This window comes from Chelonia mydas, chromosome 4, assembly GCF_015237465.2.
Source record: "Chelonia mydas isolate rCheMyd1 chromosome 4, rCheMyd1.pri.v2, whole genome shotgun sequence".
NCBI lineage: Eukaryota > Metazoa > Chordata > Testudines > Cheloniidae > Chelonia > Chelonia mydas.
The window spans coordinates 91,863,056-92,350,642 of NC_057852.1; the positions used below are offsets into that span (position 1 = coordinate 91,863,056).

The 487,587-nt window shown below is 42.2% G+C and overlaps 6 protein-coding genes and 3 long non-coding RNA genes across 31 annotated transcripts in view; 5 read left to right on the plus strand and 4 right to left on the minus strand.

Moving 5' to 3' along the window:
- LOC119566126 overlaps positions 1-41,099 on the plus strand; it is a 67,038-nt gene extending 25,939 nt beyond the window's left edge. For 2 of the 6 annotated variants that reach the window (XR_005225183.2, XR_005225186.2), the window contains 5 exons: positions 29,358-31,725; positions 33,175-35,192; positions 39,736-39,846; positions 40,569-40,667; positions 41,038-41,099. This is a non-coding gene — a long non-coding RNA (uncharacterized LOC119566126). The remainder of the gene's footprint in view (positions 1-29,357; positions 31,726-33,174; positions 35,193-39,735; positions 39,847-40,568; positions 40,668-41,037) is intronic. The other 4 variants (XR_005225187.2, XR_005225184.2, XR_005225189.2 and 1 more) reach the window with 4 other exon arrangements.
- Positions 17,844-81,086, minus strand: SLAIN2 (SLAIN motif family member 2). 5 transcript variants are annotated; one of them, XM_037897826.2, is made up of 9 exons: positions 80,536-81,081; positions 61,639-61,787; positions 47,198-47,362; positions 45,837-45,998; positions 44,224-44,580; positions 40,957-41,094; positions 35,004-35,081; positions 22,515-22,836; positions 17,844-20,678 (listed from the first exon to the last, which is right to left on the minus strand). In XM_037897826.2, the coding sequence occupies exons 1-9, from the start codon at positions 80,898-80,900 to the stop codon at positions 20,612-20,614; spliced, it is 1,803 nt and encodes a 600-aa protein (XP_037753754.1). In that variant the 5' UTR covers positions 80,901-81,081; the 3' UTR covers positions 17,844-20,611. The 5 variants fall into 5 exon arrangements, with proteins under 5 accessions (XP_037753754.1, XP_037753756.1, XP_037753755.1 ...); XM_037897830.2 differs by lacking the exon at positions 17,844-20,678 and adding an exon at positions 40,250-40,263 and having other exon boundaries at positions 22,622-22,836; positions 80,536-81,086; XM_037897828.2 differs by lacking the exon at positions 47,198-47,362 and having other exon boundaries at positions 80,536-81,086.
- Positions 81,087-140,433: 59,347 nt separating this feature from the next.
- TEC (tec protein tyrosine kinase) lies at positions 140,434-228,179 on the plus strand. 4 transcript variants are annotated; one of them, XM_027833238.3, is made up of 18 exons: positions 140,434-140,605; positions 156,498-156,680; positions 191,759-191,863; positions 193,015-193,096; positions 200,536-200,664; positions 202,620-202,660; positions 204,185-204,366; positions 205,282-205,347; positions 207,278-207,332; positions 207,513-207,592; positions 208,834-208,967; positions 210,876-210,950; positions 214,272-214,443; positions 214,601-214,817; positions 217,850-217,914; positions 222,744-222,862; positions 223,243-223,400; positions 226,428-228,179. In XM_027833238.3, the coding sequence occupies exons 2-18, from the start codon at positions 156,543-156,545 to the stop codon at positions 226,503-226,505; spliced, it is 1,896 nt and encodes a 631-aa protein (XP_027689039.1). In that variant the 5' UTR covers positions 140,434-140,605; positions 156,498-156,542; the 3' UTR covers positions 226,506-228,179. The 4 variants fall into 4 exon arrangements, with proteins under 4 accessions (XP_027689039.1, XP_027689038.1, XP_027689042.1 ...); XM_027833237.3 differs by lacking the exon at positions 140,434-140,605 and adding an exon at positions 153,128-153,277; XM_027833241.3 differs by lacking the exons at positions 140,434-140,605; positions 191,759-191,863; positions 193,015-193,096 and having other exon boundaries at positions 156,571-156,680.
- A 3,599-nt stretch (positions 228,180-231,778) lies between these two features.
- Positions 231,779-298,411, plus strand: LOC102937840 (tyrosine-protein kinase TXK). Of its 10 annotated transcripts, none has more exons than XR_006290105.1 (19): positions 231,781-231,908; positions 243,726-243,777; positions 243,993-244,092; positions 245,576-245,787; positions 248,040-248,105; positions 249,422-249,476; positions 251,813-251,892; positions 257,859-257,986; positions 258,689-258,763; positions 259,699-259,870; positions 260,498-260,714; positions 262,123-262,187; positions 264,174-264,292; positions 265,474-265,631; positions 266,124-266,250; positions 281,862-282,481; positions 284,028-284,178; positions 291,152-291,244; positions 297,108-298,411. XR_006290105.1 is itself a non-coding variant. In XM_007071025.4 (15 exons), exons 1-15 carry the CDS (start codon positions 231,893-231,895, stop codon positions 266,190-266,192), a joined length of 1,584 nt encoding a protein of 527 aa, XP_007071087.3. In that variant the 5' UTR covers positions 231,781-231,892; the 3' UTR covers positions 266,193-269,288. The 10 variants fall into 10 exon arrangements, 3 of the variants coding, with proteins under 3 accessions (XP_043400335.1, XP_037753763.1, XP_007071087.3); XR_006290106.1 differs by having other exon boundaries at positions 297,276-298,408; XR_006290107.1 differs by lacking the exon at positions 265,474-265,631 and having other exon boundaries at positions 231,780-231,908; positions 297,108-298,408.
- Positions 273,063-280,516, minus strand: LOC122465345. The gene is made up of 4 exons (XR_006290109.1): positions 280,377-280,516; positions 277,426-277,497; positions 274,084-274,198; positions 273,063-273,195 (listed from the first exon to the last, which is right to left on the minus strand). It is a non-coding gene; the product is annotated as an uncharacterized LOC122465345 (long non-coding RNA).
- NIPAL1 (NIPA like domain containing 1) lies at positions 291,018-341,515 on the minus strand. The gene is made up of 6 exons (XM_027833265.3): positions 341,288-341,515; positions 314,430-314,696; positions 313,145-313,201; positions 311,673-311,763; positions 307,966-308,126; positions 291,018-295,629 (listed from the first exon to the last, which is right to left on the minus strand). Exons 1-6 carry the CDS (start codon positions 341,334-341,336, stop codon positions 294,998-295,000), a joined length of 1,257 nt encoding a protein of 418 aa, XP_027689066.1. The 5' UTR covers positions 341,337-341,515; the 3' UTR covers positions 291,018-294,997.
- Positions 341,516-370,457: 28,942 nt separating this feature from the next.
- Positions 370,458-388,951, plus strand: CNGA1 (cyclic nucleotide gated channel subunit alpha 1). Its single transcript, XM_007071092.4, has 9 exons — positions 370,458-370,574; positions 372,434-372,550; positions 376,474-376,638; positions 377,320-377,382; positions 377,752-377,778; positions 377,875-377,988; positions 384,429-384,536; positions 385,310-385,416; positions 387,229-388,951. Exons 1-9 carry the CDS (start codon positions 370,468-370,470, stop codon positions 388,611-388,613), a joined length of 2,193 nt encoding a protein of 730 aa, XP_007071154.2. The 5' UTR covers positions 370,458-370,467; the 3' UTR covers positions 388,614-388,951.
- Positions 372,374-394,790, minus strand: LOC122465346. Its single transcript, XR_006290110.1, has 4 exons — positions 394,604-394,790; positions 394,162-394,283; positions 392,644-392,914; positions 372,374-373,193 (listed from the first exon to the last, which is right to left on the minus strand). It is a non-coding gene; the product is annotated as an uncharacterized LOC122465346 (long non-coding RNA).
- Positions 394,791-394,867: 77 nt separating this feature from the next.
- On the plus strand, positions 394,868-483,052 carry NFXL1 (nuclear transcription factor, X-box binding like 1). Of its 2 annotated transcripts, none has more exons than XM_037897836.2 (22): positions 394,868-395,128; positions 397,884-398,051; positions 399,671-399,780; positions 402,842-402,975; positions 410,533-410,711; positions 410,952-411,113; positions 411,268-411,368; positions 412,045-412,159; positions 412,579-412,703; positions 414,463-414,585; positions 417,087-417,177; positions 430,518-430,638; positions 435,026-435,182; positions 436,122-436,213; positions 441,765-441,876; positions 452,653-452,793; positions 459,227-459,393; positions 461,568-461,637; positions 467,884-467,988; positions 469,768-469,854; positions 475,750-475,803; positions 481,363-483,052. In XM_037897836.2, the coding sequence occupies exons 1-22, from the start codon at positions 394,921-394,923 to the stop codon at positions 481,534-481,536; spliced, it is 2,796 nt and encodes a 931-aa protein (XP_037753764.1). In that variant the 5' UTR covers positions 394,868-394,920; the 3' UTR covers positions 481,537-483,052. The 2 variants fall into 2 exon arrangements, with proteins under 2 accessions (XP_037753764.1, XP_037753765.1); XM_037897837.2 differs by having other exon boundaries at positions 394,870-395,128; positions 441,855-441,876.
- Positions 483,053-487,587: the final 4,535 nt, after the last annotated feature.

The following is a 487,587-nucleotide window of genomic DNA, read 5'->3' on the forward strand; positions in this document are numbered from 1 at the left end:
AGATATGAGCCCTGTAGAAGAAAAGGGAAAGGTTATAAACACCATCAGGGCCAGCCTTCCTCTTCCACACCTCAGCAGGGCACAAGTCAGTTCCTGAGCAGAAACAGGCAGGCCTTTTGAAAGCACGCTTGGGGATGACCTACCAGTCTCGCTCCCAGATCCATTCCACCCTTTGGTTTCGAACCACCTTTTGCCCTACCTCCCTGCATGGTCATCAATCACATCAGACCGTTGGGTACTCAGTACCATAGCAGAGGGGTACATGCTTCAACTTTTGTCTATCCCTACACCTTACCCCCCCGTCCCCGTCCCTCTTCAGGGACCCTTCTCACGAGCAACTTCTCATCCAGGAGGTGCAAACCCTCCTGCAGGTGGGGGCTGTGGAGGTAGATCCCTCAGAATGGAGAGGGAAGCGATTCTACTCTTGTTATTTCCTGATCCCCAAGGCAAAAGAGGACCTACAGCCCTTCCTAGACTTGCAACACCTCAACAAGTATCTCAAAAATCTGAGGTTCCGCATGATCTCCCTGGCCTCCATAATCCCCTCCTTAGATCCAGGAGACCAGTATGCCACCCTCGATTTAAAGGACACATATTTCCATATAAGAAAAGGAGTACTTGTGGCACCTTAGAGACTAACCAATTTATTTGAGCATAAGCTTTCATGAGCTACAGCTCACTTCATCAGATGCATTCCATTCACCTGGAAGAATCACATTTCCTCGGGGATCAGAATGTGCTGGTGGATCAATTCAGCAGGTCCTTTTCCTCTTGCCATGAGTGGTCTCTCCACCCAGAGGTTGCCAGTTTCACCTTCCAGAGGTGGGAAATTCCCCAGGTGGTCCTGTTTGCCATTGCACAGAATGGGAAATGCCCTCAGTTTTGTTCTAGGCATGGTCAAGACAAAGGCTCCGTATCCGATGCCTTCTTGCTGTCGTGGACCAACGACCTGCTGTACGCTTTCCCTCCAGTTCACCAATTCAAAAGATCTTCCTGAAGATCAAGAGGGATAGGGCAGAGGTTATCATGATTGCTCCAACTTGGTCTTGTCAACACTGGTTTGGCATGCTTCTGGATCTTGCAGTTCCAGCCCTGTTGGCACTCCCGCTCAAGCCAAACCTGATCTTGCAGGATCATGGATGACTGCTTCATCCGAACCTCGCTTGCCTGCACCTGACAGCATGGCTGCTGCATGTCTAATCCTGAGGAGTGGGCCTGCTTGGAGCAGGTCCAACAGGTTTTGCTAAGTAGCAGAAAATCCTCTAGTAGGGCTACCTAACTGGCTAAGTGGAAGAATTTCACTTGCTGGGCAGCTGAACAGAACCTTGGCCTGGCTCAAGTTTCCCTGCAGTCCATCTTAGAATATTTACTTCATCTGACATTCCAAGGTCTGGTGCTGTCATCAGTCAAGGTCCACTTGGTTGCCATCTCAGCCTTCCATCCTCCGGTCCTGGGCAGACCACTCTTCACCTATGAAATGACAAGTAGGTTCATCAAAGGGTTGGAAAGACTTTACCTGCAGGTTCACAACCCAATCCGCCTTGGGACTTAAACCTCGTTTTATCCAGGCTCCTCTCATGGAAGGTTGCATTCAGGGTGGCAATTACTTCTGCCAGGAGAGTTTCAGAACTTCAAGCACTGACATCAGAGTCTCCATATACTGTGTTCTTTAAAGATAAGGTCCAGCTGTGCCCCTACCCAGCCTTCCTACCAAAGGTGGTGTCACAGTTTCATATTAACCAACACATCTTTCTGCCTGTCTTCTTTCCGAAGCCTCACAGCACATATGAGGAAAGGCATTCACATTCTTTAGATGTTAGAAGGGCCCTGGCCTTCTGTATTGAGAGTACTAGGCCCTTCCACAAGTCGACACAGCTTTTCATCACTGTAGGGGATAGAGTGAAAGAACACCCGGTGTCATCCCAGAGGATCTCGTCCTGGCTCACAGCCTGCATCCAGGCATGCTATGAACAGGCGAAGGTCCCGCCCCCGCTATCACAAAAGCCCATTCTACAGGAGTGCAAGTGTCCTCAGCAGCATTCCTGGTGCAGATACCAATCCAGGACATCTGCAGGGCAGCAATGTGGTCATCGATCCACACCTTCACTTCCCACTATGTCATCACCCAACAGGCTGAAGATGATGCCAGTTGTGGGAGAGTTGTGTTGCAATCAGCACATCTGTGAACTCCTAGCCCACCTCCAAGGGCCCTGCTTGGGAGTCAGCTAACATGGAATGGACATGAGCAAGCACTCGAAGAAGAAAAAAACATTACTAACCTTCCGTAACTGTTGTTCTTCGAGATGTGTTGCTCATGTCCATTCCATGACCTATCCTCCTACCCCGCCGTCAGAGTTAACAGCAAGAGGGAACTGGAAGGGGTCGGGGCTGGTGGTGCCCCTTATACTGGTGCCTGGGCACGGGGCTCCAGGGGGCACTAGAGCCGACTCTACAGCTACCACTGCAGGGAAGATCTCCAGCAACAGTGCCGTGGTGCGCACACACCTAACATGGAGTGGACATGAGCAACACACCTCAAAGAACAACAGTTATGAAGGTTAGTAACCATATTTTTCCCCATGCATGTGCACATTCATGATACAAAAGCTAAACTAAAGAGAACAATGGTGAAAAAGAACACATTAAAATATAGGAGATCAAAAAAGATAATGTTAAGGAGATGGGAGAAACTAGTATATAGGACTGTAATTGGAGGGCAAGGAAGTTCAATACATCTTATCTAAGGCCTAGCTTCACTAAAGGACTTAGGTGCCTAACTGCCACTTTAGGCACCTGGATCGCAGAATCAGCTGCCCTTGAATACTGTAGGCACCTAAACTCTGTCAGTGCCTAATTTTTTTCCATAAAACTTCCTTTGCCACAAATATTTCTGCCTCTGAACATGCACTCTGCAGCAGCACAGCTGGCACCCAGACAACTAAGCCCCAGAGCACTGCATGAACCAGGGAAATATAGGCATTGCTCCATCTAACTCAGCAGCAGGGCCTGATATTGTAAGCGGGCTCAGCCCTCGCTTACTGGATCAGGCCCCTATAGGTGAGTTTACACAGAATGCCAGAGGAGGAGGAGAACCAGGGGTCAGTGTACTCACTTGGGCTGTGTGAGACCCCGCATTGCAATTCAAATACCCCTCCACCTGAGGTGCGAGGGGGAGAAGGGAAGGGATTTGAACTATAATCCGCCACCTCTCTTTGTTGTGGGGCTCCCTCAGTCTCCTGTTACAGTTGTTCCACTTTGGGTAAATAATTTTTAAAAGTAATGGGGCAAAGGGGCACTGTCTCATGGTCTTCCCCCAACCAAGTCATTCTCATGCTCAGGTTTTTCTCGCTGTGGCATAATGTGACATTATTTAGTCACAGGGGAACAGTTTCAGCACCCTGGCTTCTTGTTATAAAACAGCATAAGTGCTTACTGCCAGGAGCGGGTTTGCAGCTGGGACTCCCAAGTGGTGGGAGGCACCTCCCAGCAGCTTGGACTTAGGCACCTGTCACTTCAGCTTGGCATCATGCACTGGCTAATTTAGGCAAGGTGTCACCTAGCGTGCTGGTTTTTGTGAAGCCCATTCTGAGGTACCTAGCTTCCTCCAGTCATTGTACAGCAAGCCTAACTCAGCCTCTGTGAACTCCGATGACTTTCCAGGAGCCTAAACGTTAGGCATGATGATACTGAGCATTGCCACTCCTATGCATTGTGTATCTAGCCCCAAGTGATTTTGTTTTGTTTTGTTTTTAATATCACACACCTCACCATGGTATCTGAGCATCTTAATAATAAACATTACTGATATAGTTATACTAATAATTTACAATTGGGCCTCCATAAAGGCTTGGCCACAAGGGCCCTTATTCCTGCGGACCTCAATGGGACGCTGTAAAGCTATGCATGTAAATCTCTTTGCAAGATGAGGCCAATATTGCCATCCACCTGCAAGACAAAATTATATAGCAGTTCCAGACAGGTGTTTGATTATCACACAGCATGTTAGCTCCCAAGAAGTATACAGCCAAATTGAGACTAGCAACTATAATCTCATGGAGCTTCATTGTATCTGTTTCTGTCTCCATTATACTCAGACATATGATGTAATACCTTGTCTCATGCAAGAGAGGCAGCTCAAAGTCTCTTCCTGCAGCTTCTGCACTTCTGCACTAATCAGTGGCAATTACCGCTAGCCATTCATAACATTTTGATACAGTAACAGTTTTTCCATTGGTGATAGTATTCTTATTTTATTTTCTAGATTTTTTTTTAATCTGCGCACCTCACAATCTTGAATGCATTTAGCTTCACAACACCCTTGTCAGGTAGGGAAGTGTGGTTTTACCCAGTTTACAGATGGAGAACTGAGGCAGAGAGACACTAAGTGATTTGCCCAAGCTCACACAGGACAACTGTGGCAGAGCAGTGAATTAAATCTAGGTCACCCAAGCTAGTGGTCCTAACCACTGGACCATATTTCCTTCCCATTGTTTCTGCAGTATTCCCTGTATACTGAGTCATTAGTGCAGCTTATGCATTAGTGATTTTTCTTGTACGTTATCAGCAATCCCAGATAGCTCTTAGTCCACATCCAAGTATTTGCTGCAGAGGAAGGACATGGTAGGTGTGGGCTTAAACTGTGGCTAGTTGCTGGTGCTGCTAGGTGTCAGGTTGCATCCTTGGCCTTCGTTTCTTCTGTAGAGGAACATGTCATATGTGTGCTGCCATAGTACGAACATTGATATCAAGGTGTCTGCCAAAAAAGCAAGAGAGACTCAAGGTCATCTTAATTTTTTTTAAAACTATTCAGTTCATAATGGTGGCAACAACAACAGTGTGTGATATTGGCCATGTTCGCTACATGTGACTGTAATGTACATGCATACCTCAAGGCGTAAACAAACCCAACAGAACGCATTGGCTATAAGCTGAGGTTTAGGGTGAATTACCTCAGAGGGAAATGGTCTACCAAAAGGTCTTGAGGCTGAGAGGTTAGGATTTGAGTGGGTAAAGAGCTGAGGTTTGATCTGATTCCTCCTTTTCTTTTACGAACAGGTTTACCCAGGCTTAATAAGACTTCATCTTTCAAAAGAGACAAGTGAAGAAAAGGGGTGGGAGTGGGGAAATGGGAAGTAGTAAAAGTGTTTAAGTAGTAAAAATAAACAAGGAATCCTTAGAGCTAACTTTCTCTCCCATCTGCATAAAGCCAAGTAGGACAAAACTACAGAGGAAAGTGTTTGTATTGTGTACACCTAAACTAGCTAAACATTCAAGCAGCCTCAGTCCACTAGAAGCCTCTTTCCCAGTGGCCCTCACCATACTATCACCATTCACTGGGGCAGAGAGAGAAAAAATGAGTCAATAGCCTAGTGTGGCTAGTGCATTTACTTGGGTTTAAGGCCCACTCCTCTCCTTAGCATTTGCTACTGGCTAGTTTAGGCAGCTCCCTGCTTAGCTTGCTGGCTTCTGTGAATCCCAGTCTTAGATGTGATCTATGCCTAAAAATTAGATTGATCTAGCACACTTGCTCAGAGCTGTGAAAAATGTCACAGCCTGAACTCTGTAATTAGGTTGACCTAATCCCTAGTACAGATGCACCTGGAAGAATTCTTCTGTCCACCTAGTTACGGCGTCTCAGAGAGGTAGCTTAACTACATCAGTGGGAAAACCCCTTCCATCCGTGCAGGCAGTCTTCACACCACAGTGGCATAGCTGCAGCTGTGCTGCTCTAGCACTTGTAGTGTAGAAATAGCCATAGGTACTTAGTCCTCCCCTTGCACCATAAAGGGAACCTGGAACCCTAATTCATGGGTGTGAATTCCACTGAGTGGCAGGATCCCTAAAAATTAGGTGCTGCAATTCTGAGCCTAAGCCTTCAAGTTGCTTGTAGGGAATGATTTGGAAACAACCAAAATAGTGCAGGGGGAGTGAAGGAAATCAGGAAGAGGTGCAGAGGCGACTCTTGTTCTAAGAAAAGGAAATATGGATATGAGCATAGAGATCACCACAATCAAGGGCCTTGTTGGAGCCCCTACAGTGGCCTGGACACTTTTCCTTGCCAGTACAAATATTTCAGTGTTGCATCAAGGACAAAGAATTTATCATTCCTGAACTATGGAAGCGAGGAGAGGAGAATGTAATCTGCCTTATTTAAATATACTTTCTGCCCTTGTTCACATTTTCAGAGATGCTGGAGTAGGTGCCAGTGAATGGAAACACATAACTCTGTGTATACAGAGCCAGAATCTCTGTTGCGGTGTATCTGATTTGGGCCACACCTCTGGCTCTAAAGCTGGTTTGAGCAGCTCAGTGAGGGTAAGGTCAGTATGAGGCTGATGCTCCCTTTGGATGAGGCTGAGATAGGGTTTGTTGCACCATGCTTAGGGCCCTACCAAATTCAGGGTCCGTTTTGGTCAATTTCACGGTCATAGGATTTTAAAAATCATAAATTTCAAGATTTCAGCTATTTAAATCTGAAATTTCACGATATTGTAACTGTAGGGATCTTGACTCAAAAAGGAGTTGTGGGGGCTCACAAGATTATTGTAGGTAGGGTTGTGATACTGCTACCCTTATTTCTACACTGCTGCTGGCGGCTGCGCTGCCTTCAGAGCTAGGCAGCTAGAGAGCGGTGGCTGCTGGCTGGGAACCCAGCTCTGAAGGCAGAGCCACCGCCAGCACAGCACAGAAGTAAGGATAGCGTGGTATGGTATTGCCACCCTTACTTCTGCACTGCTGCCTGCAGAGCTGGGCCCTCAGTCAGCAGCTGCCACTCTCCAGCCACCCAGGTCTGAAGGCAGCAGCGCAGAAGAGTGGCAATACCATAGTATGCCACCCTTACTTCTGCGCTGCCTTCAGAGCTGGGCGCCTAGCCAACAGCCACCACTCTCCGGTCACCCAGCTCTGAAGGCAGCGCAGAAGTAAGGGTGGCAATACTGCAACCGCCCTAAAATAACCATGCTACCCTTGCTGCAACTCCCTTTTGGGTCAGCCCCCCCCCCCCATTTGAGAAACATTGGTCTCCCCCAGGAAATCTGTATAGTATAGGGTAAAAGCACACAAAAGACCAGATTTCACAGTTCGTGACATGTTTTTCATGTCCGTGAATTTGGTAGGGCCCTAACCATGCTGTTTATCCCCCTCCCCCAAGTGGCATAGCAGGACCAAGTGAGCAGGGTTGGGACATCCCTGCATTAGGAGGATGAGGGCAACCACTTGGGAGCTGGGAGACCTTCTCCACATCAGCGGGGAGAAGTGAACCCCAGTCTCCCACATCCTGGGGAAGTGCTCTGGTGACTGGGATAAAGGCTAAAATGGTGGTATCAGCACCTCCTTGGTTTTGCTTGAAAGAGGATGGAATTGCTGAGGCACTTGGAGTGTTCATGCGTCTGGATCCTGAGTAGACACAGGTGGCTAGGTGCCTTAGAGGGGTCGGGCTTGGGCCACACCATGCTCCTTGGCACTTCTTATTAGGTAGATTAGGCGGCTGCTGGCTGGCTTGTAAGAGTTCCATTAGGCACCTAACTTTCCATATATGGAATTTAGGCACCTAACTTGGGGTTGTAAATTACACTAGGCCACAGACTGCCTAAGTCCCCTTTGTGAATTCCACACACTGAACCTGTGCAGATAGTTGATGGGCCTGAGCTAAATTTCAATGGTATAATTGTCTCCAGATAGGAGCGGTATGCAACCTACACTAGGCATTTCTCATTTGAACATATCAGGAAGAAAAAGATACTGGTATGTTTTTCTCTGCCTGTGAAGGAGCAATCAGCTCCCATGAGGCACATCCCTAGGTGGTGGATAGGGGAACATCCTGTAGATAATGCAGAACAGCTGCAAATGTTCAATAAGCAATGTCAGATCAACCCCCATGTCAACAGTGGATGGTGGAGTAGCTGGTGGCGCTGCTACCTCTATAAAATGCCACATAGGCCCCATGACAAAGGTGTCAAAGCGAATAAAAAACACCTTAAAATAAGTCTTGGTGGGGTTCATCAGGAAAAGGAAAACTGATTTCACACCAAAGGTGTCACTTGATGGCTTGGACATCCAACCTGTAAAGCTCATCCAATAGATATGCTTCACCAGCCTTGAATAGTGAAGTGGGAAGAAAGGGGAGTATGTTTTTCTCTGCTGCACCCTAAATTGTAGCATTGTCGTGTTGTGGTAGTTTCTTTTCACAAAGTTTTTGTGGGGAGAGGAGAAGAGAAAAGATGATGTTAGAATTTGATTATGAAATTTTAGTATTTGATAAATATATTGTAGTGGAGCAACTTGAACTAAGCCTTCAAATTCAGTACTGAAACTTTCATTGGGTTTGAAAATGCCATTAAATACAGGTTGAGGACAGACAGGGAAAATACTGAATTCAGCAAGATTGAGGGATGAATAGCTTTTTTGGGTCACAGTGATGTAGACCTTAAACCTATTCCATCTAGACCAGTGGTTCTCAAACTTTTGTACTGGTGACCCCTTTCACATAGCAAGACTCAGAGTATGACCCCCCCTTAGAAATTAAAAACACTTTAAAAAGTAGTTTTCAGAGTAGCACTATTATAAATGCTGGAGGTGAAGCAGGGTTTGGGGTGGAGGCTGACAGCTCATGACCCCCGCCCCCCATGTAATAACTTCATGACCCCCTGAGAGGGCCACAACCCCTAATCTAGACACAACTGAACTAAAAAGAAAAGGAAGACTTGTGGCACCTTAGAGACTAACCAATTTATTTGAGCATAAGCTTTCGTGAGCTACAACTCACTTCATCGGATGTATACTGTGGAAAGTATAGAAGATCTTATTATATACACACAAAAAGCATGAAAAAATACCTCCTCCCACCCCACTCTCCTGCTGGTAATAGCTTATCTAAAGTGATCACTCTCCTTACAATCTGTATGATAATCAAGTTGGGCCATTTCCAGCACAAATCCAGGTTTTCTCACCCCCCACCCCCACACACAAACTCACTCTCCTGCTGGTAATAGCTTATCTAAAGTGACCACTCTCCTTACAATGTGTATGATAATCAAAGTGGGCCATTTCCAGCACAAATCCAGGTTTTCTCACCGCCCCCCCTCCCCCCCCACACAAACTCACTCTCCTGCTGGTAATAGCCCATCCAAAGTGACCGCTCTCCCCACATTGTGCATGATAATCAAGGTGGGCCATTTCCAGCACAAATCCAGGGTTTAACAAGAACGTCGGGGGGGGGGGGGGTAGGAAAAAACAAGGGGAAATAGGCTACCTTGCAAGGAGAGTGGTCACTTTAGATAAGCTATTACCAGCAGGAGAGTGAGTTTGTATGTGGCGGGGGGGGGGGGGGGGAGGTGAGAAAACCTGGATTTGTGCTGGAAATGGCCCAACTAGATTATCATACACATTGTAAGGAGAGTGATCGCTTTAGATAAGCTATTGTCAGCAGGAGAGTGGGGTGGGGGGAGGTATTTTTTCATGCTTTTTGTGTGTATATAATAAGATCTTCTACACTTTCCACAGTATGCATCCGATGAAGTGAGCTGTAGCTCACGAAAGCTTATGCTCAAATAAATTGGTTAGTCTCTAAGGTGCCACAAGTACTCCTTTTCTTTTTGCGAATACAGACTGACACGGCTGTTACTCTGACAACTGAACTAGACACGTTTCAGAGTAACAGCCGTGTTAGTCTGTATTCGCAAAAAGAAAAGGAGTACTTGTGGCACTGCTATGGGTACCCGCATGGCTCCACAGAATGCCAACATTTTTATGGCTGATTTAGAACAACGCTTCCTCAGCTCTCGTCCCCTAACGCACCTACTCTACCTGCGCTATATTGATGACATCTTCATCATCTGGACCCATGGAAAAGAAGCCCTTGAGGAATTCCACCATGATTTCAACAATTTCCATCCCACCATCAACCTCAGCCTGGTCCAGTCCACACAAGAGATCCACTTCCTGGACACTGCAGTGCTAATAAACAATGGTCACATAAGCACCACCCTATACCGGAAACCTACTGACCACTATGCCTACCTACATGCCTCCAGCTTTCACCCAGACACACCACACGATCCATTGTCTACAGCCAAGCTCTGCGATACAACCGCATTTGCTCCAACCCCTCAGACAGAGACAAACACCTACAAGATCTCTATCAAGCATTCTTACAACTACAATACCCACCTGCGGAAGTGAAGAAACAGATTGATAGAGCCAGAAGAGTTCCCAGAAGTCACCTACTACAGGACAGGCCGAACAAAGAAAATAACAGAACGCCACTAGCCGTCACCTTCAGCCCCCAACTAAAACCCCTCCAACACATTATTAAGGATCTACAACCTATCCTGAAGGATGATCCAACACTCTCACAAATCTTGGGAGACGGGCCAGTCCTTGCCTACAGACAGCCCCCCAACCTGAAGCAAATACTCACCAACAACCACATACCACACAACAGAACCACTAACCCAGGAACCTATCCTTGCAACAAAGCCCGTTGCCAACTGTGCCCACATATCTATTCAGGGGACACCATCACAGGGCCTAATAACATCAGCCACACTATCAGAGGCTCATTCACCTGCACATCCACCAATGTGATATATGCCATCATCTGCCAGCAATGCCCCTCTGCCATGAACATTGGTCAAACTGGACAGTCTCTACATAAAAGAATAAATGGACACAAATCAGATGTCAAGAATTATAACATTCATAAACCAGTCGGAGAACACTTCAATCTCTCTGGTCACGCAATCACAGACATGAAGGTCGCTATCTTACAACAAAAAAACTTCAAATCCAGACTCCAGCGAGAAACTGCTGAATTGGAATTCATTTGCAAATTGGATACTATTAATTTAGGCTTAAATAGAGACTGGGAGTGGCTAAGTCATTATGCAAGGTAGCCTATTTCCCCTTGTTTTTTCCTACCCCCCCCCCCCCCCGACGTTCTGGTTAAACTTGGATTTATGCTGGAAATGGCCCACCTTGATTGTCATGCACATTGTGGGGAGAGTGGTCAGTTTGGATGAGCTATTGCCAGCAGGAGAGTGAGTTTGTGTGTGTGTTGGGGGGGGGGGGGTTTGAGAAAACCTGGATTTGTGCTGGAAATGGCCCACCTTGATTATCATGCACATTGTAGGGAGAGTGGTCACTTTGGATGAGCTATTACCAGCAGGAGAGTGAGTTTGTATGTGTATGGGGGTGGGGGGGGTGAGAAAACCTGGATTTGTGCTGGAAATGGCCCACCTTGATTATCATGCACATTGTAGGGAGAGTGGTCACTTTGGATAAGCTATTACCAGCAGGAGAGTGAGTTTGTGTTTGTGTGTTTTTTTGGGAAGGGGGGGGGGTGAGAAAACCTGTATTTGTGCTGGAAATGGCCCATCTTGATTTTCATGCACATTGTAAGGAGAGTGGTCACTTTGGATAGGCTATTACCAGCAGGAGAGTGAGTTTGTGTGTGTGGTTTTTGGAGGGAGGTGAGGGGGTGAGAGAACCTGGATTTGTGCAGGAAATGGCCCACCTTGATTATCATACACATTGTGAAGAGAGTGGTCACTTTGGATGGGCTATTACCAGCAGGAGAGTGAGTTTGTGGGGGGGGGGGGGGGGGGCGGAGGGTGAGAAAACCTGGATTTGTGCTGGAAATGGCCCAACTTGATAATCACTTTAGATAAGCTATTACCAGCAGGAGAATGGGGTGGGAGGAGGTATTGTTTCATGGTCTCTGTGTATATAATGTCTTCTGCAGCTTCCACAGTATGCCTCCGATGAAGTGAGCTGTAGCTCACGAAAGCTCATGCTCAAATAAATTGGTTAGTCTCTAAGGTGCCACAAGTACTCCTGAACTAGACACGTGTCCTCTTGAAAAGAGATTACAGCTAAACTACCAGTAGATGTCACTCTAGCATTGGATGAGCTTTTTGTATAGGAACATGTTAAATATTACACAGGTATAAAGCACTAAGTGTGCAGTAGGTGCTCAACTTAGAGTACCTGAAAATTCTTTGCCCTCTAACTTTAAATGAAAGCAACCTGATATAGTGGAAGAAGTGTCAACATCTTATTTTTAACATTTAAATTTTAATATATTCAAAAATAAATGTATAAATAGGTCCAATGTTTACATCTTTTGGAATTAACCCATACTTCAGTCACACCTGATTGTTGGCCATAAAGTTGAATTGTTGTCAGTGTTTCAATACCTAGCACAGAAACTTCCTTTAGAATCAAGGCTAACCATGAAGTAGTTTATATATCTAAATTATAAAACACAGGAAGGAACATTGTTTTAGGAAATATAAACTGATAGATTAGGAAAACTAATGTAGAATTAAAAAAAAAACCAAACCCATCACTTCCCTCCTCCACCTTGTCTCTGTATGACCATCCAGCTTGACCAACAGAAACTCCCACTGAAGGAAAAACAAAAATGAAGAATATAGACTCCTATTGCAACATACTTGCCAGAAAAGAGGTATCAAGTGTCTATTTCCTTAAGAAGTGATCACTCCACTTAAACACTTTGAATGTGGTCCAAGCACACATTGTAGTTTGCCGAAGGAAAAAAAAAAAATAATCAGCGTCAACTTGGAAGGTAATAAATCTTTACATTCCGAGGCATCAAGTCCCAACAGTTATGGTTAGAAGTGGAAAACAACAGCTTGATTATATTTTTAGTCTGTTGTACTAAATAAAATGCAAAAAATTTTCCTCAATGTTTCTGCCTCATGCTTGCAAAAAGCATAAGCTGCAATTTGCTAATATTTTTGTAACAAAGCCACTCATCATAAGATGAGAAGTTATAGAAACTTTTTACTTTGCATGTGTCCCCCACATCCTTGCATTTTTCACTGTTAGTGATATTTGAATTTTAAAAAGACTAGCTTCAAGAGAGGAACAGATAACTGGAGAACTCAGTCATCTTTTGTTTGGTATCACAATTAGTTGCTCTGTAAAGTCAATCCTGAAACTGTAAAGTCAATCTCAGTATTGACTTTAGCTTCATGGCCCTGGTCTACACTAGGACTTTAGGTCGAATTTAGCAGCGTTAAGTTGATGTAAACCTGCACCTGTCCACACGATGAAGCCCTTTATTTCAAATTAAAGGGCTCCTAAAATCGATTTCCTTACTCCACCCCTGACAAGTGGATTAGCGCTTAAATGGGCCGTGCCGGGTCGAATTTGGGGTACTGTGGACACAATTCGACAGTATTGGCCTCCGGGAGCTATCCCAGAGTGCTCCATTGTTACTGCTCTGGACAGCACTCTCAACTCAGATGCACGATTGTCTGCCGTTGCTCTGACGCAGGGAGGGGCAACTGACAACATGGCTTACAGGGAGTTAAAATCAACAAAGGGGGTGGCTTTACATCAAGGAGTATTTCAGGCAGGACTTCACGGAGGGTTCCAATAAGAAATGGTGCACCTAAGTTATTGTTCTTATTGGAACAAGCAGGTTGGTCTGGCCTCTGATTGATACATGGCTAGATTTACCTCGCTGCACCTTCTCTGTGAGTGACTGCAGTGTGACCTAGAGGAATGAGTCCCCTAGAGGGGGGGGTGGGGGGTTGCAAATGAGTACAAAACAAATCTGGTCTATTTCTTGTTTTGATACACTCCATCTATCTTTTACATCTTTGACTAGCAGCAGACGGTGCAGAAGGACTGCATGCCATCCTCATCTCTTGCCTGCCTGGCAGAAGATGGTACAAGAGGACTGCTAGCCATCCTCATCTCTTGCCTGCCCGGCAGAAGATGGTACAGTAGGACTGCTAGCAATCCGTATTGCCTGCCTGCTCACCGTAAGATGGTTCAATAGGACTGACTGCAGGACTAAAGAGAATGACCTGATCAAGTCACTCCAAATTTAGTCCCTGCGCCCATGTCTGCCCAGGTGCTCCTGATTGACCTCACAATGGCGACCAGGAGCACCTCGGACATGATGATGGTGATGATGGCTACCATTCCTACTGTACCATCTACTGCCACAAGGCAAGGGGTTGCTGCTGCTGTGTAGCAATGCAGTACCGCATCTGCCAGCACCCAGGAGACATACGGTGACGGTTACCTGAGCGGGCTCCATGCTTGCCGTGGTATGGCGTCTGCACAGGTAACTCAAGAAAAAAGGCACAAAACGATTGTCTGCCCTTTCTTTCACGGAGGGAGGGAGGGAACGGGGGCCTGACGATATGTACCCAGAACCACCCGCGACAATGTTTTAGTCCCATCAGGCATTGGGATCTCAACCCAGAATTCCAACGGGCAACGGAGACTGCGGGAACTGTGGGATAGCTACCCACAGTGCAACACTCCGGAAGTCGACTCTAGCGTTGGTACTGTGGAAGCACTCCGCCGAGTTAATGCACTTAGAGCATTTTCTGTGGGGACACACACTCGTATATATAAAACCGATTTCTAAAAAACCGACTTCTATAAATTCGACCTAATTTCGTAGCGTAGACATACCCATGGTAAGACGCAGGAACAGGTCAACTCTATGGAAAGCTAGACAGACACCAACTTTCATTGTAAAAAATGAGAAAGGGACAGTAAACATTTTAGAATGCCTTTGCTGACGAGGAGGCAGAGGCGCGATCACAGGGATGGGATACATCCTCCTCCTTGCTGTTCAACTAAATAGCAGTACTCCGTTTTGGAGATAAGTGTAAATAAATGGCCAGTGTTTTTACTGGAAGCATAGAATTACCATGATTCCTCTCAAATAAGAGATTAACTTGTTTCTGTAGTTTTCTCTGTGTTTTTGTATTTCATCATGCAGTATCTAAATACTAGGTTAAGGTAACCATGGCTAGTTTATATACATAAGTTACAGAACACAGACCAGATAAAAGTGGGAGATGTATTCAATTACCTATCCAGTTTTAACAAAGTCCTTGATTTTTATCTTTCAGTTTCTTAAATCTAGCATTGTACCCCACTAAGTATAAGGTGGGTGGTTGTTTTTTTGACAGCATGTTAAGATTTTTGGAAGCCAGTAGGTGTTAAGCCAGCCTGATTCTACAGATAAAAATCCCCACCCCCGAAACTACCCAGTTTGTAGGATGCTGAGTTAAAATTAGCAAGTGGGGAGTGCTGCATGAGTTATCATCACTTCTTTACAATCCTCATATAACACTAAGAAGGAAGATCCAACATCAAGCGATTAAATGAGTTGAGGGGACACAATTAGAGGGATAGGAAAATTATTCAGTGGAATGTGGCTAGAGTACTCCAAAGGGCTATGAAGAGTTTGTGCAGTTTAGTAACAAACTGTGGGCTATAAATCAGATATTAGGAGTGTAACATATAGAAGGTAGAGTCCAGCATCATAAACCCTTCCAATAGTTGGAAGACAGTACAACAGTTCTAAGTCACCATTTTAAACACAACTAGAAAAGTGTTGAGGGCAACCTAAATGAGCTGAGTTTTTGGTGTGATGCAGAAATTATGAATGATTTATCACACTTTTATACAGTGCTGGAGAAAAGATGGAATATATAGGATTTTTCATATACTGATGCCAGAAACAAGGTAAAAAGATGGCATTATAAGGGAACTTGCATATACCCTGGGGTTCCTGTATTGCATAACTGCAGAATTTGTAACAAAATACACCCACAATGCAGCAGAATTGTGATCCAGAACACCCACTTTCATTTTTTAAAATTAAGTTTCTAGTTTTATGGTTGCAAATCTCTGAAATGTTGACTGGATTTATTCCCTGCATCTGCAAAGAGCCTGAAACAGCTCTGAGATGTAAATTGCCCCAGTCATGATACTCAGGGCGCTCTGGCTATGGTGGCTGTGCTGCGATGGAATTTGGCATTTTTCACCAGATACCACCCAATTCAGTATTTTTGCTCCAGAATGAGTATTTTCAAATGAGCTATCATTGTGAGTATGTTTAATTGTGGGTGAGATGCAAATGAAGGATATTAACGGTATATCAGTAAATTAACTTTGCTGCAGAGTTTGGTCTTGTACTGTACATGGGGTTTTACGTATACTCACCTGCACCAGAATGTATAACATGGAGAAAATTCCCAAACTCAGAAAGAAGCCCTAACTGTATGTTGAAGAGGGAATCAGAAATAGGTGGAGCGGAACAGAATAAAGTGGTTAATACATTAGAAAGGATTGTTTGGAACAAGCAGCAAAGATACAAATCAATGTACTTCCTGGGTTTATAAATGTTAGCTCCTGGCCAGTCATCTCCTGGTGCATAAGGTTCCATATGTTTAGAATTCTAATGTAATTTGGACCTGGTTAACTAAAAAGATATTGGCTTCCACAGCGTGGAAATTGGATACATCTTTTGCCAACCTGGACTATTCAAGGAAGTTCACTAGCTACAGTTTCACTGCCAATTCAACAGTGAAAATTAAGGGCACACTATGTATTGAAGAACATAAGAATGGCCCTACTGGGTCAGACCAAAGGTCCATCTAGCCCAATATCCTGTCTTCTGACAGTGGCCAGTGCCAGGTGCCCACGAGGGAATGAACAGAACAGGTAATCACCAAGTGATCCATCCCATCGCTCATTCCCAGCTTCTGGCAAACAGAGGCTGGGGGGTCACCATCCCTGCCCATCCTGGCTAATAGCCATTGATGGACCTATCCTCCATTAATTTATCTAGTTCTTTTTTGAACCCTGTTATGGTCTTGGCCTTCACAACATTCTCTGGCAAGGAGTTCCACAGGTTGACTGTGCATTGTGTGAAGAAATATTTCCTGTTGTTTCTTTTAAACCTGCTGCCTATTAATTTCATTTGGTGACCCCTAGTTCTTGTGTTATGCATGTAGTAAACAACACTTCCTTATTTACTTTCTCTACACCAGTCATTGTTTTATAGACCTCAATCATATCTCCCCTTATCCATCTCTTTTCCAAGCTGAAAAGTCCCAGTCTTATTAATTTCTCCTCATACAGAAGCTGTTCCATACCCCTAATCATTTTTGTTGCCCTTTTTTGAACCTTTTCAAATTCCAGTATATCTTTTTTGAGATGGGGCGGCCACATCTGCACACAGTATTCAAGATGTGGGCGTACCATGGATTTAAATAGAGGCAACATGATATTTTCTGTCCTATTATCTAGCCCTTTCTTAATTATTCCCAGCATTCTGTTCGGTTTTTTGACTGCCACTGTACATTGAGTGGATCTTTTCAGAGAACTATGCACAATGACTCCAAGATCTTTTTCTTGAGTAGTAACAGCTAATTTTAGACCCCATCATTTTATATGTATAGTTGGGATTATGCTTTCCAATGTGCATTACTTTGCATTTATCAACATTTAATTTCATCTGCCATTTTGTTGCCCCGTCACCCAATTTTGAGAGATCCTTTTGTAGCTCTTTGCTGTCTGCTGGGGTCTTAACTATCCTTAGTAATTTTGTATCATCTACAAATTTTGCCACCTCACTGTTTACCCCTTTTTCCAGATCATTTATCTGGACCTGCACGTGCACAATTCAGGCTGGATAAATATCTGAATCCAGTTTCATGTGATCTGAAAGGACAATGCATAAGGTCAAAAACAGAGGCCTTCACATTTAATAGAAGTCTAATTTCAATCTTCTGTACTAAAATGACAGATGAACAGGACTGGGGCCAAATATGTAACTAATTAGACTCAATACATTAATTAAGAGAGCCAGTAAGCAATAGGACTAGTTACTGAGCCACTGAAATCTAAAGTTAATTTTTAAGAAAGTAAACTATTAATCTCCAATTTTACAACCTGATTTCCAGAGTTTGGCAACTTCATACACTTCTAGAATGCTCTCTAGAGAGTTGAAACTTTCAAACAAATAGGTTTTATAGAAAAATGATCCACAAGAAAAGTGCTTTGTGGTAAGAATTATTTATATTTTTCCCATTTTTACATTTTTATTAACACAAAAACATTCAAACACAGAAAAATTAAATAACTTTGGAAGCAGAATTCAAGTCTTTCTGCCTACATACATATGACAATTCCAAGCTGTTGGCACAAAAAAAAATCCACATTCATAAAACCCTCACTATATCAAACATAAATTAAGTAAATCATAGGCACTAGTTTATCAAATCCATATTTCCACACTTCCGCAATATATCTGAATCTCTAAACACAGAAAGATCTAGGATTTCCTGATATTGAGAAACTGGTACTGCACAAAGGCTTCCTAGTAAACAGACTGTCTCTCTTTTCAGGAAATTATTAGCTATATTTCTGTGGGAGTAGAACAGCAGATAAAAGGATGCTTATGTAACTTAAGCACAACATACTTTCAATAAGTGATGAAGGTAATTGCTGAAATTTAAAAAAATAAATAATGAACAATACTCTGATGCAGCCTTTATTTAAAAAATTAACCTGAATATCTTCATCTGAATTTTCTGATTTTCAAAACTAAAAAAAGTCAATTCAATATTTTCATAATAAAAATCACCAATTAAAATTCCTTCTCTTTTATTGAAGACTGCAGCATTGCTTTGTAACATTTTAAACAAATGTTTGGGCTTTGTTAGTGAGGCTGGTTAGTTTTGATCCAATCTTCTGTTCCTCATACTAGTTACATGAGATACCACTAACTGAAATATGTTTTCTATGCCAGCAAATGACTGAAGGCTAGATCAGTAGCATGTACTGGTCGAATAGTGCAAGGTAGCTCTTTTATAACCCCTGCTGCAGTTTTCCTACTGAATTACAGTATATTTGATGCCCTGACTTCAGAGGGTAGTCACACTTGAGAGATCTTAGTCACCATGGTATGAAGTCTTTTCATTATTGATACAAGTTGTGCTTGCAGCTGCTTGAGTAGTTACAGTTACAGTCTAGTCCCTAAAACTTTCTATTTGGCTTTTCCCATCTCAAGTAGTGTTGCATGGCTTTTCATCCAGTAATGTTAACACTGGCTCCAAAGTCCAGAGTTCTCTGGAATTCCAGGATCAATTATCCTCTTAGTGGTGGGAGTCAAAATGCACTTACACTTCAAAGTGCTGGTACTAATGGGGTTAAAAGCTACCTACCATCCAATCCAATGTAAAGCTTTTAGTGTTCTCCAGTCATCGTACAAAAGATACCATCATGTTAGCCATTGCTGCAAACTACACATCCAGAAATCTTGTACTGAAAAATTCTACACACAAAAAACAGTACTCCCTGTTTAACTGACCCTCCCAACACATTTTTAGTTTTAAACCTTTATATTACAAATCTTCGAAAATAGAACAGAAAAAGCAGTCTGTATGTTAATTGTAAGAAAGAATTTTTCCACTGAGTAAAATGTTAGCAAGATTGCTAATAGGTGAAAACAATGTAAATGTCAATAGGTAAGTCTGAGAGCCACTAGAGGAATTTAATAGTTTGTAAACATATGTAGCAGATTTCATACTCTGTCACCAAACAAGGTAAGATACAGATATGTAAGGCAAAGTACATAGTTAAAACACTAACATGGGCAATATCATCTGCAAAAATATTTACAATTTAAAATAAACCAATTTAAGAAATGGATAAAAGTAAAAAGTAGGATACAGAAAACTTCCTCATACCATGAAATATTACTTAAATGAATATCATTTGGCATCAACAATACAACTCATTTCCTTACAATTTGTATGTTACAAGTGCATAGTTGTCTTTCCTTCTCATTAACTATTAGCATATACAGTTGTGTTCCAGGCTATAAGCATCGTGGTGTGATGATATCAGAACAAATGGATCCTACTAGCTGCTCTTTCCTTTTTAAGGAAACCTGCTATAAAAAAGGTTTCCCTAAATAGTGAGCAGTGTGGTAAAAGTGTGGTACTATAGCAAAGGCCATCTTTCCTGAGCCAGGAACTATAAGGTTTAGAAAGATTGTACAACTGATACTAAGCCCTTTTGGCAATCAAAATATAAGAGCACATAAAACTGATATGTCAAACAAACAAAAAGGATGCAACCTACAGTATCTGAATGTGTGTGTGTCTGCTACATCCAAACCTTTAATGATAAAACAATGCCATTACTACTATTTACCAACTCTAGGATACCTCCAGAGAGAACTGCTGGATTCTTTCTGAAGGATATATGTACCACTTTTTCCAACCAGAACCTTCTACAATTGTTTTAAGCAGGTGTTTCATTAGCACTATAGTGATCCGCAATCAGAATGTTGGCTCTGATTAACATGCTAATGTTTAAATAGTACATATTCATCAATGAATCATTCTGCTGAATTAAATGCCTCAATATGAAGTTTTGAACAATTGGAGTTTTCTATTTTACTTGCTGTTTTTCAAGATGGGCATTTCTTTGGCATTTGTTAGGTTTTTTGTCCAAACATTGGCCATTGTCATAAATGCTCAAACTGACAATTTTTAGCAAGCAAGAAAAAAAACAAAAAACCCTAGAAATGACAGCGATTCCATGTAAAAGTGATTGTATGATCACCAAATATATGATGTTAAATGTCATTAAAGTGCTGCTTTAAAATCTCTGCCAGTTTGTGCTAATTAAAGACAGAGGTCTGGGATTTTACAAATCCTGAAAGTCACATCTGAACAGTCTGCATATCAAGCTGTCTTTTAGCTTGGTGAAGGAGTGTCCATTAACTATTGAACTTTGCATTTTTAAGCTTTGCAGCTCAGTAGCAGCCATCTTTCCAACTCTCGTCTTTCATGTTGCCATAGCTTTTAGGAGCCGGTAATGATCTAAAATAAAATGAGATTTATTTCAGTTTGGTTTGTACTTCATTTGTTCAAGCTTCAAATCATTAACATACATGAACATAAGAGTAGAATTCTTTTCTTGAAAACTAAACTACGTGCTTTAATCATTTTGTTTCAGAAGCATCATTGTATTACATTGCACTTAAAAAAATAAATACCAAGTTCAAGGTTTAACATTTTATATTTTGACAACTTACGTTTTTAATACAGGTTTCAGACTAGCAGCTGTGTTAGTCTGTATTCGCAAAAAGGAGTACCTGTGGCACCTTAGAGAGTAAGGTGCCACAAGTACTCCTCCTTTTGTTTTTAATACAGTGTTTAGTCATATGTAAATGGTTAAATGTAGAGAACCTCATAAAACTACACACTGTGGAACTTTGAATCTGATCTGATGACGTGCATCTGTTTTACAGTAAAGCAGGCAAAACCTTATTGATGAAAGGACAACTCCATCCATTTTGTTCAGCCCAGTAATACAAAATTTCAAAAAGAAAATCACCTTCTCACCATAAAAACACTAAAATAATTTTAAAGTGTAGATACAATAAACATTTGATTAGGTAAGGGGGATGGACATCTTGCTGTAAAGTGAGATCAGTTATGCAATAGTGACTGAGCCATTAAGAAGAGACTGTTAAGACTAGTATTAAGAGTTTGCAGTCAGAAATAAGGCAGCCTTTTATTACATTTTAAGATTGTTAAATAAATACTGAAGACAGACTAACACAGTCTGACACTTCACTTCCATTGTACCCAGTGGCAGAAATGTATTTTCAGCATGACAGGTAGTTAAATTATTTTCTAACACACATGTGAGGAGACCTGTGCACCCTGACCACAGATTTTAGAAATAAGCAAAAACAGCTGAGGTGTGTTCCTCTTCCTAAATATCTAAATCACTACAGTATTTCACTTAAGGCAGTGTGGCCTGTTGGGGAGGACAATGGACTTACAAGTCGAGATCTCAGTTCTTGTTCCAATTCTGCCACTGACCTTTGTGAAAACTTGGGCAATTACTTCTTCTTTGTACATGAGGTTTCCTCTGTTTGTATAGCACTTTGAGATGATTTAAGAAAGGCTCCATAAAAGAGCCAAGTATTAATAAAATCTGCATAGATTGCCCATTCCTTTTAAGGGCTCGATAGTTGATAACTTGGAACTGAATTCAAGTCTCTGAACACATTGTTTCTATTCAAACATTTAACTAAGATTGGCATCTAAACTTACATAATAGTAAACAGAACTGCACATTCACCGCAGAATAAAAAGTAGGTTTAAGGACTGAACTACTTTACAAGCATCATTATGGACATCTTAATGTATTTCACATGATTTACTTGAATTGTTTAGTAGATGAAAATTTTTTGTTTAGCAGAATGCACCAAAAGATCTATCTTCTAAACTTGAACACTGCTTTTGAATTTACCTTTTACTTCTTTACTCATTTCTTAAAGTAACTGTCTAGTGGAAGTACCTTTAATGTGTGGGTCTGTCTGTGTGGATAAATGCTCACTTTTAAAATTAAAGAACTTCAGTTCTAAACTACATTCCGTAATACAATCCAAGTATACTATCAGCTTTACATCTGATACAAGCTCTTTTTGCAGGGGTGGAAGGGAGTATCATTTATTATGACAGGAGAATGGACTATGCAGAATTTAGTACAGTAGGCCTGGGTTATCTTTATATGTTCCCATTCTTTTTTAAAGTTAATAGTTACTCTAGCCTTCTGTAGTAATGTACAAGATACAAAAATAGAGTTAAGGAAAGTGTTAGTTTCTGAATACAGAACTTAAAATCCCCCCTCAGATTACTCACCTGCGAACAGGCTGTGCAAGTTTGCTGCGAGGCACTGGTATGCCCCCAGCAGAAGGGGCACTCGGTCTAGGCAAGCCACTCCTCACCCCTGTTGTCCCTGCTGGTCTGGTAAGAGTAGTACTGTTGATACTGCTGGCAGGGCTTGGAGAGCCTGAATTCTGAGCTGCAAGAGGTCCTGGTGAAGAACTGCTGTGTGTCAGTTGTGTTGCTTCTGGAGGAGCAGCAGCAGAACCAGGTCCATGGTTACTAAATGCTTTCACTGGCTGTCGGAGAGCCAGAGGTGATGGTGCCGCAGGGGAGCGGAATTTACTTGGAGATGGTACTGGAAAATGACATACACAAATCAGTCGATCACTGTCACTAGAAGTAATCTTGAGTTATGGCTATGAGTGACAGTTTAATAAAAGGGAATGCAAATTTTCACGTGGAAAAGGTAGATACAACAAAATAGTACATGTATTGGAATATAGCCAGTAAAACAGCATGGAGAAGGGGGAGGTCAGATAACCTGCTAGTATCAAGTAATTACTGAAATTTTTAGAAATTGTAGAATTATAGCAATGTAGACTTGGACAGGGCCTCAAGAGGTCATCTAGTTCGGTGGTTCTTAACCAGGGGTCCAGTGCCCACGAGCAAGTTTCAGGGGGTCCACCAAGCAGGGCCGGCATTAGACTTGCTGGGGCCCAGGGCAGAAAGCTGAAGCCTGAGCTACTTAGCTTCACAGGGCCCCCTGTGGCATGGGACCCTGGGCAATTGCCTTGCTTGCTATCCCCTAACACTGGCCCTGGCTTTTATATGGAGAAATACAGTTGTCAAGGCACAGACAGGATGTGGAATTTTTATAGCATGTTGGGGGGGCCTCAGAAAGAAAAGGGTTGAGAATTCCTGGCTCTAGTTCATCTCCTCATGCTGAGGCAGCATTAAGTATATATAGACCATCCACGACAGATGCTTGTCTAACTTGTTCTGAAGCTGCTACACAGATAGGCATTCCAAGCCTTCCCCTAGGTAACTGTTCCAGTGCTTTACTATCCTTATACTTAGGTAATTTTTTCTAATATCCAACCTACATTTTCCTTCCTGCAACCTAAGCCAATTAATACTTCTACCTTAATACCTTCTATATTTGAAGACTTGTCCCCCCTCAGTCTTCTCTTCTCTAGACTAAACATGACCAATTCTTTTAAGCTGTCCTCATCGGTTAGGTTTTCCAAACCTCAATTTTTGTTGCTGTCCTCCAGAGTCTCCTCTAATTAGTTCATATCTTTCTTAAAGTGTGGTGCCCAAAAGTGGACAGAGATTGCCAAGTAAAGCAGAACAATCATCACCTATGTCTTACAAATGATACTTTTGTTAACACATTCCAGAATGATACTTCCTTCTTTTTTTTGGTAACATCATTCGGTTGACTTATTCAATTTGTGATCCACTATCCTTTTCTGCAGTACTGCTGCCTAGTCAGTTATTTCAATTCTAGTCAGTTATTTCAATTCTTTATTTGCATTTGATTTTTCCTTCCAAAGTGTAGTACTTAAAGATCTTGACATCTCAGGCCTGTAACTCCACTCACCTTGTGTGAACAATTTTTATGTTGGATTCATGAACAAGACTGTTCTCTTTATCAATCACGGTAAACGCCAAGAAAGATTTTGTACCTGAGTTATGTTAGTTTTGCAAGAGTATTCTGTTCAAAACAATAGCTGAAATAGAAGTATCTGTTAAGAATAAATTTATGACAACTCTCAGTTGCTTCAGCTTTGTTTAAATGGAAGTGTTGCACTCCTCAGTGAGAAAGTTTTAAAAAAGCACATTGCTAAATGGAAGTTCTGAAGATACTAGGTTGCTGTACTATTGCTGAAGGTTAGTTAGTCATGCATTTCTAATTCTGTATACTGATTTTGATGCAATGAGACTTTGCTAAGGAAAAATCTAAGGATTCTAAAGGTTACTCTTAAGCCTTGCCTCTTAACTTAGTCCATTAACCACAGGTAAAGACCAAGCATACTGATTTGATAATGTTGAAGTCTGAGCTACCATAAACATAAGAACATGAGCCTAAAAGCAAATAACCTAGAGCATTTAGTAAAGTACAGATAGAAAACTATGACTAACAGCCTTCCTCCCAACAAGGTATTTATCAGACTTTTCCTGGGAAAATCTGCAAGCCAAGGAAGCCCCATTTGCAGTTTGTTTCACTTAACCATTTAGACATGCAATACTTTTATGCCTTACTTCTCTTGGTGTTCAAGAAGCTACATAAAGTTTACACACAGTGGCTTGGTCTAAACAAACTCATGTTGGCATAGTTACGTTGGTGAGGGGTATGAAAACCCCCAGTGCAGGAACAGCTATGCCAGCAGAAGAGTGCTTCTGTCAACATAGCTAACAACGTTGGGAGATGGTGTCCCTTCTGTCAGTAGTCTATGCTAAGGGGCTATGCCAGCATAGTGTAGACAGTATTAACATCTGTTAACTTGCTTTTCTGATATGGGTTAAAAAGGGAGCATTCTCCCTGAAACTTCTAGTATAATGGCAGTTACCCTAACAAGAGTTCCCTTGTGCATCGTATGACACTAAATAGCATGTTGCTGACATTTAGCAATATATTTTTGTCATCTGCCTTATCTATAGAAAGATACTGACTAAAGAATATTTAAATTACCAATGTCACCAATGCATGTAAATCATTCTTAGTAGTGCGTTAGTATGCCACCTGTACAATACATCTTAAACTTTATTCTCCAAATAAAATATTAAAAGCCATTAATAATACAGTCTAGTTTTTATTAAGCCTTAATTCTGTTTAAAAAAGTAAAATAGAATATTTGAACCAAATCTATTTTCTTGTGATCTTGATAGAATTCCACTAGCCTTAAAACTAGCTTATCACCTTTTTAGGTGGATTCAGTGATAAAGTAGACACAGGAAATTAACAGATTAAATTTATTCAGAAAAATACAATAGTAAAATTAGTGTTCAAGAAGTGAATGTAGCTGTTGTGAATTTGGTGTTCCACAAGTGAATATACTATACCAATTTGTCATCATTTGTATCTGCTGGAGGTCACAATCAGGGTTGGATCCCCATTGTGACAGATGCAGTACAAACTTGAAGGAGATAGTTCCTACCCCACAGAGTTTATTAATCTCTCTTTAAGGCAACACTTGACAATTCAAACAAAGGAGGTAAAGCAGAGGGAGGGAACAACTAGAATAATAATAGGGGCATATGGTTGCAAATTAGTTAGATACACAATCAGTAGGTTGCAAGTTGCTGCTTATGAACTATATTTAATACAATATTATATGCACACAAAAATATGATCTCCATATTTCCACCAGCCTCCAGACTGGCCATTTTCCATAGACATCATAGCAGAAGTGGGTCTTGAGGAGGGATCTGAAGCAGTGGATAGTGGCTCTCTCAATAAGGAAGGGGTAGCAGGGAATAAAGCATGAAGCTGCTTATGCAAGAAACTGACAAACAAGTGGTGGAGCCTAGCATCATTAGACATGGACAATGCAATAAGCTACAAGAGCAGATAAATAGAGGAGGTGCTACATCATGTACAGCCTTAAAGGCAAGGAACAGATTATAACTGATCAGTGGAGAAGAAGAAACCAGAAGAGGGATTCAAAGGAAAAAGAAAAAAAAAAGAGTGCTGTGGACAGAATGACTTGACAGGAAGATTATTTTAGCAGCAACAGTCTGCATGGACCCAAGAAGGGGCACAAATCTGCAGGACTGGGTTTTAACTAATAAAGATTTCTATTTTTTAAAGATGCAATACTGCTAGTAACTTAAGCTTGAAGCTTAAGCTTGAAATTGCAAAAGGTCTAAGTCATGCAATAGTTTAAACATAAAACGTTCCTACAGTCTTTGATAGATCTCATCCAGTTGTAGAACACGTATATGACATCACATTCATCACCTTGAATACATGGTTTTAAACCAGCCAAGGATCATTGCTCTTACATCACACTAAATGGCCTTTAGTTTTGGTTTGTTATGATGTTTGAGGTACTCTCTTGCAGGCACAAAAGGAAGAGGGTTTCTAGGCAAAATATGGGACTTGTAAAGTAGTAACATTCTTAAGAATATGACATAATTAGAGATAGTTTGCAAGTTTCCAGTAGAGATATGTAGCCAATAAAATAATGTAAACCTCCTAATTCTCCAAAGTCAGTTTTCTTCTGAACTACAATATTATGAATAGGCTTCCAGTCTGAGCTATGAATTCATAAAATACTTCAGTCACCACAACACCACACTGTCCAGTTATTTTTAATAGTTGTATTTGTTTTGAGAGACAAAAGTTCTTAACAAGGCAAAGCACTTGGTTTAAATAATTCATTCTTCGATTAACTCCAAACCACAGCCAGCATGACATACCGGTAATTACTGGCAGATGGCCTAATAATTCTGTTCCATGTAGCAAAAGTACTTTGCCTAGAGAACACTTTTGAACAATGTTTAATAAAAGTCAGTTTGGCATCTTTAGAATAGAAAGGAAACTTACCTGTAAGCAGAGTTCCCTGAAGAACGAAGGAATAAACTCTTGGATTAATGAATAAGACTTGCTTGTTCTACAATGGTGGGGCATATACAATTCAAGTGCTATATATATACACACACACACACACCACTAACACAAGCAGTTAAACTGAACAAAAGAAGAAAGAGTGTTTGAGAACTCTACTTACAAATAAGTAACTTCATTCCTCTAAAAAGATATGATTAGAACTTCTAGCTACAGCACAAGGATGAAGCCACTCCAGTCTGGGAGTAAGGAGACATACTTTTAATTCCAGCTCTGCCAGAGGCTTTGTGTGTGACATTAGACAAGTCACTTAGTTTGGGATTCAGTTTCTCCTTCTGTAAAATGGGGATAATTACCTATCTCACCGGGATATTGTGAGGCTAAAATTGTTTAAGTCATGCTGAAGTCAGATGAAAGACACTCAGTGTTATATACACTCCAGAAAATTGAATCTAGTCCATAAAGGTAAAGATCAATATATCATAAGAATCTGATGGGAAGAGATTCTGATCAGCATGAAAGAACAGAGTGTGTCACCTAGTTAGAACAGGAACAGTCAGGAACCTGGGTTCTGACGGTCACTGGCTTGCTATGGGATCTTGAACAAGTTGTATAAACTACTTCATTTTAACTGTTAAATACAATTTCTTGGCTATTTCACAGGGGTGTTGATTTTATTCTATATAATGCACTGAGATCATCCTTGCACAAAGAGGTATTATAGTTATGTTATGCACTTTGAAATAACAGATTGTCCTTTTAAGACCTCTGAAGTACAGACAATCAGAAAAGTGATTAAAAAAAAGTTCCATTGTCAGTAAATGTTTCTCTAAACAAAAAATAAGCTCACGGTTGTAATGATTGTTCTGGTTCTGATATTTACATGACAATGATTTATACACCTGTTAAAACTTCCTAAATAGTTATTAAAATAAGTGACATTCTGTGAGGAGAAAGTTACTCACCTTGTGCAGTAATGATGGTTCTTCGAGATGTGTCTCCCTATTGGTGCTCCACTGTAGGTGCATCTGTGCCCCTGCCACCTCTAATCGGAGATTTTAGGTAGCAGTTCAGCCTGCACATGCACTGTCCCTCCCTTGTGGTCTGTCTCGAAGCTATCTAGTCTCACATGCAGGAAAACCCCCCTCAGTTCCTTCTCTACTGCAGAGCCCCATACTGAGAACTCCAAAGTAAAGAGGGCAAGTAGTGGAGCACCCACAGGGGGAGACATCTCGAAGGACCATAATTATTGTACAAGACGAGTAACTGCCTCCTCTTCTTCGAGTAGTATCCCTATGAGTGCTCCACTCTAGGTGACTTCACAGCAGTATCCCTCCTGGAGAGCTGGGATGTCAGAGTGAAGCCTGTTACTACAGAGAGAACCGATGAGCTGAAGATGGCATCAGAGGCCGAATCTCCAGCAATTGCATAATGTTCTGCGAAAGTGTGGGTAGAGGCCCAAGTTGCTGCTCTATAGATTCTGAGTTAGGGACATCTTTAAGGAATGCAACTGAGGTAGAAATTGACCTCATGGAGTGCATATGGACTCCAGACAGAGACAACAGGTTGTGCCCTTGATAACAGAGATGAATGCCACCAGAGACCCATTTGGATAGTCTTTGAGGCAATATTGCAGAACCTTTGGCTCTTACCACAAACAAAAGGAAGAGCTTAGGGGATTTCCTAAAGTCCTTAGTCCTGTCCAAGTAGAATGCTAGTGCTCTAACATCTAGTATATGAAGAATCGCCTCCCTGTTGTCACAATGTGATTTGAGAAAAACGAACAGGGAGATGGATCTGTTGATTCATATGGAAAGTGGAGGCAACTTTAGGTAGAAACTTGAGATGTGTCCTCAGTTACTTTATCTTTAAAAAAAGTTCTTGAATGGTGCATGTGTCATCAGGGCTGCTATTTCTCCTATGCACCTAGCTGAGGCAATAGTAATTAGAAATGCTGTCTTCATGGACAGGTGTAAGAATGAGTCCATGGCGACTTGCTCTAAGGGAGATCTAGTCAGAGGTCTGAGAACTAGGTTAAGATCCCAGGTTGGAGCAAGTGGTCTCACATGCAGGAAGATATTCCCAATGCCCTTAAGGAATCTATGTATCAGCAGGTATGAACACAGAGTATCTGTCTACTTGATGATGGAAGGCCATTATGGCTGCGAGGTGTACCTTAAGGGAGCTGAGCGAAAGTTTTGACTTTTTGAAGTCTAAAATGTAATATAAAATCAGAGGGAGGAAGAGGCCAGGTCTGTGTGCTTAGAATGACACCAAATTTTGAATCATTTCCATTTTTATAGGTAAGTATGTCAAGTGGTTGACTTTCGGCTGTGTAGCAACACAATCTTTCACCTCATCAGAGCATTCGACCTCTAAGTCTTGGAACCAAGAAGGAGAAAAGCATGGAGATGGCGGATCCGCCTGATGCTCTGAGAGAAAAGGTGAGGAATGAGCTGAAGAGGAACCATAGGACATACTGCCATCTGTGCCAGGTAAGAGAACCAGACTTGTCTTGGCCAAGAGGGGACAATCAGAATAATTCTCGCTTTATCTGGTTGCATTTTCAACAAGACTTTGGATACAAGAGGAAACAGGGGAAAGGCATACAAGAGGTCAATGTCTCATGGGAGGATGAGGGCTTCTTCCAGTGAATGTTTCCCCCTGATGGCTCCGGCATTAATGAGGACATTTCTTGTGCCAGCAAGTAGCAAAGAGATCTGTAGTTGGGGTTTCCTAAAGGGCGAATACGTTGCGAAGCACCTCTAAGTTCAGTTTCCATTCGGGGTCTTGAGAAAAGTTCTGCCTGAGATTGTCAGCTGTCACATTCTGCATCTTTAGTAGGTAGAAGGCCGATATGAGCACGTTGTGATGGATGCACCAGTTCCAAAGCACCAGTTGAGTGCTTCTATGCAGAGGGACGGAGATCTGGCACCCCCTGGCAATTTATGTAAAACAAAGATCGTACTGTCTGTTCCATTATTTCCAATCTCCCTTCACTTTTGAGAGTGAAGGGAGATTGGCAGGCTATTCTAGACCTAAGGGCACTAAACAAATATGTGAAGGCGCAGAAGTTCAATATGGTCACCCCTGCAGCCATTATTCCAGCTCTAGAGCAAGGAGGTTGGTTTTCGGCTCTTGACCTACAAGATATCTTCTTCCACATCTCAATACAACCCTCGCACAGGAGATTCCTATGGTTTAACCTTTGGGTAGGACTATATCAGTACAGAGTGCTCCCATTCGGCCTCTCGTCTGCACCCAGGATATTTTCCAGGGTTCTCTCTGTCATAGCAGCACACCTGCGAACACTGGATATTGTTATCTACCTGTATCTGGACGAGTGCTTCCTCAGGGCTCCTTCATTCGAGGACGCAGTACAAGCCATCCAGGTGACCATGTGCACATTTGGGCAGCTGGGCCTGCAACTCAACATACAGAAAATCGGTACTGACCCCAGACAGTGACTGGGTTCAGTGGCCCTAAAGGGTAACAGATCTATTTACTGATGAAGTAGATTCCTGTGAGATGGGTCCCTGAAGAGGGACGGGGAAGGGAGGCGGAAGTGAGGGAGGAATGTGAATTGAATGGCGTAACCCTTAAAAATAATCTCCGAGACCCATCTGTCAGAGGTGATATTCTTCCAACTGTTGTGAAAGAGGGCCAAGTGACTTCTGAAGGGACATGACAGGTGCACAGAAAGCAGCTGATATTGCAAGGAATAACTGTTCGGGCCCTCAACCAAACTGTCAAAAGTGCTCAGTGGAGGAGAGGTGAAGGGACGCAGATTGGAGTGCTGACTGCTTCCACTTTTGTACTCTGGACCTTTTGCAATACGATTCATAATAGCACTGAGGGTGGGTTCTGAAGAGGTTGTGACCTGTGATGTGGTTGAGAGCTATATCTTCTCTTTTGTCCCGCAGTGTAGATTCCCAGGAAGCATAATGTGGCCCAGGAATCCTTCAGGGTGTGGAGAGTGGAGTCTGTCTTATCCGCCAAGAGCTTGGGCCCTTCAAACAGGAGATCTTCCATCATTATCTGCAGTTCTTTGGACAACCCTGAAAGGTGTAACCAGGAAGCCCACCTCATTTTCACTACCTTAGAGACCAAGCAGGCTGCTGTATCGGCCACATCCAGTATCTGTAGGGTAGTTCTAGTTACTAAACGGCCCTCTCTGACAAAGGCCTGAAACTGATCCTTTTGTGCCTCAGGTAGATGTTCCACAAACTCATTGTGTTTTCCGTAATTAATAAAAGCATATTTGGCCTTGACAGCTTGGTAGTTCATGACTCTAAGCTGCAATGTCTCCAACGAATATGCCTTCCTCCCAAAGAGATCGAGCTTCTTCCAATCCCAATTGAATGGGGTCGACTTGGCATGATGTTGTTTGCTGTGTGCATTAACTGCATCCACTACAATCAAGTTGGGTTGCGAATGTTGAAACAAAGCCTGCCTTTTTGGGAGGGATGTAGTACTTCTTGTTGGCTCTCTTGCAGGTTGATGCGATGGAGGCTGGTGTCTGGCCAGATGACTTTGGCAGGATCTAGAGTCACCTCATTGATTGGGAAGGCACTTTTGGACAAGGAAGCAGCATGGAGAATATCCACCAGCTTGTGATGCATGTCTGTTATCTCCTGCAGGGGAATTTGCAGCTCATCTGCCACTCTCTTGGTGAGATCCTGGACGTTCTTATAATCATCACCTAGTGATGGAGGGGGAGGCATTACAGACTCATCTGGGAAAGATGAGAAGTTTGCTGTAGGGTAGCTTCCCCTTTGAGCCTTTTCTCCTGGTCTTCAAAAGTTTCCTCCACCTCTGGCTCAGGAGCTCTGGACAGTGAGGCTGTAGGGGACCATTTGGTGAACTCTCTCTGAGACACACTGTATGCACTCAACTTGTGGGTTGCGTACATCACCCAAAGATCCGAATAAGGCCACTAGGAAGGAAAGGACATGGGTAGTGTGGGTGCCCAAGGAAGCCCATACCATGATTGCAGTTCAGCTCAAAGGAAATGGGGAGGTCCCTTGTATTGTGACAGCGGGCCACAGTGAGAGGCCAGGAAAATGACATCCTCCTGGTCACTTTCCAACTCAGCACTGGATAAGGCTGGCACTGACTGGGGTATTGGCAGTACACAGCCCAGTGCTGAGGGCGATTCCAGGAGCCAGGATGCAATTGGAACCAAGGCCTCAGTACCAAGTAATGAAGATTGTGGTTCTTCCCTGACCTTCAGGTTTCTAGGGTACCAGAACTCTTGCAGTACTGTTGGCTCACTAGGTCTTCCTCCGCAGTGGACTGTCTGTGGCATATTGTTGGTACCGATTGCTGTAAATGCACGGAGCGCTCCACACACAGGAGCTTTGTCATACTCGGTACTGAAGGTTTACTCGGTGCTGCTCTTTTAGAGACGGTACGGTAATTGTCCTCCTCCTTAGGGGCAGTACTGCTGCCTCAGAACCTGAGCCCTTGGGGTCTCTACACAGTGCAGCTGAGCTCATAGCTGAGGCCCCCTTCTGGGTACTACACTTTGGAGCTGCTGGTGCCATAATGGCCAGTCGTTCTGGGGAACCCCTCTAGCTGGTCCATAGCTTGGTTTGAGACCTGGGAGCCCTTTTTGTTGAGCTCAAGGGGAGAGGAGGAGGAGTCTGTGGGTTTTTTCGCGACACTACCCCTTTTGAAGTAGAAGGCTCAGGGGATGATCCAGGGTTGGCACCAGAGTCTCCTCTTGGCTTATGTGCCTTTTTCATAAGGAGGAGTTTTAACTTCAGCTCCCGGTTTTTAGGAAACCTTGCCTTTAGCTGCTGGCAGAGGGAGCACTTCTGAGGGAAACGGGACTACCTCAGACACAGTGAGAGTCTGTCCGTCCATTACTAGAATCAACTCCTTGCAGGAAAGGCACCTCTTCAAGCTAGGAGAGCTGAGCATTTTCTTTAACAGTGAAAAATACAGAAGAAAGAAGTTCTTTCCTCTTCTTCCTCTTCCTTCCTTTTTTTTTTTTTTTTTTTAAGCTTAAAGAAGTTAGAATGTCTTCTAAATACCCTGAGAGAAGAAAGAGGCGGATCCTCCAAAAAAAGGGGGAAAATGTAAACTAAACCTCTCTTCTTTTTTTTTACCCAACAGGGTAATGAAACACTAACTATTAAGAACAAAAGAACCTAAAACAACTACTACTTATGCTAATGATGCAGATAAAGAAGGGACAACTGAAAAGGAGTACTTGTGGCACCTTAGAGACTAACCAATTTATTTGAGCATAAGCTTTCGTGAGCTACAGCTCACTTCATCGGATGCTGCTCGTCCAGTTTGAGGTCAAAGGAAGGAACTGAGGGGGGTTCCCTCGCACAGCGCTAGACAGCCTTGAGGCAGACCACAAGGGAGAGAGAGCGCGCATGGACACTGCTACCTCAAATCTCCGATCAGAGGCGTAGGGGTGAAGATACATCTACAGTGGAGTACCCATAGGGACACTACTTGAAAAAAAAAATCTATATTCCAAAACTGAAGATAGCATTTTAGGATCTTTATGCAAAGAGATCAAAACTAACAGACTGTGTAACAAACTTGACGTTTAAAACACTCTACGGCTTTAGAATTTTATTTTTGAGAGTCTAATGAAAAGAAACAACTTCAAACCCCAAGCAAGAGAAGCTATTAAATTCCTCTACAGGTTCCAACATTTCCAGATTGATAAGTATTCTGTCCACTTCTCCCTAGAAAATCTGGGAAGTATCCAGAGTTAGGACTAAAAGGAAATGGCTAGCCAGAAAGACTGCATTAAAATTTTTTGTTCAGGAGATGCTGGTAGTTTTATTCCAATCCAGGTGACTGACTAAATAGGTCTCGCAAAAAGAGTTCAATTCTTTAGTTATCCTCAAGATTGAGTGAAATTCCTGATATTGCTAGGAAGTGTTCTGAACAGATCAGTTACAGACATATTTATGATTAATCACAAGAATCTGAACCAAATTTTATCTTATTAGGTTGACGAAAGTGCTCTTAATAAGGGGAAGGCAGAAGACAGTAAAATTTCCTGTATACAATGAAATAACTTGATAGTGGCTTTAAGTTGTGCATTGACTATTAATTATCAGAGATATGTTTTAAGATCAGTCTGAGTATTTGGTATGAAAAAATTCCAGTCATTGATATAAAATAAGTGACTTTGCAAAAGAGACTTCTCTAATGTACTTAATTTTAAGGTGAAGACTCATACAATTGTATGTTTTGTTTATACCTTCACAGTGAGATGATAGTGTCTTGTACAAGCCCACCAGAATTTAAAATAATTAATTAGGGCTCAGATATTAAGTTTGGTCCAGTTGGATTAAAGTTTAAATTTTGATTCTCTTCTGGCAAGAATGTACATGAGCCATTAATAGCATAAAAAACCAGACACCCTATACTAATTTTCTAGACTATTTTCTTAACTAAAAATGTATAATTATTGTTATTTTTGCAACACATCTAGAATTGCTGCTATACTTGAACTTTTCAGGAGTAACTAACTTGCTAGCATCTATTTCTAACACTGACGTGTAAGGTAACAATTTTTCATGCATGATTGTTGACATTTTCCAGTGCAAAGGGAGAAGAGACGTTTAAAAAAAACCACAATGCAGTGATTAAAAATTAATCTCACAAATGCAGCCTTAATTAATATGGCTTTAGAAATCAGCTTTGCTAATCCAGAACTGATTTTTTATTTATTTATTTCTTATGCTTGAAGTCAAAAGTCCTTGGATCATATCTCAAAGTTAATATCCATCCCTCAAGAAACCTTTCTGCCCACAGCAGATAAGACATGATTGTGCTATATTGATATATTAAACTCAATTTACTGTTAATCTCTACATGCAATTGTTCATATTTGTTAAAGGTACAAGATTTAACACAGGTGAACAGTTTTCGGAGTTTTGCTGGCACTTGGTAAGAGGCTGGAAGTTAGTTACCTCCTTTTGTAGATGGAGTTTGAAGAAACTGTTTGGTTTTGAAGGCAGCACGAGGCAATTTTTTCTGCCTTTGCATAGCTGTTGAAAGATAAGAAGTGTTATATTTGTCTAGAAAGTCAACAACTCAATTCACTTGGGATATAGAACCACATCTGCTTGTGAAGCATCAGGGAACAAGCAGCTAGCAAAGTGAGTAACAGTTTTCAAAAGCTGTTATGGCTCTATAAGAAGTGAAGTGTTTTGTTTTAAAGTGGTGCTTGCTGCATTAAAAGGTTGCAAAGGGAAAGTGTCAAAAACCTTGTAGTGCAAAATGCATATATTCCTTAATAGTAAAGAAGTTTCTTGCAGGGCTAAAAACCCAGGAAGGCAAAACAAATACACCAAAGGGAGAACAAGCCACCAGCAAACATGCCACAGCAATCTCAGTGCAAGATTAGATATAAAGTAAAGATAGAAACTAAGACTGTCAGATTTAACTTGATAAAACAAGGTTGATTTTCCTTTTAAAGCAAAGAGAAACTTTCAGAAAAGGTGATTTTCCCTTGAAACTTACACAAACGTATGCAAGCTAATTATCAAAATCAAATTCAAGACTGCCAACCATCAAATTTAGATATGTTCCAGAATTATTGGGCTTTGCTGGCTCTGCAAGAATAGATCTCAGCAAAAAAACTAGTCCTGTTAGTGCCTTAAAGGGTCCCTGTAACCCACCATTTGCCAACAGCCAGCCAGCAAAGTTCTAGGAGCAGCAGATGCTTGGCAGGAAGGAACATGCCAGGAACTGACAGATTCAATATACTCTCACAGCAATCTTCACTAGCTGGGAGTAGCCTCTACTGGAGCCTAAGGCCTTGTCTACACACAAGAATTGCACCATTTTCACTGTACTGGTATGAAGTGGTACAATGCTCCCAGTGTGTCCGGCAGTTATACCAAAGTTCTTATACCAGTATAAGTTATATAGGAATGGGAATAAGCTGTACCAGTACATGGCAACTTTACATTGGTGTAACTGCATCCACACTAGGAATTGTATAAGTGTAACTATTGTGGGGGGAAGGGGAGAAAACACATACCGACCTGACAGTTATACCAGTACTAAAATGGTGTAGATCAGACCTCAGTTACCATCCTCAGCATAACCCCTGAGGGAGGACAGTTATGAACACAAGGTCTGTCCTGCACACCAAGCCCCACAGCATTCTACATCAAGTCGAATACTAGAACTGGAGGCACTTTGATTGGGGGGGGGGGGAAATTAGTACCTTAGTAACATTTTTAAAATACTTTTAACTTCGCCAACTTTACAATCATTCATATTCAATCATAATGTAAGATTATCTCCATGGGCCCTCTTCCACTTCAAAATGTACAATAGCGCTTTGAGGAGCAGGGAGGGAGTGAACAGAAAATTGCATAATTTTCCTCATCTCAATTTATGGCTGGCTGGCATGTCTGCTTGTCTTGGTCTTAAATGCTATAATAAAAAATGTTTACTCAGAATTGTTATTCTTTCATAAAATAATGAAGTGCTCATAAATATAACACAAGGCGCTAGCTCTGTAATTCATAAATACAAAGAACAGTGGTGACACTTTGTACCAGATAGAGCCTAACAAGTCTGAACACTATTCTGTGATAGAAGTGTGTAGCTTCACACACCCACACACACACCCCCTCTACACAGTTTCATCACCACTTCTGATGTACAAACTCACTGGGAATCCTTTGCTGAACTTAATTTCTAGGTTGTAAAGCATTTTTGTACAATGTACCCCCACTTACAGCCTATTAAACACAAACAAGAAAAGTGAAAAGATATCACAAAGCACATAATGGTTTTAATTGTAGAAATGAACAAAAGCTTCCAAATGATCATATCTAGGAATTAAACAGTAACTAGTCCAACATGCCTACCTGTGCCTCTGCCTACTGATTTCTTATTGATTCAGTAACGTTTACTTCTAGTCTCACTGTGCTGTAATAATACCACTCAAAGACAAGAGAGGCTTCTTGTATGCTCCAGAAGAAAGTTTCTCAAGAATGAATTTAAAAGGCAGATTTATTTCTCAAACCCATGTCCCAATATACTATTCAACCTATTTATATTTGGGTAAGGAAGCCACCCATTAATTTTGCTCCAGCATATTTAGCTGATTCTCTGATACTGCTTAACTGATTTGAATGAAGATCTGGTACTAGAATTGAAGTTTTTAAGTGATTTTTTCTATCATGATACTTACATTTCATTTGCAAGTGAGGTTAGTGGATCAATATGTAAGATTTTAAAACAGATGTCCCATTTACAGATCAAATTCTCTGCTATACTTCATGAAGATTCTCTAACTACATAATTATTTGCACTAATATCACTGAGAAGAATTTCGGGCATTAGAGGGGAGCAAAGCTGAGGAAACAGCTAGTTTCCCTCTGGTGGATATGCAGAATGTAATAGGATATAATATCCAATGCAAATGTTTTAAGATATTTTATCTACTTCTATCAGTTTTGGTTACATAAAGTTGAACTTTAACAATAACACCTACAATTATGCTACTTGTAAAATGCTACAAATACTATTAAACTTACTCTGCCATACAGGGCACACTCTTGAAGTGCAATGCAGATTTATAACAAATATTTTTAAAGCAATATTTCAAATCAACAAAAACTATAGCAATGTAGGCCATTATTTGCATCAGAATGTTTGATTTTTGTTTTTATCCTCTTTGCGTGCTACAGAGCTTCACCTTGGCCATTTATGATTTCAGCCACTTTATCAAAAGATAAGTAGGCAACTAGGCTGTAGATGCTGCCAACTGAATTAATAAGAGCCAAATGTGTTTAACTCCACTTTTAGGATTTCACCTAGTACATCTGAATTTTAATACACTGATATAAGTGAAAGGATATGTATTATGTACTTGATTTAATAGAAGCATCTGTCTTCCATCTGGAAGGTCCCCCTAAAAGTTTTCCCAATAGCTTTTCAGAGATTTGCATGGCTTGGGAGACAAACTCTAAAGGAATGTGTGACACTGTCCATACACTTATATAATATTTGAAAATCCAATGTAACAAAGGTATTTGTAAGAGCTTGTTCTTTGATATATGGAACTTAAGTATTACAATATGGATAGTTAAGATCTAGTAAGAAGAGACACTCATTCAATAGTTTATCTACATTCAAAGTGATTTTTTACATATCACTCGGGAGTTTCAAATCGCTACAAATAGGAGCGTGTAAGTTAGCCAGTTTTAAATAGAAACTGTAATCCACTACTTATAGATGGACTGATTGAGCAGTGACTTTACACTAGACTGCATCAGACTGAAAATAATTTTTCAGTTGGATTACAGTTAAGAACTTATCACAGTAACTGTCTTTATACCCTATACAACTACACACACTGAAGATCATGTCTGGAAGTACATTTCTTCCACTTACACTTAGACTAGACATCTCTAAAGTTGCCTGTTCAACAAGTCACACATCTGAGCAGTTGCCAACTTAGAAGTCTTACTGCATTCCAACTAATTTTCAATTGCCAGCATCCACAGCACATTAGTAATGCAGCCACAGCAAATAAGCATGTTCATTAGCTAGTGAACAGCAGCCTTTGACAAGGAAAAAGCAACAACCTTAGATAGAAATGTAGCTCATGCAAGACCAGCAGGTGAAAGATTTGGATCTCAAAACCCAAGAAGTCCTTGTCACAGGAAAATATGACAAACTTTGCAACAATTTAACAATGGCATTTGTCCAAAGTGAAACAGTTAAATACAAAGTCAATGGGAAAAAATGGAGGTTCAAATACAGGAATGATCAGAATTCCAGGAACTCAATGCTTAACACTGGCTGTTTGTATGTACACATACATAAGACCATCCGAAATAGATTTACTTCATGTTCTAATCTAAATCTTAAAAAAAAAACCAAAACATATTGGTTTGTATATTCAATAGCAAGGATCTGACATCAACAAGAGCAAGGAAACTGTAAGGGGTAAAAGTCTGGGCTTTATTCATGAAATCCTAGCTATCTACAGGGACTTCTGTGCTTTGAAAAAATATTCAAGTATTGGATATAATCAAATTCACCTAATGATTTCCATTATTCTTATCTGTCTGTTAATTACACTGTTTAAACAGGGGCATCCACCTACTTTGGATCCTGCAGTCTAATTACCATGCTAAACTTGAAGTCACAATATTATGACTTCATGGCAGGATTAAGCAGTACAAGCTAGGCTGTGAAAAGTTTAACTCTTGTATAGTAAACAGAAAGTGTTCTGGCCAAGTAAGTTTTGTTTAGTCTTTCCTTCAAGTTTGCGCAATATTAAAACATTTGCCCCCAAGTAACCCATACGGGTTTGCTAAAACCCTGCTTTTGTTTTAAATTATTACGAATATGCAACATTCTTAAGCAATTAAAACTACCACTGAAATATTCCATTAGGAGAGCTGCTACCAAATTGGTTTTTTAACTTACTGTAGACCAATATGATAATATATACTTTAATGGGATTTTATATATAGTTTGTCTGACAGTGGAAGTAGTTCTTAAAACTATTAAAGCAAGAAACTCAGTTAAACTATTAATATCCAGTAAGGATATACACCACATATTTTAGAAGCTTGTATCTAATAGTGTGCTTTTATTGCCTAACAACTTGAAATAACAATTCATGTTTTCTTCCTTAACCATTTGATCATGTTTTGCTTCCTTTAGAATTTTTAAAAATCTACACATTAAACCTTTAATGCTTAGACAAAGATGGTCATCACATTATCCTAGAAGCATCCAATTGTGAATGAACATTTGAAGATTAAAAAGATACAGGTACAGAACTCCTAGACATCCACCTTAAAATACACTTGCTTTTGTTTTGTTTTTTAACATGGTGAGTCCTTTAAGGAGAGGCCTGCAATATGAATACAAATCTAATCTTGCAGTTTAACTCAGAGCATTAGGTTGGTTTTGCTTGACAGTAATGTATGTGCACATAATAGGGATTTGAAAGTCATTCCATCCTTTACTTGGAAGGTATTGAAACTTGCAAGAATCCTGCATTTGAGCATGGATTTTTACGTTTTTGATATCCTGCATTTCATTACTTCACTGGCTTACAAAGAAGAGACCCATCTGATAGGGCAGAGGAAGAGAGATAAATGACTGAGCCAAAACAAGACAAATATATATAATTTCAGATCAGCTTTCAGCATCCTTTAAAAACCATATTTACCTCATTTTTGTGTACTGCAATATAATTAAAGGGTGAAGAAAACCAGAAAGTTAGTTTTCATAAACTCTTGAAAAGAAAATGCAACAGTACAAAGTAGCACTGTACAAGTTCTCTAATTATAGTAAATAAAAATGGTTTCCACAATACTCTAGTCTGAAGTGTATGTATACTAAACACTTGTACCAGAATATACCAAAATATTAAATATATCATTTTTAAAAAAAGGGTTGGTCATATTTTGTATACAAGTAACAACTGATGTTTTCTCATCAGTTCAAAGTTCATGTAATTCTTCGCCAGTATTCATTTTATTTTACAGAGGAAAATACAGCACTAATACTGCATTTCAACAATTACAAGCAATCTCACACACAATTAAGGGAAGAAGAGGGGAAAACTCTGTGGAAACTTCAAGAGGGTGAGGAAAAATATTAAGAAGTTATGAAAGATAACTTGGACAGTAGTAGGCACATACATAATTTTAATGGAAGAGAAGTGCTAAACTTGGAAACAATCTGTTGGTTTTTTCCCTGTCAGATTTGGCATTTATATATAACCTGATCTCAGACGTGACTAAACATCAAGGCTAATATGATGTGTAGTTCTTTATGAAATGGTTCTCTTTACCATGAAACTGTAAACACATGCTACTGCTTTCAATCTAATTCCAAAATATGTGTTTACAATATCACCGTAAAGACACTTACTGGCTGAGGCCTGAGGTTGAATGCGAGGTATTCCTCCATTTGGCACTTGAAAATTTGAATCACTTCTGCTGTTTTTCACAGACTCAGCATGGATGTTAGATGTCCTGGACAAGTTTGGAAGACTACGCCTTAGTTTTTCTGTATAAAAAACAATACAAAGACAACGTACAATCTGATGCAGAAGACTGACAACAAAACTGATGGTCTCACGGTCTTCAAAAACTGACATGAAAATTAATTTTGCTGTACAAAACTGCACTGCAATTTAAAAGCATGCGGTGGCAAAACTAAATACTATTTAGACCAATGGTTCCCAAACTTTAACAACCTGTGAACCCCTTTCACTAAAATGTCAAGTCTCGTGAACCCCTTCCTAAAAATGAGTATTTCCAGAGATTTTCTCCTTTACTCGAGTATAAATTATAAAAGTAGTGTTCTTGGAAATATAAAATTTGTTTTTATGACATGCTTATTACACATTACTTATTATTTATTATTCATCATTACAGTCTTTTTATTACATTATGAAAACGGCAACACACTTCCAAGATCTCACTTTCGTAGACTGTATCACTTTGAATAAGCCTGTTATAAGACAAGGCTCCTAGGTTTCATCAAGGAGTATCCGATGTGGAACAGCATGAAGGTATTTAAGAAGCCAACTCAAAGAGTTCCTCCTACACAAGCAATCAGGTCTTGAGCAGTCTAGGCAAACAATGCATGTTACAACAAAGCTTAAACTTGTTCTTCATAATAATTTTAAAAACAATACTAGCTGCCTATTTAATTTTAAAAACAGCAAAAATATCCACCTCCCTTTCCATTTCTTATAAGGAGTCTTGAAGTTTATATCTCCTCAGTGTGATAGATATGCTTGCTTTGATCTGCTTAACTCTTGGAAGTCCAGTGGCTCTGGGCTGCTGGCCCTGTGCTGCCCGGGGTCCCTAGGGACAGCTCTGTCTGCCATTAGGGAATTTTTTCCCACGAACCCCAGTTTGGGAACCACTGATTTAGATCATTCTACTGTTCTACAGATTACATAATTATTTTCTTATGCCTCGCATATGAAATATTCTGCATGTATTTTCTTCCCAAATAAATACTTTGCCATTTTGCTGTGTGCTATGGAAAGTCAGAAATATAGCCGATTTTGAAACTCTCAAAGATTATCTGCATTGTGAACTCATGATTTTTTTGTACTACATATTACATGATGTTTGACCATAATAATTTTTCCATCAATTTAGCCTAAGTAACAGTTTTTGAAAAAGTATTATATAATTACACAGTTTTCAATCTCTCGATATATAAATTAAAAAAAATTCATTCCACTACTACTGACATGCAATCATCTGAGGTGAAACAGTACAGTTTATTTTGACAAGACACTGTATCTAACTGAAAATAGTTTTAGGTAGGCACAATTATCCAGAATGGAATTTGTGCCCATATGCCATGGTGAACACTTGTGTTTTTGCAAAGAGCACCATGGAATTTTTAAAATTAAAAAAACGAAAGTCCAAACCATTAAACACATTACACAAAAGTGCATATTCTTACACAGGCTTCCAATCTGCATTTTAAACAATTAACAGCTTTCTAAGGTCACATCTACACTGGCACTTTCATTGTTAAAACTTCTGTCGCTCAGGGATATGAAAAAACCAACACATACACACACCCCTGAATGACAAAAATTTTGACGACGAAAAGCACCAGTGTGGACAGCGCTTCGTCAGCAGGAGCCACTCTCCTGTCGACAAAGCTACTGCCTGTTACTGGGGGTGGTTTTATTTTGTAGCTGGGAGAGCTCTTTCCTGGCAACAAAGAGCGGCTACACTGTGTACCTTCCAGCAGTGTGGCTGCAGCGGCACAGCTGCGCCATTGTAAGATGCACAGTGTAGACACAGCCTAAGTAAGTGTTTATTGTCTGTACATTAAACTCAATTTAACAGGGCCATAGTTTAAGACCGTCTTCTTCCAGGGAATGCCCATACTCACACCCCCGCCAACTTGTTGAATAGAAGGATTGCTGCTTATTTGGGAAAGACCTTTCCTTCCCAACACATGGCATTTCCCTGTTCTGGGGATTCTAGCTAGTTTTTAAATACCGCATCCATTACTTAAGTATCACAGCACCTTGGTTATTTGTCCTTGTGGAGCTTCTATACCAGAGGTGGGCAAACTATGGCCCGCGGGCCACATCCGACCCACAGGACCCTCCTGCCCAGCGCCTGAGCTCCTGGCCCCTCCCCTACTGTTCCCCCCTTCCCCGCAGCCTCAGCGCGTCTCACCACCAGCACAACGCTCTGGGTGGCTGGGCAGCGCAGTTGCAGAGCCGCGGCCTGACCCGGTGCTCTGGGTGGCGTGGCTGCAGCACCGCCAGCCACCGGTGCTCCAGGCAGCACGGTAAGGGGGCAGGGAGGGTTGGATAGAGGGCAGGGGAGTTGGAGGGGCGGTCAGGGGGCAGGGGTGTGGATAGGAGTCGGGGCAGTCAGAGGGCAGGCAACAGGGGGGCTGGATGGAGCAGGGGTCCCGGGGGGCAAGTCAGGAATGAGAGGGGGGGGTTGGATGGGGCAGCGGGGGGGAGGTCTGGGGGTGGTCAGGGGACAGGGAGCAGGTGGTGGTGGATGGGACAGGAGTCCCGGGTGGTCCGTCAGGGGACGGGGGGGTTGGATGGGGCAGGAGTCCAGGGGGATCTGTCGGGGGTGAGAAGTGTGGGGGGGTGTCAGATAGGGGGCAGGGGCCGGGCTGCCTGGCTGTTTGGGGAGACACAGCCTCCCCTAACCAGCCCTCCGTACAATTTTGGAAACCTGATGTGGCCCTCAGGCCAAAAAGTTTGCCCACCCCTGTTCTATACTCTGCAGGGATTAGGACGGAACTTAGTAGCTGCTCCCAAGTAATGCTGGAATTCATCCAAGTGAGAACAGCTTTAGATGGGAGTCGGGGGACAACTGTTTTATCAGGATGAGTGACTGTTCACTGAGCCATCCTGATTTAGAAGAAATACAGTTAGTCAGATGCAGGAAATAGGTATATAATCCCTCATGTCTACTGGATTGAAGTAAAAAAACATACAAGTGTGAGAGCTCTTAGGGTCTCACTGGTATCCATAAGAGCCTTTGTATTTTCTTTGGATAGCTTAGGTTTACCAGGTTTGCCACAAGTTATTGATCACTCACATTGCAAACTGACCACTACATTTATTTACAACACTATACTACTGCATTAGTGCTCAGTGCACACATTTGAGACAAAGCTCTTTACCTTCACTTTTGACATTGCTAGTCTGTAAATCTGTAGGATGGCCTTGAAGCGAAAGACGAGGTTGCTGTAAGCGGCTAATCATAGGCTGGGGTGACACTCTGCTATATTCCAGGCCTCGAGCAGGTGATCGAGAACGAGGAGAATTCCTGGGAGATTGCTTTGGTGAAGGCCATGGCGAGTTGCGTGGCGATGGTGAGAACTTAACAGCTGGATGCACTGCATGATGTGTACTCTCTTCTTCATCCTCTAAACTCTGTGCATCAAGTTCCTGATCACTAAACGTACCCCGTCTTGTAGAATTGCAAGAGGAACCAGAACTACGTCGAGAAGTAGTGGCTGCATACTCCTGTCGGAGACCTGACAACAGTAAAAACATTGTTTACAGATTATCTTAGACTAGAAATGGCTAATACTATATAGTGTATACAAATACCTACCCCAAGTTCAAAGTCATATTTAGCAAATCCTAGTCCCTCTTATTTGAGGATTCCATTTCATCCCAGATCTGTACCAACAAAGTTATCTGATGGTTAGTAGCCTATGTGAAATAAGGAGCTGATCTCAGGCCCTTTCCTGTGATGGGTTTCTCAATCTTGTTTTTTTCCATAGTGTGGACCACATCTTACATTTTTGGTTGCTCACCTCCCCCTCACATCTGCACCATAACACTGTGACAACTACAGCAATTACTTACCCAGAAAAATAATATTAGGAAGAATATTAAATGTCTCTCTTACTAGCAGCACCATTAAGCAACTGGAAGTAAGAAGAACTGTATGGTCAGCCTGCTCTACACATAGACCACCAGCAAGTGGTCCACAAGCCAGTTTGAGAACTGTTCTGGTAGATTAGTAACCATGATAATTAGCACCTTTGGCAATCTCCGCAGAAGCTAAAAACAAAATAGATAAACGGCTGAACAAAGGCTACATCAAAACTGAGAAAGTGTGCATGGCTGCTTTTCCCATCTGTACCTGTTCTGTGGACAAATGAAAAAGTTTATTCTCCAGGCTTTGAGCACTGAGCTCACCAAGACAGATGTATGCTAAAGAATTACTTGTTCCCTGAAGAAGGGACTTAGGATAATAGGTGAGTCCAACTAGCACTAAAAAAAAAAAAAAAAAAAATCCACTGTGGGCCATCAATTTGCCTCTCCTGTCCTCCAGTATTTCTTCTGCTCCTTACCTCTAAATCCAACTCCTTACAGTAACCTTATCCTCCTCTAACCAGAGGGCAAAAGGGTCAGTCAGTCAGTCATGTTACAGAAAGTGCCGAAGTTTGCAGAACTGCATATAACCTGTACCTATTTTCTGTCCCCATCCCCTCCAACAACTTAGAGTGCAATGCCTCACCCACCTTTTTAAGGACTTCTGCCCCAAAGCACAAGTTTGGGGGACCATTTCAAACCTGGTTTTCCCATGTAGTAGTTCATTGCTCTAAATGGTCTAACTTTACTACTAGGGCCATCTGTTTGATAAGTCAGCAACTCCTGCTCGCTCCTCTACCATTCTTTCCCCAGTTGCTGCATAAGAAAGTTAAAAATGTCTGCAGCTGAAGTTTAAAGGAATTATGTAATCAAAGAAGAGTTGCCTTTCAGTATGCAAAGTACTTACTTTCCTCCTGCATCCGAGCTAGAATTTGCACATCTGTGACATTAGTTAGCTTGTAATTTGATCCAATAGAGTCTTCATCCATTTCTGAAGCACTTAATTCACTGTCTATAGAGGACTGTGGGCTTAGTGAAGGATTTCTATCTGCTGAACTCTTAAAATGACCTGTACAAGAATAAAGAAATTAAAGTAAAACCCACAAAATACACTGCACTGTATTTTAATAGCTCAGTAGCTACGAGAGTATCATAGTAGTTCAGTGGCTACTAGTGGATGAAAGGCTGGGTGTCTAGCAAAACAGCTAATTCTCTAGACAAATTCAGACAGGGAATAAGGCTTTTAAAAAACAAACACACACACAGAGGGTAATTAACCATTTAAAGCATTTTCAAGCATTGTGGTGGATTCTCCACAAGACTGGATGTTTTTCTAAAAGATGTCTTCTAGTTTAAACCAGAATTATTTTGGGGAAGTCCTATGGCTTGTGTTATACAGGAGAGCACACTACATTATTACAGGGATCCTTGCTGGCCTTAGAATCTATGAATTTATAAAACTTCAAAACATTTTATTTTCAAGAGTAACTTCAAGAGACTTGTTGATCCATTGGATAACTGCATATACGTGTTAAGTTACAATCTTAAATATGTAACTGGAATTTAATACTTATGTAACTTAGGTAAAAAAAATCTTTTTTATATATCCAGTAACCCATACTATTTGTTTAAAGCGGTTTTATTAATCAACATTTGCAGAATTATACAAGCTGCTAGAAAGTCTTTCACATTTCTGATGCCTTCCCCATTCCCCAACAGGTCTGCTGATGCCAAAGGCAAAAAACACCGCCAAAGGTTATTGTATGTGTGTCAGACTGCGAAGTTTCAAGACATACCTTTCATACACACACTTTTCACACCAAGATTATATGGTTGTTGGTACCACAAGATTCTACACCACCTGCACTGATGCTGGCTATACCACTGCCTCATTGCATAAGAGAATTGTAGGCTTTGCAGCCATACTAGTGCAGATAACCATTATGAACGTATATTACAAAAAGCTGTACCAAACCTTTTAATAAATGCAATATGACTCATATCCATACAAGTAAGTTACATGCATCATTTGTCCATGTAACATTACTTGACTAGTACAGAAAAGACCCAGAGGGAAACAGCATAACTCATGCCAAAATAAGCTGGCCAAATGCTTTTCCTACAAAGTTAGTATCTTACATATGATGCAGGCTTCCTATTGAAACTCAAGTTGTTAGTATAATATCTTCTTATCCACATAAGCTTTAATTCCTTGCCAGTCCATCCTACAACTCAAGAGCACACCATGTTTTTAGAACAGACACTTACCTGAGCTACCAGGAAATACGAGCTGTTTCACTAAAGGAGGTTTCACTGGTGTTGAGGAAGGCGAGTTGAAACCACTGCTGTAGGGGCTACTAGCATTTGGACTATAAGGGCTTGTGTAACTGACCGCACTGAAAGGGTTACTGTACAAACTTGGTCTCTTGAGGACTGTATGAAAAGGGGAAAAAAGCTACATTGAAGGAATTGGTGAAGTTCAACATACATACAGTAGTATTTAAAGTCATTCAACATGATTAAGTTACTAGGCAATTCAAGTAAAACAATTCAGTCACCAGAAAAACATTTGTGTTTTTACATTTACAAGAAGTGCCTATCTTAGGTTCCAGACACATACAATCAAAAAGTACACACAAAAAATGAGAGAACACTAACAAGTTTTCCTCACCCAACTCAATAGGACTAAATTCACACCACTTAACTCACCCCCCACCCCACCCCCGCTTCAAAAGAGTAGTAGATAAGCCTTGTAGAGTGCCCTATAGCACAGACTGTGGGGGTGGAAAGGAAAAGCGAAGCAAACTCCTCCATAAAATACCAAACTCTAGGCTTCCCCCTTTTAAAGGACAGGCTCAAGCACCTTGGCTTTTGTTAACTGCCATAGTATCAAACATAAAAGCAGTCTCTAAGGCACTCAGGACAGAAAACATTAAGGTGAACCAACTTGAATTACACACAAGCACAATGGAAGCCACTGCAGATACCCACACAAAGAGGGCTGCTAAGCAAGAGGCCAACTGCATTTGGTACTCGCTGAGCAGGCTTCTGAAGCAACCATACACAATTTATGATGCACTTGGGAAGGAACAAAGTTATGACTGCCAAAACATGCTCCCATTGACAAGAAGATTGTGACCTTTTTCCTGTTTGTACTTTGGAAACAAAAGTCCTCTTCGTCATTACTCTACAGCTCTACAAAAAACCAGTTGCACGTATATAATAAGACCTTCAGATGCAAAGTGAGTAAAAGGATACCTCAGCTGAAGGAGTCAATGGCAGCCTACCAGAATAACCTTCTATTTTCATTCTAGTTGAGCCTCATCCACCTAACTCTTATACAAGTCCTTAGCTCAGGGGTGGGCAAACTTTTTGGTCTGAGGGTCACATCTGGGTGTGGAAATTGTATGGCAAGCCATGAATGCTCACAAAATTGGGGGTTTGGGGTGCAGGAGGGTACTCTGGGCTGGGACCGAGGGGTTCAAGGGCAGGAGGGGAATCAGGGCTGGGGCAGGGTGTTGGCATGCGGGAAGGGGGCAGGGGTGCAGGCTCCGGATGGCACTTACCTCAAGCAGCTCCCAGAAGCAGCAACATGTCCCTCCTCCAGCTCCTATGTGTTGGGGCAGCCAGGAGGCTCTACACACTGCCCCGCCCGCAGGCGCCACCCCTGTAGCTCCCATTGGCCGCGGTTCCCGGCCAATGGGAGCTGTGGGGGCGGCGCTTGGGGCAGGGGCAGTGTGCAGAGCCTCCTGGCTACCCCTAATGTATAGAGGCCGGAGTGGGGATATGTTGCTGCTTCCAGGAGCTGCACGGAGCAGGGCAAGCCCCTGACCCCACTCCTCTGCTGGAGCACTGGAGCAGGGCAAGCCCCACTCCCTGCTCCCTTGCAGTAGCTCAAGGGCCAGGTTAAAACATCTGGAGGACTGGATGTGGCCCCCTGGGCTGTAGTTTGCCCATGCCTGCCTTAGCTAGTCACTCGGATAGTATATTAATGAAACCATCTGGGTATGATAAAAGATGTACAGTTGCAAACTATATGCACATTGAGACAACACAGCTCTTTGTCTCCCCTAGTGATGACATATTACTTCTTAAACACAATATCATCGTCTTAAACACGATATCGTCATCTGATCTAAAGGGAAAATTCTTCAATCAAGTCTACTTTTGTCTAGGATTCAAAGTGACTTGACTACAATTCAAAACACTTCAGAAGTGTACAAAGAATATTTTAAAAAGTAGTATTTGCATGACCCACACTACAGAACTGCCATTAAATTGTCATCCATGAAGATCTCTACTCTACCTGAGGCTTAAAGTATCTTTGTGTTATAGAAGTGACAAAATAAGGCTGTGGTGACACAAGTGTCACTCAAATCTGGAGAGACCATAAAACTGCAAATAGTTTGGCTGAAAAGTAAGATGATTCACAATTATTCAAATGAGGTCTCCAGAGTTTTGTGGCACCGTGTATATCTAAAAAACTAACATGTTAACTCCCAGATGTTTTACTGTAAAAACAAACAAAAAAAAACTAAACAAAACACTGTTCTTAGTATTGCTCAAGTCTATCTGAATATTTATTGATTTATTTTGCACAAAAGACAAACGTTCGGATAAAGCTGAATGGTGAAGATATTCTACTATTATACCTCAGTATCAGAAACAATATAACCAGGGGTAAGAGACAGATTCTTTATGGAAATAACTGAAGTGCACTGCTACAGCAGCAAAATTTACATTGAAACATATTGTTTAATTAGAGTGAACAGTCCTCCTTGCTGCCAGCGTTACTTCCTTTGTATGTTGGTGGAGCTAAAATATTAAGAGGAATGAGCAAAAGTCTGTAATACTTTGGGGTGAAATGCTTCATTCAGAGAGGTCAAATGGTTGTTTACCTGCGATCAATATTAGTTTAAATAGCAAAATTGTATAAGCTATTATTCTTGTTTCAGAAAGTTTCTCTGCTCATGAGGGCAAGTAAATGTTTAACATATCAAAGTTATCACACTATAGTTAGCCTACATTAGCTGCTGAACATATTGTAGCTTATAGCGCTACAGCAATATTTTGGACGAGTATGACAGAATTTTTCTCCCAATAGTCCAGGATTGTTCACTACTGTGTATTTTCTATTGTTTTTAATATTCTGTCCAGTCAATAGGGCTCCACCTCTATTGTTGCAAGGTTATTCCACAACCTAGAAGTTCTTATTAGGACATTTCTTATGTCCCTGCTTTTTAGCCTAATTTTTTCAGTTTTGATCTTAAGTGGCTCCAAGGTTATATTAAGTTCACAGTATACTTAACTACTTCGATAGCACTACATCTCAGGTCACTGAAAACCAGGATGTAAACATCCCAGAGCTATGATTACTTCAGACTGATTATAACTGTTCAAGTGTGTCCGCTTCAAAAGAATAGTCTATTTGTAGTTTAATACATGCATTATACCTTGATTAGGAAATTAATCTTCTAACCTAACTCATCTTACTACACTATGAATGAAAACTCTAAGGGAAAAAAAGCAAATTTGACTTCCCTTATTAAAGCTAGCTCCTTGACTACTGAAGGTATTTTATGTCAAAGTACAACTGAATTATCAACTTTCTTAAAGAAAACTCTTCATTTTGCACAGTATAGCAGGTGAAGAGCATCTCATCAGCATAGTTTTAAATTAAGTTTAACTGCAACTCATCTGGCTACTAGGAGTTATGCACCCTTGCCAAAGAAAGGTTACAATCAATTAATTAAAAGAAAAAAAATCTATATACATACACTGCAAAACAGCCAAGCAGATGGCCCCAGCAAGCAATGTGCTGACTTGTGAGATCCTAGTACAGTTATACAGACATTAAAATCTTGAAAAATATGGGATTTTTTAAAAGGCATGGGTAAAAGTGCTCATGTCCCTCAAAGATCTAACCATACCATTCTGCTGCTGCTGAAACTGTGAAAGGCAGAAAGGCCGCTGTGATCAATATACTAATATGGCAGTGGTGATGAAGGACTTGGGCAAAGGGTTGACTCTCTGCTGTAATGCGCTGAACTGCTTGACTCAGACTTGTTTACTTCCTTTTACTCAATGTCTTGTTTAAGTTAGGAGGCGCTACAAGTGACTCAGTAAGGGTTTTCCACACCTGGTGTCACAGGATTAAAATAGCATTCAAGTCTTTAAAATGCATAAACTGTCAATTGTATTCAGAATAAGTGCGAGGACAGAAGGTTCGTATTCTTAAAAGTTCACATCACAATAGTGCCAAATATCACTTGGAGATTACAGAATTATGGTGGCCAATATATCTTTAAATATATTTTTATATCTATCTATCTTTAAAATATTTCCAGTCTATGCATACAAGTTCACAGAATATAATGTTTAGAACAGAACAAATGCAGTTGTATTACAAAAAGCATCTAATTTAGAACAGCATCTGGAATTCTAAGATTATCTTCTGATAACATTGGACCAGAGTTCTCTTGGTATTGAATATACTCTGGTCCAAGTGTAAAAACTGATCTCCCTTATGTTCCAACTAAACCTTGATCCTCATGCCAAAAGGACGTAGCACAGACCACATCACTATTTATTTTTTTTTATTTTTTTAAACAAGGGTTGTCAAGGTTCCTTCCCGACTCTGAACTCTAGGGTACAGATGTGGGGACCTGCATGAAAAACCCCCTAAGCTTATTTTTACCAGCTTAGGTTAAAACTTCCCCAAGGTACAAACTATTTTACCTTTTGCCCTTGGACTTTATCGCTGCCACCACCAAGCGTCTAACAAATATATAACAGGGAAAGAGCCCGCTTGGAAACGTCTTTCCCCCCAAAATCCTCCCAAACCCTACACCCCCTTTCCTGGGGAAGGCTTGATAAAAATCCTCACCAATTTGCATTGGTGAACACAGACCCAAACCCTTGGATCTTAAGAACATGAAAAACCAATCAGGTTCTTAAAGGAAGAATTTTAATTGAAGAAAAAGCAAAAGAATCACCTTTGTAAAATCAGGATGGTAAATACCTTACAGGGTAATCAGATTCAAAACATAGAGAATCCCTCTAGGCAAAAACTTAAGTTACAAAAAGACACAAGAACAGGAATATACATTCCATTCAGCACAGCTTATTTTATCAGCCATTTAAACAAAACAGAATCTAACGCATATCTAGCTAGATTACTTACTAAGTTCTAAGACTCCATTCCTTTTCTGTTCCCGGCAAAAGCATCACGCAGAGAGAGAGAACCTTTGTTTCTCCCCCCCTCCAGCTTTGAAAGTATCTTGTCCCCTCATTGGTCATTTTGGTCAGGTGCCAGCGAGGTTATCCTAGCTTCTTAACCCTTTACAGGTGAAAGGGTTTTTCCTCTGGCCAGAAGGGATTTTAAAGGTGTTTACCCTTCCCTTTATATTTATGACAAGGGTGAACCCAACCCTTGTAAAAGGCCAAAATGGTAAAAACAGGCGTGCCCTGTAGTATAACATATATATACTGTATACACACAAAGATATATTAAAAGAATGTTAAGATTGCAAAAATCAAGAGCTCAAAAATTAGGAATTGTCAAAATTAAGGGTGTCTACGCAACCTTAATTTGGCCTTCCTGCGCATATGCATTACGATACAGTCTTTAATTACACAGTCAAATACTATTCTTTCCACAGGATCTCTCATTCTGTATACAGCAGTGGTCATCAAACTTTTCAGGGTTGTGCCCCCGCTTATATCTGTCTGCACTCCCCCCTACCCCCAGGCCATGACTGAGAGCGGGACCACAGCTCGCGGGGAGGGAGGGTCGTGGACAGGGGTAAGGGGGCCCTGGGTGCACCACTGTCAGCTGCGGCCAGGAGTGGAGTTGTGTGGTGGACCCCCACAACCCCTGTGGGGGTCGGACTGGGCACCAGCTGTGTCTCCCCCCACCTGAATGGTCCTCCATGCCCCCTTAGGGAGAGCACGCCCCACACTTTGAGGAACTCTGGTGTACAGGCTGAACCTACTCTGGAGATGTCAGGGATGGATAGTGAAGGAAACCTGTCTGTAGGACCCCTGCTTCATTGGTTGTAGAAGCTGAAAGGTGTCAGTGAATAAAACAGGGAACTGCAGGAGGATAAAGGATGATCTCACGGTTAAAGTAGCTGAATGCCACCATGGGAATCTGGATTCTAATGTTACCTCTGCCAGAGTTCTAGGCAATACTGAGCAAGTCACTTAAAACTTTTCACAGTGTGTTCCTCAATGTTCTGGTGCGTGACTTGAAGACCTGAGGTCTCATATACAGAAGTGCTGAGCACTCAAAGCTGCAACTGACTTGAAGCCTTGGGAACTGTGGTTTGAACACAGAAAGTGCTATATAATGCTAAAATTCTGGTTACAATGAAAACAGTTTTTTATAATGGGAAGTGTCTGGTCACCTTAATAAGCAGTGCTACCAGACCCACCTATAATTCCTTTTTAATACATGTCACAATTTATCCAGGATGAATGATACTGCTCCACATGAACTTTCAGAATATTCCAGAGAACAATCTATAGTCTTTCCCCATCCCTGTCTCCCCAAGGAAAAGAAAAGTCTGCATTTGGAAACATTCATAATCTAATGTACAGTAACTATTTTTGATAGGTAACACTAACAAACTGATCTACTCCCTTCTTCTGGCAAAAATCATGAGGTTCCCAACAGGACTTTTCCAAGTACGTTAGCACTTCATGCCTAAGCTAATTTTTTTAATGGATCAGTTTTCAGAATCGTGGCCAACCTTTCTGAAATCCAGAACTTTATAATTTAATGAAAATCACAGATGGCAAACTTATTCCGGCAGCCTCAGTAGAAATTCAAACTGACTAGAAATAAAATCTGTCATTAAGTGTAAAGCTGGCCCCAAACAAGGTCATTGCTTTACTCAAAAATGGATTTTCCATTCCATCAGTGACATGGTAATAGTTCTTGTTATACATATATCCAGAGTGATTTGTGCCATAGAAGAAACTATATACTAGTCATGCTTTTTATGCCAAATATTTAAGCATTGACAACATACCCAGCACTGTACAAAGCTGACAGACTGCCCCGAAGATTTCACAATGAAAACACAATTTAAGTTGCATCCTTTGTCACCAAACTGCCATACCACGTCTCTTCCCTGCCCCTTTTTGTTTTGGGACATTTTTTCAAAAAAGAGGCAAAAGCGACAGGTTTTTATAAATGCAAATAGATGCCAACATTCTATTATCAGGCAATGACTCAAGTTTTTTTTAAAATAGAATCAGTTTTACTTCCTGGTTTTAGAGGCTCAGGAAATCACTTAGTAGTCTTAAATTAATCCCACCAGGATTGTTTTGGATTACATGAACATGACGCAAGGACACCTGGATAGCCTTTCCACTCTAGCCGCATGACCCGTTTTTATGAGCAAAGTAATGATAGAATACATTAAACAGAACCCTGTTTCAAGAGAAAAGGAGGACTTGTGGCACCTTAGAGACTAACAAATTTATTTGAGCATAAGCTTTCGTGAGCTGTAGCTCATGAAAGGTTATGCTCAAATAAATTTGTTAGTCTCTAAGGTGCCACAAGTCCTCCTTTTCTTTTTGCAGATACAGACTAACATGGCTGCTACTCTGAAACCTGTTTCAAGAGAGAAGACCAAGCAGGTGACATTCATGCACTGCAGTCATGTAGAAACCCAACAGTGAAACACCCTTGAAACATACACCACTAAAGACTCCCCAGCCATTTTTTAATTTAAAAAAATCACAATATGTTTAATACACAATGTAGGGATAGATGATTTCACATTATAGAGTATAGGTGAGGCTAGTAGAACTGCCTACTAAGGTTGCTTAACACTTGCCATTATAAAACCATTTTCAGTTGCTTATCACTTTATCAAATAAGCTGTTGGGGCAGAAGTTGTCCATGCCAGGTACATGTAATCACGTATTATGTTAGTCTTTAATTACATGTGCCCAAGGGAGCTGCATTAAAGTTCCATAAGCAACCTTAATTCGAGCATTTCCTAACTTTTGAGTTCTTGATTTTGAAACTCTATAATAATGTTCTTTAAACATACTGTGTGCAATTTCCTAGGCTTTTTAAAAAGCAAATTGAATTTTTAATAATTCCATCTTGTGGCACCATACTGACCCCTACCTGGATCATCAGCAGGATTAGAACCTTTAGGTCCACCACATATAACATTGCTACTAGACGAGAAGGAGATGAGACACACAGTGCCTGAGAGTTTCACAGGTATTTGCTGACAGCAGAGGCATGGTGAGATTCAGCAACCTTGGGTTCCATTCCAGGGTCTGGAGGGGGGTGTGCTCTACTGAACACAGACTCTTCTCCCCCATTACTGCAACCAGTCCCTGACCCAGTCCTGTCTCTTCCTCACAACGAGCTCACTGACATAATCCCCTGCCCAGTCACCAACTCCACTCCTCCAGATGTCTCATTCCAGTCTCCCTGCTCAGTCAAGCCAGATCTCCCACTCTGGGCTCTGAATCCCAAGCTTCCCTTTCTGTCCCAACGCTGTGTCCCCAGTCCTTGCTCAGCCAATCCCAGTTCCCGCTCCTGGTTTCTTGTCCAATCTTATCTCTCCTCTGCTTCTCAGTCCTAGTCTCCTTCCCCAAGCCACTGATCCAATCTCAGCTTCTCCAGTCCCTAGCTCCTTGTCCTAATCACTTTGCCCAGCCAATCCTAGTTCCCCCACCGCACCTCAGCTCGTTGTCAGATCGGTCTTCCCTCTCCCCCACTGGTTCCTAATCCCAGCTCCTTATAAAACCTGTCTCTCTTCCCTTCCACTGGCTCCCAAACCCAGTCCCATTGTCCAGTGAGTCCCAGTCACCATTCCCTCCCACACCAGTTCCCAGAATTCCTCTCCCCAGCCTCCTCTCCCAGTCTTTTTGTCCAGTCAGTCTCAGTTTCTCTCCCCACAATTCCGTCAAGTCCCAGTCTTAGACTCCTTGTCCCCATCTATTCCTTTCTGTCTCCCTAGTTCAGCTTTTGTCCCCCTCTGCATTCAATCCAACTTCCTCCTTCATGCTGCCAAGGTGCCAGCAAGGGAAGTGGGGTGGGGGAAGAGAAGGGGGTCACTGCGCACATAGGAATACAGGCTTCCTGCTCTCAGTACCAGTACCAGGCCCTACCCCAGCCCAGAATTGCTGTGAACAGGCACCACAGGAAAAGTCCAGCTGTGCCACTATAGCCCTGAGCTGGAGAAAGCGTACCCAGTTACTCTGTGGGGATGGAATATGCACAATTCAGTAAGCACTTGGAGCTGTGAGGGGCTCAAGTATGCTCAGTGAGGATAGAATCTGCCGAGATTGTAGTCTCTATTTAGCAAATGTGAACTGACATTTGTCAAAGGTGTGTAACTTGAACAAATATACTCAGATTTTCATGGGATGACAAAAAGCACATCCCTGATACAAAGGCCACCACCACGCCAATTGCAAAATTTTAGCTAGAGGCAGACACCCAGAATGGAAAATTTAAGATCAAATTGTTAGTGTGTGGCAAAGTTAAAGTTTTGGGAAGTGTTGGGCAATATTAGTAATAGGTGATACTAACAGCCCTGCCTATAATTTCACATACATATGAAATGAGAGTGCAATCAGGAAGATTAAATATTACTATTACATCCCTCTTTTGGGGAGGTTTACATTCTTTTTCCTTCCTGATTTAATTCACTTTTTTATAAGTATCTCCTATAGAGTCCTCAGCGTCTCTTCCTTCTCTCCTTCCATCTCTCTCTCTTTTTTAAGATACATATACAAAATTTATTTCCCCCACATTTCCTGTTTTTCCTTTCCTCTCCCCTCAAATTTACCACACTTCTCTAAATTACATTAATCTTTCTTCTGCCTATCCCAACAGCAGTTGACATCTATACATGAGACCTGAACATACCAATAGCCATAGACATAAGAAGAACACCCCAAGGCTAGGACAACACCAATAATGGTCCAGTGGTTAAGATGCTAACCTGGGAGATCCAGGATCCAATCCCAGCATTACAACAGACTTCCTGTGTGACCATGGGCAAGTCACTTAGTCTGTCCCTCAGTTCCCTTTGTAGAATTAGAACAACAGTAATTACCTACCTCACAGGGATGTTTGAGGATAAATACATTCAAGATCGTAAGGCATTTAGAGGCTGTGTAATTAGTCATACAGATGCCTAGAATAGGGAAGCCCACCCTAGCTATTAAGAAAAGAGGAGGTACTGGGATTCCTTGAATCCTACTTCAGGGGGTTCTCCATCTTTTATAGCCTTTTGAGCTAGGGGTTGCCTGAAATTTTATGACCCCTATTCTCCCCAAAACACATTTGACTGCTGAAGGGAGAAACATTGTGTGTTCCCCATCCACTCAAGAACCTCCAAGTGGGCTGGGACGAGAGGCCATACTACTCTTCTCCCAGATTCCTGCACACTGTGATGGAGTTTTCTGCTATCCTACTGCTCAGTCACTTTCTGGCTTAGCTGAAGGGTACGTGTCTTCATTACTGTAACTCCTCCAGTTTCCATTTTTAAGCAATGCTCTTCAGTAAATAGCTCTAGTGCAGTGGTTTTCAACCCAGGGGTCCGTGGACTATGTCTAAAATTTCCAAAGGGGTCTGCAAAAGGAAATTTCTTAGGGATCCACAAATGAAAAAAGGTTGAAAACCACTGCTCTAGTGCAAGTCCCTGCTGCTGCTCATGGTTGCCCCGAACACCAAAGTGAAACTGACATGATTCTTTTGAATTTCACTGCTACCCACAGGGTTCTGATTAGTTTTCACTCTCCTAAACTTAGCAAGACTTTAACGGCAGAACTGCCTGGCTGTGTCCTTAGCAAGACAACACTTCTAGGTTTAACGCTTGTTTCATATTGGGAAGGTTCATGCACGCAAGCAGGGCTAGAATTTTATTTATTTTAATGAAAGCTTACATTCTGTAGTAGTTGATGGTACTTTCACAGGAAAACTGCTTATCACTGGCAAGGGGGATTTTCAAGGCCTGGACAATGGAATTGTGATTGCTTATTCCAGGGCTGAATTTAGCCCTCTACATTCAGCTTAACCGAAATATGTAGTTTCCTGAAAACTTCAATTTGGATCCATGATATGCAATAGCACAAGTTCAGAGATCCCAGTGATATCTGAGCACAAGTCAGTGTTCAGAATTTCAGTCTAACCTTTTTATTTCAAAAAGAAAAGGAGTACTTGTGGCACCTTAGAGACTAACCAATTTATCTGAGCATAAGCTTTCGTGAGCTACAGCTCACATGCATCCGATGAAGCGAGCTGTAGCTCACGAAAGCTTATGCTCAAATAAATTGGTTAGTCTCTAAGGTGCCACAAGTACTCCTTTTCTTTTTGCGAATACAGACTAACACGGCTGTTACTCTGAAACCTTTTTATTTCAGTGTAGGAGGCCTTCCACAAGATATGCACTAAATTAACAAAAGAAATAGCCTTCCTAAATTGCTAAGATGAATATTTAGCTAAAAAGCAAGATAGCATCTGTAAAGGGCAGGAAAGAGGGAGAGGTGAAACAAGACTTTCATATTAAAGACAGTAATGGGGATAATGGTAGTATAGTCAAAAGTGACAGAAAGCGGAGAACTGAGGAAAGTTATATTGGGTCACAAAGTTTAAGTTAACAGCAACACCTTCAGAAGGAGAGGGACGGAGGGAGAGAGAGAGAAAGAAATGTGGGATGTAGTGAGAGAAGACTGTCCAGAAAGGAAAGGTGGATTTGTGAGTTAGTGTTAAGACGGTAGGTGAAAAACAGACAGATCAGACTGCCCCAGATAAAGCGTATAAAAGGATAACGGACAATAGCTGAGGAAAAAGCTCTGTAGGTCTCAAAGTAGGAAAGACAAGGGCAATGGCCCACCAAGAGACATCAGAACTATCAAAGGTAGGAAGCAAACAAGGAGTCATAAAAGCCCAAAGAGGACTTGATATCAGGAAGGAGGGTGTGCCTGATTGTAAAATGCAGCAGAGAGGACAAAATGAAATCCAGGCCCCTTAGATTTTAGCCAGAAAGTCAAAATGAAATCAAGAGAGCAGAAATCAGGTTAGAAGAGATCCAGGGTAGAGTTCAAAAAGAGGAACATGGCAACACTAGGGAATGGCACATTCAGTGTGCTTGGAGATGTAGAGGTAAAGGAGATGAGCTGCTAATTGGAGAGGCAGGTGTGATAAAGGATGAGGATTTTTTGAGGTTGGTAGAGAAAAGAACTTTAATTTGAAGAAGCCAGTGGAAAGAAAGGTTAAAGGTGGAGGGAGGAGAGTGAGTTTAAACTTTGTAAGGGGAGGGGATGAGGTTGAGGGGGCAGGAGAAAAGGTTTTGGTTGGTTTTTTTTTTTTTTTTTTTGGAAAATCCCGGGAAGTGGACCCAGGGACCAACTGATTACGGGGGACAACTAATGAAAAACAGGGACGGGAGTGAGGGTCAAAGGTTCAAAATAAGGATGCCGGATGGAGACACTGAGCAGAGAACCGGCCCGGACAGCGCCCACTGCTCCTCAAAGCTGTCGAGGGAGCCAGTGGACGCTGCCCAGTGGAACTCTGTCCGGATGCGTGAAACTAGGGAGGAACGGAAATAGGCCCCGCAGTCGCAGAGCACCCCCTCGTCCAACATCCTCCTCCTGGTATGGTAGATGGAGACTTTGGCCAGAGCCAGGAGGAGATTGACGAGGAGGTCTCGTGACTTCGTGGGGCCACGGATAGGGTGTGCAAAAAGGAACAAGTGTGGGGAAAAGTGCAGCCAGAACCGCAAAAAGAAGTTCTGGAGGAGCCGGAATAGGGGCTGCAACCTGGCGCATTCGAGATAGGCGTGCGCCAGGTTCTCCCTCACGCCGCAAAAGGGGCAGGCCTCAGATGTAGGGGTGAACCACGCCAGGTGCACGCCCGTGCTCATGGCTCCATGAAGGAGCTGCCAACTAATGTCCCCGGCAGGCCGTAGGACCAAGGTGGAATAAAGGCTGGCCCACCGGGGCTCCTCACCCTCTTTAGGTGGAAGATAGTCCCGCCATTTGGTGTCGGGGCGGGACACAAGGGTGAGGAAATGTAACGTATGGAGCACGAGCGTGCATAGATGGTTTCTGGGCGCGGTTCGAAACCAGACCGGCTGCAGGGTAAGCAGCCGGCTCAGAGTATGGGAACGGAGAGGCCGGGGGGGGCTCGCGGTACAGGGGCCCAAGAAAAATGTCCGGAGGGCCAGGGGTGAGGGGTGGGCGGGGAACGCCCTCTCGCAGGGCTCGCTGCAGGAAAGCGAGAGAATCGGGTGACAAGGCGGCCTTCACCTCCCGGAGTACGGGCCTAGGGGTCGAAAGGGTGGAAAGCCCCATGCGTTATCCGAGCGCGCAGGGCTCTACCCAATCCCCCCTGTCGTAGTCCAGGAGGTCTCCGACTCTGGTCGTTTCTGCCAGGACCAACCTCCGACATGCCGCGGGAGACTCCGCCACCTGCACACGGAGGTCGAGGTTGTATAGCAGGGGCTCCGCGAGGAGGTGCGCTCCCTCGGTGGCCACAAATGACCTGGCCGCTGAAAAAAGCTTCCAGGTCCGGAGGAGGTCCTGGTAGAAGACCGGCAGCTCAGAGAGGTCTCGCGGAAGGCCTCTCAGATGGAGAAAAAAGAGCTGCCGGTCATATCGGAGCCCTCGGAGGCGGCGGAGGAAGGCATGCGCCAACGTACTCCATGCCGGACTACCTGCACTATAAAGGAGCCTCTGCAGGGCCTGGAGGCGGAAGACGATTGTTGTGACCTACCTTTCTTTCTAACAATAGATCTTGTTGATATTTTATTTAAAATCAGCAAAATCCCACATGGAGATAGAAGAGAAAGGAGGAGTTTAGGAGAGAGTTAAAGGTTGCAAATAAGTGCCAAGGGTTATGGTATTCTAATGGAAAAGTAGTGCTATTTGGCAAAGAAGAGAGAACTAAAGACAGAATCAGGCAGCTGAGTACCTCCCTCTAGGTACTGAGTACCTAACTTCCACCAGGACATCAACAGGAGTCATGAGGGGGGACCTCCATCAGCATTTCATAGGACGAGGCACTCAGACATTAGCCACAGTTTTGAGTGTTAAGTGGCTCCTTTATCTCAGGGCCAATCATATCATTTAAGACATTAGTCTCTATCATCTTGGAAAGGAATAACCAAGATCTCAAATCCACTGAAAAATCCATTCAGTGTCCTAAAACTATTAACTAACTTCAGTCTCCATCTCCTTAGCCAAGAACAACCAACAACCAAACAAAAGAAATTCCCAGCTGATTTAGCACAGTCAAACTACATAGCTAAATGTATTAAGGGTAAATGCACAGAGTTTATCAGCCTGATAAGTTTGTTCTCCCCTCAAGAGTTTAAACGTCTAACTAAGGCAGCAGACAAATTCCAGATTAAGCTGCTGGACTTTTTAAAAAAGTTTTATGGCTTGAGAGGAAGCAGAAACTGGCCAAAATATCACTACTCAGGAGGCATAATCATGATTCACATGGTCTATTGCTTCCTCCTTTCTTCTATTTACCTGGCCCAAAACATAAGTAAAGAGTGAATTGCCATCTGAGAAACGTCAAAAAATCTTAAGACTGAAGAAACTCCTCCAACCCTCAAATCACTAGCAGAACAGAGATATTGTATTATTTATTCTAAAACAAGGTTTTATGTTAAAATGTAAAACACAGTGTCAACAGACATGCTGATGCATGAACTCACCTGACATTATCTGTTCAAGCCTGTGGATCAGTGATTTTTTAGCACATTCAATATCAGGACTTGGATAATCAAGTACCTGCCTGCACCAAACTAATGGACTAACAGATTTCTGCACTGGAGTCAGTTTCTTCTTTGGTGACGTATATAACCTAAGAGAGGAAAAATTATATGATGTTAGGTAAGTGGACAGATGATTGGGCATTTTAAGAAAATACTAGGTACTATGCAATTTTTGTTCTCAGCTACCAAAAGGGGAGCACAAGTCAACATTGGTAGACAAACTGCACATTTACTTTGGTCATTCGTAAAGCCAATGTGGTGTTCTTCTCATCAGCCCTCTTCCAAATACTCTAAAGAAAGAGAATCATCCAATACTCAAGAGCACAGCACTCAAGAGCACAACCAACATACAAATAAATCTGAGGAAAGTTATCCAGCTTACAAAAAAATAAGCAGGAACAATTTTTAAAAAGTATGGTAAGTACTTACTGTACCCCTTAAAGTGGTGTAAAAGGAGTATCTGACAAACCTTGGCCAGGTCTACAGTAGGAGTGCTTTGCTAACTACATTATCAAAGTGCTCCTGGTGTAGACATGGCTTATACCAGCAAAACTGTACTTCTATTGCTTTTTTCCAACCCCTAACCCCATTCCCACCCTCCAAGGAAGATGAGCTATACTGACAAAAGAAGTGCAGTTTTCCCAGTATAGCTACTCTAGGGGCATTTGCCAGCACAGCTGTGTTAAGATCACACCTCTTCACACCCATGATCAACAAAGCAATGCCAGAAAAGGTTTGTAGTATAGAAAGTGAAATTCATATTACATAATAGAAGCTCAGTTGATAACATACAGATATACTGGATTTGATTTTCAGATATGCTAAGCACCTGTAGCTCCCACCAATTTCTACCGTTATCTGAAAATCAGAGGCATTGTTACTTTTTATACCAACTTAGTGTACAAAGAATTGCATACAAATTATGCCATTTTATAACCAGGTCAAATTTCCAAATCTTTTAAAAACCACACACTCATTTTCCAGTTATTTTAAAGAAAAAAAAAATCTATCTTCATACCAGGTTTAGTAATGTGGGCATATTAATTGTGATATGGAAATCCTGATTTATGCATTTATGGTTTTGGCCTTAAAGTGGCATTAACTTTAAGAGAAAGGAAAGAAACCAACAAGGAGTTGTGGAGCTGCTTTTATACATCTCCATACATTAAGCTGCAGCAACTGGTAACCACAAGAATAACCAAATAGCGAGGCTATAAAGTTGGGCACCATGGTACCAAAGGTAAATAGCTAATGTATAAACTATTGTAATGCCCTTGTACGTAAAACAATGTTCAGTTATGTTTTCATATAAACAAACCTTAACGTTCTCTCTTTGAGCTGAAGCTACAACTATTCTTCACTGAGGACTAACCACAAGTTTGAATTTTTTAAGTTCAGCCATCTGAGTATTTCCCCCCCCAAAAAAATTCCTAAGGGAAAATGGTATTTCCCAGACATGTACCCCAAATAGTGAAGATTTAAATCAGACAACATCTCATCTCATCTTTAGGTTAAAACCAAAGTTTGAAAGTTTTAGCCCTAAAGAAAAGAGAAAGTTTGAAGTATAGGATATCAATAGAAGCCAATTTGCAACCTTAACTCTAGCTTTTGCTGCCGCAAGAGCTCTAAATACATGCACACAAAAATAAATAATGGAATCAGGGCTTGTATTACCATCAACTACTCATCTAATGATAGCCTTTAAATTCCAACTAAACAGGATTCCAACTTAAGTATTGTAGTTTAGGAACATATGACAAGCTAAGTTAGCCACTCCTCTACACAAAACAGATGGTCAAAAATTCCCATTTCCTTTGTGCCAAATACATCAGCAACACAGTAATTACTTTCCATAGCTCTAGCAGAAGAGTGAAATTAACTGATTTTTCCTCAGCCAAGGTTTCAAAACTTGGTTGAATAGAGCTGATGAACTTTACAAAGGTTTACTATCCTGAAATTGACATTCCCTATATGGACCTTCTGAAGGGACTTGATTTTCGGGAGGAAGAGAAGGGTACAAAAGACCCTCACTAATGAATGAGCAGACCAATTTTTTTTAAAGCATGCTTTAAGCCACTTCTCCCTCAGAAATGTTTTAATTTTTTTTTCATATACAATAGGGTAAACATCAGTGTTATCCACCAGTTTTTCATAAATTGGGGGGGAAGGGAAGGAGTACTAGGTCCCTTTCCTATGAAGTGATGTTATTTACTACATTTATATAAAACAGGTATACTGCAAAATAGAGAGAGAATACAAAAACTGATTTGACTGTTCTGCTAGTTTCCGAGATTCTAAATGCTCAGTTGGCACTACCAAAAGAGGGTTATTTTTGTAGCTATGTACTACTTAGGCCATTTTATATTCTATTTTAGAAGCTCTTTTGGTCTCCTGAATGATTTTGTTCATGACTATATTCAGTGTTTAATTTTAATTAATACCCTGAATACTGAAAGTCAAAATTTACATTTCATTTACTAAAAGTTCTGCATCCTGGTGGACTGGTTTAAACTTACAGATGAAGGAACTCAGACACATTATATTTCTCTATCAGATGAAAGATCAAAAAGGAAGGTCTCTCACATGGCCATGAATGTGTAGCACCATTCAGTTTAATATCTGATACATGCCTTCTCTGGGCATAATCACTGTCAGTAGATTAATCCTATAATTACAAAAGGGAAAGACCGAAATCAAAATTGCTCTCAATCTAATATCAATCTTGCGACATCACAACTTGATGCTGTGAAGACTGACAATTCAGGCGATAGTGACAAGCTATTACATAAACATTAATGTAAGTCTCAAATTAATTCCTAAGCAAAGATTCTATGTTTAGAGAGACAACATTTGAGACTTGAAAGCCGTGCCGATATGGGCTGAGAAAATAAGGACTTTTTAAAAAAAAGGCTAAACCCTTTTCCTTGTGAAAGAAAGAAATGAGAGTTAAAATATGCATTTCTAAACACTAGGTGGGGTTAAGAGTTTATCACTGATCTTCCTAAAGGTGACAGGTGATTAAGGTTAAGATTTTGTCATGGTTATTTTTAGAAAAAGTCATGAACAGGTCGTGGGCATTAAACAAAACTACACGGAAGCCTGCAACCTGTCCATAACTTTAATTAAAAATAACAGGGCGCAGGTGGGTTTGAGGGGGCTGACCACCGCAAGGGCTGACAGCCCCAGCTGCAGGAGCTGAAGCCGAAGAAGTCACAGAAGTTGGTTAAAGTCACAGAATCCATCACTTCCGTGACTATATGGTATACTTACAGAGGATTCATACTACCCACTAGAGCGGACTTCTGGTTCTATAAATGTAAAGGCATTGGCAAAAGTTGAGGGCCTCAGATCAGTGATCATTAGGGGTGTAGGAACCACTGGCAGCACTACAGCTGCTATAATTCTCTGCTAGACAGCTGAGTAGCTAGCACCCACTCTGCCCATAAGGACAGCTCAACATCATCTGAAGCAGCACAGCATAGGACAGAGAACAAAGGACTCTTGTGCTCTAATCACAGCTCTGATTGCCATGAACTGTGTACTACCACCATTCAGTTTAATATCTGATACATCCCTTCCCTGGGGATAATCACTGTAAATGTAAAGACATTGTGGCCTTAATTAATATCACAAGCTTTTTGCCACTTTGTCAACATGCTTCAGCCAGTTTCCATAAATTCCAAGGACAGAAGGGACCATTGTGATCATCTAGTCTGACCTTCTGCATAACACAGGTCATAGAACTTCCCCAAAATAATTCCTAGAGCACAGCTTTCACAAAAACATCCAATCCTGACTTAAAAATGGTCAGTGACAGAGAATGCACCATGACTCTTAGTAAATTATTCCAATGGTTAATTACACCCACTGTTAAACATTTATGCCTGACTGCAAATCTGAATTTGTCTAGCTACAACTTCCAGCCATCGGATTGTGTTATATCTTTCTCTGTTAGACTGAAGAGCCCATTATTAAATACATGTTCCCCTTGCAGGTACTTATAGACTATAATCAAGTCTCCCCTTAACCATCTCTTTGTTAAGCTAAATAGATTGAGATCCTTAAGTCTATCACTATAAAGCATGTTTTCTAATTATTTAATCATTCTCATGGCCCTTCTCTGAACCCTCTACAAATTATGAACATCCTTCTTGAATTGTAGACACCAAACTGGACATAATATTCCAGCAGCAGTCACACCAGTCCCAAAAAGAGAGGTAATACAACCTTTACTCCTATCCAAGAGTCCCCTGCTTATACATTCTGTGACAAAGCTCTGTCCTTGTCTCAGTGGGTCCAGCGCTTCCTGGAGGATTTTGCTAGCCTCAGAGGCTCACTGTGACCCTCCACGTAGCCCTTCTCTCTCTAGAGGCAAGGGTCACAGCCTACTAAGCCATTTTCATCGTAAGCCAGCAAGGGAGGTGAGGATAAACCATCCTCCCTCGCACAGTCTCTGTTGTTTCCCAGTCTCAGTGATTAATCGGGGAGAGGGGAGCCCAGGTCTGCCCTCTACTCCAGGCTCCAGCCCAGGGACTCTAATAGTAGCAGCTATGGTAGCTGACTTTTTGGAAATAGGAAGTATACAATTCCCTGAGCCACTTCCCCCACAGCAGCTCCCACTCAATATCTCCTTCACCATTACTTCAGGGCCTCCTTCCTTGCGCCTGATATGGTTTGTACTGCTTAGTTCCTCCAACAGCGCGACTTTCTCCTACAGCTCCTGACATGCACACCCAGCTGACTAACAGAGAGGCTTTTAACTAGTTTTAGCCAGCCCCTAATTGGCTTCAGGTGTCCCAATCAACCTAGCTATCTTCCCTGCCTTCTGGAAAGATCTTAATTGGCCCCAGGTGTCTTAATTGACCTGGAGCAGCTGCCATTTACTTATCCTGGTAACAGGGATTTGTTCAGCCTGGGGCTAATGTATCTGTCTCCCACTACTTTTCTATAGCCATCTGGCCTTGCCCTACCACAATCCATACACCTAAGAATTACATTAGCCCTTTTGGACACAGTGTCACACTGGAAGCAGCACATATTCAGCTGATAGTGATACTTAAAAAAAAGTGGGGATCATGGTAGCTGATTCCCAGGATAGAATCCCCCACATTCTGTAAGTCTGATCTACATTCTTTGTTTCTAGATGTATACATTTAATCATATTAAAACGTATACACTTTGCATGCGTCCAGCTTACCAAGCAATCCAGATCGCTCTGTAGCAGTGACTTATCCTCTTCATTATTTACCACTCCTCCAATTTGTGTCATCTGCAAACTACCAGTGACGATTTTGTATTTTCTTCCAGGTCATTAACAAAAATGATAAACAGCATAAGGCCAAGAACGGATTCCTGTGGGACCCCTCTAGAAACACACCTGTTCAATGAGGATTCCCCATTTACAATTACATTTTGAGAACTACCACTTGGCTAGCTTTTAATCCATTTAATATCTTTCAGATTTTTTATTCAAAATGTCAGGCAGTACCAAATCAAATGCCCTACAGAAATCTAAGTATATTACCTTTATCAACCAAACTTGTAAACTCATCAAAACATATCAAGTTAGTTTGACAACATCTATTTTCCAGAAACCCATGTTGATTGGCATTAATTATATTACCTTCCTTTCATTCTTCATTAATCAAGTCCTGTATCAGTTGCTCCTCCATTATCTTGCTCAGGATCAATGTCAGACTGACAGGCCTATAACTACCCAGGTCATCACGTTTACCTTTTTTAAATACTGGCACAACATTAGCTTTCTTCCAGTTATCTGGTGTTTTAAGACTTACTGAAAAATCAACATTAACAGTCCAGCAAGCTGCTTACCCACATATTTTACAACTCCTGGATGCTAGTTATCTGAACCTGCTGATTTAAAAATGTCTAACTTCAGTAGCTGCTGTTTATCCTCCTCCTGACGTATCATTGGAATGGAAAGAGTATTATCATATGATATAACTATATGATCTGTTTTTTCCCCCAAATACTTCTGGAGAACCTACTTCTAGGAATGGATGTGGCATTATCAATCAAGAGAAATACGGCAACTGCAAAAGTTCATGTTGTACAACCTACAGTAGATCTAACTCAAAGTTTACGATGAAAGACCCCATAATCGCATGTTCAAGTGCATGCACAAACACCTCAGCACTATGCCTTTGAAGACCTGTCAAATATCTACAGTAACGGGAAAACCCCTTCTGTTACTGTAGAAAGCATCTACACTATCCATTGCAGAGGACAGCTGTAGCTGTGCCACTGTAGCACTTGTAGTGTAGACATGGCCTAAATAAAAAAATAAAAGCTGGAATTAACATCTTATGGAAGCAAGCAGCATCATAAAATTTCTACTACTTGCCTGATGTCATCTCTCCCTAGCTTCATGTCAGGTTAAAACTTAGCATGGACTTTTGCAGGACAGGGAGCAGGTGTGTGAGACTGTGGTTCAGGACCTCAAAGTGGGTAGCCACCCCATTTTAATGGGGTTGCCAGGGCTGGTGTTAGAGTTACTGTGGCCCGGGGCCAAAGCCTGAGCCCCACCTCCCAGGGCCAAAGCTGCAGCCTGAGGGCTTCAGCCCTGGGCAGCAGGCCTCAGGCTTCAGCTTCAGCAGTGGGTGGCAGGGCTCAGGTTACAGGCCCCCTTCTCGGAGCTGAAGCCTTTGGACTTGGGCTCCCCAGCCCAGGGTGGTGGGGCTCGAGCTTTCCCTCCTCCCCTCGCCTGGAGTGGTGGGGCTTGGGCAGGTTCAGGCTTTGGTTAGGGTGACCAGGTGTCCGGTTTTCGACTGGAACACCTGGTCGAAAAGGGACCCTGGAAGCTCCGGTCAGCACCGCCAACCAGACCATTATAGGTCCGGTAGGTGGTGCTGCGGTGCTGAGGCAGGCTAGTCCCTACCTGTTCTGGGGCACGGCGCTGCACCCCGGAAGCGGCCAGCAGGTCTGGCTCTTAGGCTGGGGGGGAGGCCACGGAGCTCCGTGTGCTGCCCTCACCCCGAGCACAGGCTCCGCACTCCCATCAGCCAGTTCCCGGCCAATGGGAGCTGGGGGGCGCTGCCTGCGGGTGAGAGCAGCACACACCAAGCCTCCTGTCCCCTCCTGCCTACTAGCGCCGGACCTGGTGGTCGCTTCCAGTGCACACATGTGGCGTCAGGACAGGCAGGGAGCCTGCCTTAGCCCTGCTGCGCTGCTGATCGGGAGCCGTGCAAGGTAGGCTTGTGCCCCAGCCCTCAGCCCCCCACAAACTTGGAGCCCCGTCCTGCACCCAAACCCAGCTCCGGCCCCACCCCACAGCCAGCACCCCCAGCCAGAGCCCTCACTCCCTCCCGCACCCCAAGCTCCTGACCCAGCCCAGTGAAAGTGAGTGAGGGTTGGGGAGAGTGAGCCATCGAGGGAGGGGGAATGTAGTGGACAGGGCCTCAGGGAAGGGACGGAGGCCTTGGGGAAGGGGTGGGGCGAGGGTGTTCAGTTTTGTGCGATTAGAAAGTTGGCAACCCTAGCTTCGGTCCCCCCTCCTGGGGTCATGTAGTAATTTTTATTGTCATAAGAGTGTCATGGTGCAATGAAGTTTGAGAATCACTGCCCTATGCCATACTTGCATATTGTGACATATAGCAGTGTTTGTCACAACTGTATTTCTCTCCTACGTGGTGCTATTAGGTACAGAATATCTCAACTTTTGACACTCATGCCATTCTGGTTACCCTGCCTAAGCATTACAGCTTTAGGATTAAGACCTTAAAATGTTCAACTATCTATTTCTCTCAAAATTTGCCAAAGGCACTTAAACTACAATAGAATAATCACTTGCCATGACTGATTTTAAAATTAAACCTTTTTTGGTTCTTCTTTTCTCCCCAAAAACTGGCAGGGACATAGGACAAAAAGGAGACTAAGGAGTGAGCTTCATGGATGCATTTTTGCATTAGCATATCAAGAGTTCTGAATTGGAATTCATCAATTTTCTAGTCAATCAGCTGTTGGTTCAGAATACCCAGGATACACAACGCCCAGTTGATCTCTGCCCACTGGGAACAAAAGAAGAGTTTATTTCAAGATGGATTTATTCATGGCTACTCCTCACCTGTATATATGCCACCATGACCCAGATGGCTCTTCACAAATGTAGTGGCGGCAATATAGCAATTTTAGGATGAGGGTGGTTGAGGACAAGGGGACAAAGGAAGGGAGGTGGAGAAGAGAATGGTCCTGGAGTCAAGTTAGCTTGGTTTAGTCATGTTAACAAACTGAAGCAAAACATCCAAAAGATGTCAGAGAGGCTGAAACATTGGATTGGACTGAGACACAAATCAGGAGTGAAGGTAGATTTGCAAATCACTGGAATAAAATTGTAAAAAGAAAAGGAGTACTTGTGGCACCTTAGAGACTAACCAGTTTATTTGAGCATGAGCTTTCGTGAGCAGCTGACAGTCTGAACAGATAAAATAATCCACACAAAGGATGTAGAGCAGGGGTGGGCAAACTTTTTGGCCTGAGGGCCACATCGGCGTTCCAAAACTGTATGGAGGGCGGGGTAGGGAAGGCTGTGCCTCCCCAAACAGCCTGGCCCCCGCCCCCATCCATCCCCGACTACCCCCCTCAAAATCCCCGCCCAATCCACACCCCCCCCCCGGCTCCCTGTCCCCTGACTACCCACTCCCAGAACCCACTACCCCAACTAACCCCTTGGGACTCCACCCCCTGCTCCCTGTCCCATATCCACACCCCCGCCCCCGTCAGACCCTCCGGGACTCCCACATCTATCCAACCCACCTTGTTCCCCATCCCCTGATGGCCCCCCGGCCGTTCCCCCCCCCCCAATGCTGCTCAGAGCACCAGGACTGGCAGCAGCGCCACCCAGCCTGTCAAGGTTCCTTCCCCACTCTGAACTCCAGGGTACAGATGTGGGGACCTGCACGAAAACCTCCTGAGCTTACTTTTACCAGCTTAACTTAAAATTTCCCCAAGGTAAAAACTATTTTACCTTTTACCCTTGGACTTTATCGCTGCCACCACCAAACATCTAACAGATATATAACCGGGAAAGAACCCGCTTGGAAACGTCTTTCCCCCCAAAATCCTCCCAAATCCTACACCCCCTTTCCTGGGGAAGGCTTGATAAAAATCCTCACCAATTTGCATTGGTGAACACAGAGCCAAACCCTTGGATCTTAAGAACAATGAAAAACCAATCAGATTCTTAAAGGAAGAATTTTAATAGAAGAAAAAGTAAAAGAATCACCTCTGTAAAATCAGGATGGTAAATACCTTACAGGGTAATCAGATTCAAAACACAGAGAATCCCTCTAGGCAAAACCTTAAGTTACAAAAAGACACAAGAACAGGAATATACATTCCATTCAGCACAGCTTATTTTATCAGCCATTTAAACAAAACAGAATCTAACGCATATCTAGCTAGATTACTTACTAAGTTCTAAGACTCCATTCCTGTTCTGTTCCCGGCAAAAGCATCACCCACCCAGACAGAGAGAGAGAGAGAGAGAGACTTTGTTTCTCCTTCCCTCCAGCTTTTGAAAGTATCTTGTCTCCTCATTGGTCATTTTGGTCAGGTGCCAGCGAGGTTATCCTAGCTTCTTAACCCTTTACAGGTGAAAGGGTTTTTCCTCTGGCCAGGAGGGATTTTAAAGGTGTTTACCCTTCCCTTTATATTTATGACACAGCCGGAGGTAGCCACGCCCATAGGTGCTGACTTTTGGTTTTGCCGGTGGGTGCCCTCCCGAGGCCCCACCCCCACTCCGCCCCTTCCCCCAGCTGCCCACCGCTCTCTCCTCTCTGCCACCTTCTCCAAGCACCTCTGCCAGTTTTGGAGGGAGGCTTTTCACATTAGAGAAAAAAGGTGGGTGAGGTAATATCTTTTATTGGACCAGCTTCTGTTGGTGAGAGAGACAAGCTTTTGAGCTTTGATAGAACTCTTCTTCAGGAAGAGCTCTGAAAGCTCCAAAGCTTGTCTCTCTCTCTCACCAACAAAAGTTGCTCCAATAAAAGAAATTACCTCACTCACCTTATCTCTCTAATCTCCTGGGAACAGGGCTACAACAACACAGCATACAAAAATGCAGGATTCCCATAACAGCACAGAGTGACCATCACACCAGGGCACTATTTTCAGGATTCATCTTAGCATAATGTCGTCATTACACCAAGGAAGTAGCACTACCAGCCCAATGAGATAAATATAGCCATGTGTGCATGCCAAAAATTCACAGTACAAGCACACTGGGATCCACACAGCAAGATAGTAGCATCAGTTTACCTCTCAGTTTAGTGGGGATACACTCAGGGACTGAGTCCAAGGGTTCAGCTAAACACAGGAATACTGCAAATACTGTAAACACTGCAAATAGCTGTACTAACAGCAGGCTCTACACTGGCCCAGTAGGAGTTGCATGTCAGAGCACTAATTCCAAATCCCAGTGCAAGGCAATATGGGATCCAGGCACCAGGTCTTTAGTACCAGAATTTGTACTCCCAGGAGAGTGGGACAGAATTATATAAGTTACAGGGGAAAAAGCCCTCGGTGATCATCCTGGCTCAGTCCATCTCCCTGCCAATGCAGGGCTGATCCTTACTGCATGTTTTGTCCAGTCTCCTTTTAAAAGTCCCAAGCCTTGGAGTTTCTAGCTGTGATACTCTATACCAGGAGTTCTCAAACTGGGGGTTGGGACCCCTCAGGGGTCGCGAGGTTATTACATGGGGGGTCGAGAGCTGTCAACCTCCACCCCAAACCTCGCTTTGCCTCCAGCATTTAACAGCAATGGTGTTAAATATATAAAAAGTGTTTTTAATTTATATGGGGGGGGGGGTGTCACACCTAGAGGTCTGCTATGTAAAAGGGGTCACCATTAAAAAAGTTTGAGAGCCACTGCTCTATACCTCAGGGGAGTGGCGTGCTGTGCTCTGCCCCATATTAATCATTTGTATATATTCTCTATATTTCATACAAAGCATGCCATGTAAGGTATCATGGGAAATGTTATGATTTGCTGAAACCCACTATTCTGTCAAAATACATATATCATTAAAGTGTATAATGATAACCCCCGCACCCCCGTAAGAGGCAGTCACCCAGATGCCAGGGAGGGGGACCAAGTGCACTGCACAGACATGGCCACTGTCTCCAAGAGGCAGGCATCTCTGCCCGGGCAGGGAGGGCAAGCAGGGGGGCACCGAACCCCACAGCAGCCCCGGAGACATCCATCCCCCCCATGCCCATCCCGGTCCAGCTGCCTGGCGGGGGCTGGTACTCTCAGTCTCTCTGTGCTGCGGGGGTCTGGGGGATACTTTTGGAGACACCTCTGACTGAGCCCCCTGCCAGATGCAGAGAGCTGGGTGACAGCCGGTGCTCCCCCCCACTCCCACCACGTAGACAGCCACCTCTCAGCTGGCCACCAGCAGCCAGCTCTCAGTACAGCCACCTGGGAAGGGGTTTCAAGGCCCTGCCCCCCCAGCCACCTTCACCCCAAGACCTGCTTTGAAATACACTTACCAGCTGCTCCTGCTTCTGCCTTTAGTTGGCTGAGAGGTCGAAGCGAGGCTGGGAGCTGCTCAGCTGCAGTGCGACAGAAAGCAGCTTGCTGCCCACAAGAAGCAGGTAGGAGAAGGAGGCGGGGTGGCACCAGTGGTGGTGGGGTCACTCAGCCTCTGCCCCAGGAGCAGAGTCCCCACCACTGGTTGGCCAAAAAACAGCTAAACAGCCCTGTCGGAAAGAGCTGTTTTGGCCATGCTGATCAGCGCAGCAGCTCAGAGCTGGAAACAGCTGATCGGCGGTGGCTCCTGGCTCTGCATAAAACTGCTGATCGGCCCCCCGACAGCCCCACTGAACAGCTGATGGGGCCATGAACAGTTGACTGGTGCCAGTGGGTGCTAAGCACCCACTAATTTTTCCCCTGGGTGCTCCAGGCCCAGAGCACCCACAGAGTCGGCGCCTATGGCCACGCCGCCGTGCAGTCTAGAGCACCAGGGCAGGCCAGCGGCTCTCACAGCCTCACTGCCCAGCAGGAGCTCGCAGCCCCGCTGCCCAGAGCGCACAAGCAGCATGGTGAGCTGAGGCTCCAGGGAAGGGGGGACAGCAGGGGAAAGGCCAGGGGCTAGCCTCTGCGGCCAGGAGCTCAAAGTCCGGGCAGACAGGCCCGTGGGCCGAATGTGGCCCATGGGCCATAGTTTGCCCACCTCTGATGTAGAGTGAGAAAAGGGTCAAAAATGGAGCACTGAGGAACTTCCATGAAGAGTGGGAGAGAAGAGGAGGATCCACTAAATATTCAAGAAAAGGCCAGAAAGATAGAAGAATCAAGAGAGGACTGTATTGTTAAAGCCAACTGAGGACAAGATTTAGAAGAGGTGAGCACAATCAACAGTGTCAAAAGCTGCAGGGAGATCAAGTACCGGCAGTTCAAGTTCTATGTAGTAAAATAAAACTTATGGGAGGGAACATGCTTTAGGCAGAACTCTATTTTAGTTATGGAAATAAATCTAAGAGTGTCAGTTTACTCAAGTGTTCTGATAGAAAAAAAAGCTAGGAAACATCAGTGATGTTGCACCCTATATGATTTTATGAAAATATGCTGATGAGTGTGAATATAATATAACTTAAATATGCTTCATACAAAAGGTCTCTTGTAAGGTATCGTTACAAAGCTCATAACCTACTGAGTGTGGTCATTCTATTTGTATAAATGTATCACTCTTGTATCTGAAATTAGAAATATGAAATAACTGAGGGCCTACTGTAATTATGCAAAGTGTGGGCCATTAATGGTGGTTTGGAATCTTGATGGCTCCCATCAACCAGGACAATTGACTGTGGATGGCTCTGTTTGCAGGCAAGCCTTCCTGTGAGTCAAGCTGGGAGGAATGAAGGCTTGGATTTTCACAGGACATGTGACCATGTCACAGGGTACTGAAATCCATCTTAAACCTGGTGCTTTTCCACTGGGGGGGACGGCAGAGAGACAAAAGATTCCCGCCCTGTGCCAAAGCCATATAAGGGAGTGGAACAGAACAAAGGGGGCTGCAATCATGAGAAATCCCCTAGCTACTACCTGAGCTGGAACAAGGGCTGTACCAGGGGAAAGGATTGTGCCCAGACTGGGAAGGCATCCAGTCTGTGATGGAAGCTTATTGAAACATCTGAGGGTGAGGTTTTATCTGTATTTAGTTTTAGGCACAGACTTGCGAGTTTTATTTTATTTTTCTTGGTAATTCACTTTTTTCTGTCTGTTGTTACTTGGAACCACTTAAATCCTACTTTCTGTATTTAATAAAATCACTTTTTACTTATTATTTAACCCAGAGTATGCATTAATACCGGGGGGGGGAAGGGGGGAACAGCTGTGCATTTCTATCAGTGTTATAGAGGGCGAACAATTTATGAGTTTACCCCATATAGGCTTTATACAGGGTAAAACGGATTTATTTGGAGTTTGGACCCCATTGGGAGTTGGGCATCTAAGACAGGAACACTTCTTAAGCTGCTTTCAGTTAAGCTTGCAGTTTGTGGGACATGGTTCAGACCTGGGTCTCTGTTTGTGGCCGCCAAGCGTGTCTGGCACAACCAGGCAAGGCTCTGGAGTCCCAAGCTGGCAGGGAAAGCAGGGGCAGAAGTAGTCTTGGCTCATCGGTTGGCAGTCCCAAAGGGGTTTCTGTGAAGCAACCCGTCACGTCGTCTATTGAAGTTGTAGCAGAAGCTAAAGTTTACCAAAAATAGAGTTGCATATTTAAGAAGTCTTTTGTAGAGGTTAATAAATCAATAGTACTTTTGAATGTAAAGTTTGAAGAACCCCACAAAAGCTACCTGATTATTGCAGAAAAGCAGGTGAAATCAATATTTTTCCCATAATGAAAAGTATACAGCTTCTTGTAGGCTTAACCTCTTCGCTAAGGAGATATTATAACTACTTTCATGGAAATGAAAAGAAAAAGCTGTGAAAGGTTTCCATGAATTTATTTAAACACAGGTATGGGCTCCTCAAGGAGATCATCTGCTTAACTACTGGTCTAGAAAGGAAGCTCTAAATCTACTAAAAAAAAAAAATGAGCGCCAATGCAAGCTGACCTAACAGTGTGAAATGCATATTAAGAATTCTATAATTAAGGCAATAGGGAAAAATTCTATTTAAAAATTCCATTATGGACTGGACAGCACATTGATAATTTCATGATATATCAACATCGGATGCATTTAGATACTATGAGGGGTGCAATACAAGAACTTAAAGAGAAAAACAGGAACTTGCTTTTACTCAGGATTCTTGCTACAGTCTCCACACATTTATTTTACTCCTAACAAAGTTATAATATTTAGTTAAGAAGCTGCAAACTTGCATGTAATATAGTTACTTGGTGGTACTACTTCTTTAATCTGGAATATTGAAAGCAACTATTGTACCCCTCTAAGACCAGCTGTCACAAGTACTTCTTCATACCTTATTACAGCTATGGTTTGATTAGCCATTATCTGAATTTGAAAAAAAAATCCCTCTGAAATAGATACTTCTATGTTAAGGCAAGTTCACGTTCCGTTACTGTACCACATATTATCTGATTAAAAGACAAACTGCTGTTTATTAGGTTACAATGCAGAAACTGAGAGAATCAGTACAATTCGATTTTAGCAACTGAATGGGTAGCACTATCAGGTATTGTACTAGTTTACAGTATTATGTCTCAGATTCCATTTGATCACTAAGGAAACTGGGGCTCTACATCCCAGTGAAGTTGTCCAGCATGCTTCTCATGATTCATTCCGACAATTTCCAAATCATAAAGCTAGTGCCAAAGGGAGCTCAGGCCATACAAATTGGAATGTCATAATTATAGAGAGGACATCCGAATATTTGTCTTCTATATCAGATTCAAGTATAGCAGTAACTTAGTTCACTAATCAAAAGGGTAACTTCACTGACTGGACATGAATTACTAGAAATAGATCCTGCCTTAATCCAAATGACTACAGATTGGCAAAGTGCAATATACGACTTTTCTACATGGTGTGATAATGACTCTACAGGGGTGTGATTTCTAAGGCTATGTCTAATTCTTACAGTCCTTAAAGCGGCACTCTGAATTATACCGGAGTGGCACTTCCGCTAAGTTAAGGTTAAGATGGCTTTCTGTTTAAAGCTCAACTGTTCTAAGAGCTCTAAAATTAATATGGTTTCTCAGACTGCCTTGAAATTTTGGGCGCCTCATGAGGCATCAGGTTTGGTCAGTGATCCAAATTTCAGGCCATTTGACGAAAGGATTCCTGAAATACACCCCCCACTCCAAAAAAACAACCCCCCTAAAACAGTTTAAGTTAATAGTCACATTCTGGCAACAATTTTTTGATCACAAATAGAGATCAAAGCAGGGCTTAGATCCTCACACCTGGAACTCAAACACTTGAGAGTTACCAAGATGGAGTGCATGCAATCCAACAGACCACTGGGGGAAATCAAATGACTAATTATGAGCCAAAGATTTTATCTGTTTGGAGCAGTAGCTTTTGAAGTGCTGGGTGGTATGCCAACTGGATTGCACTGAGCATGTGCAGACAGAGGAGTTAAAAGGATTGTTAGCCTTCAATGTTCCACACCAGCTGGATGGGCTCAACAGGCTAAGCAGTACCTTTTAACCTTATACACCCAACCAGTGTCAGTTTGAGTTCTACTCTGGGCAAAAGTCTGGAAAAGGTCAGAAGGTAGATTGCTAAAATCTGGTGGGGTTTTTCATTTTGTTTTTTTAAATTTTGGCGGAATGCAATCGAAGTATTTTTGTAAAAAATATTAGACATGTAAATGTTTGCTGGCAGGGGCAGGACATTTTAGAGGGTGAAGGAAGGAAAACAGGCAGAGGGGTTCGAGGATGCAGAGGGGGACTGAAGGAAGGAACTAAATGGGGATGGATGATCGGGGAGGTAAGGCACATGTGGAAGAGGGACTGATGGAGAATAGGGCAGGTCACTTGTCTGCCCTACATTCTCCCCACGTGTGTATGTCCGAGGATCTAAAGTGTCCGAGCCTCTCCCCCTACCTGTATACACGTGCCAGAACCTCGGGGGGTGGGGGGGAGGGGTCATCTAACCACCTCTTCTCTAACCCCCTGGCCTTTCTGGGCAGGTCTAAGCCCCCCTCCCTCTCCCTCTCCCTCATGTGAGCTGGGATCCTGGATTTCTTGTATTGCTACGGGGGTCTGAACCCCTCTCTGCATCCCACCATGTGAGACAAGATGTGGGAAACCCCTGCCTCTCTGGGTGGGGAACTTAGAACAAACATGCTCAGAGCAAGAATCAAGAACACACTGTTGACACTGGGACGAGTTGAGAAAAGACATGCTTGATGCATATACACTAACAACACTGGGTTGTGGGGGAAACCCCATTAAAAGGAATGGAGCAGTGCACACATCACAAGCTATTGTTTCAGGCTGTATTCATCCCCTTTCATGGGCAGAGGGTGAAACCCCTGGCTTGGGGAGACTAGCCCTCCAACCCCGCCCCTTCCAGACAGCATGGTCCCGCCCTCCCCGGGGCCCAACCCCAGAGGGGAGAGACACCAATCTTTTCTCACAAGCTTGACATTACTGTAACCAACCACTATGTTATAACACTGTCAAGATTTTGGGACACAGACCATGGATTAGATTTCTCTCACTGACCCTGTTACCAACTACACATTGGAAAAATTTCAAAGCATGACTTTCGATAACAAAATATATAGGAGGGGTGAGGAGCACTTAGTAATCACGTAACAACTGTGCAGCCTAGCGGAAAGGCCACTGGACTGGGACTATTACTAGCTCTGCCACTAGCTTCCTGGGTGACCTCTGGTAAGTCACCACACCTCTGTGCCTTGGTTTCCCACCTGTAAAATGGGGATAATGATGTGAAGTTCTTTGAGATCTACTGATGAAAAGCACTACATAAAACTTAAGTATTTTGATTACCACCTAGCTACAGCAGCATATTAACTGCAAACTCTGGTGAGAACTATAATTGCCTAAATGGTCACTAACTCCTACTAACAAAGATTTATTTAATTTTCTAGTTTTTTAAACTGAAATGGCAAAAAAAGAGTCTGGTAACACAGAGTTAAGGTTGCCTGGTGAGCTTATACCCTTCCAGAATGTTGAGTTCAGCAAACCTCAAACTTCTGAAAACTAGAAAATACAGAGTTAACATAAATGCTCATGCAACTTTAACTAGGTTCCCTGTGAGTGATGCTCCAAAACACTTATTACACGTTCTCGCACTCTGCCTTTTCACTGCATTACCTGCACCTCCCCATCACTCAAACACTGTGCCTACTTCCTTAATAGAATACCACACTTACAAAATTTAACAGCCACTTCATATCCTTTTACAGCTCCCTCTCACTTCCACATAGGATACTGCGTAAACCTATACAGTTCCCTACCCATCATTAAATCCGCAGACTGCTTTCATGTCCCATTTCACTACTGACAGTACCCATGAGAAGATGACTGTAGTGCCCTGCTATGACACAGCCTACACAATTTGTAATGAAATGGTGCGAACTAGAACCCCAAGATATGAATGCACCTCTTTCCTTTGATCACACTCGTGCAGGGATTCAAACCCAGATCTCTTCATATCACAATCACAGCGCTTTGACACACTTCAAACTAATTCCCTAATGATCTCATATCAAAACAGATTTCTAACAACCTGCTGCACCTATTGCCTCCACCACTCAGTACAGCTACACCTAAAACAGAAAGCAACTGGAGAGCATGCAGGTAATTCCTGTTTCCTACTTCTAGCTCCAGGGGCAGAGTTAAGGCTATGTGAACATTTACCTTAACTCTGTATTTCCTGTTTTTCCCCTGAGTTTTGCTGAACTCAATGTTCTGGAAGGCCACAAGTTATCACCATGCAACCTTAACTCTTAATTTTTTTTGCCATTTAATAACAAGTCTGAAGATGTGCAAGGCAATACATCATGAGATAAAAGATGCATGATCAAAGTGATTGGCATACCAAAGATCAAGGAATTTAAATAACTGGCTTTCCTGAAATGTTGCCATAACTACTGATGGAACTTGTGTGCCCATTTTGGGTATGTCTACACAGCAACTAGACACTCACAGCTTGCCTGTTCCAGCTGACTAGGGCTTGAAGGGCTTCAGCTGTGCAGCTGTTTCACTGCTTGTGGACGTCTGGGCTCAGGCAGGAGCTGAACTCTAGTACCCTGTGAGGTTGGAGGATCCCACAGCTCAGGCTCCAGCCTGAGCCTGAAAGTCTACGGAGCAGTCAAACACCCCCACAGCCCCAGTCAGCGGGCACAAGCCAGATGCTGGTTTTTCTTTGCTGTGTAGACATACCCTTAGTGGATCACTGCAGTAAGTTTCTGGACAGGTACATTGATTTACCAACTCTGACCCAGAGACATTAATAGTCCTCATCTCCACTGAGAACCTGGATAACCCCTTAAACCACTTTTTTCATGGCTAAATAGAGGCGTACAACCCCACCTGAGATTCACCAGGCAGTTTTAAAGTCTGCCCCTGACAGCAGAGAGTTTCCTACGTGTCACTGACTCTGAGGAAGTAAGCCTCTCCCCTCCAGCCTCAGAGGACGAGACCGCTTTCAAACCGTTGGGGAAGAACGACGCCCACTTTAATCCCTGTTTAGTAAACAAATGGCCTCTCTCAGCTCCCCGCACTTTATCCCCTGAGCAGCGCTGGATCCAGGGAGGGCTGTTCCCGACAGCGCGCTCCAGGCCCTGGCCCGTGCCCGGGGGGTGGAGAGACCGGGCCCCCGGATGCCCAGCACCTGGCGGCATAGCCCAGCGACCAGGCCCGCCCCCTACCCGCTCACCAGCCTGTCTCGTCCTCCTCGCAGCTGGCCAAGCGCTCCAGCTCGTCCGGCCTCAGAGGCTCCACTTCGTCCAGGAAGCTGCCCCCTTCCCCGGCTGCTGCGGCCGCCGGCCCGCCTCGCGTCTCCTCGGCGGGCGGCTGGCGGGCCCCGGCCCTGGGGCTAAGGCAGCGGCTCTCCAGTCCCAGCGGCAGGTCCCCCCGCGGGGAAGGGGTGGCGGCGCCGCTGCCGCTGGGGAGGCGCTTGGGGCTGGCGGGGGGCCCGGAGCGGCTGCGGAGCTGCTCGTTCTGCTTCTCCAGCTTCTTCACCAGCTCCTGCAGCTTCCGCACCTCCGCGTCCGCGTTCACGTTGGAGTTAATGTCCTCCATGGCGGCGGGACCCTCCGCCCGGCCGCCGGCTCGCTCACGCGCGGGGCTGGCTACCTCACGGGCCGGTCACGTCTCCGGGATGGGGGGGAAGCAACCAGGGCCCGCCTCTACATGGCCGGTCCTGGAGGAGGCGGCGCCGCTGTGACTGCGCCGGGGCTGGGCCCGGCCTAGAGTGGAGCCGCCGCCTCGTCAGCTGCGCCGGCGGCCCAGGGTGGGAGGGAGATACACACATCCGGCCAGCGGCGCCATCTTGCCCTGCGCCCCGCCCCCAGCCGGGCGTCACGCACGCGGCCCGGTCCGGGACAGAGGCTCGTGCCCCCGGAAGCGCAGCGGCACAATGGCAGGGGCTGAGCGCACAGCAGGGGCCCGGCCCGTAGCCGCCGCTCCCGCTGCCCCCCCGAGCGGGGCTGACAGGTGCCTGCGGAGCCTTGGGCAGCGGAGGCGGGATCCCGAGGCAGCGGCGCCCGGATCAGCCTCGGTTCCTGCCGCTGTCCGAGCCCGCGTCCGCCCGCCGGCCGATGGGGGCGCTTACGTCACCCTGTTGCCTGGGCCACGGAGTGTCCGCTGCTGCTGCGGCGCCTCGTTAGTGCCCCATCCCGTCCCTGAGCAGCGGCTCTGCTACCTGCCGCTGTGACCCGTCTGCCAGGGGCTGGCGGCGGCGGCAGTAAGGGTCGAGTTCAGAGAGCAACTGGCCCGTTTTAAAACTAACAAACGCGACGGGCTTCAGCCCCCACCCAGAACTGTTGGGATCACACAAGGACTTGCCACCTTCCGCCAAGTACTGAGGTTGTGTAGAAAACAAATCGTTATTAAGAGAAAGAGGAAAAAGAAAAGTGGATGGGTGTATCTAAATGAGTAAGTAAAATACGTGCATCCGACAAAGTGAGCTGTAGCTCACGAAAGCTTATGCTCCAATAAATGTGTTAGTCTCTAAGGTGCCACAAGTCCTCCTTTTCTTTTTACTAGGTGGAGGTAACTTTGGCAGTAGTCTGTGTAACTCAGTTCCACACCCAAAGGCTGAATGTTCCCTTTACCACACATTGCTTCCCTGTCCCCCATCTGGTAAACCACACTCACCATTGGGTATCAGTGAGTAGCATCATCCCATCATCCAGACGTGTACTCTGGCACAATGGTTCCCTTCCAGTGCTTTGGGAAATGCTGCCTCGTCCCATCCCGAAGCTCTACTACCTAAACCATCTTTCCTCTTTATTTAGAACAAAACTCTCCTGTTTTGCTGACAATAAAACCACCTCAACAAGAGGCATAGAGCATTTTGTGGTAAACTTAGATTGACAAAGTATCAATGTAGACACTCAGCTTGGTGATGTTGCCGTAAATGGCCCACAGGAGGTGTCTCAATACCCATCCTGACTGCTCTGGTCAGCAGTTTGAACTCCGCTGCCCTGCGTCCAGGTACACAGGCATCTGCCCCTCCCTCTTTAAAGGACTGGCAATTTTTGAAATTCCGCTTTCTGTTTGCTTGGTGTAGACAGCTAACATTGCATCTTCCCAGCTGGCCATAGCGGCTCCACACAGCAAAAGCTCTCTGGCCCGGAGCACACCAGAGTTATTAGATCTGCTGGGTCTGTAGGGAGAGGAGACTGTGCAGTCCCTGCTTCACTCCAGCTGAAGGAACTTTGATACCTATGGTCAGATTTCTTGTGGCGCGATGGATAAGGGCTACAAACAGGATATGCATCAGTGCTGTGTCAAGATCAAGGAGCTAGGCAGGTCTACCAGAAGGCAGAGAAGTCAAACCACTGCTCTGGTACTGTGCCGAAGACCTGCCGTTTCTATAAGGACCTGGACACCATCGTTGGCGGCAACCCTATCACCAAGAGCCCCATGGCTACTTCAGCAGGGCTGGAGATAGCGGCCAGCGGACTCAACCCCAAGGACGAAGAAGTAGGTTGGAGGATGAGATGGGACAGACAACTGGTTCATCTGTTACTGTGATGAGCCAGGATCTCTTCTCAATAGTAGAGGGTTTGAGCCAGTCCTAGTGCTCTGTCTGTGATGCGCATGATGCAGGAAAGGGGACTTCTGGTAAGTGAACATTTTGAGTTGATGCTGCTCTACATGAGGCAGAGCTGTCCTTTGCTTTTTATATGCTAGAATTGGGTTAAGGGAAAGAAATGTACAAAGACTAGCTGAGTCTGCATCTGCTTCCCATACCCCTGTGCAATACACAGTGGGCCAGGACTCTGTGTTAATACAATGAGAATCCTCCAGAGAGATCTCTAGGAAACTTTCCTGGAGGTACTCGCTCATCAGTCTTTAAACCATGATTTGAGGACTTCAGTAGCTCAGACATAGGTGAGAGATTTATCGCAGGAGTGGGTGGGTGAGATTCTGTGGCCTGCATTGTGCAGGAGGTCAGACTAGATGATCATAGTGGTCCCTTCTGACCTTGATATCTATGAATGCTCTGCCGAAAGTTCCTTGGCAAAGCTGGTTTGTTCCTTCCCCCATTGTAGGAAACTTTCCCACACCAATCAGCAATCACTTGTGCAGGGACCAAAGTGGCATACAGGCGAGCAGCGTAAGAGCCTGCTTTGAAGCCGTACGCATGCAGGAGATGCACCCTTTCAACCTTACCCTCAGGAATGAGATATTGGCTTCAATGACCCCACCTGTGGAAAATGGTGGCAGAATTTACAATATTGTCCCTAGTTGCTTGCAGCAATCCCCTTAAAAAAATCCACTGTGACCCTTTGCGCCATCTTGAAACCCTCCCCCTGTGTCAAATTTACCATGTTTAGAGCATTTGCTGAGCTGTATGCATGCCAAAGGACAGTGTGAAAGAGGGGTATTTTACTCTTATGATTAGATGCGGTGAGTGCACTAACAATCATGCTTCTGTTTATTGTTTCTTGTGCTTCTGCAGATGTGGGAACTCCCTACACACCAGCAGAGCACCTCCACCAGCTAAGGAAGCTGCCGAGGAGAAGCAAGGAGGACATGTTTTGGGAGGTGCTCCAATCCTCTGTCGCCACAGAACAAGAACATGGGTCTTGGAGAGAGGTAGCTAATGAAATTTTTAAAAAAGCTAGGCAGGAAAGGAAAGAGAGCCAGGAGTGAATTTTAGTGGTCCAGGAGCAGATGACAAAAGTGATGGAGGAGCAAACAGAGATGCTGCAGACCCTGATCGCACCTTCCAAATGATAGCTGAAGTCAGGAGAGCGCCCTTCAGTATTATCTCCCTTTCAACCAAGCATTTTTTTTGTGTTTGTTGCTATTTAATGAAAAAATACCAGGTGAAAGATCATCAATCTTTATCTCCTACACGTGGTGGTTGCTGCTGGAATTAATACGCAGTGGCAATTGGCACATTTGCAGACTACAACTCACGGTCAGAAAGCAGTCATAAAAATTTTCATGCAAGGCGGCAAGTTAACAAAGCATGGCAGAATGCTTTATAAAAAGACACATAACTGGTACTCATTGTCAAAATGGTGCCTCAAACCTTCCTGATTCGATAGCCCCCCATTGTGCCCCTCTAATATCCCTTGTATCAGACTGCTCAAAATTAGCCACCAGGCAATCCACCTCCATGCTGCACCTGGGGAAGCTTTTCACCCTTAGCCTCACAAATATCATGCAGTGCACAGCAGGCTGCTATGACCCGGGGAATATTTTCCTCATTTAGGTCTAATCTGCCATAAAGACAGCGCCAGTGAGCTTTTAATCTGCCAAACGCACATTCAGTGGTCATTCCGCACCTGCTCAGCCTGTTGTTGAAGTGTTCCTTCCTGCTGTCTAGGTTTCCCATGTAAGACTTCATGAGCCATGGGAGTAAGGGGTACACTGGGTCTCTCAGGATCAGTATGGGCATTTCAACATCCCACATTAGAATCTTCTAGTCTGGAGAGAGAGTCCCTATTTGCAGCTTTCTGTACAGGCCAGTGTTCCTGAAGATGCATGTGTCTGTGATGGGTTTGGGCCCTTTGGGGTGTCACCTAATGTGCTGGCGTTTACCTGAGTCAGCCTATTCTGCCAGCCTGGGTCACCCCTTTACCTGGCCTTGCTGGATTAGGCTCAAAAGCCTCTTACAGCCAAGCACACAGGCAGAGCCACACCCAGCTGCACAGAGAGACAGAGATCCGCTCTGAAAAGATTCAGCCTTAGGGGCTTGACCCAACACTCTGGTGCCTACTCCCTTTAAGGGGTACAAACCCAAACGTTTTATGAAATTTGCCCTCTCCCTCAATGTGGAGGGAGATATGCACAATTTCTTGCCCCCTCAGTTAGAAATTGCATAAATTGGGTTTTATTATAAACAAGAAATACGTTAATTAACTACAAAAGGTGAATTTTAAGTGAATATAAGAGATAACAGACAGAACAAAGCAAATTACTGAGCAAATCAAACAAAGTACGCAAGCTAAGCTCAAAATACTTAAGAAAGGTTACAAAATGTAATTTCTTACCCTAAACGTTATTTTAGGCAGGTTGCAAAGTTTCTGTGGTTCAGAGTTCCAGTTATATTTCTTTTCAGACTGGACCCCTGTCTCAGTCTGGACTCCCCCCCCTTGCCTTCCCTTCAGGTGGCTTTAGCAGTCTTTCTTCTTGGGCAGACAGGCCATGGAGAGGAGGAGGAGTCCTGTTTGCCTTCCTCCCCACCCTTAAATAGGATTTCCATAAGGCAGGAATCCTTTGTTTCCCAAACTTGACCTCCGTTCCCATCCAGTTACAAGAAGTCCCAGGTAATGTTTAGTATCAGGTGACAAGACCACCTGACTCTGTAGCATCCATGAGTCACAGCATCCATGAGTCAGTGGCAGCATGGAGCATCCACACAACTTTTTCACAGTCCATTGTCCTCACTGATGGGCCATCAGCCCTGTCTGGCTTTTCCATTGTTGTACCTGAAGTGGTAGCAGTGGGCATCACCCAAAGTAGCATAGCTGAGATACAGATACATAGTCAATATTTCTAACTTCAGATACAGAAATGATACAGGCTGTCATAAATATAAAGGGAAGGGTAAACCCCTTTAAAATCCCTCCTGGCCAGAGGAAAAATCCTCTCACCTGTAAAGGGTTAAGAAGCTAAAGGTAACCTCGCTGGCACCTGACCAAAATGACCAATGAGGAGACAAGATACTTTCAAAAGCTGGGAGGAGGGAGAGAAACAAAGGGTCTGTGTCTGTCTGTATGCTGCTTTTGCCGGAGATAGAACAGGAATGGAGTCTTAGAACTTTTAGTAAGTAATCTAGCTAGGTATGTGTTAGATTATGATTTCTTTAAATGGCTGAGAAAAGAACTGTGCTGAATAGAATGACTATTCCTGTCTGTGTGTCTTTTTTGTAACTTAAGGTTTTGCTTAGAGGGATTCTCTATGTTTTGAATCTAATTACCCTGTAAGGTATCTACCATCCTGATTTTACAGAGATGATTCCTTTACTGCTATTAAAAGTCTTCTTGTAAGAAAACTGAATGCTTTTTCATTGTTCTCAGATCCAAGGGTTTGGGTCTGTGGTCACCTATGCAAATTGGTGAGGATTTTTACCAAACCTTCCCCAGGAAGTGGAGTGCAAGGGGTGGGAGGATTTTGGGGGGAAAGACGTGTCCAAACTACGTTTCCCAGTAAACCCAGTTAGAGTTTGGTGGTGGCAGTGGAGATCCAGGGTCAAAGGATAAAATTAATTTGTTTCTTGTGGAAGTTTTAACCTAAGCTGGTGAAAGTAAGCTTAGGAGGTTTTCATGCAGGTCCCCACATCTGTACCCTAGAGTTCAGAGTGGGGGAGGAACCTTGACACAGGCATACAAATTGGATAATCACATTCAGTAAATTATAACCTTTCCAATATCTTACAAGACCCATCTTGCATAAAGTACATCTCAGTTATGTCATATTCATATCATAAGCATATTTTTATAAAGAATATGGAATGAAATGTCACAGCATCATGTACCTTTCCTGATCACCCTGTGTTGATATCAGTGAAATGACCCTGGTGGTAAGGACATATTTCCTTGTATCATTTTCATAGCCCCTGCTATACTACTGGTGATCCACAAGCACCTGCAATACCATAGAGAAGTGCCCCCTTCCTATTGATGTACTCCATCATAAGATGGTCCACGGCCAAAATTGGGATATTCATTCCATCTATCGTCCCACCGCAGTTAGGGAATCTCAGTGCTGCAAAGCCACCTGCTATTTCACGCATATTACACAGAGAGGAGAGGCCCAAGAGCAAAATGTCTTCCCCCATCCCAGACTACATAGCAGCTCTGTAACTATTCTGCAGTCTACTTGTCCAATGGCTGATGTTGCCTATATGGTGCACTCAGGCAGCACCCAACTGAGAAGCATTGGCAAGAGGATCCACCATTGTGTGAATCCTCCAATCCCCACCGTTTGTCCCTGGCTGTAGTTCCCCCACATCCAGCACCCAGTTCCACAAATGGACCCACCACAGCCATGGAGAACAGATCTGGGTTTGTCCCTAACACTCTTTCCCACCCTTGAACGGAGCCTCTTAACAGTCACTTGGAATGATGTAATTTGATACAGCAAGAAAGGCTGTTTTCAATCAAATGTAAATTAAACTCTATGCACTGTTGTCTTGAAACACAGGGATCACATGCTCCCTTTTTATATTTGGTATACCTATGGTTATCTTTATGGCTGAGTAGGGATGGTATACTTGGGCAACCAGTTAAAGATTGGGCAGCTGATTATAGATCTCACACATGCCTTTATCACTACCTCTCCTACATATTTTAAAGAATTTGAAGTGCAATTCTACTCTAAAAAGTAACTCTCTAAAAAATGGCAAAGTAAGGTGTCATGTTTATTTTCTCTTCATGACTCCCAGATAAAAAGTTCTGTTTACAAGTAAAAAATATAGTTTTGCTAACTATCAGCTCTGCAAACTCAGCTTGGAATCTGGGAGCCAAAATGAGTTCTTCCATTCTTGCACATCATCATCAATAATAATGTTTGTGCAGGTCAAACTATACCTTTGGTGACACCAACTGAGCAGCCCCTCTCATTGGATACTTTAATACAGTTCTCAACCAGGGATACATGTACATAAAAAACATCTACATAAAAAAGATTAGCAAAGTCAGTACAAACTAAAATTTCATACAGACAAAATGAGAAAGTAAACAACTTTTCAGTAATAGTGTGCTGTGACACTTTTGTATTTTTATGTCTGATTTTGTATGCAATTAGTTTTTAAGTGAGATGAAACTTGGAGGTGCATAAGACAAATCTGACTCCTGAAAGGGGTACAGTAGTCTGGAAAAGTTGAAAATCACTGCTTTAATAGACTCAGTTTTTAAGTCCAGAAGGGACCATTAGATTATCTAGTCCAAGGGTTCTCAAACTGTGGGTCAGGACCCCAAAGTGGGTTGCAACCCTGTTATAATGGGGTAACAAGGTCTGGTGTTAGACTTGCTGGGGCCCAGGGCCAAAGCCGAAACTCAAGCCCTACTGCCCGGGGCCAAAGCCCAAACCCAAGCCCCACTACCCAGGGCCAAGCCAAAGCCCGAGCCCCACCGCCAGGGGCCAAAGTCTGGGGGCTTTAGCCCTGGGCAGTGGGGCTCAGGCTTCGACTTCAGCCCTGGGTGGCGGGGCTCAGGTTACAGCCCCCTTCTTGGGGCTGAAGCCTTTGGGCTTCAGCTTTGGCCCCCCTGGCCCAGGGTGATGGGGCTCAAGCTTTGGCTCCCCCCTCCTGCGGTCATGTAGTAATTTTTGTATAACACAGGGGATAGAATTATACCCAGTTACCCCTTAGTCCTTCAGCCACTCTGGTCAACATTGGTTTAGGGTCCATACAAGTGTGTTGGGTTTTTTTATGTGGAATCTATATCTCAAGACCATACCTTTTAAGAATCAGCCTGATGACATTATCACTGCTGAGCATTTTGAAATATCGACACTTCATCCCTCCCTCACCACCCCAAATCAGTAAGAGTTTGCATTATTTGGGGTATACAGAATGAAGGCAGAAGAATTCTAATACATGAAATACATGTATTTAAAATTTGAAACATCAATAATACATGTATGAATAATAAGGGTATATGAGGAGGGTAGGTGTACAGCACAGACCTTAATTTTCATTTGATACAGTGACCATTCTTTTTAATGTGAAAAACAGTCAACAAATTATAAATACAATAATAATTGTAACTAAATACTGCACTATGGAATCATTATAAATGGTTACTAGTGTTCTCTCGTCTTCAAAACTACAGCTGAGTGTCCTAATCTGAGTAATGCATGTCAGGGTATCACTGGGTGACTCACCGAGACCAGGGCAGAGCCAGCTCAGGGAGGTGCAGGTGGATGCTGGTGTAAGGCCAACTGGTGAGAGCAGGCTGGAAGCCTGGGTCAGGGACAGGGGGAGGCTAGAAGCCTGGGGCAGTCTGTAACACCACAAAGCAGAGGGAGCTGAATGGTGATGCTGCACAGATTGGCTCGCTGCTCTTCCTGTAGGAATAAGTAGCTGTGACTGGGTCATATGACCCAGTCCTTGTTCATGGATTGGCTGCTGCAGCACACCTGAAGGATGAGTTATCGCAGGCTCTGGCTAAGGGCTTACCTCACACTACTTTCCCCTCAAGAACACCTCCCAGGCATCTTCAGACCGGGCTTGTCAGGATGGGATCAGTGAAACTCATGTATCAGATTGGTAGTATGGATGTTACTAGCTGGTTCCCATAAGTGTTCTTCTGGGTCATACCCCTTCCATTCAACAAGGTATAGGAGGCTTTCCCCAAAGAATCTTGGAATCAAGAATTTGCCTTATGAGGTACTCCTCTTGTCCCTGCACCATGACTAGAGTGGGAAGAGGCTGTGTTCACCCAGGGAGCGAGTTGGGCATGTCCTTCTTCAAAAAGGAGACATGAAACATAAGGTGCACTTGCATCATGGGGAGCAGCTGAAGGAAGGTTAGTTTGTTGAACGACCAGAAAGGGGACAAGGTACCGATAGCTGAGTTTGTGGGAAGCACAAGAAGTGTCCAAATGTTGTGAGGAGAGCCATACCTTTCCCCCCAATAGTAACTGGAGGTTCAACTTCATGATGACAGTCAGCGAAGTGTTTAGTCTTCCTTGATAGTATCCAACTAGGATTTCAGTTTCTCCTGGAAGTGGTGGAGCTGTTTAACCAGGTCAGAGGCTGCAAGGATGTGGAAAATCAGTTGCAGGTTTGGGTGGAATCAGAAGTGAAAGCCATAGTTGGAAAAGAAAGGACTCTGGTGAGTAGATTTATGATCAGAGTTTTTATAAACGAATTCTGCAAAGGGTAGAAGTTGGACCCAGTCATCCTGATGCTAACTAATAAAACAACACAGATACTGCTCCAAAATTTGATTCACCCATTCTGAATGTCCATTTGTTTGGGGACAATATGCTGTGGAGAGGCACAAGTCAACATCCAAAAGGTGGAATAACTTGCCAGAAGTGAGAGATGAACTGAAGTTGGAGGAGCTTGAAGAAGTGATTGAAGAACAAATGGGCTGTCATTTCCATGATGGGCATCTTTCAACAGGGCATGAAGCAAGACTATTAGTATGGCTGTGTGATCCTGGGAATTAGGGAGGTCTACAATTAAGTCCATTGATAAGGACTCCCAGGGTTGGGAAGGACTAGGCAGTGGGACCAAGGTTCCAAGAGGTTTCATGCAGGGGACCTTTGTCCAGCAGCATACCTCGCAAAGTTGATGTAGGACCTAACAGAGGCGTGTAGTGTTGGCAACCAGAAACACAACAAAATCAATGTTATTGTCTTCCACATCCCAAAGTGGCTGACAAGGGGTAAGTCATGGCACAGCTGGAGAATTGTGATGCAAGACGGACCTTCTGGGACATAAACACAGTCTCTGAACAAGAATACCCCATTTTTAATAGAGAATATTAGATTGATGTTGGCACTGAGCCACTTTGCTGCGAATGTGTCACATAGCAAAGATCTCACAAGAGCTGGAGGTCAGTGTTCACTTGCACATTAGCAAAATGGCAGGGATTCAAGGTAGTGGAGGGTCTTTTCCTGATGTCAAGGTACTCCCCTTTGTGGGAGTGTGTGTTGGGCTTGCCATTGCAGCCCCCAGGCCAGTAGTATAGAGTAAACTCAAAAATAGGAACTAAATAGGGACCATTGGATCTGGTGTTGATTAAGGGCTTTTGTGGAATGCAGTTCATCCAAGTTCTTGTGATCAGCGAACACTTGAACAGATAAGCATATGCCTTACAGATGGTGTTGCCACTACTTAAAAGCAGCCTTGATGGCCAGCAGCTCCTTGTCATAGATTTCGTAGCTTTGTTCTCTGGGTGTCCACAATTTACTACAGGAAGCTAAAGGGTGGAGAATACTAGATGACCTGCTGGTGTGACAGCACAGCCCAGATTTACACAAGCAGATGCATCTGCCTCAACAACGAAAGACTTGGATGGGTCTGGGTGCATTAATATGGGTGCGGAGATGAAGGCCTTCTTCAGTTGTTCAAAAGCCAGTTGGGCCTCTGGCATCCGAAGACAGAGTTCTTTTGGAGCCTTGCATCATCGGGGATACCACTCAGGAAAACGCTTTGATGAACCATCAATAGAAGTTAGCGAACCCCAGGAAGCACTGGATATCACGGGTGGTTTTTCGTGTGGCCTAGTTTATGATGGCAGAGATCTTTTGGGGCTCCATACTAATCCCATCAGGTGAGATGACATAACCTAGGTGCATTTAAACTCAAACTTTTCAGGTTTTGCATATAAGCTACTTACCTGAGGTGTTCCAGTACCTGTAGGACATGATGGTTGTGCAGAGTTGGGTTTTCAGACAAGATGAGAATGTCGTCCAAGTAGATTATGACAAACTGGTCTAGAACATCCTTGAAGATGTTGTTCAAGAAGTGTTGGAATGTAGTCAGGGTGTAGTGAGGCCAAAGGACATAATGAGGTATTCACAGTGGCCATATCAGGTATGGAAAACTGTCTTGAGTCATTGTTCTCCTGCATGCAACTAGGTTGTATGCACCATGCAGGTCAAGCTTGGTGAAAATTTAGCTGCATCGACCCATTCCAGAAGTTCATTGACCAGTGGGAGAGGGTACTTGGTTTTTGATGTAATGTTATTCAAGGCCCAATAGTTGACACAGAGGCACAGTGTTCCATTAATCTTCTTGACAAACAGGATGCAGCTCCAGAAGGGAATGTGTAGGGCTGGATGAAGTCCTTGGTCATGTTCTTACCAATCTGGGGCAAGCTTCCTCTATATGGGCAGGCAGTTAGGTCAGGCAAAGTGCAAGTCCCTAAAGTTGCTAGATGCCCCGGAGTCAATCAAGGTGAGTGAGGCACATCTTACTTTGGGTAAGGCTGTGGCCTGGCACCACAGCTGGATTTGCAAATGGGTCTGGAAGGGAACCACTGGTGCAGGAGAACACACAGTAGAGAAGGTCCATTTGGGGAACCTGATCCCCTTGTTGCATTTCGCCATGACACCTATATTGGAGCTGGACAAGGTTATTTCCTGGCACCGTGGCTGGGTTGAACTTGTGGGGCCACCCTGAAACAAAAGGGCCACACCCTCAGCAATAAAACCAGAGGCCATTCTGGTACTGGCACTCTTTCAATCTGTGAGGTGTCTTTGAGTGGCGTTGATTTTAATGGGCTCTGCGCAGGACGGGGCAGAGTGCATGCTCAAGGGGTCACAGTACTAGTTTGGGGTCCAGTGTTAGACCTGCTCTTCTCCGGGTGTCACTTGAGCAGCTGGTTATCAGTTTAGACACAGAGCTCCAGGTAGGAGAACAACTCGGCAGGGGAGAAGGGTGAATTGGAGCCAGTTCCTCTTTTATTGCATCATTCAGCCTTCAGTGAAAGTGATAAATCTCTGCCGCCCCCGTTCTAGGTGGTGTCAGTGGCCAAATTCTGGAATTGGGTTGCATAGGCAGAAACGAACTATGAACCCTGCATGAGGAACTGCAAGGCAGCTTTGACACGGTGAACTTTGTTAGTGTAACCAAAAATGAGTGAGAAGGATTGGATGAATTCTTCAAAATGGCCAAGAATTGGGTCCGCCCATTCCAGAAGGGGTGACACCTAGTCCAAAGCTTTTCCTGTCAGTTATCTGAGCCCCACCTTTGCCTGGTAGTTTGGGTAAATGGGGGGCATATTATGAACAGCAGGTGGCATTGGTTAATGAACCCTCAAAACCTCTGTGGGTCACCAAACCAGTCTGGCAATGGAACTTTCAGACCATGCTCCAGGGTTCCGACCGCAGCCTATCCCACAGGGTGTGAAATGGTCTGGACTTGCATTTGGAGGGAGGCATTTTCCAGTTGCAGCTGGGCAACTTGATTATGAAGACTCTAGAGTAGAGTTGTCGCCTCCAGAGCTGAAGTGCCCAGGAGCTCCATCTAGGACCCAGAGCTAGGTGTAGCATTTTATGGAAATTGTCACTGGGCGACTCACCGAGGCTGGGGCAGAGCCAGCTCAGGCAGGTCTAGCTGATTATTAGTGTAGGGCAAAATGGTGAGAGCAGGCTGTAAGCCTGGGGCAGTTTGCAACACCAGAAGAGCTGAATTGTGACATTGCACAGACTGGTTTGCTGCTGCTCTTCCTGTGCGATTAAGTAATTGTTCCTGGGCGTCACCTGACCCAGTCCTTGCTCATGGTTTGATTGCTGCAGCATGCCTGAAAGATAAGTCATTGCAGGCTCTGGCCAAGGGATGAGTCATTGCAGACTCCAGCTGAGGGCTTACCTCACAATAGAAGTCGCTTCTTGTCATTGCCATTTTCATCTGCAAATGCTGAAGATGATTTTGTCAGGTCACACCTTCTTGCACACACAAAATATGGTAGATGGCAGTTTGGCACCGTTACACCCACAGCTCATAGATTTACAAGGTGCATCATTCTCATAAGAGCACTTGATTAATTTAAAATATCTAGAGGAGCAAGCGTGACATTATCTGGTCCAGTTTTTGGAAACAGAGTTTTGGAAGGAACTGTCATGCATATCTATCCATACTGCAGCAGATCAAGTGGTGGTGCATCTACAGCCAGCGCACTTTTCCCACACACATACCTGAAGATGTGCTCATTTTATATTTTCTATAAATGCTTCAGTTGTTGGTGGTAAGGAGCTGAGCTTCGGTGTTGATGTGGTAATCTTTACCCATTTTCATTGTCCATGATTTCTGCCATGCTTCCGTCCTGGTGGCACACTTTGATTGTCCGTAGCACGCAGCCATGAGTTTGATTTCCTGTTCAATAACATCAGGCACTGATGTCACCAAGCAGAGAAAGGAAGTATTCAGCTCACAGTATCTTCAACACAGTGCCTTTGCTGAGGCCAAAATAGAAAGCTAGTGTAACACAACCTGAAAGTGCATGGGCAGCTAACAGGCCTGGTACAATGTTTTGATGTTGCTCTGCAGTATCACAGATTTCTATTACAGTTCTCTCTCTTGGGCTGGGTTCCATAATCACTGAGGATGTTAAGTCCTGTTCAAGGTAATGGTGCAAGATTAAAGGCAAATATATCAGTGTCATTTCATAATACTGATATTCCCACCAGTTTCTCTTTCGCAATCATCACTAGTTTTTGTACAAGGATGTTGTTAGTTTGGGCCATATTTTCTCTGTTGATTACCACGCCTCTCTTGTGTATTTCAACTGGGGTGTTGTCTCCACCTGGGATGACTAGCCTATGCTTTTGTGTGTGTTGTTGGTGAAACTTCTTGTCTTGAATGAGTTCTCTACAAATTATGTCAATCAGCTGTCTCTTATTTTCAGTATATATGAACATAAGAATGGCCATACTGTGTCAGACAAATGATCCATCTAGCCCAGTTTCCTGTCTTCTGACAGTGGCCAGTACTAGATGCTGGTGGTCAGCAGGGCCAGCCTTACTGGTGGGTGATGTGTGCAATTGCCCAGGATGTCGTGGTGAAGAGGGCGAGGCTTGGTACATTTAACTTAATACACTAAGATGGGCCCCAGCCTTCAGCTCTCTTTCCCCCTGACTTCCTCCACCTTCTCGCCTCCCAGTAACTCAGGGTGCCAGTGGAGCCCTCATTGGTGTGTCTCTGTGCAGTGTGGTGGGAAAATGGGAGCCCAGCATGCAGCATCCTCTGGCACTATGAGATACAGTGGGGGCAGCAGCCCCAGGAGGAAGGCAGTGGCAGCTAGACCCCCTTGCCATGTGCAAGGATGAGTTTGCTGGCTCCTGAGCGTGGCCTCCTGTAGCAGTGCAGTAGTGGAGCATCATCCGCCACCGCACCAGGAAGCACCAAAAAAATGGTGGCATCAAGCCCAGCAGCTGCAGCACCTGGTGCTGGAGCAGCCACAGCTCCTGCACTCAGGTCGTCACAGCAGACAGCAGCAGCAGCAGCTGGGACTCCCCCCCAGTTAGCACCCCCCCCAGTACTGGCAGCTCCGGTAATGGTCAGCGTGCCGCAGCCACAGGAGCCCCCACCACTCCAGGTGGGGGGAGAAAGCCAGCGAGCCAAGGAACTGGCTTCAGCATGTGTGAGATGTGCTGTATATATAGGTGGACGCTCAGACACACATGTCGCTGGGTCAGCCCCTCTAACATACTTCACATTTCTCTCACACTCACAGATAGGGACACACACAAACACAGGCACATGTGTGTAGACACATGCACAGTCCCACTCACTCTTTCTGTCTTGGCATGACAAGCTACACCAACATAACCAAAGGGGAACAGAGACTGAGTCCTCGGGGCTCTGTCTGAACCTGCCACAATCCACCCAAGAAAGGGTTTCATACTATGGGGTTTGATCCCCTGTGTCCGTCTGTCAGAGGCACATGTACAGAGCCTCACTCAGGAGCTTCTGTTCCTGGCTAGAGATCCTGTGAGCAGGATGGACATTGTGTATTCTGGGTTACACCCTTATGCCAGGATGCTGGCTAGCAAATGATTTGCATTTTAATCCTATCTTCTCCCAAACATCACCTCTGTCAGTGGGATGTTTCAACAAGAAGTTGGGTTGTCAGCTACTCTCCATTCAGAAAAAACAAACACACACACACAGAGAAATGTGTTAGTTTGGTTTTTAAGTATTTGGCTTGAACATGGAAAGTGAGTGGGAAAGCACTGATGGTCCTATCGCTTTGTAAAAAAATATCATTTTGATACAATTTGTCATTTTATTTTGTGACTGTATTCATACAGGGTTGAATAGGGATCTGGGTATTGATGTTGCAGTTCTTATTCAAGCAAAGATTCCATTACCTTCACTAATACTACTACATATTTAAACTCAAACAAAGGGTGCCAAAATATAAGTTTACCCAGGGCACCATTTCCCCTAAAGTCGGCCCTGGTGGCCAGTCCTAGTACCTATCAAGACAACTTTCTTTGGTGGTAGCTGTGTACTTGTACTCAAGTGAGGCACTCTGCTTGCTCCTGTAGTTCTGTCTTGTGACACTCTTTGTGCTGAAGTTTTTGTACCTCTCAAAGACCAGGTATATATCACCTGCTGCTAGCATGTGTTCAATGTAGTTTCTGAAATTGGTCACAAATTCCTGGATGATACTACTTACCAGCCAATGTATTATCCAAAGAACTGCAGAACCATCTATGACTGTGCAGGTAACTTCTTGTGAAGTATGTATACTTGACACTCTGTCTGCAGCTGCTTTTTTAAGTTAGACTTGGCCTCAGCAATCCTCATGCTACCACAATCAGTGAATACTGACGGTGGTACAGGAACAAACACACAAAATATTCTCGATATCAACCTCTTGTGAACTTGCTTGTAGGCTTATCACTCTTCAACAGGTAAGGTTAGTGCCAAATACCCTTGTTGGAACAACCTAGTCATGCTCTTTTGTCCCAGTCAGTGCCTCTACTATCCTTGGTGTTATGATATGGCACCCCGTTGGCCAGCTACACTCACATTTTTGCATTTGGTGAATTCTAATTGTAAGTGACTGATGGTGGTGCCACTTTATCACTGATTATGTTTACTATTGCCCCAGTGCTTAGTGGAGGTCTAAGGGATCGATGCACAGCTCTAGCTTCTTACTAATGGCTTCTCTGCCCATGGGCTTTGCAGCCACCCTTGACTTGACAAAGTGCAGCTAGGTAGTGATAGCTAGCATAGAAAATGAACAATGAGAAGCTTATAAGAAAAACAAAGCTGACTGTGTGTTTGGTTTATAATCTGCTAATGTCAATATTGTCCACTATTTGAAAATTAATTCTCATGAATGAATACATAAGAATCCGTTAAGTGAAGATGCTCTGAGCATACAAGAAAAACATGCATTGTGTCCCAGCTCAGAGGGAGGAGAAGGTGTACTGGGAAGGTCTACTGCTAATACAGACACTGATATGGACATAATTAACGAGGAGGTACATATGTTACGTTCCATAAAAAAATACTGGTGTGAAGTTTTCATTAAAAAATAATTGAAGTTCAGTGGAATTGGTTTCACTGTTACCTGGCTTCTAAATCAAGAGAGAGGTGGTAATAAGTGCTCATATTTCAAAATGCTCAGGAGTAACAAAGTGCATTAGGCAGCTTCTTTGAATTTAGCATGTTGAAATTCATAATCCAAAATACAAAACACCACACTTTGTGTGGACACTATTTGTACACAATCCAAAGGAAATCTGAACAATAGAATAAAGGGTGTAAGAATTGAAGTTGGGATTCATCCTTAATCAAAAAGGGGAATTTAGTGGAGTTGATGTTGTATCAGTCTATATTGAAAACCTTATTCTAATTCAGAATATTTATGGTATGAATCTAGAGTGTACTAGAATGATGGTTCATTAATATTTGTAAAATGCTTTGTGATCCTTGGATGAAATGTAATATACAATTAAGATTATTGTAGTAATAGTTACAATACTGTTTGTGTGAGTGGAGAGGTGAGGGAGTTCAGAGATAGAAAGTTAAAAGCAACGACTGTCAACTTTTGGTAAACATAAAACAAAAAAAAAGTAAAAGACCACTACATCAGGAACAGACCCACAGAGTTGTAATTTAAGGACTGTTAACATTTACTGAGATCTAAATAGTTTACTATTTCTGATGTGAATAAAGGACGTTGAACTCAGACAAAATTCAAGTATTTCCCTTTAAGAATCAATCTATCCTGAATATGCACACACACACAAAAAACAACCAACAAATAACCAAAACACCCTTTCCACTTTGCCGCAAGAGCAGGAAGAGTGGATTTTCACATGAAGTGAAAACCTGCTGCTGCAGATATTTTTGAACAGTTGCATTTTGAGTACATGCTTTCTGGCACTATCTTGTAAGAAGGGAATAAAATGTGTCAGAAAAGCCTTCAAACATGCAGTGAGAAAGTAGTGCTTTCAAAGTTTAGGGCAAATTTAGCAGCGTTAGATCGATTTAACCCTGCACCCCTTCCACACGACGAAGCCATTTACTTCAACTTAAAGGGCACTTAAAATCAATTTCTGTACTCCTCTCCTGACGAGGGGATTAGTGCTGAAATCAACCTTGCCAGGTCGAATTTGGGGTAGTGTGGTTGCAATTCAACGGTATTGGCCTCCGGGAGCTATCCCAGAGTGCTCCATTGTGACTGCTCTTGACAGCGCTCTCAACTCAGATGCACTGGCCAGGTAGACAGGAAAAGGCCCGCGAACTTTTGAGTCTCATTTTCTGTTTGGCCAGCGTGGCAAGCTGCAGGTGAGGGCAGATCTCGTCAGCAGAGGTGACCATGATGGAGTCCCAGAATTGCAAAAGAGCTCCATCATGGACTGAACGGGAGGTATGGGATCTGATCACTGTATGGGGAGACGAATCTGTGCTATCAGAACTCTGTTCCAAAAGACGAAATGCCCAAACATTTGAAAAAATCTCCAAGGGCATGAAGGACAGAGGCTATAACAGGGACCCACAGCAGTGCCGCGTGAAACTTAAGGAGCTCAGGCAAGTTGACCAAAAAAACAGATGCAAACGGCTGCTCGGGGTCAGAGCCCCAGACATGCCGCTTCTATGATGAGCTGCATGCCATTCTAGGGGGTGCAGCCACCACTACTCCACCCCTGTGCTTTGACTTGGTCAATGAATTATCACGCAACAGGGATGCACATTTTGGGGATGAGGAAGATGATGATGAGGAGGAGATTGAAGATAGCGCACAGCAAGCAAATGGAGAAACCATTTTCCCCCTAGAGCCAGGAACTGTTTCTCACCCTGGACCTGGAGCCAATACCCCCCTGACCCACCCAAGGTGGGCTCCCGGACCCACCGGAGAAGGGACCTCTGGTGAGTGTACCTTTGTAAATATAATACATGGTTTAAAAGCAAGCGTGTTTAATGATTAATTTGCAGCCAGTACAGCTACTGGAAAAGTCTGTTAACGTGTCTGGGGATGGAGCGGAAATCCTCCAGGGACATCTCCATAAAGCTCTCCTGGATGTACTCCCAAAGCCTTTGCAAAAGGTGTCTGGGGAGGGCAGCCTTATTCCATCCTCCATGATAGGACACTTTACCACACCAGGCCAGTAGCACGTAGTCTGGAGTCATTGCATAACAAAGCATGGCAGCGTATGGTCGCGGTGTTTGCTGGCATTCAAGCAACATCCGTTCTTTATCTCTCTGTGTTATCCTCAGGAGAGTGATATCATTCATGGTCACCTGGTTGAAATAGGGTAATTTTATAGGGACATTCAGAGGTGGCCGTTGCTGCTGGGCTGTTTGCCTGTGGCTGAACAGAAATCTTCCCCGCTGTTAGCCACACGGTGCGGGGAGGGGTGAAGTGATCATCCCAGAGAATTGGGTGTGTGGGGGGGGTTTAGTGGGGTTTGTGCTGCACGTTAACCGGAAAATCGCAGCCCTCCTTTTAAATTGCCAACCCAATGGCTGTTTGGCATGGGAAATGAGGGCGTTGCTGTTTGAAACCATTCCCACATGTTATGAAGGTTAAAGAAACCAAAAGACTGTGGCTTACCATGGCTGCCTGCAAGCCGAATTCTGTTGCCCGCCGGCCCTGTGTGTGTGTGTGTGTGTGTGATCTCTCACACCAAACCGGCAGACCCTCAATATAAGAGGCAAAATGCGACCTTGTACCAAATGCACATGTGCTATGTAATGTTAACAGCAAGGTTCACTCTGAAAGAGTCTACCCATTGTTCTCTAAAATGTGTCTTTTTAACTATTACTTTCCCTTTTTTTCCCCTCCCGCAGCTGCAAATGTTTCAATGCTCCCCCTATCATCTCCGTCCCAGAGGCTAGCGAAGATTAGAAGGCAAAAAAAACGCACTCAAGATGAAATGTTCTCTGAGCTCTTGCAGTCCTCCCACACTGAAAGAGCCCAGCAGAATGCGTGGAAGCAGACAATTTTAGAGTCCAGGAAAGCACAATATGAACGCGAGGACAGGTGGCGGGTTGAACATAATAAGTGGTGGGTTGAAGATGATAGGTGGTGTCAGCTTGCTGACAGAAGGCAGGAGTCAATGCTGAGGCTATTGGAGGATCAAACTGATATGCTCCGGCGTATGGCTGAGGTGCAGGAAAGGCAGCATGAGCACAGACCCCTGCTACATCCCCTGTGTAACCAACCACCCTCCTCCCCAAGTTCCATAGCCTCCTCACCCAGACGCCCAAGAATGTGGTGGGGGGGCCTCCAGGCACCCAACCACTCCACCCTAGAAGACTGCCCAAGCAACAGAAAGCTGGCATTCAATAAGTTTTAAAGTGCAGTGTGGCCTTGTCCTTCCCTCTTACACTACCCCTCCTGGGCTACCTTGGTAGTTGTCCCCCTATTTTTGTGATGAATTAATAAAGAATGCATGAATTTGAAGCGACAATGACTTTATTGCCTCTGCAAGCGGTGATTGAAGGGGGGAGGGGAGGGTGGTTAGCTTACAGGAAAGTAGAATGAACCAAGGGGCGGGGGTTTTCATCAAGGAGAAACAAACAGAACTGTCACACCGTAGCCTGGCCAGTCATGAAACTGGTTTTCAAAGCTTCTCTGATGCGCACCGCTCCCTCTTGTATTATTCTAACCGCCCTAGTGTCTGGCTGCATTTAATCAGCGGCCAGGCGATTTGCCTTAACCTCCCACCCCACCATAAACGTCTCCCCCTTTCTCTCACAGATATTGTGGCGCGCACAGCAAGCAGTAATAACAATGGGAATATTGGTTTCGCAAGTTTACTGAGTCAGTAAACTGCACCAGCGTGCTTTTAAACGTCCAAATGCACATTCTACCACCATTCTGCACTTGCTAAGCCTGCACATTTCCCAGAGCCACAACTCTTCGTAGCAGCAGCTCAGTGATTGCGTTAGCTACTTGGATCACAACAGCCCCCACAGTAGATTTGCCCACACCAAATTGATTCCCGACTGACCGGTAGCTGTCTGGCGTTGCAAGCTTCCAGAGGGCTATTACCACTCACTTGTGAACTGTGAGGGCTGATCTCATCTTGGTATTCTTGCGCTTCAGGGCAGGGGAAAGCAAGTCACAAAGTTCCATGAAAGTGCCCTTATGCATGCGAAAGTTTTGCAGCCATTGGGAATCATCCCAGACCTGCAACACTATGCGGTCCCACCAGTCTGTGCTTGTTTCCTGGGCCCAGAATCAGCATTCCATGGCATGAACCTGCCCCATTACCACCATGATGTCCACATTGCTGGGGCCCGTACTTTGAGAGAAGTCTGTGTCCATGTCCTCATCACTCTCCTCACCGTGCTGCCATCACCTACTTGCCTGGTTTTGCAGCTTCTGGTTCTGGTTCTGCGTATACGGCTGGATAATACGCGTGGTGTTTAGAATGGTCATAACTGCTATGGTAATCTGAGTGGGCTCCATGCTTGCCATGGAATGGCGTCTGCAGGAGAGCAGAGTGGCAGTGGAAGCGGCGGGTGGATGACGATGCTGACAGCAATATGGTGTCTGCACTGAAAAAGGCACGAAATGATTGTTGGCCGTTGCAAGGGGTAGGCTGGCAGCAAACAGTGCAGTACGACTGCTAGCTGTCATTATCTCCTGGGTGCTTGTGGTGCTGCTGGCTGGGAGAGCAGCCTGAGTTAGAATGGCCCCCTCAGGGAGGGAACTCACAACCCTGGGTTTAGCAGACCAATGCTCAAACCACTGAGCTATCCCTCTGCCAATATTCCAGGCAGGACCGAATCTCCATTAGACAAAACTTAAAGAAGAGAATGACCTGAGTCACTCCCATTTATGTCCAGGCACCCCTGACAAACCTCACCGAGGTCTACCAGGAGCACCCATGTCTGCCCATGTGCCCCGACTGACCTCACCAAGGCCGGCCAAGAGCACCCAGGAGATGACGAGGATGGCTACCAGTCGTAATGCACCATCTGCTGCCACAAAGCAATGAGCTGCTGCTGTGTAGCAATGCAGTTCCACGTCTGCCAGCACCCAGGAGACGTACGGTGATGGTGAGCTGAGCGGGATCCATGCTTGCCGTGGTATGGCGTCTGCACAGGTAACTCAGGAAAAAAGGCGAGAAACGATTGTCTGCCGTTGCTTTCACAGAGGGAGGAAGGAGGGGGGCCTGACGACACGTACCCAGAACCACCTGCGACAATGTTTTTTGCCCCATCAGGTATTGGGATCTCAACCCAGAATTCCAGTGGGCAGCGGAGACTGCGGGAACTGTGGGACAGCTACCCACAGTGCAACACTCCAGAAGTTTACGCTAGCCTCAGTACTGTGGACGCACTCTGCCGACTTAATGGTCTTAAGTGGGGACACACACAATCGACTGTATAAAATCGATTTCTAAAAAACTGACTTCTATAAATTCAACCTAATTTTATAGTGTAGACACAGCCACAGAGATTGTGGAAGCACTTCTGTACAAGAACAGCATGGTTGCGGTTCTGTCAGGGGGGACACTGACTGGAAGAACAACAGCTCTCCAGGGTATGCACCCTGCTGAAGTGTGCACATTTCAGCAGTAGCTCGGTGCAGTTGTAATTTTGATGGAACTCGCAGTAACTGGATTCTGAGCTTCAACTCCATTCCTCCCCCAGAAGGGCAGAGTGAGTCACAGTGGCAGTATGTCTCCTAGGAAAGTCCTTGAACATGAAGGCTGGTAGAACAGATTTCTAACTAGCTTTCAGCTTCAAGCTGAGAAAGCTGGAGTTATTTAGAAGAAGCTTTGTTTTCTGATGAAGAAATTGTTGCCTCCCAACATTCCAGAAAGAGGTGTTCAACATGTCCATACATGCTCTTGCACATGCACAAGTGTATAGCAAAACCCTTGACAAAATGGAAAGTATGAGTCACCACAGTATACAGTACATACAAATGTTGCTCACACAGTGGAGTAACAGAGACCTCTCTCCTAAAATCCACTCTGAAGCTGTTAAATTAGTTCCAACAAAAAAAGTAAACAATGCAAGTCAGCTGACCATTCTTAAGAGATTCCTCAGCCCTCACCCAGACCTCTTCAATGAGGAAAAAACCCAAATTTCATTGGTGAGAGTCTGGGCCTAGGAGTTTTGATAACTCCGAAAAATTTCATTTTCAGTGATTGCCCTTTAATTAACATGAAATTCATCCTTTCAATGGCAGAGGGCCTTGTAGGAGTGTGAATTGGTTCAATGCATAATTCATGAATTAACACCTTTATAACTGTTAGGGGAACATTATGGCATTGTCTACACTACAAATATAGTCATATGAGGGAGACCTGGCTTCAACACTATGGTCCTCTTACCTGATTATAATATGGTAGCAATCAGTAGTGTAGATAGAACATAACTGAGCTAGAGCATGGAAGTGTCTTTTAACCAGGCCCAGATTAACCCATCACTGGGCCCTAGTCAAACATACACTTTGGGCCCCTACCTTCTGATATGAATAGCAACAAACAGCCAATAAATGGAAAGAAGGGAAAGATACACTTCAAACTGCACAGTCCCTATGTAAAAGGATAAATGGACACAAATCAGATATTAGGAATGGCAATATACAAAAACCTGTAGGAGAACACTTCAACGTCCCTGGACACACAATAGCAGATTTAAAAATAGCCATCCTGCAGCAAAAAAAACTTCAGGACTAGACTTCAAAGAGAAATAGCTGAGCTTCAGTTCATTTGCAAATTTGACACCATCAGCTCAGGATTAAACAAAAACTGTGAATGGCTAACCCACTACAAAAGCAGTTTCTCCTCCCTTGGTGTTCATACCTCAACTGCTAGAAGAGGGCCTCATCCTCCCTGATTGAACTAACCTCGTTATCCCTAGCCTGATTCTTGCTTGCATATTTATACCTGCCTCTGGAAATTTCCACTACATGCATTTGACGAAGTGGGTATTCACCCATGAAAGCTTATGCTCCAATATGTCTGTTAGTCTATAAGGTGCCACAGGACTCTTTGCTGCTTTTACAGATCCAGACTAACACGGCTACCCTTCTGATACTTCAGTGATGTTCCCTCCCACATGTGCCATTGCAGTAAATTCCCATCCCAGCCTACTCACTTACTGCTATTGAAAAACGAAGCATTTCTTTATCCAGTGCCCTCCCCTCTGCCATTCCCAGCAGAGACAAGGAAAGTAAGGCTCAGCTGTGTATGAGGTCTATCTTTGCCCACTCATGACTGGTGCGGATTTGTGTACAAACTGAAAGAACATCACTCACTTGAGTAATCATTATTGGAATGTGGCACATGGGGTCACAACTCGGAGGGGTGACTGGGCCAACTCTATGTGAGTGGCATCACAACACCAATCAAATTTGGCCCAACCACCCCTCCATCATGACAAGGGGTGTCCAGGCCAAATTTGAGTAGTAGTGTGACCCCATTTGCCAGGTAGCAATGCCACTCATTTAAGTGAAATTTACAGTTTGTGTGCAAATCCACATATGTAAATAACACAACAAAAAACATTTTGGGTCCCAAATTTGGGTCCTTGGCACGTGCATAATTTGCCTATGTGTTAATCTGGCCCAGGTTTTAACTCTGGTAGCTATCAAGTCTAATATATAATTCTGTAACTTCTTTTTAATGTGCTTTTTCTTTTCCAGCAAGAAAGACAAAACACAAACAAACAAAAAAACCCAAACCCTATGTTAATAGTTCAGCCACTACCATGTCTAATATGATTATGTAGAAGGCATCTAGACCTTTGGGCTAAAGCATGTTTTAGCACAGTGAGGTCCTGGTCCATGATTGGGGCTCCTAAGCACTACGATTTTAATTAAGTAAGCTAGCTGTTTAGAATAGAGCCATACTGTAAAGTATTGTAATTAAATATTATTGTTATTGAGCCCATGAAGGTTTTTATAGATATTAATCAATTAGTCTTGTTAGAGTTGGTATGGGAACCCCCATTTTTTCATGTTCTCTGTATATATCTTCCTACTGTATTTTCCACTGCATGCATCTGGTGAAGTGGGCTTTAGCCCATGAAAGCTTATGCTCAAATAAATTTGTTATTCTCTAAGGTGCCACAAGTACTCGTTCTTTTTTCTATAGCTACTAGCATTCATGGCACATCATACTGCCAGTATTCATATGCATATTAAAGTAATCCAATCTTTATCCATTGTAGAATTAAATTCACTGAGGTTTATGATTCTTTTTAAAGATTAGTATGAAGCTGACTAGTCTAACGATTTTTCGTTCCAACATGTATCCTAATTAATCGCTCTAGGTATTTGCACAGAACTTATCAGTGTGGTATCTAGCACCTTCCACATTTTTGCTTTAGAATCTTACTTCTTAGGAGAAGTAATTTTGTAAGTCTTCATTTACAGTCCATTAACAATCATTCTACTGCCCCTTAGTGACTAAGTAATTTACCAATGACAATTTAAAAATTGTTTCAGAGTAGCAGCCCTGTTAGTCTGTATCCGCAAAAAGAAAAGGAGTACTTGTGGCACCTTAGAGACTAACAAATTTATTTGAGCGTAAGCTTTCGTGAGCTGTAGCTCACAAAAGCTTATGCTCAAATAAATTTAAGAATTGTTCTTTGTAATTAACAATTTTTTTAAGATACAGATTCTCCTTTGATCCAGAGCCTTGTATGTTGGACACAAAGAAGACTAGTTAAAAGTTCTCAGATATATTCTTCAAAAAGTTCACTGTTCAGTAGCCTGTATAAGGACTCCCTTTTTATTTGATATGTATACGAGTATATTCACACAACAAATTAAAGTTTTGCAGTTTTATCTTGGAGTTATCATTATCATTTACTGACATTCTGAGTGCAGTGTAAGACAAATGTTATGGTTGGAGTCAAGTAAATAAGATCACTGGGAGAAAGCTGTTCAGCTGTCAAGAAGATAATGATTTATAGGCTTGTTTGTAGGGTACAAAAATGATATCAGGTGTTGTAATATACAGGGAAACCTGTATAAGACACCACCCTTATGAGGCAATCTCCTCTTATAACACCCCAAAGAGTCTTCAAATATATTAAGTACAGTTCTGTCCCATATTTTCTTAATGAAGTTGATTTTCTAGTAAGAGATTTCATTAGGGTTCTTAAGATAAGTTTCCTTTATTTTCTTTAATAGCAGGAAATGACATCAGATCTTGTATGGAATACACGATACTTGAAAATGAACTATTTTCAACATACTGGGAGTTTCAAATGTTGAATTTACATGTATGTTGACAAAGAAAATTCCCAGTTAATTACATTTAAAAACCCTCCAACTAATGAGAAATTTGTATATAAAAAGGGAAGACTAAAAGATATATATGTCAGCATATTTTTAGGTCACTGGCTAAATGAACTTCATACTTTTAATTAGTCCCGTGAACTGTACCCAATAAAAGCTATGCTACTGAATGAAGAGAAAATGTACAGTACATTGATTCTGACAAAATTCTTAGGATTTATAACCTAGGAGAGAAGGTGTCATAAAAAGTCTGTAGGTAAAAATTTAGTGGAGAATTATGACAATGAACATACTGCAAGCAGAAAATAACTAAAAATATATTCTAAAATGCTCCACAAGTATCTACATTTGTAGAAAAATGTATGATGTTGTATTTGAGAATAGTGTGTGATTATATTATTACAGACTTCATTATAAAGCAACCTTACTGATTTTTCAGCGTTAAATTCCATAGACTTGTATTATATAAGCTTCAGAGTAACAGCCGTGTTAGTCTGTATTCACAAAAAGAAAAGGAGTACTTGTGGCACCTTAGAGACTAACCAATTTATTTGAACATAAGCTTTCTTGAGCTACAGCTCACTTCATCGGATGCATATATAAGCTGTTTCCACAGGAAAAAAGTTAATAGAATGCAAAAGCAACCAAGCACCATCTAGTGGCTACATCTCATAATACCAGTAATACAATGCTCAGACTATACTGTGTGACTTTGTAGCCATGAAATTAATACAAGCATAAAACTTGCTTTCATTTTAAAAAAATTTATTTTGAGCATGAGATATTCTTGGCATCAGTGAGTTTAGGAAATTAGATTATATTGGTTTTGGTGATGGGCTGAATATATTTCTGAGGGAGGGTTTCTGTTATTAGGAGATTTCAAGTAAGGCACTCCCACCTAAATACTCCCATTAAAAAGTGTAAGAGAAGAGAATTACAGAAAATATTGTTGTAAATTCAACATTTAATCAACAGTAACATAAAAAATGCAATTAATATCAGCCTGTAAATTAATCATATTACCAACATTTACCAGTTACCAAAAAATAATTACTTAAAACCACTTAAATAATAAGGAACTATGGGCCAGATTTTTAAAGGTATTTAGCTTCCTAAAGATGCAGTTAGGTGCCTTAGCTTAAATGCAGCTTTAGACTGTACAGACTCCATGCTGACTTTGCAATCAAGGAGTTAACACAGCAACCACCAGTCAGCACTGACTGGCAGCCTCATTCCATCTGAGAGAATAAAAGAACTGGGAAGCACAGGGGAAGGATGGCTTCCAGAGAAGCAAGCAGGCTGGAGAAAGAAAGTCCTATGAGCAAGCTGGCAAAAAGCCACCCAGCATATGTGTATACTGCAATTAGACACCTGCAACTGGCCCATGCCAGCTGACTCTGGCTTGCAGGGCTAAGGGGCTATTTAACTACTGGCTTGGGCTTCAATCCAAGCTCTGGGACTCTCCCACCTTGCAGGGTTCTAGAGCTTGGACTCCATTCCGATCCTGAATGTCTACACTGCGTTTAAACAGCCCCACAGCCTAAGCCCTGTGAGCCAGCATCAGAGGGCACAGGCCAGCCATGGTTTTTAATTGCAATGTAGACATACCCCCAGAGAAGGGATGACCAGATCTACAGGCTGGAAAAGCCGACAGAAACAAGGGAGGTAGGAAGGAGCTCAGGGCACAGCAGGAGGAGTTGTTAAGGCTTGATTCTGCCTGCCTGGTTTAAGGGCCCTGAGCTGGAACCCAATGGAGTGGGTGAGCCACTGATCTCTCAGACTCAAGAACCAAAAAGGTTTCTAGACCCGTTGAGGACCAAGACCAATTAGTCCTGCCAAGTATAAGGCAAACCTGTACACTGCAGTGGGACTGAGACTAATACCTTTATTGCTCAGAATGGGACTACCACAGGGACTCAGGCAAGAGGAGATGATTGACTGCCATACTGAGTGGACTCCGTGCAATGCTCCATCTGACCAGAGGACATGCTTTCATATTAGCACACCAGCTCACAGGCACGTAACACCCACTTAAAAATCTGGCGCTATGTCATTTTTAGAATGCGAGGCAGTGAATCAGCATGGTAGAACTCTCTGCTGGCTAATCAAGTTGTTATTTGGCCTAGACGCGGAGGAGATAAACCCCAGTAGGATAGTTCCTCCCTGGACCTACTGTGACTTTGCACTCCATAATGTTTTGTGGAAATATGCTTATGAGTGTGAATATAATGTAATTGGAATATGCTTTATGCAAAAGGTCTCTTGTAAGGTATCATTACAAGATATAATCTACTGAGTGTGTTCCTCCTATTTGTATGAATGTATCCTTCTTGTACCTTAAACTAGGAATATGTAGAATATGACCCCTCACTCTCACAGACCTTGGGAGACAAGCCTGTCCTCACTTACAGACAGCCCCCCAACCTGAAGCAAATACTCACAAGCAACTACACACCACACAACAGAAACACTAACCCAGGAACCAACCCCTGCAACAAATCCCGTTGCCAACTCTGTCCACATATCTAGTCAAGGGACATTATCATAGGACCCAACCACATCAGCCACACCATCAAAGGCTCCTTAACCTGCACATCTACCAATGTGATATATGCCATCATATGCCAGCTATGCCCCCCTGCCATGTACATTGGCCAAACCGGACAGTCTCTACACAAAAGAATAAATGGACACAAATCAGACATCAAGAATTGTAACATTCAAAAACCAGTAGAAGAGCACTTCAATCTCCCTGGACACTCAATAACAGACTTAAAAGTCGCCATTCTTCAACAAAAAACCTTCAAAAACAGACTTCAATGAGCAACTGCAGAACTGGAATTAATTTGCAAACTTGACACCATCAAATTAGGCCTGAATAAAGACTGGGAGTGGCTGGGTCACTACAAAAAATAATTTTCCCTCTGTTGATACTCACACCTTCTTGTCAACTGTTGGGAATGGGGCACATCCACTTTGATTGAATTGGCCTCGTTAGCACTACAAAAAGTAATTTCCCCTCTGTTGATATTCACCGCTTCTTGTCAACTGTTGGGAATGGGCTACATCCACCCTAACTGAATTGGCCTTGTTAGCACTGACCTCTGCACTTGGTAAGGCAACTCCCATCTTTTCATGTGCTGTATATTTATACCTGCTTACTGTATTTTCCACTCCATGCATCTGATGAAGTGGATTATATCCCATGAAAGCTTATGCCAGATAAATTTGTTAGTCTCTAAGGTGCCACAAGGACTACTTGTTTTTACTGATACAGACTAACACGGCTACCCCTCTGAAATCTAAGGTCTTATTGTAATTATGCAAAGTGTGGGCCATTAATGGTGGCTTAGAATCTTGATGGCTCCCATTGACTAGGACAATTGGTTGTGAATAGGTTTATTTACCTGCAAGCCTTCTGGTGTATATGCTGGCCAGCACATGGGTAATGAAGAATGAGGTCTCACAGGACATGTGGCCATGTCACCTGATACTGGAATCCATCTTAAACCTGGTGCTTTTCCATTTAGAAGGAGGGGTTGGGACCCAGAGAGACAAAAGATTCCCGCCTTGTGCCAAAGCTATAAAAGGGGGTGGAACAGAACAAAGGGGGCTGCCAATCATGAAAAAAGTCCTAGTTACCATCTGAGCTGGAACTAACAAGGACTGTACCAGGAAAAAGGATTGGACCCAGACTAGGGAGGAGTCTAGTCTGTGAAAAGCTTATTGGAACATCTCTGAGGGTGAGATTTTACCTGTAATCAGTTTCTTAATGTATTCGGCTTATACTTGCATGTTTTTGCTTTATTTTGCTTGGTGACTTACTTTGTTTTGTCTGTTATTACTTAAAACCACTTAAATCCTACTTTTTATACTTAATAAAATCACTTTTGTTTATTAATTAACCCAGACTAAGTGATTAATACCTGGGGGAGCAATCAGCTGTGCATATCTCTCTATCAGTGTTATAGAGAGCTGTGACCTTATTGACATAATCTGGGACCGTATAGATCATTGTTGCAACCAAGGTCCTGTACTGGCACCAAATCTTGTATAAAGGGGGTCAAATAAGGTGTCTAAGACAAGGTTATGATTTGCTGGTTATGATTATGCTGTCTATATGTGTGTATCATTTTTGTAGTTAAAGTTTTGAATATTGGCTCTATACTGTCTGTATTTCAAACTTATGCTATGCTTCTGGGTGAAACCCCAGACAAGTTGGTGTCAGCTCTGCCTAGCTTGCTTGATGGCCCATTAAGGACCATCAGCTATACAACTGACCCATTGAGAGAAGGCAGATATGCCTTGTGACTCAGGAAAGTATGCAGGGACTTGCCCATGTGACTCCACAGTCCATTTTGCTGTAATTTTCCACAGTAAGAAAAAAGAGGTGTTCTTACACCTGGAAAAGACTATAAAAGGCTGATGCCTTATCTCCATCTTGTCTTCAGTCCTGCTTCATACCTCTAGACGGACTTTGCTACAAACAAAAGCTCTACACAAAGGACTGATGACCCATCCCAGCTGTGGATGTACTCCAGAGACTTGATTTGAACCTACATTTTATTCCACCGCTGCTACAAGCCTGAACCAAGAACTTTGCCATTACTGTATGTAATTGATTCCATTTAACCAATTCTAGCTCTCATCTATATCTTTTTTCCTTTTATGAATAAACCTTTAGATTTTAGATTCTAAAGGATTGGCAACAGCATGATTTGTGGGTAAGATCTGATTTGTATATTTACCTGGGTCTGGGGCTTGGTCCTTTGGGATCGAGAGAACCTTTTTTCTTTTACTGGGGTATTGGTTTTCATAACCATTTGTCCCCATAACGAGTGGCACTGGTGGTGATACGGGGAAACTGGAGTGTCTAAGGGAGTTGCTTGTGTGACTTGTGGTTAGCCAGTGGGGTAAAACCAAAGTCCTCTGGTTTGGTTTGCCTTAGAGGTGGAAAAACCCCAGCCTTGGACTGTAATTGTCCTGCTTTAAGCAATTTGTCCTGTATTGGCACTCTCAGTTGGGTCCTGCCAGAACCAGCATCGTTACAAGAGCAGACAATTTATGAGTTTAGCCTGTATAAGCTTTATACAGAGTAAAACAAATTTATTTGGGTTTTGGATCCCATTGGGAACTGGGTGTCTGGGTGCTGGAGATAAACCAAAAACTGCTCAGCAGGTCACCTAAGTCTGCAGCTTTGGGGCGTGAACCAGACCTGGGTCTGTGTTGCAGCAGGCTAGCATGTCTGGCTCAGCAAGGCAGGGTTCTGGAGTCCCAAGCTGGCAGGGAAAATGGGCTCAGAGGTAAATTCAGCATATCAGGTGACAGTCCCAAGGGGTCTCTGTGACCAAACCTGTCACACCTACTCATCAGGGATTCATGTGTGGGGCTGGGAAGGGAAAGTGGGGGGATGGACATTATCTGTATTGTCACTCCCACCAGCCCCACAGGGATTCCAGACTGTTGAACCTGCCTTGAGGGGAAGAGGACAGGGGAGCAGCCAGCAGAAGAGTTCCTGACAGCATGGCTCTAACAGAGCTGTACTGAATTGGAGCCATGGGTGGCCCAGATGGCTGTGGAGGTACAAGACCCCTGAGGAGATCTTGGGGGATATGGTGGTTTGAAAGGACAACCATAGAATCATAGAGCTGGAAGGGACCTCATCTAGTCCAGTCCCCTGAACTTGTGGCAGGGCTAATTATTAGACCATTCCTGACAGGTGTTTGCCTAACCTACTCTTAAAAATCTCCAATGATGAAGATTCCACAACCTCCCTAGACAATTTTTTCCAGTGCTTAACCACCCTGACAATTAGGAAGTTTTTTCTAATGTCCAACCTAAACCTCCCTTGCTGCAATTTAAGCCCATTGCTTCTTGTCCTATCCTCAGAAGTTAAGGAGAACAATTTTTCTCCCTTCTCCTTGTAACAACCTTTTACATACTTGAAAACTTTTATGTCCCCTCTCAGTCTTCTCTTTTCTAGACTAAACAAACCCAATTTTTTCAATCTTCCCTCACAGGTCATGTTTTCTAGGCCTTTAATCATTTTTGTTGCTCTTCTCTGGACTTTCTCCAATTTGTCCACATCCTTCCTGAAATGTGGCATCCAGAACTCCAGTTGAGGCCTAATCAGAGCGGAGTAGAGAGGAAGAATTACTTCTCATGTCTTGCTTACAATATTCCTGCTAATACATCCCAGAATGACGTTTGCTTTTTTTCCCCCAACAGCATTATACTGTTGACTCATATTTACCTTATGGTCCACTATGACCCCCAGATCCCTTTCCACAGTACTCCTTCCTAGACAGTCATTTCCCATTTTGTATGTGTGCAACTGATCGTCCTTCCTAAATGGAGTACTTTGCATTTGTCCTTATTGAATTTCATCCTATTTAGTTCAGACCATTTCTCCAGTTTGTCCAGAGCATTTTGAATTTTAATCCTATCCTCCAAAGTACTTGCAACACCTCCCAGCTTGGTATCATCCGCAAACTTTATAAGTGTACTCTCTATGCCATTATATAAATCATTGATGAAGATATTGAACAATGCCTGCTTGTTTCATAGATGGTGGGGGGGATCTCTGTCCCCTGAGGAAATTCCACAGAGGGAACTTCATAGAATGTGCTGTTCTGTTCCCTCATTATTTTTAACTCATTATTTCTATACAGGAGACAATCTGTTCCTTGGGAAAAGTTACTCCTTGTCTGACCTCCTAGCTGCAGGCCAGCTAAGGTTTTCCATCTGATATGTCATTCTGAAGGGGTATACAAATGCCACACTAGAGAAGGCAGCATTAAAGAGCTGCTCTTGGCACAGACGCCCCACCCCACTATATCTGCAAAGCCTGCACAAGCTGGAGATAGAGCTTAAAAAATGGAAGCAGAGTAGCTCAGACACAAGCAGACAGGGGACCTGATCTGACTTCTGAACTCTGGAAAGGAGCACCACAGGCGCTCTTGCTGTCTGAGGCTTGGAGATACTGACTTGGCCAAGCCTGCACAGGGGGAATGCTGACTTTTGAAAGTCAAACTTTAATTTTGTGTTCAGTTCTTTACTTTACCCTGTGGGAAGAGGGGCCACTGGTAGGAAGTGATCCAGGGAGGCAACTGAATAGCATGCCAAGCTACAGCTCTTAGGTGTCTGCCGTTGGGCCCTCCTGCTAACTTCTAAAGTGGAAACAATGACAGAAGTCTTTCACTCAGTGGGGAAACCTAGTTGGGGAAGATCCTGAAGGTGCCAGTGTCCTGGCCCCAAGACTGACCCAAGGGGAAAGCCCTGAAGCCCTTGCTGATGTCTGAGTCCAGTAATGTGGAGTCTTCACGTTGTGTATCCCAAAAGGGGAGAACTTGAACGTGCAACCCAGCTGCAGGTCTGAATCACTAAAAATGACAGACGGCAGAGCAGTGAGAAATACAGTGAGAAAGGGAAAGACCTGGGAGGAAGACAACCTGCCATACTCCACTCTGACCGCTAGATGGCAGTGCCAGTGACTGTTCCCTTTCACATTACAGTCAGACTGTTATTAGCAGTATTCTTTCCTTCCTTTCTTCTGTGCCCTAGCCTCTCACTTGTGTGCTTTTTGTACTGAACTCCTAACAGTCAATAATGTATAAGGACCTGATAGAACTCCCATTGTAGTCAATCGGTCTCCCCCTCAGTGGCGCCAAAGAGGAGAGACTGGGAGGGCAGGCAAATGTCCATCCCTGCCCACCCCAAGTTTTTTGCAATTGCTCAAAGTTCCCTTCCACATGCTGAAGAGCAGAGATAGTGGAAAGGGGGGACATGGCAGTAGACCCCCGTCAGTAGCAAGCTGAAACCTCTCTTAAAACTAAGTAACAACTTTGCCACAAAAATGCCTATTGGGAGGCTGCTCCCGAACCTCACCCCTCTGATGGTTAAAACCTAATTTCCAGCTTGAACTTTTTTCATGGCCAGTTTAAGGCCATTTGTTCTTGTGCCAGCATTGTCCTTTATCTTAAATAGCTCTTCTCTGTCCCTGGTATTTACCCCTCTAATGTCTTTACAGAGAGCAATCATACAATGTCTCAGCCTTCTTTTTCTAGGCTAAACAAGCCAAGGTCTTCCAGCCTTCTCTCAAAAGAAAGGCTTTTCATTCCACTTACTATCCTAGTAGCTCTTCTCTGCACGTGCTCCCGTTAAATTATCTTTTCCTTGAACATGGGTGACCAGACCTGTACACAGTATTCCAAACGAGATCTTATCAGTGCCTTTACAATGGCATTAATACTTCTTTCTCTCTACTGGAAATGTCTCACCTACACATGCTGGGATCACATTTGCCTTTTTTCGAAGCTGCCTCACACGGGTGGCTGAGTCATTGTTTGGTCAGCCCACACATCCAGGTCTCTCTCCTTCTCTATTGGTTGGAACTGATGAGGCCTCAGCTTGTAGCAGAAATTATTATTAGATCCGAAGTGTATGCCTTGCACTTTGTACTATGAATTTCATCTCATTTCTATCACTCCAGTCTTCAAGGTCATCCCGATCTTTGTATATAATAATCTGATCCTCCTCTGTATTGATACTGCCTCCCAACTTAGTATCATCAGCAAATTTCACTAGCATACTCCTACTCTTTGTGCCCAGGTCATCCATAAAAATGTTGAATGAGACTGGCCCCAAGACTGATTCTTGAGAAACCCCAGTAGTAAGCTCCCTCTAGTCTGGAGGACCAGGATTCTAACTGCAGGTTTGGATGGCTTATATAGTAATGGTTTGAACTATTTGATATAGTCAATATTCACTATGAATTTCTATCATTTTGTGGTTAGAGAACTCTTTGCTCTTTCTTCAAGTTTTATGAGTATCCATCAAATAACTTAGCCAAATAATCTTCAGACTATGGCTTGTTCAGTAACTATTCCCTATACCCTATTTATTATTTATAATGGGTGACTATGTTCACCAAAATCCTGTGGTACTGTTTCTACTTCATGATTGGATGATTGAACACCCCTGTATTTGTTCAATGACTGAAGGGACAATATCAGCTTCAAATCACATGCAAACAAGCATATTTCTTTACCTATGTTACCAGTAAAACCTCAGCTTATTAAGAGTGATTTAAAAAACAGCAACACCTGTTCATAAAGTTTAAAAGAAAAAATAAGTAACTTAACTAAGGAAAAACCGATTACCTACATTTCCATAACAGTTGTTCTTCAAGATATGTTGCTCACGTTCACAACATTCTAGATGTGTGCGAGCCCACATGCACAGTCATCAGAGATTTTGGCCTTAGCTGTATCCATAGGCTCAGCTGTGGCACCCCCTTGAGTGCTGCACTCATACGCTGGCATATTGGGCGCCACCGTCCCTATGGCCTCTCAGTTCCTTCTTGCTGGCAACTCCGACAGAGGGGCAGGAGAATGGGTAATGGAATGGACATGAGCAACACATCTCGAAGAACAGTTACGGAAAGGTAGGTAACCGTTTTTTCTTCAAGTGCTTGGTCATGTCGATTCCATTCTAGGTGACTCACAAGCAATATTCTCAGAGGTGGGCTAGGAGTTTATGATCTTGCGGCACTGCTGTGTAAGAGCATAATGAGACGTGAACGTGTGGACGGATGACCAGGTGGCCACCCTACAGATGTCCTGGATAGGAATTTGGGCTAAGAAAGCTGCCAGAGAGGCTTGCACCCTGGTTGAGTGGGAGTTACAATTGCAGGAGGGGGCACCTTGGCCTCATCCTAGTAGCAGCGAATGCAGGCAGTGATCCAAGAAGAAATTCTTTGAGCAACCTTTCATCCTGTCAGCCACCGCGACAAACAATTGCAGTGACTTGTGGAATGGCTTGGTTCTTTCAATGTAGAAAGCTAGCGCCCTCTTGACATATAGGGAATGCAACCTACACTCTTCCTCCCACTTATGAGGCTTTGAAAGAAAGACAGGTAAGTAAATGTCCTGACCCATATGAAACTGTGAGACCACCTTGGGCAGGAAAGCCGCAGCTGGACCTTGTCTTTGTAAAAGACCGTGTAGGATGGTTCTGAGGTAAGCTCCCTAATCTCAAAGACTCTACGGGCAGATGTTATTGCAACCAAGAATGTGACCTTCCAGGAAAGGAGAAGGAAAGAGCAGGAAGCCAGAGGCTTGAAGGGGGGTGCCATGAGCCGTGACAGCACAAGATTCAGGTCCCATGGAGGGACGGGGTCCTTGACGTGCAGGTAGAGGTGCTCGAGACCCTTGGAGAACTTGGCAGTCATGTCCTGGGGGAAAACCGACCTACCCTCGAGTGGCGGATGGAAGGCTGAGATAGCCAAGTGGACCTTAATAGATGAAAGGGATAGGCCTTGGAACTTGAGATGCAGAAGGTAATCCAGGATTAGCTGCAGTGAGGCCCGCTTGGGCCAAATGCCTCTATCTGAGGTCCAACAAGTGAACCGCTTCCATTTGGCCAGATAGGTCACTCTTGTGGAGGGCTTTCTGCTGCCCAACAGGACTTGGACACTCGCTGAACACTCCTGCTCCTCCGCATTAACCATGTAGCAGCCAAGTCGTCAGGTGCAGCGCTGGCAGGTTCGGATGCAGAAGACTGCCATGGTTTCGGGACAGCGGGTCTGGCCAGAGCGGTAGCTGTAACGGAGCAGCCACCGAGAGGTCCAGCAGCATGCTGAACCAGTGCTGGTATGGCCAGCCCGGCGCTATGACTATCACCTTCACCCTGTCCTATTTGATCTTCATGAGGACTCTGAATTAATGGCACTGGAGGGAAGGTGTACATCAGAGCCCTCAACCACAGGAGCAGAAAAGTGTCTGACAGGGAGCTTCTGTCAATCCCCTGAATCAAACAGAAAACATAGCAATTCCTGTTCTGCCTGGCTGTGAACAGGTCCACCCGGGGAGTCCCCCTCATCTGGAAGATGATACTAACCACTTCTGGATGGAGGGATCACTTGTGGTGAGACAAGAAGGACCCGTTGAGGCAATCTGCCAAAGCATTCCTGGCCCTAGGGAGGTCTGCAGCTACCAGGTGGATGTCATGTTGTATACAGAAGTCCCAGAGCTTGAAGGCTTCCTGGCAAAGGGAAGACGACCTGGCTCCGCCTTGCTTGTTGATATAGAACATAGCCATTGTATTATCCGTCAGAACCTTGACCACCCTGCTTTTTATATGAGGGTCAGAAGGCTTGGCAGGCCAGGCGAACTGTTGTGAGCTCCCTGACATTGAGGTGTAGGGAGCGATCAAGATTCAACCAACAACCTTGCATGCTGAGATTCCCCAGGTGGGCTCCCCACCTCTGGTCTGAGGCATCGGAGATGAGGGTCACCGATGGGGATGGAGCCATCAAGGAAACTCCTGCCAACACCGGTGCAGGATTCTGTCACTACATGAGTGATGACAGTATGTGGTCCGGGACCCTGACTACACAAGAACAGCCATACTGGATCAGAACAATGGTCTGTCTATCCCAGTATCCTATCTTCCAACAGGGTCAATGCCAGGTGACCCAGAGGGAATGAACAGAACAGGTAATCACCAAGTGATCCATCCCCTGTTGCCCATTCCCAGCTTCTGGCAAACAGAAGCTAAGGACAACATCCTTGCCCATCCTGGCTAATACCCATTGATAGACCTATTCTCCATGAATTTATCTAGTTCTTTTTTGAACCCTGTTACAGTCTTGGCCTTCACAACATCCTCTGGCAAGGAGTTCCACATGTTGACTGAGCACTGTGTGAAAAAATACTTCCTTTTGTTTGTTTTAAACCTGCTGCCTATTAATTTCATTTGGTGACCCCAAGTTCTTGTGTTATGAGAGGAGTAAACAATATTTCCTTATTTACTTTCTCCACACCAGTCATGATTTTATAGAACTCAATCATATCCTCCCCCTTAGTTGTCTCTTTTCCAAACTGAAAAGTCCCAGTCTTATTAATCTCTCCTCATATGGCAGCAGTTCCATACCCTTAATCATTTTTGTTGCTCTTTTCTGAACCTTTTCCAATATATCTTTTTTGAGATGGGGCGACCACATCTGCACGCAGTATTCAAGATGTGGGCGTACCATGGATTTATATAGAGGCAATATGATATTTGCTGTTCTATTATCTAGCCCTTTCTTAATTATTCCCAACATTCTGTTTGTTTTTTGACTGCCGCTGCACATTGAGTGGATGTTTTCAGAGAACTATCCACAGTGACTCCAAGATCTCTTTCTTGAGTGGTAACAGCTAATTTAGACCCCATCATTTTATATGTATAGTTGGGATTATGCTTTCCAATGTGCATTACTTTGCATTTATCAACACTGAATTTCATCTGTCATTTTGTTGCCCAGTCACCCAGTTTTGAGAGATCCTTATGTAGCTCTTTGCAATCTGCCTAGGACTTAACTATCTTGAGTAGTTTTGTACCATCTGCAAATTTTGTCACCTCACTGTTTACCCCTTTTTCCAGATCATTTATGAATATGTTGAATAGGACTGGTCCCAGTACAGACCCCTGGGGGACACCACTATTTACCTCTCTCCATTCTGAAAACTGACCATTTATTTCTGCGCTTTGTTTCCTATCTTTTAACCAGTTACCAATCCATGAGAGGACCTTCCCTCTTATCCCATGACATCTTACTTGGCTTAAGAGCTTTTGGTAAGGGACCTTGTCAAAGGCTTTCTGAAAATCTAAGTACACTATATATCCACGGGATCCCCCTTGTCCACATGCTTGTTGACCCTCTCAAAGAATTCTAGCAGATTGGTGAGGCATGATTTCCCTTTAAAAAAACATGTTGACTCTTCCTCAGCAAATTATGTTCATCTATATGTCTGACAATTTTGTTCTTTTTTGTAGTTTCAACCAGTTTGCCCCATACAACAATTACAGGCTGGTAAGCCTGACTTCAGGGATCACCTCTGGAGCCCTTTTTAAAAATTGGCATCACATTAGCTATCCTCCAGTTATTTGGCACAGAAGCAGATTTAAATGATAGGTTACAAACCACAGTTAGTAGTTCTGCAATTTCACTTTTGAATTCCTTCAGAACTCTTGGGTAAATACCATCTTGTCCAGGTGACTTATTACTGTTTAGTTTATCAATTTGTCCCAAAATCTCCTCTAATGACATCTCAATCTGGGACACTTCCTCAGATTTGTCACCTAAGAAGAATGGCTCAGGTTTGGGAATCTCCCTCAAATCCTCAACTATGAAAACTGATGCAAAGAATTCATTTAGTTTCTCTGCTATGGCCTGATCGTCTTTTAGTGCTCCTTTAGCATCTCTATCATCTAGTAGCCCCACTGGTTGTTTAGCAGGCTTCCTGCTTCTGATGTACTTAAAAAATGTTTTGCTATTACTTTTTGAGTCTTTGGCTAGCTGTTCTTCAAATTATTTTTTGGCCTTCCTAATTGTATTTTTACACTTAATTTGCCAGCGTATATGCTCTTTTCTATTTTCCTCCCTAGGGTTTAACTTCCACTTTTTAAAGGATGCCTTTTTGCCTCTCACTGCTTCTTTTACTTTGTTGTTTAGCCATGGTGGCACTTTTTTGGTTCTCTTACTATGTTTTTTTAATTTGGGGCATACATTTAAGTTGAGCCTCTATTATGGTGTCTTGAAAAAGTTTCCATGCAGCTTGCAGGGATTTCACTTTGGGCATTCTACCTTTTAATTTCTGTTTAACTAACTTCCTCATTTTTGTGTAGTCCCCTTTCCTGAAATTAAATGCTACAGTGTTGGGCTGCTGTGGTGTTTTCTCTGCCACAGGGATGTTAAATTTAATTATATTATGGTCACTATTACCAAGTGGTCTGGCTATAATCACCTCTTGGACCAGATCCTGTGCTCCAACTTAGGACTAATTCAAGAATTACCTCTCCTCTTGTGGGTTCCAGGACTAACTACTCCAAGGAGCAGTCATTTAAGGTGTCAAGAAACTTTATCTCTGCATCCCGTCCTGAGGTGACATGTACCCAGTCAATATGGCGATAATTAAATTCCCCATAATAAATTGAGTTTTTTATTTTTATAGCCTGTCTAATCTCACTGAATATTTCACAGTCACTATCACCATCCTTGTTAGGTAGTCGGTAATATAACCCTACTGCTGTATTGTTATTAGAGCATGGAATTACTATCCATAGAGATTCTATGGTGCACTTTGGTTCATTTAAGATTTTTACTTCATTTGGATTCTACACTTTTTTTCCACATATAGTGCCACTCCTCCACCAGTACAACCTGTTCTATCCTTCCGATATATTCTGTACCCTAGTATTACTGGGTCTCATTGTCTATCCTCATTCCACCAAATTTCCATGATGCCAATTATATCAATATCCTCATTTAATACGAGACACCCTAGTTCACCCATTTTATTATTTAGACTTTTAGCATTTGTATATATGCCTTGAAAAACTTGTCACTTTTTAGCTGTCTGCCATTACATGATGTAATTGAATGGGCCTCTCTTTCATTTGACAGTTTCTCATCAGAGCCTCTCCATATTTTATCATTTTCTATCCTCTCCTCCTTACTAGGACATAGAGAATCTCCATTAATAGATCCTTCCCTAAGATATGTCTCTGTCCGAGCCATGTGCTCCCCTGAACCTGACTACATGGTCCATGCTGTGTCTGTTGGGGACGTAGACGGACACTAGCCATGCCTGCAGGGGCCCGAGGTGGAGCTGCACATGCCGGACCATGTAAGTGCAGGCTACCGTGTGGCCCAATAACCACAGGCAAGCATGAGCTGTGGTGAGAGGATGAGCTTGCATGCAGGAGATCAGATCTGCCATGGCTTGGAACAAGGTAAGTGGCCACTGGCTCTATGCACTTTGTGAACGCTCTTGGAGCTAATGAGAGACCGAATGGCAATGCAGTGAATTGGAAATGGCGCTGGTCCAACACAAAAATGGAGGAAGCATCAGTGTTCTGGGAAAATGGAAATATGCATCCTTCAAGTTGAGGGCGGCGTACCAGTCTCCTGGGGATCCAGGAAAGGGATAATGGAGGCCAGGGAGACCATGTGAAACTTCAACTTCTAGAGAGACTTGCTGAGGCAATGCAGTCCAGAATGGGCCCGAGACCCTGTCAGGGCTGATTCCCCACCCTGGCACTTCGAGTGCAGAAGGTGGGGGCCCGCAAGGATTTTTAAATAATTAATACTGGCTGCTCCAGGCTTGTATTAAACTCCCAAGCTTACAGCTTTTTTCTGACCTTGGCTTGGTAAACGCTGCCACCACCCAAATGCAAAACCCCTTTTATTGGAACCCAGGAAGGTGCACTTGGGAATTCCTTCCTGTGGGGTACCCTCAAGCCCTTTCACCCCCACCCTCTTCCGGAGAAGAGCTGAGAAAGAAAACAAAGGAAATTAGCTGTTGCCACCAGCTAATTAAACAATATATGCAAACTTTTTAGGACACCAAAAATCCAATCCTGTTCTTTAAAAAGGTAAATTTTATTAAAAACGTAAATTTTATTAAAAACAAAAAAGAAAAAAATACATCTGGAATTTATGCTTTTGCTAGATTTTAAAAGAGCAATTTCAAAAATTAAGCATCCAAAATAGCTTTTCTGGGGGTTCAGCTTAAAGGTTACAAGCAAACAAAAGCATCTGGGGTCAGCACAGAGGAGTCCACTACCCATAAGAAATAAAACTAAACATGTCTTTCTCCTGATCTACTTACACATTTGGGGGTTCTAAATAAGTAGTTCTAGGTATGATCTATGATCATACCTGGCTTAAAGCTTCTCATAGCATAACTGCTCCCTGTTCCCCTCTTTCCCAGAGAACCACACACACAAAGGGGAAGTCCCCCCCCTTTTAAAAAGTTCTAGCCCTCCCATTGACTCTTTTGGTCAGGTGCCCACTCCTTTCCTTTTACCTGGGGGCTTGTTAACCCTTTACAGTGAAAATATGTAGAGAACAACCACCAAGAGGGATTCCATAGCCAACTGACTGGCTGAGTATCCACAAATGGGAGCTATCCCCTCCTCATTTATCACAGACACTCTTTTGCTTTTGGGATTAGGAAGTAGTGGGAGTAGAACCCCTTTCCTTTCATGTCCTGAGGGACTTCCTCCATCGCCCCCAGGTGCAGGAGTTCTCAACCTCTTGAACAAGGAGTTGCTTGTGAGACGGGTCCCTGAAGAGGGACGGGGAAGGGGGGTGGGAGGGAGGGAGAGTCAGCCACGAACTGCAGGGTGTAACCTGAAGATATTATATCTAGCACCCAAGGGTCTGAGGTCAGCCGTGACCAGGCCAACAGGAAGAGGTGCAGGGGTGGCCAAACTGGCTTCGGAGCCGCATGCGGCTCTTCAGATGTTAATATGCAGCTCCTTTTATAGGCACCAACTCCGGGGCTGGAGCTACAGGTGCCAACTTTCCAGTGTGCTGGCGGTTACTCACTGCTCAACCCCTGGCTCTGTTACAGGCCCTGACCCCACTCCACCCCTTCCCACCCTCTCTGCTGAGCCTGCTGTGCCCTTGCTCCTCCCCCTCCCCCCCAGAGCCTCCTACACACCACAAAACAGCTGATCAGGAGGTGCGGGGAGGGAGGAGGTGGCACTGATTGGTGGGGCAGCTGGTGGGCGGGAGAGGGGGCTGCTGATATATTACTGTGGCTCTTTGGCAATGTACATTGCCAAATTCTGGCTCCTTCTCAGGCTCAGGTTGGCCACTTCTGGGTTTGAGGAAAGAGTAGGAGGGTGGATCTTGGGATGTGACTGGGGTGCCATCCTCGAGTGCACCCTCAAAATGCCTGTTTCTGGCTTCCTTGGTTTCTGGAAGGGACAGGCTGAGCAGACTAACAGGAAGACGAAGGTTGCTGCCACTTAAATCCTTTGTCCTTTTTCCTATAGTTGCTCAGCTGGGGAGTCCCCCAGGATCTAGACTGGGGAGGCGGAGGAGAGAATGGCTTCCTAGCCTGCTGAGGGGTATGAAGGCCCAAGGAGGAGAGGGTGGCCCAGGAGTCTTTAAGGTCATGGAGCCTTGCATCCATGAACGGGAGGTCCTGTAGGATAGTCTCATCTCCTGGGATAACCTGGAGGACTGTAACCAAGAGCTGTGCCTCATTACCACCGCAGGGGCGACAACCCTGGCCGCCCAGTCTGTAGCATCCCAGACCATCTGGAGGGCACCTTTCACTACCGCTTTGCCTTCCTCCACTAAAGCAGTGAACTACTGGGCTCAGTCCTGTGGGAGGGCCTCCTTGAATTTGCTAAGGGAGTCCCACAGATTAAAATTTTACTTGCCGAACAGGGCATGGTGGTTAGACACCCAAAATTGCAGGCTGGCTGTTGAATAAATTTTTCTGCCAAACAAGTTCAGTCTCTTGGCGTCTTTTTAAAAAAAAAAAAAAAAAAAAAAAAAAAAAGCATGCCACTCACCTGTCCCTTTCATTAACAGTGAACATGACCAATGACCCCACTGTAGGATGCGTGTACAAATATTCAAATCCCTTTGCAGGGACATAGTACTTCTTTTCTGCCTTCTTAGAAGTAGGCAGAATGGAAGAGGGGGTCTGCCACAGCAACTTTGCAATCTTAAGGACCCTGGGTGACCCGGGCTCAGGTGGTGGTGGATATAACGTTAAAGAGGTCATCTGACTCCTCCGCCAACTCCTCAGTCTCAAATTCAGATTGGTAGCCACCGTTTTAAGGAGGGTCAGGTGCTCCTTGAAGTCATCATGGGGACTGCCCATTTGGGAGGGGCCTGCCACTACTTTGTCCAGAGACAACAATTGTACCGCAGGGGGAGGGCAAGTTTTCCTTCCCTATCTGGGGATGGCTCCTTATGCGTTGGAGCCTGCTGTGCTGCCCCCACATTGGATTCAGCACTGTTCTGACTCCGGTGCTGGAAGCAGCTTATCTGAAGCTGCCAGGGAAGACTGGTGGGAATATGGGACCGGCCTCACGAACAGGCCCCATGGATTCTAGTTAGGCCATCGAGTGGGCCACTCTCCTTGCTGCCACACCGTCTTTGCGGATGCCTTGCTGTTCTTGTGGGTTGGCGGTGATTCACACTTCCTCAGTGAGGGGCTAAGCTCCTGCACTGACTCGGATCATTGCCCTCCTAGCGACCAGAGCAGAGCCATGGAGGACTGAGTCTGCCGACTGACTCTTGTTGGTGACCAATGCGAAGAGGGCTAGGATCAGTGCCTGCTCGACGAGTGGTACCAGGGAGGTGGAGACTGGTGCTGCGACTGGGAGTGATCCCACTCCAGTGGGGATCGACGCCTGGGAGACCATGTAGGCAATGGTGACCTGTGCGGTGGTGATCTCTGGCAGGAAACTCGCTGGTATGGGGCCTGGTGCCTCAACTCCGGTGTCCCATGCCTTGTAGGGGGAGAGTGCGGCGTCGGGGACCTGGGTCTTTTGACTGGAGACTGATGTTGCGGTGCCGAAGTACTAGGCTGTGGCCATGGGGATCTACGCCTCTGGTCAGGGGACCAAGGATGCTCCATTGCCCTATGGGAGGTCCCATGACTGGTTTTCCCTTGGATGTTGGGGTCTTAGCCATGTCTGGCGCCTGGCACGGGGTCTGTGGTGCTGGCCGGCCTACTTGTTCTTTAGATGTTGGGGACACTTCAGGTAATGAGGGCCCTAGGAGAAGCTGAGGTCCCCTGCCGCTCCTGGAAGTTGGAGGCAGATGCCTGGCTGGGCTAGGAGTTCTGACTGCAGCAGTACTCCTGTGAAGCTCTGGGACAGGAACATGGCCTGACATAGGTCCTTTTCCCAAAGGCCCCCTTCCCCCCTGATGCCGAGGAGCCCTTCTTCTTTTGCCATTTCTTCAGCACCAGTGAGGGGGAACGATGCTGGGCAGGGCCCGGTGCTGGTGGTGCACTCCATGCTGATGCCAAGGTAGGAGTGGAGTCCAAGCAGGAGGGCTCTGACTCAGGACGAAGCGCAGCCTCCATGAGGAGGGCCCACAAGTGGATATCCTGCTCCTTCTGGGTTCTAGGGCACACGTTCTTACAGATCCTGCACTGGTCCTTTCTATGGGACTCCCCCAAGCACTTCACACAGCTGTTGTGAGGGTCACTAATAGGCATTGGCCTATTGCATGACGAGCATGGTTTGAAGCCGAGGGAAAGGGGCATGCCCCGCTCTGGGGTGAAGTCCCATCCGGGACTGTAATTACCAAACTAACCTCACACTTAAGTTAATGGCTAACTACATACCTAGAATGGAATCGAGACAAGAAGAAACATGCTGTGCTTCACTGCTCATTTGCCCCCTTTTTGTTGCATCTCATCCTTTGCTATACATTCTTCTTTAAATTGTAAGCTCTTTGGACAGGCACCTGTAAAGTGTCTAGTGCATTTCTAGCACTGTACGAATAATATTTAGCATGGAATCAAGGCATGCTGCTGAAAATTGAATGAATTATTGGTTAGAAACTAAGGGCTTTATTCTGATCATTTGAAGTATGAACATGTTTCTCTGACATGTCCAAGCTGTGGGTTCAGTCCTATAAGCTACTTGCCCTAATCCAGCAAAGCACTTAAGTATATGCTTAACTTTAAGCACAGAAGTAGTCAACGGATGCTAACTGTAGTCCCACTGATTTATTAGGGTACTCTGCATATATACAGCTGAACCAGGTCCGGCTTACAAATGCAGTTTGAAACACTGTTTTCAGCACATCAACAATTTAAAAAAAAAAAAAAAAAGGACACTGCTGCTTGGTGGAAGGTCAGAAACAATATTTGTAAGGGGGGGGGGGGGAGTATCATACAAAATGAAAAGGAGCCAAATAATCTCTGGTGTAATCTCTGCAGTCAGAGGTATACAAGGGATAAATTTGAACTAAGTTAAAGCTGCCCCTGGCAGTAAGTCCCCAAACTGGAACATGAGGAAGATGTGTACCTGCTGGTGGGAGACTGCACTTACCAGTACCAGTCTTTTTGGATCTGTCCCAGTGTTGTACAGCACTCTTAAAAATGAAAAGCATGGTATTAGAGCTAAGTATTGTTATATGTATCTTAATGATGTGCCAAATGACAAAAAGTCTGCTCTCTGGACAATTCAAAGCAGAGAGGGAGAGGGGGGAAACAATCTTATTTTAACCAAGAATGTTGCTGTTCATTTTTCTAGAAGAATTCCCAGCTCAAACAATGTGGCAGGCTGGCAAGAGTGAGATATTTCCTATGGGCTAGGTTCCTACTATTGTTTACAAGTCAAAGGCAAAGTTAGATAGTAATGGGCTGTCCCATTTCTAGTCACATTACCAATGACAGGTCTATATATTGGAACATGTACCATGAGGGATTTCTTGCAGTCTTTTTCCTTTCTCATAAGCATTTTGGCAAGAAAAGCTTTTGGAAAACTCTTGGTCTTTTCCAAAAGAGTTTTACTTTTTAGAAAACACCTTTTTACTCTCATCACAATTGTATTTCCTAAGAATTAAACATAGGAGCTACCCTTCAGCTTAATAGCATTTGCTACTATTGTATTACCAACTCTGTTCTCTGAAAATTTCAGGGTTATAATGGAAGCTATTTTGCAGCCTTAACTACCATGGTTGCTAGGAGTGAAGAGCACAACAGAAGCTGTATATTTTGTTAACACTGCTGCCATCTGAAGTGTTGAGGCAGATGCTGCTTGAACTCTTTCTTTGGAGAGACATAATACATGTGTATACATACATATATGGATGTATAAACATATTAGGCATACTTGTTGGAGGCCAAATACTTCTGAAAATATACCCCAACCGGGTTAGTCATTATTGGAATGGGTGAGGCTACATAGGCTACCATTTCTCTTATTGTTGTTATTACTCTAAATATTTGTATTATGGTAGTGCCCAATTGAGCATAGGTCCTATAGTGCTGGGCACTGCATAAACATAGAAAAGAGAGACAATCTCTGCCCTGGATGGTTTACAATCAAAGCCAATTGATGCTGGTTATTCCAGACTAGAACTGTACCAAGTGTTGGACCTGAAATACACAAGACTCCAAAAATAGCTTTGATTTGAGTTTAACCTACATTCGTGAACCCTGAACTAGGAGAGAGTAGCAGGGGGGATAGAACAGGTGGCACAAAACCAGTTACGTTGGTTTTATATCACCAGGGGAGTCCTCTAAAAATATAGTCCCCAGCTTCCCCTTACCTCATCTTTAAAATGACTGAGTACACAAGGAGGACTACACCTGATCTGAGGATCTGGCCTTTAATTTTTAAAATATCTACACCAAGAACACCTGCAGCCACAGACTGTATCCACTTTTTATAGGAGGTACAAAATTAATCCCTTTTAATTTCCCTGAAGACAGTGGAATTACACCAGGGATGAATTAGGCCTACAATGTGGGTTTGTTCCTCCTGCTGGCTCTACAGCCACATCTAATTATTTAAAACATTTAAAAGGCAGAGTGGACATTAGTGAACACTGCATGTGTCACAACCTCAGAGGTTCCCCTGGGAAAGGCAGATCAGCACTGCATGTTGCTAATGCTGTTGCAAGCATCGCAAAGCATTTTGGGGACGGTCAAAGGTGTGAGTGGGGAGTGGAAGATTCTTTTGTAGGCTGCAAGAAGCCAAAGGGGGGAAGGAGAAAGAGCAGAGAACGGGTTAACTCAACACTGCAGCTAGCAAGCTCAGTCCAACAATAAAATGCTGGCCCCCGTCCAAGGTCTCACAGCCAGCCATGAGAAAACCAGGGCTGCAGAGATAGAAAACACAGGCGAGATGATGGGGTGGGGGGGAGCAGAGCTTTGCGTCCCTGGAATCGTCGTGTTTTGGGAAAGCGAAGAAGACCACAGAAAGCTGGTTTGGACTGGCACAAAGAGCACCAGGAACAGAGGTCACGGAATGGAACACCCCCAAAGGAGCCCAGGACTTAAAACCCTCCTGGGAGCTGGAGCAATTAGGAGATTGGCAGCGAATCCTGGATGACCTGTGCACACAGGACAGAACTCCCGTCCACTCCTCCCCCCTTCTTACGTTACACCCAGGCCTGGCCAGCCCTGGGTAATGAGTGTGAGAGTATGAATGTGGGTTAGGGCTTGGGGCACTAATGCTTCCTTCTTTCCTCTGAGTGAGGTGGGGAGCACCCATCACTCTCTGCTGTTATTTTATTATTTTATCAATAAGCTTTAAAACTCAGTTATCTGATGTGTTCCTTCATCTCCTCCTTAAAGATCCAGCGGCCTCAGCCTGATTACCTGACGCCCCAGGCAGATTGGTAACAAATCTGTCACACATGTGCACAACGGCATTTGGGCATGAAGCATTTTTTAAAAACAAATGCCATTTATTTAAACTCCTTTGAAAATACAAACAAAATGACTGGCAAACAAAAAAGTAGAAACAGAATTATTAGGATGAGGGAAGAGAATCAAAATAAGGACACTGCACCAGATTCTGATCTCCATTAATTACAGGGCAGTTACTTTGGATTTTCATCATATGACTGAGATTAGAATCTGACATGTGCAGAAAAGAAGGTGGTCCCATCTGAAAGGGCTTTGGAAGGAAGTCTGATGTTATCAAGGGGATTTACAGAAGTTAGATGCAGATTTCATTCACAGCCTTAGAAGTATGCCAAAATGAACCAAAAATAATGAAGTTCCATAACAAGCTGCTGATTTTAAAAGCTAGATTCCGAACAGTTACACCAATGTAAATTCAGAGCAACGTCAATGAAATTATTTCAGATATACACTAGTGTAGCTTAGATCAGACTCTGTGCTTATATTAAGATCTGGGGTTTTGGTTTGGCACTCCTAATTACAATGAACCAAATTATTCTCCTATTTACATCCGGGTAACACCTTTATACACACCATGTAAATAAGAGAATTTGGCCTATTGAGAATAAAATGTTACATTCAGCGTGCCAGTCATTTCTTTTGTGTGCCAAATCTATATAGCGTTTCACTTGAGTTTGTATACAAGACAAAAATTGTTCTCTGACCACTTTGATTTCAGTTTTATTTTCTTTTTAAGCCAACCACATCCTGGTCCAAATTCTGCTCTCAATTGCACTGTTGTAAATTTAGTTAATTCCACTAAAGTCACTGGTGTAACTCCAGATTTACACTGGTTTAGTTAAGCTTGGAATCTATCCCCTATAATGTGCCTAGCTGTGCACTATTATTCCATGAAGGACATCTTTATCCAGCTGATAATGAATCAGCATGAAGACTGACTCACTAAACTGGCTTTTGAACTGTGAGAAGCCTTTACTCTTAAAATATGTACTACCATGTTTCCCAAGTGGGGGGAAGGGGAGGGGGAGGGGAAGCTTGTGGCTTCTAAGCCACAGCCCATGCTAGAGTGCTGAGAACTGCACTGCAATGTGACTCAGGCAGAATTCTTCCTAGGGACTCCTGGAACATGCATATTATAGAAGAAGCTCCATGACCCTTTCAGATGCTGTGGCATGAGCCCAGTCAGCTATGCTGGCTGGTGCAGAGCAACCCAATATCCTATTTCTCCTGTCCCCTTGTACTTCTCCTGTCCTGTCTTTTTAGGTAGCTAGTACCTACAGGAGCACTGGCAGCAAAGACTGCCTGCACTCCCCAATAGGCTTGTGCTAGTCCCTGCCCAGGAAGAATAATGGATGGGTGAATAAAGGTTCCTTTCACTCCCTATGCTCCATGCCCACATAGACATTAACAAAAACAACAAATAAAAATAGTTACAGTAGCAGGCAGAGGCCCCAGTCAGAGCATGGCCCTGCTATACTTGGGACAGAGTCCCTGTCCGAGAATGAACAATCTAAATTATGAGAAGATGCAACAAGATGGTATAGTAAAGAAACAGTGGGAGCAGGGGAGGGAAGAGGATGATAAGTGACAGGTAGGGATAGTCATGTAGTTATGCCACAGGCTGGGCACAATCAAGCCCACAGCCTTTTGTGAGAAACTTTATCTTTGAAAGTTTAAGGGGCAGATTCTGCACTCAAATATATGAGCCCATCCCACTGACTTTAGTGGGAATTCCACACGCATATCTGAGGACCAAATTTGGCCTGAAATAAATCATTTCCACTGGCCTTCCATCTTTAGGTCAGTAGGCCATGAGTGTCCCTTACAGAGCCTTGCTAGTTTATCCCCAACATATAGTTATCTAGGTGTATCATCATTCTCAGTTACTTTTCCTTGTACTGGAATAAGACTCTGGTTTATTATGCCTAGGTAGGCTCTGGATATACAAGACCAAATTTTCTGCTGATACAACTCTACATGCCAGCAGAGAATTTGGCCCATAGTTGTCTGAGGGTTAACAGTTATTGCTGAAAGGCTGAAAAGTCAGCCAGATGGAAAATGGAGAGGCCTGAAATCTGACAGGAGGAGAATACCTGATAGTTCAGAGAAGGAAGAGGAGAACTATCATCTTGCTTCTTAGTGGCAGCTCCTTTCCCCACCTTCAACAGCAAGGAGCAGGGTTCTGTTTTTCATAAATTTTTGGCAAATCAGAAAAATCTTTGGCACAATTCAAACCCTCCTGATGTGAAAAACATCTTCCAAGGTCCTGTGGTTCCATCTGATTGTTCTGTTTAGCCATCTCTGCTAAAGAGATGCCTCTCCTACTCTAGCAGCAGGTTCTCAGTGTTTTTTGTTGGATCATTGGATGGCTCCTATTCTTACCTTGACCTTAGTGTCTCTGCAGCTCTGGCCCACTGATGCTGCACTAAAGCTGGATCTCTAGTAGGTGCTGGATCTTTGAGCGGAGTGTGCACAACTCATTCCGCAGAGAGACATCCTTGGGATCAAGTCACTCAGGACCCACTTCCTTTTGGTAGTGGCTGAAATTTATCTTCGTGCTGGCTGAACAAAGTGCCTCCCCATTAGCGCTAGAGATCAGACACACACTGTAGATGGGGGTCCACAACAAATAGCTCTTAACAGATCTGCTCTGCTTCATCATCCGCAGGAAGTCCAATGTTCAGCCCCATGTGCCTCTTCCCATCAACAATCACAACAAATCAAGGTTGTACTGTAACTACCGGTACTTCTCCAATTGGTCTTTACCAACCCATTTCTTTCAAGGCTAACACACCCAGAAATACCTTGGGCACAATGCAAGGCATCCTTGTCTGCTACTCTGGCTAAGCCCAGCCCATCTTCAGATCCCTCATAAACTTCCTATTTGGCAAATGACAACTCTTTCGTGGAGGAGGGCTAGATGAGATTCCTTCTGGAACCAGTCACCACAACTTCTGAACAGGCTACATATGAAGTGTGATGCCAGACACTATTCTCCCCTTGCTGCTAACAATACTAACTCCAGAGCACACTTACACCCTGCTAGTCTAGAGCATGTAAAACCAACATTGGGAATAAAAACATTTTTGTGTTACGATGAACTAGCTAAACACTTGTTTGTAGCCTTTTTGTCAATCTCTGATCCTCTCTAAAATGAACTCAAGATGAATTATTAATATTTAATAGATTAATTTATATGCTTTAATGTACATAGGAATGTAGTACTGGAAGGGACCTCCTGGGTCATTGAGTCCAGTCCCCTGCCATTCTATATCAGTGCTTATAAACTTATCAAGGTCCACCTGAAAAACAGCTAAATTGTTTGCCCTTGCTGCTCCTAGTGGAAAGCTGCTTCAGAGAGTCACACTCCTCTGATGGTTAAAAACCTTCTAATTTCCTACCTAAATCTATTCATGGCCAGTCCATACCCATTTGTTCTTATCCTACCATTGTCCTTTAGCTTAAGTACCTCTTCTCCCTCGCTGGTGTTGATGCCCCGTCCCATGATGTATTTATACAGAGCAATTATATCCTCTCAGCCTTCATCTTAGCCCTGGTCTACACTAGGAGTTGAGGTCGAATTTAGCAGCGTTAAATCGATTTAACCCTGCACCCGTCCACACGATGAAGCCCTTTTTTTTGACTTAAAGGGCTCTTAAAATCGATTTCCTTACTCCACCCCCGACAAAGGGATTAGCACTTAAATTGGCCTTGCCGGGTCGAATTTGGGGTACTGTGGATGCAATTAGACAGTATTGGCCTCCGGGAGCTATCCCAGAGTGCTCTATTGTGATCGCTCTGGACAGCACTCTCAACTCAGATGCACTGGCCAGGTAGACAGGAAAAGGCCTGAAAACTTTTGAATTTCAATTTCCTGTTTGCATGGTCACCTGCAGCTTGCCACGCCGGCCAGAGCTCATCAGCAGAGGTGAACATGATGGAGTCCCAGAATCGCAAAAGAGCTCCAGCATGGACTGAACGGGAGGTACGGGATCTGATCACTGTATGGGGAGAGGAATCCGTGGTATCAGAACTCCGTTCCAGTTTTCAAAATGCCAAAACATTTGTCAAAATCTCCCAGGGCATGAAAGACAGAGGCCATAACAGAGACCCGAAGCAATTCCGCATGAAACTTAAGGAGCTGAGGCAAGCCTACCAGAAAACCAGAGAGGCAAACGGCCGCTCCGGGTCAGAGCCCCAGACATGCCGCTTCTATGATGAGCTGCATGCCATTTTAGGGGGTTCAGCCACCACTACTCCAGCTGTGTTGTTTGACTCCTTCAATGGAGATGGAGGCAACATAGAAGCAGGTTTTGGGGACGAGGAAGATGATGATTATGAAGTTGTAGATAGCTCACAGCAAGCAAGCGGAGAAACCGGTTTTCCCCCGACAGCCAGGAACTGTTTCTCACCCTGGACTTGGAGCCAGTAGCCCCTGAACCCACCCAAGGCTGCCTCCCGGACCCGCCAGGCGGAGAAGGGACCTCTGGTGAGTGTACCTTTTAAAATACTATACATGGTTTAAAAGCAAGCATGTTTAATGATTAATTTGCCCTGGCATTTGCGGCTCTCCTGGCTGTACTCCCAAAGCCTTTGCAAAAGGTTTCTGGGGAGGGCAGCCTTATTCCGTCCACCATGGTAGCACATTTTACCACACCAGGCCAGTAGCACGTACTCGGGAATCATTGTAGAACAAAGCATTGCAGTGTATGTTTGCTGGCATTCAAACAACATCCATTCTTTATCTCTCTGTGTTATCCTCAGGAGAGTGAGATATCATTCATGGTCACCTGGTTGAAATAGGGTGCTTTTCTTAAGGGGACATTCAGAGGTGCCTGTTCCTGCTGGGCTGTTTGCCTGTGGCTGAACAGAAATGTCCCCCACTGTTAGCCATGGGGAGGGGCTAGCCACATGGTGGCGGGAGGCAAAATGCAACCTTGGAACAAAAGCACATGTGCTGTGTATGTAATGTTAACAGCAAGGTTTACCGTGAAAGAGTGTACCCATTGTTCTAGAAAATGTGTCTTTTTAAATACCACTGTCTCTTTTTTTTTTTTTTTTTATCTCCACCAGCTGCATGTGTTTCAAGGATCACAGGATCTTCTCCTTCCCAGAGGCTAGTGAAGATTAGAAGGCAAAAAAAAAAAAAAAAAAGCACTCGTGATGAAATGTTCTCTGAGCTCATGCTGTCCTCCCACACTGACAGAGCACAGACAAATGCGTGGAGGCAGACAATGTCAGAGTGCAGGAAAGCACAATATGACCGGGAGGAGAGGTGACAGGCTGAAGAGAGGGTTGAAGCTAAAAGGTGGCGGCAGCATGATAAGAAGAGGCAGGATTCAATGCTGAGGCTGCTGGAGAATCAAACCAATATGCTCCAGTGTATGGTTGAGTTGCAGGAAAGGCAGCAGGAGCACAGACCGCCGCTACAGCTCCTGTGTAACCAACCGCCCTCCTCCCCAAGTTCCATAGCCTCCTCACCCAGACGCCCAAGAACGTGGTGGGGGGGCCTCCAATCACCCAGCCACTCCACCCCAGAGGATTGCCCAAGCAACAGAAGGCTGGCATTCATTAAGTTTTAAAGTGCTGTGTGGCCTTGTCCTTCCTTCCTCCACCACCCCTCCTGGTGCTTCTCTCCTACACCACCGCTCCTGGTGCTACCTTGGTAGTTGTCCCCCTATTTGTGTGATGAATGAATAAAGAATGCATGAATGTGAAGCAACAATGACTTTATTGCCTCTACAAGTGGTGATCGAAGGGAGGAGGGGAGGGTTGTTAGCTTACAGGGAAGTAGAGTGAACCAACGAGTGGGGGGTTTCATCAAGGAGAAATACAGAACTGTCACACCGTAGCCTGTCCAGTCGTGAAACTGGTTTTCAAAGCTTCTCTGATGCGCACCACGCCCTCCTGTGCTCTTCTAACTGCCCTGGTGTCTGGCTGTGCGTAACCAGCAGCCAGGCGATTTGCCTCAACCTCCCACCCCGCCATAAACGTCTCCCCCTTGCTGTCACAGATATTGTGGAGTGCACAGCAAGCAGTAATAACAGTGGGAATATTGGTTTCGCTGAGGTCTAACCTAGTTAGTAAACTGCACCAGCGCGCCTTTAAACGTCCAAATGCACATTCTACCACCATTCTGCACTTGCTCAGCCTCTGGTTGAACAGCTCCTGACTACTGTCCAGGCTGCCTGTGTATGGCTTCACGAGCCATGGCATTAAGGGGAAGGCTAGGTCCCCAAGGATAACTATAGGCATTTCAAAATCTCCAACGGTTATTTTCTGGTCTGAGAATAAAGTCCCTTCCTGCAGCTTTTGAAACAGACCAGAGTTCCTGAAGATGTGGGTGTCATGTACCTTTCCTGGCCATCCCACATTGATGTTGGTGCAATGTCCCTTGTGATCCACCAGTGCTTGCAGCACTATTGAAAAGTACCCCTTACGGTTTATGTACTCGCCGGCTTGGTGCTCTGGTGCCAAGATAGGAATATTGGTTCCGTCTATGGCCCCACCACAGTTAGGGAATCCCATTGCACCAAAGCCATCCGCTATGACCTGCACATTTCCCAGGGTCACTACCCTTGATATCAGCAGATCTTTGATTGCGTTGGCTACTTGCATCACAGCAGCCCCCACAGTAGATTTGCCCACTCCAAATTGATTCCCGACTGACCGGTAGCTCTCTGGCGTTGCAAGCTTCCACAGGGCTATTGCCACTCGCTTCTCAACTGTGAGGGCTGCTCTCATCTTGGTATTCTTGCGCCTCTTGCGTAAGGGCAGGGGAAAGCAAGTCAAAGTTCCATGAAAGTGCCCTTACGCATGCGAAAGTTTCGCAACCACTGGGAATCATCCCAGACCTGCAACACTATGCAGTCCCACCAGTCTGTGCTTGTTTCCCTGAGCCCAGAATCGGCGTTCCACCGCATGAACCTGCCCCATTAGCACCATGATGCCCACATTGCCAGGGCCCGTGCTTTAAGAGAAGTCTGTGTCCATGTCCTCATCACTCACGTCACCACGCTGACGTCGCCTACTCACCTGGTATCGCTTTGCCAGTTTCTGGTGCTGCATATACTGCTGGATAATGCGTGTGGTGTTTAATGTGCTCCTAATTGCCAAAGTGATCTGAGCGGACTCCACGCTTGCTGGGGTATGGCTTCTGCACAGAAAAAAGGCGCGAAACGATTGTCTGCCGTTGCCCTGACGGAGAGAGGGGCGACTGACGACATGGCTTACAGGGAATTAAAATCAACAAAGGGGGTGGCTTTGTGAGAAACTGAATGGCCCCCTCAAGGATAGAACTCAAAACTGGGTTTAGCAGGCCGTTGATTTCACAGAGGGAGGGAGGGAAGGAGGAGAAAAGGAATACAAAACAAATCTGGTCTATTTCTTGTTTTGAGCCACTTCATCTATCTTTATATATCTTGCTGGCAGCAGACTGTGCAGTACGACCGCTAGCCATCGTCAACACCTGGGTGCTCGGCAGAAGACGGTGCAGTGTGATGACTAGCCATCATCTTCTACTAGCTGCAGGTTAAAAGACAGTGCACTGCCGGTAGGACTCCATCGCCACGAGGCGAAACAAGGGAAATGACCTGGCTGAGTCACTCCCATGTTTGCCCAGGCGCCCGGTTAAAAGAGTGCCCAGGACTACGTCAATGACAGCTACCAGTCATACTGCACTGTCTGCTGCCAAAAGGCAATAAACTGCTGCTGTGTAGCAATGCAGTACCATATCTGCCAGCACCTAGGAGACATACGGTGACGGTTAGCTGAGTGGGCTCCATGCTTGCCGTAGTATGGCATCTGCACAGGTAACTCAAGAAAAAAGGCGCAAAACGATTGTCTGCCCTTGCTTTCACGGAGGGAGGGAGGAAACGGGGGCCTGACGATATGTACCCAGAACCACCCGCGACAATGTTTTAGCCCCATCAGGCACTGGGATGTCTACCCAGAATTCAAATGGGCGGCGGAGACTGTGGGAACTGTGGGATAGCCACCCACAGTGCAACTCTCCGGAAGTCGATGGTTGCCTCGGTAATATGGACACACTCCGCCGACTAAATGCACCTAGAGCATTTGTGTGGGGACACACACAATCAACTGTATAAAAACGCTTTCTATAAATTCGACCTAATTTCGTAGTGTAGACATACCCTTACTATTCTAAAGAAGCCAGGCTCTCTTACCGTGTTCTCCATTCCTCTTCCCTGCACCTGTTCCAGTTTCAAAGTAGTCTCTCTTGAACATAAGTGACCAGAATTGTTCACAGTATTTCAGAGGAGATCTTATCAGGGCCTTGTAAAATGTACCTTGCTTCAGACAAAATAGTTGATACCACAGGACGTGTATCCTGCATCTGATATCAAAAGCACATGCATTTAATGAAGAGAAGTGTAATGAAATAGTGACATTTTAACAATAAATGTGGAAAGTATTGTTCCTAGGGCTAATGTCCTAAGAGCCAGTCACAGACTTTCCACCAGACAGTTGCAGAACTGTGTGGGGGTTGGAACATCATGTGAATGAGCTCCCTGGTTCATAGTCTAAAGAGCAAAGCAATCCTCCATCTGCAGATCTACTGATGTTAGGCATCTCCCCAGTGCCCAGTCTGGAGTGAGTGTGCATGTTTTACAGAAGAGGCATTAATCTGACAGAGAACTCGATCTCTTCCTCACCCCAAATTGCCATTAAAAAAAGAGAGTTAATGCACTCCTCTTAATTTCCTTCACTGAACTCTATTTCATAAATGGTAGTGAGGAAGAGGAGTTGTGGCCATTCAAAATTCTTCTAATCTGCATCCTCCTCCTGACATTGGAACATCTGGGGGTGCATGGAGCCTGCTCCCCTGAGGCTGCGGGTGAGCCTCTCTCCCTGCTCCCATAGCTTCTACCCCCACAGCCACCCTCCTGTGGAGCAGCTCCCCTGCAGGGGGTGTGCCAGTGCTGAGCTGCCTGAGTGCCTGGCCCTGGGACCCCCTGTTGTTGGGGGGCCCTGTGCCAGGGCAGTGTGTGTTTCATGGTAAATCCACCCCTGCTATGGGGGCTATGGTAGAGGTCTATAACAGTGGTTTTCAAGTGGTGGTCTGCTGACCCGTGTAGGTCCACAGACTATGTCTAATGTTTCTAAAGGGGTCCTCACCCTCATTCAGAATTTTTAAGAGGTTCACAAACGAAAAAAGGTTGGGAACCACTGATCTATAAAATCATGAATGGTGTGGAGACGGTGACTAGGCTAGTGTTATTTACCCCTTCACATAACACAAGAACCCGGGCTCACTCAGTGAAGTTAACAAGCAGCAGGTTTAAAATATACACTAGGAAGCACTTCACACAATGCACAGGCAACCCGTGGCACTCATTGCCATGGGACATTCTGAAGGGCAGAAGTATAACTGGTATCAAAAAAGAATCACATGAGTTCATAGAGGATAAGTCCATCCATGGCTTTAGCTAAAATGGTCAGGGACAGAATCCCATGCTCTGGGTGTCTTTAAACCTCTGATTGCCAGAAGCTGGGACTGGATGACAAGGGGTGGATCACTTGATAATTGCCCTGTTCATTCCCTCTGAAGCATCTGGCACTAGCCACGGTCAGAAGACAGGATACTGGGCTAGATGGATTATTGGTTTGTCCCAGTATAGCACTCACATTTTTCCTCTTTCTCCATTTACTCTCCATCATTCTTTTCTGTCCCTTTCTTACTCCACTAACTTTGAGCTTTATGTTATGTCATTGCATGTGAGCACAAATTGTACTGAATTAGAAGCAGTTTTGGGTCCACAATTCAATTGCAGGGTCACTCTTCCTGCCTTTTTTGCCGTCATTTTAAAAAACAATTCCATATGACAGGGGTTTGGTGTGTGTTTAAAAAAAACAAAACAAAAAACCCAACACACATATACTCTAAGATTTTAAGAAACTCTTCCCTCTCTGTATCATCTAAAAAAAGGTATTTTTTCCTTGAACTGACTTTTAGGTGTTCCTTCTTCCCGTGGTTGGTCTGTGTGACCTGGGAGTGGTGAGTCACCATGGAAACCATCATTTACAAGCAGGTTTCAGAGTAACAGCCATGTTAGTCTGTATTCACAAAAAGAAAAGGAGTACTAGTGGCACCTTAGAGACTAAACAATTTATTTGAGCACAAGCTTTCGTGAGTTACAGCTTCACTGCATCCGATGAAGTGAGCTGTAGCTCATGAAAGCTTATGCTCAAATAAATTGGTTAGTCTCTAAGGTGCCACAAGTACTCCTTTGGATTTACAAGCAGTAACCCAGGAGGTGAAATTCAACAACAGCTGCAGAAGTGGCTTTAGAGTGTATAAATATACTTTTGGAGCAGACCAGTGACACAGACTCATCATTTGCATACAGGTCCTGTCTGGTACAACACCCTCACTCCTCCTTCCCTCGCCTCCCACCCAAATCTATAACATGATCTTGAAAAAAAAAAAACACAGTTGGGGGCATATGGTGAGTGGCTCCTCTGAATCCCCAAGATAGCACAATCTGAAGCTATTTACATAATCCTTCCCATTTGTGGCACACAAGGGGTTCTCCAAACAAAATAAAAATGAAAAGGTCCTTTCCCCCTCCTTCCCTTGATATAGAATCAGAGAAAAAGACAAAAGTGGCCAGTCTTTTCATCACCCTTTTGGGGTTTGGCTTATTTCTAGGTTTAAATCAAGGTTAAAGTCTGCCTCCAGCCTCTCCTTTTATTTATCCTAACTTCATACCTGATCCACGCAGTCTGAGGGACAGAAAGGTGTCCCTAGCTTCTGTTTGCCAGAAGCTGGGAATGGGCAATGGGGATAGATCACTTGATATTACCCGTTCTGTTCATTGCCTCTGGGGCACCTGGCACTGGCCACTGTCAAGACAGGATACAGAGCTAGATGGACCTTTGGTCTGACCCAGTATGCCTAATCTTATGTAAGGTGTGAGACTTTCTCCTTATTGCTCAATCTTTGTAATCAGCCATCTCCCTAGTAGGCACCACATCTTCCTGGGGAAGGGTCCCCCCCCCCCCCTTTAAACTTCCCCCTCCAGGCAGAACAAGCCTATAGGTATCTGGTTAGTGCTGTCTGCTCCCAGAGGAGCTTGCTAGCCTTCTCCTTAGGAGAAAAAAGGTGTGCCCGCTCACAGGGCAAAACAGCTCACATTTTAAACAGAGATGATCCTAAATTGTCTACCAGATCCAAAAACCAGCGACTGGGGGGCGGGGAAAGAGTATGGATCCAGCTCTGAATTTTGTGGCTCACACCCCTGTTTATAATGACTTGAAACCCAAAACCGAACTCAGATGTTGGGGAAGTTCAGATCTGGGTTTGCTTTTACTTCCACATTTCCCGATTTGGGCCAATGTGTCTTTTCAAAACACAGTCTCTGACATCCTCCACGTGCCAGCACTGGAGATCTCTAAGCAAGGACAGTTCTAAACTCCACGGTAATTGGAGAGTCTGGTTTTATGGGTGACAGACTGCGAGAGGGGAGGGAAATGATAAATGGTTTGGGAAGATGCAGGGTCACTAGGTGCCCTTCAAATCATTAAACCCTGTTTTCCCTCCTGTCACTGTGCAGTAAGATTTCGCTGCACAAGCCTCAAGAAGCTGGTGGTTCGTGAGTAAATCCAAAGGGCAGAGCAGAAAACTTGGCCGAGGAGGCTGCACCGCGCGCAGGATACAGGAAAAACTTGCAGCTTCCTTTCCCTCAGCGTAGCCGCCTTGTAAAATGAAAGTACATAAGCCCCACCAGGGGGCTGGGCTGCCGGGTTCCGCTCTCCGGCGGGGCAGTGGGAGGAGGAAGAGAAGGGGGCGGCCATCTAATTGGTGACCTTCCCCCGGGAGGGCTAGGCTTCAATGCAATCTCGCTCCGCAACGCCAGTTCCAGGGCTCAGCTTCTTTCAGCAGCAGCAGCGCTCGGCTCAAGCCGCGATCGCAGGTACGGGCAGCGCTGCTGGGTTGGGCGGCTCCTCTTTTCCCACCTGCTGGTACAGGGGGTGGCAGCGAGGTGGGGAGGTGAGGGGCTTAGGTGGAGGAAGCGGACAGTTTGCATCCCCTGGCGGGCGTGGGGGAGCTGCTCTAACAAGGAAGAAATAGTTCTGCCGAGGCAACTCGCAGGGTGTGTGCTTCTCCTACCTAGAGGTTTCTCTCTTTCCGGCTTGGGGCACCTGTGACACCAAGGCTGATTGATGGCTGAGCCATATCCAGGAGGGCTAAGGAAGGGGTAATTGGCCCTAATTCATACCGTGTAGAATGCGCCTAGATACTGCAGTGATAGATTCATCTGAAATAATAGTTCATTTTAGCTGTTAATGTGCCCCCCCCACCCCCGTTGTCTGCGAGGACAAGGGAGTAAACAAATAAGTGATATATCCCACCAGTCAGTGGAAAAAGGCAGACAGGTAAATTATCTGCCTGGCCTGATAGACTTTCATGATCATTTCATAAGCGAGCAATATCAAGAGAGCTTTCTATTTCTGATAAGGGTAACGCTAGTTTCACAAATTGGGATAATGTAGATGAAAGGTTTTATCTATGCATTTTTAAATTTGTCTCACTGCAACACCCTCAGCAATCACAGCGGTGTGTATTGTCTGTTATATTACCTAAAATATACCCAACAAATACAGTGTATTTTTAATGTTTTAAGAAATCAGACTTGGATGGTTGTTTACAATGGCTAAAAATGGAAATAAGATAGAACTGATTAACAGTCTTGCCCTGCAACAACATTGTAGTCAGTGGGTGGGATGTCATAATATTATTTTATCTTGTGATTTTTATCAAGTAACTAAGAAAGAACCAACATCATTGTAGAATCCTTTGGACACACGATTTTTTTTGAAATCTATATAAAAAGTGATTAAAATTACTAAAATGTGTAGTTTTAGGATTGGTCAATGTACATTGTTTATAAAATTAAACCATGTAAACACAATAAGCTGTAAAATGCTTTATTTTTTATGCAGATGTTTATATCTTCAAATCTAAAAAGAAAATGTCTTGTGTAAGACAATGCAACTTTGTACTTCATGCTGTCTAGTCAGTGATTGTGAAAAGATGCCTAACTTCTATTAGCCAGTGAGGTCTTACTTGTTTTGCTGTTTTCATTTGCCTTTATTTTCTCTGGTCCCCCTTCTTTCTCACTGCTGAAATTTAAGCCTTAGTTTAAAAATGCTATAGCATGCATTTGTTTGTACAAAAGTTAACATTAGCATGTAAACACACAAAAAAATTAGCTGTGCTGCAGAAATGAGATAACCGGATAACATGGAAGAAATATCAAGACAATAGTATATTAATGGCTGTTGTGATGAAAAAGGCCTGATTTTCCTGTCTGGACATTTTGAGGAATGCACATGACTTTACTAAGAGCTGCTGTATGGTTTGCATCTGTGGCATAAATATTTTCATTACTATGTAGAACGGCACAAACAATAACTGTTGATTCAAGTAGTCCCAAAATATGGGGTGTTTATATCCTAGAGTTTAGTTCTAGTATATATTTTTCTTAAAAACCTATGGACAAAGTGGTCCAATAGAGTCACGTTGTATAAGCAATCAACAACCATGGCATGCTGCTACATGTAGTATTTTATGTAATACAAGAGACCAGATCCTTATCCCACTGAAGTAAGTGACAGAGCTGCCACTGACAATAAAGGGACCAAAATTTGGCCCTCTTCTCTTCATCCCAATGGGCCCTGTATACATTTGGGGCCAAATTAATTGGTTGTGTAATTGGACAACCCTCTGGAAGTCAATAGAATTGCACCTGCTTTACCAATGTTGAATTTGGCCTCAAAACTTCATATAAAACCTATTGTTCAATAAATAGGCATTTCCACCTCAGGGTATCCTTCTCATAGCCTGTCGTCTCCCATCCCCCCCCCCCCCACTCGGTTTTTATACACATTTTAGACTAGAAATATAAAAAAGTGAAAAATTATATTTGGCAGAGTGGGAAAGCGGAGAGTCAGCTGGAATGTGTATGTCATTTCTGTCTTTTTTGATAAAACAGGAACCAAATAGCAGTGATTGGTATTTATTTGATTATCACCCTTTCATGCTGGGAATTATAAGTCACCCTCTGCCTCAGACTAAGCCCATCAGACAATTATTTACAGTAAGGATAATAAAAGCAGAAAAAACACCATGCCATATAAAGCTTTACCCAAAACTAAAACCATGACAAATAATAAGGGTTGGTTTTACAACAGGACTAGAGGAAAAGAGGAGGTTCTACACACAAGGGCTGACAGTAGTCAGAATAAAACATGCATTTGGAAAAGAAAAACAATTTCAGGGGTTTCTTGAAAGTAGGGTGGGATGGACTGAGATGGGTATCAAGGAAGATTATAGTTCCTCACTGTAGAGGCCAATACAGCGAAGAGCCTGCTAAAGCATGATGGCAGAATCCCTAAAAAGTGAGAGGTCTACTGAAATGAGGCCTAGAGAGGAATTCCTGAATGTAGACAGGGTCTACATCCTTACTGAGGTTGCTCATGGTAATCATATTGTACCACCCAACTACCTAGGTACTTGGGGAGAAAAGATTAATCTTTAGAGGGAAAAAGGGTACTCTGATTGGCATAGATGACCCCCATCAGAGATCCTTTTAGGGCCAAGGTCAATAAACTATCTAGCTCCTGAACACCAGATCGAGGCAATATCAGTTTTATCTAATAAAATATTTTCTGGTTAAGGGGGAGAGAAATATTTATCTTCATCAGAATTAATCCTCAAAAATGACAGAGAAATTTAATGTCCTTTTGCATTTCTTGCTTCTTATACATTTATACTAAGTTGTGTGTATAGAGAAAGTTCCTGGCATTATCTTGTTTTTCATCCATGCATCTGGATGATATTTCATTAGTAAATGGTTGAAACAACTAAAAATTGGATAGATTGTTTAGACTCTGAATAACTGTAGATTATAATTTTGCATGAGAGATCCAGCTATTTTAAATAATTTATTCATTATAAGGCTAGAAGGAACCATTGTGATTATCTGACATGACTTCCTGCATAACAGAGGCCATAGGACGGTCTTGAATTAATTCCTTTTTGAACTAGAGCATTATCTTCTGGAAGAAAATCCAATCTAGATTTAAAAAAAATTGCCAGTGATGGAAAAGAAAATCTACCACAACCTTTGGTAGTTTATTCCAATTGTTATTTATCCTTGTTAAAAATTTGCACCTTATTTTTTGTCTGAATTAATTTAGTTTCAACTTCCAGCTGTTGGATCTAATCAGTCCTTTGTCTGCTAGATTGAGGAACCCTTTATTATGGAATTTTTGTCCCCCATTCAGGTACTTATAAACTACAACGAAGTTACCCCATAATATTCTTTATTAAGTTAAATAGATTGAACTCCTAGGCTTAGATCCACAAAGGTACTTAGGTGCCTAAGTCCCAGTTTTAAGTACTATTGTGCAATCCACAAAACCCTTGGCTGCTGGCTACCCCTGTAGGCACCTAAAATTTATTTGCTGCCTGAGTTTTTGCTGTGAAAGTTCCCTAGGTACCTAAGTTTCTGCCTCTGGACATGTGCACTGCTGCCTCACTCTAGGCATCCAGATGCCTACCTCCCACCTAAGGCCCCATGTGATCCTCAAACCAGATAAGCAGAGGAACATCTATCTGACCCATAGAGCTTGATCTGGTAGGTAGCCTCTGAGTATGCCTACCAAATTGGGTCCCATTTAAAACTGTCTGGAGGAGGCACCACGGCACCACCCACCTTATTACTTTTAGCTCATGGTTTAGCACACTCACCTGGGATGTGAGAGACCCAGGTTCAATACAGCCCTGTGTCTGATGGATTTTAACAGGGATCTCCCACTTCCCAGGAGAATGATCTAACTACTGAACTATGGGATATTTTCATGTGGGTCTCTCTTCTGTTGAGGCTGTTCCACTTTGGATAAATAGAGAAGGGGGATTGGACCCTGGTCTCCCACCTACTAAGTGGGTCCCCTAGCCACCAGGCCGTAGAATCACTCTCTCTGGCCTAATCTCATAGTGAGTGCTCTAACCACCAGGCTAAATGTTATAAGGTGGGCACCACAACCTACTCCTCCTCTGGCCATTTTGTGTAGAATGAGGTTGGTACCTAACTCATTCTCACTAGAAACAGCTTAGGCAGTTGTCTGACTCTGGGAAGGGTTTCTGGTTGTGGATCACTAGCAGAGATGGGCACCTGCCTGCAGTCCTATCTTTGTGAGACAGGTAGGGTTTAGGACACACCCCTCTTGTAGGTATCTCCCCCGGGACTAGCTTAGGCAGATCCCCACCTTGGATACTGGCTTTTGTAGATTGCATTCTCAGGCACCTATTTCTCCTGTCCCCTTCATTGTGTAGGGAGCCTAGGGCCCAACTCAGGCTTTGTGAATCCCATTGTTCCAGTAGTTTTCTAGGCACCTACAAGTTAGGCAGTGCAATGATCAGCTTAAGGCCCTTTGTGGATCTGGACCCTGGAGTCTGTCATTATCGGGTATATTTTCCAATCCTTTAATCATTCTTGTGGCTCTTCTCTGAACCGCTCCAATTTATCATCATCCTTCTTGAATTGTAGATAGCAGAACTGGTTTTACACCAGTGCCAAATAGAGAGGTAAAATAATCTCTTGATTCCTACTTGAGATTCCCCTGTTTATACATCCAAGTATTGCATTAGCTCTTTTAGTCACAGATTTGCACTGGGAAAACAAGACTGTATCCAGGTAGCTGCTAAAGACACAATTTGGCTCTCTCAAACTATGTGAACAATTTAGAGGGGTGAACAGATGGTACAGAGGAAAAAGCCTATGTCATACCGAAAACTGTATAAAGAAACACTCTGGTAAAATGTGCGTATCACTGGCACTCTTTTGCTAGTTTGATATTGCATGTGGTATGAGTTTTTAAAAATATTTTGGGATGTGGTCTGATTTCTGTATAAGAGTAAAAAGATCAGTGATTATGCTGTTTAAGTGCTGGTCTACAGAAATAGTTAAATGAAGAGAAGGAAGTAGGGCTTGAGTAAACAGATGATTCAAACAATCTACCTTTGGTAGAAATAATTTTTAAAAAAAGTGTTTACAAATAGGGAGTGCCATCCCTATGTCGATTTGAGATAGTGGTTTTTCTGAAGATTTACATCTTGCCCCAAATGTTGCTTCTGGTATGACATTTGTTTGATGTTCCCCAAAGTGTCAGAAAGATTTAAATTAGCCCTTTGTTCTTTGTCAATATAAAATTAGTGAGAAAACCAGCTGTGGAGATGTTACAGGAAAAACTTACCTACCTTCCAAGCGTGCAACAAGAATTAATATTGAACAGTAGGCCAATTGCTACTGTGCAAACAGCCTTTAGAATTCCCAAAAGGAACAAGACTGCAGACTCTAGTTTATCAGAGTAGACATTTTTCTAGCTCTTGATCACCAGAGCAGCATACACGAAAAAGGAACTTGCTACAAAGATCACCAGGTTCTCCTCCCAAATTTCAACGTTACCTACTTTTTAAGCCTGTGGAGTGCTGCTCTCCCGATCAAGAGAAACTTGTAGTAGAAGAAACCCTGAGGTAGCAATTCTGTCTTTGATTAAACTGCATGGTCAGAATTGCAGAGCTGATAAATTCTGGCTGCTCTACGCTCAGTAGAATTAATGGACTCTGCTCCCTACCATCTTACGTTTCTCTAGCTCAATAAAGTGCCATTACAGGGTGAGCTCACGTACATATGCATGCTAGTGCTAGCACTCATTCTCCTCTTTTACCAATGAAAATAGGTCCTAGAACAAAATAAATATAGTCTCCCCTTGATTGTGAATGAACAAATAAAATTTACCCACAAATGCAACAAAATCTTCTTACTAGTTCAAATGTGTCTTTCATTTATTGGGCCCTGCTGACAGATATAAAAGGAATGAGCCTCAGCCCCATTTATTCTCACAGCAATTTAACTCTTCCTGCCCAGATTCCTTAACCCTGCAAGCCTGAAATGAAAAACCTGCTTTTGGTCTTGGTTCTACTTAGGTAGTCCCTGTCCAACTGTCCAGGGTTTTCTGGGTCCCAGATGAGCATTTTCCCATTACACAAAAAAGTTAATGTTTGTTAGTAGACAAAAAAGGTGTTGAGTTTGTACTATACTTTGTGTATTAATTAGAAATGGGTCTAAGCTGCAAAGTTCAGATTGAAGCTTTTCCATACTTTGGGAGGGTTTGGATCTGGCAAAATCCAATATGACAAAGTACACGCATAGCTACTCTAGGAATAAAGCCAACCCCAAAAGTTAAAAAAAAAAAAAATCATAAAAGTGTGCCTAAAAAATTTAGACAATTTTTTTTTTTTTTTTACTGCCTCCTGATTTTTGAGCTCCCCTGCCCACTTCAAATGTGTGAGACACAATTAGTATTGCCAACTCTCTCAAATTTATAGTGAGTAACATAATTCTGGCCACTGATGAAGGAGATTTCTCTAGAAGACATAAGTGGGATTGGGGCTGCATTGTGCTAGGCATTATATAAACAAAGAGTAAGAGACAGTCCTTCCATGAAAAGTTACAATCTAGTGCAAAATGTTATTTGTGAGAGTTAAAATTTTTTTTATTATATCTCTCTATATATCTATACTGCCCTGCTAATCCAATATTACTTAGACTATTTACTGCTGACACTAAGTTACTTTAACAGGATCTTAAAAATTAGTTTCTAGATAGAGACATGGACTGAAATAACTCTTGTGAATGAAGTAAGATTCTCTATTCGCAGAAGAGGTGTGGCAATGACATGAACAATAAATATAAAATATTACTTAAACTATTTTAAAGATTACGCACACCATGTATGGTATAAAGAAAAGGAGTACTTGTGGCACCTTAGAGACTAACAAATTTATTTGAGCATAAGCTTTCGTGAGCTACAGCTCACTTCATCAGATGTATGGTATGTGTCTAAGTGTGTATGATTAATATTTAAATTGATAGTCAACAACTGTTTTCTTTCTTCACTTTTGTGCTCACAGCCATACTAAGGTATTCATGACACCTTTTAAGCGGCAGAGCTTCAGTTCTCTAAGTTCTTTCCAGTTCTCGAAGGTGAATTGCTCACTCACTAGGAACTAGTCTAAAAGCAGGAACTTATTGAAAGTTATTGTAAACATACTTTAGAACAGGGGCTCTCAAACTATTTTCTGGGACCCCTGTTGAAAATATTTCAGGCTCTGATGACCCCCCCCCCCACAAAAAAAAGTGATGACCCCTTCCCCCATACCATTCTTACTTCTGCTGGCAACAGCGCAGCCTTCAGTGCTGGGCACCTGGCGAGCAGCCGCCACTCTGCAGCCACCCAGCTCAGAAGGCAGTGCAGAAGTAAAGGTGGCAATACCGTGACCCCCTCCCTCCTACAATCGGTTGGCAACCCCCTTTTGGGTCGGGGCCCCCAGTGTGAGAAATGCTACATTAGAGGAACAGTTCAGGTACAAAAAACAGAGCTATTGGGGTCAGGGGTTATATTGATTCCAAATCTCACATAATCTATTCCTAGTCTTCCCTTGTGCATGCCACATGACCACTACACAATATACTGTGAATAACGGTCTCTGCTTGAGAAAGACTGGAACAACAAGGGGATTTATGGTTAATCAGGACTAGAGTATGATGCAAGAGTTGTATACCAGCAGTATTTACTACTCCTGACACTACTGTTAAAGAGCCATGATTCCCTCTCTTTCATAAGCACTAGATTCATTCACAAACTCATCTTCTTGAAATAGATCAGCTGATTCTAGCAAACAAAGAACAATATGATGAGAAAAATGTTGCTAATTGTATAGCTCTCTGGGAATATTTTTCATGCTCCTACTTTTCTGTGTACCTGACTGTTTGGTTTTTAATTTTTTGCACCAAGTAGGTAAAGAACATCACAAATACAAAAGGGGATTTGATTTGAACGTAGCAGTTAAAGGCAATATAGTCTGAGTAACTTTATACATATTACAGGGCTTTTACCTGTGAGAAGAAAGCCAAAACTAGGATTGTTTAGCCCAAAGAGAATGAGTAAGAACTCTTTTTTTAAAAAAAGATTGAGATAATAAAATCTGATCAGTCCCTCCTTTTTCCATAATATGAAAACAGGGGTTGCTCCAAGTTAATAGCAGGCATATTTAAAAGAAAAACTTCATACATGATGATTATTTTCTTTCTTTTCAAGTGTGGCAATGAGAGTGGTGCTGCAGAAGGCACAAAATAAGTCACTCAGTTCTCAGCCCAAAGTATTTTCCATCCATGAGGCAAAATGAAGAAGGCACCCTAGGGAGCTGAGAGGAAAGAATAACTTGTAGTCAGCCTGGGGAAATCCTATGGCAAATCCTATGACCTATTGCAGGAGGTCATAGTCAAGAGTTGTGGCTTTAATAACAGAGAGTCTGGATACATTTATGACCATTTGTAATTAAACATGCTAAGATAAGAGGAATCACATTTCATGCTACCAAGTGTAAACTCTTAATTTCAGGGATCAAGAAGGAACCTCCATATTGCTTTTCCCACTTAATTGTGGATATATTTCACCTTTTATGGAGGCAAGTAATATAAACCACTGTTAGAGGCAGGATACTGGATATGATGAATCACTAGTCCAGTCTGATAAGGTGAAACACATCCATGCAGCCTGACTCTTTAAGAGAGACTACCTCTAATTTTCAGAATTGCATTGACCATTTATCCCCTCTGATAATTGAAAAAGCTCTTTGGCCTGGATCGGATCTTGAGCTATTTTTACTCAATTGTGACTATTGTCTTGAATGGAGTTACTCCTGATTTACACTGAATTAAATGAGAACAGAACCAGGCCCTCTGCATCCCGTGTACTTCAATGGTGTTCAAAGGCATGTCTTTATCTCCTCAAGTCTGTATATAGCGTACCACAAGCTTAAAAAACAAAAAAGTGTAGTTGTGAAAAACATAGTGCCTCACTCCCTGGGAATGTGTGTTTGCGTTTTGCCATCACAAAGAACAGAGTGTGGTTTTCACCCTGAAATCCCACTCATCTGAGAGAATCTGCTAGAGGCAAAGTTTTCACGAGATGCCCCTTAGCCTCTATGCTACTGTTTAATCTCCTAACTTTAAATTTTGCTTGTGCAATTATTTGCCCTTGCAAATAATGCATTTCATGTGTACTGTGGACAATTATATCTAGTAATCCAATTTACACACAGGCCCATTTTCACACAGATTGAGGTTTTGCACATCTTTGGGTACAGTTTTGAAGTCTGTCTTAAAATTTGACTGAGTCACATTTTTGCTGTTTAAAATAAAACTAGCACGTGTCAGAGAGGAGTGGGAGTTTGAGAGTCTCTGCTTTCATCAAAAGCAAACCAACGTGTTTTGACTTCTCCTTTCTGGTAGCATTAATACACTTAAAATCTCCCTTTGTGCATTTTTTTTTTTCTGTTTCCACTTTTGAAATCATATGACAGACTTCGGTAACAACCAGTTTGCTATATTTATATTTCTATGAAATTTACCTTTAATAGATTTTTTTAAAATTTGTTTATCGGTTTCATACAATATACTAGCAGACTGAGTACAGAGGTAGAAGGCTTACTGCTTTTCACCTCTTAACTAACATAGGACCCAGTTCTGCAATCCTTACTCATGATGAGTGGTAGTTACTCACAGGACTAATCCCACACTGGCTACTCATGAGTAACTACTACTCAATGTGAGTAAGGGTTGCAGATTTGGGATCAGAATTGAGATATCTGTACGTGCTACGAAACCGTACCCATCCAAACTTTCTACAAAATCAATTCTTTAAATTGAAGCAGGGAAATTAACATTATAAACATAATATTTAGCCTATTATGTAAACAGCAGTCCCAGACTGATGGTACTTTCAAGCAATTCATTTGTCTGATTCTGGCAAAACAAAGCTTGGAGAAGAACAGTTGTGCAGGGTAGGAGGAGGAGAGATTTAAAAACCAGTTTCTGGATGGGAGCCCATCAGTTAAGCATAGTGGCTTTGCTCCACAGAACATGAATTACCAGATAAATAATGAGCAGTACTTGTGGCGCCTTAGAGACTACCAAATTTAGTCTCTAAATCCCCACCATCAACCGCAGCCTGGACTAGTCCATACAAGAGATCCACTTCCTGGACACTACAGTGCAAATAAGTGATGGTCACATAAGCACCACCCTATACCGGAAACTTACTGACTGCTACACTTACCTACATGTCTCCAGCTTTCATCCAGACCACATCACACGATCCATTATCTAAAGCCAAGCTCTAAGATACAACCGCATTTGCTCCAACCCCTCAGACAGGGACAAACACCTACAGGATCTCTATCAAGCGTTCTTACAACTACAATACCCACCTGGTGAAGTGAAGAAATAGATTGGCAGAGCCAGAAGGGTACCCAGAAGTCACCTACTACAGGACAGGTCCAACAAAGAAAGTAACAGAACGCCACTAGCCATCACCTACAGCCCCCAGCTAAAACCTCTCCAGCACATCATTAAGGATCTACAGCCTATCCTAAAGGATGATCCCTCACTCTCACAGACCTTGGGAGACAGACCAGTCCACACTTACAGTCAGCCCCCCCAACCTGAAGCAAATGCTCACCTGAAACTACACACCACACAACAAAAAACACTAACCCAGGAACCTATCCCTACAACAAACCCCATTGCCAACTCTGTCTGCATATCTAGTCAAGGGACACCATCATAGGACTTAGCCACATGAGCCACACCATCAGGGGCTCGTTCACCTGCACATCTACCAATATGATATATGCCATCATGTGCCAGAATGCCCCTCTGCCATGTACATTGGCCAAACCGGACAGTCTCTATGCAAAAGTGTAAATGGACACAAATCAGACATCAAGAATTCAAACATTCAAAAACCAGTCGGAGAACACTTCAATCTCCCTGGAGACTCAGACTTAAAAGTGACAATTTCTCAACAAAAAAACCAAAAACCTTCCAAACCAGACTTCAGCAAGAAACTGCAGAACTGGAATTAATTTGAAAATTTGCAGTTTGATGGACACCATCAAATTAGGCCTGAATAAAGACTGGGAGTGGATGGGTCACTACAAAAACTAATTTCCCCATGTTAATTTCCCCCTACTGTTATTCATACCTTCTTGTCAACCGTTTGAAATGGGCCACCCTGATTACATTGGCGTCATTACCACTACAAAAGTGATTTTTCCTCCTGTTGAGAGTAGCCCACTTCCACTTTAATTGAATTGTCTCATTAGCACTGACCCCCCACTTGGTAAGGCAACTCCCATCTTTTCATGTACTGTGTATATATACCTGCCTTCTATATTTTCCACTCCATGCATCTGAGGAAGTGGGTTTTAGCCCATAAAAGCTTATGCCCAAATACATGTTAGTCTCTAAGGTGCCACAAGTACCCCTCATTGTTTTTGCTGATACAGACTAACATGAAACCTACCAGATAAATGTTATCATACCTAAGGTGGAGTCAAAACTTGGAAAGAATATAAAGAGTTTAGTTGGGTTTTATTTTTTGTTTTGCTATTCTGGCTAATGACATTCAGATTTGTATCAAACATATTTCCGGTAACATTTGAGATTGTTGGTGGAAGGTTTATTTCCACTGTTTTTCTGAACCATTCTGTCAGATTTCATCTTGCACAAATGTCTGTATGGTTCATCAAGAAGTGAAAATCCAATAGGACATTATTTAGATGTAAAAAGGTGCAGGCCAGATTTGGCTGCCTTATCCCCTTGCTATTTATTGGAACATCCACTCTGAAATGCTTATCATCCCTATGAAGCTTAACATTAAAGCTTGAAAACATTTCTTCAGCTGGTATAAATGCTTTAAATTTCATCACCAAGCTCACAGTGAATAATTGTTTCAATGAGAGACTACAATTCAGTGGTTGGGAATGGGAGTAGAAGATCTGGGTTCCAGGACCAGCTCTACTTCTGACTCGTAACATGACACTAGTCAGATTTCTCACTTTTCCCCATCTGGAAAAGGGGAATGCTGATATGCATCTTTGTAAAGAGCTTTAATCTCTACAGATGACAAGTGCTGTATAATAGTATTTAACATGTATATTGACAGATTTAGGAGTAAGGTTCTCACCTATTGGTATTTGTTATGAGGAACCAAATAAGCATGTTGTGATGCCATGCCAGTACACTTGCATGTCTGCCTCATGTAAAGTTGACTCATTGCATATTGACACAAAGTTTTGACACCTAAAATAAAGTTGGAAGGTATTAATGGCTTGATTTTTCAGAGGTGCTGAGCACTGCAACTCCCACTGACTTCTATGGTAGTTGTGGGTACTCACCAACTCTGCAAATTAGATTATAATTGCTACCACGTGAGATAGGCCTGCAAGAACTGGGGCAGATCCTTGACAACAGGTATTGTGAAAATCTGGAAGGGTGGCAACCTGAAACTCACAACTGGCTGGAACAAGATGAGTGATGTGTCAATGGAGGGCAGTTTCAGTTTCTAAATAATGATTTAATAAGTAGTAGAATGCTTGAACGAAGTTGCAGAAGGAAGAATCAAAACCTGCAGTGATGAAGCACAGGTATTGATATTTTGGTGCCTTACAGGTAAGTTAGATTGTGCTGGACTCTTCTAAGAGCTATTACTATTCTGAAAAGGAAAGTTTAAAAATAATGTGTGAGGGTTGAGTTATGCTGACTCATTTTTAGGAGTGGAAGTTGTGGATAAAAAGCCCCCGCTGCCTGAAAAATGTACAGTTATGTAATCAGCTACAGATTCTACAGTAGATCCTGCTAAGCTCCTCAAATAGTAATATGTTGTTAGAATTATGTGAAATGGGGAGTTGGTTCCTAATTATAGGGGTGTGCATTAAACAATGTTTCAGTGTAAATAATCACCAGTAGCAAACAGGTATTGTGTTTCCACAGTGTTGATAGTGACTGATCTTTTTTAGAAAAAATGCATTGTCTTTGTTTAAAGTATTTTTTGTGGTTTAGGACTGTTTTGATTTAGTGATGGCTGGCAATGCAGTTTTGAAATCCCAGTTAATTTTACTTTTGTCTTACATGCCTCTGTAGGTTTTAAATGCTTAAAACAGAATAGAATTATGGGATTACAAACTGAGGCAAATATTGATTGGTATCACTTTCACCTGCCATCTGGAACAGCAATTAGTTTAACAGAATACAATGGGGGTGAGAGAGAGAGACAGACAGACACTGAAATTGGGAAAGGGAGGAAGAAATTGTAGACAGGAATATTTTAAGATGGACTGCAGTCAGCACTGAATATTTTTTAAGTCATTGAAGAATTTGTATTTTCTTACCTATCCTTCTCCTATCAACTCTATGTCTGATCTTTTCTTTTTTAAAAAGGAGTGTCAAACTGATCCCCAAATTTGATGCCTGAGTAAGTGATGTGAGTAGATAAGACGAGTACTAGCTATAACAATCTTTCTTCACCACAGGAAAGCAGTTTTATCAAATGATCAGCAAAATGAAGTATGTGTGTGTATGTATATATATAATATATATATAATCACACACACACACACTTTTCATATATATGCCTGTGCATGCATGAGTGAGAGAGGGAGAAAGTTCTTGTTACTCTTTAGCCAGCTATATATTTATAAGAATATAAAAAGTACCACTTCAACTTTTATCACCTTTTAGATGTAAATTTCTAATCTGTTTTCATAGTTTTTAAATTTACATGTAAACCCTGGACTAATTTTGTAGTAGATGCACAAATATACAGTACTTTGAGAGGATGGAATAGCTGCTGTGAGTGAATCTATATCTGTGCAGGTGAGCAGGTAGATGTATGGGGAGGAGGGTAAGAGAGCTGGTAGCACAAACAACAAGGGGCACTCAGTGACAGGACCAGACTAGCAGAAGAGGTGAAGGTTATAATTTCACATGCTGTCACCATAAATGATGTAACATTAAACAATTTTTAAAATTTATTAACTATTTGGGTCTAGATGGAGACTAAAGCAAAAGGTGGACTGGGCAGCGACACAGAAGGCACCCAAATTTTGTTTAAAATTCATTATTATAATGTAATATTTGAGGAGGTTTGTAGCTTTTTGAATATTTTTAGCACAGTATTGAGAGATTGGTCATTTTATCCATTCTATATCTGTATAGTTCACCAAGAATTTATAAGGACAAACTTACATATATTTCCTGAATGAATTTTGAAACATTCAGTTGTGCAATGATGTGCTAATGGATTTGGACACTGAACTCCCTTTCTCATTAATGGGAAGGCCTTTGCCTCCAGGCACATGATAAATAACAGCCATAAATTAGAACCTTTAGAAAGCTGAAGATACCTGTTTATAGGTGGAAGGGAAAAATTCTCACTTGTTGATTTGGGGAACTTTCAGTATTTGCCTAGAGCTTGTTTTTTTTTCCAAAGTTTGACATTTCCAGTCACTAGTGCCTCACGTGAGAGCTCATTTTTAATCTTAGACTTCACAAGACATTTTGGCCCAAATTTTCAAACACGTCCACTAATATTGGGTGCTTTAGTTTTGGGGCGCTAAACTTGAGATATTGAAGACCCAACTTCCAGAGATATTGAACACCCACAACTCCATCTGACTGGTACCAATTACAGTGGGAAGACTATTAAACAGGTCTGATATCTACATAAAGACTGTGTGAGTTCACTGATCAGGATTTTTAAAGGTGACTAGCAATTCTGAGTGCCCCAATTGTTAGGTGCCCAATTTGAGACACTTTTTAAAGGGGCCTGATTATGAGAACCAGGTACTTGGCACTTTCTGAAATTGGACACCCAAAAAATGATGTACCCCAAATCACTAATCATTTCTGAAATCTTGTCCAATATAATTTGAGGTGAATTTTCAAAACATGATCTCTATTGCATATTCACTTTTTGTATATTACCATTTATGTATACAAATGATATGCAAAATTACATGTGCACAAATGGAGGCTATTTTGAAAATGTGGCCCAGTGTATCTAAAATAAATGTCAGAACAAATTGGTACTGATTGTGCCACTTTTCTTTTGCCTTGTATCCCCATCTTGAATTCCTGCCTCTGAACAATAGTTTCCTGTTGAATTCATGATGTCTATTAAAAAATATGAACCGTGAGAGAGTTATAAAAATAATGAGCATGAAAGATTTTTTTCCAACTGCTGAAACTGTCATGATCAGCATGATTACAGTAGGAAGGAACTGTTATTTATATAGACTTCTTATTGTGCAACAGTTTTAAATGGTTATTTATCTGAAGTATTTCTCAAGGTTTATGGGGAGTTATTTAGAGATAACATATCAGTAAGGCCTCTAGTACACACCAATCCTCTGCATATGATCTCTTACACCAGCCTTGGCTGATTAACAGTCTCTGATGTACAGTCCAAATTTTAAATAAAACTCATGCCTAGCCTTAGAGTGAATATAGAATTGTGGCTCATGGAGACTGTAGATCTAAGCATGTGATACTCCATTTTGATCCATATGGTATCCATACACAAGATATGGGGTACTGCAATGAACTTAATTTTTTGTCAGTCAGGTACAGCCCTCAGGCTCCTGGCAATGTGCCAATGTAGCCCTCAGTTGAACAGTGTTTGAACATTCCTGTCTAATAGTTAACTTTTGTTAATTTCCAGGATGTTGGATCAGAGTTATATTTTCCAAAGTTTTCAGGTAGCTTCACTTGCGAGCACCATCCCTTTTCAATGCAACAATACAAACAGTCTATATTAATCTATCGGCCTCTTTTTCACCCAAACGTCTAATATAGTATAGTAAAGCTCTCTTCTCTCCCCCGCCCTTTACAGGATTTGATATTCAATGGCTGGAAACCGAGATATCAAGTGGCCAAAATGAATGTGAACCCTATCTTAGAGGAGGTTCTGATTAAAAGATCACAACAGAAGAAAAGGACTTCTCCCTTAAATTACAAAGAAAGGCTTTTCGTGCTTACAGAATCAATGTTGACATACTATGAAGGTCGAGCAGAGGTAGGAGATAAGGTTTTATATTCCATTGCCTTTGTTCTTTCTTGAGAAAAAGACTTGCTTTTTTGTATTAATGGTTTTCTTCCTGTAATATATTGAATCTTTTCTGTTCTGGGAGGTGGGATAGCTGTGGGTGCTACTGAATGGGTATTATCCATCACTTCCCTGATGGATAGCACAGATTTATGGAGACTTAAATGATCAATCCATTCAAAAACAAGTGTAAACAAGGATCTAATCAAAGTCTCTGTCAACTATTAATCCATAAAATGATTTTAATACCACTTTCTGAGAAGTATTTAAGCCAGGATGATAATCTCAGCCTCCTGAGTACTGTGTTAGAAAGGCTTAAGCTACAGCAGGAAGTTTAAAGGTACCCCATTTCCTACAGGGCACTACAACCGCTGTTGAGTACTACAACCCCTGTTGAGCCTAAGACTCCCACGTGTCTTCTTTGCAGAGTCAGTATAGGCACTCATGCAATACTCCCTCCAACCCCCCATGCACACATAAAAAATCTCTCACCTGAGTTAGGTGGTGTTTTCAACCTGGGCTAGCAGACACGCCTCAGGATAAGGGTCAGAGCCTGGCTTCTGCCTTTGATCAGGCTGGTAACCTGCCCACTTTTCACTGAGGACGCTAGCTAAATCACTCAAGGGCTGATATTCCTCCAGTGCCTTCCCACAATTTCCACTTTGTGCCCAGAAGGATTGACAAGTTCTCAGAGTTCACTGTGAAAGAACTATAGAGTTCAGCACAAAGAACCATGGATTATGCCCCCAGAATCTTAGCGACACACACTGTCGAGCACAGCACTGGTGAGGACACAGTAACTTGGGTATGACTTTGCAGTATGACTGTTCACACCCAGGCTAACTCTGCAGCAAAGACACACCCAAAGAGACAGGAACCAGTAGCATACACTAAGACAGAGAATACCGTCAGGCTACATTACAGCAGCAATATTGTGTTTGCTTCATACATTATTATATACAAGAGACTACATTACAAGAACATTGAGATTGCAAAAATCTAGCATTTTGCAAAAGTTAGGAAAGGCCAGGATTAAAATTGCTTGTGGCCTTGTCTACTGTACAACCCCATGTAGACCTTTTCCCCTTATCTGCAGGCTCTACTTCCCTTTGAATTTAGCTCATGTAAATGTAAGAATGTGGCAAAATGGCCAGTATTGGGTCCCAAGCTTTTCTTGGTGTGGGGGTGTGTTGTGTGTATGGGGGGGGGGGGTTAGGACACTGCCCCTGCTGCTGCTCTTGGGGTACCAAGGACCCTGTTAGTGGCCCAGGAAGGTGGTAGAGGAGGGAAGGGGTCTGGTTTGCCCCTCACTCTGAGCCTCAGTCCCTCTCAATCCCTGCAGGTTTCTTACCTTCTTCAGTAGGGTTACCCTCAGTCCTTGACACTGGGGGAGGGAGTCTCTCTGCCCTGCTGGGGCAGAGTCATAGAATCATAGAATATCAGGGTTGGAAGGGACCTCAGGAGGTCATCTAGTCCTCAGGAGTCTCCCTTCCTCTGATTCTCTAGTCTCTCACCTCTAAGCAACACACCTCCAAACTCCAGTCCTCTCTCCTTCCTCACAACCCCTGACTGCTTTAATTGACTACAGGTGCTCCAATTAACCTGTAGTAACCTTTCCTAGTCTACAGGGAACCACGCCTTGATTATCCTAGGGTTTATATGTCTCCTCTCTGCCAGTGCTCCCTGACTCTGCTGTATCACAGGAGAGACAGTATTTGATGTGAATAACTCAAGATAAGCCAAATTTTTCTCTCCTTTACACTGCTCTACTCATTTAACTGTGGCTACTGAAATGAAGCAGAACACAAGCTTGTTCTTTGCTACACTGGCAGCTGAATCATTGTGAGCACCAATTCAGCTATGGTCAGCAATAAGTAATTTTTGTAGCATAGACAAATTCTCTCACCCTCAAGTGAGCTCTGGAATCATTTTTATCAGACAACCTACACCTGATATGGACAAAAATATCCTCAAAATCAAAGGCTGGATTCTCTGCTCCACTAAGACTGCTTTGTGCAGTTTAAGCAGCAGAAACTAGCCTTAAATGGCTGGAGATAGCCAGTGGAGAATTCCTTCTGTGCTTCCACCTGCAGAAAGTTGGTGGAGGTGGCCCTCTTGCCTCCTATGTCAGATGCCCCATCCAGGGCATAAGGGGAAGGAGGGGCACAACAGGGCATGGTGGAGCAGAGTGCCACTGTGCCTGATTCTCTACTGGATAATAGTGTATTACAAAGTTTATACCAGTTGCAGAATTTAGAGTAGGCCCCTTGCTGCTCTAACTTCTGCTGGGGCATGCAGCCAAAGATCAGAGAGGTGCAAGCGGATCCCAGCAGCCACCACTCTCCACTAGAGAGCAGAGCTTAGACATAGTGGAGGATCAAGGCCCAGATGTATACTTGTATTACTATATTGACTACAGAGTTCACAGGTGTACTTGTCTTGGGACGTGGATTAATCCCTCAATTTTCTGGGCACATGGCTTTGGTTTCAAAAGCTTCTTGGAACAGTTACCTAACCATGCATGTCTTGTCTCAGTTAACTTCTGGCTCAAAATAAAGGTGAAGTTAACTAACCCCTTTTCACTGCCACCCTGAGGAATCTCTCTTTTTTGACTGAAATTCTTTTGGATGCTAATTGGGCTTCCATTGATTTGACTCAGAGTATTATCTGAAGCAATTTTGCATTCTCTCTCTCTGGGTACTAAGTTTGGTGAGACAGGGTACATATTTTTCAATAACTTCATTTTAACAATATTTCTGCTGTATAGTAAATAGAAAGGATTGACACATGAAGGCCTCTCTGAAACACTGATGTTAGTGGTCCTTTGTGTCACTGAATAAGTGAAGTGGAAGAGAGTCTGTTTTTTAGATTTCTGGCAGAGGTTGTAGATTTTTATCTGCAGTAAGTTAGTTGATGGTATATCTATGAACTAGATCATGTAGACAAACCTGATGATTCAATACTAAAGTAGTCCCAGTGCCTCTGGTTCTTATATCTTTACTGTATTATAGTAGAACAGTTGAAGGGTTTCTGCTCAATCAGTTATCTGGCTGAAGTACAGTGGTTGAGTTTTTGGGCATTGTTAATAAAGGATAGATATGGATATGGCATAGAGCTAAACTGCAGGTTAGGGCTGATGTTTACAGTTAAGGTTGATGAGTAAGGCTGGGAAATTATCAAGAGGATACCAGGGTATCTCCTTATACGCTCAGTTGCAGTGGTACCAGTCTCCGTCAAATGTGACATATTTAAGAACTCTGGGCCATCTTCTGCTGTTGGATGCACATGCACAACTCCCCATGTAGCCAATGAAGCTGAGGCTTGAAATTCTGACGCAGTGTTTGCCTGAGGAATAACTGAGTAAAAAATGAATGAGGAACCCGGGACTTGACCTTAGTTCAATAACTGGGCCAATCCATTAAAATGGACTCAATTAGTTAATATGCACAAGAGAAATGGTGGGTGGTTCATGACTGTAAGTAAAGAAACAAAATTAGATACAGAGTATGTCTGGTAACAGAAGTGGAATATTATATATATTTATAACAACAAAAGGGAGCCAACCATAGAGAAATGTTATTCTTGTAATGCTAGTGTGTATTTAATGAACTGTATCGTATGCAATCATCAGTTGGAGCAGGACTGATCTTTTTAACCATAAGCTGTGCAGAACACAGATTCTGTTCTTGGTTTGACATGTCCTACCTATGATAATGTGTCACAATGCTATTTAAATAATAAAAGCTGTCTAATAGCTGTGATTGAACAATACATTAAAACACTTTTTTTATTTAATAATTTGTTCTTAACCTGCTAAATTGTCTCTTTATATCCATCCTTAAGCAACTTAGTCACAACAGACATATCAGGAAAGTGGTATTCATGGTGAATTTGGATTCTGCTGTCCTCTTAACAATGTAAAACTAGTAATGAAGAAGCTTACACTGTGAAATACTGTTGAAACAGAGATGATATGCAGTGCTTAAAGTGTGTGTGTGGGGGGGGGGTCCACAGACCTGCTATAAATAAATAAATAAAATATTGAGATGGTCGCTGAAGAGCATACTCAAAGCACTGTCTTACCAAAGCTGCTCCTGCTCCCAGAGAGCCCTCCCCCACTTAACTCATACACTAATCATAAAATGAGTGCTTTATCAGTAAAACAAATCTGTATCACCAGGAAAGAGGGAGTGTTTTGCAGTTTAGTTTCAGCAGCCAGGTTTTAAAAAGGGAAACCACATACAGTACACTGCATGAAACTTTGGGGAGGGAAAATTTGGGCCAAGTACATTGGGGCAAAGCCCTAGACTTAGGAATAGTACCCAGGGAATTTTAGTGTTCCTGGTAAACAGATAGGATCTTTAAAGGTTTAATTTCTTCAAAATATCCTGCTTTTACAGAAAACAAGGAGAACAAAGAGCTTTTTAAAAGATAACAAGGGAAAAAGAAGGACACAAAAAAATCTCAACAGTGGAGGTAGACACCAAGGATAACTAGCTCAATATGCTGTGGTGAGAAATTTAAGAACTAGTTACAGAGGAAGGAGGTTATGGTTAAAGATGACTTCCATTTTTGGCTGTATTGCTCAGATACTGTGAAATTGTTGTGTGGGTGCTGGAAAGATCGCGTGACTGCCTTACAGGATTGTACTAACAAGAAGATGCAGAAGTAAATCAGTGATGGATTAAAATCCCCAAAACCTCACTAAGTTGTTGTGGAAAGAATCCTTACAGTCAATTTTTACATTGCAAAAGTGGCCAGTCAGAGCTGAAGATGATTGATCTAATCTGTAAAGATAAAAAACTTTCCAGAGATCTGCTCATCAAACAGGTGCAGGAGATGGAGGTAGGGAAATGGCTGTTGCCCTCATTTTAAAAACCTGAGTATGTTCACAGCCAGGGATGCCAGATAGGTAGTGCAGAGGGGGCGGGCAGCTGCTCCCCTGAGGAGTAGTCCTGGGTTGCAAATGAACTGTCTTGTGGCTCACCTGAGCATGAAGGCAGCCTGCTGGTGCTCTGAGTGGACCCCAGGGTTGCTTCAGAGCCCTGTTCTCACAGAAGAGCTGTGATTGACCCACAGCGCTGTCAGGCACTGCCGCTCTGGGTGGGACAAGGCACAAGTAAATCAGTGCACGCTGTGCACTTGCAGCTGGTGAGTCGGACCGCTTGGAAGAGGGGGTGGAATGAGGATCCCCCTTCATCCCTTGCTCTCTCTATGGATGTGTGATTGAGGGAGCTATCTGATGGGGGCACTGCCTGGTGATTGAGGTAGAGTATAGCGGTGGGAGGCATTGCTAGGTGATCTGGGGGTGAGTACAGGGGCATTGCTTGGTGGGGGGCACTGCCAGGTGATCTGAGGTGAGTATGGGGTGAGGGCACTTTGGGGTGGGGGCACTTGCAGGTGATTTGTATGGAGGTGGGAGGCACAGCTGAGTGATACAGGAAATAATCACAAAAAATGCTCCTGAAACAGACAAATTTTTACATCTTAACCTTCAAAAAATCGTTTTTCAGCAGGAGCCCCTGCTGAAAGTTGCCCTCTCCTATTCAAATGTGAAATGGCAGGCCTTTTCATGGCTGGGAGGGAGAGCAACACAGCCCAGCTGGCACTCAGGGCCTGCTCTGCAGTATGCCAGCCAGGACCTGCATTGTGCCACATATTGGGCCTTCACCTGCCAGCTGAGGAAACCATGGTGGTGGTTCCTCTTGGCACTGGAGACCAGCCTGGTCTAGGAAGCAGACCTGTCACCCAACGGTGAGGGGCCCTCCAGCAGGGAAGGGAAGGGAAGGAATGGTTGTGGGAGCGGGGGAGAACCAGAGCTCTGTGAGGGGTTGGACTGATGGTGGGGACTTCCTTGAGGGCTGTGGAAAGGTCTGGGGTGTGTTGGGGGAGGAATTTTTGAGATATTTTGGTTGCTTCCTCCTCTTCCGTGCTTCCCCCCTCCCTGCACACACTTTTGCTGTCCTTCTGGAACCCAGGGCTGTTCATGACTTTGCAGATACAAGAATGAAGGAAAAAGTGCTGCCTTTGCCTTCACCACAGGCATTGCATAAAATCTGAAAAGCTGTTTGGCCAGGATTCAAAATGGGATTTAAATATTGCAGGGCTGACTTTTGCAATGCTTAACTTCCAGACACCTCAAAAATCATAGTAACTATGCTAGGATCCACAAATCTAGGATCCCAATACAAGGCCTGGGGAGAGTTATCAGAGTAGCAGCCGTGTTAGTCTGTATCCGCAAAAAGAAAAGGAGGACTTGTGGCACCTTAGAGACTAACAAATGTATTTGACCATAAGCTTTCGTGAGCTACAGCTCACTCTCACCAAAGCTTATGCTCAAATAAATTTGTTAGTCTCTAAGGTGCCACAAGTCCTCCTTTTCTTTTTGGGGAGAGTTAGACGCATAAAAATGCAATCCACAAAAACCAGCATGCAGGCAGGGAGCCACGAAAGCTAGCTAATGGGGAATGCACAGGAGAGGGGTGTGTCACAAGCTGTGCCCTTCTTACAGAAACAGCCACCTAGTTCTAGGTTTTGCCTATCTCTGCTTGTCATCCACAACTCCACACTCTGAGTCAGGTAGCTTAGGGGCCTAAATTGTTTGCTGTGAGAATAAGGGAGACACCCCTCTCTCCATGCAAAACTAGTAGGTGGTAGTAGTGGCAGAGACAGCACTGCCTACTTTATAACTTTTTAGCCCAGTTCAATTTCCAGTTTCAATTCCCCCCCTCTGCCTGGGAGGAGAGAGGATATTAACAGCACTCTGTTAACTACCCTTATAACAGAGAGGAAGAATAGATCTCCTAGGCATATCAGTGTGATACAGTGAAGAATTCAGTAAAACTTTCTGTAGGGAGAGGTCCTTTCTACTTAAATGTTTGCTGTTATTTTATTTAAATAAATAAATATGTTAGTAATAGCAAATCAGGAAATTCTCAGACCAGTTTTTATTTAAGTTCAAAATAATTTGGCTTGTGGTAGCTGGACACTCCCTTCCTTTGAATCAGGGCTCCTGAGTGTAATAGAACAACAGGGTAAAAGCAAATCTTGTTCTTGAGCATCTTATTAATGTGGAGGCTCAGCTGACATTGAATTAAATACTCTTGGGTAAATTCAGCCCTGGCATAAGTGAAGGAACTTTGCTTCAATGGAGCTGGACTTGGTGATGTCAAGGCCAAATTGGGCATTTTTCAGTTTTAATACCTCATTTCACCGGAAGGTACACTTTTCTGCATGAGCTGAATTTTTAATCTAGGTTAGGGGTTCTCACAGCAAAATTTTTGGTGGCCTCAGAGCGCGGCCACCAACTCTTGCTGCTCACCGCTTTGACAATTTTTCCTAAAATACTCAATTACCTTTAGGAAAAACAAATAAATATGCACCTGTACATGACCAGATCATTGTAATTTATTCATGTAGAGGTTTTTTTGAAGACTCAATAATAAAAATAATGTACAGTTGTCTATTCTTTACTGGACCTACACAGACTAGAAACACAAATAAGGTACTTTGCACATTCTTGGTCTTTTTGGTCTTGTTTCTTTTGCTTTTAGGTTGCTTTTTTTAAAAAGACTTGCTAACTAGTAAGTCTGCTGCTGCAAAAAGTAATACTTGTATGTTTGTTAATATCACTTTTCACAAGACTTACTAGCTAGCTGGGCAGCTGTGAAAAGTGCTATTAACAAACATACAAATACCAATTTTCACAGCAGACTTAGTCAACCATTGCATGCCAGGCGACAGACTAAGCCCTGAATGGGAAGGTGGGTAGGAAGAAAGTGGGGGCCAGGGGTGATGGGGAGCCACTGAGGCAGGGGTGGGGTGGGGAGGGTTAGCTGAGGGCTGCCACCCCCTGCGGCACAGCTGGGATCCAGAGCCGGAAGCCCCATGAGCAGAGCCTGCGACCCCTGGGCTAAAGGCTGAGCCTCACCACCTCTGGGAAGGTGGGGAACTCACTGGTGGCCTGCTCCTCCAGAGTTTGTGGCTCTAGAGGGGAGCAGGGTCCAACCCCTCTGGGGGAAGGTCCACTGCTTTGCCACCCCCCACTTCCCAGTAATTGCCCAGGAGGATGTGGCCACAAGAAAAGCTTCTGGTGACTGCATGTGGCCATGGTGGCTGCATTTGAGAAACACTGGTCTAGACAGTTACCATATTATGTTTTATAGACTGCAGCTGGAATCACTGACTGCTATATATCGTCTTCAGATGACCTGAAAATACAGTATAGCATTTGTACTATAACATGGTTCAAAAAAGAACTAGATAAGTTCATGGAGGATAGGTCCATCAATGGTTATTAGCCAGGATGGACAGGATGGTGTCCCTAGCCTCTATTTGCCAGAAGATGGGAATGGGCAACAGGGGATGGATCACTTGATGATTACCGGTTCTGTTCATTCCCTCTGGGGCACCTGGCATTGGCCACTGTCAGAAGACAGGATACTGAGATAGATGGATCTTTGGTCTGACCCAGTATGGCCGTTCTTATGTGTTTTGATGAGGAAACAAACAAGAGCAACTAAGATGCTTCTATGATGAAAATAGTTAAAGAGTCTCATATATATTCACAATCCACAGAGGACTGAAACTCAAAATACTTAATAAAATATTTCATGTATAGTCTTGTTTATTAAGATAAGCCAATTTTTTTAATCAATCAAAGATTAATATTATGAGTTAATTAGCTGAGTTAGGCTCTTCTGAAATAATCCTGCTACTCCCAGATAATCAAAGGTGGCAACAATTAAAATATTTAATAAAACACAAACATTACTAATGTTTTTTATTGCTGACAACTATTTAATTAAAGGTTGTTTTAATAAGTCCTTTTCCAAACAATATAGTTAATTTTGAGGAGAGTGGATGGTTGATGTCCCAAGACGAAGCTGTGTGTAGCCCCAGAATTTTTCAAAAGTGGCCATTGATTGTGGGAGTCTCCAATTTTGCATATACATCTTGAGATATTCTGGATGTGATTTTCAGAGGTGCTATGTCATTTGAAGTCAGTAATTCTACAAATCAGGCCCTAAGATGTCTCAGGTTCAACTCCCAGAAACAAACATCCCCAACTCAGAAGCCACTTTTGAAAATTTTGATCCAACAGTTTAATTTTAGAGGAATAATTACTGTAAAGGATCAAATTCACCAGTACACTGCAGCTGCTTTGCATCACTCTGGTGACGCAAAGCAGCTATTAACCCTTCTTTGTAGGATATGGCTGCACCTGCATTACTCTTCTCAAGATAGTTAAAGCAACCACACTGGAATAACACTCATGCTGCTGTGTCCACACTGGTTCTGCATTGCCCCATGTGTGACACGGAGTCCTGGGGGCTCATTCTTTGACTCTTTTGTGCTGCAGTAAGATCAGCAGCGCTATGAATTCTTTCCCAGTGAATTGTAGCCAATCCTGTAATAAACTAACTAAGGATTTAGGTCATGTCTACACTACAAAATTATGTTGACCTAACTTATGTTGGCATACGGCCGCCACAGAAATTATATGTCTCTTGCATGTCTATACTTTGTTCCTTCTGTCAGCGGTGCCCGTCCTCATCAGGAGCACTTGTATTGATTGTACTGTCAGTGTGGGGCACTGTGGGATGGCTCCCGAAAGCCAGTAACAGTCAACATATGCAGCGCAGTGTCTGCACTGACACGGTGTTGACCTAACTACATCAACCTTGACTCTACGCTGCTCATGGAGGTGTTGGCGTAGCAGGGCAGTTACATCGCTGGAAGCGAAATTTTAATTGTAGACACTTCCATAGTTAGGTTAACATAAGCTGCACCATTCAGCACTCTGTCAAACCTCTCTATTCACACAGCTCAGAGACCAGTCCAGGATACATACTGTAACACATTCAAAACTGCCTTTACCAAAGGAGGACACTCCACCAGAGAAGTAGATCGCATCATAGACTTTAAGGTCAGACGGGACCACCATGATCATCTAGTCCAGCAGTTTTCAAACTGTGGGTTGGGACCACAAAGTGGGTTGTGACCCCGTTTTAATGGGGTCACTGGGTCTGGCTTAGACTTGCTGGGGCCTGGGGCAGTGAGGCTTCAGCCCTGGGCAGTGGGGCTCAGGTTACAGGCCCCCTGCCTGGGGCTTCAGCCCTTGGGTTTCGGCTTTGCCCTCCCACCCCTGCCTCGAGTGGTGGGGCTTGAGCTTTGCCCACCCACTCACCCGGGTGAGCAGGGCTTGGGCGAGCTCAGTCCCCATCCTGAGGTCATGTAGTAATTTTTGTTGTCAGAAGGGAGTCGCGGTGCAATGAAGTTTGAGAAACCCTGATCGAGTTTGATGTCCTGCACATTGCAGGCCATAGAACCTTACCTGCCCACTCCTGTCACAGACCCCTAACCTCTGGGTAAGTTATTGAAGTTCTCAAATCATGATTTAAAGACTTCAAGTTACAGGGAATCAACCATTTACAGTAGTTTAAACCTGCAAGTGATGTGTGCCCTGTGCTGCGGAGGAAGGCAACCTCCCTGTCCCACCCCGCCAGGGTCTCTGCCAGTCTGACCCAGGGGAAAATTCCTTCCCAATCCCAAATGTGGTGATCAGTTAGACCCTGAGCAGGTGGGCAAGGCCCATCACCTAAATACCCCGAGAGAACTTGCTTCAGTACAGAAATAAACCCCCCTCTGACTGCACATCCCTCGTTGTCACCTACCATCATCCCATGCTAGAACCCATATGGCGTATCAAACAATTACAACCCATACGCAATGAGGACCCTATTCTGAAATAAATCTTTCCTGAACCACTCCCCAACCCCCACTTTCTGGCCTTCAAACAACCCCCCAGCCTCTCCAAGTTCATCATCAGAAGCGAGCTCCCCACACCGCAGGACACACCAACTCAAAGCAGCAGCAGCAGACCCTGGAGAACAATAGATGCAAAATCTGTAGACATATTTCCACTGCTACAATGATCAACACCCCTTTCGGTATCCCTGGGTCTTACACGTCCATGTCACAACATGTGGTGTACTGATCCAGTGCGCTAAATACCCCAATAACAACTGTGTGGGTGAAACCAGACAATCACTGTGCTCATGAATGAATTCACACAGGAAAATGGTAAAAGACAAAAACACCCTATCACTTGTGGGTAAACACTGTTTACAAAGTGATCATTCTATGTCTGACCTCTCAGTCCTCATCCTCAAAGAAAACCTGCTTAACACTCGCAAAAGATGAGCCTGGGAAATTTATAACTGGTAGACACTAAAAATCATGGACTGAAGAGAGACACTGGATTTATGGCTTATTATAACAATCTATAACCCACTAACAACCGCCCATTACATCTGCCTTTTTTCCCCTCACTGGAGGGGTATTAACAGGCCACTTCACCTTGAATAGTTCCTTGAAATATGAGTTAACTACCTTGATAAACAATCTGTTCCATTTTGTATTTAGTTGTGACACTCTGAGTACGTTTCCCAGATCTGAAAAAGGGCTCTGTGTAGCTTGAATGCTTGTTTCTCTCACCAACAGAAGTTTGTCCAATAAAAAAGATTACCTCACCCACCTTGTCTCTCTAATATGCCTTTTGTCTTGCAAGGGGCCTCCAGCCATTTGTACTATCACGCCATGTTCACAGGAGATCTCAGACAGCTTTGTTCTCTACTGTGCCCCTCTGGGAGAAATCATCTGCCCACCCCACCAGGGTTGCCCCTATCGGAGCTGGGCTTCTTCCTCTTAAAGCTCTTCCACCAAGTGTGGAATGCCTTATGGGTGGGGTCAGGATGTCTGAGCTCATAGCCCCTTCCTGTCAAGTTTTGGGGTTTGTATGTCCTATCTCAGTAACCATCAACTAAAAGAATGTGCTGAAGCTAATCCTTCTAAAAAGTTTTCTAAACTAAGGCCATGTGTACACTATCACTTTTGTTGATATAACGTATGTCGCTCTGGGGTGTGAAAAAAACATCCCCCAAGCAACATAAGTTACACCGTCAGAAGCGCCGGTGTGGACTGTGCTATGTTGGCGGGAGAGCTTCTCCCGCCAACATAGCTACCGCTGCTCATTGAGGTAGTTTTATTATGTCGATGGGAGAGCTCTCTGCCGTCAGCATAGAGCGGCTACAGAACAATCTTACAGGGGTGCAGCTGCATCAGTACAGCTGTGCTGCTGTAAGCTTGCTAGTGTAGACATCGCCTAAAAATCTTTATACACATTGTGACAAAGTTCCTCTGCCTTGGTGGGTCCTGCGCTTATTGGTGGATTTGCTCGCCTCAGAGATTCACGGAAGCCCTCAGTTTGGCCACCTTTGCTCGTGGCTCAAACCTGCTATTCACTCAGCTAACCTCATCACTGGCGAGCATGGGGAAAAGGAAGGAGAACAAGCCCCGCAGTCTCTGCTGGTCCACCTAGTGGGTCGGGGAACAGGCCAGAGACCTTCCCCTCTGGTGGGACCCACAGTCCAGGTCAACTCCTCCTGTATCCAATAGGGAGTTGGGGGGATGGGGGGAACCCAGGCCCGCCCTCTACTCCAGGTTCTAGCCCAGGGCCCTGTGGATCATAGCTGTCCACAGTGTTTCGTGTAACACCTGTGTGATAGCTACAACTCCCTGGGCTACTTCCCCATGGCCTCCTCCCAACACCTTCTGGACCCTCACTACAGGACCTTCCTCCTGATGCCAGATAGCGTTTGTACTCCTCAGTCCAGCAGCAGCATGCCCTCTCACTCTCAGCTCCTTGCACGCCCCTCACTGACTGAAGTGAGGTCCTTTTTAAACCAGGTGCCCTGATTAGCCTGCCTGTTTTAATTGAGTCTAGCAAGTTCCTGATTGTTCTGGAACCACCTCTGTTACCTTACCCAGGGAAAAGGGACCTGCTTAATATGGGGCTAATATATCTGCCTTTTATCACTCTCCTGTAGCCATCTGGCCCGACGCTATCACATATCCCTCCTCTCTGCTCAACACCACGGGGTTGGGCAACTTGGGACGTCAGGCAGTGTATCCGTGACAAGCTATCTGCATTGCCATGGTGGCTTCCAGCCCGGTGTTGTATGGTGAATTGAAAAGGTTGTAGGAACAGGAACCATCTGGTCACCCTTGCATTCTTCTCTTTATTTCTCTGCATCCACTGGAGGGGTGCATGGTCGGTCACAAGGGTAAACCGTCGTCCCAGCAGGTAATAACGTAGTGTTTCCATGGCCCATTTCACAGCAAGGCACTCTCTCTCAACCACTGCATACTTCTGCTCTCTCGGGAGGAGTTTCCTGCTGAGGTAGAGGATTGGGTGTTCTTTGTCTCCAACCATCTCTGATAGGACAGCTCCCAATCCTACTTCAGATGCATCCGTCTGTAAAATGTACTCTCTGTTGAAGTCTGGGGCTATAAGCCTGGGGTTACTGCAGAGGGCTGTCCACAGATCCGTAAATGCTTTCTCTGCGGCATCTGTCCACTTCACTATGTCTGGACCCCGGGCTTTTATCAGGTCTGTCATGGGATTTGCTCTGGTGGGGAAATGGGGAATAAATTGCCAGTAGTACCCCACCACACCCATGAATGCCCAGACTTGCTTTTTCCGATTTGGCCGGGGCCAATTTTGGATAGCCTCCAGTTTGTTTAGTTGGGGCTTGACCATGCCCCTTCCTACAATGTAGCCAAGGTATTTAGCCTCGGCTAGTCTATAGCACGCTTGGCTGGGTTGGCTGTGAGGCAGGTCCGTCTTAGCGTGTCCAGCACCGCTTCCACCTTTTCCAAGTGGGTCTCCCAGTTGGGGGTGTGAGTAATCACATCATCCAGGTACGCAGCTGCATAACTGGTATGGGGCCGCAGGAGCTTGTCCATAAGATGCTGGAAAGTGGCAGTCCAAAAGGGAGAACAGTATATTGAAAAAGTCCCTTGGGTATAGAGAATGCAGTTTTTTCTTTTGTGTCCTCCACCAAGGGGATCTGCCAATATCCCTTTGTTAAATCAAGGGTGCACAAAAATCGGGCGTTGCCCAGGCAGTCAACTAACTCACTGATGCGGGATGTGGGGTATGCATCGAATTTGGATATCTCATTCAGCCGGCGAAAGTCATTACAAAACCTAGTGCTGCCATCGGGTTTGGGCACCAACACAGTCGGGCTCGACCATTGACTATGGGACTCTTCAATGACTCCCAGTTCCAACATCCTTTTTACCTCAGCCTGGATCGCCTCTCTTTTCGCCGCTGGGACGCGGTAGGGCCTTTGTGTTACCTTTGCCCCAGGGTTTGTGATAATGGGATGATATGTTTCAGTGGTCTGGCCTGGTTTAGTTGAAAACACATCTTGGTACTGGCTGATCATCTCCAAAACCAACTTTTTCTGGTTCGGTGTCAGATCAGGGGATATCCTGATCTGCTCCTGCAGGTTATTTCCCTGATTCGGGGCCTCTTGCGCCACTATACACACCTGTCAGGGGTTCCAAGGTTTTAAGAGGTTAATGTGATAAAGCTGTTCTTGTTTCCAGTGTCCGGGCTGCCGCACCTTGTAGGTTGCTTCCCCCCCCGGGTTCAGCCACCTCATAGGGTCCCTGCCATTGGGCCAAAAGCTTGCTTTCTGCTGTGGGTACTAATACCATCACCCTATCCCCTGGTTGGAACTGTCGGACTTTTGCCTGGCGAGTGTAATGGATTTGCTGGGCCTCCTGCGCCTTTTCCAAATGTTCCTGTACAATAAGGGTGACCCGGGCTATCCGATCTCACATCTGCAACACATGTTCAGTTATATTTCTCCCCTCATTGGGTTCCTCTTCCCAGATCTCTATGGCGATATCTAGTATGCCACGGGGGTGGTGCCCGTATAATAACTCAAAGAGGGGAAACCCGGCTGAGGCCTGAGGTACCTCCCGGATGGCGAACATAAGGTAAGGTAGTAGGGTGTCCCAATCCTTCCCATCCCGACTTACCACCTTCCTTATCATAGCCTTGAGGGTTCAGTTGAACCTTTCTACCAGCCCGTCGATCTGCGGATGATCGACTGAAGTTCTCAAGGTATGTATATGGAGCAGGATACAGAAGTCCTTCGCTAGCTTCGACATAAATGGGGTTCCTTGGTCTGTTAATATCTCCTTTGGTAGCCCCACTCGGGCAAAGATTCCCACTAGCTCTTTGGCTATCGTTTTAGAGGCTGTGTTCCGCAGGGGGACGGCTTCTGGGTAGCGAGTAGCATAGTCCAAAACAACAAGTTGTTGGTGGCCCCAAGCCGTCTTCTCCAGGGGTCCCACTAGGTCCATGGCTATTCGCTTGAAGGGGAAGGGGTACTAAAGGTGCCCTCAAGTGGGGACGGGGACTGTGCAGCTGACCCTCTGGGCAGGACACACAGTACCTCCGCACTTCTTCATGTACTTCGGGCCAGAAGAACTGTCATAGGACCCGTGCCAGGGTCTTCTCTGCCCCCCAAAAAGATGACTATGGGCAAGACTTAATATAGCATTCTGGTGTTTTTGATGTACTAGGATCTGCTGTACTTTCTGCCCCTGTACTGGTGCAACCCGGTACAGGAGATCCTTCTTCGTTATGAAGTAGGGTCCTGGTCCCTGCATTTTCCCTTCCACGAGGACCCCATCTATTTCAGTCACCTCCTTCCTAATATTGTCGTACCTTGGGTCTTCAGCCTGGTCCCATCCAAAATTTTCTTTCCTAGGGCTAATCTGCCCAAGATCTAGGGGCCCAGTCTCTGTCGCCTTTGCTGGTTCAGAGGCATTCGGGTGGGGGTCAGACTCGGGTGTTTCTCCCTCCTGGGCGGCCTCCTTTTCAGCTGCTCGGGTTCGCCTACCTATGAGAGCTACCCTCTGGCTTTGGGTCAGTATTCGGGTTCCCAAGGCCTTAACTGCCCTTCTTTCCCTTTTCGTCTTTCTACCCTGCCTGGGAGTGGAGAACAAATCTGGGGATATTTCAGAGAAGATTGGGGATTGACAGTCTGCTGTGGATGTCTCACTAACTTCAGGGTTTCCTCGTTTCTCCAATCCCCCTCCCGGGAGTAAGTCTCCAAAACCTGGAAAGTCCCTCCCTATGAGCACTGGGTATGGGAGTTTAGGGACTACACCTGCTGCTACCTCAGTAGTGTTGCCCTGGATTTCAGTTTTTACCGGGATGGTGGGGTAATAACTAAACTGTCCCATGGACGCATGTCACCCCTGTGCACTTTGCCTGCGGCAGCTGACTACACTTCACAAGCTTCCCTGAAATAAGCGTGATAGCACTCCCCGAATCAACCAGTGCCGTGGTTTCTGCCCTATTTAGTTTTACTGGTCTGGTGTACATATGCGGGGTTAGTGCGACCCCCACCAGGTGAATCAGGGAACATGGGTCTGCCCAGTTCCCCAGGTTGCACTGCATAAGCTCCTCGGCATTGGGACTGTGTGTCTATATGTGCAGCTATGTGTCCCCACTCCCCGCAGGCGTAGCATCTGTATGGGGCACTAGGCATTCCCTGGTCTCTCGGTTTGGGCAGTCTAATGACACTATCCTCTTCCCCCTCAGTGCTCCAACTCTTTGTGGCCTCCGATGGGCCTTCAGCCTCTCTCTTTTTCCACCTGGGCCCTCCTAGGGGCCCAGTCGTCTGAGCTTTGGGGCTTGATGCTGCTAGTTTAACCCAGGGTGTCTCTTCCTTAAGTCGTCGGGTCAGCTCCCTCGCCATCCTTCACCTCTCTACCAGCACGACAACCTTGTCGTAGGTGGAGGGTTTGTTCTGGCTTACCCCGCACGAAGGTCTGGCGGTAGTCCCCTCATGTATCGGTCGATGACCAGAACCTCTGGTATCTCTTCCGGACTCCAGGACTCAGTTGGTAACCACTTTCGTATGAGATGGATGAGATCATATAATTGGGACTGCAGGGTTTCGTTTTCCTGGTACCTCCACTCATGATATCGCTGGGCCTGCACTGCAGTCATTACCCCAGATCTGGCCAGGATCTCTGCTTTCAGCTGGGGGTAGTCTGCCGCAGCCTCTTCAGACAGATCATAGTAGGCCTTCTGGGCTTCCCCACACAGGAATGGGGCGAGGATGCCAGACCACTGTTCTCAGGGCCAAGCTTCCCGCAGGGCTGTCCTCTCAAAGCCCAGGAGGTACGCCTCTACGTCATCCTCCCGTGTCATTTTCTGCAGCCAATTGCTGGCCCGTATGATATGCGTCCCATCATGACCGCGGTTCAGCTCTGTAAGGGCCTTTACCTGGTTTACCAGTTCCCACAATATAGCACGGTCTTGAGCAGCATGGTCCATCAAGAGGCGATTGGTCTCTTGCTGCAGCCGCACTGCCTCCTGTTGGGAAGTTGCCTGGACACAGGTAGCCTCCTGCTGGGCAGCCATGGCTTGTATCAGTGCCTGCACTACATCATCCATTGTGGTGAAAAAAAATAAACTCTCTTCCTTTTTTTAAAAAAATAATAACACCCTCCTTCTTCTGCCGCGCTGTGCACAACAAATCCCACCCCTGACACCAGTTGTGACAAAGTTCCTCTGCCTTGGTGCGTTCTGCGCTTATTGGCAGATTTGCGTGCCTCAGAGATTCATGGCAGCCCTCAGTTTGGCCACTTTTGTTAGTGGCTCAAACCTGTCATTCACTCAGCTAACCTCATCACTGGCGAGCATGGGGAAAAGGAAGGAGAACAAACCCCGCAGTCTCTGCTGGTCCACCCAGTGGGTCGGGGAACAGGCCAGGGACCTTCCCCTCTGGTGGGACCCACATTACAGGTCAACTCCTCCTGTATCCAATAGGGAGTTGGGAGGATGGGGGGAACCTGGGCCCGCCCTCTACTCCAGGTTCCAGCCCAGGGCCCTGTGGATCACAGCTGTCCACAGTGTTTCGTGTAACACCTGTGTGATAGCTACAACTCCCTGGGCTACTTCCCCATGGTCTCCTCCCAACACCTTCTGGATCCTCACCACAGGACTTTCCTCCTGATGCCAGATAGCGTTTGTACTCCTCAGTCCAGCAGCAGCATGCCCTCTCACTCTCAGCTCCTTGCGCGCCCCTCATTGACTGAAGTGAGGTCCTTTTTAAACCAGGTGCCCTGATTAGCCTGCCTGTCTTAATTGATTCTAGCAAGTTCCTGATTGTTCTGGAACCGCCCCTGTTACCTTACCCAGGGAAAAGGGACCTGCTTAATATGGGGCTAATATATCTGTCTTCTATCACTCTCCTGTAGCCATCTGGCCCAACCCTGTCACAACATTTATAACATCTTAGCATAGTTGCTTTAATAAAAAATAGTGAACCTAAAAAGCTAACTCAACTTGCAAGAGCCACTGCCCAAGATGGGGAGAAGAAATATAAAGAATAACTGAACTAGAATGTTAGCCAAAATGGAGTTTATATAATTATTCCTTCTTTTTTCTCTTTTCTTCTTTTATACAATAGTGCCTAGACACACCCATTGTGTTATGTGCAGAACAAACACATAGCAAGAGAGTCTATGCCTCAAAATGCTGTATTCTTAAAAAGTCAAAGGATGTGAGGGAGGAAGTAATTATTTTACAGATGGGGAATGAGGCACATTTCATCCCTGTGCAAATGGCCTGCACAAGGGACTACTTAAGAACTCAAAATGGCTTAAGTGGCTGTGCATGGTTTGGAAAAAGAGTCAAAAAGAAAACTATGGAAATCCTCCTAAAATTCATATTGTAATTTTATATATTTAAAACATCCTTGGGGTTTTCCTTGTTGCTGTTTATTTCATGGAGCTTCATCCATTTCAAATTGTTGCAGAATGTAGCACAAATTGCTGGAGAAATCAAGAGGTAAAGGTGCATCTAAAAGTTAGGTCATGTATGACACAGAATAAACAGAGCCCTACTTAAATGCCTTATATGATTGCAACAGTGTATGCAGAGTATGACTGTTTACATTTGACTGACTGCCTCGGAGTTACAGGAAGAATAAATTACAGATATCATGCTGCAGCAATGGTTAGGAAATTGCATCAGCCATTGCTGCTGAGAAAATAGGGTGGATATGCTTTTTTCCTTTTTTCCTTTCTCTTATCTTGGCAGTTGGCCTCCTTCATTCTCATTCAACTGTGCTCTGTCTGTGGTAATGAATGCTCACTTTTATGTTGGACAGGATGAAACCTAAACGCTTTCTTTCACTCAGTTTTTTTCTTGCTATTTACCCCATAGAGTTCTACTAGCAAATCCTGTCACTTTTTGTTAGTCATCTTTTATCTTAAACTCTCATTTTTGTCAGCCATTTCAGACGGAAGGGGAAAATTGAGATTAGTTGGCCTTTGCTCTATTTATAATAACACATAAAAAATTTTACTTGGAAGCATTTAGGGTTTCTAGACATTCAGCATAACTAACACAAACTGACAAGCAAGGAAATGAAAATGAGGCCACATCACAGGCTGGCTACACCTGGATGATTGTTATAGAAATTGCACAGTTTAAGCACTCATCTGGTTAGGGATTTAGGACCAAAACCTCAAAGATATTTAAAATGGGTAGTTAGGAGCCTAAATGCCTTTGAGAATCTGGGCTTCACAGCCTTTTCCAATGCCTCGTCTGAAATCCAATGAAAAGACTCTTGCTGATTTTAATGGGTTTGGATCACACCCTAATAATAATATCTCGGAATATCTCCATTCTGATATCTCCAGGAGATACTGGGGATAGCCAAACTTGTCTGAGGTTCCTGAATGTTGCAGACCAGCTGTATAAAAGAAAGGTTAGTTTGATCTAGGTTCATGCTTAGTTTTCGGAACACAAGCTCCATATGGAAACAGGCTGGTGACATGAGATTTCCCAGGTGTAAAGTACAGGGCATAGGCAGGAGAGAACAGACAATACTAAAAGCAAAGGGATAGAGACCAAGGATGAAGGAGAATGGAGCTACTTCCTGGCAACAGGGACTCACGGAGGTTTAGCTGAGGTTTTTGCAACTGGAATGGCTTGTGTGCAGTTTTTTTGATACTTTTGAAGATAAGCTGAACTTTTGTACATTTTGTAAGTTAATAAATAACACAAGAAAATTTGCTGAATCATGAGTTTCTGTTCCAACAGGGAAATGACCCAGTGAAAAGTTCCAAATCTGCTACTATTCACCCACGAGACAATTTCATGTTTATAAAACTGTATTTGTCTGATTGTATCCCTCTTCTTCAACTCTGTGTACATTTCTTGTCATCTTAGATTTCCAGGGTAGGAATTGTGTCTTTATATGAATTTGTATAGCCCCAATCCTGACTGTAGCCTCTAAATGTTACTCACATTCAGTGTATGGAAATTGAATTAGTCACCTAAATTGGATATCTTCTCTATTCCCCAGCAGTGCAGGGAGCAAGACAGTAAACCAAACTCATGGTGTATGGGGAAATATGAACTATGTCGGACATTTTGCATTCTGGGGAGCTTTTTATAGTAGTTCTACATGGCAAGTTCACTCCTGTGTTAACTGGACATAATCTGCTTTTAAAATTTAGTTCTGTCATTCTTGAGGAAGACCTCATCGTGATGTTCCTATTACGCCTCTGTCATTTAGGGCAGTGACAAAGTCCTCCACTCCTGTCTGTTTCTGGCAGGTTTTTCAGCTCGGCTTCCAGAGCTCTTCACCGTGTTGTTTTTGGGCGGCCTCATTTTTGCTTGCCTTCAGATGTCCATCTTATTGCTACTCTGGTGATGGAATCAGTTTCTATCCTAAGCACATGACTGATACATCTCCAACGCCTCCTGGCAATGATGGTGCTCAGATCCTCTTGGCTGCACTGTGTCAATAGATCTAGGTTTGAGATTGTTCTGGGCCAAAAGATACAGAGGATTTTTCTGAGGCAGGTTGTATGGAATGAAGACAGTTTGGACATGTCATACTGTTTCAGTCCCCAGCATTCCACACCATAAATAGTATTGAAAGTACGCAGCTCTGATAAATCTTGAGTTTGGTTTTGATGTTGTATTTTGATGACTTCCAAAATGTATTTAAGCTCCTGAAGGTGTTCCTGGCTTTATTGATTTTGTTCCGGATGTCCTGGCTTGTTCCACTGTCCTGGCTGATGGTGCTGCCCAAGTATGTGAATGTTTTTACATTGGTGAGACCATAATCCTCTATCCATACTGGTGATGGTGAGACAATATTAAATGTCATGATACCTGTCTTATTATGGTTGATTTTCAGTCAAATTTGCTGGCTGAATGCATTGAGTTGAGTTGTTTTTTCTTATAAATGGTGTAGGGTATGTGATAGGAGAGTGACATCATCTGCGAAGTCCAGGTCTTCGAGGGAAGAGAAGAGTGTCCATTTAATGCCTCTTGGCATGTCTTCTGTTGTACGCCGCATTACCCAGTCGATGGCAATGTTGAAGAGGACTGCAGACATGACACACCCTTGACGTACTCCTGTTTTGACTTCAAAACTGAGCTCACTGTGATCAACACTACATGTAAAGTTGAAATAGAAGCTTTTGATGACATTGATTATATGGAAAGGAATTCCATATGCCCGCAGAATGCGCCATAGGCTGGTCCTGTGAATGCTATCAAAAGCCTTCTCAAAGTGTATGAATCTTATATAGAGTTGCCGTTGCCATTCTAAGCACTGTTCTATTATGTTTCATAGAGTGACGATCTGGTCTGTGCATCCACACCCTTTCCGAAAACCAGATTGCTCTTTTCTGAGAATGCTATCAACTGCCTCTGATATATGCTGGACTATGATTTTACAGAATACTTTGCTTGGCACAGATAAAAAGTGTGACACCATGCCAGTTATTACAATCACTGAGAGGTCCTTTCTTTGGTATCTTCACTATAACCCCATTGGTCCACTCATCTGGCACTTTTTCCCTTTCCCAGACTGATGTAAATAGAGGGGCCAGGATAGATGCTGCTAATTTAAGATTTACCTTGAACAATTCTGCATTCAAGTTATTCTTGCCAGGAGCTTTTCCATTTTTTAAAGGATTTGATGGCTTGAATGATCTCTTCCTTTGCTGGGGTGGTCTGTGTTGATATCAAGATCTTCTTCTGCCTCCTGGATGTTTGCTTCCTCTTTAGGTAGCTCCTTGTTCAGCAATTCTTTGAAATGCTCTGTCCAGTGCATTTGTTGTTCTTTTTGGGTTGTTAGTAGGTGGTCCTTGTTTGTTCCTGATGAGAGTGTTTGCTGGTGTCTGCTGTTTACCCCTGATAAGCCGCATCATTTTGTAGATGGTTCCTTGTTCACCACAAGCAGCTGATTCATCTGCTTGTGTTGCCAGATTATCAATATAATGCCATTTGTCCGCTCTCACAAGCCGTTTGACCTCCTGGTGTGCCTTGCTATTCTGCTAATGGTATTTATCCTTTAGCTTCTGGGATTTTGTCTAAAACTTTTTTCTTCAGGGCTCATCTGGTTTCTATGGCATTCCATGTGCTGGGTGTAATCCACTCTTTCCTTCTCTTCTGCCTGTAGCCTAGACAGGCTTCACTGCTCTGTTTATAAATTGCTGTTACTTTGTCCCACTTCTTGTTGATCTCCTCATCTGCATTCCCCTCCTCTTCATCATGGTCTTCAAGTGCTTGAAACCTGTTCTTTAACTGCAGAACAAAGGCTTTCTGTATTTCAAGCGACTTTAGCTTGTCAATATCATAAAGTCTATGTCCCTTGTTTGGTGGACTCACGCTTCTCAGTTTTAGCTTGATGGAGACTGTCTTGCTGCCAACATCTGCACCCCTTCTCACTTTCACATCTGTCAGTGAGCGTTGCCATTTGCCATTGATCACGATATGGTCAATCTGGTTCTTATCTCTGCCATTTGGAGAACATCATGTCAGCTTGTGAATTTCACGATGTTCAAATAGGGTTCTGCTGATGACCAAGTCATTCATATTACAAAAATCAAGAAACCTTTCTCTGTTTTCATTCATAGTGCCACACCCATTTTTTCCCATTACTCTGTCGTTGTTTGTTTTGTCCTTACCGACCTTGGCATTCAGGTCTCCCATGACGATAGTTAGGTTGTGGCGTGGTACTCTCTCTAACTCCACCTGTAGTGCAAGGTAGAGTTTGTCCTTTACTTCTTCATCACTGTCATTTGTCAGAGCATAACACTGAATCAGGGTGATATTATGTTTCCCCTTCAGTCTGGCTCTCATAAGTCTGCCGCTGATGGATTTTCATTCAAGCAGGGAATGCTCCACTCCCTTCTTCAAAAGGATGGCGACACCCTCATGGTGTTGTCCATCATCCCGTCCAGAAAACAGCAAAGTTTCTCCCAAGGCTGAATTTGCCTGATCCTGTCCATCTGCTCTCACTGACACCCAGGATGTGTAAGCTGTAGCATCTCATCTCTGCTGTGACCTGAGCTAGCTTCCCTGCTTCATACATTGTCCATACGTTCCAAAAACCAAGTCTGGTTTTTGTCTTGGTGTTGAGCACTTCAGTCTTCATGCCAGTGGCTTCCTTTTGGCTTTCACCACTGGCAGTCATACAGGTCATAGACTCCTAAAGGCCATCACACACAGTAATGGTTCATTTCTCTGTCGCTGTTTCCATAACATATTTTGTTTTTTACGGGACAGGGTTGTTAGCCCTGTGCCTAACCCCCAACCTGGAGGACCAGAGTGTCTGTTTTGTCAGTACCCTCCCCGACAGACCAATCTGGCATGGTTGAACCAACAGAAGCAGAAAGCCCCCGCCGACACAGACTTTGGGGATTGTTAGAGTATGCACGCTGTCCTGCCACGACAAGGCACGGACACCAGAGGACAGAGGAAGACATCAGGGATATTGTAAAAAACGTTTACTCACTTTCTTGTAACTTGTTCTTTGAGATGTGTTGTTCACATCCATTCCAATCAGGTGTGCGCATGTCGTGTGCACGGTCGTCAGAAACTTTTTCCCTTAGCAGCTCACGTCGGGTCGACTAGGGAGCTCCCTGGGGTGACGCCTTCATGGCACTCAATATATGACCCTGCCGACCCAATCCCCGTTCAGTTCCTTCTTGCTGGCTACTCCGAAAAAGGGGAAGTAGGGTGGGTATTGGAATGGATATGAACAACACATCTCGAAGAACAGCAGTTACAAGAAGGTGAGTAACCCGAATGCTCGTTCACACTGATTTCAAACAGGTGACTCCCAAGCTCTCCCCTGGAGGTGGGGTCGGAGTTAAGGAATCATTGATTGAAACTGCTAAATCTTGACCTGTGGAACTATTCTGGATAGTTGACAGTCTAACAAACCCTGAGTGTTCTTAGCCAGCTGCAGACCTTTGGACCTCATACTAGGAGGAACTCTCATCCTACTTCATAAAGGAAGTTAGGTGAAACTGTAGTAGTCTCTTTGGCCCTAAAGGAACCAAGTCAAATAGCAATCATTCCACCATATGTGATGGAAGTTGGCCCAATGATGGAGGTAGAGGTCTTGAAAACTGAGAGATATTTGTTTCACTACTGTCACCTATGTTGGCAGATAATATTTTACTCCATAATTATCTTAGCTCATTATATCTTACTGGACAGAGATACTGTATATGTACAGTAGTACAACAGTCTTATAATGATGTAATATATAGAGCAAATGTTAGATCAGGAAGAGCATCATTAGACTGGCACCAAACTTGGTTAGATAACCATGGAATAATGTCCAGCCTAAAGCCTGGCAATAAAAAGCCCCCTCTCTCACATAATCAGTTCAGTGTGTCCTGATCACATGTCCCAGAAAGCATCTGTCCCTTATGCCTGTTTGACTTTTTAAGTCCAAGTTACAAAACACATTAGCTATTCAAAACTATTCTTTGAAAATCTATGTTTTTAACATGCATGAGTAATATTTATTTGTATTTTCTTTTTATTTAGAACCATAAAAAGTGCCCATACGCAATCTGAGTTGTCTGCTAATTATTACAAATCTAACATAAATTCCAGTCAGCTCATTACTTGTACCAAACTCTAAAATGAATATTAAGTGGTCCCTGCGATTATCCATTTACAAATGGGTTATCTAAAATACAAAGTTCACCACTATCACACTAATGGTAGTTACTCTGAGTCCACCTTATGTCTTGAATTAATATTCCTAATGATTCTCTCATACCTCTGAGACAAACTTTGTGACTAGCTTAATGCATGGTTTGTCCCAGCTGAGTTCCTCAGACTAACAGTAACCAGCAATGCTTACTTCCCTCACCCCAACATAACAATACAGATAAAATATAAAGTGGAAATTATTGTGTATAGAAGATGAGAGAATTAAAACTAGATGAATTGGACCTACTTGTGTCCATAATTAGGTTGCCAGTACTGAGAAAAATAAACTCATTATTCTTAGGTCTATGAACAAGCATTTGGCAGCAGTGACTTTTCACTCACTTCCATGATAGGCTGGATTTGACTTGACAATCTAAAAATATTACTTTGAATTTCTGATTTTATTAGAAAGTAGATGTTTTGGTTATTTTAAAATTAAGTTTTTAATTAAATTAATGTTTTTTTCAAGAATTGAAAGTAAGCAGGAAAACAACGAAATCATGAATACTTTGAGTTCTCTCTACTAGTGAGAGGCAGGTCAGAAGATCTGACTGAGTTCTGGTGGAGGATATTTTTGTGGTGAAGGTTGCTGAGTTTTGTGGTGAGAGAAAATTAGCAATGTGACCTAGAATTCTTGTTCTCTTGTTTTATGCCGTGGTCAAAGCAGTTAGTTTCTTTAGCCTCATAAATGCTTTCAAAGTTTAGTCAAGATTTAAAAATTTTGGCTGGAAGCATGATAGTATACTGCAGAAGAAAATGGGAGATCAAAGGTGCCGTGAGGTAATGCTCCCAGTTTAACTTATAGGGGGGCTAAATTCTGGCCCCACTGAAGTCAACAGGAGTTTTGCCATTGATTTCAGAGGGATCAAGATTTCACCCAATGTGGTTATAACCTGCGGCTACAGTGTGAGAGTCTCAGGAAATGCATAAGAACATGTCCTGAGGCCTTATCAAGGTATTAATTAATCAAAACTCCCACCTGAAGCTAATGGGAACTTCTGCATAAAAACTAATGGAACAATAGGTCTCTTTTTCAGAAAGTCCATTATCTTATCAGGAGGGAAGGAAAAGGTGTCTAATATTGTCTTTAACTCTGCAGCGTTTTAAGAGTAAGTTTCCCATTTAGATCTAGACGAACAATGATTTATAAGGGACTTATACTGTGAGGCTACTCACGCTGTCTCTGACTTCAGTGAGAGTTTTCCCATTGGCTATAACTGGAGACAGATTGCACTCTCTACATTTAGCAACCACCATATGCAGCTTTAATTTTTTTAAGTAAAGCTACTGTTTTAATATTAAAGTTCAATGGACACAGGATTAATTGTGCCAATCTCTAAAAGGATTTTATTCAAATAGTGCAAGTCTCTAATTAGAAAAGTAATTAAAAGAGCAATTTCATTTCTTTTGTAATAGAGGGTCACATATGAAAAAGAATGTTCATGAGTGGGTTCTCATGGCTAGGAGCCAAGGAGACTGTGTCTGAAGTATAGCATTATAAAGGAGAGCTTCATAAGTGGGGACAGGTATAAAATGTAATAGCCAATTACTGCATTTGTATTAAGTCACTCTCTTCTACTTCACCGCAAAGAGGTTTAGTGGTCTGCGAAGCTGAGGGGAAATAGAGTAGCAAACTTGCACTTTGGAAGTTGGTGGCCACTAATTAATAAGTCTTGTTGTTGAAGGAATATTTTGAGCCAGAGAGGAGGGAATTCAGATTTAATTCCCCACATTTAATTTTTTCCAGTGTTTTTATCATTTCCAAAACATTAAATTATGGTCAAGTGATAAAGCAGTGCAAATTACTTGGACTGGTTTGGCACACAGTGGATGTGAAAACTGAGTAACCTAGATGCTGAAATGGTAAAATGTGGTAAATCAGGAAATGCAACCATTTATTATAGGTGGCACAGGTAGTGACGTAAGACATTTATCTGCAGAGGCAGTTTTCTCTTACCCCGTGAGGTTAGATACTTATCCTGCTGCAGTTGCGTTGACATATCATTTACACTCCTTTTGCACATCCATTGAGTGCCAGATTGGTGTGAAGGAGTTCACAGAAGGGAGGGAGAGTTCTCCCGGAAAAGATAATACAGTCTCAGGCTATATCATCTTCTTCAAGGAATTTCCATGAGGCCAAAGAAGAAAAACAGTATATATCCTTCTAGCCCAGGGCTGGGCAAACTTTTTGGCCTGAGGGCCACATCGGGGTTGCAAAACTATATGGAGGGCCGGGTAGGGAAGGCTGTGCCTCCCCAAACAGCCTGGCCCCCGCCCCCATCTGTCCCCTCCCATTTCCCACCCCCTGACTGCCCCCTTCAGAATCCCTGACCCATCCAACCCCCCAGCTCCTTGTCCCCTGACCGCCCCCTCCTGGGACCCCCGCCCCTAACTGCCCCCCCGGGATCCCACCCCCTATCCAACCCCCGCTTCTTCCTGTCCCCGACTGCCCCAACCCCTATCCACACCCCCGACCCCTGACCACCCCCTCCTGGGACCCTCGCCCCTAACTGCCCCCCGGGACCCCACCCCCTATCCAACCCAACTGCTCCAACCCCTATCCACACCCCCGACCCCTGACAGGCCCCCTGGGACTCCCACGCCTATCCAACCCCCCCATTCCCCATCCCCTGACCACCACCCCCAAACCTCCCCCCATCAAACCGCCCCCTGCTCCCTGTCCCTTGACTGCCCCCCCCCAGAACCCCCAACTCATCCAACCCCCCCTGTTTCCTGTCCCCTGACTGCCCCCCCGGGACTCCCTGCTTTCTGCCCCTTTACCATGCCCGAGCCAGCCATGCCACCATGCTGCCCAGCAAGAGCGGCAGGCCAGAGCACTGGCAGCGTGGTGCACTTAGGCTGTGGGGGAGGAGGGACAGCGGGGGAGGGGCTGGGAGCTCAGGGGCCAGGCAGGACGGTCCTGCGGGCCGGATGTGGCCCGCGGGCCGTAGTTTGCCCACCTCTGTTCTAGCCTCTCACCCAGATCACCCAAACACCCCTAGCAAGAACCCAAACAGGGCAGAGAGGCCTCTGCAGGGTACAGAAGAATGAATAGGTGTATGGTACCGGGGCCATGGGTAAGCTTCTCTTTCAAAGCGAAGAGATGTGTATGCAAAGAGTCCTTGTTATGCACACACAGATCTAGAGGGGCAACCTAGCCCATTTGTTTCACCAGAATTACATAACATTTTGATCACTATGACTTATAGTGTTTGTAGATTCAGGCCCTAACATTCTAATTTGACTGGTCAGTTGTCAAGCTGAAATAGTGGTGGTACAGTTAAAACCTGTAAAAAGGACCATTACAAAGTATCTATCAGAGATTGTTGCTGTACCAGGTGTTACATGATTCAACAAATTATTTTTTGTCATTCACACTAATAAACGTGTTCATATGGACAGTACAGTTCAATGACAGAGAGGGCAGGTGGGATGCTGATATAAATAATAAAGAATTGTTAAAAACAACTTCCTGGTAAAAAAAAAAAATCCCAGGTTTTGCTAAGTGCAAAGTATTTCTCAATACTGTAAAGGACACTGGAGTCCGGCAGCTTTGTAGTAAAAAATGTAATAGTGTCACTATCTGTCTTTCTGTACTGAAAGTTGAGATTACTAATGTGCCTAATTCTGTTTTTTTAATGTTGAGAAAAAAACTTGTTTGTCTTTGTTGTAGAATATTTATAGATTTATCTGGACTTAAACATCCTGTCATTCTTCCTGATGCCTGGCCACTGAAGCATAAGCTTTTGAGACACAATTTCTCTTCCTGCTTTCTTTGTAACTGCTAGCAGACTAAAATTAACAGGGTATTAAAAGGGTGTCTTAGGCCTTCAGGTTTTCCATGAGTACATAACTGTTACAGTTATCATTTATTGTATGTGGTACAGGTAGTGACGCCTCTAGTTAAGGTTACCTTACACTTCCCATTAAGAGACTGTTTTCAATTGCTTATAATTTTGCCAAACTTTAACGATTCAGGATCAAATTTTCCATGCCAGGTGTCTGCCTCAGGCTGAATTTGTTGTGAAAGTTTTAGCAAAAGTGTTCCAGCCATGTCTGATAATGAAATTAGGGACAATATGTTGTTTTGCCCATGTTAACAAATGAACTGAATAATTTTTTTAGATGCTGTAGCCCCTCCATGCTATGGAACAGGGACTTGAAATTTAGCTGTAGGTGTGGACTCTCTGCTAGGGATGTGCCTTTTTCTGTTCCCATGAAAAACCATCCAAATTTGGCCAAGATATGGACCCCTGAAAAAATTCAGTTCGCACATACTCAGCAGAGACTTAGGGTTTTGCTGCTAAATTCTGAGAAGATTCTGTGTGCACTGAGCATGCTCCAGCCCCTCACAGCTCCTATTTTCACACCATCCCCACAAACCAACTTAGCATGCTTCAATGGCTAAGCAGGACTTTTCCTGCAATGGTTCTCTGGATCAATGTGGTGCTAGGCACCAGAACTGAGAGTAGGGAAATTGTCTCTCCTGTCCTTTCAGTGCCCTCATTGTTGTCACCCAAGCAGTGAGGAAGAATCAGCCTGATTTAGAATGCAGAGGGGTGAAGAATGGGCGGATGTGGACATGAGGAAAGGGGCCTCCAGAAGTTAGACAATGGGAAGAAGCAGAGGGGAGGGGTGGCAGAAACCGTAAGCAAGGACGAGCAGTAGGAGACAGGAGAAAGTTGGGGACAGGAGCTGGTGGGGTTGGACAGGAGCAAAAGGGGAGGGTGGGGAGGAGTCTGGGGTGTATACAGACAATGAGTGTGGGGAAGACGGCAGGAACAGAAGGGAAGGGGGCAAGAATCAGGGGGCATCAGTGGTGGATAGAAAGACAGAGGTGTCTGTAACTACCAGATCACATCCCTCTCCAGAACCTGGAATTGAACCCAGGAGTTCTGAGTCCCTATCTTCCTTTGCTGTTAACAAATAGCTGTGAAACCCTCTGGCAACAGTGTGTGTCTCATCCCTACTATTGCCTGATCCACATAGAGCAGTGGTCCCCAAACTGTGGACGGGGGGTGAAGAGGAACATTTGGGGGGGCATGGGCCAGCCCCAACAGGGGGCAGGGAGGGAGTGCCACCCAGCCCCAATCTGCCCCCAGCTCTGCTCTGGCTCTGGCCCCAGCCTTGACCCCAATCAAGGCCCCAGCTTTGGCTCCCGACTGTGGCTTGGACCCAGCCTCGGCCCTCAGCCATGGCCCCTGCTCCTGGCCCTGGCTCCATTCTCAGCCACGACTCCCCCCCAGCTCCTGGCTCCTGCTCCCGGCCACAAGCCCCACTCCCGGCCCCTGACTCCTCTCCTGGCCACAGTCTCAGCCCTGGCCATGGTTCCATGGCCCTGGCTGCAGCTCTGGCCGCGGCCCCAGCCATGGCTCCATGACCCTGGCTGCAGCTCTGGCCCCAGTCCCGGCCTTGACCCTGCTCCTGGCTGCGGCCTCAGCCCTGCTCCCGGGGTGTGTGTGCAGACAGATTACATTACAAGTCAGGGACGCACCACATAATAAGTTTGGGGACCACAGACACATAGGATAACTGCCTACTACTACTCCAGTTGCTCTGTTAGCTCAAGTGGTAGAGATCTGTGCAGTGAACTTAAAGATCCAAACCTTTGATACTAATTACAAAGATCTAAACCTGCTGATGACTCAAGAGGGGGATCAGAATTGTTCTATATGACAGAATTTCAGTTTTTCTTTTGTTTGTTTGTTTGTTTGAAATTAGGAAATTGCATGCAATAAACTACATTAAGGTTGGTAGTCAACCACACAAAAGTTAGGAAATTCATACCTAAGGTTGCCCATGCAACCTTAATTTGGTCCCCTTGTGCATACGCATAACATAATATTTAATTATATGATAAAAATATTATTTTTTTACTGGACACCTGCCTGTCAGGGCACAGGATGCATCATACTCTGGGAATGAATCAGGATTGTGCAACAAATGAGACTTGGTATGAGCCCTCCATCATTTTTTTGTAGAAGTTGGAAGGTGTGTAGTGAATGAGGCAGGGAACAGCAGGAAGAGACGGATAGTTTGATGGTTAAGGAAATTTAATTAGACCATGGAGAACTGGATTCTGTCCCTGCCTCTGCCACAAAGTTTCTATGCTGGACAAGCCACTTAGATCAGAACGTTTACAGCTGGCCACTAATTGTGTGTTCCTCATTTTCTGGGTGCCAAATGTGAGACATTTGGGGCCAGATTTGCAGAAATGCTGAGCACTCATAACTGCACCTGGAGTCTGTAGACACTGTCCTTTGAATATATGTGTTATAAAAATGTTAAGCACTATGGAAATTAATGTCTAGTTGTTTCATGTTGGGCAAGCAAAATTAGTGGACACTTGAGAATCCAGAAATGCCAGCCTTGCTCTGAGACTTTTAGAGATGTTTATGAAAAAAATTAGGGAAGTTTTTTGGACCAGTGCAAGTGCCAAAGGTGTGAAGCCAAATACGGATAGGAGTCTGGGGTAGGTGCTTGAAAGGTTGCAGTGCATTTCTGTGCATATTGCAGTAATAACAAAAGTGATACAAGCTGAAGTAACTTTTTACTTAGTAACATCAATAGCCATGACCAGTTTCAACCATGATATTGGCAACTCCTTTGCAAGCACCATACAGGTTGCTTGCTTGGCCTTTCACAGGATTATCTTGTCTGGATTTCTCAAGTGGCAGGGTTGACCGAGTATGTCCGCTTTGGTGATCATCAGTGATTCCAAACCTTTATCACCAAGATTTGGTCTGAACTCAGTTTGTTCTTGCAGACGAGGGAAAATACTCTTTCCGAGTCAGAGTTCCTGTTAGGTATTGGAAGGGTTACTTTCATTATCCAGGCCAGAACATCATAGTGTCCATTATCTGCAATATAATATGCTGCTGTTTATCACAACTGATGCATGTCAGAACAGATGATGGCATGTTATCAACCTGGTACCGAGCTCCTGCTTTGTGTCTTGCTGAAATTGATCCTTCAGCAGAGATGGAAGGTGCTGCACGAAGAATGCAGTATCATTGTATGTAGCCGTCATTCTGAATGCAATGTTAGCTACTTCTGCATGTTGTAGTATAGGATCAAGGAGAAGCAGTTTCTGCGCTATGTATGTGTCCACCTCTCGGTGGTACCAATGAACTGAATAGAAGAATGGCTCCAAGTCTATGTCTATCAGCCTCACAGTGTTCTCTGAAAGAGAAGTAGGACTTGATGACTGCTGAGTGTCTGAGTTGTCTCTGATAAAATCATGTGTCATAATATCCTTGCCAGCCTTCTGATTAGAAGTGAGGTTGTACTCTACTTCACTTTGCTTCTACAATCACTAATGACTTGGTAATCTGACAAGGAGTTCGTTCAGAAGACTGAACAGCTGTTGTCTTGGTATCTGAATCAGAGATTCCTCTTTTTGCATTTGATGTGTTTAATTTGTCAGAGATCAGGATCATGTAGTCAAAAAACAGGCAATAAAGTTTGTTTGTGAAAAAATCAGTAAGTGTCTTATATTACCACAAAAAATTTCAATGCCAAGTTCTGCAGTTTGTTTCAGCACAGTGATGGCGTCCGATGTCAGTTTCGTTAATTTGTCATGTTTGGCATCAGCAACCTGCTCTGTAGGCTTGCTGTCGTGATGATCTTTTTGGATGATCCCTGTTTTGCAGTGATGGTTTTAACATTGATGACTGGCGGTTGATGATGGCTACACCTGATTGGTTTTTGCTGGTGTTGCTGATCTCTGCTCTGTATGATTTTCAATAGGTTGTCACTTATAGTCTGGTTTTGTTGGCTTGTCACCTTAGCACACGACTTATTGGCACCTGTGTCAGTTTTATGTTGCTGCAAAGGAGGACGGTGCAGATTGACAAGCATAGACTTGCACTTGGTGCTGCATGAATGAACTCCTTTGGACTTAGCTGCCTCAGCCGGAGAATGTGGTCAGTAGTTCCCACTGCTGGATGAGCCGAGTCAGACATAGGCCAAGTGACAGGCAGTGTGTGCTTCAGTATCTTATGGACCTCTACGTAGGACAGCTTCTCAACAAAATGAGCTCCGAGTGATGCTTGGTGTTCTTGTCAATATAACAGTAGATATCAATCAGGAGTTCATCTGTGGTGGCAGGTGAGGACTTCACACTTCTCTCAGCCGTGGTGTGCACCATGTGACATGGGCAACCCACAAGAAAAGCAGATAATGTTGCTCTCAAATAAATGCTACAATACTCTTGTGCAAGACCATCATGACAGAAGCATTGTCACTTCCAAAAGTCAAACTGTTTAACAAAGGGATTTTCCTGGCCTCCATATTTTAATTCAAAAGCTTTAATTCCCAACCTGTACAGCAACAAGATGATCACTTTACCTTTGCTGTCATCAAAATGTTGAATAACGAGTGGGAGCAGTTTGCTGATGCCTGCTTCATTGCTGCCATCGGTGGCTAGAATAAACGAGGAATGATGCATGCTTTCTGCTAGGCAGTTCATACTGTCATTTGCCATCTCTTTGATAATTGCTGTCATCTTTGTGCACACCTAGGCATATTTCCTGGTGACTTCTGAGTCAGGAAAAGCAGTTTTCTGCAGCTTTTTATTAAAAATATTCCATTTGGTTCAGGGTTTGAATGGTGTGTGGTAAATAATGCCTAGAGCCACACACTGAATGAGGAGGATAAAAATATTTTGAATAACTACTTATTCATTGAATGAGGCAAGGATTCTGTACAGAAAATACTATGTGGGGTGAATTAAGACTGCACCCGCACCCTTAATTTTGGCATTTCATAACTTTTGAATGTTTGACTTTGCAACCTTAAAATTCTTTTAACAGTTACATCACAAAAACTTTGTATTATTTTGATGATTATAACACCCAGAGACTCCAAATAGATCAGGTACCCCCACTTTGGTGGGTACTGCACAGATACATATTAAAATAGTTCCTGGTTTAAAGCATTTTAATTAGTGAGCTGGATAAACCAAGCCTGCTCAGATACACGGTAATGAATGACACATGCACATCATGATGTAGTGGGAAGTGCTGAAAGCTCTTCAGCTGCTAGATCCTATAGGCTATAGTACTCTATGAGCTAAACACAGAACCAAGTCTCTGCCTCTCCCAGAATGACATGTGGCCCAATCCTTTCCCTTCAGTTCATACTGGGGTTGAGGATACAGCAGGTTTATATGTGTATACTCTAAGGTCTATAAGAGATATTTCTTAAACTACTTGTACTGAGGCTAAATGCTACTCTTACTTTTACATCAGTTTTACACTTGTGTAACTCTGTTAACTACTCACAATTTACTATAATAGCAGAATTAAGCCCGGAGACTCTTTTCTTCTAGCGTGACCCTGCTGGTATATAGTTCTTCTGTAAGGAGACAACTTCAAAAAAAAGCATAAATATATATTCTTGCTTTGGAGAGTTGAACTCTTGGAAAGTAGTGTCTTTGAGTTTATTGAACAAATGTCTTATAGAATGCTATAGAATAAAGTAAAACTTTCAAGTTTTTTTTCACTACGGGCTTGTCTACACCAACACTTAGTTCATGGCAAACTGGGATGTAAATCTATTCTGCTGCCACACACAAAGTGTCCCTGTGACCCCTGCTGCCACACACTAAAAGTTCCCTAGTGTACTTCAATCTGTTCACGTTTCAAAGCAGGGTAGATTTCAATTTGCTGTGAACAGTATGTTCATGTAGACAAGCCCTTAGATTACAGTATCATAAAACTACAGGTGTTTAACCTACAGAGTTTTGCATCTGTTCTGTTCACTGATTGTAAAAATATTCAGAAGGACACTGCCTGGACTGTAATTGCTCTGTGAATCTTTGCTTTCTTTATAGTAGTTTGAATCAAATTATTTAAAGCGAAGAACCTTAAATTTTATATTCTTCAACACAGCTGGCTATGGAAAAGGTCATGTGATCCAAAGAGTACATGATTACAGACTCATAGACTTTAAGACCACCATGGATCACCATGGTCATCTAGTCTGACCTCCTATGCATCACAAGCCACAGAACCTCAGTCACTCCTGCAACAGGTGCATAATCTCTGGTGGTGCAACCCTGCAGCACATTTCTTTTTTGCTTCACAATGGATCACATATGGCTTGGTTTTTTTTAAAACAGAAAAAATACAGAAAGGGATCTGTTGATATTGCTAAAATCAAGTGTGTTGAAATTGTGAAGAACGATGGTGCCATTATTCCCTGTCAAAATAAATATCCATTTCAGGTAAGTTAATTTGGTTTATTTAAAATGTAATACTCTGTTTTTCAACATAGCTCAGTTATTTTGTATTTGTTATTTATCTTGTAGTTTGCTTCTGATGATTTTAATGAACTGTCTTCAGATACCGGGCCTGATTTCTCTCTCACTTACACCTGTTTTAAATAATTTCAGTGTAGCTAACCCAATTGACACGAGTATCAGGGAGAATCAGGTCCATTTAGGTTTTTAAATTCAACATATGTTTTGGAATAATTCAGAAAATTTGTTTACTTCATTTAATTTCACAATGGAAGGAAAGGGCTCAGAAGGGAAAAGTTTAAACAAATTATTTTGGGTCAGATTCTCTCTCGTTTGCAACAGTGTAAATCCTAGTGAAGTATCAGAGGGGTAGCTGCGTTAGTCTGTATCCACAAAAACAACAAGGAGTACAGTGGCACTTTAAAACTAACAGATTTATTTGGGCATAAGCTTTCGTGGGTAAAAAACCCACTTCTTCACATCTGAAGAAGTGGGTTTTTTACCCACGAAAGCTTATGCCCAAATAAATCTGTTAGTCTTTAAGGTGCCACCGGACTTCTTGTTGTTTTAATTCTAGCCAGATTACTCTGGATTTTAACTAGTATAACTGAGAATCTGGCCTCTTCTGCCTAACAGTAATGCCTACTTTTTACCAATGAAAGCAAGAAAAATTAAAAATGCCAATGCAGATGAAGGAGATAGTGCAAGAAGTTATCTAGGGCAATATGGAATCATAAGAAGTTGTAAAGTGACATGTACAGAGGGACGTTTAATTACAAAATGACACTAGGTAATTTTTTTTTTAAAGAAAACCCCAGGGTGAAGAATAAACAAAAGAAATTGCCGAGCAAATGGTTAAAGGAACACTGTGACTATAACATATAATTTAAAATTCCTTATTTGTCCTATCAACAGCAATTTAGATTATTAAAAGTGAAAGAATTTTTAAGTCTAATTTTTCACCATTTATGCTTTTTGCATTTCACTCATTTTGGCTGATGAATACAGATTTGTTAGTTTTGCTGAGCCTGTTAGCCAAGAAATATATGTTTTATACTAGATGGTATTTACTAAGAATCAAGTTTAAAATTATTGCCATATAAACATTATTTATATTTCATTTTATTTATTTTCAGATTGTATATGATGCTAATACACTTTACATTTTTGCGCCCAATGCACACAGCAGGGATCAGTGGGTGAGGAATCTTAAGGAAGGTAAAGACAGCTTCTTAAGGTTAATATGTGAAGCCTTTAAGAGGCAAGGCAATTGCTTGAACTAGAAAATATGAAGCACAGACTTGTATGCTGTTTGTTTAATGGCTTACATATGTATGGGACAGATTCTGCTTTGGTTTATATCATACACTACAACATTCTGCTTCAATCATGCCTCTGCAAATATGAAGTAACCTCAATGATGTCACTGAAATTATTCTTCATTTGTACCGTCGTAACTGAACAATGTGTAAAAATATCTGATTTATTAAATATTTCTTAGCCACAACATGCAGTGTACATTAACATAATACTAGTACTAACATAATTTAATACCAAACAAGCACACCATGGTAACTCCTGTGACTCATATTCTGTGGGGCTGGCTGGGCTTGGCTCCCTGCTCTGGGTGTTGTGACCTCCAGGGTTGCGGCATAGCTCAGGTTTGGCCCAGCCCCAATGGGGGGCCATCCTGGTCAAATGTGAGTGGCACTGCAACCTGGTGCATGGGGTCACAACACCACTCACTGAAATTTGGCCCAGATGATCTCCCGTCATCATGACAAGGGGCGGCTAGGATAAACCTGAGAGGACCTGCAACCCTGTGCACCAGGTCCCAATGCCTGGAGTGGGGAGCTGAACCCAGCCAGCCCTGCAGGATTGGATCCACAGGAATGGTGACTGTAGTGTAGGTTCTGCAATCACCTCCCCTACATGCCTCCAGGACCTTCCATCCTCCTTGGCAGGATCCCTCCCACCCCGGGCTTCCCATATGACCCTTTGACACATTCTGGCAACCTAAATTTGGATCAAGAGAAACCCCGGTTCATTTGAGAAACCCTGGACTAAGATTTTCAGATGTACCCCCTTAGTAGTATTACAGTCTGTTAGGACCTTACCAAATTCACGGTCCGTTTTGGTCAATTCCATGGTCATAAGATTGTAAAAATAATCAGTTTCATGATTTCAGATGTTTACATCTGAAATTTCACAGTGTTAGAACTGTGTGGGTCCCAACCCAAAAGGGGATCGTGGGTATATGTGGTGCAAGGCTATTGTAGGGGGGGTCGTGGGATTGCCACCCTTACTTCTGTGCTGCCACTGCTGGCAGGGGCGCTGCCATCAGAGCTGGGCAGCTGGACAGCAGCAGCTGCTGGCCAGGTGCCAAGCTCTAATGCCAGTGCCACTGCCAGCAGCAGTGCAAAATTGAGGGTAACTCACCGGGTATTACCGGTTACCATATGCCCAGGTTTTCCCAGCAGCATCTCCACCTGGGTCAGGGGCTGACAGATAGAGTCACAGCCTCCCGCCCAGGTTGGGGCTGACAACCGCCCTCACTTCTGTGCTGCCTTCAAAGCTGGGCTCCCATCTAGCAGCTGTGGAGCTTCCTGCAGCTGGGGGAGGTTCCCAGAGATGGGTCTGGCCTGGCTCCAGGAGCGGCCCCTGCAGGGGAACAGGAAGTCTAGTCCCTCCCCAGCCTGGCTGGGACTAGCAGCTGTAGCTCGTCCCATGATAGAAGCCCCCAGTTGGGGCACATTCAGACTTGCTCCTCCCCTACAGTAGCCAGATTCATAGATTCATAGATATTAAGGTCAGAAGGAACCATTATGATCATCTAGTCTGACTTCCTGCACAACGCAGGCCACAGAATCTCACCCACCCACTCCTGCGAAAAATCTCCCACCTATGTCTGAGCCACTGAAGTCCTCAAATCATGGTTTAAAGACTTCAAGGAGCAGAGAATCCTCCAGCAAGTGACCTGTGCCCCATGCTACAGAGGAAGGTGAAAAACCTCCAGGGCCTTTTCCAATCTGCCCTGGAGGAAAATTCCTTCCCGACCCCAAATATGGCGATCAGCTAAACCCTGAGCATATGGGCAAGATTCATTAGATACTACAGAAAATTCTTTCCTGGGTAACTCAGATCCCACCCCATCGGGCCTATTTACCATGAATATTTAATTACCAAAACAATGTTATCCCATCATACTATCTCCTCCATAAACTTATCGAGTTTAATCTTAAAGCCAGATAGATATTTTGCCCCCACTGCTTCCCTTGGAAGGCTATTCCAAAACTTCACTCCTCTGATGGTTAGAAACCTTCATCTAATTTCTAGTCTAAATTTCCTGGTGGCCAGTTTATAACCATTTGTTCTTGTGTCCACATTGGTACTGAGCTTAAATAATTCCTCTCCCTCTCCGGTATTTATCCCTCTGATATATTTATAGAGAGCAATCATATCTCCCCTCAACCTTCTTTTAATTAGGCTAAACAAGCCAAGCTCTTTGAGTCTCCTTTCATAAGACAAGTTTTCCATTCCTCGGATCATCCTAGTAGCTCTTCTCTGTACCTGTTCCAGTTTGAATTCATCCTTCTTAAACATGGGAGACCAGAACTGCACACAGTATTCCAGGTGAGGTCTCACCAGTGCCTTGTATAACGGTACTAAAACCTCCTTATCCCTCCTGGAAATACCTCTCCTGATGCATCTCAAGACCGCATTAGCTTTTTTCACGGCCATATCACATTGGTGGCTCCCTATGATCAACCAATACTCCAAGATCCTTCTCCTCCTCCGTTACTTCTAATTGATGTGTCCCCAGCTTATAACTAAAATTCTTGTTATTAATCCCTAAATGCATAACCTTACACTTCTCACTATTAAATTTCATCCCATTACTATTACTCCAGTTTACAAGGTCATCCAGATCCTCCTGTAGGATATCCCTGTCCTTCTCTAAATTGGCAACACCTCCCAGCTTTGTATCATCCGCAAACTTTATTAGCACACTCCCACTTTTTGTGCCGAGGTCAGTAATAAAAAGATTAAATAAGATTGGTCCCAAAACCGATCCTTGAGGAACTCCACTGGTAACCTCCCTCCAGCCTGACAGTTCACCTTTCAGTAGGACCCGTTGTAGTCTCCCCTTTAACCAATTCCTTATCCACCTTTCAATTTTCCTATTGATCACCATCTTATCCAATTTAACTAACAATTCCCCATGTGGCACAGTATCAAACGCCTTACTGAAATCGAGGTAAATTAGATCCACTGCGTTTCCTTTGTCTAAAAAATCTGTTACTTTCTCAAAGAAGGAGATCAGGTTGGTTTGGCACTATCTACCTTTTGTAAAACCATGTTGTATTTTGTCCCATTTACCATTGACTTCAATGTCCTTAACTACCTTCTCCTTCAGAATTTTTTCCAAGATCTTGCATACTACAGATGTCAAACTAACAGGCCTATAGTTACCCGGATCACTTTTTTTCCCTTTGTTAAAAATAGGAACTATGTTAGCAATTCTCCAATCATACGGTACAACCCCTGAGTTTACAGATTCATTAAAAATTCTTGTTAATGGGCTTGCAATTTCATGTGCCAATTCCTTTAATATTCTTGGATGAAGATTATCGCAGCCCCCCGATTTAGTCCCATTAAGCTGTTTGAGTTTCTCTTCTACCTCAGATATGGTAATATCTACCTCCATATCCTCATTCCCATTTGTCATGCTACCATTATCCCTAAGATCCTCTTTAGTCTTATTAAAGACTGAGGCAAAGTATTTGTTTAGATATTGGGCCATGCCTAGATTATCCTTGACCTCCACTCCATCCTCAGTGTTTAGCGGTCCCACTTCTTCTTTCTTTGTTTTCTTCTTATTTATATGGCTATAGAACCTTTTACTATTGGTTTTAATTCCCTTTGCAAGGTCCAACTCTACTTGATTTTTAGCCTGCCTCACTTTATCCCTACATGTTCTGACCTCAATAAGGTAGCTTTCCTTGCTGATCCCTCCCTTCTTCCATTCCCCTTATGCTTTCTGCTTTTTCTTAATCACCTCTCTGAGATACTTGCTCATCCAGCTTGGTCTACAACTCCTGCCTATGAATTTTTTCCCCTTTCCTGGGATGCAGGCTTCTGATAGCTTCTGCAGCTTTGATTTAAAATAATCCCAGGCCTCCTCTACCTTTAGATCCATAAATTCTTCAGTCCAATCCACTTCCCTAACTAATTTCCTTAATTTTTGAAAGTCAACCCTTTTGAAATCAAAAACCCTAGTCGCAGATTTATTTTTGTTAATCCTTCCGTTCAGTTTGAACTGAATTAGCTCATGATCACTTGAGCCAAGATTATCCCCTACAACCATTTCTTCTATGGGGTCATCACTACTCACCAAAACCAAATCTAAAATGGCATCCCCTCTAGTCGGTTCAGCAACTACTTGATGAAGGAATCCATCAGCTATCGCATCTAGGAAAATCTGAGCCCTATTATTATTACTAGCACTCGTCCTCCAGTCTATATCTGGGAAGTTAAAGTCTCCCATGATCACACAGTTTCCATTAGTATTTACTTTATTAAAAACATTAAAAAGGACTCTATCCATATCCAAATTAGATCCCGGCAGTCTATAGCACACCCCAAGCACTATCCCAGGGGAGGCTCTAATAGTTTTCTTCCCCAATGTAATTTTTGCCCAGACGGACTCTATCTTATCCATTTCATCGCTTCTTATTTCTTTACATTCTACCTCATCATTGATATACAATGCTACTCCACCACCTTTACCTTATTTCGGTCTTTCCTAAACAGCACATACCCTTCAATACCTGTTGTCCAGTCATGACTACTATTCCACCATGTTTCTGTTATCCCTATAATATCTCATTTCACTTCCTGCACCACTTGCTCTAGTTCTAGCAGGAAGGAGATCAGGTTTCATGATCGTTACACATTTTTCATGGCCATGAATTTGGTAGGGCCATAATTATTTGTATTGAGGTAGCACCCGGGAGCCCAGGACAGATCAGGACCTTGTTGTGCTACATTCTGTACAAACACAGAACAAAAAGATAGCTTGTAAAGTTCCTGGGGGCAGAAATTAAGAATACCTTATGCTACAATCCTGTCATTTATCACAAGATAAGAAGGGTCAGAACATGGAAATCTTATAATAAACAGCTACTGTAGGAAGTGCTATTTGTTATTCAATGTATAGCATGCTTATCTCTAAAAAGAAAAGGAGTACTTGTGGCACCTTAGAGACTAACAAATTTATTTGAGCATAAGCTTTCGTGAGCTACAGCTCACTTCATCGGCCACAAGTACTCCTTTTCTTTTTGCGAATACAGACTAACGTGGCTGCTACTCTGAAACCTATGCTTATCTCTGAATCACACTGAACCAATTCTTCAATAAGATATCAGGAAGCACTGTGCTGCTGTAGGTGCTATCTTTTGGATGATGTGTAAAACTAAAGTTTTGACTACTTGTGATCATTAAAGACCTCAAAGCTACTTTTTGCAAGAAAAGGATTTGGTAACGTTGGTAGGTTGGCCCACATTCTATCTTTGGCAGTTACGTCTTGCCTATCTAAATTTCTCCTTGCAGTGTCATTGATATTATGTATAATTTCCTGTCCTAAATTTTGTTTAGCTTTTCTGTGTACTGTATAACAGTTGCTGCTTTCATCCAGCAGCAGACAATTTTGGTGATAGGTGATATGATCCATACGAGTAGTTTGGATATCAATTTAAACCGCTAAGGCGCTTTGAGACCTTTAACGAGCAAATCACTTTGTAAATTAATTACTGCAGTGCTACTGCTTTCTTGACTTTGCTACTTCAAGTTCAAACAGTTTTTCTCTACAAATCTACTGCTGGAAATATTTTAGTAGAGCAGTAAAGTACTAAAAAGCAGATATATCCCTGTAAGCTGGACACGCTGGGGCTGATTTGCTTTAGTGTGCAGCTTAAACTATGCACTGCAGCAGTATGTGCATGTGTTGGAGGAACAGTGGGGGCTGTAAACAAGATGATTCTTTTCTCCAGCTTCCAAGCATTTAAGCTATACCAGCTGTGTCTAATGCTTGTGCATTCTCTCACTCTCTGGACAAATGACATGAGAGAGAGAGAGAGGAAAAACCAACCAACCCATGAGCACAGGGATGAGAATGACTCCACAGTCTGGTGGTTAGCGCACTCAACCAGGAGGTATGAGACCTGGGATCCAGTCTTCCTGCTCCAGACATTCTAATTATTTATCCAGAGTGCAACAGCTTCAACTGGAGAGATTAATGAAGCCTCTCATCAGAATATCCTGTAGCCAAATGGTTAAAGCACTCCCCTGAAAGTTGGCAAATCCTTTTCTTCCCACCCACCCCCCTCAGGTGGAGCATGGACCTGAACCATGGGTCCTCCATATCCCAGGTGAGAACCCTAACCACTGGGCTAAAAGATATCAAGGAGGTCTTCTCCTCCCACAACTGTTTTGTGTGAACTCACCTGAGGGGCCCAATCCAGCAGGTGGCTTCTCAAACATATACCGGATTGGACCCCATATGTGACTTGGGTGGCCAAACGAAAAGCCTATCTTCCCCTTTTTTTAAAATCACTCTTGGGCACAGGCAGGGAGATAGGTGCCTGAATACCTAGTGGGAGGCAGCAGTGTGTATGCCCATAGACAGAAACATAGGTGCCTAGGGAACTTTTACTGCAAAAACTTAGGCAGCAAGTGAGTTCGGGTGCCTACAGGGTTTGGCAGGTAGTTTTGTGCATCGAACTGGTGCCAAAACCAGGTCTTAGGCACTTAAAATAGTGAATTAGGTACCTAACTCCTTTTGTGCTTTCAGGTCTATGTCATTCCATGCACTATAATCACAATTACTGCAGGTGCAGTAAAACATATGACTATCTAGGGGTTTGTGTAAAAGGCCTGATGAAAAAATCAGCTTCTGCAGAATGTTGTCAGAGGGGCCACCAATTGCCCTGTGTCCCTGTCAATGCAGATATGAGTTGGAATATTACATTTGTAATATTATGTCTTGCTATTTTTTTAAAGGTAAGCAGAGCTATTGATGGTACAGGTTAACTAGGTTCAGACTTAGGTCGATAAAGTAGGTTCCTGTGAGAGCCGCTCACATTACATCATGTTTGGCCTTTCTTCTGGGCTATTTGCTAACTGTACATTTCTGAAACTGAACCCCTCAGATTCAGAGCTTCAGAAAAACTGTGGGCAGCAATACTTTGCTGATTAGATAATGCACTCAGTGGCATTCACTGTGTCACATATCAGAAAATCTTGAGATAGGCAATGCTGTTACTTTGATGCTCTTCATAATAAAGCTATCCTAAAATGCTGGACTGTTTCACCTAGCTCCATTAAAGTGAATTCTTAAACAATAGTCTGGGCCCCCAAAAGCATTCTTGTGGAGAAGTCATCCTGTAGCTTGATGAAATTATCACCTACATAATGACTGTATGACATCCACATTAACTTGTAATGAATCTCTCAAGAGCAGTAACATTGCAATAAGTACCAGAAGTAGTATTGATTATGCCCTTATGTTAAGTGTTGTAGTATTTATGAATTAATAACATGAAATTATTATTAGAGCTTTTTCTTGCCTTAAACTATTTACTATTTACCTTTTATAGAAATAAAGAAAAATAGTAATATAATGGTAAAGTATCATCCTAAATTCTGGACAGAAGGAATTTATCAATGTTGCAGACAAACAGAAAAGTTAGCACCTGGCTGTGAAAAATACAATCTTTTTGAAAACAGTAAGTACATATGTTTTTCCTATATTATCATTTTAGCTTGATTTTCATCTATCTACTTATATGACCCTTATTATCATAGTATCTGAGCGCCTTTCTTATTAAACAAATCTAATAAATCATGAGTGAACAGTGTAACACTGTTGCAAAAAAAGCAATCATTCTGGGATATATTAGCAGAAGTGTTGTAAGAAAGACACAAGACTTCTGGCTGATTAGGCCTCAACTGGAGTATTGTGCCCAGTTCTGGTGGCCACATTTCAGGAAAGATGTGGACAAAGTCCACTTTAATTGGAGAAAGTCCAGAGAAGAGCAACAAAAATTATTAAAAGTCTAGAAAACGTGACCCGTGAGGGAAGATTGAAAAAATTGGGTTTGTTTAATCTGGAGAAGAGAAGACTGAAGGTAAACATGATAACAGTTTTCAAGTACATAAAAGGTTGTAACAAGGAGGAGGAAGAAAAATTGTTCTCCTTAACTTCTGAGGATAGGACAAGAAGCAATGGGCTTAAATTGCAGCAAGGGTGGTTTAGGTTGGACATTAGGAAAAACTTCCTAGGTGTCAGTGTGGTTAAGCACTGGAATCTCCATCAGAGATTTTTAAGAGCAGGTTAGACAAACACCTGCCAGGGATGGTCTAGATAATACTTAGTCCTGCCATGAGTGCAGGGAACTGGACTAGATGACCTCTTGAGGTCCCTTCGAGTCCTACGATTCTATGAGCCTGATATTTTTATCACTTAAACCAGTGGAAATTAAGAATAACTGTGTTGGAGTCAGTATAATTACACCAGTGTAAAAATGATAGAAGAAGAGAATCAGGACCAATAGATGTAGGGAAATAGGACAAAATTTCCATAAATGTGTACACCAGACTTTGTGTGCCCAAACCTAGCTGAACTCTGATTTCCATATACATGTTGCTGTTTGCACATGTAAATCATGGGTTGTGAATGCACAACAGTACAGATGCAATCTGGCGTGCAAACTGGCCCCAACTATAGTAAATACTACATCTGTATGTACAGAATTAATTTAAACCCTGATTCAGGAAAGCATCCATATTAAGGAAAGCACTTAAGCACGTGCTTAAGTCCAGCTGAAGTCAGTGGATTTATTAGGGCCTTAAATGGCAACAGTGTGGTCTAGCATATTTAGAAATGTGTAAGGCCCGATTAATAAATTATTATTATTTATACTGTAGCACCAAAAGGCCCCAGTCAGGATCATGGTCAGCCTGATTCTGCTAGGCACTATACAAACAGGAAGATAATAATCCCTGCCTTGACATATGTACAGTGGTGTCCTCCAGGCTAAATAGGACTGAGTTTTTAATGTAAAAAAAACAAAGAAAAAAATGCCTCTTTTTGGGTGAAGGAGCTGTGGCGGCGAACGGACATAAATCTTTTCAAGCCTTCTCTATATATCATAAAGACACAAAAAAAGGGCTCAAGTACCGAGTTTTTCCAATGCCTCTGAGTATCTCCTGAGGTCTTGAGGAGAGAGATCATCTCCTATTCACCACCTAAACTGTGCAGGCAGGAAGTTTCTTTTAAATTTAATTTTGAATATTCTTTTGGTGGGTTTTAGGCTTTTAAAAAGAAATTCCTTTTAGTTTTTATCTTCAAATTACTGCTGTATACTCACAATTTTAATGTCAACTTAATGATTTTTTTCCTGAGATGGACTTTACATTTTCTGTGGATAGATGTAGACTTCAGTCTTTAGGTCTGCCAGGCATGCACTTTTCCACTAAGTTCAATTTACATTTTGTCATACTAAGTATGGGTTTACAGAGCTTTTTATCAGAGCTGTTTTTGTTTTCTAGGAGTTAAAAGTTTGTACCAATTGGAGGGCTGGTTAAGATGTTAAAATCTTGTCTGAATTTTAAAATCTTTTATATTATTATCTGTATATTTATAAATTTAACATAGTTACTTCTACTGCATTGCTTTTAGGCATAAGGAAATCACCCTCTTCAATACCAGATACAAATAAGGTAGGTGGAATCTTCAGAAACTGGATAGTTCACTGCAATTGAGTGAGAAGCGTTTTGTATACAGTACTTAGGCTCACTATAATATGTTTCTTTCAAGGATTAGGGTCCAATCTTGTAAGCACTGCCAGGCATACAGCCTGATCCAGCTCAAACTGACATCAATGGACTTTCTATTAATTACAGTGGGATTTGGATTGGCCCATAGTGATTATTACTTTGAATAGCCCTATTGACTTGAATTAGAGTACTCACCATAGCAGCCATTATGGTTGGGGATAAATGTTTATAAGATTGGGCCTTTTATAGTTCATCTGTTATTTAAAAAAAATAATCCAGTATGTAAAATGCTAAACAAATTTGCCTAAACTGTTCAATACCATACATGTAAAGAGAACCCTCTTCTATAACAGGACACCTAAATATTCAGCTTTCTGTTAATAAATAGGGAGTTGTGCACTTTATTGTTTCTTTAGACCGAGTTTATTGTACATACCAGGAGCTCCTTGCATCACTCTATTCTCCCCATAAGCTCCCAGTGTGCCACCCACTCATCCCCCTCTATTTCAGGGGCTTGCTGCAAGCTCCACCCCTTCTCTCATGCCAGGGACTCTGCATTACACCCTGCATTCCTCCTTTCTCCCCATGCCACAGCTTCTATGTGCCATCCATTCCCTTTTCCCCCATGCCAGGAGTTCTGTGTGTACCCCATTCCCCCTATACCAGGGTCCTCCATTCTCCTCCCACCCCGTGCCAGGGGCTTGATGTGCATCCCTTTCTCTGCCTGCCAGAGTCCTTCAATCTTCCCCTGCCAAGGGCTCAGTATCCCCCCATTCCTCCTCTCCTTATACCAGGGTCCCCTATTTCCCCCTTCTACCCTTGCCGCCATCTTTCTTTCCTCTCATGCCAGGAGCTCTGTATGCTCCCTCTTTCCTCATGCTCCTGCATTCCCATCATGATAGTGGTTGGGTGCCCCCCATTTCCCCCTCACCCAATGCCAGGATCTCCCCTAATTCTTCTTTCCCCACCATTATTTTTTCTCTTCTTTCTGTGTGGAAGATAAGTCACTGGGGGACCTGGGATGGCAACAGGTTAAACTCTAATGGGAGGATAAGCAGAACTGAGATTAGGGTATTGTTATGCTTAGAGATGTTTAATGGGTGACATCAACCAGTTTTTTGCTCTCTAGAGAGTTGCAGAGGTGTTTGAAGCTTTGGCTGTGCTGAACAAATGGCAGGGGCTACGTTTCCCATTTTCCCCCTTCAAATTTTTCAATTTTCTCCCAAATCAGCAGGGCTCTGCTCATCGACGTCTACAACATTTCCCTCACATTTTAGAATTGATCACCTCTGGCATTCAGAAGTTATGATGTTACACCCAAATGCCTTCAAGTTGAGTGTAGGGCCTTGCAGCTCAGCTAACTAGTTATTGAACGAGCTCAGAACTGACCCGACCTTCATCTTCAGTGTCTTAATGAGTGTTTTGCTTTGCTTGAATGGAATACCAGTAATTTTATCTCATTTTCAGCGAAGGCCTCCACCACCTGTTCCCCCAGCTGAGGAAGATGAAGATGAAGATGAGGAAATAGTAGTAGCAATGTATGATTTTCAACCCACAGAGTCTCATGATTTGAGACTAGAGAGAGGTGAAGAATATACAATAATTGAAAAAAATGACATTCATTGGTGGAAAGCAAGAGATAAATATGGGTGAGACGCATTTCCATCCTTTTTGCACCCACTGCACTATTGAGTAAGACTATTCCCTTGTTGCAGTAATTTATGTTGATTATTCCTATTAAATAACAAGAATAATGTACCTAAAAACTAGATATGTTTAGCTGCCCATATCTGATTTTGAGCCACAATCCTACAGTCTGATCCATGTTCATCGACCTTTATGCCCACACGGAATCCCTTTAAACCCACTGGGGCTCTGCACAAACCAGTTTGCAGAGCGGGGGGCTTTTATGAGTAAATTTCCTGCGATATGTCAGAATTTTTAAACTAAAATGTACTCAATTTTAATGTTTATAGAAAAACAAAACACCCCCCCCCACCTTTTCCCATTTATTTTAAAGGTGTTTTAGACATCTCACATTGTCTTAATGATACTCTTCATGCTCCAACATTCACCGCTTCAATATTGAAAATTGTTCAGGGTAATTTTGAGTTAGTGAAAGACAACAGGGTTGTTGTGGTGATATATTTTGGGGAACAGCAGGCATCTCAATTCTCCTGACAATCTCAGTCAGAGTATATCCCCAGGGATGGAGCTAGGACCACCAAAGCACAAAGCTGGCATGGAAGCATAGGGCTTCTCATTTTGTCCCCTCCTACTGCTTTTTCTACAGGAAGAGTAGCTTGGCTCAGTATTTTAACTTTGACCCTTCTGCATTCAGTATACTCTCATTAGATGCAGGGAAGTTGAGTCAGAATAAAAAAACCCACAACCCTCTATATAATGAGAATCGGAACTGGTCAATGATAAGGTAAAAGAGTGCTGGTGACCTTTACTAATTAGCAGTGTGAAGAACTGTGTTTTAAGCATGCATTCTGTATTTTGTTACCCAGATTGTATCATGATTAAAGTTTATGGCGCAATGTTTCTCTTATTCTTTCTAGAAGTACAGGATATATTCCAAGCAACTATGTAACAGGAAAGAAGTCCAACAACCTTGATCAGTATGAGTAAGTGAATATTAGCATAAAAATGGGGAATAGGATAAAATAAACCTTAAGCTTTAGCAATTGCAAGAATATATTTTACAAATAAATCTGTGTAAATTTATAGATTATGTAACTAAGATCAGAGATTGAACTTTTTAAAAGATTCGAAATACATTTTTTTTCTGATTTCTTCTTTCTCTGTCACTGTTTCACAGTGGTGAACATCCTGATTTACAATGATAGAAATGAGAGGAAATTCAGGCATGTACTTTTGAGTCCAAATTTGAGCAACAGCAAAGAAGTATTGCTAGATCAAGGGAAACATTTAAGGAACTTCATCTGTTATAAGTCTGTGTTGAATTTTTAATGTGAAGTGGTATGGTCATCTGAAAGGAATCTGACTGTAAAAGAATAAAGTAGAGTCCTTTATTCTCCACTGTACCCAAGCAATGAACATAAGCAGCACAATGAATGTAGATGACCAGAGAATCTGGACCAATAAGTCCAAATTTGAACAAAAGAGATATCCGTGTGCAGTTTAAACATTAGTGCATTCAATCAGCTCATCAACTATAAACAACTGGAAATACAACAAGCATTTTACTAACAATATGGGTGATTATGAACTACTTATGAGAGACTTGAGAGGATGGAAGTTATGAAGCTCTTCTGTAAGCCTGTTTCTTCAAATTAAAGTTTTGTTTTAAAATATCAGGTTATGAACAAGAGCAGGCATAAACTACTGTGCTGATCTATTAAAAACTTACTAAAGTTTCATATGAACTCATACTAAATAAAATCAAACTGCAAGAAAAAATATGTAAAGCAGTTTATAAAACCACATTATTAATTCCAAAACTTTGGTAAAAATTATTTATAACTCACATTTCTATTTTTTGGCCAAAGACAGATATTCTTTAGGGATTCATTTTCTCATCTTTATTAGATGTTACTCATTCTTTTCCAATGTTACTCCCTGATCTTTGAGACTTTTTTTGAGAGTTTTGCCTTGCTCTGTGCTATGAAATTAATAAGGAGAGATAGGAAGAAATCGTGCTGAATTATCTGGTGTAACGACTTTGCACCTCGTCACCTGCATGCTGTAGTCTGGTTCTAACAAGTTCAGGGAGCATTACTCTGGTGCAAAAGAGAGAGCTGTTAGAGATTTGGCCTTGTAGTATTACTTTCTAGTTTTGCAGAGCTGATGTAGGGGCCAGGCTTGTTTGCTACTTCTTCCCCAACCTATTCCCAGTGTAGCAGGAGAAAGGGGGCATAGTCGGGACACTCCATACCATGCCAATCCCCAGCTGTGTTTTTGACTGCTGTGGACCATCAGTTACTGGCATAAATTTGAACAGCCCTTTGGCTGTTCTAACCTAGCACATAGGATTGGCTGTGCACCGAGCTAACACCAAGATCAGGGTATGCAAAGGTAAACTTTGATTCACTCCTGACTTGCACTCTGAATAGATCAGTCACCCTCCAAAATCTAACCAACAGACTCATACAGTGTTGTTGATTTAAAAAACAACTTACTAATAAGCCCAATTAGTAACTAGATGATTGGTGTGTAAACAGCCTGTTCAAGATTTAGTTAAGATTTTCAGTTGCTTATGGTCTGTTACTGAAATGACAGCTGTTAATACACATATTTGACAGGTATTCTGGTTGCAAAGTGAGTTATATTAACTGAACGTTATTGCGCTCCATGCTTTTGTGAGAGCCTGTTGGGTTTATTTCAGAACTGTTCTGTCTATAAACTACATAATGTAATGATGACTGAACCTTCTTGTAAATTCACTATCGTTCGATAGATTCAGTTCTTGTTCTCAAGTACTGCAAAATATGTTGACTCTGTTTGACTTCCTGTCTTAGTAACTTCATAACACTTTGTTTTTTGTAAGTTTTTTTAATTGCTAATATCTTTAAGAGTTTAGAATTTTTTTTTCAGATGGTATTGCAGAAATCTGAACAGAAGTAAGGCAGAGCAACTTCTCAGAGGTGAGGTAAGTATTTGTATTATTGTATCAATCCAGCACAAAGTTGTTAACAAGTGGAATTCTCTTAAGCTGGCTCCTCTTATTAAAAATGAAATGATCAGTTAATTCTGACTCATGCAAATATCAAGGAGCACAAGTAAAAAGAAAGGCTTGGAGCCTAAAATTGTCATTGTGCTTGGATTTCAGGATAAAGAAGGTGGTTTTGTGGTGAGAGATTCTAGTCAGCCGGGTTTGTATACAGTATCCCTTTATACAAAATATGGAGGGTAAGTTACTGTTGCCACTAATTACAGTTTCTGTTGTTTGAATTTGATTTGCATAGATACACGAGCTCATAGGTTACAAAAAGGAGATTTATTTGTTCAACAAAGAAATAAGACCAATATTTTAAAGGTAAAAAGAAAAGGAGTACTTGTGGCACCTTAGAGACTAACCAGTTTATTTGAGCATGAGCTTTCGTGAGCTACAGCTCACTTCATCGGATGCACAGCATATCGTGGAAACTGCAGAAGACATTATATACACACAGAGACCATGAAACAAAACTTCCTCCCACCTCACTCCCCCGCTGGCAACAGCTTATCTAAGCTGATAAGCTGTTGCCAGCGGGGGAGTGAGGTGGGAGGAAGTTTTGTTTCATGGTCTCTGTGTGTATATAATGTCTTCTGCAGTTTCCACGATATGCTGTGCATCCGATGAAGTGAGCTGTAGCTCACGAAAGCTCATGCTCAAATAAACTGGTTAGTCTCTAAGGTGCCACAAGTACTCCTTTTCTTTTTACGAATACAGACTAACACGGCTGTTACTCTGAAACCTATTTTAAAGGTGAATGCCTAAAATTAGCCCCCTGAATCCACAGTTAGGCAACTAAATGTGTAACCTGATTTTCAGAGGTGCTGAGCACCCACAACTGTTACTGGGATCAGTGCAAGTTGAAGGTGCTCAGCACCTCTTAAAATTGGACCATTTGTTGAAGTGGTTAACTTTAGGTATCCAACTTGGAAGTTTTGGCCTAAATTTTACAGCCTTGATAGTGCCGTTAAGACAAAGCCCCACTTTGGGAGTGGTGCAAATTCCTACTGCGCCAAAAGGGTCTCTGAGACACATTGTGCTTAAAAGAACTGCAGTGCCTCCAGAAGCTTCAGGGAGGGCAAGGAGAGCACAGCCAGTGATACCTTTGAAGTGGGTACATGTGCTTTAATCCCAAGGAACCAGTGATACTGAGCAATACATAGGGGTGAGCCCACTCATCACCACTTCTTCTGGACACAGTACTGCCACTGTGGGTGCTAACTTTACACAGTCTTTGAGCTCCATGATCACAGTGATTGTTTCCAGCTGCTCTATGGGGGGGACAAAGCAGGTGGCCATTTGTTCTTTCTTATCCATCTGGCAGGGGATAGATTCAGTTTTATATGTATAGGTGATTTTATTTCCTATTTACCAGGTACCTCTCTTCAGGATTCATTCCTAAAAATGCCATCATATTTTAATTCTTGTTTTTTAGAGAAGGTTCATCAGGAATAAGACACTACCATATAAAAGAAACAATGACATCACCAAAGCAGTACTATCTAGCAGAAAAACATCTTTTTAACACCATTCCAGAGATAATTGAGTATCATAAACATAATGCAGCAGGTAAATGCATCTGATTTTTCTGTCAAGTAAATAGAAGCAAATTGAATAGGAAGATGATGCCATCTTAACATAGTCTCTCTTCAGACCATAAATGCCCTTTAAAGGGACTATGAGACACTGCCTTTTACAAAATTTTCTGTTTATCGTGTCACTCTAAAATGTTTGTTAAAAAAAATTATTCTTTCCGGTTCATGAATAACCTCTAAATTTTACACGTTGAACAAACTCCACATAATTAGGGAGTGTTCAGAACTATATAGTTGTTTCTTTTTACTGTACTCTCTTTTCATTAAATTTTGAATCCATCCAGTATCTTTCATTAACTTACTACACAGTGGACTAGATCCCTGGCTAAGGTTTAGGAACAGACGGATAAGACAATGGAGGGGCTCCAAATGTGTTGTAAAGCTCACCTTTGCATTCCCCTGATCCTGATGCTGCTCTGTGCAATATTAGTACCCCAGAGTAACCTGAAGGCTTCAGCCAATACCAGGTACTAACAGATTCAAGGGTCTGAATAGGCAGCTGGGAATTGATATATACATATCCCAGCAACACTGTCTATGCCAGCACTCAGGAAGGGGTGGTTTAGGAACCTGTACACCAGCCATATGGCACCAGACGATCCTGCTGGCACTGTGGTGATCCTGTAGCTGGTTATGCTAGCAGACAGAATCCACTGGCCATTTAGCACACACTCCAGGATCTTGACCAGTGTACAGAAATTAAAACAATACAGTGATTTTCCCTCAAGTCCAGAGAGTGGTTGATCCCATCTCAAAGGATATATCTGCAAGATGCTTACATCAAATTTGAAGGGACCTGGGATCTCCTGAGAATTATCTGAGGAAGTTTGGTTATATTATTTTAATATAAATAATTCTAAAATAATAAATCTGGAAGCAAGATAAGTGCAATTCCTCTCCTCCAAAACATAAAAATGATTCTTATTTATCATCATAATTTTAGTTCATTTTAAAAAATTATTGACTTGGTTATTGTTCCCTCTATTTGATCCTTTATTCATTTAATGTCATTATCTTTTCCTAACCAGGTGTTAGGAGAATATTTAGTCAAAATGGAGTTTGAATAAAAGGGATTTTATGTGAGTGACTCCTGTTATTATAAATGGGAGCTGCATGCACTACTCACCAAACATACTGATGAGACTATACCTTTCCAACTTGAGCTAGAGTAGGTGCAGTCCCTCCTCAACAGCCAGTGGTGTTCAATTTATTAAGCTAATATTAAACATTCAAATTGATTTAAGAGTGTCCACATGCTAGATGCTAAATGTACATTATTTTAGCAATAAAAAATACAGAGAACTTGTAGGCCACATTTAAGAGTTCTTATTTTCAGAGGGGCTGAATGCTGACAGATTCAATTTTTAAGAACATAAGAACGGCCATAATAGGTCACACCAAAGGTCCTAGCCCAGTATCCTGTCTTCCGACAATGGCCAATGCCAGGTGCCTCGGAGGGAATGAACAGAACAGGTAATCATCAAGTGATCAAGACAAAGCGAAGATGTATACAATACATCAAGAATAAGTTGAATTCTTTTTTTTTCTAGAAGAAAGAACTGTCACTATATTCTCACTTTTATTTATTTATATATTCTGTCCCCCCACTTGCATTGACCTGTGACACAAAGTACCTTTCCTAGACTTGAAGAAGAGCTCTGTGTATGCTCAAAAGCTTGTCTCTTTCACCAACACAAGTTGGATTAATAAAAGATTATCTCACCCACCTTGTCTCACTAATCCTGGGACCAACATGACTACAACTACTATATTCTCATGGTCATCCAGTATTATAATGCACAATAAAAATATGAGTGACTTGCTGCCTAACACTATTTTGGGGTAGACTATGTTCCATTTATAAATTTTCTCCAAATTTTAGGTCTTGTTACACGGTTGCGATACCCAGTGACGCCAAAGAAGAAGCCTGCACCAACTACTGCTGGGTTCAGCTACGGTAATAACACACCTTCATAAATATACACTAATTTCCTAGAAAGTGACATTGTGTAAATCTAAATTGACAAAATATATACTAAAAATGATGGAAATCTCTAATTTTATATTGTGACTGCCTGCATTAATTCTTTAAAGCCTCACAGGAAGAGTAGATATGGAATCCAGGTGTGTCAGTAAATGCAAGGACTACAATGCTCCTGAAGAAAGTGGTAGGAGGGTCTGTTCCTCCACAAGAATTCATTGCCCCCCTCTATTGCTCCAGGGATGCCTGGAGATCTGCATGGTTAGAGGGTCATGCCCTTTCCTCCTTTGCAGGCCCTCAAACTCTTTCTACTACTTAAATTTGGCCATCCCATATTTTGTTTTGGCTTTCCATGGGGTGGGATGGAATGGAATGATCTGGCTCATACTTAGCACATCAGACATTGTGCATCTCTAGTTTATGATGCTTAGATGAATTGACAAAATTTTAGTTTAGGGTAGTTTGCTGATTCAAGTCTAATACAAATGATAATACAATGTCAATCTATATAACAGGAGTCCAGGATTGACACTCTGTATCACTCTGAAGTCTGTTATGTCTTAGAGTCAGTCTGAAACAATGGAAGCAGCTACAAGCATGGTTGAGGGTTCTTTTTGTTCAGAATACCATCAGGTTCAATCATCACTGGATTTTGCAGTCTGCTACCATCCAATTTTTAAGTTCTCAGTCACTTTAACTTTATGAATTACACCAGTACATCTATGCAGAGCCATCCCGTCCATAGGACGGACCGGGACAACTGGCTCGGATCTCACGCTTTGGGGGCCCCCCGCGCTTTGGGATGCAGGGTCCAGGGTGGCCTAGGGGGTTAGTGGGGGGCATGGCACCAGTAGTAGTGAGCAACCCAGCCCCAGCCTGCTCCACCCTGCCTGCTCTCGGCATTGCTTGTGGGAGGGGGTGGAAGCCGGAAAGAGGCGGGCCGGAGGCTTGGGGAAAGGGGTGGAGTGGGGGCGGGATTTGGGCCAGAGGATGGCGGGGTTGTCCCAGGCCCTGCACCTCCCTAGGTATGGCCCTGCATCTATCCCATGCCAACCGTCTTAGACCATTGTGATGTCAGAGGTAACTCAACAGACCACCATCCTTACTCTACAACTAATTTGCATGCCTCAGTTTCATTGGTTGTATGAGGGAGATTGCACAAATAGAATTTAAGGCCAGAAGGGATCACCAGATCACCTACTCTGACCTCCTGTATATCACAGGTCACTACACCGCCCAGCACCCACACAATAATCCCAACAACTGAAATTAGAACAAGATATTACGGCCCTCAAGAGACTAAACTATGTGGATTATTTGGTCCAACTGCCACAGCTGTGTACCCAACTGCCACCTGCACAAATCAACACATCGCCCAGCACCACCCAAGAAATCAAAACAAGCATCCACACGACACAACCAGCATACACGATAAACCCAAACATACACAGCCCCTCTCTTCAGCACATACCCCTCATTTGCCACAAATCCACACAGCTCTCTCAATGTAACACAACCCACACACAAATCAATGCAGCCACCCACACAGCAACACAACCACTACACACAATAACCTCAGACACCACTCTGAAGCCTAGAATGTCTATTTGAGTCAGTGTGAAGTGATGGAAACAGCTACAAGCATGGTTGAGAGCTCTTTTTGTTTAGAACGGATTTATGGAAAATAAACTCTGTCAAGCTAACGTGATCTTTTTTTGATGAGATTACAAGTTTGGTTGTACAAGGTAATAGTGTTGACATAATATACTTAGACTTCTGTAAGGTGTTTGACTTGGTACCACATGACATTTTGATTAATAAACTAGAACAGTATACAATTAACATGGCACACATTAAATGGATTAAAAACTGTCTGATAGGTCTGAAAATGTAACTCTAAATAGGGAATCATCATCAAGTTGCTTGGTTCCCAATGGGGTCCAACTTGGATCAATTCTTGGCTAATTAACATCTTTATCTATAACCTGGAAGAAAACACAAAATCATCACTGATAAAGTTTTCAGATGACACAAAAATTGAGCAAGTGGTAAATAATGAAGAGGACACTGATTCAGAATGAGCTACATTGCTTGCTAAACTGGATGCAAGCAAACAGTATGCATTTTAAAAGGGCTAAATGTAAATGTATACCTCTAGGAACAAAGAACATAGGTCAGGTTTACAGGATAGAGAACTCTATCCTGGGAAGCAGTGACTTTGAAAAAAATGCGTGAGTTGTGGTAGATAATCAGGTGAATATAAGCTCCCGGTATGATGCTATGGCCAGAAGAGCTAGTGCAATCCTGGGATGCATAAAAAGAGGAATCTCAAATAGGAGTAGAGAGGTTATTTTACCTCTGGGTTTGACACTAATGCTGGAACACTGTGTCCAGGTCTGATGCCCACAATTCAAGAAGGATGTTGATAAATTGTAGAGGGTTCAGAGAAGTGCCACAGGAATGGTTAGAGGATTAGAAAAATGTACCTTATAGTGACAGACTCAAGGAGTTCAATCTATTTAGTTTTACGAAGTTAAGATTAAGGAGTGACTTGATTATAGTCTATAAGTATCTCCCTGGGGATATGTATCTATATAGAAATATAAGTATCTACAATATTTAATAATGGGCTCTTTGATCTAGTAGAAAAAGACATAACATGATCCAATGGCTGGAAGTTGAAGCTAGACAAATTGAGACTGGAAATAAGGTGTATATTTTTAATGGTGAGAGTAATTAACCATTGGAACACTTTATCAAGGGTCACAGTGGATTCTCTATCACTGACCATTTTAAAGTCAAGATGGGATGTTTTTTCTAAAAGATACTCTCTAGGGATTATTTTGGGGATATTCTATGGCCTGTGCTATACAGGAGGTCAGGCTAAATGATCACCGTGATCCATTCTGGCCTTAAAATCTATGAATCTATGAAAGAATATGACCAGGTTTAATCATCACTGGGATTCACAGTCTGTTACCGTCCAATTTGTAAGTTCTCGGCTTTTTTAAGCACACAACTTTATGAATGACACCCATGCAAGAGCATGAACTTTCGGTGACTAGTATCTAATTAATGGTTTAAAAAACGGAGTCTGATTTTGACCTCTGTCTTGGTTAAAAGTTTGTTGTAGGCTGTGGCTGTTTCACAATTTATGAGATACAAAGATTTTTAAAGTGGTTCTAAAGTACACCTAACTCTCAAAATTTACTAGTAGTATTTTCACACACTCCGTCACTTTAGATTTAATATGTTCCCTATTATATTTTAACAGTCATTGTCTTTTCTTTCTTATAGAGAAATGGGAAATTAATCCATCAGAGTTGACCTTCATGAGAGAATTGGGGAGTGGTCTCTTTGGAGTGGTGCGTCTTGGCAAATGGAGGGCGCAATATAAAGTGGCCATCAAAGCAATCCGAGAAGGTGCAATGTATGAGGAGGACTTCATAGAAGAAGCTAAAGTAATGATGTGAGTTGCTATATAGTACTTAGCACTTATACCACAGGGCCCAGGTTTCTGGTACATATGCACTTCTTTATAAATAAAAAATTCTAGCCAGGTGAGATTTGTATAACTTCTTGGAGGGATGAAAGCTACAATAATGATATGTTTTAAATCTTTTCAGGAAGCTAACCCATCCTAAATTAGTTCAGCTCTATGGGGTGTGTACACAGCAGAAGCCTATTTACATAGTGACAGAGTTCATGGAACACGGGTGCCTACTGAACTACCTTCGACAAAAACGTGGACACTTTAATAAAGATACCCTGCTGACAATGTGCCAGGATGTATGTGAAGGGATGGAGTACTTGGAGAGAAACAGCTTTATCCACAGAGATCTGGTAATAACATATCAGCCTCTTTACTACATTTCTGATTTAGGCATTAATAGTTAAGGGTAAGAAATTGTTTCTATTCTAAACAGATCTCTTTTTCAGTTACTCATAACTTTCTCAAAAATATATGCTATTGTTTAGCTGGTTGTGTTAATATTAAGCAAAATCCACAAAATTGACCCATCTGGGACAGGGAGGAATGATTGAATCTGCATGGGCAGTGTATTAAAAACCTCCTAAGTGTTTTAATAAAATTATTATTGTCAATTCTGCACAGAAAATTATGCTTTGTAGTATATTAATTTCATTATTCAGAATTCTTACTAACCACAACGTAATTTCTCCTGCTCATTTTATAATATGTCTGTCTCAGTAAGCAAATATATTTGCACTTAAAGAATTTATTTACATCTTTTCTGTTTCATCATTGACCTCATGACTGATCTTAATGAAACATGTACCTTGGTGAGCAATGGGATGAGGTCTGGAAAGCTCTCTATATTAGTGTATCTTACACAGTGGTTCTAATAGGACACAGATTTAGATAACATGTAGGAGTCTAAGATAAGTAATATACTACTGTTCCTCTAAAACAGTGGCTCTCAGCCTTTCCAGACTACTGTACCCCTTTCAGGAGTCTGATTTGTCTTGCGTACCCCCAAGTTACACCTCACTTAAAACTACTTGCTTACAAAATGAGACATAAAAATACAGAAGTGTCACCACATTATTACTGAAAAATTGCTTACTTTCTAATTTTTACCATATCATTATAAAATTAATCAATTGGAATATAAATATTGTACTTGCATTTCAGTGCATAGTATATAGAACTGTATATACAAGTTGTCTGTACGAAACTTTAGTTTGTACTGACTTTGCTAGTGCTTTTTATGTAGCCTGTTGTAAAACTAGGCAAATATCTAGATGAATTGATGTGCCCCCTGGAAAACCTCTGCATATCCCAGGGTTACACGTGTAACCCTTCTGCCCGTCAGAGTTGGCAGCAACAAGGGCCGGGTTCAGTATCTAGGGGTTCCGTTCCAATAACGCAATGCAAAACCGGCTCAAGCCCCCACCCAGTGACCTGGGACAAATATATACCACCCAACCGGGGCGCCTCTAAGAGGCAATACTTCCCCTCTCACAAGCACAGAGTCCGAGTGTAGCAAAAGTCTTTTAATAACAGAGAGAAACAGTGTGGCATTATGTTGGGGAAACACCACCAACAGGACTCATCACACAAACCATGAGCAAAAACCCACCCCCAACAAATTGCGCCATGTCCTTTCCCTTTGGTTCTTGAGTCCAGCAACCCAAAAGTCACCCAAAGTCCCAAAAGTCCCTGGTAAGTGCAGCCCCAGAGTTCAAAAGTTTATCTGCAGAGTTTTACCTCCCAGCCTGGGTGAAAATGGGGTTGGGGGGGTTAAAGAGCACCTTATGTGATCCAAAGCCAACTGCCCTGCCTCTCCGTGGGGCTCCGCTCCGCCAGCCGTCCCACAAGTTGCTCTGCTCCGCTAGCCGCTCTGCTCCATCAGCCGTCCCGTGAGCCACTCCACCTATCCTGCAATATATCTTCAGACCCCCCCCCACTTAACACAGCACTGAGTAACTTCAGCTCTTAGTAATTTTAGCTCTTTAGTGATTTCAGCTTGTAGTAGGGGAGCTTCAGTGCTGGTGCACCATTAGCCCAAAGTGAATTCAGCTCAGCATCCTGTAACAAGACTCCTAATAGAATCAAAATTAGCTCTGATATTCCACCATGGAGAGAGGAGAAGGTGCAATTGATGTTTCAGGCCCTTATTAGGGGCTCATACCACCAGGTACTAATGCCTGTCCCCAGCCTCTCTCCATTCACTGGGAATTTGAACCCATGACTTTTGCCTAGCAAGTGCTGCTTAGTTGATGGCGAGTCCCTCCATCATAACAAAAGGCCAAGTACAGTTCCACTGTCCTTGATTCACATAATCAGGATAATAACAGTTTATTCTTTCTGCCTCTATAACAGAGAAACTGGGACTCCTACAGCAGCCAAAGTGACCATCTAGGCAGGGTGGGTGTGCCTATGCAAATGAGATCAGCCCCTGAAGTTCTTTTCCACAACTCGCCACCAGATGTCAGGGGTAGAGCTCATCCTGACTCTGCTTACACATGTACCCCTGGTTGAGAACCACTGCTCTAAAAAACTTGCATTTGAAACACTGCTTGCTTTAATAAAAGGGAGAATCAGATCACTAGAGTTGGTCTTCCTTTGTTGTATACTGTATGAATATGAATGACAGCTATACTAATGGTAATTTTCACTGGAGGCAACAAAATTATGTGTTTCTCAGAATGATGAACTTTGCTATATCATTAAGATATTAGGGTCTGATTCTCTTCTCACTTATACCCATAAATCAGATGCAACACCACTGAAATGAGTTAGAACATGTGGGAAAAGAGACTAGGGCCTGAGAAGATTCTGATGCACTAGAAATGAACAAAATGCTAAACAGCAGGGTCCTGATTGTGATCATCACATTGAGTTTATACCTATGTAATTCCATTGCTTCAGAGGAACTATTCCTGCTTTACACTGGTATAAGGGAGAATAGACTCAGCCCCCATAGTTTTAGTTAAATGAAGTCATAAAATAATAAAGAATATAAACAGATAAATAATGTCACCCAGTAGGTGTCTAATTTCTGAGCCAAATTCTGATTTTTTATACTGGTGTAACTCCACTGACTTCAAATGACTTTGATTTATGCTAGCATAAGTGAAAAGAGGATCAGGCACTACATATAGAAAATGAACATGCAAATAATGCAAGCATTGTGTTTATTTTCTCACTATAAATTATGATTGGGCTTCACAACAACAGACCCAATTGTACAGTTATTATTCATGCAGAATTCCTATCAAATTCAATGTGAGTTCTCTCTGAAGAGTGATTGCAGAATTTATCCCAATATACAATAAACAGAATTTCATCTAATCATGTTCTTATTTTGATCTTTCCTCATCACTAATATACATAATTATTCCCTTTGCAGGCTGCCAGAAACTGTTTAGTGAATGAGTCAGCAGTGGTGAAAGTGTCTGATTTTGGAATGACAAGGTATAGCCAAGTTGACATACTTATTTGCAATGGTTTTTGAATGGATTTGGCATAACATGTGTTCTTGCACTTGAGACATTACATCACTTTAAAATTACAGACAAAAGTGACATTTCTTTCTCCAGGTAACTAACTTCTCTTATTTCCAGTGGTTTGTAATTTGCTCCCTCTCAACTTACTTATTTTGTGGTCGCAGTGTGATATTTTCTTACTTTTTAAAAAAATAGGAACAGCACAGCACTATGATGCAGCTTGTTTTATGGTGCATTATTGTGACATGCAGTTTAGCACATCTTACATATAGATGGAGGAAGGAGTTGTAGCTTCCACCCTGCTCTGAACAGAATATCCAGACTAGGCTCAACCCTTTGTTGTGCATCACTTATGGAGACTGGGCCTCTTAACGATGGGTATAATGGGCCATAATTGGTTGTAAAGTGTTTTGAAATTCTTGAAGTATTGTTATTATGAGAACTCAGACACATTTGGACAATTGGGCTCTCTCTTCTTGCACTATCTGAAGGAATAAAGTTGGACAAAATTTGTTCATGAAAAAAAAAAACACAGAAAAAAAAAGAAAACCTTCACATTTCCGGCTTCTGCCATTTTCCAATCTTCTTATGATAGAAGATTCTCTAAACAGAATCTGAAAATTAAGTTGATGATGCACAAAGCACAATAGAATCTAGTCTTCAGTAAATGGAGTCAGACTGGAGGGTTAGCAGTTGTAACACCTTATTTTTGTAAATAAAGAAAACAGGACACACTGGCCCCAGATAGCCTGGATCTGAGTAAACAGTGATGCAGGAATGCTGGGAGGCACAGTGCCACAGGGTGGTACAATTTCTCTTGGAGTTTCTTAACACTTCTTGCCAGCACCACTGACGGGTCCCTATGGGGACACTATGAGGAAGCAATCTGAGAACAGGGACTTTGCAGTTTGACAACAACTGGCACTCTCAGTGTGCCTGGCTCCTTTCACCCTTCCCATCTACTCAACCTGTGCACCCACATGATATCTGAACACAAACTGTCCCATGAGCATCAGATCTCTGTTGAGTAAGAAATTGGCATTTTACAGCAGTGGTTCTCAAACTTTTGTAGTGGTGACCCCTTTCACACAGCAAGCCTCTGAGTGCAACCCCCCTTACAAATTAAAAAACACTTCAAAAATATTTAAACACTATTATAAATGCTGGAGGTGAAGTGGGGTTTGGGGTGGAGGCTGACAGCTTGCGACCCCCCAGGTCATAACCTCACGACCCCCTGAGGGGTCCCGACCCCCAGTTTGAGAACCCCTGACCTACAGTATGAAACTAATAACTACAAGGGAAGACTGTGCAACAATGAGAAAAGTTAACAGACGCATAAATAAAACCTTAGCACCATTACTGAAGTTATTTTCAAATACACTTTATGATAATAACAATCACTAACCACTAGGTGGCAACATGAGCTCCTTGAAATAAATGGTTTCAGAGTGGTAGCCATGTTAGTCTGTATCGGCAAAAAAAACGAGGAGTACTTGTGGCACCTTAGAGACTAACAATTTTATTTGGGCTTAAGCTTTCGTGGGCTAAAACCCACTTCATCAGATGCATGCAGTGGGAAATACAGTAGGAAGATATATATACACATGAAAAACTGGGTGTTGCCATACCAACTGTAATGAGACTAATTGTCAGGAGATAGATCCATAAAGGCCAAACTCTAAGAATTTAGGTGTATTCTTATTACTTGGCTAGTTAGAGGTATAAAAGAAAGAATCAAAATCACTGTCTGCCAGTGTAAGGTCCTTCTCTTACTGTGACAGTCTGAGGCCCTGTTCTTAGGCTAAGGCCTTTGGCTAAGCAACAGAGGCAGCGATAAGCTGGGAAGCGACTGGTCACCTCCTCACATTCCAAACTAGTCACATTGAAATAAGGTGCTATTGGGCTGTTAGGAATACAATCCTGTGAGCTGTAGCTCACGAAAGCTTATGCTCAAATAAATTGGTTAGTCTCTAAGATGCCACAAGTACTCCTTTTCTTTTTGCAAATCCTGTCCTGATAATGCCCATTGCCTCCAGAGAAAGGGACGTGCCTAGAAAATGTAAGAGGAAACTTAGTTTGATAGCATCCTGTCTGGCAAGAACTCACTTATCAATAGCTGGATGTGAAATCCTCACTTCTGTATTGTTTTGTCATTATAGTTCCCACTTTGCTATTGTTTGTCTGTATAATCTCTGTCTGGTTCTGTGATTGTTCCTGGCTGCTGTATAATTAGTTTACACCCAGCAAAATTAATTAAGGTGGTGGGATATAATTGGTTACATAATCATGTTACAATATGTTAGGATTGGTTAGTTAAATTTCAGTAAAATGATTGGTTAAGGTATAGCAAAGCAGAACTCAAGTTTTATTATATAGTCTGCAGTCAATCAGGAAGTGTGGGTGGGTGGGTGAAATGAGAACAGGGAATGGGGGTGGGGAAATTGGAATCATGTTTGGCTAAGGGCAGGAATGGGAACAGGGACACAGGTGTAAGGCTCTGTGGTGTCAGAACTGGGAAGGGGGACACTAAGGAAGGAACCTGGAATCATGCTTGCTGGAAGTTCACCCCAATAAACATTGAATTGTTTGCATCTTTGGATTTCGGGTATTGTTGCTCTCTGTTCATGCGAGAAGGACCAGTGAAGTAAGTGGGTGAAGGAATAAGCCCCTTAACACCAATTAAGGTGGGCTCTTATCAGCAGGAGAAAAAAAAACAAAGCTTTTGTAGTGATAATCAGGATGGCCTATTTCAAACAGTTGACAAGAAGGTGTGAGTAACAGTAGGGGGGGAAATTAGCATGGGGAAATAGTTTTTACTTTGTGTAATGACCCATCCACTCCCAGCCTTTATTCAAGCCTAATTTAATGGTGTTCAGTTTGCAAATTAATTCCAGTTCTTCAGTTTCTTATTGGAGTCTGTTTTTGAAGTTTTTTTGTTGGAGAATTGTGACTTTTAGGTCTGAAATTGAGTGACCAGGGAGGTTGAAGTGTTCTCCGACTGGTTTTTGAATGTTATAATTCTTGATGTCTGATTTACGTCCATTTATTCTTTTGCGTAGAGGTTGTCCGGTTTGGCCAATGTACATGGCAGAGGGGCAATGTTGGCACATGATGGCATATATCACATTGGTAGATGTGCAGGTGAACAAGCCTCTTATGGTGCACCTGATGTGATTAGGTCCTATGATGGTGTCCCTTGAATAGATATGTGGACAGAGTTGGCAACGGGCTTTGTTGCAAGGATAGGTTCCTGGGTTAGTGTTTTTGTTGTGTGGTATGTGGTTGCTGGTGAATATTTGCTTCAGGTTGGGGGGCTGTCTGTAAGTGTGGACTGGCCTTTCTCCCAAGATCTATGAGAGTGAGGGATTGTCCTTCAGGATAGGTTGTAGATCCTTGATGATGCGCTGGAGAGGTTTAAGTTGGGGGCTGAAGGTGACGGCTAGTTGCATTCTGTTACTTTCTTTGTTGGGCCTGTCCTGGAGTAGGTGACTTCTTGGTATTCTTCTGGCTCTGCCAAATCGGTTTCTTCACTTCAGTAGGTGGGTAGTGTAGTTTTAAGAATGCTTGATAGAGATCTTGTAGGTGTTTGTCTCTGTCTGAGGGGTTGGAGCAAATGCGGTTGTATCTTAGAGCTTGGCTGTAGACAATGGATCATGTGATGTGGTCTGGATGAAAGCTGAAGGCATGTAGGTAAATATAGTGGTCAGTAGGTTTCCAGCATAGGATGATGTTTATGTGGCCATCACTTATGAGCACTGTAGTGTCCAGGAGGTGGATCTCTTGCGTGGACTGGTCCACGCTGAGGTTGATGGTGGGATGGAAATTGTTGAAATCATGGTGGAATTCCTCAAGGGCTTCTTTTCCATGGGTCCAGATGATAATGTCATCAATGTAGTGTAAGTAGAGTAGGGGCGTTAGGAGATGAGAGCTGAGGAAGCATTGTTCTAAGTCAGCCAAAAAATGCTGGCATACTGTGGGGCCATGTGGGTACCCATAGCAGTGCTGCTATATATATCTTCAAGTCAGTGGCACTGCTATGGGTACATCAGCCACACCTCAGAGGCTCGTTCACCTGCACATCTACCAATGTGATATATGCCATCATGTGCCAGCAATGCCCCTCTGCCATGTACATTGGCCAAACCGGACAATCTCTACGCAAAAGAATAAATGGACATAAATCAGACATCAAGAATTATAACATTCAAAAACCAGTCGGAGAACACTTCAACCTCCCTGGTCACTCAATTTCAGACCTAAAAGTCACAATTCTCCAACAAAAAAACTTCAAAAACAGACTCCAATGAGAAACTGAAGAATTGGAATTAATTTGCAAACTGGACACCATTAAATTAGGCTTGAATAAAGGCTGGGAGTGGATGGGTCATTACACAAAGTAAAAACTATTTCCCCATGCTAATTTCCCCTCTCCCCCCGCCATTGTTACTCACACCTTCTTGTCAACTGTTTGAAACAGGCCATCCTGATTATCACTACAAAAGGTTTTTTCTCTGCTGCTGCTAACAGCCCACCTTAATTAATTGGTCTTGTTACAGTTGGTATGGCAACTCCCATTTTTTCATGTTCTCTGTGTATTTATATCTCTGTGTATATATTTTCCTACTGTATGTTCCACTGCATGCATCCAGTGAAGTGGGTTTTAGCCCACGAAAGCTTATGCCCAAATAATTTTGTTAATCTCCAAGGTACCACAAGTACTCCAGGTTTTTTTATTAAATAAATGGTGATTTCAGAAACTGAATCAGACTGGAAATATCACATGCTTTTGTTTCTTAGGTATGTCCTTGATGACCAGTACACAAGCTCTTCAGGTGCTAAATTTCCTGTAAAGTGGTGTCCCCCAGAGGTTTTTAATTATAGCCGATTCAGCAGCAAATCAGATGTCTGGTCATTTGGTAAGACACTCTTTAGCAATTAAATAAGAAAATTATTTTTTTCCAATTCACCAATAAGCAATTAGTGTCCAGTTGTTCAAGGAGAATCTAAACCTCCTAGGAGATGCTCAGTGAAGTCATTGGTCCTGATCCTTCTCTCATTTGCCCCAGTTTCCCACTGATGTAATTGCATTGAAGTCTGTGGAGTTACTTCTTATTTACACAGATGTTAGGTGAATTAGGCCCGTTGGGTAGTTAGGGGACTGAGCTTTTTCAGGATAGGGCCCTTACTGACCACACTTACCATTCAAAAAACAAATCCACAGTTAGTGGCATACATGTATTTCAAAGAAGTATTTGTTAATTTACTTGACAATCTATTCATGCCTTTCATTTTCCAGGTGTTCTAATGTGGGAAGTATTTACTGAAGGTAAAATGCCCTTTGAGCAAAACACAAATTATGAAGTGGTAACTATGGTTAGCCAAGGACAGCGTCTTTATCGGCCAAAATTAGCTACCAGGAATGTGTATGAAGTGATGGTGATGTGCTGGCATGAGGTACATTTCTTTTTCTGTCCTTTCTTTACCACCCAAAAGCTGAGTTTTGTTACCACACCTAATTACCAGTGTAAAATTCTGATTGCATTTTATTCAAAAGCACCCTGCTTAACCATGAATTAGCCTTGAGGATCTCTCCTTGTATTCTTTCCTCCAGAGGAACTCAAAGTGGAGAGAGTAGTGTCTTGGTGAATCAGAATAGGCAGGGCATTCCGTGCATACAGGCACTATGGAAAGAAACATGGAGAAAGGTGGGGGGGAGGGTGGGAATGAACAAGGCAGTGAAGCTGCTATTGTTGATGGATCAGCAGGGGCAGAACGTAATAAGAAATGAGATGAGAAATCTAGGCCAGGTTGGAACTTTGTTTATTCTTGAAGGTGAGTCTTAAAATTTGAAGAGTGTCAAAGGAGGAGCCAATGGAAGAAGACAAAGACAGGAAGAGATCAAACAGGGAATAAGAATAAGATAGTTTTAGTGGCCATGATTTACATGGAGGATGGAGAGATGGGTATTGGAGTGACCACATAGGAGCACTTTGAAATAAACAAGGTGGTTAGATGCCCAGAGGTTGTTACACAGGTAGGGAAATAAAAAGAAAAAAGTGATGAGAAAAAACATTAACATACAGTTATTAACAGAGAGCAGAATAACTAAAAGGTGAAAACAGGTCAATAATAGAGAGAAAAGTAGGAAGAAATGACAAACAGCAGCAAAATTAAATGTTGTAGTTCAAAAGATACGTTGTTCCACAAAGAGCGGTTGAAGGCACTAAAGCCATATGTTGGGATTTTCTGCATCAACTGATCACACACATTCCTGAAATCGCCCCACCCATGCAAACTGAAAACTTTCTCTTTCATTGACTATGGGCCCCATCCTACTCCCACTGAAATCCATATGAATTTTGCCATTGATTTCACTGAAACCAGGACTGGGCCCTGTGACTTGGTAACTTTTAGTATTATTCCAATGACTTTCTGACACTGTTTGTCTCACTCAACTTTTCATGTTTATTTCTTAGGGGAAAAGATCTCTTTTGCTTTATAATTGATCGAGAGCAGGGACAGGAAAAGACCAAAGGGGAAACATCTGTGAAATCAGCAGAGCGTCAGTGTCAGGAATTAAATAAAGACAGGCAGCTGGTAAAAATTACAAAATCCATACACAAATGCAAAAAGCATAAAAGCAAAAATAGTTGAAATAGAATGCCTCACAGAAGAGGAGGACCTTGATGTGTCAGGCATTACAGAAACATGGTCAAATGACAAAAATCAATGGGATACTGTAATACCTGGCTATAAATAAGGCTGCAAGTCTGTCAAGGAGGTCACAGAAGTCATGGATTCTGTGACTTTTCGTGACCGCCATGACTTCTGCAGCAGCTGGTGCTGGCTCAGGGCTGCTCAAGCCAGGCAGCCCCTGTGCCAGCAGCAGCAGTTTGGGTGTGTGGGATGGGGTTCAGGGCTAGGGGAGGGGGTTGGGGAGTGCACGGGGGGCGCTTAACTGGGGTGGGGGACTCCCCGGCTCCCACTGGCTTGGCCCCCCTGCAGCTCCTAGGCAGCAGAGGGGTGGGGGGGGTCTCCACACCGTGCACTGCCCACACCCGCAGGCCCCGCCCCTGCTGCTCCTATTGGCTGCAGTTCCTGGCCAATGGGATCTGCGGCAGCTGGCGCTTGTGGTGGGAGCAGTGGATCCCCTGTCCTGGCCCCTGCCTCCACCAGCTAGGAGCTGCAGGGATGGGGAACCAGGTAGGAAGCCCCAGCCAGCCCCCCACAATCTCCCACAGCACCAGGAGGGGTCCTGGGCTGCGTGCCACGGCCTGGCTTCCCCCTCCCCCAGTACTAGCAGGCGTCCCGGACCGTCCCTGCCAGAGCACCTGCTGCCCCCTGCCCAAGTTTTAGTCAGGGCGGGCATTTTTAGTAAAAGTCACGGACAGGTCACAGGCCCGTGAATTTTTGTTTATGGCCCATGACCTGTCCATGACTTTTACTAAAAATACCCATGACTAAAACATAGCCTTAGCTATAAACTATACAGAAAGACAAACAAGGTTGAAGTGGTGAGGGTGTAGTGCTGAATCCAAAATATTCCATAGAATCCAATGAGAGGACCGTGCAGTTGAATCTATGGATACAAATCCCAAACTGTAAGAATATAAATATATTAGTATGCCTATACTAACAATCTCCAAATCAAGAAAAGGATATTGAGTGCATAACATTGAAAGAGATCAGAGGCAGCAACATCGAACAAAATGCTTTTGAACAACAACTAGCCAAAAGGTATTTTAAAAAAAATGACAAGACATTCTTCAAGCATATCAGAGTCAGGAAGCCTGATAGAGAATCAGTCGATTTGCTGGGTATAAAATAATTCATGGTATTAAAAAGGTAGGTCAGGATCTTCTGTTTTTGCTGTCTAATAATACTAGAACAAGGGGACCCTCAATGAAAATAAAAGGTGGTAAATTCAAAACTGATAAGGAAATACTTTTTCCACACAATATATAATTAAACGTGGAACTCATTGACACATGACGTTGTTGAGACCAAGAATTTTTCCATTCAAAAAGGGATTGGATATTTATAGTGATAACAAGAGTTACAATAGCTAAGGCTAACAAATTTTAGAAGGGATGTTAAATTTCACGCTGCAGAGTTTAGGCCAATCTCTAAAGGATTTACAAGGAGGGGCAAATTCTCACTTCTGCCTAATGAGAGGCTTCTGGCACCTTCCTCTGAAGCATCTAGTGCTCTTAGATTAATAAGAAATAGAATAGTATACAACATCATTTTATGGCTTCACCGGGTCTGAGATGTCCTAGCAATACTTTAGGTTAATAGAAATTTACCTGTCACGTTTCTTTCTGCTGCCTCTCATCTGCTTAAATTTAACGGCATTTTTATCTTTTTGCGCATAAATTTTTCCTGCTATTTTATTTTGTAAACATTATAGCTTCAGCAAAATAAAATCTTTCTGATGTGACTTTAGTAACTGACAGTACAACAAAGCATTTTAATTCCTAGAAACCTGAGGGACGCCCTACATTTGAAGATTTGCTGCATATAATTGATGAGATAGTGGAGAGTGAAGATGCTTTCTGAAGAAGAGGAGCAGAGGCACAAGAATGCTATAGTACAGCAAAGAATCAACATTCAAGAGACATAGCATTATTCTTTAAGAGCATGATCCTGCAAACTTCTGAGTGTTGCTGAATGAAGTGTGGAGAGCCTAAGCATTAACACTTACCATTTTCTCAGCAGTCATGCGGAGTAAGTTCCACGTAATATAAAGAAACATGCACAATATATTCACCAACATGAGCTGTGCGTGCAGCCCCATTCAGAGAAGCTAGCCCCCTCCCACCCCCCCGCCTGCGCTTTCTGCTCAAGGCCCTGCCCCCACCCAATGCCTTGTTCTCACTGACCGGCTGGTCGACCTGGCTGGTGCCCAGAACAGCCCCATGCCTGGGCTGGCCTGCTGGCACCCAGAGCAGTCTGGAGGAGCCCTGAACACTGGCTGGCTGGTCGGGGCCGAGCCCTGAGCCCAGGCCTCCCAGAGGAGCTCTGAGCCCCACCACAGCCCAGTCCCAGGGCTGCAGCAGGGAGCATTAGCAGAGGATTGGGGCAGCTTAGCCTCCATGACACACTGCCCATGCCTGTGCCCTCTCTGAAGAGTTACCCTGGGGTTAGTAAAAAATTGGGATTAATGCATGGAGCAAATTATAGGACACAGCAAAAGTGCAGACACTTAAGTGCAATCCAGTAAATGCAAATGATGTATGTAGTTTCCATGTTTATGAGTTTCATTTATTCTTGCTGCCAGACAGTAGTAGGAGCTGCTTGTGTACGTAAGAGTTTTGCTTAAAAACTAAAAGCAAAGTCATTTGGTGAGGGCCACCTACTCCCATAGGAATGCTTCCAAAGGTTCTCCTGAAATATTATTTGTCACAGCCTGTTGATTGATGCTTTATGCCAGTGATGAGCAACCTGCAGGCACGTGCTGGCCGCCGCTTCCCACAGCTCCCATTGGACAGGAATGGCGAACTGCAGCCACTGGGAGCTGCGGGCAGCTGTGCAACTGTAAACAAAGAGTCTGGCGGTCCGCCAGCAGATTATCCTGATGGGCCGCATGCAGCCCATAGGCTGCAAGTTGCCCACCACGGTTTTAGGCCATATACTGGGGCCAATATTCTTGCTATGTCATTAATCTGTTTTACTCACTCCCCTCAGCTTACTTCTCTCATCTGTGTGTAAAAAAGCACCATGGTCAACAGCCTAGACTAGTGGCTCAAGTGCAGCACTCAAAGCCCTCACTGTAGGATTGAGCCCTAATTTATTTTATGCCAGGAAGTGTTTCTTGGGAATTTTTCACCCAGAGAGCATCTGAGGCCAGTCCTGAGGCCAATCATAGCGATAAACAGCATGCACAATACATCACAGCTGACTTTCAGTGAACTATAGCACATTGAATTTGATTAACTGTTAAGTAATTTATATACTAAATGTACTATAATTGTATACTGTACACATTTATTTATATGAAATGTAAGTGTTTTGTTCCTGAAAATGTTAAAGAACAACAAGTTGCTCTATATTATATGTTACACATACAATGTGACATATGGCATCTGTGGATGAAAGAAAACATACTATGAATTAGATTTTCTATCATTCTGTCCTTGGTCATTTGTGAAATAAGCTTTATAGTCTTAATAGCAAATGTCATACTACAGTATGTGTATAATAAACCAAATGTTAATTGTTTGGAAACTTGAACAACAGTTTGTCATTGATTTGTTGTCAGATAATGATTTCTGGCCAAACATATTGCTGGTATAACTGTTGACATCCATGAAGTTACATCAGGGATGTACAGGACTGAACATATTTAGATATGTATGTTAATTTACTTACAGCAAGATTCAGTATCAGAGGATATATACAGATGGTACATACAGCCCAGAGCCACATTATGAAATATTACATATTTAGACATTTTATTTGAATAAAAGTAAGGATTACAGCAGATGTACAGCTGATATGGTTTGTGGGATATGGTTTACAAAAGCATGATGCGTCTGATCATGCAAAATGCTGAGGGTGCTATATAGGGTTGAGCTCCTTTAACCCTCACCAAAGGTCCCCATATGCAAATTAGGTGTAATATGCATACAAGGTGATAAATTGGTGGGGATTATTAATTAAGGCCTAATGCAGCAGTCCTTTCTATTGAAGTCACTGAGAGTTTTCCATGTAGAACAACAGTATGGTCAATTACATTTCAAACCAAGTCGTTACAGGGGAAGTTGGTAGTGAACCCTGTACTTAGGTTGCCTCACACTTACCTTATAAAAAGATTCTTGCAATGGGTTTCTTGTGTTTTGTTTTTTTGTTTTTTTTTTTTTTAAAGTCTAGCCCTCCTATTGTTCGCTGAGGGCCTTTAAATTTGTTAGGGAGAAAGTCTTTGGACTAGAGAGGAGGCTTTTCTTTATCCCATGAAATTCCATTCAGGTTTAACAGAATTGTGAACTGTTGAAAAACACCACTTCGCTTCTCTTGCTAGCATTGCTCAGAAAAATTATGGTCGCATGAAAAAATAATAAGCAAACACAAATATTCTAAAGACCCAGCCCCAAACAGCCACCAAAATAGGAGCAACAGCACATGCTATACTGTGAAAGTCTGGGAGCTGCCAGAGAATCTGTAGCAGCTGGGCTTAACCTGCCCTGCAACCACCCCCAGCACATGGCCCCCATATCCCAAATCCCACCCCTTCCATCCTATGTGATGGAGGCATCACATGGGACAGGAGCGCCCCCAACTCTCAGGGCAGAAGAGAGAGACAGTGCATTCAGTAGGCCCTTGTAAATGTCCCAGACCCAGTACATAGTGTCAGTTGCCATCTCCTCCCTGGGATAACATCCTTTGGGTGCTGCTTGCTAACATAGTCAAGTGACAGTAGTCTGTGTTGAAGGTTTGGAGCTTGTAACTCGGCTAACTGTATCTCATGCGCTCCCTTGTGGCCAACAGTCATGCTACAGGCAACCTGTCTCAGTTTCCCCTCTTGGGCTGTTCAAGAAAAAGCTTGTATTTAAGTTTATTTGGTCAAAAATAGCCCTCCTTGGGGACTGGGTTTATTAATATAAAAGAAACTGTAAATAAAACTCAAAACTCCCATAACAAAGTCAGTTTATAAATCCACACAATCCAACGTTTTTCTTCCTTCTCCCAAGCCGAGCATTCCTGCCTGGGGCCTTTGTAGTTCCCTCCTGCTTGATCTGGGGTTCTCCCAGGCCTCCCTGCCTGGGAGCTCTGCAGTCCCCTTCACTACACAGAGAGCTTTCAGACTCTGCCACAGCTTCCTAAACTGCCCACCCCCCATTCTTCACTGCAGTGTCCTACTCCTTTCAAACTGCAATCACCTGATTCCTCTCAGGCAGCCCATCCTGTAAACCTCCAGCCCATGGAGGCAAATCACTTTGTAACAGGGCTCAGACCCTTCAGATGATGCATGATAGGGGAGTTTTCCTTTTTTAAAAATAAAAAAACCCAGGAAATTACATACAAAATACCAAGTTAAAAGAAAGTTATTTGGGTGCAAAGTCAAGCATATGAAAGTTGGGAAATGCTATATTTAGTTAGTGCAGAATTAGAGTTGTTGGGGAATTTCCAGCAAAATAGGGATTTGTCAGACAATGTCAAATCGTTGAACGTGAAATGTTTTGTGAAAACATATTGGGTTCAATTCACTTTCGATGAACCGCAGGGCCTCTAGGAGCCACAGCTCTGAGGTAGCCCTGCCATATGGACAGTCTCAAGGCGAGGGAGCCCCAGGACTTCCAGGGTCTGCAACTTCTGGGCTACCCCAACAGAATCATGACAATTTCATTTAGCACCTGCCATGATCCTGGGAGAATATTTCATATCATTCTGGGGTATATTAACAGGAGTGTCCTATGTAAGAAATGAGAGGTAGTTGTCCTGCTCTACTTGGCACTGGTGAGGCCTCAACTGGAGTAATGTGTCCGGTTCTGGATGCCACAATTAAAGAAACAATTGGACAAATTGAAGAGAATCCAGAGGAGAGCCAAATTGTGGACAAACTGACGAGAGACCACAGGAGAGCAACAAAAATGATAAAAGTTTTAGAAAACCTGACCAATAAGAAAAGGTTACAAAAACTGGGCATGTTTAGTTTTGAGAAAAGAAGGATGAGGGGGAAATCTGATAGTCTTCAAATATGTTAAAAGAACAGTGATCAATTGCTCTCCACTGAAGATAGGTCAAGAAGTATTTGGCTTAATTTGCAGCAAGGCAGATTTAGGTTGGCTATTAGGAAAAACTTTAACTATAAAGGATAGTTAAGGACTGGACTAGGCTACCAAGGGAGGTTGTGGAATCTCCATCTTTGGGGATGTTTAAGAAAAGGGTGGATAAACACCTGCCAGGGATGCTCTATGTATATTTGGTCCCGCCTCATTGCAAGGGGCTGGACTAGATGACCTCTCAAGGTCCCTTCCAGCCCTATATTTCTGTGATTCAATTCAGAAACACCATGTGTCAGTTTTCTAAATGAAAATTGTATGGAATTTCCATTTGTCAGGAAATTTTTAAATGTTGAAATTTCCTGCAAATCAGAAATTCTGTATTTTGATTAGCTTTTGTTTTGATAGTCTTTAATTACATGATCCCATACTATTTTCCCCACAGGGTCCCTGCCAAATTCACGGCAAAGGATGGACACAAAGGACTGGACTTAAGGTTTCATAGGAAACTGTAAATCTGGCATTTCCCAACTTTCGATTTGTGACTTTGCAATCAAAGTTATGTTATTTTAACGTACTTTAAAATATGTATTTTTACTGAAGTTTATCTAAAAAGTAAAGATTGAATTCCCAGTGCTGTCCTCCGTCAAAACACTTGATTTAAATATAGTCTACGCTCCAAATTGTTAATTTTGGATTGGGTCAGCTTGTCATTATAGTCCGTTGCTTTGTTCAACTTTTTAGTACTCTGAAGGGAAATCTGTAAATGCTGTCTTGTAATTTTCCCTGGACAAGTTCAATCACCCTCAGAAACTCCTTTCTTTCTTATTCTTTTTATTGTTAAAACTTAGTTTCATATAACAATAGGCACAGAAAATCTGCCTGAATTGCACTGAATCCTCTGGTATATGTCTGCTCTTCTTTCTAGTTTTAGACTTTTTTTAAAGTAGACTAGATATCTAGATTTCAGTTGAGTTATTCTGCTGTAGAGCAAAATGTGATACAAGAACAAGGCTTCAGTGGAAATACTTCTGGTGTGAGGTTAGTATGAAGCCTCTGAATTTTTTTTTTTAAAAACAGGAAAGTAGGTGGGGTTAAATTTTGCCTGTGCTAAACCATACCTCTTCTCTGAGCTAGGATTTCAGTTAGAGAGATTTTACTGTTACCGACACAACTGAAGAAGAAGGATCAAATTTTTATTTGAATACAAGCAGACAATCAACTATGATTCTTTCTACCTGTAAGTAATGTGGGCCATGTATTTTATGCTTTATGTTCTGTTTTGTACACTAGTTAGCAATGAGCTGCATAAATATCACCATATTTTCCAATTATCCTGCTCTTAAATTGTCATACTAATACGCATGTTAAAATTGTTAGTGTTAACTTTCCAAATTACTTCACAAAATTGCTATGATGGCTTCAGCAAAGCTACTATAGTTACCAACATACGGACTACTGAACACAACAAATGGGGAACCCAAGAGGATCAGGAACCAAAGGACTGTCCTTAAGAGTGTGTCGTGCATAGACATGACAGGGAAATTTAACAGCATTATAGGCAAACTTTCTGATTATGAAGAGTTCAGCTCAATGAAGAGCTAAGTGATAAAACTTCAGGAATTTCAATATTTTTCTATTAGTGGAAAAACTCAACATTTGGTTTGGAAAAAAGTATGTAGTTTTAGGAGCAAACTATACTGTTGATTTCCAACAGGACATGATTTTATAATTTTTTTCAGTCTGGATGAAAGGCAAGCAATATCTAATCAATTGTCGGGCATTCTATATGTCACAAATGAGATGTTTTTGATGAGCAAAGATAGGTTAGGTGGGCGGACTACCCCTCAATGTGCCAATGTACACAAGTAACTCAATCTGCTTGAAAAACAAAGTATTGTTCAGAATTTGGTACAAGAACACAATTGCTTAGAATCAGACTAATTATCAACATTTAGCATCAATCTATCAGAAATGGCAAAACAAAATAAAAAAATCTGAGTATTAGATTATAAAAGACAAGTGACAAGAAAAACAAATTTCTGACTTGGCTGTTGGTTTTGTCTAGCTAACAGATTCCATTCTAATTAGAGCAATTTTTATTAGGAGATAGGAAGGAAGTGGTACACATTCTTATGCGTATATCGGTCACATATGTGAGCAGCTATATCAATTTAAAGAGCACCCATGGGTCCTAAAATTTTGTGCAGCACCTATAATCTTAATCTTGTGGTTCCAGTGTAGAATTTAGCAGCAATGGGAACATATCAAAGATCAAAGGGTTCCTGCACTTTCATTATGCCGCCTTTAATTTTCACAGAACTGTCTCTCTAGCATCTCCTCAAGCAACCTGCCTCTCCTCCTCCCCACAGACATCTTTTTCTTCCCCCTCCCTTCCTCTGGCACCCAGCACACCACTCTTCTGCTGTGCATAGCTAGAACCAGTTGCAGGTCCTTTCCTAGATTGTTTACTCTGATGGCAGCTGCTCAGCATGACAACTAACTATGCCTCAGGGTACGCTTGGTTACTCATTTCCCATTATTATGTCTCCTGCACCTATATCTCTTCAGGTATTTTCATATAATATATAGAACATACATATATAGAACATATAACTAGTCACTGTTTTAAGGACAGGTGTTTTCCTTCCAGCCACTTTTGGGGAGGAGAGGGCAAGCTATAAGACTGGTTGACTTTCCCCTTGTGATTATTTTTATCTGGGAGCAACACGGAGCTTTGTTTCAGACGACCAAACTACATCATGGCTGGAGAAATGAGATTCTTAACATTACCACCAAAGACAAAATGCATGACAAGCGTTAAGGCCAAAGGGCTGGATCCTCAGCTGGCATAAATTTTAAATCATTGACTATGTTTTGGTAGCTTAAGTGAAAGCCCAGCATTCAGAGAAGTAAGGATTGAAAAGTGTGCTGTTACCATAGCTGCTTTATGCAGACATATTCCCAAACAACTACTTACTGAAAACAAGTCACACACAAAATACATCTTCGTATTAACAGCAAAAGGAGTAAAGGGCATTTTCTTTCCAGTGCCCTGTCCCATTTTGTGTGTGAGTTACAATATTTCAAATCTCAACAGCTACTACACGTTCCCTTTGGAAAATGCATTTAGGACCAACTCTTGGATTCCTTACTGAGGCAAGACTCCCACTGAAATCAACAAAAATTAGTGATCGAAATCTTGGAACCACATAACTAGGGTAGAGGCAGGCAGGCAGCATGTATGTGTGTGTCGTGAGTATCGCTCATTACTGTTCAGCAACCTCCTCTGGTGTATGCAAAGGGTTTTTCCAAAGGGCAAGCTACTCCAAAATCTTTGCATTGACTTCAGTGGGTTTGGCTCATGCCCTAGCACAACATGAATTCAGGAAGAAAATGTGTAAAAACAATGTTTAAACTATAAGAGTCAATGGGCAAAATTCAATTTCAGAGATCCACAGATTCCAAGGCCAGAAGGAACTGTTCTGATCATCTAGTCTGACCTCTTATATAACACAGGCCATAGAACTCCCCAAAATAATTCCTAAAGCATCTCTTTTAGAAAAACATCCAATCCTGATTTTAAAAGTGTCACTGATGGAGAAGAAATCTGCCATGATACTTGGTAAGTTGTTCCAGTGGTTAATTACTCTGTTAAAAATGTACTCCTTATTTCCAATTTTGTCTAGCTTCAACTTCCAGCCTTTGGATCACGTTATACCTTTCTCTGCTAGACTGAAGAGAGCATTATTAAATATTTGTTCCCCCTGTAGGTACTTATTGACTGTAATCAAGTCACCACTTAACCTTCTCTTTGTTAAGCTAAATAGAGTGAGCTCCTTCAATCTATCATGATAAGGGATGTTTTCTAATCCTTTAATCATTCTTATGGATCTTCTCGGAACCCTACAATTTTATCAACATCCTTGACTTGTTGACACCAGAATTGGACACAGTATTCCAGCAGTGGTCACACCAGGGCCAAATACAGAGGTAAAATAACCTCTTTACTTCTACTTGAGATTGTATCCAAAGATTGCATTAGCCCTTTTGGCCACAATGTCATACTGGGAGCTCATGTTTAGTTGATTATCCACCATGGCCCTCAAATCTTTTTTAGAGTTACTGCTTCCCAGGATAGAGTCCCCCATCATGTAATTATGGCTACGGCTATGATTATGTCACGGAAGTCACATTGACCTCCATGACTTTTTCTGCCCCGGAGCTGCAGCTCCAAGCCAGCCCCGCCCCTGCATCTCCCATCCCCTGGGTTGGTGGGAGGGACTTCGCAGCTGCTCAGCTGCCGCAGGCAGACAGACAGCGGACCCTCACAGCAGCCCAGCCCTGCAGGTAGGGGGGCCCCAGAGTTCCCAGGCACCACAGCAGTGGGGGACCTGGGAGCCCCTGCAGCAGTGAGTGCTGAACCAGCCTACCCCTTTTGTCAGGGATATTTTTAGTGAAAGCTGGAGACAGGTCACAGGCTTCCGTGAATTTTTGTTTTTGCCTGTGACCTGTCCATGACTTTTACTAAAAATATCCGTGACAAAAACTTAGCCTTAATTATGGCCTACAATCTTTGCTACCAGATACATACATTTACCTTTAACCATACTAAAATGCATGTTTGTTTGTGCACAGTATACCAAGCGATCCAGATTGCTCTGTATCAGTGACGAATCCTTGTCATTATTTATCACGGCCCGAATTTGTGTGTCAGATGCAAACTTTATCAGTAATGAATTTGTTTTCTTCCAGATCATTAATAAAAATGTTAAATAGTGTAGGGCCAAGAACCGATCCCTGCAGGACCCCACTAGAAATACACCCGTTCGATGAGGATTCCTCCTTTAGCATTGCATTCTAAGACCTGTCAGTTAGCCAGTTTTTAATCCATTTAATGTGTGCCATGTTAATTTTATTTCATTCTAGTTTTTTAATGAAAATGTCATGGTACCAAGTCAAATGCCTTACAGAAGTCTAAGTATATTACATCAGCACTATTACCTTGTACAACCAAACCTGTAATCTCATCAAAAAATATATGAGGTTAGTTTGACAGGATCTATTTTCCATAAAACTATGTTGAGATTGACATTAATTATATTACCCTCCTTTCATTCTTTATTAATCAAGTCCTGTATTAGCTGCTCCATTATCTTGCCTGGGATCCATGGCAGAAGGACAGGCCTATAATTACCTGGGTCACCCTGTTTACCCTTTTAAAATATTGGCACAACATTAGCTTTCTCCAAGTCTTTTGGATCTTCTCCAGTGTTCCAAAACTTATTGAAAATCAACTTTAATATTCCAATGATTTCCTCATTAGCTCGTTTAAAACTCTTGGATGCAAGTTATCTGGACCCACTAATTTTAAAATGTCTAACTTCGGTAGCTGCTGTGTAACATCCTCCTGAGATATTAGTGGAATGGAAAGAGTGTTGTCATATTATATGACTACATCATCTGTTTTTTTCAAATATAGAACAGAAATATTTATCGAACACTTCCTTTTCTGCATTATTATTAATAATTCTACCATATCTATCTAGTAATGGACAAAGACCATTGTTAGGATTCTTTTTATTCCACATATACTTGAAAAACTCCTTCATATTATCCTTAACTCTGTTGACCATAGATTTCTCCCTGTGTCTCCTTGCTTCCCTTATCAATTTTCTACAATTCTTACTTTCTGATTTATATTCATTACTATGAACTTCCCCTTTCTTCCATTTGTAATATATTGCCTTTACTTCCCTTCTAAACCATGTCTGTTTTTAATCAATAGGGGCTTCTTCCTCGATTGTGGGATTATGGCTTTTTGGGCATCTAGGAAAATGTTCCTAAACAATTCCCAATTATCATTCATATTTTTATGATTAAATTCTTCCTCCCAGATGATTTGGCTCATAATTGTTTTCAGCCTTGTGAAAGTGGCCCTCATAAAGCATCAAGGATATATATATATATATATCGCAGGTGTGGACTTGATTCTGTTTGCACATTATAAATGTGATCAAGTCATGATCACCTGTACCTAAGTTACTATCAAGATGTCTGTAGTGGCTCAGGAGTGTGAGTACCAACCCCAGTGCACACTATTGAGAAACAGGGCACACACCGCAAATTGGTTGTGAGTTCTATACTTAAATTTCACCAACCAAGTTTCAAGTGTGAACTCCTCAGGCACTATAGCTGCCTTAACATGGTGTCACAGACAGTCCTCTTGGGTATTCTAACCTATCTTGCCACCCAGGTAAAGCTTGCCTTTCTGATAGATGGTCCCTTACATCAAAAATCACAACAATATTCAGGTTATTCCCAGTTCCAAAGGACCAGTCACTTATCCCAGATCACTTGCACTTTAGATCCCACACCAAAAACAACGCTTCTAGCCAATTCTGTAATAAAATTAACTAATTATTTATTATCTGAGAAATACGAGTTATTTACAAGGTTAAAGCAGATAAACACACACACAAATGAGTTACAGTCTTAGGTCCCAAAAGGGAATAGAAGCTGCTATAATATGCAAGCTCCATAAGTACTCCTAAGGTTCACCCAGGCCAGGCGCTGGGGATCCCCTTGTTTATGCTTAGAAATCTTGCTCTCTCCAAGCACAAGCTACATAGACATACAGTTGTCCCCCAGAGTTCAAACTGATGGGATGAGTCCACCTGCATATCTCCTCTTCATGGGTGTGTGCGGCGGGGAGAGCAATCAACAAAGTCTTTGTTCTTTGATGTTTCACAATGGTTCATTTGGTTCCAATGACCCTTCTTAGTGGGGAAGACGTAACACCCTCTGTGGAAAACTAGTATTTCACACTTGGACATGCTTCTCTCCTGACTGGTGGTTTCAGAACAAACACACACTTTTGCAGTCACAGAGCAAACACTTAAATATTACCTTATAAATGGGATACAGATATTATAAGTAAGCCTATGATTTAGTCATGGGTATTTTTAGAAAAAGTCATGGACAAGTCATGGGCAATAAACAAAAATTCACAGCCCCTGACCTGTCCATGGCTTCTACTATAAATCACTTTTATCACCTTTGTCTGGCTTGTCCTTGTCCATCCCTCCACAAACGCAAGTCGATGCCACACCATTCTGTTTTGTTGCGAGCATGTTCTTTCCATTTCTGGCCAAAGAGTTTTGTCATGGGATCGGCCCAGCGCATTTTTGGTCTGCCCAGCGGTCGCTTGTGGTCTCTGGAGATCCAGTCACTGGTGTGGTTGCCCACCTATTGTCTTGCCTGTGCACTAAATGACCTGCCCATCTTTGCTTTGCGTCGTACATTGCCTGCACTACATCGGTAACCTCTGTACGCCTTCTGATCTCCTCATTCGGTATGTGATCATGGAGCGATATCTTGCACGTTCGCTTTTCCATTGCTCTCTGGGTGACAGCAAATTTTTCTTCCTCTGTGTTCGTTGTTGACCAGCTTTCTGCTCCATATATGATTGCTAGCAGAACAGTGGAGTTAAACAGTTCTTTCCTTTCCTTCACGGGCAGTTCATCATCCATTTGAGACGTCTTTATCTTGTTGAAATTTGCCCACCCCACCTTTCGCCTTTCTGCAGCTGAGCAGAGACAACCCTACTATAAATACCCCTGATTAAATCTTCGCTGTTCTGGCAGCCCTGGGGTCAGCCACACTGGCCACTGCAGAAGTCATGGAGGTCATGGGAAAGTAATGGAATCTGTGACTTCCACAACCTCCGTGACAGACTCACAGCCTTAATTATAAGTGAGATTAATGTATGTAGCAACCTACTAGCATTTCATAAATTCGAAACACATTTTTATGAATCTAATATATATTTTAACACTACTAACACTCATGAGAGCCAGACTGAATTCTAGCTATGCATTTGTCAATTGAGGCCAAGAGGCATGGGCAGTAGGTATAATAGGCGAGGGAAGGCTCTGCCTTCCCTGATGATGCCACTGACCTGCCACCAGACACCTGGCCCCAGCCCTTCCCCGGGATCCTTACTGCCTCCTCCACTCCACACGCTCCCCCACCCCGGTCCCCGCTGCTTGCCATGTCCCCCCTCCTCCTCAGAACAGGAGAGTGAGGAGGGATAGAGAGAGCCAGCAGCCGGCAGACTGGTGAGGCTCCGCTGAGCACTGGGGCCAGCAGCTCGACGGGGGGCAGGGTCTTCAGGGGCAGGAGGAACTGGCTCTAGGGGGATGGTGGCTCAGCCTGGCCTGACTCTGGCAAGGGGATGGCGGCTTGGCTTGCCAGGCACTTGGGGGCTGGGGGGGGCCGGTAGCTCTGCCCAGCGCCACGGCTGGCCTGGCACTCAGGGAGACTGGTGGCTCAGCCCGCACCTGGGGCCAGCAGTGGGGGCGGGGGGAAGGGGAGGGGGGAAGATGGCTCGGCCTAGCGCTTTCGGGGGGTGGGTCAGGAGGGCCGGCGGCAGCGGCTCAGCCCAATTTATGGCTTGGGCAGGCGGGCCAGGGCTCCTCTGGTAGCGGGAGGCCCTCAGAGTCAGGGGTTCTCCTTTTACGCAGTAGAAGGGGGATTTCAGGGGTCTGGCGTGAGGGGGCGGGGCCTTGGGTGGAAGGGGTGGGGCTGGCAGGCTAGCCTCCCCAAAGCGGTTTGCATTTGTGGTTATAGTCAGGTTCACCTGCCGCCCATGCCAAGAGGCCTTGACATAGGCTGGCATCTGGTCTGCGAGCATCACAGTTACCATTAAATGTTTAGTTCTGTGATCAATTCTTCTTTATCTCGCAAGTATCTCATGTACATTAAAGAAAACCGAATTTGGCTTTTTGTATCCAAATGAAGTTAATTTTCTTTCTGTTGCACTTTGAGTTCTGGCTTCTTTCTTTTGAATGGAGGGATTTTAAAAAAAATAAGTAATAAAGAGTGTGGAGATGTTTATGTGAGGCAATATGCTGCATGTGCTTCTGTCAGGAAGTGCAGGCTTCCTGTACCACTTTATTAATCATTGCTACAATACTTGGAGTCAGCTCTGTGTGTATATAACTTCCTGTCTTGCTAGTACAAGATTATGATGTGAGCAAGTCTAATTGAGTTATTCACACGGAGAGCCAAGCAATTTGACATTTGTGGTGGGTACTTTAGATGTACAGGTATGGGTCATCTTCTCTTCCTGATAGAGGCTGCAGAGTCACTATGAGTTATTCTGTCACTTTAGTGGTCTGTGATTCTCTAATCAAGGACGTCAGAATGAGAAAGTAGTGTCACATGTATTGTGTAAATAGCAGGCTCACCAGTAACTTCGCAAGATGTGACAGCCTACAGACCACCTGAATAGGCCTTCACCTGGGATATCCCAATAGCATTCCAGTGTTTTAAATCAAAGTTTCCAAATTTAACTAGCCCCATGGAATCAAATCCTAAAACCTGCAACTCTCAGTAGTCTCTGAAGAGCTGAAGGGCTCTCACAGTACTTATTTCATGATGCTGTCCCCAGCTGATTTGTCAGATTTCCACATAGAAATATGGTGTTTCAATAATACATTTCAGAGCTTTAACTCCCATTGAGTCTCTCTACAGCTGCTACTGAGCAGCCAAAGTGGGAATCAATGCAAGGACAAAATAACTCCTTCAGAAGCTGTGCTGCAAGGGAGAGAGAGAGAGACAGCCAAATCAGGAACTATGCATGCAAACAGATCTGCCTCTACAAAGCTGGGGATGTCCCTTTCCTAGGGCCTCACGCCCTGTGAACTCCACAGAACCAGAGGAGAACATGGTAGGGTAGGAAGAAGAAAGAAGGGCAGCAAACCTCACAGAAACACCCTGCGTCTCAGAGTCTTTCACACTCATTTCTAGGCAAGAGATGGTAATCTTCTAGGTCACAGTTACTGGATTATGGTCATATTCTGCACTCTTTTTCAGTCAAAACACTGAACTCAGTGAAAGTTTTGCTCAAGTAAGGAGTGCAGAACAGGGACCTACACTGCATACCATGAAACACCCTAATTACTGATTCAGCCCAAAGTTTGTTATGATTCCTTAGGCACTATAAGAAACTAGCTGGTAAATATATGATTAGGATATATGTAAAATGCATTACAGATATTTCATTTACTGCTGGTTTCTTTTAACCTAGCAAAGTAGATTCAAGTGTGGAAAGTGCCTATACTTTACAGAAAGAGTTTGAAATTCAGTGAAGGCAGAAAATTCCTGGGTTGACATTCCACCTTTATTCAGACCAGCCTGAACTCTGAATTCATTTGCATTTGTGGTTATAGTCAGATTTTCAGTGTACTTAAGAATGTTGTTTTAATAATACTTGAAGTTCTACAGCACCTGATCTAAATATCTCTGGTAAGTACTTAACAAATGTTCATTGAGCCTCACAGCACTAAGGCAAGATATACAGGGATTACGTGACCCATCACTCAAACGTAGACACCTTTGTGGTGGAATGCAGAAGCTCCAGAAACAGTGCATGGTTGCAACACACTATCTAAGTCAGGGGCAAACACTGCCCCCAGCTGAAACACCTCAGGTAGTTTTGGTAAGTAGTATGTAATTACCCGAGTTGGAATTTAAACATCCTTCCTCTAATGAAAAAGACCATGAGATCGCTAATGGCCAAATGTCAGTTCACCTTATTCAAAAGTCAGCACCTGCAATTTCACACTGCCATCTAATGCCATTCCAGCAATCAATTCAGTACTATTTCAGACTTTCCCTCTGAATTTCTTCTTTTGCAGGTAAACATAGACCAGTGATATTAAGATACTGAAAGTTGCAAACACTTTTCTTTTTTCTTGTTTATAGCTCCTTGTCTGGAAAATACAGTAAATGGACTAGAAATTACAGCAAGCACCAGTAGGAGAAAGCACGTTCTGGCAGAGCTAAACAGTAACAATTTTATATGGCAAGGTGATAGCTTCATGTACAATGGAAAGTAATGCAGCAAACCAATCACACTGCACATACCTTTTTTAGTCTGGCTTCTTTAAAAAAATTGTTAATGTCAGCTGGCTTGGGCATTTCCAATCCTCATATTTTCCATAGCCGTCACTGGAAACTTTTATCAAGCAGTTTATGATATCTTGTGATTAAAATGGGCTTGTCAAAGTCCCACACTGTAGGCTCTTCACAGGATGTCATGGTCGATGGCAAATTGCCCCCACAAGCTTCACTGGTAACTCTTCAAAGCAAAACAAGCATAAGCCACAGGTTTCTTCCTCTTCTGACTAAGAACTAATTTTGATCTTATCTCCCTGAAGTTTGCCCTTCTCTTTCCCTTTTTATAGTGTGAGATTTGTTAAATACTGTATCTTTCTTTATTGGTCAAATAATTCAAGTTTCACCAGGTGTAATAAGGCCACTTAACCTTTTGAATGCTATGCTACACAGATTCTTAGTAAACTTCGTTGCGGTGCTATGCTAACATATACTCATCTTTAAAATGACTCCAACTCAAGCAGCTCCTCCAGTTCCAAAACAGCTGCCTAACCCACCCACAACCTTGTGGTTATGGGAACATCCCAGCCATATGTCAACTGCCTAACTTTTCCTTCTCTTTCAGCTGCCTAAGGTCATGCAACCTCCAATCAAGAAACCCAGCTAAAGCCCCTTTCCCACCCCAGGTGTCATCCATCCAGAAATTAGGTCAGAGTAAAGGTCAATTGTCTTGCTGCAGCTGACCCCATTAGGTGTCTTCTCTCCACTTGTTCATTTGCAAGCAGCATATGAGGAATTGCATAAACACAGCAGCTGTGATACAAGATAAATAGGAATGCATGACTAACTCTTGAGATCAGATTTGAGCTCTTGTTTTGTAAGGCTTCTATACCTGAAAGACTTATAATAATGATTTGCACTGAGATTATACAGCAAAAGATGCCAAAGCTCTTTTACAAACATTACTTAATTCTTACAATGTCCTATTTCCATTTTACAGATGGAAAAAATGAAGCAGAGAGAGGTTAACTTATAAGTAACTTGCCCATGCTCACACAGTGAAAACATGGTAGAGCTAGGACTAACACTCAAGAGCTCTAACTCAGAGGCCTATGTGCTAACCATTATACTATACTTCCTCTCTTACCTAGACTTAGACTACATAGAGAATGGATGTTCTTATTACTTACACTGAAATATTTCATCCAAATCCCTCACATGTAAATTAAATGAAACTGGGTCATCATCCCAGATAGGGGGTATAAACAAACCAAAAATGGTGAAGAGGGAATAAAAAAACTGAACACATTAGTGTGACTTTGAAAAGAACACGCATGAAAGATAAACTTGGAAAAATACTCAGCCCCAAGGGAAGGACACTACCTAATATGTGTCTTTAGAGCATCTTCTAATGACAAGAATGTAGTGTCCACTGTGGAAAAGAAGAGACAGGACTCACTTGTGAAGGATATAAAGGTTGCTGCTGCATACAGAAGGAACCTGTAGCACTCCTTGGATATCTAACTTCCACACTGATTAAAACAATCGAGTATCACCACACAGGGTTTCTCTTAAATCTTAGCCAAGAACGGTGACTACACTACAAGCAAAACATGGCAAAACACGAATAGGGAGCTCAACATAAAAAATGTGTAGGGTTGGTTGGTTGGTTCTTCAGATTTTTCACACCTCACAAGAGGACATTTGTAACATCAGAGGCTCTTCTGGTGCTATGTATTCATTAAGAAAAAATATCCTAATCAGTATTTTATTATTGTACTGCTCACTGTGGTTAATAATTTATCTATCTGTAAATAGGAATAATACTTAGCACCTGTATAGTGTTTTTCATCTGTGGATCTCAAAGTGCTTTACAGAAGTGGGAAAGCACTGATAACTTCAATTTTAACAGATGAGGAAACTGAGGCACAGAGAGGTTAGGGGTTCGATTGTGGAGTCCTTCCTTACGTTGGCGAGCACTCAAGTAGTTCCACTGGTTTCAACTGGACTATTCCCATGAGTAAATGTTCCACAATCTGGTCCAAAGTGACTAGCCCAGAGTCTCACAGCAAGTCCATGGCAGAGAACCTATTACACACTTCAGTGCAGTAAACCAAAAACAGTACTAAAAATACAGAAATGTTCTTCTTTTCAGATCACACCATCCAGTCTGCTTTTTGCTGCTGCTGCTGTTCGGTGCAGAAAAGGTAACTCAAAGTTTAGCTTCAACTTGCCAGTAATTAAGCTAATCAGAATAAGTCATTTGCTTTCAAACTAGTCACATATAAAAGCTTCTAAAACCCCTCAGTTTTCAGTAAATCTGCTGAAATTTTAAACATTTACAGACCTTTTCCCTCTCCCACAGCTAATCTGTTTGGTGATATATATTCTCACAAGCACTGTTTTTATTCTCCAAAATTAGAGCAGTGAGGACAAAGTTGAGCCTGGACAATGATGAAGACTTGATGGCTGGATACTCAATGTCACAACAGCTCTCCTATGTGTCTATCCAAAAGCACAGAGTAAGTAAAATCATACAGATTCAGGAAACTGAAGGACAAAGAGGTTAAGTGACGTATCCAAGCCCAGACACTGAATATATGCCAGAGCAGGCACTAGTGCAGAGGTTCTCAAACTGTGGTCCGTGGATAGTGGTCCATGAACTCCATTTAGGTGGTCCGTGGATTGTTCCTTCTAAAGTGCATCCCTGGGTGGCTGCACACAAGAAAATGAAGGGCTACCCACCAAATTAGTAGGTGCCTGGACCCTGGAGAAACACACATGTAAGGTGAGGTGGTGGCCTTGGAGGAAATGGGGGTAGGTGGGAGGGGGCAGTGGGGTGAATAGAAGGGGTGGGGGAAATTTGGGACGTGCAGGGCTGCGGCGGCCAGAGAAAGAGGCAACTTTCCTCAGCTCCAGGGTTCCGGCTGCCGGAAAGAGACGGCCCTCCTTCCCAGCCTCAGCTGTGTGGCTGCTGTGGTGGGAGAGAGACCCCCCTTCTTCCCAGCCCCAGCTCAGGGGCTTCCATGGCTGGGGAGAGAGGGCACATCCATTGCAATAGAAAGGTAAGACTACTGATATTAAAATATGAGTTGTGTGCTTTTATTTGTAGAACAAAAAAAGTTAATTATTATTAAGGGTTTTTTTATATAGCCCTTTTATCCAAAGTGCTTTATAATAGTTAGCTAACGGTACAAATAACGTTTGGAAAGATCATTAAGTGGTCCACTGAGACCCTCCACTGAGATCACTTTCAAGTAGTCCGTGAAAAAAAAGTTTGAGAACCACTGCACTAGTGTAACTAACTCCCGGCCAATTCTTTAAAGTTGCAGTAATACATACTTCATATAAATATTGTAAAGAGTATTTTAATAAGAGTGCAAAGATTTAGAAGATTTACATTGTTATGTATTTTTTCCAGACACGAAAGACCTGAGTATGGTCTTACTTTCATTTGGCCTAACTCTACGGACTTCAGTGAGTTCCTCCCAACTTTACAACAGTGTAACTGAGCGCAAAACCAGGCCCTATGTTCATACAAAACAAAATGTTTGTATTCCTGCTGCTATGTTAAGCATGTATGCAGTGTTCTCCAAACCCAGCTGGTGTAACTCAATTGACTTCAATGGAGCTATTCTGATTTACGTCAGCTGAGGAGCTGTCCCAGAATTCATACCGCATTAATGTAACTGCAAGCACTTTGGCGGGGGAAATGCTCTACTTTGGCAACAGTCACACTACATGCATATTATTTATTTATTTGTCAGTGTAACTTTGGCTTGAGTAACAGTTATCCAAGCGCAATCAACAGTACTCTGTTGCCTTCCTGCAAGTGCAACTGACCGGATGATAAGGCGTAGGGAGGAAGGAATCGTGATCAGTTTCTTTCAGGAACAGAGACAACATAAAAATAAAAATAAAATAAAATACTACTACTACTAATAATACTAATAATAAGCAGGGAAAGAAATGCAGACCAATTATGATACTTTTTTCTCTCAACAGCATGACAGGCAATTTGTTCAGCAATCAAAAAGGAAGCCACCACCAGCGTTACCCCCACACATCCCTGGAGAGTATGAAGAGAAAATCAGAGTCATTGCACTCTATGATTTTTTTGCCAAAGGACCCTGTGACTTAACACTCAGGAAATCAGAAGAATACATTATCCTTGAGAAGTATGACCCCCACTGGTGGAAGGCAAGAGACCAGTACGGGTAAGAGAGGAGGCATGTTTGGACCCATTTGTTTCTATTTATCTTCCTAAAAAAAAAACCCCAAAAAACAAAAATACAAAAATTAGAGGCATAAATATATTTTAGGGCCAGATTTTAAAGTGTTCAGCTCCCAGTTAGGCATCTATATGAAGCAGCCAGATTTTGAAAAACATTCAGCACGCAGCATCTCTCATTGAGAAAAATGGGAATCTAGAATCTAGACAGACACACACCAGGCTAAACAAGAGCAGTATTTGGGAATTTGAGAAGAATTGCTGTTGAGAAGAGTTGCTGGCTGCTGAACAATTCTGGAAACCTGGCAACTTCATTTAGGACCTGTTGGGTGCTGAGCTCTTTTGAAAATCTGGTGCTTCATACTTAATTTGTAAAGTATTTTACAATACAGTGAATCAGAAGAAAGTTTATGTGAGTGTGATGAAATGGCATTCAGATAAAATAGCAACTACAGTCATATAAGTAGCTAGATCAGGGGTGGGCAAACTTTTTGGCCTGAGGGCCGCATCGGGTTTCTGAAATTATATGGAGGGTTGGTTAGGGGAGGCTGTGCCTCCTCAAACAGCCAGATATGGCCGGCCCCTGCCCCCTATCCGACTCCCCTGCTTCTTGCCACCTGACAGCCCCCCCAGGACTCCTGCCTCATCCAACCCCCCCTGTTCCCTGACGGCCCCCTGGGGACCCCTGCCCCACCCCCCCCCGCTCTCGGTCTCCTGACAGCCCCAGGACCCTCTGCCCCAACTGCCACCCGCCACCCCATCCAACCCCCCTCTCCTTCCTGACTGCCAGCCCCGTGGAACACCTGCCCCATCCACCCCCCCTGCTCCCTGTCCCGACTGCCCCCCGCCACCACATCCAACCCCTCCTCTCCTTCCTGACTGCCCCCCCCGGGACCCCTGCCCCCATCCAACCCCCATTCCCCACCCTCTGACCACACTGACCCCTATCCATGCCCCTGACACCCCCTGAACTCTCCTGCCCTCTATCCAACCCCACCCCTACTCCCTGCCCCCTTACCGCACTGCCTGGAGAATCGGTGGCTGGCAGCGCGGCTGCACCAGGAGGGGCAGCTGCGCCACGCAGCACAGAGCATTGCACCGCACAGTGGCGTGGCTGCAGGGGAGGGGGGACAGCCTCCTGGGCCAGGAGTTCAGGGGCCAGGCAGGACAGTCCTGTGGGCCGTAGTTTGCCCACCTCTGAGCTAGATAGATGATCGACAATTAAGCAAATTTCTGCTCTCAGTCACACTTGTGCCTATCTTCCCATCTAGTTTCATACAGTGATATCTTATAGTGAAGTTACTAGGGTTGCACCATTGTGGCTGAGAGCAGAATTGCAGAAAGGGTATGTAATTCAGTAAAATATTGTTTTTGGAGTTAGGTCTGCCTGAACCAAAATCCTAGATCCAAATACCCCTGAACTTTAAAAAAAGTCTGGATCTGAACTTCACTTATGGTCCTCTTCCCACAGTAATGCTTTCATTGTGTCCCCCTTCTCTCAGCTTAATGTCTTCATCCACACCTCCTCCCCTTATGTTTGGAATAGCTGCTTTTTTTTTATGTGCCAAATAACCATCCCCTCCTAATTCAAATCCCACCTCTAAACACACTTCTTCCACCTAGAGGCTCAGTGATACTCCACCAGATACATATAAAAGAATTTGCCTTGTTCAGAGATTAGACAGTTATCTGGTGTACTGTGCATCTGAACCGCAGTGTATGTCCAAATTAGGAACTGTACAGTGACAAGCTTGCTGAAATACATAATAACCTTGAACGCACTGGTTCTTTTTGAAGGTGGGATTTAAAATAATTGGCAATTATGTAAAATGTAGGTTATATATATATATAATGCAACTCGATCTACTTTCTAATGTGTGCACTGGCCATGCGTATGTGTTCAAAGGTAGAATCTAGGCTTCAGTCCCACCTGGTAGGTCTTATGCAGAGCTGGCAACACAAATTCACCCATTTTCTGGTTTTCCAGAGAACAGTCCCATACTGAACAATTCATACAGTCAGTATTTGCCCATCATCTGCCCTTTGAAAAATCACCAGGTTGATAAGAAGAATCTTGGGGTCTTCCTTCAATGACTGTCTGAATTCACAGAAACATAACTCATACTTAATATGTGGCCAAAGTGTTAGTTGCCCTCTTCTTAAGTGAAAGGAATATTCACATTTTAATCCCAGTAATACTTTACATTGTGTTATATCTTTCATTTGTATTTATTTTAGTAATGAAGGCCTAATTCCCAGCAATTATGTAACTGAGAACGAGCGAAATAATTTAGAAGCATATGAGTAAGTACACTTGAAAATGATTATTGTGTCTCCTCCCTGAGAATTGGTTAGGATTGTACATTTTTAGGTCCTGATCTTTCAGTCCTTACTGGAAGTCAATAGGAGTTTGCCTGAGTAACGACTGCAGGACTAAGACCCTTATTTTTTCTTATAAATCATCATCCTAAAAATGAATTCACCATTTGTCTTCCAGTTTTCATGATTCTTCTCCATTCAAATCAATGGCTGTTGTGAGACTAGAAAGTCATAAATAATGGTAGCTCATAAACAATAAATAGTATAACTGCATCTGTTTGCATAAGTCAAGATGTCACAATCTGGATGTTTCCTATTTGCTAGCACTCACAGCCAGATACTATTATACTCTGATCTTTTCCTGTTTTGTACATTTCAATGAATAGCCAGTACTCACTTCAACATATTTAAGATTCATTGACTGGTGAGGAAGAGTAAAATTCTCAAATATTCTAGCCAGAGATGGGCCTGAGACACCAAGCGTAAATGCAAAATTTCCCAAACTTGTGCGTGTTTATATCCAGGATTTTACTTAGTCTCAACTTTAAATACAACAAATGGGAAAAAATATTGAAAATCATCAGGCTAGACTTGACACCAGTAAAGTTGCCCTCTTTTCCCAGCCACAATCCCATCACATATTCAATTATGAGACACTATGTGAGCAAAAATTCTACACATTGGACTGTAAACCCACCAATTTATCAAAGGCAGAAGACTAGACCCTCTAACAACTCTTATGGCATGTGCAAGAAACCACCACACTTCACATTGTTACTGTGTAGAAATTTTTAAAATAAATTAGCGAGTGAGACCCAGAATGCTGGATGGTCACATTTTAAAAATATAACTATGAAACAGGAAACACTTATTTTATAAGGAAGCTAATGGGGTTCTTTCACTAGTTAGGGTGAGCTGAGTGATAGTAAGGGGCAGAGTTAAAACTGGTAATGGAACTTTAAATATTTCCAGACTTTCTGACATTTTGATTTTTTAAACTATGACTTTAACATTTTCACTTTTCAACATTGTTTTTTTAACCTTAGCTCTGAATTTTCTCATTCACAAATATCTTGTTTTTGTTTGTGTTATTATTATAGCTGAAATGATCTTATAAAGTGGTTTAAAATTAATAACTGTTTGTTTACAACCATAGCTTTATATTAACCACATTTTTGGTTTGGGAATAGTATAATGGTTAAGAAGTGTTGCTCTTTACAATAAAGTCAATAAGTATTTTTATTAAAACAGCTTGAAATCAGAACATAATTTAGCTGTCTTTTCTTGGTCATTTATTGTAGGTGGTACTGTAAAAACATAACCAGAAATCAGGCAGAACTTCTACTAAGGCAGGAGGTAATTCAGTTGGTTTATAAACTTCCATTGTTTGTAAAGTTACCCACAATCTAAATTATTCTGTCAGTATTACAAGACGCATCATGAAGAGTTCAGCAATCAAATCCAGAGCTAACTGTACAATAAGATAGAGTACTTTAAAATGAAGGGATGTCTTGGTGGTCTAAACATCAGGTATGGAATACTTAGACTCCGTAAAACTTGTTCTGTTTAGGTCTCTAACTTCCATATTAGATAAACTGAGTTCTGTGCAGTTTACTGTGCGTGTCTTTTGAGTGAGACTTTAAAAACTGAAATCTGTCTGCTCTGTATGAACATTAAAAATCTCACAGTCTCTTAGTTAACGTAGAGGTTTGCCCCAGTGTCCTTAACTAAAATTTCTACTCCTCTTATTGTCATGCAGCATGTTGTGTCCCACTTAGTCCTGCCCATAGGCAATTGTGTTTTATTGGTGCTATTTTATATATTTTGTGTGAAGCAATGTGGAACCCTTGGGAAGAAAAGTGCATGTCAATATAAAATACAACTGTATCTATGACTTCAAATAGTTACTATTTTAGAGAGAATAACAGAGTTTTGCTCAGGGGCCAACACAGGGATTGGATAAAATACAGCTCAGCCAGAGGGAGTGCACAGAAATATACAGAATTATAGGTGTTAAAGAGGAAAAAGAACAGCTCTTATATAATCCAGTCTACCACCCTGCTTTACAGTATATTTTCTAGTGATTTGTGTGGTCTAGTTTTCAGTGCTCCAAACACGGAGCTTCCAGCACTTCCCATGGGAGAGTATTCAAATATATTTAACTCTGAGAACTTTTCTGATATTCAGTCTAATTTTTCCATTTCCATTTCTCAATTTCATTCCATTACTATTAGTTATAATCCCATGAATCACTCTAAATGATTCCTAGTCACCATGGCATTATTACCCTTCAAATATTTATAGATTTGTATGTCCTATCTTTAGTTTTGTGTTAACCAAGTCAGATATTTAACTCTGCTCCTCCAGCCAATGGCATGGCTATGACTACAGCACTTAAACTACACTGTACAGCTAAAGCTTACTGCAACCTGCTACACAGGGTTGTGACTACAGGATTTACACAGGTCACAATCCAGCTAGCCAGAGGTCTATCATGCAGATGTCCCACTCACAATTCCCCTTCCACATTAATACGAAGATGAACTGCCAGGGTTTATGGCCTTTCTCCTCCTGGTCCCCTGAACAGAAGCACGAAGCACCATAGTGGTTCCACTATATTTTGAGCCTTCCACAGATGCCAAATAGCCATGAAGTTTTAGCTCTTTCTTCTTTAATTGTTTCAAGGGTCTGTATCGCATTAGAGCATAGTGAAGTATAAACATTCACAGAAACAGTGGACTGGGTTAAATGTAAATGTTCAATATATTTAAGATGTTAAATATGAGTTATCTTCAACTTACCACTGATAGGTTTCAGAGTAACAGCCGTGTTAGTCTGTATTCGCAAAAAGAAAAGGAGTACTTGTGGCACCTTAGTCTCTAAGGTGCCACAAGTACTCCTTTTCTTTTTACCACTGATAGTCACCTGTATTTTAATGAATAACAGTGAATTATATCCATGGCGTTGTGCCATTCATCTGGTGTACTGAGTGTATAAGAAAATGTACAGTACAGCACAAGTAGTCTCCAAACACAGTGTTACAAACATAACATATAATATCACCAGGCTTGTGTACTTAGTTCAATAATATAAAGCAATGAAATAGCTCCATATAGGAAGAAGACCCCAACAACTAGAAATAGTAAATAGCTCTATGGCTGTAGAAATTAGGAGGTTAGGTAGAGATCATTAGAGTATTATGTTACTATATAAGTCTTGTGTTCTAATATCATAAACCATGCTAGTAAAGTTTGAACAGTTTGAACATCAGTATCCAACAGTCAAAAGGCACCAATGCTTCTCTTGCATTAAGTAATATCCTTGGAATCACCCAACAGTGATCCACACACAGGTGAATGACTCAGCATTTATATATTCGTATTCACTCTTAAGGTGTTCTCAGAAAAGTACTTAGCTTCCTGCTGTAAAAAAGAGATATCACCTGCATTGTACAATACACTACAACTGTTAAGTACATTACCTCATTTTAGAAGTTACTGTTCTTTTAGTCATACAGTTAAAGGCCACAAGGAACCACCACATCATCTGCTCTGACCTCCTGACCTTTAGCTTTCTTTGGTTCCTTTATAAAACATTGAACAGTATTTTGTAATCAGCTGAATGTCTTATCACATGTGAATTTTCTGTCAAACACAAAAGAGAGGATAAACTAAATCTGAATTGCTTTTCAGTCCAAAGAAGGGGCATTTATGGTCAGAGATTCAAGTCAAAAGGGAGCCCTCACAATGTCTGTGTATTCACGATCCAGTGGGTAAGTGATTGCTGCTCTGAATGGTTAAGAATTTAAATAAACAGATGAAAACATATCTTAATTACAATTCTTTGTGAAAAGTGGCTTGTTTGCTGCACAATATACATGTACAGTACAATATTGTACAGCATTGTCCATACTGTGTATAAGGAATACTGAAAACCTTGTTGCAAATTACAATCCTTCCAGTTAATTAAAAGGTACATACCAATACTAATGCTCAATGGAGTAATTTTGCCCCAAAAGTTGTGGGGTGGGGACGGCAGATGCAAACGTTCCCATGCAGCACGACAAGATCACCTGCATTTTCCTGAAACCCAAAAGGTTCCAGCGTAAGTCCCTTTCATCCATCCAATTAAAATAATAAGCAAACAAGACTTACTGTAGCATCCTCTTGTCCTACGGTGCAGTCCTTGACTGGCTGGCTCCCATGCAATGCTGTAGCCAGCACACTGACCTCCTGCTACATCTCCAACCACTCCTCCTTCCCCTTCACGGGAACTCCCCACCCAGCCTCTCCTGCTGCCCACAAACACCTCCATAGCCTCCTCCCTCTCTCACAAGCCTCTCCTCTCCAAGAACCTCCCAATCTCTCCTTTCCCCAAACTTGCTTCATTCCCTCCCTCACCCCAAATCTCTCCTTCACCCCCTCGCCACGCTGCCTCTCTTACCCATCCCCTCAACCATGCCATCTTGTCTCTTTAGATAGATTCCCCTCATAGCTGCTCCCTAGAGCCTGTTTCCTCCATAACCCTGCCCTCCCCTTTGTGTCTGCCCCATCTATAGCTGTGACTCCAATTTGTGCCTGTTCCCCACAGAGGTGTCCCCTCGCTTGTCCCTGCCACCCTGTGGGGAGGAAGGGGGGACAGACGCTGCTGCTCCAGTCCTGCTGCTCCCTCAAGCCCCCGCCAGCTGGGCAAACCCTCAGAGCCAGCAAGCGCAGGGCCCAGGCAAGGAAGGAGAGAAAGTGGCTGTGCACAGTAGCCATAGCAATAGCGGCAGGGAGGACATAGGGCTCCCCTGCTGCCAGGAGGATGTAATTGCAGTTCTCTGAGGTTCAAAACAATGGCACATTCACCTGCCCCCCATACCTCATCACATATAATCCTGGGCACTGTCTTCCCATCCCACCATGGGAGAGGGCACCAGCCCCTGTGGAGCTCCTGTTCCTCGGGGCACCAATCTCGTGAAAGAGGCTGGATCTACCCTGCTCTTGCCCTATGGCAAACCCCACAACAGTTACTTGTATGGTGGTGACTGGGCACTGCCAGCCCCAAACTCCCCCTGTCCCACTTGATGATTCCGAGCCACTGATTCCTGGAGCTCCCAGACACTCTGGAGTGATAGCTCCTTCTACATAGGCATCACTGTACCCCAGCTCCCCCCACTAGAGCCACTAGGGACTGGGGAATCGGAGGGTGTGTGACTAATGAAAACCAGGACTTTTAATGTCCTGGGAAGGCTTACAGATTTCCTGGGACAGCTACCTAAAAAAGGGATGATTCCAGGAAAACTGAGACAGGTGGCAACCCTATAGACCAGGGGTTCTCAAACTGTGGGTAGGGACCTCAAAGTGGGTCGCAACCTCATTTTAATGGGGTCACCACCCTTTTTAATGGGGTTGCCAGGGCTGGTGCTAGGCTTGCTGGGACCTGGGGCCCACTGCCCAGGGCCCCACCACCCAGGGCCAAAGCCAAAGCCTGGGCAGTGGGGCCCTGGGCAGTGGGGCTCAGACTTCGGCTTCAGCCCTGGGTGGCGGGGCTCAGGTAACAGGCCCCCTTCTTGGGGCTGAAGCCTTTGGGCTTCAGCTTCGGACCCCCCCATCCCAGGTGGTGGGGCTCGAGCTTAGGCTCCACCCCATGTCCCGGAATAGCAGGGCTCAGGCTTCGGTGCCCCCTCCTGGGGTCATGTAGTAATTTTTGTTGTCAGAAGGGGGTCGCGATGGAATGAAGTTTGAGAACCGCTGCTTTAGACAGCCCTGGAGGAGTGAGGATGGCTGCTAACAAAGCAGCCTCAAACTTTCTTCTCTACTTCCTCAGCTGCGACCCCTCTTTCCTCTTCACAGCCAACCAGAATTTGTTGTTGTTATTGGTAGTGTTGCCAACTTTCTATTTGCACAAAACGGAACACCCTTGCCCTATCCCTCCCCACTTCTTCTCCGAGGCCCCACCTCCTGCTCACTCCATTCCCCCCTCCCCCGCCCCGTTGCTTGCTCTCCCCATCCTCACTCTCTCACTCATTTTCACTGGGCTAGCTCAGGGGGTTGGGATGCAGGAGGGGGTGAGGGCTCCAGCTGGGGTTGCAGGCTCTGGTATGGGGCTGGGGATGAGGGATTTGGGGTGCAGGAGGGAGCTCAGGGCTTGGGCTGAGGGGTTTGGAATGCAGGAGGGGGCTCTGGGCTGGGACAGGGGGTTGGGGCACGGGGGGGGGGTGAGAGCTCTGGCTGGGAGTGCGAGCTCTGGGGTGGGGCTAAGGATGAGGGTTTTGGGGTGCTGGAGGGTGCTCCGGGCTGGGACCAAGGGACTTGGGGGCCAGAAGAGGCATCAGGACTGGGGCAGGGTTTGGGGCCCAGGCGGGGGGAGGTGAGGGGTCCATGCAGGCTCTGGGGTGGGGCTGGGGATGAGAGGTTTGGGGGGCAGGAGGATCCTCCGGGCTCAGACCGAGGGGTTCAGAGGGTAGAAGGGGGATCAGGGCTGGGGTGCGAGGGGGTGAGGGCTCTGGCTGGGGGTGTGGGCTCTGGGATGGGGCTGGGGAAGAGAGGTCTGGGGTACCGGAGAGTACTCAGGACTGAGGGGTTCAGAGGGTGGGAGGGGAATCAGGGCTGGGACAGGGGGTTGGGGCATGGGAGGGGATCAGGGGTGCAGGTTCTGGGCAGCGCTTACCTCAAGCAGCTCCCGGAAGCAGTGGCATGTCCCCGCTCTGGCTCCTATGTGGAGGTGCAGCCAGGGATCTCTGTGCTCTGCCCCATTCATAGGCACCACCCCCACAGATCCCATTGGCTGTGATTCCCAGCCACTGCTTCTGGCAGGCTCACAGAGTCATGGCAGGCAGGGAGCCTGCCTAGCTATGCTGCGCAGTCGACCGGACTTTTAATGGCCCGGTCAGCGGTGCTGACCGGAGTCACCAGGGTCCCTTTTCAACCAGGCGTTGCAGTTGAAAACCGGACACCTGGCAACCCTAGTTATTAGCCACCCCATTCTATCTGAAAGTTGGGGTTGGGGAGATGCCTCCTCTCCCTCCCTATAACTAGACCTATACTAACACTTGGAGTGTATTGCCAAAGTTCAGAATCCTCATTAGTTTCACCATTTCTAAAACAAAGTGTAACCTCATTTGTCCAACTTGGCTCTCTCACAACCACAACTAAAATCAGTAGAGACCAGTCCTACTGGAGCAATACTACCCTTAAAATTGGTGGCAAATCAGTGTGGACGGATTGGATGGACAGCGGAATTATGACTGTATGAATCTAATTGATGATAAATTTAAACACTTTGTAGCTCTTCAGCAACAATTTGGCTCGCCCTGGTACATAGCATGGAAATATCTCCAGCTAAAGCATTGACTTATAAATTTATTTGGACTGGATGCACTGGGAGTTACAGAACCTCCAGAACTTTTATTATTTTGGAGGAAACATTCTGGATATACTTGGCCAGCAGTATCCTGTTACAATTTTCTGGCCCCAAAAACTGTGCTAAAGAATGATAATTTGAGAGCTGCTTGGAATAGATATATGATGATATACAATGATCTCTGACCCAATGGAATACAATTGTATCTAATATTTAAAAAGCAACTATAGACATGACACTACAGCTTATTCACCAAAAGACACTTTTTCAAATATACTGGTCCCCATATAAGCTAATGGTAATAGACCTCATAAATGTTGACTGCTGTTGGCAGTCCTTTGGTGCTACATTAGCTCGTAGGTTTTAGGAGTGCCCCTGTATTAAGAATTTCTGGTATGAGGTGGGTCAAAGGATCAATTTGATATTGGATGCTAAAATGGATTTCATTAGCAGATATATTCCTGATACCTGGAGATTACCTGGTAACAAGGCAGCATGGTTCCAATGTGCAGCTTTGGTCCCTAAAAAATTAATCCTTGAAAAATGCAAAAGTTGATCCCCACCAAATATTGATGTCTGTCTCTGTAATATGGATGATACAGCTAATAAATGACTGGCATTCCACAGAAATGGAATGCCCAAAAAATTCAAAGCAATTTGGACTGCCTTTTTAGGGGTCTATGATTAAAGTAAACCCTGAAGATAGATATGACACTTCCCATCCCCCACTTTTGTCCTAAACCCCTTTAATTCCTTTGTGTATTATGATGAATCTGAAATTTTTGTATAGTGGTTGTATTTGGAAAAATTAATAATTTAAAAAACAAAAACAGTACAGATGAGAGGAGGTGGAACAGGAGCAAAAAGCAGTGAAGAAAAAAGAGGGATGGGTAGAAGAAATAAAAGAAAGAATAAAAACTCAAATGAAAAAAGTCTCTTGACTGCCTTTGGGGAAATAGAGAGGAAATTTGGGACTTGGACCATTTTTTATGGATTAGTTTTTTAACTCTTTGGGAGGTGCTCATATACCTGGTGATAGGTATCATTAGAAAAGCCTAGATAGATGCAAGGAAACTAGAGCATTACATAGTTTACCTAGTGTATCATTCAGGTAATTTCTATAGATACAGTGATAAGAAGTGGTATACTAGATACAGGTTTTATGGGAAGTGCTTAGGCCACAGAGAAACTGGAAGGATCATGCAAGGACACCAGTGACAGTGAATGGGGCTGATGCCATCACATGTTCTCCTGAAGTGACAGAATAGTATGGGTGGCCACGGCATTTGGACCCCCTGAAATTTGGGGTTTAGGAAAAACACAGAAGAAGAAATTATAGGAGTTGAGGTACGGGGGAGGGGGGGCGACAGGAGTTGTTCAGAAAGGAATTTATTACAGAATGAATAAAGATTTCAGCAAACATAGGGCATTTGTATCTATTTGCACTCTTGCCTAGGTATGGGCAGTGGCACCTGAATTTATGGACGTGTTCCCTATATCTATTACTCCTATAATGCAAGAAGAGGTACAATCTCAGAGGATATATATTGATTGAGAGACTAAAATAAGATAGAATAGTAGCTGATTTTTCATATAGGTTCCAAATTCTAATCCTGTTGGAGTCAGTAGTAAAAATCACTCTGGTCTACAAGTTACCACGATTTGGCCATCGGAGACATCTAGGATGTCAAAATGTTTTAGTTAGTGGTGGGCAACCTGTGGCCCATCGGGGTAATCCGCTGGCCAGCTGCCAGACAGCTTGTTTACATTTGCATGGCCGCTCGCAACTCCCAATGGCGACAGTTCGCCGTTCCCGGCCAATGGGAGCTGTGGGACATGGCGGCCAGCAGGTCCCTGCAGCCCGAGCTGCTTCTCGCAGCTCCCATTGGCCAGGAACAGCGAACCGCAGCCACTGGGAGCTACAAGCAGCTGTGCAAATGTAAACAAACTGTCTGGTGGCCCACCAGTGGATTACCTTGATGGGCCACGTGTGGCCCATGGGCCACAGGTTGCCCATCACTGGTTTTAGTAAATGACTGCAAAATGGTTACAAAAGGGATGTCTGCTGTAGGGAGGAAAGGGAGCAGAGGAGTTTTTGGCTCGCATCCCTGGCTATTTCTATTTCTTTATTTTATAGATTTCTTTAATTCTGAACCCATAGATCTCATCCCCAGAGGTCAGAGAAGTATTCAGATAAGCTCTGTTTTTTCCCCCTGAAACATTATCCCAATCATAATTCTACCAAGCAATTTTAAACAGGAAAATTGTATTTCCTCCCCATAGATCTTATTGTGTAACAGTAATTCTTGTCCAAAATATTATTTAAATCAGGCAGCTTTATATTATCAAAATATGGTTATTTTCAAGTAACTGATGTTTTGTTGATTTCAGAAGCCACAGTGGAAATATCCGACATTATCAAATTAAGCAAAACCATTCAGAACAGTATTATGTAGCAGAAAAGCACCTCTTTCCATCCATTCCTGAACTCATCCAGTATCACCAGCATAATGCAGCAGGTAACAGCAGCTAAACAAATACGGATTTGATCCTGATGATGATTGGAAGCTCATTGCAGATACGACTTTGAGAGCTCAGGAATAACCCTTCCTGGAATCAAGTTCTGTCTTTTTAAAAAGAGCCAGGTTTGCAAAATGTTGAAGAGAAAAGTTCAATTTCTTAGCCATCCCTTGTGCCAGATCAGTAGTTTTGTACGGTGCAAAAACTGGGGTTGAGTCTATATCCATCCGTTGCCTTTTGTCTTTTATTTAGAGTGTAAGTTCCTGGGAGCAGGGATGATCTTTTTGTTCTGCGTTTGAAGAACTCTTAGCACAATGCGGTCCTGATTCATCACTAGAGCTCTAAAGTGCTACAGTAATACAAATAATAAATAATTACTACTACTAATAATAAACAAGCTGAATCCTGTGGGCCTTTGGAAACTGTGTAATGTATTTGTCCTCCTACCTATTAACTTATCTGGCAGGCTGCAAAATGCCAGTGTTCTCACCCTATCCATCCAAGGACTGAGTATGCTTTTCCCTCAATTACTCCTTTTCACCAGGGCTACATCTGAACAAGTCGTAAATAATATAGAAAAAAGTAACTTCAGTGAGTAAGAATGAGGAAAACAAAATAGGTTTTGTTTTAGGAAGCTAAGATGGATGCATAGGATAACAGGATAATTGTTCTAAAGAATATTATCACTTTGTCACCCATAGGTCTCATCACTCGCCTCCGACATCCAATTGGATCAATGGGAAGTTGTTTACCAGCAACGGCAGGATTTAGTTATGGTAAAGTGTGAGGTATTGTTTTGGTAGAGTTTTAGACATCTTCCTAGGTTTTTTACCATGCTTATCATCTTGGTATCTGAGGTATGTTAAGAAATTATCCCTGTAATAATTAGTATATGAAAACACATGTCCACCAATAGGAATTATCCATTTCTTATTCAGGATCCAAAACTCAGTGAAATACCTGACTGGGCATGTATCATTTTAGAAGAATGGTCTCATTCACATTACTAACATTGCTTCTAAATTTTCTCACATTTTGTGAACAAAGACCTAAGACTCCATAGCCTTTTAAGGACCATTGAAGCCTATTTGAATGTATAGACAATTGATGTTAACATTAATTGAGATCAAGATTGTTCTTGCCAACCATGCAACTATTAGAAATAAGAGTGGCATTTAACAGTGCATAAAAGAGCAATACAAATAATTTTGGTTTATATATGATAGTAAATGAAGTTCACCTGGCTGGTGAATACACATCTAGAAAGAGTCCCTCCAAAAGTGTATGCTGGGAATTAATATATTTAATATATTTCCTAGAACTACTACTTGTGAAAGGTAGAAATCATTGTGGATGTCACAATAGAGCCAGCTAATCAATAATATCACATCACTGTCTGGAGGTGGATGAGAGTGATGGACAACGCATATTGAAGTGCTCCCATGATGTTCTCAGATGTAGTGGATAATTAAATATCTGTCCTACCTTCAAGCCCCAAACATTCCTGTGTTAGATGATTATCCCATATCTCAAATAATAGGGGTGATGAAAATTTTCATCGCAAATAACAGGCGATGGATGAAATTAACAAACGATTATCTGTTCTGTGTATATACTACAGAGAATGGGGCATTTTTCCTGCACCATAAATAGGGGTTAGGGCAGCTGGCATGTACCATGCTATTATAACATGTTGAGCTCACTTTCACAGAGAAGTGGAAGATAAACCCATCTGAGCTGACTTTCATGAAAGAAGTTGGGCGTGGCCAGTTTGGAATAGTTCATCTGGGTAAATGGAGAGCACTTGTCAAAGTTGCCATTAAGGCGATCAATGAAGGTGCAATGTCTGAAGATGATTTCATTGAGGAAGCCAAAGTCATGATGTAAGTACAACGGCTGTTTCATGCCTGGTGGAAAGGGTTAAACTGAGATGTAATAAGAAACAAATATAGTCAAAGATGTTTTCATAAGGTTTATTTGATGGGTATTATGATTGTGCTTGACACTGTACAATGCACAGAAGACAACACAGACCATGCTCCATGAGTTTACAATTAAAATTGTACTAACTTCATAGTACATACACATTGTACACTGGGTGCAACACTGTATTGTTAGGTCACTTCCATTTTTAATTGAAGCTGAGTAGGGAAAGTACACTGATAGCTGCTCCTTTCTATCTATTCAAAGCCAGGCATACTCTAGTTTGGGAAGACAAGGAATTGAAAGGTCCAATCTTGATACAGTGCCTATTATATTTAATTTCTCAGTGGACTATCACTAAAAGAATTCATACAGACAGGTGATTTAAGGAAGGATTTGAATTAAGAAATGGTAGTAGATGACATAACAGGTCCTATGTCCATTGCAGTTGAATACAGCGTATCATACACTTAAATATCATATTAACATTTCACAAAATACTTTCTAAAATCATCCTAATAATCAAAACTTCTTTAACTGTTTGTCAGTGGCAAATGTCTAGTTACTGACATGCACCTTCTTAACAGGAAATTATCCCACCCAAAGCTGGTACAGCTTTATGGAGTGTGCATACAGAACAAGCCTCTCTACATAGTGACCGAGTTCATGGAAAATGGCTGCCTGCTCAATTACCTTCGGCAAAGACAGGGGAGGCTTAACAAAGAAATGCTACTAAGCATGTGCCAGGATGTCTGTGAAGGGATGGAGTATCTAGAACGAAATAGATTTATTCATCGTGATTTAGTAAGTACAGCAGGTCCTCTGTAATTTGTAGTGACAGTAACAAAATACATGTCATTATACCTTATGGGCACTAATGTATTTTGTAAGTGTGGTTTAACTACTGCAGGATCCAATGGACCAATGGTGTGTTATTTTGATGAAGGTTGTATTCTGACAGGGAAACATTTCTGATGCTCACTCATTTTTATTGTGGTTTGTGGATTTTGTAACATTCTGTTTAAGGTATTAACCCTTAGAATGTGCATATGTGTGTGATGTGCTGCATAAATTAATGTATTTAAACTGTTTACTATAAATGTTCTTAAGTTCTGTAGGCAATTGCTGCTGTTGAAAATTTACACACTATTTACTGTATTACAACTCCCTTTAAACAAAAGATATTCACGCATGAAGAGTTAGAGAACACTTAATGACTGAATGGAGTCAGAGAAAGTAACCATGTTATCTGAAAGTGATGTCCAAATATTGTGTTGTCTTAACACCTCCTTATCATCAACTGATCTTGTGCTATAACAGAAGACATCTTAGTGCAACATCAGAACATCCTGCCAAAACTATTTTGGCTCAGTTTTAGCTTTGCTTTAGTTTGGCTATGTTTGATGTGAGACATCTAGAGGAACATTTAAGCAGATAAACACTGTATGAATAAGAAGGATAAGGAGGCGATGTAATATTTTTAATTGGACCAACTTCTGTTGGTGAAAAGAGACAAGATTTTGAGTATACAGAGCTCTTCTTCAGGTCTTGGAAAGGTACTCTAAGTATCACAGCTAAATACAAGATAGAACAGATTATTTAGCAAAAATGGTTAACATGTATTGTAAGAGACCATTCATAGTGAAGTGGTCCCTTAACACCTTTACAATCATAGGACAAAAATGTGGGATTAGTGAGTTACAGGTTGTTGTAATAAGCCATAAATCCAGTGTCTGTATTAAGACCATGATTTTTAATATCTAGCAAAGTTATGAATTTATGCTCCCGGGCTCATCTTTTGAAGGTGTTGTGCAGGTTTCCTTTAAGGACGTGGACTAAAGAGGTCAGATACGGAGTGATCATTTTGTGAAAAGTGTTCACCCACAGGTGATATGAAGTTTTTGTCTTTGATCATTTTTCTCTGTTGTTTGAGTGCGTAGTGATTGTCTGGTTTCACCCACATAGTTGTTATTGGGGCATTTAGTGCACTGGATGAGAGATACCACATGTGATAGGCATGTGTGGGACCCATGGATATTGAAAGGCGTGTTGTGGGGGGAATTCAACACAAAATTTAGTCTCTCTGATATCCTGGGACCAACATGGCTAAAATAACAAGGCAAACTGTATGAGTAAAGTACTAGCGAGCTGTTGCATTTTTATCAGGATGCTTTAGTTAGATTTCAGATATGTTTTTCTCATTTTCCTGCAGGCTGCAAGGAACTGTTTAGTCAATGCCAAGAATATAGTTAAAATATCTGACTTTGGAATGACAAGGTATGCAGCAATTGTGTATAACAACAGTGTTGAATCTTAACTACATTGGAAATATTTTCAACTAGCAATAATGAGGCCTTGAATTAACCTCCTAGTTTACAAAACTGCCAGTACCAGTTATTTTGCATGTAGATGCTGCCAATGGAATTACCTCTCATCTCTTTGATTCCCTTGTACTTTGGTGCACACACTAAGGAGCACATTTTCTAAAAGTTACCTCTATTTGTGCATACATAGATCCGTCATGTGCATTCTTCAAGCGTTAATATTTTGCTCACAGGTATTATAATCTTTCAGCTGCTCATGCAGTTTAGTGTTGGAAAAGTTAATGCAATGGTGTTTGCACACAAATTTGTGCACACAGAAAAGCTGGGTTGAGGGCCCTTTTAAAATTTAGTTTTATCATAAGTGTCAGATACTAAAAGCTTCTAGCTAAGACAATCTTAGCACAGCTCCTATGGGCTTGTCTACAGGGAATCACCCTTCCAGCACACCTGGCAGGGCTGTTGCATGCACACCATAAAGGTTCCCATTCAAGCCTCATTTGCAGGGCTGTCTGTGGGGTGGGGGAAGGGCAGGTAATGAGGAGCAAAAGGGGCAATTTGCTCTGGGCCCCATATTTGAGGGCGTCCCAAAACTAGTGGCATTGCAACCTGGCCACACCTTTGTTATGATGGAGGGGTGGCCAGTCCAAAGCTAAGCGGAGCTGTGATGCCCTGTGCCAGGTTGCAATGACCAGAGTGGGGAGCTGGGCCCAGCCCCATGGGACAGAAGCCACTGCTGCAGGGTGAATGTGGGGCAGGCTTGCTTTCCAACCCCACCACCCTGGGGCCTCCTCTCAGTGTTTTTGCATACTTGGTTTAATGATTTGTGGGTAGTCTTCTTAAACTCTTTCATCTCCAAGGTCATTTTCTGGAAGAGTGGCAGGCCTGAGTTTCAGATTTTGCTCTGGGCCCCCCCCCGCCAAACCGCATCTGCAATAATACACAGGACTCACATACCTTACAGCTAGCCATGAAACTAGGTAGAGGATTTCACTAACAAGTTGTTTATGTCATGGTCTCCTGCCACCCATTGTTAGGTACAACAAAGTCTATTTAAAAAGAGACAGAATAATTAATTTATTATTGACTTGCTTGCCAAGAGTACAGGGACTACTTCTAGTATTGCATAATCAGGGGGATTGAATTACACCTTTCCTGGTGAATCTCATAGGCTATATTGGCACTTATTTGGACATGTGTCCATGTGCAATTCAATTCACACATTTAATATAAAGCTTTTTACTCACATGATTTATGAGTATATCGTGTATGATATGATTTGGTATACATTATTTTCTAAGGGATTTTCACCATTTTATTTCTAGTCAATGACCCAAAAAGTGCTACTGTAGTTCTAACTAATCTATCTGGGAATTTACATCGTACTTATCTCTGTGGTATCTGTAAGCTTAGTTAGCTGTGGCGGTAAACATGCACAATTCTGCTCACAGAAAAATTAAGCACAGATGGCTAACAGTGAATCTTGTTTGAATTAATCCAGAGTTCTGACACCAGGAAATCACAGATTACGAACCTGATTCTTCATTCATTTATACAAGTATAAATCATATGTAACTCCATTAAAGACAATGGAGTTATTATAATAAAACAATTATAATATTTTTATATATTGTAATAACAATTACAATATATAAAGTGTAAGGAGAATCAGACTGTGTGTCTCACTGGTATGGCAGCTGGTATCAATGAGATCCGGGAAGTGCAATATCTAAAAAAAATTTCCAGAACATCTTTGTGATTATTGGTCGTGCATAATCTGTGTCTTTCATCCACTCTGGAATTCTTGGAAGTAACAGGTATTTCCATATGGACACAATATTTCTGAAAGTGTTTTTTACATAATCATAAATCTAAGGATATGTCACCTAAAACATTTACCCAATACTTTAGATTAAATATATTTGTTACCTGATTTCTTTAGATATGTTCTAGATGATGAATATATCAGCTCTTCAGGTACCAAATTTCCAGTCAAATGGTCATCTCCTGAAGTTTTTCATTTCAACAAGTACAGCAGCAAGTCTGATGTCTGGTCATTTGGTGAGTGGGTCAGTTTAAACTAATTTGCCACACATCACTTTGCTCATAAAAACTGCAACACATAACTTTTATAGTAAATTATTTGTTGCACAGTTACAACTATCATGAGTTTTAATGAGTCCGTTTCATACTATCAATCTTGTTTAAATTGCAAGAGTCTGTCCATTTTGAATAAAGCAGTGCTTCTTGGTTGGGATAGGGAGACAGGAGGCCATGATCCAAAAATTGAGAGGATGCAATAACCAGCCTTTTCCACGAGTTGGAAACTGAGGACTCCCAATGGAAGGATTCCCAAGAAATTCCATGAGCTGAAATTTGATGTTTCCACTCCTTTATACAGGATCCATGGTTCTACAGTTCCGTTGTTATTGTCTACCAGACCACAATGGTTTATCTTAACCTCTTGTTACTTGAATTTAGATTATGACTGCAATGTGCATTTTTTACAGTCAGAAGTCTCCACTTATCAAAATCCACATTCATCTCATAAATCCATAGATTCCCAGGCCAGAAGGGGCCATTATGATCATCTAGTCTGAACTCCTGTGTAACACAGGCCATAGATCTTTCCCAAAATAATTTGTAGAGCATATTTTTTAGAAAAACATCCAATCTTGATTTAAAAATTGTCAGTGATGAATAATCCACCAAAACCCTTGGTAAATTGTTCTAATTATTAATTACTTTCACTTTTTAAAATGTATGCTTTATTTCCCGTTTTTGTCTAGTTTCAATGTCCAGCCATTAGATCATGTTATACCTTTCTCTGCTAGACTGAAGAGCCCATTATTAAATATTTGTTACCCAGGTAGATCTTATAGACTGTAATCAAGTCTCCTCTTAACCTTCTCTTTGTTAAACTAAATAGATTGAGCTTTTTGAGTCTATCACTATAAGTCATGCTTTCTAATCCTTTAGTCATTCTTATGCTGAACCCTCTCCAATTTATCAACATGTCACTGGGACAGTGCCACAGCTGCTATAAATTGGTGCAGCTACATTTAAGTCAATGTAGCTTTTCTTATTTACATCATCTGAGGATCGACCTGGTCCTCTCTCTCAATACAGTTCAGATATACAGTTGTCTCCTGTATTATCCAGGACACAAAATCTCTAGTGTTCATGATTCTTAATATTATGGAATAGTTTTGTGAACATTACATTTTCTGGATTATTCCTAGGAGTTTTAATGTGGGAAGTTTTTACAGAGGGCAAAATGCCTTTTGAAAATAAGTCAAATTCTGAAGTTGTCCATGAGATTTCCGAAGGTTACAGACTTTATCAACCATATCTGGCATCACTCACTGTGTACAAAATCATGTACAGCTGCTGGCATGAGGTGTGTTTCTCTTATTTTCCTGTTCTGTATATTGATATTCCATCGCCCTAAACAGGCATTAGGGCTGGTCTACTCTAGTGCTTAAGTCAAGTCGCTCAGGGGTGTGAAAAATACACCCCCCCCGGAGTGACATAAGTTACACTGATCTAAGCACTGTCCACACTGATGCTATGTTGGTGGGAGACATTCTCCCGCCAACATAGCTTCCACCTCTCACGGTGTAGTAGCGCTGATGTAGGACTTGAGCGTAGACTTGCCCTTAGATTTACATTTAAAGGTGTTTATGCTCATGATGCTGTTGTTCAGAAAGCACCCCCATCAGCTAACATACTTACATGATGAAGCCAGGATTTTTCTTAAAATGACAAACATGCAACTTTTCTTTCTGCAAATGTACATGTGTAACAGTGTTCTGGGTAGTCTGCTTCTAAAAGTCTATTCTTATGTCAGATCAGCCTGTACTACAGAGGTGCCCTCTGCTTTGTTTTTCAGAAACCTGCAGGTCGCCCTGCTTTTGCTGAGTTACTCCAGACCCTCACAGATATAGCCGAGACTGGATAATCAGACTTTCCATACATATGTATTCTCATTGCAGAGATAGCACGAAGTCCCTCATGTGGTAATTCTCAGTCTTTTACAGTCTTAGCTAGTTACATCAATCAGCAGCACTGTAAATATTGAGGAATCTGTGCGGTTTAGTCTGTTTTCATTTTCAGGGTTCATCACATTTTTAGTGTTTTTGGGGAAATGGATAGTTCAGGGGATTGGTGATAGGCTCTTAACCTTTTTGCCTCAAGGCTGCTAGTTCAAATCAAGACCAGGTTCATGATGATCAAGTCTATGCTGGAGAGGAATAAGCGAGGTTCCTTCTAGTACATAGCACATAGGTCTAAACTGCACAACAGACGCTTCTGCTTTAGTTGGGGATTGGTCCTGCTTTGAGCAGGGGGTTGGACTAGATGACCTCCTGAGGTCCCTTCCAACCCTGATATTCTGTGATTCTATGTGGCAGATTTAAATTCTGCAACAATGCCATTGATTAAGAAATCATTTGATAATTGGTCTGGCTCATAGATTGGGGAATGGGGACAGGTGGCAGCAAAAGAGACTTAAGCACCCATAATGGACTTCTATATGGGTATTAGAAAGACAAGGTGAGTGAGGTAATATCTTTTATTGGACCAACTTCTGCTGGTGAAAGAGACAAGGTTTTGAGTTACAGAGAGCTCTTCCTCAGGTCACTGTATAGGTCGTCAGACACATTTGAACACAGGACCTTAGGCACTGCAACACAGACTTCTGTCATTTGAGCTAAAAGAGCAACTTAAGACTGTAGAAATAGTAAGCTTTTGTCATCTAGCAGACCAGCCATTAAAGGGAGACACAACCTACTTTGCCTGTGTGCTATACATTCTCTTAGAGGAGGGGTGGGAAGGCATGCAGGAAGAGGCAGGTATCCTAGAGGCTCTTAAATCCCATCTGAATGGAATGCCACTCTATAACAATTTAGGAACTGCATAGCTGGTGAAGGTGCCTGCCTGTGTTCCTTAGGAGCACGAGAAATCAACCACCATCTCCTGCAAGCCTGTGCCTGCTTTCTCCAAGCAGTGTTTCCCATGCTGCCCTTCTGCCTCTTGCTGCCGCATACTTAACTAACGCCCTCCTTCAGTCAGCTATACTGAGCCCCCTCGTGTGGTGTGCCAATAGACAAGCTGAAGAGATGGAAAATGGCACCTTTTTGTATATGTGTGGCATAAGTAGTTTTTTGCAAAATCATGGCAAAAATAAGTTATCTATCCAATTTGTGTAACTAATACCTGTTATAATTGGAACCCTGCTGTGAACAACAATTGCATAGGTCACTTAACTTTTCCTTGTTCATTGTATATTTGTGGTGACCAATGTTAGTGTGAGAAAAGGTTATTGTTTGTAGCTGTACCATCTGTTAAATTTATAATATGGAAGAGAAATAGAGCACTAAAGAAAAGGAAAACTAAATAACTCACATACTGCATACATAATCATATGTATTTATACATAGATGCATGTATATATTTGTATTTTACAGCAACTTGTAGGGAGACAAAATATTTAAAACCTATTGATTGAAGAAGATTCTGCATGACTCCTAGAGTTTTACCTTTTTATTCTAAATATAAACAAACTGTCACAATTTTTGGAATTATGCCCAATGATAGAATCCTGGACTAAATTCAGTCCTGACATAAGCCTGGGTAACTCCCACTGATGATAATAGTGTGTGATATTTTTAAGCAACGTAATTACCTGCAGTTATTTGAAGAATGTAAACATCAATGAGGAAGAGGAAATGTTTAATTACTTCGTGTACGCCTGTGGAAAGTTGCCAGCTCTTTTGGCTGCATTGTGAAAGCATCTCAGTTTCAAGAGAAACTAGATTTCCTTGTTCCTTTATATAACCTTTTAAAAGAATTTTAACCAAGTTATACCACTGTTTGCTCTTAGAATTGACTCATAGTACATATTTCATTCCATATCAAATGTGTGTCTGAATACAGATTGGTACAATACACTACAGTCAGGAGAAAAGAGTAGTGTGCCTGTAAGAGCACACTGGGTGCAAGTTTTCCATTTAATTATTGCAACCCTTCTGCCCACTCCAGTGATGTGCTACTCTTTTCAGCAGGTGTTGCTGTATAAACACAACAAATAAATGATATCCATAGCGCAAAGTATACGAGTATGTTGCAAATTGCATGAGAAGTTCTCTAAGAGATCGTATTGAAGTGGTTTTGCTACGTGTTTGTTTGTTACTGCATGCCAATATGTAGCTAGGAGACATCACTCAACTATGAAAGCAAAGAAGATAAGCAGTGGGAGGGCTGTGAGCTGAAAGCTGAGCCTGGGACTGCTCCACAGTGAATACATACAAATTGCTCAAATGTTTCCAAGCATGTTTCTCTGTTATGCTGAACTATAGTTTGCTTAGTGGTCCTTAGACCCTTTCAGTATTGGAAAGTAATGTAAAAGGTGACTATTGTTGCAGAAAGAGAGAATCTGAGCCATGGGACCTGGTATAAAAGGCCTAGTGTAAGGCCTAAAGCCCAAACAGAGCCAAGCCCTGCTAATACAAAGCACAGTTAGCAAGAGTCAGGCCAACTCAGGCCCTGCCCAGTTACAAAGCAGATGCTTGCTTGCAGGTTCACTATCCAATACATGAACTTGGGAAGAACAGAGCTGGCGTTGCAAAAAACACAAGAACTCCTACGCACTAAGTATTCCTGTAAATACATTCCAGAAGGGTAGTGCCAGAACACCCTGATACAGGTTTATGGTGTAAACACACTCACCAAACGCACTCTACAAGGACACACTGACCCCTCTTAAAGAAAAGGTCAGGATGACAGGGTGATGGATAGAGATGTTTTGATTGAACCAACTGGTACAAGGTAAAGGGTGGTAATTAACCATGGCGGAGGGGCAATATGTAACATGTTTGTATCAGTGTATAAAAGAGGAGTCTTTGTCCGGCCGAGGGGGAAAATGGAAAGTCCTGTCATTCTCTGAGCTGAGTCCATTGTCATGGGCATACATGTGCTAGTGTAATGTTAGACATTGATCCAAGGAGCTAGTACTGTGCTTCGTCGGCAATAAACTTGGCTGAGTGCTTTCACTACAGAACTGAGACTGTGGTCTTTTGGGGCAGTTCAACTGAGGTCAGCTAGGTTTGCTATCTGGACAGAGGCAGCACAGCAAACAGGAAGAACACACATATGCAGCTAACAACTGACTACAACTATCTGTCCCTTTATTCTGTTTTACTTTAATTTTGCATTTATGTTTAGCTCATGAAAATGGGTAAAGTGAGTTTTGAAAATGCTAGCAATATAACTTTAAGGATGTATTGGAAAGCCGTGTGAAGTTTGGAAATCCCCTTTGGAAATCTTAGACATGGTCTGCGGACCCCCAGGTGTCCGTGGACCACAGGTTGAAAGCTACTGATCTACATCTTCTAAATGACCACAAAGGGAAGAGTCAACAAAGGCCCCACTTATTGTCATTTGCAGCACAACTGGTCACTACATCTGAAGCAATTGAGCTTTGCCCACAGATGGTGTGGAAGGTCAAAACCAGGTGACTGGACTGCAAGGGACTAGAAGCAGTTAAATTGGAGAACAAATCCAAACTAACTTTAATATGAGAGGCTCCCATATTCACAACTCAATGAACTTGCAATCATTTTCTGTGTGAGAGCTGATCAAGGCACACCCATCCTGAAACTTTGGAGGGGAGAAAGTAGTTGTTTAGATAAATATAACCAAATTACAGTGTGTGATTTTAGCAACTACTCATCTTCACTTGTCAGCCCCTTCCCCCATCATCTATCATATGCTATTAATATGTCAGTTCCTGCCTCCCTTTGGCAAATACCAACTGACACCAGCTTTCATTGTCCTCTTGTTAAAATTTTCAGATAGGCACCTTCCTGGTTTCTCCCATGTTTCTCCTCTTGCATGGGAAGAGTTCCCTGTAAACATCCACAGAACTTATTGTTTTACTTAAAACTCCCCTTTGCTGTGATGCCTACCAACCTCCCACCCCCCAAAAAACCCAATGGGTAGACAGCTGATATAGCAAGACCATTGCCGATCATGCTGACCAGTATTGTCTTGTGCTCCCCACTTTGCCTGTACTGATCTGTTGTCTCATATCCTCTTAGATTTTAAGATCCTTGGGACAGGGACAGTCTGTGTTCTGAGTTTGTACAGCGCCTACCACAATGGGGTCCTGGTCCTTGACAGGGTCTCCTAAAAGCTACTGAAATACACAAATCTCTCTTACCCTAGTTTATCAGTTAAGTGACAATACAAGTACTAGAGTTTTTGCTGTCAGTATCTTCCTCTGACCATTAACTTGTCTCAGAAACCATCTCAATATACAAAAAACTTTAATTTGGAAGCAGCTAAGGTTGCCACACTCATTCTACTTGACAGAAACCCACAAAAACAAGTAAATGCGAAGTAAAACCACCTAACTGTACACACTTTCATCTCATTTCCTCCACACTATCAATTCTGCAACTGCTGCTCACCATGCTCCAAGTACCACACCCTCCAGGCTCCCCCCTCAGCCTGCTCTTCTGTACACACTCCTTTACCAGATTATTTCCTGCCCCCACAAAAAAACTAGTAGTTGGAGATGTTTGGTGTAGCAGCTGGTTGTGGTAGGAGAGGGTTGTTTTGTAAAGGGATGTGTGCAGAAGGGCAGTTAAAGGGGGTGATGGAAGAATGGCATTCCTTTGGGGGGCCAGAGTTAAGGATGCAATGTGTGCCTGTGGTGCATAGTAGTCGTAGTAAATGTGTGCTTGTAATTGAAGGGGTAGAAATTATTACTGTCAAGGTAGCATAACTTTTCATGTCCTTGCTTTTGTGTCAGATACATTTTGTGTATAGGAACTCTAACTGCTTCACAACCAACCAATTTTTGTGTGTGTATTATTTGTTTGTTTAAAAAAAATTGAGGGCGGGAGAGAAGCTGAGCAAGAGGTAGATCATCAGGGCCAGGGCATGGGTGGCCTGACCTACGGGTTAGCATCAGGCGCGGGCTGAAGGGTAAGGGGCCAAGAGCTAATTACCAGGAATCAGGCCGGGCTGGAATGCTAGAAGGTGAGAATCAAACCTGAAGGGCAGAGATCAAGGGTCAGTTACCATGAATCAGGCCAATTGAGGATATTAGGAGGTCAGGTTAGGATGACAGAACCAGAGGGCAGGCACCTGGAGACAGTTACTAAGAGTCAGGATACCAGGAGGTCAGGATCTGAGGGCAGGAACCAGTAAACACCAGCCCAGTGGTCCAAAGCAGGATGAAGTCCAGTTGTATGCACAACTTAGTGTTTTGGCATAAATAGGACTGTGACCCAATCAGGAGCCTTGGAGCTCCCCCAGTCAGAGACTAGAGGTGAGGCTTGTACCTCAGTTGGGCTTCATGGACCTGGCTACCAGCTGCTGTCTCTGAGCTGCTGGGCAGAAGATTGGAGTATGGTGGCTCTCAGGAACCCCACAAACCTGGGGTTTGAGATCAGCAGGGCCTGATATGGATGGATCTATGAGGAGGGAGAAATACAGCTACTGACAGGGAAGATTTTATCCATCAGCAGTTCCACATGAATGCTTAGGTAATTCTGCTGTAGGGAAAACTCTAGCTCCTGACGGAGGAGGAGCTATGTGCACATGGCCCAAAACAATCAGGTTTAGGTGCACAGCATATATATATTCATCTATAACTAATAATTGCTGAAGGTCACTTGAAATCCCAGTTAAAGAAAGAAACTTCACCAGTTGCCCCAGTTCTGCTCAGGATTCACTTCTCTACCAGGTTTTGTGTAGATAACGTTTTTTTTAAAACAAGTCAGTCAACAATGAGAAGTAGAAATGCCACAGACAAATTTCATCCAGAGCCCAATTTTCAAGAGTTCTTATTAAATACTATAAAGAAAAACCAAACAAAAGCTTCTCAGAAAATTCAAAGGGCATAAAAACTGACCCTGGGCGAAATTCCACAGGTAGGTTATCTACTTTTAGAGAAAAACAATTTATATCCCATTTTAGAATGAAATGCTAACTATGGAGTCATATCCATCACCTCCATAACATTCTTGGGTAGAAGTTATGTATAAGTGCCAATCTGCATGTCTATTTATGGGATTTTGAGGGGGGAATGGGTGCATCCATATTTTTGCAGCTATACCCATTGTGTCCTCCTTTGAAAAATATGCCTTTATAGGCTGGTCTATTGTTGAGGGGTATTTTCAGGTCCCTGAAAATACTAAAAGGATATTGGCTATAGTAAAGTTTCAAAATCATGGAGTATAAATGTTTATAGTTATCCAGAACCATTTAGGGGCAGGACTTCTAATTTATGAGAGTCCAGTCTGTGGGAGAGCAGAGCCATTGTTCCAAACAGTGGTGTATGAATAATTTTCTCTGGTTTAATCTCTGGAAACATATCAGTTACAATTAATGTAGGAAATTCATTGATTTGGGTTGTTTCAATGTCAACTCCATTCCAGGAATGGGCATTTTCTGCATGACCACTAATATGTTCTGAAGTCCCAGGACCATTTAAGGTGTTCTTACACTTCTTGCACCACATTCTAATGCATCCATAGAGCAGTACCATGGCTAGTATGATAAAAAGGACACTGCTGATGAGCCAAATAACCATAGCCAGGTCAATCATCTTGCTGGCTGGAAACACAGCATCTCTGGCCATTGTATGAAAATTGGTACACTGACCTCTAGAAGGCTCTATCCCCTGGCAACGGAACACACAGGATATAGTTTGTAGATGGTGTTTGCCTCTGCAAGGTCAAGAAGTCATGGCTCAAAAGGTATAAGTTCCTCCTGGTGAAAATTCTGTTGCAAAACACCAGACAAGATGCTGTTTCAACTGGGCCAATATATTACCCTGTAAAACTCGTTGGGACAGGTATAATGGTCATGTGACCATATTACCGAAGCTGAAGTACGGGTGACATTCTTAATGTTAATTTTATCATCATAATTCTTTTACATATATATTAGACCTGAAAAAAAGAAACACACATTTGGTATTTTAAAATGTTATACAATACACATTTATTTCTATGCAGATGCAGCTAAAGTAATTTATCTAATATACATTTTAAATACAGACCTAAATGTATTTCAACACTGGGAACAGAAATACCATAGACTATTTGTAACACTTCGCTGGCTAATGAAAAGTTCTGCCCAGTTATACAAAAGACACAATTTAATGCCCACGTTGGGTTAAGATTTAGTATTACTTTGATACCAATGTCATCTTATGGCTACCTATTATATAAGAAAACATATGTTTTGTGGAAGAAGCAGCTAGCTAATCCAACTATGGCTGTCTCCTTTGTGTAAGCAGTTCTATGTCATAGCATCTTTTCACATTAAAATATACATTTAACACCTTTAAAGGTGACCTATTTTTGCCAGTTACTTTTATACATTAGTGGTTTCACTTATGAAACAGAAAAAACACAGTTGTGGCATTAATGCAGGAAAGTCCCCAACAGTCACATTCACACTTTAAAGCAAGCGCTACTACAATGTTTTGTTGTGAGCCACAGTAAGACTGTTTAAGGTTTGTTTTTATTAGGAACTAACAGGTGCTATTGTTATTGCTTTCCTGTTGTCTTAGAAACTCCCCTCTGTCCTAACATAGTCCGTATCAGTAAAAAGCTAAACTCTGGAATGGATTGTGCCAGAAGCTGGGAATGGGCAACAGGGGATGGATCACTTGATGATTACCTGTTCTGTTCATTCCCTCTGGGGCACCTGGCATTGGCCACTGTTGGAAGACAGGATACTGGGCAAGATGGACCTTTGGTCTGACCCAGTACGGTCATTCTTATGTTCTAATGTGCAGTGAGCTGGCCTGGAGGCATTTGCATCACACTTACCTTGGCACACATGCACCACGTAAAGAGGTTATTTATCTCCATACAGCAGAGGTAGTGAGTGTCACAGAATAATTCAGAAGAGCAGGTTCCTTTTTCGTGGGTAGAATTCATGTCCCTGAGAGGAAAAAACAAAAAACAAACTAGGTTATTGAACATTTGTGGCTCAGTTCTGCCTTCCAAAAAGATGACATCCCTCACTCTACAGATTGTAAAACCAGCTGCCATATGCAGATATTGGCACTGTAGCTGACTTCACAAGCTGCAGGGCAATGGACACTTACATGCTAGAGAAAACTGCTGTGTTAGGACCCCCTGTTTAAGTACTCTCTTTTTTCTTTTTAAGTCTTGGTCTAAGTCCATATATAGAGACCTAAATAAGTGACTTAATTTTCAAAAATACTGAGCATCCAGCAGCACTCTCTCAGAAGTCATATGTGACCACTGTGATACAGCATGGCCAGAAGGCAGCAGGAGAGTGATATAGGAGAGATATGTAAGTCCCAGGATGAGGAGAAGCCTTATTCCCTGTAGAGGGAAGAAAGGTTTCTATAGATTAATTAAAAGCACCTGAAGCCTGTCACCTGACAAAAAACCCCTGCTTCAATCAGCCAGGGGAAGGAGTTGGAGCACAGAGCAGTTTGAAGGAGTTGAAGTAGAGGAGAGTTTGGAGAAGTGCCGTGGCTGGCTAGAAGACCAAGACCCTAGGTAAAGAGACACCCAGGTTGTGCAGAGAGAGAGAGAGAGAGAGGGGGGGGGGGGCAGGAAGCCCCACAAGCTGAAGAGCAGGAGAGGGAAGTAGCCCAGGGGAAGGAAGCACTAGTTCAAGTGGTTTACCACTATCCCTAGGGACCCTGGGCAGGGACCCAGAGTAGAGGGCAGGCCTGGGTCCCTTCCTCTCCACTACCCTTCTCTGGGTTATAGTGGGACAGTAGATACCCTAGTTCAGGGGCAGGAAACTGCACCCTGAACCCCCTGCCCTCAAAGAAGAGGAAGCGTGGGACCCATCATAATCATACCGGCAATTTGCCACACCACTGAACTCAATGAGAGTTGGATCAGGGACCAAAGAACAACAGAGAGTGAGAACCCAACCACATGACTGAAACTTACTTCCAGGGCAAAGTTAAACCTATGCATGAATGACAGAATGCGAAAGGTTACAAAAGGCAATATCACACCAAAAGATATGATCTTGAATACATATGCCTTACATAGATTAGAGTCATTATTTTCAATGGGAGCTGGTGACATATGAAAGTGGATAGGCAAAATAGAAATAGGTACACTCAACGCCAGATCACAGCATTTGATAAAGGTCTATTTGTCTCAGAGTCCAAACTATGTAAGGAATGGCTATTGATTGCTATAACTTTTATTATTTTTATTTATATTCAGACTAATGGTTCCTGGATAGGTCATCACTTCTTTTGACTCTACTATTGTATCTGTTTCTGCAGTATCTGTTTTATGAAGCTTTAAGTGTAGTATATTTAATTTGTCTGTTCAATGCCCCTTTGTCAGGGAGAGGGATTCATTATAAAAGAAATGTTTTGGAAAAACATCTTGTTGCAGGAGGGTTGCAATTGCCAAATAATGTAAGTCCAGAGTACATAATATAAAGCTACAAATGCAATTGGTTAATGGCAGTGAAATGGATATGGATGAGTGGACAATCAGGGTCCAGACACCCCAGGAGAAAAAACGGGCAGTTGAATCAACTGATCACAATACAATAATATTGTACTACAAATGTGTATTGAGTAAGGTCTTTTATGAAAGCTGATGAAATGCTGGTCATGAATATCATTGCCTGGGGTATGTACAGGTAGTGTATAAATGGTTATGTATGTTTGCTGCAAATATGTTTCTAAAATATGTTGTGGAGTTGATAAACAAGCCTGCCTTAGGCAAAGGAATGTGGATGTACTTGTTGGGGTCAAGCTTTGTAAGCCAGAGGACAATGAAAATACATTCACATATAAGGTAACAAAGCAATCAAGCTAACTAGTGGCAGCTTGGTGATCACACCAGGGGACAAACTGAAGTCTGAATCTCCCGGAGGTCTTCCTGGCTCTTGAGGCAAAGGCAATGGACTTTGGGAAATATAAGGGGAACAAAAAGACATTCTGATTATCCATTGCTTAGGGAACAAAGGGGACAGCACCCTCTGAGTTTGTGATACTTGGATCTTCTGGCCTGGAGGGCTAGAGATGCTGGTATCCTGATGTAAGTGAAAAAACTGCATAGGCAAAGATTGTAACTTGCTAAGATTAAGTTTTACTCACTAGAAAGCATATTATGTTTTGTTTGTAAACATACCCCTCTTTTTCTCTTGGTTAGTATCTTAAATCTCTTTTCTTTATTAATAAACTTATTCTTAGTTTTACTATGTACCATCTCAATGCTGCTATATTGAAGAATAGAGTGAGTTCTCAGCTAAACTGGCAGACTGGTACGTGCTCTCTTACTCTGGAGGCAGTAAACAATTTCTGTGAGTGTCTAGTGAGAGGAACTGGATGCTGCAGTCAGACATCTCTGGGGAACTCTCTGACTAGAACTTGGGTTCACTGACTGTTACCTGCAAGGCAAGGTTTAGACTGGGAGAGTCTCGAGCAGTTTGTTGGCAATGAAGACAGACTGGTATGTCAGGGAGATGACACAGTCAAGCCCCAGCAAAGCTCTCCCTTGCTGAGGCAGAGGGGTAACACAGTGGCTTACAGTTCTTGGTGTCCTGAGAAGAGTTGTCACAATGAGTTAAAGATTACAAGCAGGAATACCACTTTAATACAAAGAAGGGCCATCAGAGATTTCTCACAGGCTGTTCGCAACAGTGGAAGTCAGTGATTCACTTTTGCATTTTATGGCTTTTATTGCCCTAAGAAAATTATTCATATTTCACCACTTAAGGTAAAATCAGACAAGCATATATGGTAGAAACTAACATGGGAAAATATACTCTGACAGGTTTCAGAGTAGCAGCCGTGTTGGTCTGTATTTGCAAAAAGAAAAAGGAGTACTTGTGGCACCTTAGAGACTAAAAAATTTATTTGAGCATAAGCATATATTTGATGCATCCAATGAAGTGAGCTGTAGCTCACGAAAGCTTATGCTCAAATAAATTTGTTAGTCTCTAAGCTGCCACAAGTACTCCTTTTCTTTATACTCTGACAGAATATCTTTTCTGTATGCTTCATTAAGGTAAATTATTTAGCAATTTAATTTCTCTTATGGTTCATGGTTTCAGAGCAACCTGGGAAGCAAAATCACTGATCAGCCATTAGGGTTCAAGAAAAAGCAGGATGGAAAAAAGTTAAAATGAAAAACATATATATTCTCTCATACCTTTGAAATTTCCTTGTTGTAAATGTCTGCCTTTTCCTCCTGGGCTGACGATTTCCAGTTATACTGAGATGTCTTAAAGGAAAGAAAATTCAGTCGGCTCTATATTTATCAGAAACGTTTTTTCCCCTTTTTCTTTGAAAATAAGATCTCCTACCATGTCTGAAAGGCTGGAATGGAACTCTAGTTACTGTGAGAGATGCAGATGTTTAAACATCCAAGACCTGCCTTTGGTGATATCACACAACAGCAAATTAATTTGATAGTAAAAGCTCTACTGGGGGAGGTGGAAAATGACTTATTCATCCAGGTTGTCATTTACACAGAACATGCAGTAAATATAGACTTGAAATAAATACATGGATGATTATTGCTTCATACGGGAATGAATCATTTTGATTTGCATAGAAATGGCACAATTTCTTCAACATTCTTTTAGATTCCAATATGAAACCAAGTTTTCAGTGAATTCTTCTGAATTCTGATTCTAAATAAAACAATATACAGAAAAAACATAGTATGTCTATGCATCCTCCCCACTCTCTACTCACTGTAGATTTGGAAGAGCGGTTGATTTTTAAATTGGGATTAGCCAACCCTGACCTAACCACAACCTGATCAACACATACCCTTAAAATACGTAGTGTGTCCTTACTTCTGTTGTCAATGCCTTCACTTAATAATGATTTCAGATTTTAATAGGGCAGCAGTTGAAGAAAAGATAAGACATGGGGGGTGAGGGAGAATAGAAATGTCCAGACAGGAGCAGCAGAAGCTCTCTAAAAGTGGGGGGGCCATGGGTGCCCAAACCATGGCCTCATCCCCTGCACCACCCCTTTCCCCCAAGGCCCCGCCCTCACACCACCCCTTTCCCCTGAGGCCCTGCCCTCATGCTGCCCCTTCCCCCTAGGCCCCTGCTCCCGCACTGACTCTTCCCCCAAAGCCCTGTTTCCACGCCAGCTCTTCTCCCCAAGACCCCGTCCCCTGCTCACTCCTCTCCACCCTTCCCCCCCGTCGCTCACCCTTACGGCAAATAAAAAGGGGGGGGGCATGGCCCCCTAGCCCCCCTTGTTCTGATGCCCTGGGTCCGGACACAAAAATTACTCATGGAATGGAGACATACAGGATGACTCATGGGACAAGCTGATCACCCATGGCTTATTCATAGGTGCACTGCAAGCTAAGAAATCATAATTCTACAATGTTTGCCCTTATGCTGAACTTTACCAATTTATTAGTTACAGCTAATCTCTCCCAATGATATACTACTGTTATCTTGGGTTTCTTGTGGTAAGGTCCTCTTGGCCATAAGGAGTATGTACATTAAGGTGAGGTGGTAATAAAGAAGATTATAATGGAACTCAAGGAAGTTTTGCCTCCCCTATCTACAAAACAACAATTTTCTTAAACTCAGTTACAGTTCAACATAGTTATACAAAAAATGAGCTTTGGACCAAGTATTATAATTATTTATTATTATTTTTATTACCATACCGCCTAGGAGCCTTAGTCATTGATCAGGAACCAACTGTGCTAGGCGCTGTACAAACAGAACAAAACAACCTTCCCTGTCCCAAGGGATTTACAATCTAAGAATAAGACAAGAGACAAAAGTTGGATATAGACAGATGGGGGAGTACAAGGAAACAATGAGACAATACTAGTCAGAATGATGAGCTGTGATCTTAGCATACCAGCAACCTAACTGTTGTCAAGTTTGTATTTGTATGTGTCACACCAAAGGAGAGTTTTGAGGAGGGATTTGAAGTATGAGGTAGTTTTTTGGATGTTTACAAGAGTGTGAGGCAGCCTGGGATAAAGCACTGAGGTGCTTGTTTGAAAATTTAACAAGGGGGCAGTAGAGACTGGCATTATGGCCCCATCAGAGGCAAGCATTGGCAGCTTGATAGCAAATGAGAGAGGATAGGTAGCATGGGAATTGACTGTGAAGGAACTTGAAACTAAATACAAGCAGCTTATGTATGATGCACTAGAGAAGGGGGAGCCAGTGGAGGGATTCAAAGAGAGGAGTGATAGGGTCATAGCAACAGGCTAGGAAAAAACCTGTAAGTAACCTGTTCCATAACTGTTGTTCTTAAAGAAGTGTTGCGCATAGACTCGTAGACTTTAAGGCCACAAGGGACTACCATGATCATTTAGTCTGATATCCTACACATTGCAGGCCACAGAATCTACTCAACCACTCCTGCAGTAGGCCCATAACCTCTAGCTAAGTTACTCAAGCCCTCAAATCTTAATTTAAAGACTTCAAGTTACAGAGAATCCACCATTTGCTCCAGTGCAAACAGCAAGAGACATGGGTTCCATGTTACAGAAGAAGGTGGAAAAGTTCCGGTGTCTCTGCCAATCTGCAATCCTTCCTGCCTCTAAACATGGTGATCAGTTGGACTCTGAGCATGTGGGCGAGACCCCCCAGCCAGATACCTAGAAAATAATTCTCTGTAGTAACTTGGAGCCTTATCCATCTAGTGTCCCATCTCTGGCCATTGGAGATATTTGCTAATAGCCATCATGGATGGGCCATATGCCATTGTAGGCAGTCTCATCACACCATCCCCTCCAATAAAATTATCAAGCTCAGTCTTAAAACATATTAGGGTTTTTGCCCCCACAACTCCCCTTCAAAGGCTGTTCTAGAGCTTCATTCCTCTGATGGTTAGAAACCACCATTTAATTTCAAACCTAAATTTACTGGTATCCATTTGTTCTTGTCTATTCCACTCTTGGTATCTGTGTTCTGTGACAAGATAGCCAGTGTTAGTATGGTCGGTCCTGTGCTTTTCTTGGCAGGGGCTAAGATGCCACCCCTTTCCCCCTGCTCTTTGGGGCACCAAGGGCCCCGCTAGTGGCCCGGGAAGGTGGTAGAGGAGGGAAGTAGGGGAGGGTTCTGGGTTTGCGCCTCACTCTGAGCCCCAGCCTCTGTGGGTTCTTACCCTCTTCCTCCTTGGGTGGGGTACCTTCAGTCCTTAGACATTGGGGAAGGGAGTCTCCCTTCCCTACTAAGGCAGGGTCTCCCTGGTTTTTCTGGTTCTCTGATTTTTTTCAGAACACACCTCCAAGTTCTAGTCTTCATCTTCTTCTTCCCTGAAGCAGTGGGTTTTATTAGGTTCCTGACAGGTCCTTAATTGACTACAGGTGCTTCAATTAACCCGTAGTCACCCTCCCTAGTTTACAGGGAACCACACCTTAATTAGCCTAGGGCTTATATATTTCCCCTCTACCACTGCTCCCTGGCCCTCCTGTATCACAGTTCCTAGCACACAGTTGTTGGAAATCTTTTCCCCTCAGTGGTACCCATTGGGTGCCTCGAGTGCCCTCTGCGGCCACACGCCACTGTGTGCCGGTAAAAAGGATAAAGCTAACCCCAGCCCCCTTCAGTTCCTTCTTGCCAGAACTCCAGTGCAGAGGACAGCAGGGTGAGTCATGAAATAGACATGCACAACACATCTCAAAAAATAACAATTATGGAACAGTTCAGTAACTGTTTATCTTCTTTGAGTGGTTGCACATGTGCAGTCCACTCCTGGTGACTCACAAGCCATGAATCAGGAGGTGGGATCAGAGTCTATCTAAATAAAGGCAGGAGCTCAATACATTCAACTCCAGCATTGTCTCTTGAGTCCTGAGTGACAGCTTAATGAGAAGCAAATATGTGGATAGAGGACCAAGCTACCATTCTACAAACGGCCAGAATTGGAACATTTGCCAGAAAAGGCACAGAGGCTGACTGTGAGCTCATCAAATGAATTGCGACTCTGCTCGGCGGCATGACATTAGCCAGGTCATAGGACATGCATATACATGAAACTATCCAAGAAGAAATTATCTGAGTAGAGACTGATTGTCCTTTCATTCTATCTGCAACTGCCACAAAGAGTTGAGAGGACTTATGGAATTGCTTCTGTCAAGGTAGAACACCAGCGCTCTTATGACGTCCAGAGTGTGCAAATGTTCCTCTTCCCAGGTCAAGTGTGGTTTTGGGAAGAATACAGGTGAGTAAATTGGCTGGTTGATATTGAAAGAGGACACTGCCTTTGGGATAAGCCTCAGCTGAGGGTGCAGGTAAACTTTTTCCTTAAAGAAGATAGTATAGTGAGGCCTAGACATTAACATGTGCAGCTTTGCCATTACCTATATCAGAAAGCTGGGAACCAAAAATGCCACCTTCATTGATAGATGTAGCAGACAGCAAGTAGCCAAAGGCTCAAACAGGGGGACCCATAAGCTTGACAACACTAAGTTTAGGTCTCATGGGAGAACAGGGTCAAGCACCTAATGATACAATTTGACTAAGCCTTTCAAAAAACCGTACTGGCATGTTGTTAGAAAAAAACAGAGTGATTATCCTTCTGAAGGATAGCTGAAATAGCTGATAGCTGTATCTTGATAGAATTAACAGTCAATCCTTGATGTTTCAGATACTATAAGTAATTTAGTATGGGCTGAATTGAAGAACAGGACAGTGAGATTCCAAAATGGCATGACCAGATGGAAAAACATCTCCACTTAAAGAGATAAGTAACCCTACTAGCTTTCTACTATTTAGCAGAACTTCTTGAATCTCTTTTGAGCAAGACTGTTCCCTAATGTCTAGCCATGGAGCATCCATACATTAAATGAAGAGTGTGCAGGCTTGGGTGGAATAGACAACCATGATTTTGGGACATTAGGTCCGAGCCCAGTAAAAGTGAAATTGGAGGTTTCACAGACCATGCCAGGAGAGTGGCAAACCAGTGTTGACAGGCCCATGCTGGGGCTATGAGTATGACTCTGGCCTGGTCTCCTCTTATCTTCAGTAATACCTTGTGAATGAGTGGAATTGGTGGGAAAGCATAGAGGAGCCTGTCTGACCATGGTAATAAGAATGCATCTGTCAAGGAACCCAGGCTGTGACCACATAGAGAACAGAACTGCTGACACTTTCTGTTGATCCTTGTTGCAGGTAGTCTATCTGGGGAGACTCCCACCATTCGAAGGTGAATCTAGCCGCATCCAAGCAAAAAGACCACTTGTGGTGACTCATAAATGATCTGCTCAGGTAGTCTGCAAGATTGTTTTGGAACAGCAATATGTAAGAAGCTTCTAGATCTATTGAGCTGGCAATGCAGAATACCCAAAGCAGAGATGCCTCTTGACAGAGCAAAGCAGGGTGGGCTCCTCCCTGCTTGTTGAAGTACAACATTGCCACTCTGTTGTCTGTGAGGACTAACAGGCTGCTTCCCTTGATCTGCAGCAGAAATACCTGGCATGCCAACCTCACAGCGTTCAGCTCCCTGATGTACATTTGTTAAACTAAGTCCTCTACAGACCGTAGTCCCTGAGTCTGTAGAGAACTTAGATGGGCCCCCAGCCCAGGGCAGAAGTGTCAGTCACTAAAGTGAGCATTGGTTGTGGGCGGGCAAAGGGAATACCATTGCATACATTGATGGCCACTTGCCCAGCAATCTAGGGAGGCAGGACATGAGAGAGCACCCTTACCACTGAACTAGATGGTGATGGTTTGGTGAGTAAACTGAGGCTAGCCAATCCTGTAGCATTCTGAGGTGCAGACTGGCATATTGAAGCGTATGTGTGCACAAGACCATATGCCTCAGGACCCTCAAACAGTTTCATGTTGTCATGACTGGATAAGCTTTGAGAGCTATAACAATTGATTGAATTGCCTGAAACCTTGAGTCTGGAAGAAAAATTCTGACTTTAATCGAGTTTGTTACAGCCCCCTATAAACTCTATTCTTTGCTCACGGGGGAGGAGAGGTTTCTCTGCATTGATTAGCAGTCCCAGAACAATGAATGTTGATTGGATCAGAGATACAATGAACAACACCTGCACCCTGAATTGGTCCCTCACAAGTCATCCAAGTAGAGCTAAACTTGCTCTCCTGATCTTCTGAGGAAGGCAGCTACCACTAACTTTCATAAAACTTCTGAGAGCTGCTGACAGGCCAAATAATAGCATGGTGAACTGATAATGATTTTAATTTACCAGAAATCTGAGGTACTTCCTGTGAGCATCTTTGAAGTCAATGGCAGCTACTAGTCTCCAGAAAGGGGATAATAGAAGCTAGGGTGACCATGCAAGCCTCTCTCTTTTAAGAATTTGTTGAGTTGACTCAGGTCTAAAATTGGTCTCAGACCCCCTTTTGCTTTCAAGATTAGGAAATAGCAGGAATAAAACCCTGTCCCTCTATGACACTGTGGAACCTCCTCTATGGCACCTGCCTGAAGGAAAGATTGTACCTCCTGGAGAAGGAGCTCCTCCTGAGAGTGGTCTCTGGAGGGGCAGGGAGGAAGGGTAGGAGTGAGGAGTAGAAACAAATTGGAGGATATAGCCCACCTCCACAGTGCTCAAGACCCATGGGTCTGAAGTAATTTGGGAACATACACTGTGGAAGTGGGCAAAACTGTTTTGAAAATATGGGGGAGATAGGGTTTGGAAGCATGGAGACTGGCATGGTGTCTTGACCGACCCATCAAAATGATTGCTTAGCACTTCCTGTGTGTCTAGAAAGCCTAGGAGCTGGAGCAGATACAGAAGGATGGGTGAGCCTGCACCTAAAACCCCTGCTCTTCTTTTTTTGACAGGTCCTGATGAGCAGGGCAAAGTGGGATCACAATGTATCTGCTGAGGCTGACAGTGCTTTCTGACTCCAGGATTTCAAGGTCACTCATGAGTCCTTAAGGCCAAGGAAAATGCTATCTATCTGCTCTGAGAACAGAGAAGGACCCTCAAAAGGCAAGTCCTGCATAGTAATCTGGTCTGCATAGAGTAGACCAGAAGACTGCAGCTATGAGGATCTGTGCATGGAGACCGCAGAAGCCAGGGTCCTGGCAGCTGAGTTGGCAGCACCCAGCCCAGCCTTCAATGAAGTCCCCACCACTAATCTGCCTTCGTTCACCCATGAACAGAATTGCTGCCTCACATTCGCAGGGAGCAGATCTTTTAATTTCTCCAGTGGTCCCCACAAATTAAAATCATAATGCCCCAGTAGAGCCTGGTGGTTGGCAATTCTAAGCTGCAATCCCCCCGTCAAATAAACTTTTCTACCAAATAAATCCAGTTCTTTTGCCTCTTTTGATTTGGGGGTCACAGCACGGTGCCTCCGGCGTGCCCTCTCATTAGCTACTGTGACCACTAGTGACCCTGGAGGACCTCAGGTGATGAGAGGAGTCCCTGACCTCCTTGACCCAAATGCAAAAGTCCATAAAGTCACTCTTTAACAATTCCTGATAAATCTTTTAGTTGTCAGGAGGGGGTGATGTTGTCTCTGAGGAAACCACCTCATCCAGAGAGGACAAAGGTGAAGATAAAACTGGTTGTGGTTGAACCTCTTCTGCAGAAGGCTTCTTCCTGATGCTCGGCTCTGGGACCAGTACCGGACATTGGGGTCAGGGCAGCTTGATGCAAGGACTCACCCCATCTGGACTAGGGCACTTTGTAGGAATGACAAGGGGAGGATCTAGAAGCTGGGGGAAACTCTTTGTGGTTCCAAAAGAGCCACTGAAAGGGGCCAGACCACAGTGACCTCCTGGCCACATTCCCCTCGAAGCTCCGATTGTGCAGTTGCGAGGGTACCTGGAGAGGAAGGATCTAGGTGTGGAGTGGCAGGTCCTATTCAGAGGTTGAGACACATATGATCCCATCTCAGAATCCGATGAAGACAACTCCCTTTCTGTCAACCACGGGGACTAGTTCTGAAAGCCTGGTGATGGCTGGAGACACATTGCTGTTTTTCTCTTAGATGGTACCAGTGGACAGACTGTCCAGGAAGTAGGCAGCTGGTGTGGTATCAAGTGCTGCACTGCAGTTGTTGGTGTTGGATGGTCTAATAATACCAAGGGAGCCGATTCCTGTACAATTAGCAATACTGGCACTGACGAGTAAATTCCTTGCCACTGTAAATGACTCTGGCATAGCTGGCAGCAAAATTGAATCTGATCGATGCAGAGCCACTGATGCTGACAGTTCCGTTTCTGGAACCAGACTCAATGATGCCTGTTTCGGCACTGGATTCAATGGTGCCGTCTTAGGCACTAATTTGGAGGAGTGCCTCGATCTCGGTTGCACTCTACTTGACTCCCTTTTGCCGCCCTTTCCTGACTTGTGGGGTGGAGATCTTCCTCTTGATGGTGCCTTTGTGGAAGGCTTATGCTACTTTCTCAGCACAGGCGAGGGTAACCAGTGCCAGGACTCCCAACAGTCTTGAAGGCACACTTCTGACTGAAACTGCAGCACTCGGCCCCATCTCAGACCAGCACAACTCCCAGTGTGCTCTCAGCGCTGCCTCAATTAGCAGGAGCTTCAGCCTAGCCTCCCTATCTTTTTTCATCCTGGCCTTGAAGTCCCAACAAATCCGGCACTAGTCCTTCATGTGTGCTGTGCCTAGGCACTTAAAATAACTGCCATGTGGGTGGCTCACAGGCATAGGGTTTGAGTAGGAAGCACATGGTTTGAAGTCCAGTGATCGAGGCAGGCCCCAGAATGGGCAACAGAACCCCAAAATAGGAAAAAAACAAACATTTTGCTTTTACCTACTAAAACTAACCTACAACTAGACTGTGTACACAAAGGCTGAGAGAAAACTGCTCTAGCAATTGACAGAGGTTCCAGTGACTGTCCTAGGCAGTAAGAAGGAACAGAGGGGGAGGGGCCAGCTCTGCGCTTTATACCTTCACGCAGTGGTGCAGGGGGCACTTAAGCCACCCAACAGGTACTGCTGAGGGAAAAACTTTCTGTCAGTTATGTGCTGGACGCACAGACACCAAGAATGGAATGCACATGTGCAGTCACTCAAAGATAAGAATGATCTTTGCAGCATCATTCTGAGTGAGCACAACTGCATTTATGAAGGTCACAGAGAAGGATGTTGCAGTAATTCAGACTATTATTATTTTTACTCTCCTACCCCAAATGACTATCACATTCTTGCAGAGTCCAATTCTTTCAGCACTTCTTGTTGCTCTGGCCTTTAATCCTTCACCTTTACTGTCCCATCCAGAAAAATCTCTTGAAATATTTAGTACCTCATGCGGAAACTAGTATGTAAAGTCTGATTGTGCAACCCATATTAATGGTTAGTAGTACCTTAGTGACTCATCCCATTTTCTTCAATGAGACGTCTCACAGCATAAGATATTACTCAACATGCATAAATTTTGAAGAATCTGACCCTTCAGAGGGATTTTTTTCAGTTTTCATATAGAGCCCAAACTAATACAATTATTCTTTTTGTTGTTATTAGAGAGATTAATTTCACAACCATTAGCAAATCACAGAGTTGAAATTCTGATCTGGATATAATGAATGATGCACAGACTCAATCTGCATAGATAATGCATCTTTGACTGCCTCACCTGGACTCTACCTACTAATCAGGTTCTCACATCACATGTTCTAAGATTTCAAACTATTAAACGTCTTCAAATACCCACCAACAATCACTCAGAGAAAGTAGCGTTATTTTTGTCATGAAAGAGAGCAGATACACAGACAAAGCATTTTCCCAGATGGAATCTTTTTGTCATTGCCTGCCTATGTTTCTAAACTTTTCTCAGGATATTAGGTATTATTCTGGTCTTCATTGGATGTCTGTTTCTCTCTCTCTCTCTCTCTCTCTCTCTCTGTTCAGACCATGTCATTCCTTTCTAGGAGTCCCTTTCCTGACTTCTTCCATATTAAATTCAAGCTCCTTATTGTCAAGGCTTCACACAGCTTCACTTCAGCCTACACATCAGATCTTGGATCCTTCTATCCTCATTCTTGTGTTGTATGCTTCATCTGCCCCTCTCACGAGTCTGCTCCATTAATATCCTGCCTGTGCTCATGACTTCGTGCCTTTTTCATATTGCACTCTATGCTTGGAATAGACTAAACCCCTCCTTTTCATCAAGTGCCATCCTCTCTCTCCCTTCCAACTAATTTCTTTCAGCTTCTGATCATTACTTATGTTACAACATTCCACTTCTTCTCTTACCCATGAGTATATCAAAGAGGGAGGGAAATTGCAAAGCAACCATGATGTCCCTAGCCTCTCTTTGCTAGAAGCTGGGAGTGGGTGACAGGGGATGGATCACTTGATTATCTGTTCTGTTCATTCCCTCTGGGGCACCTGGCATTGGCCACTGTCAGAAGACAGGATACTGGGTTAGATGGACTTCTGGTCTGACCCAGTATGGCCATTCTTATGTTATGTTCATCCACAATTTATCTGTAAGAAGAAAAGCTTGAAAACCCAGCTCTACATTAAACAATGTTACCAACAAAAGCAGGTTTTCCTTCTCTCTTGGTTTTCTATTGTCTCTCTCCTCCTCATTGTCTGTCAATTATTCATTTGATTTAGATTGTAAGATCTTTGGGTCAGGGACCTCGCCTTGTTACTTGTCTGTAATCATCCCACATATGTTGCTTACCACATAGTTTTCAGGACAAATTCGGGGGTGGGGGGGGAACTGACGTGGTCTGTGTATATAATGTTTGCAGTAACTTCCATTCAGTATAATCTGCAAGTTTGATTAGCATGTGCCTCTCCTCTCCCTCTAACTGAATAGTGATCACTGCAGCCCCCCACTTGATGCATCCCACAAACATGCTACAATGCCATTTACCTTTTGTTTGTGGTTATTTAACCAGTGTTCATTGTGTGTGTCAGTGGAACCATACTTATCCTGTCCTTACATGGTCCACATCACCATGCCATCTGTGTGTCCTTGTGCTGGTGAATGTTATTGTAACAATATAAAAGGCAGTAGCCAGCCTGGCATGATGGAATGATAACTTAGTGAAGCAAGTTTTACAGTATGTACTAATAAAAAGTAAGTTGTTGACTCATTCTGAATCATAATACTTCATTGCATATTTAGTGAAGCAGGCTGATGAATCTGATTCATCATTCTCAATATTCTGTATTGAGTAAACTTAAGCAGAAGAAATGCCCTTTCCTCGTCGTTGTACTACAAAGTGTAATTAAAGTGCCGTGGATAATATACAAAAGCAATATCCAACTGTTTTATCAGCAAGTTTTATGGTAAGATTTATAAAAAACTGTAGAACATATACTTAGTGAACTTTAAATTTAAAAATAATATGCAGGTGAAGGAGAGATCAAGTTTTTTATCCTCTCTTTTTAGAGTGAATATATATTGCCCTGATCCTGGAAGGTGCTGAGTGACCTCAACTCCTATTGACCATCTTTGAAGGTGTTGCGTGTCTGAGTTAATGACTCGAGGTTGTCAAAATAACAGGCTCAAATGAAATTATTTAATCTAAGATTATTAATCAGAGATTAGTACAGCACTATACAGAACACAGACATAGATACATTACCACCCTTTGTTGTCAGACTAAGAACTGGATGTGTGTCTGACCTGCATCTGAAAGGAACGTGCAGTTTTCATTTCCCCAAACCTAAGTTTTCATATCACTATCTTTATATAGGGTTTCAGACAAAGGAAACCTAGTTGCCAAGAATAGTCTTCCAGAAACTGTGTTGTGATGTCATTTCTATACAGTCTCAGTTTACCTGACTCATGTGAGAAGGCATGATTATTTACAGCTCAGAGGACTAACAATTCTTCAGGTTAATATCTCTGAGTCTACCCCACAATCATTCTTCCATGTTGACTTCCCCAACAGAAAACATCTGCTATAACAATAATCTCTTATTAGTTTCCCTAGTCTATATATGCTAATGTTAGCATTTTATATATACGTTAAGGAGATGGTTTCCAAGAATATCTAGAGTTTTACAGACATGAAGGTGCCCTAGAGTTATTAAATACAGCATAATGAAAAATTCCTGAAAAGGATTACGCATTGGTCAAGACCCGTGTTTTGGGCCTTAGACTTCAGACATAGTCTTTGTTGAAGATAAAGATTCTAAAGAATAATTAATACGTATAAATCAAATATACAGAAAGAAAGAATTAAAGATATTACTATTTACTAACAGGTACTAACAGAAAGATCAGCTCTACGGTGCTCTTGGAAAACAGAAGACTAAATTCTGTATTGCTAGCCCTGTTGTGTGGGTGAATAAAGATCTCATTTTTTCTATGTACAGAATGCCTAATTACAAAATAAGAACACTCAACCATTTAGCATTACTCACAGTATGAGTAAAGGGCTGGTAGGAGGACATAGAAGGCATACTAATATTTTGGATGTAAGTTTTATATTGGCTTTGCTGGGAAAAAAGCACATTTAAAGTTACTATTGAAAAATATATCTCAGCTGTAAATATCTAATATTTATATGTACAGGATTTTCATAGTTGCCTGGTAACAAGTGAAAAGTATTTTAGAGAGTAAATTGAATCTATGTGACAAAAATCAGAATCATTAGACATTATTTTCTGATAAGGCAGATACAGCTTACTATTAGACTGCATGCCTCAGATGATTAAATTACTTATTGTTAACTTTAGCATATGGGACATAGGGAGGGCCTAATATTACCAAGAATTTATGTTAAAATTTGATTTTCCCTCTTTTTTGTTATATTTTATCATTTTGATTTACATGGATCTAATCAATTTCTACTCACTCACTGCTGTCTGACATATCTGAGCTCCCTCAAAAAGTCTATAATCAACTAGACGGATATATTTTCCTTGTAGCTTTAGATCCTTTAAACATCAGTTACTGCGAATCCCAACACAATGCACTAAACCATAATGTATAAAATTTTCAAAAGTGCCTAACTGACCTAGGAGCCAAACTTAGGACCCTATGCCAGTTAGGTGTTTTGGAAAATTTTACTGGATATGTTTATCATGAAATATGTTGTGCTTAGCTAACAAGTTTTATGTCAATAATAACAAAGTCTGCACTATCATTCACTAGCTGGATATATAATTTACTAGTTAATTGGCATTTGGCACCCTGACATTGTATTACCCTATGAATACCTTGTATATAGATTAGCTTACAGCCAGGTGATATCTGGCTTCTTTCAAATTCTGACACAAACCAAGATATCACCTTTTGAACTCTTTAACTATCCCCACTCCTCAAAAACACTTCATGTTCCTTTATAAATAGCATTCTTGTGTTTATTGTATTAGGTATTTGAGGAAAAACAACTTAAAACTCAGGAAAGAAGAATCACAGAAGCCAGAGGTGGGAACGACTTGTTAGATCGTCTCACTAGTCCATATCTTGCTAATGTTGGGTTGTTCCCATGGTGCATTTCCAGTGTTTTGCTCAGCTAAGTTTTCAGATGTTTTCCATGCAAATGATAAAATAACTTCAACAAAATTACCCTGACCTAACAGGGATCTTTTGAGATTTGCTGCTTAGTTAAAGGCATTGTACCTCCTCAGGTCATTAGCCAACATACTTTTTAGACGTGGTTTGTTTTTCTCTTTCCCACTCATGCCACCCCCCCCCCCATTATCTCTATAGCATTATAGAATTTTATAACATTATCTTGCTAAATATAAGTATCAGTTAGTCTAACAGCTGGCTTGCTTTCCTTGCAGAGCATATTTGACCTTCTTCACCATCACAACAATATAGTCAAGTTACTAAAAAGAAAATTTGAGGCCATCTTCTGTGAATACAGTCCTTTTTGTAGTATTATTTGCCTATCTTGTAGTACCAAGAGCAGAGATTCCATTCTCTTGCTGCCATTGCAGCACGAAAGTTGCAGAGTTAGGGAATGGATGGTAATTGCTACCACCTCATGAATTTCCATTTTATTTTTACTGCAGACCAAGAGAGGACTCCACAGAATGGCGTGTACGTACAGACTGAATACAGTGCCAAGGAAGCAACTGAGACCCCACCTCCACACACAGGAGGAGGTAACCCTCTGTGTGTGGATGTCTGGGGGTGTGATCTGGCCCTGTTTCTATCCTGTTTTGGTCCATCTTCTGTATCATTCAATCTCTTTCAACTGTTGGTCTTCTGCTGTGCAAAGTCCACAGTAAACCCCTACCTTATCCACAGCATTTCTCAGACCTGGTCTCATTTTCTAACTCTCTCAGTCTGCTCTGGTGCTGAAAGCAACTTCACTACCTTCTTTGGTGTTTTCTCTCCACCCCTTATACCATGCTGCTCCCTTAAAACTTGGAACTGTTCTCATCCCTACACCTATATACCAACCTCCCTTACCACATACAAATGGTTACCCCCCAAAAATCTTACTTTTGCCATCTTGTCTATGAGAAACAAGAAGAAAGAAAGTTCCCTTTAAAAAAAAAAAAAACACAAACCTACTAAGCTATACACGTGCCTTGCTGCAAAACTATATGAACTTGTTACTGTCACACTCTTTTTCCTCTCCTTGTGCCATTTTTGTCTGGAGGGGCCTGTATTTAATCTGTCTTGGAAGGTGCCTTGCACATCTTTGGGTATTCAAAAATAGAATTATAATAATAAATGAGTTATAATAGGGTAATTGTACTGATTAAAGCTTATAGGCTAGATTCTGATTTCAGCTGTACTGGTGTAAATGCAGACTGACTCCCCTCAAGTCAATGCAGTTAACACTGCTGCAAAATTGATACAGGTGAGTTCATGATCAGGCCATTATCTACACTGAACTCAGCCTAACAATCTCCTTCATTTAGATGGGCATGTATATAAATGATACACATGATGGGATACCACAGAGATAATACAGTTCTGTTCAGATTAAACAGATATGTTTGTGATTTTACTATAGCATTTAACATATTTACTGCATTTTCTCTTAAAGAAAACATGATCTAGCACATAATTAATATATACTTTTTATTACAAGACAAAACAGTGGAATATCTTTATACTCAAATTAAAACTTTAAAACGCTTCAAGGGAAGCAATCACTAAATATAAACCTTTCCAACAAAATATAAAATCTCTTTTAGTTAAGTAATTCATTCAAAAATATTTTAAGAATCAAATCTCATAATAAAAACAATTATTTCCTTTATTGACATTCTAGAGTGTTCTTGGACATAATGAAAATAAGCATTAACTATGGGGTTTTGATACTTTAGGAAAAACAAGTTTTACATCCATTTTTCTTTATGGAAGTTAACTTTGATTACAAACTAACCAGGTTCATCAGGAAAGACTTACTTCATACTTATTACAACCAAGCAGATTTTGTCAGAGCCAGGTTTAAAAATAGGTAGCCCATGTGCATATGCAAAAATGTACAAGTATGAGTTCATTTAAAAATAGTAATACATATACAAACATGTCTAACTGGGCATTTGTTCATGCAAATAACCATTTGTGCATACAACTATGATAGTTATACATGAAAACATAGGCAAGCCATATGCCAATAGACTTCCTTTTAAAAAAAATACAAACTTTGTTCTAAATGTTACACTGTAACCAGCATAATTAATTTCCACTGAGAAGCAATGCAAGTTTTTATTAAAAGGCCAAACTCTCTAAAGTTAATGGTGTAAATTTACAGTAACGTATTACCCACTTTTTGTGCTGAACAGTTTGATCTTACACACCTGACTAATAAAACCCCAAATAGTCTCTGTACATCCCCTGTATTGCTCATTTGGAACGTCTGAAGAACATCTAAAGCTATATGAACGCTCGTATTTAAAAAGTGAGAAGAATTTTTGTAAGTGTCTTCCCGTTGCATGCAACAGTGCTGCAACTATTCCAGCCTTATTCCACATGCTTCTCAAAAGAAGTTGTAATAGGCTACGCTCCTGAACTCTGAGTGAAGAAAGGATCTGATGATAGCAACATTTCCTGTAATACCGTATTTACCTTACTGAGGTAGACAAACCACTTCAGTCAAACTAGTATTTCACAGGAGGATGGTTTAAAGGCAATCTGCAAATGATTGCTATAACTGATAGGTCTGTGTCAATGTGTTCCAACTACCCTCATAACCAAGCTAAAAAAAGGTATATTTAGTTTAAAACTTGGGATTAAAATGGTTTTACATTAGTGTTCTGAACACTATTATCAGTCTGGTTTTTGGTGGTTTCCAAATAATAAGGGGAAACAATCATCATTAGCAAATAAGACACATTAAGAATACCTCCCAAAAATAAATAAAATACACAACCTTATAACTTATGCAGATATACAAATACTTGTGAAGCACTGCAGTCCATTTTCCTCTTGTCAGGAACTCTTCAAAGTTAAAGAAACTTTCTTATGCATCTAAACTAAAGTGAACTTCACAGCACAGGCTTACTTTATAAAAGTAGAATGAGCAACATTTCATTCTCTAAATTGCAAAAGATTTGTTTGTGTTTCTTTGTTACACACTGAAAATCCCCCATCTCACGTTTTACACATCACTTTTGAGCAAGGAAAGTGAATTGATTAAATCCTAAAATCACCTCTTGCTGAAGAGGCTTGGAATTCAGTAAGGGAGCCACGCTGTGTGGTGATGCTCTGCTGAGGAGACGCTATAGAACTTGACCATCCTAGTCTATTGGACCTACACATTTGATAGCTGAAGTCACTTTCTGGCTCACAATATGGCAGGGAAAGAGGTGTCAAATTAAATAGAAATTATGCAATAAAATATCATCTGTGCATAGATCAGCTGTCTTTTATAGGTTTCATGGCCAACACTGTGACCTAGAGGTTCTTGCAACACAGGTGATAGGCCATCAAGACATAGTTTTAAAAGAAGTTGACACATTTGTGAGGCAAATACTAAGTAGTTGTAGAAAATAAGGGCTAGACAAATCACTTAATGCAATTATTTGATGCTCCTTGATCACTCAGTACAGTAAAGGTAAATTATGGTATTCTCTTTGCTTAATATACAGTCAACACTATAGTGCATTAGAAATAGTTAAAAGCTCCATGTATAGCTTTTATATAGAAAAAAATCCAGACTCAGTTAGAAGAACTGGACTTTAACATCAAGAAACAGGAACTAACAAAGGAAAAAAGAAAAAGCTCGAAGAGACTAGATACCAGAAAACTGCTACAAAAGTATGCTGTTTATGTTTCAAAGTATCTGAACTGGGCTCAATGCTCACAAATGAAGTTTTCATTTAAACAAATTAAGTTTTAGTATTGAACTGTTAATGGGGGAAGGCTGTGTTTTCTTCAGGACATCTGCTAATTGACAGGCTTCAGAGTTGAATGTTATATATGCATTAACTGTGACAATATATTAGCATTTCAGTCTTTGAAATGGTCATCATATTCTTCTAGTAATGCCTTTATTAAGATACCTATAAAGTGCCTGTTACCTTAATAAAGTGTTTACTACCCCATATCATGAAGAAAAATTGCACTTTATCAATATATATTGTACATATTGCAATTCTTCAGCTGAAAAAGAAAGTCTTCCGATTGACAAAACCACAATAAGGAGACTGAGGAAATCATATACTGTCAGAGATATGTGCAATGAAAAAGTCTCAATGGCAGGTTTCTATTTGTGTCATTGAATGGAAAACTGTTGTATGTAATCAATAACTAACATCATAGTGACTTATCTATTTCTCCAAGCACACACTGTTGTTGCCAACATTTATCTCACTTCATAAAAGTTTTTTTTTTCCAGGAAAAAAGCAGAGACAGTTCTGATTGATGTAGGTGGATCTGGTTTGCATGTCAAAATTTTAATGGCAAACAGCTCCCTGTGCATTTCCTCGACTGAACAAAGGATTGTCCTCCTCATATGCCAGTGTGGGGCTCTCCATGTTCTCCAATAAAGTATGATGAGCATCATATCCATGCAGAGGCAATGAGGGTTCTTTTATAGCTGTAGATGTCAATTGCTTCAGGGTGATATTAGTATTTTTAAAAACATGCAAAAGGAAAATGCCTATGATTATGGTGAAGAATCCACTGAGGCTGCCAATGATATCACCCAAGTCCATGCTATTCCATTCTTTAAACAGGATGATGGAACATGTCACAACTGTAGTAGTGAAACACACATAATAAATAGGCGTCACTAGAGACGTATTAAACATGTCCAATGCTTTGTTAAGATAGTTGATCTGAGTGCTGACCGAGAGCACTAAAGTCCCCACCAAAATATAAACCAGCGGATGTTGGTAAACTGGCTTCTGCTCCAGTATTTCTTTAATGGCAATGCCGAGGCCCTTGACAGATGAGACAGAGAAGGCACCAATCACTGAACAAATTGATATGTAGACCAGTATATTCGTCTGACCTTTCCTTGGAGCCACAACAAAAATCAGCACCAGGGAGACCACAGTTATAACCACAGCAAATGCAATGAACACTGTTTGGGAAGGAGAAAAAGAAGTTACACACAATTAATGAGGTACAGTTTCAAATCAGATTCAGTCAGGTACAAAAAGTTATACAGCTTTTCTAACTGCAATATAAATACTGGCACAAATTCACAAGGCACAATTCCACTGCAATCAATAGAGTTACACCCACTTACTCAAACAGTGAAATTAGCCCAGTATTTAGGTATAAGAATCTAACCTGCTTTATGCTTACAGTATTCTGATACATTAAGACATTAAGTATTATATTTGTAAATGAAGTTATGCATTTTACTTGGCCATTTAAAAGATAACTAATGAACTATATCAGACATTGTGTGTATATATTCACACACACACACACACACACACACACCCCTATAAAAATAATACTGGTGCTCTTTCTCAGCCCCCATGAGTGGTTCCATTGCATTAGCCTAACCAAGGGATGTTCACTTCACCGAAGCAAATTCATAGTTTTTGGTTGGCCTTGAGTCTCAGTTTTTCAAACTCTCACTCTGGGCAATCCTCCTTTCCACCACTATAGTCTGTCAAGCCCTCCTACCCTCTTTTTCACAGCAGTGCTTGAATATAACAGGGTTCTGATAGCTACTTCTGTGCTTATTATATAGTATTTATTATTCCAAAACACCTCCACTCAGTCTAGATGTTAGTCCTAAAACTAGTCCTGAACCCAAAAATCCTTTGTGGCTTCAGACTGTACCACAAATTTTGGAGAGTTCACAACACACATGCTGATTAATTATTATTAACATAAAGAATGAACATATTATTCATTAAAATGTTCCAGATTGACAACCAAGAAGAGCGAAGAGCTCTAATTTGACCCAAGAACAGGTACAATGCTGGTAGCAGCCGTGCAAGTTTCCCCCACACATACATCAATTTTTGGGTTGTCTGCTAAGTCAGACAGCGATGGACCAGTTTGTGACGTGGCCATGTTTGCTTTAAATTAGAATGAAACCAATAATTCATTTCACATAGGCCAAGAATCAGTCACATGAGGGCAACAATTTCTGGTCATTGCCATCCAGATGGCTTGGAAGTGAAAGCTTTATTAGTCAGATTTCTTCCTCCCACGGAAAAACCTACATGAGTTGGCTGAAAGGGCAGAAGAAAAAAAAATAGACTTACATAGTGTCTTAAAGATCAGTCTGGGCCTCTGCCCAAGACAGGGCAGGGGATTCTATCCTCAAAATTGGCATCTCCTGGAGAATATGCCAGAGGCACAATGCCGTGTATGTGAAAGCTTTGGGTTCCTACATTAACTGCAGGGGATTCCTGGACCATGCAGCCAAGGCTTCCCCAATGACTCGGATCTCAAAAGGTAACCCTGAGGGATAATGAAGTCCTATATGCTGTGTATATAGTAGGCATTTCTAAAAGACTTCTTGTGTTAAGTTTCAGCTTGTACCCGACAAACAGGTGAGTTTGTTTGGGGGATTTTTGTCCTCTCTTCTTTAAGGCTAGGGACTACGAACAGAAGACTATGAGGGCTACTGAGGCAGCACTAGAAGTGATCCAAGTAAGAGGGGAGACAAAGATGACTGGATGTAGAACCGTGTGTTGATGTATTTCATCCGTGAGTGGGTACCCAAGAGAAGCCACTTATGTATGAAATGTTGCCTGGTAGAGCTCATGGAAAAGAAGATCTGAGGATGCAGCTGGAGAGGATGATGGAGTCTGAATGAGGGTTTGAAGACATGGAGGAGAGGAAATAGGAAGTTGCAAAGACTCATGATTTGCAGACATCTTTTGCACAAGAGGACCCAGAGGGCAGACTGCTAAATGAGGAGGTTGGCCATTGGAAGAATGCGATCATGAGGAAAAAGCAGAGGAGAAGGAGGCAAAAGATGTAGTGGTGAGGATGAAGAGAAAGGAAGCCAATCCCAGCAGGAGAGACTATTGTGACGTTGCACTCCATATTTTTATTAAAATATGTTTATAAGTGTGGATATTACATAACTGGAATATGCTGAATTCTAGATATGCCATGTAACATATCTTTGCAAAGGTTATGATCTACTGAATATATTCATCCTATTTGTATGCATGTATCTTTTTATATCTGAAGTTATGAGCTTTGGCTCTATGCTCGTATTTGAAGTGTTTGCTGTAGGAAACACATAACGGAGGTTTGGCCAATATATTATGAAGGGGCTATTCAAGTAATTGGCAGTACTTAACTAACAATCGACTTTGGGAAATGCCAATCCACATCTAAGCTTTCCTGGGAACGTTCAAACTAACATGTAAACAATGGCGTCAGCCTGCAAAAAGCTGGATCATTCATGGACATGTGACTTGCCCAGGTGGCTACAAACTCCATCTTATTGCTGTGATTTTGCACCAAAGAACAAAGGGGTTTCTGCCCATAAGAGAGAGAATATAAAAGGCCCTGGAAGCCCCTCCATTTTGTCTTCAACTGGCTCAAGAGATGCCCCTCCACCCCAAAGAGATGCCTGAAAGAAACTGGAACAAAGGACTAACTACGGGGGTGTGAGTGATTGCTGGATCCAGGGCATAAGCTATAACGTTGGCCTGAAAACGATTGGGCCCAGACTAGGAAGGAGTCTAGTCTGGGAAAGAAGCTTATTGGAACATCTCTGAGGGTGATATTTACCTGTATTCAGTTTCCTGCTATATTAGGCTTAGACTTGTGTGTGTTGTTTTATTTTGCTTGGTAACTTACTTTGTTCTGTCTGTTATTACTTAGAACCACTTGAATCCTACTTTTTATACTTAATAAAATCACTTTTGCTTATTAATTAACCCAGAGTAAGTGATTAATACCTGGGGGAGCAAACAGCTGTGCATCTCTCTCTATCAGTGTTATAGAGGGTGGGCAATTTATGAGTTTACCCTGCATAAGCTTTATACATAGGAAAACAGATTTATTCAGGGTTTAGGCTCCCAGAAAGACTGAATACTGGGTGCTGGGAAAGTCCGTGGGCTAAGTGAATCTTTGTTTCTGTGTATTGTGGGGCAGGGGGGCGGGGGTGCGGCCCAACCTCTTGGTCTGTGCTGGAGCTGACTGGTGTGTCTAGCTCAGCAAGACAGGAGTGGAGGGAAGTCTTTTCTGTCAGGGAGGTTTGTTCTCAGGGGTATCTCAGCACATCTACTGACAGTCTTGATGGAGTTTCTGTGACCCAACCATCACTACTATAAAGATAGGGCTTGGGTTCCTGTCTAGAAAGGATGAGAATTATATATAGGAGGCTGTGAGAAAGAACAGAAGACAGAATGATCTGCAGACAGAAGGAAGGAAGAACAAAAGGGAGGGAACCTGAAATTCACACCAACATCAGGAAGAGGCAAGTCGATGAGACTGGGGACTCCTTACAAAGAAGGATCAATATATTTGTCACCAGAGCTGTCTGCCAGGATATGTGGACCTGAGGCTGAAAAGTATCCTGATAGCAGTTGGAGGGGTGAGGGGGAAAGATTCCTAATGGACTATGCCAGGCTGGGGAAGATGTTCAAAGAAGTGAAGATTCAGTTGATCTTCAGTGTAATTCTTCCAGTACCTAGAGAAGAAAGGTGAGGGAATAACAAGACAAAGAAGATCAACAGAAGGCTCAAGTATTGGCATTATGAGGAAGGTTTGGGGATGTTTATTCACTGGAGTCATTCATGGACAGAAGATTCTTCTCAATGGATGGACTCTATCAGATTACTTGAGGTATAACTTTCTGGAATCAAGGCTGGCACAACTGATGAGAAGAGCTTAAAATTAGGAAATGGGAGGAGAAGGTTGGGAGAGACTTGTGTAATTGACATGCCTGGTTTTAATACATAGGAAAAGGAAAATCAGGCAAATGAGGATATAGTAAAGGATAAAGGAACATCAGAAGTAGGGGCAGCTAAAGGACTATACCTAATCCAGCTAGGAAATTGTGTGAGGTCAGACAGAAACAACTGAGATATTTGTACACTAATGTGAGGAGCATGGGCAACAAAATGGAGGAACTAGAACTACTGATACAGGATGTGAAACTAGGTATTATAGGGATAACAGAAACATGGAGGAACAGTAATCATGACTGGAATACAGGTATTGAAGGGTATGCACTATTCAGGAGTGATCAAAATAAAAGGCAAAGATGGTGGGGTAGCATCATATATCAATCCAGCCTTTTCCTTTCTGATTTTGTTCACTATTCAGAGAATTAGAGGCATCAGGGGAAACACAAACAGCTTTTTCATATGAGTGAGGAGGAAGGGATCCCACAAGGAATGGCAACCTGACTCTCCCCCACCTCAGACAGATGCGATGGCATTTTGTGTGTGTAGCTGTGGCAAAGAGGTCCACTTCTGGAAATCGCCAAGTCTGAAATATGTCAGCAAGAATCTGGGAGTCCAACTTCCATCTGTAATCTGGGAAAAAATACAGCTGACACTCTCAGTGTCATTTTACCTGCCCAGAAGACACATTGCCAAAATTCTTATGCAATGTTTTATACACCAGTTCCATAACCTTATTGCATTGGTACAGAGGAAGGGGATTTTGCTCCTCCCTGACAATATATATAAAACTGGCAGGCCACACTGTCTGATAGACCAGTGTCTGATGAGAGGCAAAAAATGAAGGCAGGCACTTCTGACTGCTCTGAGCTCCAACAGGTTGATGTGAAGTGTGGTTTCTTGGGATAACCATCTGCCCTTTACCATTAGAGTGTCAAGATGTGGTCCCCATCCGAACAGAGATGTATCTGTAGTTAGTTATAGTTATCGTGGGCATCAGTTGGAGGAAGAGAACTCCCAACCCTACATTGCGATGAACCTTCCACCAGTCTAGAGAGTGTTTCACTTGTTGAGACACTGACACTCTTTGTCGAGGTTGTGACTGTTTGGCAAGTAAACTGATCTGAGCCATCCCTGGAAACAGCAAAGATGTCATCTAGCATGTTCTAGGTCATATGGCGGCTTGCACATTTGTAACAGAAGTTGAACACAGTTTCTGATTCAACTCTGGGGGCTACCTTGAATAGTTCTGACAAGGTTGATAGTGTCATGAATCTGTCCACGGGAAGAAAGGCTCTGGATGCCAAGAAATCCAGGGATTCCCCTATAAATTGTACATTCTGTATAGGAATAAGTGTGGATTTTCCCAGTCAACTGAAGACCCAAGTCTAAGAACGGAGAAAGTGCTTTCTGTCTGGTGGTCAACACCTCCTGCTATGACCAACCCTTAACCAACCAATCATTGAGGTACAGGAATATTACAATTGCCTGATGACTATTTGCTGCAAATTTGGTAGGGCCCTACTGATGACACAGGTAGGCAGCCACTACTGATAGAACCTTTGAAAACTCTTGGAGGTGAGGAGAGACCAAATAGGAGTATCCGGTACCAAAAATGATCCTGGGCTATGGTAAAATGCAGGAACCTTCTGTGGGATGTGTGTATCACTATGTGGAAGTATGTGTCTTGAAGGTAAAGAGCCGAAAACTAATCCCCTGAATTTAGAGAAGGAATTATAGCTGTTAGAGTCACCATCCTGAACTTTTGAGACCTCACAAATTTGTTCAGGAGTCTTATATCTAAGATTAGTCTCCACCACCCATTTTTATTTATTTATTTATTTTTTGGCAAAAGGAAGTACCTCAAGTAGAAGCCCCTTCCCTGGTGCTGAGTGGGGACCAGCTCTATTGCTCCTATATGAAAAAAGAAGTGTATTTCCTATCTTAGTAAGAACTCATGAGAGGGGTCCCTGAAGACTGATCGAGAGAGAGAGAGAGATTAGAAGGAGGGAGGGAGGTAAAATGGATGGTGTAGCACAATATTATTATTATTTTCAGCATCCATCTGTCTGAGGTGGTATGTTCCTATGCTTGTCAGAAATGGGAAACTTGGTCTCCAGATGTGGAGAAGCGTGCAAATCATTGCAGCTGACAGGCTAAAGAGAGCAGAGGGTCTGAATCCTCAACTATCCGGTCAAAACTGGTGCTTCGAAGATGAAGTCTGCTGCGAACTTGTGTCGGGTTGTTTGGAGAATCTCTTTCTCTGGAACTTGTCTCTTTCTCGAAGGTTCAATTGGTCTCTGAAAACCAGAGAATTACATTGACTCAAAGATCCCACCCATTTGCAATCTACTGAATTTTCTTTTGTTTCCAGGAGTGTAGAGGGCTAACGAATGAAATGTGGACCTGGAGTCTAAGGTTATGCAATGACTCGTCAATATTCTCTGTGAACAACATTAGTCCATCAAAACGGGAGATCCTCTACCATATTCTGGACTTCTCTGGAGAAACTAAGCAACTGGAGGCTGGATGCCCTTTGCATTACCAACTGCTATAGTGATAGAACAGGCGGTGGTGCCTGAACCTCCTAAAGTGATGTTCTGGCCTGTAACTGCCCCTCAGCAATATAAGCCTGATATTGCTCCCTTGAGGAAGGTGTTGAATAAGAGAACCACATCTTGCATAATTTGTTAAGTTATATTTGGCCATCAGCACCTGATAATTCACAATGTGAAATTGTAGGTTTGCTGATGAGTAAGATTCCAGGTGTTTCTGGTCACTGTTGTACGGGGTGGATTTATATCAATGTTGTTTGCCCCATTCATTCACTACATCCACTACCAGACACATTTGGGTGGAGGATGAGAAAATAGGAACTCTGAGTCCTCGGTGGGAACATAATACTTTATTAACTATTACATATAGGTGTTATTGTGCCTGAGGTTTGCCAAATGGTTTTTCCAGGTTCCATAAGAGCCTCGTTGTCAGGAAGGGCTACTCTAGATGATATCTCAGGAGTGAAGAATATCCAAGTTTGTGTTGAGATTCTTTGACTTTGTCAAGAGGTATCTGTAAGAAGTTGGCTACCTGTCTAATGAAGACTTGAACCTGCTGAAAATCGTCAGCTATAGATAGAGAAGGCATTACTGCCTCATTTGGTGATGAGGAGACAGAGAAGCTACTCCTCAGACTGTCTGTCCTAGCCTCCTGATCAAATGTTTCCTCCTGTAGCTGGAAAGGAGAAGCTTGAGTCTCCTTATCATCCTGATGGGAGAGGGTTGGGGGCCTGGAGAACTGTTGGCGATAAGCTGCCCAGGGATCCCAGTATGGCCATTGAGGGCCATAGGGGGAGAAGGTGGCATCCCACCAAGAGTTACAAGTTCCCTGGACATCCTCCCTGGCTTTGAGAAGTGGGGTTCCTATATGTGTATGTGGGAGAACCCTGGACAGAGACTGAAGATACTGAAGGTAGGTCTCCATCATCATCATCATCATCTTCTTTCTCTAAGAGGGGAGCTCCAACCAAAAAGGGAGGTGAATTAGATGATACCAGGGATGCATAAGAGTTTGCAGACTGAGTGGTTCTCATTATTGAGACACATTTGGTATTTGCAAGCAATGGTCCATCTGGTTCAGCAGTCACCAATAAGTTTTTCAGGTACCTAAGGTCTTGTGGTACCAAGCAGAGTTGCGGCACCGAGTGAGGTTGAGATATTGACAGACCAGTATGCGTGTCCCTGCAGGATGGTTTTGAGTGCTTCACAGATGCTGCTGATATAGCTGGAGGTTTAGCCTTACATGACCAAACAGCCCAACAGGGATACCAGAAGAGGGGTTAAGCCTGACAGTACCAGTCTTCTGTGTTTGCTCTGACCATCTGAACGTACTGGAGCCTTCTCAGAGCCATGATTTCTCCTAGAAGATCTGTGGGATTTTCCCACCTTGCCAGTACTGGAGGAGCCCTTCACCTTTATGGTACCAAGCCTTGAGGTCGAAGTCTCTGAGGCTGTTGACAAACTTGGAGAGCGAGGTCTTTTTGAAGTGGATTCCTTAAGAGGCAAATTAGAGCTCCTCTTCTTGGGATCTTGAGAAAAGGTCTGAGGCTTTTCTCTTTTAAGGAGAGTACTATGCTGAAGTTGAAGGGGCACTAGATACGCCCAGAGATTGGTGTACAGTTGGGTTCTCCTGACCTGGTTCCAAACCAGGGTGAAGGGCGTGCTCCATCATTAACTGCCGCAGCTTGATTTTCCAGGTTCTTTTGTGCCCTGGATTTGAGGGCTAAACGGAAGTTGCACTTCTGTGCGACATGTGACTCCCCCAGGCAGCGAATGCACAGAATGTCCCATCACTGACCAGGATGAATTCTCTGCAGGTGAGGCAGAGTTTAAAACCCTGCCGAACTGGGCATGCCCCTCAAAGGGAGGATTTCCCCACAGGAAATAAAACAAGCTATCTAAACTAAAATAAGTTAGGCCAAAGTCAGCAAGCAGCCAGGGCATGCACAATGCGGACACATGAAGATCCGTTTCAGGCCAAGGCAGTTGAGAAGAAATGGAGGGCAGTTCACCTTTTCAGCCTGATATCGCCTTGGTGTGGGCACAAAGATATCAGCAGCATATGCACAGGCCAAACAGACACTGCTAATGAAAATCTCCAATTAAAGATGAGCGGGGTGCACGTGCACCTGAAGTGGAACACACATAGGGACGCTACTTGAACAGAAGTTTCTGCTATAAGCTACCATGACCCGAAGAACTCCTCAATGCCAACTAGTAAAGGTTTACTGTTGTGTAACTGAAACCCCTAACATGCCTGACAAACTCACAACACCTAGCACACAGCTTTAACGGTATTTATCCATGAATAAGGTCATGGGAGGTCTCTAAAAAAACCCAAACAACTTATATCATGCTGAGTCTCATGATTGTCATGCGACGTATGTATGGGCGATATTTAGGGAACCGTGCATACGTACTGCAAATGTGTTTTAAAGTTTGCCACCAATCAAAGAGAAAAACAGGTTTCTTGCAGATGGGGTAAGATATGTATCTCTGTTGAAATGTAAATTAAGTATTGTAAGCCAACACAACACAACTTATTTACATACAAAGTCAACAGGGAGACAAGACACCAGAGCTTGAACCAAAGGGGGTTGCCCTGTCTGTGGGGACAGACAATTAACTCTGGGGAATATAAGGGGAAGGCAAAAAGATACCCTTTTAGCCTGCACCTAAGGAATTAAACAGATGTTGTGTACATTCATGAAAGTGGGATCTCAACCAAGCTTGGCTGAAGAGACATGCAAGAGACATTTGGGGTGAAAAACTTCCTGAAATAGAATTTAAGTTTAATCTCTAGAAAGTGAGTCATGATTTTGTTTTACATGTAGCCTTTCACTTTTCATTATCTATACTCTCTTAAATCTCCGTCTTTGATGATAAACTTATGATTGTTTTCACTATAAATATAACTCAGTGCTGTGGTGTTATATGAGAAAGCTGATCCTAAACTGAATCATCCAAGCTGTTGTGAATACTCTCCTTTTGGGGACAGCTGACCTGGAAATTCTGTGAGTGTTCAGTGGATGAGGGGCTAAATACTACAAGTGAATGCTTCAAAGGGGCTTGGGTACTGGGCTTCTGCAAAGAGAAGACTGAGAAGACTGTTCGGGTGGCTAATAAGCTGGCAGGGTCAGGGAGATGACACCCAGTTAAGCACCAGTAAGTCTCACTGGAGGGAAGAGGGGGAGGGCGCTAACAAGGTGACTTAGTCCTGGGCATCCCCAGAACTGTCACAATTAGGGGCTAATCAACTGGAAATGACAGAAGAGGACAGAGACATGGGTGTACTACTCAATCAATGTGATATGGCTGTGAAAAAGGCAAATGGGATCTAAGATGTGTCAGTCAAGGTATTTCCAACAGAGACAGGGAATTGTAATGACATTGTACAAAGCACTGATAAGACTTCGTCTCAAATACTGTGTACAATTCTGATCATCCATGTTTGGAAAGATGAATTCAAAACTAGAACAGGTGCCAAGAAGGGCTACTACAATGATCAAGAGAATGGAAAGTCAATCTTATGGGAGGAGGAAGACTAAGTGAACTTGGCTTCCAGCAAAATTAAGGCTGAAGGATTCATAGATATTTAGGTCAGAAGGGACCATTATGATCATCTAGTCTGACCTCCTGCACAACGCAGGCCACAGAATTTCACCCACCACTCCTGCAAAAAACCTCTCACCTATGTCTGTGCTATTGAAGTCCTCAAATTGTGGTTTAAAGACTTCAAGGAGCAGAGAATCCTCCAGCAAGTGACCTGTGCCCCATGCTACAGAGGAAGGCGAAAAACCTCCAGGGCCTCTTCCAATCTGCCCTGGAGGAAAATTCCTTCCTGAACCCAAATATGGCGATCAGCTAAACCCTGAGCATATGGGCAAGATTCATGATATAACTGATGTATTTATAGAGATCATAGGGGTAAATACTAGGGAGGAAATTAGAAGACGGTTTCTAACCATCAGAGGAGAGACACTCTGGAGCAGCCTTTCATTAGCACTAGTGGTGGCAAAACAACCTAACCAGTTTTAAAAATGGGCCTTATGCTAACAGGAGGTGGGATACCTGATGCAGGAGGTGGTGGAGACACCTCTGCCAGCTTTCCCTGGCAGACAGTTCCCTTGCACTGGGAGTACCAGCTACCTCTGGATGCTCTGTGCATAAAGAATCTGGCTTATGAGAACTTTAAGTTTTTTTTTAAAAAAAGAAATACCCTAGATAAATTGAAAAGTTGCTCCTGAAATCTTACTAATATGGAGTTACAAACGGACAGAGAGAAACACAGACCACTTAATGTGCATGTCTGTTCTGAACAGTGACTCTGGAAATATGGAGTTGTGGGGTTCCAGGATTATTGCCTCTCAATAGGTTTCCATACCATTTTATTTTCAATTTACTAGAAAAAAAATCAAAAGTTTTCCTTATCTCAGCTTCATTTTCAGATGTGCTTAGCCCCCAACTACGCCACTGAAATCAATGGAAACTGCTGGGCACTTCGTTCTTTTGAAAATCAACCCAGGTGCCTAGCTTTTGGCATCCATTTTTTAAAATCTGGGGCTAAATATTTATTTCTGTTACTCAAGTGAGCAGATATGAGTGAATTTTACTTAATTCATTTTCAGAGTAGATCTGCACTCTGTATAGGTCAATCATGGCCAAAGTTGTGTTTGTGCAAAAAAAAAAAAAAAAAAATAATTTGAGGAGGTATAGGATGGGTGGGATCTGGGGCTACCAGGAGCATCCAACCCTCTGCACAGGAATAAGACCCACCCCTGCTCTGACATCTGGGAGGCAGTCCCCTAGGGACTTCTCAGTGGAACAACATTAGGGAATGCAAAGGAGGCAACTTAGCTGTTAAATAAAGAAGCTGCTCAGCAGTTATGGGGCATGCTGAAGCAGTACAAGGACCACCCACTGCTAATGGTAGGAGCGGGGACGCAGGAACAAACAGCACCACTCTCAAATCCTGCATTACTGGTTGACAGGACAGATGCCAATACAACACTCCCTTCCTTAGATTCTCTCTCTCATGGTCTCTCACCAGAGAGGGATAGACAGGAAAAGGAAAGACAAGTATTCCTCCCCATCTCCACCTCCCCAAAATGACTCAGCTGCCTGGGCCTGGGCGCAAGGAGGCTAGTGAAGGGGACAGAGAGAGTGAAGAGCCTCTGGAGACTGACCACTATACCCTTAAAGTCTTTCCCACTCTCCCAATCTTTAAGAAAGCATATATAAATATTAGCTATTCTGTTTAAATAGGTAATGCAAGGATAGTCATTATAGTAATAACTCCCCTGCTGCCAGCATAGCACTAACAGAATAGAACTCTGGCTGCTGTCATAACTGGCTCACACAAAGTCTCATCACAAATGGCCCTGTGCCTCCAGCATATTCTCCAAGATCTGCAGATTGGAAACCAGGAGCACCAGGCAAGAATAAGAAATTAAACTACAGCATACAAACGACAGGCAGTCCTCGGACTTAAAACACAATCGGTTCCTGAAAATTACATCATAAGTTGAAACGTCATAGCTTGGAACCGCAATCCACTCCATTCCGCGACCGAGCATCATAAAGTTAAATTAGGGTGTCAATTCAGAAATGTCGTAAGTGCCGTTCATAAGTTGAACCTCGTAAAGTCGAGGACTGCCTGTATTATTGTGGTCTTCATGTGATAACAGACACAGCATTTAGAGTTAGCCATGCTTTCTTGTAAATGCTGATTTTTCTTTGTTTATTTTTTAACTACTAGTGTAAAGATGCTTCAAGTCAGTCTTGCTTGCTTACATTCACAGCCTGATTTTTGCTTTCAAGGTATGCTATAGTAAAGTAAAGCACCAAAGTGAAATTCCATTTCATCTTCAGGTGAAAGTGAATGGGGTGATGGTAACATATAACACAGGAAAACCCTCCAATTATTCACTTATTGACAGGTCTAGTGCTAGCTGACATATCTATAAAAATAAGAGACATTGAGAGGCATTTTTTCATTAAATACAGATGATTTAAGTTACAGACCTGGATCTTTCAGTTTTATTTCCATTTCATCTAAAGAAGTGACCTCCTCTTCTTCAGGGGCATGAATAACCATCACCGTTGACCCCAAAATGCTCAATATGCAGCCTAATTTCCCATGAACATTGAGCTTTTCATTTAAAAAATAGGAAGACAATATTGCACTGTGGATTTAAAAAAAGGTAATTGATTTGTGCAGCTGAACCTCTTTATAATATAATCATAATGCTTTTATGTATAGTGATACTAATTAAAAAAAAAGTTTGGATTTGGGGATAAGGAAACCAGCTGAGAGTAAATAAAAACCAGCCAAATCAACCTTTTTCCAAAGCTTTTAAAAATTCTATAAAGGTCAGATAAATCTTGCCCCATTTTCTATGGGGCTTTCCAACAGGCTTTGACTCTTCCCCCCACATCCTTCCCCATAACTTTACAAGGTCAGACAGAGCTCCAGTTTTTCCAGTCATTTTTCCTTTTGGATACCTATGAATGAATACAGAGGCAAGCCCTACTGACACACAAGCAACAGAACAAATACTTAAAGAATCAATGGCCCCCAGGTTTAGAAAGCTGGAGACTGGCTTTTCTGGAGCTAGTGTGGCAAGGGATAGGATTGTAGAGTAGAAGTCAGGATGTAGTCCTGTTGGACTGCAACCATTTGGGATTAGAACTAGGTCATTTTCACATGGGATCTGAGCAAGACTGGTGCCCGAGCCAGTCATTTGCCAGCTTTTTTAAATTTACCTTTGTTTCAGCACAGTATCATTATACTACTTTAGCATCTAACACATCACACATACAAAATACCAGTGCTTACAAACTGATAAGCATCTCAACTCTCTCATGAGATTGAGTGGATATAAATCCCTAGATAACACTGTGATGGAGTGCAATATTCAAACATAGATACATCTAGAAATCATTTTATCTACTTCTGAAACTGTGCATGCACAGTAACATTTACAATAAATTTGGACAGAAAGTGATACAATCCAGTTGAAATGGCAAAGAGACATTTTAGGTAAATGGAATGTAATTAACTGAATTGGAATCTGGCCAGGTCAGAGAGGCAAGCATCTCTACTCTTACATAAAGTGCCATGAGATCATTTAACATTTGTGTGATTACAAGTGACCAGGATCCATACCACAGCATCTTCCCACACAATGCTGAGGAACTAGTACAGTACTGATTTGGAAGGAAACTCATCACCTACTTAATCACTTCTTGTATCACTTAAATATTCCCTGGAGTCTCCCATCCAAGTACTGACAGCCTGATGCTTCTAAGCTTGTCAGATCCAACAGGATCATGGACCAAAATGGTATGGTTGCAGACTACAATGTATTAATTAGTTATACTGTACAATTTTGAAACATCATGACTAGATGAAGTGATATAATATTAGACAATTGCAAAACATATATTAGGTGAACACAACAGCTTATTTTAAGTACACACTAATGCAAACAAGCAAATTGAGAAGCGTACGGCTATATAGAAACTGGAAGCTAAGAAAATGGATATAATAATTGCTAGATTTTAAGGCCACAGAACAATTTGATATATCACAGGCCATTAAATTTCACCCATTTATTCTTACCCTGTTTAAAGTAACTTGGCTTTGAATAAAGCATACCTTTCAGAAAAGCATCCAGTCAGGATATGAAAACATCAAGACATGCTCCACTAAAAGACATCATCTCCACTACTTCCCTTGGTAGCTACCTTCTTCCAATGATTAATCACCCTCATTGATCATTTTTGACTTATATTTAATCTGAATTTGTTTGGCTTTAACTTTGAGCCACTGGTTTTTGTTATGCCTTTCTTTGCTTGATTAAAGAGCCTTTAGTACCCAATATTTTCTCCCTGTAATCAAATCTCAGACTTTGAGACCAAAAGGGACCATCATAATAATCTAGTCTGACGTCTTGCATATTGCAGGCCACAGAACTTCACCTACCCACTCCTGTAATAAGCCTATAACCACTGGCTGAGTTATTGAAGTCCTCAAATCTTGATTTAGGACTTAAATTACAGAGAATCCACCATTTATTCTAGTTCAAACCAGCAAATGACCTGTGCCCCACGCTGCAGAGGAAGGCAAAAAAGCCCTATGATCTCTGTCAATCTGACTTGTGGGAAAAATTCCTTCCCAACCCCAGATATGGTGATCGTGAGCATGTGGTGAGACCCATTAGCCAGACACACAGGAAAGAATTCTCTGTAGTAACTCAGAGCCCTCCCCATCTAGTATCCCATCTCTGGCCATTGGAGATAGTCCTCACAGATGGGCCATATGACATTGTAGGCAACCTCCTCATACCACCCCCTCCATAAATTTATCAAGCTCAGTCTGGAAACATGTTATGTTTTTTTGCCCCCACTACTGCCCTTGGAAGGCTGTTTCAGAATTTCATTCCTCTCATGGTAACCTTCGTCTAATTTCAAGCCTAAACTTGTTGACGGCCAGCTTATATCCATTTCTTCTTGTGCCAGCATTGGCCCTTAACTGAAATAGCTCCTCTCCCTCCCTGGTTTTTATGCTCCTGATATATTTATAAAGAGCAACCATATCTCCACTCAGCTTTTGTTTTGTTAGGCTAAACAAGCCAAGCTCATTAAGTCTCCTTTTGTAAGGGAGATGCTCATAAGAATGGCCATACTGGATTAGACCAAAAGGTCCATCTAGCCCAGGATCCTGTCTTCCAACCGTGGCCAATGCCAATCCAGAGGGAATGAACAGAACAGGTAATCATCAAGTGATCCATCCCCTCTCGCCCATTCTCAGCTTCTTTTTCTAAAATGTATACTCTAGGAATTATATGGGAGAAGTTCTATGGCCTGTGTTATTGAGGAAGTCGGACTAGATCAGAGGTTCTCAAACTGTGGTCCGTGAGCTCCATTCAGGTGGTCTGCAGATAGTTCCCTCTAAGGTGTGCACCTGGGCAGCCGCACACAAGAGAATGAAGGGTCACCCACCTAATTAGTGGAGCCACGCCTGTGCAGCCCCACTAATTAGGTGCCTGGACCCTGGAAAAGACGCACATATAAGGTGAGATGGTGGCCTTGGTGGGAAGAGAGGGTAGGTGGGAAGGGGCAGTGAGGTGAGAAGAGGGGGTGGGGGGAATTTCGGATATGTAGGACTGTGGCGGCCAGAAAGAAAGAGGCAAACTTTTCCCAGCTCCAGGGCTGCAACTGCTGGGGAGAGACAGCCTTCCTTCCCAGCCTCAGCTCTGTGGCAGGGAAGAGAGGGAGAGATCCCCCTCCTTCCCAGCTCCAGCTCTGGAGCTGCCATAGCAGGGGAGAGAGAGCACAACCATCACATTAGAAAGGTAAGACTACTGATATCAAAATAGGAGTTGTGTGCTTTTATTTGTAGAATAAAAAACGATTAAGTTTTTTTAACATACCACTTTTATCCAAAGCACTTTACAATAGTTAGCTAATGGTACAAACAACATTTGGAAAGATTAAGTGGTCCGCCAAGACCTTCAGCAATTTTCAAGTGGTCTGCAAAAAAAAGTTTGAGAACCACTGGACTAGATGATCCCAATGGTCCCTTCCGGCCTTGTAATTTATGAGCCAATTATTTGATTTGCCATACAGAGTTTTCTTTTAAAATCCTCCCTGTGCAATAAAAACACAGTATTTTCTTATATAGTAAAAGGCTCACTTCTCAGTGGCTGCTTTTGACTCATACTAACCTTATAAGAACACTCAGTGCACCCAATGGGGTAACCAAGGTTGCAGGTGCAAAGGCATAGGCAGCAAAGTTGGCAGCCTCCCCTACTCCCACTAGAAGAGAAACAATATTAGTACAGAAAAAAACTGCTAGAAGTATTAAGATGATGGGCACTAGACAGAAGATAAGATGTTTGACAAGAAAGGTAGGTAGTAAAATAATATTTCTTATTATCCACACTAATGTCCAAACATATTCAAAATTATACATATCTACCAATTACTGCTGGATGTAACCAAAATAAAGATATTACAGAGTTAATGCACACACAGGAACAGTTTTCAAATTACTGTATTGGTATATTAAAATGTAACAGTAATGGTAGCGGTGAGGACAGCTTTCCATGTACTACTATTTTCCTCTTTCCACGCAACTCCAGTTTGTATTCCTAGGTTTGTTTAACAGGATTGGGGGCAGGAGGGAAGAGAACAAAAAATCAAACAAGTCTTTTTTCCCTTGAAGTCTTTTTATTAAAATTTTTAACATCCTGTAACGGGGTCAGCACCTGCCTCTCATGGGGGCCCCTTTTCTCTGGCCAATATACTTGCAATCACTGCCCTTTTTATGGAGGGCATCCACCTCTTGTGGATGGCCCCCTTTCTCTCCGTTATATATGAGCCTGCTTTTTCTTTTGGTCTTACATAAGGGTGGGGCCTGCCTCTCTCAAGCACTCCAGCAGCTGCTGGTTTTCTCGGCTGGTCTTCAACAGCTCAGCCCTCCGGCCAAGCTGCACACACTGTCCCCCCCTTTTGGGGTACACAGTCCCAAGTTCTTATCACAGCCCTGGTATGGGACTGCAGCTCTTAAGCTTCTTCACAGAGGCACTGCCTTCTTCAACCACCCAGCTGGGGCCCATCTCAGTACCCACAGCTGGTGGTGTTTCAGCTGGCCTCCCTAGGTTCAGTCTTCAGCCAAACCAGCAGAGCCCATCTTGGTACCCTTGCTGGCCTAGCTGGGTTCTGTGCTCAGTTCCCCTGCATTTCACTGCCTGCACTGACCTTCCACTGGTCCTGCTGCTCTTCCCGCAAGCCAGGCACACAGTCTTCAGAAACCTTCCCTGGGCTTCAGTCCTGTCTGCTGTGAGCTCTCCACAGTACTGCTGTTCTTTCAGTCACCCAGTCTTCACTCCTCAAGCTCAACCCAGCAACTGAACTTCTCTGCTCTGCTGCTTGTTTTATATAGGGCCCTTCTGGCCCCTTATTGGTTGCTCAAGCAGCCCCTCTGATTGGCCACTCTTCTGCAGCCACTCTAGGCTGCCTGGAGAACTTCTCACTGCTCTATTCTGGACCAGAGTGATGTAGGGCCATGAAGCCTTCAGCAGGTGCCTCCAAACCTAGTTCTCCCTGCCACACACCCCTTTTAAAGTTACACACATTGCTCTGTTTTAGCTGTACTTTAACAGAGAAAGGTAGAAACATTTTTACTGTGACTCACTTGAAAGTAATCCTGCCCACCAGAGCCATTCCTTCAAGTAAGAATATCCACCCTGTCCTGAAAAGATAATTTTTAATATTAGAAAAAAAAGTTAAAATGATGCGTCAAAATTCTGATTTGTCATTAATATTTCAAATTCTACAGATTAACTACTTCAATTTGAATAAGTTTTATAAACTTGAATGTGCAATGCTTAGTCTCTATGGGACATGGAGAGAGTCAGCTACACCTAATTTTGAGTTATTCTTAAAAATGTAATTGTTTAATATTAAATTCTATTATTTCAAGTCCTGTATCTTGAACTTTCAGTAGACACAAGAAGGGATAATAAGACTTCATTAATTAGGATTACTCATGTGCTTAAAGTAAAGCATATGTTTAAGTTATTTGCTACATCAGAGCCTACATAGCTATCTATACCAAGACACATCTGGAACATGCTTACAGGTCCATAAGGCTTGTTTTTCTACATAAAAAATAAAGCTGCTAGTTATCCAAAGCTTTCTCATCCAAAATACAAACAAGTTATATGTTGAGAAATCCATTTTTCCTCAAATACTGAGAGCATCCAGAATGGTAGGGTATTATATTTTGCAAGAAACATTGCAAACAAAAGAAAACTAGCAAACCAAAACAAACTCAAAACCTTCAAAAAAGGATTTAAGTGATAATTCTAATACCAACATCCTACTGGGATTTTCAAAAGCACTCCAAACTAGTCTAATTCTATTCCTATTGACTTTGATGGGCCAACTCACTCTTACTGCAGAGATAATTCCTATACTACACAGTTGTTAAAAATACTGCCAGCAAGTTAGCTAGTAAGTTTTTATTAATATTCTGTTTTGCAGTGACTTGTCCTGATAGCTTTTAATTTACAAAAACAAAGCTTAGTTCTCTTCAGACTGTCCTAATTCCACATCCTGCAAATCCACAAGCTGGGCATGTATTCAAATACCTACTTTTATAACTGTATTATCATAACTCAAGTGTTTCCCTCACTCATACTCAAATGGAAGAAACAGCAAAAATCTTCGGGGAGTGGGGCAGAGGAAGAACTTTTTATCTGGCTCCTAGGTATTATTGTGGTGGGTGCATTAGAAAGACCTTGGATACATATAAAACCCACTCCCATCTGCATCCCCCTAAAGGTTCTTAAATCCAATATTACCTGTAGTCAACTACAGAAAACATCAGTTGGCTTGAACCTTGAACTTGCTGATTTATGATAAAAAAATAGACAGACATTCTTTCTGTCAAAGATAAGCAAGTAAATATTTCTTACCAGCTCTGGTGACTCCCTTGTCAGCCAGTTGCAGAAGGCCCTTCTTTTTCAGTATAAAACTGGAGCCGACAAAAATACTGGAACCTATGGCCAGGGCCACACCCACATAGAGCCTATATTTGCTTCCCGCAGATGTGGAAACGCTCAGGTTTGTTTCATTGGAATGATTGTCTGGATAGGTAAAGAAAGGGGCCTGTGTTTCTGACACATTGATGATCCGGCACCATGCTTCGTAAGAGTCACGACAAACCAAAGAAAGAACAGCACCTGGAGAGCAGGGGGGAGGGGGGGAGAGAAAGATACTTTTCCTGTGTAAGATGCACGACGAAAACAAATGTAGAAAGCATAATACACAGCATTTAGAAAACCATCTAGTCCTCATACTGGTATTTGTATATAAAAGTAATTTTAATAAATTGTGACCTGGTGAATGTGCACTAACAGGCCACTAACAAACAAAAGTTTAATTGTAGCTTGACTTACCCCACCCTTAGAAAAAGAATTAGTGGGGGCTGGAGGCTGCTGGCCAATCACATTCTCCAGCAGGTGGAGTAAGGAGGACTCCACAGGTAGCTACTACAGGTATGTCTATACTGCAATTAAAAACATGCACCTGGCCTGTGCCAGCTGATTCGGGCTAAAGGGCTGTGAAACTGTGCTGTAGACATTCAGGCTTGGGATGCAGCCAGGTGGGAGGATACCAGAGCGAGGGCTGCAGTCCGAGCCTGACGGTCTACACTTCAATTAAACAGCCTCTTAGTCCTAGTGCTGTGAGCAGGAGTCAGCTGGGCAGGGGCCAGCCGCGGGTGTCTAACAGCCATGTAAACATACCCTACAGGACACGAGGTAGCCCTGTTTTTCTATTTTGTTTCCTGGTAATTTAACTCCAGTTTATTTTGGGATGGGTTTTTTTTATTATTGTTTTTTTTTCCCCAAGTAAATGTACTGAACAAGAACCATAAGAAAAACTACACACGGGCAGGATTTTGGGCATGGTGGGGGTGGGGAGGAGGAGACAGAGTGATGGAAGGAGAGGTACTAATCACATATGGTTCATCACCTTGTCTTTTTACAATGATGCTAAATCCATTTTATTTGTTAAAGATTTAAAGATTTTTGGAATGCCAAATACGGTACCTGTACAGCAAGCTGTATTTGTTAGAAGCAATATTGACATCCACTAGGTACTTTGGATAATGTGAAATAATGAGACAAAACTCTGAGCATGTTAAGGATGCACAGTGTCTGTGATCCATTAAAGAAAAGTCCCTATTTTAACCGCCACTGAGTGGATGTTCAGATGATCTCTCCTGACATCTAATCAAGTTTAATTGCTAATTTTAATAAGCATTGGCCTTACTGAAGGGTGTCTCAGGTTACTCCCCATTCTGAAGCAATATCTATACCCCTGTTTAGGTACAAAGGCACATAGTATAAGCACCTATAAATAGACAGTAAACTCTCTTTTTAGCAGAGGCTCAAAAGAAATATACCATTGTCAAAAGAATCCTACCCAAACAGAATGACATCTGTCTCTATCAGTTTTCAGTTGATTTTTTAGTTTCCCACCCATGAACAGCTTTCATACCATCTAACAATGAACTTTTCATCACTCCAAATATATTAAGTCACTTAGGTCAGTGTAGGAGGATCCCATGTGAACAAAACTATTTCTTCTCAATGACTACCATAAAAATGTCTTTCATTTATTAAATCAAACCTTTGTTGAGTTTGTAAGATCATAAAGTATATGAAGGGAAGTTGGAATCACAGTATCTGCCAGAGACCAACTATGAAGATAGATATTAATATCAAGGCAGTTATGATTTCTGATCTAAGTTTAAAAATGTGTGCAAAAAGAAGTGCCACTATATAAATCAAAAGGTCCTTTGAGGGCTGGGGAAAGAAATATCATATAGTCATGATTTCTTAGTGGACTCATTATGCATTACTATTCTTTTACCCACCGCTAGTGATTTAATGCTGGCAGTGGGAAGGAGGAAGATTAGACTGAGGGGGGGAAGTCAGACAAATGGAGTATTCTTACCAGATCCAACTGATAGGCTTCTTTTAATGAGTATTTTACATTCATGAAAATGTGTCTCTGAGTAGCATCTAGTTCCTTTATCAGCTGTTTCATTTCCCCACTTCTGGGCATTCAAAAAGTAGCCATATGCATTTGCCAGCAATATGCCTCCTCACTCATAAATACAGGCATTAAGCTTTGACTTAAAGCTCATGACAACAGTAAAGAATTTCTGAGTTAAGGCTGCCACTTCATCCTTAAGTCATCTTATTGCTCTCAGATTTCAGCTAATCGTGTTATATTAATGAATGTTTAAGCACTTACTACCTGATCTAGTAGCCTCAAGTTAGTTCAAACTGTTAATCCTACTTTTCAAACTGGCATCAACCACAGTTGCTGCAGGTTTAAGAATCAGCAGTACTACACAAGCTCAAGAGTATCACATGCTCTATTTCAGTGCCCTTGGTCACCCTACAAGCTGCTTGCTTTATATATTGTTTTAGAAAGCTGCTTTTTTCAGATCGTCTTTGTCAAGGTCATAAATTAGTGTGCACCTAACATAAGCGCTATATTAGAATTCAAATTTGATCTGTTATTCATCATTCAGAAATCAAATACAAGACGGAAATATTACTTTTGCTTTGCTGGTGTCAAACAGTGAGTCATTTCTAGGACCAAGAACAAAAACATCCACTACAGTTCAATACAGGCAAGGAACTAATCATTTTCCAGTCTGCTGAAAACTTCCAGCAGATGTTAAACTAGGAGAGTTTATTGTTAGCAGATCCCTTTTTGAAAGAACAGAGACATTTTTATGCTGATGTATCCTTATTTTTCATACAAAATTATGGAAAATTACTTTTGTTCATCCTATTATAAAATTCTAATGTGTAGTAGCTCTCATCTAGCTAATTCATTTCTCTTTAAATTAATGCTAGACCAGGGGTGGCCAACCTGTGGCTCCGGAGCCACATGCGGCTCTTCAGAAGTTAATATGCAGCTCCTTGAATAGACACCGACTCCGGGGCTGGAGCTACAGGCACCAACTTTCCAGTGTGCCGGGGGCAGGGGGGGCTCACTGCTCAACCTCTGGCTCTGACAGAGGCCATGCCCCTTCTCCTCCCCTGAGCCTGCTGTGCCCTCACTCCTCCCCCTTCCCTGAGCCTCCTGCATGCCACAAAACAGCTGATCGGGAGGTGGGGAGGGAGCGGGAGGCGCTGATTGGCAGGTTTGCCGGTTGGTGGGAGGCGCTGGGAGTGGCGGCGTGGAGCTGATGAGGGGCTGCTGACATATTACTGTGGCTCTTCGGCAACGTACATTGGTAAATTCTGGCTCCTTCTCAGGCTCAGGTTGGCCACTCATGTGCTAGACTGTTTATAATGAAATACTTTTTGCTTAATTTGTAAGAGACCTAGAATTTACTATGATTTGATGAAATTAAGCAATTTATGCCCCACTTCTCAACTTTTAAATTAGATAAAGAAAGCCCAGTTGTTATTGTATTCATTTATGTCATTTTATCAGTTGGATACTTTCCCAAAGCTGAAGAACAGTATGAGCAAAACTAACTGTGAGAAAAAAATTAGACAGAAAAATGTGAATAAAAACTGGGGGTTCTTTAAGAAGAGTTTATTAGATGGCCAAAAAGCCACGATTCCATAATGAAGAGAGAGAACAACTTTGGCTAAAAGCCCATCCAGATTCAGTGGCAAAGTGAAGGCAGCAATTAGAAATAAAGAAGCAAGATATAACAAGCGGCGAAAAAAAGAAATAGTTAGCAATTAATATAAATTAGAATTTATGAAGTGCAGAAAATTGATAAGGAAAGCTAAAAACATAAAGGAAAAAAATCCATGGCCAGCAGGCCTATGAACAATAATGAGCTTTTTATGTATATTAAAAACAAAAGAAATCCTAAACACTGTATAGGCCCATTAGTAGATGGAAATGGTAAAATTGTTAATAATTCTGTAGAAAAGGCAGAAATGTTCAATAAATATTTCTATTCTTTATTTGGAAAGAAGTATCACATAAGAATGAGGAAGTACTTTTTAGTCCACTAGTAACTAGGGAGCATGTTAATCATCGTCCATTAGGGATAAATATTTTAAAGTAAGCAGGCTTGGATAACTTGCACCTAAGACTCCTAAAACAATTGGCTGAAAAGATCTCTGACACACTGTTGTCAAATTTTGAACAAATCTTGGAATACCAAGAAAATTCCAAAATACTGGTAAAATGCTAATGTGCCAATATTCAAAAAGGACAAGCAGGATGACACGGGTCACTAATGACTGGTTAGCATGACATCAATCCCAGGCAAAATAATGGAAAAGTTGATACAGGATTCAGTTGATAAAGAACGATGAATATAATTAATGCCAATCTACATGCTTTTGTGGAAAACAGATCTTCTCAAACAAACCTGATTTCATTCTTTGATGAAATTACAAGTTTGGCTGATAAAAGTAAGTGTGTAGATGTAATATACTTAGACTTGTGTACAGTGTTTGATTTAGGACTGCATGACATTCTGATTAAAAAAGTAGTACTATAGAATATCAATAAGGCACACATTAAATAGATTAAAAACTAACAAATCTGAAACCATAAATTGTCACTGGGAATCATCACAGAAGAGGTTTCTAGTGGGGTTCCAGAGATATTGATACTAGGTCCAACACTATTCAGCATTTTCATCTGTGATCTGGAAGTAAATATAAAATCAGAGCTGACAAAAATTTGCAGATAACACAGACTGGTGCAGTGGTAAATAATGATGAGAGGGCAGTCATAGAGAGCTTCATAGATCATTTGGTAGACAAGGCCTATTCAAACAAAATGTGTTTAAATACATCCAAATGCAAAGTTATACATCTTGGAATAAGGAATGCAGGCCATACCCACAGAAGGGGGGACTGCATGCAGGAAAGCAGTGACTCGGATAAGGATTTAGGGGTCAGAGCTCCCAGAGAGTAAAGCTATTGCAAAAAAGGCTAATGGGATCCTTGGATATATAAACAGTGGAATAGTGAGCAGGAGCAGGAAGGTTTTATCTGAGAGTCATGTACTGGAATACTGTATACAGTTCGAAGGTATGATCCATGAAGGTACTTAGGTGCCTACATCCCATTTTTAAGCCCCACTTAAGATCCACAAAGCTCCCTCCCGCTCAGCTGCCGCCTAAACCTGTAGGTGCCTAAATTCACTCGGCGCCTAAGATTTTGCATCTAGGCATGCACACTGCAACCTCATTCTAGGCACCAATTTCCCACCTAAGCATTCCCACTGCTGCCTCTCTCTAGGTGCTCAGGCACTCATCTCCTGCCTAAGAAGACCCAGAGTGATCCACAAACTGGAGAAGAGAGGCGTTTGGCCACCTAAGTTGCATGTGGAACCCAATCTAGCATGTACTTTGAGAGGCCACCTAGCTCCACAAAACAACCAGGGAGTTGGGGGGGAGTTGGAGGCTTCCCCTTATAACCTTTAGCTTAGAGTACCCACCCAGGATGTGGAAAGCTCCTGATTCAAGATCCTCTTCTCCCTGAGGGGGAAAAAGAATCTAAACAGGGATTTGCTACCTTTCAGGCTATTGCCCTAAACAGTAGGCTGTAGTGTCATTCTAACTTTTTCACTGGCCCAATTAATATTTAATGATTCAGTTATTTAATAGTAGAACAACTTCAATAGGAGAGACAGAGGGAGACCCACATCAGAATATTCCATCGTCTAATGGTTAGGGTGCTCACCTGAAAGATGGCAGAGCCCTGTTCAAATCCCTTCTAGGGAGAAGAGTAGGCTTCAGATCCTGAACTGCAATATTTACACAGCTATTTTCAGTGTGGTAGCCCAAGCCTGACTTGACTCAGACTCTGAGATTTCCTGCCATTCATTGAGTAGACGCAGTGTAACGTGCCTTCCTCTCCCCGTTCACTGTATAGGGTGACTAGCTTTGTGAATCACAGTGTAGTTCCTGTGATTTTCTAAGTGTCTAAAAGTTAAGTGCTGCAACACTCAGTGTAGTAATGCTTAAGTCCTTCTATGGATCTGGGCCCTGGTGTCCACAGTTTAAAAAGGAGGTTGAAAAATTAGAGATGGTGTAAAAAAGAACCACACAAATGATTCAAGGGCTAGAGAAAATGCCTTACTGGGAGAGGCTTAAAGAGCTCATTCTGTTCCATTTACCATAAAGAAGATTGAGAAATTAGTTGATTACGGTGTATAAGTACCTACGTAGGGAGAAAATACTGGGTACTAAAGGTCACTTTAATCTAGAAGAGAAAGACACAACAAAAATCAATGGCTGTAGGATGAAGCCAGACAAATTCAGATAAGAAATTTGGCACAAATTTTTAGCAGTGAGGATAATTAACTATTGGAAAAAACTACCAAGGGAAGTGGTGGATTATGCATCTCTTGATGTCTTCTAATCAAGACTAAATGCCTTTCTGGAAGATATGCTTTAGCTTAATATATGCTATACTTTAGCCAAACAAGCCTTCAGCCTCAATTCTAGGTGACTGAGTGAAATTTAATAACCTGTGATGTATAGTCCAGACTAGATGGTCTAATGGTCTATGCTGACCTTAAACTATGAATCATTAACAGCATGTCCCTCCTTTTGAACCATAAGATCAAATTGGACTAGATCAGGACTTTTTTTCTTTTAAGCCAACCCACCTGAAAGTCTATGGATTTAACTATTTAAATTTTAAAATCAATGTTTGTATATCAGATTTGCTTGTTGTTTAGAAGTTGGTAGAGTTTAAATATATCAAAATAGCCTTATTAATGTTATTTAACAATCCTATGTTCAAAAAACAGAATTTAGATTTACATGACCAGTTTGATGCCTAACTTGCCTAAATGGGAAAAGGAAATCAAATTAGAATAACATCACAAGTAAGAGAGGAAATTTGGAAAGTAACAAAAAATATTCCATCATCTTACAGGGAACAAATCAAAATTCAGCCATTGGAAAAGAATGTTACTTGTAACAAGCTTGTAAGATTGCTTGTTAGAGCTAATTGTAACATGACTTACTTGTGCTGATATTAACATGATTATTTTTTTAAAACAAGTTTAAAAAACAACAAATGTAGAAACAGACTAAGTGAAAATAGCAGGATAGGTACAGGGATTTAAAAAGTTTTATTTAAAAAAGTAAGGTGAGAAAGAGGTAGATAATTCAGGAAGGGGGTCTCATTTGTCCACATACAAAAGTTTCTTTTCCTGTTCCTCTGTCCTTTAATCCGTTCTTTGACCCTTTTCCTAAACATACAGGAAATGGATTGCTAACTGCCACGTACAATTGTTTATTGTACTTTGTACAGGTCAGGTATACTGCCAGTATCTGTTTATACAAACACAGGCAATGTTTATATTAGTTTAGTTGAAAGTGATGACTGAATCATAAAACAATGCAAGACTAAAGGTTTAGTGCCATTGTGAGAAGTGAATAAAAATTTAGATCCCAATCCTATAAACGCTTACACATGTGGGCACTCTCATGTAAAGTTGAGCATTACCGTTTACAGCAGTGTTTTTCAACCTGTGCTTCACAGACCCCTGGGAATCCACAGACTATGTCTAAGGTTTCCAAATGGGTCCACATTTCCATTCAAAAATTTTTAGGGGTCCACAAATGAAAAAAGGTGGAAAACCACTGTTTTTCAGGATTGGGTCCTTAATATTCAGTTTCACAACTACTTACAGTATCTAACCAACAAATGCTGCTGGGAAGGTCCTTCTGCTATCTGGATTTTGATCTACAGCTTTGAACATGCTGTATGGAAAAAAGTAAAAGCCATTGAAGAAGAATAATCTTTATTCTGAATTAAGAAAAAAAAAGACATTGATCAGCTGGGAGGTAAAGAAAATCGGAACATTTTAAGTAGAGCCTGTGGACTGATATCAAACACCAGAAGTGGCATTCTTTATCAGTAAGGGGAAGCACAGCCTCAGTAAGCACTGCACATCCAAGCTGGTCGAGTCAAAGTAGGAAACTTTTAAAACTACCAAGAGCAGCAATGAGGGCTGGAAAAAAAAGTGGGAGAGAGTGGAACAAAGTTGAAGAAATGGTTTGTCACCTCTCTTAACTGTTGTTCCTAGCGATGTGTTGCATTTGTCTATTACACTACATGTGTGCATGTCTTGTACACTGGTGCCAGAGAGTTTTCCCTAGCGGTACCCATAGGGGCTGCTACACCTGTGCGTTGGTGTCCCTTGTTCTCTGAGCTGAAGGTAGAAAGGGGCAGAACCAGTGGTGAGCTGGAGCCGGTTGTTAAATTTAGAAGGCCTTTTAGAACCGGTTGTCCCTTGCGGGACAACCGGTTCTAAAAGGCCTTCTAAATTTAACAACCGGCGAAAAGTGGCGCCTTAGGTGCTGACTCCGTGGGTGCTCCGGGGCTGGAGCACCCACGGGGAAAATTTGGTGGGTGCAGAGCACCCACCGGCAGCTCCCCGCCCTGCCCCAGCTCACCTCACCTCCACTCCGCCTCCTCCCCTGAACACACTGCCCCGCTCTGCTTCTCTGGCCCCACCCCCCCAGGTTTCCCGCGAATCAGCTGTTTGCGCGGGAAGCCTGGGAGGGCTGAGAAGCAGGCGGTGGCTTCCTGCTCAGGCCCAGGGAGGCGGAGCGGAGGTGAGCTGGGGCGGGGCGGGGCGAGGAGGGCCGCCGGCACCACAGCAGGTTACTCGGGGGGCGCGCAGGGGAACCGCTCCCCGCCCCAGCTCGCCTCCGCCTCCCTGGGCCTGACTGTGAAGCTGCTGCTTGCTTCTCAGCCCTCCCCAGCTTCCCACGCGAACAGCTGATTCGCGGGAAACCTGGGGGGTGGGGCGGAGAAGCAGAGTGGGGCTGCACATTTAGGAGCGGAGGCAGAGCAGAGGTGAGCTGGGGCCAGGCGCGGGGTGGGGAGCTGCCGGTGGGTGCTCTCCACCCACCAAATTTTCCCCGTAGGTGCTCCAGCCCCGGAGCACCCACGGAGTTCGTGCCTAAGGTGCCACTTTTGATGTGATCAGTAGGGGAAGCGGCCACTCCCCCGCTCCCCCCCAGCTACGCTACACCGCCTCTTGGAGCCAGAGGGACTTGCCGGATGCTTCCTGGGAGCCGCCCCAGGTAAGCACCGCTGGGACTCCCCACCTCGCCCCCCCCCAGCAGGTCCCTCTGGCTCATAGGGGCGGGGCACAGTGGGCACCCACTATGGTAGCCCATGAGACCCTCCTGCCCGGTTCTGGGGGCAGTCAGGGGACAGGGGAGTGGGGTGGATGGGGCAGGGTTCCCGGGGGGCAGGGGCGGGCCACGACCCTTTTGTGGGGTGAGGAGGGAACCGGTTGTTAACATTTTGGCAGCTCATCACTGGGCAGAGCCACTTTGCCCATCCTTCAGTACCTTCTGACCAGAGTCTTAGATGAAAGACTCTGATGCACTGGGGAAGGAGGGTGGTTCATGCAATAAACATTTGCAACGCATCTCAAAGAACAACAATTATGGAGAGCTGAGTAACCATTTTTAATTCTTCAAGTGATTGCATATGTCCATCACAGTAGATAACTCCCAAGCAGTTTCCAATAGAAGTGGGGCTAAGAGTCTCATCAGAAGAGGGACTACAGGACTGCTTTCCCTACAGTTGCTTCTTCTCTTGATGCGGTGGTAATCGCATAATGTTTAGCACAAGTATACACTCAGGGCTGGATTACCCAATAGGCAGACTAACCACGTGCTTAGGGCACCAGCAAAGCAGGGGGCACCAAAAAAAATTTTTAAAAAGTTTTTTTTTAATTGATATTTGATATTTCAAAAAAAGCATCGAAGTAGTCATCATGAGAAAAATCAGAACTTCGTTAAACTTCCTTACACTCCACTACACACTCTTCCCCCATTTTTCTCTTCTCTTTTTATTACTTATCCCCACCTAAACCAGGGGGGGTGTCCTACTAACGTAGATCGAAATAATGCGAGGAAATCAGATCCTGTCATGTATCGTGACTCAGTTTGACCCATTTTTAGCAGGCCAGATCTCAAAATATGGGAATGCTGGCAAAGGTAACCCATCACACTTATCTAAGACAATATGTGATGAACTCATTGGTCTAATGAGTGACAAAGTTCGTTCAGCTATTGTGGATGAAATAAGTACTGCTGGGTACTTCAGTTTATCTGTCGACTCTACCCCTGATCTTTCACATATTGATCAATTGAGTATTGTACTAAGATATGTGTCTCCCACAGATGGAAAACCAGTTGAACGATTTATAACATTCCTCAATTTGAAAAGCCACACTGGTGAAGAAATGGCACATCAAGTACTGCATTGTCTGTGCCAAGTTTGCAAAACAGATTTCTCAAAGTGCAGAGGTCAATCTTATGACAACGCTGCCAACATGTCAGGGCGTTATCAAGGAATGCAGAAGAAGCTTTTAGAACAGAACAAATATGCCATATTCATGCCATGTGCTGCACACTCTCTCAATCTTGTTGGCCGCAGTGCTGTTGATTGTTGTCCGGTGGCAGTAAGTTTTTTCTCAACAGTCCAGTTACTTTATTCATTTTTCTCTGCCTCAACACACCGATAGGCAGTTCTTAAAACATATTTGGGCAATGATGATGTGTTGAAATGTCCTTCTAATACTCGCTGGGAGGCACATGCAGTGGCAACAAGTGCAATTCTGGAGTCCTACTCAAAGATTGTGGATGCATTAGAAAGTATAGCTGAAGACCAATCACAAAAGGGAGAAACTATACGAGAGGCAGAAAACATTGCAAACAAGATGCAAGAACTAGAGTTTGTATTCATGTGGACCATGTGGAATGAAATTTTACAACACTTTTACCACACAAGTCAAGCTCTCCAAGAAAAAGAATTGGATTTGAAAACATGTGCAGACCTCTGTCAATCATTAGCAGACCACTTACACACTTTGAGGAATGATTTTGAAAGATTTGAAGATATATCAAAAGATATCTTGCCTGATACTAACTACAAAGAAGCCCAGTCCCGCAAGCGAATCAGGAAAAAACAAGCAAATGATAGCAGTGCAACAGAAACAGCATTGAATCCTAGAGACAAATTTTGCGTATCTACTTACTACACTATAATTGATACACTTGAAGCTCATATGAAGAGGAGACGAGAAGCGTACGAAGAAGCATCAAGTAGATTTTCTTTTCTACTTAGGAGACAAGCAGCTGTGAAATGACCCAAAAGGGCTAATCTATCTAGATAAGAAACCAGTGGCTCAGCGAACATCCAAAGTGTGGAGCTTTTGTTCATCTTTATAACCATGTGGCTTTGGAAAGAAGACGGGTAATATACTGACTAGTTGAGGTGGAAATCTGATGCTACTTTGGAGAGAAATTTAGGGTGTGGCCTAATGCTCTACCTTGTCCTTGTTTAAAACAAAAACAAAAATTGTGTATGGAGAATCTGTTAGCAGGTGTGATGGGGTTTCCACCCCCCACACTTGCCTTGAAGTGGTTAATGTAGACTAAGAAGGAGCGGGCCAATTAAGCAGACAGGCCACAGCTGAGGGGGATCAGGTGGCTTAAGTAATCCCCTGACTGAATGAGGGAGCACAGCTGAGGAGGAAGGAGCTGGGCTGGGTTTATAAATGCAGGAAGCTGATGACACAGAGGGCTGTGGGAGAACCCAGAGAGGGTGGGAGAACCAGAAGTTAAAGAAAGGGCTTAGGAAAAAGGCAGTAAGGTCTAGGAGGTAACAGAACTTGACTGCTGACTAGAGGGTCCTTGAGCTGGAACCTGAAGTAGAGGGTGGGCCTAGATTCCCCTGCCAATCACGGGAGAAGGACTTTGAAAAGCCACACTGGTGAAGAAATGGCAAATCAAGTACTGCATTATCTGTGCCAAGTTTGCAAAACAGATTTCTCAAAGTGCAGAGGTCAATCTTATGACAATCAGGGGCAGTGACAGGGAAGACAACCAGAGACTGCTAGTGAGGAAAGACTTTGATACCCTGGAAGGAGGAAACACATATAGTGACTTGGCTGGTGGGCCAAGTTGTGACAAAGAGGGAATACCCAGAGTTGCAGAGAGAGAGAGAGAGAGACTGGCAGCAGTATGTGCAGTGAGCAGCAGAAGGGGGGCCTCAGACCTGGAAGGAGCTAACAGCCATAGAGGCCAGGAGGAAGCACCCCTAGCAGTGGGCAGATCCTGTGACATAGGGCACAGAGGTCTCCTATTGTCCTGGAAGAGGTGATGGCTGTTAAAAAAGCCACCTTTGCTCTGAGAGGTCTAACAATGAACAGGAGGCTAGTGGCTTGAAAGGGAGACCCATAAGGGCTGAGAACACTAGCTTCAAATCTCACTGTGGAGTAGGGTCTCTGATTGGCTTAGAAAGACTGTTTCCACCTTTTAGGAACTTGGTAGTCATAGGAATAGAGAATACAGTCCTACCATAATATAGGAGAGAAATGCTGAAATTGTAGCCAAAAGGACTTTGATGGAGCTGACTGTCAAACTTGACTCTTTGAAGTGAAACAAATAGTCCAAGATATTTTGAATCATAGAATGAGTAAAAGAGATATCCCATGGCTAGCCTCTCAGATGGAGAAATACTTCCACTTATTAAAGGTAAGTAGCTCTTGTTTCCCACTATTAAGCAAGACACTCTGGACGGCTTCTGAACAGTGAGCCTCTTCTGGTTTTACCCATTGAGGAACCAGGCTGAGAGGTGCAGTCACTGAACATTCAGGTGCAACACCAGCCAGCGATTCTGCAATATGAGGCCCTTGACTAAAGGCAGGAGTAAAAGTTTCCTGATTGACTTTTTGTGCAAGTCTGAGAGCTATGGCTGCCTTGCCCATGCTGGTGCAATGAATATCATTTTGCCTTCCTCTTGCCTCAGCTTAACAATGCTCTTGGGAATCAGGAGCACTGAATGGTAGGCACAGAGCAGGCTCCTATCTCGGAGGAAAAGAAACGTTTTCAAGATGGACCTGGGGTTATGGCTGCCCTGGAATAGAAAAGAGCGTATTTCCTATTCTGAAGGGTTTGCAAATAAGTCCACTCTTGGGACTCCCCCTACTTGAAGTACTGATCTTTGAATAGCCATGTTGAGACACAGTTCCTGATCCAAGATGAGCAATTGCACAACAGGTCTGCTAATCAATTTTGAACTATCAGTAGGTCTGATGAGAGTCAGGGAATTCCATATACAAAAGTGCCAAAGCCTGACTGCCTCCTGGCACCCCTGCTCTCTCCCCAACTTGTTGGCACAGAACATTGCTGTACTGTTGTCAGTAAGTACATGGATAGTTCTGCCCTGCACATGAGGCAGAAAACAATGGTGCACTGTGGCGACTGCCTGTAACTCTAAAATGTTTATATACAGCCCAGCCTCCTGAGTGGACAAGACTTGAGCTTGCAGATCTCTCAGATACACTTCCCACCCCATGACTGAAGCCTCCGCTACCAAAGTCATAGGGGGGAAGGGTGGGGAGAAGGGGACCCCCCCTGCAAACATTGTCTTGGTTCATCCACCAATTCAAGGATAATAGGACATTGTCTTGGATACATACTAGTCTGTCCAGGTGATGTATCTGAGGGGCTACACCCACTTGAGCCACATCCATAACTCTCTGAGATGCAGCCTGGCATACAGGCAAGGAGTCCCATAAGTGCACACTGCCATATGCCCCAGGCTCTTGAAGCAGTTCTTCACTGACGTTTGGGGATGTCCCTTGAAGGATGCACGGAGGCCTTGTATAGATAGAAACCTTGGTAGCACTAGAAAACCGCTGGTCAGGGTTGAATTCAGGACTACCCCAATAAATTCTTTTCTCTACAGGGGTGCGAAGATCAGTTTCTCTTTGTTCGCCTCCAGTCCTAAGCATGTAAATAGACAGTGTTTGATGGATATTTTCCTCCATCAGCTGATGGGAGTGACCCCACATCAGCAAGGGTATATCAGTAAATACCAGTGGCAGAAGTGGGCTGCCACTACTGCCATACAATTGGCAAAAACCCTCTGTGGATGATAGGCCAGAGGGTTATGTCAGCTGGAAAGGGTCTCTTCCCCCAATGAACTTTAGAAATGTTCTGTGGCTTAGGTGGATCATGACATGGAAATACACATCCCTCAAGTCAAGGGCAGCATTCCAATCTCCCTGGATCTAATGAAGGTATAACAGTTGTGAAGAAAACCATATAGAACCGTAGCTTCTTCATGTACTTGTTCAAGATTCAAAGGTCCAAAATGGGACTGAGACCCCCTCATCCTGTTATGTCCTTTAGGGCTAACTCAGGCTAAGCAGCTGGGGATCACTTACTTATGCTTTAAAATCTTGCCCACTCCAAGTCCAAGCAGCATAGACACAAAGTTTCTTCTTGACAGGGATTTTTATTCCCTCCCCGCAGAGTTCAAGATGATGGGACGAGTCCTCATGCATATCTCTTCTACATGGGTGTGAGGGGAGCAATCTACAAAGTGTTCTTTATTTCACAATGGCTCATTTCACTTCAATGGACTTTTTTGTGTGAGGGCCAAACACCTTCTCTAGAAAGCCAGTCTTTACATTAATTAATGCTGCTTTCCTGTTTGGAAAGTTATACAGTTTGCATTGTAAACTTCTAACACTTAATATAATCTTAATATCTGTACCCCAGGTCACAAGTAAGATGAATACATGCAGCCTCCTACAAGCATTTCATAAATACCAATATAAATCTAATGCCTATTTTAATAATACTAACACACAGGTGAATCAGACTGGTTTCCAGCTATGTATTGGCCAGTGCTCAGATGAGGCCTAGGGTCCTTGGCATGAACTGGCACCTGGTCTGCCTGCATCACACCCACATCAAACTCTGAGAAGGAATAGGAGTATTCCAAAGGCCCAAGTAGAACGGTACAAAGTGTCATCATCAGAGATTAGGACTGTGACTTACTGCAGTACTGGCAGCAACATCAGGGAGTTCTTGGCTATCAGTACCATGCACTGAGTTGGAATAGTTACTCTTGGTCTCTGAGTTGGCAGCAGGCACAATGGAAATGCTACCAGACCTGAAGTTGCTGGCAGTGCAGCAGGCCCCAGTGTGGAAGTCAACATGTACACCACATGTGATGGCCTCAGCAAGGCACTGTCAGTCTGAATGTTCAATGAGGACTCTACCAAGAGGCTCACCACTTTCTTCACAGGTGTGTAGGCTTATGGAGGAAAAGGAATATCCTCTGACTGAGGTGGTTCTGATGCTAGACCTCCTTGAAGATGTACCTGAGGTTCTTCATTTTGCTCCCTAGTTCTTGTCTTGAAGCCCCTTCAAATCGAACACTTATGCCTGACGTGACCCTCACCCAACCACTTCAGGCAGTGGGAGTGAGGGTCACTCACAGGCATCAGCTTGTGACTCCTGGAGCAGGGTTTGAAACCAAGGGACCTTGGGCAGAGCCTGGAGTCCATTGATTACTGACAGTCAGAACAATAGGTAGGTAGGAAGACAGTGTTATTCATTTTGGGTCCTTGGACCCCCCTTTTCTTTCTAAGTACTACTAGCAACAACTAACTAATGGTATAGTCACAGAAGGAGTGACCTGACAGCATGCTCTGACCACTGACGGTAAGAAGGGACTGGAGGATGGGCAGAACAGCTCTGCCCTTTTATTGCCTTGACTCAGAGCACCAGGGACATTAGGGTGCAGGCACAGAGACCCTATAGGTAGGGTGACCAGGTGTCCCGATTTCATAGGGACAGTCCTGATTTTTGGGCCTTTTTCTTATATGGGCTCCTATTAACCCCCACCCCAGTCCCGATTTTTCACATTTGCTGTCTGGTAACCCTACCTATAGGTATTACTAGGGAAGACTCTCCAGCACTGACTCTCACAGCATGAGACATGCACACTTAATGGACATATGCAATCGTTTAAAGAACTGAGGCATTTAAAAAAAAATCTTTCTGTACTATTTCTCACTTTTTTTTCCACATATTAAAAATGTCTGTGTGGATCTCCAACTATGCTTGACACAGCAAAAGATTTTTATTCAAAATGTACTGGATGCCACAGAGGTTGCACAAGAAAGACTTTATCCTCTGATCTTTGCGGGCACTGTAACAAAGAAAGAGGAACCCTGACCCATATGCTATACAACTTTTCAACTGTCAGGAAGCTGTGGAAAGAGGCAGCCACAAAAAATAAAATGGTGCTTGGCTTCAGCAGCCAAACCTCAACTGAAAATCATATCTCAGATTATTTACCTGCTAACCTGTGTTTAACTCCACCAGAAAGACTCTGGTTCTTGACGGCTGCAATGATCACCAAGCATAAAATGGAAGAGTGGGCTTATGCCCAAGAATAGAACAGTGGTATTTGGACCTGTTTGAGTTAGCAGCCAAACAAAGAATATCTTATCACTGTAGACCCCATACTTTTTCAACATTTTTTTTTAATCCAAATGTATCTAATAGTTCAAAAATGCCAGACCTCCATTCCACTAACCTTGTCCTCTTTTCCCTTCCCTCCCCAGTGTTCTACTCCCATTCACAGACATCTCCTACTTTATTACTGACCCTAATATGTTCTTTCTATGTAGTAGTGTCTGGTTTTATATTGTCTGGTCTTACAGATTTGACAAGTTGTAAAATTGTGTAATTGCATAGAATCATAGAAATGTAGGACTGGAAGGGACCTCCATAGCTCATCTAATCCAGGCTCCTGCACTGAGGCAGGACTAAGTATTATCTAGACCATTCCCGTTAGATTTTTGGCTAACCTATTCTTAAAAACCTTCAAAGACAGATATTCCACAACCTCTTTAGGTATTTTGTTCCAGTGCTTAATTATCCATACATTTAGGAAGCTTTTCCTAATGTCCAACCTGAAACTGCCCTTGCTGCAATTTAAGCCCATTGCTTTATGACTTTCTCCAATTTGTCCCCATCTTTCCTGAAATGTAGCACCCAGAACTGGACACAATACTCCAGCTGAGACCATATCTGTGCAGAGTAGAGGGAAGAATTTCTACATGTCTTGCTTACAACACTCCTGCTAAATCATCCCAGAATGATGTTTGTGTGTGGTTTTTTTCTTTTTTTTTCTCCCCCCCCCAACAGTTACACTGATTCATATTGAGCTTGTGATCCACTATGACCCCCAGATCCCTTTCTGCAGTACTCCTTCCTAGGCATCATTTCCCATTTTGTATGTGTGCAACAGATTATTCCTTCCTACATGGATTACTTTGCATTTGTCCTTATTGAATTTCATCCTATTTATGTCAGACCATTTCTCCAGTTTGTGCAGATCATTTTGAATTTTAATTTTATCCTCCAAAGCACTTGCAAGCCCTCCCAGCTTGGTACTGTCCACAAACTTTATAAGTGTACTCTCTATGCCATTTTCCAAATAACTGATGAAGATATTGAACAGAACTGGACCCAGAACTGATCCTTGCGAGACCCCACTTGACATGCCCTTCCAGCTTGACTGTGAACCACTGATAAACTACTCTCTGGGAACAGTTTTCCAACCAGTTATACGCCCACCTTATAGTAGCTCCATCCGTTATATTTCCTTAGTTTGTTTATGAGAAGGTCATGCGAGACAGTATCAAAAGCCTTACTACAGTCAAGATATACCACATCTACTGGTTCCCTACTATCCACAAGGCTTGTTACCCTGCCAAAGAAAGCTAATAGGTTGGTTTGACACAATTTGTTCTTGACAAATCCATTTTGACTGTTACTTATCACCGTATTTTCTTCCAGCTGTTCACAAATTGATTGCTTAATTATTTGCTCCATTATCTTTCCTGTACTGAAGTTAAGCTGACTGATCTGCAATACCCTGGGGTTCTCCTTATTTCCCTTTTTATAGATGGGCACTATATTTGCCCTTTTCCAGTCCTGTGGAATCTCTCCCATCTTCCTTACTTTTTGAAGTTAATCATGAATACCTCATATCTCCTAAGTCAGCTTCTTGAGTATTTTTGGATGTATTTTATCGGTCACTGGTGACTTATCCTCCTCTTTATAACAACTTTTTACATACTTGAATACTGTTACAAATCCCCTCTCTTAGTCTTTTCTTCTCCAGACAAAACAAAGCCAATATTTTCAATCTTTCTTCATAGGTCATATTTTCTAGACCTTTGACTATTTTCACTGGAGAAAGTCCAGAGGAGAGCAATCCGTCTGCCTCTTTCCTGAAGTGTGGTGCCCAGAACTGGATACAGTACTCCAGTTGAGGTCTTTTCAGTGCTGAGCAGAGTAAAAATTACTTCTTTTGTCTTGCTTACAACACTCCTGCATAATTCTATTGGAGATCCCATGAAGTGTGTAGTATTTGGTAACACCCAAGCTGTAAGTGATTTACCACTTTGTACTTTCATTGTCTTTCTTTATGAAAATTTAAAAAATCATTCAGATCCAATAAAATGTCTCTGGAATAATGACCACCTTGATAGAAAACGAACTCAAAACACCCTACTTTATACTGTATTATGGTGGGTGCATTTAAAAAGTTGTTCAGTAGTAGGTCACTTTAAACACACCTCATCCTGCCATGTGTTCTTACCATTCCAATGTGACCTCCTATACTGTTTAAATATTTACTCTTTACAGCCACCTCATCACTCACAAAACCAATCTCATACAGTTCAAACCTGATGCCCTACTCTATTCTAACTATAATCTTACCCAAAACAACAGAGTAGGACACTGTAGTAAGTGAAAGCTGATTAATTACAGTGGTTCTTTTTATTCAGAGCATATATAATTCTGCTTTTGTTAACTAACTTTAACAGCTGGAAAAAATATTGCTTTATTAAAGTTTCAATTACAAGCTAATATACATCTTTGATGGTAGGTCTACACTTCAAGCCTAAGGTGTAAATTCCATCTTGAGGAGACATAGCTGCACTAGCTGGGATCAAGCTAGTGTGCTAAAAGCAGAGTGCATCTGTGGTAGCATGAGTGGTGGGAGAGGCTAGCCACCCCAAGTAAATGCCTAGCATCTCAGATAGGTACAAACAAAGGGCAGCGAGCTCCTCCTGCTGCAGATACTACCGCAGCTATCCTCTGTTTTTGGCATGCTAGCTTGTTCACAGTGAGCCTAGGTATATATCTCCCTGAGATCACATTCACGCCTTCCAGCTCTAGTGTAGTCATACCCCTGGGTCATCCAATATGTTCTCTTACAAGAAGAGAAGTATGGATTAGCATTTCTGATACTTTTAAGGGTTTTTTTTATTTTTAAATCACTGCCACACATTGTGCAAGCCTCTTTCACACATCATGGAAAAAGTAGGGTATAAACCCAATTTCCCCCTTCTCCTGCAACTTTACAGGTCACCTTCAAATATGCAAAGAAATTAATTTACGCTTTTCACAGCACAAGTCCTCACTCATTTCAATGTGCGAATATCACAGGACCCTCAAATTAGTGAGTATTCTTACACAGTTCAACTTTTGGTGAGATGGATCCTCTATGAAGTCATCTTTCCCTTCTGCTCTCCACCCATTTTATTTCTCCCTTTGTGACAAGGGCCCTGAATTCTGGCAATTTTCACTTTGGTTGACACAATTCAGTTGGAACCACTCAACATTACTTGAGCTTTGATCAAGAAAAGTGATGCAGATGATACTAAACTGCTCAAGATAGTCAAGGCCAAAGCAGACTGTGAAGAACTTCAAAAAGATCTCAAAAAACTAAGTGATTGGACAACAAAATGGCAAATGAAATTTAATGTTGATAAATGTAAAGTAATGCACATGGGAAAAAATAACCCCAACTATACATACAATATGATGGGGGCTAATTTAGCTACAACTAATCAGGAGAAAGATCTTGGAGTCGTCATGGATAGTTCTCTGAAGACGTCCACGTGGTGTGCAGTGGCAGTCAAAAAAGCAAACAGGATGTTAGGAATCATTAAAAGCGGGATAGAGAATAAGATGGAGAATATCTTATTGCCCTTATATAAATCCATGTACGCACACATCTTGAATACTGCATATAGATGTGGTCCCCTCATCTCAAAAAAAAGATATGCTAGCATTAGAAAAGGTTCAGAAAAGGGCAACTAAAATGATTAGGGGTTTGGAACGGGTCCCATATGAGGGGAGATTAAAGAGGCTAGGACTTTTCATCTTGGAAAAGAGGAGACTAAGGGGGGATATGATAGAGGTATTTAAAATCATGAGTGGTGTGGAGAAAGTGAATAAGGAAAAGTTATTTACTTGTTCCTATAATATAAGAACTAGGGGCCACCGAATGAAATTAATGGGTAGCAGGTTTAAAACAAATAAAAGGAAGTTCTTCACTCAGCGCACAGTCAACCTGTGGAACTCCTTGCTTGAGGAGACTGTGAAGGCTAGGACTATAACAGGATTTAAAAGAGAATTGGATAAATTCATGGAGGTTAAGTCCATTAATGGCTATTAGCCAGGATGGGCAAGGAATGGTGTCCCTAGCCTCTGATTGTCAGAGAGTGGAGATGGATGGCAGGAGAGAGATCACTTGATCATAATCTGTTAGGTTCACTCCCTCTGGGGCACCTGGCATTGGCCACCGTAGGTAGACAGGATACTTGGGTGGATGGACCTTTAGTCTGAGCCAGTATGGCCATTCTTATGTTCTAACCCCTTCCTTTACCATCTTGTTTTATGTTAAAAAAATGAGTTATAATATTTGGACATTGCAGGGCAAATAGGACTACTCTTTTTTTAACAGGAAGAGAAGTTGAAGCTAAAAAAGCCAGTTTAAAGAAACATTTGTTCAGGGAATAAGGCTGAAATACTGTAGCATTTATGAAGAGTACAAAGCCAAACCTGGAAATTTTAAAGAGCTTCCAAAAATAGTTCCAACTTTCCTTCAGAGTTGGTGTGGCCCGATATTCGATGTCAGTATCAGTACAGGATCCTTCTCTCCATACTAGTTACTAAACACATAACTGCAGCTCTGATATAATGAAACACGGATGTTGCCATCTTGTAACAGGGGCTAACTTTTATACACTTTTTTTTTAAATGGCAACCCCAAGGGTGAGATAAGAAAGGAGCAGAATACCCTTGACTTGGTCTGCTTTATCCAGATACTAAGTTACTGCCCAACACAGCAGAGCCTATTAAGTATATTTTAGTTCAGTAAATAATTCTCTTCTCCAGAAGTTTTGGGAGTTTTGTCCAAGGATAGTAAGATCAGGCCCTAAGATATTAATGTTCATTAATACATGTCCAGTTTTTGTAGAAATTGTACTGTAGCTACTTTCGCCCAATCTCATGTCAATGGAACCAAGAGACATCATCACCCTCTTGCTGCTTTTTGGTGCTTTAATACACAAAGAGCAGACTTGTGAAAGTGACATTCTTAGTCATCTTTCAGGGCAGAACTTCACTTTAATATATTTATGATTGTATTGCAGCAGCAGCAACCAAAAGTCCCACTCAGGATCAGAGACCCAGGATGCTAACTTCTGCTCTGTGTGTACCTGTGCTGAAGGGAGTCTGTTTAAATTATGGGACAACTGCAAAAACAACGGAGAGAGAGGTAAGCATCAAATTAGCTACTCTTGATTTCTCCACACACAGTTTTTGCACCAGTGTAACGCCTGTGGGCACAGGCTGTATCACTGAGCCCTGGTCTACACTAGGACTTTAGGTCGAATTTAGCAGCGTTAAATCGATGTAAACCTGCACCCGTCCACACGATGAAGCCCTTTATTTCGACTTAAAGGGCTCTTAAAATCGATTTCCTTACTCCACCCCTGATAAGTGGATTAGCGCTTAAATCGGCCTTGCCGGGTCGAATTTGGGGTACTGTGGACACAATTCGACGGTATTGGCGTCCGGGAGCTATCCCAGAGTGCTCCATTGTGACCGCTCTGGACAGCACTCTCAACTCAGATGCACTGGCGAGGTAGATAGGAAAAGAACCGCGAACTTTTGGATGTCATTTCCTGTTTGGCCAGCGTGGCAAGCTGCAGGTGACCATGCAGAGCTCATCAGCAGACGTGACCATGATGGAGTCCCAGAATCGCAAAAGAGCTCCAGCATGAACTGAACGGGAGGTACGGGATCTGATCGCTGTATGGGGAGAGGAATCCGTGGTATCAGAACTCCGTTCCAGTTTTCAAAATGCCAAAACATTTGTCAAAATCTCCCAGGGCATGAAGGACAGAGGCCATAACAGAGACCCGAAACAGTGCCGCGTGAAACTTAAGGAGCTGAGGCAAGCCTACCAGAAAACCAGAGAGGCGAACAGCCGCTCTGGGTCAGAGCCCCAAACATGCCGCTTCTATGATGAGCTGCATGCCATTTTAGGGGGTTCAGCCACCACTACCCCAGCCGTGTTGTTTGACTCCTTCAATGGAGATGGAGGCAACATGGAAGCAGGTTTTGGGGACGAAGAAGAAGAAGAAGATGAGGTTGTAGATAGCTCACAGCAAGCAAGTGGAGAAACTGGTTTTCCCGACAGCCAGGAACTGTTTCTCACCCTGGACCAGGAGCCAGTACCCCCCGAACCCACCCAAGGCTGCCTCCTGGACCCGGCAGGTGGAGAAGGGACCTCCGGTGAGTGTACCTTTCAAATACTATACATGGTTTAAAAGCAAGCATGTGAAAAGATTAATTTGCCCTGGCATTCACGGCTCTCCTGGATGTACTCCCAAAGCCTTTGCAAAAGGTTTCTGGGAAGGGCAGCCTTATTGCGTCCTCCATGGTAGGACACTTTACCACTCCAGGCCAGTAACACGTACTCGGGAATCATTGTACAACAAAGCATTGCAGTGTATGTTTGCTGGCATTCAAACAACATCCGTTCTTTATCTCTCTGTGTTATCCTCAGGAGAGTGAGATATCATTCATGGTCACCTGGTTGAAATAGGGTGCTTTTCTTCAGGGGACACTCAGAGGTGCCCGTTCCTGCTGGGCTGTTTGCCTGTGGCTGAACAGAAAAATTCCCCGCTGTTAGCCACGGGGAGGGGGGAGGGTTGAGGGGGTAGCCAAAATGCGACCTTGTAACGAAAGCACATGTGCTATGTATGTAATGTTAACAGCAAGGTTTACCCTGAAAGACTGTAGCCACTGTTTTATAAAATGTGTCTTTTTAAATACCGCTGTCCCTTTTTTTTCTCCACCAGCTGCATGTGTTTCAATGATCACAGGATCTTCTCCTTCCCAGAGGCTAGTGAAGATTAGAAAGAAAAAAAAAAGGCACTCGTGATGAAATGTTCTCTGAGCTCATGCTGTCCTCCCACACTGACAGAGCACAGACGAATGCGTGGAGGCAAATAATGTCAGAGTGCAGGAAAGCACAAAATGACCGGGAGGAGAGGTGGTGGGCTGAAGAGAGTAAGTGGCGGGCTGAAGAGAGGGCTGAAGCTCAAATGTGGCGGCAGCGTGATGAGAGGAGGCAGGATTCAATGCTGAGGCTGCTGGAGGATCAAACCAGTATGCTCCAGTGTATGGTTGAGCTGCAGCAAAGGCAGCTGGAGCACAGACTGCCACTACAGCCCCTGTGTAACCAACCGCCCTCCTCCCCAAGTTCCATAGCCTCCACACCCAGACGCCCAAGAACACGGTGGGGGGGCCTCCGGCCAACCAGCCACTCCGCCACAGAGGATTGCCCAAAAAAAAGAAGGCTGGCATTCAATAAATTTTAAAGTTGTAAACTTTTAAAGTGCTGTGTGGCATTTTCCTTCCCTCCTCCACCACCCCTCCTGGGCTACCTTGGTAGTCATCCCCCTATTTGTGTGATGAATGAATAAAGAATGCATGAATGTGAAGCAACAATGACTTTATTGCCTCTGCAAGCGGTGATCGAAGGGAGGATGGGAGGGTGATTAGCTTACAGGGAAGTAGAGTGAACCAAGGGGCGGGGGGTTTCATCAAGAAGAAACAAACAAAACTTTCACACCGTAGCCTGCAGTCATGAAACTGTTTTTCAAAGCTTCTCTGATGCGTACCGCACCCTCCTGTGCTCTTCTAACCGCCCTGGTGTCCGGCTGCGCGTAACCAGCAGCCAGGTGATTTGCCTCAACCTCCCACCCCGCCATAAACGTCTCCCCCTTACTCTCACAGATATTGTGGAGCACACAGCAAGCAGTAATAACAGTGGCAATATTGGTTTCGCTGAGGTCTAAGCGAGTCAGTAAACTGCACCAGCGCGCCTTTAAACGTCCAAATGCACATTCTACCACCATTCTGCACTTGCTCAGCCTGTAGTTGAACAGCTCCTGACTACTGTCCAGGCTGCCTGTGTACGGCTTCATGAGCCATGGCATTAAGGGGTAGGCTGGGTCCCCAAGGATAACTATAGGCATTTCAACATCCCCAACAGTTATTTTCTGGTCTGGGAATAAAGTCCCTTCCTGCAGCTTTTGAAACAGACCAGAGTTCCTGAAAATGCGAGCGTCATGTACCTTTCCCGGCCATCCCACGTTGATGTTGGTGAAACGTCCCTTGTGATCCACCAGAGCTTGCAGCACTATTGAAAAGTACCCCTTGCGGTTTATGTACTCGCCGGCTTGGTGCTCCGGTGCCAAGATAGGGATATGGGTTCCATCTATGGCCCCACCACAGTTAGGGAATCCCATTGCAGCAAAGCCATCCACTATGACCTGCACATTTCCCAGGTTCACTATCCTTGATATCAGCAGATCTTTGATTGCGTGGGCTACTTGCATCACAGCAGCCCCCACAGTAGATTTGCCCACTCCAAATTGATTCCCAGCTGACCGGTAGCTGTCTGGCTTTGCAAGCTTCCACAGGGCTATCGCCACTCGCTTCTCAACTGTGAGGGCTGCTCTCATCTTGGTATTCATGCGCTTCAGGGCAGGGGAAAGGAAGTCACAAAGTTCCATGAAAGTGCCCTTACGCATGCGAAAGTTTTGCAGCCACTGGGAATCGTCCCAGACCTGCAACACTATGCGGTCCCACCAGTCTGTGCTTGTTTCCCGAGCCCAGAATCGGCATTCCACAGCATGAACCTGCCCCATTAGCACCATGATGCATGCATTGGCAGGGCCCATGCTTTCAGAGAAATCTGTGTCCATGTCCTGATCACTCACGTGACCGCGCTGACGTCGCCTCCTCGCCTGGTATCGCTTTGCCAGGTTCTGGTGCTGCATATACTGCTGGATAATGCGTGTGGTGTTTAATGTGCTCCTAATTGCCAAAGTGAGCTGAGCGGCCTCCATGCTTGCCTTGGTATGGCGTCCGCACAGAAAAAAGGTGCGGAACGATTGTCTGCCGTTGCTCTGACGGAGGGAGGGGCGACTGACGACACGGCTTATAGGGTTGGCTTACAGGGAATTAAAATCAACAAAGGGGGTGGCTTTACATCAATGAGTATTTCAGGCAGGACTTCACGGAGGGTTCCAATAAGAAATGGTGCACCTAAGTAATTGTTCTTATTGGAACAAGGAGGTTAGTCTGGCCTCTGATTGATACATGGCTAGATTTACCTCGCTGCACCTTCTCTGTGAGTGACTGCAGTGTGACCTAGAGGAATGAGTCCCCTAGACAGGGGAGGGGGGGAAGCAAATGAGTACAAAACAAATCTGGTCTATTTCTTGTTTTGATCCACTCCATCTATCTTTTACATCTTTGGCTGGCAGCAGACGGTGCAGAAGGACCGCAAGCCATCCACATCTCATGGCTGCTCGGCAGAAGATGGTGCAGTAGGACTGCTAGCCATCCTTATCTCTTGCCTGCCTGGCAGAAGACGGTACAGTAGGACTGCTAGCAATCCATATCGCCTGCCTGCTCACCATAAGATGGTTCAATAGGACTGACTGCAGGACTAAAGAGAATGACCTGGTCAAGTGACTCCAAATTTAGTCCCTGCGCACGTCTGCCCAGGCGCTCCTGGCTGACGTGGCCAGGAGCACCTCGGACATGACGATGACGGCTACCAGTCATACTGTACCATCTGATGCCACAAGGCAATGGGTTGATGCTGCTGTGTAGCAATGCAGTACCACGTCTGCCAGCACCCAGGACACATACGGTGACGGTTACCTGAGCGGGCTCCATGCTTGCCGTGGTATGGCATCTGCACAGGTAACTCAGGAAAAAAAGCGCGAAAAGATTGTCTGCTGCTGCTTTCACGGAAGGAAACGGGGGCCTGACGATATGTACCCAGAACCACCCGCGACAATGTTTTAGCCCCATCAAGCATTGGGATCTCAACCCAGAATTCCAATGGGCAGCGGAGACTGCGGGAACTGTGGGATAGCTACCCACAGTGCAAGGCTCTGGAAGTCGACGTTTGCCTCGGTACTGTGGAAGCACTCCGCCGAGTTAATGCACTTAATGCACTTAGAGCATTTTCTGTGGGGACACACACACTCGAATATATAAAACCGATTTCTAAAAAACCAACTTCTATAAATTCGACCTAATTTCGTAGTGTAGACATACCCTGAGAGTGTTTATAGTGGTATTAGGCCTTGCTTGTTGGATGTAACAGCTATAGTGAAATCAGTGCTACAACAACCGTTGTAGAACAGAATTCAGTCTGGGTATCTCAGATCGCTAGGTGCTGCCCTAGAGACAGGATCTTTCTCAACCCGCCCCACTACATTTGCAGGCTGCTCTGCTCCCAGGAAGGTCGCAGCAGCGTCAGGCCGCTACGGCTGTGGCGACACAGCCCACCCCAGCCCCACTCCGCCCAGCAGCGCCTCCTGCCGGCTGTCCGCGCTCTTCTCCCCATCGCCTCCCCACAGGCTGCTCTCTCCCGAGTCAGCCCGTCCGCCGCCGCCTCCCCAGCCATCTGCCCGCTCCTCGGCCCTCCCTCAGGCCAGTGCCACCAGCCAGAGACACCCCAGCCCCTCTCGGCCCTTCACTGCTCCCCGCTCCCGGGCGGGTGTGACTGACCTGCGCGGCAGGGCTCCCGGGCTGGTACCATCACGGGCTGCTCCCCCATGCCTCTGGGCTCTCACGGAGTGCGGGGCGCAGCGTCTCCTCACAGCCACACCCCGGCCTCCAGCCCCGCCCGGCGCTGCACCGGCCCCCACCTCCCTCCGCCACTCCCCGCCCAGGTGCGGAGGCTGCGGCCGGAGCCCTGCCCCTGCTCGCCTCATTGTGTTGTCACGGTGACGGGGCCGTGGGGAATCCAGGGCAAAGGGGAGCTCAGAGGGGATAAAGCACTGTCTGTACCGGCGCTTTTCAGCGCTAAAACTTTTGTCGCTCGGGGGGTGTTTTTTCACACCCCTGAATGACTAAAGTTTTAGCGCTGAAAGTGGCAGTGTAGACACAGCCTTTGGCGGCTTCCTGCCCGCCTGCGCCGCGCCACTCCGGGAGGCAGCCAGCATGTCCCTGCGGCCCTGGGAGTGGGGGGGTGGAGGGAAAGTCGCCACACGCTGCCCCGGCCCCGAGCTGCTGCAAGAGGGGTCTGCGGGTCGCTTTCAGGAGCCGGCACCGCACAAGGTAAGCGTGGACCCCCTGCCCCCCTCCTGCACCTCTGCCCCAGCCCAGAGCCTTCACCCAGCACCCAAACTCTCTCCCAGAGCCTTGAGGGGGAGACTTTGGATCTGTTCTGGGCACCACCAAAAATTATCCAAACCTGCCTCCTCTGCCAGCATCCCTGGAATATAAGGGAAGTTCACAGTCTGTTCATCACATGTCCCAGGCCTCCTTCTCAGGCCCTGGCTGTGCTGCAGGGATGTTGCAGGTCAGACACTTGCTCTGGTGGTGGCCACATGCATACAGGCTCTACGTGGCAGGACCCTTCTTCTCAGCGTCAGCCCCCACTGTCGGGGTTACGATCCGCTTCCAAGTCTGGCCTGCCAGGCCTCTTGGCTGGGGGCATCTCCCTGCGCTGGGCCTGTTGCCCAGGGTCCCCTGTCACTCTCCCCAGCTGCTCACTGCACCTGGCTCCGGACTGCTCCAGCCCCAGCTCCACTCTGCCTCAGCACTGATGCTGCTCTGGCTCCTGCCCCCTGGGTTGCTTTTTCTGGCCCCTCTGGCTCTGGTTGCTGCAGTTCTCCTCCCAGCACAGGGCTGCTCTCTGGGCTGCTTCTGTGGCTCTGCTCCCGTGACTCTGCTCCCAGCACGGATCTACTTCTTTGGCTGCTTCTCTGGCTGGTGTAGCCCTGCTCTCCAGCTCAGTTTGGGCTCCTGCTCTCTCCTTAGGACTGGCCCCACTCTGTCCCAGGCAGTTCCAGCTCACACGGAAGATGGGACACCCTCCCCCCCCCCCCCGGCCCCGACTCCCTTATTAGCCTGTCCACCCTGTCAATGAGGCTAACCTGGAGCATTGGCCTCTCCCTGTAGTTCCTGCGGACTGTCAGTCTCAGGGTCCTGATTTTCCATCGACCCTTCCCCTTTCTTTTGGTACTGGGAGGTAGCCAACCAAAAAAAACACACTGAGTTTTAGTAAGGGGCCAACAGCCCCTTACATAAGTCATTATGAACCCTAAGCTTCACATGGGATAGACCACATGAGGGTACAGCAAGCATGTAGAAAGAGGGCCTGTGGGCCTCTGGAATGCCAAATAAAGAGTCTGTGTCCTGGCTCTGCATAGACTGACACCACAGGCCTTGGTAGGAGTAACTTTAGGGACCGGGGAGGGCCTTTAGTTTCCACAAAACATTCACCACAACTGGCATGGAGAGGCTGTGGCTGCATTGGCTGTAACAGTAGTAACATGGGAGGTGTGCTGCAGCCTTGGGTCTTGCCTCTTTGTTGTGGTGTGTGACTTGATCACTCAGGCTCTATGCAGGTGAAATTTTCACCCCACAGGAATTTTCTGCACATGCCAATGAGCAAAATGGGTGCAGCATGTACACACCCATAGTATGATTCACTGTGTTTGTTCTTGCTATATGTAATCATAAAAAGATACTAACTTCGTTACCTAGTGGTTTCAGAGCAGATCTTGTTTTTCTTGTTTTGAACTGATGAAAGTGAAGTCAAATGTATTTGTCAATGACATAAAAATCCAATGCTTTAACTTTTTTTAAGACATTGATGCAAAGTGCAATTTGCTAGATAAGCTATATCAATTACAGATATCCCATATTATTCAGACTGATAATATATTTGGAGTGTTGTGTTTGCTTTCTGCCTCAAAGCTGAGAATTATATTCCAAATTTTAAACATGTCCATTTTAAACAGAGATTCTTACTACAAGAGATACACAGTTCATTGTTGTTGTTAACTTTAAAGCTTCAAAACAAACTTTAAATATTTGGGAACAAACTCTTTTTTTCTTATAGTGTAAGCATGGTTATATGACTAATTCAATTTAAAGGAGCTTCTTGTTCAGAAAATACTAAGGCAGCTAACTGGATAATCATTGGAGTGTATTGTGAAAAGAATCATCATTTTGATAACTTCTCAGGCAAACCCCAAGAAGGGGTAAGTTTGGACCATATTCAATGTCCAAGAACTGTGTAAGGACACGGTGCCCCTTCTTATGAAAAGAAAAAAATTGTCCCTTGAAAGAGAGACTGATGATCCAAAGCACTACGGGTGCTATGGGGATAGTAACAGAAAAAGAAATAGATATAAAGAAATCTGAGCTAATAATTAAAAAAAGTAAAAGCAATCAAAACAATAGCAATTATTTAACTACAAAGTCTTGAATAACGTAACCACATAATTTAGAGCAATGCTGCCAGCAGTATTTATTAACAAACCTAAACAATTTGTCTAGCATCCAAATAGATATTGGCCATCATATAATATGTTTTCTGTTCTTACCTTTTGCTTCTAAAATCTGGATGTTTGGGTAGATGATTGGCTCATTTGGCTGGTAAACATCAGCATTCTTCATGACTGGCTGAGAACTCGCTTTGATTGCAAATTTGTACCAAACCCTTTCATTTATATTAGGGCTGTCAATTAATCGCAGTTAACTCACAAAGTAACTCAAAAAAATTAATCATGATTAAAAAAATCAATTGCAATTAATTGCACTGTTAAACAATAGAATACCAATTGAAATATATTAAATATTTGTGGATGTTTTCTACATTTTTAAATATAGTGGTTTCAATTGCAACACAATATACAAAGTGTACAGTGCTCACTTTATATTATTTTATTACAAATATTTGTACTGTAAAAATGGCAAACAAAAAAAATAGTATTTTTCAATTCACTTCATACAAGTACTGTAGTGCAGTCTCTTTATCATGAAAGCTGAACTTAAGTTTAGAATTATGTACAAAAAACCTACATTCAAAAATAAAACAATGTAAAACTTTAGAGCCTACAAGTCCAGTCAGTCCTACTTCTTGTTTAGCCAATCACTAAGACAAACAAGTTTGTTTGCATTTACGGGAGATAATGCTGCCTGCTTCTTATTTACAGTGTCACCTGAAAGTGAAAACAGGCATTCACATGGTACTTTTGTAGCCAGCATTGCAAAGTATTTACATGCCAGTTATGCTAAACATTCGTATGCCCCTTCATGCTTTCGCCACCATTCTAGAGGATATGCTTCTGTGCTGATGATGCTCATTTAAAAAAATGCATTAATTAAATTTGTGACTGAACTCCTGGGAGGAGAATTGTATGTCTCCTACTCTGTTTTACTTGCATTCTGCCACTATTTCATGTTATAGCAGTCTCAGATGATGACCCAGCACATATTGTTTGTTTTAAGAACACTTTCACTGCAGATTTGACAAAACACAAAGAAGGTACCACTGTGAGATGTCTAAAGATAGCTACAGCACTCTAAAACTCAAGGTTTTAGAATCTGAAGTGCCTTCCAAAATCTGAGAGGGACAAGGTGTAGAGCACGCTTTCGGAAGTCATAAAAGAATTTCTACACCAAAGCGTTACTACAGAACTCGAACCACCAGAAAAGAAAATCAACCTTTCTGCTGGTGACATCTGACTCAGATGATGAAAATGAAGATGCATCAGTCTGCACTGCTTTGGATGGTTATCAAGCAGAACCTGTTATCAGCATGGACGCATGTCCTCTGGAACTGTGGTTGAAGTATGAAGGGACATATGACTCTCTAGTGCATCTGGCACATAAATATCTTGCAATGACAGCTACAACAGTGCCATGTGAATGCCTGTTCTCACTTTCAGGTGATATTGTAAACAAGAAGCAGCATTATCTCCTGCAAATGTAAACAAACTTGTTTTAGTGATTTGGCTGAACAAGAAGTGGGACTGAATGGACTTGTAGGCCCTAAAGTTTTACATTTTTTTATTATAATGCAGGGTTTTTTGTACATAATTCTACACTTAAGTTCAGCTTTCACAATAAAGATATTGGACTACAGTACTTGTATGAGATGAATTGAAAAATACTATTTCTTTTGTTTGCCATTTTTACTGTACCAATATTTGTAATCAAAAATATTTTTTTTAAATTGCTTGACAGCCCTAATTTATATATAAATTTTCCTCCATTCTTTCTGTTTCAATTCCAGCCATGACAGGAAAAAATTTTGCTACTATGGAATGTATTTTTTTAAACAGCAATACTAAGAAGCAATAAAACCTGAACACACAGCTAGCAAACTTACTTATGTTTCAACTGTGCCGTTTATCCACTGGTTCCTGTGTTCTGGAGACGAAAGATTGAAGAGCAAAAATGCTAAGCACAGTAGAAATGAAGACAGAGTATAACAGAGCAGTAGCACTGGCAGTATGCCGGCTAGCAGCAGAATAGACTGCACAATTTAAACATTTGGGATCCAATATTGCATTCACTTTTTATAAGGTTCAATTTACTTTGTAGCAAACTTGATGTAGCTATTGCATCAAGATCACTGTGGCTAAGGGGCTCTCGCAAAAGGGAGAATTAGACTCAAGAAAAGTGAGGTAACAAAAAGTTTGAGGTAACATGATAATTGCAGTGAGTCATGCTCACTTTTAGTAAAACTGACTATTGTAAAAGCTTCAGTATTATCAAGAGACCATTACAAAAGTCTGCCCCCTTACCCTGTGGAAGTCATGTGGGTATTAGGTTTGGGTGAGTTATCCCAGTTACTTAATCTGGCCCTGAGCCTGCAATGATTTATACATCTGCTTAACTTTTTGCGTATAAATAGTCAATGGGACAACTCATGCCAAATAGGCAATTGGATTGGGACCCTTAGTCTCAAAGTAATAGTTAAAATTGAGGTAATTGGATATGTTTATACAATTTTAAACTTTCCAAGGTTTGAAAATGCCTTTTATCTGAAAACACAACATTCCTTCTAATATTATATGAATGTAGAGCTTTTTCTTCAGTGTAACTGCTTTTGTAATCATAGGGGCAAATTCTCCACTAAAGTCAGTGGAGTTATATCAGTAAAGAATTTGGCCCTTCTTGTGCAATCAGTTGCTCATCTTGATGGTTTTAGTTCTATAACTTCAAAGTAAGTCCTCCTAAAAGATATAATTAATAATCCACTTTGGAGTGAAAGAACAAAAATAAATTCACTTCCCCAAAACAGTAAAGAAAGCTGTTGTAGCTAAGTCAGAAAACATATCTCTCTAACTTTGAAACCAGAAACAAACATTCTTGACAGTGTATTAACATGTACATCAAATTTTTTTTAGGCCCTGATCCATCAGTAAGTTCTGCATAGGGAGACCTCCTCACTGCAAGAGCAGGATCAGAGTTCAGACACCCTCTTTAGACTCTTACCAAAAAAAACCCCACCTAATGTGCTGCTCCTTCAGCAGCCCAGGGAGAATAGGTTATTTTAGTTACAGAATGGAATGTTTTAATCTGTGTTATATAATATCTTTAACTTTGGATCAGTTGTTCCTTGTGTTTATTAAGCCACACAGAAGCAGCTGTAACAATAATTTCAAACTTTTCTGTCTCTAAGAAAAAAAATCCAATGAATAAAAATCCAAAACTAAAAATCCAGAACTACAGAAAGACATAATTAATGTTAACAAATTATTTTAGAACATATAGTATATGGGATTATCATGTAAAGGTGTATGTGAGTAAGTGTATTTGTGATTCTGTGTGTACTGTACTTGTGACGGACTTTGGAACTATTTAAGAAGAAAGGTGCCATATAATAGTGATTTATTAACAGTGTTATATTTTTATATATTTTGGGCGAGAGCAACTGGTATAAGTTGTTGTAGCTGTGTTTACTTCAGTAGAACTATGCTAATTTATACCAATAGAAGATTGGGCCCTGTGTGTAATGTGACATTTATTATATGGACTAGGGCATACCTGAATGATCAATTAATGTGTGGCATGCTGGGGTGTAAATTTACAATGCTCCAGTGTGCTGTACGCTAACTTTCTGGGTGGACCCTCCTGCTGTGCACTAAAAGTTCCTTAATGCACACTGATACACTGCTGTTTCGAACTGTTTTCACTTCTTTATAAGGGTATTAATGTTTGTGATGTACTCAGTTGTTATAGCAATGAACACTGTGTAAGTACCAAGAGATTAGATGCATCATGGGCAGCATGGGAAAAGGTATTGAGATAAGAGAAGAACGAAATAATGAGTTAGATTCTGATTTACACCATCTGAATCAGGATTAGCTGAAGTCAGTAAAATCAGTATCAGTGAAATGAGAGAATCTGGCTCAGGCCTGGTCTACACTACAAAGTTAGGTCGACATATGCCACGTTAGGTCGAGTTAATAATGTATGTGTCTACACTACAGCGTCCCTTCCGCTGACCTAAAGGGCTTGTAAAGTTGACTTCTGTACTCCACCTCCACAAGAGGCACAGTGCTTCAGTCGCCATCCACGCGTCGACATGGGGACAATGTAGACACTGCACAGCAATTCGAATGAATTGGCCTCCAGGAGCTGTCCCACAGTGCTCCACTGTGACCGCTCTGGAGATCACTTTCAACTCCACTGCACTTCAGCCAGGTACACAGGAAGCAGCTGCCCTCCTGTTAAAGCCCCAGGAACTTTTGAATTTTCAGTTCCTGTTTGATCGGCCTGGAGAGTTCATCAACACAGCTGACGATGGATACTCAAGGCCGCAAACGCACTCTGGCATGGAGCACACAGGAGGTAGTGGATCTTGTTGCTGTGTTGGGGGAAAAGTCTGTGCAGGCAGAGCTCTGAACCAGCAGAAGAAACACTAACATTTATGCCAAAATCGCACAGGGCATGGGGGAGAAGGGCTACACCAGGACACACAGCAGTGCCGTGTGAAAATAAAGGAGCTCCGGCAAGCGTATCAGAAGACAAGGGAGGTGAACAGTCACTCTGGTTCTGCCCCAGTGACATGCCTCTTCTTTGAGGAGCTGCATGCGATTCTCGGCATCGACCCCACAACTACCCCAAAACACTCCGTGGATACCTCCCAGGAGCCCTGGGTGACCTTGGGCAACAATGAGGAGGACATTGTTGACAAGGAGGAGAATGCATGGCAGGCAAGTGGAGGATCCATTCTCCCCAACAGCCAAGAACTTTTTTTAACTCTGGAGGCCATCCCCTCACAGGACCAGTTGTCGACGGAGCATGATGCCGGGGAAGACACCTGTGGTGAATACACATTTTCAGTCAACCTCTAGGGGTTACATGCTACTATTTTTAATGTTGAATCGGAATTTAAAAATTAAGATAGAAGTTATTGGTGGCCACTCCAGCTACACAGAGAATGCTCTCCGAAAAAAACTGTTTATAAGCCCGGGGATGGCCCAGGAATCCTCCCTCGAGATCTCTAAGAAGCTTTTATGGAGATACTCTGCAATCCTTTGCAGAAGGTTCTGGGAAGGGCTGCCTTATTTCGTCCACCACGGTAGGACACTTTCTTGCGCCACTCCAGTATTAACTCTTCTGGCATCATTGCAGCACACAGCATTGCAGCATAAGGACCAGGTCTGTACCCAGACTCTTGCAGCATCTGCTCCCTTTCTGCCCCTCAGGATCACCTCAGGAGAGTGATATTGCATATGGTCACCTAGGGAAAACGGGGGAAGTTTTATATGCTAGCCCTTAAACTGCAAGCAATTCGATAAGTAATCTGTCCCTGTTTGGTGAATTCTGGGTCATACAGCCGCACTTTCCTGAGCGTGCCATGGTTGTGGTTAGAAGGAATCACTGTGTATTGCAGCCAACATTTAAAAAAAAAAGTGGGGGGGACAATTCCTATTCGTCTCCCTTCCACCTCAACCCGGTGCCGCTTTTGTAACAATCAAACTATTTGCGGGGCTTTACGCTAGTGCCTGTCTCAAGTACCATCCAGGTTGCTATGGGAAAGGGAATTGTGCTGAGGTTGCAACCATTGATTCCAAGGATGTCTTAACAAAAGCTGCAGCATAAGGCCACGTGGCCTGACTCACCATGGTTGGAGCAGCAAACTGACTCCTGCAGTAGCCTGCAGTCTGCTTACATTGTGGCTTGCAGGGAAGTGCATTGAGGGTTGTTTCTTTTATAAAAAGATTTAATCTTGCACCAGAAACAATGTATGCACTGTCAATGCTACCCTTGTATTTTGTATTCTTTGCAGCTGAAACCTTGTACATAGGCGTACCCTCCACAATGGGACAGAGAGTTTCCCAGATTAGAAGGTGGAAAAAGAAGACTTGGGAGGACATGTTCAATGAGTTAATGCGTGCCTCCATGAGTGACAAGACGGAGCTCAGTGCATGGACGATTGCATTGTCTGAGAACCTGCACAATGACCACAAGGACAGAAGAGCGTGCGGGGAACACAAGTGTTATGTGCAGGACGAGATGGTGTGGATTATGAGGGAGCAAACAGACATGTTAAGGCATCTGGCTGAAGTTCAAGAAAGGCAGCTGGACGCTGGTGTCCTTCGGCAGCCTATGCTGAACCTGCTGCCATCGTTGCCAAGTTCCACATCCTCTTCTCCCAGACATCCTAGGATGCACCGGTGGAGGGGAAGGGGGAGGAAGTCCAGTATCCCTTGCACTCAACTTCAGGGGAGGGTACAAGGACCAGAAGACACCCATTCCCACACCTTTGATTGTTATTGCAGTGCAACTGTAAGCAAACTGTCCTTGTTTCTCCCACACACACAAGTGTTATCAGCCCTTTTGCTCAGGTTATCTTTCTTTTCTGTCTCTCAGTGTTTGTGAGCATAATCAAAATTAATGGATTGAAGAGAAAAGGCTCTTTATTCATTCAGCACACAATGGTTAGCAGGGGTATAGTTTACAAGGGGATACATGCAATGAAGGGGACAGGTAGGTAAGGAACAACACACATAAGTGTCACATTACTGTGGGTCATTGATGAAACTAGTTTTCAAAGCCTCACAAAGATGCAGCACGCTTGGTGTGCTCTTCTTTTTGCCATGGTGTCTGGCTGCTCCAAATTGGCTGCCAGGAGATCTGCCTCCACCTCAACCCTACCAGAAACTTTTCTTTCTTTGTTTCACAGATATTATGGAGCATACATCAAGCAGCAACAACAATGGAGATATTGCTTTCACTGAGGTCTAACCTAGTAAGCAAACTATGCCAGCGGGCTTTTTAACTCCAAAGGCACATTCCACCACCATTCTGAACTTGCTCCGCCTATGGCTGAACCGCTCCTTACTGGCGTCCAGGCTTCCTGTGCATAGCTTCATGAGCCATGGGAGCAAGGGGTAGGCTGGGTCTCCCAGGACCACGACTGGCATTTCAATATCGCCAACAGTTATTTTGCAGTCGGAAAAGAAAGTTCCTGCTTGCAGCTTTCTGAACAGACCGGAGTTCCTAAAGATGTGCATGTCATGCACCTTTCCCAACCATCCCCAAGTTACTGTTGGTGAAATGGCTCCTGTGATCTACCAGCACATGCAACACACTTGAGAAGTACCCCTTTTGATTTATGTACTCTTTGGCAAGGTGGTCTGGTGCCAAGATAGAGATATGGGTTCTGTCTATCGTCCCACTGCAGTTAGGGAACCCCACCATGGCAAAACCATCCACTATGTTCTGCACATTTCCCAGAGTCACTATTCTTCTTAACAGAAGTCTATTGATTGCCCTGGCAACGTGGATCACAGCAGATCCTATGGTAGATTTACCCACTCCAAATTGATTCCCCACTGACCGGTAGCAGTCTGGCGTTGCAAGCTTCCATAGAGCTATCGCCACTCACTTCCCAACTGTCAGAACAGCTCTCATTTTAGTATCGCTGTGCTTCAGGGCTAGGGAAAGCTCTTCACACAGTTCCATGAAAGTGCCTTGTGCACTGCTTGTCATCCCATAACTGAATAACTATGTGGTCCCACCAATCAGTGCTTGTTTCCTGGGCGCAGAAGTGCTGCTCCACCATGTCAAAGTGATGCGCAACTGTCGCCAGCATCTGCAAGTTGCTCTGCGCCATGGCTTCCAGCAGGGCTGCTTGCATGGCATCACACTGTTTTGTGTGGTGGCTCCTGCTTCAGCTGAGCAAATACTGCAGGATAAAGAGTGAGATGTTTGTAAAATTCACAACAACAGTATATAGCTGAGCGGGGTTCATGCTTGCTGTGCTATGGCATCTGCAGGGGTAACCCAGGCTGAGGAAAAAAGGCACAAAAAAGGCTTGGTTTGTTTGCCGTTGATTTCAGGGAACGAGGGAGGGAGGTAAGTGCATCATGGGAGGCTAATGCCATGTTCCCATAACCACCTGTGCAAATGTTTTGGTCCCATGAGGCATTGTAAGCCCAACCCAACATTCCACTCGACTGCAGGCACTGTGGGCTAGCTACCCACAGTGCAGCGCTCCATGAGTTGATGCAAGCCCTGCTAGTGAGGATGTGCGCTGTCAACACAATGTGCATAGTGGGGACATGCAGAATTGACTTGCTTAAATCAGAGGCTCGATGTCAACTTAAATAAAATCGACCTTATTTTGTAGTGTAGAGATACCCTCAGTGTCTTCATTTGTATTACTTTTATTTCACTAACTGTTGTGTATCTAAAAATCATCTGTCTTTCCTTTGAAATCTGATGATTTCCTTTGCACAATGGCTTTTGTTGCCTTTTAAATCTTAACTTTTCCTTTTATTTATAAATATATCACCACAAACCTAATGTATTTTTGTATACGAAAAACAGCTTGCCATTGAACAAAATCTGGGTTTTGGTTTCAATCAGTTGTGAACACTTTAACGAAACAAGCCTTCCAGGACTTCTTTGCTTCATCATATAAAAGGCAATTAACATTTTTATTCCATTAACTGAGAATTTCTCTCTCTCCCTCTCATACATAGAACGTCTTTTGGGTATATATTATTATGCAGTCTTTCAGATTATCACACACTATTTCTCAAATAATGCAATATAATATCATACAATTTTTCTACAATCTTCTACTACTATTTTAACACAGAGAATTAAGGATGGGTTCCTGGCAAGTCAAAGACAGATTCCCAAGACTGTTTTAGCTAGAGTATATATTCCTTTGCATGTTGTCACTGATATCAACATCATATATGGTGATTATTGTGACGAAGTGGGACTGTTCTTAATGTTTCCTCTGAATAGTGTGCGGGTGCCTCAGTTTCCCCTATGCAGTTCTTAAGTATCTAGGAGGTGGGGTAAGTGTGTATGATCACTTCAGTGCCCTAGAGGGCAGGTGTGTGAAGGAGTCTGGACACAGAGAATGGCCGACACCCTGTTTCCTGGCGACTGATGGCCTGGGCCCTTCCCCCCTGCTAGGTGAGAGCTAAAGGGTTGGAGAACAAAGGAATCAGGTGACTTCCTGGCCCGGGAAAGAGACAAAGCCCAGAGGAGGAGGGGCTGGAGGGAGTTTCAGTTTGGGGCTTGCTGGGACATGGAATGAAGGGCAGACGTGGTTGTCTGGCTCACTGCCCCCGAAAATGGACCCAGCTGAGGGGTCCTGTTCTCCGCACCTACAAGCTCTGGTTTAGACCATGTTCCTGTCGTCTAATAAGCCTCTGTTTTACTGGCTGGCTGAGAGTCTTGTCTGACTGCGGAGTTGGGGTGCAGGACCCTCTGGCTTCCCCAGGACCCCGCCTGAGCGGACTCGCTGTGGGAAGCGCACGGAGGGGCAGAGGATGCTGAATGCTCCGAGTTCAGACCCAGGAAGGTGGAAGCCGTGTGAGCTGTGTGTCTTGAAGACAGGCTGCTCACAGAAAGGAGTTTTTCCCAGAGTCCTGCCTGGCTTCAGGGGGACAGTTCCAGAGCATCGCCCAGGGACTCCGTGACAATTATCTTTCAAATAAAGATGATTAATCTTACTGGAATCTATCCCGATTGTCTAAAGCAGGGGTGGCCAACCTGAGCCTGAGAAGGAGCCAGAATTTACCAATGTACATTGCCGAAGAGCCACAGTAATACGTCAGCAGCCCTCATCAGCTCCCTCCTTCCCCGCTCCCAGCGCCTCCCACCCACCGGCAGACCCGCCGATCAGCACCTCCCTCCGCACGCCTCCTGATCAGCTGTTTTGTGGCATGCAGGAGGCTTTGTGGGGTAGGGGGAGGAGCGAGGGCAAAGCAGGCTCAGGGAAGGGGGCAGAAAGGGGTGGAGTGGGGGCAGGGCCTATGGCGGAGCCAGGGATTGAGCAGTGAGCACCCCCCCGGCACATTGGAAAGTTGGCACTTGTAGCTCCAGCCCTCGAGTTGGTGCCTGTACAAAGAGCTGCGTATTAACTTCTGAAGAGCTGCATGTGGCTCCGGAGCCACAGGTTGGCCACCCCTGGTCTAAAGGCTTTGGCATGATTATTCGATGCAATCAACCTAGAAAGTTAAGTAAAGTAGTAAATGAGATTAAGTTCCATGATCCTTTATTAAATTAAAGCTTCTTTAAGGTAAAGTCATATAAATTAAAAATATTCTGAAATATTTTTGTCAGATGTTACTGTAGACCCAAGTTTTAATTACAGTAACAGTGTTGAAAGACAGAAATTTAGAATTATGGTACTGTTGCCCCTTTTGACCTAAGTGGCTACTCAAAGTTCAGGACCCTGGGGATATTCCACTTGGAAGTAGAAATTGATAGAGTCTGGTATTTTCTTTGATGCAGTTTTGTTTATTTACAAAGAATATTCAGAGTCCTGTGTCTCTGAACACAGAAGGAATCAAATAGCAGGAAACAATTTTTTGTGCGCACAAGACTGTGGGCACTCTCTTCAGCCTGCACTCCTAATGCAAAAACAACCATCCAGGTTTCTTCCAGGGTCAGCCACTGTGCTTTCAACTACTCCATTTCGCTATTTCTTTCACAGCTATGTCTACACTTAAAACACTGCTGTGGCACAGTTACAGCTGCATCACTATAGTGCTTCACTGTAGACAGTGCAGTGATAGGAGGGGTTCTCCCATCACTGTATTTAATCCAGCTCTTCAAGGGTTGGTAGCTAGGTTGGCAGAAGAATTCTTCCGTTGATCTATACTGGGGGTTAGGTCGGCTTAATTATGTTGCTCAGGGATGTGAATTTTTCACATCACAGAGCAATATAGCTGAGTCAACCTAACTTATCAGTGTAGACCACCCCTCACTCTTTCTTGTCTGTTCTCAGTTTCTTTATGTTCTGCCTTCACATCTACCCAAAACAAATGTTCTAAGTTGCAGGAAATAAGGGGGAGGTCAGACAATTATCTAATGACAGGAGACACTAAGATTCAAAATGTTAAAGCTTCATAAACCGTTAATAGAAATTATCAACATCACATGTCAAAATATACAAGGTAAATATCCTTAAATCATACCTGTTTTCACCATTCATTTGTCCATTTGTAACGAGCCTTATTCAAAAGTCTAAATCACTGGATTTGTACTCTAATAGGTAAAATAAGAAAAATGCTGCTTGAAAACCTATCTGTAGATTTAGAAGATTATCAATGGACATATTTTTTGTCTGTGTGTATACAGTGAAATCAAGGTTTACAGACACTGATAAAAATTTAATCCTTCCAAGCCTATTTATCATTGTGTCTGAAGGAATTAATCTTCTTAAAACCACCATCTTTTGTATGTATTGTCAGTTCATTGTTATATGAATAAACTAATAAACAAATATGCTTAATAGGTAGAGTAATTTTAAAAGAAAAAAACACTGTTTCAGTAACATTTATGGACTAACATAACCCAGCAATATCCAGGAAATTCAAAGCTGAAGTTACAGTTAAAAACAGGGATGTTTACATGTACAAAATTTCAGATGTTTATGTGTATTTTGGAAATCTTTTGTGTTCAGTTCCTCTTGTGAGATTTCCAGAATTTCATAATTTCAGGAGATTGGAATTATGAGAACAGCCTCTCATTACATTTTATTCAATCTATTTCCTGCAAACATTACAAAATAGAAGAAATTTTTGAGACTCAAGCCTGTCTACACTAGGAAATTAGGTTGGTATAACTATGTCACTCAGGAGTATAATAAATCCACATCCTTGAATGATGCAGTTAAACCAAACTAACCCTGGTGTAGACAGCACTAAGTTGATGGGAGAATTTTCCTGTTAACCTTGCTACCACCTCTCAGGAAGGTGGAGTACCTACACTGATGATAGAAACTCTCCTGTTGGCTTAGATAGCCTCTTCACTGAAACACAACAGCGGTACCCCTGCATTGCTGCAGCGTTTTAAGTGTAGACAAGCCCTTAGTCTCCCCACCAAATCCTATGTGTAGCCTCAGAATAGTGAGTAGGTGACAAGGGGTTTTGTGAATGATGAACAGTAAACCCTGGAGACTGCTATGGACTAAAAATGGCATGAAAGATGCTGGTTCTTGTTGAAATCAAGTGGCCTGCATGAAAACTGAAGATGATGGATTGTTACCTGATCCTGATAAAATACTGAAGCAGTTTTATCACAATCTGTGTAGAAGGAGACAACCACCTTGACAATGTCGAACACCACTGATAAAAACCTTGTCAAAATGCCAGATGTTCAACTAGAAAAAGTCAGTGCTGTGCTCAACTCCATAAAAAAAGGGCAAATCCCCATGGCCACTTTGAGTCATGGTTGAAACACTGACTGCTGGAAGATATTACTAGAACTGGTCCAATTGTTCATTAAATGTCAAAAGAGCAATGATGTCCTTGCAGTGTGGAGAGTGGCAACCAGTGCATTGCTTTATCATGTTATGTGCATATAAAATGTCAAGAAGGTCATCACTGACTGACAGATTGCACAACTGGGTGCAAACCAGTCAAGAGAACGAGGTGAGCTATTCTGTCAGAGAACATGTGCTCATAGTGGGTGGAGTGACACAGAAGAATTGAAAATACAATCACCCCTCTTATACCTCACCTTCATGGACTACAAGAAAGCTTTCAACAGTGCTCCAAGCATGGCAGAGACAAGGTGTGCCTACCACTTACATCAAGTTGCTTAACAACATTTATATTGATTTGTTAGTCCAGCTGAAAGTCATTCCAGATTGGAAGAAGAGAACAGAAGTGTCACATTATATTGGTTTATGGCTGTATTAGAAGTCTTCAAAGAGTTTGTCTGGTAGGACAAGAGTCTAAACATTAACAGGAAATGATTAAACAATCTGCAATTTGCAGATAATATTGTTCTATTAGCAAAGACTGCAATTGGCTTCGAGATATACTCCCTGAGCTCAATGAGACAAGCAGGAAGATAGATCTGCACATGAATCACAAGAGGACAAAGACCCATATCAAATATACCTGGTGCACAGATACTTAACATCTAAATATAAGGCTGTCATAAAAATAAAGGGAAGGGTAACCACCTTTCTGTATACAGTGCTATAAAACCCCTCCTGGCCAGAGGCAGAACCCTTTCACCTGTAAAGGGTTAAGAAGCAAAGATAACCTCACTGGCGCCTGACCAAAATGACCAATGAGGAGACAAGATACTTTCAAAGCTGGAGTGGGGCGGGGAACAAAGGGTCGGTCTGTCTGTGTGATGCTTTTGCCGGGAACAGATCAGGAATGCAGTCTCAGAACTTCTGCTAGTTAGTAAGTAATCTAGCTAGAAATGCGTTAGATTTCCTTTTGTTTAATGGCTGGTAAAATATGCTGTGCTGAATGGAATGTATATTCCTGTTTTTGTGTCTTTTTGTAACTTAAGGTTTTGCCTAGAGGGATTCTCTGTGTTTTGAATCTGATTACCCTGTAAGGTATTTACCATCCTGATTTTACAGAGGTGATTCTTTTATCTTTTCTTTAATTAAAATTCTTCTTTTAAGAACCTGATTGATTTTTCATTGTTCTTAAGATCCAAGGGTTTGAGTCTGTATTCACCTGTACAAATTGGTGAGGATTTTTATGAAGCTTTCCCCAGGAAAGGGGGTGTAGGGCTTGGGGGGATATTTTGGGGGAAGACGTCTCCAAGTGGTCTCTTCCCCTGTTCTTTGTGTAACACGCTTGGTGGTGGCAGCATAGGGTTCAAGCATAGGGTTGGAGGATTGGGCCAAAAGAAACCTGATGTGGTTCAATAAGGATAAGTGCAGGGTCCTGCACTTAGGACGGAAAAACCCAATGCACAGCTACAGACTAGGGACCGAATGGCTAGGCAGCAGTTCTGCGGAAAAGGACCTAGGGGTTACAGTGGACGAGAAGCTGGATATGAGTCAGCAGTGTGCCCTTGTTGCCAAGAAGGCCAATGGCATTTTGGGATGTATAAGTAGGGGCATAGCGAGCAGATCGAGGGACGTGATCATTCCCCTCTATTCGACATTGGTGAGGCCTCATCTGGAGTACTGTGTCCAGTTTTGGGCCCCACACTACAAGAAGGACGTGGATAAATTGGAGAGAGTCCAGCGAAGGGCAACAAAAATGATTAGGGGTCTGGAACACATGACTTATGAGGAGAGGCTGAGGGAACTGGGATTGTTTAGTCTGCGGAAGAGAAGAATGAGGGGGGATTTGATAGCTGCTTTCAACTACCTGAGAGGTGGTTCCAGAGAGGATGGTTCTAGACTATTCTCAGTGGTAGAAGAGGACAGGACAAGGAGTAATGGTCTCAAGTTGCAGTGGGTGAGGTTTAGGTTGGATATTAGGAAAAACTTTTTCACTAAGAGGGTGGTGAAACACTGGAATGTGTTACCTAGGGAGGTGGTAGAATCTCCTTCCTTGGAAGTTTTTAAGGTCAGGCTTGACAAAGCCTTGGCTGGGATGATTTGATTGGGGATTGGTCCTGCTTTGAGCAGGGGGTTGGACTAGATGACCTCCTGAGGTCCCTTCCAACCCTGATATTCTATGATTCTATGATAAGGCAAAGTTTGTACCTTGGGGAAGTTTTTAACCTAAGCTGGTAAGAATAAGCTTAGGGGGTCTTTCATGGAGGTCCCCACATCTGTACCCTAGAGTTCAGAGCGGGGAAGGAACCTTGACAAAGGCCAATGCAACAGAAGATATGGAAGAGTATGTCTACCTGGGAGAGATGGTTTGCAGAGATAGTGACCAAGAAGGAGAAGTAGTAAGAGGAATGAACACAGGCTACAGGGCATTCAGCAGACTAAAATAGTTTCTTAAGGATGCCACTTAGCTTGAAGCAGAAATTATAAAACATCTGCATTTGTCTGTTGTCACCTATGGTGCAGAAACTCGTATGGAGACTACGAAAATGGAAAATCTCTTAGAGATGAGCCAAAGAAGAATGGAGCAAGTGCTGCTGGATATCACGTTGAAGGTCAGGAGAATCAGCATGTGGATTTGGCAACAGAAAAAGATTGTCATCAGTGTGAAGAAAAGGAAATGGTAGTTTGCTAGCCATCTTGGGCATGCAAAAGATGGTCCAAGAAACTTTTAGGAATGGATTAGCTGAGGGGCTGGAGTAGAATATATTTTATGACCATTAATTACAGTGCAGTTCAGATAAAATGAGAATCATCCTGAAGCCTTTTTAAAGTGAACATTATATCTTGTTTACTGTCAGGGTCCCAGCAAGGGCACTCAGGATGAAGGGTCAGAGCAGGGGCAAACCTGAGACTGGGAGGACTGGAAGCATTCTTAGTCTGGTTCCAGGCTGGAGTCAATACCAAGGCTCAGAGTGCGAGTCATGAGGTGTAGTCCAAATCAATCCAAGGTCATAGCAGCTACAGGAAATCCATCTTTTACCTGGACACTTCCTGGAACACTCATGTTTATCTATGGCCGGGAACGAATCAAGAGCCATGAGGCTGGGCCTGTCAAACCCCTTGAGGCAGGATTTCCTGTGGTCTGTCTCCACAGCGGGTCGTGAGCAGTGAAGCACAAGTTGGTTACAGTTACTGCTGGGTGGCAGTTTGGAGATGTTAGCTACCTGGCAGCTCTGTTCTAGACTCATGAGGCCTTAAATTTAACTACATACTAGTTCCAATCCTGCTCTCATTTAGTCAAAGACAAAAATGCCAATAAACTCAATGGAACCCTTTATTGTATGTGCCCTGAAAGTGTTTTTATGTGAATTACAAATACACTTTAGTTGTCTTAAAATGGACTTAACCCTGCAGACGTTGTTCAGTCAAAATTGCCATTTGACTTCAAATGGAAATTTTTCCTGACTAAGGAATGAAGGAATTGGCTAGTATTATTGAGTTCTGTTCTGTTCTACATCTCATGTACAAACACAATGCTACAAAATACAAAATCATCTTTACTAATCCTTTATTTTCAGTAAAAGACAGTTTGTTCATGGCACAGGTTCAAGTTTTCTGTGGTCATTTATTCACTTCCCTGAATAAATAGATGAAATCTCAGAGCTGAAAAATATGACTGCCTGTAGTATATTAATATTCCTGTTCTTGCTACAGATATTACCCTGGCCACCTTAACAAATTAATTGTGATTCTATAAACAGTGCTTCTGACGCTGCCTATGTTTTAAGTTTATGTTTCTAATCTTGCTCAGAGAAGGCCTAAATGATATAAGATTAAAAATGCTAGGAGCTGCGGGAGGCTTTTCTATACTGGTGCTCCTACCATTGTTGGAACAGCACCAGCGCCAGGAAAAGGCGGGGAATATTTGCAAAAAACAAACAAACATACCTACAGTGTAGACAAGGCCTAAGCATTTATCCACCTAGATAACTACAACAAAATAGTAAATTTCCGATTTCCTTTGTGACTACAAAGCAGAGCCCTTCCTTTCAGAAACTAATTATTTATAAATAAATATGTATACGTGTCATGTAAATGAGAGCTTGCAAGTAGAGACAGCCTTAATAGGATTGAGAAGAATTATAAAGGAGCTGACAAAGCCACATATGGAAATAGATTAAAGCAAGCCTAATAAAACCATAATCCAGGGCTTCTATCTTCCTCCCATCAGTCAAGGTTACTTGATTCAAATACAAAACAATGTAAGAAATCCCTATGGGAAAATATTGACTCTTGTATAAACACTGGAACTAATTGAGCTCTCCCTGACATTAATGGGATTTCTGATTTTGACTTAAAAGGGAGCAGAGTTGTGCCTATTTGTCAAGTCATTCAGCAAATATAGGGCTTGATCCTGCAAACCCCTACTCATAAGAGTTGGAATTATCCCATTGACTCCAATGGAAATACTCATGAATAAAAATTACTCACTGGAGTAAGGGTTTGCAAGAACAGAACCACATATTTAAAGCAAATCTGACCCTTCCCTATCTCAGTTAAGATATAACCCCATTGGATTTTAGATGGAATTCAAAATTCCTCTACATAAAACATAACCAAATTATTGAGAAAGAAACAAATAGATTTTGTCCACAGTACTTGTGGACCAACATGAAAACAACATGAAATTTGATATTTTTAGTAATAAAAGACCACGTTCTATAATATAGGCACAGGAGCAGTTAAATAAAAGATTCAAGAAAAATCATTTAACTTGATAGAAGTTGAATTTTCAGCCTTGCTGAAACAACAATAAATTATGTCCTGAAAATTTGCCTGAATTTGACATATGATTTGCATCTGATTTCATTTAATATTCTGGATGCCTTTTGCATATCTGCATATTTGGGTATAACATTAACTATGAATTTACTGGGTTTCTAATATGTGGTGTTTTGTTTGTTTCTAATAGCTACAATGTTCTTGTAAATGCAGTATTGTTGTAGCCACGTCAGTCCCAGGATAGGATATTACAGAGACAAGGTGGGTGAGAGAATATCTTTTATTGAACCAACTTCTGTTGGTGAGAGAGACAGGCTTTTGAGCTACACAGAGCTCTTCCTCAGGTATGGGGAAATTATTCAAAGTATCACAGCTACGTACAAAATCAAACAGATAGTTTAGCATAATACTCCTGGGAACATTCTGCACCAAAAAATTAAAAATCCTGTGCCCAATATTTTAAAATTCTGCATATTTTATTTGTCAAAATAACACAATATAATCACGCCAGTTTGAATTATTTTGGTAATTTATTTCAAAATACCTTTCAACAGGTATGTCAGTAATAATACACACAACAAAATAGATTTCCCCAGAAGTAGAGAGTTAAAGAAATCCCTGTGACAACCCAGTTTCTGTTTCTCTGTTCTGTTTTTGTTGGGTGCCTCAGTCTGGGTGTGTCACACATGCCAGCTGGGCACATCTTGGGGGAAACCTCTTCCTTCTGGTCTCAGATACCCCCCCCCCAGAGCCCAGCTTTGGGGTACCCCCCACCACACCCAGACACCTGCACCCCCATCCCTCAGAACCCAGCTGCAGGATGTCCCCTGGCCAAGACACCTGCATCCCCTCCCACCCAGAGCCCATCTGTGGGGCGCCCTCCAGCCCAGACACTCACACCCCCTTTCCCAGAGTCCAGCTGTGGGGTGCCCGCAAGCGCACACACCCACACTCCCTACCCCCAGAGCTCAGGGATCCAGAGAGAGAAACAGCTTGATGCTGGGTCCGGGGCTTGTATGGAGTTTCCTGCACACTGCCTCTTTCCTTCAAGATGTGCTGAGAGCTGCAGCTGCCTGGAACCCTCCAGCTCTCCCTCCCCCTTCTACCAGCAGTGTCCTGTATTTGCGAGCTGGAGAGCCGGGCTCTGCTTGGTTCAGCAGCCCCAAGTGGTGGCCAGCAGTTCTGTTGCACCAATTCTGTGGGGAAAAAATGAAATTCTATGCAGAACATTAATTCTGTCCAAATTCTGCATTGCGTAGTGCACAGAATTCCCCCAGCAGTAGTATAAGTAGTTAGCATATATTATAAGGGACCATTGAAGGTGATGTGGCATGTTAACACCCTGTAGGAACCTGCTTCAATACAGAAATAAAACCCCCTGTGACCACAGACCCCTAGTTGTCACCTACCACCCCACACTGGAACCCATACTGCGTATCATCAAACAACTACAACCCATACTCACTGGGGACCCCATCCTGAAAGAAATATTTCCTGAATCCCCTCATCTGGCCTTCAAACAACCCCCCCAAGCTCATCATCAGAAGCAAGTTCCCCACAGACTAGGTTTATGTACTTGTGCTCCTAAGAGAGCAAACTGTGGGCACATGAGTCCCATCAGTGGTGCTGGTGCAGTTTGGAAACCCCGTTCTTTCAAAGCCAGCAGTTACGTCAGAAATATCTTTTATGCCCACCACTTTGAGGTAAACCTGATTGCCTCAGAAACCTCTGCCACCACTTTACCTGCAGTCAACTTTCCAACACCAAACTGGTTGGCAATGATGTGTAGCAGTCTGGGATAGCCAGCTTTGAGAGGATTATAGTAACCCATTTCTGGATCAGGATGGTTGCCCTCATGCATGTGTCTTTAACTGGAGGCTTGGGGCAAGCTGCTTACAAAGCTCCAGAAATGTAGCTTTCTCTATGCAAAAGTTCTGGAGCCACTGTTGGTCATCTCCCGCTGCAACTTGTGACCATTTCTTCTTGTTCTGTCATGTGCCACCACTGAGAACAGTCTAGCTCCTTCCTCTTTGGAACCCCCTTTCAGGTAGTTGAATGCTGCTATCAAATCCCCCCTCACTCTTCTCTTCTCTTCTGTAGACTGGAATGGGTTACCTAGGGAGGTGATGGAATCTCTATCCTTAGAGGTTTTTAATGCCCGGCTTGACAAAGCCCTGGCTGGGATGATTTAGTGGGTGTTTGTCCTGCTTTGAGCAGGGGGTTGGACTAGATGACCTCCTGAGGTCTCTTCCAGTTCTATGATGCCAGAGCCCCAGGTTCAAGCCTGGATTAGAAAATTCTTAATGTAGGGTTAAAAATCAATGTAGATGCTCAAGACCTGGGTTCTTTAACCGAGGCCCAGATGACTCAAGTCCCACTTATACTGCAGTGTAGACTTACCCAAAGTGCCCTCAGGGAAATTGTGAATTGAACCCTAAGGGAAGGACAGAAGGGAAACCTGTGGCAAAGCTAGGATCTGAACCAAATCTCCAGGCATCTATCTCAGTGCCTTAACTACAAATCATACTTTCTTGTCAGCTTATGATTAATTCTTTGCCGTTTTATGTTCTGATGCAGTTTTATGTTCTGACACATTAAACTTTTCTGACACAGTTTGTCCTTTTTCAAAACCTAAGATAGAGCAAGGAGATTACTACTAATAGCTTTTCTCTCTCTGATAGCTAAAATAATACTTTTTCTTGGAATTGGCAAGAAAGATGTTATAAACAATAATATTCTGAAGTAAACATATATGAAACATTTTACAGGTATTTTAAGCATCACAATGGGAACATTATAGTCCCTTACAAAGCTGTATTAGTTTGGCTGAGAAGTTTCCAAATTGACTAAAACTGTAATTATTATTATTCTAGGCTGTATGATAAAATATGAAAGAACAAACAGTAATCCATACCTATTCCAGTGAAAAACTCTAGTACAATAATAAGGTATGAATCTGCAATAAAGTAATACAAAAATACCACCAATCAATATTGCTATGTAACATTTTTCCAATATCTTTCTTAGTTTCAGAACAGGAATTGTTCAATAGTCTTTGTCAAATCCCATGCATATTCATAAGCTTCTGCTCAGGTGAGGGATAAAGGTGACTGTCACTGTCACTTTCATCTGTCTCTAAATCTCAAAATCCAGCACTAGGTCAAGGAAATCCTTGTCTAATGACCACGCCCTGGTCTTGGAATAATACAGAGAAGTACCATTAGACTGCCCATTTAAGAAATTCAGCAATAAGGAAATTAATACCCTGACATGTTGATTATGTTTGGATTTTCATTGTGGCTGTTTACATTCAGCGTGGAAATGCTGACAACTTAAAGGACTGCAATCATTACTAGGAGTAGATTACATTACCAAGGTAAGCACCCATAATAGCAAAGCACCCTTGTGACAACAATAATATCGGTGTCTTTTTTTTCCCCACTTAGGTATTTTTTTTTAATTTGCTTTATTCTAGATGTATCCTAGAGGGCAAAATCTAGAGATTTTGTAACAACAATCTAGAGATTTTGTAACATTTTTTAAAATGTAATGTAACTGAATATTTTGTATGTTGTTCTTCAATAATTAAAAGTAAGCAAATAGACGTACTGGGCCAAATTAATCCCTGGTGTTTCTCTGTTGAAATCATTACATCCCTGAAGTCAGTGTAGATACAGCAGGGGTGAATTTGGACCATTGTGCCAATAGGAAAGTGAGAACTGGCTAATGTAAAAAAGCACAGCAGATGGATCTGCTAATCCTCCATTCATTACAATTCTGTACACGAATAATGCTCTCTTTTGTTTTCTTGCATCCTAAAGCTCTTGGCTTATCACTGGTAAAATAGTTTTTTTTAAAAAAAACAGTAAGAGTTTGAACATTTAGTTGTTCTTCATAGCTCTCTTATCTTTTTAAAAAGAGAATACATAGAGCCAGATTATTTGTGAAATCCATGACCTGATAATAATTGTGTAATATTTCTAAAGCAAAAGTTCATTTGCATTACCTTGAAGTCTAACTTCCTAAATATTGTAATCTGCTGTTGTGGAGTGGGCTAGAAGATAATAATCAGTATGATAGTTTGTGCTAATATGATATTTTAACAAAACTGGTGTAGCTAGAGAATAAGGAAAAGCTATATTAACATAATTAATATAGTTCAAAAATATTTTGCTTAACATAACTTCAGTGGGGCAGGGATTTTGACCCACAAGTGCTCAATAAAAATACCACGCTCACAGGTCAGGCACATATAGGCAGACAGTTGTGTTATCATTTCTACAGGAAAATTTGGGCTTCTGAGTTTAAAAATGTGGCCCTTCACATCTGAAATGATCAAAAATATTCTTTAATGCTAATAGAATTTGAAGACAGGAAAAACAACCTGATCCTGTACTCTTTACTGAGATCCAAATTGTGATCCACTAATTTGGAACTATGGGGGGGTCAAGTCCTTTCCACATCTGTGCATAGGAGTTCCACACCAGTCTAATCAGAACTATCAGGCTGGGGAAGAAGAGGCCTCAGAGTGGTTGCTCCACAGTCTGAACCAGTGAAACTAGGGTTGCCAACTTTCTAATTACACAAAACCGAACACCCTTGCCCCAGCCCTGCCCCTTCTCTGAGGCCCCACCCCCTACTCACTCCAGTCCCCCTCCCTCTGTTGCTGGTTCTTCGCCACCCTCACTCACTTTCACTGGGCTGGGGCAAGGGGGTGGGGTGTGAAAGGAGGTGAGAGTTCCAACTGGGGGTGCAGGCTGCAGGGTAGGGCCAGTAATGAGTGTTTCAGAGTGCAGGAGGGGGCTCTGAGCTGGGGCAGGGGATTGGTGTGTGGGAGGGAGTGATTGCTCCGGCTGGGGGTGTGGTCTTTGGGGTGGGGACAGAGGTGAGGGGTTTGGGGTGCAGGAGAGGGCTCCAGGCTGGGCCAAGGAATTTGGAGTGTGGAAGGGGGCTCAGGGCTGGGGCAAAGGGTTGGGTGTGAGGGGGTGTCAGGGCACAGGCTCTGGGAGAGAGTTTGGGTGTGGGAGGGAGCTCAGGGCTGGGGCAGAGGTGTGGGAGGAGGTGTGGGGTGTGGGCTCTGGGAGGGAGTGTGGGTGCAGGAGGGGGTTACGACTAGGGGTAGAGGGTTGGGGTGCAGGTGAGGGTGCAGGGTCTGGGAGGGTCTTAAAGTGCGGGATAGGGTTCTGACCTGGGGCAGGGGGTTCAGGGTGCAGGCCAGGCGGCGCTTACCTCAGGTGGGTCTAGGTCGGCGGTGCAGTGCGGCTCAGGTAGGCTCCCTGCCTGCTCTGGCTCCACGCTGCTCCTGGAAGTGGCTGGCATGTCCGACCCCTAGGTGGAGGCGCAGCCAGGCAACTGCGTGGTTCCTGGCCAACGGGAGCTGCAGAGCCGGCTTTTGGGGTGGGGTCAGCATGTGAAGCTTCCCTGTCTACCCTTGTGCCTAGGGGCCCGCAGGGACATGCCGGCTGCTTCTGGGAGCTGCACGGAGCCACAGCAGGCAGGGAGCCTGCCTTAACCCTGCTGTGCTGCTGACTGGACTTTTGATGGCTCATTCAGCAGTGCTGACCGGAGCTGCCAGGGTCCCTTTTCGACTGGCCATTCAGGTCAAAAACAGGGCACCTGCCAACCCTACTCACAGGGCCTCTATAGATTCTGGCCCATTTGTATCTTTTGTGGAGTGATGTGTGGGTATGAGACCAAAGATCTTAGGGGAACATGCGGCTCAGTCAAAGACTCCAAATTCCAGTGCTTGAGGGTGAGGGAGGGTTTGAAGAGTCTCTACTGTCCCCCTTTGCATCCCCAATCCTCCCCTCCCCCCATTCCCTTTTTCTGCCCCCAGTCAATTTTGTTAGAAAAGAGATTGCCCCTGTGAAGGGTAAACAGTGTTTCTGCCTTTGTCCAGTATTGAGTTTTGACCAGGAAGATGCACAGCTTTAATTTACACTAATGTTCCAAATTGGATCTTTTTAATAGCTTCTTCAGGGAGTGGTTGAATCAGGGTGGATCTGAGCTGCCTTTGGGTGCCAGCATTACCCACTTTTGATATTGCTCCCCATTCGTGTGTAGAGATACAACTGCTTAATAAAAGCTGGTGTAGTGTCAATCCCTAAGGCCCTTGCTGAAGCAATCCAGTGAAAATCCTCCTTCCAGCACCTATGCCATGGTTGACTCATTGGTTAGGTCTTAGAAATATGTTTCTTATGTGCCTGCCTCCTTATAGTCAAGCCATACAATTAGCCATTTTAAAGGCAATATATATTAGAATGATACTTGTTAGTATTCAATCTTAATCTTTTTATTTTATGGACTGTGGTAGATGTCTGCATAGCCTGCATGCACTGCCTGTTTGCCTGTTGGAAACGGAGTTTCCTCTCCGCTCTCCCATATGAAATGAGTTAGGCAAGTGGGAATGGTGCCTTCAGTTTCACTGGATAACACAAAGACATAATCCACCAACAAATACATCATATTCCTGTTTAGTTTAGCAGACACATGCTGTAGCAGTATCACAATGCTTCTTCCATCATCTTCCCAGCCACAGGCTGGATTGAACGGCAAAGGTATTTTCATCAAAAGTGATCCTGTCAGTGGCATTTTATGGCACTTCTCAGCAGCACAGCAAATCATGAATGGGCCTTTTTTGAAGTAATTCCTGTCAGTTACTGGCAACTTCAAAACTGTCATCTTCATGCATCTTCAAACTGACAGGCTGATTGAAATTGTGCATGTCGGCAAATTTGAAAATACTCAGGACAGGCAACCGAATAACATGCTGGGTATAGTGACTCACTTTTACCAGCATTTCTGAAAGGATTTTATGAAACACCTACCTTTATTTTGTAACTGAACACTGAGATTGCATATTAACCAGAATGCATTGTGCAAGGTCTAGTGTACCAAATTTAGTTCATGAGTTGCTATGAAATTCTCTTTCCAACAGTAAAACTTCATGTCAGGCACAGGTCCCTTATTTATGTGACTGCATGGTACTGTATCTAAGGTACTTATATGGCCTCCATCAACATTATATCTGAGTGCTTCACAATCTTTAATAATTTTATCCTTACAACCCTGTGAGGTAGGGAAGTGCATTTAACAGATGGGGAACTGAGGCAGAGAGACTAAGGGTTGTGCCCAAGGTCGCACAGGAAGTCTGTGACAGAGCAATGAATTGAACCTGGGTCTCTCAAATACCAGGCTAGTACCCTAACTACCCTAAACCATCCTTCCTGTCTTACTTAGCTACATAATGGGCCATGTTTGAAAAACCTAAATGATTCCACATGGAGGGCCCCTACCATGGTCCCTGTCAAGGTTCCTTCCCCACTCTGAACTCTAGGGTACAGATGTGGGGACCTGCATGAAAACCCCCTAAGCTTACTTTTAGCAGCTTAGGTTAAAACTTCCCCAAGGTACAAATTAATTTTACCCTTTGCCCTTGGATTTCCACTGCCACCACCAAACTTTATCTGGGTTTACTGGGAAACGTAGTTTGGACACGTCTTTCCCCCCCAAATCCTCCCAACCCTTGCACCCCACTTCCTGGAGAAGGTTTGGTAAAAATCCTCACCAATTTGCCTAGGTGACCACAGACCCAAACCCTTGGATTTGAGAACAACGAAAAAGCATTCAGTTTTCTTACAAGAAGACTTTTAATAGAAGTAAAGGAATCACCTCTGTAAAATCAGGATGGTAGATACCTTACAGGGTAATTAGATTAAAACATAGATAATCCCTCTAGGCAAAACCTTAAGTTACAAAAAAGACACACAGACAGGAATAGTCATTCTATTCAGCACAGCTCTTTTCTCAGCCATTTAAAGAAATCATAATCTAACACATACCTAGCTAGATTACTCACTAAAAGTTCTAAGACTCCATTCCTGTTCTGTCCCCGGCAAAAGCAGCACACAGACAGACACAGACCCTTTGTTTTTCTCCCTCCTCCCAGCTTTTGAAAGTATCTTGTCTCCTCATTGGTCATTTTGGTCAGGTGCCAGCGAGGTTACCTTTAGCTTCTTAACCCTTTACAGGTGAGAGGATTTTTCCTCTGGCCAGGAGGGATTTTAAAGGGGTTTACCCTTCCCTTTATATTTATGACAGTCCCATTATATTGGGAGTTTTGCTGTTGACTTCATGGGGACCACCAGAGGGCCCAATGGAGCAAACTCTCTCAGCTGCTACTGTCTTTGTGAATTCCTGGAAAAGCATTAAGAGTGAAATAAATCAATGGCAAAGCTTTCTTTGAAAGGACCAGGATTCCACCCTACATATTTAGTAGGCAAAGTTATTGGGCCTGATTCTCCTGCCACTGACACCAGTTTAAAACTAGTGTAATTCCACTGACTTCAGTAGAAGTATTCCTGACTGACATCAGGGTGAGAGGAGAATTAGCTCCATTACATTTATTCGAAAGTTATAGTACATAGGTGAGCTGAACTCCATTCAGTTTTGCAATTTGCAGCTTGCACTCAGACCTAGAGTCTAATCTCATATCTCCTTAATCTTACAGTGTCATATTTTATAATTTTTATTACTTCTTAGTTGTATTGCAGCAGCAGCTAAAGGCACCAATCAGGAGCAGGACCCATTTGTGCCAGGCACCGTACAAACACGTAGAAAGACACAGCCTTTGCCCTGACATGCTTGCAATCTAACCAAGGGCAAGATGCGACAAGTGGCTGTGAAATATAACTGGAAGAAGAAGGGAGGAAGGATGAGGGCAGTACGCTTCAGCTAGAGTGCCTTTGCAATATGTTGTTGTAATAGGGGGAGTAGTTGACATATTTTATACTTAATAATACTTAATATTTTTTCTACTTTTATTGGGGTAAGTCACATATTAAGTCTGAAGCCAAATTACTGACATATACACAACTTCCACTGACTTCTGAGAGAGCTACACATGTGTAAAGAACTATAGAATCAGGTACATTACATAGAGCTAGATTTTAATGCTGTAATACAAGTATTGTGAATAGAGACAACGTGTTCTATGTGTTTTTATTGAATTGTACATAATAAATTTAAATCACATCCATGTATCTAGAATTACATTGAAAAGCAGCCTTGCTTAACATTCTTAAAACACACAATTGTGTCTTATTACATTTATATTTTTGTTTGGTTGAATGGTCCCATTTTCTGTTATTGTGGAAGACATTCTGGGTTGTTGTTTTTTCCTGATTCTACCTCCTATTTTCCAGATGTGTAATGATTGAATCAGGAGCAAAGAGATCTATGTTTAAATTGCATCTCTCTAATTTCTATGATCAATTTTCTACTCTTTGCCCTAGAGCATGTAACATGCAGATGTTAGCCATTACGGGGTTTCTTTTTGTATAGAACCATAAAAGTACTTTTTTTCATTTTGAAATGATTCCTCCCCTCTCAACCAAGGAGTACCAATCTGACCATGAAGGTTGGTGTGATTAACACCCATCGCTCCTATATAAATGTTCCCAGACTGGCAGTACAGAATGCTGATGCGGGCGTAGGAAGGATAGAGAATAGAAACAGGAGGTAAGTCAAGTATACTAAGTAGGTCAAATTCTGCTCTCGGGATTTTTTAATTTTTATTAGTTTGCATGAGAGTGACAGGAGACAGATGTCTATCCCTGTCTTAGTGTCTTTTCTCTTCCATTCATAAGAAGTTTAGCTTTTAACCTACCTGTGATACATTGCCCATTGTAATTAATTAGGATAAGGTAAGATGTGACTATATTTGTTAGTCAAATTATTTGGCTTCCTTAAAAATGAGTTCAGCTAGTCAAAAAATAACTTGGTAATGACTATTTGAGTGTTTCACCATCCTGCAAAGTGGCTCATGCCTTGCATTGGGACAATTCTGTAAAAAATATAGTTGTGAGTAAATCCCACTTCGCTGGCATTCACAACCCTTTTTACTGGATTATTTGTAGACGTTCAACTGAGCCACTTTTTATTACCAAGAAAGTCCACTAAAAGCTAAGCAAGATGAATACTATTCTGAATAAATATTTGTGAGCATTAAACATTGGGAAAACCATTCTGAAAAACTTTTTTGCAGAAAACCACTATACAGTTACAAATGTTTGTAGACAAATTTTACACACAGAAAAGGGGATTCTTTCAAGTTTCTAAAGCTTAGTTCATCAAAGCAGGGAACTGAAATAATATCGTGTGACTCAGATGATTGATCATATAGCAAAAAAAAGTGAATAACAAGTTCTGACTGCTCAGGGGCTAATACTTTCATATTTGTCTGTCCAAATTTAGACGTCTCAATCCATGTTTTGGTTTCTAAATAAAAAGTATTCTGATATTCCGAGGTGCTGAACACCCAGAGCTCCCACTGAAGTCAAATTGTAGCCTAATGGTTTGTTTACAGACTGGTCACTGTGGCCACATTTTTCAAACCTGGGTGCCTAAAGTCCAGGCATCTAAGTTTAGACAAATAAAAGTGGCCTGATGAGCACCTGCAGAAAGTCCTATTGATTTCAATGGGAGTTACAGGTGTTCAGCACAAAATTGTACTTGCAAGTTTTGCTTGAGGAATATCTAACTAGACAATTTGCATGTACAATGCACGTCTGGTGTATCTGCAATTTTGGAGGCTGGTTTAAAAAATTGGCTCACAAAACAGGTGAATTTTAAAGTTAAATGAAAAGTGTGCTAAAGCCAGAAATGTGTGCTCAGAGCTGCCATTTACAGGCTGTAGCATTCAACAGACATTCAACAGGGCATTCAACAGACATGTTAACTTAATTTGGTAAAACTGCTATTCCCTCTGTTATGAAATCCACTTTCTAGTTCACTAAAGAATGCATCATGGATTGCATGGGAACATCCTGTAACCAAGTAATGTACACTGATACAGGGGTACATTTTCCTTAATCCTTAACCCTGCAAAGATTTTGCGTGCGCTTAACTTTACACATGTGGGTAGTCCCACTGACTTTCCAAGGTTGGGGCCTTAGGTTTGTACATTTCTGCAGGATCAGGGACTATGTGGGGACAGGTACGGAAAGTTCTTCTGTGTTTTGTAGAGTTCCCAGCACACTCTCAATGCTTAACAAATAACAAAAGTCCATACCAAAAAATAATGTTAATGCAACTTTAAGGTTTAGAGATAAAACACATACGTAAATCATGCCTGGGAACCACTATGTATGAATTGTTTCAGAGTAACAGCTGTGTTAGTCTGTATTCGCAAAAAGAAAAGGAGTACTTGTGGCACCTTAGAGACTAACCAATTTATTTGAGCAGCTGTAGCTCACGAAAGCTTATGCTCAAATAAATTGGTTAGTCTCTAAGGTGCCACAAGTACTCCTTTTCTATTTATGAATTGTTGCTGTAGTACAGTAGATAATTTCTTCATTGTACATACTGTTTAATTATAGGTCTCTGGCTGAAGTGTATGATAGTTCATCCATATTACAAACACAGGAGCATGGGGACAGCTGCCCCGGTTATTCTTCCACAAACAACTCACAGGCAGTGAAAGGAGTGCTACAGAGGTGAGGTACATCCCAGGAATCCATGTTTAGCACAGGGTACCTACATATTTATGTGTTTACCTCTCCATGGATCCATTTATTTACACAAGTTTAGTGGTGATATTTTGGTAATCTTTCTCATGTTTAAAACATCGATTTTAAGGGGACATTCTTGAGTTTACGATTAAAACTTGACATATATACATTATTTTTGGAAGGAAATGCCCTGAAATCAAAGCAACCGAGAAACTCTCAGCAATAATCACTAGTTATATGAAGTCTATGGCATGGTGCCAAATTTGTTTCAGATAATTAATTATACCAGTAATTATTGTACTAGCACCTAGAAGCCCCAACCCAGGTCAGGGCCCCATCGCGTTAGGCACCGTACATACACATCATTAGTAAGAAACAGTCCCTGCCCAAAGAGTCTCTTCACCTTTGTCTTTTCCCATCATTTGGGGTTGGCAGCTCTTGTTCTGTGTTTCCAAATATTTTTGTCAAGTGTGTCTTCCAAGCTGACACCAACCTTCTTCATATCTTCCTTCAGCATCTCAAACCACCTTTTTCGGGGTCTTCCTTGTGGTCTTTGTCCCATCTCTAATAGCTCTTCTACTCTCTGGTCAACATATCCCACATCTCTGCCCCCAAAAGAGTATACAATCTAAAGACAAGACAGACAAAGTTTGGGAGAAAGTTGGGAAACTGAGACACAGAGAGATTAAGTGACTCACTCAAGGTCACAAAGTCAGTTCATGATCGCACTGGAAATTGAACTCTGATTTCTTTTGTCCCAAGATTTGGGGCAGGGACTGTACAGCACTTAGCACACTGTGGTCCTGCACTATGATTGGGGCACCTAGGTGCTGCTGCAATACGAACAGTAACATAAATAATAATAGTGCAGTATCTTAATCACAAGACCATCCTTCTTCTCTCTAATAAGGACAGTTGCTTCAGGGAGGATTTTGGCTTGTGATTTTTAAATATTTTGTTTACTGCAGAATCAGCCAATCAACAAAGGGAGCACTAGTTAACCAAAGGCAATTAAAAAAACAAGCAATCTATCTGATTGCTGTGTTGAGCTGACATCACTGTTATTATCATCAGTGATGCTGATACACAAATAAGGAACAAAACCCACAATTTTTTCCCACTGAAAATACTCAAGAAAAATACGTATTCCAACTGTAAAAGGGCAAAATTCATAGGACAGGTAATCTTATTTTCAGGCTTTTAAGTGAGAATTACAAACAATGCAATATAATAAAACAGTGTGGAGTGACTTAAATCAAAGTGAGTTAAATCACAGATTTTAATCAGCAAGAAGAAAACCTTGATTTAAATCAGTTGTCAAGTTGTTTTGAATTTAAACTTTTTAGTTATTTTCTTAAAGAAAGGTTGGTAACTATTAAAACATGTTGATTTGCAACTAAATATAGGTTTTACACTAAATTTGATACTTCTTTTTGCTAACCAGGAGGATACATTATATCTAAACAAATTAATGTAAGCAATTATATAGCATAACATACATATATACATATAGCTTCTTAATTTTTACATTTTTTACTATGTTAGAAATAATGAATAACATTTCTTATTTACTAGATGATTAACTTTTTTTTACTTGTGATTTGTATCAAGCTGAATTTGGATGGAAATGATAATTCAATTAAAAATTTACAAACCAGCATTTTAAAATGGTTTGATAGCTAACTGAAACTACCTTAAATATGGGTTTCATGATGAAAGCTTATGCTCTAATAAATGTGTTAGTCTCTAAGGTGCCACAAGTACTCCTTTTCTTTTTACCTTAAATATGTTGGATACATAATAAAAGTTTATCAAAACATATTTTGCGTTTAAAACTAACTGATTTATTAAACAAAGGAAGTATTATCTGCTGTTCGTGAACTGAATTAATTGTTTCTGGTCATCACATCCTCCACAATTTTAGAACTAGTATATCTCATCCTCTCACACATCATAGATTGGAAGAGAAAAAGAAGCTTTCCTGCTCTTTCAACTCCTAATCTATTTCTCAATTTTGATTCAACTAGTCATTAAACTGAACTAGTGGAATAAACTGAAATGAAGAAAATATTCTCCTTGCACTTGCAGAAGAGGCTATTGCAGTCAAAAGCTGGTTTAGCACTTCAACAAACTTTGGTTTCAGGTGCTTAACCAATGACTTTCATCAGTTCAGTGGTTTGACTTTCTTTAAAATTTTGGCAGCAAACATGTACTGTTTGATTTTTTAAAATATAATTTTAACAACTTTAACAGATTTTAGTAAATTTAGGCCATAATAGAGGATGAGATAATTTCAAATTTAATTTTAAGTAGGTTTAATTTGAAAAATTAAAATGTATTAAAATACATTTTTTAGAAATCAGGTTTTTTTAATTGATTTGTATTCAGCCTGTAAGAAAAGTATTTAAAAACTGAAATAATGAAACTATACTCAGATCTCTCTATTTAGTTTTCTCTAAGCCTATCCTGTCACTGTGATATCTAAACTAGACAGTATCAATTTAAAATATTTGTTCATATAAGGAGAAAATTAAACTTAAGTTGATATACTACTGACAGATTTATTTTCAACTTTTCTGTTTTAGTTGCCATAACATTTAACACAACATGGAAAAATTACTGGAGAGAAACGTTGCTCTGATAGTCTTCAAGCTAGTAATATTGAGTGCAAGGGTCCTATGATATTCAACACTTGATCTATATTATGTGCCAGGGTCCTTGGTATCTTTGGTGCATGGAAGAATAAAATTATACTATTATGGCACGGGAAATTCTGACTACTATGGCATGTCAAAGTGTTCACTGAATTAAAAATTAAAATAACAGCATCAACACCATTATACTTAGTTCAATAACAATTAGAATGTTTAACCATGTATTTCATACAGTCACAAAATTTACACCTTGCCTCAGAATTCAGGGCTAACACATTGGAGATACAGTAGAATCTCAGCGTTATGAACACCAGAGTTACGAACTGACCAGTCAACCATACCTCATTTGGAACTGGAAGTACACAAGCATGCAGTAGCAGAGACACCTCCCACCCCAGCCCGAAAAAAGGCAAATACAGTATAATACTGTCTTAAACATAACCTACTTAAAAAAATAAAGGAAAAACAGTATTTTTCTTCTGCATAGTAAAGTTTCAAAGCTGTATTAAGTCAATGTTCAGTTGTAAACTTTTGAAAGAACAACTGTGACATTTTGTTCAGAGTTACAAACAACCTCCATTCCCGACGTGTTCGTTCTTTGAAGTTCTCCAATGGGGGCCTTGTTTTAGGATGTAAGTCCAGTGTGCCACCCACAGAATACACTGATCTACACTCTGCTCCCCTAGGTGCTGGTAAGGCAAAAGGCTCTACAATCTCTCCTGCTGATGGAATGAGGTGTTGTGGCTCTCTTTCCCCTCCTACTGGTAAATGAGGCAGGTGGGAGAGGATTCCACCTACTGGGAGCTGTGTCATCCATCAACCTGGCTTCTGGGAGGAAGTTATGAAATTCTCTTTTACTTAAAAGCTAAGTGAAGGAGTTTGTGTGGGTTCTTCAGTTCCCACCCCTGCAGCTGGTGACTTTCTCTTCTGTGTATGTGTGTGGGCAATCTTATTAGCTCATCTCTTGCTATCCCCCTGAATTCAGTGATTTTTTCCCTGTCCCATAGGCGCAAGGAAGGATGGAGGTATTGTGACTCCCCACTTCCACAGTCTGGCAGCTCTTCCTCTTCTGGATCTGTCTGATTTGTACAAAGCCATCCATCCTCACTCTGCATGGTGAATGAAATCTACAGTGAAAGTTACATATGTGCAAACGCATTGTGACATTTGGGTTTCCTACAAAGGTTTTTTTTTTCCTCCACAAAGAAATTAAGCTTTTTAAAAATATTAACTAATATTTCTATCTATTTTTAGAATATCCAACTTTTTGGTTACTTTAAAAGACTGGAAGAAGAGGGTTTCCGATGAAGGCTGCCAAACCTCAGACTCTTTCTTGGAAAAAATTGAAGGTCCACAGCTAAGATGGAGCAATAATTTTAATAATCAGAATCTCTGTGGTGAGATAGCAGAAGAAATCATGTGAGTTTTGTGCTCCTTGTATGGGGTATATGTCAAATCTTTGACTGTGTCCATATGGTCCTGTTTATGTGGATTTTTATCTGCTTGTTTTTGTATCTCACTTTATGCCACAAAACAATTTTATTTTATCTAATTTCAGTAAAATCTATTTTGATTAGGGGCAACATTAATGTTCACAGCCTAGATTTAAAACGCAGGCACCTTGATAACACAACCAGATTCCCTACCTGAGCATTCAGTTTGCTCAGTCATAAAAATATGGTTCAGTTTGAATGTCTAAACATGAAATACCCTATGAGGCTATGAAGACACCTGCAGTTTAAAACCAAAATCCATGTGATCAGGCATTTAACAGGGCAAACATCAATGGTAAAATCCTGATTCCACTGAAGTCAATGGCAAAATTCCTCATGGCTTCAATGGCACCAAGATTTCACCCCTTTTCTTTTCAGAAGTGTTGAAACTCCAAGAAAGGAAAACAGAGACATAATCAACATTTCAGTGGTTTTCTTCATCTCTGTACTTACTGGTGAATATTTTCATTCTAAACTTATCAAACCAGTTAGGCAATCTTAACTAACTTATGCAGCTGTAAATCTTACATTAAAGGACTGGTTTACAAGTACTAGCCTATTTAGTGTCATGCAGCAGATATAACTATTTTATTTTGCTGTTTCTTAGGGAACATTACCTACCTAGTCCCATTGCACAGTACAATATCAACAACAACAGTAATAAAGATGAGTAAGTACTCTACAGTTTCACTATAAAGTTATATATATTGTAGAGAATAGTAAGAAAAAAAGCAATATACCTAGTTCTTTCCTTGCAAATTATTGCAGCATCATACAAGTAATCCAATAAGAAATTACATGTACATCTGAACTATATGCACAGCAAATGTTTTTCAAACACAAAAGTTCTTAGTGTCCTATTTAATCATGTAAAAATGGAAATAGTTGAAAACTATAAACAAAGGTTTTATTCAAAGGCCAAAATCTTAAGCATAATGTTAGACTTATAGAACTCAGCTGATTTTAACAGGAAAAATAGTGGAAATAATAGTTATATGCATCCCAAGAGCCAATCACAGAGATATTGTTTCTTTTTTAGAGAGAAACAGAAAAAAGAAAAGAAGGGGTAAGACAATAATATTACATTTTAGAAGATAGTTTCTTTACAAGCTATCATTCTAGTTTTTCTGTAAAACCATAACATTTTAATCCATTTTTTCAGCAAGTCTGATGGTAAAAAGGAAAAGAAAAAGGACACAGAAATGCAAAAGAACAAGGAAAAAAAGGAAAAACACAGAAATAAAGATAAGCATAAGAAGAAAGACAAGAAAGAGGAGTAAGTGTTCTTCATTTGGTTTCAGAATAGTGTTATGTTCTTCTAGTAAAATTGCCTTGCCTGCACAACTGAATCCAATCATGGGTATTGTCATAATATAAAGGGAAGGGTAAACACCTTTAAAATCCCTCCTGGCCCAAGGAAAAACCCTTTCACCTGTGAAGGGTTAAGAAGCTAGGATAACCTCACTGGCACCTGACCAAAATGACCAATGAGGAGACAAGATACTTTCAAAAACTGGGGGGAGGGAAAAACAAAGCCTCTCTCTCTCTGTCTGTGTGATGCTTTTGCCGAGGACAGAACAGGAATGGAGTCTTACAACTTAGTAAGTAATCTAGCTAGATATGCGTTAGATTCTGTTTTGTTGAAATGGCTGAGAAAATAAGCTGTGCTGAATGGAATGGATATTCCTATTTTTGTGTCTTTTTGTAACTTAAGGTTTTGCCTAGAGGGATTCTCTATGTTTTGAATCTAATTACCCTGTAAGGTATTTCCCATCCTAATTTTACAGAAGTGATTCTTTTTATTTTTTCTTCTATTAAAATTCTTCTTTTAAGAAACTGAATGCTTTTTCATTGTTCTTAAGATCCAAGGGTTTGGGTCTGTGGTCACCTATGCAAATTGGTGAGGATTTTTATCAAACCTTCCCCAGGAAAGGGGGGGTAACGTTTGGGAGGATTTTGGGGGGAAAGACGTTTCCAAACGGATTCTTTCCTAATAAAATAATACCGGTTAGACGTTTGGTGGTGGCAGCAAAAGTCCAAGGGCAAAAGGTAAAATAGTTTGTACCTTGGGGAAGTTTTAACCTAAGCTGGTAAAAGTAAGCTTAGGAGGTTTTCATGCAGGTCCCCACATCTGTACCTAGAGTTCAGAGAGGGGAAGGAACCTTGACAGGTATACTGCAAGCATGTTGTGTATGTTAGCCCTAGATAAGTGAATATGCTGACCACTGTTAGGTCTTGTCTGTTCATGAAGTTGTTCCTGATTAATTCCATGTGTGGATACTCTTATTCCAGAATAAGAGTGCCTTGTCTCTGTTAAGCTTAAATCCTAAACAGGAACAAGGCGCAGGCTATGTCTACACTGCGCACCTTATAGCGGCACAGTTGTGCTGGTACAGCCGCACCGTTATAGTCGCTCCTTGTCGACGGGAGAGAGCTCTCCTGCCAACAAAATAGAATACCCCCAATGGAGGGCAGTAGCTTTGTCATTGGGAGAGAATCTTCTGCCAACATAGCGCTGTCCACACTGGCACTTTTCCTTAGTAAAACTTTTGTTGGTCAGGGCTGTGTTTTTTCCACTCTAAGGTCTCCCGTGTAGCCTGCTCTATGTCGAGGGGAGAGAGCTCTCCTATCAGCATAATTAAACTACCCCCAACAAGTGGCGGTAGCTATGTTGGTGGGAGAGTGTCTCCCACCGACATAGCGCTGTCCACATTGGTGCTTCTGTTGGTGAAATTTATGTCACTTAGGGGGTGTTTTTTTCACACACCTGACCATGGGCAGCACATAATGGAGGCTGGGGTAGGCAATATCTCCCCAAACCTTGCGCCGCCGGGGTGGGAAGTGGGGAGCAGTGACAGATTACTGCATGGGCCTATAGAACCCATGCCCAGGGGCCCCAGCCAATTTGAGGCCCCCAGAAAAATCTCCTCCCACCACAGCCCCAGGACTGGAGGAGATCTGACTCCCTGCTAGGGCCACAGAGCTTTTCCAGTCTTGGGGCTGCAGCGGGGTGTGTCTGGAAAGGAGTGAGCTGGGGGCAGGGCCTCAGGGGGAAGAGACAGAGTGGGAGTGGAATGCGGGAGGGACTGAGAGTGGAACAGGGACAGGGTGGCAGGGAAAAGGAATGAGATGTGGGAGGGGCTTGGAGCTCTGCCGTTGCGGTCCCTGGCCATGAGGGAGGAGCTCCACCCTGAGAAGTGAGAGGGGGTGTGGCCTTGGCCAAAAGATATAGGACAGGGTGCTAGCCTCCACAAGGGGAAGCTTCACCTGCTGCCCATGTCCCTGACTGACAGAAGTGCCAGCGTAGACATAACCTTATTCTAGAACTGGAGTGTCTAAGTGTGTCTTGTTTCTTTTTAGGGGTTGAGCTAAACAGAGACAAGGCACTCTTATTCCAGAATAAGAATGTCCATACATGAAATTAATCAGCAAAACTCCATGTGTAGAATCCCTTATGTATTGACCAAGCCCTTTATGTATTTAAATTCTTCCATCCACTTAAGTCAGGCCATTTTCATAGCTATTACCACTCCTTCTGCAAGACAGAGTGTTACTGTTCCACTTAACAGCAAGGTGTAATTTCAAATCAAATGAAATTTGAATATATAGTATATAGATTTTGGTAACCTGTTTTAGTTTAAAAGTCTAAATATCCCAGTACTGTATTTTCAGAATCTTGATAACTTCACTGTTACTAAACTCAACAGTGAATAGATATTCGTACACGGAGACACATGAAGTAGATCTAATATACCAGGATTTCAGTTAAGCATTTGATACAGTTCCACAGGAGAAATTAGTTAAATTGGAGAAGATGGGGATTAATATAAGAATCAGAAGGGTTGTAAGGAACTAGTTAAAGGGAAGATTGCAACAGGTTATGCTAAAAGATGAAATGTCACGCGGGAAGGAGGTTTCCAGTGGAATTCCTCAAGGATCAGTCTTGGGTCCAATCTTATTTAACATTTTCATTAATAGCCCTGGCACAAAAAGTGGGAATGTGCTAATAAAAATTGCAGATGAGACAAAGTAGGAGGGTACTGCCAATATAGGAGGAGGACTGGAACATCATACAAGAAGATTTGGATGACCTTGAAAACTGGAATATTAGAAATGGGATGAAGTTTAAAAGTGCAAAGTGTAAGGTCATGCACTTAGGGAAGAACAAGAAGAATTTTTGCTATCAGTTGGAAGACCTGGGAGTACTAGTTGATCAGAGGATGACTATTAGCAACGAATTTGATGTGGCTGTGAAAAATGCTAATGCTATCTGAGGATGCATCAGTCAAGATATTTCCAGGAAAGATAGGAAAGTGTTATTACCATTATACATGGGACTGATGAGACATCAACTGGAATACTGTGTACAGTTTTGGTCTCCCATGTTTAAGAAAGATTAATTCAAATTGGAACAGGTGCAGAGAAGGGCTACTTGGAAGATCAGAGGGATGGAGAACCTCCCTTATGAGAGAAGACTTAAGGGGCTTGGTTTGTTTAGCCTAACAAAACAAAGGCTGAGGGGAGATATGGTTGCTTTTTATAAATACATCAGATGGATAAAGGCCAGGAAGGGAGAGGAGCTATTTCAGTTAAGGGCTAGTGCTGGCAAAAGAACAAATGATATAAACTGGCCAACAATGAGTTTAGACTTGAAATTGGACAAACCATCAGAAGTTTTGAAACAGCGTTCAAAGGCTAATATTGACCAAGAGGAAAATCAAAAAAGAGAGACTACAGGGATGGAGAAAGGAACACCAGTGGGTAGGATATTAAGAGGAAAGACAGTGCCAATACCAATGATGCTAATTGTCAGGCAGGCGATACCGGTAGTAGAATGACTGTACCTACTCAGTTGAGGAATCTGGGTGAAGCTAAGCAGAAACAACTAAGATGTCTGTGAACCAATGCAAGGAGCCTGGGTAACAAAATGGAAAAACTAGAACAACTGGTGCAGGAAGTGAAACCAGATATTATAGGGATAACAGAAATATGGTGGAATAATGGTCATGACTGGAGTACAGGTATTAAAGGGTATGTGCTGTTCACGAAAGGCAGAAATAAAGGTCAAGGTGGTAGGCCGAGTATTACAGAAAATACAAACCTATCCACCATTCTTATAGGTTTGCAAAACTGTCTTTGTTTGTGTTTGTGTATGTTTTACCACTTAGTGTTATCATTTACCTTTGCATGTGTTTTTACTATTGTATTGTATATAATGAATGTACTGAAATTTCTCTGCATGTCGTGTAAAGAATAATTGGGCCAATTTCTGGCTGCTGTTGTGTGAGTGTGTAAAGGGGGAAGAGAGCACCTCCACTTGCTCATCTGTGCAGGGGGCAGCCAAAATTGTGATGCTTGTGCTCCTGAGGGAAAGTAAGAGAGCTATCAGACATTCCAAAGGAGGCATGATGGAGTATGGCTATACCCTTGCTCCTTTTCCACCAGTTGCTGGACAACCAGGGTGAGTGGTGGGAGAAGTACAAACTGCACCATTAAAGGGTGCACTAAATGCTGCTCTATGGTGCACTGTGGCGGTGCCCTCAAACAGTATTTTTATCTGTTTGTGTTTTCCACAGGCAAAATGCCTCCAGGAACTGCAACTGGTGCAGTGTCCAGTTACACTTATTATGGAAGTGGCTACTAATGCCACTCTGACTCTTTATTGTTCTACATTTATCTATTAATTAGATTTATATAAATGCTGAAAAGGGCACCTACCTATACACCTAAAAGGCATCAAACTATCTCAAGAGAACTGAAGTGAAGCAGTACAATTCAGTATGACCGAGCACCAGCAAACTACGCAACTTAAGAACTCAAACCCCCTTCCCCTCCGGTCCAGCAATTACTCTCTTTTCAAATACCTGGGAAGTAGAGAGGAGCTTTACAGTATGCTCTGAAGCTCATCAGATTCAGGCTTTCCTGAAGCAACGTGGGGAGTGAATTCCTAAGCTGTGGGTCCCTCAAAGAGAATGACCCATCAGCAGCCCAATATATAACACCAGGCTTCAGCTCTGGCACTTCTGCTGTTCTCTGCTATGGTATTTTAGCATAAGGAGAGAAGTGGTCTCTCATGTAGGTAGCTCCTGAGACATAAATGTTCACTGGTCAAAACCAATTCCTTAAACTTCACCTGAAGCTCTACAGGCAGCCAGTGCAGAGATTGGAGCACTTGTCGAATGATTACGATCCCAGTGAGATCCTCCACTGATCAAACAGGCTGCTGTATTCTCCACAAGCTTCAGCTGATATTGAGTGCAGTGCAGTAATTCAGTCTTGAGATGATAAAGACAGGAATGACAGTCACAATGACTGCTTCCAAAAGGAACATGCACATTCTCCTGACTATACAGAAATGATAAAAATGTGATTTGACTCTTGCTGCTACCTGATTTTCTAGTAGCAGTTGGAAATCCTGCCAGACGATTGGAAACCTAACCAACAGGTAGAAGAGGTGCCCTCCATTAAAAGGAGAGGTATTCTTGCCACATATTCTTGTTGCTTCTCCCCAAAAGTATCACCACCTCAGTCTTGACTGGGATGAATGTCAACTATCTAGCTGTCATCCATGCCCCAATTTCACACACATATTAAACTCATTGAGCATTTTAATTGGTCACATGAAATGGTGACAAAGCTGCATGTCATCACCATACTAGAAATGATGCAGTCCTTGTCTCCTTGTTAACCCTCTCAGTAATGCCACACAAATATTGAATAAGAGGGGTGATAAGATGGAACTATGCAGAACTTCATATAAAACTTCATCATCATCCTTGTGAAAACTCACTGCAAGGATGTACTTGGGCCACAATAAAGCAGCCTCATCCACTCATATTGATCCAAAGGCGAGTTAATAGCACCTACAACGTAAAGAGTCTTTTTTTTCTCTTAGTATGTTTAGGCATTTTACTTTGTAAATAAATAGAATTTGGGGGGCCAGGAGGAATGTAAAGCAATGAAGTGCCCTAAGGTCTACACTAGGGAGTGGGATCGACCTAAGATATGCAACTTCAGCTACGAGAATAGCGTAGCTGAAGTCGACGTACCTTAGGTCGACTTACCTCATGTCCTCATGGCGCAGGGGTCGACTGTCGCCGCTCCCCCGTCATCTCCACCTCCCCCCTCCATCTGCCTCTTGCCGCAGTGGAGTACAGGAGTCGACGGCAGAGCAATCGGGGATCGATCACTACCCGCCAATCCGGTAGGTAGTGTGGACAGTTTCTTTTGTAATGCTTTGCAGTGTTTCATCTTTCACAACCAGTCACTCCCCTAATACTGAAGGCATGATCTGTTCAACACATTCAAATACTAATGGCCACATAACCATTTTCCTTCTGAAAAAATGAGGCATAGATGCTTTGAGTCATTTATCCTACAAAGAAGAAAATTAACTTAGTGGGAAACAGGTTATTTTGAAAAAGGGTGAAACTACATGTGTCAGTATTACTTTGTGTTGAGGCCTGCCAATTTAATTTCCCTTGTGTCCTAGGTTCTAGAATCCAAATCATCTTCACCAACTAGTTCCTTATCCAGGCATTCAAGAAAGGAGGCTAATTTTCATGTAAGGGTGTTCTTGCACAAATGAACTGCCTACTAAACTAAATGACCAGCATATGTTAGTAACCATAGAACATCTTTTGTGGTTCCTAAAACCCATTTCCATTTTTATAAGTTTCTCACTAATATTCCCTTTCCTTTCTGCTTACTGCTCAGGGAGAAGAAAGATCTTTTTGTTATTGATCCATCAGGAAACTTGTATTACTACTGGCTGTTTTGCATTGCATTACCCGTCATGTACAACTGGACCATGATCATTGCAAGGTGATGTATAACAGTGTGCATTTTCCCTATCCTCTCTCTTTCCCCATTAAAGTAATGAAATCCTCACATCTGGTTGCCACAAGGAAAGCCTTGTTTTTATCAGATCAAATGGATACAAATAATCTATTGACCTAGTACTTTTACTGCTTTTATCCTTTCAGTCTGGTATTGAATACAGTCTACAGTCTTTTAGTTTCAATAGCAGAGATCACACACATTTATTTACAATCTCTAAAGTTCTTTCCATCATGTCTTTTGTCCAGTTCAATAAAGGACTTTCATTAACTTAATTTCATTATATTTTTCTGTCTGAAGCTTCAATATTTTATCAGTCTTATGCTCCCTGATAGTGAAATGCGTATACGTTAATGGAGGTTTGGAAAAGTTAAAAGCAACCTAAAACAGGATCTTATAAAGGAAAGTGTTAGGCAATCTTAACCATTGGCATAGCTATCAGCTCCATCTACAGTTACTCAAATTAATTTTTCTCAGTTAAATACTTTAAAAGATCCTTATAATCTGAGTTGTAAACATTTTCTGAAAGCAGATCTGAAAACAGGTTTTTCCACAAAGCTTTAAAATACTTGTTTTTATGTTATAAAAATTTTGATAAAAATATTACATTTTCCAAAGTTTGATCAAGCATAACAGAGATTCTTTAAAGACACATTAAAAAAATGGTAGGGCCTCTGAATATATGGCAAATTTACTGTATTAATTACTGGTCTCATAGGACTATTTAAATTGTGTGCTTTTTTTCTTTTCCTATCCAGAGCCTGTTTTGACGAACTTCAGAATGACCATTTAGGAATGTGGTTCATTTTTGATTATATATCAGATATAATCTATATTGCTGATATGTTTGTACGGACAAGAACAGGTAGATGTACTCACTGTTTAGTTATCTACATTTATCTGTGTTATGCACTTTAAGGTGCCCATCAGTATACGATTTAGGGGCCAAATACAACAATTAAAGAAGAATTGGCTCTCTCCTAGAATGGACCAGTTAAATTGACTCTCCAGTTACACTTTATGTCTATGAAATGATGAAGTAAAGAAGTATCTTGCTGGCAATGTTCCCTCAATAAAGGAGGCCAGAAGGACTTCACACTGAAATATATCTTGACATACAAGGTCATCCTGATTTCTAGCAGAAAGGAACTGAAGTCCTTCCATTGCAAACATAATTTCTGCAGTTTTAGAGTTACACTTCAAATATTTCACCAGCACACACACTTGTTTATATCCTGTGATGTACTTCATCATGTTTTATAAATCAGACATAAATTTATCTGTAATCTACTTTAGTGTCCTAATTTAAATATTCCATAAAGCAGGGACCAATCCAGCAATCCCTTTTTAGGCACAACCACCATTGAAATTCAATTGGAATTTACCTGAAAAAGGAGGGCAGTGTCCAGCTGCTTATGCTCAAAACAGGGCTTTGGCAGGAAATGTGACGTGGTAGGTGAAATTGCTAAATAGAGAACAACATTATACATATGGCAGGGATGTGCTGATTTGTATTCTCCACTGACAAAACTCCTAGAAAGCCCCAATCACTGAAACTATACTCAAACTATATATACTTCCTAATCAAACTAAAGCTAGAAGTTTTATCTTTTTTTCCCTTTGTTAAAGATTTTAAAATATCTTTATAATCCAAGTTGTAAACATTTTCTAAAAGAATAGAAGAAAACCCCAAGGGAAGAGGAACCATTTGCCCTCTTTTGTGATGAATCCCTGGTGTGCAAGGGGTCATATTGGTGGAGGAAAAATAAAATTATACCTCCTTACCCCAGGTGTAATGAACCTACCTTATGAACTGCAAACCAGGATATATCATGTGGATAAAACCCTGCACCACCTTTATGCAGTAGTAAGGAATATATAAATCTCTTGCCACCATTTAAGCCACCTGCAATCTTTGCTGGCTGAACTTGAGACCCATCTAGTACAGGACAAGGCAGAGAATCCACTTGCTGTCTGCATGAGTTAGGATCAAGATTTTCAAAAATGTGTTAATAAAATTAGGTTCCTAATTCTATATTTAAGCACCTAAATCAGTAGCCTGATTTTCGAGAGTGATGACCACACAGCAGCTCCAGTTAGCTTCATTTTATTTATGTATCCATTTTTACAAATCTTACCCAAGAAGGAGAGTTGTTTGTGGGTGGGGTGGGTGAACAAGGAATGGAATGAGCGCATGAGCGCTGCCCTCACTCTAACTCTCTCTCTCCCACACAAGGGCCATGGAGGTTACTAGGTGCTAGGGCAGCACAAACTGTAGCAGGAAGAGAGTGAACTTGGGAGGCTGTAAGTGTGACACTTCCACCATGGGGGATGGTTCCTCCCTTCAGGATTTCCATAAGACTCCACAGAGCCCAGCCAGGCCAGGCAGTACAGATGGCTCTGCTTAATCAAGTCAGCTAGGTCCAAGATTTGGCCCCAATTGCTTAGCTACAAAAATTCAACATAGGGCCTTAAAGTTCAAATCCAGTTAAAATATATAGCTGTTAAAACTATGCACCTTAATAAAAAGTTGGAAAATTATGTACAGCCAGAAACTCTATAGCCAAAATCATTTTAAAGATTAATTTGAAATTCACATACAACAGAATGCAATAGATGATAAAGCAACAAAAAAGTCAAAGTCAAAGAATTTTAAAGATTTTATATTTTATTTTAGGTTATTTGGAGCAAGGTTTGTTGGTGAAAGACGAACTTAAACTTAAACAGAGATATACAGGAACTTTACAATTTAAACTAGATCTACTGTCAGTCATACCAACTGATCTACTGTACTTTAAATTAGGTCTGACCTATCCAGAATTAAGAATAAACAGAATACTTAAAGTATCTCGTATGTTTGAGTTCTTCCAGCGAACAGAAACAAGGACAAACTATCCAAATATCTTCAGGATCTCTACTCTTGTCATGTACATAGTGATTATTATTCACTGGAATGCATGTGTGTACTATTCTATCTCCAAAGCCATTGGATTTGGGGCAGACACATGGGTCTATCCAAACACCTCTGATCCTGAATTTGCCCGTCTGGCGAGAAAATATGTATATAGCCTCTACTGGTCGACGCTGACCTTGACCACTATTGGGGAAACACCTCCTCCTGTACAGGATTCTGAGTACTTCTTTGTGGTTGTTGACTTCTTGGTTGGGGTGTTGATTTTTGCTACTATTGTTGGTAACATTGGTTCTATGATCTCCAATATGAATGCAGCCAGAGCAGAGTTTCAAGGAAGGATTGATGCTATCAAGCAGTATATGCACTTTCGAAATGTGAATAAAGAAATAGAAAAAAGAGTTATTAAGTGGTTCGACTACTTGTGGACAAATAAAAAGGCAGTGGATGAAAGGGAAGTTTTAAAATATCTACCAGATAAATTAAGAGCAGAGATTGCAATCAGTGTTCATCTGGACACATTAAAGAAAGTTCGAATTTTTGCAGACTGTGAAGCTGGCTTGTTAGTTGAATTAGTCTTGAAACTGCAGCCTCAAGTCTACAGTCCAGGAGATTACATCTGCCGAAAGGGGGACATTGGACGAGAGATGTACATTATCAAAGAAGGTAAACTTGCTGTAGTAGCTGATGATGGAATTACACAATTTGTGGTCTTAAGTGATGGCAGCTACTTTGGGGAGATTAGCATACTTAATATTAAAGGCAGCAAAGCTGGCAATCGAAGAACAGCCAACATTAGAAGCATTGGATACTCAGACTTATTTTGTCTATCTAAAGATGACCTCGTGGAGGCTTTAATAGAATACCCAGATGCAAAGGCCCTGCTGGAAGAGAAAGGTAAGGAAATCTTGCTGAAGGACGGGTTACTGGATATAGATGTTGCAAATACAGGAAGCGACCCTAAAAACATTGAAGAAAAGGTCATTCAAATGGAAGGAGCAGTGGACAACTTACAAACCAAGCTTGCCAGGCTTTTGGCTGAGTATGATGCCACACAGCAGAAACTGAAAAAACGACTGACAGAGGTTGAGAAAATACTGAAATCAACTATGCAGTTTGAATTCTCAGATTTAGAAGAATTAGATAAATAAATCTGAAGTGTCAACACTAGAATAAAACACTGGGGACTGCCACTAGCAGTTAAGGATAAATCTTGCAAGCTACCGAGTGCCCTCAACTCTGATCCTTGAGGATGTGGCCCTTTATTATAAGCTACTACTTAGTCATGAAACATCACTTATTTCATATTAGGCAATATACATACACAGTAAACGTCAAGAAAAAAATAAGATGAAGAATCAGGAATAAGAAAGGAGCATAAATATCATTGTTTTCATCCTACAAAATGCTACTCGGTCCTGGGCTTGCAGTTATATTTATGAAGTGCGTACATAAATTTAGTGTTTTGATATTTAATCTCAGTGAAAATGTGACAATAAAAACCTATCAATCATTTTGTCTTTAACAATTGTAGGCCCTTCAGGACAAGGACTGTGTATTTGTATTTCCTCTGTATTTTGAAAATAGCTGGTATATTTGTTAGGCCCTAAAGCAAAATAAATAATAAATATCAGTAATATAAAATGTTTGCTAATGGGTTATTTATATTATCCTTTATGTAACATTGTTGTAAAAACAAGTGCATTTAATCTACATACTATAATATGTTGATAGCCATGCAAAGTTGTACTCCATATTATAATTTTTTATAATTTCCTTCTCATTCACTATGTAAATAAGGAAACATTTGGTAAAATTTTTATTGGTTATCTGAAGTCTGCATAGGTATACAGTAGAACCTCAGAGTTACGAACACCTTGGGAATGGAGGTGGTTCATAATTCTGAAATGTTCCCAACTCTGAACAAAACATTATGGTTGTTCATTCCAAAGTTTACAACTGAACATTGACTCAATACAGCTTTGAAACTTTATTATGCAGAAGAAAAATTCTGCTTTCCCTTTATTTTTTAGTAGTTTATGTTTAACACAGTACTGTACTTGCTTTTTTATGGGGGGGGGGGGTCTCTGCTGCTGCCTGATTATGTATTTCTGGTTCCAAAGGAGGTGTGTGGTTGACTGGTCAGTTTGTAACTCTAGTGTTCATAACTGAGGTTATACTATAAATGTAATATGGCCTTTAAACAAGCCCCTAACCTCACCAACCTCATTGCCAGAAGCAAGCTCCCCACAGACCAGGACACACCAACTCAAAGTGGCACCACACCCTGCCAGTAGATGTACAATAGATGTAAAACCTGAAGACATATTTCCACAGCTACGATGATCAATACCTCCCACAACACACCTTTCAAGATCCCTGGGTCCTATACATGCCTATCACAACCTGTGGTGGACCTCATCCAGTGTATCAAAAGCCCCAAAAACAAGTTTGTGGGTGAAATCTGACAATTACTACACTCTCAAATAAACTCATAGAAAAATGATAAAAGACAAAGACAACATATCACCCATGGGCAAACACTTTTCACAAAGCGATCACTTCATCTCTGATCTATTACTCCTTGTCCTCAAAGGAAACCTGCACAACTCCTTCAAAAGACAAGTTGGGGAACTTAAATTCATAACTTTGCTGGACACTAAAAATCATAGTCTCAACAAAGACACCATGATTTCCTAGCTCATTACAATAATTGTAACCCACTAACCCTTGTTTGGTCCTATGAATGCAGAGGTGTTACTTGCCCACTTCATTTTAAGTGGTTTCTTGCAATGTATTTAACCCTTTATGTTTAACATGCTGTCCCACCATGTACTTAGCTGAGACACTCTGGTTACTTTTTGCAGACCTAAAAAGCAGTTCTATGAAGCCTGAAAGCTTGTCCCTTCCACCAACAGAAGTTGGTCCAATAAAAGATATTACCTCACCAACCTTAATTTTGGCATTTCCTAACTTAGAATCATAGAATATCAGGGTTGGAAGGGACCTCAGGAGGTCATCTAGTCCAACCCCCTGCTCAAAGCAGGACCAATCCCCAATCAAATCATCCCAGCCAAGGCTTTGTCAAGCCTGACCTTAAAAACTTCCAAGGAAGGAGATTCTACCACCTCCCTAGGTAACGCATTCCAGTGTTTCACCACCCTCTTAGTGAAAAAGTTTTTCCTAATATCCAGCCTAAACCTCCCCCACTGCAACTTGAGACCATTACTCCTTGTCCTGTCCTCTTCTACCACTGAGAATAGTCTAGAACCATCCTCTCTGGAACCACCTCTCAGGTAGTTGAAAGCAGCTATCAAATCCCCCCTCATTCTTCTCTTCTGCAGACTAAACAATCCCAGTACCCTCAGCCTCTCCTCATAAGTCATGTGTTCCAGACCCCTAATCATTTTTGTTGCCCTTCGCTGGACTCTCTCCAATTTATCCACGTCCTTCTTGTAGTGTGGGGCCCAAAACTGGACACAGTACTCCAGATGAGGCCTCACCAATGTCGAATAGAGGGGAACGATCACGTCCCTCGATCTGCTCGCTATGCCCCTACTTATACATCCCAAAATGCCATTGGCCTTCTTGGCAACAAGGGCACACTGCTGACTCATATCCAGCTTCTCGTCCACTGTAACCCCTAGGTCCTTTTCCGCAGAACTGCTGCCTAGCCATTCGGTCCCTAGTCTGTAGCTGTGCATTGGGTTCTTCCGTCCTAAGTGCAGGACCCTGCACTTATCCTTATTGAACCGCATCAGGTTTCTTTTGGCCCAATCCTCCAATTTGTCTAGGTCCCTTTGTATCCTATCCCTGCCCTCCAGCGTATCTACCACTCCTCCCAGTTTAGTATCATCCGCAAATTTGCTGAGAGTGCAATCCACACCATCCTCCAGATCATTTATGAAGATATTGAACAAAACCGGCCCCAGGACCGACCCCTGGGGCACTCCACTTGACACCGGCTGCCAACTAGACATGGAGCCATTGATCACTACCCGCTGAGCCCGACAATCTAGCCAACTTTCTACCCACCTTATAGTGCATTCATCCAGCCCATACTTCTTTAACTTGCTGAACTTAACTTTAACTTCTTAGTGCTTGGCTTGGCAACCTTAAAAAAACCTTATAGTAAAAGAATATTATGTAGTTTATTATTTATATTGCTGCAGCACTTACAGGACCAAGTCCTGTTTTGCTAGGCACTGTACAAATATTTCAGAAACAGATTATCCCTGCCTTGAATGGCTTACTCTAAGAGTCTAAGTAATAAAACTCATGATTTGAAGAAGGGTATGAGACAGGTATCGGCAACCTTTGGCCCACGGCCCGTCAGGGTAAGCCCCCCTAGCGGGCCAGGCTGGTTTGTTTACCTGCTGCGTCCTCAGGTTCGGCCAATCACAGTTTACTGCTCTATGCCAATGGGGGCTGCAGCAAGCGGTGCGGGCCGAGGGATGTGCTGGCTGCTGTTTCCCGCAGCCCCCATTGGCCTGGAGTGGCAAACCGCGGCTAGTGGGAGTTGCGATCAGCCGAACCTGTGGACATGGCAAATAAACAAAACGTTCCGGCCTGCCAGGGGGGCATACCCTGGCGGGCTGCGTGCCAAAGGTTGCCAATCACTGGTATGAGATGTTATCTACAGTAGTGAAACTTGTGGTTCAGTGATAGTAACATGAAGTAGCTGCCAGATATCACTGTTATGGTGTTGATGTGTTTTAGTGAAGAAAAGTGGATATCTATTGTCATAACCACAATTTTTGGCTTGTTTTAATTGGCCCATCAGGCTGTAACATCAGTAATAGCCACTAGATGCCACTGTTGTTACATGAACAAATTTTCTTGACAATAGAAATCTTGAACCAAAAATCATTGAATGCAAAACAAAATGCTGTATTTCTAATAGAAACACCAAATCATACACTGGTGTATTTCAGACAGATAGAAGTTTTATAATGTAAAATATTGATATTTTTAACTTTAACAAGCATGTATTTGCTAAAATAAAACTATGTTTAAAGTTTTCTTCTGACAAAGGAAGTACTTTGAAATAAAAATGTCGGGGTTATGTGTACACTCCAGTCACATTAAAATTCTTCCACATTGTTTATCTGTCAACATTTTAAAAAATGTTTCAAGTTTCATGTTAAAGACACTGTACCTCTTGTAAAACATCCTAAATACCTTAATTCTGCAAAATTTTAAGTGCATGCATAACACTACTTCCGTGAGTAGTTCTGCTGAAGTCAATTGGACTTCGTAGATGAGTCAAGTTGTGAACAAGCTTCAGTATTTGCAGGATCAGGACGTAGCAATTGGGGTTCTAGTTTGGTCCATTACAGACACAGATCCTACTATATTCAAATGTGGGTTTGGATTTCAAAGAACCCCACAAAACTGGAGTGTTTTATTTCAGAATTCTCAACTCCAGAGTTTACCATTAAGAGTGAAGCAACTGTCAGTCACAAATGTATACAAATATGGTTAGGAAATCTTGTGTATTTAATAGATTAAATCTATGGTGTATGAAATAAATATCTACAGTATTGCAACAACTTTTAAGAACTTGTCATTGAAGTAAATCCCATCGATTACAAACATATTCTTCAATTCCTGTTTTGTGAAGTAAAAATCTTCTGAGACATTCTTATAGTGAAGTTGCTGAGTATGGATAGTGGGTGATTTTTTAATCTCACAACAGACTAATTATTTATTAAATAACATGTTCTTTCTAGATTGTAATCTACTCCGTTTAAGCGTAACAGTTCAGTACGGCCCTTCTTTTCTATCCATAACTCAGAATACCCTGACTTACTGGCCTGACACTTAAGATTTTTTTTTCTGTCCTCTTCACATATGTCCTGAATTACTCCAGTAAGCAGTTTTCATTCTTTTACTTAGGGCTTATCTACATGGAGACTTGGGGCATGTCTACACAGCCCCGCAGTTCAAGCTCTGAGGGTGTGAAGAGCAGTAAGCACCAGAGTGCTGTGCTGTAACTTCCCTGTGTAGAGGCTGTGGGCACAAACTTAAAGGTTCCTCATTCCCATTAATATAATCCTATCTGAAGAGGATTAAAAAATCATAACTGATTTTCATATTTAAATTTGGCTCATTCCTATTTTAACAATCCTTTCAAACAGACATAAAAAAACCCTCCAAATAGCAACACTCTTCCCCCAACTTACTTACTTTATAGATAAGGGTGCATTTATTCCCTCAACAAGAATTAACAACACATATATGTGTAGCAGAACCTGAGAGTTACGAACACCTCGGGAACGGAGGTTGTTCGTAACTCTGAACAAAACTTTATGGTTGTTCATTCCAATGTTTACACAGCTTTGAAACTGTACTATGCAGAAGAAAAATGCCGCTTTTAACCATCTTAATGTAAATGAAAGAAGCACAGCAACAGTTTCTTTACCTTGTCAAATCCTTTTTTTAAACTTTCCCTGTTTTTTTTAGTAGTTTACATTTAACACAGTAATGTATTATCTTTGCTTTATTATTTTTGTCTTTGCTGCTACCTGATTGTGTACTTCTGGTTCCAGATGAAGTGTGTGGTTGACCAGTCAGTTTATAACTCTGGTGTTCATAACTCTGAGGTTCTACTGTAATATCTTTATGAGGGAATTTCAAGAAAAAGTCAGCATTAGAAAAGTAAATACACATTAGTACTGAAGATACAAGCATGCTTACCAACCAAAGACATCTACTATTTACTTGCCAAGAGGTTATACATCTATTTTGCTAGTTATAGAAAACTAAAAACAAGAATCCAGTCAGGCCTCTTTACAAGATGATCCTTTGTTAGTCATAACCTAAAGTAGGTTAAGAACAACAAAAACAAATGAATATTATATACTATGCACACTGAGTTCTAGCATTTGATCCTAATTATGAGAGGTCTTATGAAGTTTAGTTTATAAAGTGTAATTAAAAAGATGTAATAGTGCCTGCTAATTTGCACTAACTAAGAGACCTATTATGACTGATTGAATTTTGCAGACTAGCAGGTAAATGAGCAATAAAAAAGGAAGGACAATAAATATCAATATAATTGGAACAGCCTAGTTTGGACTCAATTATTTATTAAATAACACAAACAAAAACACCACAACACTGTTAAATTACAGTTGACCTCGCTACGTGCAGCACCATAAAAGATGAGTAATGTAACCATGCCCCAGAGCTGCGATCATGTCTCCTGCCTTCCTCCCTAGCTGAACCGCCTCCCGCTTAACCTCGATGAGGGCAGCCTTAAAGAAGCGGTCGGACCACGCTCGGGCCAGCCGGCTGCCCGGCCAGGGCGGGGCCTCCAGCCGGCGGAAGGGGCGGAGCTTCGGCCGGAAGGGGCGGGGGCTAATCTCCCGCTGCTGGCGCTGCCCGGGTAGAGGAGCGGGGGGAGGGCGGAGGAGCCGGGCGGACGAGGGGTCTGCTCGGCGCCTGGCCAGAGGGATGGAGGCGGCGTGGCGCCAGGCCGGCCGGGGCAGGGGGCGAGCCCGGGCCAGCGGCCAGGCCGGGATCGGGCTCTGTGCCGGCGGGGGAGCTAGCTGCGGCGCCGCCCGGCCCGGGTCCGGCCGGGGGAGAGGAGGAGGAAGAGGAGCTGGCGGCGGCACTACCTGTATCCCGCTCACCGGCAGCAGCAGCTCCCTGGGAGCCAGAGGTGAGTATCCTCCGGGGGCGGCGCAGCCGGGGCAGGCAGACGCCGGGCTGGACTCTCCGGCAGGCTCCACGGGGCGCCCTGAGCCGCTGGCGGCCCCCGCTTATAGGGCAGCAGCAGCATTGGCCGGCTGGGGCCGACGCAGAGGGGCTTCGTTAACAGTGGGGGGCGCAGCCTGAAGCCCCAGCCACGCAAGCCAGAGGTACCCGACAGCCCAGGGCTGCGGGTCGGGAGGCCTGAGTTAATTCCCGGCGCTGCCGGGGTGTCTCTGCCTTGCCCGCGCTGGTGAGCCTCCGCTCCCCTGAGTGGCGCTGTTGATTTCCCACCCTTCTGTGCGAGGGTCACAGCCTGCACCCTTGTAGGGATTGTTCCCAGACACGTAAGACATTGCAGCCAGCGAAGTCTAGTCCTGCTTCTGGTGGGGCTGCTCACGTGAATACGTGCTCCCCAGTGTGGGCAAGGGCCCCATAATCTGGCCCCTAGTTTCTGCCGCCGTTTCCTATTTGTAAAATGGAGATTATCAGTATCTCACAGGAGTATTGTGAATATACATTCTCTGTTTGTGAAATACCGAGCTGCCATGTTGATGAGGGCCATGGAAAAGTTTGTAAATAAATATTTAACCCCTTAAGCTTAACAGTCTGTTTTACCTTGTAATTTAGCTGTGACACTCTGGTTACTTTCTCCAGACATGAATAAAAGCTCTGTGAATCTCAAAAAGTTGTTTCTTCTATCAATAGAAATTAGTCCAATAAAACACATTACCTCACCCACCTTCTCTTTATTAGTAAACTCCTCTTTATTTACAGCAAGCTGAGTTAGGTCATGGTATAGTCTCCCAAGGAAAGCAAGGAAGACTTTTGTTAAGTCTAGTTTTAAAGCACTTAAAAATACATTGTAGGGAACAAACTTGCACCTGGCATGGGGATGAAATGACTGGCCTAAGAAATCTTTTGCGTCTCTAATTCTATAGTATCTGATCTTATGGTTACTATACTTTTATGTTGGACTCTTAACAAGTTGTGATTTTATTCGTATTCATTTATATTATTGTAGTGCTTGGGAGCCCTAGTCATGGGCCAGGATTCCATTGTACTAGGTGCTATACAAACACAGAGCAGAAAGATGGTGCCTGCCCCAAAGAGATTACAATTTAAATATAAGTTAAGAGATAATAGATGGATACAGACAGTGGGGGGAATACATATGAACAGTATTGGTTGACAGGATGGGCAGTGGGCTCAGTATATCAGCAGCCTAACCATTACCAAGCTTTTTGTATGCATCATGGCAGATGAGAGTTATGCAGGTGGATATGAGGTAGCTTTGCAGACAGTTATGGGGACCTAAGTTCCCTCTAAACTGCACGGCCATGCAGCTGCCTATTAAGCCCTGCGCATGGGGTTCAGGGCTGCCACGGGGAGAGGCGCTTCTCCCCCAGCATAGACATGCTGCGGCTGTGAGAGAGAGCTGGGGGGGGGGTGTCCTCTCTCCCCACTGTAGCCCCTGGGCAGCCTACACCCCAAACCCCTCATCCGTGGCCCCACCCCAGAGCCCTCATCGCTAGCTGGAGCCCTCATCCTCTTGCACCCTGAGCCCCTCTCCCACACTCCGAACCCCTCAGCCCCACCCCCACCACATGAATTTTATGTGCACCAATATGGAAGTGATGTGTGTCACATCACTTCCATATTGGTGCATATAACAAAATTCATTCCACACATGCATGGGAAAAATTAGAGGGAACACTGATGTGGACATCCTCCCAAGCGGGAAAGTATGGGAAAAGTATGGAAGTTCTTGTTTGAAAATTTAACAAGTGCCTGATGGAGGCTGGTATCATGGGTTGATCAAAGTTAAGAATCGACCTTTTGATACCAAATAAGGGATTAGTAGGGTAGGGATAGGTTGTGATGGGCTTTGAAAATGAAAGCAGGTAGTTTCTTTGCAATAAAAAAGGGTGACCCAGTAGAGAGATGCAAAGACAAAGCGATGACATGGTCAAAGCAATGGGCTAGGAAAATTATCTTTGCAGTAGCATTCTGAATGAATATAAGTGGCGCAAGATTGCATTTATTAAGACTATTAGTCTCTCTCCAAAGGAAGGAAGTGAGACTTTGCAGTAGAGTCCCAGCTGCAGATCCAGTCTCCCGCTACATCATACTTGGTAGTCTAACAAATTATCTGTTAAAATGACCATGTGGAGGCTACTTAATGTTGTCAAATGAAGTGGTGGCATGGATCCATTACTGCAGTAGCGATGCAGTGGACTGGTGAGAGAGCCCCAAAAGTCACAATTGTAAAAGTAATAGAAACAATTAAATGTACCTCCAAAGTTTCCGCAAAATAGCACAGATGCACTATTACCAAACAGTTGTGAAATTTTATGTGCCTGACCCAACAAAAAGGAATAGTGTTTTTAATAGCCTTTAGGTAAAGCAGCAGTATGTACTGTCTAGCCAGCATACTTTGATAGGATGTGTGTATTTGGTTAGATTAATATTTCTTTTGAAATAGTGGTACTGGTGCATCAAATGCAATTAACTACTCCCAAAACTGAACATTCATGCTGATGCACCGTATTTGGAGCGGGGGAGGGGAGCCATATTTACTTGTCCTGCATTAGAAACACTAAAATGCTGAACTGGCTGTAAGGAGAGAATACTTATTGAGAACATTAAGTTTAAAAAAAACTAAAAAGGACAGTGGAGTCTTCAGAATTTAATATGGCATTAAAATTAATGTATTTTTTATACAGAATTATCTTCTCAGAAGAAATTTGATGAAATTAAGAAGGCTAATCAAGCGGCAGCTAAAAAGTTTGTTGAAGACCAGTTTAGTTCCTCTTCTGAAGAAGATGAAGATAGCGAAGGAAAACATGGAAAGATATTGGCCAAAACATTCACAACTTATACTAATCAAACTGGTAAAATATTTTAATATATTGACATCTCTGTTTGTAGCATAAAAAAATTGGCAGCATTGCACGATCATCTTATATTTAAAAGCTTTGATAATTAGAGATAGATAATTCTGATATTGTAATGTTCTTAACGTATGACTTTAAGTACTTAATTTTCTGTGGTGGTCAAGATTGGTAGAAGATTTGTCACAGGGTATCTGTCACTACCTGGTGTGCTGTGCTGTCTAGAATGTTTCTGTCACCTCACAGTTACAAACACTCCCAGGCTGTTTTCCTTTCACTACATGTATCTTTTATTCCTCTGCTTTTTTTTAAATGCACAGAACATCACACAGGTATTGTGTAGCAGAAGCTTTCAGTATAGCCTCCCTCCTTAGTACAGCTCACTCTCTGAGCTTCCCTTCTGAGCTCACCCTTGTTTCCTGTTCCTTCTATTTATATCCTCCCAATGATGTTGTCAGCCCAGTATTACCACCCAGGTGCTCATAATCCCACAACAGAAAGTGTTTAATTGTTCATAGCTGAGCTTGCAGCAGACTTCATACTGCAGCAATTGATAAGGATGCTGCTGCTAGCACCTTATCACAATTGCATATGCCACTTATACATCAGGCCAACTAGTTGAGGAGAAAAGCTGGCTGATTAGGCAACGGGGAAGAAAAGTCTCAGGTTTGCAAAACAAGGCTTCAGAACTGTGTGGTTTTTCATTGGTTTGTATTGTTTTGTTTTTGGAGAGAGAATAAATGCCTACATGTATCCTAACTCCTTATGCTGAATTGTTATAGCCCTGCAACTTGGGTAAGCTAGTCCCATGCATGGGAGATGTAGCATCTGGACCTTTTCGGTTCTTTAGTTCTTTCATGTCTACATTTTTGTTTTATTTGGTGGGGCAAAGGAAGTGGAATGGTAGTGGTGGAAGAGCTCCTGAAAATTGAAGGAGAGGAGATGACAGGAGTAACAGAGCAGAACTGGTCAGGCAGGGCTGTGTTTGTACTGGTAGGGTATGGATAGGTAGCAGCTGAGGAGTGGGAGGTGTGCCATCTGAGGCAGAAGTTGGTGAGGGGAGATGGGAGTAGCAACTTTGGAATACTTGCCACCACTTGATGGGGGGAAGAAGTGATCTGGTGAGATGCAGGTGAGGAAGAGGGCTGCAGGATTTAGCCATTTGGTCCCAAGAGTTAAAATGAAACTAACTAAATCCCTGTGCACCTGCTGACTATTTATACTCAATTATATGCTGGGTGGACAGACTTATCATAGAATATCAGGGTTGGAAGGGACCTCAGGAGGTCATCTAGTCCAACCCCCTGCTCAAAGCAGGACCAATCCCCAATCAAATCATCCGAGCCAGGGCTTTGTCAAGCCTGACCTTAAAAACTTCTAGGGAAGGAGATTCCACTTGCAATCTTGATTAGTGTGATTTTTTTTTTCCTTTCCTCTTCTAAGCTCAATAAAACTTTAACATGACATTTTCTTTGATTTGTGCTTGGAAATAATGCTACACAAATGAACATTTGATTATCTTTAAACATGAGTGCTTATCTTTGGGTGCTCAGATATAAATAGAGGATCAAACACTGTTAATGGTCTTACAAGAAGGCTTTGTTTTTTGTGTATTAAAGATGGAGATGCAAGTGAACTAGAACGTACAAGACAATATGTGAATGAAGCATTTCAGTCTGGGGCTTTGACATGCTTGATTTGCATTGCTTCAGTTAAGAGAAACCAAGCTGTAAGTATTTTACAATAGTCTTCAAGGTATTAATCAGCTAAATTGCTTTTTATTAATATGTATCAAGCAAATGTTAAATATTTAAATATGAACACTTGCCTGACTTATTGGAGTGTTGAGGATTAATATGAAAGTTTCTAGGAGTGCTAAATACTACATAAAAATTATAGTTCACTTTCAGCTAACTGTCATGTTTGTGCAGTATCAAAGCTTGTGCATACATAACTTGAAATCATAGTGGTGAATTTTGGTTTTTGTTCTGTGAGGTTCCTGTCAAACCTGTGGTCATGGTACAGTATAAGTAAGCTTGACATAATTTGATTTTTATTTTAATATAAATTTGATGGATAATATCAATATTTATTTTTAACTATTTACATTTTCACAGTTGTAGGAAATTAGGGGAGGGGAGTCAGACATTTAGCTAATAACATTGAGATTCAAAAAGGTAAAGCTTTATTACTGTTAAAATACAAATTGTCAATATGTCAAAACATACAAAATAAATAGCTTTAAAAGTTTTCAGGAGGTACGTTTCTTAAATTTGTAAATTTTGATTACTATCTAGGGAAATATTTTTTCATTGGTTTGTTTGTATAAAGAGAAATTTATTTGATATTTATCAATAAAAACTTAGGCCTTTCAAGCCTAATTAGAAGGATCACATTTTTAAATTTTAGAAAGTCACAGATACAAAAAGCAGCAGGAATAAGGCCGGTTGTTGAATCTTGGTTAAGATATTGTTACAGTCCGCAATAGGGGAGTATTACAGTTGGATCATATAGTAAGGGGAACCAAAATTAAGCTACAGTATTGCAGAATGGGTCAGTAAGGTACAATGAGAGAAGAATGTGGGATTTTGCTTGTCTGGGTTTTGAGATCTGCATGATTGAATAAATATAGCCAAAATGACTTCACGTCCCCCGACCCACGTTTTTTTCATTTCATGCAGCCACATTTTTCCATAACCCAACATATCTCAAGCCAAATTTTACTCCCACTGAAGTCAGTGGAAAACTCCATTTAATTCAATAGGTACATGATTGGGCGCATCATACTTCACTGTAGTAAATGTTGTAAGGGGAAACAGACTGGCTATGCCCTTGGTTTGCAATAACAAATCTTGCTGCAAAAGAGGTAGTGTGCAGAAAAACTTTCCTTTTTTTTTTAATGGTGGATAGTTGTTATACATACCTAATAAAACTGAAGACGTTAACTTGTTCACAGAAGTCTCGTATAACACATGGTATGTGATTTTTATATTAGACCTTTTGGTTCTTACAAATGAAATGCATTTTTAATGTGTCAAGGCCAGGTTTTTTGTTTTTTTTTAATTATTTTTTTAATTTGATTTGTCCTGTTACAGTTGACTTGACTTATGAGTAGACCTAAAATCATTTGGAAACTTAAATGAAAGTTGTTTGTGTTTTGTTGTTTTCGTTTTTTTTTAAATCAACACATTGTTACTCATCTTGGATCCTTAACAGGTTTTTTCATTGAGTATTTTAATTCAAATTTAGTTAAACCTATCAACTGTTTATAAATGTTAGTTTTGGAAATGAGCAATTGAGCTGTTAGTAACTTTTAGTGGGTCTGGGGTAACACACTTTTGACGTTGTCAGAAGATTGGAAATGTTTTCTCTCTTGCCTTTCACAAGCTAAACATAAAATAACCTGCTTCCATTTTAAAATGTCCAAGGGTAAATCCAGAGAAAAAGGAAATTCAGACTTAAATCTTCAGCTGTTTCACTTACCCCATTATGTCTGGTTCCTGCAACACACTGAATCTTTTAAGGTGTCTACGGCGATCATGGCAGTGAGCCTCCCATTCTGCGATGACGGACTCAGGGCTCATGCTACCATGCTAAAAAATACCATTGCAGCTTAGGCTCTGAGCCCTGGGGAGGGGGTAGACTTCAGACCTAGAGCTCCAGCCCAAGCCATGACATCAAAGTGCTGCGTACACAGTTGGTTTGGTTTTGTTTTTTTAAGCACAGTAGAGTGAGCCCGAGTCTGTTGACCTGGACTGGGAGACTTTCTGCCATGGGCTGTGTAGACATACCCTAAAGGGCGTCACATCATAAGTTAGACTATAAACGTGCAAACAAGGACATTTTAACTTAAAGGGCTGTGACATAGGTGTGTACAGACTTGCCTTCCTTGGGCATTGCACAAGATTTGCATACATACTTACGTATGTTCACAGACCCTGATTCATGTTTATGCACTGAAGGCTGTGTGCCTAAATTGGATGTGTATTTGTATATTTTTGCTTATAATATTGCTTTGAGATAATTTTCATAGTAATCTTTCAAATATCAGACTGACAGTACAAATTTATTCACCATTGAGGTGTTTTCATAACTGTGTTTATCCTGTTTGCAGGTTTCCAGTTATCTCTTTTAGACAGAGTATATTCCTTCACCACTCACCTTCTATTTCATCTTGTAGTGAAATCATAAAGCTGCATTTATTCTATTTCACTTGATTCTCAACTGATGTACTGAGCATACAATAATGATTTTGCTTCAGGATCAGCAAAGAAATACAGCCAGGAGCAAGAACATACAACTTCAGTTATGGCAAGGAGAGCACAGAAGGAGACTGGCCACAATAAATTACTAGTGTTTTTTTTTTTTTAAGTTTGACAGTTATGAAAGTACCTGCTTTAAAAGGGACACTACATTTAAACTGACACTTCTGCATGAGTCTTTGGTTTATTATTGTTGCACATAACACCTAAGATTAGAGAGGTAAAAAATGTTTTACTATTTCTTTTGTGTAATTAGGCCCACATAAGCAACAGGAAAAACTTACACAGCAATAGAAGAGAGAACAACATTTTACAACAGTATGAAGCTCTAGTAGTAAAATCATCAAAATTGGCAGGTGAATACAGGAATACATGTAGTATATGAAACTAGTTTTACTACTTTTTTTTTTAATTGAATAGATTTAAAGTTGGTATCCCTTTTAGACACTGTTTTGTTTTTTTTTTCATTCATTTAATCGGAAGCAAGCCTAATAGGTGCTAGTCATTTCTTTTATGTTTATCTTTTAGGTCTGGAGCTGTTCTGGATGTTTCTGTATATTTCACATGCCATGTATCCAAAAGTGGGCTAAGGACAGCCTTTTTCTTATATCTTCTCCCTTGACAGATGATGATTTTGGGAAGAAAGATTATCCATGGCCTTGGTAAGCTTTGCATGTTACATTTAAAAAGATGCCTTGATTGAGGACTAAGTGAGAACTGGACTCACTTTAAAAAGTAACAGTACTTGTAACTGGAAAATGTGTACTCCATACTTGCTTTCACATTGTTCTGTGAATTTGTTTGAAGTTCACACTGACACAGTTTGTGTTTAGGAAGCATTAAAAAAAAAAAATCACTGCATTGAAATTTCAACATGTGAAGACAGTAACTTGACTGTTGTACAGTTATCATGTTTTGCCCTCAGTTAAAATGTGTTTTTGATGGGTTTCCCCCCGGGGTGCCACCTGGAACTGGAGTACCACTAAGCCTTCCTGACCCACCAGTCTGGGCTCCTTTTTGCACTGTATTGCTGTGACAAGCTGCAAAGCCCTCTCCAGCCTGCACTTTCACCTGCATACATACAAATAGGGACACACCCAGCTCCTGTTACGCGACGGCTCTTTGACCGGCCCTTGCATGGGAAGGCTACAGCTAGGGAAACTACCAGCTTCTCAAGCATGCACCCACTCTGGAGTATAAACCCAAAATTATACCATCTTGCACTGCACAGGGAACTGTACAGCAAAACTCATAAAATTCACTCTCTCCCTCTGTGTGGAGAGGAATATGCAACAGCTTTTTGCCCTTGAGTTATGATTTCCACACATTGTTTTAGATAAAGCAAAAATAAGTTTAACTACAAGAGAGATTTTAAGCGACTTAAAAAAACACCCCGTGATTAAACAATAATAGAATACCATTTATTTAAATATTTTTGGATGTTTCCTACATTTTCACATAGATTTCAATTAAAACACAAAATACAAAGTATACAGTACTCACTTTATATTTTGATAAAATATATTGACCCATCACTCTCACAGATCTTGAGAGACAGGCCAGTCCTTGCTTACAGACAGCCCCCCATCCTGAAGCAAATACTCACCAGCAACCACACAACAAAACCACTAAACCAGTAACCTACCCTTGCAACAAAGCCCGTTGCCAGCTGTGTCCACGTATCTATTCAGGGGACACCATCATCAGGGGCCCAATCACATCAGCCACACTATCAGAGGCTCGTTCATTTGAACATCTACCAATGTGATATATGCCATCATGGGCTAGCAATGCCCCTCTGCCATGTACATTGGCCAAACTGGACAGTCTCTATGTAAAAGAATAAATGGACACAAATCAGACGTCAAGAATTATAACATTCAAAAACCAGTGGGAGAACACTTCAATCTCTTTGGTCATTCGGCAGTTCTTCAACAAAAAAACTTCAAAAACAGACTCTGAGAGATGGCTGCATTGGAATTAATTTGCAAACTGGATACTATTAACTTAGGCTTGAATAAACACTGGGAGTGGATGGGTCATTACACAAAGTAAAACTCTTTTTTCCCTTTGTTTATTCTCTCCTCTTTCCTCCTCCTCCTCCACTGTTCCTCACACGTTCTTGTCAACTGCTGGAAATGGCCCACCTTGATTATCACTACAAAAGGTTCCCCCTGCCGCTCTCCTACTGGTAATAGCTCACCTTACCTGATCACTCTTGTTACAGTGTGTATGGTAACACCCATTGTTTCATGTTCTCTGTGTATATAAAATCTCCCCACTGTATTTTCCACTGCATGCATCTGATGAAGTGATCTGTAGCTCACAAAAGCTTATGCTTAAATAAATTTGTTGGTCTCTCAGGTGCCACAAGTACTCCTTTTCTTTTTGCGGATACAGACTAACACGGCTGCTACTCTGAAACAAAGTATTTGCACTGTAAAAAACAAAAGAAATAGTATTTTTCAATTCACCTAATACAAGTAGTGTAGTGCAGTCTCTTTATCATGAAAGTTGAACTTAAAAATGTAGAATTATGTACAAAAAAATCTGCATTCAAAACCAAAACAAATAGAGCCTACAAGTCCACTCATTCCTGCTTCTTGTTTAGCCAATCACTCAGACAAACAAGTTTGTTTACATTTGTAGGAGATAATGCTGCCTGCTTCTGATTTACAGTGCCATGTGAAAGTGAGAACAGGTGTTTGCATGGCACCGTTGTAGCCGGCATTGCAAGATATTTGTGTGCCAGATGCGCTAAAGATTCATATGCCCCTTCATGCTTCAACCACCATTCCTAGAGGCATGCATCCATGCTGATGACAGGTTCTGCTCATTAACCATCCAAAGCAGTGCGGACTAACGCACCTTCATTTTCACTATCTGAGTCAGATGCCACCAGCAGAAGGTCTATTTTTTTTTTTTTTTTTTTTTTTGTGGTTCGTGTTCTGTAGTTTCCATATCGGACTGTTGCTCTTTTGAGACTTCTGAAAGCATGTTCCACATCTTGTCCCTCTGATTTGGAAGTCACTTCAGATTCTTAAACCTGGGGTTGAGTGCTGTAGCTATTTCTGGAAATCTCACATTGGTACCTTCTTTGCATTTTGTCAAATCTGTAGTGAAAGTGTTCTTAAAACGAACATGTGCTGGGTCATCATCCAAGACTGCTATAACATGAAATATATGGCAGAATGTGGGTAAAACAGAGCAGGGGACAGACAATTCTCCCGCACGTAGTTCAGTCACAAATTTCATTAATGCATTTTTTTTTTTAATGAGTGTCAACAGCTACACATTTTTAGCATAAATACCTTGCAATGCCAGCTACAACAGTGCCATGAGAATGCCTGTTCTCACTTTCTGGTGACATTGTAAATAAGAAGAGGGCTGCATTATCTCCTGTAAATGTAAACAAACATGTTTGTCTTAGCGATTGGCTGAACAAGAAGGAGGACTGAGTGGACTTGCAGGCTCTGAAGTTTTACATTGTTTTGCTTTTGAGTGCAGTTATGTAACAAAAAAAATTTATAAATTTGTAAGCTGCACTTTCATAACAGAGATTGCACTGTAGTACTGGTATGAGGTGAATTGAAAAATACTATCTTTATCGTTTCTACAGTGCAAATATTTCTAATAAAAACAATATACACTTTGATTTCAATTACAACACAGTACAATATATGTGAAAATGTAGAAAAACATCCAAAGTATTTAATAAATTTCAGTTGGTATTCTGTTTAACAGTGCAATTAAAACTGATTAATCGCGATTAATTTTTTTGCATTAATCACATGAGTTAGCTGCGATTAATCGACAGCCCTAATTTTAAGTGATTATAAGGGATAGCAAACTGATCTAAGTTGATTTTCTAGTCAATAAACAACACAAACTAAGCTTAATATACTAAATAGATTACATATGAATAGCAGATTCTCACCATAAGAGATGATAGAAGCAGGCTGCAGATTCTTAGGGGGCAAGTTGCGCTTGCTTACAGCTTGGAATCCCCAGGTGTTCCATTCACAGGCCAAAAATCCCTTTAGCCTGGCTCCAGCACTTCCATCAGTTCAGTCTTTGTTCCTCAGGTATTTCCAGGAATCTTCTTGTGTGGGGAGTGAAGAACCCCAGTTGATGTCACTTCCTGCCTTATGTAGCTTTTGGATAGGGCAGGAATCCTTTGTTTCAAAGCTTGGTTCCCAGACTGGTCTGTAGGAAAACACTGATATCCCAAGATGGAGTCTAGAGACTAGACTCCAGAGTAATGGTCTCATTACATGTCCTTGCAGAGTCCTAGCAGCCATTCTCGGAGGCTGTCTCTAGTGGTCTCAGGAAGACACCCCAAGTGAGAGATAAGGCCTATTGTTTTCCTAATGGCCTATTCCCCACCCACTGGCTAGACTGAAAGCATCTTGTCTAGTGGGAGTTTCCCAGGTGTAACTACATTTTGAAATATAGAGACATAGTCAATATTCATAACTTCAGATACAAAAATGATACATGTATACAAATAGGATGATGATATGATAGAATCATAGAAATATAAAACTGGAAGGGACCTCAAGAGGTCATATAGTCCAGTCCCCTGCACTCAAAGCAGGACTAAGTATTGTCTAGACCATTCTTGACAAGTGTTTGTGCAACCTGCTCTTAAAAATCCCCAAGGGTGGAGATTCCACAACCTCCCTAGGCAATTTATTCCAGTGCTTAACCACTCTGCCAGAAGTTTTTCCTAACATAAAACCTTAACCACCCTTGCTGCAATTTAAGCCCATTGCTTCTTGTCCTATCCTCAGAGGTTAAGAAGAACAATTCTTCTCCCTCCTCCTTGTAACAACCTTTTATGTACTTGAAAACTGTTATTGTGTCCCCTCTGTCTTCTCTTGGCCAGACTAAACAAACCCAATTTTTTCAATCTTCCCTCATAGGTCATGTTTTCTAGACCCTTAATCATTTTTGTTGCTCTTCTCTGGACTTTCTCCAATTTGTCCACATCTTTCCTGAAATGCGGCGCCCAGAACTGGACATAATACTCCAATTGAGGCCTAATCAGTGCGGAGTAGAGCAGAAGAATTATTTCTTGTCTTGCTTACAATATTCCTGCTAATATATCCCAGAATGATGTTTGCTCTTTTTGGAACTGTGTTACACTGTTGACTCATATTTAGCTTGCGGTCCACTATGACCCCCAGATCCCTTTCCGCACTACTCCTTCCTAGGCAGTCATTTCCCATTTTGTATGTGTGCAACTGATCGTCCTTCCTAAATGGAGTACTTTGCATTTGTCTTTATTGAATTTCATCCTATTTACTTCAGACCATATCTCCAGTTTGTCCGGATCATTTTGAATTTTAATCCCATCCTCCAAGCATTTTTAGTCCCTCCCATCTTGGTATCGCCTGCAAACTTTATAAGTGTACTCTCTATGCCATTATCTAAATCATTGATGAAGATATTGAACAGACCCAGAACCGATCCCTGCGGCACCACACTCGTTATGCCCTTCTACCATGACTGTGAACCACTGATAACTACTTTCTGGAAACGATTTTCCAACCAGTTATGCACCCACCTTATAGTAGCTCCATCTAGGTTGCATTTCTGTTGTTTATGAGAGGGTCATGTGAGAGAGTATCAGAAGCCTTACTAAAATCAAGATATGCCACATCTACTGCTTCCATATTATCCACAAGGCTTGTTACCTTGTCAAAGAAAGCTAGTAGGTTGGTTTGACACTATTTGTTCTTGACAAATCCATGGTGACTGTTACTTATCACCTCATTATCTTCTAAGTCTTTGCAAATTGATTTCTTAATTATTTGCTCCATTATCTTTCTGGGTACAGAAGTTAAGGTGACTGGTCTGTAGTTCCCCAGGTTGTCCTTATTTCCCTTTTTATAGATGGGCACTATATTTGCCCTTTTCCAGTCTTCTGGAATGTCTCCCATCTTCCATGACTTTTCAAAGATAATTGCTAATGGCTCAGATATCTCCTCAGTCAGCTACTTGAGTATTCTAGGATGCATTTTATCAGGCCCTGGTGATTTGTAGACATTTAACTTGTCTAAGTAATTTTTGACTTGTTCTTTCCCTATTTTAGACTCTGATCCTACCTCATTTTCACTGGCATTCAGTATGTTAGACGTCCAATCGCCACCAAGCTTCTTGGTGAAAACTGAAACAAAGAAGTCATTAAGCATCTCTGCCATTTCCACATTTTCTGTTATTGTCTTTCTCCCGTCGTTGAGTGCCCAGCCTACTCTGTTCTTGGTTTTCCTCTTGCTTCTAATGTATTTGTAGAATGTTTTCTTGTTACTCTTTATGTCCCTAGCTAGTTTGATCTCATTTTGTGCCTTGGCCTTTCTAATTTTGTCCCTACATACTTGTGTTGTGTTTATATTCATCCTTTGTAATTTGACCGAGTTTCCACTTTTTGTAGGACTCTTTTCAGTTTTAGATCATTGAAGATCTCCTGATTAAGCCGGGGTGATCTCTTGCCATACTTCCTACCTTTCCTATGCAGTGGGATAGTTTGCTCTTGTGCCCTTAATAATGTCTCTCTGAAAACTGCCAACTGTCTTCAATTGTTTTTCCCCTTAGACTTGCTTCTCATGGACTCTCCACAGTGGGAGGGGCTCTCCCCTCAGTGGGCTCTCCCCAGGCGAACTCCCAGACAAACTCCCTCTGTTAATTATAGCCCTTGTGGTTGTGAATTGTCATTGGTCCCTGAGTCTACCGATACATTTCAAGGACTGATTATAACAAGTCCCAGCTGTAACCTGAAATCTCTTGTAGACCTATATTTTTAATGTATTAGCATCACTAAGTTTTTATTTGAATATCTTAGGAGTCTAGTCCAGTAAGAGTTCCCAGTTTTTAATGTCACTATTTGTGGTCCTATGCAGAGGAAGTAATAATTTTGTTACAGGTACTGTTTTGGAATAAAATTGTAGTATTTGGATATTACTTGAGGTGTAAAATATTATTCTCAAGGTTTGGTATACTAAATGCTCTCAAGTTTTACACTTGTTCATGGAAAAGGTATTTTGGAGCTGGGAGCCTGAAGAATTTGTCATAGTGAAATTGTGCATTTAAAAATTAGTATGTAGCAGCCACCCTGGTGTATTATAAATTTAACTATATCATTAACTAAAAGAGTTGTAGAAAAGCAGTGTGGGTTGATTTTAAATCAGCAAGTAGAAAGCCTCAATTTGAATAATTGATTTTAATCAACTTTTCCATTTGTACTTCAATTATCTTCTAAAGAAAGGTGTGTTCTCATTGGGTAACATAACCATTAAAACATAGAATCATAGAAGTGTAGGACTGGAAGGGACCTCAATAGGTCAACACATTGATTTACAATTAAATAGAGCCTTTACACTATATTTCACACATCTTTTTGCTACCTAGGAGGGTACACTATAACTATATACATCTATTTAAGCAGTTACATAGTTTAATACTTTCAGATTCTTCATTGTACATTTTGGTATGTTAGAAAATAGTGAATGACTTATTGCTTTATTAACTTTTGGCTCATGATTTGTATCAAGCAGCATTAGGGTGGTAACTGGAATTTAAACACACAACAGCATATAACATTTTATTTTTATTAAACAAAAGCTTAAATATTTTTTGGATACATATGCTTATGAAAATATATTTCACATTTACAACTGTATGAATTTATTGACTATAGTTAAGCACTCAGTTCCGTTAATAAAACTGATTATTTCTGTTTAGCCTGGGAAGATTTTTTCAAATATGCCTAAATGGAAGTGACTGGACTGTAAATTCCTGAAATGAGACAGGCTCCTAAGTTACTTAGGCTGACCTGTTGTGCCATATTTGTAAAGCTTAACCTCAAATGTTAGATGTGTTTTCTCTGATACTTTGAGTCAAAGGCTGCTTTTCTATATAAAGTTTCTGATAGAAGCTAATTTCATCATATTTTTTTTTATTTAAATGTTTTAAGAGATTATAAATTTAGGCCTTAACGTATTTTATATTACACTTATATTTTAAACAGCTTTATTTTTTAAACAAAATTTAAATATCAAAATAAAAAAAATTTAAATAAAATGATTGTATGACTTTTAAAAAAAAATCATACAGCTTTTTTTCAGGGTGGACAAAAATCTGTGTAGTTGATAACGTCTGTGTTGCTTTGCCGAACAGAATTAGTAAAAGTGTCCTTTTTCTTTTCTTGCCCATATCAGTCCAAAATGTAGGTTTGAGTACAAACGTTCTGAAACTCCCACTAGATACTACTGCTACTGTGGGAAGGTAGAAGATCCAGAGTTGGACCCATGGCTGGTACCTCACTCATGTGGCCAAGTATGTGAGAGGGAATTTAGACCTCCATGTGGACATAAGTGTCTACTGCTCTGTCACCCGGGTAAGTCCCTTCTATGCTATTGATTAACTGTTCACAATTAGTCATGAAAACTATCATGCTTAAAATCAATTATGACACTGGACTTAAAACTTTAATAAATAGGAGAGAGTGAATATTTGTGGGAAATTGCATTATTAAAAGTTATAAGTAAAAGTTATTGAACACTAATGAAAGGAGAATAAAATGAGTTATGGAGCTAGTGATGAAATGTTAATTTTGTTTCCTTTTAACCATTCTCAGGTCCTTGTCCTCCTTGCCCAAAGATGGTCACAATAGCCTGTTACTGTAAGAAGGCTAAACCAGTGCCGAGAAGGTGCAGTACTAAAGAATGGTCATGTCAGCTGCCATGTGGTCGAAAACTGCCATGTGGACAGCACAATTGTGAGAACCCTTGTCACCCAGGTAGACCTGATCTTCTTAATTGTTCAGAGTAGTTTTGCATTAGTTACTAAGAGTTGAAGCTTGCCTGTATGAACTAATTAAAAGGAAAAAATTATTGTAATTCTTCTCCCTCTGTCACCTCACAATTAAATCTATATTAATCACTTATTTTTAGGAGATTGTCAGTCTTGCCCACGAGTCAGTAAACAAAGGTGTGTCTGTGGTAGACAAATAGCAGAAAGACTTTGTGCATGTCCATTTTGGCAGTGTGAGCAGGTATGTTTCAGAAGTCTTTTTGTATTGTCTTTATCTTAAAGAAAACGGGCTACTTCCTATACTGGAAAATTGAAAAGTATTACCTGTTAAGAGTTTATTATTTAATTTTTAAGGTACGTGTTTTTAAACATACACACGCAAATCTAGGCAGCGGTCATGAAGACGGATACATTACATGGGTCCAATTCACTTTTGACATTAGTATTCACAGCTTTTTTGACTATGTTGGAATTCTGCTTGCTTATGACGGTAGTAAACTTTACTTTCAGTCCCCATCATTTTGAGTAACTTTTAGATTCTTTTGAGAGAAACTTCTGTTGCCATCTTAAACAAGTATGAAACACAGCTTAGTATGTGCTTTAGTGCTTTGTTTATTTACTAATAGCAACTATGAAAAACTTAATCAATTTTCTAAGAATGATTCAATATTTGTGGCTCAGAGCTACAACTGACACTGTAGATCGTAAAAACCTTAAATTGAAGGAAAGCAAAAGATGAGCGCTCTCATAAGACAATGCAGAAGCTCTGATTTTAATTTGTAGCTTAAGTCTACTTTCAAAGCTCAGGGGAAAAACTCCCTTCTCCTTCACAATCCCATTGGGTTTTGTGTCCTTTTATCTTGTTAAATTGCTCACTGTCAGCTGTTGAGGTATTATAGTTTTATTTTTTCTTTAAGGTATGTGGGAGAACTTTGCCTTGTGGTAATCACACATGTGAACAAGTTTGTCACTCTGGTCCCTGTGGCGAATGTCCTCGATCTGGGAAGAGGCCCTGTCCATGTGAGAAATCAAGTAAGGTTTTTTTTCTCTCATTGAGGCACATCTGTTTGCTGTAATAGGATTCAAACATTCCCCAACTAGTATGAATTTACAGGAGAATGTTGTAGCTCAGGTTTATAAATGTTTTTTACGGTAGTGATTGTCAACGACTTACTTCTGCAGTGCAGTTACTTAGCAGGTTCCAATAAGCAATGAAAGCTGCAAGTTTTATGTAACTTTCTTGCTTGATTCTTTACAAGTTTGATATTACTTAAACTATGATTTTATGATAGAGGTACTAACTTAATTCAATATATTTGTATATATTTTCTGTAGAGTTTCTTTAAAAATGAGAGGGTGAAGCTAGAAAATACAAGTCAAATTGTCAACTGCGTATCTAGATGTATCTTTGTGTGTGTTCTTTAGTACATGTGCTATCTTTTTTCTTTTAGTGTTTTTTTTGCCTTGTACGGAAGATGTACCTACTTGTGGAGATAGTTGTGACAAAGTTCTTGAATGTGGAATCCATAGGTGTTCGCAGCGTTGTCATCGAGGTCCCTGTGAAATTTGTAGACAGGTTAGTTTTTAATCTCTTCCAGCATGTGGCTTTTAAATACTTTGTAACTCTAATAAAGGTTTTTTGCCTCCTAAGAATCTGGCATATCTGTCACTAAAAGCATCCATCTAAGACAAGATTCTTGGGGTAAATGTGTTCAGAAAAATGCATTACACCCTGTCTGACCTAACCAGTTTCTAAAGACCATGTTAAAGGCAAGTTTGAACTGGTAGTTGAGCAAACTTAACTGGAAGTCCTGTGTGGGTAATGCCCATCTTCCACCATAAGAAAAGGAATATAGGCTACTAACATTGCTAAAGTGATGCTGAGAACTTTTTTAGGCCAAAATTTTAAAATATGTGGGTGGCAAAAAGGCTTTATTTTTTGTAAGTTTCCACTATTGAATTCTTTTTTTAGGCATTCCCTGGGAGGGTGTTAACCCAAATAAAATTTTTCCCAAGGCATGAGAATGTAGAAGTCAAACTGACTTCTTATTTATTTAGTCCAAGCTGAGTTAAATGTGAAAAACAAGCTGCATAAAAGACAAGTTAATAAAATGAATTTTTTTTAAAACTAGCTATTCATAATAGGTAAAGTTTTTAATTAACATGACCGAGAGGAAGGACTGTCTAGTGGTTAGGGCATTGGCTTGAGTACTAGGGACCCAGGTTCAGTTCCCTTCTCCACCACAGACTTTATGCAAGACACTTAGTCTGTCTGCCTCAATTTCCTATCTGTAAATTGTGAATAATAGTATTACCCTGGAGGCTTGTGAGAATGAATACATGAAAAGATTGTGAGGTGCTCAGATACTATAGTAATGGAGGCTATATAAGTACCTAAGATGTATGTTCGTTGCCCCTTTTATTTTTGGCACAACCTGGAGATCTGTGGTTCCGTTTAGAATTCTAGTGATAAGCTGGCTTGAAAACACTTTATGGCAATTTGGAAGGAGGTTTCCCTCCAACTTGCCATTGAAGGCATGCCTTCCCAACAACTGTACTGTCTATGATAAGGCTAATTGGACATGGCTCACTCAGAGCCACTTGATGTTGCTTCTGGTCTAGCAGAAGCACATGAGTTGAGGGCATTCCAAGGGACTAATTTACCCTCCCTTGATGTGTGTGTGCAGCACTGCAGTTCAGAGAGCATGGAAGTGATTTGTGTATTGAGCTCAGTGCCATAGTTCTATGCATGGCATTTTGCTACAACTAGAGACCATAAGGCCCACATTGTGGTTTTTAAAGAATATTCAGTTCTCCCTCTTAGTCATAGATGATTATGTTGAATTGCATTCCTTGAATTAAGCTTAAAAGTCGTGGCATCAGGAAAGAATCTGTTGGGATTATATCCTCTGTTTGGGTGCTGGGGTCTTTCACTCTGTCCTTTTATGTATGAAATGCTCTCTCAATTGATCTTTAAGGTTACTCCCCATCCTCTTTCCATTATCGCCTTCAGATAATCTCAGCTACAGTGCCTGTGGGATACTAGCTAATGTATGGTAGTTGGAAAGAGGGTCAGATAAGCTTGCTTATTTAATTTATTCATAAACTGTATATATTTGTATCCCCTTTCCCCACACCTTTGAGTCATTTCTTTTTGGGTTGTAAGCTGAGCAGAGACAGTGTCCTTATATGTTTCTATGGTGCCTAACACAATGCAGTCTCTGGGTGATACTGTAATAAAATTAGTCAGTTTGCCTTATGGTTCTTAGTAGAAAACTCTTTTTAACTTCCAACTATAATGTGTCGTCATTTTCTCCCCTCCCCCCCCACCCCAGGAAGTTGAAAAGCAGTGTCGTTGTGGAAAGCATACTAAACGCATGCCGTGTCATAAACCGTATCTGTGTGAGACAAAGTGTACAAAAATTCGTGATTGCCAGAAGCACCAATGTAAGAGAAAGGTGAGTGTTAAAATGTGTATTAACAGTACACTTACACAGCAATCATTAAAGTTCTAAATGTGGCTCTTTTTCAGTTTTTGGTCCAATTTTATATTCTTGTTGTACAAATGTAGCATTGCATCAACATACCTTTGTTTTACATTTGGAAGGCTTTCTTTCAACTGTAAGGGCTAGCTAATTAATAAATAAAAGCTCAATCTGCAGCATAGGGTAGTTTCTGTGGCAAATTCCAAAACCGAAGAACACAGGTTGCTTTAGCTATGCTGCTGGGAATATATTTTGATATTTTTCAGAGTAACAGCCGTGTTAGTCTGTATTCGCAAAAAGAAAAGGAGTACTTGTGGCACCTTAGAGACTAACCAATTTATTTGAGCATGAGCTTTCGTGAGCTACAGCTCACTTCATCGGATGCATCCGATGAAGTGAGCTGTAGCTCACGAAAGCTCATGCTCAAATAAATTGGTTAGTCTCTAAGGTGCCACAAGTACTCCTTTTCTTTTGATATTAACTATCTCCATTTTTCTGAAATAACTTTCCCCTTCTATTTCAGCATATGTTTTTTAAGGTTTAAATTGACAGTAAAGTTGTTCAAAAGTCTCAGAACATCTATAGCCTTTGCAAAAAGTGTCTCTTGTTGACCTGAGGGGCTAATTTGTTGGCAAGTTGTCTTTAGAGGGTACCTAGTAGATTTTGCAGCTTACTCAGCTTTAAGGGAGCTAGTCGCCAAGTAGATCAGCTTTTGCTTTCATTGGGACTTCAGTGCCTTAACTACCTTTTGTGACTTAGAAAATCTGCTTCTAAATGTTAATAGAAATAATATCCTCCCCACCTCCCTTTTTTGGTAGCTTGCCTATCAGATGTCCTCAGAAATCTCAGTGACCCAACCAGTCATTTTTAACGAAAATGACCAGATTGACTATGTGTTTTGAGTTGTGTGGGTGAATTTCTGGCTTGATTTTGGTTTATGGGTTTCTTTTCAGCAGTCTTAGTAGTAGTATTGTAGTATCCAGAATCTGTGAGGTGTTAGACAAACATAGGAAGGTGGAGTTTCTGACTCGAAGAGTCTACAAACTGGTGTTTGTTTTTTTTATTTCAAGCACACTTATTTTAAAGATGGTCTGCTGAGCAAAATTACTGTCTGCACTGCTACTGTATACTATACAAAGGCTGCCTCAGACACTTCAAAACTTTTTTCTAACACTTGAAATATCAGGGGTTAATTCCTCTTTTTTTGAAGGACCAGAATAATGTCACAAAAAGTTGTCATCTGAGTTGCAGCCTTCCCCTTCCTTCGTTCTCCCAACGAAGAGGAGATGAGATGCTGAGTCTTTACTTCTAATGTAAAAGACAAACAACCTTCATTCCTCAAAGTAAAAGAAAAATTTTAAGATTATCTATATGCATCATAAATGACGAAGGTACGGACATTTTTCAGCTCTGCAGTTCAGTTTTAAAAACTAGACTAGACAAAGCACAAGTAAATGTATTGTAAGGAGCAATCTTGAATTTTCAGTGGGGTAGACTAGGTGACCTAGTAATTCTCTTCTTTCTCTAAAGACGAACAAGAAATGTTGTAGTTAGCAGGGAGTTCCAGTTCCTTTGGGCCCTTTTCCTACCTTTGACTACTTATCCTCTAAATGTTAAAAGTAAATATTTCAGAAATAGAAGAGGTATTTTAGTATTGACATCTTTTAAGATGATGTGGGTGGGAGAACATGGAACAGCTAATGTATACCAATTACACATTTGGGTATTTGATCCCAATTAAAAAGAGATCCGTCAGGCAAAATTTGAAAATCTTTTTCATTTGAGTTACTTTTTAAAAATTTGGATTTGTCACACTGAGGTAAAGATAACTGATTTTTAGTTTTGACTGTCACACTCTTGAAGCATTTTAAAAATTTCAGTACAGTGAAGAGAACAAAGAGTTGCCATCTTTCAGTTGACCAAAAAAAAAGCCCAAGTTCCTTCTTTCTTCAGTTCTTTCACAGGGGGAGGGATTTCTGTCTCCTACCCTGGAGTCCATTCACTTGTTCTGCTTGATACATGTGTACTGGGCAGAACGGATAGTATTACACACTTGAGAATAAGCACAGTGAATGGACCACAAATCCCACAGGAGTGTAAGCAGTATTCCCATGCTGCAGGCACAGAGATGGTGGAAAAACAGATCTTGGAGAGTGCTGCGGGAGACCCAGCCTAATGACAATCAGTCACACAAACTGTGCAGTAATTAAGTCTAAAATGACTTCACAAGTCAGCCATGTGCAAAAGTATTCTAGATATTCATCTTAATAGGTGTGTGGGCTTTTTTTATTAGAAGATCTATATCTTGCTAATGTATTGAAATGACACTAGAAAGTCATTTGAAAGTGTCATCTTTTATTACAAGCGCTCAGTTTCTGTACTTCTACTGTCTCATATGAATGGGATTGTAAGAAGATGACATGTTGGAAATTATAAAATAGCCAGTTCCGTGGAATGTTTTTTTTATTTTATAGTGTTGTTCTGGAAACTGTCCACCTTGTGATCAACTCTGCGGACGGACTTTAGGGTGTAGAAATCACAAATGTCCTTCAGTTTGCCACAGAGGTAAGACTATGCTGAAAAATTCCTGTTGTGTTGATGCCTTTTTGTTGGAATATTGTTTCTGTTGGCACTAGAATGGGTTTTTTCCAACCATGCTGCCTGGAAGAATTGTCTTCCTTTCCTGGATGTCTGTCTGCCTCTTTGGGTAGGGATAAGTAAGGAACTGGTATTTGGATCTTCCCATTTTGCACAATGACAGCCAAGTCTCAGGGTTTCTTACCTGGTAACTTTTGTTTGACAGAGTTCCACTGAGAGGGAATACCTATCATAATAACTGTTTTGCTTTGAAAGAAAAACTAACCTACAAAAGTAACTGTGTTTATTGAATATGCAATGTGTGAGGCCTAGTTATGTCTACATATTGTTCATGTGGTCATGTTTGGTGGTTTCTAAAACACAATATGCAGTGGTTTTCAACCTTTTGGGGCTCATGAGCCATTTGTAAATGTTTATGGCCTGTTGAGAACCAGTAAATAGTCTGGGGGTGGTTTTGGTCGGATCCTGCCCTCCAGTGGGGGTTGGGTCCTGCCTGGCACTCACTCTACAGTGGCAGATCCTACGGCTCCTGTGCTGTGGGGCTGGCTGGGTGTGGCTCTCTGCTCCAGGCATTGCAAACTCCAGGATTGCAGTGCTTCTCAGGTTTGGCCCTGTCCTCCTGACTGGACTTGTGAGAGTGGAATTGTGATCTGGCTCATAGGGTTGCAGTGCTACTCATTAAAATTTGGCCTACCTGGACTCCTGTCGTCATGACAAGTGGGCTAAATGTGAGTGGCGCTTGGATTCCTATAGATTGCAATGCCGGGAGCAGGGAGGCAAGTCCAGCTAGCCCCATGGTAAAGGAGCTGCCACATGATCCTTTGAAACATTCTGGTGACCCCATTTTGGTTCTTGACCCATGGGCTGAGAAACCCTATGCTAGAGGGCTCCAATTTTTTATTTTTATTTTTTTTTATTGATAGAAGATGAGTGTGTTTGGTATTTTGCCGGTTAGAAAAAATAAAAACTAGTTACTAAACACATGACAAAGGAACCTAAGAAAAGTTCCCTCCAGCAACCCCAGATCCCAGTTACAAAGGAACATGAGATTGGCCATACTGGGTCAGACCAATGGTCCATCCAGCCCAGCATCCTGCCTTCCGGCAGTGGCTGGTGCCAGATGCTTCAAAGGGAATGAACAGAACAGGGCTATTTATTGAGTGATCCATCCCCTGTTATCCACTCTCAGCTTCTGGCAGTCAAAGGTGTAGGCTTGGTCTACACTACATACTTCAGTGTAACTACATCGCTCAGGGGTGGGAAAAATCCACAACCCTTAGTGATACTGACCTTAACCCTGCATGTAGACAGCCCTATGTTGACAGGAGAATTTCTCTTTCCAATATAGCTACTGCCTCTTGTGGAGGTTGACTTATTAAGCCGATGGGAGATCTGTCTCCTGTCAGCATAGGGCGTCTTCACCAGACACACCACCACTACAGCAGTGCCAATGTAAAGTTGTAGTGTAGACCTGCCCTTCGAGACACCCAGAGCATGGAATTGTCCCTGACGATCCTGGCTAATGCCATTGATGCCATTGATGGACCTATCCTCCATGAACTTATCCAGTTCTTTTTTGAATGCAGTTACCCTTTTGACCTTCACAACATCCCCTGGCAACAAGATCCACAGGTTGACTGTACGTTGTGTAAAGAAGTACAGTAACTCCTCGTTTAACGTTGTAGTTATGGTCCTGAAAAATGCGACTTTAAGCAAAATGATGTTAAGCGAATCCAATTTCCCCATAAGAATTAATGTAAATAGGGGAGGTTAGGTTCCAGGGAATTTTTTTTCATGAGACAAGACCGCGCGCGCACACACACAGAGTATAAGTTTTAAACAAACAATTTAATACTGGTACACCGCGATGATTGTGAACCTTGGTTGAGGTGGTGAAGTCAGAGGGTCGGATATTTCCCAGGGGATGCCTTACTGCTAAGTGATGAACTAGCAATTGGCTGAGCCCTCAAGGGTTAACTCATTGTTGTTAATGTAGCCTTACACTCTACAAGGCAGCACGAGCTCAGTGGTTTGAGCATTGGCCTGCTAAACCCAGGGTTGTGAGTTCAATCCTTGAGGGGGCCATTTGGGATCTGGGGCAAAAATTGGGGATTGGTCCTGCTTTAAGCAGGGGGTTGGACTAGATGACCTTCTGAGGTCCCTTCCAACCCTGGTATTCTATAATTCTGTGAATGGAGAGAGGGGAGACAGCAGACAAACACACACCATGTGTGTGTCTGTGTGAGAGAGAGATGCGCATTGCTCCTTTGAGGGTATGTCTACACTATGAAATTAGGTCAATCTTATAGAAGTAGATTTTTAGAAATCTATTTTATACAGTTGATTGCGTATGTCCACACTAAGCGCATTAAGTCGGCGAAGTGCGTCCTCACTACCGTGGCTAGCATCAACTTTCGGAGTGTTGCACTGTGGGTAGCTGTGCCACAGTTCCCTCAGTCTCCGCTGCCCATTGGAATTCTGGGTTGAGCTCCCAATGCCTGATGAGGCAAAAAGATTGTCGCAGGTGGTTTTGGGTACATGTCATCAGGCGCCCCTCCCTCCGTGAAAGCAACAGCAGACAATCGTTTCGCGCCTTTTTTCCGCACAGATGCCGTACTGCTGTCAGCAGACAGTGCAGTAGGACTGCTAACCATCGTCATCCACAGCTTCCACTGCAACTCTGCTCTTCTGGTGCCATGAATCCACCTCCCAGGTCCTCTTGTCGTTCTGTATAAATATCTATTCTCGTGGCATCCGTCGTCATCACCGCTTCCGCTGCAGCTCTGCTCTCCTGCAGACGCAATACCACAGCAAGCATGGAGCCCACTCAGCTCACCGCTGCTGTTGTGAGCATTGCAAACACCTCGCACGTTATCCTGCAGTATGTGCAGAACCTGCAAAAGCAGGTGAGGAGGCAACGACCGCACGATCACGATAGTGATGAGGACATGGACACAGACTTCTCTCAAAGCACGGGCCTTGGCAGTTTGGACATCATGGTGGTAATGAGGCAGGTTCATGCTGTGGAACGCTGATTCTGGGCCCGGGAAACAAGCACAGACTGGTGGGACCGCATAGTGTTGCAGGTCTGGGATGATTCCCAGTGGCTGCGAAACTTTCGCATGCGTAAGGGCACTTCCATGGAACTTTGTGACTTGCTTTCCCCTGCCCTGAAGCGCAAGAATACCAAGATGAGAGCAGCCCTCACAGTTGACAAGCAAGTGGCGATAGCCCTGTGGAAGCTTGCAACTCCAGACAGCTACCAGTCAGTCGGGAATCAATTTGGAGTGGGCAAATCTACTGTGGGGGCTGCTGTGATCCAAGTAGCCAATGCAATCACTGAGCTGCTGCTATCAAGGGTAGTGACTCTGGGAAATGTGCAGGTCATAGTGGATGGCTTTGCTGCAATGGGGTTCCCAAATTCTGGTGGGGCAATAGACGGAACGCATATCCCTATCTTGGGACCGGACCACCTTGACAGCCAGTACATAAACGGCAAGGGGTACTTTTCAATGGTGCTGCAAGCACTGGTGGATCACAAGGGACGTTTCACCGACATCAACGTGGGATGGCCGGGAAAGGAGCATGACGCTTGCATCTTCAGGAGCTCTGGTCTGTTTGAACAGCTGCAGGAAGGAACTTACTTCCCAGACCAGAAAATTATTGATGGGGATGATGAAATGCCTATAGTTATTCTTGGGGACCCAGCCTACCCGTTAATGCCTTGGCTCATGAAGCCATACACAGGCACCCTGGACTGAAGTAAGGAGCAGTTCAACTATAGGCTGAGCAAGTGCAGAATGGTGGTAGAATGTGCATTTGGATGTTTAAAAGCTCGCTGGTGCAGTTTACTGACTAGGTTAAACCTCAGCGAAATCAATATTCCCATTGTTGTTGCTGTGTGTTCCACAATATCTGTGAGAGTAAGGGGGAGAGATTTATAGCAGGGTGGGAGGTTGAGGAAAATCTCCTGGTGGCCGATTACACACAGCCAGACACCAGGGTGATTAGAAGAGCATAGCTGGGCGCCCTGCGCATCAGAGAAGCTTTGAAAACTTTTCATGACTGGCCAGGCTACGGTGTGACAGTTCTGTTTGTTTCTCCTTGATGAAAACCCGCCCTCTTGGTTCACTCTACTTCCCTGTAAGCCAACCGACCTCCCCCCTTTGATCACCGCTTTCAGAGGCAATAAAGTCATTATTGTTTCAAAATCATGCATTCGTTATTAATTCATCACACAAATAGGGGGAAAACTCGCAAGGTAGCCTGGGGGGGGGGTGTGAGGAGGGAAGCACTGGGTGGGGTGGTGGATGAGGGGAGGCGGGAAGGACAAGGCCACACTACAGTTCAAAACTTATTGAATGCCAGCCTTCTGTTGCTTGGGCAATCCTCTGGGGTGGAGTGGCTGGGTGCCCGTAGCCCCTTCTCCTCCCCCCCCCCCCCCCCCCCCCCGCAACCTTCTTGGGCGTTTGGCTGAGGAGGATATGGAACTTGGGGAGGAGGGCAGACAGTTATACAGGGGCTGCAGCGGCGGTCTGTGCTCCTGCTGCCTTTCCTGCAGCTCCACCAGATGCCTGAGCATGTCACTTTGCTCCCCCATTAGCCTCAGCATTGCATCCTGTCTCCTCTCATGGCGCTCCTCCCTCCTCTCATCGCGTTCATTTAACGCTTTCCTGGACTCTGCCTCCACTCATTCTGCTGAGCTCTTTCAGTGTGGGAGAACTGCATGAGCTCTGAGTACATTTCATTGCAAGTGCGTTTTTTTCACATTTTAATCTGCGCTAGCCTCTGGGACGGAGATTACAGGGGGAGCGTAGAAACATTTGCAGCTGTGGGAGGAAAAAGGGGAGAGTAATATTTAAAAAGATACATTTTAGAGAACAAAGGAAAGACTATTTCACACTGAATCAAGCGATTCACATTACATAGCACATGTGCTTTTGGTACAAGGTCGCATTTTGCCTCTTACATTGAGTGCCTGTCGGTTTGGTGTGAGACATCACACACAGTTGGCTGGGCAACAGAATTAGGCTTGCAGACAGCCATGGTAAGGCAAAGGGTTCAGCCTCTTCAACCTTCATAACATGGAACGGTTTCAAACAGCAGTGCCCTCCTTTCCCATACCAAGCAAAGCCCGTTGGGTTAGCCATTTAAAAGGAGGGGCTGCTGTTTTAGGGTGAATGTGCAGCACAACTGAACCCCCCCCCAATTCTCTGGGATAATCTCTTCACACCCACACTCCCCCCCCTCCCCCCCCAAACCGTGTGGCTAGTATCAGGGAAGATCTCTGTCGGCCGAACACGAACAGCTCACCATGAACGGGCCTTCTCCCACTGCGTGGCTAACAGCGGGGATGATTTCTTTTCAGCCAAAGGCAAACAGCCCAGCAGGAACAGGCACCCTCTGAATGTCCCCTTAAACAAATTTCCTGTATTCCAACCAGGTGACCATGAATGATATCACTCTCCTGAGGCTAACACAGAGTGTACCTCCAGGAGAGCTTCATGGAGATGTCCCTGGAGGATTTCCACTCCATCCCCAGACACGTAACAGACTTCTCCAGTAGCTATACTTGCTGTGAATGCATCCCAAGTCTTCAGAGCAAATTAATCATTAAACATAATTGCTTTTAAACCCTGAATTATATTTACAAAGGTACACTCACCAGAGGTGCCTTCTCTGGCTTCATGGTCCGGGAGCACGCCTTGGGAGGGTATTGGCTCCAGGGTGATGAACAGTTCCTAGCTGCTGGGGAAAAGGGATTCTCGGCTTGCCTGCTGTGCACTATCCTCAACCACCACCACCACCTCCTCCTCATCTTCCTCATCCACACAATCCTCATCCCTATTGCGTGAGACTCCCCCCTTGCAGGTGTCCACGGGTAGTGGTAGGGGCTCCCCTAGAATTGCATGCAGCTCATCATAGATGCGGCATGTATGGGGCTCTGACCCGGAGTGACGGTTTGCATCCTTTGGTTTTTGGTAGGCTTACCTCCGCTCCTTAACTTTCACGCGGCACTGCTGTGTGTCCCTGTTGTAGCCTCTGTCCATCATGCCCTTGGAGATTTTGGCAAATATATTGGCATTTTGTCTTTTGGAACGGAGTTCTGCCTGCACGGATTCTTCTCCCTATATGGCGATCAGATCCAGTACCTCCCGTTCGGTCCATGCTGGAGCTCTTTTGCAATTCTGGGACTCCATGGTCACCTGTGCTGATCAGCTCGCCATGCTGGCCAAACAGGAAATGAAATTCAAAAGTTCCTGGCCCTTTTCCTGTCTATCTGGCCAGTGCATCTGAGTTGATAGCACTGTCCAGAGCGGTCACAATGGAGCACTCTGGGATAGCTCCCGGAGGCCAATACTGTCGAATTGTGTCCACACTACCCCAAATTCGACCCAGAGAGGTTGATTTTAGCGCTACTCCCCTCGCCAGGGAGGAGTACAGAAATCGATTTTAAGAGCCCTTTAAGTCGACAAAACAGGTTTGGTTGTGTGGACAGGTGCAGGGTTAAATCGAACTAACGCTGCTAAATTCAACCTAAACTCGTAGTGTAGACCAGGGCTGAGTACGCTGACCCCACTCTTAAGTAAACTGCCCTTTTAAGATAATCAGCAAGCTGAGACAGCAGCTGCTGCTAGGAAGCGCCCTCCGTCCTGAGCCCTGTCGTGTGTGTGTGTCCCCTTGCTCTATGGAAGGAAGGGTAAGCAGGGTGCAGGAACAGGGCAGAGGGGGACACCCTGACTTTAGTCCCTCTATTCTCTCTCCCGCATGCCCCCCCCCCCCCACACACACACACAAACATGCTCTTCCTCCCCCACACAGCAAGCAGGAGGCTCTGGAGAGCAGCTCCAAGGCAGAGGGCAGGAGCAGCGCATGGCAGTGCAGAGAGGGACAGCTGAACTGTCTGCAGTTGATAGCCTGCTGGGCCCACCCACGGAACTCAGGGGAATGGGGAGCTGATGGGAGGACTGCCGGTCCACCCTGGTTCCAAGCCCCCACCAGCTAGCTGCAATGGGCTGCTCTTCCTGCAAGCAGTGGACAAAGCAGGCTGCTGCCGAACGACATTATAAGGGAGCATTGCACAACTTTAAACGAGCATGTTCCCTAATTGATCTGCAGCGTAACAAGGATATTGGATATTAGGAAAAACTTTTTTCACTAGGAGGGTGGTGAAGCACTGGAATGGGTTACCTAGAGAGGTGGTGGAATCTCCTTTCTTAGAGGTTTTTAAGGTCAGGCTTGACAAAGCCCTGGCTGGGACAATTTAATTGGGGATTGGTCCTGCTTTGAGCAGGGGGTTGGACTAGATGACCTCCTGAGGTCCCTTCAAACCCTGATATTCTATGAAACAATGTTAACCGGGACGACTGTAAGTGAGGAGTTACTGTATTTTTGTTTTTGTTTTTGTTTTTTTTAAATCTGCTGCCTATTAATTTCATTGGTTCTTGTATTATGTGAAGGGGTAAATAATACTTCCTTATTGACTTTCTCCATACCAGTCCTGATTTTATTGGTCTCCGCTCTTAGTCCTCTCTTTTTCAAGATGAGAAGTGCAAGTCTTTTTAATCTCTCCAAATATGGAAGCTGTTCCATACCCCTAACCATTTTTGTTGCCCTTCTCTGTACTTTTTCCAATTCTAATGTGTCTTTTTGGAGATGGGGAGATCAGAGATGCACACCGTATTCAAGGTGTGGACATATCATGCATTTATATAGTGCCGTTATAATTTCTGTCCTCTTATCTGTCGCTTTCCTAATGGTTCCTAACATTTTTAGCTTTTTTAACTGCTGCTACACATTGAGGCAGATATTTTCAGAGAACTGTCCACGATTACTCCAAGATCTTTTTTTTGAGTGGTAACACCTAATTTAGAGCCTATCATTTTGTTTGTGTAATTGGGTTTAGTTTTCCAACGTGCATTACTTAGCATTTTCAACACTAAATTTCATCTGCCATTTTGTTGCCCAATCACTCAGTGTAGCGTGATCCCTTTGTAACTCTTCACATTTAGCTTTAAACTTAATTATTTTGAATAATTTTGTATTGTGAGAAAACTTTGCCACCTCACTGTTTATCCCTTTTTTCCATTTATGACTGTGTTGAACAGCTCTGGTCCCAGTACAGATCCTTCAGGGACTCCACTATTAACCTCTCTCCACTGTAAAAGCTGATGATTTATTCCTGCCCTTTGTTCCCTGTCTTTTAACCATTTACTGATCCATGAGAGAACCTTCCCTTTTATCCCATGATTGCTTACTTTGCTTAGAATCCATTGGAGCTGGACTTGTCAAAGGCTTTTTGAAAATCTAAGTATACTATATGCACTGGATCACCCTTGTCCACATGCTTGTTGACACACACCCCCCCCCTTAAAGAATTCTAAAAGATTTCCCTTTGCAAAAGCCATGTTGACTGTTTTTCCACATATTGTGTTCATCTATGTATCTGGTAATTCTGTACTTAAGTATAGGTTTCCATCAGTTTGCCTGGTACTGCAGTTAGGATTAATAGCCTGTAGTTGCCAGGATCCTCTCTGGAGGCTTTTATAAAAATTGGTATTACATTAGCTATCTTCCAATCATTTCATACAGAGGCTAATTTAAGTGATGGGTTCTGCAATTCCATATCAGAGCTCCTTCAGAACTCTTGGGTGAAAGAAAAAGACAAGAACAATAACAAATTACCTGGCAGCTTTTGTCATTATTAAGCTGTCTCTCTTATATTGACTAGAGTCTGCAGTCTGTCAGAGCTATCTCTGTGTGTGATGTGCCCCTCAGAAGGAATATAGCATTAGCCTGAACTCCAGCTCAGTTATAGTTCAGCTTGCAGTTTCATTGTTATGGTGTGCTAGTAGGTTCCAAAACTGTGGAAACCCTAATTTTGTTCTGTGGGGAAAAACAGGGTGTTACTGCTACCTCAGTAGTTTGTACTAGTGCAGCCAAATTGCAGAAAATAAGTTGTGCGAACCATTTTATATTTTTTTAAAACAGTAAGCGAATAATAGTTAAGGCTATGTTTTAGTCATGGGTATTTTTGGTAGTCATGGACAGGTCACAGGCCGTAAACAAAAATTCATGGGCCTGTGACCTGTCCATGACTTTTACTAAAAATACCCACCCTGACTAAAACTTGGGCGGGTGGAGGCGATCCGGGGGTGCTGCGGGTGCTGGGCGGGGTGGCCTGGGACTCCTGCTGGTGCTGGGGGGAGGGGTTGGCAGGGCTGGCAGGGGGCTTCCTACTCGGTTCATGTCCCTGCAGCTCATAGGCGACGGAGGCAGGGGCCATACAGGGGCTCCGCTGCTTCCGCCACAAGTTCTGGGTGTGGGCTCAGGCAGCGCATGGTGCGGAGACCCCTCTGCTGCCTAGGAGCTGCAAGGGGACCATGCCAGTGAGAACTGGGGAGTCCCCCACCCTAAAGTAAGCGCCCCCTGCAGTCCTCCGCCCCTAGCCCTGAGCACTCTCCCACACACACCCAAACTGCTGCTGCTGGCCCTGCGGCTGCCCAGCTCAGGCAGCCCTTGAGCCAGCACCAGCCACTGTAGAAGTCATGGAGGTCACGGAAAGTAATGGAATCCATGACAGACTCTTAGCCTTAATAATAGTGCATACACTAATTAGTCTGTTATATGTTAGACTCTTTAACTTTTGGCTTAAATTGAATAATAAAAATCCAATGTGACTGATGCATCTTGCAGCCTGGTTAAAATTATTTTATACTAATATCATATTCCACTTTCTACTGCCTGTCATCACATAGTATGTGGATGTCCAGGGAAAAACACATGAGGTAGAAGCAAAACTTTGAGATCTGATCATTTATAGGTGCTGTGAAATACGAATAAAATTCATATGCCAGTTCTGATTTATCATAATAGTATCGTAGTCACATGAACACATTAGTGTCACATGTTAATGTCTTCTACTATAACTTAGTAATTGTTAAAACAGCATATCTAGATTTACTAATATATGCACATACACTAAATTTTATACACCAAAACCTCTAAAATATGTTAGTAAAAAAGTGTGTGTGTGTGTATATATATGTGTATACATGCACACGCACACACCCCATATATATTTCCATAATGGCCACTTCATTTCAGAAAGCCTTTGAACTCCTTACGTTTTTACAGGAATGTCATAAAATGAGGTTTGGCCTTAAAGTTTTATTGTTCTATGGATGGCTAAAACACGGGTTGTTTACTTTAATTTATGAATTAAGGGATGTTGTGAGATTACTTCTTAAATTAATTAATTCCTTTGCACATTAAGAGATGCATTAGTGGCTGTGTTGGGATCAATAGTGTTTGCTGAAAGATGATAAATTCTCCAAAACAATTTTGGAGACGTTTATTTTGCAGACACTCGGGTTTATGGTCTCACTTTGCTGTCCAAACTTTAATTGTATAGCTTCTTAGTGTGGGAAAAGTTTGTTCCTTTTAGTATTATTTATGTAGGTTTCTCTGTCAATGTATAGCTTATTCTGTGTCACAAATTGAGAGCTCTGTTTTGATACTAAGTATATTTTAAGACATTTTTGGAGTGTTAAATCTTGTTTCCAACTTTATTAGTGTAGTGTTTTAACACAGGCTTATTCAAAGTGTTAAATAGAAATATAAACAAAGAGAACTGGGAATAAAGAACAGGAGGTCATTCATTTATGGTTTGGAATGTGTGGAGACTTTAAGTGGCCTTTTCTTTATTTCTTGCCTGACAACCATGCATTTTTGTTTGAAGGGAACAAGATAACATTCATGTAGTTAGAAAACTGCTAGTTCAGGATGCAGGGAAGGATATTAAAATGGTTTAGAACATTTTCAGTTGAAAATAACTTGGTCTAAAATCAGGTCTTCAAGTTTAAATGCAAAAATACATTATTCTAGTGCAAGCTATTTCATAGTATCATTACCTTATAACTGCAGAGTAAAAGACTATCAGGATGTCTATTTTGCTTCAGTTTTCACTAAAAAAAAGTTAATTGTGAGTATGACCAGATAATTAACACAATATGCATTAACAAGGGGAAAGGAAAGCAAGTCAAAATAGGGAGGGAATAATAGGTTAAAGAATATTTAGGTAAGGTAGACGTATTCAAATTGGCAGAGTCTGATAAAATTGATCCTACAGTACTTAAGGAACTAGCTGAAGCAGTCTTGGAACCATTAACGATTGTCGTTGAGAACTCAGGGAGAACAGATGAGTTCCTAGAGAACTAGAGAAGGGCCAATATACTACCAAGCTTTAAAAAGGGGAACAAAGAGGACCTGGAGAATTATAGACCTGTGAGACCTGGAAAAATCTGGAACAAATTATTAAACAGGTCCGTTTTCTAGCACTGACGAGAAGTAGTGTTAAACAAGTGTTAACCATTTGTGCTGGAAATGGCCCAACTTGATTATCATACACATTGTAAGGAGAGTGATCACTTTAGATAAGCTATTACCAACAGGAGGGTGGGGTGGGGGGAGGTATTTTTTCATGCTTTGTGTGTATAAAAAGATCTTCTACACTTTCCACAGTATGCATCCGATGAAGTGAGCTGTAGCTCACGAAAGCTTATGCTCAAATAAATTGGTTAGTCTCTAAGGTGCCACTCCTTTTTCTTTTTGCGAATACAGACTAACACGGCTGTTACTCTGAAACCTGTTAAACAAGGAGTGATTCCTCGAGTATTTTTTGTTCTTTCTTTCTTTTTTACACTGTTCCCTAATGTATGTATGTTCTTCCTACCTAAACCATGTAAACTTTATTTTCACTTTTAAATTATAAAAACATCATGGTGCTGAATGCAAGAGTAACTGCAGAGTTAACACTCTTGATGCTCTGTGTACTGAGGGAGGGAAGAGCACTGACCTCGGGAATACCACTGTTTTAATGAGTGCAAGACAGATGAGAAAATGCTTCAAACCCTGGCAAAGTACTTTTTATGCATTAGCATGGTACTGTTTGCTGCCCTCTTTTGTTGACAGCAAAAATGTCCTTCCCAAAGAAAATGGCACTAGTCCCTTTCATCACTAACTTGGGTGTGTCCGTTTCTGCTGCTGCATAGCTGATAGGGCAGTTCCAGAATCTTTTGCATGCACGATGGCTATCACCTGTTCTTCACGGAAAGGTGCATTTGTCAGCTGAAAAGTGACAGAAGTAGGCAGAAATATGAATGACCCTCTGAAGTATGTATTAAACATAGGAATGCAAAATGTGGAAAGCCGCAAATGTGTCAAATCTTGTATCTGCCCCTTCCATTTTTCTAGAAATGCTAGTATTTGTCCCCATTGATGCAAATATTTAAATAAGTTGTACACGCATTATCCAGAGTCTGAGGTGTAGTCTTGCCATAGAGCTTTTAATTTTTTATAAAAACTGGACACTTGCATATCCTTTTTGGGCAGTTTGTTTGTGTTGTCAGTGAGAGGACTCCTGATTCTAGAAATATTGCATCTCCGATACCATTGAGACAGCCAGGATTATCCGCAAAGTTATATCCTCATTAATGGTTTTAAACTATACATATTTTTTCATAAACTTAACAAGAAAATAGAGTTACAGATATTGGGTGGAAACCTGAATCTTTCCATCTCTGCAGCTGCTTTCTTATGCAATGGATGTCAGGAGTGGCACACACAATAAAACTTTACATTCGGTATTTGATAAATAAAATGAGTGGAAGAGTCTTAAAAAAAGATGTTTTAACCTTCTCTGATCTTTACCTTTTTAATTTTGAAATATGTATTAGTATTTCCTAATATGAATCATTTAAAAAGGAGGAAGACTTATTAGATTGGTGCATTTTATCAGCCTCTGTGCAGTTAAGCAACAAATTTGCATTTTTGTCAAGCATGATAAAAGTTGCAAAATGGCATCTTATAAATGTCAGAAATCTGATTTTCTTTGTTGACCTTTCAGAAATTGATGAAAGGCTATAATCTGTCTTCACATTCATAAGAGTCTGTGAAATATAAATAGCATTATGTAAATGCCATTTGGTCAGGATGACTTGTCTTGCATTGATGATACTGCCTTGCATTTTAAGTCTACAAATTGAACTTTTCTTTCTTGGATAGTAGTTATATCACTATAGAACAGTCAAACTTAATGTTTGTTTCAAACGTCTGAAATTGTCTCTTCAAATTGGTTCTTGAAACTTTGAATCGAGATGCAAGTGTAACATCAGGCTTTTTTTCTTCAGACCATGCAGCGTAGACAGATTAGTACAAAAAGGTTCCCAAATTCAGAATTGTGGTGATTACCATTTTAGAAGCAATGGGATATTTTGACTATCACTCTGTTCATGTATTTGTTTTAGGTAGTTGCTACCCATGCCCAGAGACAGTAGATGTGTTGTGCAATTGCGGTAAAACTGTTCTCAAAGTTCCCTGTGGCAGAGAACGTAGCACCAAGCCTCCAAAATGCAAAGAGCTATGCAGGTTGGTACAGAAGACTTATGCGCACACATTAATTTCCAGTTCTTTGGATGACTTAAAGGATTTGAATGCATCTAAATACTTACTTGCTGCTATTTCTGTGCGTTAGGATGCATTATGTCAGATTTGTGGTATGTAAGACCATTGTCTTCCAAGGATTGTTTTTATACTCCTCTGTACCAGATGATTGCATCAATGTCCTTTGCACTCCGATTCCCCCTTTAGTTGGCTGGCTCTTATTCTTCTGTCCTCAGAAGACTGCATCTCTTTGGAGCTCAACAATTCTCCTTCTTAATTGGTCAGAGTTGTTGATGTTGAGGAGTAAAGGCCATGTTCTCATTTTTACAATTGAAGTATGGTTTTAGTGGTTTATACCTTGCATTACTGAAATCTTTTCATTTGCCAATAGAGCTGGCATTTTAAAAAAAAATCTGTATATGATATGAAAGTACACTGAAATCAGTGGCCTTTGGGTATGGGAAGAGGAAAACACACTGAAATCCATAGAAAATTTATTTTATTGATTTGAATGTGCTCGTTTTAAAGCTTAATAGCTTGATAGGCTTTTGTGTGGCATAGGCCTAAAAACAATTTGGTCAACTATCTTTGTTCAAGGAAAACAGTTTTAATAATTAAGTACATATATATTTAAATGGTTTAATGGTTCTATTGAATTGTTAGAAAGATCCAGCTTGACTGTCTCACTATGAAGTTAAAATAAATAATGTTAAAGGAAAACTATTTGCTTGCAGTTATTTTTTTCAGTCCTCTTCTACCATTATGGAACAGCGCAGGACATACAGTGTCATGGCTCTACCTCAAAGAGGCAAAGAATCTGTCAAACTATAAATAAGGTCACAGTCCTGCCTTCTTAGGAAGTGACTTTCTGCAGGAGAGTTAGAGAACTGAAGGAAAGAGATTTAAGTATATAAGGGAGCATCTCATCTTATGGAAAAAGAGTGAGATGTAATATGGGAGAGACAGTAACACAAGAAATTGCCAATGAGTAACTTCTTTTGTATATCGCTCTTCTTTCACCCCAGCAGTAGGGACAGTCACTGACGCACAGCAAACTTTATAGCACTACCATATGAAAGAGATCTTAACTTATTACCCTGTGAAGAACTGCGTCTGAAGGAACAGTTCTCAGATATGGACAGATCTGGATTGACAGCACTTTACCACTTGTAGAGAAGACTGCACTGCTTCTTAAACACCTTTGAAATGGGGTCTTCAACTCTCAGTCTGGGGAGTGGCTGTGACTAGCAGACTGATCTTTGACCAGTTTGTGACCCTGGTGTTTTACTTGCTCATGGGCAAGGAAGATACTGTCTGGTGGTGATGGATTTATGACAGTTCTCAAAATAATTGCTACACCTCTCTGAATGCTTGTGAATGAGACACAAAGAATGTCAGCCTGTTTATCTGGGAAGTGAAGTCTGTCTGGGAAAAGCAGAATTTGGCAGAGTGGGAAAATGATAGTTTGATGTGATTCGAAGGTTGACCCAATCTGCCAGCAGGCTCATCAGCTCCTGAAACCAGGGGTGTCTGTCTCACCAAGAGACTAACAGTATTATCTCTTCTTTGTCCTGTTTCACCACCTTAAGCACTGAGGGGAGTGGGAGGAGTAAGGTTGTGGGGAGCAGAATCTTGGCTCTTTGCCTAGTACTTTGGGCTAAAGATTAACATATTTGCATGAGGCCCTGAGTGTACAGAGAGCAAGGAAGATAGATCAGTTTATTCTGTAACAGTCAATCACTGAAATTCCAGGATGCAGCATATTTGCTTGAAGCTGAGGGTAATGAAATGTCATTCACTGATTGTCAGTTGGTGTTAGCTGAACTGCCCTTCCAATTTTCCCCTGCAAATAGACTGCCTGAAGTGACAAGAAGTGCCACTCTTTCCCAGATCCAGGAGAGGGATTCTGAAAGTAAGCGTGCACTTGGTCCCTGCTTGCTCAGCCTAGTTGCCAGGCTGAATCAGAAGGTACTTTTGAAAGTACAATACTTCTTGTGTCTGAAGGGCTAAGATGGTCTGAGACTCAAGTCAGCTGATGACCAGTCTCTGTGAAGGAACCAAGTCCGCTGGAGTATGCGGGAATGCTGGTGCAAGTCATATCCTGGGACTGGTATCCATAGTCAGAAACTAGAAAAGGGTAGCAAAAGAAAGGTCCACCATGTTATCGGGTAAATTGGAACATCTAGAAAGGAAGGAAGAGACAGCTGGTGGAAAAGAGGAGTTTCTTGGAGGAAGAGGCAGAATGCCATCTGGCCAGAGGGAAGTATTGTAGATCCTGAAAATAAACCCAGGATGTAGCTCACCACAGGCTACAACGTGGTTCAGAAGAAAAAGAGAGGTTTTGACCAGATTATTTCACGTCTTGGTCTTTTCAGTAGAGCCCTAAAGCCTATCTGGAGAAGTGTGTCCATTTTGCCACTCTACTGTCCAGGATCAGAAGAGCCTGAAAGAAGCAAATGTGAACTGTCCTGATTGATTAGGAAGCCCTGGGTTGCATGGTACTACAGAACCTTGTCCCATAACCACTTCAACAGGGTTCTGATCAGGATGCCTTTGAGAGGGGGAAACAAGTATATCCTATACTGATCAAAATTGGCCACTAGAATTGCAAGGTTCTTGTGAAGCTCCAGGGGGATAGATGGAAAAACTGAGGATTGAGAACAAACCACATGTGACAGATGTTAATCTTGTCATATAGTGCACTACTGGAAAGTGCTTAGATGCTACAGGGAAGAGGATGGTGTAAAAAACCTATATAGAACAGACTGAAGGAGTGAGGGACAAACTGGTAGTGTTTGTCAGTCGCGAGGTAGAGAACATTCCAGTGGCCCAGGTGGATGGGGACATGGAGATAAGTATCCTGAAGGTCAGCTGAGCAATGGAAACTTTCCTGTGTGTGAGAGAGAGAGAGAGAGAGGCAAGGAGACCGAAGGCTTCCATCCAAACCTTTCATTTGCACAAGTTCAGGAAGCAACTGCAAAACCTCATATTCCTGTGCTTGAAAGAGTAATGAAAGTAAAATACTGAGTTGACCTACCCCGATTGCCTATGGCAACTGATTGAATGGCTCTCTTATCCAGAAAATCTTAAATTTTTGATGGTTCATGAGGGTTTACAGGGATGGAGAGAAAGCACTAGTGAAAGTGCCCAAGAAGAGCGTAACACTTTCAAGTTAATAGCTCATTCGGCTGTCCTGAGAAGAAGTGGCTGAAGTCCCTGAAGTGCTACGTTTGACTTTTCACTTAAAGCAAAGGTGGAAGCTGAGCCAGCCTGATCTCAGTAGAGCTGCTTACGTTAGTAGGCAGCAGAGGAGGTGATGGGGCTGCTGAAGTCTCTTGGGTGCAGCTTGTCTTGAGAAGAAGATGGTGGGGAAACCATGAAAGCAAAAGGCTGGTTTGCAAAAATGTGAGAAGTAGGCACTGTCTAAATTGGAGTGGAAGGCAGAGGAAGATTGGTGATTAGAGTACTTGAGTGACCATTGAAATCTGCATTCAGTTCCTGTATCTCATTTTCTGTAGACCTTCCATGTCTGTTGCCCATTTATAAATTGGAGATCATTCTTCCCAATCATTGTGAGGATGAACTTGTGAATCATCAGTGTTTTTTTGTGAGGTGCTTGGCTTCCACAGAGTTTGAGGCCATATAAGAACATAGTGGACAAACTGGGGTCTTGTTAGATTCTTTACCTCCTTGCTTCCTAATAGGTGGAACTGGAAAACACTGTATGTGCTGGACTGTCTGTATTGGTATGGATGTTCCACAATGGTTAGTGCATCTTGGAACAGATGTGGGAAGAAGCATTTCCCTGCAGTGTTTTGTTGGCCTTTGGAATTCACTGCCACAGGGGGCCCAGAGTCAAATATTATTGCTGGATAATTTTATGATTACTAAGCTCAGTGTAAATTTTTAATCCTGCTCAAGGTATAAAGTGAAGGAAGGCATTTCCCTAATACATAGTTTTTTATAACTGGCTAGGTACATACATACATACACGTACGTGTGTGTGTGTATGTATGTATGTATGTATGTATGTGTATATATGTGTGTGTGTGTGTAATAAAAAAAAATTTTTTTTTAACCTTCCCCTGAAGTGGCTAATGGACTTGATGGACCAGTGGTTTTCTCTAGTATGGCAAATCAGACATTATGTGTTAAGGTCATTTTGAGTTAGTGAAATACATTGTGTGTGTGTGTGTGTGTGGCTTTATATAGGCATATCAAAGCACTGCTAAATATAACTGATCGGTTTTATTTAAAATTATTAAGTACAGTAAACTATACTCCCTAATTTTTTGTGATTGTATTAATGCATATACCCAGGGACTGCAGTTACATGTTTCATATTGTATTTGTTCTTGGTTTTCTACTTTAGTCGGCCACCAACCTGCCATCACCCCAGCCAAGAGAAACACAGTTGTCACTTTGGCCCTTGCCCTGCATGTCGTCAGTCCTGCCAGAAAGTGTTAAAGTGCGGTCACTTGTGTCCTGCTTCTTGCCACGATGAAGCTCTTGTGAAGCAAACTGGCTTGGTAAGACAATAGCCAGAAATGTATTAAGTACTAGCACTCTGTTTAACAAGAAGAATGAGGAACACTTCTGTCCCTGATTTTATGTTGGAAAGTATAGCTACTAGGAGTAAATATTTAGGGATCGATATGCTGCATGATACTTAATTGAAAAATTAAGGTTCTGCTTCTAGTTGCCTTGTTTAAAATCTAATTGCTTTTTATCCTGGCCATAACTGATACTCGATTCTTCATGTATTTCCACAGGTAAATCTAGTCTTCCTTTTCTTTCCTCTTCCTCTTCCCCCCCGCCCATGTTTAATTTTTTGTCAACAATTTTATTTAATATCTTGTTTGCTTTTAATATCAGCTGTCAACTTAATTTTTATTTGCCTCTGTATTAAAACTGATGGTTAGCTGGCAGGTATTTGCTAAACTATCATATTAGGAAGCAAAATAGGAAACTGTACATTTCAAAATAGGAAACTCTATGTTGAAGCTTTCAGACCTTAAACTTCATGTGCAAAGTATAGTGAGAACTTCAAAGTAATCATACTCCTGGAGTAGAGTATTTTGAACAGGTGAGAATGTACTGTTAATTTTACTTACCTTTCCTCTGTTGTTCAACATTTAGAATGATTTTATTAATTTTTGACTTGTCCTTGTCCTCAGGTTAAACAGTAAGGGAATGAAATCGTGACTTGTGGTATAATAAAGCCACTTGGCCTTCAGTCTCCTATTCTTAGCCATGACAGAAAATGAAATGATTATCCAGGCATGTACTGCATTCATGTCTTAGTTCTAGTAATAGAATTTCTTCAGTTGGGGGAAAATAGACCTGTTAGAACTAAGATCTTACCAGGCATTATGGATATTTATAGCTAAACAGATGACTCAGAGTTGTCGCCACAATTTATATAATGCAATAATATAAACACAGCAATGTATTTGTTTTGCTCTCAGCACCAACCTGCCGGGCCCTGGGAACAGCCATCTGAGCCAGCTTTTATTCAAACTGCATTACCTTGCCCCCCATGTCAGATTCCTTTACTAACGTAAGTATAAAAGGAGTTTTGCTTTGAAGTTGTATCAAATTTTACATTGCTATATAATGTGTTTTTGAAGGCATCACTTTTTGTGCTTCAGAATTTTACAAGGTTTTGTACTGATGCAGCATGTCTGACTTACATTTTTGTGGAAACATAGTATCTCTAAAGGCAGGGAATTTCTTTTGGTGGCCAATAGGTAGCATCCTAGAATGGTCTGCTCAATGCACTAAGGGATGGATAGGAAGAGTAAAATAAGTGCCTGATTTTAAAATCTGTATAAACAAATGCACAAAGCTAAAAGTTAAAAGAACATTTTACAGATAGGAGACTGAGGCACAGAGAGCAAAAAATCCACTAATTTTGGGTGTCCCGTTTGAGACACGTAGGACTTTATTTTTCAGAGTATGTAACATTATATAGCACTTCATGCTCAAAGGACTGCTCCCATTGACTTCACTTGCAGCTTTGAATGCCCAGCACTTCTGCAAATTAGAATCCAGTATCTTGTGTCAGTTACCCACAAAATGAGGAATTAGTGACCACCTTTGAAAAGTCTGGTTTAAATGACTTGACTAGCATCACATAGGAACTCCGTTGCAGAGGCTCTGATGACGTAAAAGATAGTACAGATACATTCTAATTCTCTGTGAAATTATGAACCTTCTGTATGTATCTTTTGACTCAATTTTGAATGTACATCCTCTTTGTCCTTCTCTATTATCAGTGTACCTCCATGTTGGACTGAAATTCCAACAGCATAGTGGGATAGGATTGCCAATAGAAGGTCATTAAATCTGAAGTGCCCTTCCATTGAAAAGGAATATCCCTAAACAGTACACTGTATCCCCATCAGGAATTGGTTTATTGTGGGAAATGTAGTCTGGAAGTTACGTGGCAGGGTTCTGTGATCACCTGAGGAGTCTGATCCTGGGAGTCACCTGACAGGGACAGGAAGGTTATAAAAATACAGGAACTGCTCTCTTCAGGGTTCTCTTCAGCCATTTTTACTACCTCAAGATGATGGAAGCTACTGCAGGCCCTGGCAGAGGCAAGGGGACTGGAGAACCACCAATGCAGGTGGTCCCCAAAGGACTCCCAAGGAAAGGGTGAGCTACAGTGAAGGGAAATGCACGTAGAGTTTATTTTTTAAAGATCCATATATTTTTCATCTGAGTAATTAAAGAGCAAATAATGTCTTTGTGCAAAACGTGAAGCATATAACACATACACGACTACAACATGCCTCTATCGAAAGTTAAACTATAACCCAGAAGGCTTGTGCATTTGATGGGATTCTGGGAGAGTATATTTTCCAGCTGTTGGGGTATCTTGGGGGGCCAGCATGGTCCTGGGGCCTAAGGCAGTAAGGTGTAGCAGACTGAGAATTAGTGCGCAGGAAATGTGCCACAGGGATGAAGGAAGGAAACAGTGCTGTAACTTTCTGAGACCCAGGGAAGCTTAACACACAGGGATCCAGAGGTTGGGATTTCCTTCGTAGGAGTTTGGTGGGGGGTTGCCAGCGGGGAGAGCCCAATCAGATACGTGATAGAGGCCAGGATAGAATCCATTTCTCCAGGGCAGCATTTAACTGCCTTTACCATGAAACCCTCCTTTGTCTTCCTGTAGTCTCCTGCCTCTTTCAATACTCACTTTCGAGCTTCTGGAACAAATGAAGCAGGGTCCTACAGACAACAGCCTCCTTCGCTAAACAAGTATGATTTTTTTTTTTTTTTACCTAGAGCAGCTCCATTTTGTGTGCTGAATGAGGCAGGGTTACAGTGGGAAAAAAATAGTATGTGATTACATAGTGCATACACCCAAGGGGGGACAAATTCAGGTGGCACCAGCAACCTTAATTCTGGCATTTCTTAGTTTTTAAGCACTTGACTTTGCAAACTTAATGTTCTTTTAGACATTTTGTGTGTGTAATTTCCTAGCAAACTGGAAAACAAATCTGATCACGTGGCAGCATACTGACACCAGCATGGTTGATCAGGTGGGTTGGAGCTTTTATATCCACCACACAGACATGGCACTTGAACTATCGGAGTAATTAATAGCCATAAGGTAGTTATCATCTAAATGGACCAGCACTAGAGGGCGAATAAACACTTTTGTTACGCCTTTGCTGATAGCAGAGAAATGACAAAACTCAGGAAAGCTGGGTTCCTTTCCAGGCTGGGGTAGTGGGCACACTACCCATTTCCCCCCAGTGTGACCTCTTCTGCCCTATCCCAGTCTTGTCTGTTCCCCACTCCAGTTCCATTCTCTTCACCTAGCCAGTCCCACTGTCCACTCTTCAGGGTTCTCATCAAATCTGTCTCCTCTCACCACCTTCCACCACCGCTCTTCATCCCCAGTCTCCTTGCCTAGCTAGGCCCAGATTCTGTCCTGGCCCCCACTCCAGGCTTCTAGTTCCAATTTCATTTCCTTCCCACATTTTCAGAGGTTTATGACTTGGCCAAATTTGGATGGATTTTCATGGGGACAGCAAAATGCACATCCATGAAACACAGGTCACACCGCTGCAAAATTTCACATTCCTTCTCTAAAGCATGGGTCTGCAAGTGCTTTTCAAATAAAATATCAGAATTTTTTTTAGCATGGACAAAACATATTTTCCCTTTTTTCCATAGCCCTGTCCTTGAATTTCCCAGATTTCACGTGAGGCAGACACCCCGCATGGAAAAATTCAGCCTGATTAGTTAAAGTTAGGTAAAGTTATAAGCCCCCTAAATACACACACAAGAATATAACAGTGCTGTATTTAAGGTTGATATAGATGTCGTTTCTGTGTTAAACTGCTGTTTAAGACAGTTTTCTCTAGAGTACAGTTTTGTGCTGAGAACAAGAATAAAATTAGCTACATTTTCTCCTTAAAAACTCACCTGTCCAGTCATTTTGAATAACCATGCATGGAAAGTAAATACCTATCCTCCTATTTAATATTTTACTTTTTTGTCAATTCTATTGCTGTTGTGTAACTTGAACACTTGTTTCATTTCAGATTTGACGTATATTGTAGCCCGATCTGTGAATTGTATATTGATTAGTTAAGAATTCACAATTATCACTCTGAGATTTGACAGGTTCTTGTCCCAAGATCAGGACCAGTACTATTAAAATTACTGTTTAGTTGAGAACCCCGATGTGCAGTTACAACATGCTCACTTTAGGAACTCTTCTGTATTTGCAATAGTTTATTCATACGTTTAGCAAAGTCACAAACATTCTAACCTAGCAAGGTAGATAGAGATAATACAGAATGTATATCTGAACATTCATATACTTGCACCAGATCTTGCAGAACAACCTGAAATGTTAGTCAGTATTTTCCTCATCACCACCAGTGGCCATCATCCTGGCACCTCCCAAGGATATCTCTCTCCTCCTGCCCACAGTGTGGGATACGCTTTTATAATATGTTACGCCGAAGCCTCTGTGTCTGATGCATATTCAGTAGGAGTTTCTCCCCTCTTCCTTATTTGTATTTCCTCACCCTATTAATTTTGGGGTGCCCTTCTCCTATAGGTTAGTATATTAATGATCTCAATTTATTATCCTATACGTCAGACATCTGCAGAGGTTCCCATCCTACAGTATCCAAAAGCTGGTGTTAGCTCATGTTCCTATTGTTGGCTGGTGGTGTTATGGACAAACTTCCCCCGTAAGCACTCTAGTCCAAGTTCCCCAAAACTGAGGGGTGACCATTAGGCTATTTATCTGTGCCAGAGTTAATAGGCTTCAAGCCTGATGTTAAATGCTAAAGCCAATGTCTTACAGGAAACAGGCCTGTAGTTTCCTTGCATTACTGCTGAATAAAATAAATGCTAAAGACAGCTCTGTGAGCTACAGTATATAGCTCTGAATGAAGAACGCATGCTTTGCCTTGCTTGAAGACATTTACAGATATCTAAAGGTTGGATATTGAGCATTCAGAGTTCACTAAAATACTGCAAATATGTAAGCATGTGCTTCACTTTAATCATGTGAGCGTTCTTACTGATTTCATTGTTACTACTCATGTGAATAAACATTTGCAGGTTTGAGGCCTAAATAAGGAAATGACCATTCTCAAAATAGAATGTTAAATTGGGTCTGAGCTCTTGTTTATGACTTAATATGAATAGTAATATTATAAATATTAATATTTCTGCCCTGCTTAGTCAATGTTCCAGTCAAGTGCCTTACCACAAAATATACATCTCCTTAAATCAGATATGGTACATTCCTAATGGTATCCTGGAATGAATAGTTTGAGGTTGGGAGAAACTTGCAATTGAAAAGACAATGGCTAAATGCAAAATATTTTGAAGAACAGCTGATATTAGTCAGATGAACATACATGATCTGATCTGGTTTTAAAAGTTAATTAGGGTTGGGCCTGTTCAATACTGGAGGTGAAAGGGGCTTGGAGATGTAGAAAGCACACTTCAGGATAAAGCAAAACAACCATGTTCATAAACAGTTGTCAGTAGTTCTGTTAATCGTTATTTGACAACTTTAGATAGGTGAGAGGCCAAAGGGCTGGATAAAAACAAATTTAATATCAGCCTTTATGAAGAGTTTAAAAGGAATGTCTGGAAAGTTAAGTATTGTGAACGTACTAGGCCAGCTTTTTCCTCCTGCACTAGGACAGATTTTGTGCTGATGTGAAGGACAAAGATGCTGTAAACCAGATTAACTGGCTACAGGTGAATCGTAGAAAGTAAGCACCATCAACACACAAACTGAGCAGAAGATTGATTTAGGCTCTCCTGGGTTCCGCCATTGTTTTGTATCTTTGACCATCTGAAGGAAGAAATAAATTTCTACAGGAGTAGACCGCTTACGAAAAAGCCTCTAAAGAAATTGTGAAATAGGGAAAATAATGCCTATTAAAAGACTCAAAGGAGTATGCTTAGAAAACAATAATTCAGAAGTTTCTGCAATAAAGATAATACATTTCTTTATACAGCCTTGCTGAGTCTGCAGTTGGAATACTTTATTCTGTCTATAAAACTGATAAATTAGAATCCAAGTAAGAATGGAAAATTAGAGGTTAACACATTGATCTAACAGTGTAGTTGCACTCCAAAAGCAGCATGAATGTTGGACCCACTCTTTGACCTTGATGTGGTGCCAGGTAGAGCTGTCCTCCATGAGACTGTTGCTGAAAGGGGGTGGTGTTAGGGGAGAATTAGAACAAGTGGATTAGGGAGCATCTTTGCTAAAAGGTACTGGTCACTCCTACTAACTGAGGCCATATCTAGGAATGCCCTTAAATTCATGTGAACTCTCAGACTTAAGCTATGTCTACACTAGCACTTTTGTTGGTATAACTTACATCACTCAAGGATGTGAAAAAAACACCCCTGAGAGCGACATAAGTTGCACTGACAGAAGTACCAGTGTTGACAGCTGCCGCTGCTTGTTGAGGTGTTTTAATTATGTTGACTGAAGAGTTCTCTCCCATCAGCGTAGGGTGGCTATGGAGGAGACCTTGTAGCAGCACAGCTGCATCAGAAGTTCTATGCGTTTGTGGAACTGATGTTTTATAACGGATTATTTCCCACAGCAAAACATTGACACTGCTTCAGATGCCTTATTGCTTTAAGGAGTACACCTGTTTGCAATTCTCTCAATTTTTTTATTCCCTTCTTTGCAGGGAATGTCTTGGGCAGCATGAGGTGAGTCACAGAGAAATGACCATTTGAGTGAATATGAAGTGTGCATCATTTTGTTTTGATTAATTAGTTCTTACAAAAAGTATTTTTTGTATTAAAATCTATGAAGTGTTTTTATTTGAGTGCTGTCGTGTTCATTAGGACAGTATTATAGCACTGTATTAGAAAATGTATAACAGTTGAATTTTAGGTTGTTTGATCAAAGTTTAAATTCTTGGCTTTTGAAACAACATTTTATACAAGTATTGGGGTAGCCGTGTTAAAATGTATCCACAAAATTATTATTGTTTTTGTACATTTTATACAGGTTATAATGGTGAAATGCTCTTGGACTAGTGAGTGTATTTAATTGCATGTTGTCTGTTTCATTAAATATTTTGCTCCTTTTTTTCGTTTGGCTTATATGTAAGCAATGTTCCTCCTCTCCCCCATCAAATTTTCTTGTCCAAGTAGCTGCCATCACTACACTATCCCTCAGAAGGGATGGAGGCTTTGCATTGCATATGCGACAGTAAATGGTAATGCCACTGTGTGATTTAGATGCAGAGTGGGAAGATTGGACGTGGGGTGGAGACTGTCCTATGAGAGATCCAGCTAATTAACTTTTCATTTGGTGCAGCCTTCTGTAATCTAGTAGTAGAGATTTTCTGTGCCCATTTACTCTAGAGCAGTGGTTCCCAAACTTTAACAACCCGTGAACCCCTTTCACTAAAATGCCAAGTCTCGCGAACCCCCTCCTAAAAATGAACATTTCCAGGGATTTTCTCCTTTACCTGAGTATAAATTAGAAAAGCAGTGATCTTGGCAATATAAAATTGGTTTTTATGACGTCCTGATCACACACTATGTATTAATTATTATTTATCATTATAGTATCTTTATTACATTATGAAAATGGCAACACTCTTCTGAGATCTCACTTCTGTCGCTTGTATCATTTTGAATAAGCCTGTTAAACAACAAGGCTCCTAGCTTTCATCAAGGAGTATCAGATGTGAAACAGCACGTAGGGATTTAAAAAAGCCAAGTCAAATCAAGAATTCCTCCTATACAAGCATTCAGGTCTTGAGCAGTCCAGGCAAACCACTCAGGTTACAACGAAGCTTAAACTTGTTCATCATCATTTTAAAAACAATACTAGCTGCTTGTTTCATTTTAAGAACAGCAGAAAATATCTACCTCCCTTTGTATTTCTTATAAGGAGTCTTGAAGTTTAAATCTCCTCTGTGTATTAGATATGCTGGCTTTGATCTGCTTAGCTCTTGGAAGTCCAGGGGTTCTGGGCTGCTGGCCCCGGGGTCCCGAGGGACAGCTCTGTCCGCCGTTAGGGAATTTTTTCCTGAGAACCCCTGTAACATTTCACGAAGCCCAGTTTGGGAACCACTGCTCTAGAGGAAAATGTAATTAATTTTCACAATCATTTAACAGTTAGAAAAGTAATCCAAAAATCATTTACCACTTTTTATAATTAAATTTTCACTAATTTTAAAATTACAGCTACATTTTAATGATAGTATTAGCAGGTGTTTTGTTAGGCTTATTGCAGACTTTTCACTAATGTCAAGTTTTTGTAATATCAGTTTTCAGAGTAGCAGCCGTGTTAGTCTGTATTCACGAAAAGGAGTATTTGTGGCACCTTAGAGACTAACAAATTTATTTGAATGCATTTGGAATGCATCCGATGAAGGGAGCTGTAGTTCACGAAAGCTTATGCTCAAATAAATTTGTTAGTCTCTAAGGTGCCACAAGTACTCCTTTTTGTAATATCAGTGACATTCTAATTTAGAGCCCTTTTAAATTAGACAATCGAGATGTAAAGTTTATTTGTTAGCGGTCATTATGATTCATAATTCACATAATTGTTGTAATCATAACCATGAGATTTTTAAATCAGATGTTCGTTGTTCCCATATAACTTTCCTCAATATATTTCCAATTTATGCTGGAATGTTTTTATATAAAATGAGTGTCTGAGTTTTGGTACACCATGTACTGTTGGCTTGATGATGTAGATATCATGTAAGTGCATCTACAAATTAGTTTTGAAAGTTGAAGTAGAAATGACACCGTCTTGTATAGTAATATGGAAGGTCAAATGTTACAAAGATGTATGTAGTCTTTAAAAGACTAAGTAAATATTTAATACTGGCAAACAACTGTTCTAATCTTGTGCACACATTGTTCTGTAGTGTGAATGAAGAAAATATGTACGGTATGTCTCCTTTGATTTAAATGAAATTGGTGTTTTTTTCCTTGGTCATTTAGTGCTTATCTGTGGAAACTTGTGAAGTATGTGAGAGTCAAGATTTAGGTTTATGGTTTTGTGTGTGCATAATTTCAGTGGGAGGAAAAGTTTCAGAGGTTAGATAAAAGATATACATTTCACATGTGCTTTCTTCAAAGTATTAGAATTTTTTTATAGAAATAGCCTTCTGTACAGATAGACTTAATGTGTGCAACCAAAATCAGTATTTTTACTGACCTCGGTAATTTTATAGCTGATCTAAATTTCTTCTTTGTGGTAAGTAGTCTCCTTTTCAACATCATATATGCACACCTTCTTTCTACCTGTTTTACGTCAACCATTTCTCAAACTTTCTCTCTGTTTTACTTCAACCACTTCAAGCTATTTCTGAAAGACTGCAGTGAGTCTGTACTCACTGCAGTCTCAGTATAGTGGGGTTTTGTCCACTCAGCAAGATGAAAAGGGGTTGTGGCTCCTTTAAGTTTCCCCTACTGCCTTTAAGTTTTCCCTATGCAGGGAGAGCAAAGTGGACAGTTTCCAAAGCCAAGGGCAACTGGAAGAGGCTGGCTCAGGTGGGACATTGGCCATTGTGTGTACTGGGGTAGGTAATGAGGTTAGGTCAAGTTGTCTCAACCTAGCAGGTAGCAAGAGTCCAGTGCAGGTAAGGAGTCCAGTTCCCTCATAAAACTGACATTGGAAATGGACTTTGGGAAAGGCATCCCTTAATGAAGCTGGGAAAAGGGTTTGGTTCTCTTAGTGTCTGGTACAGTAGGGAGACAACCCCCCTTTTCCAATTGCTTCTCCTACCCTCGTATGTGAGGGGGTGGTATGGTCACAACAATGGGCAAGGACCAGGCTAGGAGGGGTGAGGGCTGACAACAGTACTCCCAAATAGGTGGGAATGATTAAGGAAATAATGGTGGCCTGTGCTGTACAACCTATTGTAGAGTATTTTCCAGGTGAGGTATGTTAATAAAATTGCCACCTAATTAAATCACATCTGCTGCATTTTACCTTCCTTCCTGCGTGGCTGGGACAATCCCACTCATTGGATTTTGGAATTCGTGTGTCCTTTTATATGTCATTGCTGTATAGGATTGTGTTCTACGTATGTCACTACTTATAGCACAGACCCCTTCAAGCCAATGTCATCCTTCCTCCCCCTGCCCCACCCACATTAGAGAGATTTGTGGGCTTTGGGACAAATTTATAGTACTAAATCATGTAAGTTGTACTCTGTCATGAACTCCAAAGGTGTGCCATAAATAAATCCTCATGATCGTATTTGAAATCTGCATGTTATTGCACCCCTTTGATTACGTGACTTCTAAAGGCTGGTGCATAGACTTCTAAAATAGCCACTACAGAAAAATACATAAGCTAAAACTTCCCCAAACATATATACGGCAACTAAACACAATCTAATAAATTATGTAGATAAACCTGACATGATAGAGTAGAAATTTGTTGGCTTTTTTATTCACTCTCTACTACAAATAATAGTTCACTTGTGCAGACAATGTAAGAACAAATGCACTGTTATTGCAGTACATACAGTAATCTAAGTAACCAGTTGAATACCTATGTGAAATTAGGTTGGGTTTTTCAGCAGATTACTGTTCAGGCAGCATGCCTATCATGTAAGATAAATGCATGCTGTGAAGAATGGATGGGAGGAGATGATGAGCACATATCTTTGTCAAAATATAGACTTCCATCTTCATATATGGAATACTCTCAATGCTAAAACTTGTAGGTTTATTATAAGTAAAGTTTATTTCAATCCAAAACAATCTCTCATCGTGGTTAGGATTTGACGCATCACTAAAATTTCATAGATTGATACGCAAACAAAATTTGAGCCTGTATAAAGACCCGATGTCAGTTATGTCATTTAATCATGTTTCTCTTTATACCTATATGGAAGGAAAACAGAATTTATGGCTAGACTCAAATCTATATTGAGAGAAAGTGCATGAATTTACATCTTCACAATGGGAAGAGTCCATCTTTGAGTTTATTTTTCATTAAACAAAAAGTAATTCCATAGAATTATTCATTAAAGATAGCTGCAAGTAGCTTCTTAAAGCACTTAAATACTACACTGATTGGGTACTACAGAGAAAATGGAGTGAAAATGTGTCTAGGTTAACATGGTGCACCCCCCCGAATCATTTGACTACCATAAGAGTGGCATTCAGCACAAAAGGGAACTTTCTATCTTCCCTTCCCCAATCCTTATATAAGCTGTTGTGAATATATGGTAGTGAAAGTCTTTTATTAAATCCTAGTGGCTTGTATGCATTTGTTCTGTGTACTTTAGTGGATAAACTTGTGTATTTTGTCAGCCAGCAGAGTGCAGATTTCTTCCTGCTTCAGTTTTACAGTATCGTGAATCCAAATGAACAATAGCCTAAACTTTTAGATGCTTGGTAGTAAAAGAAGAAAGGAGGCCCTTATCTGGGAAATCTGTGTTTATTTATGATGCATATTACATACATTAAACATTTTTCATGGATTCCTCTAAGATCTTAAATACATTGTTAATGTATATCTGCAATATTCTGCTGCTACGCTGGCAGCCACCCAGCAAAAGGAGTTCTGGTTAATTTAGCAGTGCCTGTCAGAGAAACCATTTACAAATTCATTACAACACTTGCTATAATATATTATCATTTATACTGTGCTACTGATATTTTCAAGTAGTGTGATCATTTAAAAAGAAAAAGACCCTAAGAATGAAACATTTTGGATCCTATTTGGGTGTTCTTAACACTGAATGCCTGAAGAAAAGTAGGTAAGAGATGATAGAGAAGAATAGTTCAAGAAGTAGATATTCATGCTATCAAACATAGACTTCATTTTGTTTACATATATAAAATTTGAATTGAGCACTTATTTTAATTTATTTAGGTGTTGTGCTGATAAACATGGTAGTGTAGATCCTTTCCCTTGCGTTGCTTGTTTTGTATTAGTATTTCTTCCTTTCAGAAAGTTGGGGAGGGGGGGTTGTTTTTGTTTTTTTGGAGAAGTAGGGTGTAGAGAATTTGGGTACCTTTGATATATTTCTAGTAACTGATCCACCACTTGGGACACAGACTTACAAGTTTTATTTCCAGACAACATGCGTGCAGCAAAATATAAGCATAAGAAGTATGATTCAATAAGACTTACATTAAAATGAGATTCCTTGTGGTCTACAATGTAGTATTACTGAATAAAAACAACGAGGAGTCCTTGTGGCACCTTCAAGACTAACGAAAGCTTATGCCCAAATAAATTTGTTAGTCTCTAACGTGCCACAAGGACTCCTTGTTTTTGATGATACAGGCTAACACAGCTAACACTCTGAAACCTATTACTGAATACAATTTCTATAAATGCTTGCTGTAACTTTTTTCTTAGTGTTGCTCTTTAAATTATGTCACTTCCTAGGGTTTTTAAAAGTCTTCATATATATTTAGAACAATTAATAGCTTTTCACTTTCAGGTTTATAGAAACCAAAAGGCTGCATTCCAATCTTAACTATCAAGTTATAGTCTCGTAATAAAACTACCTAACAAATCATAGTTGCAATCTAAACTGAAAGTTTTTTGTCTCACTGATTACTTTCAACTTTGGATTGGTGTGAAAACTCATTTCTCGTAGCTGTAACAACAGATGTATCAACTTATGGTCATTTGATGGTTGAAATTGGGAAAAAGAATACGTTTGAACAAAGTCTATCCTTCTGGGATGCATTAATTAAAACCTTCGCACTGCAGATGGAAACAGAGCCAAGTATGCCTTAACCAGATAGAGTATCAAATAGCATTTACTTTTTGTATATTTAGAATGCATTATACTTCCTAGCACTAAATGGTTTAGGCTTTAATTTTCATTCCAGACTTGGTTTAGAAATATCACAGAATGTTTTAAAATAGGCTTATTTTGAATAGTCCCTATATCAGTCACGCAGAAATAAATATCTAGTACATTGACACAGTATTTAAAGACCGTAGATAAGTATCTTTGTCCTTAAAAACATTTGTTTGGCTGTCTGGAAAGTGAGAGGATTAAATTTGTCACCTTTTCTAAATTGTCATATGATTAGGTATTCATTTAGGTTACTACACATACTAAATTACTAGGGCAAAAGTTGCTTTCACCTACAACACTAGATACTCATAGACCACTAGTTTGCTTAAGTTCATTAAATATTCAGAGGTAATTTTAAAAGAATTCCACTTTGCTTTGATTTAGTGATTTCTATTATGGGTATTCTAGACAGTTTTTTCCCTGTATAATGGGGTGTTCATACTGTGATTCATAGATGGATAGATTCTCATAGATATTAAGGTCAGAAGGGACCATTATGATCATCTAGTCTGACCTCCTGCACAATGCAGGCCACAGAATCTCAGCCGCCCACTCCTGCAATAAACCTCTTACCTATGTCTGAGTTATTGAAGTGCTCAAATCCATGGTTTAAAGACTTCAAGGTGCAGAGAATCCTCCAGCAAGTGACCTGTGCCCCATGCTACAGAGGAAGGCGAAAAACCCCCAGGGCCTCTTCCAATCTGCCCTGGAGGAAAATTCCTTCCTGACCCCAAATATGGCGATCAGCTGAACCCTGAGCATGTGGGCAAGATTCACCGGCCAGATACCCAGGAAAGAATTCTCTGTAGTAACTCAGATCCCACCCTATCTAACATCCCATCACAGGCCATTGGGCCTATTTACCATGAATAGTTAAAGATCAATTAATTGCCAAAATCATGTTATCCCATCATACCATCTCCTCCATAAACTTATCAAGTTTAATCTTGAAGCCAGATAGGTCTTTTGCCCCCATTGCTTCCCTTGGAAGGCTATTCCAGAACTTCACTCCTCTGATGGTTAGAAACCTTTGTCTAATTTCAAGTCTAAACTTCCCGATGGCCAGTTTATATCGATTTGTTCTTGTGTCCACACTGGTACTGAACTTAAATAATTCCTCTCCCTCTCTGGTATTTATCCCTCTGATATATTTATAGAGAGCAATCATATCTCCCCTCAACCTTCTTTTAGTTAGGCTAAACAAGCCAAGCTCCTTGAGTCTCCTTTCATAAGACAGGTTTTCCATTCCTCGGATCATCATAATAGCCCTTCTCTGAACCTGTTGCCGTTTGAATTCATCCTTCTTAAACATGGGAGACCAGAAATGCACACAGTATTCCAGATGAGGTCTCACCAGTGCCTTGTATAACGGTACTAACACCATCTTATCTCTACTGGAAATACCTCGCCTGATGCATCCCAAGACCGCATTAGCTTTTTTCACAGCCATATCACACTGGCAGCTCATAGTCATCCTGTGATCAACCAATACTGCAAGGTCAGTCTCCTCCTCCGTTACTTCTAATTGATGCGTCCCCAGCTTATAACTAAAATTCTTATTAATCTCTAAATGCATGACCTTACACTTCTCACTATTAAATTTCATCCTATTACTATTACTCCAGTTTACAAGGTCATCCAGATCCTCCTGTATGATATCCTGGTCCTTCTCTAAATTGGCAGTACCTCCCAGCTTTGTATCATCCGCAGACTTTATTGGCACGCACCCACTTTTTGTGCTGAGGTCAGTAATAAAAAGATTGGTCCCAAAACCGATCACTGAGGAACTCCACTGGTAACCTCCATCCAGCCTGACGGTTCACCTTTCAGTATGACCCGCTGTAGTCTCCCCTTTAACCAATTCCAACTTTCAATTTTCATATTGATCTTCATCTTTTCCAATTGAACTAATAATTCCCCATGTGGCACGGTATCAAACGCCTTACTGAAATCTAGGTTAAAATTAGATCCACTGCGTTTCCTTTGTCTAAAAAATCTGTTACGTTCTCAAAGAAGATCAGGTTGATTTGGCACGAGCTACCTTTTTTAAAACCATGTTGTATTTTGTCCCATTTACCATTGACCTCAGTGTCCTTAACTACTTCCTCCTTCAGAAAATTTTCCAAGATCTTACATACTATAGATGTCAAGCTAACAGGCCTGTAGTTACCCGGATCACATTTTTTTTCCTTTCTTAAAAATATGAACTATGTTAGCAATTCTCCAGTCATATGGTACAACCCCTGAGTTTACAGATTCATTAAAAATTCTTGCTAATGGGCTTGCAATTTCATGTGCCAGTCCCTTTAATATTCTTGGTTGAAGATTATCTGGGCCCCCTGATTTAGTCCCATTAAGCTGTTCGAGTTTCACTTCTACCTCAGATATGGTAATATCTACCTCCCATATCCTACCGTTATCCCTAAGCTCCTCATTAGCCTCATTAAAGACTGAGGCAAAGTATTTGTTTAGATATTGGGCCATGCCTAGATTATCCTTAACCTCTACTCCATCCTCAGTGTTTAGTGGTACCACTTCTCTCTTTCTCTCTCTTTTTTATTTATATGGCTGTAGAACCTTTTACTATTGGTTTTAATTCCCTTTGCAAGGTCCAACTCTACTTGACTTTTAGCCTTTCTCACTTTATCCCTACATGTTCTGACCTCTGTATGCAAAGAACAGCCAGGCTTTTGTTTTTTGTTCAACCATTTTGGTGGCGTCTTCCATTGTGGTTTTATGTTCTGATTTTGTTCTAATGATTTGTTTTTCTCATAATTTTAATTTCATTTTTGAATTCTGTGGCAATCGATTATATTAATCTGACTCTGCATGTGTACATTCTTTTATGCTAGCTCCTTTTTAGATGTGGTTCAGTCTTAGCCTAAAGTACAGTTATTGTGGTTTTAGTTCCCTAACTACCTATTTAAAATTTAAAATGTAATCAAATACTAACTTTAAAACCAAAAACAAACAGTCCATCCACTCCTAAATCCTCCATGTCAAGTATTTAAACTTCCTCTATATTTTTGTCTTTGGTTTTAATTCCGCTTTCCAGTTGCAGGCAGGTCTCTAGGTTGTTCTGTTGCTGATATCAAAACCACTTTTCATGCAGAAAAGACTGGGATGAACTGCTCAAATTTAGAAGGTTTTGTACTTCCTCTTTTAGCTCTGTCCCTCTGCAGTCTCCTTCTGGTAGATCTGTACCGGGAAATGGTGAGGCCATATTTACTTGTTCCTAATCAGTTTCTAAAAGTGACCTTCCACTCTCATCAACTTTTTTCCTATTATCTCCACCCCATCAGCCTCCTTGAAGCTATGGATTTCTTGTGCTGATAATGGTAGTGAGATTAATTATATTAGTCATTATAGTGTTCCAGCAGCAGGAGACTAAACTAGAATGCTTTCTTTAAGATGCTCTTTTGATCTGTCACTGACATTCACAGCAGAATGACTGATACCTGCCTGAAGTCAGGAAGTGGAAGTGAAACCTGAGAAGAAAAGGAAGCAACTTAAAATATTAAAGTGTAATTTTTTTTACCCCAAAGAGCCACCTACTTCTAGGTATTTGGGAAGATGGCTCACGTTTCAGCCAGCATAGATACCTTCAATTTCCACATGATACTGTGGAGAAGTGGAGTAATTTGGCAATGACAGCCTTCCACATGTCCCATGCCACAATCATATAACCAACCCGCCATCCAGAACACTTCTTCTCAGGTTCCCTGTTGAGGATATCCTACTTCAGTTCCATCTTCTGTCTTCCCAGCCCCTGAAAGGGCTGTCACCAAGTCCACACAGCCACAAAAATGAATTATTATAGAAATTAGGTGTATGTGAGAGTTGGGGGGAGAGCCCAGTTATATGGGGTGGGGACAGAACTTTGCATAAGGCCCACAAAATATTTGGAAGTGTCAGTGTATAGGTAACAATATGGAGCCTTTAGTCTCCTAACTTCTCAGTTGGAGTCTAGCCAAAATGTAAGTAGTTACTGAAAGTTATCCTAGTCTGACAAAATCTGTATTCGGTGCTCTGTGAAATTATCAGTTTTCAATTCCTAATGGATGGGTGACAGCATCACAAACAATTTTGCATGTGAACATGGTGCATTAGTTAAAGGATGGGAACTGGGAGTGAATAAGTTCAAATTCTAGTTCTGACACTGACATGCTGTTTGAAGTTGGACACCTTTCTGCCTTCTGTTTCTCTGTGGCGTTACAGTGGATATGCTTAAAGTTCTGGTTTTAGAGATGATGTATCCAATGATATATCCTATGTGTAGGAAGATTCTGGAGCTTAATTCTAGAACTAGAATGGACTTTGAGTGAGGTCACTATACATATTGTCTCCACGGGGTTATTGTGAGGCTTAATTCTTTAACAGTTGTAAAGCACTTAGAAAGTCTCTAGCAAAAGGCACAATAGATGTGCAAAGTATTACTAAAACACACTGAGAGTCTGCAACTGATAGTCTATTTTCCAGATATTCAGCAGCTGTTTTCAGAAAGCAAGCTTGTTAGTTTTTTTATTTACTTAGGTATAATATAAAATCAAGTACATAAACTTAATTGAACTTTTCATTTTACTGTGTTAATTAAGGTTTTGTCAGACATTCAGAAGCACCAGAAGTTCTCTGTCGTGGTACTAATGCCATACGTTGGGTTTTTTTAACCTTTTAGGTGAGTCCTTTGCCATGTCACTCTGCGGGCCCCTACTCATGTAAAAGATTTTGTGGACGGCTGCTTGATTGTCAGAATCATACCTGCATGAAGGAATGTCATAAATTTACCACTGTAAATGGTAATGCTGACGGGCAAAAGGTAAGTTTTAGAGGTTGTATTTTTCTTTCGTCTGTTCTTGGCTCAAGAGCACAAGATTTGCAGTCAGGAAACAAAGGTTCTGTTTCCAGCTCTATCAGTGACTTACGTGGCGACCTTTAGCGAGTCACTTAACCTTTCTGTGTTTTCATTTCATCTTTAAAATTGGGATAATTGTTAATTAGCTATTTTGTAAATATTAAGCACTGTTATTATTTCTGTTGTAACATTTAAAGCTAAGTAGTCATGTAGATTTTTTTTTTTTTTTTTTTTTTTCCCCCCCCATCCAGTATCACTTTTTTGTATTTTTATAAACTTCCTCCAAAGTCAAATATGACAACCCTTTCTGGGTATTGTGTGGCCTACTGATGTAGTGTTGGGAGAAATCCAGGTTTATCTTGAGGGGTGAGGTAAGGGGGATTCAGAAACCGCATTATAGTCTGTTGGGGAGAAATTGCTCACCAGTCAAACTTGCAGTACAGAAGGCCAGCAAACGCTTTAACAGTAGAGAAATTCTACCTCGTCACTAGAAGTATGTCAGAACCACAAGGCTGAGATTTCCACACACAAAAAAGTAGTGAGGCTGCATGTTAAGAGCCATCAAGAGACCATTAGAGACTATTTAAAAAAAATTCCTACACTATAAGATTATTTGCTTGTTGAGTACATGAAGCCAGGAGCTAGAAGATTGTAGTTGCTGGAGGTACGATGAAACAAAAATGAGAGATTGGGGAGGGATGAAGAACTGCCCTAGTTTTGAGTTGACAAGGTGGGTGAGGTAATATCTTTTATTGGACCAAATTCTGTTGGTAAGAGAGACCAACTTTGAAGCTTACACATAGCAGTTCTTCAGGTCTGGGAAAAGTATTCAAAGTGTCATAGCTAAATACTAGGTGGAACAGATTGTTAAACATAAGTAGGTAACACACATTACCAGGGCCCTTTCAAGGTGAAGGTGGTCCACTAACACCACCCTAGTAACAGGACAAAAAGGGGGGTTAGTCATCAGAAGTGGCATACTCAAAGCCTGATCAGATCCAGCAGGACTGGAAACAAAACTTACTGTAGCCAGTAAAGGCAGCTAAGGTCACGGTGTCTGCCCTAATCTCACTTAAGGGTTGGTGGTCCTTCCTGGGTCTGCCTAGGTTTATGAGGCACCCTGCTACCGCCAGCTCTTAGCGTGAGGAAGCCTTGTTTGTGTCTGTTGTGGGTCAGCTCTTGACTCCATTGACCACAGGCAACACAAACACTTCCCTCTCAGCCTATGCAGGCTCTAATGTTTCTCTGCAGGCTAGTGATGGGCACACTTCAACCCCTGAGCCCTCCGAGTGTCCCGTTGGAGTGTCCAGTCCCTGTTCCACTGAACACTTACAGTAGTTACAGATTCACTGCTCCCAAAGAAGCAGTACTCCCCAGCTTGCCAGTTACCACTGAGCTCATCGCTCTGCTTATCTTGTAGCACTTAAATAAGTTTAAAGCATAAGTTAAAAAGTTCATTTAACAAAGGAAAGAGATCCAAATGGTGGCAGGTAGAAATATTGGAAATAAATGGTTGCATATAAAATAAAATCATAACATGCATTCTAAAACCTAGACTTACGTAACTAATGCTTACCCCCAAAGTCCTTCCAGCATTTTACAGCCAGGTTGGCTGTAATCTTTCATTCATATGGCAAGTCATGCTGTCTGCTTCCCTCAGTGGAAAAGCTCTAGGGTGTCTCCCATACCCCCAGCAATACTCCCCTAAAACATTGCTGTTACTCGTAAACAGGAAGTCCCGCTGCTAATTGCTTTTTCCTGTTTGCCTCTTTCTTGTCGACTTCACAATCTCTTGATTGGCATTTGGCTCAGACTGCAGATAGGCCTCTGTTGTGAAGTGTACAATACATGTGTGACCAGACAGAGGAGAGATGAGAATCTCCTCCCTCCTACCTGAAAGGAGCATGTTTATCACCTTCTGGTGACCTGCCTTAACTCATATACCTTAGGAACATAATTTTCAGTACAGATACATAATTCCTTAGACATTATCTGTTCATACATTTTGCAATGATTATGATGCCAGTGGGCTCTTAGTAGATGCCACCCATAGTGAAGTATTATGCATATATCCAATGCAGGGGATCCCTTTAAAACTAAGCACTCCCTGTGCCCTCTGCCATTTGGCACTAGAGGTCCCTAGGTCACAGGGTCGGTGCGCCCGCAAAAATTGGAGGAAGAAAAAGTGTTTGAACCCTCATACTGCATGGAGAAGAGTGTAAATCTTTTGCTGAGGTGTAGCAAAGGTTCATCTTGATTGTCTCAGTTCACAAAGGATCACATTTCCTTCTTGATTTGGGAACCACTCATGAAATTTTCTCATTGAACATTTCGGTCTGTTAGATGATCTGTTCCTTCCTCGCAAAGTATGTTACAACCAAGATGATTTTGGACACTAACAAGTTCCAATTATTAGGGCCTTCCAAATAGAGAATTACTGACTTGGGCAGAGTAAAATTCTAGTTAGAACAAAGGCACAAGTTTTGGAGCTGACTGTTTCAGCAGTTCCTTTGAGCCATTCATGGGTATGAAAAGACAACTTTACAAGCTCTTCAGATACAGGTTCTGTTAATTCCAGTATGCTTAACCTCAGTTGAGCAGCTCACCAAGAAGGGTTTCACGTCCAATGATTAGTCCAGAGATCTTGGACTTACATGGGCATGCTAGAAATTTGGACAGTTGAGCAGCATTCAGTTGGGGTACAAAATATAACTTTAATTCTGAAAGTTGATCTTATACTCCCAACAGGATAAGGAGGTAGGAGGACTCACTGTAAAACTTGATCCTAACAACCATTGAACCCACCTACCAGTGTAGGTTTCTTCAGGCTCTGTAAATTGGACATAAAAATGCACCCTGGGTTTTCTCTGAGGCAGACTTATAAAAACCCATCATCTTCATTGGCTAAATTGATGCTAGCCAGTAGTACATTATTTGTTTGTCAGTTGATTCTTGAAGCAGTGCCACCACAGAACAAGAGGTAGTTAGAACCTGTCAGTGATGCTAACCAACTTGTCACCTCGTTCCATGAGAGCTATAAGGCCAACTGCGTGGAACCTTTTTCATCTAAATTTTTATCACCACCAAGTCAGCGATTTGAGGTTTTAGTGTAGATTTTCCCGATTCTCTGACAAGTTTCTTTCATGCTGCCTCCTATAGATGGACTGTCCTGTTTTAATTCCATGTTACACAATTCTGGCTTTTATTTGTTATGGTAGCATCCAAAAGTCTCATTCTGGATTGGGAGCACTGATGTGCTAGGCAGTGTACTAACACATTACTAGCTCTTTAGGATAGGTGTTGGTTCTTACTACTTAATTTAAGACAAGATGCAACAAGCTGATGTAACAATCATTATGTCTTCATTCCATTCCCTAAAATACATGGTTGCCTTGGCTAGCTGTGCACAATTAGATGATGATGAATTGCTTGTTTTTTTTTAAATCATAAAGTACAAACAAAATCAGTATCAGTGATCCCTGCTGGCCGTCTGCTTAGCCATTATGAATTTGCATTTTCCTGTCAGCAGCATGGTAGAAGTGTGTTTTGAGGAGGAGTTTATGGGCTAACTCAAGAAGATCATTCCACATTTAAGAAGCAGCATGGAAGAAGTGTGAATATGCTTTTTGGGGACATAGACAAACTGGTGATCTTGCATAGCATTGTTGGAGTGGAAGGGGCAGAACTCATTTAAAATGGAAAAAAGGGAGGGGCGGAGTTTCAAAAGGCAATAATGATGAGGATATGCAGAATTTGTTGTAAGTATAAAACGGAGCCAATAGAGGTAATGGAATCTTAGTGTTGTGGGATACCTGTAAGTTTTAAATAAATTGTCTTTTTTCGTTTTATGTCTCATCAAAGAAATTATTATAAAGGTTATTACTCTATTCCTTCAATTACTCTCTGTTCTGAGTCTAGCTTAACTATATGCATTTCGTGGCTCACTGTAAAATTTTAATCTTCACAAGTGGAACACTCCAGCAGTACTTGCCTCTTGGAATGAGGACAAATTACTTACCTGAAATTGTATGTTTCTGTTTGGAAAGAAATAATCTGTATAGGGCCTTGTCTGTGCTCATAAGTTACACTGATTTAACTAAAAACTGTTTTTTAAAAAAAAAAACTAGGTTAAAACTGTGTAAACCCCTATTTGGACACTCCCCAATCTGTATAAAACTGGTTATGTAGATGTTTAGCTTGCAACTGCAAATTCACCAACACAAGGTAAACCCCAACGTATGCCAGGTTTAAACTGATTGTAAGAGTAGTGGTTTGCACTAGTGTGACTAAATTGGTCTATAATAACACCCTTTAGTTGATATTGTGTGTATAGATCAGGTTTGTCTCACTAGCTGAGCTCAAAATTGAGCTGATGGTGAGAAAAAGCACCTTATTACTCACCATTACTCAATTTTAAGCTCTGCTGGTGAGACATAGGCCCCTCCCTGAGATCTACTTCCCACTGGATAGGGAAGGCAGCTAGGAAATTATATGGTTTGAAGTGCTCTCTGGATGGCATGTTGATGGCCATCTGAATAAGCCTAACTGGAAGATATTGGCTTCAGAGAACAACAGAAGTAAATGTTACCCTTTTTATCAGTCAAATGCTATTATAAAATTCTGAAAGTTAAATATTAATTAACTGTTTGTTATATTCCACAAATGTTTTAAAGTAAATGTTTTAAAGTTTAAAAAAAAAAAAAATGGCACATTTAGTGTATGAATGAAAGTAAAACTGTCTGTTGCTTTATGTGCCCATCTCTATCTGTTCAGTAATAAGATTTATATTAACCACTGAAGGAAATAGTGCTTGTTTCCTTGACTCTGTGCTAACGTAGATTAGAATTTGCTAAGTAAATAACCCTATTGGAATAAATTTAAACCTCACTACAATACAGACAAAAAAAATTTAACCTTTTAAAGATTATTCTCCATGTTGTGTGGAATTGAGTCTTTGTCCTTTTTCTGAAATGCATACTTTAATCATACAATAATCCTGATGTACTAATTTTTCAGCCTGCTATATAGTAGGTTTCCCTCCCAATGCTGTTTAAACTGCTGTTTGAGGGGGGAGAAATGCAAAAAGTGCAGAATATCAGTAAATGGTAAAGTTTGCTTTGAATACTTTTTTAAATAAAGTTTTTAACCCCTTACTTTTAGGACTTTTCCTCTGCTGTTTGGCAGATACAAAACTACAGGCTTATTATAAAAGCCTGGTTAGTTTTATTTTTCTGATCTCTGAGCAACGACTCCTTCCTGCATCAAGTTAAAGTTTGTTCAGTACTTTGCAGGTGAAAAGCACTGTACTAGTATCTGTTCTATTCGTTAACTTGCTATTATTAAAGAAGGCTGTTATGCAACCTTACAACCTGCTTTCAGAAAGTTAAGAGTAACTGGAAGGTGTACTTCTTGGGGTGACGCTTTCCATGCTTAGTCACTACCCAGAGGTGCCTACTTCTTTTAAATGTTAGTGAAAACAGCTCAGCCATGTGTGAGCAGAATGAGAGGGATTGGAGGGAAATGGCATTTTCCTTATTGAATGAATGAAAAAATCTTATGACCTTATTTTGAACAGCCCTGCAGTGAAAACATCATGGAGTTGAAATGTGGCTTGGAGATAGTCCTCCTGGAGGAGCAATGCACAGCCTAATTCTTTAGGAAATTCTTTAATTTGGCTAACTTATGAACTGGAGTGTGATCATGTGTAGAAATATTTTGCTGTGCTCATTAAGGCCCCATCTGTACAGTCAGATCTGCTCATCCGTGTGGATCTGATAGCACAATCAAGGGCTAAATGAGCATCTAAGGAACGCGAACTCTATGTGATCTGCCCTGTTGACTAGCGCTCTTGTAGACTTTGTAACTTGTACATAGTTGAGGCAGTATTCAGCAGCCCTCAAAACGTGGTACTAAATCAGTAGTTTTTGGACGATAATGAAACTTACATTAGTACAAGTGTATTTTAAAGCTGTTATAGAAAAAATAATGTATTTCAGAAGTAGTATGTTACAAGATTACCGCATCATGATGAATATACACTGGGGGTGCAGAGTTAAAGTTTTGTATATGCTGTCTTAACTTCAGCATTTCCTGACTAACTACTTTTAACGATGCAAACTTAATACAGTAGTGCTGAGTGGCAGTTTTTCAAAGTATTAACCTTAAGTGGCCCTCTTTATGTCCGGGAGGGAAAGTAGGAGCCTCTCTCTTTGACTACCGATTGCAGACATTCCTTCCATTCTATTAAAAACATATTTTAGTATTTAGTTTGATAGACATCTCATTGAAGAACAAAGCTCCCTCTTTACATAAATTTTTCCCTAGATGTAATAGTTCACTAAAATGATGTTTAGCAAAACAACTGTTTGGTTCAATAATTTTTCTTGTATTTTATTAGGCTAGTCCAGAATGTTCTCACTGTGAGGAGGCGTGTACCAAGCCACGACCACCAGGCTGCCCTCACTCGTGCATTTTGCCCTGTCATCCTGACCAATGTCCACCATGTGTCCAAATGCTTAAAATAAAGTGTCACTGCAAACTCACAAACCTGTATATTGAATGCATGTAAGTAGATAAAGGGGAAGTTTGAATTCAGAAATATGACTACTTGGAAGGAAGCATTTAAAATGTCTCTTGGTCAGGTCTTTTAATTTTTTATTTGAAGATTACACAATTGGTGGTGGCTCAGAAAAAGCAGCACTAAAAAAAACTCCATCTGTTTTTCTGTCCATTCAGATCTGTTTCACTATTGCCAGTTAAAATATTAAGACTCTACAACAGTGTTAAGAGCATAACTGGTTTGTGGATGTAGTTGAATTTTTGGTAACATATGTCAGAAATGGACTTTATTCTCCTGGGTAGTTTTAGAATGTAGTACACAGACTTACTAGGTTCTGTAAAGATCTTTTCAATTAAAACTCTGTAATTCATAGATTATAGTCATAATACAGGTTATAAAACTTTCTCGAATTACCTTCTAAACTAGAGCTTATATTTTAGAAAAACGTCCAGCATTGATTTTTAAAATTGCCAGTTGTGGAGAAGCCAGGATGTCTGTGGTGGATTGTTCAAATTGTTAATTATCCTCATTGTTAAAAATGTGTGCCTTTATTCCTAGTCCGAATATGTGTCTCCAACTTCCAGTTACGGGATCTTGTTATGTGTTTCACTCCTAGATTGAAGATCTCTTTATCAAATTTTTGTTCCCCATGATAGGTACTTATAGGCTGTGATCAAGTCACGCCATAACCTTCTCTTTGCTAAACTAAATAGAATGAGCTTCTGGAGACTATCACTATAAAGCATGTTTTTCAATCCTTTAATCATTCTTGCGGCTTTTCCATGAACCATCTCCTATTTACCAACACTCTTGTGGCTTACTGTCTAGTTTTTGTGTCTACAATTTGAGTAGCACTCAAATATGTCCTCTCTACTCTTACTCGATATTCCCCTGTTATACATCCAAGGATTGCATAAGCCTTTAGGTGACAGCATTGCCCTGGAATTACACTTGGGTTCAGCTCATTATCTACCATAGTCTCCCAGGTTTTGTTCAGTTACTGTTTCCCAGGATGTCCTGTTAGTATGGCCTTGTATTCTTTGTTCCTAGATAAGGAGTACTTGTGGCACCTTAGAGACTAACCAATTTATTTGAGCATAAGCTTTCGTGAGCTACAGCTCACTTCATCGGATGCATACTGTGGAAAGTGTAGAAGATCTTTTTATATACACACAAAGCATGAAAAAATACCTCCTCCCACCTCACTCTCCTGCTGACAATAGCTTATCTAAAGTGATCACTCTCCTTACAATGTGTCTGATAATCAAGTTGGGCCATTTCCAGCACAAATCCAGGTTTTCTCACCACCCGCCCCCCCCCCCCCCCCCACACACACACACACACAAACCCACTCTCCTGCTGGTAATAGTAAGGAGAGTGGTCACTTTAGATAAGCTATTACCAGCAGGAGAGTTGTCCTGTCAGAGAGCTTCTCCATTAGTTCCTTTAAAACTCTTGGATGTAAGTTATCTGGGCCTGTTGATTTGAAAATGTTTAATTTTAACAAATGCTCCCTCACATTATTCTTTGTTACAGATGGTAAACTTTCTGTTCCATCCACAACATCCTGCTTCATTCCAAGTATAGAGCAAAAATATCGATAAACATTTCTGTCTTTTCTACATCAACATTTATTATTCCACTGTCTATATCTAGTGATAGACATAGACCGGACCAGGGCTTTTCTGGTTCTTAATGTTTTTTAAAATGCCTTTAACTTTCTTGGCCATTGATGTTTCATTGATTCCTTTAGCTTCATGTGTATGTCGTTGTTTCCACATATCCTTTTAACCAGTCCGGCTTTTTTTCCACCTCTGGTGAATTGGGTGTTTTGGGTATCCAGCAGGATATCTTTGAACAATTCCCTGTTTTTGTTAACACTTCGCACTTTAAATTTAAATGTTCTCAGTCAGCTGCGTCAACAATTGCTTTAAGCTTTGACAGTGAAGAAGCTGATTGCGTTATTAAATTGCCAGCATAATGGTGGTGATCTGAGTTGTCCAGAAAGTCAATTGATCTTAAAGAATTTTTATTTGAGACAGTTTCTCTTTGTACAACATGCAGGCAGCTGAAATTATCTCTTTGCCGCGCAAAAATATATAGTTAAATGTGTTCATAACTATACTTGATTGAATTAGTTTTAATTTGGCCTTGTTAAACATTTTCTCTTTTTTAATAGAAAAATAACTTGTGCTGACTTAAAAGAAAAGGATCTTCTCAGTTCCTGCAAAAATCAGTGTCCAAAAGAGGTAAGCTGTATTGGTAAATTAATGCTTACTTTGATTCTTCTTTGGCATTCCCAGGAAGCAATTTATTCTTTTCTTTTTCTGTCCACCACCTTTCTCTGGGTTATCATATCCTTGTTCTTTGGCTAGTGCCAAATTAACTGGAGGGGCTACAAATAGCAATTTCTTCCTTCCCTTCCCAAATGCAGGTAGGATTTTCAAGAAGGGAAATCGGGATACTGCAGTCAGGGAGATTACAGAAAAGCCGTCCTCTTGGGAGATAGGAGGAGGAGGTTGGGTATGAAGAAGGGGCAATCTTTTCCCCACTTGAGAGTGAAAAACTGGGACGCATTTTTACATTAAAGGGTAGTGGGGTGGGACAGGAGGACAATATTTATCCTTCTACCAACCCTTCACTGTTTTCTCCTAGCCTCAGGCTGTCCCTCTCCAATCTACCTCTGCCCCACAAATTCCCTTTATCTCCTACATACACCCACCAGTTCACTTAAACCTTCATTCATCAGTTAACTCCATTTCCTTTCACACAACCCTGCCAGCTCAGACTCCAAATTCCCCCAGCTCCCTTCAAGCGAGCCTACTCAGAAACGCGATACATCTATATATAAACCCCAGACTGAGAATCCCTCTCTTCCTGCCTAACCTCTTCACAGCTCTGATCCTCCCATCCAATATTTCCAGGCTCACAAGAAACACATAACCAGCCTTCCAGGCTCAGAATTATTTTTCCTCTTACTTCCTTCCCTCTGCTGCTTTCAGCCCATGTTTGTGCCTTTTAATGACTCTTCCCTGTTCAGTCTCTCCTTATCTTGAGCAAGTAAATAAGTAGATTTATCACAATTTCCTTCAGCTAGGTATCTGAAAGTGCTTTCTTGGGGGCAAGAGGAGCATTCTCAAACACAATTTTATCCCCTCCATCTACCTCCTTAACACAGTTCTTTCATTTGACTCTCTGTAATCTTGGAGTCCTTTGCTCTGAAATTTCCTCCTCCTGTCTACTAATGTATCTGTCTCTCTGCAACATTTACTGAATAATCCAGTGCTTCAACTCCACCTCTTCTGAAACCTCCTCTATATCTCATCTTGACTATTGTAACTCACTTCTCTGATTTCAGTGACCCAGCTTCACACACACACACACAGAAGCAAAACCCACAAAAAAAGCAAGACCACATAACTTACAACCTTAAAAATTCTAGTGGGTGCCCCACATATTTTAGGATCCAGTTTAAAATTGTTCTTTTTGTTTTAAGAACTTTCTTGGATTATTCCAATCTACTTCACTGGAATTGGAGAAGGCCACAAATCTGCAAAGTTAATTAAAAGACTGCCATTGACTTAAATGGGAGTTGAATAAAACTTAGTCTGTTTTTATTCCTGTCACTCTGTCATATTTTACCATTTTCTAGAAAATCTTTCTGCAGCTCTTGCTACCTTAAAGGAAATATGAATATGTAAGACAGGTGCAAAATATGAAGGAACAGGCTCAGAACATATTTACCTTTTGCAGTCTGAAAAGACCAAGCTAATTGTGGCCCCCTTCTGGCAAGGGTTAAGTGACTTGTTCAAAGATTAGGGGATATAGATAGGACTGCACACTGTGGGAGGCTTTGAAAGTAGGTCTGTCAAGTTTGTGGGGTTTTTTTGTTTTTTTTTAAAAGAATCAAGTTGAAAATATTCTAATATATGGAAGTAGGACCTGGACAGGCACAAAAACCATTAGAGGAATTTTAGGTAAATTTGAAAATCAGAGACTGACAATATAATGCAAATCAATCAGCTACTGAATATGGCAGAGAAATCTTTCAGAAACCAGAAATTTTAATAGACAAGCCACAGGTCAGAATGGTGATATGGATAGTGGGAGCTGAATGGTTTAGGCTTACAAAAAAGGCCAATGGTAAATGGAAAGATTCTTTGAAGGATAGTGTGAGTTTCAGGTATGAAACTCACTTCAGCCTTAACAATGGTGCTGCAAACAATGCCTCCATAATATGTAATTAATACCATTGCACCATGAGTTCACATACTGTTGTGACAAAGTCAAAAAAAAAGCTAATCAATGCCATGTTAAATTGATTGTTTTCTTTTATCCAAATGTAATTTTCCTTTTTATTGTGAGAGCAAATCCTCATATAAGTGCCAGTGATTGGCCCCGTGTTAGTATGGAAAAGCCTAGTGACCTTGTTGCTTGTTGTTGCACATTGCACATTGCTTTGTAACGAAACGTCCACTGAAGTCCAGAGTAATAAAAATTTACTTCTCTAAAATGTAATAACTGTTTTATTTCTTAAGTCATAGCCTTTAGGCACTACTGTTTTTTAACTTGAGAATTGATGCAATTTGTAATAGACAGAATCATGCAATATTTGAATTGTAAGTCTGATATTACTGTTGGGAATTGTGAAAGACCCTTAATTACGTAGACTGGTGGCTTAAAAGATATAGCAGTAACTGTAAAAGTTTTGCCAAGTTTCGTAGTTGTGTTTTGGCTATGGTTATACAAACTACTCAGAGGACTTCCATAGTCTGATACAAATGGTATTCTCTTATTTCAGATGCCCTTTCTGCTTTAGGGAATAGCAAAGGCTTTGATTTGCCAGAGATGCTAGTAAAGTTAAAACATTTTTAAAGTGCTTTTTTTATTTGGCAGTAAAACCAAATATCCTGAGGAAGGAAATTATAGATCAGTAATGACTACTCAAATTCTTATGCAGAACACATTTTGTAAATGTTTAGGACAATTCTAAAAGGGAAGTGTTCACAATTTAGAAACTTTTCCAAGTTTGTATGTCCATATCAATCTTTGCTTAAACATATTACTCATTGTACTCTTTTGTGTTCTCTGTAATCAGAATTTACTATTACAAAGGAGAGTGGTTTTCAATTTAACAGTAATACGTGACCTGTGATTTGGCATAGTTTATTTTAACGTTCCAGCACTGTAAAGGTAAAAGTCATACTTGAAAACCTGTAGTAGCTCTAACTTTTACCTGCTGATGTACAGCTATAAAATTTCTCCTTCTATAGTTTAATTACTGGAGCTGTAACATAAAATATTGACAATTTAGGCAGCTTGCTGTAAATTTTTTTAAAAGTAAATGCAGTACTCGTGAAACTTCCCGTGGATAAAGGCCACACAGAACAAGGTATGGCAGGAGGAATATAAGCTTTCCCACATAGCCCCACATAATAGGTCTTTTAACGTTTAAACTTGAGGGCCCACAACTCGGGTTGAAAGGAAGAATATTTTTGTTTCCATTTGTACTTTGCCTCTGAGGCTGCCAAAAAGAGTGCCATTCAGGAGTGGTGGTTTTGTTTAAGAGACAGACATCTGTTCACTAGAACTATGGAAACCAGTGAACACCCAAAAATGGTGACTGTTTCAGTCAGATTACTACTGATTTTCACACACACAGGACCCTGACAGGGATATGCACATGATGGACTAGTTCTTTTCTATCTCTAGTTTCTTTCTTATTTATTTTTTAGTATAATATAAGATAAATAAATTCTATCCCTTTTTTTTGTTTTTTTTTTAAAAATCCCTTCATCCAGCTCTGACAGTTCAGGTGCTCTGACCCTGTGGGAAACAACCAGCTGCTTCCTCCCACTGTCCACCTTGACCTATGCATAGTATAGTTAGATCATGCACTTGAGGAAAAATTTTAGAATCAGCCAACCAAAATGATCACCTCAATTCCCAGTATCTAGATCTGTATGCTAATCCATGGGCGGGCGCCCTGGTGGTGTGGCCTCACTCTCTGCTGAGGTAGCAAACTGCAGTAACCCTTCTTCCACTCCTTATGAAGCAGAGAACAGGATTTGAACTGGGCGCCCAGATGAAAGAAGTTTTGGAATTTTGTGTTTTCATACTTGTAGCTTTTGGTTTATTTGGTTTTGTTGTTTTTCATAAAGGATTTTCTTTTTAAAATGTTTGGCATCTATCAACTACCTAGTCAGATAGGTGCAGCATTTGGTCTAGTTGCTATGGACTACTGAGAGTGTGATTTGCATAGTGTAAAAGGGAGCTAATGGAATGTAGACATTGCATTCTTGATTGATCTGAGTATATACACTAAGCTTTTTTTAAAAAAAAAATTCTCCCACAGTTGGACTAGTGGTGATCTAATTTGGCGGCAGCAACAGTGGGATCTAATTTAAATTGAAGGCACAGGGTTTTTTACCACTGTTATCTAACCCGGCCCATGTTAATTAAAATGCCAGCAGGTGGTCTACACTAGCAGTGCAACAGTGGGAGACTTTAAGAAAAAACATTGTAGGCCTTGGAGCTTGGTCCTGTAGCACTTGTGTGTAATCTCACTCACTTCAGAACTATTTACGTGAGTAAGAACTGCAATATTGGGCTACAAATATTGCTGTGCCATGCAGTGTTTGTTAGATATATTTTGACATTTTATTTCTCTGTCTTGGAGGCAAACACAGTTCCTTCTGCTCTTCCTTGAGACTCTTGCACTGCTGAGCAGTGCAAGGAAACTTTGTCAGAACCTGTAAAAGACAAATTTTATGCTCACCAGCAGGTAAACACAGTCAAACACTGTTGCATAATGTCAACTGTACTCCGTTCAAAAAGATAGGTACATTAATAGTGTAGTGATGGACATTGCTAGGGCTACCTACTTACACAAAGAAATTTTGTCTGAGACATAGTAGGAACAGGTACGTGCACAAACTTTCTATCTAAAGATCATGCAAGTTCTGTGATTGAAGCATGTGTTCTGTGTCTATAGACTCTTGGCTAAATCAGTTAATCAATACTTCTTTTAAGTCTGTGAATCTGAATTTACTAACATATAGATGCACTTCATTGGGTTATTTTATAATAGTACGTAATGTTAAATTCTTCTGGATTTATTCATGTAATATGTTATAAACTTACAGTTACCAGTAAATGTGAAAAACACACATCCTAAATATTAAAATAATTGTGGCTCCCTTTGACATTTTCCAGAGTGTATTAATCACTTGACTACAACTGAAAGTTTACTTTAAACTATGAGTATCTCCAGATAAAATTTTTGAACAGTTTTGGGAATTAAAGTTCATTTATAAATCACTTAATCAAATGTGCTACCTTTTAGGTAGCAGCTTAGGTTATTGAAAGCATGTTTAGCAGTTGAGGGGTGAAAAAAGTATTTTCATATATATGTAAAGGGTTATGTGAAACTAAGTTCTTTACCTTAAATGAAAAATGTCTCTGTCCTCTAGCATTTTGAATCTAATACAGTGTTTGGTGCATCCCTAAATTAATTATAATCACCATACTGTTGTAAGAAGTTAGTGAAATCTTCAATGAGCACTTACAAGAACAGGCATAGTTAACATTAAAAAATGTCTGTCATATAGGATAATAAAAATATCTTTTTTAAAAAAGCAGTTGAATTGTGTTTTTTGTAGTCTTATTTAAAGGATTTCTACTTTATAATAGGAAAAAAGTTTGTAGTCCCCCATATCCCAAAGACAAGAAATGGGATAGTCCTTCAAAGCCTCACACTTAAGATTTTCTGAATTTGAAAGGAGGCTAAAAAAGCCTTTGATGTAGTGTATCCTTATTGTACAGTTTATGGTTCAAAATACGTCATAGTAGAAACTTCCATTTCCTTCTGTTTTTGTTCTCGCCCATTTGAAATATAACTTGAAGATATGGAATGCAGAACAACAGCTTCTAATTTTTTCTTTCCCTCCTTTTCCCCTTCTTCCAGACCTTATTCCCTCCAAAATACACATGGCTGGACTTGTATATTGTTGTTGTGTGTATCATTTTAAAGGGGATATTGTACTTACTGAAAACTTGTATTTAAAATAACTGGATCTTGTTTTCAATCAAACTGTGAAAATGAAGTTCATAAAGAAAAATCATACTTTGCAAGTTGCATAGTTTCTAGTAATAGGAACTAAAAATGCTGTGAATAAATAAAAAGCAAATATTAATGAACAAGCTAAGAACCTAAGAATGGGCTATGCTGGGTCAGACCACAGGTCCATCTAGCCCAATATTCTGTCTTCCAACAGTGGCCAATGCCAGATGCCCCAGAGGGAATGAACAGAGCAAGTAATCAAGTGATCCGTCCTCTGTCGTCCATTCCCAGCTTCATGTAGTTAGTTACTACATGCGTGGGAAACTGATACATTAATTGCGCTTTCGTGACTTTACTTCTGTTTTAAATGCTGTGTTTGAAATAGAAACATTTTATAGTCCAGTTGCAGAGAACCGGTCTCTTTGTTTCTCAGTTGCCCTGTGGTCATCGATGTAAAGAGATTTGCCATTCGGGTGATTGTCCTCAAAATTGCAACCAGAAGGTTAAACTCAGATGTCCATGCAAGAGAATGAAAAAGGTAAATTCCATGTTGTAATTTTGAGAGAATTGTAGCTGTAAACTTCCTTTTTGCTTTATCTCTGCATCCACAGGGCACGATCATCACTGGAGTAAATAGTTGGTATACAGTAGATCCAGTTATTTTAATGGAGCTAAATCACTTATGTCAGCTGAGGAGCCTACCGTTAGTATCAAAGTATTCATTGAAGATGTAAAATTGTTCTGTAACCTACAAATATTGTAATATTGCAATGAATTGTTTCAAATACACTTAGATTTTTATCACTCCACTGGGAGACTAGTATATGATAAGTCTCACTCAAAACTATTTCAGATAAAAGAAACAAAGTACATTTTTCTGACCAGAGATCAGGGAAGTGTATATTTAATTACATAAAAAATCCATTGACACAGCTAAGTTTCTGTGTAAATCTGAATGCAAATATGGTGGCATCATCATTAGGTTGTAATAGATTGATCCATTCATGTGGCCTTTCCCTAGCCAACAGACATAAAAGGGCATCTGCTGGCACCAGAGCATGCCCCTTCACCCAGACCAACACAGAGTTGCCTCACCACTGAGGCCCAGCAGTGAACTTCCAGCATGAACCGGCCACCTACCTATGAGTCAAATGCAGTGTTGTGCCCAAACATCCCGTCACCAACTCCTGTGAGGGAAAGAATAAATAGGAAGAGTTTAGTACATACAAGGCACTGAATATCCTCCCTGATGGGTCTCCATGCTCCTTTCTGCATTTGGATGCCACCATTGATAGAGATACCCCATTTGGCCCCTATTCCAACCACTCCAGTCATGAACAAATGGGATCCCAGTTCAATAGGAGAACCTCAAAAATACAGCTTCTTTGACATCACTGTGATCTGAAACTTCCTTTTCTGAGGTAATTTCTTTCCCGGTGAGGGAAGAGCATCCTGGCACCAGCAGCCTCCATGCACAGCAAGTTTATACTGCTTTGGTTGGACAAATCCCAGCCTCCCAACACTCCTAGTATAATGACTTACCTTGTCAGCCCTTAATTGGTTTCTTTGACACTCTGAGATTCAGGTTGGCAGATCTCTCTCCTAACCCATTGTAAACCCCTAAACACCAAAGTCCCCATGTGAATCTGCCCTTCTGTCTCCTTATTAGCCCTGGTAGATTTCACCCCTCCAATAGCCTAGCTAGAACCTGCTACGGTTACTGGTAGTCTGATACCCTGTTGCAAAGTCTGCTGCTCAATAAACAACCCAATAAGTGTCTGATGCCAGCCCAGGGTGTACCCATGACACCCAAGATTGTAATGTCAGATTGAGAGAGCTTTCGCTCTGCTCTCAAATGGAGTGGAGTAAATGCTTTCACACCCCAGTCTATACCTGAATGTTCAAGGTGCTAGTTGCATTACACTTAAGGATGTAATTCTTTAAAAGGGCCAAGGATTTTCTTTTCCTTGCTGGCCCAGACAAAGGCCTCCACCCACCTCTGAGGCTGTGCGGGGTGGAGGGGACAATGAAAATAGTGAACATAACTAACTAATTAAAAAAATAATAAACATAACTAATTAAAAAAAATCACTTTGCATGGTATTAATTGTATTGATACTTTGATCTTCACTGAATTACAAAAATAAAATTATAGACTTGAAAATGTTCTAATTAGCTTTTTTCCATTTTATAAAACACATTTAGAGCATGTTTTATCAAATAGAAATCTATCATATCTTTTATGTTGATAATTAATAAACTGTATACTTTATGTAGAGAAGTGGTTTTTAAATTTGAAGTTTTTTCATACCTACAGGAATTACAGTGCAGCAAGGTACGAGAAGGCCAGGTTTCACTAGAATGTGACACATTGTGTAAGGAAATGAAACGGAAAGCATCTGAGGTAATGTGTCTCTTGTGGTTATAATATATTCTCACTGCTTCAGAAAAAAAGAAATGAATACAGTTTTATTTTCCAAGACAATACCAGCAAGAAATATCATGTAATCAAATCAAATGTACATGTTTAACAGCTGCTGCTTCAGACTGTTGGTTTTGGTTAAATGTGGAAAAATAGTTCTTTTGTAGACAGAATGCTAATACTTAACATAACTATGAGTTAGTGAACTTTTGGGTTATGCTAGAATAATACTCCGGTAATTTTTTCTCGTGTGTCTTAGCCTGTCTCATGGGCTAAATTGTGCCCTACTATGGCAAAGCCTTTGAGGGGAGTGAAAAATGATTCAGTCTGTACACAGTTGACCTTGTGGAGGACCCATTTTTATACTATTGTTAGGGGAGGGTTTTGTATTTTTGTGGAATGGGAACAGGACGTGCCCTTGAAATCCTCAAACTATATAGTTATTCAACTCTGATTCTGGGGCACCTCTTAACTGTCCCCCAGGAACATTGCTTGCTCAAGGTATGTTACCACTGATTTTCAGTCATGTCAGAGAATGAATTTAACTCAGAAACAATGAATGGCCAAAATTATCCCTCTTCGTCAGAAGCAGTGCAAGGTAGCCATATGGTTTCAGTATACCCTGTTGCAATTAATTAGAATAGCTGTTTGGGAAATCGTAGAACTTTCTCAATAGCTGGTAGAAAATACATTGGGTTAAACTGGGATCTCATTTATTCTGACCTTACTCTGGAATAACTCTGAAATCAGTGAAATTATTCTGGATTTATGAAAGTGTAAATGACGGATGAATTTGGCCCATTCTCTGTATAATGAAGGATTTTGAACAAGTCTTGTTAGCTACAGGTGCTTTTCAATTAAAATGTTTTGATAAAGATTGCCAACGTGACTGCAACTTCTAAGGAGACTGACATCCTTTGTCCTCACGTGTAGTTGTAATACTAGCATTCTCATGCTATCAATATGCCTCCACCTTGCTCTAGAAATCAGTCACTAGGAATAGGAGAATTTGTTCAGTCCTTGGCACCTTTGCTAAGACCACAATTTGTGATCGTAATTTTAGTGATGTGGGCACATGTTCACTAGAGACTGGACTGAAACCACTAACTCAGTAGCAGCTGAACAGCTATCAGATGACGACAAGCAATCTGGCCACTTATGTCCGTGGCCTAGCTGAAAAATACTTCGGTTATCTTACGAGTCATTTCAACAGTCTCAGACTAGACCTTTTCTGTTTAAGAGCTGAGATTTTCAGACTCAAAATTAAACACTAGCAAGTGACAGCATAAATTGGCTGTACGCCCTCTGCTCTTGTTGTAATCCGCAGGGAAGAATTGTCTAGTGCACAGAGCATAAGACTAGTAGCCAAGCACTCCCAGGTTTCACTGCATGCGGTGCCACGGACATGTTGGGCATGGCATAACTGAGTACCTGCCTCAGAATTGAGTGTTCTGTGCTTTGAAGTTGAAAAGTGTTATACAAGTGCTTATTATTAGGCAACATTCTGGAACATGTGAAGGCTTGATAATGACAAACTAGAATTAACTCCTATTATGTACACTCCACATAATTACAGTTCAGAGCAGCATATCAAGACTGAGCAGCATTTTGATTAAGACTGCAGACATTTACAAAAGAAATATTCTTGCAGTGTTACAAGGTGACCATCAGTTTCCAGAAATCACTGACATTTTAACTGTACAAGCCAGTATAATAGTGCCTAATGAATGTGCACTGCTGAGTAAAAAGAAAAGGAGTACTTGTGGCACCTTAGAGACTAACCAATTTATTTGAGCATAAGCTTTCGTGAGCTACAGCTCACTTCATCGGATGCATACTGTGGAAAGTGTAGAAGATCTTTTATACACACAAAGCATGAAAAAATACCTCCCCACACTCCACTCTCCTGCTGGCAATAGCTTATCTAAAGTGACCACTCTCCTTACAATGTGTATGATAATCAAGGTGGGCCATTTCCAGCACAAAACCAGGGTTTAACAAGAACGTCGGGGGGGGGGGGGGGGTTAGTAAAATACAAGGGGAAATAGGTTACCTTGCATAATGACTTAGTCACTCCCAGTCTCTATTCAAGCCTAAGTTAATTGTATCCAATTTGCAAATGAATTCCAATTCAACAGTTTCTCGCTGGAGTCTGGATTTGAAGTTTTTTTTGTTGAAGAATTGCAACTTTCATGTCTGTAATCGCGTGACCAGAGAGATTGAAGTGTTCTCCGACTGGTTTATGAATGTTATAATTCTTGATATCTGATTTGTGTCCATTTATTCTTTTACGTAGAGACTGTCCAGTTTGACCAATGTACATGGCAGAGGGGCATTGCTGGCACATGATGGCATATATCACATTGGTGGATGTGCAGGTGAACGAGCCTCTGATAGTATGTGGCTGATGTTATTAGGCCCTGTGATGGTGTCCCCGAATAGATATGTGGGCACAGTTGGCAACGGGCTTTGTTGCAAGGATAGGTTCCTGGGTTAGTGGTTCTGTTGTGTGGTATGTGGTTGCTGGTGAGTATTTGCTTCAGGTTGGGGGGCTGACTGTAGGCAAGGACTGGCCTGCCTCCCAGGATTTGTGAGAGTGTTGGGTCATCCTTCAGGATAGGTTGTAGATCCTTAATAATGCGTTGGAGGGGTTTTAGTTGGGGGCTGAAGGTGACGGCTAGTGGCGTTCTGTTATTTTCTTTGTTAGGCCTGTCCTGTAGTAGGTGACTTCTGGGTACTCTTCTGGCTCTATCAATCTGTTTCTTCACTTCTGCAGGTGGGTATTGTAGTTGTAAGAATGCTTGATAGAGATCTTGTAGGTGTTTGTCTCTGTCTGAGGGGTTGGAGCAAATGTGGTTGTATCGCAGAGCTTGGCTGTAGACGATGGAGCGTGTGGTGTGGTCAGGGTGAAAGCTGGAGGCATGTAGGTAGGAATAGTGGTCAGTAGGTTTCCGGTATAGGGTGGTGTTTGTGACCATTGTTTATTAGCACTGTAGTGTCCAGGAAGTGGATCTCTTGTGTGGACTGGGCCAGGCTGAGGTTGATGGTGGGATGGAAATTGTTGAAATCATGGTGGAATTCCTCAAGGGCTTCTTTTCCATGGGTCCAGATGATGAAGATGTCATCAATATAGCGCAACTAGAGTAGGAGCGTTAGGGGACGAGAGCTGAGGAAACGTTGTTCTAAGTCAGCCATAAAAATGTTGGCATACTGTGGAGCCATGCGGGTACCCATAGCAGTGCCGCTGATCTGAAGGTATACATTGTCCCCAAACATAAAATAGTTATGGGTAAGGACAAAGTCACAAAGTTCAGCCACCAGGTTAGCCGTGACATTATCGGGGATAGTGTTCTTGACGGCTTGTAGTCCATCTTTGTGTGGAATGTTGCCATGTACATTGGTCAAACTGGACAGTCTCTACGTAAAAGAATAAATGGACACAAAAAAGATGTGAAGAATTATAACTTAATTATAGATAAGCTATTGCCAGCAGGAGAGTGGGGTGGGGGGAGGTATTTTTTCCTGCTTTGTGTGTGTAAAAGATCTTCTACACTTTCCACAGTATGCATCCGATGAAGTGAGCTGTAGCGCACGAAAGCTTATGCTCAAATAAATTGGATAGTCTCTAAGGTGCCACAAGTACTCCTTTTCTTTTTGCGAATACAGACTAATATGGCTGTTACTCTGAAACACGGCTGAGTAGTTTGAGATTTCTTTTAATGCACATTCTTTTCTTAAGAACATTTTTTCTACCGACTCTACCTCATTTTCTCCGTGGAACATACACTGATCATTTTGGTTAATCCTCTCCCCCTGGTTCAAATTCAACCACAATAGTCTGCTGCTCTGTTTCAGATTGTTAGCTGTGTTGTATCATGGATGGCTAACTCATCTTTCAGAGCTGATGCCTTACCAATAGGTGGCAGTAAAATATCAGACACTTGGAATTTGTACACTTATTCACGCCACACTTTTTGGGTACAACTATATGTGGTTGAAATATTTTTCCAGTAAAGTCTTTTTTTTTATTTCACTTTGCATTTTGTTGCAGTTCTTAATTCTGTAAGCCATTTTTGTGGCTTTTTAAGCTTCCTGCCTCAACAGTTTAAAAGGGTACATGAAAATCTACAAAGGTTATTGGGCTGCTTATTAAATTGCCTTCAGTGATGAGCATGTACATGGTGTACTATATTGTGTAAATTTCTGAGAGTTCCACTTTGTCTTCAACATTTCTTCTTGGACTATGAGCTATTTGGGACAGGGGACTTGTCTATGTGGACAATGTTTAGCACATTGTCACTGTCCGAATGCAAATAATTGAAATATCTATTCAAGTTTAATGTTGGGATCTAAATGGTGCTTGCTTTCAGGTTATTAACCAGATTTTGAATGTAACTTTATCAGAGTAATACAATAGCTAAAAATATTAAAGGTCTAGAAATGCCGTTGCTTTCAAGAAACACTGCCAAGAGCTAAAGCTAAACCCTGACTTCGCATTAGTGAGTGAGATTTTTTTTTTGCTGATTTCAGGTACAAGGAATAGTTTCATTTTATATATATTTAATGTTTTATTTTTCCTACTTGCTGCTAGTTCAGTGTTTACACTATAGTATTCTGAGAAATGGTGTTCCAGAAGTATGTGTGTGACAGGAAACTCAGTACATCTTTGAGGAACTTAAGAGCTGCTGAAAGTTGCATGTGTCAGATCTGGTTGAGTGCCCCTGGTGGCCACCCACAAGACTGCTGTGAAGGGAGTCCAAGCCTCTGGGTCACTGGATCCCCAGGTGTGTTAAGCCTTTAGGCCTGAACAGAGTCCAGTCACTGTCCCAATCTCGGGGTCCATAGGCACACTCTGTAGGGTTCTGATCCTTTGTCTCACCATCCTGAGGACTGAAAGCTGCTGTTCAGCAGCCTAGCCCCTTTAGATTCGTGGCTGACCATTCGGACTCCCCTGTACTTAGACACCCTCTCAGAGAATCCCACCTCAAGGTTTGAGCCTTCTGCTTTATCAGTGAACTCTCTCAGGGGGAAACAGGATAGTTGTAAAGTATTTACTACTTTACCAGAGTCTAATGTCGTTTTTCTTTCATCATTTAGAAGACGAAAAACGTCCTAACCCCAATGCCTCTCATAGTTTACCCTTCCCATGAGAGTGGGGAGAACTGGGCAGGGCCCCTACCTCCTGCAGGTACCTACATGCTGGGATGCTTCTCTCTCCTCTTTAGCTGGAGACAAAATGGCCAAAGGGCCGAGAAAACTCCGATCCCCCCATTTGTATAACTTTTGGCTCCCTATGTCAGGTGACCCTGTTGCCAGCATCCCCAGGTGATCAGAGAGCCCTGCCAATTGACTTTGTAGTCAAGGCAATCTCTCTCCTGATCTTTGTCATTTGGAAAGCTGAGCATCATATTTTAACAACTCTGTTGTTCTTTTGCCACCAGTCTTTGAAATTTTCAGTCCAGCATGGAGGCAAACAAGTAATAGAGAAGGCAAAAGGCTGCACACTGAAAATGGAATTTGCAGTCTGACACAGATACGTACAAAGCCCCCAGTATCAAACGCAATTAATAAATTGTATAGATGGATTCACAAATTATCACAGCATGCTATTATTATTTATAAACTAAAGGCACCCCACTATGTGCTAGATACTTCCCCAATATATGACAATGCAATTTCTACCCTGAGTATCTTACAATCTAAGTAGTAGATTAGAAGCTCACCCAGGAGGAAGTTTACACTTTTTTGGTATTTTTCTAATGAGTCTCGTTCTGTGAAAAGCCAAAATGATCCTGTGAGAAATCAGAAAACAGAATTTATACTATAATCAGTAACTTACAATGTCAGTTACCCATTATTTTGTATGTGTTTGAACAGATAAAAGAGGCAGAAGCCAAAGCTGCTATTGAAGAAGAAAAGCGAAGGCAACAGGTACCAACCCTTCTTCCTCTGACCCCAGCACCTCTCCCCAAGTCTTAGGGCAGGGCTACACTAGAGAGTTTACAGCTGCGCCACTGTAAGCTCTCCAGTGTAGCCACTCTAAGCCGATGGGGGAGAGAGCTCTCCTGTCAGCTTAACTACTCCAGCCCCTGTGAGTGGCAGAAGCTGTGCTGTCAGAAGAAGCTCTCCCACCAGCATAGTGCTGTCCACACTGGCGCTTATGTCAGTGTAACTTACATTACTCCGGGGGGCTGATTTTTTTGCATCCCCGAGTGATACGTTATGCCGACATAAACTGTAGTGTAGACATAGCCTTAGTTCTCTTGGTAAATCTGTTAATTTATGCATAGCTAAAGGTTTGCAGTACATTGTCTTCAGATGCTAAGGGCCAAGATTTTTCACACCAGCTAAGGATTCTGGCCCAAAGAACTCAGGCCTGTGTTATGAGTGACTTATAATAGTAAAGCCGAAGTGTTCTTCCACATCACCAAACATCTATAAGTATGTGCAAAATCATGTATAAATGATTAACGCGTTATTCATGTTTCATGAGTTAAAATATCTTAAGTATTGTATTAAATTAGTATTTTTGTATGTAATTGCTCTTTTACATTTTGCCAAACATTTATAAAATAAGAAAAATAAACTTTGGGAAAATGTAGTTTTGGTTGCAGAAACAGACCCTGTAAGCATTTAAATGGAGGCTGCAATTTTCTTAGGGACCTTGTAGTACAATAAAACATCACCTGTTTGTGCTTTCTCCTTCTGACAAGATAAAAGTTACATATTTTATTAAAATAAATGCCTATGCTTGATTAGATATATTGACGTAGCAACCCCTCTAACACTTTACACTTATAAAATATTCTTGCAACCTATTCTTTGAGAACTTCGCACCTCCATTATTTTGCAGCAGGCCTGATAGCACTCAGGCTGCAGAAGTGCCTTTTCTTCAGTGAAACCTTGCTCACACTTTTGGAGCTTGAAATTGTTTAAAATTGCAATTTTTCTTCTCTTGTTCACATACCCCAGGAAAATCTTGGTAGCCTTCCAAGATAACTGAACAAAAAAATTCTAAGGTTGAGCTGATGCCAAAATAGTGGTAGCAGCAGATTGTACTGTAGCAGCAGAGAGATGGGGCAGGAGAGAGCTGGTCTGTGTACCACGCATGGCCCCAGTGCCCAAGCCCCTTTGAGGACATCATATAGGGGAGGAGCCCTCATCTTCCCAGTGGAGGGGGGAAGAGTGCCTGGTCAGGTTCCCTGCCCTCACCATAGACCACCCTTAGACCCAGCACCTGGATCCAGCAACCCATCTTCCTTTCCTCTCCTAACACAGAGGCACCACATGGGGCCGGAGTTTCTTAGTGCTCTCTTCCTCCATGTGGGGGCAATGCCAGGCTGGGCTGCCCAACCCTGTAGATCCAGCTGTCCACCCCTCATTCTGCGTTAACAGACTTCTGCAGCTGGCAGTTAATGTATTTAGTTCTGAAGCGCAAGTGGTGGTGGTCTTTTGCTGCAGTGTTGGAGGTTCAGGGTTCAAACCCTGCTGATGATAGGTAATTAAATGTTTTTATGTATGCAAAAAGATTTTAAAAACATTTTAGAAAGGGTGAAAAGTCAAGCCCTAACAAGTTAGGATTTATAGTTGCTCATGCAAACTAAATTTGTCCGTCCCCCCCCCCGTGTGTGCGCACATTATGATTCCATTTTTAATTACATGATCACATACTATTTTTTTCTACAGGACCCCTGTCTCATTTAGTACACAGGATGAATAGAGCTCACTTAGTCAGCTGCTATTCAATATTTTGTTTTAACCTCCCTTGCTGATTTGACTGTAGGCTTTATTTACTGTGCATTAGTCAAACCCAGCTCTGACAATAAAATTATTAATTTCCTTGTGGGCTTTTTTATGGTGCCTATCACTATAGAATCACAGTGCTTAATAAATGTTAATTGGCTAAGCACAGTGAGGTCTAAGGGCTTGGCTATACAGGGAGTTATTCCAGAATAGCTATTCCTGATTAACTCCATGCCATTATTCTGATTTAAGCTAATTTGAAACATAAGAATGGCCATACTGGATCAGACCAATGATCCGTCTAGTCCACTATCTTGTCTTCTGACAGTGGCCAATGACAGATACTTCAGAGGGAATGAACAGAACAGGAAGTCATTGTGTGATCCATCCCCCGTCATCCACTCCCAGATTCTGGCAACACAGACTAGAGACACCATCCCTGCCCATCCTGGCTAATAACCATTGATGACCTATCCTCTATGAACTTATCTAGTTCTTTTTTGAATACTGTTATAATTTTGGCCTTTACCATATCCCGTGGTAACAAGCTCCTCAGATTGATTGTGTGTTGTGTGAAGAAGTACTTCCTTTTGTTTGTTTTAAACCTGTTGCCTATTAATTTCATTGGGTGACCCCTGGTTCTTGTGTTATATGAAGGAGTAAATAACACTTCCTTATTCGCTAACGCAACACCAGTCATGATTTATGTAAACCTCTTAGTCATCTCTTTTCCAAGTTGCAGTCTTTTTAATCTCTCCTTATATGGAAGCTGGTTCCTGTCCTTTATTTATTTTATTTTTATTTTTATTTTTTTTTGCTCTTCTCTGTACCTTTTCTAATTCTAATATATAAACAAGTCACTCTGCCTCTGGAATTAGACCATTCCACCACTCCTAGAATTAATCAGGAATAGTAAATTTGCTTTAAATTTACACACTACCTTTTTCTGAATTAATTTTCATGTGTAGACAAATGTTCACACTCAACTCAGATAGAGAAGTGCCCCAGTAACGTGATAACTTCTGAACACAACATCTGCTAAATCGCAACATTTATGGGAATATTGTAGGCATCAATGGGCAGGATCCTATTGGTGGGTTTTGGTGTGTGAGAGAAAAACTGGAAGGGGGAAATAGGGGACATATGGAGCCTTTGGCATCTGGCTAGCAGGCCCAGCAGCTTCATCCAGGTCTGCAGTTGTCTACAGAGCAGCAGTTTCCAAACTGTGGAATGCAGCCCCAAATAGGGTCAGGCTATCAGCAGATGGGGTCATGGTGAACCTTAACATATGGAAGATGTCCTTTTGCTTTGCACAACATGACCTTACGTGTATGGTTAATGTGAGATAACAATGGATGAAGCATGACCTCACATGCACCATATGTACAAGGTCACATTCTGCAGAGGAAAAAGGTGTCCTCCACACAATAGGGATCGGCATGACCTCAACGTACAGTGTGTGCAAGGCCCCACTGGGCTGAGAATGCCATTTTGCTCTTCAGAATAGTGTCCTCCATGTTGTCTGGGGGTCCTGGCAGGAAATACTTCATTAAAACAAGGTCATGGCAGCAAAAAGTTTGTGGACCCTTGCTTATAGATCAAAGAACCCGTTAACACTTTCCAGCATAACAATACCCCATCTCAGCTCTGCTGATCCTCCCAATACACTTGACACCATGAATGATTTATCTCCCAGAAATAAAAATAAATAAGAATGGTGCAGGGGCAGGAGGGAAAGGGCAAGTGTGCATAACCCCTGGCATAGTGGGAGGGATGGGAACTGGGACCCTGGCATGAGGGCAATGGGAGTTGCATGAAATCCCTGACAGGTGGGGCGGGGCTGGGGAGGATACAGATACCATGTAATGGAGGGGATGAGGGCATGGGAAGAATAAGGGCACACCTACCCCCTGGCATGGGAGGGAAATGGGGGACATAGAGGGTACACAGAGCCTCAGCATATGCTGGAGAGGGGAAGGGGGGTGCACAGGTCCTGGAATGTGGAGGTGGGGGTTTCAGGGTGTCCCTGAAATAGAGGGTGATGGAAGGATTGTGCAGAGAGACCTTGTGGGCGGGAGATAGAGGGCAATGAGCTCAGCCTAGAGAAGCTACAAAGTGTACAGCCCTTTGGTTAATTTAAGTTTACAACATCTTACTAGGTGAGGAGGTGGCTCTGTCCCCATACAGATTGGGAAATCAAGGCACAGAGAGAGTAAGGTCAAATTTCCACTAAGTTTTGAGTGCCCCATTTTAGACATGTACAACCCAGTTATTTAGAGGACTTAGCATTATATAGCACTTGTTCAAACCTCAGCTCCAGATAACTTAAGTTTCAACTGTAAGTGCTCAGCACTTCTGTAAATCAGACCACAGGGAATCAAATTGGACACCTAGAAAATGAGGAATGGAGTTAGTGGCCACCTATGAAAAACTGAAAAGTTTTGGTTTAAGGGGCTTGACTAGCATTACATTACTAGGGATTTTGTGGCAGAGGCAGGGATAGAATCCAGTGCAGCATTCAGTTGCCCCTAACCGTGAAACCCCCCTTTCTCTTCCTGCTCCTTGTCTGATGTGTCTCTGCCCTCCCACTGGCTCATAGACCTAGTCTGCCTCCCCAGGCTCCTCATCCAATCTGTCGTCCCTGTCTTCCCACTCTCCTTGTCTGTCTCTTTGCCCAGCCAGTCCCAGTTTTTCTCCCGCATCCAGGTCATTATCAGGTCTCTCCCATTTCCCCCACACACACTTCACATGTCCTGGGTCTGAATCCTGATCTCCCTTCTCTAATCTCATCATCTCCCCACCCCATTGCTCATTTGCCTCCCTGGCTCCTAGTCCTAATTTTCTTGCCCAACCAGTTCCAGTTTCAGATTCCTTTTCCCAATATACTCCTTTCCTTCCCCCTGTCTGGCTTTTGTCCCCTTTGCATTCAAATCAGCTGGTCCTCCTCTTGCTGCCGGGGTGCCAGGAATGGGGTCACTGAGACCAGAGGAGAGATTGGCCTCCTGCTGTCAGTTCGGGTGCCCAGCTCCACAATGGCCTGGAGCAGCCATTACAGGGAAAGTCTGGCTTCACCTCTGTTTGCCTGGTCGGAAGCATGCTCAGTTGCTTTGTGGGATGGTGCATGTGCAGTCTAGTCAGCACTCGGCGAGGATGGAATCTTCAGTGATTTTTAGCTATTAAAATCTGAAAAGTCTCTACTGAGCATGTGTGAACTGTGATTTTTTTTTCCAAAGGATTTTTTTTTCCAAATATATAATTTGGAGCAATTTGAGCGTTCTTTTACAGGGATGGCAAAAGGCACATCCTTGAAACACAGGTCACCCCCTATAAAACGTCAGGTCTGTGCTCCAGAGCTGTTCAAAGAAGAGGTCTCCAGAATTTTTTAATCTGGACAAAATGTATTTTTCCTTTCCCTGAAATGACTGAACAGTTTTGGCTTAAATTCCCCTCTCCCTCTCCAAAATATTAATAAAAATTAATTAATTAATGAGGCAGACATCTGGCATGTAAAAGTTCAGCCCTAATGGTTAAACTTTAGCTATGTTATAAGCAACTGACAACAAGGTCTTAAAAGGGGAAGTTTGGGGCAATCTGAATAGTAGGTGGTGCTGCCAACCCCCCCATCGTATATAGATCTATTTCATAAGCCACTGACTTGTCATAAATTGACATTTAAAATATAAATGTATTATTTCCAAGTTTTTAATCCTGAAAACATGTCAACTATTTGTTTTCTGTCCTACCTAGGCTGAACTAGAGGCTTTTGAGAACAGGTTAAAAGGACGACGAAAAAACAAGAGAAGAAAGGATGACGTAGAAGTTGAGCAATCGGTGTGGCAAAAATATAAGAATTTTATCATGCTGCCAGTATGTGGAGTTGCTGTTGTGATGCTTGCGTGGCTCATGGCTTACAACAACTGAAATAATTTGATCTATTGTAATATTCCTCAGTTGGGCTTTAGGTACCTCTTATTGCTAGAATGTTAGTCTGTATATACTAGAACTTCATGTTCATAGTTCAGTTGTATATTTAATTGACGTCATGAGGGAAAAACAAAAAGCATGTGAAGCTTTTAAATCTAAGTTAACAGCACAAAAATATGAATTCAGAGTAGAATGATTTAAAGTTGTACAGTGCATGTGGTCATGCAGTTTATCCTGCACAGTTTCACCATCTCTGTTTTAATATATTGTATTATGTCTCATTAACTCCACTTCGCAATGTTAAGCATAGGTTTTTTAATTTGGTTGTACTGCATACCAGTACATTTGTAAGATAAGGTTAAATTGAGCCATATTTGCAGTAAATCAACATTGTATTTTTGCCACTTTAATAAGCAGAGGCCACTCTGTGTATGGCAAGCTAGGCAGCTGCCTAGGATGGCAGATTTCTGGGCAGCTGCCTAGAAAGGAAGATTTTAGTCTAGCTGCTCCTCTGTCATGATGGGGGACAGTCAGGCCAAATTTGAGTGACGTTGTGACCCCACGATGACAGAAGGGATAGCCAGCCTAAATTTGAGTGGTGATGTGACTCTAGGTTGCAATACCACTTTCTCAGATTTGGCCTGGCCACCACTCTGTCATGATGGAGCAGTGGCCAGGCCATATTTCAGTGATGTGAAGGCAGTGCACTGAAGCATCGCCTGGGGCAGCAGATTGCCTTGAGCTGCCACTCTTAATAAAGGTTAGTATTTTTAGTCTTTGATTTAGATAAATCATAATTCATACAAAACAAAATAGGAAGATCCATCCTTCGGCAACTTTTAATAATAATTTTATTGAATATAGAACTTCAAATGGTCTAGAAGACTTGGGCTTTCCACAGTGGAAATGTCAGCTTTCCTCACAAAAGATTTATTTACTTCGCTTGCGCTATCACAGACAGTACAGTGGGTCTCACATAGTTACTTTTCAAACCCTTAATTTTTGTGCCTCAAAAAAAATAAAAAGCCTAATGGAATCGCAGACTTGTGCTGATCATATGGGAAGTTGCTTGACAATGAAGTGAGCTCTCAAAGGTGTGCTGTCTTGTGACACTTTTTTCTTGAACAAATTTCCTTTACAGTATAAGGAAAAACCCACTTTGTTTTTCTGCTTTCATATATTCCTTTAGTGATAAGTAGAGGCTTATTCCAAATCCATGCCATAAATGCAGACTTTGCTCTTGTTTGCTCTCTGGCCTGCAGTATTTTTTTGTGAACACTTATGCCAAGTAATCCTCCTATTGATGAAGAGAGGAGGAGATTTTCCTTAAACAGATGTATGAAGATAGTCTGTTCCATTGTCAAGTAATATGTTGCGGACCTGTTTGCAGCAGAAATGTTCATATCAATGTGAGCAGGGCTTTGTTGAAGCAGTTCTCACCTTACTTGAAATGAACTCATTTTTTTCTATGACAGTGTTGGCTATTTCTTCATTAAAACAAATACATTGTAAAGTGTCTGCCTGCTTAGCTCTACTTCTGTTGCCAAAAGAGAAGGAATCCATCTCTCCAAATAGAGAAACCGTATGAAAATGGTCTGCTCTTGCAGCAGAAGCTTTGTGTAGATTGCTTTGAGTATTTTTTATCAACTTGATGTAAAATATTGGAGGGAAATACTGGCAACTTCATTGATCATGTTAAATATTTGTATTTCTTGTTTGGCAGGAAAACACATTTACATATGAAAAGAAATTTAAAAATGGCAAAGACACATCCTCTTATTAAAGGGACTAAGTATCTCCTGATCTGTTGGTATGAGAGAAAGATAGAACTTAAAATAAACAAAATATCAAAACTAGTGGTGTATAATCCAATCACAGAAAAGCATCTTAGTCATTTGCACTCTCTAAAGTTGGTAGGTCTGCTACAAGCAGTGCTTGTTGAATAAATATTCATGAATCCTAGCATCAAGGAATGTGAGTGGGTTAAAACAATCCGCATCTTAAATGCACCAGATTACTAACTTCTCTTCCACTTATATGATCTTATACATTTGATTACTTACATTTTAATGTTGGATGAGGAGGCTAGTCAGTTTGTTTATAGATGCAACAAAGTATTTGGAAGTACAACATGCAGATAACACATTTATGATTTACTCAGTACTTGAATTGTTTATAACTTGTGTAGGGAAAATATTGAAGCTTATTTGCAATCATTTAAATAGTATGTTTCTACTACATTACAACATAATGAACAAACATTCAAATATTAAGAATTTTATTTTGCAAAGAAAGTAAGAATGGAGAAGTCTATATCAGCCCAAGTGACATAAGTACTAGAAGGGAAGTGTCTGATTGGCATACATACTTGTCAGTCTTAAATATATAGCTAAATATACTGTATTTTAAGTACAAAGCATCTTCCAAATCTGAATAACTCCTGCAAGGTGCTAAGCAACCTCATCTCCCACTAGTATTAATAGGAGTTAAAGGTGCTCCCTTACCTTTCAGGGGTCATTCAGCATTTTGGAGGATTGGGCCGTTAGATTATAAGCCCCTTGGCAGCAGGAGACCTGTCATTTATCTGTAAAGTATCATGCATACCTTTGGCACTGTATACCTTACAGTCATCTGTTAAAAACCCAGCCATACAATAAATGTGGAATAAAATCTAGATCATTCATTTGTTCTCAAGTAGTAATATGATAAAGGAACGCACAGTACTTAAACAGTAAACTTTGATATGGATCAAAATAGAAAAACTGTTAATTTCCTACTTGTCATATCCCCCTTTTTGATGGCTACTTCCCTGATTTTCTCTTTGCCCCTCCTGAAGATTCATTTCAGTCCCTGAGCTATAAATAGGAGGAAGGAGATTAAATTTATTCTAGGAAAAAATTAACTGAGATCTATTAAACTGTGGAATTACTCTCTCAAGTGAAGTGGTGGTAGCTCCATTGCTTGTCATTTAAAATTATATTCTCCAGGACTTTATCCAGTCTACTGTAGACGAGAGAACAATGCTGAACTATTGCAAAGTTAGAGAAGGTGACTTAATAGGTCTCTTCTATCTCAAACCTTTATAATATCCATTCTCTGTCAATAAAGTTAATTTGATGGTTTTGCTTAATAACTAAAAGGATGAAAAGGGGAGAAATGGGGGGTGAGGAGAGAATGTAGATAGAGCAACAAAGTAGGCAACTTTAATATTGCAATTATTTATTCATATTTCTTCATTTTAATGCACTGGCAAAAGTGAGACCTGAAAGAGGGGGAGTCCACTCAAGTAGATCGTGTGGGAGGGAATTAATAGTCTTCAGCTCTCTTTGACCAACATGTTGGTATATCAGCACTGTTATCCCTATCCAGGCACTTTATTCAAATATACATCCAACTTAAATACAAACAGTTTTACGGTAACTGCACCTGTATCTGTAGTCCATTCCAGGAGCACCCAGTGAGGTGTCAGGACTCCAGCCATTACCTATCTCTGGGGTGGGACCTTTCTCGCACTTTCTTTTGACAAGGGGTTTTAAGGCTGCACAGCTCCCTGCCTTACACGGTGGTATCTCCAGCAAGCCAGTCTGCCTAATGGCCAGGGCCCATGCATTGCTCTGTCTCCAAGGGCTATGAACAACGTATTAGAAACAGGTTCCAGTTGCCATGCAGCTCTAAGCAAGCATGTTCATTAAAGCATTACAGAAGAAACATAAAAGAGGAAGTTCCTATATACATGCTAAAAGCTTACCAGAGTCACTCAGTGTTACGGGGCCCTAGTAGGCCAAAATCTTCCCCACCCTTCCAGAAGGATTGGGGGCTTCCCTTGGACAGAAGGTCCATATGCTGGGTCAGAGAGAAGGCCCCTGTGTCGGTTTAAACCCAGCCTTTTTATACCACATGCCTTTTCTGTGTCTGAGAATCCACGATATGCAACCTTCCGTAGGGGGGGTGATACTCCTCTGGTGGGGTTTGCATCCTGAGTGAGCCACCTTAATCACTGACCCACTGTGTTTAGCGCCTTTCGGAGCTGTGATAACCCTCCTTCTTGGAGTTGCACACAGTTCCTGGCCCACCGTGATACATTAACCATAACCTTAATAAAATATGGTCTCCAAAGATATTGCATGGGATTGCAATATCTGTCACACAGACATCCCATCATTCCTCCTGCATTAAACAGTCATGGTTAAAATCTCACTATGTATGCACACCAAAACTAAAACTATTTGTACAAAGTTTATGGGCTCAGTTGAAGCTTTAAAACACTGCTCTATATTTGATAATGTACAAACATGGACCGTCCCAGTAGGGGCGCCAACAGCCATGCGTCAGCCACGATGCCTGGTGGGGTGCAGCTCATACATCACTCTTTTAGATTTTGTGTGTGTGTGTTCCTTTCTGATTCCAGCTATATCTGGCTGCTGGGGTGTGGGACGGAGATGAGGACAGAGCTAATTCCTACCACTTGTGGGATGGCTAATACTCTTAGCCAGAAGTAATTGTGCCATAGAGCCTAACTACACTTCTTGTATGGTTGCTGTTCTGTGATGCACAGGTTGGGAGAAGACTGCATACGCAGGCAAAGGTCAGGCATAGTGTAGTCCCATTTTTCCTCTTAAATATTGTTTACTCCAATCTCTTCCTCTTAAATTATTTTTCATGCTCTGGCCATTTTAGACGTTTCTCCCTCTAGCTGCACTGAAATGCAAGTATATACTTTAGTCTTTATCTTCTGGCTCCAACCAAACTAACCAGTTGCTTTCAATACATATAAATTTAACAAAATTATTCTGCACTCTGCCAGGCAGTGGAAGCCAAGGCATATGGTTGAGAACAATAAAATCAAAGAGAAATTATCTACATTAGTAAATCAAATTTGCTAGGAGACAATAATATGTATGTGTATTCCCTTGTTTCACTATCCTCAGTAACAGTTTTTTTAAAATGTGCATTGTACTATAAATGTATACAGATCATTCCACTGGAAAACAAGTTCTGCTTTCCGCTGATAGACTAATGTCACCAACTGTGTGTGGGTATCTAGTTAGTGTGAAGACAGACTAAATGGCAAGCTATGTTCCTGATCTGGAAACCACTAATAAGCGAAGCAATGGGGGGAGGGGAGCATGTTAAAATAACAGAACACTTTGTTAATATATTAATTTCTGGAATATAGTGGTCTCATTAAAATAGCTGCTAGAAACAGAACTTCGCTTAGGTTTGCCCTGGCTTCCAGACCTTACAATAAAAATGTGGATAGTTTTCACAGAGGCTTCAGCAACTGGAGTGGCAGCATAAAATGTGGGTGGAGTGAGGTGTTCCAGGTGTTCTAATTCCAACTCCACTACTGACTTGCTGTGGGCTTTGAGCAATACACTTCTCCTCTGGGCTTCAGTTTCCCTATCTGTAAAATGGGGTTAATGCCACTATTCACCCTCTTCGTAACTTAGGCGTTTGAGAGGAATAGTTAACATACTTTACAAAATATTAACCAAGAAAAATCACTGTGTAAAGGCTAATTCCGTGTCTGTCTACTGTTAAACAGTCAGCAGTCGCAAAGTCTTTTAAACCGTTTGCTTCTCTGTTTCTTATTCCACACATTTGCTGTTATTTGTGGAGTAGCAGCAACTTGTTCTACTTTTCATTTTCTACTGGGGGATTTTGCCCAAGTGAAAAATGCAAGATTGGACCGTAGCATTTGGATTGGAAGCATTTATGTACAGTTTGGTGTGCGTGGCATTTGAGAAACAAAATGGCCACTCCCTGCCCTAAGAGCTTGCAGGTAAATTAGGCGTGGCATAAAGCAAGGGATGGTGACACAGGAGAGCTGGGGAAGAGTATGGGTTGGCAGAAGATCCTGAGATGTGCTTATTTAAGTATCTTGGTGATCTCTCTTTTACTCTAAAATATGGGGTAGTGTCTGGAATGAGAGCCAGGGTGGAGATCAGTGATGGAAGTTAGGTTCAAGTCAAGGGGTTTTTTTAGTTGGAGCTAGATTCTCGCTTTTTTTCTTATGATCACTACAGTGACATTGCACTAGCGCTAAAA

Coding starts and splice junctions, on each gene's coding strand:
- SLAIN2 (XM_037897826.2), bottom strand. CDS start 80,900: ATGGAGGACATTAACTCCAACGTGAACGCGGACGCGGAGGTGCGGAAG. Junction 35,082..40,956: donor TCAACCTCAGGCCTCAGCCA/GTAAGTGTCTTT, acceptor ATCTTTCAACAG/CTATGCAAAGGCAGAAAAAA. Junction 20,679..22,514: donor CTTGCACAGCCTGTTCGCAG/GTGAGTAATCTG, acceptor ATTTTATTTTAG/ATCATTACCGGCTCCTAAAA.
- TEC (XM_027833238.3), top strand. CDS start 156,543: ATGAATGTGAACCCTATCTTAGAGGAGGTTCTGATTAAAAGATCACAA. Junction 204,367..205,281: donor AAAGCAAGAGATAAATATGG/GTGAGACGCATT, acceptor TATTCTTTCTAG/AAGTACAGGATATATTCCAA. Junction 208,968..210,875: donor TCATAAACATAATGCAGCAG/GTAAATGCATCT, acceptor TCCAAATTTTAG/GTCTTGTTACACGGTTGCGA.
- LOC102937840 (XM_007071025.4), top strand. Junction 258,764..259,698: donor AACGGCAGGATTTAGTTATG/GTAAAGTGTGAG, acceptor TCACTTTCACAG/AGAAGTGGAAGATAAACCCA. Junction 260,715..262,122: donor GATTTATTCATCGTGATTTA/GTAAGTACAGCA, acceptor ATTTTCCTGCAG/GCTGCAAGGAACTGTTTAGT.
- NIPAL1 (XM_027833265.3), bottom strand. CDS start 341,336: ATGGGGGAGCAGCCCGTGATGGTACCAGCCCGGGAGCCCTGCCGCGCA. Junction 314,697..341,287: donor CCGGGAGCCCTGCCGCGCAG/GTCAGTCACACC, acceptor CCTGCTCTCCAG/GTGCTGTTCTTTCTTTGGTT. Junction 311,764..313,144: donor GTGGGCAGGATTACTTTCAA/GTGAGTCACAGT, acceptor TTTCTCTTCTAG/TGGGAGTAGGGGAGGCTGCC.
- CNGA1 (XM_007071092.4), top strand. CDS start 370,468: ATGAAGGTTGGTGTGATTAACACCCATCGCTCCTATATAAATGTTCCC. Junction 370,575..372,433: donor ATAGAGAATAGAAACAGGAG/GTAAGTCAAGTA, acceptor GTTTAATTATAG/GTCTCTGGCTGAAGTGTATG. Junction 377,779..377,874: donor CAGAAAAAAGAAAAGAAGGG/GTAAGACAATAA, acceptor CCATTTTTTCAG/CAAGTCTGATGGTAAAAAGG.
- NFXL1 (XM_037897836.2), top strand. CDS start 394,921: ATGGAGGCGGCGTGGCGCCAGGCCGGCCGGGGCAGGGGGCGAGCCCGG. Junction 430,639..435,025: donor AAATGCAAAGAGCTATGCAG/GTTGGTACAGAA, acceptor TTTCTACTTTAG/TCGGCCACCAACCTGCCATC. Junction 461,638..467,883: donor AAAATCAGTGTCCAAAAGAG/GTAAGCTGTATT, acceptor TTTGTTTCTCAG/TTGCCCTGTGGTCATCGATG.